Genomic DNA, 576,716 nt, shown 5'->3' on the forward strand with positions numbered 1-576,716 from the left:
CACACACACACACACACACACACACACAGAGACATACTATATTTTTGTGTGTATATGTTTATATATTATATATAACTTATTATATATTGTATATAAGTGTATATATGTTTAAATTATATTTTATAAATTTTTTAATTAACTTATAAAGAAAACAAGCGAGGCTGAATCTTATTCTTAAGCAACTAGCCCATAACCAGGCTTGAAAGAGACCCTGAGTGTGTGTGGTGTCTCTAAGCACACTGCTGTCACCCTGCCCTTAAGTAGGGTGACTGCCACGGCCAGTGATGGAAGTGATACAGAATTGTCTCTAAACTGTGGAATTAGAGCAAGGATTAAGCAACCCTGTGATTTACTTCTGGGTGACCTGCGGCTGAGGAGCTGCTGGTGGCACAGAGAGAAAGTCACAAGGCATTGTCATTTTGCTGTCTGAGACCAGCAGTTCATCAAGCCTCTGTGTGGGCCTGATTCCCGCCCAGGGGATAAACAAGGTGACATCATGGTGCCACACTCTCAAGGGACTGTTTGAGTTGGCCTGCTGTTTGCTGGTTGGAAGAGGCTGGTCTCTTGGGATGCTTGTCATCTCTATGGCTCACAATCCTGTCACTCTCAAGGGACGGGTGACAAACTGCAGTCTCTTGGTCCCTTTGCCCTCCTCATGGCCTTCTGTACTCAGTCTGCTTGTTTCCACAGTCCAGAGAGTTCTGGCTGTGTGACTTCAGGAAAGTACCTGAGCATCTTAGGTTCACAGTCCGCTCAGCTAGAGAGCAGAGTGCTACTGACTCCCAGGAGTCACTGTGAATTTCAGCTAAGCATCTACTTGGAACACCCCTGGTGAAGGCCAGACAGAGAGTGGACACCCCGTAAATGATGGCTTCTGACTGCTCTTCATGGAAAAGACACCACTTCAAATGTATATTGAGGGGGCTGGAGAGATGGCTCAGTGGTTAAGAGCACTGGCTGTTCCTGCAGAGGATCCAGGTTAGATTGCCAGCATCCACTCAACTGTTTGCAACTCCAGTTCCAGAAGATCCAATGTCCTTGGCAGGCACTATATATGCATGTGGCACGCACACACACACACACACACACACACACACACACACACACACACACCTCTTCAAATATCCATTAAATGAGAATGGCACCCGGTGACCAGAAAAGGGAGGAGAAGCCATCCTGTCAGATCCCATTGGCAGTATCCAACATGCATTAGCTGTTCAATGACTATGACATTGAGAACCAACACTTACTGAGCACCTCAAGAAGCAGCAACGTTTAGTGAGCATCTACTATACGACAGGTACTATTTATAGGTCATTTGAGCCTCAAAAAGACCTGAAAGGACTTGTTTTTAACAGGAAAGTTGGAATTTGAATCCAAGACTATCTGATGACCAGCCATTATATAATACTGGACCATGCTAATGTCACTCATGAGGATGAAGAGACAGGTTCCAGCTTGCGGAGGACAGCTCTTTTATGAATGAAAACATTGTGGGTCCTGTAAGCAGTCTAGCAAATCTGGAGCCTATAACCAGCAGCCTCCACAGAGTGAATGAGTCAGTCAGCTCAGGGCTGTTGAGTGGTGTGGTCAGCAATACAGAGCTGTTTGGAGGCTTCTCTGTAGCTCGAGGGCCCCTCGGCTGTGACAGGAGGGGGTACTTTACCAAGCAGCCTTGGCAGGGACTGTGGAATACATTTCAGCAAAGGTGACATGATCCTTCTCTTCGGGGGCAAGCTGAGCATCATGGGCGGACAGGATCAGGTGTTCCCATCCCTGGAAGGCTGTTGCATTTGCCTGACTCCCTGTCCATCACCTTGGGAAGATGATGTACTGGTTAGTATTTTGTCAACTTGATCCAAGGTAGGAACATATGGGAAGGAGGAGCCTCAACTGAGAAAGAGCTTCCATTGTTTGGCCTGTGGACAAGTCTGCGAGGTTTTTTTTTTCTTGATTAATGATTGAGGGTCTAACCCAGTGTGGCTAGTGCCACCCCTGGCCAGATGGTTCTGGGTTATGTGAAAAAAATCAAAGAGGCCAGGTGGTGGTGGTGCACGCCTTTAATCCCAGCACTTGGGAGGCAGAGGCAGGCAGATCTCTGAGTTCAAGGCCAGCCTGGTCTACAAAGCAAGTTCTAGGACAGCTAGGGCTGTTACATAGAGAAACCCTGTCTTGAAAAATACAAATACAAATACAAATAAATAAGTAAGTAAATAAATAAATAATAAATAAATAAATAAATAAGCAATCAAAGCAAGCCATGAGAAGCGGCATTCATCCGTGGCTTCTGCTTCAGTTCCTGCCCGCAGGCTCCTGCCCTGAGTTCGTGCCCCGACTTCCCTCAGTGATGGGCTGTGACCTGGGAGTTGGGAGTTGTAAAATAAACCCTCTCCTCCCCAGGCTGCTTTATCACAGCAGTAGAAAGCCATGGAGGACAAGCAGATTTTCGGACACGGGTGCTTGGACGCTGCCCACCTCCTCTCCTAGTCAAACCTCTGCCCTCTCCCTCTCTTCCCTGACAGCCCTATCTCCATCCCTTTAGTCGGTCCATGTCCTTCTCTGTTCCTGCGTGGTTGGGAGAGGGGCTAGCACTGGTGACCTCGTGTTTTGGGTCACGTGGGGAAGATGTCTGTAATGCCCAGACTTCTGACGATACCTAGCCATGTCATTCTTTGCCTGATCCCTACGTGTTACGTTGTCTGGTCTCTCTAACCTTGAATCCCATTCGTAAGTGCCCTTTATCAGCTTAAGGTAGACATCTGGCCAGGCTGGGGCTGAGGGAGTTAGGGAGGTAGGAGGGAGGGGGCCACCACCCAGGATCAGGACAGTGGGCTTTCCCAGCGTTTCTCAGGCTAAGTGGGTACTCTTAGCTAGCTAACTCTGTGGACAACGTGAAGAGCCAAGTGGAAGGCAGTGGGATTCAGGTCCGATGTGCTCAGTGCTGTGGCCCTTCAGGGAAGGGTTGTGAGCATCTGGTGTAGATGGTCTTCAGCACTTCTGCCTGGCTCTGTCAGGCTGACTGTGGGGCTTTGGAGAAAAAGCTGAACCTCTCGGAGCCTTTATTTGCTCAGCTATAAGGTAGCAAGTGATACTCCCGTCCTCTCTCGGTCATTGTAAAGGTGGAATTTAATCCCCACTGTGAGACACTGAAGAAGGACATGTGACCTGATGCTTGATGCTTGGAGGAGGGGCTGCTGGAGGTGGTCAGGGTTTAGTGAGGTCACCAGGGTGCAGCCTCATGGTTGACTCCAGCCGCTTTGTAAAGATGGTGAGAGGGGCTAGGGCACAGCTGGGTGGTTCCGTACTTGTTCAGCATGCATGGAATCCCGTGTTCAATCCCCAGAACTGCCAAAAAAAAAGTTAAATTTAAAAGAAGAGAAAGCAGGACTCACATGCTCCTCTCCCTGTCTGTCACTCATTTCTGCACCTTCTGAGACTGGGCCAGCAAGCCGGCCCTCGCCAGATGCCGGTGCCATGCGCTTGAACTCCCCACCCCCGGAAACTATGAGCCAAATAAGCCTTTATTCATTTTAAAAATTAAAAAAAAAAATTAATCTAGCTTATGTGTTCATTTGTGTGTATATGTGTGTGGTGCGCACACGCCACAGCACATGTGTGGGGGTCAGAGAACAGCCTGTACCAGCTGGTTCTCCTCTTCCACCATGTGATTCCTGGGGTCAAGCTCAATCTTTAGACTTGGTAAGCACTTTTACCCACCAAGCCCAAACCTTTATTTATTTATTTATTTATTTATTTATTTATTTATTTATTTATTTATAAAATGACCATGTCTGTGACATTTGGGTATAACAACAGAAAACAGACGAAGATACTTGGTTTTGATCTTTTTCTCCTCAAAGTAACCAGTTCCCAAGACAGATTTATTTTATTTTATTTTATTTTATTTTATTTTATTTACAAGGTCTCTTGTAGCCCAGGCTGGCCTTGAACTCTCTATGCTGGTGAGGATGGCCTTGAGCTTCTGATTCTCCTGCTCCCACCTCCTAGGTGGTGAGATTACAGGTGTCCTCCACCAGGAGCTCTCCATACCTCCGGATGACTCCATACCTCTCCGTACCCACAAAGATCATGGCACTGCTCGTGACTTTACTGAGCTAGAATGTAAATCTAAGCTCCAAGACTTCAGTCACCATGTGTGTGTCATGGAGCTGTTGGCCGAGGTCAATGTTTGTGAACATTACAACCTAAGGGTTATTTTAGAGGGCCAGACTTAAGTCTGCACCCTAGAAAGTGTTTTACAGCTAACTCACTACCAGAGGAAACTTCCTTGAGATGGAAGTCTGTGATGTCTTTGACTCTGTGTGCACAAATGTTCCGGTACCTTAACTGCCACCGAGCAAAACCATCTCTTGCCGTCCTTGGAGACCAACATGCCAGCTAGCTAGCAGTGGCCGGGGTCTCAAACTGCTGTGGGTGTGGAAGAGCCCTTCCTGCTGCTTGGAATCCGAATGTCCCACATCTGCTCCTAATGATTCATTGTGTTGGCTTGGTCATGTTTGGATTTGTAGACGTTTCTTATGTTATGGGATTGATTTATAGTGAACAGAAGTATAAATAAAATTAAATATATAGTTGGGAGAGAGGGAGAGGAAGGGAGGCAGGGAAGGAGAAGAGGGAGGGAGGACTGCCGTCTCCTGGGAAATGCTCATATCCTACATACATTGCTCCCTTCTGAACCAAACCCTGCGCCTGCCCATTGTCCGTGGGAACCGAGCTCCCAGCAAGTGCAGGTGGGGATGAGTTTGTGGGGCATGCTGCTTCAGCTCCAGGGGCCAGTGAGAGGTGAGAAGGGCTTTTCTATACTTTGGATCTTTCGGGGAGGGAAGTTGTGGAGTGTTGGAACAGAGTCTTACTATGTGGTCTAGACTGGCCATGCAGTTATCATTTCTCCTCTCCCGGGAACGCTGAGATTATCAGCCTGTACCACCATGCCCAGGTTATAGTTCGGATACTCCCTAGTGGAGCATGTTCGGAAGGCTTCATTACTGCTGGGGTGTTCCTGGGAAATGGAAGAATCTTTAGGAGGTACAGCCTAGTCAGAAGTTAGGACATTTGGGGTGTTTGAGACAGCACACTTGGTTGTTTGATCCTGCAAACATCAGGCTAGCCAGACTGCAAGCTTCTAGGATTCTCCCATCTCCACCTCCGGTTTTGCTGTAGGAGCACTGGGCTTCCAGACATGTGCTCCTGTGCCTGGTTCCGAGGATCTGGACTCAGGTCCTCAGACCTGCACAGCAAGCCCCTTGCCCACGCACAGAGTCATCTCCCAGCCCATGGGATACACCCTTGAAGGGGATGGTGGGACCCCAGCCCTTCCTTTCTTTCTTTTCGGCTTCCTGGCTGCCATGAGGTGACAGCCTCCTCCTCCATGTACTCCCCCCATGATAACAATGCTGCTGTGAGCTCAAGGAAACAAGACCAAGTGACCGTGCACTAAAATCTCTGAGTCTGCAAGCCAAAATAAGCATTTCCTCCTGGGAAGTTACTGCACGTATTCACCACAACATTAAAAAGCTAGTGAACAGTGTTCTAAAAGCAGTAGAGCAGTAGAGGACATGTTATCATGTGTCTCATACATGTGTATATATGGCAAGCACAAGCTATTAGTAACTTCTCCCATTTTCCTTTAAACTATTTTTTATTTTTAAGTAATTGTGTGTATCTCTGTGTGTATGTGTGTGTGTGTCCTGTCTCTCTGTCTGTCTATCTGAGGGTTTGTACACATGAGTGTGAGTGCTCTCAGAAGCCAGAAGAAGGCATCAGATCCCTCAGAGCTGGAGTTACAGGCAGCTGTGACCCACACACCGTGGGTACAAGGAACTGAACTCGGGTGGGTCCTATGCAAGGGTAGCACATGCTCTTAACCACTGAGCCATCTCTTCAGCCCCCCTTTCTCATTTTATTCCAACAAAAGCAACTTAAGGAAGGGAGTGTGCTTGTGGTTCACAGTTTGTGGGCACAGTTTATCATGGCGGGGAAGGCATTCCAGCAGGAGCCTGAGGCAGCGGTCACAGTATGTCCCCAGTCGGGAAGCAGAGGACGGAGAAAGGATGCTGCTCAGCTCACTCCCCTGTTTTTATTCAGTCTGGGAACCCAGCCTACGGGATGGTGCTGCCCGCATTCAGGCTGGGGCTTCCCTCCTCGGTTAAGCCTTGCTAGACACACTCCTATAAACACATCCACAGGTGTGTTTCCATGGTGATTCTAAATGTCAGTTTGGCAATGAAGATGAACATTTACATGCATGAATGTTCTTCACTGGCCTTGGTGTGTAGCTTAAAACCAAGATGAGCCCTGAGGTTTGTCCACAGCTGAGTGGCTATACAAACTGTGGTCTGTCCACACTACAGAGTCTTGCTCAGCAAGGAGATGAACGGGCTGATGATACATATAACTGCATGGATGAATTGCCAGCAAATTACACAGAGAGAAGGAAGAAGATCCCCCAAACTGCCCCCACCCTGTATAACTTCCATAAGTTTGAGAGGATGACATTGCTGTTTTCCAAGGGTCAGTGGTGGTGGGAGGCTATAGGGTCAGGGAAGAGAATGTGGTAACAAAAAATGTCGCATCAGGGGGCCAGTCATGGTGACACAGGACTTTAGTCTCAGCACTCAGGAGGCAGGAGCAGGTGGATCTCTGTGAATTCAAGGCCAGCCTGGTCTACATAGTGAGTTCCAGGCCAGCCAGGGCTACTTTAAAGTGAAACCTTGTCACAAAAACAGAGAAACTTAAACAACATAAAACCATTTCGAAAATCTTAGCGTGACACAACCATCCTATGTCTTAAGTGGGGAGCCGCACATGTGAACCTACACACAAGCTATGATGCTTAGAACTGAACACATACTTGTATACACACACTACTGTGGTTGGCATGTGTGTGCACCCATTGAAACTTAACCACCACGGTGTTGGAATCAAAAGGTGGGGCTTCTCTGGGGCAATTCAGACCCTTCTCCCATGGGATTAGGTACTGTTGGAAATGAGTATTAATCATCCACTTGACATAATCTGGGATGACCAGGAGATAGGCCTCTGGGCATGCCTGTGGGGAATTACCTTGATTGCATTAATTGAGCTGGGAAGACCTGCCACTGTGGGTGGCGCCATCCCTCTGGCTGGGATCTTGGACTGCCTAAGCAGAGAAAGGGAGCTGAGCAGCGGCCTTCATCCCTCTCTGCTCCCTGATTGTGGATGAGACACGACCAGATGCTTCAAGCTCTCTTGACTTCCCCACCACGATGGGCCGCAGCCTGGAATCATGACCGGAAGAAACCATTTCTTCCTTGGGTTGCTCCGTCAGTGTTTTATCACAGCACGGGATGAGTAAGATAGGACCCTTTATAAAAGGGGCTTAAGAGTATGAGTTCAGCTCTCCTGCTCTCCCGCCTGCCACCAGATGAGGACAAAGCATCGGGCACCATCTTGAAAGCAGAGGTCAGCCCCCACAATACCAATGCCCAGGCTTAGGCTTCCCGGCTTTTGTGCTAATGTCAGTGTCCTAGCTGTGAGAAAATGGTGTCCTGAGGGCCGGCGGGAGTGGGGGTGGGAGTATATGGGATCTCATTGCTATATTGCTTATCTCAAGTATCTGTGAATCTAAAACTGTCTCCATTATTTTTTAAAGTGTATGTGTAGGGGGTAGCAGTAGGGAGCCAAAAACACTAGGAATCTGGGGTTTTATTTTAAGGGCTGTGGGCAACTGTTGAGGAATTTTTCTCAGGCGTGACACGTGTCTTCATTTAGCATCTATTTTCTGTCCAACGCTAGGATAATATTATCCTGGCCTGACTTACGACTGTGACATTTTAATTTAAAATACTACCCTCCCCTCCCCTGCCCTTTTTTTTTTTTTTTTTGTCCCTGTATACTTTCCCAGATTTTCTAGGAAAGCAGTTTCAGGCTCCATGCACGAGCTTGGATTCTTTCTGCAGCAGAAAGAACCAACCGGGAAGGGTTCTTCCCCTCGTTCCTTCCACAGACATTTCGTAAGCATCTGCGGGAAAGCCAGGCTCTGTGCCAGACACCAGAGACTGCAGAAGAAACAAGACAGTCCTTCCCACCTGTCAGAGGCTGCATCGTTAGCTCTGGGTGAAAAACAAAGCACAGGCTCCAGAAAGAAGTGGATCCACTTGAGCCTCATGTAGTCTCAGGTCTGGGGACAAAGGGGCCTCACGGGGCCGGCAATGTCCCAGTTTCCACCATCTTTAACGTGTCTTCCATCTCCCATATGTGTCTTCAGACAGACGCTCTCCTTAAAGGTCAGGCTAGCCTGGAACTCCCCATGTAGTCTCGGCTGGGCTCGAATTCATGGTAATCCTCCTGCCTTTGCCCTCTGGTGCTGCTGTGATTACAGGTGTTAGCCACCATAACCAGCTGCATGTTTCCATCCTTAAGCTTGCCATGTGAGCGTCTTAGCTCATCACTATGAGTACATTAATATATTTTCTATTACTGTAATGAAGTACTTGAGGATGGATATTTCTTTAAAACAGCATCGCACTGTGTAGACCTAAACAGCCTGGAATTAGCTACAGAGACCAGGCTGGCCTTGAACTCACAGAGATCCACCTGCCTCTGCCTCCTTAGTGCTGGGAAAAAAGGTGGGCACAACCATGCCTGGTAACTCCATCTTGCTTAATATGACTTCCTTAAAAAGTGGATATTACAATTCCATTTCCTAGGGGAGGTAATGGAGATGCAGGGGTTTGTTAAGTACCTTGCTTAAGATTCCAAGACTAACAAGAGTAGGGCTATGGTTCAAAACCGGGGCTAGCGATTCAGGCCCAGCGGCGGTCCACGGAGGTGGACGGGCCCTGTGGCAGAGATAAGCAGACTGAGGTGGAAAGGCCGGGCGGCGGCCCACAGGGGTGGACGCAGGTCGGCGACCTGCGGAGGTGGACGGGCCCGGTGGCAGCGGCCGACGGGGACATACAGGCCCAGTGGCAGCCGGCAGAGACATACAGGCCCGTTGGCGGCCCGCGGAGGTGGACAGACCCAGCGGCCGTTGACAGGGACATACAGGCCCGGCAGCAGAGACAAGTGGACGCAGGTGGGCCTGTGGCGGCGGGCCACAGGGGTGGACAGGCCCGGGGACGGAGAGGGGCGGACGCAGCTTGGAGCGGGGACGCCCCTAGCCCCAACACCTGGGGAAGAGACTATCTCTGTGGGTCGGAACCAGGGCAAGTCTGGGCATTCCGTCTGGGGACAACCCAGGGCCCAACTGCTGATCCTGTGAAACCCAACAACTTGGAGGTGTTGGTGAGACTACCCTGCTCAACTGAAACCCATCTGGGAGAGGATTCAGATGCCTACAGTTGAAGTCTGAAGAAACAAGATCAGCTGAGGAGTTGACAAATGAATAAAACGTGACCTGGGAACACAGAAGAAGGCGTTACCCAGCCACTAAACCAGATCACCAGAATCATAAGTATATAATTCACCGACTGAAATCAGCTGTCCCTGAAGAAACAGCCCAATAGCACCAATTTAACCAAGAACCCCTACTAAACCAAGACTAAAAATTAGAACAAGAGAGGCACTCTCAGACACAGACACCACCTGCACCGCACAGAGGAAAAGATGAGTAGACGCCAGAGCAAAAATACAGGCAACAACATAAAGACCTATATGGCAACATCAGAACCTAGTGATTCTACACCTGCAAGACCTAAACATACCATGACAGAAGAAACAGAAGAAATCAACCCTAAAAATGACTTTAAGAAGATGATAGAGGCCCTTAAAGAAGAAATTAAACATTCCCTCAATGAGGAAATAAAAACTTTCCTTAAAGAGGAAATGAAAAACTACCTTAAAGAGGAAATAAAAACTTTCCTTAAAGAGGAAATGAAAAACTCTCTTAAAGAGGAAATAAAAACTTCCCTTAAAGAGGAAATGAAAAACTCCATTAAAGGGAAATAAAAAACTCCCTTAAAGAAATGGAAGAAAAAATGAACAAAAAATGGGAAGAAATCAAATCAAGCCAAGAAAAAGCAATTAAACAGATGAAAGAAACATTCCAAGATCTGAAAAATGAATTTGAGATAATAAAGAAAACACATGCTGAGGGAATGCTGGAAATAGAAATCCTGACAAAACGAACAGGAACTACAGAAACAAGCATAACCAACCGATTGCAAGAGATGGAACAGAGAATCTCTGACACTGAAGACACGATAGAGAAAATAGATTCGTCAGTCAAACAAAACACTAAAGACAAAAAAGTTGTAACACAAAATGTCCAGGAAATTTGGGACACCATGAAAAGACCAAACCTAAGAATAATAGGGGTAGAAGAAGGAGAAGAATTCCAACTCAAAGGCACAGAAAATATATTCAACAAAATCATAGAAGAAAACTTTCCTAACCTAAAGAAAGAAATACCTATGAAGATACAAGAAGCTTACAGAACACCGAATAGGCTGGATCCAAAAAAAAAGTCCCCTCGCCACATAATAATCAAAACACTAAACACACAGAACAAAGAAAAAATATTAAGAGCCGCAAAGGAAAAAGACCAAGTAACATATAAAGGTAAACCCATCAGAATAACACCAGACTACTCAATAGAGACTATGAAAGCTAGAAGATCATGGACAAATCTTATGCAGACACTAAGAGACCACGGATGCCAACCCAGACTGTTATACCCAGCAAAACTCTTAATCACCATAGGCGGAGTAAACAAAATATTCCAGGATAAAACCAGATTTAATCAATACCTGTCTACAAACCCAGCCCTACAGAAAGCACTAGAAGGGAAAATTCAACCCAAAGAAGCTAAACACATCCATGAAAAATCAAGCAATAGATAATCCCACACCAACATACACCACAGAAGGACAACACAACACAACCACAAAAAATAACAGGAATTAACAATCACTGGTCATTAATATCCATCAATATCAATAGTCTCAACTCACCTATACCTGGCGATCTCTGAGCAGGCTTCAGATTTTGACAGTTGATGAAAGATACGACAAGCATTAATGTGTGGGTGAAAAGCTTGGTGAAATTCTGAGTGAAGTTTTAGTTAAAGTTGGTTGAACTTGGGATTGACTGGGAGGCCAAAGATTTAAAAAGCAGAAGATTCTCTCAAGACACAACTTGTGTGATAATAGTGTGTTTTGTGTGTGTGAATGACAATTTGTAAATGTTGAATTCTAGGCTTCGACAATCATTGTCAGTGCAGATCAAGCTGTAAGTATTTATGTTTTAAAACTTAAATTATAAAGCTAGTTACGTCTTTCTAACAACTAGCTTTAATGTTTATGAGCATATTTTACCTACATTACCTTTTCAGGATGTTGAGAAAGATGCATCACAAGCACAGGCTGGAGGCTGGGGGCTAGATGGTTTTGAGGAAGAGGTCTTGGTGGACTCTTTCATAGAGCAAAGGGAAGCAATGCCTTCTGGGAAATGAGCTAAGTTTTAATCTAGTCTTTAAGATTAGAAGTCAAAAACAAAAATATTAAGGAAAGGAAAACCTAATTGATCTTTGAAGTATTGTTATGTGGAATTGAGTGGGACTTTTGAGGCCTTTCTTCCAGAAAACAAGGACTTGGTTGTCAGGCCTATATTAGGCCTAAACCTTGGTGCCATGTAGTTGTACTTAAATCATTCCAATGGAAAGTGTCTTAGTGATTGGAACTTCTAGTGCAGTTTGGAGTTCTTCCATTTGAAAAATGTGATATTTGCATGGGATTGTTTGAATCTTGTTTTCTAGTCCCTCCCCATCACCATCCTCATAGTCTGAAGGTAGATTTTTCTCTTGATAAAGGAACAAAAAAAGTGAACATCTTGTTTGTAAATAGGTATCTAGTAACTAGTGGTAAACTTGAAATGGTAGAATTCTTTAAAGCCTAATTCTAGGTAGCCTTAAGAAAATGTATCTTAATTATTTTTGAACCTGTATTCACGTTGTTTTTTTCAAATATCTTAAGTTATATTTTCTTTTTCAGAGCTGCTTCTTATTTGGGGCTACTTTTTTTTTTTTAAATTGAGGTGTAATTCATAAAAGGGTATATTGTTTTGATGAGACTTTTTACAACTGTGGCTGGATGTCTTTCTTTAGTCTTCCAAGAAGGGCCATTTTACTTTTTTAGAGTTACTTTTTAAAGTCATGAGATCAACAACTTGGACTACTATGCATGTAAGTGCTAATGCAAATTAAAGCCCAAGTTGACCTCCAGCAGCAGTTCATTCTATGTTGACAGTGAGAGAACACTTTGCCTGTTAGGATACTGTTACTCGTGAACTAAAATATTTAAAAAAAAAGAAGAAAAAGAAAAAAAAAAAAAAAAAAAAAACCGGGGCTAGCTTAACTGATGGGCTGCTTTGTCATGGTTTCCGAAACTGGGGCTGATAGATACAGTTGTAAGAATTTATGAGCTGCCTCCTGGGGAAGCTTTTTTATTATTGGTTGGTTGGTTGGTTTTTTAAGACAGGGTTTCTCTGTGTAGCTCTGGCTGTCCTGGAACTCACTCTGTAGACCAGGCTGGCCTCGAACTTGCAAAGATCCACCTGTCTCTGCCTCCCGAGTGCTGGGATTAAAGGCGTGCACCACCACTGCCTGGCTCAATTTATCATTTTTAAAGATTTATTTATGTTTATTTTGTTTGTATTGGTATTTGCCTGTGCACCACATACATACAGTGCCCCCAGAGCCCAAAAGAAGGCATCAGGTCCCCTAGAACTGGAGTCACAGACAGTTATAAGCCACCATCTGGGTGCTGGGACCCCCAGGTCCTCTGGAAAAGTAGCCAGTGTTCTTAACCACCGAATAACCTCCTCAGCCTCTCAATTTAGCAATTTTTACATTCATCTTTAAAGATTGATATAGGCAAGTACCAGAGGTAGACACAGTTTCTAGCTGATTTCAGGCCTGCCATTTGTACCGGCACAGGCTTGGCAGTTAAAATGTGTTTTATTGTTACTGTGGGAGGGGTTTTCTCATTCCAAAGCATGTGGTGTAGAGGTCAGAGGACAACCTTATGGAGTTCTCTTTCCACCTTTACATGGGTTCCAGGGACTCAAACTCAGGTCCTCACAAGGACTTTTACCCACTGACCATCCCAAGGACCCATGCTGAGCAATTAAAACTGCCCCAGCTAAATGACAAAGACCCCAGCTGGCTTCTTGTACTGATGACACCCTGAAGACAGAAGGAACCCTGAGGTCATGTTTACACAGGGATGCATAACATGTTCACAGGGGCCTGAATGGGAACGGGAGATGGAAGAGTTAAGTCGGTGAGGAGCCCGCAGTAATAAAAAAATAAACAATGCCGGGCGGTGGTGGCGCACGCCTTTAATCCCAGCACTCGGGAGGCAGAGCCAGGCGGATCTCTGTGAGTTCGAGGCCAGCCTGGGCTACCAAGTGAGCTCCAGGAAAGGCGCAAAGCTACACAGAGAAACCTTGTCTCGAAAAACCAAAAACCAAAAAAAAAAAAAAAAAAAAAAAAAAAAAAAAAAAAAAATAAACATATCCAGTGCATGTTGGCGCACACCTTCAATCCCAGCACTCAGAAGGCAGAGGCATGCCGATCTCTGTGAGTTTGAGGCCAGCCTGGTCTACATAGAGAGTTCTAGAACAGCCAGGGTTACATAGAGAGACCTTGTCTCAAACAAGAACAAACACCTCCCCCCCCAAAAAAAACCCGAAACCCACAAGAGCCCAGCTCAGTGACTCTCTCTTCACACGTCTACACAACAAGGACACCTGCCATGTCTGATGGGCACTGAAGATGGGTGGCTTGTGTTTCGCTTGCAAATAGGTTTGTATTTTACAGGTGTTTGAAAGCTGAAAGCCTCTAGGGGTTCTCTTGGTTTTATGCTCTTCATATCTGAGATACAGGAAACAAAAATAGTTTGTCAGGCTGGAGAAATGGCCCAGGTTCAGGTCCCAGATCCCAAATGGCGGCCACAACTGTCTGTAACTTTAGTCCCAGGGGACCCAAGGCCCTCTTTGTGCTCTGGGTTTGGTTGCAAACCCTCCACTGAAGGTATTATATTTGGGAACAGGAAGTCCCCTGTGTACACCTCTTTCTTTGTAAGATTCTGCACCCGGAAGCAGGTAGGTTTTTGTTTTGTTTTGTTTTGTTTTGTTTGTTTTTCTCTTTCCTCCCAAGTGAAATGAAGATGTTGGGGAAACCCCTCTGCTGAGGGTCATGAATGATTTGCTCGTCCCTCACCTCTCTCTGATGATGTCATTTATTTATTTATTTTGAGACAGCTAGCCTCTAACTGGCTTTGTACCTGAGGATGACCTTGAACTCCTGAAGCTCCAGCCTCCACCCCACAAGTCCTCAAGTGCTGGGATTTCAGGAGATTTGGGGGGCACAAATAGACAAGGAGGCCAGAAAACACCTTGTGGCACAGGGAGAGGCCCAGAGCTGGTCTACACAGTGTCCTCAGGTCTTGTGTGTGTTCTTATTCCTTTTGTTTAATTAAATTTATTTATTTATTTATTTATTTATTTTGGTTTTTCGAGACAGGGTTTCTCTGTATAGCTTTGTGCCTTTCCTGGAAAGGCTGGCCTCGAACTCACAGAGATCCGCCTGGCTCTGCCTCCCGAGTGCTGGGATTAAAGGCATGCGCCGCCGCCGCCGCCGCCGCCGCCGCCACCACCACCCAGCCTAAAAAAAATGTTTTTTATTTTTTTCTCAGGTATATGTATGAGTGCTTTGCCCGCAGATATGACTTGTGCCATGTGCATGCAGCACCCCTATAGACCTGAAGAGGGCGTCAGATTCCCAGAACTGGAGTTACAGATGTTTTTGAGCCATCATATGGGTGCTGGGGATTGAACCCAGATCCTCTGCAAGAGCTCTTAACCACTGGGCCATCGCTCCAGTCTCTATTTTAATTTTTTAATGGTTAAGTAGGAAAAGTTCCAGACACAGGTTAAAAGCAGACAGAACAGGACACACCCTCTCCCATCCTCCTAACACCATCCTCCCAGTGCCTTTAGGGAGCTCTGAGGAGGACCAAGGCAGGCCACCTTCTCTCTTCCCCACCTCCAGGTACTCCTAGAACTTGCTCTGTAGACTAGGCTGGCCTTGAACTCACAAAGATCTGCCTGCCTCTGCCTCCTGAGTGTTGGGATTAAAGGCTGGTGGCATTTATAACTATTTTTTAAAAATAAACTGGTAACTTGTGAATTCTTGATTTTGAAACACATTTTCAGCAGTTATGTATGTACAAGCCAATCTTCACTTATTCAGTGGGCTGTGTAGGTAATATTCACTTATGTTTTTTTTCCCAATATTTTTCTTGAGTTTCTTAGGCATTAAAAAATGTGGTAAAGCCAGGCGGTGCTGGTACATGCCTGTAATCCCAGCACTCGGGAGGCAGAGGCAAGTGGATTTCTGTGAGTTCGAGGCCACTGTGTTCTATAAAGTAAGTTCTAGGACAGCCTGGACTACACAGAGAAACCCTGTCTCAAAAAAACAAAAACCAAACCAAACCAAGCCAACAATGAAAATTACCATTTTAACTTGTCCTTGTTGATAAGAACGGGTCTTGCTGTGTCATCCAGGCTGGCATTTTCCTGCTTTAGTCTCCTGAACAGCTCAGACTACAGGCCTCTACCACCACACTCAGCTTTTAACTTAAAAAGGTCTTATTGCATATATATTATATGGACACACACACACACACACACACACACACACACACACACACATACACATCCTCCTAAAATTGCTTTTCATTTCATTTTTAGCATCACATATAAGGTACTTTGCCAAGTGCCTGAGTTTGTCACTTAATACCTGGATCCATGCAAAGTATTGCAGACCACTGTGCACTGTCAGGCTGATGTACTGACCACAGGACATTAGAGTTTTGGCTCTAATTCTCCCGTTCCTTACAGCATCCCCACCCTGTGTTTTCCACTTACCTGTTTACACCAACACACTGAAAACAGCCAGACTTCATAGGGCATTGGATGCTGCCAGAGTTAAGTTGTACTCTGTAAGCTGCTGATGTAAGGCAGGGAGTGAGATTAAGCCCCACCAAGGTCAAAGACTGGTCACATCCATGAGAAAAGCTGTTGGTCCCTATGATTTATCTACGGAGCAAGGCTCCGTCTAGCCAGTGATGGAAATTAAAGAGGCAGTTTTAGACCTCTGCCCCGACCCCAAACGAAAATCACTTAGCAGCCAAGGAGTGCCAACATTGTTGCGGAGATCCAATGAGATAATGATATGTGGGGTCGCTTTGTCAGCCAGAGGCCGGTGTTTGAGATGTACAGTCGTGTTACTTGTTATTCTTGCTCATGTGCTCCATCCGAGCAAGTCTCTGGGGAAATGGAACTTTGCCATACCCCTCTGCCTCTTCCTTAGTCCCTCCTGAGAAAGAAGTAACAAGAACAAGAGCCCTCATTCTCTATTTGTGTTATTTTGCGCACATTCTTTATCAACTCTTTTTTTTTTTTTTTTTTTTTTCCAAGACAGGATTTCTCTGTGTAGTTTTGGTGCCTGTCCTGGATCTTGCTTTGTTCTGGCCTCGAACTCACAGAGATCTGCCTGGCTCTGCCTCCCGTGTGCTAGGATTAAAGGTGTGTGCCACCACTACCCAGCTCTCTTTATTGACTCTTGAGACTTGATGAACTAAATAGAGTCTAAGTTTGAAAACATCATTGTGAGGCTGGAGAGATGTCTCAGAGAGTAAGGATGCTTGCAGTCAAGTCTGAGACCCAAGTACTATTCCGGGACCCACTTGAACGAAGGAGAGAACCAACTCTTGCAAATTGTCTTCTGATCTCCACACTCAGGTGCTTACACACACCATCAGAAAGTTGGGGAGCCTTCCTAGCTAGCACTGATCCACGATTTTCTTTTCAAGGTTTATTTTTATTTTTAAATTATGTGTATACATGGGTGTATGTACATGTGAGTGCAACTGCCTGCAGAGTCCAGAAGAGGGTGCCTGTTATCCTAGAGCTGGAGTTACAGACAGTTGTGAGCCTCCAACTTGGCTGCTGGGAATAGAAGTGGGGTCCTCTGGAAGAGCAGCCAATCCCCTTAACTTGAGCTATTTCTCTAGCTTCTTGTTGGGATCCTGATCCATGACCACCCCCGCCACCACTCCCCTGACAGGGTTTCCTGTCCTGGATCTCCCTCTGTAGACCAGGCTGGCCTCGAACTCACAGAGATATGCCTGGCTCTGCCTCGCGGAGTACTGGGATTAAAGGTGCCACCACCACCTGTCTCTGATCCATGAATTTTAAAGGAGGAACTAGGAAACCCCAGGGTGGACACACTTGGATCTTCTCATCCTGTGCCTGTGCGCCTCACAAGGGGCCACAAGCCCCCAGGGAACTATTTTGGAAAAAAAAAAAAAAAAAAGAATGGCCTCTACCTCTATTGTTATTCATAGGGGTGACATTCTGGGGATGTCATATGACCCAGTAACAGAAGGGAAAACAGCTTGGTACTCAAAACACAATTTTCTCTTTTCAACGTTGAAGTAACCTACTGATTATTTTTATGGCATCTTGGAGCCCCCTCCTAGGGAAAGCCCTTGTGATCTGTCTGTGTTGTCATTGTCTAATATGATTTCTGTGCTGTGGAAAAAAAAACTTGATCAAAAGTATCTCCAGGAGGAAAGGGTTCATTTCAGCTTACAGCTTGCAGGGAAGTCGGAGCACGGACTGAAGCAGATGCCATGGAGGAATGCTGCTTACTGGCTTGCTCCCTAAGGCTTGCTCAGCTTGTACCAGCCAGGACCACCTGCCCAGGGTGTCCCCACCCACAGTGGGCTGGGCCCTCCCACATCAATACTAAGAAAATGCCCCCACAGGTTTGTAAAATGGAGGCAGCGTTTTTTCTCAATGGAGGTTCCTTTTTCTCAAATGACTCTAGCTTGTGTCAAATGAACAAAAAAACTAACCAAGACTGTGGTGTGGTGTGTGGTGTGGTGTGGTGTGGGTGTGGGGTGTGGGGTGTGGGGTGGGGGAGCTTTCTAGAGACAAAGGTTCGAGGATGGCCAGAAGGCATGCAGGTGGAGCTGTGGTAAAACCAGCCAGAAGTCCAGCCTCTGCCTGTTTTATGAAGTTAGCGACTGGTTATGCTAAGCAAATGTTTTTCTTAATTGTGGAAGTATGAGAAAAACAATGGAGGGCCCAGGGCTGCCGGGCCGGGGGCGTGTCCACTTCCCCCACCCCAAACATCTCCCGAGAATGACAGCTAAAAATTAAAGCCAGGCTTGGCCTTCTCCGGGTCACGTGCCCTCGCCAGACCCTGCACCAATCGGAAGCGTTTCCCTCCTCCCCCGCCCCTGCCCGTCCCACTGCGGAGCTGGCTGGTGGCAGCACGAGTTTGCCCGGCGCAGCAAAGTGCAGCGCGCCCCCGGAGTGCCCTGTCCGCGGCTCGGATTTTCCCGAGTTTCCTCTTGGCAGCTCGGGGGTGGGGAGGCCGCGCGTGAGTGTGGACGCGTGTGCGCGCGCGTGGAGTGCTGGAATGGGAGGGAGCCCCGCCGGCTCGGAGTGTTTTGATCCGAGGAGGCTGCCCTTCTGATTCTGTGGCACCCCGAGTCCCCCACCTTCCAAGCTTGCGCGACCGCTCTGTGCCTTCAGGTACGTGTGGCGGCCGGACTGTCGCGTCCCAGTGGCTTTGGGCGTAGGGTTTGGTGACCGGAGGGTGAGGCTGCGAGTGGCGCTCCACCGAGCTGCCGCCGCGTGGGTGCGAACGTGGAGCCTAGACTCCTGGGCGGCTACCGCCCCGCTTGCCCTCGGGCTGCAGGGAGCCGGGTCGGTGTGGGGTCTGAGAAGGTGGCCCGGGTGCTCCGTGTGGCCGACTGAGCGGGCAGGTGACGGGGAGACGGGCACGGAGCGCGGCGGGACGGTGGGGCGGAAGCCTGCTGTGAGCGCGTGGCTGGTTGCGGCGGGCACCTAGACGCGCCCCGGAGTGCCCGCGGGTGTTCGCGCGTGTGCCGGGAAGGTGCGTCCGTGGGGCTCGGGGGGCGTGACGCGGGAGGGATGCTGAGGAACGCCGTGTCCACGTGCCCTGCCCCGCAGAAGCAGCTCGGGGGAGCTTCGCGTCCCCAGCGACGTTCGGGGCGGGAGCTCTGGATTCGGAGCGCGCGGCGCCGGAGGGTACGCGCCGCTCGTGGCCGTGCAGCGCGGCCCCGCGGGCTCACCTGGGTGCGGCCCCACCTGCCGGGCCCGAGGGGCGTGTCCGGGGCGTGCGTAGGGCGTGGCTATGCCGGCCAGGAGGGGACCCGGCGCGGGCGGGCTGCGCCTCATTCCAGGGATTCCTCGCGCTCCCGAGCGTGCGCGCGTTTGGAGAACCGGGAGGAGAGGAGCGCGTTCCCGAGTCCGCGCGCCCCTGAGCGTGCCCCGCCTCCGTCCTCTGCGCCCCCGGCGGGGCCCGGCCAGCCCCAGGCGCGCAAGCGGTGAGTGCGGGAAACCCTGGCCCAGGTCCGGCGACCTTAGGAGACAGGGACCCGCCGCGGACCGAGAGCGGCTGCTCGTGCTCGCGGATCGGTCCAGCTCCGGCTGACCCGGGTCCCGGTCGCGCGCGCGCGCGCGCAGGCCCCGAAGCTAGGCACCCGCTGGGTCCCGGCCGCGACGCTTTCCTCACACTTCCTGCCCCCTGCTCAAAACAAGGCTGCGCGCCCTTGCCGGACTGCGCGAGGCCTCCCCGGAAAGCTCCGGTCTTTGCCTTTTTTTGGGTTTTGTTTTGCCTTGCTCAAGAGTCTTGAATTCATCACACGGAGACGTTGAGGTCTTAGGCGAGGATGACAGGACTTGCTGGGGCGGCCTCGTCGTTAGCGCTTTCCTGGCTCTGCGTTCGTCGGTTTCAACGAGATGATTAAAAAGTCGGTTTCACTTTGATCGTTGGTCCCGTTTGTCTGTTCCTTGTGTTTCCTCCTCTGGTTAATAAGAACCAGCAGCCTGGTGTGGGGGAGGTGGGCTGTCTTGGAGTGTTTATCAGAAGCCGCTTTAATTTTTTTTTTTTTTTTTTTTTTTTGAGACAGGATCTCTCTCTTTGTAGTTCTAGCCGGTTTGGAACTCGCTTTGTGGACCAGGCTGGCCTCAAATCCAAAGCGATCCACCTGCCTCTGCCTCTCGAGTGCTGAGACTAAAGGCGTAAGCCACCAGGTCGCGCAGCGCCCTCAATTTGAAAGCTACTACCACTCTAGTTGTGGAGTTTTGACTTTTTTTTTTTACCACCCTAAACCCAAGAAAGTAGGCGCCTGTTTTTTTTCTTCTGGGAACAAGGTCAAAAAACAATACAGGTCCATTTGCAATTTAGGATTTGAAGGTCAGTTTTGCATACCATTCTGGCGTGCCAAACTTTACCTCCTCTTCAGTCTCTGCGGTCATTGTTCCCTGCAGCGGCTAATTAGGAGTCCGCGCATGCCCACGAGGCCAACCGAGTGGGACGTATGGAGACCTCAGGGCTGGGTGGCGCAGAGTCCGAGCTGGTAGTGTCTTCTAGCAAGATCTTGTTTCTCCCGCTCTCCCTTTAAATGATGGATTTATGGGTACTTTTCTCAGAAGTTTCTTACACCCAATATAGTTTGTAAAGCCCCTTTCCTCCGGCTGGGGGCGAGGTTCTAGTTACAGTTAGATTTGGCTGAGAAGCTGTCTTCCTCGCTTTATGTTTTATTTTTATTTATTTGTTTGCTTGGTTGGTTAGTTTTGTGAGACAGGGTTCCTCTGTGTAGCCCTGACTGTCCTGAAGTTCACTCTGTATACCAGGCTGGCCTCGAACTCAGAGATCCTCCCTGCCTCTGCCTCTTGAGTGCTGGGACAAAAGGTGTGTGCCACCACGCCCAGCATGCTTTGTGTTTGAATTCTGGTTTAACACTTCTGGGCTGTCATCTGCCTTTGCTTTCGATTTGGAAGAGAGAATGTGAACTAATTTTTTTTAATTTAATTTTATTTTACAATATAATTTAGTTCTACATATCAGTCACGGATTCCCTTGTTCTCCCCCAATGAACTAATTTTTTGTATTGACCAAAACACAATACAATTAGGAAGATAATTCTGCTGTAAATAGCCACGTCTGCATGGTGAACTTGTAGTAAAAACAGCTTCAGCTCATTGTTTCTGGAAACTTGAGTTCGAGTCCTGCCACTTACTGGTTCCGTCCCAGATAAATCTAAATATGCCAAATGATAACCTAACATTCTGTTTTATTTTTTAATTACAAATTTTAAAGATTTATTTTATAAGTTTGAGTGTTTTACCTGCATATGTCTGTGTACTTATGCCTGCAGTGCTGTGGAGGCCAGAAGAGGGCTTCATACCCCCTGGAACTGGGGTTACAGATGTTTGAGAGCCACCGTGTGGGTGCCGGCTCCTGACCGCCGAGTTGTCTCTCCAGTGCGCTTTCTTTTCTTCTGTGAGAGACTGACACTTTATGCCAGTACATCAGAGAGTTTTGGAATTCCAGGAGAAGCGTGCACTTCCGGCAGATTTTGTGTCAGGTTTGGGGAAAGCCTCTGGAGAGACGAAAGCCTATCATAAGCGTGGTCCTTAATGTCGGTTCCCCCGGTGACTTTGCAGTGACTTGAAGATCCCAGCAGTTGCAGACATAGCTCTGAGGGTAAAACTTTTTCGCCTTTATTCTGTATTGGAAAGTTCCAGTCCTCTGGAGTCAGCCTTGTTACCCACCTCTGGTGACTGCTCAAACAACCCCACAGCGAAGTCTCTGTGTCTCCTGAGGTTACGTTGTCTGGAGATTATCTGCACAACCTTTTAAAAAAATAAAATAGGTGAGTTACGACAATAAAAGCTGTCTTGTGGGAGCTGGAGGTGGTCATGTGGGTGAAGTCTTCAGTAAAGAAGTCTGGGCATAGGGGCTTGGCTGCTCTTGCAGAGGGCTGGGGACAGTTCCCCACACGCACATGGCAACTCACAACCATCACGACTCCAGTTCTAGACGATCGGATGCCCTCTTTTGGCAGTGAGAGACTCTGTCTCCAAACACATTCACTTAGGAGCCGGGAAGGTACCCAAACGTGAAAATGGAACTTTGAATATGATTTTATAAAATACTGTCAGTTGAAAGTTCTGATAACAAAAGCCACACCTGGGAAATGTGAGGGAATTGAGGACAACTGGTGATTTTCAATGTCAGGGTTTTTTTTATTGCCTGAGATAAGGTGTCGGAGATAGGAGAAACCAGAGAAAGAGAAAAGTATGTGAAAGAACTTTCTGAGACTTGGTATAGTAGTACACACGTGTAATACCAGCAGGTGCCAGAAACTGTCCCCCGGGGTTTTGGGTTAAGTTCTAGGCAACTTGGGTAAAGGAGACCCTATCTTAAAAAATAAACAAAAAGTCCCCTCCATTGTGGTATGTTAGCCATGGGTCATTCATGGTTCTGAGGGGGACCCTTTCTGGAGTTAGTACAGACTGCCGGGTGTAGTTTGGTGGAGGACTGGGTGAATTAGGTGAATGGTGCCAGCTGGTTAGCAGGGGCTTGTCCACCCAGAGAACAAATGGCCATGACAAGAAACTTGGGCAGGGTTGCCAGAACTGGAAAGCACATACTGCCAAGACAGGAAAGTAAGAAGTGTTGACACCAGGGTTAGGAGGCGGAAATCTATGTGGGATATAGTTTAATCGCTCTTTGGCGACGGAGGAAAACCTTTCAGAACTCCTTTGTGCGTCTTACGCTTCGTGTCTGCCTACTGAGATATAGTCAGTTGCCATTACTCACATTTGCAGTGTGTGACTGCCTCCCGAAGCAGAGCTTGCGCCGTGTGAGGAGGAGGTCGGGCAGGTTTAAGTCTCTCCATGCACACTTCCTAAAGGAGGTTCAACAGGATAATGCTCAGGCTTGTTCCAGTGCTCACACTGGGTGTGAGCATTTGTGCTTTGGTGTGTGTTGGGGGGGGGCTGGTGTGAGTACCGTGTTTTCTCCATTTTCATGCTTTTCGTGCTTGGTTTGTTTCAAACAACCTCCAAGCATGACGATGAAGATGCCTTAGGGCCTTCAGCTAGGGAGACTGTGGTTTGCCGTGTGTGGTGGAAGCAAGAGGAAGTTATGGGTGCCTGGCAGAGCTGGGAGCTGTGAATTCCACGTTAATGAATCCACAGGTATTCAGTAAGATATGTTTAAACAGAAACACACTTGAAACAAGGCTGGATATTGGTCAGTCAGCAAAATGTGTCTAGCGGCTGAAAGGAACCTCACTGAATATTTATAGAGTTTAAATTTTATTTTTATTTATGTGTATATGTGTGTGTGTGTGTGTGTGTGTGTGTGTGTGTGTGTGTGTGTCTCACATATGTGCAGAGTCCACTGAGGCTAGAAGAGGGTGCTAGAGCCCATGGAACTGGAGTTATAAATCATGCGAGCAGCCATGTGGGTGCTGTGAATTGACCCAGGTTCTCTGGGAGAGCATGGAGTCCTCTTCACTGATGAGCCATCTCTCCAGCCCCCAATTTGTGATGGTTTTACAGAACTTAATTATAGTAAGTTAAGAGAACTAACTGTAGTTACTAATGGCCATGACCAGTGTGTCTAATGATACAGTATATCCTGATTTAGAAGACTTATCTAGAAGCTGGGCGGTGGTGGCGCACGCCTTTAATCCCAGCACTAGGGAGGCAGAGGCAGGTGGATCTCTGTGAGTTTGAGTCCGGCCTGGTCTGCAGAGCGAGTTCCAAGACAGCCAGGGCTGTAACACAGAGAATTCCAGTCTCGAGAAAAAAAAAAAAAAAAAAAAAAAAAAATCAAACCGCAACAAAAAAGACTTATCTAGGTTTTGACAGCCTGGGAGTTAAGGCCAGAAGAGGGCGTGGGATCCCCTGGAGCTGGAGTTACAGGTGATTGTGAGTCATAGAGTTCACTTTTATGTAGGCTGACAACAGTGGGAAAAAATGCTGAGAATTGGTAGCCTGTTTAAAAAAAAAAGGTCAAGCCTTAAGCTTTTAGACATAGTAGGTCAGTGTGTGCCTGTCACAAGGTTTACTCTCCATGGGTTCCTTGAGAGAGATAAATGAACTTCAACCGGCAGAAAGAATGTAGGCCGGAACCACACAGCCTTGCACAGGGTCCTACAGTGTGCTATGCAGCTTTGAGCCTGTGTAGATGGCGATTGGCTCACGGTCTTCTTCCTAAGTCTATGCATTTACACTATGGAGGCTGAGAAGGAACTGTGTTGTCAGGGCTGAGCATGTAGCTCTATAGATTGGGATCCTAATGTGCTCAGGGCCCTGGATTCTATTCCTAACACTGCGAAAAAGCAATGATTTTCTGGTGCTAATGGCTCTGTAGTGACTGAGGCGGTTAGACTCCGCATGGTAGCGCCGTCTACTCCCAACTGGGGTGGTCAGGGCCAGTAAGAAGTCATCCCTCCCTTTATGTGGGGCTGAGGAAGGCTGCAGAGTCAAGCCTTGGGCCACTGTGGCACGAGAAGCATGAACACAGTTACGCAGTACATTCCTTTAGGATTCTGGCCCAGAACAATGTTCCTTTGTACCGAAGCCCACTGAGGTCTTCTCTAGCTGGGCAGTGGGGGTAGACAAACCATGGGTAGAGATGAAGTGGCAGGTGCCTGCTACCTCTTTCTGAAATCCAGTGTGCCTAGTTTGAAGAGTAGGAGGATGAGTCATTCCAGAGGAGACTTGTTTCCTGCGGGGGGAGACACAGGAGGGGCCTCAAGCCCTGGAGCAGCTGGGTGAGTTCTAGGACCACAGGGGGTCATAGACGACAGCACTAGCTCTTGATGTGCGTCTGATTGTGGAGGCCAACAGCTACCTGGAAGATCCCTAACTAGGATTTTAAGTATGCACACACAGTTTTAATTCATAGGACAGGTAGGGATGTTACCTGTACTTCAGGCATCTGCCCTGATGGATTTTCAGGCATGATGGTGTACAGATACAAGGGGGTGGATGTAAGTCGAAGCTGGCCAAGTCCTTGGTATCCCTGGTGCTTCAAAGGATAGCCATGTGGGTCAGTTGCCCATTCTTGAACATGCCCAAGGATGGAAAGCTGGGGGTATCAAAGGCTCTGATGTGGATGTTCGTTAGTGGCACTCCTGGGGAAAGAGCAGTTTTTAATAGGCTGTCACTCCATGGCTGGGGAGGCGGAGACAGGAAGATGTCTGGCCAGCCAGTTTAGCCAAATCGGCAAGGTCCAGGTTCAGTGGCAAACCCTGTTTCAAAAGGCAGGCTACAGAGGGATTGAGGAGGACACCTGGTGCTGGCTTCATGTGGCTGGTGTATGTGCACACTCATGTGTACATACATGGTCACCACACACATATTTAAAAAAAAAAAAGTAAAAGCAGGAAGGGATGGATGGGGAGAGATTGACTCATGGGTACCAAGTTACACATCATTGTCTTTAAGGGGTTGTATTAGTTACTGTCCTGTTGCTGTGATAACGTATTACGGCCATGAGCAACCTGGGGAAGAAAGGCCTTATGTCGGCTTACAGGTTCAGGATAGAGACTCATGCAGGGCAGGCATGGTGTGGTGGGAGCTGGAAGCTGGCTGATGACATTTTATCCACACACAGGAAGCAGAGAGTACAGTTAAGTGAGGTAAGGCTGCAGACCCTCAAAGCCAACCCCACAGTGATCTTCTGGCCAAGCTTTACCTCCCAAGGATTCCATAATCTCCCCCAAACAGCATAACCAGGACCAGGTGTTCAAACACACGAGCCTATTGGAGTGTGTGTGTGTGTGTGTGTGTGTGTGTGTGTGTGTGCGCGCGCGCGCGCGCGCTCTCTCTCGCACACTCCGCATTTTTAAAAATTTATTTTTATTTTATGTTCAGTTGGTATTTTGCCTGCATGTATGTCTGTGTGAGGGTGTCAGAGGCCCTGAAAGTGGAGTTACAGACAGGTGTGAGCTGCCATGTGCGTGCTGGGAATTGAACCCAGGGTCCTCTGGAAGAGCAGCCAGTGCTTTTAACTGCTGCGCCATCTCTCCTGCCCCTGTGTATACACATTTCTTGTTCAAACCACCACAGGGACAGGGGACCTGGGGAGAAGGTAAGCGGCTGGCCACCCCATTGGCTTTGGACATGCACTGCAAAGCCTAGCAGACGATGGCATTTCTGTGAATAAATTGGTTTTCTGATACTAGTGCCCTGTCTGTATTGACTTGACAGATGGTAAAACATAAGAAAGAAAAGAAGGAACACAAATGGAACATATTTTTTAGCAAGAAGAACAGAGAGGGTTGGTCTGAGATGTGGCTGTGAAGACATGTATTCCAAGAAGCTGGGTCCTCATGGAGCTGTGGTTGTCTGTGATCTCTAGATTTTGGTGACTGTGTGGCCTGTGTCTTAGTTAGGGTTTCTGTTGTTACTATGAAACACCATGACCAAAAAGCAAGTTGGGGAGGAAAGGGTTTATTCAACTTACACTTGCTGTTCATCACCAAAGGAAGTCAGGACAGGAACTCACGCAGGGCAGGAACCTGGAGGCGGGAGCTGATGCAGAGGCCATGGAGGAGAGCTGCTTCCTTCTCGTGGCCTGCTCAGCCTGCTTTCTTATGGAACCCAGGACCACCAGCCCAGGGATGGGAACACCCACCGTGGGCTGGACCCTCCTCCCCCATGGATTACTAATTGAGAAAACGCTGTACAGCTGGATCTCATGGAAACATTTCCTCAACTGAGGCTCCTTCCTCTCTGATGACTCCAGCTTGTGTCAAGTTGACACACAACCAGCCAGGACAGTCTGACTCTTGATTTCGGCTTCCTGGCTGACCACAGTGTGGGCTGCTGTGGGTATAAATAAGCTGCTCCCAGACAGGGCGCTCACCGTTCGGTTTTGGTACTGCCGAATCTGCTCCTGGATAGAAAGAGAGGAGGCCCAGTGAGGTCCTCTAAGCTCTTGATGGCCAAGAAGGCCGTGACCCTGGCAGTCCTCACACTTCTGGCCTGTACTATTGTCTCTATTGGAGGAGGGTGAGCTCCTGGCAGGGCAATGGTTTGGACTGCTGATGGAACTGGGCCTGTAGGAATTTGGGGGTACTTAATCATGTGCAGCTGGAAGCTGGGGAACCATCAAGTGTCTCTGGGATAGTTTCTCACACGTGGCCAAGTGATGGAGTGGCAGGAACTTGAGGCAGCCCGACTGTAACTTCTGCTGTCCCTGTCTCCTCCAGTGACCAGGCTGGCTAAAGAAGGTTGTTCCAGGCCAACCTACGTGGGGAGATGTAGTCCCTGGTGCTCTTTGGGCAGAGTCTGGCAGCTCTGTACCGCCCATCTGGAACTCTCCTGGGAAACTTCCATGACACGCGCCTTGAATTCTGTTCCTTCCCTTGGGAAAAAAAATCAATCAAATATCCATCATAATTTTGTTCCCAAGGCAGGTGCTGCTGTCCCCTTGTTGGCTGAAAGGGCACAGATATTTATTTTGGTGAGGAAGGGCAAAATGGCTTTCAGGTTTGTAGTTGAACTTCATGGTAGCGCTGAGTGCTCCCAAGTTTTAATAAGTAGCTTCAGAGTTGGAGACCTCTTCCTTTCTCCATCACAGTAAGCTGACTGGGGACAAGATAATCTTAGGAAAAGAGTGAGGCTGGCAGAGAAAATATATGAACATATTCTCTCTCTCTCTCTCTCTCTCACACACACACACACACACACACACACACACACACACACACACACAGGACACCCATACATGTGTGTTCTGGTTCTGTTCCTCGTGAGTGATGCTTGCATTTGACAATGTAGAAAGGCCCCGGGGCTATGAGAACGGGCTTGTGTCACGGTGGTGTCCTGTGCTTGTGTCCCGGTGGTGTCCTGTGCTTGTGTCCTGGTGGTGTCCTGTGCTTGTGTCCCGGTGGTGTCCTGTGCTTGTGTCCTGGTGGTGTCCTGGGCTTGTGTCACGGTGGTGTCCTGGGCTTGTGTCACGGTGGTGTCCTGGGCTTGTGTCACGGTGGTGTCCTGGGCTTGTGTCACGGTGGTGTCCTGGGCTTGTGTCACGGTGGTGTCCTGGGCTTGTGTCACGGTGGTGTCCTGGGCTTGTATCACGGTGGTGTCCTGGGCTTGTGTCACGGTGGTGTCCTGTGCTTGTATCACGGTGGTGTGCTGTTCCTCTCTCTTCAGTCCCAGTCCAGGTGTCAGCGTGGCGCACAGTCTGTGTTTGGTTAGTGCTACACTATGTGTCGGAGCAGAACGGCATTCTGGGGCTGCACGTAGACTGCCTTCCGGTTAGCTCTTGAGACTCCTCTGCCGTCTGAACCCCGGGTTTTGGGAAGGACGGAGAGGAGCCAGGCAGCCACTCCCCTCCTGAAGACGTTGGATTCTCTCCCATGTTGCACCTCCTCTGCCCTAATTCCTGCCACAGGGTGCCATCTTCAGGGAGACCACCCTAGCTCACCCTGTGAAAATAGTGGCTGATGTTTGGCCTGTTTTAGTCATTTTCCTCTTTTTATCATGGGACATTATTTTCTTGTTTTGTTTTTACTCGGTACAGGGACTGAGCCTTGCTCTCCTGCTGACCTACATACCCAGTCCTCATCATCTGTAGGAACATATGCTGTTATTTACAGTTTGCTTAATACACTTGCACATCTATTGACATTTTATTTCCTTTTGGTTCTTGTTTTGGGATAGGGTCTCATGTAACTCAGGTTGGCCTTGAACTCCCAAGTTATCCCCATGTATATGTGGTGGTTGTGGGTATGTGCACGTGAGTGCAGATGCCCACAGAGGCCAGAGGTGTTAGACTCTCCAGAAGCTGGAGTTACAGGTGGTTGTGAGCCACCCAGTGTGGGTGCTGAGAACCGAACTCAGGTTCTCTGCAAGTGGATGGAGTACAAACTGTTCACCTTCTAGGCATCTCCGCAGCCCTGCAGCCCCCGAACCCCCTCAATCTCTTCTTGCTTCAGCCTCCCCGGTGCTGGGATGGACTCCCTTGTAGAGCAAATGCTTCGAAAGCCCATTCTCTGTTTGTCCTTATCTCACGTCCTCCGGTTCCCACAGATGTCCTTTTATTACGAGCCTCAGCTGCTTTCTCCACCAGCCTTTCAGAATCCACCCCAGTCTCTGCAGGGCTTGGCTCATGAAATGGTTTGGAATTTCACACAACTGTTTTGTAAACCACCATCACCCTTTGGGAGACGGAGACGCTTGAGGTTAGCGGGGTGGCTGGTAGAGGTGGGGTAAGGACTAGTCCCCCTGCAGAGGGTCCAGCAGCACAGTGACAGCACATGCAAGAAATCTGCTGCTCACCAGTTTGCTTCAAGATTCTCCAAGTGAATTTACCATAGACAACTTTGTTTTGTTTTCCTGGGCCAGCAAGATGGCTCAGCAGGTACAGGCGCTTGCCATCAAATCTGATGACCTGAGCTCTATTTCTAGGACCTATTTCCAGGAAGGGGAGAACCAACTGTGAGCTGGCTTCTCACTTCCACAATTGTGGCGTGGTGAGCACCGGGGTGGGAGGTAGGAGAGATAAATGAATGTGAGTGGCCATGTAGGTCCTGGGAATCAAACTTCGGTCCTTTGCAAGAGCAGCTAGTGCTCTTGACCACTGAGTCATCTCAAAGCAGTGCTTTGGAAACCCATCCCTGTGGCTTGAGTTCTTAGAGAGTCGGGTGCCACACAGACCACAAGCTCTTTGGAGGCAGCTGCTTGTCTTGGTCCCGTTCCTTCCTTCAACACCAAGTATATACTCGACGATTATCGAGTGAAGGCACACTGCAGGATCAAGAATTGATGCCTCCTTGGAGGCCTGAAGTATTTATATTAGAAAGAGAAGCCCGGCTGGCACAACCGAGTGACCTTCATAGTGGGTTGTAGTAAATGTTTGCTAATACTGAATAAATAATTCTGGGTGTCTTTAAAAAGTGGAGTTTCGGGCTTTCTCCCCTTAGTTCCTGAGTTAATAAACAGTGTTCTCGTGATAATTGAATGCGTTGTTTATTTATTTGGTGGGGTTGTTTTATTCAGAAAGGGAAGCGGGTCAGAACCAGCCTCATTTTTAGGGATTTCTTCTCCCTTTAAGTCTCTTGCAGCCTCTGCTTTTACAGCTCCATCATCTCTATGGGGACAATTCACTGGAGTCCAGTGTCAGTAAAAGCATGGTGATCTGGGCTGGGGTAAGGTCTGTGTAGCATGCAAGGCTGGGGTTCCCTGCACAGGACTGCAAAACAAACAGGTTTATAAAACACTGGTGTGGTACAGAATTCAGCACTAGTGGTCACAGGGTGCATGACACCGGGAAGATCCCTGTTGGAACCCAAGTGCCCTTTAGCTCTCCAGAAGGTCGAGTGTTTCGGGCACACACCGCAGGTCGGAGTCTGCGGCTCTCTGGCTGTCCTGAAACCCTCGCTGTCGATTATTGATTCTCAGCTAGGAAGGCAAAAGCACAGAGGGCTCCAATTATAGTTGTTTCTGCAAAGACTGCTCACTGGCAGAGAGCATCACCACCACCAAACCCTCAGACGGGTGGCAATTTCGTGTTCACAGACAGCCTTTGTTCCCCAGACTAATTTTTATGGGGTGTGTCTGCACAGGCTCGCCGTGAACGGGCATAGACACTTATAAACACTAGTGACGTGGGCGGGAACATTCAGTATCTCTCCTTAGAGCGCCAGCAGAGTTCCTGGGCTCGGCAACTTCCTGACCAGGGCCCTGCTGTCTCTACAAGCAGGAGGAACTTCAATCTAGAAGAGGTATTTGCGGCTGATGGAGGAGTTACTTTGTGGGCTACTAAAATTATTTTCAATTCTCTTTTTGGTGCTGGGCTTGAACCCAGGGCCTTGTGTGTGCCAAGCATGCACTTCAAGCTGTAACCCTAGTACGATTTTAGCTACCAGAATTCCAGATGAGTCTTGGCAAGTTCTATTTACGTGTTTTTTTCCCCCACCTATTCCGTTCCCCTGCAGGCTCCCCCAGGAATGGAGACGCCGTTGGATGTATTGTCCAGGGCAGCCTCTCTGGTGCATGCTGACGATGAAAAACGTGAGTCCAGTTATCTGTATTTAGTGCCTCCTATGCCTCCTTCAAACTACCTCCTTCTCTACCTAGTTTCCTGACTGTGTGTTGATAATTTTGGTTGCTTTTCCAAAATGATAACAGTGTGTTTTCCTCCTGCTCATGTCCAAATTACCAGGGGATGGTTTATTTGTATTTGTTGCATGCCAGGCAGGTGCCCCACCTCCAAGCCTCATCCCAGATCATGTATTTTAGCTGCCACTTTGGTTGCTGGGGCTTGAACTGCAATTTGTCCTTTTGCAGTCTGATTTTTGAGATCAGTGATGGAGGTAATTCTTTCTTGGTTTGAGACAGTGTCACAGTGAGTAAACCTGGCTAGCCCAGGTGGGATTCATTGTGTAGACCAGTCTAGCCCCGAAGTCACAGTGCTGGGAACAATGTCGTGCACGACCCATGCCTGGTGCTCATTGAGCTTCACATCCTCGTGGTGTACAATGTTTGCTATTAGCTGTTGGGCCAACTTTTCTAATCCTGGATATATATATCATCAAGGATGGGAAATGATGCCTGCCCACCAAGTGCTGTGGAACTGTGATGGGCTCTCATGTGTTAGTGCCAACCTTCGTTTTCACCTCCTGGTGGAGAGCGCCCATGTCAGGCTCTCTCCTAGTCTTCGATGTTATCAAGGGATCTCCGCCTCCAGTCACACAAGGTCATCATTAGAGAAGTGATTGGACAAGATAGCCATCCACCCTGCCCCACCTCCCCAGCCTCTTGCACAATCCCCAGGTATTGAGTTTTTGATCACTGGGGGATGTGACTGAATACCTTGTGATGAGTTGTAATTACCCCTCCCCAGGGAAATGGAAGCTTTGGGATGCTGAGTGTCATTTCCAAGGCCACAGGGAGAGGCAGCTCTGGTGACAGGGTATTATCGGAACTTCAGAAAACTCCTTGGCGTCCTAAGATGGCAGCACATGGGGCTGACTTGAGTAGTTGTCTGGGATGTGTGGCACACTGATGTAGCGGTGGGAAAGTTCCCTCTAGGTAGCAACTGGCTTTCTGTATGTTAATACCCCAGTCTGGGATCATTTAAGACAGTGAAAATAGGTGTGACCCTTGGTATCCTTGAGTGTGGATCTGGAGAATTTATTATCTTCTTTGTCCTGACTCAGGCCCCTCTCCTCCCAGTTCATGAATCTCAGTTCCAGAATCCCACCCACCTACCTAGGTTCCAAACAAGCAATGGTTGTGTAAGGGGGGACCTAACGATGGAGGGCCATAACGATGAAGCTCTTGTAGCGCTTAGGAACATGTTTTTGTAGAAATTCAAAATGTGAGGAGGAGGTGATGAGTATAGAGGGCAGAGCCACCTTCACAGAAAGAATTACTGCCAAGGGGGAGAGGACATCTTGCTCTCTGCCCACGAGGCCCTGGCCTGGAAGTGTTTGGCAGAATAAGAGTGAGTCACAGGGAAGGAAGGCTACAGTGGTCAGACGGTAGACTCAGGAACATTCCTTACCCCCGATGACTCCAGTGGGTTCAGGAATGGGCTGGTGTGCTTCTGTAATCCTCCATGTTCCCCACATGGTTGCAGCTTCTTGGACTCTGGTTTTGCACAGAAGAGGGTGAAGCGCAGAGATGTCTGTAGTTGCTCTAACATGTAGACACTCCTTTGTGTATGTGGTCTTAGGGAATGACCCAGGGAGCCTCACATGGGAGGCACGCACTCCGCTGCTAAGCTGCATTCAGCCCCTGGCAACATCTTGAGAGGATTTCCTTCTGGTCTTATTCTGTGTGCCAGTATTAGGTTCAAAGGATTGGAGACATAGGCACTGTTAGGATTCTGCCGCTCCTCCAGCTGCATGACCGCATGTGCTCAGTTCAGTAGCTAAGCAAGGGTCTTACGTCATCAGTGCGCTGCGTGACCACACAATCTGCGCATGTGTGGTGTAGCTCTGTGTGGGGAAATCCTTAAAAAGCTGGTCACAGACTCCTCCCTTCTCTTCTGCCCCTCCCCCCCCTCACAGGCCTGGTCACTCTCTTCTGTCCCCTCCCCTCCTAATAAAGCTCTGATACTGGGTTTTGTCGTACCTCATGGCCTTCCTCGCATCATAACAAGCACCACATTTAAAACTAACAGGCATTGCATTTTCTGTGTCTATCCACTACAGCAGTGGTGTATCCACTGTGAGTGCATGAGAGTTCACAGAGACACAGTTGACCTGACGCCGACATCTCTCACTAGATTTCTTAGACTTATCTGGACCCGCCCAGCCCGCCCGACTCAGCTTACTCTGCCCTAGATTAATTCTATTTTAGCTTTTGTTATAAATTGCTCTTACACTTTAGGGGTGATTAACATTCTCCCCAACACTTTTAAAAAGCCTGTGTGTGTGTGTATAATCTGATTTGGGTGTCTCATTACGAACACAGAACTGTTTCTTGAGATCAGCTTCTCAGTACATCTCGGTGACCCAAATGAGTCTCTCCACTTTTCTTCAGCTCCTGGAGAACCAAAAACTTGGGGCATTTTGGAGGGTATGATTGTTCTAGCATTTGGGAGTGAATGGAAGGCCTCGTGGTAGCTGATAGCCTTAAGGTTCCATGAGGTCATCCAGCAGAGAATAAAGGCAATATCTGAGGACACCAGTGAACGTAAGTGGAGAAAGGGAGGTTTTGTGGTAACACAAGCTTATCTGGGCATCCTAGAAGGAATAAATTTACCCAAAATAATCATTCTACCACTCATGAGACTTTGGTCAAGTCCATGAGCCACCAGGGCACAGCTGGAATGTACCCAGTGAAAATACAACTTGATGCTGCCATTCTTATTCTCTTTGTCTGGGAGAAACTCTCCTTGTGGGGGTTGTTCATGCTGAGGTTGGTGTCCGCAACTTTCTTCAACTTTTACTCACTTAGTAGTTAAAAAAAAGCGCCCCCCCAAAAAAAGGTGATCAAAATAGGGACGAGATCCCTGACATATTGAATAATAATACCTTTGTGTCTTTATATTTGCCCGCGTGGATGTTTGTATATGTGTGTGGGTATGGGTGTGCCATGGCTCACGAGTGAAGGTCAGGGGACGACTTTGTGGTATCATTTCTCCTCTTCTACCATATGGGTTCTGAGGATTGAGCCAGATTCGTCAGGCTTGGTGGCAAGTGTCTTTGCCCACTGTATTAGTTACTTTCCTATTGCTGTGATAAAACACCATGACCAAGGGAACTTACAGAAGTTTGGTAAGAATTTGTTTGGGCTTATGTTGCCAGCAGGTTAGAGTCCATAATGGTGGGTACAGCCTGGCAACAGGCTGCAGGCCATGACGGCAGGAATAGGAAGCTGAGAGCTCACATGCTGAACCACAGTTCAGAAGTAGAGTGTGTTAACTTGAAATAGGCAAGACTAAACGCAGAGTCCGCTCCCAGTGACGGGTTTCCTCTAGCAAGGCCACACCTCCTCAACCTCCCCAAACAGTGCCACCGACTGGAGGCCACCTACTTTGTCTTTTATACCATACCCCATCTTATTGTGGTATTTACAAAAACATTTTTGACATGTTTTTCTTGTATCCTAGAGTTTGAGATTTTATAGCTTGTTTGTATGCTTTGGTCGAAATCTTTTGGGTAACCCTTTTCAGAGAAGTCTACACCTGTGTTCTGGGGTACATCTTTCTCTCTGAGTGAATCTCTCACTTAACCCTTAGGCTTAAGCATGTCTTAAAATCTTTTAATACACCCATCTCCACTTTAAAAACAAGGATCTTTTTTGGTAGTTATTGAGATGGTGTCTAGGCTGGCCTTAGACTTCTGGACTCAAGTGATCCTCCTCCTGCCTCAGCCTCCCAAGTGGCCAGTGTGTACCGTTCTATCTAACTAAGTCAAGTGATTTAAAAATATGGCTTTATTTATTTTTACTATTTTTATATATCTGCATATGTATATGCTGTGTGAGTGAATGCCACTTGGGTGCAGGTGTCCACAGAGGCCAGAAGAGGGTGTCAGATCCCCTGGAGCTGGAGTTACAGGCAATTGTGAGTTTCTTGATGTGAGTCCTGGGAACTGACCTCTAGTCCTCTGGAAGAGCAGCGAGTGCTGTTAATGACTGAGCCATCTCATCAGCCCTTGGGTAAAGCTTTATTTTAGGGGTTTGTGGAGAGGGGTCCATGTGAAGAACAGCATGGGAGGGCGCAACATTGCGCACCTGTTTCATACCTGCTCTGCTGGCTCCTTCTTTGGCAGAGGCCCTTAAAAGGTGACTGATGGATGAAGCGTAAGTGACCATAGCCCTTCCCGATAAGGAATTCTGAGGAGTCCAAGCTTTCATTTGTAAGAAAGAGATCGGCACCCAGCTGTGTGGAACCTTTTCATCTCTCTAGGTTGATGTTTATTTTGCCTAAAAATTAAAGAAGCAGAATGTGATGGAACACACCTTTAATCCCAGCACTTGGGAGGCAGAGGCAGGTGGATCTCTGTGAGTTTGAGGCCAGCCTGGTCTACATAGTGAGTTCCAGGATAGCCAGGGTTACATAGTAAGACCCTGTCACAAACAAACAAACAAACAAAAACACAGGAGAAAGTAGCAGATTCTGCCCCAGTGAAAATGCGCTCACATCATTTTCTCAGCATGAGAGACTGTGACGGCTTGTTTCGGCCCCCACATCAAACCAGCCTGGGCAGGGCTGGTGTTTGCTGCTCCCTCCTGTGCCTTCTTCCCCTCGTTATCTTGCCTTTCCTCGACACCTAATGTTGTGGCTTTTGGGCAGTGTGAAGATGGTACCTAGCGTGAAAGCAGTTCGTGTCATGCTTGACCTCGTGCCCTTGCGTGGATCTGATCCCTGAAGCTCTGGAGAGAGCCCCACACTCTGACTGCACGGTGTGGGTGCGGTTCTGTTAAGGCCCAGCGTGACGACCCACAGTTGGAGCAACCTTGATGGCATCTCTCTGCTTTGAGATAAACTTCTTCCTCTTATGTGCGAGGAGGATTGACCAGCATGTGGGCTGTGGAATTTCAACTAACTGGGGTACTTGTCCCAACAGAAGTGGACTGTGAAATAAGGGAGACAGATTGATCAGGAAGCCCCTATCCGGAAAGTGGTCACTGTCTGTGTCCCTGTAGTTTACAGATTCCTGGTTTCATTAACTTGTACTTCAGAAAAGCAAGATCTCCAAATAGTTTGTTATAAGATCTCCTTATAATGAAAGACTCGGATCCCGAGAGTGTGTGGATCGGAACCTCCGCCTGCCGAGGGCTAGTTCCCTCTGCCTGCCGAGGCTAGTTCCCTCTGCCTGTCCCAAGCATAAGCATGCACCATTTGGTGCATATGTCAGACACTTAAACGTTTATTGGCAATAAAATAGCCACTGGCATGGCTTCTCTCTGAGGAATTGGTTTATTTGGCACCAGTGAAACCGACTTATGATGGTCATTGTTGTAGTTGAAATGTACAGTTTCTGAGCCCCACTCCACCCCGTTGTAGTTGATAGCACACTGTAGTTCAGAAAGCATTTCTTTTATTCTTACAGCAAGAACATGCAAACGGCTATCTTAGAAATACCAGAAAGTTAAGCTTGAAGAAGCTAGATGCCTAATTGAAGATTAAAACAAACAAATAAGAAACATGGATGGAGTTTGCAAAACTCAACGTGATCTTTCCCTAACAAGCAGTCCTTGAGGAATAGCTATTAGCTGGGTGTGTTAATCTCCAGTACTTGGGAGGCAGAGGCAGGAGGATCAGGAGCTGAAGGTCATCATCCTTGGCTACATAGCAAGTGTGAGCTGGTCTCAAACAGAACAACTGATAGATGAGGCTAACCACTACTGAGTACTGCGGAGCTCTTCAGGATTGAGTGTCGCAGGCTGCAGAGGAGCCCTTTCTTGGTCTCTTTTATTTTTTAAAATTGTTTATTTATTTACTTCTTTTTTTCGACAGTCCTAGCTATCCCAGAACTCCACTTTGTAGATCAAGGTGTCCTCGAACTCACCTGCCTCTGCCTCCAAAGTATTGGGAATTAGCACACCCAGCTAATAGCTGCTCTTCAAGGACTGCATGTTAGGGAGAGATCATGTTGAGTGCCGGGATTAAAAGGCGTGTGCCTCCTCCGCCCTGTTTGGTCTCTTTTATTTTTGATGGTGCCTGGAGCATGAAAGGCACACGCTGCCATCACTGAATACCCTCTACCACCAAGCTTCCTTTTGCTTCTTAATGTAAACAGAGGGGATGAGGTTGTGTTCTGAGCTTGCTTCAAGCGCCTTTCAGTGTGTGGGCAGTTACCCTAATCAGATTTGCATCCCAGGCTAGGCATTTAATCAGAAGGGCTTCCCTCCAGAGGCAGCTATTTAAAATCTGCTGTTTTTATAGTTTCATATCAGATCAGATTAGCATAATGAGTGTTAGAAATGGATCTGTGCTCTGGAAAAATAAAGTGGCTTGTTAATTAGCATAATGGATGTAGAAAATGGCATTGAATAGCTCTTCAGACACTTGAGACCGGGTTATGTTTCCCTTAGATGAATATTTCTCAACCTTTTGGAAACTCATGTTTTTCTTTACTACACACACAAAAAATGTTACAGTCTATTTTCATGTCATTTGCAATTCAAATTAAAATATCAGAGCCAAGAATCCATGGAAGAAGGACTTGATTTTTTTTTTTTTTCAATACACTTCCTTATTTTATGTTATGTGTATGAGTGTTTTGCCTGCATGTATGTGTGGGCACCATGTGCATACCTGATGCCCACCGAGGCCAGAAGGATCACCTGGAGCTGGGATTACAAATGGTGTGAACCACCATGTGGGTGCTGTGAACTGAACCTGGGTCCTCCAGAAGAGCAGCCAGTGCTCTTAACCACTGAGCCATCTCTCCAGCCCACGCCCCCATCTCGAGTGAAGGATTTTTTTTTTTTTCTATTTTGTTGGCTGCTTTCCTTCCCCTGGTCCTTCCCTCTGCATTGTGAGGATCCTCTGCCTTAATCAGATCTGATGAAGCATCTCTGGCACACACACTCTGCTGTCTTTGATGTGTCTTCTCCACCAGCCCTGGCTTGTCAGTGTCCCCCCTGCAGAACTCTGACTGGAAGTGCTTTTTATGTGCAGCCTAGTGGGCACAGTGTGCCCAAGACCTTCTTGGCTTTTAAATCACCATGGGGGCAGGCTGGTGTTCTTACAGCAAGGTGGCCCTCCTCAGCTGCAACCCAGCAGGGCTAGTTCAAGAGCCTTCTGCATGCCGGGCGGTGGTGGCGCACGCCTTTAGTCCCAGCACTTGGGAGGCAGAGGCAGGCGGATCTCTGTGAGTTCGAGGCCAGCCTGTCTCGAAAAACAAAACAAAAAAGCCTTCTGTCTGTGTCTCAGTTACAGCTCTAGAGAGCTCAGGCCAGCCGTGGTGGGGGTATTTACACAATGGCCAGTGCCCGGGGCTTAATTTCCTTTCCCTTTGTAGAAACTGTTTATTTTTTAATTGATTTTATTTATTTCATTTGCCAGCACACACCAGCTCCAGCCAATTGCTCTTCCGTGGGTTGTGGGGCTAGCATTGTCAAAATTTTGTAATTGCTGTGGAAAAAACAGCTTTTACGCAACTTTTTATGAAAAGTTTATGCTAATTTCACAAGTTTTAGAGTTTAGTGAGTTCTTTAGCCAGACTGGACTTTGTAAATGGCTTCTGGTCTAGTGACAGAAGGCAACGGTAGGTTTTTCCCCACCTTGAAGGACTGGGGACCAGCCTAGGACTTCACCCGTGACGCACGCGTGCGTGCGACCTCCGGGCTGTGTCCTCAGTCCTGACAGAGTTCTCTTTGCAGCTCCCTCTTTTTTTTTTTTTTTTTTTTTTTTTTTTTTTTTTTTTTTTGAGACAGGGTTTTACTGTGTAGCTGCGGATGGCCCGGAAAGCTTTATGTTGCCCAGGCTGACCTTGAACTCCCAGATCCACCTGCCTCTGCTGAGACTAAAAGCAAGTGCACCATGCCCAGTCTTACTGCACCCTCCCCACTCCAGGTGTGAGTGACAGATTTTTTTTTTTTTGAGACAGGGTTTCTCTGTGTAACAGCCCTGGCTGTCCTGGAACTCCTGTGGACCAGGCGGGCCAAACTTAGAGATCTACCTGCCTCTGCCTCCTGAGTGCTGGGATTAAAGATGTCTGCCGGGCTCCTTGGGTAGCAGATCTTTAAGCACAGAAGGAAAGTGATCCGCACCTTGATCCCTCTCACAGCTTTGACATTGTCTCCGTGAGGAAGTTCATTAAAAAACTTGAACATTTGTGTATCTGTGTGTGTCTGTGTGTCTATGTAAATGTGTATGGGTGCGTGTGTGCCATGGTATTAGTGTGGAGGTCAGGACAGCTCGCAGGGTGCGCTCGCTCTCTCCTTCCACCGTGTGGGTTCTGGGGATTGAACTCAGGTTGTCAGGCTTGGCAGGAAGCACATTTACCCATGCTTCAGAGGTTTTTTTATTCATTTTTTTTTTTTTTTGAGAATTTCATACATGACTACATTTTAAAAAGTAAGTTCTTACTTCCTGTGTAGTTCAAGCTGGCCTCAGCTCATCTCCTTGAGTGCACAGATTTCAGGTGGTCACTAGCTCCCCAGACTTGGAATTTAATTTTGCTGTGTGCATATCTTTCCTCTCATTTCAGGTTTTTCTTTTGCTAAAAGGCTAAATAAAGCTGCATCCCTTCCCATCTTTCCCGTTTTTAGAGATGAATGTCACGGGCTTACAGAATTCTCGTTGCCTGAGCATTTGATGTAGGTGTAATGTGTAGCAATATTACGTTAGCATTCACACGCTCAGAGAAATTGAATCAAGCGTGAACAATCAAACCAGCGCCTCTTGCTTGGGTTTAGATTTCAGCGGCCGTTTATTGAATCTAACTCTCGGTTCCTTGTAAATGAAATGGATAAATCTTTGCCTTTCCAATTGGATAAAGGGCTCATGCTCCTTTCGCCCTGCTTTTCTCAGCAAGCCTTCTGTGGAGTGTTTCTTCCTTTGTTAAAATGTTGTTTACATGTCTCTTGTTTCAGAGAACTTATCTCGCTAATTAGACTGTAGTCCATTTTTTAAGAAAGTAATTGAATGCAAGATAAATTTATTTTTTCTTTTTCTTTTTTTTCTTTCTTCCTTTTTTTTTCTTTTTTTGTTTTTTTTTTTTGGAGACAGTTTTGGTGCCTGTCCTGGATCTCACTCTGTAGACCAGGCTGGCCTCGAACTCAGAGATCCGCCTGGCTCTGCCTCCTGAGTGCTGGGAATAAAGGCATGCGCCACCGCTGCCTGGCAAGATAAATTTCTTGATTTTTTTTTTTTTTTTTTTTTTGTGTGTGTGTGTCTGTGTGTATTGTGTACTTGAGTGTAATTCTCACAGAGGCCAGAAGTGGGCATTAGATCCCCTGGAGCTGGAGTTATAGGCCATTGTGAACCACTTGACACTGATGTTGAGAACTGAATTTGGGTCCTTGAGCCTTCTCTCTAATCCATGTAGTTCAGTTTTTGAGATCAAGTCTTGAAAGGTAGCCCAGGCTGGCCTTCAGTGTTCCCTGCCTCCTGGCAGGCTGTACAACCATGCTAGACTCTGTCCTTGACATTTGTTTTTTTTTGGCTGACTTTGCCGGCTGCTGAGATTGCAGGTACACAGCACTGCACCCAGCCTGTATCGACCTTTAGAATAAATTCCACTGAGCATGAAAGCTGTAACCTGGGGCATCTAGAGGAAAGGCTTTGTAGTTCTGGAGAGACGAGCCTGCTTATCTCTTGAATAAAGCAATTTGAATTAGAAAGGACTATCTCCTTGGGAATTCTAGAAGGCAAACTTAATTCTGAATCCATAGGTATGCCTTTGTCAGAAGTCCTTTAGAATAACAAAAAGGGATATTTATTAAAAGCAAATCGACAACATCAGCATCAAACAGTGCTGGAAAATTAAGAAGGGGCTGCTTTCCTGCCAGAGGGGAAGCAGGTGAGTTAAGATGGACACAACAAAATTAAAAACAAAATTGTAACTTGAAACGGCTCCTAGGGAGAGGAGGTTAAAGCCTGAGTTCTTTGGGTTGTGTGGCCACTCAGGGGTTAGAACTCAGGCCCTTGTGTGTGCTGGACTAGCACTCCAGCCTGCTGTGCCCAGCTCCTATTCCTCTTCCTTATACCTAAAACAAATCTAGCCTTTGACCATCTCTGTCCCCCCAACTTTTTTCCTTTGAGATCGGGTGTTACTAGGAGCCCTTGACTGGCCTGGAACTTTTTTATGTAGACCAGGCTGTCCTTGAACTTCAGAGATCCCTTTATTAAAAACCTCAACACTGGTTCCTGGGACTGCGTGGTACTAAGATGAACATATTAAAAGTATGTATTAAAGCATTATCTTTCCTTCCTAGTCATTTTTTCCCCCTTCAGAGTGAAAAATAGGATATTCTGACGAATTGAGATCTGAGTCATAGTTTTCCTGATGAATGAAAGCCAAGAGGAGCCCTGTTCTTGAGCAGTAAACTCCTGATACCAATTCATTGTTGAGCTGTGTGGTGCACAGCTTTAATCCCAGCAAGAGGGAGACAGAGGCAGGTGGAGCTCTGTGAGTTTAAGCCCAGCCTGGTCTACTTAGCTAGCTCCAGACCAGCCAGGGCTACACAGAGAGACCTTGTCTCAAGAAACAAACAAACAAAAAATAACAAAGCAAATCAAAAAAGACCTTAAAAAATATTCTGGTGGTATGACACTGATTCTGCCAAAAAAGCAGAAAATCTGTAATTCTGTGAAGGGTAAGATCAGAAGTCCTCTTTCCCCTGTATTTTAAAACAGTAATGGATTAATATAAAACGATCACGTTTTAATTTACTTACTTCATGAACTTCTTTTAGCATCGTGGCTTACTGATCTCCTTTTGTTAAATAAGGGGCTTACAGTTAGTGACTTCGTTCTGCTTAGTTGTTTCCTAATTTCAGAAACAAAGTTCTCAAGTAAAAGAATATTATTAATCATTATTTGAGGAGCACAAATGTAGATTTAAGAAACGACTTCTGAGGATGGGAGGGACTCCAAGAGAAAAGATCTAGTAGCCCAGGCTGGCCTTGAAGTCCCTGTGTAGACAAGGATGACCTTGAATTTCCAGCCACCTGGATGTAAGCACACCTAGTGTGGTTCTGTTTTCTAAGATTTATTTATTTTATCTGTGTGGGTGTCTTGCCTGCGTGTGTGTCTGTGTACCACAGGCATGCGGGTGCCTGCAGAGGTCAGAGGAAGGCGTCAGGTCTCCTGAAACTAGAGTTTACCGATGGTTGTGAGCCCTCATGTGGGTGCTGGGAACTGAACCTGGGTCCTCTGCAAGAACAACCAGGGCTCTTAACCAACGAGCCAGCTCTCCAGCTTCTACACCTGGTTTAACGCAACACTGGAGACCCAGTCCAGCATGCCAGGCAGGCATTGTACCGATGGAGCTACATGAGCATTGTCAGTATTTTGAACTGTTTCTTTTTGTTGTCAGTGTGTGTGTGTGTGTGTGTGCATTTGTGTGGGAGCATGTGCCTGTGAATGCAGGAGCAGGTGGAGGCCAGGCGGGTGGCCTGGATCCCCTGCAGATAGAGTCACAGGTGAGCCTCTGCCATGGGAGCAGGGAATTGAACTCTGGCCCTCTCTGCAAGAGTGGTACGCGCTCTGAGCTGTTGAGTCGCTGCTCCAGTTCCCCCAAGACTTTTATTTCCTGCTATTTTTATATCTTTCTAGAAGGTTTGTACCAATTTACTGTGTCACCGAGGTCATGTGTTTATGTTAATGTCCCCTGTGGTGGATATTAGACCGGTTGTCTTTTTTTTTTTTTTTTTTGAGAATTTGTGACTCACTAGATAAAACGCTAAACTTCTGTGCCTTGCTCTTTTGTTCTTTGGTTGTTAGCGCAGGTGAATGGCCTGTGGGTGTTGTAAAGGGGTTTTTTGTTGTTTAAACCTATAGGGGTTTTGAGTTGTTCGCTTTCATTGTCTGTGGGTTTTAGAGCCGCAGGAGAAGTGTAGCTAAGAGAAAGAGTGAAGAAGAGCCCCAAGCAGAACTGGGGAGACTGAAGCAGGTCTGTGAGTTTGAGGTCAGCCTGGCTACATAGTGAGTCCTAGGTTATCGATCCGTTGGTTCTGTTTCCTTGGCCTGCCCTCCAGTCTGTCTCTTCTCATCATCATTTTTTCTTTTTAAAGCTATTGAGTCCACTCAGCTCTGCCAGTATGTGTATGGGAAAGTAGTTTTGTTTTGTTTGTTTGTTTGTTTTTGAAACATGGTCTTTAGCCCTGGCTGGACTGGAACTCACTATGTAGACCAGGCTGGCCTAGAATTCAGAGATCCACCTGCCTCTGCCTCCCCAGTATTGGGATTAAAGGCATGTGCTACCATGACCAGTGGGAAAGTATATACTATGGTGTGGTGTGGGAGTGAAATGCATGGAAAATACAGAGAATCAGAGCAGTTTACACTGAGTCCAGCATTAAACTATTAGTACCGATTAGACTTTGAATAGGTGTTTCAGCTCCACCCAGTGTAGTTGATGCCATGTATTTGCTTTGATTGAAAATGATTAACCAAATGACGTTTATTGCCTCATCTTTTAAGAGATCTAAAAATAGTTCCGATTGACTATTCTGGCAGAACAGGTGTCAGATGTCAGCCAGATTCCTTTTCATAAGGACAGGCATTGTTGGTCTTAACTTTTGAACTGGCTTGCTGTGGCCCAGGCTGGCCTTGAACAGACACTCAGATCCCCTCCTTTCTTTCCCATTGTTGGGATTACACGTGCACTACCCAGCCCAGTTCAGGCCCTTGTTCCCGTGAGCTTCTGTAAAGGTTTATGGGGCAGATAACTTGTATATTATACATTTACAGCTTCCTGTGGACCGTTTTACTTGTTACAAAGCTGAGGTGTAAGTCTCTAACAGAGCATGTTACCTAGCCCGCCTGAGATCCCGAATTCAGTCTCCAGGACGTAAAGGCAGTGAAAGTGAAGGACCTGAGTAAAACCCTGAGTTGACTTGTGAGTCACCAAGCCCACAGAGTCAGATGAGCCCCACGGTACCTGGGGATGCTCTGAACCCAGCAGGTGCAGCCGAGAGGTGGCAGGCAGTGTGGCCCATCACATTGCGATGAAACCGGGAGACATGATTTGAAGGGCATGCTGACTTAGTGACGAGTGAGGCCTGTCTCTTGATGCCATTGAGGTAGGATGCTCCAAAGCCATTTTGTAAACCGTGAGGCCTGCATTTCCAGACTCCTGCCTTTCTAGGGATGGAACCCAGGTCGTCTGCATGCAATGCAGTTGCTCCCCACTGAGAGATGCCCGAGCCCCTAGAGATGCCCTTTACTGCCTCTCCACTTCCTGTGGTCCCCATTCTTTCCCCTTTCCTTACCACTTTTTCTTTTTCTTTGTCCTTCCCCTGTTAATTTGTGTATGTCTAGGGGGGACCCACAAATCTTTAAAATTAGGAAATAAGTATTGCTGGTCTTAACATTCCTGGGCTCTTCATAGTGGGTGGGTACTTTGACATTGGTAGTTGTGTCCAGTGGATAGCTGCACACTCGGTCCATTAGTAACATTAATTGGAAAGAGTGAACACGAAGTTGAGAAGGAGATGGGACGGGGGCACTGTGTGGGCGGGGGGCTGGAGGAAGGGCGTGATGGATTGGATATGACCAGTACACATTGTATACATTTATGAAAATTTCAAGCTGGAGAGATGGTTCCACAGTTAAGAGCACTTGTTACTCTTGCTGAGGACCCAAGTTCAATTCCCAGCATACACATGGTCTATATATAGTTCACTTATTTTTTAAGGTGTGTGTGTTGCCAAGTATCAGACCCAGGGCCTCATACATGTTAAACACATGTTCTGCCTCCCTCACCCCACCCAAAAAAGAGAGTTTTCAAGATTCCTTGGTTGTAGACTTATATCTTAGAGACACAGCAGATACTCAGACTGAAGAGAATTAAAAGCCCCATGCACTTGGGTTGCTTTCTTTAATCTTTTTTTTGTTGTTGTTTGGTTTTTCAAGACAGGGTTTCTCTGTGTAGCCTTGGCTGTCCTGGAATTCACTTTGTAGACCAGGCTGGCCATGAACTCGGAGATCAGCCTGCCTCTGCCTCCTGTGTATTGGGGATTAAAGGTGTGCACCACCATGACTGACTCGGGTTGTTTTCTTTGATTTGAAGTCTTCCACATTTGAACTTTGCTCAAATACCTAGTTATTTTCTCAGGGGATGAATGATTGAAGTCTAGTATAGGGGGATCCCTGAGGGACATCTGGGGTGGAACCCTCAGCCTCAGGATCCAGGCCTTTCCTCCTGTGCTGCTCAGGTTTCTCAGAGGTTCCCAGAATCCAGAGGTCCAGCTTCTGGCTTTCTGAGAGCCAGGTGGGGAATGTGTCACCAGTGTGCCATCTTCATTGGTGTTTAAAGTAGCAGAGAATGGGGACGCAGAAGACGCAGCCTTGTTCAGAGTCTGCTCTGCCCGCCTTCACACATGGCTCCATCGAGATGCTGGAACACGCACACTGTTCCGCTGACCAGTTAAACTGCAGTTCAGCAGGGGTGGTGGTCTGCTTGCACGGTGGTATGGCCCATGCTTCTTTTTTATAATATTTGTTATTTATTATAATATTATAATTTCTGACGTTACAGTGTGCTTGTTAGTTTTTGTCAATTTTACAGAAACCTAGACCTAGCTGGGAAAAGAAAATTTTAATTGAGACGATACCTCCAGAAGATTGGCCTTATGCAAGTCTGTGTGGCATTTTCTTGATTATTGATGTGAGGGAGCCCAGCCTACTGTGGGTGGGGCCAGCAGCCCTGAGCAGGTGATCCCGAGGTGTATAAGAAAGCAGGCTGAGTGGGTCCTCCATGGTCTCTGCTTCCGTTTCTGCTGCCAGGTTCCGGCCCCGATTTCCCTTCACCATAGACCGTGATCAGGACATGGAAGCTGAAATAAACTTTCCTCCCCAAGTTGCTTTTGGCTTTGGTCTTTTTTACAGCAACGGAAGCCTAATTAGGACATGCAATGTGCAAAATCTAAGCCCCTCACTGGAGGGGAAGCTTTGTAAGGTGTGGGAATTTATATTGTTAGTAACTCCTATAGGCATGGAGTGTATGTGTGCGTGCCTCTGTGTGTGTGTGTGTGTTACACATATGTACACACACGTGAGCACATGTGTCCACACAGTTGCCCATAGGTCAGAGGTCAGACAATTCTTGGGATTTTGTTTTCTCCTTCTTCCCTGTAGGGTCCTGGGATTGAGCTGTTTGGAGGGGTTCGTTCAAGAGCCTCTATGCACTGATCCTCTGTTGATTTTCTTTGCCCTGCTTGAATTAACTGTACTTAGTTAAAAAATAATAATAATAATAATTAGTTGCAGATTGACTGACACACCTATCCTGGTAGGACAGACATGTGTAGATTTGCTGTTTCAAAACAAGTAAATGGGCTCTGTCCTACCTGGAGAGCCAGCAACAGCCACACAGTGCAGAGCCGGAAAGGAACCGAAGTAAGAGGAAGGCTCATAGGCAGAGGGATCGTTGGGTTGTTGGGATCAAGAGGTCTGGCTAGAATTTTAGGCAGATGTCCTTCTCTGGGGAAAAAAAAATTCCAGGCATTTTGAAAATCTGCTTTTGAGAAGCACGTGACTGGGATCCTGGGCTTTGAGCCAGGGTCTGGCTTGGTGGAATTTACCCAGTTGAATTTAAAACAAAACAAACAAACAAAAAGCAAAACCAAAAGTAAAGTTGAGCTTATGAACCCTCAGTGAGACCCTTCAGGTTGCGTGCTGCCCCCCAGGGGCTCTTCTTGACACCTCTGTGTCGTGATTCAGTGCTCTGGGTGGTGGCTTGTTTGGCACAGAGTCCCATGAGTGCCTATTTCGACAAGGTCCGCAAATGAGTAGTGTGTGCTGGAAACTTTGGAAACTCAGGGTTTTACCATGGTAAGTAAGAATGTTCTTTTTGATTTTCTCGATGGACTATTATTGCAAGGTGGTATTGTGTGTTTTCTTACAGAGGTCTGGCAAGTTGACCTAAGGGCCTCTGCCTCAATAAGCTTCATTTGTGTTTGAGGCCAGATCATAATCTTCCTCAGGTCAGGATGGATCCTGCTTACTGTTGCGGGGTGTTAGCCAGAAGACTGCTCGGACACGGGTTTAAGCCAATAGAAAGTCTTTATTAGCTGGCCGGCGAGTACACTGGGTGCTCAGGATCTCAGTGTAGCCCTGAGTCTTTCTCAGGGTGAGCTTTTAAGCACAAAAACATGTTCCGAGTTGACATACTTCAATTAACAAGAGCAGTTAGCCAGGAGCGGAACATAGAAGCTTAAAAAAGCAAGGTTAGTCCATTTAGAGACTTTCCCAGAACTGTGGACTTTGATGGATTAGGCCTTTGTTTTCATGTGTGGCCTGAATGGTACTTCTGTCATGGAGTTAGTTGTGCTAAGGTCTGGGGCCCTGTTCCACTTACTGTCTTTCATTGAAATTTACACTTTTCCACACTCACCTGCCAGCAGGGGGTTTCCACTAAGGATATGGGAAAAGGGTATAGGAAACTGACAGAGAAGTTTTATTTATATCACTTTAGTCTTAAAAAATAAGTGACTTTTGCTACTGTTTAATAGAGGTATTAATGATATTACTTGTATATAACACAGATTGAAGGCATGTCTAGGGTATGGATGTTCACACATTTCATGGTGGGTCCTTGGTTAGATCACTTCTGAAGGGGCCTCTGCAACTCAAGTGAGTTAGACCCTCCTTTGGAGCTGAGACCCTGGGAGATACCGTGTTACACTGGAGGGAGCAGAGACTTGTCTTGTTTTAAATGTACGGAAACTGCCATGCAGCTGGGTACCGCGGCTTGCGCCCATTATCTTGGCTACTTGGAAGATGAGGCAGGAGGATCACTTGAAATTAAGACTGGGTAATATAACAAGTCTCCGTCTCTTAAATGTGGGAGGAGTAGGTTGGGAAGACTGGAGAGAGAAAACCAGTGGAGTCTGTGACTGGCAGGTCCGTCTATGGTAGGACCTTGGCTGGCAGGTGCAGGGCCCTGGGTCTGCAGGAACAAACAGCATGGAAATTTACCTGCTGAAGTATGATTCTGTTTGACTTTGCACGGCCACATCAGAATTGATACAGGTGGAAGAATATTCTAGAATCAGCACCCAAGTATAAAAACATGTCACATTGATACCGTTCCTATGCATACCCGCAGTAGCTCTCTCGGCCTTAAGCTCTGTTTTGAAATAGCATTTGAATTTCCAGATATTGCCTTCTTATGAATAACACATATCCAAGTAATTAGACACTTCCTAGGATCATAATTATGCCTGCCGAGGATATTTTCTGTCACTTAAAAGAAGAATGTTGCTGGGTGGTGGTGCACGCCTTTAACCCCAGCACTTGGGAGGCAGAGACAGGCGGATCTCTGAGTTTGAGGACAGCCTGGGCTACACAGAGAAACACTGTCTTGAAAAAAAAAAAGAGAGAGAGAAAGAAGGAAAAAAGAAGAATGTTAGACTTGGAAGAAGATTAGATGTTTTTCCAAAGGGAACATCTGTGAGCTGCAAGTTAGAAACCCTCTGGTCACAAACTGCTTATGCCAAGCACTGGGTGCCAGAGTGAGGGATGTGTGGTCCTGCCCTTGAGGTGTTCCACCCAGGAAGGAGGAGGCGTTAGGCGTGAGTCAGTGTGGCTGAACAGGAGCCCAGGGTGAGGGGTGTTTCGGCTTGCTTGGTACGGAGCTGGCCACAGAAGTTTAGAAAGCGGCTTCATGGAAGATGAGTTGAAAAGATTTTTTTTTTCAGGGAGTGAGACAGCCATGAATTGACAAGTGTACAGGGGTGGGTGTTGTGCACCTTATCACGATGGCTCAGTTTGTGTGAACCGCGTGCCCAGCGGCAGTCCAGAAAGGTTATTAATGAAGCAGAAAGATTCTTGTCACCTAGTGATGTAGGAGCCACCGATGAACTAATTCTTCAGTCCTGGGTTTGTGGTGACGCTGGTTTAAAAGAGACCAACTCTGCTGACAGTGTGTGATCACCCATGGACCCACGGACAGCACAGGGTATTTGATGATGGTAACGAAGGACTGCTGTTTTTTTGTGGTTAGAATTTGCTCTTCCTACCTACTGGGGGCCAGGGGGACGGTGCAAGGGGGAGTTTAGGGGCCAGCAAAATGGCTCAGCAGGTAAATGTTGCCTGCTGCCAAGCCTGAGGACTTGAGCATCATCCCTGGGATTCACATGAAGAAAAAACTGACTCCTGCAAGTTGATCTCTTGTCTTCACACATGCATACTGATTTCAAGCCCAGGAATTTAAGACCAGTGTAGAAAACACACACACACACACACACACACACACACACACACACCCCTCTCAATCAAAAAAAATTTTTTTTAAAAGGAGCTTACCATGTAGCCCTGGATGGTCTGGAATTCACTATGTAGGTCAGGCTGGCCTTGAACTCACAGGGATTCTCCTATTTGCATTCTTAGAGATCTGAAAGTTACACTGGTGTAGTTGATTTGATTTCTTTCATTCCTTTCCTTTTCTTTTTCTTTCTTTTTTTTAAAATATTTTATTTATTTATTATGTATATAGTGTTCTGCCTGCATATATGCCTGCAGGCCAGAAGAGGGCACTAGATCTCATTATAGATGGTTGTGAGCCACCATGTGGTTGCTGGGAATTGAACTTAGGACCTCTAGAAGACCAGTCAGTGCTCTCAACCTCTGAGTCATCTCTCCAGCCCCTCCTTTCCTTTTCTTACTGCTTGAAGAAATGTGTTGTTTCCTAGTTTAAAGATAGGAAATTGAGGCCAGACATGGTGGGTATACACCTTTAAGCCCAGCACTTGGGAGGGAAAGGCAGATGGATCTCTCTTGAGTTTGAGGCCAGCTTGGTTTATATAGTGAGTTCCAGGACAGCCAAGGCTACATAGTGAGACCCTGTCTCAAAAAACAAACAAACAAAACAAAACAAACAACAACAACAAAACCCAAAAAACCAACAACAACAAAAAACACCAAAACAAACAAACAAATAAAAACCAAAAGATGGAAAATCTATATCATGAGAACATAGGTCAGAATAGTTGTTTGCAGGGAACCTTTGTTTGTTCTGGAATCCAATGCTAGGCCAGTACTGGTGGAGAGCTCTAGAGTTAATTCTCTGTCTTCCGTGCTGGGTCTCCTCCTGGTGTCTCACATCCGCCCGTGGTATTTCCTGTTCTGTTCCATTTGTTTCTGTGGCACTGGGGCTGAAACCCAGGGCATCGTGTGTGCCAGACATGATTGCTCTGCCACTGAGCCACATCCCAGTTCTGTACAAGTGAGTATGCATTGTGTGCTACATACATCTGTATGCTGGCCGCACACAGAAGTTATATAAAGGCAATCAAAGGGATCCTGCCTGATTGTACAGCCTTATGGGGAAGATAAAACAAACAGATAAGAGGCATGTGGGATTTTGTCGCAGCACACGCTGTCACTTTCTACCTTTAAGCAGATTGAAATGACGCACTCTGAAGATAAACATGTGATAAAATGTTATGCAAGTCAGAGAGATAGTATCAGAAAACTCGCCTGTCCTTTGTTGCTACAGAAAGGGGTACTGGCTATGGCTATGGCTATGGCTATGGCTATGGCTTCTGTGCCCAGCCATGTACCTCTGGCTGGAGCAAGAGATGTTGGTGAAGGTGAGTGGCTCAGAGTAGGTCTGAGTGGGTTGGAGATGCAGGACAATAAGTACATGTATCCAGGATGCTGTTTTAATATACAGTGGTGGTCCAGAGCATCTGTCTAGGGATGCGCCTGTGTGCACCTGTTTGCAGGGATTGTTGCTTAGAACCATCAGAGCCGCTCAACGAAAGAAGTAAAGGTGGGTTGGGGACGTGGGCCCGGTGGAACAGGCCTATCACCCCAACACTAGGGAGGCTAAGGCCAGAGGGTTTCAAGTTCAAGGCCAGCCTGGGTTATAGAGTGGCTGCACAGCCATCTACGGCAGGCATCCTGCCACTGGTTACATTCCCAGCCCTTTTTGTAGTTTCTGGTGACCTATAGTGTAGCAGCAGTTTACAGGCTTCAGTTCTTCTACCCTCTTTTCAGTGTGAGTAGCAGTGATGGTCAAGTACGCATCTAAAAGTTTGGTTGACTGGTCAAGCCACACAGCTGTCACCCTCATTCAGAGGGCCCAGTGCTGTCACACGCAGGCTCCCCGGCTGTCAGTCCAGAGTCCCAGAGCTGGCAGTGGGACCAGGACTTACCCTGGGCACATGAGCTGGCTTATTAAGAGCCTATTCCCTATGGTGCGATGCCTTACTCAGCCTTGATGCAGCGGGGCGGGCTTGGTCCTGCCTCAACTTGGTATGTCAGCCTGTGTAGAATACCCAAGGCCTTACCCCCTCCCTATGAGGAGTGGATGGGAATGGGGGGGGGAGTGGGGGAGGGAGGAACAGTGCTTGGTATGTAAAATGAAAGAGAATTTTCAAATTAATTTAAAAAAAAAAGAAAGAAAGTTTTGTTAGCTGATGGTGCTGGAGAGATGGCTCAGTGGTTAAGAGCACATACTGTTTTTGCAGAGGACCTGGGTTCAGTTCCCAGCACCCATGTGGATGTTCACAACTGCGTGTAACTCCAGTTTCAGAGGATCTGACACCCTCTTCTGGCCTCTCCTGAGCACTGTATACATGTGATGCATATGCATACATTCAGGCAGACACTCATGCATGTAAAATATAAATTAGCTGAAATTTTTTCATTGTTGTTAACAGAGGTCCAGTCGCACAAACTTCCAACTGGTAAATCTGCTGGGTCTGCCTTTGCACATAGCCCAGACCTGGCCACCTTTTAATGACCCCATGGCTGGTACCCTTGTTCTCATACAACCAGCTCTTGCCTGGATGATGGCAGCAGCAGCTTCCCCGATGTCCCCATGGCTTCTGACCCTGTGCCCTTTCACTCAGGTCTCAACACAGATTCTTTAGAAATGTCAATCAGATTGTGTGGCTCCTGCTCAGAACACTTCCTGTAGCTGTTTGTCCCACACAGAGGCAAAGCCTGAAGGTCTTAGGTGACCTCTGAGCCAAGCTGGCTTTTCTGCTCTTCAGATGAGTATCTTCCCCAGGACCTCAGGGCCTTTGCGCTTACCCTTTCACAGGCCAGAAAGTTCTGCCTTTACAAATGCCTGTGGATTTATGTGCAGATGTTGTCCTGTGTTCCCTTCAAACACACCCTTTTGGAGTGGCCTTCCTGGTTTTACCCTCGGGCCCCACCACTGGCTTAATCATGTTCTTCCACTCTATTTTTTATTTATCCTCTGCTTCCTACATACACTAGGATGTACAGCTTACATACACTAGGAGGAGAGATTCCTGCTTCATGTACTGTTGAGTCTATGGTGTCTAGAACAGATCCTGGAATATAGTAAGTGGTCAGGAACTTGTGTGCAGAAGGGAGAGACACTGTGTTGTCTTCCATCCTTCCTGCAAGGCCTCGGATTTGGGACAATAGGCCAATTGTCCTTTTGGGTAAGACATTTATCAGAGGAATTATTGACACCATATGCAGACAGACAGAAAGCAACATGATAGAGGCTCTGAGGAGACTTCACCCTTTCGACGGGGGTGATGATCCCTTCTTAGAGGTGCCAGAGGAAGAGGGGAAGTTTCACATAGTTGGGCTGGCTCTGATTCCTGAGTGTCAGGGAGAAGGGAGGCAATTCCTGGGAAGGAGTGTATGTGCCACTCTGAGGGTGAGGGTACACGTGTAGTTCATGTGTATCCATCATTTCTTGGGGATGTAAGAATGGTACCAATCATTCTGGAATCCAGGCATCATACAGTCAGCTGTAGAGGGGGCTGCTGCAGATGGGCGTAACCCGAGCAGCACCTGGGATTCTGATTCTTACTTCTCTGACAGTTAGTGAAGATTGACACCTGTGGGCAAGGATGGACGCTGGTTGTCTGCTTAGTGTCTTCCTCCAGCTGCTTGGCTGGTGTTTTGTCTGCTCAGCACTTTCTCACCTCTGGGTGTGGGCTGGCAGCACGGTGCCCGATGGCGTCAGCAGAGCCACGGGGTGGGAGGTGGAGGTGGAGCAGGGGTGAGCTGTGTTGGGATCTGAACACGGGCTTTTAGAGCAAATGAGGATGTGGAGATTTCTTTAACTTTTGGCAAGCAATGCTTAGAATTTGGTTTTGTAAGAAATGTCAAAAAAGGTAATTAAGAAGCATTTAAAAAAAATCTCTGGTTGCTCCGGCAGAAAACATGTGGAAAGATGGAGGGCAGAGAGACTGCTGAGCTGTGAGGAGGAAGCAGAGAAGTGTGTTTTAACTGCGATGTAACTGTGTAGTTGGAGTTAAGATCTGCTCTGCGTTATGAGAGTTCTTTTGTGTGTGTAATGGGTGAGTGCACACGCCACGGCACTGGCAGAGGCCAGAGGACAGTTTTCAGGAGTCCTTTCCCTGCCTCCCCCTTACTGAGTTAGGGTCTCTGGCTTCTGCTCCCTAGTCGTGGATCCAGGCCCATGAGCTTCCGGCCGATTTTCCTGTCTCCGACTCCCATCTTTCCACGGGAGGGCTGGGGTTGTGGATGCGTGCTCCTGCGCGTCACTTTCCACAGGAGTCTCTGGAATTAAACTCTGTCATCTGGTGTGCACTCCAGGCAGTTTTTTACCCGTAGAGCTTTCTCAGTGGCTCCGTAGCCGAAAGTTTAAATGGTGTGCTGTGGTTTGTCCTGTTCAGATGGTGAGCATTTCCTAGTGTACAGAATGCAGTGGTCTCATGTGATGGTGCAGGCCTGTAATCCCAGCACTTGGGAGGAGGTGGAGGGAGAAAGATCAGGAGTTCTGGGCCAGCCTGGGCTGTGGAGACTATCAGGACAAAATTTCAGACTGAAAACCCACAAACCAACTGAAAGAACATTGTCGTGAATTTTCACATAATAGTTCTGTGGTGGTTCGGGTTCTCTTGTTTTTGATTCCTCTTGGAGCCAGGGTCTCATGTAACTCAAGTTGGCCTCAGAATTACCTTGAAGCCAAGGATGGCCTTGAACTCTTGATCCTCCTGCATCTACTTCCCCTGTGCTGGGCTCACAATCAGGTGGCCCCACACCTGGCTTTATTAGGAAGCTTTTGAAAAAAAATTTAGGTTTATTTTTATGTGTGTGTGTGTGTGTGTGTGTGTGTGTGTATGTGTATGTGTATGTGAATGAATAACCATGTGCTTGTGTGTGTGCATACACCCATATACGCCAGAAGAGGGCGCCGGATCTTCTGGAGCTGGAGTTAGTGGCTTTGAGCCTCCCAAGGTGGATAAGTGTTTTCATCTGTTGGATATTTATTCAGCCTCCTGTGAGGGAGCTTTTAAAGACAGTTTGCTTAGATATGTGATGGAAATAATGATTACTTATCTTCCAAGTAAACCACCAAGACCCCACAGCCAGGCAAATACTGCCTGTGTCGAGTCTGTGTGTTTAACTAGATGTCATCACTAAGGTAAAGAAATACAGGTTAGGGCTGGTGGGACGATTCAGGGAGTAAGATCACTGTGCAATCCTGACAACCAGCTTAGATGTCCCCAAAACCCACTTAAAGGAGGAAGGAGAGAACTGACTCCACAGTTTTCCTTTGACTGCTCCATATGTGCACCATAGCAACCATGGCCATACATACTGTGTGCACATACATGCATGATAATAATAAGTAAAACGTTAAAAAAGCAATACAAGCACTTTTAGCTGTTTGCCTCCAAGCAGACCCTGCAGGAGCTGGCAGCAGGGACAAGCCACTCCTTGACGGGGCAGCTGGGCAGCTCATCTCCATGGTCACTGCAGCAGCATGGAGGTGAACGGAAACACCCTCACTGCAAACGAGGAAATGGAGGCTAAACAGCCAACAGCCCCTTTCTAACCCAAGTTTCCGAGAAGAACCAGCACTGAGAGTGTCTGTGTTATCTACCCAGGGTTTTCCTGACCTTCCCCGCACCGGTTCTTCTTTAAATGTTTATTGTGCGTGTATGGGTGTTTTACATGAACACATGTCTGTGCACCATGGGCAGGCGGTGCCATCAGAGGTCAGAAAAGGGTATGAGATCCTCTGGAACTGGGGCTACAGACAGTTGAGAGATAGCATGTGGGTGCTGGGAACCAAACCCAGGTCTTCTGCAAGGGCAACAAGTGCTCTTAACTGCTGAATCATCTCTCCAGCTCTACACTCCCTTTTTCAAAATAAAAATGAATAGATAAATAAGAATAGCAGTTACACAGAAGGACCCTGTTGAGATGGAGACACACAGAAGCTTGGCATGGTAAGCTCAGAATTTAAAACTGGGATGCCGCCATTTGCAGGACGGACAGCACACTCAGACTAGGAGGCGGAGTGCCTGGCATTTGGGGGTCTGCTGCCGTCAGTGCTCTGTGACCGTGCTGTGAGGCAAACAGCACACCTGGGAGCCCCACCTTGCTCCCTGTGAGATCAAAGCCAGCAGAGTTACACTAGGTTGTTTTAGATGCCACCAGGGCATCGAAGGAGAAGGGCCAGACAGATGTTAACTTTGTTTTCCAGAGAATAGGAGGTAACATGTCCAAGCCCACATCCTCGAGGGATCGTACTTCCCTTCTCCAGCATGGGGCATTCGGGGGTATCTTTGTATTTTCAGGAACTTCGTGTGGTTTTTATTGAGACGAGGTTTCTGTATGTAGTCCAGGCTGTCTGTGTGTCTGCCACTGTTGCTGGAGGGCTTCTCTCCAGGCTCCACCAAGCCCTGCAGTCCCACAATCCACGTATAAAATAATCACTCAGACGCTTATATTACTGATAAACTGTATGGCCATGGCAGGCTTCTTGCTAACTGTTCTTATATCTTAAATTAACCCATTTTTATAAATCTATACCTTGCCACGTGGCTGGTGGCTTACCAGCGTCTTTACATGCTGCTTGTCCTGGCGCTGGCTGCAGTGTCTCTCCCCCTTCTTCCTGTTTCCCCAATTCTCCTCTCTCCTTGTCCCGCCTATACTTCCTGCCTGGTCACTGGCCATCAGTGTTTTATTTATATAGAGTGATATCCACAGCATGCCACCAGCCCTGGGTTCTCAGTAATGCTTGTCTAAATAGTCAGCCAGCACCCACCCAATTGTTCATAAATGACCCTGCTTTGCAGTTCTGTTAAGGTCTTGGACAGATGTCACTTTATGAAAATCTCCACTCAAGTCCTGCGCAAAGTGGGCTTTCTCCCTCCCTGCCTTCTAGTGTGTGTATGTTTGTAGCTCTTGTGTTTTGTACTCAGATACAAGCCCTTCTAGAACATAGGCTTTGAAGTCTTTCTGTCCAGACCCCATTAGCTGCTAGGCCAGTGAGGTGGGAGTTTTTTCTCTTTGCGGCGCAGAGCGGAAATCTCTCTGCGGAGCTAGAGTTCCAGCCTGTATGGAGGTGTTGCCGCTCTGTCCATGGGTCCTAATTCTGTGATGTCTTGCTTGCCATGCACAGGGCCACCGAAATCAGCACACAGTACTTGGAAACACAGACAGAAAAATTGTCTGTACATTGGGGTTAGCACATTTCAGATTGTCATGTGCACCTTGATCCTGTACAGGGTGAGTTTGTGGCCAAGGCATGCAGGCAGGGTCAAGTGTGCCCGCTGTGATCTTGCTTTGGGGACTCAGCTACCATCTGTCTCCTAGAATAAAGGCTAGGTGTTTGCCTGAAAACTTTTTGGCTCTTTAAGGTGTCTCCGTGTGCATAACAGGCTGTTGCACATTTCCTAAGTGTACACTGGCCACCTTGTTCAAGCCCACTTTCTTGTTCATCATTAACTAAGTGTGCATTTACGAGGGGGAGTCTGAGGGCATGAGCTCTCTCTTTGATGAAGAGTCCTGGGCCACATGCCAGGCCAATAAAGTGAATGAATTCCTGAGTTCTCATTCTCTGGCCTTCCTGCTGCATTAAACTGGTAGCTAGTTTTTGTTTTTATTTTTGTTTTAATTAGTCATGATCCTGAACACAGGAATGCTGCCGCGATCTGCTGAGGGCGGTGGGAGGGAGCTCCTGGCTCAGTGATTGGAGGGAAGTGGTTGCTGTTTCTGTCAGCTTTCCCTGCGAGGAGATGGGGGGCGGGGAATGGGAGGTGGTAGCCCCTTCCTTGGTGTTTCCAAAGCCAAGCTAGAAACTATTACCCAGGACTTTGATGGCAGCTGTTCTAAATTTGGTGGCTTGGTTACTGCTTTGGGGAGGGGATGCCCCTGAGCCTGCCCACACAGGCTGCATTTTCTCTCCTCCCTTCCAATGGGCTTTACTGAGAAAATGGAAGAGTGAGTGGGAGGTAGCATTTATTTGGGTGCCATGTGAATTGGAAGCACTCTGCTTGGAGTCATCACTTTCTTGGTCAGTAGGCACTAGGGGGCTGTGTATACAGGTACCTTGCAGCTGGAAGCCTTGTATAACCATTTTAGACAGAGTGGGTGGTGGAGGAGCCATTCACAAGTAGTGGGATCTTCCCTGAAACTTGGGTGAGTGAAGTCTGTTAGGGTCCCTCGTCCGCCAGGCTGGCCTCATCCAGACCTGTGTGCAACCAGCCACTCATCTCAGGTAACCATGACTTACTCAGTGGGGTCCGCAGAGGAACACAGACCTTGGGGTTAACTGTAAATTATTGTTGCAGAGCTAGCTTACCAGGAGGATGAGAAGCAGCATTCTGTGTCTATTATGATGGATAGATTGCCCAGTGTCTCTGTTTTTTTCTGTCTGTCTTGCCTCCTGGAAGGCAGAGCACTAACTAATGTGGCTCTGTAGCAAGAAAACAATGTAACCCAGCAGAAGGTGTCAGGCACCAGTGTTCATGTGGGAGTGGGTGGGGGTGAGGGGCTCAGGGGAAAGAGGAGCCCCCAGAACGCTGGGGTTTTAGAGAGGTGCAGGTAGGGTGGTGGTGGTGGAAAGGAACCTGATGTTCCGGACCTCAGTCTGCAGAGGAGGAGAGGCTGGGCCAGGTGATTAACCTTTTGTGGGAAGTCCTCAGGGGAAGTATACCTCTCCTTTAATGCAGTCTACTTAAGTGATAGATGTGTGGTCCATGTGAGTTTTGGATATTTTGTAACTTTTCAGAGCAATAATCTTTTTTTTTTTTTTAAGATTTTTAAAAAATTTATTATGTATACAGTGTTCTGCCTGCATGTCAGAAGAGGGCATCAAATCTTGTTATAGTTGGTTGTGAGCCATCATGTGGTTGCTGGGAATTGAACTCAGGGCCTCTGGAAGAGCAATCGGTGCTTTTAGCCTCTGAGCCATCTCTCCAGCCCCAGAGCAATAATCTTAAAATTTTCTGAGCAATCCACCTGCGTGTTAAGGGGGCAGGGCCAGTCGAGTCTTAGAAATCCACCCGAGTGTTAAGAGAGCCGTTAAACGGGCAGTGGCAGCGACCTTTGTTCCCGCTCTTTTTTTTATGGCTAGTCCTGTTTGACGTTCTTTGGGGTTGGGGGCAGGGCAGGCCTGACACCCTAACAGCCTTGGCATCTCTTCCGGAACACAATGAAACCATCGTGCAGGAAGAATGACAGAATGACAGCGGGAACCCTGGATTTGAATTTCCTGGTTTGGCCCTAGACACCCCTTCATGGTGCAGGGGTGCGGCCTCTGCCATGCTCATTTGCACACCAGGAAGTCAGGAGCTGTGCAGTTACTTGATAGAGACCAAGCAGCCGAGTCTGTGTCAGAGCTGGGCTGTGAACCCAATCCTTTCTGACTGTCTAGGGCTCTTTTGCCAGGAAGCCACAGTGCATTCACAGAGAAAAGCAGGCCAGGTGTCCTGCTCCCCCCCCCCCCCGTCCCCCCCCCCCGTCCCCCGTGGCGCCTGCAATGTCCATTTCACCCTCCTCCTGAGCTCACCGCAGGAGCACACTCTGTTTGTCCTTCCGGCGCGGTCTTCTATGTCTACACCCTCTTTGCTCTTTCTAGATGGAGTCTGCCCCCCTCACCACTGCTTCCCTCTGCGGCTCCCTGTGACTGGGGCTGCTGTTTCTTTTCAAAACCTGGTTAGAACCCCGGACTTCTGGAGTGTGGTTCAGTGGTTAGAACCCCGGACTTCTGGAGTGTGGTTCAGTGGTTAGAACCCCCGGACTTCTGGAGTGTGATTCAGTGGTTAGAACCCCGGACTTCTGGAGTGCGGTTCAGAGGTGGAGTGCTTGCCTAGCTTGCTCTCGGCCCTGGCCTCCATCTCCAGCACTGGTGGTGGTTTGAGGTCACAGGGAACCCAGTGCATTTCCAAAGCTGTCTCATGTGTCACGGAGCTGTGAAATGATTCTAGACTTGCAGCTGGCTACGAGGTCATTGTGGTAAGAACTTGCTCCCCAGTGCTGGGGAGATGGAGTTAACTTTTCAGGCCCCACGTGTGAGATCTTGTTTGAAGTCCTCTCCTTCTTGAGAATTTGACACTGTGTTCTCACTGCAGGACTTGGAAACTCAGAAACACGGGAGCTGACAGAGAGTTGATGCTCTGGCAGCTCTGCCCTGTGTTACTGAGGACCTCATGGTCCTCGGGCATCCCTGCTCTGCTGGATGCCATCCCTACGCTTGAAACTTCAGGAGCCCATTGCCACCCCAGGTGGTATTGAATGGTTCTGGAACTTCGTATGGCATATGTACTTATCTCTCTGCTGTGTTCCTTGGGAGGTCTGTTCTCCCCCTTCCTTACACATTATGAATGGACCTAAGGGAAAAAGAAGCCATGGATCATGATGTCTGCTTCGGCCATCTCTGCTCTCTAACCGTTCAAAGCATCAGGAGCTATGGGATGTAAAAGTCAGGGGCCCCTTTCCGGTGTCCGGGACTTAGTCAGAAACACGCAGTGCCTTGCCTGCTTTCCCAGGTGCCCAGCTAAATGTACAGGTCCTTGTTCCAGTTTGTTCTCTCAGTAAACATTGATTGACACCCAGCGGTGCCAGGTGTCAGGTGCTGGGGAAGGCATGGACTGTGCCATGCTTGAGGGCACTGTGGTAAAGAGACAATGGCCTCCACTTAAAACAGCCAGAGGAGATTGGAAATTCTCTACCAGCTGCCTTGCACGGACAGCCTCTGGGAGGGACCTCCCTCTGAGGATGGGTCGACAGGAAAGCCTGCTGAGCCTAGTTCCCAGCTGCCTGATGGAGAGAGCTACGAAGCCTACCCAAGAAGACAGGCGGATGGTGCGTCTGTGTGCCCTTCCCTGTAAAGTAAGGGAATACTGAAAGCTTAAGTATGAATGGAGGATGTGGTGTTGAGTTTTAGGTTGGCTCACAGTGTCCCCTAGCTGTAGTGAGGAGTACTGCACCAGTAAGGCTGGGCCTGCAACCAGGGGCTCCCACTAAGACAAACATTTTTTTTTTTAACTGCCTATGGTGTACGCTTGTAAGTCTGAGCTTGATGTTTCTGCTTCCCTCACCAGGGAAGCCCTGGTGCCGGTGAAGGAAGTAGGGACTGGACTATGCATGGCGGCTTTGAAAACTCCTGACTGGCTCCAGTGCATGGGAAAACTGCCTCTCCTTCCTTTGTGTTTTTAGAAATAGGCTTGCTCTCTTTCTGCACTCTCTCCTGTTCTCGTTCGTTCTCTCTCTCTCTCTCTCTCTCTCTCTCTCTCTCTCTCTCTCTCTCTCTCTCTCTCTCTCTCTCTCTCCCAATAAAGCTCTAGAAAGGTAGAGAAAGAAATTGGCTCCCAGTGTAGCCCAGGCTAGCCTAAAGCATATGCTCTATTTCAGGCTCTCACGTGCTGGGATGACAGTTGTGGATTACAACACCCTGCTCAAAAACCCTGTGACTTCTATTACATTTATTTATTTTGTGGGCACGTGTGTGGTGCAGAGGTTGGAGCACAGCTTGCCAGAGTTGGTTCTGTCCTTCCACCATGCGGGGCTCCAGGGATCAAACTCAGGTTGTCAGGCTTGTCACTGAGGAGCCCCCCAGCCCCCAAACTGCCCCATCTTGTCAGTGGAATTCTAGTGGTCATATTAATCTCCACATAAACACAGCATCATCACAACACATCGGAGGGATGTCTCTAGGGTGACTATGGCAAATCCATCTTGGAAAACCTGGGCTGTTTGCTTAGTGAGAAGACTTAAACACTACTGGCCATTAATTGGCTTAATGGTATTTTCAACAGAAGTACTTAGTTTCACTTTACAGTACTGAGTACAGTTGACAGGATTAAAACATAGTAATGGGAGCTAAGAGAGATGCCTTGATGGTTAAGAGTGCTTACTGCTTTTGCAAAGGACCTTCGTTTGGTTCCCAGCACCCACACGGCAGCTCACACTGTCTGAAGTCCTGTTCCAAGGGATCTGATGCCCTCTTCTGGCCTCTGTGGGTACCACATGCATGTGGTACATAGGAGTACACTTGGGCACAAACACGTAGACATAAATTAAAAATAAAAAAAATTTTTAGAAAAAGAAAAAAAAAAAAAAAAAAAAGAACTGACCTTGCTCTGGCCATACTGTTGAGAGGATTGAAATAGGAACTGGGTGAGGTGTGACTCCAGGTGCTTCCCTCATGTGGGTGAAACTCTGCTTGCAAAGACCCTTATACTATGCCATACACCCTCCCCATGCAAAGAAAATGCCCTTTGCCCTCTATCCCTCAGCTCAGGAGAGGGGACAGCTCTGGGCTGATGGGCAGCAGACCCTTGAGTTGCATCAGACAGTTGTTCTTCGTCTACGGAGGAAAAGTCAGGAAATGATCTGTTTAGACTTTAGCATAGCACAATTACCATTTTTGTCTAGATAATTGTGTGTGTGTGTGTGTGTGATAGAGAGAGAGAGAGAGACAGACAGAGAGACAGAGACAGACACACAGAGAATGTGAGTGAAGGCCACCCAGTGCATTATGGGTGGTCAGCAGCACCCAGACTTTCTCCTGTATGTGGTGGTAGCACCCCCAGTTAATAACAAGACAGGGACAAGAGAGGCTCTCTTACATTAACAGGATTAACAGGCATGTGTTTTGATTTGTAAATGGGACCCTGGCTGAGGAAGGCTGCCTCTGAAGTGCTGTGTAAGCCAAGGAGCCCGGAGGCCACAGGCCTGGCTAAAGGATCGTGGGTCATCAGCGCTGGCAGTGAGCACTTTCAAGGTTGACCCTCTGGGACACCTAGCCCCACCTGGTCTCTGGGAACTGTCTCTCCTCATCTTTGCTGCAGAAGTTAGCTCTGGTCAATCTTGCAGGCTATTCCTATGGATGTTTAGGGTTTGTTACAGTGTGGCAATCAGAGTAATGCTTCTCCAGTGAATCATCTGTGGATAGGATTCATGAAACCTAAACTGCTTGTTAGGGTTAGGGTCAGGGTTGCTGTTACTATGATGAAACACTATGTCCAAAGCAACGTGGGGAGAAAGGGTTTATTTGGCTTATGCTTCCGCATCACTGTTCTTCATTAGAGGAAATCAGGACAGGAACTCAGACGGGGTGGGGATCGGAAGGCAGGAGCTGATGCAGAGGCAATGGAGGGGTGCTGCTCACTGGCTTTCTCTCCATGGCGTGCTCAGCCTGCTTTCTTTTAGAACCCAGGACCACCAACCCAGGCATGGCCCCACCCACAATGGGCTGGGCCCTCCCACATCAATCAGTAATTTGAAAACCATTCTACAGACTTGCCTACAGCCCAATCTTACAGAGGCATTTTCTCAATTGGGGTTCCATCCTCTCAAATGACTTCAGCTTGTGTCAGGAGGACATGAAATTAGCCAGCATGCTTGTAGAAACAAAACTCACAGTAGTCATTTTTGGTTGCTCTCATTGTTGGGCATGGAAAGCAGTAGCTGTAACACTTGGACACAGTGCTGTGCTGGACACACTTTCTGGGATGATAAATTGTCCTCTTCCCATAGCACCAGATGGCAGCAGCCGTGGCGAACTGGAACTCACAGCGGTCCTCCAGGATCAGAGAGTTACAAGTGCTAGGATTGCAGGCATTAGCCCCACTACACTTGGCTTTTTCTAATTATTTTAAATGCCAGGAGGCTGAAGAGATGCCTCACTGGTGAAGGGCTCTGGCTTCATTTGCAGAAGCCTGGCTTTTGATTTCCAGCACCCACATGGTGGCTCACAACCTTTTAAACTCCAGTCCTGGTGGGAGGGCGCCTCCTTTTGGCCTCCATGGGTATTGCCTGAGTCTGCACAGGGTGCACAGATATGCATGCAGACAAAGCACCCATACATGTAAAATAAAAAGAAAGTTAAAAAAGGAAAAGAGGCGCCACCAGTCTGAATATGTACTCTTTAAGTTTACTTACGCCTTGAGTTCATCTTAAAGCCAGTTTCCTGTTAGCCCTGTGATACCAGTAGAATTGGTTCTTCATAGTAGTTTTGTTTTAATTTTAAAATTAGTTTTAATTTTGTTTTTATTTTAATAAAGGTGAAGCTGTTTGGTAAAGGCATTTTCTCTGACTTGTCTAGATAAAAACAAGGGGCTTTTGTGTGTGAGACACAATGCAACACCAGGGGATTTCGATTTTCCGAGTTGCCACCGTGATTTAAAAGTGGCCCCTAGGGGGAGGTGTTGTACTGAAAATCTACATTTTATTTGAGGAAATGTTTTATGTTGTTTTTCTAAATTACATGAAAGTGTATTAAACCCCCTCAACACACTTAATGATCATCCTATGTTACTTAAAAGAAGTTGAGTATACTTGAACTTACAACTGGTCCCATTTTGCAGGGAACAAAATTTAAGACATAGGTTAATGATATACTTTGAAAAGGGTTTGACAAAATACATTTTAAAGTGTGTCAGTTTGAGCAATCCCACATTGCAGAAGTAATATGACAAATTAGAGGTCTTTCTTGGAAGGAAGTGTGATAGAGGGAACCTAATGATAATTCAGATTTACCTTGTTGGTTCTTGGACCACTTGAAATTCAATTTCATTTCACCCTTTTCCTGTGGTTCAGGTAAAAGTGCCCCTGCCGAATCAGCGTTCAAATTCTGTAGGCCGTGTAAAAGTGGAAGGAGAAGCTGCAGAGTATCACCACACACACACACACACACACACACACACACACACACACACACTCACACACAGAAATTATTTTCCCTCCATTTGGAGAACAGTGTGCACCTGTTTAAAGATTCCACCTCTTATAATAGGTCTTCATTCACTTGTCTTAAGACCTACTATGTGCAGGTTGGACTTCATTGGGTAAGACAAAAAAAAAAAAAAAACCTTCTCAATCTTGAGTTAGAGCTGAGTGTGGGATTGCTCTCAAGTACAGTGGCCTGGACAGCTTAGTCCTCCTTTGGTAATGGTTCTTAGAGGAGAGTTTCTACCAGGTCTTGGACTTTGCGTCCTAAGTGGTGCTTACACAAGTCGGTCTCAAGTGTTTCTCTTTTGTCATCAGTACAAGGTTTTAACTTAAAACTCCTTGTAGCGCTGTGGCTGTGGCTGACATGCTTGAGGCCCTGGTCCCACTCTGGGCACAGCAAACACCAACTAACCAATCTCTCCCCACACATGGTTTCGTTCTCACAAGGGTAATGTCATGATTAAGAAAGGCTACGAGTGAAAGTGCCCTGGCCAGTGCAGTGTCTTGGATGGTTGATCGTCTTCTGCTGAGGAGTGCCTCTCTACACAGTGGGTATGATTATTCTGGAGATGCCTGCAAGCTTGAGTTCTCACACATCCAACTATTGAGCTAATGCCAGACATCAGCTCATTTTCTTCATTTGCTAAAGTCTTTTTTGGATTTTTTTTTTTATCCACATATCAGGTTAGGTTGATTTTAATTGCTGTAAAGGGTGAGGGGAACCACCTTTAGGAAAAAACATTGTCTAATATCTAACTACTGTAGAATTCCTGAGAGAAGAGTTGACTGCGTAGGCGTGGGGACCGGATAGCTCAGCAGGGTTGTGTGTTCCCAGAGTCTTCAGGGAGATATTGTCAACTTGAGACAAATGTCCCCTTCTCTAAATGGCTCCGGTGGAAACATTTGATTCTAATAAGTATCTGGAAAGTGCCCTCAGACCCCTGGCTTTTCTTAAGCTTACCATGGGTTTTGCTGGTGTAGTCTAACTCAGTCGTCAGCCTTCTGGCAGGGAGAGTGACTTAGTGATTCCTGGACTTGCTCCTGTGATGATCACTCCACCTCTGTTCCACCAGGAGGCTGAGCCATAACCAACATTTACAGATCACCTATGGTGTGCTGTGGGGAGATTTATAGTTACAGCTGGGCTTGGTTTTCATCTTTTCCACAAGTCATGTGCTTTGCGCATCTGATACCAACTGATGCTAGTATGTGCCACACTCAGTGAATAGCAAAAGTACATGAGTGCACCCTCCCACCCACACACTCACCATATAGACATGCATTTCTGTGGTTCTGAATGTTTAGAATTCCCTGTCAACTTTGCTTTTTAGGGTAGATGATTCAATCTTGGTTCCTTGAAGATATTTAAATACCTAGAATTTTACTGTCTTTAGTTATTAAGCTTAAATCAAAAGATTAACAACTGTGCGCCTCCGCCCTCTGCAGTTAGGGGTGGTGGTGGCACATGGTGTGGTCCTGGCATTAGCGGTGCTGAGACAGGAGGATCGTGAGTTCAAACCCGCCTTGACTTTAAAGTGACTATAAAGTGAGACCCTGGCTTAAAACAAAAACAAGATCTAGGGGCTGAGAGATGGCACAGTGGTTAATAATAGCACATCGTGCTCTCACCGGGGATCCAAGTTCAGTTCCCAGCACCCACATTGGGCAGCTCACAACCATCTGTAACTCCAGCTCCGAAGGACCCAACCCCCTGTTCTGGACTCTAGGTACCTGCACTCACACACATAGCCCCATACTCCACACACATGCACATAATGAAAAATAAAAATCAATCTTAAAAAGTAACACGCGGTCCCTTGATTATGTCTCCTAGGGAATATTGTCTTGCCTTTTAACTTTAAAGAGGAGAACTTTCTCCTTCATTTTCATTACATAAGAGAAATAACTCCTTGTGGGTTGATGAGAAATATGGAGAAATGTGAAAGCACCTGCCGTTAAAGCTGAGTGTGCCTGAGCTGGGCATAGTGGAGTATGCCTTTAATTCCTGCACTTGATGGGCAGAGGCAGGTGCATCTATGTGTTTGAGGTCAGCCTGGTCTACATAGTGAGTTCCAGGACAGCCAGAGCTTTAAAGTGAGACCTTGTCTATGTGTGTGGTGGGGGTGGGGGTGGGGGGTGGGGGTGGGAACTCAGCATGCCTGTGTGGGCTGTGCTTCCCAGTCTCTCATAGTTTGTGTATGTCAGTGTGTGGTCGTAAACGTACGTGCAGGATTTGGGGTATGGTGAGTGTGTTTCCGTTCCGTGGTTTGGCTTCTTTCAGGTGTCCTGGGGCACACAGTGTGGCTGGGGCCAGGCGTGTGCTCTTACAGGCGGTGTGGCTGCTGCACCAGCCACAGCCACAGCTTTGATTCCCTGTCAGGGGTCTCCTGTGTCCACTCTTGTCAGTAGCAGCAGGAGCTGGGGGCGGAGCTTGGTGGTTGAACACTTGCGGAGACGGGGGTGGGGGGTGGGGGGTGGGGGGCCGCGCCTGGGTTGGCTCCATGCATGGCAGGAAAGAGCAGGGGAGGTAAGTTAGCCAGGCGTGAGGAGTGCCTGAGCTGGGGATGCTGAGGCAGGAGGATGGCTTCAGCCCCAAGTTTGAGGCCAGCCTGGGCAGTATGGCACGACACTGTGTCAAAAGCAAGAAACAAGAGTAACGAATAAGTGTCAGTGTGACAGGCAGCTGTCTTTGCCAACTAAATCTCATTTTCTGACTGTGGTGTTCCAGATGTGGAGTCAGTGCAGGGACTCTGAGCCTGCTGTGCCTTGTGGACGCTGTTTACACAGCCTTTAGCGGTGAGTGCGAAGATTGGAAAGCAGTTCTTTTGGCAGGTGGGAACACTGAATTCCTTATATAAGAGCATAAATTTGAGTATTCAATCAGATTACTCAGGGGTGTGTGTGTGTGTGTGTGTGTGTGTGTGTGTGTGTGTGTGTGTGTTATTCCTGTATGAAGTATTTTGGTTTTTGTTTGTTTGTTTGTTTTATTAAAACCCCTTTTCTGTCTTAGGCAGTGCTTCTATATTCCAGATCAGGTAGCAGACACATACCTGTGGCAGTTGGTTTTTAAGCGTGAAAGTCATTTTCAAAGCTCATTTTCACTTTGGTCCATAGACGAGGGCCTATGTGGCTTCTTTTCCATGTAGCTTCTCTCATGGCGGTCGTCTGTATCTTCTCTGTATAGAATTCAGTGTGACGGTGCCTCTTTGGTTCCCCTTGTCACTTCTGGGAAGGGTCACTGCTACACGGTCTAGTACAGGATCGATGCCGCCTTCACCCGGTGCTGGCGTGCGGCCTGGGGTCTCCCGGTGCTTGACATTGTTTTCATTGGTGCCCCTAGCCCCAGGGACAAGGTTCATTTTGTTTTTATCTTTGGTGTGGCTCAAATTCAGAACCTCCCCGCCAGGCTTTTTTGTTTGTTTGTTTTGGTTTTTGTTGAGCTGTTTTGTTTTTTTGAGACCAGGTTTCTCTGTGTAGCTCTGGCTGTCTTGGAACTCACTCTGTAAAACAGGCTGACTTTGAACAAAAGAGATCCGCCTGCTTCTGCCTCCTGAGTGCTGAGATTAAAGATGTGTGTGTGCTACCTCCTAATTGCACTCAACAGTCCCTCCTGCTGATGCTTGTGATCAGTCTGAGCAGGTTTGAAAATGGGCGTGATTGGTCGGCACTGAGTGTTTTCAGTGGAGGAATTGAGCAGATCTGAAGTACAGTCAGAACCCCGCGGGGTGGGATGCGGACGCTGCCGTGCAGCATGCCCGTGGAAGAGGGAGGTGGGATGCAGACGCTGCCGTGCAGCATGCCCGTGGAAGAGGGAGAGACTGCCCGTCAGCTAGGTGCTTTACAGTTGATTGTCTTTATGATTTCTTGCATGGGTGTGCACGAGTGTGTGTGTGTGTGTGTGTGTGTGTGTGTGCTGCCTGTGTGTGGAGGTCAGGAGACAACTTTTGGGAGTCAGCTCTCTCTGTCCACGATGGGTTCCAGGAACTGAACTCAGATGGTCAGGCCTGCATAGCACATGTTAACCCTGAGCCATTGTACTGGCCCCCAGGGTTTTATTTTGTTTTCAAATTTTATTATTTTATATTATGTGCTTGTGTGTCATATGTGCAGGTACACATGTATGTATGTATGTATGTATGTGTGTGTGTATGTATGCATGTATGTGTGGAATCCCTGTTCTAGTTTGCTTTCTGTTGCTGTGGTAAAACACTGACCAAACTAACTTCCTGGAGGTGAGGGAAGGAAGGGTATGTGCTTCAGGGTACCGCCCAGTCCACCATCAAGGGACCTAGTAGGGGCTGCAGCAGGGCCGTGGAGGAGAGAACTTCTGGCTTGTTGCCCACCGCTTGCTCAGCTTGCTGCCTCCTCCTCCTCTTTTTTTTTTTTTTTTGAGACAGGGTCTCACTGTTTGCTCCAGCTGTCCTGGAACTCACTTTGTAAACTAGGCTAGCCTCGAACTCACAGCAATCCACCTGTCTCTGTGCCACTACCATGCCTGGCTTCTTCATATGCAACCCAGGACCACCTGCTCGGTGTGTGTGTGTGTGTGTGTGTGTGCGCACGTGCGTGTGCGTGCGCGCGTGTGTGCACATATACATTTCAGTGTTTAAGGGTGTATGCATGCCATGGTGCGTGTATAGGTCAGAGGTCTACTTCTGGGGAGTTGTTCTTTCCTTTGACCGTGTAGGCCCCCGGGATTGAGTCTGGCGTTCCCTTGCCTGAGGACCGCTGTATTTAATGCTGTTGAGTCATGGAAGGGACATTGCTAAGCATTTTGCTCATTTCCCTATATCTGTATTGTTTCAGTCATGTGCTTAAATTGTTTTTTAAAAGATCTTCATCTTAGCACTCGGGAGGCAGAGGCAGGCGGATTTTTGTGAGTTTGAGGCCAGCCTGGTCTACAGAGTGGAGTTCCAGGACAGCCAGTGCTCTTACACAGAGGAAACCTGTCTTGAAAAAACAAAAATGAAGTTCTTCATTTTAAAATAAGTGAATGCATTGAAGTCTTTTTTTTGGAGGTGGGATGGATCTTACTCTTGCTCAGATAGGCCCTGGAACTCATGGTTGTTCCCCTGCCTCAGTCTCTGATGTGCTGAAATTACAGGCTTGCTCCACAGTACCAGGCTGAGGTGGAGTCTCTTAAAAGGGCCAGCCTTTTTCCCTTTTCAGAGGAAGCTCAATGCTGCTCTGTATTCAAGCTTCTTGGAACATTTTGAAAGTTTCCATGATTCATCACAACCTTTCCAGATGAGTTTGGGAAGCAACTGGTCTTTAAAAAATTATTATTTAAGCTGGGCACTGGTGGCACATGCTTTTAATCCCAGCACTCGGGAGGCAGAGACAGGCAGATCTCTGTGAGTTTGAAGCCAGCTTAGTCTATAGAGTGAGTTCCAGGATAGCCAAGGCTACACAGAGAAACTCCATGCCCCCCCCCCCCAAATTATTTCTTTTTTGTGTGTGGATAGATGTTTTTCCATCAGGCATGTCTGTGCACCATGTGCATGCAGTGCCCATGGAGGCCAGAAGAAGGCATCAGACCCCCTGAGATCCCTTGGAACTAGAGTTACAGATGCTTGTGAGTGAGTGCTGGTACTAAATTCGGATCCTGTGCAAAAGCAGCCAGTGCTCTTAGCTACCGAGCCACCTCTCCAGATAGTGTCCCCCACCCACCCCATTCGTGTGTGGGGGGTGTGTGTGGGGGGGTAGGTGTGGTGGTGGGGGTTGGGTCTATAGGCTACTCACTTAGTCTTGGAGCCTCAGTTTCCTCTTCTGTGGAAAGGTTTGTCTCTGGTGTCCTGTCTGTCTGTGCAGCTACAGGGCGTAGGAAGGAAGTTAAATGTTCATTGACTTTGAAAGTGTAAACACTCACTGTGTCCTGGACATAATAAAACCATCTTACAAAGAAACAAAGAAAGCTTGTACGGAGCAGAGCACACCCCGGTGGAAGCCCTGGGTTCCCAGCCCCTGGAATGAAGTCACCCGAAAGTTAAATTCCATGTAGTTTGCTTCCACCGCTGATTTTTGTGAACTTTGTGCTTAGCCTACCCCCAACCCCAAAACAAAACAAAACGCTCCGAAACTTGCTGAGTTTTCTTCCACGGCCTCTGGCAGCCTTTGGCTCCTATGAGGAAAGACTCCCTGCCGCCCCTGCGCCTCCTGTCCCCTCCTCTTTCTGCTTCCTGCTAACTCTGCATGCGCCCAGAGCCTGAGCCTGTGCCGAGGCTCCAGTGAGCATGCTCAGCCCCCACCTCCCCAAGCAGAGGAAGCTGGTTTACATACGAGTCATACCAAGCATAGCCAGCATGTCAGAGCAGTCAGCTTGCAGCGGGCTGTGAGGGAGAGTGCCTTTGTCCTAAGAAATGTGCTTTGTGTTTGTCTTTTTTACTGCTTTCTTTTTAAACCCTTCAGGCAGGCTTTGGAAGACTGCTGAAATGATTTTTTAAAGCTGAGGAGAGGACACAATACAGACCCTGCCTTCCAATAAGCCCTTGACGGGTTTTGTTTGAGTCTGATTTTGTGTGTGTGTGCCTGATTTTTTTTTTTTTTAAAACTTTTACATCTTTGTTTTGATCTTGTGAGGCTGGGCCTCTATCTTCCTGAAGTTTTAGGAGAGCCTGGAGCTACTCAAGCTAAGACTGAATTTTGAAACTTTCTCTTTGGGGGTGAAAGCAGAGAACTGCTTTTCTTTGCTAGCCGGACAGATAAATGCTGTTTATGAAGATGGACCTGTTGAACTACCAGTACTTGGACAAGATGAACAACAACATCGGCGTTCTGTGCTACGAAGGTAGATGTTCTAGAATGGACTTTTTTTACATTTGTAACGGCCACTCCTCCTTTCCGGGGGGTGGGGGGGTTCTGATCGCCTTCTGAATCTTTTCTTGTCTTTCTTGGGATAGTGGAGTGCCTAGAGAGAGTGCACCATTTCAGGACAGTTTGCCGGTGGTGCCTGGCAGGAGGGTGGCGGCGGCAGCGGGGAGGGCTGGAGGGGGACACATTGTTACAAGTTTGCTTCCAACTTACTGACAAGATTGTTACACTTTCAATTCTTTCCTTTTTTGATTTTGTTGCCATTTTACTAGGGGAGGAACTCAGAGGACCCAGGAGAAGTTAAGCATGTGGGTGTTAGAGCGGAGGGGAGGGGCCCCGAGACACATTTTTAAACATATCACCGTGTACCGTGTGCTGTGTGTGTGTGTACTCTTGCTCTGGAGTCTGTGTGGTGAAGAGGAAAACAACCCAAAGCCACGAGGAGTTCTTGTTTTCTGGGGCCATCGTCTCAGACACTGAGGATTTTCTCTGTGGAGTTGTTGGGGCTGGCAAGGCCTGGTGTCAGGGAGCCCAGGCCGGCTCTTTGTCTGCCGCCCCATTTCCTGTGACAGAGAGACAGGCTCCCTCCAAACCCTGGCCCCGAGCGATTACACAACCCAGCTGCCAGGAGGCTAAGGAAAGTGGCAGATGCCCCCAACCCTAGGTTCTCCTTGCTCATCACCTCCCCTTCCCCCGGACACTTCCCTGGAGCGGGGAAGAAGAGAAAACCCCAAGTCCATCTTTAGATTTTACCTACGTGCCATCTGAGTCCAGGGCAATGGCCTGGTTGAGCTTCGGGACTGGCAGGGCAGAGAGAGAGCCGGGGCTGCTAGGGAGTCTGTCCTGGTAAAAGCGTGTAGAAATCAGGGCACATCTTCTGGGGGCAACTTTGGGCTCTGGGCTTTCCCCCATAGTAAACTGAGTGGGTTGTTTTCTTTTTCTTGGCCAGAAGTTAAAGCGGGGAGCACAATCGTTGTGTTTTTGTGTAGAAGTTTCAGATCTGTTTCTTAAAGCAGTTGAAAACATACCCTTCCTCTTTCAAGCTTGTTTGAAAATTAACTCTGTGGATAAGAATCTCATATTTAAAGGGTGTGTGTGTGTGTGTGTGTGTGTGTGTGTGTGTGTTTTGTTGTTGCTGTTCTTTTTAAATAAGATACCACTTTAAAAAGTTTCCTCTACATGTAAGGAACGTCTTGGCTTCTAAACTCCCTCATCTCAAAGGCCCGATTCTCAGAAGCTGTTTCTGGTTGGACTCATGTATTGTCTTTTAAAAAAAAAAGAAAGAAAGAAAGAAAGAAATCTGCACCCCAAACAAAAGGTGAAAAGTTTTAATATGATTTCTTTGTCAACAAGTAATCTGATATTTAAAAAACAAGCCGGTGAGGATCGCTGAAGCTGCCAGGACCCCGGGACCAGGTTTGTGCCTTGTGTCTGGGGAGGGAGTTCAGCAGCTCCCCAGGTGGGCGTGCGGTTCCGTGGAAAGCTCATACGCCAGCGCTTAGTTAGTTAGTTGTCTTGTTTCTCCGTCACCGTTTGGAAGAACAGACTTTGCGACCGAGAGGCTGTGTGGGATCATAGGCTATCGTCTGTTTAGTTTCAACATCTGCTCCCGTTTTCCTTATTATGAAAGGTAATATTATTCTAACACCAAAATAAATACACAGGAAATGAAGAAAAGCACAGCAAAACCAGAGTGGCGTTGGGAGCCGGTTGTTTACGTCCTCTGGTTTCCTCACTGTAAACACCACACACATCTGGTCTCAACTGCCAGGGCCGTGTGGAGGGATGGGCATAAGTCGTACACGGGATTCTCTCCTGTAAGAAGTCAGCACAGGGCGAGGCCTGGTGCCTTCCATCCCAGCACTGAGAAGGCAGAGGCAGGTGGATCTCTGTGAGTTCGAGGCCAGCGTGCTCTACAGAGCTCCAGGACAGCCAGGACGACATGGTGAGACCCTGCCTCAAACAAACAAAGAAACAAACAAGCCAAAGGGAAAAGTTGGTCCAGTTGAAATGGCGTGGGCTGCCATCATTTGCCTTGGACATACCAGCAGCCCTCCAGAGTGCCGGGCTCTTCTGTGGAACAATGAGTGGATGGGGTGGGTGGCGTTGATCTGTCTGTTCTGGGGCCCAGGCCAGCCTCCTGCCTTTTCACAGGGGCAGACTCAGTGTTGGCCCTGCTGGCTCCAGCAGTGAAGATGTAGCTGCAGGAGCTTTGCTTGCCCAGGTTGCCTCTCCCATTGTTGGGTGTGTCGGGGCGGACTGTGTCCTCGCCATCTTCCTTCTCTCAGCAGAGATAGCTCCCTTGGAGATGGGTCAGCCATCTGCTCCGCAGCGTACAAGGACCCTTGCATCATCCTTTTGAATCCACGCTAGCTTGTCCTCGTGGTCTTGGGCCTGAACCCACATTATCTTCTGCTAAGCCCACCTCTTTCCGCTGAGCCCCACGGTAGCCAGAACCTGTTCTAAATGGCTGAGGTCGCCCCCTGGTGTGGGGACCGCCTCCCTGTCCCCACCCCCATAGCCACCTACAAGGAGGATTGAAAGGCCACTGTGGCTTCTGGGGAGCAGGGATGTTGAGACAGGAATCTGTAACGTATGGGAACTAGTTTCTGCTCTGATAAGGAGTGACTTAGGGCAGTGGCTTGGGGTGGTGAATAGGCCCAGGTGCTTCCTGGCCTCTTACCGCTGTGCCCAACAGCCAACCACCTCATCCTGCCTCATTCTTCTGGTTGGTCCCATTGTACCTACAGGAAGTTCATTTCGCCTCTGTCTCCATAAAAAAGGCCTAGGTCAATTCCAGCCAGCCTTCTTACTGTTCGCTCTGAACTCTTGGCGCACCCCAGTGGATGGTCACAGGCCTCATGGAGGCAGGGTGGCTGTCTTGGTAACTGCTGCCACTCCAAGGCATGCTCAGGGCCCTCGGGGGCTCTAGGACATGGTTTATGGCGAAGCTGGACTCATAACAACAGAAGTCTGCAGACCTTCCCCTGGCGGCTCTGTGGCCACTGCTGTGTATAATACAGTCTTTAATTACAGACTGTTGTTTTCTTTAATTAACTCGTCACCACAGAGCCAACCAGCGTCTCAGACATCATCTAATACCTTCGCCTTATTTTGGCTAAGGAAATCAAGGCCCAGAGTTTCTCCTTGATCAGGTAGATTTGGGGGGGTGTTGCATTGCAGGACGGAGGTGAGGTTGGAGCCCAGGGCATTTCACTCTTCTCTGGGTCTCTTCTTCCCATACTGCCTTTCTTTCCAGGATTGCTGTCCATCTCATCTCTGTTCACATCCTCAGGACTGGGCATGCTAGGGGTGGGGTAGGGGTGGCTCACACCCAGCTTGCAGGGCATTGTCCTGATGCTAGCTGGTCCAGGTTCCAAAGCTGTTTGATGTTCAAGGAAGAGTAGTAGTGATGCTAGCTGCACGTAACCAACCTTCTAGAACTTTCTCTCCCTGCCACTATAGAATGTGGGATGGGATGGGACTGGAGGAGGAGGAGGAGGAGGAGGAGGAGGAGGGGGGGAGAGGGAGGAGGAAGTGGCCCTGGCTGGAGGTGAGATTCCCCCAGAGTGAGCCCCCCAGGAAGCTGAGGAGAGTGGGAGTGTTCAGGATGGCTGACAGCCGTATTTACATAATTACTCAGTTCTGAAAAGTTAGGTCCTAATAAATGCTCATGGTTGGCCATGGCTGTAAACTGCTGTTAGTGATTCTTCAATTATGGGTTAAGAGCCATTAGTGTGTAATTTGGTAGAGGAATTCTCTCCTTTTAATTTAATAGTGTGATTTGTCTTGGGAGAAAGTGAGGCTGAATTGCATATTGTGATGTGCCCAGAGCTTCTGAGAGGGCCTGGAGAGGTCCTCAGGGTTTAGAACGGTCGTTTGGAACGTAATTACCACTTGTCTCACTGCAGGCTGCACTGAGATCCATTTTCCTGGGCTGGAACGGAACCACACACGCTTGGGCCGCCCAGCAGCGTGAGGCCCTGCAAGTCTGGGCATGGGGCTTTTTTGTTTCTTGCCAGTCTACCAGCAACAGGTTGACGGAGGCCTAGCTTCATTGTTCTTTGCCTGAGGAGCTCAGAGGCTTTGGGAGGCTTTAGAGCCTCCAATGCTGTTGGCTGAAAAGGCCACAAGAGCCAGGCTACAAGTCCCAGGGCTGGTCCCTAGCCCTGCACACAGGTCAAGTGACCTGGTCTTGATCTGGTTGTAATCTGTGGTGGTGCCTGTAACCATGTTACTATGGAAATTCATTCAATTTTAGCATCTTACAGGGGTGTGTGTGTGTGTGTGTGTGTGTGTGTGTGTATGCATACGTGCACATGTTGATCTAGAAGCCCAGGTGAACACTTCTGTGCCTGTGTTTCTGCTAATTACAGCTTGTGCCCGGAAGGTGTGGTTGGAGTCTCCTTTCTTCCAGCTCCACGCCCATAATTCTCAATCCCCTTCTGGAAGGATTGTTTGACTTGGGCTGTTATTTCTGGGAGCCAGTATTTGGTTTGTTAGAAGTCAGCCTTAGTTTGCCTTGTGTTCCTGAGGTGTGTGGGTTCATTGCTGTGAAGAAGCAAGTTTTTTAAAATGGTGCCATTTAGATAGAAAGAATCTCTGGGCCAGGGAGATTGCTCATGGGTAAAGGTAATTACAGCCAAGCTGCTCGATGACCTGATTCCTGCCCCTCGGGGGACCCACATGGTGGAAGGAGAGAACTGACTCCCAAAAGTTGTCCTCTGACCTCCACACTGAGTCCTGGATCCCCCCCCCCCAAATAAATGTAAAAGACAAAAACAGAGGGAGGGGAGAAGTCCCTGTGGTGTGTTCAGAGCCTCTCAGCGCAGTTTAGTTCTGCCTCACTGCCAGAATGCTGAAGAAAACCGGGTTTTGTCATGAAGAAATTAGATCCAGATTTAGCCCTGTGCTTGTATACAGATCTATAAAAAAAAGCCTTTTCAGGGAAGGCTCCTGGCTGTATCTGCTTCATCTCTATGTATTTAATGTTTATTTAATGACAGTTTATAGTTAATGCTATTTGTATATTTAGCGCATGGTAATTATTTTTTAGCCTCGCTCAGCAGTGTATGAAGCAGGCCCTCCTCCTCTCCCCTTTTCCATGTGAAAAAGAAGTCATGAGTTAGTTGTTCTCCGAGGAAGGCACACGTGTCCCACCCCCACCCCGTCCCAGGTGCTTTATTTTTGAGATAATTTCCCTCCTGTTTGCACCATCACTTCCCTGCACACTCTGGCCTGCCTCTCACTTCCCAAGTGGGTGTTTCATGTTGTCTGAGTTTATCTACTTACTCACTTATTTATTTTTAAAAAGATGAACTTTTCTAATATACATGTGTGGGTATGTGCACCACACACATGCAGGTGTCCGAGGAGACAAATGGGTGTCAGATCCCTTGGAGCTGGGATCACAAACAATTTTGAGTGCCCATTTGCATTCTGGGAAACAGATGCCCATCCCCTGCAAGAGCAGCAAGCAGTGTTTTGTCTTCTAATCACATGTATGATATGGGGCAGGGGGTTGAGTGTGCCTTGCACACGGTGGCAGTCAGAGGAGAGCTTTGTGGAGTCCGTTTTCTTCTTCCATCTGTTCGTGGGTACCAGTCCCTAGGCTGTCTGTTCACCCACGTTCTACAAGTTTTCTTTCTGCTGGTTTGCTTTACTGTGCTGGCTTTTTGAAACTTTTAAAGTCTTACTTACATTAGTGTGTTCGTGTGGTGGGGTGCCTCTGGAATCCAGAAGAAGTCGCTGGGTCTCTTGGAGCCGGTATTAAAGGTGGTTCTGAGCCTCCTGATGTGGGCGCTGGGATGCACACTGGAAATGTAGCCAGCATTCTAACTGGTGAGTCCTCTCTAGCTCCCACTGTGGCAGCCTTAGCCTTCTGTGGATTGGTTTAACTCGGGGGCCTCATGTAGAGTATCGTCACTGTTAACAGTGTGAATCACTGCTAGTTGAAAGAATGTTTATCCACCCTAGATGAAAGTAGGAAATCTAACCACACAGTGGTGGCGCACACCTTTAATCCCATTTCTCAGGAGGCAGAGGCAAGAGGATCTCTTGATCGAGGCCAGATTGGTCTTAGAGTAAGTTCCAGGACAGCCAGGAAGACACAGAAAAATGCTGTCTTGAAAAACAAAGCAACAGCCGGGCGTTGGTGGCGCACGCCTTTAATCCCAGCACTCGGGAGGCAGAGCCAGGCGGATCTCTGTGAGTTCGAGGCCAGCCTGGGCTACCAAGTGAGCTCCAGGAAAGGCGCAAAGCTACGCAGAGAAACCCTGTCTCGAAAAACCAAAAAAAAAAAAAAAAAAAAAAAGAAAAACAAAGCAACAACAACAAAAATAGAAAATCTATTTTATTTACTTATTTTTTTTTTTTTTGACAGGCTATGTAGCACTGGCTGGCCTGGGACCCACTGTGTATACCAGGCTATCCTCAACTCACAGAGAGCCATCTGCCTCTACATCCAAAATGCTGTGATTAAAACGAGTATGTCACCATGCCCGAACTGTAAATGGGGTTTTAAAAAAAGGATTTTACTTTTAAGGGGTGTGTGTGTCTCGTGCCTGGGGAGGCCAGCAGAGGTTGTTAGATGAACTGCCGTCATAGAGTGTGTGAGTTGCCATATGGGTGCTAGGAACTGATGGGTCTTCTCCAAGAGCAGCAAGTGCTGCTGATCCTTATCTCCTCCAGCCCTAGCAAATGAGCTTTGTTTTGTCTTGTTTTGCTGTTCTAGCTCCATGTAATTAGAATTACTCTGTATGCCATCTTTGGGAAGTTGTGGGATATGCTGGCGGTGGAACCCAGGGCCCTTACACGTGCACAGCACATGCTCTAACCCTGAGTTCTTGTGCTTTAATGAAATCTTGTGAAGTGGTTGCTGTCTCTTCCATGGGTGGCCAGGCTGCAGCAGAGGTCTCCGCAGCTGCGGGATTGACACCGCCTTCCTGTTCATTCACTGTTAAATAGCTCTTGATGCCCCAGTTGGATCCCCCCACCCCAGTTAGGATTTCATTCACATTCCCTACCACCTTTTAAAGATCATATTCAGACCGTCTCACATCGTTTTTGGAGCGTGCAATTGGGTGGCCTGAGTGGGGAGACTGGTTCTATATCGACAGGCATACAGCTTCCGATGGGCTGAGAAGCAGAGACTTTAGGAAACGGAAAGAGCTTAGATAGAGCCAGTATCCAAACAGTTCTTGGCTTTGTGTGGGCAGGAATGGAGTGTTGTTTTCAATAATAGCGGTGTATTAATCAGGGTTCTCTAGAGGAACTGAACTTATTTAAGTGAATGAATATCTATCTATCTATCTATCTATCTATCTATCTATCTATCAGATTTATTAGAATGGCTTAAAAGCTGTGGTCCAGCTAGTCCAACAATGGCTGTCTACCAACAGAATGTCCAAGAATCCAGTAGTTGCTCAGTCTGAGAAGCTGGATGTCTCATGTGGTCTTCAATATACACTTGAATCCCAGAGAAGTAGGCTCTAAGGCTAGCGAAGGAATGGACTTGCCAGGGAGAGTGACAGCAAGCAGGCAAAGAGACCATGCTTCCTTCTTTCATGTCCTTGGTAGAGGCTGCCAGCAGAAGGTGTGGCCCAGATTAAAGGTGGATCTTCCCACCTCAAAAGATCTGGATTTAAGGTGGATCTTCCTACCTCAAAGATTGGGATTAGAAATGAGTCTTCCTACTTCAAATGATTTTAATTAAGGAAGAAATCCCTCACAGGTGTGCCCAGCTATTTTGGTTTTAGTTAATTCCAGATGTAGTCAAATTGAAAATCAAGAATAGCCATCACAAGCCCCATGCTGCTAAAGTTATGAATGAAAAAGCATTATCCATGTGCATTGTTGTTAATTTTCATTTTATGTCTGTTTCACATGAAAACAGTGCACTGTTAATTCCTCTTAGCTAATGATTTGACTTTAATAGAACAAACTCCGGGATTGAATATTTTCATGCAGATGTGTGCTGCCAAGCAGTTGAGTGGAGTTGTTTATCCTGCCCATAACCCAGTTAGGCAGTGTCCATGTTTCTTCCCTGATAAATTAAGGGGGCATGAATGCAGCTTTTGAACAGTTTTTCTCATTTTCCATTATATGGCTGCACCATCCTAGAGTTGGGGCTGATTTTAATTTTATTATTGGCAGGACTTTCATTTACCCATGTTCTTCCATTCTTACTGTGTGCCCCCCCCAGTACCAACCCCAGGGCCTTTTTTATTACTTTTTAAAAAAGATTTATTTATTTATATGTGTACAGTGTTCTGCCGGCATGTTTGCCTACAGATCAGATCTCATTACAGATGAGCCACCATGTGGTTGCTGGGAATTGAACTCAGGACCTCTGGAAGAGCAGCCAGTGCCCTTAACCAGTGAGCCATCTCTCCAGCCCCCAGAATCCAGGGCTTTGCTCTTGCTGGGCAAGCACCTTTGCTGCTGAGCTAAATCCCCAATCCCTTACTATGTATGCATTTTTAAAAAACTATTTTTAATGCATTTATTTAGTGTTTATATGTGGGTATTTGGGTGCTCACACAGATACAGCTTTGCTTTAGAAGTCAGAGGACATCTTCCTTTCCCACCTACAATCCCTCCCTCCCTCCCTCCCTCCCTCCCTCCCTCCCTCCCTCCCTCCCTCCTCTTGGCTCTGGGCTCAGTGAAAGTCCAGCTCACCACTAGGTTCACATCCCCCACCAGGCTCATGCACCCCACCCTGTGGCCTCAGGACTCAGTTGTTTCACCTCCTTCCTCTGCTGTTTCTTTCTCTTTATGACGTGCTAGCACACAGCTTCACACCCTTCTCTGTGCCATGTGATCCTTTTCAGCTCTGAGACTCTGCCTTGCCCAAGTTAGAGGAAGGAGAAAGTCAGTTGAACCTCTGCTTCCTTTCTGGCCCCTCACTCTGCAGTCCACCACTGTAGGACTTTTTAAAGAAGCATTGTTAGTCAAGTGCAGTGATGACACGTGCCTTTAATCCCAGCACTTGGGAGGCAGAGGCAGGAGGATCTCTTGAGTTTGAGGCCAGCCTTGTCTACATAATGAGCTCTAGACTACTTAGATAGACTCTGTCGCAAATAAGCAAACAAACAAACAAACAAAAAGAATTATTTTTCAAGGCTGAGGAGATGGCCCAGTGCTTAAAAGGCTTGCTGCATAAGCCTGAGGACCAGAGTTCAGGTTGTTAGAAGTCATGTAAGTGCCAGGTGGGCATGGTGGCCCACTAGTGAGACTAGGCATATTGGTGAGCTGAGTCTAGAGCTCATTATGTAGACAAGGCTGGCCTCAAACTCAAGACGTATGTATATCTTCACACACATGTACCCCTCACATTCAAAGAACATGCACACCACACACATGAAAATGGGCAACGAAAAAGGAATTTAAACTTATTTTGATCATGTATGTTAATTATGCACATTAACTGAGTCTACCATATTTCAGTGCATGCACTGTGAACTGGTTTCTGCTCCCACACACCATTGAAACTCCTCTGGACAAGGTCATGAAATGATTATAGAGACCCCACTCATTATACACTTTTTAGCTCTTGTCTTGGGGACCTAGGGCTCCCCTGTTAGGCTAGGCTGGCTAACTTTGAGATTGTCATATCTCAGCTGCCCTGATGCTGGAGTACCAGCCATCACACAACTTAAAAAAAAAAAAAAGGTTTTATTTTTATTTTATGTGTTTAAGTGTTTGCTTGCAATTATGTCTGTGTATCACTATGAGCAGTACCCGTTGAGGCCAGAAGAAGGTGCCAGATCCTCAGGAACCAGAGGTACAGATTAGTTGTGAGCCACCACATGGGTGCTGGGAACCAAACCTGGGTGCTCTGCAATAGCAACAAGTGCTTTTAACTGCTAAGCCGTTTTTTCAGCCCCCACTCTTCCTGACTTGGGTCTTCATGCTTGCAAGTATTCAACCAGCTGAATTAGCTCCAGCCTCAATAGCTAGAGTTCCTTTCTTTTCCAAAAAAGGTTGTATTTTTAGGTACTTTTGTGTATGTGTATCCATGGATTTGGCTGCAGTGCCCACAGAGGCCAGGAGAGAGCGTCAGATCCATCTTGAATTGGAGTTACAAGCAATTGTGAATTGGCTGATGTGGGTGCTAGGAATGGAACTCGGCAAGAGCAGCCGAAGGTCATAACTGCTCAGCGGTCTCTCTAATCCCTAACCAGCGTTTCTTAACTCTTTGAAGGTTGTTCATCTAGGAAGAAAGCAAGCAGAAAGGGGGTATATAAATGAGGTACAGAAAGGAAAAGGCAGAGAAGCTCAGTTTGTGTAGGAAACACTGGGGAGTGCTATTTGGAAGGCAGTTGCCCTGCTTGTCCTGATGTTTAGTCCAGACATTGTAGTCTTGACGTTGATCTATCTGTTAACTGACCCCGTTGTTTATGGGAGATCACTTCTGCTCAGTTGTGTGCCAGGCACTGTTATGTGCCGGGGATATAGCTATTAACCAGATAGATGAGCCACCAGATGTTAGCCTAAACACCAGCAGGGGAAACGGAACAGGTCAGTGCAGAAGATTCGGGCAAGTGCTACCATTACAGGTGTATGCCTGTTGGCTGATATACTGTTGGCAATGTCATATACAAGCTTGAAAAGTCATGGTTTTTGTTTGCAGACTGTAGGACATAGAGACGAACAGACTGGTCCTGTGAAGGTTTTAAAAGTAGATGAAGGAAACATAAAACAAATTCATTGTAATCTTAAAAGTATGGGGTCTTTTATTTGGTTTATTAACTATTACTGTAGTAATGTTTTTTTGCAGTGTTATCAACTTTGTTTTTAAAAGGTCATGTGACTCATTAGGACTCCAATTAGGAACAAAATATATTTAGAATAAGAAAATTCAGTGAATTAAAAGAAGACCCAAGAATGATTAGTTCTATATTCTTCTCAGACCTGAAAAGATAATGCCTGACTCTTAATCCTTCTGCTTCCTGTTCTGCATAGATCTTTGATCCTTGAGAGATGGGTGTGTGATAAAAACATCGCTCCAAAGTCTCTTATTCTCTGCACATTGTCCAGTTGTGAGTCACTGTGTTAGTTCCCATCTACTGCAAGAAGAAGCTTCTCTCTTGAGGACTGAATGATGGACTGATCTATGTGTATAGCAGTTTGTTGTCAGAAGTCATTTCATTGCTATGTTTCTTTAGCAGAATAATAGTATTAGGTTTTCCCCTAGGCCTTGGACCTATGTAGTCTCAAGTTCTTGGCCAGTGTCAAGTATGGGCTCCTTCTCATGGAGTGGGCCTTGAATCCAATCAGAAAATGATTGGTTGCTCCTACAACATTTGTACCACTGTTGTATCACTGTATCTCCCAGGCAGGTCACTGTTGTAGACCACAGGGTTTGTAGCTGGGTGATACTGATGGTTCCCTTTCTCTTCCAGTAGTGTGCAGGAGCACCTTCCAGAACCATGGATGCTAGTCAGTAGGGGTGAAGCTTTTTGTTGGGCACTAGCTTGACTTCTCCATATTTGATGACATAAGTAAGTGCTATTCTCTCAGTAGGGCCTTACCATCATGTTGTTGAGAACAACCAATAGCCTCAAGCAATAGTTTGGGGGGTTTCATGGGATTCCCATGGCCAAAAACTCCACAAGACATAACCCACTAATGGCACTGCAGGTTTTACTTGGTGGCATAGGATGTGTAGTTGGAGCACTGTCACCTCTATTATTTGGTGACACTATTTAGATTCCTTTCGTGTATGTTTATGTTTTAGGACTCTTCTAATGTAGCTTTCCACGTGGTTTTTCTTTTTTTTTTTTTTTTTTTTTGGTTTTTCGAGACAGGGTTTCTCTGTGTAGCTTTTTGCGCCTTTCCTGGAACTCACTTGGTAGCCCAGGCTGGCCTCGAACTCACAGAGATCCGCCTGGCTCTGCCTCCCGAGTGCTGGGATTAAAGGCGTGCGCCACCACCGCCCGGCTTCCACGTGGTTTTTCAAATGCGCTTTTGTGTTATAGTTGTCCTTCCCCATATCCCCTCTTTTACCCTTCTCTCCCATCCCCCTGCCTGTTAATCTTCCTCTTCTAGTTTTCCATTTATCTCTCCATCACCCTATATTTTAATTTGCCCTTCCTTGGGAGGTCCTCTCCTTTGCCCTGGTCCCTTACTACGTCCCTAACTGTGGTAGTTTGAATGCAATTCACCCCCATAATCTCAGAGGGAGTGGCACTGTTAGGAAATGTGGCTTTGTCAGAGTAAGTTTGGCCTTGCTGGAGGAAGTGTATCATTGTGGGGGCTGGGCTTTCAGGTCTCATATATGCCCAAGGCACACCCAGTGCCTCAGACCATTTCCTGTTGCCTGCAAGATGTAGGACTCTCAGCTCCTTCTCCAGCACCATGTCTGCCTGCACACTGCTGTGTCCCACCATGATGATAATGGACTGAACCTCTGAACTGTAAGCCAGCCACGCCAGTTTAAATTGTTTTCATTATAAGAGTTGCCATGGTCATGGTGTCTCTTCACAGCAATAGAAACACTAAGACACTAACTCCTGTGGTTATTCAGATTGTAGCACACATATTGAAAGCTTAAAAGCTAACTAACATACACGTATAAGAGAAAACTTGTAATATTTGTGTTTGGGGGTCTGGGTACCTCACTCAGGATGATTTTTTTTCTGATGGGTGATTCCAAGGAAACAGTATCTTTCAGACACAGCAGGGCTGATGTACATCTGAACTTACAGAGACTGGCAGTATGCACAAGGCCTGCCCAGCTTCAAGCCAGATGGGATCCCACCCCTAAATAAGAAGCTGCCTGCAGTTGCTAGCCACTGGCAAGGGAAAGTCAGTTTTCTTCAATGGTGTATCAACCACGTACCAGGGCGGGCCCCATGCCCAGGAGTAGTTAGTTGGCCAACACAAAGTGAACTAACTCAGTGGTATTTTTGTGGAGTTTTTGTTTTATTTTGCTTTGGAATTTTTTGCCCTATAGGTCTTGTGCTTGGTTTTGTGTGTGTGTGTGTGTGTGTGTGTGTGTGTGTGTGTGTTGGTTTTCTTTCTTTTCTTTCCTTTTTTTTTTTGAAAGAGTAAACAGAACAAAGTTAGATAGGTAAGAACTGGGAGAGGGGGAAATTATATAGAATGAAAAAAAAGTCTTTTGTTTAAAAAAAAGGAGAAAGATAATGCCTGTTACAGACTCTTACTCTCAGATGCCATGGTACATGGTGTTTTCAAAACCAGATGCAGATCCCGGGCTTCCCTTGGATGGTGGACCACAGCTGTCCACCTGCCTGGCTTTCCTTCCAATGTCCTTGCACTTTTCTTGAGATGTCACTAACTGCTGAAGAGAAGGTTTGATCGCTGCTTTCCTTCTGTTTTATCAAAAATAAGATTATATTAAGTAAGAAAACTTTTGGTTTTTCAAGACAGGGTTTCTCTGTGTAGCTTTTGGAGCCTGTCCTGGAACTCGCTCTGTAGACCAGGCTGGCCTCGAACTCACAGAGATCCGCCTGCCTCTGCCTCCTGAGTGCTGGGATTAAAGGCGTGCGCCACCACCGCCTGGCCTACATTTTACTTTTAAAATGTGATTATATATGTTTTATTTTGTGTGCATGTATATATGTGGGCATGCATGCCATAGCCTGGGGACGGGTCAGAGGACAACTTTGCAGCCAGTTCTCCTTCTTGCACGGCATTGAGGCATAAGGTACATCCATGTTGTTGGATGACCAGATACCGTTCTGTCACGGTACGGCCCGTTGTGTTTGTGAATGTCTCTGTCCTGAGGTGGGTGGACTTCCAAGTTGTTTCAGGGTTTCACCTGTCAAGAATACTGTTGTTTTGGGTATGTCTTATCATGGCAGACTGTTCCAAACACAACGTTCTTTTGTGCCTATTTTAGGTGTCGCTTGGTGTCTTTAAGTGCTCTCATGGTGTTGACACAGCTTCCTGTGGACATGCATGCTGGTGTCTTCTTTTTGAAAAGATTTGTTTTATGTGTACAAGGTTTTGCCTGCACGTCTCTCTGTGCACTCTGTGTGTGCAGTGCCTTTTGAGTCCAGAAGAGGCCACTAGATCCCCAGAACTGGAGTTACACATGGTTGTAAGCCACAATGTGGGTGCTGAGAACCGAATCTGGGTCCTCTGCAAGAACAGCCTGTGCTCTTAAATGCTGAGCCATATCTCCGGTCTCTGTTCATTTCTTTTGGATCCGTACTTACAAGTGGAACTGTTTGGTCACTGGGCATGGTAAACTTCTAAGGAGCTGCCCCGGTGTTTCCCGTGGAGATGGCACTATTGTGCACACACTCTCTCTCTGAACCTGTATCTGCACTTGAGTCATTTAAACTTCAGGTCCCACGGGTTGGACAGTGTGGAGGTATTTCTCGTGGCTAAGGTGTAATCTGATCTGACAAAAACGCCAATCAAAACTCTGATGGTTGGTGCCGTATGAGGAGGGACACTCTCCTTGGTGAGCTTCTTGGCAGGTGGGGTGGGGAGGGCTGGCAGAGTGTGTTTCTGCCTGATTTCAGGACAGTAGAGGAGGTGATTTGTGTGTTGTCAGAGGTGAGTCTTGTTTTTCCACATGGCAAATCCAAGCCTACAAACCAGCAGAAGCCAGATGAAGGGATACGGCAGACACTGATGTGGCACAATGGTCCCTCAGCCCATGGTCACAGTGCTCTGGTAGTGGCTTTTCCCGTGCCAGTCTGTTTGTACAGAGCTCAGGGCTGAGCTTTCCTTCCTGCCTGGGGTTTTTGTTATTGTTGTTTGTTTAAACAATACCAGTCACTAGGAAACAGGAAATCCCTCTGTCTCTTTCTGCGCCCAGCCCCCTCTCACAGAACACTTTCTGCTCTCCAGGAGTGGCCTTATAGAAGCATCCCTATAAAATTGAACGGCTTTCTTTTTCTGGATCGTTCTGTGGCTGGTTCTGTAAGTGGAATCTGAAATACCTTGGAGCCAGTGACAGTTTTCTTTGGACAGAGGAGGGCTCAAGTCACACTAGAGTTGACTGTTAAGCAACGGCACTGTCATTTCATTAGATCCGCTGTCACTGTTAAACCTGCCTTCTCCACATCACGGCGTCTTAAAGGAAGTTTCTCGAGGGTTGTCCAGACCTATAACCCCAACACTCCATAGATGGAGGTAGGAGGATCAGGAGTTCAAGGTCAGCCTGGGCAGAGAAGGCAGGGTGGTGGTGGTGATCTGCTGATAGGAATCTGTACCTTGGTGTGTCCTCATTACCAGCAGCACTAAGCAGCCCTGTAGAAGAGCGAGGCCGGATGGATGCCCCGCTGGCCCTGAAGAATGGGATGACTATAGCTCAGAACCCACAAGTGATGCTTAGAATGCAGAGAATAAATGGCATCTTCAAATGCCTGTTTGTGCTTTAAAGGCTCTAAAAGGCCCTCTGTGCTAGATCTCTGTGATGGTTTGAATAACAGTGTCCCCCACAGGCTTGGGCATTTGGACACTTGGTATTCAGCTGGTGGTGCAGCTGGGGGAGGCTTGGTAGTACAGCCTTGCCGGAGGAAGTCTGTCACTGGGCACGGGTTTTGGAGGAAGTCTGTCACTGGGCACGGGCTTTAGTTTCCTGCTTCTTCCACCTCATTGCCTGCTGCCAGGCTTCCCTGCCATGATGGACTCTAACCCTCTGGAACCGTAAGACCAAATCAACTCTTTCTTCTCTAAATTATCTTGGTCATGGTGTTTTATATCACAGCAGCAGATGAGTAACAAATACAGTCTCTTATCTTTTCTGTAAGGAGAACACAAGAACCTTCAGGGAAATGAGGAGGGTTGGATATGTGTCCACCCATGAGAGTGGGCATCTTGTTTTGACTGGTAGTGGTGGTGGTGATGGTGTGTGTGTGTGTGATATAATTTTCTTATTTTTGTATAATTCCTTTCTAGGGGCTGACTGAGAATTTCCACGCTTTGCTAATGGTTCACATTCAGTCACCATTGCAGCTGTGACAATAACTTCTGTGAGACAGTGTCTGTAGCACGAGTTCTGATTGTTCTAAATAATAAAAACCCGGAGCCAGATATCAGGGTAAATGCTGAAAGAGCAGAGAAGTAAAGGAGCAGCCACTAGAGAGACTTCTTACCTGTACGGAATCCTTAGACCGAAGAGGGGCTGAGCTCCTGTCTCCGCCCAGACTTCCTGTCTGTTGTCTATACAGACCTCCAGACCTCTATGGTTATCTAGTGGCTAGCTCCACCCTCTGATTTTCAGGCAAGCTTTGTTAGAGCACAAATGAAATATCACAAGTGTCATGGTCCCAGAAGCAATAACAGTGTGGTTTGTTATTGGTGTCTGAGTGATGGTTTTGGTTCCATGCTTTTTTTTTTTTTTTTTTTTTTTGTCTAATTCAAGCCGGAGATACATTCTGTTTGCTTTGAAAACACCAAATGTCCATTTATAAAAGCTCGGAAGCAGACATCATCTAACCCAAAGCCATGAAGGATGGCGCCATGTGCTTTATAGCTTTTGCCTCAGTTGTCATGGAGCTAGGTTGTGGACCTCCAGATGTAAATAAGATGCAATGCCATGATGAATTTTATAACACATATGGAAACACATGGCTATCCCAAATGACCCTTCTGTCACCAAGTAGCCTTTGAAAAATATTTGGATCAGAAGCTAAAGCCCTTGACACTGTTGGAATTTCAAAAGAATGCACCTTTCCAGATGCGTTAGCTCTCCATCCACAAAAAAACATCTGGGAGAACAAACTTACTAAGGAAAGGGTTGGTGTCAATCCTGGTTATTTGGCCTTGTTGATTTGAGCTAGTGGTGAGGCAGCATCTTGTATCAGGAGCTCATGGTGGCCACGTCCACAGCAACCTAACTTCCTCCCACTCACAACTGGGGATCCAGCCTTGACCACACGGGTCTTTGAGACACTTACCTGAACCGTAGCGTTGGTTGTTTTACTGTCTATTTTATAGCCACTGTCTGTGAATATTCACAAAGTGGAATGAGGTGTTTCCAGAGGTAGGTCTTAAGAGGCACTGCACCGTGCTCTGTACCATCCATTCTCCAGCAGCGTCTCAGAGGAGTCTGGCAGTGGCTTTGTGGAGGTTTTCAACATCATTAGGAGGTTAGCTGGAGGAATGTCCTTGTTTCCCTCTGAGTTCACTGCAGTTTTAAAGTCTCTGCAGTTAAAGCTTCCCTCTGCTCCCTGTGCCCATCCCTCCTGTTTCCGTAGACTGACTCAAAGACACTGACTGACTGGAAGTCACAGACTCCTGGGGGTTTGTTCAGAGTTTTTTTTTTTGGGGGGGGGAGGATGAATTACAGGAATTAGGTGATGGCTTTTGCCTTACACAAACTAGAAAGCAGCTAATGTCAAAGGTAGATTCCAAATGGGAAAACGGAGGCATCAGCCTGGTAAAAGAAGGCCACTTACCTAAGTTTCTATCTATTTATAGGAGGCAAACATTTTAAAAACACCAATGAGAATAATGTCTGGTACAGAGGTGACTGCAATGTGAGCTCCACAGGGGAGTTGGGGGTACAGATGTTTAACGAGGTCATGAGAGGCCCGGACCCCACGCTTTGAAGCATCGAATCTCATACCATCACTGCTGCCTGAGGTGTCTCCTCGGCAGTTTGGAAGGTTAGATACAGACCAGATCAATCCCAATGTTGATCACTCTGAAAGTGGGGATGGCGTGAGCCTGCGAGGCTCTGCATGAAGTGCTGAGACTACAGAGTTTTGATGCCACTGGAATATTTTTAACTGGGACTAGGGGCAGGCATAGAAATATGTATCTAGCTTCAGCCTAAGGGGTAGCTCTGCTGAGTGGTCCTCCTTGCACTAAGCAAGGAAGAGAAGCCTTGTAAGGAAAAAGGCAGAAAATGTCTATGGACTGGTTAGAACTTACCCGAGAAGTATGTTGGCTTTACACAGGAGCGGTGAGGTCTGGTCAGTCTGAGTTCACTGGATCCCAGGTCTTTAGGAGCTCTCCTGCTGCCCCTTGCAGATGGTCACAATGGGTGGTCACAGGCATCTGAGTATCAGCAATGTTCAGAAAAATCTTAAGATCAAAAAGCTCATTTTACTCTACTGTCCTATAGTCACTTTGGCCTGCAGAGAGGCAGGTTCTTGACTGTGTGCGTCTCACCCACTCCCCAGCATGTCCCAGGAGAGAATCAGACATCTTTGCGAGGTAGTGCATCGACATGGGGTATATGTGGCAGTGGGGTTGGGTATGTGTGGGGTCACCCTCTTCTCCGCTTTCAGCCACTGTTGAGATCCATAACGGGATGTGCAGTGAACAAAGGTTGATGTGTTGGCCTTTGAGGTTATCTGTTGAAATGCATGTGTGTACCACAGTGGATTATTCCAAGCTGACAGTTCCAATGAGAAACAAAGGAGAATATAAGAGTCCTCGCTCGGGCGCAGCCCACCATTGTATCTCTACCCAACAGGATGGGGCTTGGGCTGGAGGATGGTGTGGATTGCTGTCCCTAGAAAGCATGACTGAAGTGAGATGGACCACCAGCTAGACCCTTGAGGTAAACAGCATGGAGAGACTAGAGACCCAGAGAACTCATCATGTCATAGCCGAGCCTGCAAACCACCCATCCATTTAATTTGCCAGATGCTAATAGACACTAGAGCATCCCAAATCAAAACATTTCACTTTTGCCTTATTTCTTCATTAGTCTAATTCCCATTGACCTCACATCACAGCTGCAACAATTTAGGAACATTGTAGCAGGGGAGCTGTTTCTGTAAGCATTGTCAGGGAGGCTTTAAGGAAAAGTTGGCAGCGCACATGTGGCTTCTGCAGTCAGTGACACTGGGCTGTGGCACTGTCAGGAAGGAATGCTTTGGGAAGGTGGCTGAGTTCCTGAGACTCGGGAATGTTTCTGGGAAATGTTTCTATCATTTATTATCCAAAGTTTTACCACCCAGGTATTAGGTAGTGGGAATTTAGCAGTGGCCAGTGTGAGCCAGCTTCTCAAGAAACAGAGCAGGAGGATAAAGGGGAAGTCCTTTGCTCCGAAGGAAAAAGCTGCATAACTAACAGTAAAGGAAAAGATAGCTCACAGGATGGGAGGATGTTTTCACAGATGTTGTCTGCGAAAGGACTGTTCAGGGTATATCTAGAAACCTGAACACTCAAGGACACAGCCAGAGGGTTGGAGAGGCGGCTCGGACAGTGGTGAAGAGCACTGGCTGCTCCTGCGGAGGGACCCGGGTTCAGTTCCCAGCACCCACATGGTGGCTCTCAAACATGTTCACTACAGCTCCGGTGGACCCAGTGCCCTCTTCTGGCCTCTGTGGGTACTGCATGCATGGGTAGCGTGTGCACAGGCAGAGCACTCACACGCAAACAGTAAGAAAATCTAAAACCAGATGATGAGGGCTATTGCACAACTCTGAGGACACATAAGACACATTACATTGGCTCCCTTAAAGGGTATGCGACTCTTAATAAAGCAACTATAAAAGTAAGGTACTTGGAATAGAGCGTATTCAACCACTCTGTAAGCATCGGAATGTTCTGTGTATATGTGTCTGTTTACGTTGCAATATTTGGCTAAGTAATGGTATCTCAATTAGCAACCTTACCGATGATGTGAGGTCATTCCCAGCTCAGGGCATTCTTAGCTGAGCTCTGTGCTGCTGTCCTGGTCTCAAGTGGGTGGTCTGGCGTTGCTCTTCATTTCACCACCAGGGTCAGCAGTTTTCATGAGAAAGAGATTGTCACCATGCATGTTGAACATTGAAATCTCTATAGAGCATGCATGGTGTGTGTGTGTGTGTGTGTGTGTGTGTGTGTGTGTGTGTGCGTGTGCGCGCGCGCGCGCGCGCAATTGCACATGCGGGGCCGGTTGTGGGCTGGGGGTGAGGAGAGGAGAAAGGTGGACTTATAGATGGAGTCTGTCAACAGGGCAGAATCACGGTGGCCACAGGCACATATGTTAGAGTGTCACACCAGGCTCAGACATTGTCATTGGCTCCCTGAAGTTGCACTTACCGAGGCTCAGCGTATAAGGTATCCTTTTGGGGGTATGTGTGTTGAGACAGTGTCACGGTGTGTCTCTGGCTGTCCTGGAACTCACTGTGTAGTCCAGACTGTCTGTGAATTCTCAGAGATCCACCTGCCCAGCTAAATGGCAGCTCTTGAATAGGAGCGAGAGGGTTTTCACGACGGCACGTTTGACTGGAGTGAGGGGAGGGGAGGGCACACAGCAAGCAAAGGTTTCACATCAAGGTGTGCTTATCTGGCCATACTTGGGCCTGCGGGATCTGTTCATTGGCAAACTCCTGCTCACCTGCCAGTGACCTGCTCTGTTACAGCCCTCTGAGGGGCACAGATATTGCAAATGTGCTCTTTTGAGGCAGGCCTGGGTGGCATTCCGGGTTTCCCTTAGTCCAGAGTGTGACCTTGGGTATGTTGCTGAGGCACTTTGGTGTCCATTTTCCCCAAGGAAACTAGCAATAGAGCCTGCCTCACCACAAGTGGGTGGGCCAATAGAGCTCGCCTGACAAGACTCAGGAAATAAATGTGCATGCATCAAGCCTCTGCACCACCTAACGGCTCTCAGGAGTCACTTCTGGATGCTCCCTGTGGTTGAGTCTTCATCCCAGGCCCAGTGGGCTGTTCTCTGCTTTGCATCCTCAGCATGGGCCTTATCTTCCCTCGGTCCTTGTCAATCTCCTGCAGAGCCGTTAGGATGGCCAGAACTGCGGTTAAGATAGTCTGAGTATTAAAGTCAGTCCGGGAAGCGAGCGTGTGAGGACTTAAGGGTCCATCACACTTTCGTAACTGCAGCTCCTGGGTGCTGAGATGCTGAGGGTGGGTGGGCGTGGCTGGGGTGGGTTGGAAGTATCTTCAACCCTCAGCCAGCCTCGTTTTCGAAAGCGCAGTGGCTCCGTGTCAGCTCTAGTGCAAAAGCTGAGGGCCAGTCCCAGGCGAGGGCAGCGCGCCTGCCTATCCGCTCTCCTCGTCAGAGACCTCTGGGAATGGAGACTTAGGACCACGTCCGCCCACTCCCAGAGTTGACATGGCTTGAGCTACGCGCTGTGAGGAAAACTGCCGAGGTAGAATCGTGAGCACCTGATGGCATGCCAGCTTCTTCAAACCGTCCTTGGCTCTCAGTGTTTTTGTTTGTGCCAGCATGGAGGCAGTGTTTCCCTTCTCCTTCTCCCTCCCTTCCAGGCAGAGAGCACAGGAATCTAGGCTCGCCCTCACACTTGGGATGCGTGGAGTCAGCGTGCAGATGTGTGGCTGCAGGAATGTCACCCAGTCCATTAAGCTGCAGCCGGTGCTTGTGCCCCAGCGCTCCGCTGTGCGCTCAGGGCTCATTTCTGGACCTTTGAAGTGGCCGCCAGCCTTTCATCTTCCCTCATTTTCACTCAATGACAGCCCGGCCTTTGATCAGCCCAGTTTTCGTCTGTCTTTGGCTTCAGGCTTAGTCGCTTGGAGGTAAGCAGAGACCTTAAATAGGCCTGAAAGTGCCCGGCTTTTATGAGCACAATGACTACTTAACCTTCATATCTTAAGCAAATATACGGAAGGGGAGCTGGCCCTTTCTGGCCTCTCGGTGATAGCGTTTGCTCGCTGGTAGTGTAAACTGAAAAAGAGGCCTGAGTGTGGAGGGCGGAGAGAAACCGAGAGACTGCATCCTGTGTCCCCACCCCCCACCCCAGCCCCCAGTTTCAAGTTGCAGTGGCCCGTCCCCCACCCCAGTCTTTATGTCTTCATAGGAAGCTTGTGTGCATGCGGGGGAAGATTGAGTCTGGACGTGCACCCCATGCGCCGTGTTTCTTTTCCAGTGAGAGGCTCTTCGTTTATCATTGAGTTGTCCCTTGTTATGGGATGTGGTGTGTATAAAGTGCTTAATGATTGCAGACTTTGAATTAATATTAAAATCTTGGGAATAATCTATATCCTACGGAAAAATAGCTCACAAATGCAGTTCTGTGATGGAGCTTGGCTAGCATGTGTGAAGCTGGCATGCACCCCCAACATTGAGTCACTGAATTATAGATTCATGGGATCTTTCTACACCATTATTTTAATTTTGTGTATGTATATATGTGTGTGTGTGTGTGTGTGTGTGTGTGTGTGTGTGTGTGGTGTGTATGGTGTGTGCATGTATATGTGTATAGTCTTTTCTCTCCCTCAACTTTTACATTGGCTCCAGGGATTGAACTTGGCAGTCAGGCTCGCATTGCTGGATCACCAGCAACTTTACCCCACTGAGACTTCTTGCTACTGTACAATCATTTCCTTTAAAATTTTATTTCTTATTGTGTGTAAGATATGGGGGATGTGTACATGCTATGGCACGTGTGAAGATCAGAGGACATCTTTGTGAGTCAGCTCTCGCCTTCCACCTTCACATGATCTGAGGATCTCACTCAGGCCTTCCACCTTCACATGATCTGAGGATCTCACTCAGGCCTTCCACCTTCACATGATCTGAGGATCTCACTCAGGCCTTCCACCTTCACATGATCTGAGGATCTCACTCAGGCCTTCCACCTTCACATGATCTGAGGATCTCACTCAGGCCTTCCACCTTTACATGGATCTGAGGATCTCACTCAGGCCTTCCACCTTTACATGGATCTGAGGATCTCACTCAGGCCTTCCACCTTCACATGATCTGAGGATCTCACTCAGGCTGTCGGGCTTTTTCCTGGCAACTGCTTTTACACACTGGGCCACTATCAGCCTCCTGATTCTTAACAGAAAATAAATATTTATTCCTATATATGGAATTAGTTGTCTGGCCCTCATATGAATCTTCATTAAACATTTAACACTTTATCCAGCTAGCAAGCATACTCTTATTTCTTTATTATTTTTAATTTTATTTCAGACACAGGGTCTTGCTGTGTAGCTTAGACTGGTGTTGCCCTTACTCTGTGGTCCAGACTGATTGCAGACTGCATCGATCCTTTTGCCTCAGTTCCTAAGTGCCGAGATACAGACAGGAGCCATTCCAGTCTTAACACAGCCCCTGCCGCAGAACCAGGGCTCTTGAGTTTACAGGGGGAGAATGAGGGGCTGAGGTCCGACTCGGTAGAACATTTCCTTCAGTGCATGGTCCTGGCTTCAGTCTCCAACACCACAGAACCATACCGATGAATTAATGAAAAATAAAAACAAAATGAAGTCTGGTATATCTATGGATCCCATGAGTATCACTCCATCTTTCTTCCTCCCTTCTCTTTTTTTTAAATGCTAGGGCTGGAATCTAGGGCCTCTCCATGCTAGACCGGTGCTCTGTTGCCAGCCTCACCTGGCCCTCTCTCTATGGCTTTAGCGCAGGCAAAGAAAAAGAAGTGAGTCCCCTGTTGCAGCCACCCTGGTCTTGGACACACGTCGCCCTTGCCTTCTGTCTTTACACATGCAGCTGTCCTCGTCTGGAACGCCTGGACCCCCCCCCCCCCATGTCCCAGGACACAGGCTCTGCTGCTAGTCCTCAGAGCTAGGGTTGCTGCCTCGGAGCTAACGTCCACAGCCTGCCTCTCTCCCTGCCTCTCCTGACGGCTTTCCCTTCATATTAATGTTTCAGAGCTGCCCCCATTGTGGTTCTTAAATGGGGTATTAGTTTTCAGTGCTGCTGGGACAGAACACCCTGACAAAAAGCAAGTTGGGGAAGAACGGGTTTATGTGTGTTGTGGCTTACAGTTCCAGAAGGGATGCTGCTGTCAGTCACGTCGAGGAAGGCGGGCAGCAGGAGTGTGAGGCTGGCCTGGCAGTCAGAAAAGAGAGATCCAGTTTCACCCACACGCAGGAAGTAAGGCCAGCCTATACAAACTCCAGAGCCTGCCAATGATGCCGCACTTCCTTCAGCAAGGCTCCACCTCCTAAAGGTTCCATTACTTCTCAAAACAGTGTCACCTCCTGGGGACCAAGTGTTCAAACACACGAGCCCACAGGGGACATTTCACATTCAAACCACAACGTAAGGTAACTGTCAAAATGCATGTGGAAAGGGAAGCTCTTGGGTTCCCCAGTGGTGTGTTTGTTTGTTTGTTTTGTTTTGTTTTTGTTTTTTTTCCAGCAGCAATGTTAATACTTCCGTGAGCTGAGCAGTAGTGGTGCACGCCTTTAATCCTAACACTTTGGAGGCAGAGGCAGGTGGATCTTCTGAGTTTGAGGCCAGCCTGGTCTACAAATCGAGTTCCAGGACAGCTAGGACTACACAGAGAAACCCTGTCTTGAAAAACCAAAAACAAACAAGCATACAAAAAACTTTCTAGAACACTTCTGCCCAGGATTGAGGGCAAGGATGGGGAGGGTGAGGTCAGTATCCATCACTCATTTGCCTGAACTCTGTGGACCGTTTATTCAGCAGACAGCCATGATCACTTGCTGTGTTCCAGGAGGTATAAGCCAGCCCCAGCTTGTGCTGGCCCATCATCTCTCCATATCCACAGGAGAGCAGTTTTAGGACTCCCTGGATGGAATCAGTCCCGGACAGCAGTACCAGCACAGTTCTGTGAGAGAGGCCGGCCTGGTGTTTTGTTCAGAGTCCTGGTGTGAATGAACCCTGTGCATATTCGATATCCACAGTTTCTAAAAAATACTTTAGATCCACACTTGGTTGGATGTGGGATATTACTAGGGAGGGTGGAGGGCCCACAGTGACAGGATTTCTCTGTGTAGCTTTGGAGACTGTCCTGGAACTCTCTCTGTAGACCAGGCTGGCCTCGAACTCACAGAGATCCACCTACCTCTGCCTCTGGAGTGCTGGGATTAAAGGTGTGCGCCACCACTGCCCGACTCAGATAGTTTTTAAAAGGAGAAACACAAATGACCAATAACACTGTTAGAGAAATGTGAATTAAAACTACTCTGAGATTCCATCTCATCTTCGTCAGCCTGGCTAAAACCAAGAAAACAAATGACAACAAATACTGGAGAGGATATAGGGGAAAAGGAACAGTATTCAACACTGGTGTGAGCACAAACCATTGCCACAACTACGGAAACTAGTGTGGAGGTTTCCCTGAAGGTTGAAACCAGAACTGCTCTATGACTCAGCTGTACTGCCCCTGGGCATATACCCGAAGGGCTTGAAGTCCCGTTACAGAGATGCTTACACATTCCTGTTCATTGCTGCTCTATTCACAGTGGCCAGGAAGTGGAGCCAGCCTAGATGTCCATCCATAGGTGAATAGATACAGGCTATGTGGGGCATATGCATGGTAGAATTTTATTCAGCTGTAGAAAGAAATGAAATTTGCAGATATGGGTAGGTATGGAAATGACTGTAGAGTGAAGTAATTCATTCAGAAAAAATCAATACTGCATGTTTTCTCTCTTGTGAATACTAGGCTTTTGTGTGTGTATGTGTGTTGTAAGTATAGCCATGGAACCATGAAGGAGACTATGGGGGTTTTGGGGAGAGGGAGAGAGATGGACATTGGTGGGATTGGACGCAAGAGGTGAGATGACGTCATTGAACAGGATGGCAGAGGGATTCTGGGATTATGAAGTCCCTTCCGAAAGCATGGTCTCCACTGATTTGTGGAGATCCCCTTAGGCTTTGCTTGCCAAAGGTCACATTGTCATACTGGGGGCCAATCTTTCAACCCATGAACCTTGGGAGGCAAACCTCATCTTGGTTGGTCTGTGTATTTCTGGGCCTCGGTAGGTTTACATTGTCTTTGTCTCAGGTGTAGAGATTTCCTAGAAAGGCATCAGGTAGCTGCCCCCAGGTCACACCACTGGCTCTGGAGATCACCTGGAGTACTCACTGACCCCTGCTTCTGGTCGCTGTGTCCCTGGCCTTTTCTGTTAGTTAGAAGAAGCAGCCAACAGAGCAGGAAGTGAGTGTTGTCAGTGGGCTCCTGGGTACCATGCTCTTGTCCTCAGTGGGACTGTATCTGCTGGCAGCACCGTAGGCTACCTGTTTGAGCTGGAAGCTTTTTCTGGGTTCTTAGATTCTCATGGTGAATGAAGAAGGGACGCTCGGGGATGAAGCGACCACTGTGAGCACACGTCTCCATTTCAGAGCCTACTTTGTACACGTCCCTGTCTCTGGACCCGGATGAATGAGAAGCCCATTGCCCGAGATTCTGTGTTCTTCCCCAGTGGTCAGTGATGGACTTCAAGTTGCCCACCCTCCTGGGACTGTAAGCCCACCTCAGATGCTAGACCTTTCTGTGTGGTGGAGGGGCTTGCTGAGCAGCTCTGTGGCATTTCAACAAAACACTGACAGTTTGAGAAGGCCATAGCGTGTCCTCTCCACCTGACCGTGGTTCATCCTGACCCTCAAGCCATCTCTCGTGGAGAAGAGGTCTAAGCCAGGGCTTCCTAAACATTGGGAATGGAGTCTGATTCCAGAACCTTCTGCAGAGTCTTCTTCTTTGGTTCCCTTTCTTCTCCAGGACCTCCTCATTAGCAGTATGTTTCCAGTGTGGGTGTGCAAGCCAGTCTAGATAGAAAAGGTTTCTGGTGGCCACAGAGCGTCCTCCATTTAGGAGGGCTCAGTGTCCTGAGAGTGAAGGGGCCCGAGCCACCTTTGTCTTGCTGGCACTGGTGGCCACGAAGGACATGTGACACACAGAACCACTGCCACATGTTCTTGGGTTCAGGTGGACACCAAGTCTGTACAGCCAGAAGCAGGCTCGTCTACCAGGGCACTCTACAGTCTCGCGCTGCTGAGGCCCCTCTGAGCAGGGAAGGGAGGACGCAGAGAAGATGCTGGCTAAGAGAGGATTAGAAAGCAGAGACGCCGACAGGTGTTCGGCTATTTTGAGTCCCGGTTAAGATTTATGAAGCCCAAACTCAGCTTTAGGGCTAGACTCCAGTTTTGTAAACTGGATTGTAACCCAGTGTGGAGCTGAGTTTGGGGGTGGGAAAGTTTAGCAACCGTTAAAGGTTTCTGCATGCATGGTGACCCGAAACAATCCAAATGGAGAAGCATGCAGAATCTAAGGTGTCTCTGGCCATGCTTATCCAGGTCACATCGTGTGAATTCACTGAGCTTGGTTCTGAGCATACAATGTGCATGCATATTCCTTCACACCATGCACAATGCTGGCAAACTGGAAACCACCATAGCTCATATTGGAGATGACTGTGTTATGATCCTTCGGCTTCTTACTGCACATACCCCCCCCCCCCCCCGAGTTTTCTACTCTTATGGAAAACAAAGATTTTTAACATTTTCCTGCCATCATTCCTCAGCATGTACTAAAGTAGTATCTTGGCTAGAGAGATGGCTCAGTGGTTAGGAGTGTGTACTGTTCTTTCTTGCAGAGGACCAGAGTTCAATCCCCATCACCCATATCATGTGGCTCACAACCATCTGTAAGTCCAGTCCTAAAGGATCCAACACACTTTCTGGCCTCCATGGGCACTGCATGCACATGGTGCACACATGCAAAACACCAGTACACATAAAATAAAGATAAATATATTTTTTAAAAAATTACTGTCTTTGCTTTGTATTATATTTGATTTTGAAAACCCTGTTTGAATTACTGACGAGTTTCATGTAAAATAGTTCAATGAAATTTGATTTGGGATTAGGATAGAATTTCTAGCACTTTCTGAAATGGCTCCAAACAAACCTTTTCCCTTTCCCATCTTGTACTACATATTTATGCAAAGCAGCATTCTCAGCACTGACAGCTGATAAAATGAAAATACTGATCAATCCCGAAAGATGTTGAGGAAGATTCAGTCAAGATTTAACTGTTTATTAAATTTAAATGAGATGTACATCCATCTCATTAGCATGCAATTTACTTTCATCTATAATAGATGGTAGAATCATATGTATCCCAAAGAATTGTTCTATAATACATTTCTTTTTTTTTCTTTTCTTCTCTCTCTCTCTCTCTCTTTTTTTTTTTTTTTTTTTTTTTATTTTCAAGACAGGGTTTCTCTGTGTAGCTCTAGCTGTCCTGGAACTCTCTCTGTAGACCAGGCTAGCCTCAAACTCACAGAACTCCGCCTGCCTCTGCCTCCTGGGCACTGGGATTAAAGGTGTGTGCCACCACACTTAGTTTACAATACATTTCTTTCTTTTTCTTTCTTTTTTTTTATTTCCAAGACAGGGTTTCTCAGTGTAGTTTTGGTGCCTGTCCTGGATCTTGCTCTGTAGACCAGGCTGGCCTTAAACTCACAGAGATCGGCCTGGCTCTGCTTACCAAGTGCTGGGATTAAAGGCGTGTGCCACTGCCACCCAGCTACAATACATTTCTTAATGATTATTATTCATAACTATTTTTATACTTAATTTATATATGTATGTACTTGGGTCATGTAAAAGTTTCTTGGGCCAAAAGAGTTTGTGAGTACAAGTTTAAAAGCCCTAAGGCTGCAGAAATGGGCCACTCGATATACACTAACTGCTCTTGCAGAGGACTGGAGTTCTGTTCCTAGCACCCAGGCCAGGAGCCTCATGATCACCTGTAACTCCAGCTCCAGGGAATCTGATGACCTCTTCTAGCCTCCATAGGCAGCTGCATGCTGGCGCTTGGCACTCACTCATATTCAACACACACATGCATGCATGCATGAAAAGTAAATCTTTGAAAGCAACAAGCAAGCAAGCAAGCGCTGCCCTAGACAGCCTTTCCTACAGCTTGTTCATGCTTTGACCTGGGGGAGCGTCCTTTGTGGTGCGGTAACAGGTCTGACGTTAAGAGCCTGGTGGCAGGCTCACCCAAGTTGCCGCATCATGCACTTCTGGAGTCACTGTTAGAAGCTGGGCTCTGAAGGAGAAGGCAAGGTCTTTCCTGTTACTCCAGGGACTACAGATGGTTTTACACAGTGTGGACTTGTTGCCTCCACTAATGGCAATGTCTGGGTATGATGGTAGCAGTTTTGTATTCAAAGTATTTTAGAACCTTTTGATGTTCAAATTAACCTTTCTCCTCCGTGTTTAAAAGTGACTTTAGTGCAGTGGATGTTGAGAACTATAAGTGTCATTTGGTTTTTTTTTTTTTTTTTTAAAGATATTTGATGCTGTGTGTGTGTGTGTGTGTGTGTGTGTGTGTGTGTGTGTGTGTACCATGTACATGTAGTGCCTGCAGGAGGCCAGAAGAGGGCATCTTATCTCTTGGAGCTGAAGTTAACAGGTGATTGTGAGGCCCCCATCATGGGTGTTGGGAACTGAACTCTGGAAGAGTAGGCAGTGCTCTTAACCCCAGTGCATCTCTCCTTCCCCTTGTTGAGAATTAACAAAGACAGACACTGTTGTCTTCTATCCTCTGTGGAATCTTAGATACTTAAATAGGGTAAGGCTGTGGACACTGTCCGGCCCTCATGGACCAGTGGTGTCTGAACCCCTCCCCACCCCCCACCCCACCCCACCTCCACCTGCAGACAGCCAGAGTGTCTCTGAGAAGTCTCCGGCTCAGCCAGTGGAGACCTCAAAGCCCCCATGGTTCCATGCTTCTTGGGCTCTGTGCATCTGGGTTTGGGGTACAGTGTGCATCTCTGTGCTTTTCCTGGTGCCGCTGGGGGGGGGGTCTGCCCTCTTCACAGTGGCCCATTTCGCTCCTCCTGGCCTGGGTGGTCCTTGTCTGAAAGTGGCCTCAGGAGATGGCCTGTCCTACCAAAATGCTGCCTGTGTCAGCCTGTCACCAGTTCCCCTGTGGCCCTCCAGTGACCTGTCTCTGTTGTTAGCTGAAGGCCATTCAGGTGGTCTTTCTCCCCAGTCTCGATGTGGCTCAGCAATCAAGGCCTGCTCAGGGATGGACCCTACATGGCCACACTGGCCTGGCTGGCCCGGCAGGCTCTGCTTGGCTGAGCTCAGCCTTCTGGTTTGAGATCTGGCTCTGAGCACTGGGGGCGTGGTTCTGAGCAGCAGTGTGAAAGGTGCTTTTGTTTCAACCGGAGGGCGGGCGTGCTGGAGGACAAGGGCTTGGTCACTGAGCAGTAGAAGAGTGGGCCAGACTTGTGCTGTGACAGGCAGTGTGTCACATCTTTTATCTCTCCTGGCTTGGGCCTGCTCACGGAGTTGCCCAACATCCCTTTTAAAACACACAAGTGAACAGGACGGCCCCAGCTGAACTGCTGAAAAGAGGCCAATTCCACTGCACCTTCATTGCAGCTGTTCCTCCCTCTGATGGAGATTCATTATTTCAAAGAAAATACTCGTGCCTCAGCTGCCGGGGCCCCTGCCCCACACGGCCTAGGAGAGGGTTGTGCAATGTCGAAGGGCAGATCTTGTACTGGGGTGCCTTCCGTCCTGCCGAGACAGTGACGTCAGCCTGGTCACCATGGCTGTGGTCAGACGGGAGACACACCAGTGCAGCCGAGTGGCTGGTGTGGGGAGCTGTGGTTTGATGTTTTGACTTTAGGTTCAGACATGGCGAAGGGCGTGTGGGGGAAGGGGAGTGCTGAGCGCAGTAAACTGTGGAGCAAGTTGAAGGTTAGTTGTTGGGAGCTAGTGCCGCTGGCCGTGGTGGCACGCTCCTGCAATCCCAGATGAGGAGTTTGAGGCCAGCCTGGGCCACATGGTCTCAACCAGCGAGCGAGCAAGCGAGCGAGTACACACTGCTGTTCTGAAAGTTAAGTTCTGTGTTTTGTTGACTGAAAAAGGCTAGGAAGCAGCAGCCGGTTGGTAGCGAGTGTCTGGCCATTGCCACTGTGTCCGGAAAGTGGTGTCTTAGAATCCTTCACATGCAGGATTTCAGATGAGGCTACGCGCTGGTCTCCTCCTGTCCCCGCATTCCAGCGTGACTTTGATGCGGCTGCTCATGTATGGCATCATGATAGACCCGTGTCTTTTTCCTCCCCATCCCTGTGCGTGCGTGCGTGCGTGCGTGCGTGCGTGTGTGTGTGTGCGCACGCAGTGCCAGGGATGGTGCCAGGGCCCTGTGTGTCCCAGGGCAGTGCTTGGCCTTCAGCCCTTCTTTCCTTTCTATTAATTTTTTTCCTTAAAATAAATATATGCCGATACTTAGCGAAATCCTGGGCCAAAAGAAGCTCTTGCTTGTCTTCCATTGGGGGACGCTGTCTAAGGGGTGCTTCTGCGCTGTGGTGAGTGGAGTCACAGGTATGTAGATAGCATTTGCACGTGCCTGGAGTTTACCTTCAGCGATAGTGCTGGGGATGGAACTCAGGGTCTCAGATGTCCTAGGCAGGTGCTCTGCCTCCAGCCGCTGCTGAGATCATGCCACCTCCTCTGCCACATACAAGAGTATATATAGCAAATGGGCTCCAAAATATTAGCGTGGGACAGCTTCCCTTGCGGGCGACAGGAGGTGGGGGCGTGGGGGTGGACCCAAAGATGAGCAGAAGGGTGTCGCTGGCCAGATCCGGTCACCACTGAGGATTGTTGCTCTTCCTTCAGCTTCGAGTTAGGGAGGTGATGGTCTGACTAACAGAAGACATGCTCCCTGTCTATAGCTCACCGAGCAAGCCATTCACTTTACCCTGGTCACGTGTTACCTCATCCATGTAGTGAGACTGCAGGGGTGCTCATGAGGTCCCAGTGCTGCAGGGGTCCTCCAGTTCCTTCAGGGTCCTTAGTCCCCACTCCATTCCTGGAAAACCTCCTGTGGTCTTTTCTTCCTTTGTGCCCGCCTCTGGAGCTCCATCCTGTGTGAACTTCAAATGGAGTCAACACCGTCCTTTAAAGACGGTCACAGCCTGGGGGCATGGAGCGGAGTGCTTTCTCCACCAAGCGTGTGCTGTATAGCCGCGGAGTGCCTGGCCTCTCCGTGGGTAACTTCCCAAGTGATGGGGCCTCTGGGTGCCTTCTGCCCTGAGGCTGGGCCGCCCCATAGCTGCTGTCCTGAATGACTGCTCCTTTTTTGGACCCCTTGGAACTTGTTGCTGCGGTGATTGTTTCCATAGCAATGTCTGTTGTCCCAGCAGGCAGCTGATGAAACGGCTCCGAGAAACTCTGGGGTCCATGCTGAGCCTGCCTCCTCCCCAGTCCTTGGCCCCTGCCAGGGGTGTTGGGAAACACTGGGCACAGAGTGTGGACAGTGTAGGCCACTTTGTGTGGGTTGGTTTGCAGGGATAGTGACTTCCTGGGGTTTCATGGGTTCTTTGTCTGCTCACCAGAGTCTTAAAGAGGCATCTCTGCTCTGTAGAGGAAGAAGCCCCAGAAACAGGGCTGGGGAGGGGCAAGAGGCCAGGGGAGGAGCGAAGCTCCCACCTTCTCGAGGTCTGAGGAAGAACACTGCTTAACCTTGTTTTCGGAAACCAGAAGTTAGCAGAAAGGAAGCTGAGGTCCACCCAGATCAGCCAGAGTCTGAGAGAGTGGCAGGGTGGTCCAAGAGTCCATGCTGAGCTACTCTGTGCAATATGGAAAGTTCCAGTTTGCCCTGTGGCCAGAAGCCTTACAAGAAATCCTGCCAGGGGGTGTATTACAGGTCACTGTATATTTGCAAGTTTATGTCTTGCTCTCTAAACTGGCAGAGTTTTTTATTTTTCCTGGTGGATTCTCAGAAGGCCTTTCCCTCCCTCCTTCTACCTAACAAAATCGCATTTGTCGCCCGTGACGCCTGTTTGACGGCCGCACATTAGTGATGATATGAAAGGAAGTGAGTGGTCACAAAGGTGGCTTTTCTTGGGTACCACAGCACCTCAGATGAAGTCGACTTCATGCTCATATGGCTGTTAATTGTGACCGGTGGAAATAAGATTGGTCAGGCCCCAGAAGCCAATGTGTACTGCCCAACAGAAGGGTTTCTTTGTGTGAAAGGGTCAGCCCGCCCACTCAAAGTAATTATAACTCCTGTTATAAATTTTAGAAGATACAAACCCCATAGTATTTGAAAGGCCATGCTTGTCTTGATTCACAACCAGGCACAAATTTATCTCTCAGCTCAAAGCCCCTGACAACAGCCCAGAAAGTCAGACCTGTCAAAGCAGATCTGTGTCTGAGCTCTCATGAGCACCTAGCCTTGAAACACATTCTGAGAGTTGCAGCTTGGGGATGGACAGGTGGATCAGTGGTTAAGAGCACTTGCTGCTCATCCAGAGGACCTGGGTTCTGTTCCCAGCACCCATGCTGGACAGCTTACAACTGCCTGTAACGCCAGCTCCAGGGGATCCAACAACCCCTTCTGGCCTTGTACACACACACACACACACACACACACACACACACACACAAATTTAAAAACATGTAATAAAAACAGCAAAATCAGCTTGTCAACAGTGGTTTTATGCACTTTCTTAAAGGTATAAGATTGGATTCCCGAGAATCAAAGGGCCTTCCGAGTTTTAACTTCCCTTTGGGGATTGCTCACGATCAGTTTTCCACTCTCGGCTGTTTATAGCAACTTTTCTATTTAAACTCTACCCTAAAGAGCTAGTGCTGGCAAACCTCGTTGATGTCAAATGTCCCCTGCTTGGCAGTGGACGCATGCCCAGACCATGTTCTGAGAATGGCAGGCTGCCTGCTGTATTGCCAAAACTTTCCACAGAGAGAAGTTCTGCAAGGGGCCGGGCAGGGGGCCAGGGAGCTAGGGAGCTAGGGGACTGTGGAGACCACAATGGGGGTGCTTTTCCTGCTGGTAATAACATCCCCGTTCTCTTCACATAGGTGAAGCTTCTCTCAGGGGAGAACCCAGAATGCAGACCCTCCCGGTGGCCTCTGCCCTCAGCAGTCACCGCACAGGCCCACCCCCCATCAGCCCCAGCAAGAGGAAATTCAGCATGGAACCCGGGGACAAGGACCTCGACTGTGAAAACGAACACGTCTCCAAGATGAGCCGTATCTTCAGCCCCCACCTGTAAGTTCTGCCCCTTTGGGCTCATGCTTGCTGTGGGCCAGGCTGTGTTTCCTTTCAAAACCTTTCTGCCCCATCACGTCATTATGATTTCGTGAGTGTTGATAAGAGGACATTGTTTATAAAAGATAGGTGGTGTTCATATGCAGGAAGGTGTCAACCTGACTTTAGTGACCGGTCCAGAGATGAAATCTGATTTCCTTTCAGCTCCTATAACCTCTCCCTCATGGAGGCCAGCAGCCCTTAGGACCTCCTGTGGGCACAGTCTGGAGAACCTGTCTTGGTGCTTCTGCTGGCTAGTATGCAAATTGATAGTGGGTGTCTGTCTTTACACACCCAAGAAATGACAGTGAGTACCTGTGAAGACTGGGGTGTGTGTGTGTGTGTGTGTGTGTGTGTGTGTGTGTGTGTGTGTGTCCAGTACTGTGTCCTGGGGAGCACCCCTTTGTGCCTGTGGCTTGTCACAGCTGGAGTTAGCCTGGAGCTATGGTAAGAGCCCCTCTTGGTATCAGGAGACTGTAATTCTGATTCTTGTTTGGCATTGGCCTAGTGTCTTTTCTCTCTCTCTCTCCTTCCTTCCTTCCTTCCTTCCTTCCTTCCTTCCTTCCTTCCTTCCTTCCTTCCTTCCAAGATTTTATTTATTTCTATGTGTATTGATATTTTGCCCGAATGTATATCAGTGTGAAGGTGCCAGATTCATTGGAACTGGAGTCACAGACAGTTGTGAGCTGCTATGTGGTTGCTGAGAATTGAACCTGGGTCCTCTGGAAGAGCAGCCAGTGCTCTTAACTGCAGAGCCATCTCTCCAGCCCATCTCCTAAGATTATTTCAACATGAAGGGGCTTAAAGCTGAAGTTCTCTGAATTTGTGCTGTGGTGTGGCTGGCCCTGGTTAAGGCAGCGCAGGGCATTTTGCATTTTCAGGACTTGGTGAGCCCTGGATGTCTGAGCTGTGGCAGTTGTGTAGCCAGACCGTGTCCCCAGGTACAAATGAGTGGTCTGTAATCGCCCCACGGACAGGGCGCAGTGGTGCGGGCAGCAGGTGCAGCCGCAGGGTCCCTCCTGTGGACAGCGCTCTGCAGCTGGAGGCGGCCTGGCCTCTGCTGCCTCGACCCGCGTCCTCACATTCCACGCATGCCAATCTGCCCGGTCTGTTGTGTTCAGTCATGAGACACTGACAGAGGTATTTATCCTCAAATAAATCACTGTAGTGTTAGTCAGAGGCTGAGCCTGCAGTCTGGAGCCTGGAATTTGCTACACTCAGGAATCCAGCAGGGGAGGCTTGGGCAAAACAGCGCCCCCTCTCCCTCACCGCCGGGGAGGGGCTCAGATGACTGCTGAGATGTCTGGCATCCATTCTTGTATTACTAGAGTCTCTCATTCTCTTCCATCCAACTTTCCCAAACCCAAATAAGAGACTTTTGACTCTGTTTTCTTTCTCAGAGGGAGGGGAGGGGAGGAGGAGGAGGAGGAGGAAGAGGAGGAGGAGGCAGGCTCGTGACGTGCAGGTTGGGAGTATGCTTTAGTTGAAGTCTTCATTCTGTGGCTGGTAAGAAGCTGTGAGGTGTGGACCTGGTTCTTCTGGACCCAGTGTCCTTACTGGAAGGTGACAGTGATCATGTTAGCAGACAGAGAACCTCGGAGTTGAAACAGGTGAAGACTTACTTGGTGGAAGCTACAGCTTTTCTAATTAATAGCCTCACTTTTCAGCTGTTGGCTGTGACGACAGTCGAGACCAAGAGTGTGTGGTATTAGGTGTTGGAGGATGTGTGTGTCTTTGGGTGCCCTGGCTCAGATGCCACCACCTTTATGTCCCACAGAGCAGAGATTGTGCCTTCTTGTTAGATTATTTAAGCACTTAGTTCAGTGAGCCTGATGGGGTCAATACTCCGCTTTCTTTGTTTCCTTGAAGCTGGATCTTGTGTGACCCAGACCAGCCTTGAACTTACTAGGTAGCTCTAGCTAACCTGGGACTCTTGATCCTCCTGCCTCTGCCTCCCCAACACAGAGATTATAGATGAGTACCACCACACCTGGATGTAGTTAACAATGTTAGAGTGTTAAAACACTTGAAAAACCGTTTTGTAACTTCTCGGTGATTGAAAACGAGCTTGAAATACTGGTCTATGGTGACACTCTCAATAGCTTTAAGCCGCCTCCACAATAGTATTGTGAGGGCTAGGAGTTCCGTTCCATGCGTGGCAGATTCTGGCTGGGTGCACAAGATCCTCTGCTCAGCTCCCAGCACTGTTGAAACAAAACATTGGTTAGATGTGGTGTGCAGCTCCCAATTAGCGTCATCATGCAAAGTTGGAGGAAAATAGAAACTGTGCCCTCATTCTGCCCAGCTCCCAATAGCTAGGTGGATTTTTCCCCATTTTTAAAATTTATTAAAACACACCTATCATAAATTCTCTGTGCATGTTCATGTGCATGCATGCATGTGAATGGGTGCAGGTGCACACACACATAGGTATATCTGGAGGCCAGAGATTGGCATTGGGTGTTTTCTTCTTCAGTTTCGCTCACTCATGTTGTTGGTACTTAGTAGGTATGTTGATTGACTTAGGAGATGTGTCTTGTTTGAGCTGTGGCACGTTCTTTTTTTATGGCTAAGAGGACAGTAGGAGCTACTGCCTTTGGGTCAGGAATGGTCCTCCTGTATTTGTATCTCGAAAGAGAATGTAAGGGTTTTCTAGCTGTGTAGAATTTGCCAGCGGTGTATAAGTAAAGTGTGTCTCGTTTGCTTTATGGGAAGGGGATTGCTGTAATTCTGAGGAGGGCATGTTGTTGAAACAGAGTTAGAGCCACCAGCAAAGAGGGTCTTGAAGATGTGCTTCTCTGACTCCATGGTGTGATGCTGTCCAGTAGAGATGGACCACGAGAGGCTCTGAGGCCGGGTGGGAGCTGCAGGGAAGAAGGGCTCTCTCCAGGGATTCCTCCACACCTGGCCCCTTGTCTCCTGAGACATTCGGATCCAGTTAATTTTCTCGCCAGACTGGTGACCCCAGGAAGACAGTCGCTAGTTAAGCAAAGTGCCCAGAGTATAGACGTTGGGGAGTCGGGAGGAGCTGGGTGGGTGGCGTTGCTCCTGCGGAAGGGTCGGTGAGTGGCTTTGGTGTGGCCTGACTTGTGGGAAGCGTCCACTCGGCTTTTTGCTCCGCGTTCACACTGCCCCGTGAGTTCTGTGTCAGCCTCGTAGCTGGCCCTCGTCCCCCCCTTTGCCTCCTGACCTCCGCTGCTGAACGTTCTACTTAGCTCCTGCGTCTCGACTCCTTGCCCATTGCCCTGGCTTCATGACCACGCGTGCAGGAAGCCCCGCTTCCTCTTCATGGGAGCAGTGGGTGAGTTAGTCTTACTATGGTGTCTCTTGAGTCCTCTGATACAGTGGGCACGAGCCACAGCCCGTGGTACAAACAAGAAACAAAGTTTGGGAGCTGCGGGTGTGGCTTAGTGGCAGAGCATCTAAAGCATTTGTTTCGGTCCCCAGCACCACAAAGTTAAAAGTTGAATTAAGAAAAATTGAGAGTTCCATGTTCTCAGTTGCCCAAGCTATATCTTAAGCTCAGGAGCCACTGTGACCAGCAGTGTTTATTGTGGGCAGCCAGCCCAGGAGCGGGGCCATCTTCTCAGGGGGCCCTGCCTAGCACTGTTTTCTAGACCCTTCCCATTGGCAGGTCCCGAGTTCCTGTCCAGACTGCTGTACTGGTCCTACCCTACGTAGTTCTTCCTTCCCTCCCATTCCACATCTGACTCTTCTCCCCAACTCAGAATGCCCCTTCCAATGCCCACTCACTCCCGCAGGCCAGCCCTGCAGTGTGCTTCCAGATGGCTCTATTAGGTGCCACTCTGGGAAAAACCCGAGTTAGGGCTTTGGTATGTTTGCTGGTCTCTCCGTGTTCTTGTGACTTTATACATTGTTGCCTCTTCCTGATCAGCATGGTTTCAGTTATTTGTTGTGGTTTACATTGAGTTCTAGATTTTTTTCCTCTTTGTTGATTTTACTTTATCTTTTTTTGTTAGTTTTTCTTTTTTGAGACAGTGTTTCTTTGTGTATCTCTGGCCATCCTGGAACTTGCTCTATAAACCAGGCTGGCTTCGAACTCAGAGATCGTCCTGGCCTCTGCCTCCCAAGTGCTAGGAAAAAAGGCATATGCCACTACTCTCACGATTTATTTTCTCTTTAGTGTTAACCTGCTTGCAGTAGTGAAACAGCCTTAGAAAGTGCACCCCCCACCCCCCCCCCCCGCCACTGGCCTCTGTGGCACTTTCAGATTGCAAGTGTGTGAGTTCTCACCCCCCTTTCCTTACGCTGAGGCCGCACAGTTTTTCAGCTCACATGGGCGTTGGTGCTTTCCTGCAACAGTGTGTGGTAGTGACCCTGCACACCTGTGTCGTGTCCACAGCTACAATGCAGTCCGGGGTCCCCTCACTCCCCAGGGCCCTCACTAGTCCTTGTGTACAGCCCTTGAGGTGATTCCCAGCACTTACAGAGCAATGCTGCCTGGAAAGTGTCGTCTATACTGGTGTAAGCTGGGGGCCAGCAGCTGGTACCAGGCTGGCAGCTGTGCTAAGTCTGACTGGCTTTGGGACTTGTCTGGGGCTGTTTGACTGGTGGGACCTGGGGAGGGTTCTGTGCCAACCAGGCCATAGCCACAGTAAGCAATGCGGATTTCACCTGCACGTTTACAGCAGGATGTACAGGTGAACTGTTGAGCTAGCCACCGGGGAGTGGGGGGGGGGATAGTTAGGGAGTGCTTACCCAAGGCTGGCCCTGTGCTAGATGCCTATAGTATATCACCTGGACAGTGGATGTTAACTTTCACCCTCCCTGCCTGCCTGCTTGCTTATTTGAGCTGATTTTGTTTTGTTTTGTTTTGTTTTATGGAAGCAGACTTTGGGATATTATGACCAAAGCTGGGATTAACCCCACTGTGTGTGACACCCAAGCCATTCTATATGATGACATATATTTATCTTCCCTGTGGAAAGGCACACAGATATAGGGATGGATGTCAATCACACTTGACCGTTCTGATGGCCGACTCCTGTGCTGGGTGTGCCCCACTTGGAGTGGGATCCCCCTCCTGATCAATGGGATGTGTGTGAAGTAGTCATTGCGCATGCCGTGCACCCAATTAAATAGTGCCCAGCGAGAGAGGAAGGGTGGATCCAACCATCCCTGCTTCCTGCCTGTGGCTGCTCCTGTGAGCCCCGCATCCTTCCTGTGAGCTGCTGTCCTGGGGTGGAGCAGGCCCGCTGTTCTTGTGGCCAGTGCTTTTGCGGTTTTCTCTACTTCTCATGTAGGCAGTTCTGGTGGAGCATTCTGTACATAGCCTGTGTGCCTTCTCTCTCTTTCTGTCTGCTTCCTCTCGGGATCCACTGGGAGTTACTCTTCTCTCCGTGAGGGTAAATGGGGAGCAGGCGAATTCCAAACTGGGACTCTCTCGGTCTATAAGAAGGTTGGAAGTGTTTGAAACAAAGAACCGGGCATCTGATTGGGAGAAGCTGATCACTGGCTCTGGTGGGTCTGGGGTTTCCTGTGTGTTTGCTTACTTGGGCAGGGGAGCTGGTGGCACCTTCTCTTTTGCAGGGCCCATGGTTCTTACTGTCCCACGTAGGCTCTGCACTGTGCCTTGTCCCCCAAGGTGGCCCTGCTTCTTGTTTCCTGAGTCCCCTAGGTCCCGATGTGTGCTACCAATAGACTTTTATTTTACAAACTTTCAAAAGCCAAGGAAATAATCCCGAGTCTCAAATTAAAACTGAATTCAGAGGCGACCGACCGAGCGGTTGGGCTGATGTTGCTTCCTTGGCTTTGCTGAACTATGAGGGAAGCAGCGGAACCATCAAGGGGCAGCTAGTCTGCTGAGGTACACTGTAGACTTCCTGTCACTCGGCATGATGGCTGCTACTAGAGAATGCTTCTCTGTGGCAGTAGCTGTTGAGTGCCTACTGTGTGCCACCTGTGCGCCGCTTCATGGGCATGAACCTTATTCTGGGATGGCAGTGTTCCTGCTGTGCCCCTTTCAGACATCAGCATGGGGCCTCTGACTTGGTCCAGGGCTCACTGCTGGCTGGTGACAGCAGTGACAGGCTTTCCCACACAGCAGACTTTCCCACCCACCACCCCTAGAAACAGCCTTACAGTGGTATCCATGGCTCACGCTTGTGTCTCAGTTCAACCTTAAGACCTTAGGGTTGTACTTTTGGACAGTCAGTACAATCGAAACAGAATTGCCGATACTTTGAGGTTGAAGGGTAACAACTGTTCCTTTAGCGTATGTAGGAGGGGCATGCGGTCCTGAGGGGCTGGCAGAAGTGAATAGCGCTCGGTGGCCAGGGATGGTCTCCGCAGGGACTGTGGAAAGAGAGCGGCTGTCCAGCTAGCTGCTGGCAGACAAGCCTGAGATTGGCGTCTTTGGACCGTAAAGAACCTTGTAAGAACAAACAAGGAACAAGGGGGTTCTCTTTTTCTCCATTTTTTCCTTTTCTTTTGAGGCAGAGTCTCTCACTGAACCTGGAGCTCACCAGTTGGCTACTCTGGCTGGCCAGCAAGCTCAGGAGATCCTTCCGCCTCTTCCCCGGCACGGGGTTGTAGACACAGAGTGCCACTCCCAGCTTTTTTATGTAGGCGCCTGCCAGGGATCCGAACTCTGGTCCTCATGCTTGGACACCAAGCACTTTGCCCACCAAACCATCTCCCTGTCCTATTTTTCTTTAAAAAGAAAAAGAAAAAAAAAGTTTGCAGTGCCAAGACTGGGGCCCAGAGCCTTATGCCTGCCAGACCAGAGCTGCACCCCCGTCCCAGACAGCTTTCTGTAGCCCAGGAAAGCACTTTTTTAATTATTTAAATTCTTACTTAAAATTTCTGTTACCAGTAGTAACTTTTGCTTCAAAGATTTAAAGTAAAGGATCTTAAAATCTGTTTTAATGTGCTGGCCGGTGACGCAGCTCAGTGGGTAAGGGTGCTTGCCCTGGATGCGTGAAGCCCTGGATTCTCTCCCCAGCAACTCATAAAACCAGACATGCTGTCTGCCTCTAATCCCTGGAAGTTCAAGGTCATGCTTGGTTATAGAGTGAATTCAATGCCAGCCTGGAACCTTGTCTCAAAAAAAAAAAAGATAATAAAAAAATTACCTCTCGCCCGTGCCCCCCCCACACACATGGTGTTTCTCTGTGTAGCCCTGGAACTTGCTCTGTAGACCAGGCTGGCCTCAAACTCAACAGAGATCTGCCTGCCTCTGCCTCCTCAGTGCTGGGATTAAAAGCATGTGCCATCTGCTTTAAGTGTATAAAAAGATTCCTTTATTTCATGTGTGTATACACGGGCACATACATACTATTTATAAACAAATCGTAAGTGCAGTTAGTTTTTTTTAAATCAAGACTTGTTAATCAAAGGCTGCCTTGTGGAACCTTTCACATTGTGTGTCTCCTCTCCCCCACCGTAGCTTCTTCCCTGGATGTCCGCCCACACTTGAAATGGGTCCACAGCCAGGCTTGTGTTCTGTCCGACGCGTTCTGTAGCCTTACCGATAGCCCTGGAAGTGTTCTGGGGATTTAGGGACTATTTTACAGCCTCGATCGAAGTTACCCTAAACAGGAACTCAGAAACTAAGAAGCTGCTAAATTGGGATTTTCTCTCTTTGTTGTTTGTTTTTCAAATCCCCTTCCACTTACATGTGTATGACAGAGAAGTGTACTCTCAGAGCTGCTTTGTCCGAGATTAACTGTGCCTTTCACACTTTAGCAAGAGCTGGGAACTAGCCTGGACTGTGCTGGACACACAGCTGATTTTTAATGGTGACCTGGGTGATTGTAACCACACCCCCCTGGGTTCAGTCGACAGCCTTTGCTAATGAAGTGTGGTACCTTTAAGTAAAGGTCACAGGCCTGACCTGGGTTGTGTGGGTTTCTTGTTTGTCAGGCTGGAGGCATTTTCTCATTTTCACAGTTGAGCTGAAAACAAAGGCCGCCTTATCCTAGCAGGGAGCTGTGCTCAGAGAGCTGACATCAGCCTTTTCCCAGCAGGCATTGCCTCTGCCTTAAGAGTCTCCACAGAGAGCTGCTCAGGCAGGTCACCATCTTGCTCCTGGCATTTTTCTGGCTGAATAACACATAACACATTAAATGAAGAAATGCCAAGGGTGTCAGGAGCCAGAGGACAGAACAGAAGCAATACCGTCCGAGTCCATTCCAGGATGTGTGGAGACTGGCCAGCTTGGTGGCTGTAATCTGTGGCCTGGGGGTTAGAGAAATGGGTCAGAACCTTGGGGAAGGAGGATTTGCCAGGATCCTGAGCGTGCGTGTGCAGGGTCACGTTCTAAAGGGACACACTAAAACCATAAAACAGGAGCGTGTTTTCAATGTGGGTTAGGTCAAAGACGTTTATTCAAAAGTGGGGGGAACAGAAGAGCCCCGAGCTTTGGTTCCCTCTCCAGGCCCCGAGCACTCAGCCGAGGACGCGGATGGCAGCTGTTTGGAATGTAGACAGTTAACCTGGGCATCGCTTGTCCATCGACTCTTCTTACCGGAACACAAAGCTGGCCTGTCCTGAAATAAAGTGCTGTTCTCTTAGGTCTCTGAACGATCCAACTGAGGGAGGAGGGAGATGAGAAACCGCTGAGGGGTGGCCTGCGTGTGGTTCTCTCTGGGATCTCCTCTGGGTCCTTCGGTGCCCTGCTTCAGCGGGCAGGAGGAGGCGGGTGGACCTCTGGTGTTTCCACTTGAGTGGCACAGCGCTCGTCTCCCGCTGTGCTGTGCTGTTGGGCTGAGACACCTCATTCTCACGTTTCTTCAGTTGTCTCCCGAGCATAGGCAGAGAGCTTAGAGCTGTGTTACTGTGCTGGGGTCGGCGGTAGGTACCTGGAAGGAGGGTCGCGTTCTGGATCCCAGGACAGAAGTGGGGCCTCTGTTCTGCAACTGCCGCTGAGGCTTCTTCTGGCCTCCCTTGAAGCGACCTAAGAGATGGCACTAGGTTGCCCGGCCCAGTGGGGCACACCTGTGATCCCAGCACTTGGAAGCTGATTGGAGAGTTCATGGCCAACCTGGGCTACGGAGCAACAGTCATCTCCAGTAAAAGAGGGGAGGGTGGGATAAGGAGGCACCCTCGCAGAGACAGTTTCAGAACTGGATGTTGTAGGAGTCAGTCGTCTCTCGTTAGGTCGGCAAGCTCGGGGGTTTGACCCTGCTGAGGTTGTCCGTTGTTGGAGCTGCTGAACGAACTCACGGAGGTATATCTGTGTAACTGACCAGACAGTGTTCGGCCCAGGGTTTCTCCAAGGGGAACAACTCGGGGATCTGTTGTAGACTAGATAGTATTCCTTCGCAGTCCATGTGGAAGAGACCACAGCACGGCTCCCTCTTTCTGTCTGAGGACTCGGGAGAGGACTGCGAGCTGCCTGAGTCGCCAGCCGCGCTGTGCACTGGTCTTGGGCCTCCCAGGGACTTCAAGTGGAGCACAACTGTCATTTGATACCTGTTGTTTAGAGCCATTGTTGGCCCTTTGTGGAGCCCAGCCCCTCTCGGGGACACTGCCCAACAAAACGAGCACTTGATTTCAGAACTCCTTGTGAGCTTTCAGACCCTTAAAGCCTGACTGTTAAATGAAGTGGCAGAGTCCTTTCCTGATTAACACTGGGCCTGTCAGGGCTGAGGGACAAGAGACTGAGGAGACTAGGCCAGTTCTCTCTGTGCTCTGCCCACAGTGCAGCGAGGTCAGTGAGACTGCCCTCCTTCCATTCACTAGGGACCTACCAGGTAGCCGAGATGGGGGACACGGATAATTCCACGCTGTGTGTGACTTCCTCTCTCTTGACTGACCCTCCTGCGGCCCCTTTTGCTGCCCTTGGTTCCCTTCCTACTTTGGGCCCACTTTTCCCAGGATCTTTTCTCTCTCTCTCTTTTTTCTTTCTAGTTTTGTCTGTTTGGTTTTTGGAGACAGGCTCTCACTATGTAAATAGAGCTCTGGCTGTCCTGGAACTCACTGTGAAGACCCAGGCTGGCTTCTGTCGGCCTACCTCTGCCTCCCAAGTGCTAGGATTAAAGGTGTGTGCCACCTTGCCTGGATGCCCAGGAGCTTTCAGAGACTCCATTGCTGTGACAAAGTACCCGAAGCCCTTTAACTTACCAAAAAAAAAAAAAAAAAAAAAAAAGAAGAAGTTTATGTAGCTTACTGTTCCGGAGGTGGAAGCCTGGGAGTTTTGGCTGCTTCTAGTGAGGGCTGTGTGCTGTGTCATGGAGGAAGAGCAGAAGGGGAACAGAAGATGGGGCTCTGGAGAACGAATGCACTTCCCTGAGCGCTAACACAGACTCTGGAGAAGGATAGAATCCCTCTTCAGGGTCCTCCCTCCCACACCACCGTGTCATAATCCAGTTTGAGCAGGCATCTGTTCTCTCTGCGCATCCAGGCTCTGTCCTTCTTGTTGTGCTGACCCTTTCGGTGATGCCGGGCAGGCTCGGCCTTACAACTCCACGTAGGAGACTGCCATATTGTTATCTCTGGGCAGACCCGCTGTTCACCCAGATCTGCCTCCTTTTACATACACACTCCATGTAGGAATTTCACCATGGTCAAGGTAGATGAAGAGCTTTCTGTCGGCCTCAAAAGTCATCTCCGGCCTCATGCCCCCATCTCCATGCTGAACTCACCACTATATTCTGTTGACATAGTCTGCCAACTCTTTTCCATGTGAGCTCCTTTCTGGGGCCAAGTGTCTGGAGTGTTTGTCTCTGTGGCTCCTGGTCAGCTGTGGGGAATTACTGAGTCCCCGGGCTGCAGCCTGCCCCAGGGCTCAGGGCCTCGCCTGCAGGCAGGCTCCTGAGCTGTCCAGAAGCTTCTCCTCCATGGAGAGCCAACCGTCTCCATAGGATATTGTTGCTGTCACTGTGTGCCTCTCTCTGTCCCCTCTCTGATAGCTCTTCTGTGCCTGGGCTGGCCTCCTTCAGTCAGAAGCTCATACCTAGTGCAATGCCAGATACTCCTAGAGGCTCGATCACTCCTGGAATAAGAAAGGAACAAGAGACCTCGAAGCTTTCTTCCTTTTCATGGAGATGAATTGTACAAGCTGGGCTTTCGTGGCGCACGCCTTTAATCCCACCACCCTGGAGGCAGAGGCAAGCAGATCTTGGTGAGTTCAAGGCCAGCTAGGACTACATAGTGAAACCCCATCTCAAAAAGAGGATAATTGTTAGACATGTCATGTCTTAGGTAGCACTACCTAGGGGACCTGCTTGTGTTCTGCAGCCACGGTGCTCAAAAAGTCCACCATCTCTGCCCGTGCCCCACCCACCCCACCCCACCCCACCCCCGTACCCCATCTTCCAGAACAGAAGCCCCAGGAGCCCCTTGGATTTGTGGAGGTACCTCATCCAGCCTGCGTCATGGGCCTGCCTGATAGCAAGCAGTCTTATCTTGGTGTCGACTCAGAGGAATGAGCCTTCACAGTTTACTGTGTGAATAAAATGTCTTTTTTTCCCCCATCCTTCTATTTACTTTTTTTCCCCCCTGCACCTGGCACTGGTCCAGGTAGAACACAGTGTGAGGCGTGTGGAAACAAGGCATTGAATATGGTGGAGTGAGTGTCAGAATCATTGCTGGGAGGCGGCTGGATGTGTCTCTGGGTGGTACAGGGGCCGATGTGAAGCCAGGCATTTGAGAAACTGAGGCAGGAGAATTGCTGGGATGGCCCGGGAGTTCCAGACCAGCAACACAGTCAGACTCCATCTCAGATAAAAAGAAAAGAAAAAGGACAGTATATGTGGCTGGAGAGAGGACTCAGTCATTAAGAGCAATGATTGCTCTTCCAGGGGACCAGGGTTCAATTCTTAGCACCCACATGATGGGATCTGATAGGCCTTGCTGGCCTCTGTGGGTACTGTGCACACATGTGGTTCATATACATACATATATCCATGCAGGCAAACACTCCATATACTTTTTTTTTTTTTTTTGAGACAGGGTTTCTCTATGTAACTACCCTGGTTGTTCTGGAACTTGCTCTGTAGACCACTCTGGCCTTGAACTCACAGAGGTCTATTTGGCTCTGCCTCATGAGTGCTGGGATTAAATGTGTGTGCCATCACTATCTGGCTATTTTTTAAAAATCTTAAAAAAAAAAAAAAGTAAACACTGTCACCTTGGGAAAACAAGCAGGTCTGCTTCCACATGTGTCCTTCACACTCGCCACCAACCCCTCTGTCCAGGCTCCACTCGCTAGTAGGTTCACTGTGTTCACCTGCTTCTGATGGGTGGCCCAGGACCCGGGCCAGTCACAGCTTACCCCTCTACCCTCCCGCTCTGGGTCATTCTCGGTTGGTTGATTCTAGGCAGGGCTGTGGGTAGGGCAGATGACAACAGGACCCTTCAGGCCACCAGGAGTGCCCCTCCGTGGCGGCACCTTGGTGAAAGGATTAGGAGCCAAGCTGAGCTCTGTGTTGACAGGTCTTTTTCCAGAGTCTGTGTGTGGGACACCGCTGGGTTTGTCCATGGGCTGTGTCTCCTTGACTACAGAATAAAATCCACACTCCTTGTGTGACCTTCAAGGATGGAGGAGCTGTTGTAACAAGCTCCTTTCCCAGAAGGCACCTCCCTGGACTTTCATGGAAACGCTGTGGTTAAATTTTAAGAGAATTCATGGAAATCTCTGTCGTCCCTGTCTTCAGGGCAGCTAAGCATGTGTTGTCTGCCTGTGTGACAAGCAGCCCTGACACAAGTCAGGGCGAGTACACAGGATGGCTCTGTTTCCCCTTGTGACCTTAATCATTGGAAACCGTTACCCATGACATCTTAATGCGATAAGTTCCCAATCACACTCCAGCCAGCTCTGGTGGGAGCGTCCTCGGGGACTCCCAGCAGAGAGATCTCCGCTCATTCCACGGTCTGAACTTTAAGTCAGGTTGTTCTAAGCTGTCCGTCCAGCATGTGCCCTTCCCACCCACTCCCACGTCCACAGCAACACTCCGCATTCTGTGATCACCCAGGTGCTGCCTCTTGGCTCTTGGCTGGTAACTGCCCCACATCCCAGCATCTCTGTTTCCTACACCTGCAGATGGTGATGTGGTCTACCGAAGCCGCCTTCGCTGTCAACGACGCCTTCTGCGGATAGCTTGTGTCTCCATAGTCGGCGTTGTTGAAAACTCCCGATGCTTCTGCTCCAGCCTTCCTTCCGAGCAGCTGGGGCTCTTGCCTTGTTTTCTTTTAGCTCTCTTATGCTTTTTCTTTATTCCTTTGTTTAAATTAATTGGTATTTTTAGAGCAGGGTGCAATTACGAACACAGAGCTTTAGAGATTTTTATATAGGAGAGTTGTTCTAGAGAGGGTTTGGTGGCAGGTTTTGGTGCTGGGGGAACCCAGGAATTGTCCTGGAGGGCCAGTACCCATGAACTCTCCTGTTGACCTAAGGGCAGGCAGGGGCTGCTTGTCCATCAATTCTGAGGTGACACTCTATCTGAACCGATGCTGGAGTGCTGTCCTGATCAACCCGTTGTAAACCGAGGGCGTTAGCTCCCTGACATGAGCCTCGACAGGGCTGGTCTGGGTGCTTTGGTATGCAGGTGCCTGAGAAGATCTCATTACATAGTGCCAGCCCAGGGAGAGGGCAAAATTCACTGTCCAGAGTACACTTTCTCCTGCTGCACCCTCCGTTCCCACCATGGGGAAGTGGAAGGGCCCTCTACATAAGGCAAATGTCGGAGGGATTTAGGGCTGGTGTGTGGTTGCCATGTGGGGGAGGCTGAGCTCTCAAAGAGGGCAAGGAGAGAAAGTCAAAGGACAGGATGTCAAAGAAGCATCAGGCTTGGAGGTCACCCCACTGAGATGCAAGGCAGGTCACCTCTGCCTTAGGATGGCTCTCCTTTTCATAGTTTGACCAGTACTCCAGAGGCTACTGGTTCCAGCCAACTAGTTAGGCAGTTTAACTAAAAAATAAAGACAAACAAATAATAAACCCAGTTAAAAGCAAATAAAAACAAACAAATAATAAACCCAGTTACTCATGACCAAGGTTTCTTTTTCTTCCTAACCCAACCAAAATACATTGTTTTCCTGTGATTGCCAGTTGTTTGCTTGTTGATAATTCATTTGAAGCTCAGATTAACACCCCCATCCCCACCCCCGTCACACACACACACACACACACACACACACACACACACACACACACACACACTTCTCTCTGTGTCCCTGAAGTGCTGGAGATGGGACCTACATCCCAACCCACGGGTGGATTCTGTAGACTGAAAACTGGAAATGTGTGCATGTTTGTGCTGGGGGAAACATGCGCATGCATGGGTGTACCGGGGACCTGGAATTTCCAGCAGCAGCACGTTTGATAGGCAACTGAAACAGTGGTTGTTGAGAGAACAAACTGGCCTCAGTTTCACTGTGCTGCCAAGGATGACTTCTGATCCTTCTGCCTCCGTCTCTTCAGCGCTGGGTTGACAGGCACGCCACCACACCTGGTTTCTATGCTGAGGACTGGACGCAGGACTTCATGCATGCTGGGCGAGTGTCCTGACTACAGCCCTTGCATGGTCTCAGGACCTCAGGCTTGTTTGTCTCTGCTCCTTCATGGGGCTCTACTGCGCTGCATGGGTGCTGAGTGTGCCTCCGAGTGCTGGGGCGGGGGCAGGGCCAGGGGCATTTCTCCCTGGGTCCGCCTCATTTTTCCCATCTTTAAAGGTTGGTTAACTGCTTCCAGTTGGTTCTCTCTTTGAAGGTTTTCCTGTTGCTGGTGACCGGAAGAGCTTGGTAGCAATAGCAAGTAAAGATGCTCGGGCCGTTCAGGAGGTTTGTCTGGGCTTTGCAGGCCTCCTTGGCACCCCCTTCCTGTTCATGTCTAGTATCCCGTTTTTCTGAAAGTGGACTTTGTGGGTTGGGGGGTACCGGTTTGGTGTCTGATAACCTGTGCGCACCGCCCCTTTCCCCGCCTCTCCCCAGGGATGACTACTTCTCACTTGTTTAGACTGTGGGAGCTAGCTAGCACCTTCACTCAGCTCTGCAGTCCGCTCTCCGCCTGTGCCTGCTGGCTACACGGGTTCTTCTGTGACTGTCTGGCACGCTTCTGTCTTCCGAAGACTTTCAAAGAGTACGGTGTTGGTAGAAGAAAGGTCTTTCAGGCTGGACTGATAGCCCGTCAGTGAGGCAATGCAGACTTGATTGAGTTCTTCCATGCCCAGAACCACAAGAAAAAGCTGGTTGGGGCCACACACTCTCACCCCAGTGCTGGGGAGGCAGATCCCTGGGGCTCCCTGGCCAGTCAGCACAGCCTACTTGGCGTGAGTTTCAAGCCAGTGAGACAGACACTGTTTTTTAAAAATCAATGACAGCAGCAAAAAAAACGAACCCAAGGTGGATGGCCCATGATGAAGGACACCAGAGGTGACCTCTGTGCTGTCTCCCACGCCCCTCCCCCAACACACAGGGTTTTTCTTTGGAAGTGCTTGGATCACTCACTATATCTTTTTCTTTAGCAGGAAAGCCTTCTAAAAGCACTCTAGAAAGGACTGAACTGTATTGGATAACACTCATAACACATGGCTAGGACAGGGCAGTGGCCACTGCTCAGTACCACTGAGCATTATGGACGTCACTGGTCTGTTTAGCTAGGCTCTTTCTGATAGTCTCCTGCATTAGAGACAGTGGAAACTGGAGGGGTTTAGCCCTGGGTGGAGAGGTGGGGTGGGACTATGGAGCGCAGCGGCTGACCAGGGCTCCTCACTGTGGAAGGGGTAGGTCTGCCTCCCGAGGCCTCCATGGCTGTCTCCCACTGCTCTTTCCCTTCCAGAACCGTTCCTGCTGAGCCGAGCCAGGAGCATGTGTTACTAGTCTCTTGTTGGGTGCTCTTCGTAAACTCTGAAATCCTAAATGAAATTGTTTTTCTTGAACCATTTTGCCAGATGTTCCCTGGGTCTTGATGGATGCAGCATTTACTAGAAGGTTACATCCTGAGATGCGGTGTTATGGACACGGTTGCTATAGACAGTGACAGTTGGTAGGACTGGAAGACAGCCTTTGCATCTTTTTTCTTTTTTTAAATGAGTTTTCCTCCCACAAGAAATGCTCTTTCATTGGGGTGCTTTCATCTTCTGTGCTACAGGTCTGGCTTATGAAGGCTTGCTTGATATAACTGCGGTTCTGTTGCCGTGTGAAAGCAGCCAGCAGGCCCGTGCACGCTGCAAGCATGGATCTAAAGGAACCAGGCAGGCCCTTGACTCCCCTGGTCACTGAGGCTGCTGGCCTGGGATAAGGTTCATAAATTTGCAGATCCGACCAGATGACGTGCTCACCCGGGGCTAGCTGTGTCTGGAGTGCTGGCCTCTCAAGTGGGGTCTGTGAGGAGGGCAGGAGGAGCAGAGAACCCACAGAAGCTCAACTGCAGGCCTGTCCCCTCCCTCCTGCCTCGCCCCTTCCTGCCAGCATTTCCTTTGGCCAAGTTGTAGAGTTTGCTAAAAGCCTGATGTTATGGAAGGTAGGGAAACAAAGAAAGAGGAAGTGGCTTGCTGTAATTCTGACAGCAGATCTGTTTTCTCTGAAAATGGAACTGCAGCGATGCATGCAACGTTCTTGGCAGGCAGCGCTCTGTAAATAACGCCTCCCAGGAGTTCCCAGCCTCTCCCAGGCCCGCAGGAAGCTTCCCCTGCAGCGCGGGGCAGGCGGCCCCGCACCTCACACCCTCCTCCGGGGGACTCTTATTCTGACGGGGCGCGCGCCCGCCGTTCCTGCCAAGTTTGTGAGGCCCCAGGCTTTCTTGTGGGAGGACGCTGGGCTGTCTTCATGCTCCTTGGCAATGATTAAAGTGAGGTTAGTACCAAAACCCCCTTTCATTTTATCCCCTTATCCTGCCGTTTTCAAAGCAGATGGCAGCGCTGTGTTTTCAGCTGTAATTAATTTAAGCTGGGGGAGACAGAGCTAGCTGATGGGCAGAGAGGGACGTTCCTCCGGTCCCTGTCTCCTGGCCGCCCAGCACCTTGTTCCAAGCCGAGCCATGTAGCCACCAGGTCCTCCTGCAAGGACGAGGGGCCTGTCAGGGGAGCGGAGTGCGGAGGGAGCTGGCAGAGTTAAGCAGTCGCCCAGGTTCAGGTGCGGCTGTCACGTGACAGGGTCTAGCTGGAGAGGAGCAGCTGCTGGAGGCCCTGGTCCTCCTCCTCAGACCAGATGCCAGGCTCACGCTTCTGCTCTCCAGCTTATTCTTAACAGAAGAGAACGATAAATAAAGGCACTTGGCGAAGTCTGGAGGCTCTGACCTCAGCGATGGGGCCTTCCCCCTGGCCACTCCACTCAGGTTCTCATCCTTAGCCATCGACCTCTCGACCTCTCGGGTCTGATAAAAAATGCTTGTGTCCCAGCTCGGGGGAACTTGCACAACAGCACTTCCAAGCTCCCTCCACATCCATCCACTCTGAGACCTGCCCGCTGCCCAGCTAAGCTGCACCAAGCCGAGGGGCCAGCAGGTTGGAGTGCGTGCCCTTGTTGCATGGACTGGTGTAGACATGCTGAGGACTCGGTCCCACCACACACTGCTGCCACACAAGTGGTAGCTATTACTGTTAACTTAGCCACCCTCGGAAGACTTGAAGCAATTGTTCCGGGCTCCTGGTGAGAAATGAGAACCGCAGCTGTGTGGCTGTGAGTCTCCCAGAAGCTCGCGGCTGATCACAGCACAGCTCCACACTGTCGCGTGTTCTGGTGGGCTGGGAGGAGGGTGCGCATTAACATGTGTGCCATGTTGACAGTGTGTGTGAGTCCTGCTCCCATAACCCAGGTAGGCTGTTTTTAATAAGGCTTATCAGTTCTGTGCTGGAGGACCAGACAGACCTGTGCTCCTGGCAACCTTTCTTTGGTTTCTCTGTAGCAGGGAGGGACAGATGGTAAGAGAGACGTGCTCTAGAGAGTCAACCCGATATACTACTGTGATTTGTCAGAACTTTGGTTTGTTTGTTTTCGAGGCAGGGTTTGTCTGTGTAGCCTTGGCCTCTAACTCAAAGACCCACCTGCCTCTGCCTCTGAGTGCTGGGATTGAAGGCGTGCACCACCACCACCCGGGTTGTCAGAACTTTTAAGGACAAAGACCAAGAATCACCCTGTGATCCAACAGCCCCTCTTCTGGGAATTTACACAGAATGATTGAAAATAGGGGGTACTGGTTCCTGCTTGTACACCTAGACTCACAGTGGTTCTGTTTATATAGCCAAGAGCTGGGAACAGCACAGGAAAATGCCCATCATTGGGTGTATGGCTAAAAGCATGAGTCTGTGTGTTTCAGTGGAATATATTCAGCCTTAAAGAGGCAGGAAATTCTGACACATACCAACACATGGCTGAACCATGAAGGGTATCACGATAAATGAAATAAGCCAGAGTCAAAACAATGACAGTCCGTGAGTCAACTTATGCAAGGCCTCTAGTTTGGAGAATGAATGGCTTGGCTCATCTAGAGGGAATGTGGAGTGGCCATACCCCAGAATGGTCTGACTGGGAGTTAGTGCTTAGTGGCGACAGAAGAGAACTCATGGAGGTAGGTGGTGGTGATGTTTATTATATATTGTATAGCTGTGTGAACGCAACTATTGCTACTGAACAATATCCTTAAATATGGTATTGTGGGGGCTAGAGAGACGGCTCAGAGGTTAAAGACCCTGGCTGCTTTTGCAAAGGACCAGAGTTCAGGTCCCAACATTCACAAAGTAGTTAACAACCACCTGTAACTCCAGCTTTAGAGGGTTCCACACCATTTTGTGCAGGAAAACACTCATACTAAAACATAAATTTTAAAAACATTAAATGATAGTGTCCCTTACCATAACACAGAAATAAACCATGGGGCTAGTGGTGAACTTTGGTTCACTTGAAGAGCACTCACTGATCAGTGTCACGGGGTAAGTATGTTGGAACAGTGGCTAGTGCTGAGGGATGGAGAGCCAGCTGTCTGTTGTTGGAGCCCATCATCTACAGGTGAAGTCACAGGACTCAGTGACTTCACTTGAATGCATTCATAAGAGGAACCAGGGCTTAGAATCCTCTACACAGGCCTAGATAAAATGCCATATCAGCGATGAGCAGAAAGTTGGGTCCCCCTGTTCATTCTCCTCCCCCTTCAGAGCTCCAAGGTTCGGACTGAATAGATTGTAACAGCCAGGACATTGCTCGTAGATGTCAGTGACCACCAGGGAAAGCAAAGCACACAGCTGGGGGGGGGGATTCTAGATGGTGATGCACACCTGCAATTCTAGTAGTAAGGGAGGTGAGGCAGGAGAATCTCAGGTTGGAGGCCAGCTTGGCCTCCTTAGCAAGACCCTGAATGGCAGTGTGGAAGGGCAGTCCTGTGACCTGGAGAGGGATGAAATAGGCCTTCAGTGATGGCCCCTGTCTATGGGGAACTTCTAAGAATGGAGGACCTGAGTTGTAATTAGCCCATCCAGTTGCTAGCACACTGTAGTGTTTCCAAGCACGAAGATAATTCTCAAACCATGTTTCCTTAAAATAATTTAAAGCTTATTTCTACAATTCAGTGTATGTATTTTTTTTAAAAAAAAGAAAATCCTCCCCTTCCCCCTGAATTTGGAAAGTGGAGTTCAGCAAGGCCAGACTAGGTGCTTGGAGACAATTGTCCCTGAACACTGAGAATCTGTGTTTGGGCCTTTTGTTGGGCCCTTTATTGGTACTGTTATATAGAAACCATGTGGGTGTCAGAAGATCATTTCTCAGGTGTATATCCCATTGCTGTAGATTTTCAATACCTAAGGTTCATGTAGCTAGCTTTATGGTAATGTCGTGGCTGATTTTTGTTGTGGTTTGTAATTTTCAAAGTCAGTCAGAGTTATAGGTGTCTTGAGAAGGAAAACTTCCTTTCTGGTTTTTATTTGGTGCTGAACCCGTGTATGAAAGACTTGACGAGGTAATTTGGGACCTGTCACCACCAGCGGCAGGGTGCTGGCACCCTTGTGCAGAATGTGAGTGTGCAGCCACGTGGATCACACACACACACACACACACACACACACACACACACACACACACACGTGTAGGAATGCAGGGTGTCTGCTCCAGAGGGGGGTCACAGGTAGGTCTGAACTGAAAGGAACACTTAAGTGTGCCCCCACCTTTCTTTTTAGATTAACTTATTTTATGTGTATGGGTGGTTTACTTGCATGTATGTCTGTGCATTACAATGATGCAGTGCCCACAGAGGCCAGAAGAGGGCGTCAGATTCCCTGGAACTGGAGTTACAGACGGCTGTGAGCCACCATGTGGGTGCTGGGGATTGCAGCCCAAGACCTCACCTTTTTTTGTTGTTTTGTTGTTTTTGCTTTTTTGAGACAGGGTTTCTCTGTGTAGTTTTTTGGTGCCTGTCCTGGATCTCGCTCTGTAGACCAGGCTGGCCTCGAACTCACAGAGATCTGCCTGCCTTTGCCCCCTGAGCGCTGGGATTAAAGGCGTGCGCCACCACTGCCTGGCTGCTGACCTCATCTTCTTATTGGACACAGGTGCTGAGGACTGTGTCCTGGGGTAATCGGTCTTATTTTCACCTAGCATACAGGTCTTCAGTTGAGAGCTTACCACTGTGCTGAGGGAGCCAGCTTTTCCCTGGGTGAGCAGGGGGTCCCAGTTCTCCTCTGCAGCGATGTGGAGCGCCAGGCACTGCTTGGGACAGCTCCTCACAGTGGAGTGTGTGTGTGGTGCTGCTGGTGGCCTGGGGAGGACCTGGCGCTGGAGTAGTTTGAAGAGGCTGTGTTTGTTGCCGAGTTCTGGCAAGTCAGGCAGGGAAAGACTTTTCTGGAAGAAGGAATAAGTTCCCTGAGTTTTTCCAAGAAGAAGATGTGGCGCAAAGACATGGCCTCCGAAGGCACCTGTCCCTCATCAGAAGGCAGGCTCTGTACTGAGTGGCTTGTCGGAGGAAGGAAGCCGTGTCCCTACAAGTGTCTCTAAGCATGGGTGCAGCCATCTCTGTGGCCGGCGCCCAGCACATGCACCCCCACCCCCACCCCGTGGTAGGATGAAGCTTCTGGTGTTTTCACCAACAGTCTGTTATTTTCCAGTGGCTTTCCGCAGAAGTGTGGAGGAGAAACTAGGAGGGAACCTTCCCAAGATCCAGCAGGAAGCTCTGAAAGACCCTGTGTCGGCAAGGGAGCAGAGGGGGATGTGGTTGACAGTGTTTGCAGACCTGTCTGTCCTCTTGGTGGATTTGTGATCAAGGATTACCCTCCTGGAGTTTCTCCAGGAGTCCTGATCCAGGTGCTGCCCTGTCTGCCTAGCCTCGTGAACTCCTGATGCTGATTCCTCCTAAGAATGGGTTTGCTTTTTGAAAGTTAGTTCATTCATAAAACTGTACCTGCTGCTGTGCGTGACACCAGCTGGTCCTGTTCTGTTTGATCACTCCTGGTGGCTGGAGGGACTGTGTCCTCACTCCTGGTCAGTCACGGCCTTCCTAAGGGGGCACTGGGAGCTAGGGTCCTGTATTTTTCTTTTCTAACCCTAGGAAGGCTTGTCTGGAGGAAGCTGGGAGTGGGAGAGGGAGGCAGGGGGAGGTGGGCTTCCAGGAGGGTCTGCAGGGAACTGGTGCTGGATGTTTGGCATGTTCCCAGCTTCTTCCTTCGCCCCATTCTCCAGTCTTCATCTCAGTGGTCCTAAGTTCTGCCTAAAGGGTAACAATATAAATGCTAGCCCAGCGATGCCCGTCCCTGGGTGGAGAGGGAGTGGTCTAGAGTTTTCTGTCCGTGGCAGATGTGGCGGCTGGGCTTCGGCAGGAAGAGCCTGATGCTTTCCATCCCTCTCTAGTTTGAGGACTGCTTAATGCCAAAAACACGATAGTGGTTGTGCTTCTGAGTATCATTCATTGAGAGACTGTATAATGATGAAAACAGCTGTGCACCCAGGAGCAGCAGGGATCTCAAGTGAACAGTTATTAATCTCCGCAGCATCTCCATTCATTAGCATCCAAGCGTGCATGTGTACAGCACATGATCCTCGGGCCCTGTAAACCGTGCTTGGCGTGCACATGGGTTCTTGGCCTGTTTGTGTGTAGTCCTTGGGGCTTTGTGGCCACAGGTGGACCAGCTCTTGCTTGGCTAACATGGCGAGAGCATGGTGCTCCACCCCCAGTCTCAGGGCAGACCTGATTCTCAGGCTTCCGTTTCTTTCTGTTGTCTCAGCTAATGATGTAAAACACATGCAGACAGTTCTGGTCTGGGGGGACCGGGGCTGGAGTCAGAGTGGAGCCCAAGTGTGAGGCCCAGGCCGGGTAAACTCGGAGAGCTGGGCTTGTGAGTGGGACCACTCCTCGAAGACACAGAGCCGGAGCCACCTTGGACTCATCTGGTTATTTCAGATCGTTTTAGTAGAGTGTGTGCCTTTCTGGGGACATGGGGCAAAGGAAGCAACTGCTGGGAATGTCTGCATGGTTTGCACTGGGAGGAAGCTGAGCAGGAGACTACACCTCGGTGGGGCAGTGCACTGGGCCATCAGAGAGGAGTATTTGTAAGAGGCCCTGCATGCTGTCACATGACAGGAAGAGGAGAACTGTGTGGCGCTCCAGACAGGTCTCAGATTGTGCGGCTTGCACTGCAGCTTCCAGAAACCTTTAGCTTACCTGGGTGCTGTAGCACTGCGGCTGTTGGTCACAGCTCCTGGGTGCCCTTGCCTGCCACCTTGCTCTTTGGGATGCAAGTGACACCTTGGCTGCTGGAGGGGCCAGGGGAGCAGGGTGGTGGTGGAGGGGACATCATTCATGACACAGTCAGGCTCTTTCATGAAGCCCTGGGCTCAGTTGTGGGGACAAGTCCCTAGTCCTCATCAGAAGGGTGGCAGGCAGGGGCATGTGGTTCTCAGGCTCTTCTACCCAGCAACCTTTGCCTCCTGTTACAGGAGTGGTTGGGTGACCCTGCACTGTCACCTACCCTGCTGGGACTCGGGCAGATCTGTCCCCTTTCCCTCATACAGCACAGTTCTAAGGTGCCACCTCAGAGCTGGTTTGGCACTGGGGGAGGTAGGGGAGGAGGGGGCAGTGCTCCCCAGCTGTGGTGGTGGCACGTGGCAGTGAAGGAGAGTGGAAAACCAGGCAAGAGCTTTCCTTCCAGCAGCTTCCAGAGTTGCTGAGCTCATGGGTCAGATGAGCGCCAGCTCCAAGGCATTCCCTTCTGCATGCAGGGAAGCGGACATGCCGGTATCTCACTGGCTTCTGGAGCAGCCAGGCCCAGGGCCATGCACTCTGCGTCCTCGCTGACTGGCCTTGGCCTCCTAGCCTCATACACCAGGCTGTGATTCAGTGCATAGCATGTGTTATCTGAGGGCCAGTGAGGCTTAGGGTCCTTTCTTCTGGAAGACTCTAAAGCAGGCGCTGGAGAGATGGCTCGGGAGGCAAGAGCACTGGCTGCTCTTCAGAGGTCCTGATTCAATTCCCAGCGTCCATATGGTGCGCACAACCATCTGTAATGAGATCTGGCGCCCCCTTCTGGTGTGCAGGCATACACACAAGCAGAACACTGTATACGTAAGAAATCTTTAAAGCAGTGGTTCTCAACCTGTGGGTCGAGACCCCAATAGGGGTGGTGCATCAGACATCCTGCATGTCGGATATTTACATTACGATTAATCACAGTAGCAAAATTACAGTTGTGAAGTAGCAGCAAAATCATTTTATGGTTGGGGTCACCACAACTGAGGCACTGTAAAAGGGTTGCAGCCTTAGGAAGGGTGAGAGCCACTGTTCTAAAGCTTTAAAATGCTTTTGCATTAATTGTAAGTCAGTCAGCAGAAAGCATCACTGTAGAGAATTTCTAGAGGTCTATAAAGCAATTTGGTGCCAGAGGTAGAGGCAGAGCAGTGGAAAGATAGGGCCATGAGCCTGAGAAGCCTCATTGGGTGACTTCTATTTATCATCATGCCAACTCAGGTCATTGGGCTGGCAAGGCAAATGAGCAAGGACACACGGAGTCATCTTGCTGGCCCAAAATGTTTCAATTTTACCATTGTTGATTTTTTTTGATAATATTTATTAGCACAAAATTATTACACAGCTGGACAAAAATGTTTTCTTCATACCTTTTTAAGCTTTAAAAACAACTTTTATAACTGTTTGTTTATTTATTTATTTATTTATTTATTTTTGAGTAAAGCTAAGGTGTAAGCACGAACATTAGTGGAGGCTAGCCCAGCTGGGATCAGGCTCCCTGGCATCACTGGTTTTCTAACTCTTTTATCTGATATGAGTAGGCAGAGGCAGGCTGAGCTCTGTCAGTTCAAGGCTAGCCTGGGCTAACAGAAAATGGTTTCTTCTGAGGGAGGCTCTCTTAACTTCCACCCTTGGTCTCTCAAGATGGTCTTTGCTCTGAGTGCCTGTCACCTTAGTCACCCTTCAGTGGCATTGAGTTGTGGCTCTGGTAACCTCATCTTAGTAGATCTAGTCACACATAGCATCTTTCAGGGGTCCCTTTTCAGATGGTGACAGAAATTAAAAGCGATTCACAGAAGAGAATCAAATGCGTTGCTGAGAGATGTGAAGGAACAGTGCTCTGCCCCATCACAGAAAGGGGAGGTTTCACTGCCCCAGACAGTGAGCTGTGTGTGCACTGGAGGCCTTGACTGAACCAGCCTGGGAACTTCAGATAGTGCCTTGGCCCTCTCAACCTGTTTCCCTCTTCGGAGTTCATCATAGTAAGGTCTGAGCACTCAGAAAGGGATGAAAAGACCATCAGTGTGAATAGCTTGAGGGGGCCATGCTCTCCCAATAATATGCTCCCACAGGAGGTTCCCCGGCTGGGACTCGGGTCTCAGCTTCCTGTGACGGAAGGAATGAGGCATATGTTGGTTGGCTAGTTCCCTGGAGTTGTTTTGAAATTTCACTGATCAGAAAGTGAGACGGCACCTTTGTAGACAGGGACAGAAATGTCAGCCAGCCTCAGTGGTGCTGTTCATGCTTTTGGCTTTGAGGTGGACATGGGAACATGGCTTTCTTCCTGATTGTCAAGGGAGAGAAAGCTATGGTTGGGGCACAGAGGACATGGTCTGTGCCATCATGTCCCCGCTAATGACACGATTCTTGTCAAAGTAGATGGCCTCAAGATTAGTCATGGCTTTGGGAGGGTCTGAAGGCTTAGTTTCTGTCCCCCGACTATTAGTGTTAGGCTGTGGGAAGGCTTGTGACTATCATGCGGGTTCCCAGGGCACAGTGTGAGGGCAAGAGGGTCTCTGCCCCGGCACACAGTGATGCCAGCACAGACTGGTATCGGGAAGGCTCACCCTGTCACCTCCAGGATATCCTGTGTGTTATGGGAAGCCCGAGGCTGGGTGGGCCCTTCCTTACTCCTCTGCCCGGCCAATGTACCATGGTTCCTAAGGCTGTGGGGGCTAACCCTCCGCTCTGCACCTGGTTAAGGGCCAGACACTTGTTTCACCGCCGTGTGTTTTGTTGGAGTTGGACTTCCTGGGATCTGATCTAGTCTACTTTCCGCAAGTGCCGTTGACATTTTGTCTTCTGAACTCAGACAGTAGCACATGGCGACTATCCCCAGAAAACTCTGGCCTGCTTAATTGTGGTGGTTTCTCTTTGCCTGCCTGCCTTTTCTGTTTCTCTCCTAAAATAATGGAAATGCCCGCCCATGGGCAAGGTCGCTGCTCCCAGGCAGCTCCGGGAGTCCTCTAGGCCCTAGCAGGGCCCCTGTTGGTTTTCCATCCACCAACTTGGTCTTTAAGGAGCGGCAGGATGTGTGTGGTTTGGGTCAGCGTCCTGACGGCACAGGACGCACTGGGCTGTGATTCATTCAGAGGGGGAGGGACATGGAAAACAATGTCTGTCTTTAACTCCAGGAACCAGGAAAACGAGCTGGAAATATGAGTGATGTGTAATTTTACTAAAATTAACCAGCAAGTTCCCAGGCTTGTTCTGTGTTTCATGATATTTTGTATGGTGGACCATGCCCAGTGCCAACTGAATGATTTCCTAGGTGTTGAGTCCTGGAGGGCCCTGCTGGTACCCCCTCATTCTACACTCTATGTATCTCATCATTGAGGTTGGTGCTTGGCCATGTGAAAGTGCTGTGTGGATCCAAGGTGCTAAGGACTGGTGACCTTGAGGTCACGGGGACATGTGATGCTAGCCTGCCTGAGTCGCCTTGCCATCTGTAGGCTGTCTTCCTCAGACCCTCCAGTCCTCTTTGTGCTGCTACTTCTGGACCCGTTGCCTGCTGCAGGTTCTTTGGGAACCATAGTGTTCCCTGCGATTTCCTGACCTTGCTGGTGTCTGCTGCTTGAGCCCCCAGGCATGTAGACTCCATCTCCCTGGGCTTCACTGGTTCCCATGATCCTGCCCATCCCAGATCTGCGTTGTGATGTCTTCCTTTCCCTGTGCAGGTGGTCTGAGGCTCAAGACAGGCCGGACTTTGTCTCCACAAAGCTTTGAGTGCTGGTGTAGGATGGGCAGAGGTGATTGGCAGTGGCGTGGTGGTTTCTGCCCTGAGGGTTTGCACGAGGGCCCTGGAATTCAGGGCCAACGCACATTCAGAGCAGCACACTGTGGCTGCAGCCTCCCTGGCAAATGGCAGGTGGACAGTTGTTGCTACAGCCTCAAGGTCTGGGGCACAGAGCCAGAGGTGAAAGTGGAAAGGCAGTCGGGAGCAGGGTTAGTGGAAAAGGTGGTGGCTGCTGATGCTTGAAAAGACGTCTGTTGGGTCAGATTTGCTTCGTGAAAAGATGGCTTTGAGATGAGCACAGCAAAGTCAGGGGATGATGAGGCTAGTGAGCGGTCATGTCAGTGCCCTGCAGGGCAGTTTTACAAGAGGTCACCACCGAGAGAAAGGGATGCCGAGTACCCAAGATGGTGCTGTGTCGCTTCTTACAATTAAAAGTCAATAAAAGGTATGGCTGGCACACGTGTGTGTATGTGTGTGTGTGTGTGTGTGCACGTGCCGTGTGTATGGTGTGTGACTAAACATTAGCATGTTGTATTTGGCTGGCCCAGCAGGCAGGCATGGCTGCTCTCTGCTCAAACAAAGCCCAAGTAGACACGTCCTGCTTCCCTGACGGTAAAGAGCCGGCCAAGCGGAGCTCAGAGGAATCGGAAATTTCCAAAAGCCTTAGGAATCAGCCCCCCACCTCCTTTAGATTTTTCAAGTGCTCGCTCTGGCAGCTGGCTAAAAAGGGACAGCCCCTGAGCACCGGTGACGGTTCTAGAGTCAGTGGGACGGAGGGAGGGCAGAGCTGAGCCTGGAAGGGTTGTGGAAGCTGGCCTTGCAGGTTCTCATGCCATACGTGTGTTGACATTCTCTAAAGCCCCTTCTAGAGGCGGCAGCCTTGGGCCTCTGGCCTGTGGTCCATCATTCACCAGGTGCGCAGGCCCCTACGGCTCAGGGAAGCTGCTGTCTTCTTCAGCGGCTGCTGTGGTTTCTGGGTACAAGCGCTGCCCACGGGCTGCCACCTTCTGCACTAATGAGGAGCAGACCCACACAGAAGAGGTCGTCAGGAGATGAGCCGGCCACTCAGGTGCCCACTGCCTTGGTGTCCTGTCTGGGCTCTCTGCTGCTTAGGAGCAGACACCAGAATGGTCTCACACCAGAGCTGGCTCATAGCACGTGTCAGGGTTCCCTGGCCATCAGCATTCCCATCCTACCTCAATGACCAGTGGTGGTCAAACTGAGCATGTTGGAGTTGACCTCGCCTGTCGGCAGGCAGGCAGGCTACACTGCTGAGTGACATGTCTGCCGGCCAAAGAGGGAGGCCACAGAGCCAACTTAGGCTCAAAGGTGCTTCTCCTGTACTTAGGGCCTGGTTCCTCAACTCAGCCTTTGGTCCTACCCTTAGCATCAGGGTAGGAATGTCATGGAAACATCTGGGGGAAGTGCATGGCTCCTTACCAGTCATCCCCCTCTGAGCATGCTCCTGTCTTGCAGGAATAAGACTGTCAACGGAGACTGCCGCGGCAGAGATCCCAGGGAACGGAGCCGCAGTCCCATTGAGCGGGCTGCAGCCCCCGCTGTGAGCTTGCATGGCGGCCACCTGTATGCGTCCCTCCCTGGCCTCATGGAGCAGCCTCTTGCACTGACGAAGACCAGCAGTGACGCGGGCAGGTCGGCTGTGGAGCGGCAGCAGGTGTGTGTGGGATGCCAAGCCGCTGGCTTTCAGTTCTCGTTCCCGAGGTGACCAGGTCGGGTGGGGTGTGGAGACCAAGAGCTGCATGGGAACCTCGAGCGGAAGTCCGGAAGTTGAAGGGGCCTCGGCTCCCCCAGTCCTGAGGCTTCACTGCTTTGCATAGTACAGGGTTGGAGTTGGTGAGCAAGGGCCCCTCCACGTGTCCCTCCCCCAATGTTCCCTGGCACTCTGCTCCTCAGGATCAGTGTAGTAACCCTCCCGAGAGGCCTGTGCTGACTCCGTGTGATTTCACAAAGTTAAATGTCAATGGCTTTGTTTTGGGCTTGCATCTTATAAAGTCAGTGGTCACGAACCTGTCATTAAGACACAGGCTCTTTTTATTGTTATTAAAGGAAAATAAATTTTTTTGGGGGGGGGTGATTCAAGACAGGGTTTTTTTCTGTGTAGCCTTGGCTGTCCTGGAACTGGCTCTGTAGACCAGGCTGGCCTTGAACTCACATAGATCTGCCTGCCTCAAGAGTATTGGGATTAAAGGTGTGCGACACTACCACCTGGCAAGATGATTGCTTTTTAAAAAACAAGGCCAGATCTGGTGTTTCAAGCTTATAATCTTAGCTACTTGGGAGACTGAGGCAGGAGGATTACAAGTTCAAGGCAACTTCATAAGACCTCGTCTCGCAAAGAGCAGGCAGGTAGAGGATGCTGAGGACATGAGCACTTGCTTGCCTTAGCCGCCACACACAGCAGGCCCCAGGGACAACAAAAGGGTGAGGTTTCCGACAGGAACCGTATGAAGAGGCTTTAACAGCATCGAGACTGCGGGCAGTTCTGTGTGACCCGAGGTGGGCCTGGTTCCCAGTTTCCACTCACTGGACACACTCACTGGCCCCGAGGAGATGCTGTATGTCAGGGGCTCACCCGCAGGGGCAGGGGCACCCCAGCACGTCTAGTCTCCCCCTCTGGACCTGCTGTTGTAACACAGTAGGGTTCCAGGAGCAACTGAGTGTAGGGAGGTCCCTGTCAAGAGGAGCTGGGCCTCGGGCCGCAGCTGCCCAGCCCATCAGTGGATGCAGGAGCCGCGCTGTCCTCCCTCCTACAGAACCGGCCCTCCGTGATCACCTGCGCATCTGCAGGCGCCCGCAACCTCTCTCACTGCCCTGTTGCACACAGTGGCTGTTCGGCACCCGGGTCTGCCAGTTACCGGAGACCGCCCAGTGGTGAGTTTCCCACCCACCGTAGCCTGTTACAGCATGTGGGAACCCTGGGTCAACCTCTCCCTGAAGCTCACTTAGCGTTGAGTTGAAAGACACTGGTTTTGAGCACACGTGTACCTTGAATTGGCCATGGTTTGGGTGGAAAGGGATAAGAACATTTGGTCCCTGGCCCCTCTGGGCTTCAGTGACAGGAAGACAGGCCCCACCGTTGTGAGTGAGTGCCATAAAGACACTTGGGATCCACCCTCGAGCCCAGTGTGGCTAAGTGCCCCTGACGCAGCCACCTCTCTCCTGGTCCGTCCTTTGCAGCAACTGCAACCTGTGATCCTGTGGTGGAAGAGCACTTCCGCCGGAGCCTGGGCAAGAACTACAAGGAACCAGAGCCGGCACCCAACTCGGTGTCCATCACTGGCTCTGTGGACGACCACTTTGCCAAAGCACTAGGTGACACGTGGCTTCAGATCAAAGCGGCCAAGGACAGCGCTTCCAGCAGCCCAGAGTCGGCCTCACGCCGGGGCCAGCCAGCTAGCCCCACGGCCCACATGGTCAGCCATAGTCACTCCCCCTCTGTGGTCTCCTGAAGGGGGCTCCACCCTCCAGCCACACAGGGATCTGCATGGTTTGCCTGAGCTTTGAACAGTCAGTGCTTAAGGGGGAAAAAAACAAAAACAAAAAAAAACAGAAAAAAAAAAATCTCGGGGGGAGGGTGGGAGGGTGGTTTATTCGCAAAACCATGTTGTCTGGACTTTTGTTCTGCTCTGTTTTTGTACTTGCTTGGTGTTCATACAAGGGGTCTCAACGTGGCAACAGGAACAGCACGGAGCATCGGTCCAGCGGAGCATCCTTGCTTCCTGCCCTGGTTACCAAAGAAACCTCTGCAGGTCTGCCACCCGGCAGCCGGGACCCTGCGGCCCTTTCTTAGTCACAAGCCATGAAGACACGGGGATCCGGACGCTTTGTGCTCTTAGCTTTTGAGACCGAGTATGCACGGCCTGGCTTCCACCTGGGGTCCGGGCTCAGTCTGTGTGTGCATGTGTCTGCCTGGACAGAACTGTCCCGATTTGCACTATGGAGGGCAGGGCTGCCTGTCGGGCAGCTGTCGGAGATGCCAGCGCGAGGGCAGACTGCTAGGGGACACTTGTGACCGTGTGTGTGCTCGCATTGCCGCTGAACTTGGAAGGTCTCTAGCAGGTTCTAGGTCTTTCTCTCTAGTCTTGAGGTGCTCACAACTGGACTGCAGACTCCCCCCCCCGACTATGGGCATTTACCCTCTCTGAACACTGCAGTTTGTGAGGCTAGCGCTGAGGCTAGAGGACTCGTAGTGCTTCTGACATGGTGCGTGTCTTAATAAGAATAATAGCTGGTTTCTATTGACTGTAAGTCAGACTGTAGCACTGACTGGCTTCCTGTTGGCGGCATTAGCCTGTGTCGTCAGCTACAGCCCTAGATACATTCACTGCTGGGACAGCTGTGCTTCTGAGCTGTGAGGCTGACGCTCACTTTACTCCGAGAAGGAGCGCACAGCCGGTGGGTGTGGTGGGCTGGGGGGCCCATTGCTGCTGATTTTGTGCGTCCTGGGCCGGGGACTTGAGTTCATGTCTTTAGGCTCCTTGATGCAGACTGCTCCTTTCCAACTCCTGGCCAAACAGCAGGTGCCTGACAGTCTGCACCCTGGGGCTGCGTGCGCTTCCTCTCCTGCCGGGGCCAAGGCTGTACACATTCCTCTGTGATAACTATACAGTTATTCCTGCATCACTATTGCCCGCTCTATTAATAGCTACTAACTAGACATTAGAAGCAAGCAGGGCAGACATGGCTTCCCCACAGCTGCTGCTGCTCCTCCCGGCCATGAGCATTGCTGTCCCCGGGCCAGGCCACCTCCCCAACAAGGCATTATGGACTCCTTGCACATGGGAGCCCATGGGGCTGACTTTCAGTAGGAGGAAGGCAGGTTAGCTGTTGGACTTGGGGAAGCAGGCAAGGGTGGAAAGGCGGGGACTGACGCCCGGAGTCACAGGGTGGCTACCGGCCTTTACGAAAGTGGACAGCCCTCCTGCCCCGCACACAGTTCACTCCACTCTCCTGGGCTTCCAAGCTTGGCATTCAGGCCCCTATATTTTCTGTAGGAAAAAAGAATTGTTGAGAACACTTTTTTTATATAGGTAATTTTAAAGACCATCATTACGCTGTGCGTAAAGAATGTACAGAGAAATTTGTAGGTATTTTTGAAGAACAATTAATTTGTTAATGATATGTAGCTATTTAATTTCCCCTTTCCCATCGTGATCATTTGTTGTTGTTTGGGAAAAGTTGATCTTTTTGTCGTAGGTGTGTCTGGAATCGTGCAGGACCACAGTTACTCCATGACAGCACCGCGTCCGCCTTGCTAGCCATTCGTTTGTTACTCTGCAGGCTCCTGAGGTGGTCACAGGAGAACCACCTCACCGCGGACTGGCTCTGTGGGCGACAGGCCTCAGACACCCGTCAGGGAGCGGGCTGGGCTGGGGGGGTGGTGGTGGCTGGGTCTCGGGTGCACTGACCTATCTGGAATAGGCTGTGCCCCGGAGGGGACTGCCACACACGTCAGCCATGGAGTGCGCCATCCTGCCTGGGCAGGGGCGTGGGACCTCCCTGGAACCGAGCCACCCATGTGCGAACTGGCCCTCTCTGTGTTTGTAAATCTGTAACATACCATTCTCTGTGGCCTGTTTTTCCTGGAAGAAGAAAAAAAAAAGGGTTGGCAGGCCATCTTTCTTTTTTTCTTTTTTTTTTTTTTTGTACTTAAAAGTAGCCTTAAGAACAATAATAAAGTGCTCTTAAACCAAGGCTTTGTGTGGCTCTTGTGTCCTAAGGTGGCATGTGGTGCCCTGTGCCCAGGCCTGACTGCTTCTGGGAATCATCGTGCAGGTGGGTAGGGTTACCTGTTGCGGCCTCTACTTTAGGCCAAGGTCCTCTCAAGTCTCCCTTACTGAAATCTGCCAAAGTCAGCCATGTCTGGGCTCCTGTTCTGGACAGGAGACCAAAGTTGAAGGTGTGTAAGTGTGGGAGGGCGAGTGCTAGGAAGCGAGTACCTCTCCTAAGTGGCCACACTGCCAAGGACCCACCCAAAGGAAGAGGGAGGCTAGCCTTGCCCCAATAGCAACCCCAATGCAGCAGCTGCCTGTGGGCCAGCTGCACACCAGTCAGGCAGAGCTCCGCCCTGCTCCCCACCAGCACCGTGGCGGCAGCTTCTCCATCCCCGGAGCACTGTGGCACCACAACATGCCCGCAGCCGAGGGTGGGCCGGTGTGGTGCTCCACCTGAACACTAGGGGCAGTAAGCTCAGCCCTCGCTGCTGCCCAGGGCCCCCTGCAGGTGCTCGGGGGGGGGGGGGGCTCCTAGACGCCCTGGTTGGAGCTGGGTTGGGTCAGATGCTTCCCGCCAATGTGAAAATATCCCCCCCGGAATCTTTTGACAACAGGAGGGGAAAGAAAAAAATCAATGCACGTGGAAGGACCTGAGCCCAGATCAGTGGCAATGCCACAGTTATTATTGACTTCCGAGCTGGTGAGATGGTGCGGCAAAGAGCGGAACTGGGCAGTGGAGGGTACCCCTACTCCTCAGGGGAGTGGGTATCAGAACCAGGGAGGTGGCAGGACCCAGATCACCAGTCGTGGGGAACAGTCCTGCGCTGAGGGCCGAGCACTCCTGAGCTGTGGTTGCCTCAGACGGTCTCCTCGTCACTCATGTCCCAGATCTGTGTGGAGAAGGGGAGACACTGAACTCGGGTTCTGCTGCCCCACGATGCCCACAGATGACATTTCCCAACTGCAGCCTCCATGACAACAGAAGCATACACTCCCACAAGCACTGTGTATGTCTCCCAACTTGGGATTCCGCTCCGCAGAGCTGCCCTGTCTCTGAGGACTGATACCCTATTTCTTGTTCAATTGACTAAATCTCAAGTTTCATCCTTTCCCAAAGCCAGTGGGCAAGCTGAATGTGGACGGAGGACTGCATCAGCTGGGCGGCTCCTCCTCCCCCTCCCCCTCCACATGCCCGGCCAGCCCCTGACCTTTGCAGCATGCACCACTGGCCCAATCGGCTTGTCCAGCTGTACCCTGTGCTCTAGAAGCTGTGCTTGTGAGGGCAGGAGCCCTTGGGGGGCTGGCAGGAGAGCACATGTCACCCTGTGTTGTCCCACTGTCCATGCTACTTAGGCCAGGTGCAGACACCACACTAAGGCGAGGGAGCTACCTGTCACTCAGAACAGCCCTCCCCCAGCAACCCAGGTTACCTAGGCAGGGTAACAGAGACTACCAGATTCTGCCTCTGTGTATCCCTGGGGAGCCCGAGAGTGTGAATGGGGGAGGGAACCCGCTCCAGCCACACCCCAAGAAGGAGGTGGCCCCTCAGGCCAGGCCTCTGTCCCAGTAACTCCTGGCAAAAGTCCTGCAGAGAGGTGACCTGAGGTCAACACAGCAGGTCCCGAGACCCTGCTACCCCCAGAGAGCTGGCCCTGAAGCTAGGCCTTCAGCCTTCCAAAATTCCTAGAATGGGTTGCACAAGGCTCCGTCAGGCCTTGCAGAGCTGGGGAAGGGGACGGCTTGTTGGTAGGAGTCAGGAGGTCTGGCCAAACATTCACAGCAGTGCTGGCTGTCAAGGATGTGGACAGCAACATAGAAGGTGACTTCCTCTCTCGAGCTAGGGTGGCAGTGTCCCCATACTGTCCCTCATTTCTACACAGGTCCCGTCAGAGCAAGAGAACTTGCCACCTGTCCTATTGGGCACTGTCCCTCTGGTCCCAGATCCCCACCAGAGTGGCGCCTGACCTCATGGGGTAGGTAGCTTGGCTGCCTGTAAGAGCTCTTGACCTGGATCTGCAGCTGAGCTGGGGAGATGGACCCATGGAAATTGCAGCATGATTCAGCTACCCATACTGGCCCATTCAACACGCACATTTACATAATCACCTGTCCCGGGGGGTGTGACCACTCAGAGCTAATACTCCCATGATGCCTCACTCCTGCCAGTGAGTAAAGGAGATAAACAGCTCAGAGGTAAAAGTCTGCCTGGGGTCACACAGCCAACAAGCTGCCAAGCTGGGGAGACCATATATAGGAAAGGCTGGGCAGCCAGTGGAGGAAGGGGATGGTGAGGAGGGGGTTGTAGCTGGAGGCATCAGACCAAGACGGAGGAAGGTGAGCGCCAGAATCTTCTGCCCAGCCTTCCTGGGTGCCACTAAGTGGCATACTCTGTGGATGGGCAGGTAGAGCTCATCATGGTTGCTCCTGGACTGGTTCTGACCGGTGGGGCTGCTGCTGGCACTGCCCGGCCCTTGGAGAGGCTCCTGCAAGCCACCCAAAGGTGACTATGAAACCATTGAGGTCTTCTAAACCCAACCCCTAGGGACAATGGGGGACTTCTCCACTAGGGCAGCCTGGCCATGCCCAATGGTGGGGTTCACATAGCACCCAGGACAGCACTGGCCTAAACGGCTCACAGTTGTCTTCTGGATGAATAAAGACGGTGAGTTGGCAGAGATTTGCTCAAATGGTAATGCTTGGTGCTGGCGCAGGACAATTACCGAGTTTCACTCTCTAGCCTAGGCTAGCCTTGAGCTCAAAGCAATGCAATCCTCGCGCCTTAGCCTGTCAAGTCTAGGGTTATAGGCATCACCCACCATGGCAAGTTTCTATACTCCTTTCTAAAGAGAAAGGCACCAGAAAGGTTTGGTTTGCATGTTTGGTTTGGATAGTTTTGGTTTTTCATGACAGGTTTTCTCTGTGTAGCCCTGGCTGTCCTGGAACTTGCTCTGTAGACCAGGCTGGCCTCGAACTCAGAGATCCACATGCCTCTGGCTCCTGAGTACGGGATTAAAGGTGTGCCCCACTACTGCCTGGCTATAAAGCTTTTAAAATATCTATGTTGGTTAGTTTTGTTTGGTTTTGTCTCCCTGACTGACACAGGTTAGAGTGACCAGGGAAGAGGAACCTCAACTGAGAAAATCCCTCCAACTGGAGGCAAGCTTATGGGCGTCTTCTTAATTAGTGATTGCTATGGGGGGCCCCCGCCCACTGTGGACAGTGCAGCCACTGGACACAAAACTGGCTAAGGGCTGTGACTCCTGAGCTCTTTGTGGTCAAGATGAGGCCTCAACAGGCATAAGGCACTCTACTTGCAGCCAGTGAAGGCGAAGACCTAAGACACCCAGAAATGAGAAAGAAAGAAAGACTCGCCTTTTAACAGGAATTAAAAGTTTGATGCTTGAAAAAAAAAAAATAATAAGAGAAAATGTTTTCATATACAAAGGGCTAGTGTAAAGAACTCTACTTATTTGTTAAAAATAGGCAAAAAACAAAACTGAACAGATGCTTCACAGTGGACGCATGGTAGTTTCTGGGGAACTGCCAATCAGCCCACAAAGGGCTGAGGAGATGATGGTTCACTGGGTAAATAATACTTGTCAGGCAAGCATGAAGGCCGAGTTCAAGTCCCTAGGACCCCTGCAAAGCTGAGCATGGTGGCACGTGTCTGTGACCCCTGTGCTCCTACAAAGAGGTGGGAAGTAGACACCAGCATCACCAGGAACTTGTGGGCTAGCCTGCTGTACAAAGTGGCAAACACCAGAGACCTTGCCCATGAATGAGGTGGACGGTGAGGACTAGCATGGCTTGTTTCTTCCATATGCACACTGCTGCACGCACACACACATGCATACACACACTTGCACATATCATACACATGTATTTAGTTAGGGTTTCTCTTGCTGTGGTAAACACTATGACCAAAAGCGACTTAGGGAGGAAAGGGTTTATTTCGCTTACACATCCACATCACAGTCTCACTGAAGGAGGTCATGGCAGGAACCCCAGCTCTGCAAGGAAACAGCAGGTCAGGCCGCAGCCCTAAGATGAGAGAAGGCCCTTCTAACAGTTCTAACCCATGCAAGGAGCCAGGGAGGACATCTGCCTGGACCCACAGCCCCAGAGAGCACAAAGGTGTGCCAGCTGCAGCCCAGGCATGGCACTCTGGAAAGGAGCAGCTGGCATCCAATTCCAGCCTGGGTCTGCGCTGGGCACACTGCGGTGCACACCATGGCCTGAGGGACCTCTACCATGCACACTGTCAAAACCTGGGAAGGGCACAATTACATTTTGGGGTGTGCTAATGTAAACATCTTAAACCCCACTGCAGCTTGTGAAAGCTGAGGCTGGCACTCCTTATGCCATGTGGGCCTCTGCACGGCCCATCTCCTACCTCCCTACATGTCCCTCTTCTGGGAGGGACAGGGGACAGGAGCAGATTCAGAGCCCCTGGGGAGGCTGGCAGGTCTGTCTTACATTCTCCTGAGGGATGCGAACCCTACTCATCTCCTGTGTGCCGCCATCCCTCACAGACCCTTCTAGGCAGCTAGCCCTAGGTTTAGGGGGGTTCTATCAACAGGTAGCACCAAGACCAGGAAGGGCCTCCTAAGACAAAATGCCTAGGCCAAGAGTGAGGACCAGAAAGAGGACAGGCTTGTGGGACCCTATGGCTCATGGATTGTGTGCTATTGTATGGTCCATGACATCCTAGGCTGAGTAGGACAGGCAGGAAGCAAGGTGGTGGTGGGGGGTGGGGTGTAAGCAGAGGGGTGGTGGAGGTCACAGCCTGGAAGGCTGGAAGCTGAGGGCGGGGCTAGCTGGGGGTGCTATGTAGCCTCCTGAGACCCATCCGAGGGGCAGGCAAAGGATTTCACTGTTGCTGGGTCTCCACAAGCCCTTTGGGACAGTCTTGCAGAAAAACCTGCAATACTGTAAGACAGACCAGGCCTGCTTGTCCAACATGCCCAGGGCAGGAGAGAAGAAAGGCTTCTCTCAGCCATGTAGGCCTCTCCCTCGTGGTGGGGTCAGTAAGGAGGAAAGGGAAACCATATTCCTGAGCGAGCCTGCAGCCCCTCCCCAACTGTTGGTCAGTTCTAATTGGGGGTTACTGTGGGCCCGGGGATGACCCTGGGGGAGCGAGTTATCACAGACCCTCTAGCTGCCTTTCCTCGCCTCCGGAAAGCAGGCCACATGCCCTGCAGTCAGTCTCTGCTGGTCTCCGGCAGTTTTCTTCATACCACTTTTGCCTGTGAGGAAGACCAGTCCCACCCCTTTGCAACTGCAGGGTAAGTTTATAGCCTGTGCCCCTTGGTAGGCAGGCTAAGCCAGATGGAATCGTAGGGCATGCAACTTCCCTCCAACCCGCTGCCCCCTAAAATTAGCCTTTAAACATCAGAAAACCTCCTTTGTTCTTGGGGTTTCCAAGAGCACACTGAAAGACCTGTCTCTCCCTTCAGGATTCTGTCATTCTGTGCGAGGGAGCCTCTCACCTGCTTGCCAGATTTTTGCCTCCTTCCTCCCATCTCTCACCCCATCTTCCTCCCATCTCTCACCCCATCTTCTTCCCATCTCTCACCCCATCTTCCTCCCATCTCTCACCCCATCTTCCTCCCATCTCTCACCCCATCTTCCTCCTCATCTTCCTCCCATCTCTCACCTCATCTTCCTCCTCATCTTCCTCCCATCTCTCACCCCATCTTCCTCCTCATCTTCCTCCCATCTCTCACCCCATCTTCCCCCCATCTCTCACCCCATCTTCCTCCCATCTCTCACCCCATCTTCCTCCCATCTCTCACCCCATCTTCCTCCCATCTCTCCCCTCATCTTCCTCCTCATCTTCCTCCCATCTCTCACCCCATCTTCCTCCTCATCTTCCTCCCATCTCTCACCCCATCTTCCCCCCATCTCTCACCCCATCTTCCTCCCATCTCTCACCCCATCTTCCTCCATCTCTCACCCCATCTTCCTCTCATCTCTCACCCCATCTTCCTCCCATCTCTCACCCCATCTTCCTCCCCATCTCTCACCTCATCTTCCTCCCCATCTTCCTCCCATCTCTCACCCCATGCTGTCTCTGATGTAATGTTCTCTTGGCTGCCCTCTCCTACTTCGGGGTGGCCTACACCCTCATGGCTCAGAGACTTTCTTCTAATAACATTGGTCCTGAGGGGTAATCTCATGTCGGTTTCGGTGTCCACTCAACACAAGCTGGAGTCATCAGAGAGAAGGGACCCTCGATTAAGAAGATGCCTCCATAAGATCAGGCTGCAGACAAGCCTGTAAGGCATTTTCTTAATTAGTAATTGATGGGGAGGGTCCAGCCCACTGTGGGTGGAGTCACCCCTGGGTTGATGGTCCTGGGTTCTGTAAGAAAGCAGGCTGAGCAAGCCAGGGGAGCAGGCCAGTAAGCAGCACCCCTCCACTGTCTCTATGTCAACTCCTGCCTCCAGGTTCCTGCCCTGTTTGAGTTCCTGGCCTGGCTTCCTTCAGTGATGGACTACAGTGTAGATGTGTAAGCCTAATAAACCCTTTCCTCCCAACTTGCTTTTGGTCTTGGTGTTTGTCACAGCAATAAAAACCCTGAGTAAGACAGCTCCTTCCAGAACTTTCCATTTGAACTTGTCTTTTGTTGTTAGTCTTGTTGTAGGAGATGTGGAGGGAGCAGGGGAGGTGACAGCTCCCCACCTGGAGACCTACAGACCTTCTAGCACATTCTCTGTGGCAGGGAGGTCCCAACTGTCCCTCTGAGGAAGGTGAAGGCCAGGGTGAGGAGCAAGGAGAGGGGAGGCCGGTCCCACAAGCCTGGGCCAGAACCTCTGCCTCCCACTTCAGGGAGGGCCGGAGCCTGCCATGCGGGTGCAGGAAGGGGTCCAGACCTGTTTGCAGGCAGGATTTAAGAGCATGAAACTTGTTCCCAAATGGATGAGATGCACAGAGAAAAATCAACCCTATGCTTGGTGACAAAAGTAGACCGAGATGAGGCCAGGAAGTGAGAACAAGATTCCGCTGTTGGGACCCCAGGTGTGAGTTCATTCTTCCTTGATGCTTTCAGAGTGCTCAGTGCACTCTCAGACCGGAAGCACTGTGTGTGTGTGTGTGTGTGTGTGTAGGCGGTTGCTCCAGAAGTTGGGGCTGGGGCCCTGTCTGTAGGAAGGTCCACACACACCTACTGGTTTCTCCCAGGAACCGCTGAGCAGCATGGGATCAAATGGACTCATGGAAGTTCTGAGATGGGGAGGCCTTAAATTCCGGCCCCCAGCCCTCTCCTGCCTCTTTACCTTAGTCTGGATGATGGGTCTGAGGGTCCTTGGTCCCCTCCCTGGGATGTCAGTGAAGGAGCTCTGAAGAGTGTCACCTCGGGTGAGAGCCACTGGGCTGAGTAGCTAACATTGACACATGGGAGCAGACCACGGAGGGGCTTGGCCTGGCCTTAGACCTTCACTGACCATCAGTCTAGGCACAGCCCACCAGGGCGTGCCAATCACCTCTTCAGCCCCTCCCTCTGTGGAGTTTGGCCAGGAGGTGGGATGTGTGGGAAGAAGTGTGGGGAGACTGACAGCCTGAGCTTGTTTGCACTCCCCTAAGCTTCAAAACACATTTTTTGAATTAGGTGGTAAGAATACAGGGTAATTTTTGTGGCACCAACATACTTTCTTTCAAGATATGATTTATATGTTTGGCCCACATCTTAAATGCACTGGTGATTGAGATAAATGGCCAAGCTGGAGGCTGCAAAGTGGTTTCCATTATGTAGCTCTGATTTTCGGTTCCTTAGAAAACTTTAAAGTGGCAGACGCATTCATGGCCTGCCCTCTACCTCACAGGGCTTTTGGGGTCACCATTGGAGAGTGTGGGAGAAGAAGGTAGGAGCCCTCAGAGCTCTGGGAGGGAATGGCTATGCACAGGCTTCCCGGGAGCTCATTCTGACACTTTATGTACAGCAACCAAGGGGACCTTCAGGATAAGGGACCCGAGTCCCGAGGAAAAGCTGTGCTAACAGGTTTGGGTACCCCATCAGAGTCCCCAGGGCTCTGCCCCTGGGGCTGACCATCACCACCGAGGCATAGTACAAAGCCCGGCCTCCTAAACTCTCTAAACTACAGCAAGCAGACAGTGTGGTGTCCAGGTAAGGATGGAACCCCAGAGCAATGTGGTCAGCTGGGCAGCTGCCCTGGGGTCCTCCTGGGGACCGGAGAAAGTCTGACAAGGCGGGCAGGGAGACGGGGCGGCCGGCCTTCACCCAAGGGGCCACGGGACTCAGCAAGGCAAACAGCTTTGAGCACGTAGTGCTGGAAGGGCTGGGCACTGTAGAAAAAGCCACTGCCACCCCCGCCATGCGCTGCACACCACAGACAAGAACAGCTCAGTCCCAGCCGGGTGCGAAGCTTTGCTGTCACACGTCTACAGAGAACATAGAAGGTGAGTCTCACCGCGGGTAAAGTTTTCTTAGGACAGCAGGAACAGGAGCCAGGAAAGAAAAAAAAAATTTTCAACTGGATACCACCAAAATTAAAAATGTTTTTCTCTTAAAGAAGACATCAAAAGGCTGGGTGTGGTGGCCCACACCTTTAATCCCAGCACTTGGGAGGCAGAGGCAGGCGGATCTCGGTGAGTTCGAGGCCAGCCTGGGCTACACACAGTTCAAAGCTAGCCAAGGCTGTACACTGAGGCTCCATCGCCTGTCCCTTGCTATGTTACTCAAGCTAGTCTGGAACTCCCAAGCTCAAGCAATCCTCCTGCCTCAACCTCCTGAGTAGCTGGGACTACAAGTGTGTGTACCAGTTGGTTTGAGAGTCTCTTACCACCGATCACTGGGCTCTGCCCACCCAGAGACTTTCACATGCTGGGGGGGGGGGTTCACTAAAGCTCAGCTGTGGTTTCAGTGTGCCCCGCAAAGTCCGTGTACTGGGGAGCAACCCCAAGATGCCCGTGTTGATGGTATTCAGAGACGTTCGGTATGTGCCTGGTTAACACACAGTACTTGTGTGGCAGTACTGGGGAGTGGGGACGGGGAGACGGGTAGGATTAGATGAGGTCCTCAGGATGGAGCTCCCCTGGTGGGCGGCTGGCTGGGTAAGAAGAGCTCACACCCTTTCTCTGCCTCGCCATGCTCTGACGCAGCGGCCCCCGCCTTACCACTCTGACTTCCAGCTTCCAAAACTAGGAGCTAAGGAGACCTCTCTTCTTTTAAAGTTACTCACTTGGGGGCCTTGGTTATAACAACTGAGCAAAGCCCCAAACTGAAAACAACCCTAGTCCCACGTGGAAGCGACCGATGCTTGTGTAGGGCAGGGCGGGTGCTGGGGTGCAGGGCGCTGTGGTCACCTTCCCCTTAGATGGCTTGTTTAGGGGCAAGCCCATCGTTAGGGCGGAACATCTACCGAACCCAAGCCCCGACAGCCTGAGATGGCCGCGCTGGCGTTGCTGCTTCCTGTGAGCAGAGGGAGCGGAAGGTAAGCAGCCTCACACAGCAGCCCCAGAGGAGCTGGGCCTCCAGCCCGACACCAGCACGGTGGTCCTGGCTGCCCTGTGCTAGCTCCCAGCAGCTGGGGCCCTGCCGGAGGACACTGAGGCCAAACAGCCAGCTGTCCAAGGATGCGCCCTCTCCAAGGGTTACCACGGGAGCGTTTACTCGGAAAGCAGACAGCCATGACCTCCCTGAACACAAACATCCTCCCTGAGGTGTGCACAAAATTGCCCTTCGCTAGGGAAATGGAAAGTTTTGATTTCTTCCTCTCTACCCTGGTCAAAGAGCCTGGGAAGGAGCAGACCTATGCCAGCTCCAGCCTCCCTCCCGGAACAACATGGAGGGGTCAGAGCGCAGCTGCTGGCCGAGGCCAGGGAGACTGAGTTGCTGGTCACCATGACTCAGTCTCCGTGAGCCTAGACTGGCAGGGCTAAAGAGACCAGGACTGTGGGGTGCCATGCTCAGCAGCTGTCTTGAAAGATGGTGGGTTTTGTCTAACTTCCTCTAAGGAGCCGTCTGCAACACACTGGACCTCAGCTCTCCGCCATCCTGCTCCTCTGGCTTCAGAGACCGAGGCTGGCCTGTAGCGTCGTGGCCATCTAGACCCCATAGGCATCCTTCCCTGTGGGGCAGGGGCCTTAGACTGTGGTGGGTGCCTGAGGGCTTCTCCTTCCTCCACACGCAATAATCCTATCATCCTTTCCCTGCTGGGGAAGCTTTGACTGTGTGTGTGTGTGTGTGTGTGTGTGTGTGTGTGTGTGTATGTGTGTGTATGCACATGTGTGTGTGTGCATGCACACGTGTGTGTATGTGTGTGTGCACACGTGCATGTGCATGTGTGTGCACGAGTGCGTCTTTGATCATTAGAGTAAGGGGGGAGGCTAGCAGAATCCCTGAGGCCAGGGCAGTTCCCAGAGCTCAAGAAGGTTCTGGGGAAGCCATTAATTGAGAATAGCTCTCTTGGGAGTCAAAGCTACAGCTTAAGGGCAACAGTGTTCTGAGGCAACCTGAGGCATCTTTCTCACCCTGGCTGTCTTATGTCCTGCCTAAACACAGAGACATCTCAGGACAGGCAGCCGTGGCCATCGCAGGACCTCATGGCCCCGCGGATGGCGGCAGAACCTATCATGGCAGAATGGGGTCCTCAGGGAGGCTTTGTGCTTCCCCTTGGCTCCTGCCTGCCTGAGAAGTCCAGATAGGAGCTGACTTCCTGCAGTCACACTGCCCAGCTTGACAATGAGAGACTTGGAGACCTGTGTGGTCCCCGCTCTTGCTTGGTAAGCACATTTCCACCTGCTTTGGGGGGAGCAGCTCAGGAGACCGAGAGGCAAAGATTCTGGGCTCAACCTTTCCCTTGGCAAGTCTTCAATCCAGCCAGTGAACTGCTCAGAGGGCACAGCAGGGGTCTGTGGGTGTGCACGGAAGAGGCCTGAGCTAAAGAGAGTGGAAGGCTGGGTGCTCAGTGAAGGTTCTGTAGGGCATGGGCTAGCCTAGGTCATGGAGGATGGAAAGTTCCAGCAGAAATGCCCACATGGCCTCCAGGGAGGGCCGCTGAGCAGGACATCCAAGAAATCTGACCTTTCAGGAAGGCTTCCTGGAGGAGGGGTCTACAAGGAGACAGAAGCAGGGGCGTCTAGCAAGAAGGCACTGAGGGAACTGAAGGCCGGTGGCGGGGACTCCCACAGGAAGAGCAGGCCGGGCAGCTCAGGCGCAGGCTGTCTGGGCCAGAAGAGAGGGGCAGGGTTGTTCTTCCTAGGGACAGAGACTTTGGAGGCCCCATATGAGAAAACATGACTTAGGCCACATGGCCACTAGGGCCCTGATTTTGAGAGATAGGAGACAGTGGACAAGGCTGGGTCACTCAGAGCTCCATGTCATGTTCTGCTAAAATGGAGTATGCGGTGTCCCTTCAGTACAGCAAATAGGAAGCGACTGTGTGTGGTCCCTGCCCAGTGGCACGTACCCACCCGGCATCAAGGACTGCCATTCAGGAAGGGCTGGTGCTTTCCAAGCTGCTGTGGCTTTGGGGTGCTGCCTTTACACCGTGGCACACAGGGCCTGCAGTGGGCTGCGAGGCAAGGACAGACACATGGCCGCAGCTCCAAGGGCAACAGCGTTCTGAAGTAATTTGGGGGTGTCTTTCTTTACCTTGGCTGTCTCATGCCATACCTAAATATAGAGATGTCTCAGGACAGGCAGCCATGGCCATCCAGACCCACACTGCCCAGCTGGCCGTGGCAGGACACAGCACGAATGCTCATAGCTTTTTCCCAGAGTTGGACGGCTCTCGTGTCTTGGTCTGTTACAGACTGGGACATCCTTGGCAGCAGGTGCCAAGGCCAAGACCTAGACTCAGGGGCATGACCATGCCAGCCTGTACAGCAGCTTCTCCTTGGGACACAGGGCTGGCCAGGCTCTGCTGGGCAGTACTTTTCCAGCCACTTGGACTTGTTCAGGCTGGGCATCCTCTGAGGGGCCTTGGCCATGCCAGCCTGTGTGGCAGTGGCTCCCCGGTACACGAGGCTGGCCAGGCTCTGCTGGGCAGTACTTTTCCAGGCACTGGGTCTGGATCCCAGCTTTCCCTTCATGGAGACATATCCTCCGTGGTGGGAAACCCGCCTCAGGCCGAGTCCAAGGTCTGCGACTGGCTATAACATGAAAGCCTTTCTGTTTTGAAGAGCGAAAATGAAAGGGCGGTTGTTTCCCTTAATAAACACGCTTTTAACCCACTTTACAAACAAACCAGCTCTCTGCTTCTGGTTTCTTTCCTGTGCCTCTTTCTCTTCGTTAACTTGATAAGCGACAGGCGCCAAGCTGAGGCAATGCTTTGGTCACAGAGCTAAGAAAGAAAAACTGTGGCTTTGAGAAGTGGCCTCTGCGTGGAACCAGCTCCACCGTCCCCCTCCCATCCCCCACCTTCCAGACAGCACCCTTAGTGAGCATTTCCTGCTGAGACTTCTGGGGGCTGAAGAGGTGGCTTCGCGGTTAAGAGTAAGTACACTGCTCTTCCACAGAATCCACGGTTCCCAGCACCCAGGGCGGGCAGCTCCCAGATCCTGTAAACTCTAACTCCAGGGCATCTTATCTGGTGATGCTGATTCCTGTGGGCACCTGCACACGAGCACAAAACCCACATGTACCCACATAATCTAGAAAATCTTCAAGAAAAGAGACCAGAGACCTCGGCTTTAGTAAGTTTATAGACAGAACAGAGGTTTTGCCCTAAGAACAGGGTAAACAGCATATAGCATTCAATTCCAACAAGAGGGAGCGGGGAGCAAGCTCCTGGAAACTCCCCTCCTCCCCTCCTAAGGGACAACGCGCTGGGCTGGAAAACCAGCTGCTGCATAAGGAATCTCTGCACAGATGCTCAAGACTGCCTTCCTTTGTTTTCGTTGGCTCAGGGTGCAAATGAACACAAGTGGGGGGCAACTGCTCTGACACCCCAAGAAACTCCCACCCACAGCAGCCTCCTGGGCTCTGGGGCAGCTCGCAGAACAGAGCCAGAGTGAAGGTGCTGCCCGTCTGCTCTGTCTTGGGCCTTGCCTCTAGTCTTCCCACCTCAAACTGGGCCTTCTCTTCCCTACTGTCTCTGAAAACTGCCGTGCTAACATGCAAAACTCAGGGGAGGCTGGGTCACCACAAGCCCTGGTGTTGGGGATGGTACAAAGATGACTGACAAGCTCAGGTCCAAACGCAAAGCGCAGGGTTTCATGCACACATTGTCAAAATCTACCCAGTGCTCTTAACTGCCAGCCGACGGGCCTCCTGCTGCACCTCTGGCCGCTCCGGCCCATCTGTACTCCTATCCACTCTGCATTCTTCTCTGTGGGCCCCAAGGGCATGCACCCTGGTTTTCTCCATGCAGGTGATGCAGCGGCTCCTCTGCTAGTTCTGAGCCTGCACCATATCACGGTGCTTAGCAACCACACACACTCTGATCACCAACAGTGCAGGAATGCACACAGCACACGGTGCTGAGTGAGTGGATGGAGGAAGGAGCGTTCTCGGCACAAGCCCCACTGAGCCGCCATCTTCCCACCGTTTTAAACCTTGGCGCACACTGCGTCCTCAGCACCTGCCATCCTTCACAAAACACCGAGGGACTGGCTCGCTGGCTGGTGTACACGTCATCCTGCAGCTTCTGGGTTAAACTGGGCACATTCTCAGTGGTGGTTCTGGGGACGGTTCCTTCAAATGAGACCCACAGAGTCCCGAGAACGGGGTTGCAGGTGCAGTACTCTGAATGTCAGCTTTCATGCCACGTTGTCAGGACAGACTTCAGTGAACAAGGATTCGCAGCTCACAGACGAGGTGACAGTACTTGGACCTCGCAGCTGAGTCCCTTCGTCCCAGCCAGTAACAGTTAGGCACACAGGAGGAAGGGGGCCTGAGCTGGGGGCTTCATCTGCCTGGGGTGTGCAGATAGGCCATTCTAGTGCACTCATCAAAAGGCTGGAGCACCAGGTACGAAGCTCCGGAGAGGTGGGTCCCTCCCATTCCGGGGCGCCCCACTCTCAGGCCGGTGGACAGGAGCCTTGTCTCCCACGCTAACACGCCTCACCCTTTGGCTCTGGAACCTGGGCCGGGTACCCTGCATCTAGACTAGCCTCCATCTCCTACGGCAACAGATTGTCCTGGGACAGGGCAATCAGCCTGGGGTCTCAGCTGGCTCGGTGTCCCATGAACTGAGCCCCAGGTAGCTGGAGTGCTTCCCTGGTGCCACCTACAGATCTGGGGGCGGGGACACACTCAGAGGACTAGGCATGGAAGCGAGTTTCCTTTCCTCCCCGCCCCCCCCCCCCCAATTCCTGGGATAAATGTAGGGCTGGTTTGCTAGAGAAGGCCCTACCGCTGAGCCACATGCCCAATCCATCATGGCAGTGGCCATTTTAAGGAGTAAATAATTCTGGTGAAAGGGCTGATGGAGACAATGAAATACTCAGAAGTGGGGCAAACATTTTGGCATATGGTCCTGTGGGGTGCAAGTTAGAAGGGTTTAGGGGTTTTCCTGCATGTCTTTGTTCTACTAATGCAGACCACTCCTCCCACTGATCACTCCTTCCCCACTGAGCACTGATATAGACCACTCCTCCCATTGATCATTCCTTCCCCACTGATCACTCCTTCCCCACTGAGCACTCCTTCCCCACTGAGCACTCCTTCCCCACTGAGCACTCCTTCCCCACTGAGCACTGATGCAGACCACTCCTCCCACAGGTCACTCCTTCCCCACTGAGCACTCCTTCCCCACTGATCACTCCTTCCCCACTGATCACTCCTTTCCCACTGATCACTCCTTCCCCACTGAGCACTGGGGTTTCTTAGAAGCAGAGGGAAAGGACTCCAGGATCTGCTCTTGCCAAGATGCATCTCAGGGTTCTTAGGGCTCCTTAGACACAAAGGCTGCATTTCCTGGAATTTCCCACAGGTTGCCCTCCCCTCCACCCTCAGCAGGGCAACTGACACACGCAGCTCAGCTGGGGCTCTTGTGAAACAGAACCGAGCATGCAGCTGCCTGCAGGGCCTTGCTCCTGCTGTGAGTGGCCCTGACAAATGCATTGACTGTTCAAAGCAGACGGAGCTCGTTTAGTCATGTCTGCTGAGGTGGGAAGGGCACATTGACTGTTCAAAGCAGACGGAGCTCCTTTAGTCATGTCTGCTGAGGTGGGAAGGGCATCATAACACATCTGCGCCCATTCCTTCTGCCTGGTCACCCAGGTTCCCACTAGCCAGAGGCCTGTGCACAAAGCCCCCAAACACGGGGCACACCTGCTCCATTGCACGCACCCTCTGAGTGCCTCCTGTCTCGACCACAGTGGGACAGGACAGGAGGGCAAGAAGACAGTTCGGAGATGGGGATGGTTGAGCTGGTGGTTACTGAGCAACCTCTGCTCCCTGGAGTGGAGACTAAAGGTCTCTCCATCAGAATGATGCTCGTGACCTGCCATGGCTGAGACTCCATCAGGAAAGGTCCCAGACAAGAAAGGAAACAAAGGCTGTGGAGGTTCAGAAGCCAGATGGTAGTGGGGTGGGGGCAGACCCCGCCCCGTTTCATGCAGTCAGTAACCAGGTCGCATACCTTGGGGACCCTCCCTTGCCAACACCTGACCAATAAAGCTAGCAGGGCTTGTTTTGTGCCTGTGATTCCTGGCTGAACAGGATGGGAATGAACCTGTCATCTGGAAGCATAGACCTCAGGCTGTGGTCTATAGCAGAGCCCTCCCCTGGCCTGTGAGTGGCCCAGGGGTGAACACTTTGCGGCTCCGTGTGCGCTGGGCAGGAAGGTAGTGTTCATCTGCTTCTCTTTGGTGCTGTCCCAAAATTTAACTGTACTGACTTGTTCTTTCCTAACCAATGACTTTAGTTACTTTTAATAGTCAAAGAGTGTTGGTTTGTTTGTTGGTTTTGTTTAGAAGCAGGGTACTGAGTCCAGGACCCTGTGCCTGCAGGCAAGGGTTTTCCTCTGGTGCTGCATACCCAGCCTAAACACACAGCTTGAATTCTTAAGCAAAACAAGGAACAGCGCTCACCTCACCGAGGTGGGCTTTGGAGGTGCCCCAGAATGTGACCCTAAGTCTTCAATTCTTGCTTCTTCTTCACCTCTCTCTACTTTCTCATCCTCCACACTTGGGAGATCCCACTGTCACCTGAATGCACAGTTCCCTGTTCCCACTACACCCTGATGCAGTTTTTCTTTTGGCTGAACCCAGGCCACTTTGGTAATCCTTTAGGAGAACATGGGCAGGCTGGCTGGCTGTAGAGTAGTGAACTCAATATTTTATGTATGAGTTCTCTTCTGTTGGGCCCTTGAATTGCATCATATTCTTTTGGGGTGGGGGGTGGGGGTGAAGGTCTAACTACAGCCCTGGCTGTCCTGAAACTCACCATGTAGACCAATATGGCTAAGAACTTGCAGAGATCCACCTGTGTCTGCTTCTTGAGTGCTGAGATTGAAGACCTGTGCCACCATGCCTAACTTTGTGGTTAACTTTTTAGATGCATTGTAACTGTTTTGCCGTACTGGTAATGAGACCCAAGTCATGCACATGCTAAGCAGGGGTTCTACCTGTGGGCTGCAGACCTACCTCTTGTAAACAAGCTTCCTTAACTGCACAGACAAGCTTCCTTAACTCAGCAAAACCCCCAACAGACACCAGTTAATGGTACAAGTCTCAGCCCAGTCAGGACAAGCAAGGACTCTGCTGTGGATGAGGTCAGTACCATTCAGACAAAGCACCAAGACAAGAAAACAAGCTACACAGAGGGCTGCAGAGACAGCCCAGTGGTTAGAGCACTGGCTGCTCTCCCAGAGGACCAGGGTTCAGTTCCCAGCACCCACGTGGTGGTTCACAGTGTTTGTAAACTCATTTCCAGGGGCTCCAACATTTTCTTCTGAACTTGAGGGCATTGCATGTGAGTGGTGTAGACATACATGCAGGCAAAACACCCGTAACACATAAAATTTATGAATGCATTTATGAATAAAAATTAAAGTTTTAAAACTGTTATCTACAGAAGGTATGATTAACTGGGAGACCTCGGTAAATTTTCAGTTGACTAAAACAGGAAAGAAAGGTTAACAAGATTGTCAGAGAAACAATGGCATATAAAATCAAAGTTTCTTGTACAGCAATAATAACTTGAAAAAATCAAAAGAGCCAAAACCATTATTAATAATCCTATTGTTTGTAAGATGGCACCTGAACAGCAGTCAAAGGGGTTCTCTAGATAGAGCCTTACATGATGGGTTGAATCAAAGGGGTTCTCTAGAAAGAGCCTTACATGATGGGTTGAATCAAAGGAGTTCTCTAGATAAAGCCTTATATGATGGGTTGAATCAAGCTTATAGGCTGTCATAGTTTTGCCCATGAACTTGGCAGACAGAGCCAAGGTAACAACATTTTAATAAATACAGCATTGTGCAGTTTACTGAGCTAAATCAACTGTCACCATGGCATTCTTCAAAAGAACATGGACAGAGCTGGAATTGTTATTTTATGCAGGACAGCTACAGAAATTTTTGGTTCTTTCTGCTGGTTTTCTGAATTAATACTGGCTTTAATGAGGCATTACTACTGACTGCTTAAACAGATGTTGTTTCAGGGCTGGAGAGATGGCTCAGCAGTTAAGGGCATGTACTACTCTTGCATCAAACTGTAGTTTGGTTTCCAACACCCTCAATGGTTCATAACACCAGCTCCAGGGGGATCTGGTGCCCTCTTCTGGACACCATGAACACTGCACTCACATATGCACATCACCACATATAGACATACACATAAAGACAAATTAAATCTTTTTAAAGATGCTACATAAATCAACAAACAAGTGTGTCTAACACAAGGACAGAGGGAGTAGGGAAAACCCAAATGAATTATGAGTCAAGAGTCTCTCCTGAGTGAAGTCAATTACTCCGGCTAAAGGAAAGGGGTACTTTGCTTTGGCTTCCCAGGAAATAACTAAGGTGTGATGTGACGCAGAGGGCAAGGCAAGGCAAGGCATAGGAGACTTGTTCCTGATGCACTGGCTCAAACATCTGCTCATAGATAAAGACTACTAGATGACAGGACCATGGTGGGTCTGCTAGACCTGGAGTGCCTGGAACTGATTAAGTACATTGAAAACAGACTATCTTCACTAGGAGTCTTCTGCTTTTTGGAGAAATGTGTACTTCTGTATTTCTGTAATATGCCACAGTCCAAGGGAAATGCCATATTGGTTTCCCAGGGCCTCTTTGCTGGTGGCCAGAAGACAATGTCACCCTTTACCTGTTGTACTTCAGATCCCCTCTGCTAAGGCAAGGCTCAGCTAGCCAGGGGGGAGCCTCCAGGCAGAGGAAGCTGAGCATAGAACAGTGGAAAGACTTGGGGGAGGAGAGGGTGCCTCTTCTAGAGAGACAACCACGAGTGGGAAACATAGAATGTTTGAAGCTGCTTTTGAACACTGAGTTTTGAAAACAGCTCTGTCTGGTTTGGCCTGGGGTTGCATACTTAAAATGATAAAAGCCATACTTTCTGATCAGCTTCAAACCACAGCCAGGGTGAGCATGCAGGGTGCATCGGTTTTTGGAGAAGAAAGGGTTAGGGCAGGGCACCCAGAGGTTGTGCTGGTCAATGTGGAAACTAAAGACTGGTCCCACCAGGCTTTCTCTAGTTCCTTGCCTTGTGTGGGCTCAGTTTCTCCTCTTTCTTTCCTCCCTAGCTTTCCCATGTTAGTTGGGTTTCACTACTGCTGTTTTGGCTGTAAGCAGGGATGTAGTGGGGTATAATTATTCTAACAGCGTGAAGGGCAATTTTGCTTCCAGAGCAACACTTTAAAATCTTGGTTGCCTGCTGTGTGCCAGCATCACCAGAGTGCTTCCTTCAGAGTGCAAGCAGAGCGGGACTATAAATCAGGTGTGAGGAAGCCAGCCTCCAGGAGGCAAATCCACATTCAGGGCTCCCCAAGGAATGGCAGCCTGGATTGGCCAAGACTGAACCAAGCGATTCAGGATTTCAACTCTGCTGGAGAAGGTCACAGTATCTCTACGCCTGGGGACAGGCTAGATGGACAAAGTTCGTGCCTGCTATGCGGTAAAGCATTAAAGTGCAGAGAGGATGCAGGGAGGTCTCGGAATGTTGTAAGGATCATTTTATCAGAACTAACATCCTTCCTCCTCCTCCTCCTCCTCCTCCAAGGACAGGGAAGACATAGAGAAGGACCGAGTTTGGTGGATGGCCCATCATTTCAAACCATGATTTCTGAGTGATCCATACAATCGAGGGGTGGGGAGGGATGAGAAATGACTGGAGTTGGACCCGTTATGAGTTCTGAGACCCACATTAAGATGATCTCATCATCATGTGGGAAGTACTTGACAAAACTTCATGCAGCATCCTTCTAGCCCTGCTAAAGTCCTCTGAGGAATCAATGTGTCCATTTCACAGAGGAATAGATGTCTGAGTACAAGGAGAGACAGGCTTGAGGCCTCAGCTGGCTGGCTGGCAGAGAGCAAGCAGCCTGGCATGAGCTGTGCCTGGGTGGGGGGTGTGAGGGGTGAGGGTAGAGGGATCATCTTCGAAGGGATTTCCTGCTGTGAGATGCTAAAACTTTGTCTGCAGCACGAGCCCCCAGGTCTAGAGTCGGGCATGCTGTGAGTGGTTAGGAGTGTTTCATTATTCAGTCATATTTTTAAACTTGGCTGCGCCACTCGGATATAAATGAACATTAGAAGCTGAGTTTAAATTCCATGAATAATTAGGTCTGCAGCCCTGGGGCATGACTCCTGCTCCAAGCCTATCCCAGCTTAGTGCAGTTTCTCCGGGGGAGGTCTCAGTGATCCTTCCCAACCTGTGGAGAGTTCTGCTACCCTGCACAACTGTACCCTCAAAGGCTCATCCCCGGACCCATAATTCCTGAGCCTCCTCAGGAATCCCCAGATATCTCCATCACCTTGCAGATTATGTTAGGAGAAAGACAAGAACACGTCAGATGGTAGTCAGTGCTCCTCCACCCCAGGATGTCACTAATCCTGCCATTCCAACAGGGACATACCCGGTCTCTTCTGCAGTGCCTTCTGCTCTGTGACAGAAGACTCCCAGACAGAAGAAGAGGAGAAAGCAGGTGGATAGGGTGGGAGATATCCAAACCTCTTCCTCCCAGGAACAGCCTTGAGATACCTGGCTAAGGGCTTGAGCCCTGAGGGTTGGGCAAATGGAACCTGGCTCTACCTGTCCTTAGCTGATAGACCTGGGGTTTGTAGTTGTTGTAGTTGTTGTTATTATTTTGGTTTTGCAAGACAGGGTTTCTCTGTGTAACAGCCCTGGCTGTCCTGGAACTCATTTTGTCGACCAGAACTCACAGAGATCCACCTGCTTCTGCCTCCCAAGTGCTAGGATTAACAGGCGTGCGCCACCACTGCCCGTCCAGGACAAGTTATTTATACTCGGTTCCTCAGTGTCCCTTTCCCTAGCCATCACAGAGCAGGAGTGAGCAGCAGTGACACTGGTCCTGTAGGGACCAGCACACTCCCCTCCGCTGCTTCTGCGCTGTGGTGGGCAGCAGCAGTGAGCTCACTGGATAAGGGAAAGGCACGGATTATTTTCATTTTCGCGCATGCCTCATCCCACACTCAGCTTTCTGGGACGGCCACAGAACACTGGTCTTCCTGCAGGCCCTGCAGCAGAGCAGGCTGGCACACAGGTGCACAGCCCCGTGCCCGAGCTCCTGGGCGCCCCCTCCTTTCTTCCCTCGTTGCCTACCTGCAGTGTTAGTCCTTTCTCCTCTGCCACAGATCTGTAACTTCTGCACGGGTGAGTCACCCTTTGTGACATTTTGCCACCCTTCCCATTCTGTCCCAGCCACACCCTGCTTCCTCTGGTCTCTGGCACACCAGCATATCCAGCCTGTGCACTAAGCTGCCTTCCGCTGGAGGAAGGTACAGGCAGCGGAGGCTGGTGATTGCTGCTTCACGCTGCACAGATCTGACACAAGTCACGCCTGAGACAGCAGACTATGGTCTGGAAAGACTGTCCTCCGGCAAGCATGCCAGGGAGACATGCTGACCACTAGTGCCATGTCACAGAGGGGAAGCTGGTAACTAACTCCAGTGCCCACTCTGCTCTCCCTCTTCAGTCCTGTGTGTGTGTGGCTAACAGCACCAGACACCCCAGCTATGCCAACGTGGCAGCCTCCAGTGCTGGGCTCCAATCTTGACTTGGACGAGTTTTGTCAGGTGACTCTAGGGAAGTTTACTGAGTTTCTTTAAGCCTCAGCCTCCCTGTGGCAAGGTCTCACAAAAGTTACAGAAGTGCGAGGCAGAGTCTCTGATGCCTTCCTGGCTTCTCTGACTGACTGATGGGCCTGCCCAGCAGAGCTAGCTCCCCTCCAAGACAGCATGTCCTAAAATGCCTGGTTATCTGCAGGTGGAAGCGGAAAGTGAAGATCATTTGTGCTGAATCAGAGTGGTTAGGAATGATGGTATCTTATCAATGCAATAGAAAAGTAATGAAGACAGCAGTAAACGGAGAACTCCATGGCCTTAGGTTTACAAAATAAAGTCAGAGCTTCAGAGAATCCAGTAATTTACAACCAAACAACAAAACCAAGCTCACTGGTCTGAGTCTCCACTTGGAAAGTGGAGGTGAAGTTTTAGAATGAGACTTTGTGTTGAGACTCAGTGAGAATTGCACGCTGCTTGTGTTTTATCCATGTAGGCAGGGTGCTCTGGGCTTCCAGCTTGATGAACAGACCAGCTGGGTGCTCAGAGTGGCGAGGAAACCTGGGACTGCACAAGTCTTCCTTCATGAGCCAGGTGGGAAACTTGGATTCTGTGACAATCCTAGTCATTTGGGAAGGGGAACCTCAGTCGAGAAGGTGCCTCCATCAGACTGCCCGTAGTCAAGTCTGTGGGGTGGTGTTTGCATTGGTGATTGATGTGGGAGGGCCCAGCCCTTGGTGGGTGGTGCCACCCTTAAGGCAGGTAGTCCTGGGTGGCATAACAAAACAGGCTGAGCAAGCCATGGGGAACAAGGAAACAAGAAAACTCCTCCATGGGCTCTGCTTCTGTTCCTGCCTCCAGTTCCTGCCTCCAGTTCCTGCCATACTTCCCTCAGGGATGGACTGTGACCTGGAAATATAAGCTGAATAAAGTCTTTATTCCCCAGGTTGCTTTGGGCCATGTGTTTTATTCTAGCAATAGGAACACCAAGAGTTAAGAGAAATCGAGGCTTCTGTGGTCCACCTTTCCCGCTGCAGGTCAACACTGACAGGGTCAATGGTGCCGTCCGGGGAGCTGCTCAGTGTGGTACCACACTGGCTTTGAGGGTCCTGTCAAGTTTTCCTCTATGCTCTAACATGACACCACTTTGGACACTGGCCACACTGGCAATGGGAAGGATGTTTACTCTAGAATCTAACAACCCCCAGGTGTCCCTCCTCCACAGCTCAGGTTTTGGTCAAAGGTTGATGAAGCAAAGCAGGGTTCCGGGTAGCCTCGAACTTCGAGTTGAATAGCCTCCTGGCACAGTCGGCCGCATCTCAGAGCTTTGACTTTTCTACTTCCACCTTCACCTGGACCAGAATCCTCGGTGCCACAGCCCTTTTCCTTCTCCTGACTCACTCCCCAGCCACCTCCGTGTGGCCTCGGGTTGCATCCACTTCTTCCCGGAGCACAGTCTTCTGACCCTCTCGGCTCTCAGCTCCAGCCCCTCCTCCACACTGTCATCTCTAGCTCTCCTCCACATGAAGCCTGGCTTCCTGGTGCCATGTTTCTGAAGCAGGACCCCAACCGTGCACCCTGTTAAAGGGTCCATCCTCTCATGGCTCTCCAGAAAGGCTGTATCCTTATAGAGCAGGCAAAACCTTACAGGCTCAGCTCTGCCCAGTCTGGGCCTCAGGCCGTCCCCCTTCATCATTACTTCCGGTTACAGAGTATTTCCCCCTCTCTGTCATCACTGACCCTGGCGTACTGTTTCTTCTGAAGCTTACAAGCTTTCTCTCTCTCCTTCCTGGCTCATCAGAGCCATGATTTTTCCTCTCAAAAGCCTCCAGTGACAGACACCCTCTAGGCTGGTCAGTGTCCCCTCTGGCTTCCTCAGGGCACAAAGAACCTAGGCTTCCTCAGCTCAGCAGGCCTCTGCCACTGTCTATTCCTACAGCTGGACCAGGGAGCCCTGAGGTCTGAAGGCTTCTCAAAGATTTCAGAGCCATAAACATGCTTTGCTGTGCCTGACCATGCCACCCCTCCCACTCTGGCAACAACCGTCTTCCTGCTGCCTCCAGAATCAGCCCTCTCCAGAACATCACGTGGCTGTGCTATGCAGCATGCAGCTATTCAGTTGGTTTCTTTGACTTCATAAAACACATCTACAGTTGTTCTGTATCTTTTTGTGGTTCAAGAACCTTTTTCCCCCCAGAGTAATATTCCATTGTCTGGATATACCATGATCTTCCCATTCACTTGATGGGGGTGTTTAGCTGTTCATTCTATTGTGTCCATGTGTGCTTATTTACTGTAGTGCGGATCAAACTCAAGGCCATGAACATAGGCTACATAGAGTTGCATCTCAGCTCCCTGAGCTGCTTAAAATTTCTGGTGAGTATGAAGGAGGCCATGGGTTCTGTTTGGACATAAGTTTTTTGTTTTGTTTTGTTCTGTTTTGAACTCATTGAGTAAGTACCAAAGAACTGGGTCCCTAGATTGCATGTCTTGTTAAGTAGGGAACTGCCCAGCTGTCTTCTGAATGGCTGTGCCACCTTGAGGTCTCCCTAGCAGCGGCTGTGAGGGCCCGCCATTTCACATCCTCTCCAGCACTCAGTGGTGCCCACTCTTCGCCTGGGTCTTTCTCAGAGGTGTCTGGTGGTTCCTCCCTACTGTTTGATTGGCTGGTCCATCATGACTGGTCCATCATGGCATCTTGATGTCCATGATGGTCCATGATGCTGAGCACCTTCTTTCTATGAGCTGCAGGGATAATGAAGCAGGGATTCAGCTGTATAAGGTAAAGCTATACCTGGAAGAATCAAGGAATTCTTCCAGAGGAAGCCAAATCTCAAGGAGGTTTTTGGTGTTATTAGGCTTTTAATGTATCAGCTGTTTCCTGCCATGAAATTCATGTGCTCTCATAGTCCCCAAGAACTTCTAACCATGTATTTCATCTGAAATACCTCTCAAGCATCCAAGACAAATGGCAGACAGAAAGACTAACTGCTAGTCTCCTGAATTAAGGCAAACACCCTTATGGAGACACCACCTCTCTCCTAGGCCTAGGTGCATAGCCTTGTTTCTTGTGCAAATGATGCTCAGACCCTCCTTTTTCTCACAGCCCAAGTGGCATTCCAGAGCAACTGACTCAGAACAGAAGGACTTTTGGCACACCAGGTGCAGTGAAGCCATGAGGCAGGTTTGCTAGCTCCGAGCAGTTACCATGCCCTGCCAGAAAATGGCGACACAGGAAAAGAGAGGCAGTTTTATTTTAGTGACTCACAGACTCTTTTACCTAACCACCTGTAGTTTGAGCACATTTATGATAGACTCATAACGTTTCACCTAACCACTTATAAGAACATATTTTGAGCACATAAATTCCCTTTCCGACTTATTCCAGGCCTTATCTGACCCCACCTCTTATATTCACTCCCCTTTTTGGGTTGCAAATGAAGCTGACTCACTGCTCTTGTGGGAACCTTGGAAGCCTTGCATTGTATTGTGAGAGTTACTGCTTGCAAGGTGGTAGACCAGTTCCCCCAGAGGAAGGGGAAGAAACCAAGATGGAGAGAAATGAAGATGAAGATGAGGTCGAGGCAAAAAGAGCTTAGCTAGAACCAGGAGAGGACAGGAGGAGAAGGGACAGAGAGGAGCGAGGTATGAGTACAGAATTTAAGCTCAGAGGAATAAAGTGGATGGATGAAAGAACTCGGTGTACTTAGATTCATTCCCTCAGATTATTCTTGCCATTGGTAGCGTCTCTTCTGGACCCCTGAGAAGGAGACTATAGAGGCTGGACCCCAGTAGTTTCCGTTACCTTCTCCTGGGCTCTCCCTTGCTGAGCTGGGATGCACTTTACTCCTCTCTGACCCTCTAACTCAGTGGTTCTCAACCTTCCTAATGCTGTGACCCTTTAATACAGTTCCTCATGTTGTGGTGACTCCCCCAACTATAAAACTATTTTCATTGCTACTTCATAAGTATAATTTTGCTACTGTTATGAATCATAGTGTAAACATCTGATATGCCTGATATCTGGTGTGTGACTCCTGTGATAGGGTCATTGAACCCCAAGAAATGATCACAACCCACAGGCTGAGAACCAGTGCTCCAACACCTCTAGTCAGTTTTCAACAAGCTTCACCTGAGGAACTCAACCCTATTTTAAAGCAGGGTGGTGATGGCACACGGAGGGAGGCAGAGGCAGGAGGATCTCTGAGTTCAAGGCCAGCCTGGACTACATAGTGAGTTCCAGGATAGCCAGGGCTACAGAGAGACCCTGTCTTGAAAAAACCCAACCAAACCAAAAAACAAAAACAAACAAACAAACAAATAACAAAAACCTAAACCTTCCAAAACAAAACAAAACAACCCAATGAGACCGTGCTCTGCTCTGAGGCACACTTCCTCCTCCGGTGCTTTTATCCTGGCCACTCCACATCCCAGACCTACTGCCTGTGCTACTCAGTTCAAGACAGGCTGGGTCTGCCGGCGGCCATCTTCAACCATGCAAGCCATGTCTATGCCTCATAAAATTGTAAGTTCTTCGCAGAAAAGGGCCGCCTCACAGGAGGGCTTTTTTTTTCTTTTCTAAAAACAGTATAACTTTTTTGTGTACAAGAATATTTGTAACACACACACACACACACACACACACACACACACACACACAGAGACAGAGTTAAAAGTAAATGATAAATTCTCTCTCATGGGAGCATCCTGAGTCTGTCTCTCCTGCCATCCCCCATGCTGTCGGATACGTCAGAGCTAACCACAGCGCCTGCCGTCTATTCAGCAGGATCGAGGTTCTGCAAGGGACAAAGCCTTCTATTTTTCAATTTTCCTTGTGGCTAGCAGTGCGCCGGGCGGGCTCCATTAACTCGCTTGGAGACTTTCAAAAGCAGAGCTCTCTACGCCGCCTTCCTACACTGGCTATTGACAGAGATGCAACGGCATTCCTGAGCATCGCTGTCCTGGAAGCTAGAGGTCCGCTCGGCCGAGTGGCCATCAGGCTGCCACATGGAGGGCCAGTGAGTAACAAGAGTGGGTGCTGTCTCCCTGAACACACAGCCCAATCTCAGGTCTCCCTCTCCCAGTGGGGAAATCCTAAGGCCCTTCTGCAGAAGGGACAGGGACTGAGTGAGCACAGGGAAGTGCTTGCTGATCTAAAAACCAGCAGGCTCCGGGACAGAACTACAACCATCCACCCCCCAAGTCAACTCTGCCCCTCTCACAGATCCCTGCGCTGGAAGGAAAACCTGCCAGCCTGGCTCATGCCAACCTCGGCTTTTGAGTCACACTGGCTGGCTCCAGGGCTCGACTCCACCACTTTCCCTAGAATTGGACCCACTGCTTTCTCTTTTGGAGCCCAGCTCTCCGTCCCCATACACAGGCGACTAAGACATCAAAGAGCAGCCACAGGGGCTCGGTGATTGCATGAAGCCCCGGCCACAATGCCTGGCACGCAGCAGATGCCCCTCAGACGGCAGCTGCTGTTTTTACCCTGGGCTCTGTGCCTTTCAGAAACCATGTCGCACCACCAACCCCTTCTCTCGTTTGAGAGGCATGGTTTCTCCAGAAAGGTGAAACAAAGCTCAGAGCTTGGGTGGGTGGTCCTGTCTGGAGGCCCGGTGTGGGGGTCTAGCCAGGCTGGCACCGGGGTGGGGGTGGGGCTGGAGTATGTGCAGCTGGATGCTGGCGAAGGGTCCCTTTTCCCTCTGGTGCTCTCTCCAGGAGGCGTGGAAGGGCGTCAGCAGTCAGACCTGACAGAGGCAGGGCTGGGAACCTCGGGGAGTCAAGGAAGGATAAAGTGAGGGAGTTCCTCCACACCCTGAGTGGGTGAAGACGCAGATGTTGGCCTATTACCTAAGAGAGCTGGGGATGGCTACAAATGGCACACACTGAGCAAAGTAAACATTCACACTTCAGGCCATCAACTCTACCACTGAGCGTACAAGTCTGATTGCCAAGAACAGCCAAGTCAGACACACACACACACACACACACACACACACACACACACACACGGGCACAAAGTGAAAAAGAGCACAGGATCAGCTAGTATTTCCTGTGAGAATGTGCTGTTTTCAGCAGGAAGCCCTGGGAAGTTTGCACAGGAAGGGTGGGCCTCCTGGGTAGCCTCTGAGGATGGACACCCAGTGTATGGAGCAGGAGCGGGTGGGGCAACCTTGCAGGGGACAGGAGCAAAGCATCCTTCACTGGGGACCAAGGGAACAGGGGCTTCTGCTAGGGTCAGAGTCTGCTGAGGCTGTTCGGTTCCATTGCAGTTACTCTATTATGTGAAGGTCACTGCAGTGTTTAGGTTTTTGGGGGAGGGGCAGGGACTGTTTTGGTTTTTATGCTTGGGGCACGGTCAAACAATGGGACAATTTTACAAAGCCAACTCTGACTGGTGTGGGGTTGTTCTTGTGAGCCTAGGGCTGTCTATTTTAGACAAGCAGCGGCCCCTGAGCGCCTGTGGCCTGTTGGGCGGGGTTGGTGACATTCTGGGCAGGATCAGAGAAAGATGATCCTGAAAGGGGGCGAAGATATAGGATTTCAGGCAGCTCTGTCAGACACATGCCGTCCTCCTGGCTCCTGAAGTTACCAGCTGCTTGGAGGAAGGGGAGAGAGACAGGCCAGAGACATATAAAGGTCCTATTTTCTGTGGTAAGAGAAAACAGGAGTGTCCAGAGGGAAGAAGCCCTTCTGGGTTCAAAGAAATCAACTTAGAAAGCTTTGCTTATAAAAATAGCCATCTGCGGGTCCTATTTATATCTCAGGCAGAGAGCCCTATCGGAATCCTGGACTGAGTCATAGAACCTGGAAATCTTCACCGTGTGGGATTATTTTTGATTGATGGGTGATGTCTGAAACACCACTGGAGCCACTGAGTCAGGGAAAATGTGAGCGCTGCTAACATGGGGCCATTTCCACGGGGCTCTCACTTTACGGAGAGATACACGGGTTCCTGAAAAGTTGGCTCTGGAATGAGCTCAATTAAGAGAATCATATTTTCCTAGTGAATCACATTTCAAGAGTAAAAATGGGCTGGGGGAGGGGCGGCAAAACCCATCACAAAACACTAACAACTGTGACCCGGAGACTAAATACAGATCACCCTTAATTGCGAAAATGTCCGAATGCGACACACTTGAAGGGCCATTATGAATGCTTTGACACAGAAGGCCAGGTGTCAGCAGACATGGCTATGCCTGGGATGTGCAAGAAGCTTTGGGGGAAGGGCCTGGAAGACTTGGGGTTTGCTTCTTTGCTTTCCACTCTGGTGCTTCAAAGACAAACTACAACACTCAAGTTACACATGAAAAAAAGTCTGCCTGGATTTTGCTGGCCATGCACAGGGCCTACCTGGCCCTTTAATGGCTGCTTGGGCTTCCAGAGCTCTGCGCTCCTCCTGCCAGCAGAAGCCTACCAAACTGGCCTCGGTACTGCCCTGCAAACCGGTCATTTGTAAGCTGCAGGTCCTGGCTGTGTGGAGCCGCGTCACACTGCTTGCTTATCTAACTAACTCGGGAAGGAAGAAATTCAAGACATGGCCTGAGAGTTTTAATCAAATAAGATACCTGAAGGTATTTAAAGCTCTCTGAAAAGGCCTTTGAAAAAGCCATCTCCTTCGGAGCATATGCTAATAGCAACATCAACAACTGTAGGCACAGGGACAGAAGTGGGGACTGTCCGCTCAACACATGCTACACAGGCCATGAATACTGCATGCCTCAGGGACCCGGGCCACTGTGGGGCCTGGCACAGCTGTTAGGAGCAAAACCCTTCCTTTTGCTAACCCCCTGCCTCAGACTTGAAGCGGTACACTGTCAGTGGTACTGTTTTTATTCTGCAGTGATGAACCGAGCTGTGGCCCACACTGCTCTTGATTCTGTTAGCTATTTTTCCATTAGCAAGGTACAGGGCTGTCTAACTAGGAACTACATTTCCCAGACTGCTTTGTGCTCCCTGCTGGCCAATGAGATCCAGGCTTTCAAAGAAAACTTTTCCTCTCAAGTTCCTTTTTCTCTCTCTCCAAAGAATGGGCTTGCTTACTCAGGTTGGCAACCCTCAACAAGGCTTCTTACAGCTGAGGCCCCAATATTTCCAAGGGGCCTGCTCATGAATAGAATTCATTTGTCTGTAAGTTTGGTTGGGAGAGGGAAAAAAAAAAAAAAACCCAACAAACTACTTTTACTAACCTCTCCCAGAAAGTTAGCATTTCTTCCACTTATACCATAGGGAACAGAGCACAGCAATATGGGCAATATCCGTGGTTCTGCTGCCAAAAGAAATGACATTGGACCTACGTATGATACTTGCCATGGACTATGTAGAAATATAGTCCAAATACCCATCACAAATTTGAAATCACAGGAACCACCTGGATGCCACTGGATAACTACTGGATATAGTGAGAAAACACACACAGGTCACGAGCTTTTTTTTTTTTAAAATATGTTGACCATTGCACTTTAACTCTATGCATTTTTATCTTGCACACTAAAAACACTAACCATGGCCAGGCGGTGGTGGCGCACGCCTTTAATCCCAGCACTTGGGAGGCAGAACCAGGCGGATCTCTGTGAGTTCGAGGCCAGCCTGGGCTACCAAGTGAGCTCCAGGAAAGGCGCAAAGCTACGCAGAGAAACCCTGTCTCGAAAAACCAAAAAAAAAAACCAAAAACAAAAACAAAAAAACACCACTAACCATGGGAAGTGACCTGCTGGCTCCTTCACACTGTCAGAGGAACCCCAGACCCCAATGCATTAGGAATGTTACCAGGGCAGTGCCACAGCAGGGGTGCTATGGGCTGACTGCCCTCCTGAGCCACACCCATCAGGACCCTGCCACACCTCCAGACTTCCTGTGATGACTGAGGGGCTCTAGCTGTGTTGTCCAATATGGCTGCTGCTAGCCAAGTGGCAACAGCCCTCTAAATGCTGCCAGGACCACACAGATGGTGACATATTCTTTTCAACCCATCTGTTTGAATAGCAGTGGGCACTTAATGGCCACCATGTCGGAGGATGCTGCTCTAGACTGTTCCATGAGGGGGGCAAGGAGAAGCACTTTTCTAGCTTTGTAGTCTGTGACTCTGCTTTAGTGAGCAAGCCTAGGCAGTCTTATTCATAATAAAACTAGAGAGGAAAAAAGCCGGGCAGTGGTGCCTCCCATCTTTAAGCTGATCTACAAAGTAAGTTCCAAGACAGCCAGGGCTGTTACACAGAGAAACTTTGTCTCAAAAAAACCGGTGAGAGAGAAAGAGAAAGGGGGGGGGAGAGGGATGGAGGGAGGAGGGAGGGAGGGGAGGGGGGAGAGAGAGAGGCAGAGAGAGAGAGGAGGGGGAGGGAGGGAGAGGGGGGAGGGAGGGGGGCATATCTGCAGAGAGACAAACTCATTAAACAGCCCACTAATTGGGGTGTGTGTGGTGGCCTGAGCCTGTAATCCCATTAGGAAGTGGAAGCAGGTAGTTCGGGAGTTCAAGGTCAATCTCAGCTACATGGTTGGCCTGCATGAGGTCCTGAGACTACAGAAGACACCACCACCACCACCTCAAACCTCACTAACTGTAACTATGGGTTGCTTAGGAAGTTTCCATTAACAAAGCCTTATTGCATGTGCCATTTTTACCGGACCCCTCCAATCCTCCTGTGATTAGGATTGCCCCCTATCTTACTCTAAGAAGGGTTAGGTGACTTTGATGAAGTTACCAAGGTGATTCAGCTAGCATTCACCCGCCTCAAATGTAGCAGAGGGCACCTGAATGTAGAAGAGCTGTGAGCAGCACTTTGCCACACCATTGCCTCTAGAACAAGTATTTGGCAAGTCTTTTATTTTTGACCCTAGAATTTTGGGGTCCCCCAGACACCCGCATTTCCCAATTTTGGGCAACTCTCCATTTTGAGGGCTGGAAGTGGTAGTTAGGGCCTGCCAAGTCCAAGGTGAGCACAGGGAAGGATGCCGTCTTTTGTAAACTTGACTGTGAGGGTCAGCGACAGCTCATTTTCCTCCATGTGAAGACAGTCCAAAGATAGACTAACCAAGGTCAGAGCTTAAAGTCACAGAAGGTCACTGTCTTCATTAACATGGAACCCATAGACCAGCCAGCACCTGTGTGGGATCACAGCTGCTTCTCAAGCTGCCTTAGGGCGGGGCCACACCCAGCTCCCTGCTGCCTCTCTCCGAGAGCTCACCCTTCCCTCAGCCCACAGAACTAGGCTCGGCTTTTTTAAAAGCACTGACTGTCCACCCTTAACCTTCTCTCCTCCCACTGGGTCTCTGAAAGAAGTCCCCATTTGATTAGAGCCATGTGATCACAAGGCTTGTCCCCCCACTTCCATTCTTCAGGGAGACCCTGCTTCATTCTTAATTTCCCTGTGTCAGAACAGCACAGGACATTGCTACTTCTTGATGTCTTGATTTTAGATGTTGTATCATACTTCGCATCTGGGTTTGGTGAGGATTTAACTCTCCTGAATTGCTATGCAACTCCAGGATTGCAAAATCTTATCTTCTCATCTGCCTACTCTGCCAACATGATAATTGCACTTCAATAAATCTCTTGTCTTGACATTATTATGACTGTCTAATTGCTGTGTCTAGGTGAGCCCTATTATACCAGGACTATTTATTTATTTATTTGTTTGTTTGTTTATTTATCCAGGCAACAGGGGATAGAACCCAGGGCTTTGCACAACCCGGACAAGGGATCCACTCCTGAGCTCCACCCTAACCCCAAGATTATTTTTCTTTCTTGGACCAGCTTGGTTTCTCCAGAATTAAGAACTCCTTTAGTTGTTATCATTTTGCTTTGCTTCTGGACTCTCGTGGATCACTTATTTCCAAACTTTCCGTCGCTCTCTCAGGTTACTGAAGACCCATTTAGACATATCAGGTATTCAAAACTGAACTCCCAACTTCTTACCAGTCTTCCTGGAGGGCTGCAGAGATGGCTCAGCAGTTAAGAGAACATATTGATTAGGTTCTGAGCATCCACATCATGCCTTCAACCAGATCCAGAGCCAGGTTGGTTCCCAGAACCCACATGGAGGCTTACAAGTAATTGTAACTCCAGTCCAGGAAACCTAATGCCCTCTTCTGGGGTCCTCAGGCACCAGGCACACACACACACATGTGGTACCCATACATACATGCAGGCAAACATTCATATACATCAAATAAAAATAAATAAATCTTAAAACAAACTCAACCCAAACCAACAAACTAACAAACAACAACAAACTAACAAACAAACCAACAAACTAACAGACAACCTTGGAACATGCTGGCCTGACTCAGACTCTTTGGTGAGTTGGTGCTTGGGGCCACTGCCACCCTAGGTTTTTTTCTGCTGCCATGCTGATCTATTTTTTTTTTCCCAGCTTGAGTTCCTTCTCATACTTAGGGAGGAGAAAAGGCTGTTCCAGGTCCACCTTGATGTGGGCTCATCTGGCTGAGCCATCACGTAAGAGCCCCTGATATCTGCTCTGTGGGGCTGGTCAAATTTCCTGGAAAAGGACCATCTACCACCTCACCATTCACTAGAGGTGTTTTAAGACCAATAACCAACTGGTTGCTGTGGAGCCTGTTATGCGCAGGGCTCTGAAACCTTAGTATTTAGTACTTCGTCCTGTGTTTTCAGCTCTCCACCTTGCTTTCAATGTGGCTGACCTGCTGTAGTCCAGGGAGCCCATTTCAAATTCACCAGAAAACCACGCAGCTGCCTTCCTGGAGCAGGGTGGGGCAGCTGTCCGAGTACAGAGGAGAGGCAGCTCTGAGAACCTCTTTGTAATTTCAACTGACGGTCTTTGTCTCAGGCCTACTATAAACCTTCTGCCTTCCAATGCCTGGATGCCTGATCCCCATGTGTCTTTAGGGATCTCAGGACCAGCTGTTTTAGTCATTAACTTTCTCCTAGTCTTTTCAGACTCCACTCTGATTGTCTAAGTGTGTTTTTAATATAATATTGTAATTTATTCTTTGAGAATTTCATACAATGTGTTTTTATAACATTTTAATTTATTTGAGAAGTTCATACAATGTATTTTGATCATGCCCCTACCACACTCTCTGTGAAAGTTTTGTTTTTTTAGTAAATTTTTTGGTGGGGGGGGGCAAATTTCAAGACAGGGTTTCTTGGAGCCTGTCCTAGAACTCCCTTCGTGGACCAGGTTGGCCTTGAACTCACAGAGATCAGCCTGGCTCTGCCTCCTGAGTGCTAGGATTAAAAGTGTGCACCATCATGTCTGGTGTTCTAAGATGTTGGGTGTAGAATATTATCTTAAGGTGTGTTATTTTTGTTTATGTTGCATTTGTTTAACTCTGTGAAGCTGTGTTACTGTGCCTGTCTAAAACACCTGGGAGTCTAATAAAGAGCTCAATGGCCAATAGCGAGGCAGGAGAGAGAAATAGGCGGGGCTGGCAAGCAGAGGGAATACATAGAAGGAAAAATCTAGGAGGAGAAAAAAAAAGAAGTAGCCAGAGAAGGAGAAGGACCCAGGGGTCAGCCACCCAACTACACAGCAAGCCAGGAATTAAGAGTAAGATTTACAGAAGGAAGAGAACGGGAAAGCCCAGAGGCAAAAGATAAAGACAGGATAATTTAAGTTAAGGAAAGCTGGCTAGCAACAAGCCAAGCTAAGGCATTCATAATTAAGAATAAGCCTTCGGGCCGGGCGGTGGTGGCGCACGCCTTTAATCCCAGCACTCAGGAGGCAGAGGCAGGTGGATCTCTGTGAGTTCGAGGCCAGCCTGGTCTCCAAAGCGAGTTCCAGGAAAGGCGCAAAGCTACACAGAGAAGCCCTGTCTTGAAAAACCAAAAAAAAAAAAAAAAGAATAAGCCTTCATGTGTAAATTATTTGGAAGCTGGGTGGCAGCCTCCCAAAAGAGTAAAAAACAACCAACAACAGCTGGGGGGCAAACTGAAGGCCTGCCACATGCCTCTCCTGACCAGCACTCTACCAACTACGCTACATTCTTGGTCTTCCCCAAAACAATCTTTTCTCTTTTTGCCATTTTTATGAGGTTTTAGAAGGGAACAAAAGGAGAATGCATGTGCTTGGCCACTCTTTAAAGCTTGTTTATTTATTTATTTAACAACAACAGACTCACACAATTCAAGATTCGAAAGAAAGGGGGAAAGACAAAGTTTCTCTCTCCCATCTGCAGCCATCAGTTCTCAAAGATGCCTCCCCTAGTCAGAAACCAAGATTGCCATTTTCTGACATCCTTTTGATAAGGCCAGGATACAGCCAACCTGTCTGTGCTAGCCTGTTCCCAGTGCCCCTGTGTTCTGAGCGACTCCAGGAAATCCACTTCAATAATGGAGTCTTACCAGCCCCAGGGGGAGGACTGTGACATCTCACCTTATCTTTACTGCCCCTTAAGTCCCATGTCCCTCCTCTGTTGCCCCTGTGGCCCCATTACTGCCCCGACCATGTCTGGTCTGGTATTAAACTAGCTGGACCACAGCTGTCCCAGAGGTGTGAGTGACTGACAGCTCCACCTCCTCGGCAAACTGTCACCCAGGGCAGCTGATCAGGCCCACCAGAAAACAGGATGAGGCAGGTGCAGGCTTTAGACAGGCCGCATTTCAAACCAGGCCACATTTTGAACCAAGTGAATTCAAAAGGACTGTCCCCCAAAAGAGTGCGTGGCAAAGCTGAGCAGCTGAGCGGCCACTTGGAGCACTCAAAAGTGTTCTCAGAAGTGCTGCTTCGGAAGAGAGCTGTTTTCTCCCTGAGTGAAAAGTAGCCGAGGCAATCTGCTGGGGCATCACCACTGGATAGGGGAACTGCCCTGAATGACGAATCTTGAAAGTGCCTTTAAGAATGAGTGCCAGCTGGGCGGTGGTGGCGCACACCTTTAATCCCAGCACTCGGAAGGCAGAGCCAGGTGGATCTCTGTGAGTTCGAGGCCAGCCTGGGCTACCAAGTGAGTTCCAGGAAAAGTGCAAAGCTACACAGAGAAACCCTGTCTTGAAAACCCAAACTAACCAAACAAACAAAAACAAAAGAAGAGTGCCTAAAAGAAACATCATGGATATCAAAATAGCAAAATTCTGATTTCCAGTCTGAGTATAATATGGTGAATGCTGTCAGACTTACATTCACACTAGCAACAAGAAAAGCTGGATAAATATGTAGAATAGCATGATGAGGTTCTGTAAGGGAACTCAAGTGGAGAGAAGTCTTTGGACAGCGTGAGGCAGAAACCAGAGATGGATGTGGCCATGGAGCCTGGTACTTGCAGAGAGGGAGGCAGAGATAGGTGAAGGCCAGGGGGAGAACCCAGCAACCTGCAGGGAAATCCTCAGCTAACTCCCGAGCTGCAGAAAGAACAGAGGATGTCTAAAAGACAACAGGGAAGTGCTGAGTTCTCCCAGAGAACCCATGTTCAATTCCCGGATACACGACAGACTCACAACTTCCAGAGAAATCAATGCCCTCTTTTGTCTTCTGTGGGCACAACCTGAAGTGTGTGGGAGACACTGGACTGGGGATAAGATGGAGTGAAAGAACATGCCAAACATTTAGCCATGTCTCCAGAAAGATCACCCATATCCACCATGCTCTAACAGTAAGAGAAACACTGAGACAGATCTGTCCCCAGGGACTGGAACCCAGGCTTTAAGAGAGTCAGAGTAACAATAAACAAACACACAAACAAATAAACGAACATCTTCTATAGCCTGTGCCATAACCCAGGATTTTTATTATTGACAGTGTATGGAACATAATAAAAATTACTGATTATTCACAAGACCTGAAAAAAGTAATCAAGTATACCCACCTAGAAGCCGGGTGGTGGTGGCGTTTGCCTTTGGGAGGCAGAGGCAGGCGGATCTCTGTGAGTTCAAGGACAGCCTGGTCTACAGAGCGACTTCCAGGACAGGCTCCAAAGCTACACAGAGAAACCCTGTCTCAAAACAAAACAAAACAAAACAAAACAATATCCACCTAGCATGCCTGATGTCCTGGGTTCAATTCCAAGTACCATAAACAAACAGTAGAACAAAAACAAACCCAGACAAAGCCCCACCCACTCATACTAGTAAATACATTAAATATAAATGTCATTTTAAAAGCTACTTAAAAGATGAAGACTATCATGGTGTAGTAACAAACAAACAGATGCAGTCAACACAGGAAGATCACAGTTCAAGGCTCTCTGGGCTACAGAGTGAATTCTTGTGGGAGCCCACAGAGGCTTCCTAGTGAGAAGTTACTCAAGGTCAGAGAATCTGAGCTTGCTTTACCCTGCAGGGCTGCATAATGGGATGATTTGACCATAGGCATGGTTACCAGGTGTTTGGAGGGGTCTACACTTGGTTTAACATTATGTTTTGATCTTGCAAGGGGGAGATCTTTTGCCTCCCCCTCCCCCCAGCATGGCTTAAAAAGTCCTTTTGAATAATCGAAGAGGCTGTTGGGTATTGACCTAGGCCCTCCCGAAGCTATCCTGTGTCTCTGTCTTTCTCCTTGTCATCTAGGTCTCTCTTTCTATCTGATACTTTTCTTATCCCTCTCCCCTCCACCTAAGAACCTTCTAAAGGTGGGAGCTAGACTTCCCACAAGTTCTATGGCAGCATGGGCAACTTAGTGAGAATCTGACCAAAAATCAAAACAACAAAAAAAACCCACCATCATCAAAACAGCTGGGCATACGGCTCAGTGGCAAGACACTTGCCTGCCATGTGCAAGGCCCCAGGTTCAATCCGTAGAAGTGTAAAGAAAACCGAACAAACAAAAGCAAAACCAGGCTTAACTATGTTGTCTACAAGAAATGCATTTTAAATACAAGGGCGAACTGGCGAGATGGCTCGGGAGGGAGAGGCTCTTGCTCTTTAAGTTGAAGACAGGGACCCCAAGACTTCCTTCCCTAAGTGGGCCTCTGACCTCCACAGCTGCCCTACAGCAGGTCTGGAGAGCTACAGACAAGTGTAATAAATAAGTAAAAGTGTAATAATTTTAAAAAATACAAGGGCAAAGATAAACTGCAAGTAGATGCCTTACATACAAGCCTTGTGCTAATGTAGGTAAACAGCTGTGAAGGTAGGCTGTGTAGTAACAGGTAACTAGAATGCTCTCATGACACAGAACAATTTCCCAGTGACTGACACACACACACACACACACACACACACACACACACACACACACACACAGAGTATCATTGTTCTGAAACGAAAAGTTGAGAAGAAAAAGTAGACAGATGTGAAGGGACTTGGTATAATTGGCTTCCACTTCTTTTTTTTTCCTTTATCTCTAATACATTACATCCCAACTGAAGTATCTTACCAACACATAGACAGGCATTCTTAAAGTTAGAAGGAAAGGCAGGTAGGTCATAAGTGAGATTAGTCCACTGCAGAGGGGTCAAGTTGAGAATTGAGTCCAAGGAATAACCAAGTGTTTAAAAGGTGGGTGGTGGACCAGCACGTGGATACAAGAGTCCAGGGAGTGCTAAAGATGGGCAGATTGTTCCAGGTGGAAGTGGGAGTATGATGAGAGGTGGATGAAGGTCCAGAGGCTTGCAGAAAGTGATGCTCTGACTCCAGACTCATTTTTTCCCCGACGCAAAGCTCCTGAGTAACTACTCTGCTGGGCCACGTGAGGACTGGTTCTCTCTCCTCTGGCTCTGGCCTCGGTGGTGTTGGAAAATATAATTACCTACAATGTTCCAGTGGAACGCAAGTCACTTCCTCCGAAGCTGCTTGCTGGACTTCCACTGGATTGAGTCTTGGCATAAGGTATGTGCCACAAAGCCTCTGCCTGAGAAGGAGGGATGCCCACAGCTTCCATCACAGTTGTGTCCTAATAGTTTCTCACTCAAATAAGCCCGGGGTCAAATCTGTACCTCAGGTGCTCATTTTCCTGAAAAAGTGACAGAAATGACCGAAGGGATGACATAGTCACAGGATTCCTAAGCGGGTCATTGCAAACACACACAGCTGGGAACAAGGGATGAGCCAAAGGCCAAGGATTTGAAGGTGGAATTTGAGTTGGACAGATGTGTGCCGATGAGTCAAAGCATTTGAAATGCAAATGAAGCAAGACGACAAGTTTATTCCCCATGATGGGGTCACTGAGCACACCTGAGAGGTCAGCTGCTCCCAGCAGCTGAGGACAGCCAGTCGCCACTCCTGGAGCAGCTGGCAAGATTCAGATGCCAGGTTCACATCACCTCATTTGCTGTGGAAAACTTCAAACGCAAACGGACGGCAGAGCCTGATAAACCTTCGTGAACATAGATGTGCAAGGACTGCCCACATCCCGATCCTCACTTCTTGTGTATTTCTCATTTCTGCATTTTCAACAAGGACACTGGAGTATTTTAAAACAAACCTCAGACATCATGCTATTTTAGACTTATCCTGTGTGTGTGTTTTACTTTCATGATTGTATGAGTACCTATGTGCATGTGTGGGGTCCACAGAAGGCAAAAGAGGGCATAGAATTGCCTGGAACTGGGGTCACAGATGGTTGGGACCTATCATATGGGTGCAGGGCACCCCCAACTGCTTTCATCTCCCCAGCATCCATCATTTAAATATACTGAAATACATCTTGTTATACTTCAATTGATAATGACTATATATTTATACATCTATACACATACAAATGTGGTGTGTGTGTGTGTGTGTGTGTGTGTGTGTGTGTGTGTGTTCGTTCTAAGACAGGGTCTTACTATGTAGCCTTTGCTGGTCTGTAATTCACTAGATCCACTTGCCTCTGTCTCCTGAATGATGGGCGGCCTAATAATTATATTCTTGTGTCTCTGTGTGGCATGTGTACGTGTGTGCATGAAACTCAATGTTGGCTGCCTTCCTTAGTCACTTCCGCCTTATTTTTTGAGCCAGGTCTCTCACTGAACCTTGAACTTGCTGATTGGGCAAGATTGGCCAGCCAACCAGGCAGCTCCTGGGCCTCTCCTGTTTCTGCTTCCGCAGCACTGGGGGTACAGGAGCACACTGTCAGGCTTAGGTTTTTATATGAGGGCTGGGGATCTGAACTCGGGGACTTTGCTCATGCTAGGGAAATGATATACCAGGGAGATGTTCTCTTTTAATTTGTGTCAGCCTGAAGGTCTCTCAATGTTGTGAAGTTTTCAGTTAAAAAAATCTCTGACATTACTGTGTGTGGAATGACTTTTCTTCCCCTTCACTTTTTGACTGTTCATGTCAAATCTATAGAAAGTGAATGTTTATAGATCGATCCTGCATCCTGCAAGCTCAGTGAATCCACTTATTCATTCTAGTATTTTTCTTGAGGGTGACTAGGTTTTTTTTTTTTTACATAGAAAAACCACAAATAGGAAGTTTCTCTTCTTCCTTTCCAATACTGATATATATATCATCAAAAAATAAAATATATATATATATATATATATATATATATATATATATATTTTTTTTTTTTTTCCTTCTGGCCCGATTGATCTAATCCTATGCCTTTTTGGCATGACTCTTTGGTTTGGAGAAATAGTTTTCTCCCTGTCCCCTCTACAGCTTGGAATCGAAACCTACCCCCCACTCCAGCTTGTGTTTTGAATGCATGGTGCCCTGCTGGTGGCGCTATTTTGAGAGGAAGTGGAAACTTTAGATGGGAGTTAGCTATCATTGGGGCTGGTCCTTGGGTAGGCTATTCTTGGCCACTTCCTTTCCTGCTCTCTGCTTCCAAGTTGGCCATGTAGTAAACAGTTCACCCCAGCTATACATTCCCACGGCCATTATTGCCCAATTGTATTGGGCCAACCAACCATGGACAGAACCCTTGAAGCCATCAGCCAAAGCAAAGCCTTCATTCCAGGCATTGTTTGTCAGGCAATCTGGTCACAGAGATGAAAGCTGACTAGCCCCCTCTCTCCTTCCCTCTTCCCTTCTTCTTCCTTCTTTCTATACCTAGGGCCTTATGCATGCCAGGCAAGTACTCTACCCCTGACCTATATTCCCAGCCCGGACTGATGTTGTCTGTTATTAAAAGACACACTCAGGGGTCTAGAGAGATGGCTCAGAGGTTAAGAGCTCTTGGTGTTCTTGAAGAGAACCCAGGTTTGATTCTCAGGACCCACATGGAGACTTGTAACTGTTTATAATTCCACTTCCAAGGGGTCTGATGCCCTATTATGGCCTTCATGGGCACTGTACACGTGTGGTAGATAAACATGTTTGCAAAACACTCATGCACATAAAATAAAGTAAAAATAACATTTAAAAAATGCATTCAGATCTGCAAACAGCCACTTCTCCTTAGAGCTCTGCTGACTAGACTTTGGGGACAGTGTTGGCTCCTCTGGCTGTTATAATTCCACACCAGAAAGGGGATGATGGCAGTTCAAACCATCCAGCTTGCCTGCTCCATGACCACCACATTACTAGTCTATAGCCTGGCCTGCCATACAGACTGTGGGAATTGAATGATGTGATGCAAAGACCTTGCCGGGTGTTTCTTAAATTCTTCTACACCAACTGCAGGTGCTCTGACAAAGCCAAGATCCTAGGCCTTCAAACTCAGGAATCTGACCTGGAGCCATGCAGATGGTAACAGGGACAATGTTTCCCAGCATGGCTGTGTCACCGTCCTCTGCAAGGGCCGGGCACTGTCTGCAGCAAGCACACACCTGAGGCCATCAAGATTGGTCTGCCCCATTTCCTTAGCTGAACATCAACTGATGCAGACAGACTCCTCCCGAGCTTGCTGCCACTTCACGTTGAATCTTCAAGCCACAATGATGAATCAACATTCACCGCTTCACAGACCCAGAGCCTCCCACACCGGAACCAACGCATTCAGAGGTCTTCCCAGTGGGGCAGACTTAGTATTGGAAGGGGGGGAAGCATGAAAGTGGCTCCTTTTATGAGGAGGAATGGCATGCTCCAAGGGACAGGCCTAGCAGGAGTCAGCAGAACCTGTAGGAAGCTGGGTCTGGAAGGGGTCCTGTGGGTTCAGATGTCAGGTTCACTCTTTGGAAACATCAAGCAATTTGCAAAGGACTCATAATACAGAAGCTGGACAGGGGTAGCACACACTGTTCCCCCAGCCCAGAGGCAGAGGAGTCCCCGCCTTCTTCTGGCTACAGCATGAGCCCAAATTGATACCACGTCCCAAAATCAACACCCTCAAATCCACACCTATGGGACAACCAGACTGAGAATGCTGGGAAGAAGAAGGGCGGAGTCAGAGGAGATGCCAGCCAGACACGGAAGCAGTGTCAGACAGCTGGGGAGAAAAGATACCATTGATCCCTGTAGCCAACACCAACAGGTCTGGAGAGATGTGCACACTGATGCAGCAGTGGCATGAAGGTTATGTGGGTAACCAATGGCTCTGGAGTGGCTTAGAGGCCTATTCTACAGGAAGGAATTCAGCCTGGTGCTGTGAATCTGGTCAAAAGCCCTACAGCTTGACAGATCATAGGCCCTAGGGGGAACCTACTACTGTTGGTTCACTAAATGACATTTGGACAGACTGCCTTCTAAATATTTAGGGCTGGCCCTGTAGATCTCTGACGCTCTCAGCCTTGGTCAGAGAAGCTTCTGCAGTGGGCAGCAGCTAATGCAGAGACTCATAACAGGTCAAAGTGCCAAGAATAATAGACTGTTAGTGCTCAGCATCAAACAGGACATGTACATCAATCCCCCAAGACATCGGACACTGTGGGAGAGGGGCAGAAAGAATAGAAGAACGGAGGATGCTGTCTTCAGGACATGACACGGCCACCGTACTCACAACCTCACTGCATAAGATCAACAAGATTCGTCAGCATCCCAACAGGCTGACTAATTAGATTTTGTGGGTTATAAGCAAAAATAATAGAGGACATGAAGGGGGAAGATTATGTACTGGAGGTTCTGGGGGAGGGGAAGGCTGGGGTGCATATAATCAAGATGCATTATTGACATGTATGAAATTGTCAAAGGACAGTAAGATACTCTTGGGAAAAAAAAAGAGTCTACATTGGAAGGGAGTTCAAAGATTATTGAAGACAACCTCTATTCAGTGCAGAAGTTTCCTTTTTAGCATCCCCTAAGGATGCTCAAATGGATTTTCTTTGAAGCATTGCCATGCCAAGGGACTCAATAGAATTAAGTTACTTGTGTTTATTGATGGCTTGTAGGAGGCCCGGGGGCACCCTGGGAACAGGCGATTATGACACCACACTTATATCCAGAGGTGTGTGACTCTGCCCTGTGCTGGCGCTAGGTGCTGCAGAGAATCTGCACCACTGGATGCTTGGCATTTTCAAGGGTTGCACCGTGAGCCCAGCATCTGCCAGGTGCTGCATGCAAACCACTGGGTCAAGGTGGGATGCGCATCACAGCAGCAGCTGCTGTTTCATTTCAGCATCTGACACAGCCATAAAACTTTAACAAAACTTCACGGAAGTTTAGCAAAAGCTCATAATCACAGGACACCCAAAATAGAACGAGAGTGGCAGGGTCCCCTAGGATTCTAAGGTCAGTGAAACACCAGGGTGTCCAACAAGAACACTCAGCCATTAAACTCAGCACTCAGGTGAAAAATGGTTACTTACAAGAAAGTGCTCACAGTTTTTTCTTTTTTTAATATATGCAGTAGGACCTCCGTGTACTTAGCAAATAGCTAACTATTGCTAAAGGGACTTCCCAGGGCTCTGTGGAACAATCCCTGAGACTCTAGAACACTCCTGGTCCCTAGGAGCTCACAGCTGAGTGGCATGGCAGAGAGGGATTGGGCTCTTCAATCTGGGCTATGGGAGGTGTTTGTTCGTGGGTGTGGACTAATAAACAAATCGTCCCTGGAGGAAGAGCAATCCCAGGTGGGACGCTGGCGGCAGCTGGATGGTTTGAGCCCGTGACTGCCACTGCTTGAGAAAGCAGTTGTGCCCAGCAAAGGCCTGGATGCCACAGGCTCTCCTCCTTCAACAGGAGCACTCCACGGGGGCTGCCCAGACAGACCCCTCCGAACAGGAACGGCGGCTCTCGGCTACCCGGGGAAATTCCCATGTTAGAATTCAAAGTGAGGCAAATGCCTGTGTGCACGGTCTGCGTGGAAACCACAGACCTTGGATTCCAGCAAAGCCTGTGAAAGAGGTGGGGGTGGGGAGCAGGAAGGAGAAAGAACTGGATGGAGCCAGGAGAGCTGGGGTTGATTCCCAGCCAGCCCTCCAAGCTAGAGCTGGCCTGAACTTCTTCCCTCTTAAAAGGAGGGCCCCATTTCCTGAGAGGCGAAGAATGGCTCAGTCCCCGAGGAGGCTTCACGCCCACCTGGGGTGTTAGGTCAAAGCTTTGTGTGCACTGATAAGTGGAGCCAAATTGTGGTTTTGATCCTTCACGCCAACATTTTCATTTATATCAACAAAGGACTCTCTATTACAAAGCTACCAGAATCTGGGCTCCTGTAAGCAGTTCTTACTAAAATATCCGCGACTATACAACACTGGCAGAGTGTTACCAGAACTGAATCAGTGCACCAGGGCTGTCCCTTGATGGTGGCGGACAACACCGGGGGAGATAACTTTCTGCTTCACCCCCAGAGACTGAGAGCACCCACACAATCGGCTGAGGCCCCCAAAAGCAGGGAAGTCGGTAGAGAGGACATGTCTGTAGCTTAAAATAATGATCAACACAAGAAACACACAGTGCGGCTTTATACCAAACAGCGTTAGCAAAGTCCTCTAAAAGGCTTCTTGACCTGCTGAGGCAGGGTCTGTCTGTGTTGCCCAGGCTGGTCTTGAAATCTTGGGCTCAAGCCATCCTCCTGCCTCCATTACAAGTAGCTGGGATGACGGGGGTGCAGCACCATGTTCCACACATTGTTGTTTTATTTTTTATTGTGTTTATTTATTTATTTTGTGTGGAAAGGCAACCCTCTGTAGGCAGGTGGGTTGTGTCTGTTTTGCTTTGGTGGGGGAGGGGAAGGGAATTCATTCTGTCCTTGGGAAGCTTGCAGGATCCTTTCCCTCGGTGAGTTTAGACAAACACAATCTCCACCGCCCACCCTTCCAGCAGGTCAGGGAGCTATTCAGAGAGAGGAAGTGACCCAGAGGTGGCCGAGGAGAGGTTGACAGCACACAGCAGCCCCACCCTGCCCAGCAGGGAAGAGAGAAGGGTGCATCCTGTTTGACTTGGCCTTGCCAGGGCCAAACCTTTTCTTTGTGAATTTTTTTTTTTTTTAAAGAGGAGAACAAGGCTGTCCTCCTCCTAAGAGCTTAGGTTCTGTGAAACAGGCTGCTAGGCACTCAGGTACCTGCTCCCCGCATAAAGCTCCTTCCTGTCTATGGGGTGGGAATAAGGCCCATGGTGACTTCACCAAGGGCTGCTGCACGGGGAACACCTGGAAAGAAATGCAAACATGACGTACTAGTGAGATCACAACGTGGGGTGACGTGGGGTCAGGTGGAGAGAGGCAGTAAGGCAAGAGGACCACTCAACATCCACCAGAAATTAACGCCAAGTGAAGCTGGGTTGGCAAGTCATTTATGGGAAAATAAGCAGATAATAGGGAAAGTAGATGGAGTGTGCAGGTGGCTAGAGCTAAGCAAAGCATCCCAGAGCCATGTGTGAACAGAAAAGAAACTTGGCACCCACACCGTGGGAGCCACGGCCACCAGCCATGATGACGTAAAGCTGCAGTTTAGAGGGGCGTCAGGAGAAACGGGAAACCGCAGACGGGGCGGGCGGGCGGGCAGATAACCAGCCACCCTTGCTGTGTATCTGCTAAAGAGGCGCCTCTCTCTCTTGCTCTTGAGGAAACTGCCCAGGCAGCAGAATTACTAAATGCAGCTTGGTCTGACCTGGTTCTCTGCTGACCAGCAGACACAGGAGTAGCCGGCACTAGGGCTCCGCTATTGAGACCTCTGAAGAGACTCTCTGCTTGAGGCCACTTCAGAGTACCCCCATTTCCTGCTCGGGGGTACCCCTCTGCTGTCCTCCCTAGGCTGTGCAGAGTTCGCTTTTACTATTTCCTGACCTCCATCCTACCTACTCCCTCAGGCATTCCCACTTTCTTCTCTTTGGTTACCGGGGCTCACTCCTGCCCACATTTCAAGACCTATGATAATCCTTAGCTCCTGTCTCAGGCTGCCCGAGCCACCTCAGAATTCAGCGCTGTCTGTTTTGACGCCATGAGTGCCATGAGCACATAGAGACCACAGAATGTCAGGGCTAGGTGACACCTTTTTAGCATCTGTCCCAAATCTGCACCAGGAGTACTAGCCCCAGTCTGCACCTCTAACAGGGAGCAGCGAGGGTCCTGTGGCTAGGAAAGGTCGAGAATCCTGAACCAAAGTCAGAAACAGTCTGAGCAGCTACATCTAAGTTATAGCTTGGCTATAAATATATTTTTTGTTCGTATGATAATGGCGGAGGAGGCTGAGCCAGGACAGTCTGTGCACGTGGCAGTCCAGATAGGGGTTCTCACTCTGAGCATAAACACATGCTCTTATAAACTGGAGTCCTCCACATCTGCTCTGTCACAGGGCTACCTGATCTCCTGCTGAACAGCTAGCTACTCCCTATGCCTTCTTACTCTTGCTTTGTCCCCAGAACGCCTGCCTTCCTCACAGGATGGCCCCTGATACAGGCTTTGAGACCCTGATATACACTTCCTCTCTGTTTCTTCCAACCCAGCCTTCAACTTGAGAATGTTCTTAACAACGTGGTCTCTAAGCCTGGTTCTCAATGTTGAGAAACTTTCAAGGATGGCACCCAGAATTGAAGGTGGCACCTCAAGCCTGGGACATCCCTTCCTAGAGGTTCAAGTCAGCAGTGTGTCCTGATTCTGCACCAGGGACTCATGCCTGGAAACATGCAGAACCTCTTGACATGAGGCCTGCCTCCCACCCTGTACTCCAGGAAGCTCTCACTGTTAGGACCAAAGCAGTGACCTACACCTGGGCTGCTGCTGCCTGGCTCTTACCTGCTGGGATCTCTTGGGACCTGGGTCTCAGGACTTCCTAGCTCAGTATCTACCCTGAATTTCTTTTATTCCTTTCCTTTCCTTCCTTCCTCCTTTCTTCTTCCCCTTCCCTTCCCTTCCTCCCTCCTCCCTTCCTTCTTTCCTTCCTTCCCTTTCTTTCTTGGAGACAGGGTCTCACTATGTAACTCTGACTATGCTGAAACTCTCTGGCTGTCCTTGAACTCACAGAGATCCCCCTGCCTCTGCCTCCCAAGTGCTGGGATTAAAGGTGTGTGCCGCTATGCCCGGCTTGTGACCCTGAATTTCTTTAAGACATGCCAATGTTGTTTTCATCTATGCCATGAATGAAAATGTTTTAAAAAAAGACAGTTTGAGAACTCAGCCTTCTAGGTGTATCTCCGTCCCTGTAGGACACAGACTGCCTTGCACAATAGCAGACATATAATAAATGCTTATACAGAATTGTAGCATTCACTCAAATTCTATGCTGTACCAAAGAGTGTTACATCTTTATGGTAATGAGGAAATCTGTCCCAGCTCTTTCTTGTGTTCACTTCTCTGTTACTCCAGCTTTCTCTCTTTAGCCCTCAGAACTGTGCAAACCTGCAAAGCCAGGGAATAAGCATGTCAGTAATGTGTTTCTGCAGTGCTGTCCTAGTGTCTGTCCTGAGGGCTGTAAAAGACCCTTTGCGTTAAGGAGATAACATCTGTAAATCCTCTGGTTTCCTGTTTGTCTCCCATGTCAACATAATAATAGCTTCTTTGCAGTTATCTCTACCATCAGGTAAACATTTAGTACCACTTCTAAATGTAAAGATTTGAGCAGGGCTGTGCGAGCCAGAGTGGATGCATAGAATCTCATCTCAAACCTGCAGGAGCTTAGCGTGCTCCCCATGGCATGGGGTGGGGGGGACAGGGGGGTGATTCTGCAGATGGAGCCCCAGACCTGCAAAAGAAACTCTAACGACAAAGGCAGGCAGGGTCGGTGTGTGCCAGGGGTGCACGGGCATGTTCAGGAGTCGGAGAGGTAGGCATGTTCTCATTCACAGTGGGGAGCACTCAACTGTGAGGCTGGCACACCCGGAAACAGGACCTAAGTGCCCTGGTGAGCTGACAAAGCAGAGACAGCTAGCAGACCTGTTAGAGTGGGGGAGAGAGCGGAGGGGAGGGAAGGGAGGAGACAGGAGGGCCCTCAGTTCCACAGACAAGGATGCTGCACTCGACAGGGATGATGGAACTCATGCTCCTGCTCAAAGGCAGAGGCAGGCCGAAAGGCCAGGGGCCCAGGGCTCTTGTTAACTACTGGGCTGGAGGAGGTTCTGAAAAGTGGCACACTCAGCTTACCAAAGCCCTGGCCAAGTCTGGCACTGTGGGAAGCAGTTATAAGACAGGACTGGTGATTCTGCCTTTCTTGATGCTCTAAAGGACCATCACTGGCAATTTAAGACTATATATGATATTCTGATAATAGGAAACATCTGAAGCCCTAACCTGTGTTATGAAGCACAGGAAACCTGGAGTTCCAGAATCTGTGGTAGCCATTGCAAGCTTTCATTTCCCTGATAGAGACATACATAGAACCTAAAATGCACCCCAAATACAGGGGTGGAGAGATGGCTCAGTGGTTAAGAGCTTGGGCTGCTCTTCCAGAGGACCTGCCTCACAACTGGCTCTAACTCCAGTCTCGGGGTAACCCATGCCCTGCCCTCTGGTGGTCTGTTCAAGCACTCCATGCACATGGTGCACATACACATTCGGGCAAAACATTCACTCACAAATAAACTTAAAAAGAAAAACATTACAGCAAATACATGATAAACTTTGACTTAAAAAAAGTGAAAAGATTTTTTTTTTTTTTTTTGGTTTTTTCAAGACAGGGTTTCTCTGTGTAGTTTTTGGTGCCTGTCCTGGATCTCACTCTGTAGAACAGGCTGGCCTCGAACTCACAGAGATCCACCTGCCTCTGCCTCCCAAGTGCTGGGATTAAAGGCATGCACCACCGCCGCCCGGCGATTCTTTTTCACTATGGTAAATAATACCACTGTGATGCATACATGACATTTAATATTTAAACATCATCATCATTATTACTATTATTACTACTACTACTACTATTGGTTTTTTTGAGACAGGGTTTCTCTGTGTAACAGCCCTAGCTGTCCTGGATCTCACCCTGTGGACCAGGCCGGCCTCAAACTCGCAGAGATCTACCTGGCCCTGCCTCTCCAGTGATGAGATTAAAGGCATGTGCCACTACTGCCCCGCCACTTAAATTATTTTCAAGTGTGCAGTTCAGTGGCATTAACTACCTTCACATTGCTGTTCCAGTGACACATCATACCCCTCCAGAATTTTCTCCTCCTCAGCTGAAAGTCCCCACCTGCTGATCACAAGGCTCCTGTCTCTAGTAGTAGCCAGCACGGGGCTCCGCATGGAGAAGTCCAAGAATTGGTGAAAAGTACTCAGTGAAGAAAACCTGATTTTATCATTATACAAGAAGATGATAGCAGTGCCAAAAAGAGAAGAGGACCAGCTCTCCTCTGGCATCAAGAAGACAGATTAGAGGGGGTGCGTTCTCCCTGTCGCTAACTAGCAGTTGCTGTGCTGCTGAGAACAGAGCGTCATTCATGGCTTGTTTGCGCTGCTGGCCCCAGCTCCACTCATCTGCTGTGACCGAGGCCTCCTGCTCTCTTCAGACATGTCAGCAGGTGGTAGCTGGGCCCACCACTGCAGGGGAGAGCAGGGGAGAGGCCAGGCGGTCAGAGTTCAGCTGCTGGCTGAGCTCTCAGGTGCATAAGACCCTCCCGTCTGGCCACAATCCCCCTCCGTGGAAAGCTTGCCTTGATTGGTCTGCGGACATAACGGTGACCTTGGGACGGAAATCCACTGAGGTGTCTTGGGTGAGCAAGGACTGCTCAGGTCAACTGCTAGTTGCAACTCTAGTCTGGGGAGGAGGCAAAGGGCTCCCCAGCATCTTTAGGAGATGTGCGGAACCATGAATAACAAGGCTTTTGATGGATCCCAGGGCCCAACAGAAGCCTGAGAATCTCAGGCAGGTGGCACCTTTACTGTAGTATTTTATCATTTGGAAGGATACATAGCGCCAGTATAGAAGGCGACATGGAAGTGTCTGTCCAAGGGAGGGGAGCTGAGTTTTAAGAAACCAAGGAAAGAACACACACACACACACACACACACACACACACACACACACACACACACGCACGCGCACACACACACACACACACACACACACACGCACACACTGGTGACCAATAGGATGGGGTACTGGCCAGCGTCCTGTGGCTATCACTTGCCAAAGCTCCAGTGTTGGTGCCTTTAGCTTTTGATCTGTCTACCACTGCTGGCTGAAGTTTTCCCTCCACAGTTTTGGGGATGTGAATCACTTTGGGTTCCAGCTTTGGAATCTGGGGCTGGGAAAGCAAGCTCAGCTGGCACCAGCAGGGGAGGTGCCATGCTCTAGGAGAGGGGCCTGATGGCTTGCTAGGCTCTGGATGTAACTTTATGGTGTTTGGATTTGGTGCTGGCATGGGCATACTGCTGTCATACGGTCTACGGCCTTTCCAAGAACAACTCTATAAAACAAAAATACTTTATTGCCGCGACCTTTGACATCTGCAGTCACACAGATGCAGCAGTCTCTTGCAACATTTAATTCCAGTTCACCTGAAGAGGATTGGTTCCGAACATACCCACTTTGCTTTCTGAAAAGCTCCAGTCTTTGCTGAGGCGTTGGTGTGTTTGCTGGGTGCCAAACTGTTACTTCACATATGTGAAAAGAAAATTGGCACCAGGGCCACATGAACTAAACTCCTGGCAAGGGCAGTGCTGGAGCTTGCCATTGAGAAGATTAGATTCCCAAGAAACCTCTCGGGCTGTGGCCAACATCCACAAATTCAAAAAGAGCCTGTGTGTGTGCAAATATCCACACATAAGAATATGCTGGCTTCTCCCTGTGTGTTCAGCTTGGGGGTCTATTAGTCTCTTGGGTTAACTGGACCTTAAACAGCTCAGCTGTACACATGAAATACTTAGTGAATAATAAACATACATTAATAAGAGAAATGGGAAATTGAGAATGACTATTTTTATTCAAGTCTGAGCTTGTACATTGCAACCATCTTCCTTATTAGCCTAGTAAATAGGGCACTCCATATCCTCCTGGTAAGCAAGACTGGTTAGATCATGTTTGGTGTATGTGTGTGTGTGTGTGTGTGTGTGTGTGTGTGTGTGCGCGCACATGTGACTTTTTCCAGTTGCTACAATGTGTTCTCAAGCCTCTTGCTCTTTAAACTAGCTTTTGTAAGTTTTTGCCTTTTCAGCAACAGCTTCAAAGAAGGGAGCAAAGCAAGAGAGGCAGAATTTGATCATTCAGATGCTTACAAGCGATCCAAGCACCAAGGTGGCTGAAGACAGCACTTCCTAGAACCCTAAGGTCCACATGGCTCAGTGGTCGCACAACCATGGCACCGAGCCCATGGTGGAGGCATCTCTGATTCCTCCTGGTTTGTCTCTTTGTGATCCTCTTCCCAGGCCATGCTATAGAGGGGCTTGGGGATAAACTGAGATTAGACAAGAGAATCATTTGAAATGCACACAAAAACTTGTTTTTAAACTTGAGTCTCACAAGGTGGAATGTTTCTAAGTAAAATGTCAAAATTCACTTTGAGACACATTTAGAGAATTTGGGGGTCATAGCTTGAAATTTCAGGTTAACTTTTTTTTTAATATTTACTTATTAGGCTTGCATGTGTCCCTGCAGGCCAGAAGACCACACCAGATCTCATTACCCATGGTTGTGAGCCACCATGTGGGTGCTGGGAATTGAACTCAGAACCTCTGGAGGAGGAGTCGGTTCTCTTAATCGCTGAGCCATCTCTCCAGCCCCTCAGGTTAACTTTTTACTAATAATCCTGGACTTTTCTCAGTCACTGGAATACCACTTACAGGAAGAAACCATTGTTTCTAACAAACAGGCCTGTCAATTCCAGGACTCCATTTTCCTTGTCCTACCCACAAGAATAACATGTGGTCCATGCTTGATGCATCGTATGTACTATTTCATTGGTCAAGAGATAAATATACAACCCAATGGGGACAATTTGGGTTTTTTCTATTTTTCTCTCTCTTGTTTTCATTTCCTTCCTTCCATCCATCCATCCATCCATCCATCCATCCATCCTGCCTGCCTGCCTACTTTTAGAAGTTCTAGGGACTGAACCTAGCTTCATGTAAGCCAGGCAAGTGCTCTGAACTAGTCTAGATTGTAGTGGTATTTGCTCTGCCTATGACCTTGAGCTATGTGGCCCAAAGGAAGCAAGGAAAGGGAGAGGGGTCACATGGTCCCTTCTTCCATCTATCTATCTATCTATCTATCTATCTATTCATTTGTTTACTTACTTACTTATTTATTTGTTTGTTTGCTTGTTTATTATCCTGATGTGATCAGACTCCAGATGATCTGGGAATTGAACCTGGTTCCTCTGGAACAGAGGTCAGTGCTTTTAACCACTGAGCCACCTCTCTCCATCTTTCCACGTGACCCCTCTCCCTTTCCTTATAAGAGGGTATGTGCAATGGCAGAAAGCACTATCTCCTTTGGGCCCTATAGCCCAAGGTCATGGGCAGAGAAAATACCACTACCCTAGAGAAAATACCACTACCCGAGATACTGATGAACAGCAGGTGAAGACAGCTGCCCTCCACCAGGGAACCTGTGGCTGCTGGTGGCTAAATTCTCTGCCACGGAGAAAAAGCTGGGTGACTCTGTTCATAATGAAGCCCCACACATGTAGGCTCAGTTGAGATCAACAGAGAACAGAGTCTCGAGTCCCACCTGGAGCCCTGATTTCTACCACTCTTTTAATTCACAAGCAGATCCAACATTTCACAGCTACATAAGCAAAACAATTTTGTTCAGGTGGCTTAAAATGTGTCACCACTGAAGAGTCTGGGTTAAGCGGGGCTTCTGATTGGCAGGGCCACGCTATTCTGTACGATGAGTACCATTGCTCATCCACACCCAGAACACCCCAAAATAAATGCTGCGGCTGAGGAGATAGATTAGTGGGTAAAGGACCTGGCTCACAAATGTAAGGAACTGACTCTGGACCCCGACGACCCCAAGTGGTAGCAAGTGTCTATAATCTCATTACTGCTGCTGTGGGATGGAATATGAGGCAGGAGAGTCCCCATAAGCTCATGGGCCAGCTAGTCCCCTGCATGTAGCAGCCAACAAGAGACCCCCGTCTCAAACTAGGTAGAACGTGAGGACTGATGCTCAAGATTGCCCTCTGACCTCCACATTCGTGTACCCATACACGTGCACACAAAAATTATAAATTTTGTTATGCATGTGTTAGCAGTAACAAAAAGTATAAAAACATTTAAATATTTATTTTATATAAGTACACTACTAACCTGAAATATACCTATTGATTCAGGAGTTTAGAGCACAAACATTCTTGCCTATATCTTATTATCACCTTTGTTTATTACCTTATGGCACAAGGAAGGCTAAGAGTCAGATTGGAGCAACATAAAAGCATCCACTCAGAGAGAAAGGCTTGAGCCTCTCCGCCTGTGTTCATATCAGCTTCCTCCTGCTCAGCAGGGCCAAAGATCTGGAAGATGCTGGCAGGTACCAGCACGCTCCCTTTGAATTACACCACCGAACTGCTTCAATAACCGATTGCCAGATAAATAATTATAATCAAGAGCTCATTGTGCTAACAATCATTTAATGACTGCCATCCGAAAACACAGTAATAAACAGAGCTTTAATGAAGAAAACTGGAGAGAGGCCAGGGTTTTATGGCGGTTTGCTTAAAGGGAACGAGAGCCATAATCTGTATTTAAGATTCAAAGAGGCCTTTAATCCACATGCTCCACGTTAAATGAGGGAGTGGAGTCATGTTTTGATCAAAAGTAACTGCATGCATAAAAGAAAGGAACATAAATGTCCCTTTAGGAAAAAGCTCCAGTAAATTACATTAAGTAAGTGTTTGTGACCATTTGCTTTGGGGGGAGAAAGAAGAAGAAAAACATCTGATTTTCATTTTGGACAAGAATACTTGGCTAAAATAAAATAAATGGGAAGAGGATTTGATTTGTCTAGTATCATTGAGAATGAAGTGAGTTACGTCTCCATCCCTCACGGCAGGCATCGTTCTCCTTCTATCTGTCCTGTTTATCTCCGGCTCTCCCTTTGCTAGGCCGGGACTTCGGCTCTGGGAAGTCTGAATATATTCTGACACGAACTCCCCATTGGGTGACTTTGCTGTTCTCAAGTCTAGTGAGCAGCAGAGTGTTTAAGCTAAGGGCTGGATGGGGGAGCAAAGCCCAGCGTGTTTACACGGGGCAGCAGGCTACTCCAGCCCCTGCCGAAGTGGGGGGAGGGGGACCAGCTGACACAGGCTCCTGGAACTATAGCCATTTTCTGCAAGCCCATATGTGGCCTGGCCAGGGGCAAACACCACAGGCTCCAAATGCCCACGTCCTTTCCAGGCCAGGGAGGAGGCAAAGAAAACCCTAAACCAGGAACTGTTGCTACAGCTGAAGCCAGAAGTGGATTCCAGTGCTGTCTCTGCCTTACTGTGCTGAGGCGTGGAGATGACAGGCAGATCACTCTGTAGTGGGGATTCTGGGACCCTCCAGTCCTTGGAAAGTCACAACAGAGAGTGACTCTGAGCATCTGGAGAGAATTCATCGCCAGTGGAGCTTTGGCCTGTCCCAGAGCGAACATTCAAGACCAAATAGGCTGCCTCGGCATGGGTATGTGTAGGTGACACAAAGGGAACAAATAAGCTGAAGTCAGAGAAAAAAATAATCACCTACTAGTCTGGGGTGGCCAACACACACAGGCCAAGCCAGACTTTTCAAGACCATGCTCTCTTTGCACTGACCTAGGAGAAGTGGGAGGAATTCATTTCTGACATAGGGACATTTTTGTGACATTCTGTGTTGCCAAGGTGCAACCAAAACATACTGACTCTCTAACAAGGGTCTTTTATTTGGAAATAAAGGCTAGGACTGCAGTCCAGACACTGGCCCAGGGTGGGCTCTGCTGAGTGCATAACAAGAGGAAATCTGAGGCTTGTCAGGACAGAGGAACCCTCAGTTAGCTCATGACACTTCAGGTATTGTAAGGAAATCTGACTGGCGAGTGGTGGCAGTGACTCTAAGCCAGTGGCCTGGGGCTCGAGCTCAGTGGCAAAGCAGCCCAGCCTGTGAGCCGCAAAGCACTGCTTGATTCCCAGCACTGGAAGGTGTGGGTATTAGTCTCAAGGTCATGATGGTTTTGTGAGCAATTGCTAACTACAACAGTCTTAAAAGTAGGGCCAGCAGCTTCCCTGATGGGCACTTGGGAGGAGGACTCCCTGGAGTAGATGTCCCTGGCCTGACCATTTCCCTTTTCGTCATGGCCCTGAAACTCCAACTGAATGGAATTGTCTGTGAGGGACAATTTTGTTCTGGAGAATTTATTTTCACCAAGAGTATCTATCCACTCTCTTTCGGGAACTTGCCCCTTCCTTTGTTGAGTTGAGGTGAAGCTGATGGAGTCTTGGTATACAGAGTGAGCACCAGTTGTCTCACCAAGTGTCTCTCCAGCAATCCTGAGTGGAGAAAATGCCATGTGGCTGCCCCAGAAGAGAGCATGCTGAGCCCACCGGATGTGGAGCCCACCCAGTGCTGAGCACACCTGATTCTGAGCACACTGGAGGTCAGGCAAACCTGATTCTGAGCACACTGGATGATGCTCGGCCCACCTGACTCTCAGTCCACTGGATGCTAGTCTGGTTCTCGAATGTTCTGGAAGGCCCATGGTACTACTGAAAGCGGGTCTGATGAGTAGAGATTCGGTTGCTCTTCAGGAACCCCCATCTCATCTCACCTCTCACTTTGTGAGGTGAACACCTTGTCCCATGCTACGCTACCACCACACCATGCTGCTCCACCCCAGGCCAACTGAGAGGAACCTCTAAAGATGACCTGAAGGAAACAGTCCCTCTTTTTATGTTAGGGGTTTTACTGTAGGAAGGAGAAGTCTAAGACACCGAAAACAGCACAAAGCCACAGATGGCCTGCTCTAGAAAGAAAACAAGTCTCAAAGGGCTCTATCTAGTGCTACATCACATCCCCAGCAAGGCAGGCCTGAGAACACCGGGATTTTAGGGTTTGTGCAGAGTGCAAGGCCCCCTTGGGAAGCAGCACCCAGGACCGCAGAGCAGTGGCTCCTCACATTGAGGGGAAGCCTGGCCTCGCAAATGGCATTGGCTGTAAATGTAGGGAGCATGTGAGAGCTCACAGGAGCTCAGCTTCAAAGGCCCTGGACACATATACAGATGTATTCGCTGAGGTAGCTAGATGCCAGGCCTCACAACAAACTCTCATTCAAATCACTCCCCTTCCAAGGCTCCACCACCAGCAATATCCTGGGGGTCAGCATTTACGGAAGAGGACACATGGGCCACCCGTGTAGTCTACCACTTCATTTGGTTCTAGGGAACAAGAGAAGTATTAGCCACAAAAGACACAGGAAAGAGTCGGGCTGGACACAGGTTGTTCTGCTTGCTTGGCCCCTTGATAAGCACAACAGTTTTGGAAAATTTCACCAGTCTCTTCCTGGCGGGTCACATGACATGAATGGAGCTTCCTCTCTGCGCTATTGCTGCTGCTGGAACATTCCCAGACTTGACCATGAGCTACTCTCTCCCACCATACTGACTGGGTTACCGGAGGAGGACCAGTCCAGCAGGCCATCGCCAGCAGGCTCGATGGACTAGCGGAGCTTGAATAGGTGGGGCTGAGCTGCGGCCGCCATGTTACAAGGCAGCAGCCAGTCAAGGGCAGAGATGAGAAGCTCATCTTCTGAGCGCTTGGATTTAGTAGTGGTTTTACCCTAGAGTTCCCGGAGAGGTAAGGGTTCATTAACAAACACATTAGAATGTCTGCTTAAAGCTTCATTCCAACCACAGGTTGGGTAGCACAGTGACCTTAGAAAGTCAGTTCTGGAGGAATTAAGAGGAGCTCATTGAGTACTTTTTTTTTTTTTTAGTTTTTAAAGACAGGGCTTCTTTGTGTAGCCCAGGCTATCCTGGAATTCACTATGTAGACCAAGCTGGCCTTGAACTCACAGAGTTCCATCTGCCTCTGCCTCCTGAAGGCTGGGATTAAAGGTGTGCGCCATCACTGCCAGGCTCATTAAGTACTTTTGTCAGGAAGAGGCACCTTACCTGAGGGATTGCCTCCATCAGACTGACCTATATGCAAGTCTCTGAGGCATTTTCTTGATTAATAATTGGTATGAGAGGGCCCAGTCCACTGTGGGTGGTGCCACCCCAGGGCAGGTGGTCTTGGGTGGATAAGAAGCAGACCAAGCAAGTCATGAAGAGCAAGCCAGTTAGCCTTCCTCCATGGTCTCTGCCTCAGTTCTTGCCCTGACTTCCCTTCATGACAGACTGTAACGTGTAAACTGAAACAAGCCTTGCCCTTCCCTGAGTTGGTTTTGGTCCGTGTTGTATTACAGAATCAGAGACACAATCTAGGATGGCACTTTCCTGAGGTTTTTATTTTATTTTTTTAAACAAAACAAAACAACAAACCAAAAAAAAAAATTAGGTGAGACACATTACTGAGCCCAGACCTCTTTAGTATGAGACAACTGTACTGTGAAGCCATTGTGTGTAGAAGTACCCCTGATCTTTAGTTGCCTGCCAAGAATCAAACATGCACCCACCCACTCATCCATCTACCCACCCACCCATCCAATCATTCATCTATCCCATCCATGCACTTATCCATCCATCCACCCACCCATCCATTCATGCATGCATACATGCATCCACCCATTCATGCACCCATCTGTCCATCCATGCATCCACCCATCCACCCGTATACATACCCATCCATGTACCCACTCACCCATTTATCTATCTACCCACCCATGCATCCACCCACCCATGCACCCAGTCAGCCAATGATGTATGTTTATATTGAGCTCAAGGCCAGCCTCAGCCACTGAGCAAGGCTTCAAAGTAAAAAGAAGAGGCTAGAGGGCATAGCTTAATGGTAAAGTACTTGCCTAGCATGTGAAAGACTCTATGTTCAACATCACACACACACACACACACACACACACACACACACACACACAGAGAGAGAGAGAGAGAGAGAGAGAGAGAGAGAGAGAGAGAGAGAGAGAGAATCAGTGGACTAAAAATAGTAGGTCTTCTGATGTGGTTTTACATTTATCCTCACAGCAGATCTGAGGGACATCTTGTTAGTTTGGTTTCCGCCATCTAACTACGTCTACCAAGCCACCTTCTGCTAACAAGTCAGGGCTTAATTACCAGTGGGCCTGGCTTAATGATGCAAATAAGCACACTCACTGAGAGATGAGAGAGGGCCACAACGCGGAGCCCAACAAGCCAGGGCAGATCACGCTGCTGCAGCATGCCCACCGGCTACCCACTCACACAGAGTGTGGCGCCAGCAGCGCGGAGCTGCCCTGGCTGCAGACATCACCAGCACACGAGTCCACTTGGGGGACTGTGCTAAACACAGACCGAGACGACATCTGTTGAGCCTCAGATGAACCCAAGTCCCTCCCAGAATCACAGGTGAGCAATGGTTTGCCCATTCCTTAACCCGTCAAATGTGCCTAGAGTCGCACAGGAATCGAGAGAAACGGGCCACAGGGCTGGAGAGTGTGAGGCAGGTGGGCTGAGAGTGCTTTCTGCTGTGGCTCAGCTTTTTCCATGATGTAGTTCACTGCCAAGAATGCCACTTCTCCACAGGGAGAGGACTAATGATTAACAGGAGCTCACTCAAGGAACTACACATTCAGATGTCCACTTCTCTGGAGCAGCCCAGTGCCTGAGTGGCTGTGGAAACTTTTGGAACTGTAGTGAAAAAGAGCCCAACAGGGACTAGGGAGATGGCTGGGTGGGTAAAGAGCTTGCAGTGGGAGCATGAGGACCTGAGTTCAATTCCCAGCACCCACAAAGAAGCTGGACGTAGTAGTGGTCTGTGTCTCAAGAAATATAAAATAAGGAAGACCTCTTATCAACAAAGGTCAACACATGTTGCCCTCTGGCCTCCATAAGTATGAGCACAGGTAAGTACACCTACCTGCACGCAACCACGAGCACACACACACACACACACACACACACACACACACACACACACAGTTGGGTGGGTGGGAACCTAAGGGGATGGGCGGGGAGCACTAGGGCAGCAAGGGTAGGGAAGTGGGGAGGACAGGACATGAAGGATCCACCCTCCTGGGAAGGCCAGGTGGCTCACACTCGCTCTCACTCAGCTCCACTTACTCCGTCCACTCTCCTGAACTTATTCCGAGCCTGCAGAATCCTCTGATGGTTTATTTGTACCAACTCCAAACAGTTTAAAAATAATTTGCTAAATACCTTCCTAGAGACATGGAAACCCGAGGCCTCTCTGAGCTCTGTCCAGCCATACCTCGGAAGGGTGAGCAGGGTGGAAAGTCACGCTCCCATGGCGGACTTCCCAAGCCAGACAGCTGCCTGTCAGTCTTCTGATGTCACACACTAACTGTGCCGTCAAAGGCTGAGTGAGCGTCTCAGAAAACCAAGCACACTGTAAGAGTCCTGGCGTTTCTCAACAGATCGTCTCTGCCCATTTTTCACTCAGCTGTGGTATGGCATTAGGAGAGGAAATCCTTTTAAATTCTGCATTATTTTGGAATAAGAGAAGTCAAAAGTGGAATAAATAGCACACTAATGCTATTTATTTATTTATTTATTTATTTATTTATTTATTTATTTTGGTTTTTCGAGACAGGGTTTCTCTGTGTAGCTTTGCGCCTTTCCTGGAGCTCACTTGGTAGCCCAGGCTGGCCTCGAACTCACAGAGATCTGCCTGGCTCTGCCTCCCGAGCGCTGGGATTAAAGGCGTGTGCCGCCGCCACCGCCACCCAGCAGTGCTATTTATTTATGTCACCATCTGAGGTGCGACATGTAAAGGAGGAAACTAAAATCTTCGCTGTCTTGAGAATGTTACCTGAGCGGGGCTGGCTTGGGAGACGGAGCATAGACACAGACAGATGAACGATTTCAAACAGAGGTAAGATCCATGCACAAAGCAATGGAGCAATAAAGAGTGGTCGGCTGGGCTGGTGATGTAGCTCACAGACAGAACCCAGGCTTAGCACATGTGAGGGCCTGGGTTTGATGCCCAGTACTGCAAGGAACAAAAACGAAACTGAACAAAACCGGAGCTATGGTCTCCTGCCCATTTTGAGGGTCGATTGGGCGAGGCGCTCAAGCATGTCCAAATATTGAGAAGTGAATTTAAACCCAGAGCTGCCCGATTTCTGCCTGCTCCAAAGAACTCCCAAGCTGCTTTTGAGTTTGCCGAGAACAGAGCCCCTTTGTTCCAAAGCCCTCCCTGTGGGACGACAGCAGAATCCAAAGGAATGTGGTCCAAGCTGTGACCCTGACGCTGATGCCAGGAGACATTTGATTCCTATGGATGATACTTGACACACTGTCGTCCTTAGCACAGCCCTCTGAGAGGTCAATCACCATCCCCACACTTCACAAAAGGGCACTGGGGAGGCCTCAGAGGTAAGAGACACTTCCAAGAGGCCAGTGCTCGCAGCATGGCACCAGGCAGGCCTTGCCACTTTCTCTGCTCTTTCCATTACACCACACAGCCCTCCAGAAGACTCCTCAAGGAGCTTCATCCGTCTCTGACCGGACAACAAGACAGTGACTACTTGGCCGTGCACATGGGAAGAAGCTTTATGTGGCTGCCAAGGGAGTCTCCGAACCGGCATCCAGTAGCACAGCATTCTAGAATGTGCTGAAGAATTTTCTCCTCTCTCCTTCTGGGGTCCACAATTAAGATGTGGGAAAACACACTGTGTCTCATTCAGAATTCAGAAAGTCACAAATCCCCGGCTGCTGGCGCACATCTCTAACCCGCCGTAATCTTGCTGCCTTGTACTAACAAGTCCTGTGATGTCTGTAGCTGCTCCTCCCTGTAGTGAAGCAGCTGCCTGGCGGGGCCCTTCCTCTGGTGTCCACGAGATCATTCCATTTTCCACATTAGTAATGAGCCACAGACGTTAGATTCTAAAACAGAGCCAGAATTGCTCACTAGAATCCAGATGCCCCTAAATATAATTAAAGCTAAATTTTAGTGCCCACTGTGGAAGACACAAATAAGGAATATTGTACCAATTTCTAGAATATGCTCCAGAGAGCAAAGCTCTGGACAGACCCATCCTGGGCTTGGATGCCTAGAGGTCCTTACAGCTTGCAGAAGGCTGTCAATCACCACCCTCCCACCTCAAACAGTCCAGCTCAGACAAAAAAGCCCAAACACACCAGGGTAGCAGGGAACAACAGGGTCATTCTAACAGACCAGGTCTCCACAAAGCTCTAGAACATTCTGAGGTATCTCACCTACACTTACACAAACACACATACACACACACAGGAGAAAGAGAAAGACAGAGAGGGAGAGAGGGAGGGAGGGAGAGAGAGAGAGAGAGAGAGAGAGAGAGAGAGAGAGAGAGAGAGAGAGAGAGAGAGAAAGAAATAGATTTACATTTTCAGAGGTTTTGTTTTTTGAGACAGGATCTCACTGTGTACCACAGACTGACCTCAAACTGGTGATCCTCCTGCCTCTGCCTCCTGAGTACTGGGATTACAGATGTGTACCCACCATACCCAGCTTCAAAGACTGATTTGCTAAACAAAAATATCATCTTCATTTACAGTTAATCACTGCCTCCAAGATGTTATTAAAAGAAATAATTAAACTCTGGTGGAAATAACAACCTCACCTAGGACAAGTGAGAAGCAGCATAAACGTGGGCCAGGCTGTCAGGTGTGACTGTCAGTGATGGTGGCGATGCTTGCTGTGTGCCAGGAACTGTGGGATAGCCTTCAGCTACGCGATCTCATTCAGTTCTCTCTCTCTCTCTCTCTCTCTCTCTCTCTCTCTCTCTCTCTCTCACACACACACACACACACACACACACACACACACACACACACACACACACACAAAGCGGGCTTTTCCATGGTCCTAGAATCTGAACTCATGCATGTGTACCCGTACTTCACCCACTCAACTATCACTTCAGCCCCTGGGACTAAAACGTGAGTGCAGGGAGGCAGTTCTAGAACCCTCTTTGTAGCAGCCACTTGCTGCCATTAGATCTTTCCAAACTCAATTTGGGTTTCATAAAACTGACTTCCGGCACTCAGTTTTCATTTAGGGGTACTTAATTACATTGTAGAATGACAACAAGTCCATCTGGCGTTCCCAGGTTTGGCAGGAAACCTGGATGACTCTCGGAAAGTATCTGCCTCAGCTGGTGGCCACGGAAATTTGAGGTAATCTAGAAAGCCCTCCACCAGCCGAGAGTAGCCAGCATCCCCGGGCACTGGGGTACACTCAGGCCACCGTCACCTAGATCATCAGGAGAGCTGGATAAGGAGGAGCCAGTTAGGAAAGACCTACTGACAACATGCAGTACAGAAATACTCTAGGCTTGTGTTCAGCTTGGTCCTGACACTTAAATGATGTCCTCATCCCTCTGCTCATGAGCTCTCTGCTGGCCACAGATCTGTCTTGGGAATGGTCTTTTCCTTAACTTTGGTCACACCAGGTCACAGGCCTCATCCTGGGACAAAACATTGTCTTCAGGTTAGAGAAGATGTGTGCCATTTCTCTTTGGATTCACGATGCTCTGTTTCAGGCATCTTGAGAGATGCAAGTCTACAGGAAAATATCCAGTCCCTGTTCTCCTGAGCTGAGCTTCTCCTACTGTGAGCAGGAGGAGTTTGAGCTGCCCATTGTCTGTGTTTACCAGTGACAATTCAAGGTGGCTTTGTATCACTTGAAATGAAAAATCTGGGAATAATTTAGAAATGGCACCAGGAAGGGAGAGCCGAAAACAACCTTGAGTAGATGCAGAAAAAGATGAGCCAAGGTGGAGACAGGAGGCCCTGGGAAATCCCCCATCCAGGGTGGAGAAATGCCCAAACACTGTCACGAGGCTCTGAATAACCAACTGCACAGGACAGAGGACAGTGTCAGATTACCAGAGAGAAGCAGCTGGTGTTCCAGAAGGGGCAAGAACCCCAGGGCAGGATCATCTCCTGTGTTTCTCATTCTCCTCCTCAGGATCTTAGCTGTCCACCTAACCTATTCCTTTCTCCCAGGCTTCCACAGCCCACCCCAGCCCTCATCTTCCCTCAAGGTCTCACAGTTCAAAGTGACATCCTCAGAAGTGTGACCCACTAATGAAGGCATTGTGAGTGTTTCAAATAGGACACTCTCAGGAAAATGGGGGTATGGTGTGCAGGTGACTGTCAAAACACGCCCCACAGGCTCACACACACAGTTAAGTTGGAAGAATGAGCCACTTACGTGTGAACTGACCTGTGTGGCTGCCACGGGTAGTTAGGGGACTTGCTTTTGTGTTCCAAGGACAGTTCATGAGAATACTCATTAACTTATTGTATAGATACTATCTGTCAAATGTTATATGTCCCTGAGCTGAAAAGGGGGGTTGGGTGGGATTTTGGTGTCTTTTTACAAAATGGGAGTTCACGATGTCTCAGTTGGTCAAAGTGCTGCTGCCCAAGCATGAGTACTGGAGTTTAAATTCCCAGAACCATGTGGCAGTCTGGGCATAGCTGTGTGCGCTGGGGTGGGGTGGGGGGGCGCATTGCTGGGCTTTGGTGGCTGTCAGCCCGTGTTAAGGTTCCATGAGAGTCCCTGCCTCAAGAGAATACAAAAGAGAAAGGTAAAGTAGGTGCCCAATGTCTTTCTCTGGCCAGTGTACACACGCGCACACACCTGAACACATACATGAACACATATCCCTACTACCACAGGCAATGGGAATTCGCTGATTTTCTTTTTGTGGAATGACTGAAGGAATTCTGTGACTCATTACACTCTGCTCTTCTCTTTAATGGAATGTCACCCAAAGAGGAAATTATCTCAGAAGCTATCAGTTTAGTGGAAAGGGCTGTTCTGCACCATGCTGGTAAAGGCAGGCTTTGGCGCTCTGTGCTTCCCGGCAGACATGGATGTGCAGCCCCGAGGGGCGTCCTACAACACAGCGTCCTAGCAGCAGAAGGGTCACCTGCAAGCTGGCTGATGGGAGAGACTGACTGAGCTGCGCAGTTGCCCTGAGGAAGACCAGATATACCAGGCATCAAGGGGCACATGCATGATGGTCTCCAATCCACCACTGAGCTGTGCAAAAGGATGCTCAGAGCCCCCGCTGCTCCTCCAAATTCAAGATAACCCTTCCCACAACATCGGAAGAACCATCAGCTCAGCAAGCACATAGCTCATCTGTCGGGCATGTGGGTACTGTAGCCACTTACACATCATCTGATTATTGTAGCTGTAAATGAGACATTTTGTCCTGAGGCGGCTCAGGGCTCGATGCTGTGAGATGCACTAAGTTAATTTCTAAAATAATTTCCCACGGGTGAGAGGCAGTATGGTGTAGGGAGTAAGATCCTACCCTCCCCCTGCACTGTTCCCAAGTCATGGGCCAGTTGCAAGGCCTGCAAATACTAACGCTTATAAAGTGCGTAAAACAGAACCTGGGACATCAGTACAGCTCCTCCAAGAGCCCTCCCTCACCTGCGGGTGGGGTGTGTTCCAAGACTCCCGTGGACATCTGAAACCAGAGATAGTGCTGAACACTACACATGCTGGCTTCTTCTGCATGCCGACACACATGATAAAGTTCACTTTGTAAATCAGACACAGCAGCGGGGAGACAAGAGTAACCGATAACCAGAGAACCCTGACAAAGGAGGGAGATGAACTGTCAGCCCCGTCATCCCGGCAGCTTGAGGCCATTGTGGGGGAAAGACACTAGCACCCCGATACTGTGGCAGACAACGTGACAACTGAGCTGCGTGCTAAGTGACTGAGGAGCGGGCAGTGTATACATCACAGATGTGCAGAACAAAGGGCCCATTCATGGCCCAGGCTGGAGGGAGGTGGGCTGCGCCCCTTTGTCATGCTACTGGAAACACCATGGCGCTCACAACTTGGGAACTTCTGACGTCATGAGTTTTCCGTGTACTGTCTTTGGAGCCTAGTAAACCACAGGTAGCCAAAGCCACTCAGTGTGAGCAGGTGAATAAGAGAACCACTGAGTCACATGTGGACTGGCTGAAATGCCACAAATGGCTAGACAACAGCTACCATCGGCTCCCAGAGGCTGGGTCGATGGCCGTCTCATTTGCAGTTAGATGGCTTGCTTCCTGACTGAGGACAGTGTCCTGATAAAAGGCTGTCAGGAGAGGCCAGGTGGGGTGACTGGTGCCCCCAGTGAAGTCACTTTGTCTGCCATCGGAGAGCAAAGTGGCCTCTGACTTTTGTCTGGACTTTGCCTAAAGACAGAGTAACAGTGCACGCTGCTCTTCCAAACCTTCCACAACTTAAGTCTTCTACCATAATTGCTTAAAAAAAAAGTGTCCTGGCTCTTTTTAACTTTTATTCTGAAGGGATTATTTTTATGTTCTATGGTTTTATGTTTAACTATTTAAAACCTTCCGTGTTTCATTGGAATGTACACAAATACAGAAGCATACATTTGCCATTCTTGTAACTGAATGTCTGCTAAGTGTCTGAGGTGACACACGGTTTTTATGTATGGCACACTGCAACCATCTACACACACAGGGCAAGGCTCAGGGAATGATCCCCAGAGATTCCACAAGGCTTTTAGTATGTTAAATGTCACCGGGAAGATCTTTGCTAAAAAACAAAAAACAAACCAGGCAATGGTGGCAGATGCCTTTAATGCCAGCACTCAGGAGGCAGAGGCAGGTGGATCTTTGTGAGTTCAAGGCAAGCCTGGTCTACACAGTGAGTTCCAGGACAGCCAGAGCTACACAGAGAAACCTTGTCTCAGAAACAAAACAAACAAAAACAACAACAAAAAAGTCAACCAACCAAAAACACAACAAAGATTCCTACTTCACATTCAGAATCAAGGATGGAATCTGAGACACGATAGGCTGGGCACATGACAGAATCTAGGTGGTTTCTTCCTTGTCCACCCCAGCTCTCACAGGAGCTAAAAAATGTTCTGATTTCACTTTGAGTCTACGAAGGGAAGTGGAGAAGGGCCTAGCCAAGTGTATGAGTGGTGAGCAGGCTGTCAGTGAAACCCAGCTCCGACGTCCAGTCTAAGAAGCCACTTTCGCCCTCAAGTACGAAATCAGGACACTAGTTTTGAATAGCTAAATTAACTTTGAAACTCTTGAAGTGTGTGTGCATATGCATGTGTGTGAGAATGTGTACGTGTGTGTATGTTTTCAAAATGAAGAGCTGTTTTGAAAACACAGCTCCAGTTACAGAAATCCAAGTTCTCCAGGATGTGTTTCTACTACAGAGGCCCATTCTATTAAAGATGTTCTGGGTCATTTTGAGTCACAGGCCTATTCCAGAACATCCATCCATCCATCCATCCAGTCACCCATTGAGCTAGCATGGACAAGGTCTGGGGCATTTATGGTCATATAAGACTCAGTCCCATGACCTTCAGGGGCTGACGGTTTAGAGAGGGCGTCAACACAAACACTTGACTGCTGTACACACACTCATCCTGGTGCTCACACTGGCATAGTTACCTCACGTGACCATCTTCTTGGCTTGTCTGTCTCAAAAATCCACTCCAAAGCAAGCTACCCAGCAGCCAAGAGTGATTAACTGGCACACTGAAATTTCCAACCCTCCCTAGACTGGCAGTTACCTGGTACATACTAGGTCCTGTGCAATTTGAACTTTTGTTTGTTTGTTTGTTTGTTTTCCTTGGCCCAGGCTGGGCACAAACCTCTAGGCTTAAATAATTCTCCTGCCTCAACTCCTCAGTAACTGGGACCAGAAGTGTGTACTGTTATGTCTAGCTGAAGTTCTTATTGTCCTCCAATGGTTTCTCCCGCCAAGAAGGGAAGACTGTAAATTCTTTGTTATCATTGAGGGTAACCCGCTCCTGAGGAAGAGTTCGAGCCCCCATGCTCCCTCCTCCGCACTGCCCTTTGAGCTGGCCACGGTCCTCTCTATCTGGAGTCTGTCACCACTCACAACTGCCATCTGTTGCCGGAGAATCAAAAGCTGGAGTCACTGCTCACTTCAAAGCAGCTTCCTGCCATGTCCTGTGCTTCATTATCTGAGAAAGAACCATTTACCATCCGTGCTGGCTAGGATGGCCCTTTCTGCTGGGAAGCTTCTGAAACCTAACACTCTGGCCTGGCATGTGGGTAGGTCCCAAGGCAGTCGCCAACCTCCATTTTAGCAAGCGGCCATCTCCCCTCTCCGTGGCTGAAGCTGGAATATTAGGGTCTCATTGAAGGAGAAAAAACCCAGGCTTTCAATGGTTTCACAGCCATCTATATCTATTGGCTACGGAAGCACAGACCGCAAGGCCCTCTTTGCAAAAGCCTGTTCTTCTCCCTCAGCACCATGCAGTGTGTGTTGGAAGGAGGCCGTGGAGGAAGCTGCCTCTTCCTTATGGCCTGACATACATCTTCATTTCTTCCTGCCCACCATGCCACAGTGCAGACCAGTAGGTGCTGGACGCCAGTCACAACATTTGTGTTGGCCTATCCAAGTTTACATGGTTGGTGACATTCACAGCTGAGCCTCCAAGAACCCCACCACCTTTACAGAAGAACACAGATGAACAGAAGATGCCATGAGTGGCATGCACAGTGTTAAGGAGAAGCAGGGGGATGCTGAGGGGCTTGCCAGTCAAACAAAGCAGCTCCAAGTTCAGTGAGAGAGCCTGTCTAAAAGAAAGAAAGAAAGCGGAGATCTGATGTCAGAGTCTTCCACGTTCACAGACAAACATGAATATGCCACACATAGAGCGATTATTACTAAAGAGAGTCACCATGTGCCCCAGCAATTCCACTTCCAGGCAGGTAGCCCAAACAACTGAAAACTGACATTATCATAACAACCTGCACACAAATATTTACAGCAGCACTGTTCTCATGATCCAAAAGGGCAACAACCCACATGCCATCAGTAGATGAAAAGGGAGTACAACGTGCTCTTTCCATACAATATATTTGACAGAAATGCATAGTACTGGCAGAAAAAAGAGCGGAGTTCTGATACATGCACCAGTGAGGATGAGCCTTGAAAACCTTATGCTAAAAGAGGGAAGCCAGCCAGAAAAGATCATATATTGTGGGATGCCATGTCTACAAAATGTCTAGAATGGGGGTCTCTACAGAGACAGAAAGTAGTTACTGCTCAGCACTGTGAGAAACTACTGACTGGATTGGGAGCATGGTGTTGGGCAATGAGGGTGACCTGCTACAGGGTGTGGGGGGCTTTTTCTTGGGTGTGTGTGTGTGTTTTGGGGGAATGAAAATGCTCTAAACAAATGGTGGTGAGCACAAAACTTAGTGAATACATTTTTAAATGATCACACTAAACCGCTTTATTTTTGAGATGAACTCCCTATTCCAGGCAGGAAATGACCTTGAACTCATGATTCTCCTGCCTCATCTCCGGAGTGCTGGGGCAGCAGGTGTGTATCACTCACCATGCCTGATTTTTATGAGGGGCTTGGGATCAAACCCAGGACATCATCCATACTAGACAAATACTCTACCCACTGGCCAACAAACCCAGGCCCCAAGAACATACATTTTTAAAGGGCAATTCAGAAGGTATATGTTTTATATCTCAGTTAAAATGGTTACTTCCCCTCAAAATGGAAATGATAATCCTTTAGAAGCTCAATGATGGTAAAATAGTCTGGCTTGAAAGAGATTCCTAAGATATGCTAAGTATCTGAAGGTGCATGTGTGCGTGTACATGTGCGTGCATGTGCTTGTGCGTGCGTGCTCGTGCATGTATGACACACTTGTCCAACTCCGTGAGAATGTTCCCTGACAACCGACATGGAGCTTCTTCAAGCCAGGCTCTGTGTCACAGGGTGGGCAGGAGTGAATGATGGCCCCAGGAAGAGTCACAATTCATAGTTCAAGAGTCAGAAAAGCCTTCTTGTGGGCTTGCAGGCCCAGGAGCCCAGGCAGGAAGTCCAGGAGTCCAGGTTCGTTCTCTCACTTTCATTCCAGTCAGGGCTCACTTTCCGGTGGGCTCCACACTCAGTCAGCCAGCACGAGGCTGCCCTGGCCCAGGTGTCACAATTGAGATTCATGTTCTAATTCTGGCTCCCGGGACAGTGATAAAGTGCTTGCTTTATGGCTGAGGCCCTAAGTCTGATCACTAGCCAGTGCTGTAGGCCTCACACAATGTATTTTGTATCTTGGGCTTCAGTTGCCAGGTTCCACCCTTTCCTGAGTGAAGAGTGGGGTAACCCCACCAGAAAATCACAGGGGTGGGGGATGAGGTTGTGGGTAAGGTGGCCTATGGGGGCAGATTTAGAGTGCATTTTTTGAAAAGAAGCAAGTGTCTATACAGCAGGAACAACGGGTAGCCATTTGATTGTGGCAAAGTTGTGGGTTTTGTTTGGGTTGTTTTTGCTTTTTCCACGGCTAGGACTGAACCCAGCACCTCAGATTTGCTTTGCCACTGAGCCACACTCCCAGCCCCAGAGAGCTAGTCTAGTTTCTGTCCTCAAGAGCTCAGTGTCTCTGCAGGGAAACCTGAATAAAATGGTTGGTCACATGAATTAGAGTAACAGTAGAAAGACTATTATGTGAATGGAAAAGGTCATTCACGGGCGGCATATCAACCCTACGGTGACATTTATCTACACCAACCTCCTCTAATGCAGGCTGCTTTCTCCTGCCCATTTCCCATAAGCCCTGGGTAGAGAGGTTACTTCTGTGAAACCTAGAAGCCTTCCAGATGGAAGGGCTAGTTGACCAGGGCCAGCTGTCGGGGAACTTCAGTGAAGGAGTAAAGGATCTGCCACCCCGACAAACAGTGGTCCACAGATGGTTTCCAGCAGAAGGTGTCCTGGAGCGGCAGCTACAGAGAGGGTGACCTCGGTGGCTCTTTCCTTATGGGTAGCAAGCCATAAAATTCCCGTGAGAAGGATGCTACTCCTGTGCTAACACAAGGAAATGGACCCTTATTAGCAGGAACTGCCACCCATTTTGGATATATAAGCCAGCTCTCTGGAGTAACACGTAGACAGTGCTTATTTCCTTATCTCCTACTGGCTCCTGCCTCTGACTTACTGCCCTAGCCTGGCCAGAGCCCTCCTTCACAAACTTACCATTTGTTTTCAAAAGGTCTAAAAGCTTTCTCTCTCCTCCCCCTCTCTTTTACTTATTTGTTTATTTTTGAGATAGGGTCTCACTATGTAGCCCTGGTTGGTATGGAGCTTGCTCTGTAGATCGGGCTGGTCTCAAACTCAGACCCACCTGCCTTATCTCCTGAGTGCTGGGATCAAAGGTGTGCACCACCATGCCCAGCACTATTTTACTCTTGTTTCTGTGTCTGTGAGAATGTGTACATGCAAACACATGAGTACAGGTGCCTGTGGGGGCCAGAAAGGCACTCAAATCCCCTGGAACTAGAGTTACGGGTGGTTGTGAGCCACCATGTGGGTGCTAGGAATTGAAACCGAGTCCTCTGGGAGAACAGTCAGTGCTCTTAACCATCTTTCCAGGCCCTAAGAACCTCCCCCTTTTCTCTTTCGAAACAGGATCTTGCTTGTGGTTCAGGTCAGCCTTCAACTCAGAACACTCTGCCTTATCCTCACAGCTGCTTCTACATTCTGCTTTGGGCATTTTCTTGGTTCTCCACTCTGTTGTCAGAGTCCCATGCACATGCAAAAACCAGTAAACCATGCACGCTTTTGTCCCGTTGATCTGACTCATGCAGGCCTGCCCAGATCCAGCTCAGGTCGGAATTCAGAGACAAGCTGGGCAGACTTGGTCCTTGGCCTCTGCTACGCGTCTGCCTCCATTTCAGACTCCAGCTGCCCTCTCTGGCACCGTAAAGAGTGCGCTTGGACCTTGGGAATCCTGACATGTGGACACAGCAAGCCGATCCCAGGCCACCCTGGGGATGCGCACACACCGCTGCCAACTCATACAATGCAATGTGAATTGTCTTTTTTCATGAGGTTCCTCCAGAGAGGGTCTGTGGGCAGGATGACTCACAAGAGCGCTAAATGAAATCGCCCCACAGAGAAGACAAAGGGCTTGGAACATCGCTGAAATGAGAAAAATTGGCCACAGCAGCTGCTGTACTTTAAGGTTTAAACAGACGCTCTCCTGCCTATTTCTCTAACCACTGCCAGGGGTGAGGGCATCCCCCCCTCCATGCTAACTAAGGATGGGCTATTGTTGGTAAAGAGGGACAGCAGAGGCTGGGAAATAGTCCCTTTAGTGAGTGTCTTTTATCCCTCTGAGTTTTCTGGAATTATCTTTTTGAAAGACGGCTCTGGATTACTCAGAATGACTCTCAAACATGTTGGCTTCTTTCTAGGTGGAAAAAGTGTTAACAAAGCTGTGGACAGGCCTTTCCACACATAAGGACACTCAGTGCTCGGGTCACATGGGAAGAAGTCCATGGCCCTGCCTGTCCTCTTCTTGGGCATCTAGAAAACTCTTGGTCACTTTAGCGTGAAGATGACCACACCCTCTTTTCATAGTCCAGGGAGGGAACCTCTTGGCTTCAGGGTTGCCCCTCTGGGCATGCTTGGCAGAACTGGGGTACCCCATGTTTGCTAAGAAAGGGGGTTGTTTGTCTTTCCTACCCTTTGAGGTTTTAACATAAATATGCCAGTGGTAACAGAGCCTGGTCCCCCTGGATTGTCCCTGGGCCTGCTGCGGCCACTGGTATATACTGCCTGTAGATAAGAGCTGGTCCTGGAGTGGGGTCACAGCAATGATAAGTGCTGGCCAACTGGACATCTTTGTTGGTAGCATGTAGATGTTGCTCTGCATTAAAGAATGCTAAAGAGAACTGGCCTCAGCACCAAAACTTCTCTCCTCCCCAGAAAAATGCTGGTCTACCTGCATCTGTAAGCAGAGTTGGGAGCCCTCAGCTTCATGGTCTTTACTGAGGCTCTGGGGTGGGCTATGTAAATAAGCCTTGTTAACTCGTTCCCCATCTGGGCAGGGATAAAGGGGGTGGAGAGGGACACAGGATAGGAGACTGCAAGTCAGGTCAGCACTGGGAGTCTGGTTTGCAGGTTAATCCTGCTGTGGCTAAGTGCTCAGTGAGCTTTCCTAGGGGTCTCACTGTCTCCTTTTTATATACACAGATCATAGATTCACCCATCTGAGGTGCTGTCAGTGGCTTTAGTACCTTAGAGCTGTGCATCCATCACTGCTATCTAACTCAGCACCGTTTTCTTTATCCCCCTAAGTAAGCCAGGACACATCATAGCCAACCTCTCCTCTCAGGCTTCCCGGTAAGGGCTCTCACCTCTTTTGCGTCTCTGGGACTTGCTGCCCCTGCCCGTTCAGTTTCTAACAGCAGCATCTACCAAACTTTCCAGGGGTTACCATGCTTTCTGGGGGGCTGGTTCTTAGGAGGTTCTACGGTCATGGAAGGGAGCCAACTCTGGGGCCTGCCTACAGTGCCTGAAACACAACTGCTGTGTGGACAACTCCCAAGGCTTCTCCTGGACACAGGAGCCCTGAGACCCACTCATGAGCTGGCAGAGACTTGTGGCCCAGTGGCACCCAAGGTGAAATCTGTCAGCTGACATCAGTCACCAAGCTCCATTGGGCACGTGCTGATGGGGGTGGGTGGTGACCCTGATGACCTCCCCTCCTTCCTCATCCAGTATTGGGACCGACCCCAGCTTGGTAAGTAGCCAGATGCTCTAGGTTGTTTTAAATCTGCCTTCTGTCCCATTCTTCCCGGGTCTCCAGCAACATGTCAACTGTTGTTCGGGGCCACACTGACCAATATCCAAGGAGGGCATGTCAAGGTGTCTCTGCCATTGAAAATAAGTCAGGCTTGGACAGTGGAATCAGTGAGAACCGAGACACCCGGAACAACACAGGCTGCTGGTGAATCATTTACTGAAAGACACTGTAGGGACAGCAATTGCAGAGACTTGGAATTTCTAACTTCAGTCAAAGTGACAAAGAGAAATTCAGTCTTAATTCAGAAAGTCAGAGCCTATGTAACTCCAGAAGGCATACAGAGCTTGGAGAAGAGGGAGCTCACTGAGCAGAAGTGTGATGGCTCAGGGCCGAGATGGCTCAGTGGTTACGAGCACTGGCTGACATTGTGTTCACAGTTACACCACACCCCCACTCCTAATGCCAGCACCACCTCCCGATTGCCGAGCTCCAGCTGAAGGAGAAGATGGGTAAGTAAGTATGCCCATGCCATGGCTCACACAAAGCAGACTGCCCACAAATCCACCAGTGATGAAGCACCTAGAAAACGGGCCACAAAGCAGCTAACAAGAGTGCGCCCTCTACTGGAGGGGTGAAGAAGCCTCGGGTACAGTGGACTCCATGAAACCAGACTCTATCTTAAAGTCCACTGAACTTCTGATTTGCAAGTTTCCGTTTCAGCATCTGGTGGGAGAAAATGCTCAGCACTTCAAACAGATCTGTGCTTCCAGAGTGCAGCTATGAGTGCTCTGCCTGTTTGAAGACACCAACCTGTGCGCTATCCACACCAGACATACAACCATCATGCCAAAAGATGTCCAGCTAGCTTGCCACACATGCACATTTCATTCTCAAAAATTTTTTTTCTCTTCTTGTTATCAGTAGTTCTGAATGTTAGATAATTTTTCCATGGGGTGAAAAGGTACCAAACTATAGGATTGTAAATGGGGAAATGGGACAGAAATCGGGTATTGGCAGTTTTTCTATTTTCATTTGTGTGTGAATTTTTAATATAAATGCATGATGTATAAAGCATTAACACAAGTCAATGAGTACACATTTCAACTTTATAACAATTAAAAATAAACCTATTGAAGTTTCCTGGACAATGTCAGCATTTGGATTTTTAAGAAATAAAAATGCTTGGCACTAAACAATGTTTGCAGCATTTTTATCATATGTTTGTAGCACTTTTAACCATACAGTGGATTTCATCCATTCACTATACTTTTCTGAATTGTTCTACATTCAAGTACATGTCTTTGATGTGTCTGAGTTCAGTGTGGTTCCTGTAAGATTGTTATTAAAATATATCAAATATATAAAAATATATTTTAATGTATTATGTATACATATATTAATATATATATATATGATTAACACACACACACACACACACACACACACACACACACACACGAGCACTGGCTACTCTTCCATAGGTTTGATTTTAGCACCCGCAAATTGGTTAACAATGTATGTAACTCCAGTTCCAGGGGATTAGATGCCCTCTTCTGGACTCTGTGGGTACCAGGCAGGCATATGGTACACAGATATACATGCAGGCAAAATCTCACATGTAAAAAAAATAATAAGTAAAAGATGGGAAGTCTTGCCAGGTGGAGGTGGTGCACGTCTTTAATCCCAGCACTCGGGAGGCAGAGGCAGGCGAGTCTCTGTGAGTTCGAGGCCAGCCTGGGCTACAGAGTGAGTTCCAGGAAAGGCTGGAACAACAAACAAGATGGTCTGAAAAGACCTCCATATAAATGAGTTGCTGTTGCCCCAGGAGGTGAACACCAAACCTTCCAATCACTAGCTGCCTCTTAGGTGTGAAGCTGCCTCTTAGGTGTGAAGCTGCCTCTTAGGTGTGAAGCTGCCTCTTAGGTGTGAAGCGGTGGAAGGACTGACTACCCCGCTGTCTAGTTCACACCTCTCCTGTGAGTTTGGTTTGTGGGAGTCAGTCCCCAGGAGTCCTCATGTAGAGAAACACTGAATTCTGACCTGAACAGATAGGGATCATGGGACATGACAGTAACCATGAAAACACGAGTCTAAGAACAGAGGTTAGGGACAGAGAGACATTGCGGCCTGCCATTCAGAAAAGGGAGGCCTGTCTAATCCGTAAGAGAGGCAATTCACAAGGGGAAGGAAGGAACATGGGCTTCCTGCCTCTGACATGCATCGGCTCTTGGACTGTGGTGACTGGAGTGGCTGCTTTGTCCCTCCGTTTCCTCATCTGTGTGTGAAATCACCTGGGAACACTGAGACAACCCAAACACACACCTAGTACATGGGAACAGGGCAAGGTCTCTGGTTGGCCATTACCGCCTTGACATCTAGACTGCTGCTGCTGCGTACATGCTGTTGCGTACACGCTGCTGCGTACATGCTGCTGCGTACACGCTGCTGCTGCGTACATGCTGCTGCACTCAGTCACCACGGGGCGGTCCTGCCAGTGCTCTCGACACAGCAGAATGGACACGGGCTCTCAGAAGCTCCGGTCTTCCCTGGAGGCCACTGCACAGGATTCTGAGGGCCTGGCAGTCTCTGAAGGTGGTTAATGGAGGGAGGATGGGGCTCTCCGTCCCCCCACAAACCAACATCTAATTGTGAAGAGGAGATGGGCAAACCACACAGCTGCTGCACTGAGGCTGGCCAGCCACCCAGTGCTTCATTAGGTTTTTGTTTTTAATTAGTGGGAGAGCCATAACCAAAAGAGTGGGCGGGAAACACTAACCCAGGCTCCCTCCCTCCTAAGGGGCAGGACAGCTTGCCAGTGCATCCCCTTCCTCTTGAGCACCCCATGCCCACCCCCTTCAAGGTACAGTTCCCCACTCATCCCCATATACCTGGCAGCCCACTGTCTACGAGAGTCCTCTCACACAGGGCCTGTCCCTTATTTATCTCCAACACCGTCTCCTTCCCAGGCTGGTGTTTGCTGGTCACAGGGCATACGCCAGGCTTCCAAACAGCCTCCACTGTCCATGCTATGGCTGCCCTCCACCCCTGGCCCCTGTGACAAGTCCTTTATGAACGGTGGGGGCAGTTTCAGGCTTCCTTGGGGTTCCACAGGGTCTGGTTGCTATACTTAACTAACGTTTACTATGCGGAAGTAAACACACAAGGGAGGGAGAGAGAGAGGCTCCTGGGCCTTGTCATGCAGGGAAGGGGACACCATGAAGCTTCAGCATGTTGAAACTGGCTCAGGTTTAGAGATTTCTCCATGGCCCCATGAAATTCCTGCCCCTTCAGGCAGGACAACAGCTAGGTGTTTACTGAAATCTACATCTGGGAGCAATTTGCTCAGCAGCAACGGCTTCTCCCGCCTCCTCCTGCACCCAGTACTTCACTGGGGCCCATAACCCCACACTGCTCATTTGTGTGAGGCCCTGTTTGCCACTCATGTCTTTTTTTCACACTGGTCTGGAGGCAGAGGCGCCTTCTGACCCATGGCCATCTGAGCAGAGAGGAGGCCACATACTGACCTCGGACTCCCTCGCTCTCAAGTCCACACTGGAGCATCAGAAGGGCAGGTTGTTCCCCCTGCTATCCAGGAGGCCCTGCCCCACGACACTGTCAAGACCTGCAGAGGAGTCTCAACCCAGAGCGACATTTCCGGGACTGAAGAGAGAAGAAGGCACTCTGTGCTACAACCCCAGGGAAAGTTCTTTCTTTGAGGGGTGTTGAGCCTTGAGGTGAATTCTTTGAGAGAACGGCTGAATGAAGAGTTTGTTTTTGGTGTCTGTGACTAGATAACAAGATGGGGATAAATGCAGACAGTGAAGCCCAGCTTGGTGGCAGTCCTTGGGGACTGTTATTTCATGATTTGCACCAAGCTCCTCCATTTCAATAGTTCTTATAAAAGTGAGGACAGGGACAGATGTGCAGGTCAAATTATTAGTACATAGATTCATGGTGGGTGGTGGTGGTACATGCCTTTAATCCCAGTATTTGGAAGGCCGAGACAGGCAGATCTCCAAGTTCAAGGCCAGCCTGGTCTACAGAGTGAGTTATAGGACAGCCAGGGCTACACAGAGAAATCCTGTCTGGAAAAAAACCAAAAAAAAAAAAAAAACAAAACCCAAACCCCCCCCCAAAAAAAAAGAAACAGAAAAAGAAAAAGATGCTATTGTGCTACTGAAAAAAAAAAAGGTATTTTAGAATTGTCTAAGCCCATGTTTCTTGCTACTTGGAAACAAGAAGAACCCATTGGCAGAATAAAGGTCAACAACAATAGAGAACAGAGACAAAGATGGCCTTGACGTGAGATGCCCCAGTGTAAAATCCTTCAGCCTGATTCCATGAGAGAGTAAACTGCCTTTTGGGGGTGGGGGTACAAAGAGAGCAAAGTTATTTGGTGAATGTTGAGGGCAATCATCATCCAAAAGAGACCAGATGGAAAAAAGTGCCCTGATAAGAGTCTGGGAGGCCTCTAGGGTCACACAGAAGTCTCATTCAGCATAGCATGGGCTCAGGACGTGGGACTGTCCTCAGCCATTCAGGGCCATGTGGAAGAACTCTTCCTGTTCGTCCAAGTGTCTTGTCCTCACGCCCTGCCACCAGTGTCTCCACTTCTGTCAAGTCCGGTATGAAAAGGCCATGATGAATCTCAGCTCCTAGGATGGACCATTCTCTTTTCTGTCCAGCACCCAAAGGCTTTCACCATAACCCCATGGCTTCCCAGGCCCCTGCTCTTGGCCATGCCTGCAGCATGGGCAGAAGTACTCAGAATCGGGCACCCTTACATTTATCTTCTTGGGGTTCTTCTACAGGACCATCTCAGTGGTGGTAGGGTCTGGCCCTGGGCCCTCACCATGTCCCCACATTAACTGTAAGACTTTTGTCATCACCCATTTGAAAGGCCTCATAAAGATCTGTGTTCAGTTCCTTATGAAGTATACATCTTGATCACTCAGCTCTGTGGAACCTTTCCTGAAGTAATGCCTGCAATAAATTACTTTTTACACTAAATCCAGGTTGAGCTTTTGGCTTCTGTTACTCATAACCAGTATCTAGAGGGCTAAAGAAGTTTCTCATTGAAGAAGATTGCTATGGCAACCCCAAGCACAAATGCAGAAAACACCAGGTACAACGCAAGTGTTGGACATTGAGCACAGGTGAAATGGCTATGCCTTGCAGAGGGCTCTGGGGTAGCTTTGGGCTGACGCAGCAGTGCATTCTACGGTACTGTTATAGAGGCTGTTGTGTCTCTGGAACATCTTACTGCTCTCTCATCGCACCCACCCCGATAACAACCCCTGCAAGGCCCCAGCCGGATGCCGTGCTCTTTACCAACTCACCCAGCATATGGTTCATCTGGACCATGATATGAGCTGGGGACTGAGCAGCTCCCTGACAACCTAGACTCACAGAATCTTACAAGAGGAAATCAATGTCAGTCATTCAGGAACAAGTCTATGGCAGAGCATAAGGCTCCTTCCTTTCAAGGCTCTTCCATAGTTTCCTGGCAGTGCCCTTAGATGGGTATTTTGCCATCTATGAAGCAGTGCTTAGAATGCTGGTACCAGTGTTCTCTATGGATGTAGTGAAGGGATTTCCACCTTGTTATCCTTCATCACAAGGGCAGCAGAGAGTTCCACAGAGAAGTTTATCTATCTATCTATCTATCTATCTATCTATCTATCTATCTATCTATCTATTATTTTATATTCACTGGTGTTTTGCCTCCATATGTGTCTGTGTGAGGGTGTCAAGCTCTGGAACTGAAGTTATAGACAGGTATGAGCTGCCATGTGTTTGCTGTGAATTGAACCCAGGTCCTCTGGAAGAGCAACCAGTGTTCTTAACCACTGGGCTACTCTCCAGCCCCAGTTATTATTAACTTCAGAGTGTGGACCAGGAGGACAATCAAAACTATTTAAGCTGGGTGGTGAAGACCCGCTTTCTCATCATCAATACGTAGGACTCTGAGGGAGATGACCTCATCTCTGACCTGCTGAAGCAAGCTGGTACAGGTGTGTTCTGAGCATTGTCAGCTTCCAGGGCACCTTCCTGACAATTCTGATGGACGCACAGCTGGAGAAGAGCTGGGACTCTGACCAAGGAACATGGCTCATCTGGGATTAGAATGCCATCAGCAGGCCCCATCATATTTTTCAAGTGAATAACTAGGTCATGCTACTGTGCTTTCTTAACACAGTAGAACATGCCAGAAACCTCAAAGTTGAAATAGAGGGACAACCATTGGAAAGAGGAATCCAAACAATCACAAGTGTAAGTTGCTAACTCCACTGATAATCAGGACAGTGGAAATCAAAAACCTAATGAGATGATGTTGCACATCTAACAGATTGGGGACAATTTCAAAGTGTGATGTGCCAAGAATCTGGCAAGGCCATGGAATTACAGAAGCTTAAACTGGCCTAAATGCTGCTGGAAGGCTGGCCGTCACAACTGAGGAAGATGAAGACACATATTTTCTGTGACTCAATTCCTGGTCCCAGGTAAACAGTGTACAGCTCAGTGAGGGTGCTGTCTACCCCCAAAGGAGTAAAACCTGGGCTTGGGCAGGTAGAAAAAAAAACAAAAAAAAAAACAGATATGACCATTGTTGGTGGCCCTATAAAATTGACTCTATCCAACATCCTTTATTATTAACTTAAACTCTAGAATTGAAGCATTCCATTTTCTCCCTGGGAGGGATGATAAGGAAAAACCTCAGGGCACACTGACAGTGTGCAGGACCCAGCCATGCTTCAGCCAGCATCATGTCCCCAGAGAGCACCCCCCCCCCCCCCCCCCCCCCCCCGCTTCCTAACTAGGGAATGTAGCAATGGCAACAGGAGCCGGCAAACTTCAGCCACAAGCGCAGACCAGATGTAGCACAACTCCATTCATGAAAGTTCAAGACAGAACTGCATTGTTCAGGGATGTGTCCCCAAGCTGAAGATGAAAGAGTGTGTGGAGCAGCGGCCACCAGGGCTGCAGGCAGTGAGCAACACGTGAGCTGGGGAGGGCAGGGTTCACATCACACTGAGTTCACGAAGCCATGGAGGATACGTTACATTTTTTTCTGCATCTGTTGTGGATCACTTTAAAATATTAAAACTGAAAGACAAGCAGGAGGGGATTTCCTTGATCTCTGTCATTTAATGTCCAGAAAGCAGTGTGGGCATCAAGTTCTCCCCCTCAGAGAGTCATGTGGTGCTTTCAGAAGCCTGTGCACCTGGGCCCAGCGAATCAGAACCCATTTCTCAAAGGAGGCGAAGGCTCATGTTAGAAAACTCAGCAGGAGTCCCTGGCAGATCTCATGGGGAAGTAAAGAGGCTGAGACAAGATGAAGGAATTGAAAAACGTTGGGGACCACACAGCAACAGAAGGATGGACCATCAGCCTCCATCTCTTCTGGTTCCACAGCCACAACTCAATCACGTGCAGATGGAAAGACGTAAAACACCATCTCACTGAACAAGGACAGGATTTTGTTTTGTTTGTTTGAGGCAGGGTCTCATGTAGCCTAGGCTGGCCCTGCATTCCTCATGTAGCTGAGGTTGGCCTTGAACTGCTGGTCCTCTGGCTTATACCTCCCGAGTACTGGGATTACAGATATGCAGTATCACTGTGCTTGGGAATTGTTTTGTTTTCTGAGACTGGACTTGAAATGGCAGTTCTGCCTCAGTCTTCTGAGTGCTGAGTCTAGCAGGTGCCACCATATCTGACTAGACTTTTTGCGATTATTATTCCTTAAGCAGTATACTGTGATAACTATACATCACCGGCACCATTCGAGGGACCATGCGTGATGGACAGACGATTCGAGGCCCAGGGAAGAAAGGACATGCAGATGCTCTTCCACTTTATTGAGGGGTTGGCACTTCTGCAGCTTGTGCACTCGATGGCCTCGATGCTGAAGGAAACACTTGGGGATTCACCGGAGGAAAAGCTGCATCCAGCTAGCGATCCTCCGTGGAACCATTAAGAATGCCCCATTAACAGTCATGAACTGACCAAGCAGTTGCTATTGTTTCATATTAAAAAGTTTTTTTTGTTTGACTTTATTTATTTATTTTTTTACACACAGTTCTTTTACATACTCTGACACTGTTGCCAATCTGACACTCTAAAACTCACTTAATACAAATTACTTCTAGGATGGTTAATGCTTGCCTAAAGTTCAAAGGTCTGTGGCATAGATATTAAGAATCACTTTTAGTTTAAAAAAAAAATTGAGCTGGGTAATTGCACGCCTTTAATCCCAGCACTCAGGAGGTAGAGACAGGCAGATCTGTGAGTCTGAGGCCAGCCTGGTCTACAGAGCTAGTTCCAGGACAGCCGGAACTACACAGAGAAATCCAGTTTTGAGAAAGAAAACAAAACAAAAACCTGAGAAAAGCTTTCCATTTGGTTCACTTGTACTTAGCTTACATTAACTAATTTTGTATCACCATCTAAAGATTTCATTTTTAAGTTTTCAAATTAGTCTGTCTGTCTGTCTGTCTGTTTGTCTCTGTGTCTAGGCACTTGAGTGCTACAGGACATGTGTGGGAGCAGAGGACACCCCTGTGGAGCTCCTTATTTCCATCTGTTTTTCCTCATTGTTGCTGCTGCGCACTCCAGGTTGGCTGTTCCGTAAGATTCAGAGCCATTCCATGCTTTCCACCCTTCATCTTGCTGTAGGAATGCCAGGACAGATTTATGCCCCCAGACCTAAGATGAGTTTTGGGGCTCAAACTCAGGTTGACAGGTTTGCATGACAAGCATTTTATCTCCTAAGCCATCTCGCGGGCTCACCTTCTAGAGATTCTAAGAATGTGCCAGCACCTTTGTAGCTAGGTGTCATCTCAGATCCCAGGTGAACTCAGAGGAAGTGATATAAACAGTGGCAGACCCAGGAGGAAATCCCGCCTCTATCTCCAGCATGCAAATCCCAGGCCTTCCCCAGACTGGCCTCTCCTAGCCCCTCAGGCTGAAGCAGGCGCTGCGATTATGGGATGAGATCTATTCCCGACTAAAGGGCGGGAGGGAGCGGAAGGAGGGCAGAGGGAGAAGCGTGTCAACAAGTATCTGGGCGGCACAGAAACACAACTAGCTTGGTTCTGAACTGGTGCTCTCAAACGTCAGCGCTCACAGCTGAGTGCGACCGAAGGAACACAGGATTTATGTGTGCAATCCTTTATGAACATGAACTATTTTGAAAACTCTTTTACGAAGCCAAGTTTCTTTCCTTTTAATAAAATGCCAAGCAGAATTAGGTGGGGTCTCTTCCAAGGAGGCTTAAGGTAGGATAAACACAAATACTTTAAGTTAGCAAACTCAAACAAAACAAGGGGTTGAAGTCAGGCTCAGTGGCAGAGCACGTGATCTGTAGGCATGAGGCCCTGGGTTCCACGCCCAGCACGGAGACAACAACAAAAACCTATTACCTATTTCTAGCTTGTTACATTTTTTTTTTCCTTTTTAAACCACACAGCTTCGTAACCACAAATGGTGGCCAGCTCTTAATTTTCTCTCCAGTTTAGGGAATACGGAAGCTCAGAAAGAGAGCTCCTCAGACCTGTTCTTTTCAGAGTGGTCATGGCAGATGAGTCACGAGTTTATGGGGAGGAAAAGCTCTCAGGGACCCTCAGATTTTCTTAGAACCCAGTGGAAGAGTAAGAGGGCACAGTGGTGTGGCAGAGGCCGCAGCACAAAGAGACAGGCCACCAGAGAATTCAGCAAGTCTTCTACCGTGTGTGGGAACTTCTAGGCTTAGTATGCAAGCAGAGACCCCCTGTAAGTTAGATCCGTTTTGGCATCCAGCTTGTGTCCTCTCTGCTCCCAGCCTGTGAGGTGTACTGTAAAACCGTACCATGTGCACAGGCTTTACACGGTGAAGTTCAATAGCATGTAATCAGCATTCCTGTTTATCCCTCTGTCCCTCTACAGCCTCATCTGTAAAATGGGTACCTCTTCCTCATAAGACAGCTGCAGGTATCCAGGAGAGCAGTATGCTGGTATTAATTAATTAATAGCATTAATTACTATTCTACTCTCCCAGGTCTTGGGGGCTCTCCTGCCACAGACACATGTAGAAGCCTTGCTGTTTTCTTCTCCTATACCTGAGTTCCAGCCTCTAAGAACCAATGCTTGCTCTTTCCTGGAGCCCCCTCTGGCATGAGAACCTCCTGAGACCCCACAGAAACCAAAGAGCCACATGTCAGACTCTGCACCCGTGGCCACAAGACCCGTCACGCTCACATCTTCCCTCCCCCAGCACCGTGGCGCTGCCCCTCAGGCCTGCCTTCTACCTCTTGGCTTCCACAGCACCATGAGCTGGGCGGGGCTGGCAAACACTAGCCGGAGACATCAGTGAGGTTGGATTAAAGGCACACACCTTTGGTGCTATCTCTGCCAACCCCGAGCCCCACAGCCAACTGAGAAGGTTCAGAATTGTGACCTCAGAGCTACGAATCCATTCAATTTTACAGTCTTCAAATATGGAATCCCCCCAAATTCAACACAAGGCTGCTGTTTTGCTTGCAAGTGAGAAGGGTCAGCTGTGAAAATACAGCCCCTAGGAAACAAGGACAGGGCAGGCTGCATGGACACCTCCAGGGCCTCCACCGTGGAGTCAGGAAGCCAGGTCAGCGGTGCCTGGCCCATGTGCTACCTAGCCCAGGAATTCACTCAGCTGCCACCTTCTGGCTCACAGACTCCATCTTAAAAAGCCTCCCCACCCCCACCCCCCACCTCAAAATGCATCCATTTAGCTTAGTGTTTTCATGATTTAAAGATATATACAACTGCCAATCAAAGCCGAGGACCCAGTCAGGCAAATCCAGATTTAATTCCTCTCTGACATGACAGAATCAGTTTTAAAAATATTTTTTAAGTTAATGTATTATCTTGACGTCTTTATGGTTCTATGTCTTTTGGACTTGAATCTCATGGTTTAGGGAGGATTCTATTCCCATAGTTTAAGGAGGACGAGAGGATGGCTCTATTGTTCAGCTCCGTCTTGTCGGCTTGTAACATGTGACTCCCCCTTTCTCCCTCCCATGGCCTCCAAGTAGACTGCACCATCCAGACTCCTCTCTGAAAGGTAGGATTCCACCCAGACTTTGCTGTCTATTCTTCAGCAGGACCATCCCTAATGCCCACATATATAAACATCTCAAACCTCTGCAGATAAGTCTGACAGCAAATAAAAGGGACACACTTTATACAGAGGGTTCTCGATGAGATGCTGCCAAGCTGGATTTCCAAAGACAGGCCCCCGTTTCCAAGCCAAGCAGCACACGGCTCAGTGCCCGCAGTTTCTGCCTCTCCTCCCCTCACTCAGGAGAGAGGGCCAAGGCTGATCCTGAGGGATTGCTTCATAAGGAAAAATGAGGGCAGGGCCCCATCCCAGGACGGACCAGGGGAGAAGGGCTAGCGGAGGACTCTGGGAAGACAGAGCCGGGTGCACGAACAGGCTCGCGTCAGTTCCCACAGTGAGCCCTCTCCATTGCAAACAGGTCTGAGTGCTGACACGGGACTTCCCGCAGCTTCCCCTGGCCTCCAAAGGCATATTTGTCATCAGAGGCCCTTGATGAAGCCGTACATAAATATCTGACTGTTGTTAAATACAAAACAAAACAAAAAACTACTCCACAGAAACCAAATCAAAACCAGCTGTGAGGGCGAGGGGCCAAAAACTGGGGGTGCAAAGGCCGGGCACAAACACTTGTTAACAGCGTGCCTGACTGAGCAGGAGAGGAAGTCTCTGAGCCCCAGTCACACCGCATGACGGCCACGCTTCTCCCGTGACTCTGCTGTGAAGACAGCAGACAGTCTACCTCCTAGAATTCGGTCGCCAATGAGGTAGAGATTGAATCTCAACTCTGGATGCATCTGTCAGCACAGCCCTCCTGTGGCTGCCAGCCTGCAAGGGGCTGTATGGCCTATGTTAACAGTTAGTGCTCAGCTTGTCCCCCCCATTGCCACTGATTAACTCCCCAAATCTTCAGAAAGCATGCGGCTTCAGCAAAACTTGAAGACATGAATGAATGCCATGAGCACAGTGCTAAGAATCAATGACGCTGACATCAGCCAGGATGCAATAGCCAGTGTTTACAAGAGGCCTGAGTGAGGGGCACACGGTCTCAAGCTAATCCTGGAGGCAGGAAGATGGCTGACTCCTGGCTATGGGATCTGGGAATTTCAATCTCTTGAGGATGGACCAACACGGCTTGTTTCGTCAGCCCTCTTAGGAGTCATCCTTTTCTCTGTAGTTAGATGGAGTGGAAAAATGTATCTTGGCGTTACTCAGAGCACGATGTTGAACCCACAGTTGGAATAAAATAAAAACATGGAAACTGATATTTTGTCCCAGGATGAGAAATAACCCTGGAGGCTAAGTTGAGCCAGTTTCTTAAAATGAGGCTAACACATTTACATGTTTGAGTCAGACTGAGACTTTCCTTAAGAAATCAATTAATTAAAGCAACACTCAGGGAACTCCTCAGCAGATCTGTGGCTAGAACACCCTGTGGTTCATCAGCTTGCAACTTCCATTTCCTCGGGTTGCAAAGAGGGAGGATGAGGAAGGACCAGGGAGTCAAGGCCAGTCTCCGAGAGTCAAAGCTCTCGCAGGCAAAGTGTGAAAGCACCCTTCGCACAAGGGCATGTTTTAAGAGTATAGAAAGCTGAATGAGGCCATTCCTCTGTGGGGACTTCTCACGTTCCATGGGCAAAATGAAAACACTATTTGACAGCTGGATGGGAGTCAAAGGATGTGGGTGTCTGTCCACGGTACCATCTTTACAAGATAAAATAGAAGCCAAGGCAAATGGCCTTCCCATGGAAATGCTTTTAAACTTTTTAGTGTGAAATAAAATTAACCCTCCATACATAATCCACATTGAGAACATCTGGATTGCCACTTGAGTGGCACAGGTAAGCTGATCTCTGAGATTGAGGTCAGCCTGGTCTACATAGTGAATTCCAAGCCATCCAAGGCTGCACAGCGAGACCCTGTATATAAAAACAAACAACAACAACAACAACAACTGTACCCCAGCTCAGCAGTCTCTCCTCACTGTGACAAACAGGGTAACTCTTTGTTCTCTGCCATGATGGTTTGCTTTACCTTCAAGCTTCATCCCTAGTGACATCCACTCACTGTCCCTCATATTGCTACCACGAAAACATTACCACCACAAACAAGGCATCTTTCTAGGGCCGGCCCAGGCTCTGTCTGCAGCCACGCCTCTTAACTCCTCCTCTCCATTGCCTGTTGGTCTCCAGAGCAGGACAGGCACGGTGACCTTGAGTGAACTCACTGCCGTCCATCAGGATGAGTGACAGCAGAGGGAGGGTTGCCATGGTCAATCTCACTGAACAAAGATGGCCCTGCTTGGCTGTATCTTTGCCACTGTGGCCTTTCTGTGGGAACAAGGGGACATGTGGTCCCCGGCAGGTTCAGCTGGGCACCCTTCCTTCTCTAAGGAGGAGTACTGAATGGAGACACAGGTGCGAAAACACATGCAGAACTTTCCAGAGATTAGTGCTGGAGGGGCAGGGGAAGGAGAGTGACCCCATAATGGGCATGTTTATTTCTTGGGGTGATGAAAATGTGGGGGCAATGATGACCCCACTCAGGGCAAACTAAAAACTCCAGAATCATACACTTGGAAAACGGGACGAGCTTTATGGCTGTCACATGCTCTGTACGTCAGGAAGGCTGGGGGTGGCTTCTCTCCTCCCCAGCCTTTCAAAGACCACATGCAGCTTTTGTTTACAGAGACAGTTGCTCATCCTTTAAAACTAAAGGGAATGGTGGTTGTCTTCCCAAAAGGCTTCCCTGCATCCTGACTCGGGAGGCTCAGGGCTGCTGAACATTTCTGATAGCACCTCAGCTCGCTGCCAACACCTTTGCTTCTCACAACGAACATGAGCCTGTGAGCGCCACTGTCTCATTAACCCTGGCCCAGTAACCACCATGGGGCCTGGTGTCAGAGCTTCAGAAAAAAGTTCAGTAATTTTTAAAAAGTTACACACACACACACACACACACACACACACACACACTCACACATTGACTCACCTCTCTCTCTCTCTCTCTCTCTCTCTCTCTCTCTCTCACACACACACACACACACACACACACACACACACACATTCACAATGCACATGGTCTTGAGCTCTAGCACCATAAAAAATTTAAATGTTTTTTGTAAACAACATATATGATGAAATAATGCATATTACTTTAATAAGTGTTTTGCAACAACACCAAGCTCATGAAAACAGTTCATCCAAAAGGGATGAACTTCATTAGGTTGCATTAAAAAATATAGAAGTTCATATTTTCATACTGAGCATCTATAAATTTACTAGAAATAAGTATAAAAATCAAAATATTATATTTATATAAACATAGTTTTGTTTTGCATTGGAGATATGGTTTCATGTAGCCCTGATTGGCCTTGAACTCACTACAGAGCTGAGGATGACTTTGAACTCCTGATCTTCTCCTTACCCTGGGGCAGTGAGGCTTGGACTTCCACAGGCTAGGAAAGTGCTTTACCAGTAAGCTGCACCCAGCCACCCTCTGACATCTCTCTTTATTCTCTTGCACGTACATGCTCTTTTCAGAGCAAAGCACGGCACATGTGAGACAGGGACTTTGCTGCTCTGAGGTCACCTGGGGAGTGCTGTATTTTCGCCCTTCTCTTAAAGCTTCTATTTAGTACTTTGGTAAGTCAAGGGTTACAGATCCAAACTCCCAGAAAGGCTGTCAACTGCAGAGCATGAAATTAACTCAGAACATGGCTGAAGGGTGAAGAAACAGCATCTGTCTCCAGGAGAGGAAATGGAGCCACGTGACAGGCATGACAACTATGTCTACAGACGTTCCTAATGTGGTGTTGGCGTTGAACCCAGGGCCTTGCGCATGCTCGGAAGCACTGCACCACTGAGCTGCACTCTCAGCCCATTACATATTTTATGCCTTCAAAGTCTGCATCCTATGCATCATTTCTTTCTTTTTTTTTTTTAAAGATTGATTTATTTATTATGTATACAGCGTTCTGTCTGCATGTATCCCTGCAGGCCAGGAGAGGGCACCAGATCTCACTACAGATGGTTGTGAGCCACCATGTGGGTGCTGGGAATTGAACTCAGGACCTTTGGAAGAGCAAACAGTGCTCTTAACCTCTGAGCCATCTCTCCAGCCCATATATATCATTCTATACAGAACGTGTCTGATTTTTCAAAGAAGTTGGAAATGAGGAAATTGACACTTTTATATAAAAGATGTGATTTTCAAATTCTGGCTTTCTTCAAAATTTAACACAGGGCAAGCTCCAAAACACCACAGCTGCAAGCCACATCTGGCTCATAGGCTAACAGGGTTATTATCGCTCACCTCCAAAATTATAGGGGATCCAGAGCTAACCTAGTGAAGGGAACTTTAAAAAAACCCACTCAGGCTCACAGAGAAGCTCTGTCCTTCCTGCCCAGACTATTGTCACCAAGGCTGGCAGGGACTTCTTCTTCTCTGGGCCTTTGAGGAGGCTATGACCAGCTGAGCCACTAAAATGCAGACTAACCGGATGTGATCAAGGGCTGAGGCCACTACTCTGACATCTGCTCTGTCTCTAGAGTGAGCCAGACGGAAATCTCTGCTTCAGCTCTTCTGAGTGGCTAAAGAAGTTAACTCTGTCGCTGGCAAAGCCTCTTGCCATCTGTGATGTCAGAGCTGCTGAGATCTGCAGGCTCCTCCTCAGGTCCCAGAAGCCACCACCAGCAAAACATGCCTGGGACCCCAGTCTCAGTCTAGGGGACAGTTTCATCTCTCAGGGCTCTCCAGAGATGCTATTCACTGCCTGGCTCTGAAGATGAGGGACTCTCCAGCTTCTAAGTGCCAGACATCAGTGAAAGACCACATCTGCTTAACACCCCAGCATCCGAACAAGTTGAAGAAAATTTGCTTTCAGCTCTAAGCCACGTGCTAGAGGCAGACTGCCTTGTTTCCTGGGTGTCCCTGTCAATCTCACCCCAACCTGCTCGAGTCCAAGCAGCTATACTCTGGTTTTCCCAATGGTTTCTTCTACTCAGAGCTCATCCCACCTCTCCAAACGGCAGCCCTTATTCCACTGGCTGGCCAGGACTGGTCCAGGCCGGTCACTCCCCGACTACTTGGGGTCTCCTCGGTGGTGTGGAGAAGCAGTCCTTGGGGTGTTTATCAATGACCAGGACTCATGACTCTGCAGCACTGAGCCAGGTCTGCAGAAACTGGGATGGCAAGGTTCCCTGCACGGCCAGGGGAGTGCCGTGAGGGCTTGGGTCACCTTATGACCTCTTCAGGGGAAAGCCATGGCTGAGATGCTGTCCTCATTCTCAGTCACCCATTTTGAGGAACTGTGGTCTTCACTGCCCACTGTGTCGGTCCCTCATTCAGGGTAGGGATCTGCACACCTCCCAGGCCAGGCAGGGCCATTTCACAACAGGCCAACGTTGGTACCTAAGACTGACCAGGCTGTCAACAAGTGGGCCACGTTTTCTCTGATGACACAGCCAAAGCCCAAGGTCCTCACTGACTTGTGTTTTCACAGACACCTTAAAAACCGTTCTCCAACAGCTGTACTCAAGCACACTTTCCAGAAACACAAGTGATGCTCAGAAATCAGGGCCCTCAGCTCACTCTGCCGTGATTTAGTGCTTTCGGCAGCTACAGGGAAGACACCTTGGCACAACAGGGTGTGCCACTGATAACCAAGGTGCTACCTGCTCTCAGGAAAAAAAAAAAAAAGCTAAAATTAACCACTCTATCCCCTTTCACAAAGGCAAGAGTCTGGCAGGTTGTAAACCTCGGTCCTCGGGACAGAAATGCTGTGTTCTTACCTCTGCAGCTTGGGTCTCTTGATGGAGCAGTGTAAGTCCAGTCAGGTCTTCTAAGAAGGAATGTGAGGAGTTAAACACCTTCGCTAGGAAGGCAAATCCTTCCCGCTCGTATTGATCAAGAACCTGCAAAACATTGGTCCTTTTAGAAAGGGAGCTAGAGTTGTTAGATATGCATTAAAAGGTTCTTGTTTCTAACAATCACATGTTTAAAACGGGGAGGTGGCTCAGCAGGCAGAGGTGGCTATCACCAGGCTTCATGACCAGAGTTCGATTCCCAGGGCCCAAAGGGTGGAAGGAAGGAACTGACTCCCACAAGTTATATCCCGATCTCAATATGCACCCCATAGCACATGCATGGGTACAGCACACACAAGTATAAGTAAATAAATGTGCTAAAACTTTTTTTTTTTTTTTTTTGGCTTTTCAAGACAGGGTTTCTCTGTGTAGCTTTGGCACCCTTCTTGGAACTCACTCTGTAGCCCAGGCTGGCCTCGAACTAACAGAGGTCTGTCTGGCCCCGCCTCCCGAGTACTGGGATTAAAGGCTTGTGCCACCACTGCCTGGCCATAAAACTTTTTGAAAGGGAAATAAAATATAAGGTAAAAATGCTACCTGACAGGCAAAAAAGAATGGCTGGAGAGATGGCCCAAGGGTTAAGAGATTAGCTGCTCTTTGCAGAGGACCTGGGTTCAGTTCCCAGCACCTACCGTCAGGTGACTCTGTACTCTAGCGTCAGGGAATCTGACACCTCTGGCCTTCTCAGGCACCTGTACTCACAGACAGACAGACAGACAGACAGACACTCTCTCTCTCTCTCTCTCTCTCTCTCTCTCTCTCTCTTCAAAAAGAAAGAGGAGAGGAAGACTATTTACTCCGCTTCTGCTTGTGAGAGTCACAACATCTGTGTAGCTCCAACTTCTCCCAATAAAGTAAGTTTCGTGCAAGTTTCTGAATGTTCTGCAGGACTCAAGCTACTGGGCCCGAGATTCCCGTGTTACAAAGTAAGTGGCAGGAGTGAAGATCCAAGGGAAAATGGAAAGTGATCATGGGAGTGGGCAGGACAGAACGGTTTGTTAGAAGTCTGACATCCGGCTAGCCAAAAATCATTTTAAAACCTAACTGTTAGCGATGGAAAAATGAATGTCAACAGGAACATCACAGAGGAGGGCAATCAACACAAGAATATACTCAACACCACATGTTTTTAGAGAAAGAGAAACTAAACTACAATGAGTATGCCTGTACCCCCCAAAGGGATTACAAAAGTCAGGACATAGCGTTAGCAAGGATACGGGACACTCGGGACACGTGGGACACGTGGGACACTTGGGACTCCCAGGAAGTGTAAGATGAGACCATCCCTTTAGAAGCTTAGTACCAGAGGCCCCTGCACCTCCAGCCCTGGTGGTGTAGGTGTGGGAGAGCCGGCCTGAGGGCATGAGAGCAGGAGAACGGGTCCACCCCCTGCTCCTAGCTGCATGAATTAGCTGAGGCAACCCTGGAGAGCTCACCCTGGTGGTGGGATGGGGAGAGCTGGTGGGGTGACCAACCCAGCAACTATCCAGGCCCAGAAGCAGGGCTATGAGTTGGCCCACCCCAACATCCATCCCATCTATGATGTGCTGGAGCATGTGAAGGGGAAGGTCCTGCATATCCAAAGCTGCAGGATCTCCATGATACAGGGCAACAACAGGATATCCAGGAGGAGTCCCAGTGAGGGCCCAGCATTGAGGGGGTAGCAGGAACCAGAGGCCTTGAACCAGACCAACGACTCTTTAAAATGAACACTTGCAAGTGAAGATATATGGATAAAAGGGTAAACTGTGTAACTGTGTCACACTACAGCTTCCACAACAAGGTTTTTCTTTTTATTTTCTCTTAAATTTTATTTTATTGTGGGGGAAGTTTGCAAGGGCAGAGGGTTGATACGAAGGGACGAGGAAGTGAATGGGATTGAGATGCATGATGTGAAAGACACAGGAATAAATAAAAAGATAGTTAAAAAAAGTTTAGTACTTATATGCCCTGTGACCCAGAAATCCTTAGGTACCCACACAAACAAAGATGTGCACCCAGGCGCATCAGAAGACACAAACGAAAGTGTTCATGGTAGCATTACTCATGATAACCAAACTAGAAGTCACTTAAGTAACTATTAATAGTAGATGAATAAATGAATTAGGTATATTCAGGAATGGAATACTATATAGCAAGAACATAAATTATAATTACATGCATCAAACACATTACAGAGAAGAATCTGTATGCACTGCACAATTACCATTATACAAAGTTAACTGAGCAGTTAGGATGCGGATAGGACTCCCATAAGCACGTTACTCTTCACATAGAAGGCAGGAAGACGAAAGGCCAGTTGCCTGGACAAGAGAACAAGACCTCTCAGAGCAAAACATGTGACTGTCACACCCATGGATCAGTGATCACAAGGGCTGTCAGCTGAAGGGCAGGCAGTGAGCTGCAGGCCCTCGAAAGTTCTCCTAGAACCCAGAAGAGACACAAGAAGAGAATAAAAAAGACAGCAGACATTGGGTGCATCCAGGAATCAGTGGACACATGAACAGACACCTGAGAGGCAGTAACTTAATAGAATTTTAAAAAATTCTCCTTTGGGAAAAGCATAAACACCACAATTAGCAATTTCACTTGTGAAAGTTTCTATGCGGTTGTTCATAGCACGAACACAGATGTAAGACTGCTCATTGAACCACTGAGCAGAAAACCTTGAAAATGGATATCTGACAGGGGACCATGTAGCCATATTATGCTGCAATTACAAGCAGTGGTATATCTGTAACTCATTTAAAAAAAAAAAAAAAAAACCCACACGTCTCGGAATGGCTGGTAAAAGTTGATTTCCAAGACATGGCAATATATTAAAAAACAATATCCAGACTGTGTATGTGTACTGTGTTTAAAAGATGGAGGGAAAATAGAAAGGGGAATAAACTCAGGCCCATCCACTCCTTCTAGAGTTTCGGTGTGCTGCATAGGAAAATCTCTACATCAGCTGAGTGCTGGGATGACGTTGCAGGCGGAAGTGTCCACTGTGTCCCGTGGCTGGCCACAGATCAAATTCGGGCATACTACAGGTGCTGCATTAGGCTGCCCTAGGGCCGTGAGTACAACCTGCTTAAGAAACACAGGTACCGAGTCATGGAGACCCCACAGTTATCGGTCCACAGAGACAGTCCCTTCACAGGCTCCATCAGGTCCTAGCTGGGGTAGATGTCAGGGTGGGCCAACCCCAGGCTGTGGGCCTGGGTAGTTGAGCTGGTCAGTCCAGGCTGTCCTGTTCAGGCGAGGGGTGGAGCCGGCTTCCCTATGCCTATGCCCTCGGGGTCAGCCCCCTGCTGCCTGTAGTGGAGTTCCGGTGAGGATGCAGTGATGATGGTGGACCAGAAACCAGAGGCCTTGAACCAGACCAGTGACTCAGGGCAATGAACATCAGCAGGTACAGGGGACTTGACAAAAGGGTAGACTGTGGGACACACTGAGGCTCCCACGGCCACCAGGACAGATGGAGAGAGGCGGGAAAGATGGAGGAGCGCAGAGATTTTCTTTGTTGTTTTGTTTTTTGCTCTTTTTCTTTTTGTTTTGGTTTGATTTTCAAAAAATTTTTATTGGGGGGGCACTGCAGTGGGAAGGGGAGATATGGAGAGTCTGGGAGGTGAGTGGAATTGGGGTGCAGGATATAAAATTCCCAAAGATTCAATAAAGAAATTATGCTAAAAAAAAAAAAAAGGTGGACTAGGTGGTGGTGGCGCACACCTTTAATCTCAACACTTGGGAGGCAGAGGCAGGTGGATCTCTGAGTTCAAGACCAGCCTTGTCTATAGATCAAGTTTCTCCACAGCCAGAGCTACATTGAAGGAAACAACAACAACAACAACAACAACAACAACAACAAAAGACAAACACACTCAGTGTGCAGGGTCAGCTCCCCTGCCCCAGGCAGTGTGGAGGGGCAGAGAAGACAGGAAAGCCAGGGGCTGGGGCTGGAGGCGGTGAGAGGGGGTGAGGGGTAGAGGAGTTGGGGTAGGAGACGGAGTTTGTCTCAGCAGTGCCGGGAGACTGAGCTGAGCGCCTGCTCAGGAGAGAAGGATGTCTCCGGAGAAAGGTGAGTGAGGCTCCATCTGTGGCTCCCCAAACTCAATGAAGGAATGAGAGGTGCTTAGGAGTTGACAACATCAAGAAGGGGCTGAGAAAGGTGGGCACGGTGGCACACACCTTTAATCTCAGCACTCGGGAGGCAGAGGCAAGTGGATCTCTGTGAGTTCAAGGCCAGCCTGGTCTACACAGTCAGTTCCAGGCCAACACAACCAGGGCTACACAGTGAACCTGTCTCAAAAATGAATGAATAAATAAATAAACAAATAAATAAAGTAAAATAAGGAGCTGAGAAGAGCCCAAGCAAGGAGAAAATGATCCACAGGCTGACAGGTCACACTGGGAGACCTAGAGAGCTGAGCAGCCTGGCTCAGCCACAGTCCAACTCATGGATTTTAGAAAGCATCTAATAGCTGGGTGGTGGAGGCACACACCTTTAATCCCAGCACTTTGGAGGCAGAGGCAGGTAGATCTCTGAATTTGAGGCCAGCATGGTCTATAGTGTAAGTTCCAGGACAGCCAGGGCTACAAAGAGAAACCCTGTCTCAAAAAACCAAAATAAATAAATAAATAAATAAATAAATAAATAAATAAATAAATAAATAAATAAATAAAAGCATTTAAGAAATATGGGATTCCCTCAACCCTCAATAGTGAGATAGACAGGCTCCCAAGTGTTAGGTAGGATCTTTTTAATGACTTAATGAGAATGGATGTTTTTGTTGGACCTTAGTTGAACTCTAGGACTTCAAGCCCTTGTTTCTACAGATCACTGCGTAGCCTACAAACCCAAGAGCGGAGGAGGACAGCAAGGACAGAATGAAGGGCAGGCAGCATGGACCTAGGGCGACAGAAGTTTAATGCTAAGGCTGGAAACTATGTGGAAAAACTTAATCCTCTTGGAGTGTGTGGAATCACACACGGACCTCCAGTGCCGAGTTAACCTGCTGAACACAAGCAGCTTCTGAAAGGTATCAGGCCTTTCTCCTCCTGGCAAGGGCTTAATCTTCTTAGAGGACGGAATGTGTCTAAAACTATAAAAACAAACGAGGAGGCAGGGAGGGAGGGAGAGAAAGCTGCAGTTACAATGCATCTAGCAGTAACCTACCAATCTGCACTCGACACAGCATGGCCCTTAAGCCAACAAGGGTTCCTGAACAGCAAACCCCTTACGTCCCGTAAGGCAGCCAGGCTCAGCAGCAAGCGCCTTTACTCCTGAACCAACTGGCCGGCCCAGCGATCACTCCTGTCTAATGATGCATGCATGTCTAACGTCCTTTCCTGTCTGAGCTTTGGCTTAATCATCTCTGCGCAGCTGGGGTTTTGCTATTTATGATATACAGGAAAACAACAGCCCTGGACCAAGATGGTAGAAAGAGACAGCGCCAGGAGAACCACATCTCCAGCCGGGACTGTGCTAATGCTTGCTCTCTGCTCCATCAAATGCACAGTCTACAGCTCAGCACCGACGCCCACCAAAGCCTTCCAATTCTGGGCAGCTCTGGAGGAGGCTTTCACAGGACTCTGATCTCCTGATAATAGAATGTAATAGTTTTTTTTTTCTTTAGAAGTATTTTTATTACATTTATTTATTCGTTTAGTTAATATATGGGCCGTGTGTTGTGTGTATGCCAGGACACAGAGAACAATCTCTGGAAGTCAGTTTTCTCTTTCTACTATGTGGGGCCCAGGGACCGAACTCAGGTCACCAGGCTCGGCAGCAATCACCATTTCCCAAATGAGCCATTGTGCTGGCCCAATGTAATAGTTTTCATCTCATGAGAAGCAAAATGGATTCACCATTTTATCTATTTTTCTTTCTTCCTTCCCTTTTGTTCCTTCCATGTATATGCCTGTATGAGTTTATGGGCACCAGATGAGGCAGAGGCCCACGGAAGCCAGAGGGCATTGGATCCTCTGAAACCAGAGCTACAGGTGGTTGTGAGCATCCTGGTGTGGGTTCTGGGAACCAATCCAGGGTCCTCAGTAAGAGCAGTACACACTCTTAACCACTGAGCCATCTCTCCGGTCCCTTGTCTATTATTCTTAAACAAGGGCAGCACAAAGCACATATCCCAGTTTAAAAACCAGCTTGTATATTTTAACAGGGATGTGAACGTGCAGTTTCTATAAACCTCCTGTTAAAGGTGGCTTTTGTTTAGGCATTATACTTCCTTGCACATGATAATTCAAAACTATACATGAGCACCTATTTCTATAACACTTAGTTGAGGTCACAGGTCAAAAAACTGTTTCCCACACTGAAGTCACAGGCAGGCGAGACAGGACTTGTAAGAAAGCAGACAGCCTGAAGGAACTGGCACCGAGCAGGAACCCTGCATAGTAACGAACAGAGGGAGCCTCTGGGAGCCTCAGATGGAAAACTTCCAGGAGGATGAAGCCCCCAGGCTTCTGTGAGTTTTACAGCCCAGAGCTCAACTAGGTTCTCAGAGTGAATATCAGAGAAAAAAACCCTTTGCTTCCAGCAGCAGTGGGAGCTTCGAGGTGAGATTCACCGGCTACTCTCCTAACACAGGAAAGGAGGGGAGCAGAGCCTAAGCTGGTGGGCATTTGTCAGAGGCTAGCTGATCCAGCAAAGGGAAATACACATCTGCCTGGCCCGGGTCCGTGTGGGGAGGGATTGAGACAGTCATCAGGTTCACAGTCCTAAGGCTCAGGGACTAGAGGGTGCCCCCTTTCCCCACATCCTGCCTGCCCCTGCCTCAGTAAGGGCATTTATAGCAGTTTTCTCCACAGGGTATCATTTCTATGAAAACATAAGGAGGACTAAAGGTAAAGACAGTTTGAACAGACAGAGCAAACACCTGAGGCAGACATGGTAAGCATGACGGGATTAGCAGACCAGAAGTTGAAGCAACTGGAGTCTACGGATGAGAACACAGATGAAAAACAATATGAACAGAGGAGGGTGGGCGGTGGGGGTTTGATCCTAAGAAAACATAGAAAAAGTCTTTTATTTAAATTATGCGTATGTGTCTGTGGGGGTATGTGCATGTGAGTTCAGGTGTCCATGGAGGTCAGAAGAGGGCATCAGACCCCCCAGAGCTAGACTTAGAGATGCTTGTGAGCCTCTGCCATGGGTGCTGGGGACGGAACTCAGGTCCTCTGGAGAACAGCACATGCTCTTAACTGTTGAGCCATCTCTCCAGCCCCACATGTGGCTCTGTGAGTTACAGAGATTGAATCTAGGTGGCCAGGCTTGCCTAGCTAATGCTTTTATCCACTGAGCCACCACCCTACCCTATTTTCCTGATTCTTAATTAACTTAACGATCTGCTCAAGGTAACAATGTGTGTGATCATGGATGCTTACATTTGTTTGTGTGTCACTGAAGTGAATGGCAGCAGTGACATGAGGCAGGAAGGAGAGGAGGAATTAGGACAGTGTGTTAATGTAAGGGGTCCACCCCACCCGACGGGTACAATGTTGCTAACAGCAGCCCTGCATTAGCGGTAAGGTATAGTAAGCTCTAGTGTAGTGCACTGGTTTAAATGAGAAGGACTTCCATAGGCTCAAGTGTTTGAATGCCTGGTCCGCAGTTAGTGGAACTGTTTGGGCAGGATTAGGAGGGATGGCCTTGCTGGGGTAGGTGTGTGTGGTCTTGCTGGAGAAAGTGTTTCACTGGGGATGTGCTCCGAGGTTTCAAAAGTCCACGCCAGGTAGTGTCTTGCATTCTCTGCCTGCAACTTGCTGATCAGATGTGAGCTCTCACTCTCTCTCCAGCACCATGCCTGCCTGCCTGCCTGCCTGCCTGCCTCCATGCTCCCTGCCATGATTATCATGGACCAACCTTTTGAAATTGTAAGCAAGCCCCCAATTAAATGCTTTTTGCTATGAGTTGTCTTGGTCATGGTGTCTCCTCACAGTGATAAGAGTAACTAAGACAGGCAGATACTAGAAAATGTATGATTATAACATAATATGCTAAGAAAGCGGGGAAATGGTGTTGTAGAAAATGTACAATCAAAACCACAAAGGTGCACAGAGAATTAGAGGCAAATCCAGGGAAAGGGACAAGGGAGAAGAACAGAGGAGATGACAAGCGACAGACTGGTGCCAGTTCTAGTCAGCCCTGAGCATCGTAGGTTCTCTGTCTGCAGATTCAGCAACCACAGACGGCAGGTGTTTGAAGAAATGCCAGCTGCATCTGCACTAAGCACATGATTGTGTGTGTGTGTGTGTGTGTGTGTGTGTGTGTGTGTGTGTGTGTGTGTGCGCGCGCGCTGTCCCCTAAAGAGTCCACACAGCCTTTTAGACAGCATTGGCAGTGCAGTGTACTGGGCTCTACAGACAATCTATAGATGACTGAGCAGAGTAGAGCGTAGATGCACAGGTTATCTGCAGATACTACGATGTAAGAGATGTGGGCACTTCTCCCTGTGCTGAGGATGGAAGCCAGGGCCCTGTGCAGAGCAGAAGAGCATCCAACCACTGGGCTGCACCCTCAGCCAGGTATCTAAAGACCCACAGCTTAAAAGTAAATGTAGAAAAATAGATTATGTCAACAGAATTCAAAGAAAAGAGTATATCAGTTCCTGAGAAGACTTCAAAACAAGCAAAGATGTGGAATAAAGTGAGAGGCTCTATAATGTGGTAGGAGTAATTCTCCAAGAAGGCATGGTGATTGTGTTTTGGTTTGATTTTTGCAATTAAGTGATGGAATTCAGGACCTCAAGCATGTGAAGCAAGTTTTCTATCACCACTGAGGTATGTGGCTAGCACCATACTCTCCCCCACCCCTCACTGTGTGTGTGTGTGTGTGTGTGTGTGTGTGTGTGTGTGTGTGTGTGTGTGATGTGTACAGGTGCACATGGAGGCAGGGCGTGGTGGTGCACTCCAGTAATCCTGGCAGAAGCATAAGGATCAACTGAGTCCAGGAGTTCTTCTTTTCTACTGAGACAGGGTTTCTCTGTGTAACCCTGGCTGCCCTGAACTCACTCTGTAGACCAGGCTAGCCTCGAACTCAGAGATCTGCCTGCCTCCCAAGTGCTGGGATTAGAGGCATGCGCCATCACTACCAGGTAAGTTCAGGAGTTCTAGGCTGTAGTACACATGCCAATCAGGTGTCTGCACTAAATTTATCTTCAATGTGGTGCCCTTCTGGGAGCAGGGGATAACCAGGTTGCCTAGGGAGGGATGTACAGGTACAGGTCAGAAACGGAGCAGTCGGGCACACGTGGAGGCTCCCAGATGACACCAGCTGTCTTTCCTTAATTAGTCTTCACTTTTGTCTTCTCGGACAGTGCTTCTCACTGAAACTGAAACTCACCGATGGAGCTAGTGAGCTTTACGGATCCTCTTGTCTCTGTTCCCAAATGACACAGGGATTCAGGCTCTGTCCAGCTTTTTATTTGAGTGTCGGGGACTCAAGATCAGGCTTCATTCTTGTCAGCAGTCACTGTATTGACTGAATTATTTCTCCAGTCCCACCACAATATCAGAGTAAGGGGATAACCAAGGCAAAGGCCAATAGGACAACAGGGAGGAGATGAAGCAAGCCACTGTTAGCACTGGAGATGCCAATCACTCTCTATCAACATGCAGAGTTCATGAGGACACAGCTGATCGCAAAATGCTAACTACCCATGGGCTATAACTGACAGCTGACTAACAGCCACAGAACACACGTTCTCCCCAGCTAAGAACACCTCCCGCTCTTGCAGGGGACCCACGGCCGCTCCCAGCACCCATGCTGAGCTGCACACAACTGCTTGTAATTCTGGTCTCAGGGGCCCCGATGCTCTCTGCTGGCTTCCTCGGGCAACTGCATGTGCATGCACACAGAACCCCTCTCCCCTTTACAAATAGGCACAATTAAAAATAAAATTATTTTTAAAAATAAGTTACAGACTGTCTCTCCCAGAGCACAACAGAAAGCTGATCGTAATAATAAATGCAAAACACATGAGATGGAGATGCACATCTACACAACACACTGGTCAAAGACAAGACGCCAAGAGAAACTGAGCCGATCTTGAACTAAGTGCAAAAACAGCCAGCACATGTGAATTTCCCACAATTCGGAGAAGACAGTGCTTAGAAAGAGACACAGAATGGAAGGATGTTCAGGAAAGAGGACAGAACGATGGCCAGTCCCCTAAGACTACACTAACCTTAGAAAGGAGAACTCCACAGCCAGCTTAAAGCAGCCATTCCCAACTGTGGCTCAATGTCAGAGGCCCTGCATATCAGACACTCACATTACGATTCCGACAGTAACAAAATTACAGTTCTGAAGCAGCAATGAAATAATGTTATGGCTGGGGTCACCACAACATGAGGAACTGTATTAAAGGGTCACAGCATTGGGAAGGTTGAGAACCACTGGCTTAAAAGAAATTAAATCCTGGTCCCACTACTTTCTATTAAAAAAAAAAAAGAGAGTTAATAATTAAGATCTTCCTCCTCTGCAAGACAGCAGGCCCAGATTGTCATACATTTAAAAATAAACCACACTAGCCAGGTGTGGTGGCATGTGCCTGGAACTCCAGAACTTGGAAGGCAGAGGAGGATTATTTCAGGCTTGAAGCCAGCCTGGTTTCATAGAGAGTTCCAGACTAGCAAGGGCTATACTCTGTCTCAATAAATAAAGAAACAAAACCAATGACTTCTAAGGTTGGTTTAACACCATTATTTTTTTAAATTAATTAATTTATTTTTATTTTTAAATTTTCTGGAGCTGAGGACTGAACCCAGGGCCTTGTGCTTGCTAGGCAAGTGCTCTACCACTGAACTAAATCCTCAACCCCTTAACACCATTATTTAAAGTACACTGTCGCAGCAACAGGCTACAAAGGGAAAGCACACGATTATATCAGGAAGTGTTTCAAATAGTTGGCAAAATCAATAACCCATTCATGACAAAAACCAAACAAGAAACAGTTTCTTCAATTTAATATAGAATTTCTACAAATAATCTACCAGTATTCCTCCCCATTCCTTCCCTGCCTCACTCTGTTCCTTCCTTTTAAACAGATACTATTTTGCCACATGTCCAGGCTAGCCTGGAAGTCATGATGCTCCTGCCTCAGTCTTCTCAGTCCTGGTATTGCAGGTGTGCACAACCACACCCAGTGCCTCCGGTAGCTCTGATGAGAGAAACAGAGGGGCTAAATAAAAGGAGGGGTGCTATAGGTCTGCAGACGGGCAGATGCCTGTGTCAGGTTGCTGCGTCTTCCAACCCAGTCTACAGAACTGATAGACCCCCCCCCATCAAACCCCAGCAGTTTATTCTTGCAGGTGTCGATGGTAAGAGTCTCAGGTCTTTGTAGGGAGGCAGAAGGAGTCAGAAGAGCCAACACTGCATGAAAGGAGAAGAATCACATCGGGGACCGGCAGAACCTGAGATACAGCCAGTCATAAAGTCAGCAGGTTGGTCAAAGAGTAGACAAATGAACCAGTGAGACAGAAGAGAGGGCTCAGAAACAGCCCCCCAAAAGTATTCACCTGACAAAGGAGTAAAGGAATACCGTGGAGCAGTCCTTTCAACAAGTGACACCGGGGCAGCTGGACACGGGGACCCAGCCCCTCCACGCTGCACACCATCCAGTCAAACTGGGTCCCAGGCCTGGGCGTAGTGCGCAAACCTATAAAGCTCAGAGAGCTAATGTGGAAAAATCCAGCATTGGCACCAAAGGTACGGTCTGTGAGAGGAGGGCGAGAGAACTCAGTTCTGTTAAAGTTAAAACTGTCAGTTTCAAGAGGGAGCAGATGTCATCAAGAGAATGAGAAGACATGCCATTGACTGGGAGAGAATGCCAAAGACATCTGAGAAGGGACTGCTCTCCAGCAAAAATAAATAAGAATGCTTCAAACCCACGTGCAAGGTTACAAGTCATACAGTCTGAAAATGGGCCAAAGACCTCAACACACACCTAACTGAAGATACGAGGAGGTAAGTAAGCATGTGACAGATTCTTCACGCCGTCTGTCACCAGAGGAATGCAAACTAAACAGTAGTGGGCCACTGCCACACACATATCAGGATGGCCGAAATCCAGAACATGACAAACGCTGGTGAGGATTTGGAGCGGCAGAAATGTCACTCACTGCTGGCAGAGACCGAGCAGCACAGCCTTCTGGAAGAGACTGGTGATTCCTTATAAAACTAAGGCTATTCAAAACAAACAAACAAACAAACAAACAAACTCCCCAAACCAAACCAAAACCAAACTAAGGCTACTCTTCCACCTGACCCGGCAGACACACCCATACTAAAGCTTGCACACGTAAGTGAACAGAAACTATCCTGACCATCAAACTGTTCTTCACTGGATGAATGGTACAAAAACAGTGGAGCAAACAGACAACCGTGCATCCAGATGGGATAATCTCCAGCACTAAAGAAAAGGAGCCACCGAACTCTCAGGAGACACAGAGCAGGTGTAAACATGCATTCGGAAGCACAACAAGGGGTATGTGCCGTATCCACGATGTGGTGTTCTAGAAAAGGCAGAACTATGGAGCCTAAAGGAAGCTCACTGGGCAGGGGACTGTGAAGTGGATGTGTTCAACTATATACTGCAACTGTATACTTACTATACACAAATACACTATACTGTGTGCAGAAGTTAAAAGAAGGTATTTGAAAGGTCAGGGCAGCAGAAGTACTGCTTGGCATTGTACCTTCATATATTATGTGTTTTCCCAAACACATAAAGTATATAACATGAAGAGTGGATCTTGATGTAAACTATGGACTTTAAATGAGAAGTATCAATGTGGGCCCATCAACTGTAAAGATCATACTGTGGAGAGGGGGCTGCAATAACGGGAAACTGTATTTGTGTAGGGCATAAGTGGGATATCTCTGGATTCCCCTCTTAATTTTGCTATGAATCTAAAACTGCTTTCAAAAAGAAGTCTCACAGACAACTGAAGAATAACCTGCCCAATGCCCCAGGCACGGTGACAGAGGCTATGGCTGGACACACCAGGGCCTGCCCACTCTACGAGAACTTGTCTCTCCTCCTTTAAAAACAGGCACCCAGCTGGTTCTGTCTGCAGAGGCCTTACTCCACATCGAGGCGAGCCGGAAGTTTCTCAGGACTTTTGCACACAGTCACTGCACAGGGGAGCTCTCCGTTCTGGGTAATGTGCTGGGCGCATTGGTAGTAGGGCAAGGACATTTCTCAGTTACTTTCTGTCTCCTGCTGTTCTGAGGTTTCTCCTATAACATCAAAATTACTTTATTTATCAGGACAGGAATAAACAAACCCTGATTTCAGTGTGTGTGTATGTGGGAACTTGGCCAGCATGAGCAAGGCTGTAGGTTGTCTCCAGAACCTCCAAACCTCTAACAAGCACCTGATTTCAGCAGCTGGCACAAGGCTCCACCCACCACCGCTCTCCCAGCACCTGCACAGGCTGATCACCTTGGGAAAGTTCCAGGTCTTTGTCTTCCCACTTGTTCCTGCCCCAGAGGATCTGCTTCCCATCAGATCAGTTCACTTTCTTCCACTTGCAGCTCAGCTCAAGTATCAACTCCCTCACGAAGCCTGTGCTGGCTTTTTCTACTCCTGTGTCTCCCCCTCCCTTGGTGTTCTGACCACACCCTCACGGGGCACTGACCTGTGGATGGATCTGCAGAAAGTGCCCTGCCTTGTGATATTGGGCATTTCCAAGTAGCAACCTGATAGCTGGCGACTTTGTTTCTGTCTCCATATGAAACAGAGAACCGGTGAAAAGGCATTTGAATGGATGGGAGACAACATGGCAGTGTGTTCTCTTGAACACAGGCAATACTTACTCATAAAGCCGGGCCTAGAAAGTAGAGCAGATCTGAGTTCAAGGTACACAGAGAATGTTCCAAATCAGAGCACTCCCCGGGCCACTGCCAGCACGTCAAGAACGCAGCCCAGGTGACCCTAAAGTCACTGTGGAGCTTCTCCTTTCTCTCCAGTCCTCGTGGAAACTGGGCAACAGGGTCAACTAGTGGGGTCAACTAGAGGGCTCAACTAGAGGGGTCAACTAGAGGGGTCAACTAGATGGCTCACGGGGTTTCACATCCAAACATCAGCTGCCTTTAAAACTGAGCAGACTGACCATGGAAGAGTTGTCCCGACATTAGTGTTTCAACAACTGTACTAAAAAGAATCAGGCAGCCATTCTGTGGGGACCACACCAAAAAGTAAAACGTCTCCCGAGGTCAACTGAGAAGGAAAGATGTTCAGGGCGGGGAGTTGGGATGCACCTGGGAGGACACAGGACGACAACACAGGGGACATTTCCCATCCTACAGCTACCCCAAGCCTGTTTTCTGGTCACTGAGAGAGGATTCAGGCAGACATTGAGCTGCAATGGATCCCAGCAGGAACGCTATGCATCTGCTCCTAAAATACATGACTGTTCCCAATTGAAGTTTACAGAAACAGGAAAAACATGATGGTGACATATAAAAGTGTCCCCCAAAACAGTGGCATGAAAGCCCCGAGAATATCATTACTCATTAGGAGAAAGGGTACAGTGACAGATTTAGGGACTGTCTATTCAAGAAAAGCAGAGACCTGGCAAGAAGCAATGAGGGGTTTTTTGTTGTTGTTGTTGTTGGTTTTTTTTTTTTTTTTTTTGTATTTTCACTTCTGTTGCCAATCCTTACCCACCTCAAAGCCCACAGGAGCCTTGAAAACCAATGACAACTATATACATGGAGAACACTTCTAAGAGGGGCAGCTTGGGGTAAGAGCTAACTTCCGAGTCCATCCTCAGACAACTGCCACCTTCAGGACCTCCTGGAAGACCCTGCTCTGAAGTGGTCCTTATTTGACCTGACTCAGAACTGACCCACTGTGAAAGTCTCTTTTCTGGGGCCAGCGCCTACACACTAGTTTGTTTAAAATCAGCGGCTCTTAAGATGGCAGGCAGGTTAACAGTCTGAGCAAAAGGAATCCCATCAAAACGTTCAGGAAGATGTGGGAACTGTCCCAGACAGCTCTGATGAGCTCAGTGTATTCTTGGCAATGCAGAAGAGCAGGCATGGACATGGTGCTAGGTGCATGCTCCAAACTACCTGTGAGCTCAGCAGAGGTCTGAGAAGGCCTGGGCATTCAGGGTGGCTGACCTGAGCATCATGCCAACAGGGGATAAAAGGCAGGGCAGGATTATTAATTGCCTGCCTGCTCATGGAGGCATGTCCCAGCATGCAAAGAGCCCCTTGGCAGAGCCTGCAAGGGTCATTTGAGGAAATCTCCATTTATTCCTGACCACAAAACTAACTGAGCAGAAATTTCGGTGCCACACAGTATAAGATTGCAACCTAACAAAATCCAAGACAAATAGTTAAAAAAAATAGTCACTGAAAATAGCAATAGCAAACACTGAAAGAATAAGTCACAGAGCAGAGAATCTGATGGTTTGAGTGGCTGTACTATTACTCAAAGGGCTCAGTTCTCTAAGGGAGGGTAACAGTGGGGGTGAGTATGTATGATCAAAATACATCATCTATGTGCATGAAAATGTCAGTAAATCCATTACTATGAGACACAGGAAGCCAGACAGCTATTCAAGAGAAGGGGTTGCTATTTCATAATAACAATTTCTTTAAAACATACACACAGACACACACACACCCACATTTGTTTATTTTATGTTTGAGTTCACCTACACGAGTTGACATGCACCATTAAAGAGGTCCCCTGCAAGAGCAGTAAGTGCTCTTAAGCACTGAGACATCTTTCTAGCTTCAACAACCATTTCTTAGGAACTGACCAGAATCTCACAAGCACAACCTAGTCCTGTCAGAGGGACCCCCCAGCGACCTCATCACCAGGCTTACCTCTTAATACGGTCACTTTGAGGATCAAGTGCTTTACACAGGGACCCCTGGGAACAGTCTCAGACTGTATGCAAACTGTAGGATGCTCCCAGATGAAATGGAAAGAAATCCCCCTGATGCTGGATTTGACAAGTTCCTAGTTCAACTGGCAGCACTGGCAACTGTAGCTTGTACTTCAGCAAACCTTCAAGCTCTTGTTTCTGAAGACTACGGGAGGATGAAGGGGCCAGTGAATAGAAAACATCAGCGTACTGTGTGGGGCGCTAGTTCTCTAGTGCTGGTCCCCAGAACCCATCAATCAGCGGTACAACCCCTCAGTACAGACCACAAACACAACTGACATAGAGGGAAAGGGCTGAGCTAACGTATGACATGGTTACAGGAAGACAGCCACAGCACTGGCCACCAGGGAGGAGCACTTCAAAACCTCAGGGAGGTGGACACACCTGACACCTACAGGTCACCTATAGGTGACTCTAAAAAAATTAAAAAGGAAGACTAGAGTGAAACATTGTCTCCCAGACATGACAGAACTCACTGCACCTGAGTTTGCCTGCATAAGGTCAAACTGGTTAACATTCTGAGCACAGTGGGATGGAGTTCAAGAACCCCCACCCCTAACTGAGGACCTACAGACAGTTAATGGCTTTGGGGGAAGGGAGCCAGTTTTTTTTTTTTTTGAGGGTGTATCCTCTGGTAAGTCAACCATGCTCCAGGAGATGGCTTTACACCCAGAAATACATGGGCAGTTCAAATTGGACTCAATGGATTATTTAAAAAAAAAAAAAGACACAAAGTTGGAGGTAGATCTGGGAGGAGTTGGAGAGAGTAGTGGGAATAAATATGACAAAAATTACTATGAAGTTCTCAAAGAATAAAAATATTGTATCTGAAAACAGACGGCAGTGGTGGTGGGAAGATGAGAACTGGAATCTTCCTCCACTGCTAATGAGGGGTAAGTGGTACAGCCGTCAACCAGCCAACAATTATCTCCCAAGTATATACTCAAGGGAAGTGAAAATCTGTGTTCACACAAACATTCCCAGCAACCCAAGTGGACACAATCCCTGCGCCCATCAACTGACCAGCAGGCAAGCCTGGGTTGGATCTGGCCAATGGGGCATCATTCAGTCCCAAAGGGAGGAAGGTACTGAAATGCTACAGTGTGAACAAGCCTTGAAAACACCGTGCTGAGTGTAAGAAGCCATTCACAAAGGTCACATTTACATGACCTGCCCAAACCAGCAAAGTCTGGAGGAATTAGAACTAGACAAATGCTTGGCAGTGTCTGGGAGATGACAGATTATTGATGGGTACAGGGCTTGCAGGGAGACTGATAAAGACATGGTGGGATCAACATGATGACTGTACAACCTTCAGAATACACTGAGAAAAAAGGCAACTGAACTGTACCTTTAAAAGGAAAAAAGTTATCATAGTATTTGACTTCCATTTTAACTAAACACATGCCCAGACCTAGTCAACTTCAGGATGAGGATTAACGGAACAGTTGAAACACCACCTGGTGGATGAACATACCAATCCATGTGGGGACTCCCAGGAAAGGCTTCTTCACTGTGTCATTTCTCAGCACTAAGTACCAAGGCCATTTTCCGTTAGGATTGTTCAACCATGTGTCATTTCCTGTCAGCTAAGTAAGTACCAAGGCCATTTTCTGTTAGACTTGCTCAATTATGTGTCATTTCCTGTTAGCTAAGTAAGCACTGATTTAAGTTGATCACCATAAAGACCAAGGGTACCTCTAAAGATCTGCAGAGAGGCAGAATATTACAGGGAAGTCAAAAGGAGAGAGAGGCCTGCAGTCTCCAGGCACAGGGCAGTGGGAAAGAATCAGAAACCCTGTGTGATCCCCGGGAAAGAGAGTGAGGTGGGAGAGGAGCGGGAAGGAGGGATGAGGGGGAAGGGGAAAGGAAAGGGAGGGGATGGAAAGAAGAGAAGTTGAGGAAATGCTCACCTACTACCAGAACCTTCCCTGCTTCTGTGAGGTGACTGTCCTTTAAATTCCATCAGAAACTAACTGTAGCACTCTTGCGGAACTTGACTGTACACACTGGGCTGATGGCCAGGTACTACAACACTCAGAATTCTCACTGGCGATGCTCTGACCAGCCCTGCCCTCTTTGGGTTTACTGCTAGAGATGATCAGTCCAGGGAGGGGGTCTTCCCACAAGGACAGGAGTCAACACAGAGGAAACCAGAAACACACGAAGCCACTCTAGGACCTCCACGGCCGAGAGAGAGGAGGCATCAGCGCAAACAGCAGCATCCAAGACCCTGCTGGAGCTTGCCGCTCCTTCCAGAAAAGAAGGGCTTCCTCATGGAGGGGTGAGCATCCAAGGACACGCCCCCACTGTGTGAAACACTCAGCTGTTTCTGCCCTGTAACAGTCAGGCTCTGGCCCCAGGTCCACACAGCGAGATTTTTTTGAGATGTTAGTTTTTCTTTCTTTGCCACTGGCATCCTCATTAGTTTCTATAGCCAACTTAGGAAGAACGGAACCAAAGGAGTTTTCCTACCTAAGCTTTAACTACATTTAAAAGAAGTAGTTCAATTATGAAACACAGCCAGTTCACAGGGAAAAATCCTAATAGTGAGTAATTTACAAGTTTACAGGTTGCATTCTTTCTTTACATTTTTAAAAAAATCTCCGTGTGTGTTTGTGTGTGTGTGTGTGTGTGTGTGTGTGTGCATGCACGCGTGTACGTGCAGAAGTCCTTGGAAGTCAGTAGAGGACATCAGATCTTCTGGAGAGTTGCTAGCAGCCATGTGGGTACTAGGAATCACCCTGGGACCTCTGCAAGAACAGTCGGTTCTCTTAACCCACTGAACTATCACTCCAGCCCTCCAAAGCTATGCTGATGATTACACATCAGTAAATAGTTATTAAAAATTATCAGAGTTTACTTGCAATGGGGATAGTTGTGGTATCTATCTTACACTTTAAGAAAGTTGTTAAAGTAAAACACTCCAAAACTTTAGATTTGGTTCCAAGCCCAAAGTTTTTTTTTTGTTTTTTTTTGTTTTGTTTTTAAGTTAGGTGTGATGGTATATGCTTGTGATTCAAACCTAGGGAGGTGGACAGCTGGGTCCAGGAGGCTTGCTGGCCAACTAGGCAGCTTACTGGGAAAGTTCCAGGCTAATAGGAGACTATAGTGGTTTGAATGAGAAACGTCTCTCCATAGGCTCTGGCATTTGAATCTTGGTCCCCAGTTGGTGATGCCACCTGGGGAGGTCTGGGAAGTGTGACCTTGCTGGAGGAAGTATGCCATTGGGCGTGTGGGCTTTGAGCTGTAACATTCACGTGCCATTTTGGGTGCTCTATCTGCTTTGTGCTTGTGGTTCAAGATGTGAGCTCTCAGCATCTTGCTCCAGTTGTCATGCCTGCCTGTGACCTTTGCCCCATTGTTATGAACTCTAACCCCTGGAGCTGTAAGAGAAAATAAACTCTTTCTTATGTAAGTTGCCTTGGTCAAGGTGTTTTATCACAGCAGTAGAAAAGCGTCTTATACAAGGTAGATGGTACCTAAGGAACAATACCTGGGGTTGTCCTCTGACCTATATACACACATTTGCACGTTCACACACACATACATACACACACACTCACACATTCACATGCATATACGCACACACATAAACTCACGCACAGCACAAATATCAATAACATCAACATCTCTCTAATTGTGGTTGTTTTACCTCTGTTATTACCTGGTCTAGCACCCCCACTCCCTGTACTCTCTACAGAGAAAAGGGCACCAGGAGGTTCTGGGTGGTGCACACAGGCTGCCCAGACACCACCAGCAGACCTCAGCATTCATTATCCTTTCATGTCCGACTGAACGACATAAGCACCAAGATTCCCCACCATTTACACAGAATCAGTATCCTCGGATCCAGGAAGGCCCATACACGAGAAAGATAACAGGTGGGCTGGAGCCCTGAAAGCCAGCTGAGCACTCCTGTCTGGCTTTGCTGCTCTGTGTCTGTGACCCACAGATGGGAGTGGAGAACACATCTCTGCATTGGGCTCTGTTTCTCCACTCTCGGGTCACTGTGTGAATGTCTGTCGTCGGTGCTTTAGCTTGAGCTTCGTTTCCCAGCTTGGCAGAGTCCAATGGAAGAGGACCCCAGCAGAATAAGAGTGGGTAACTGCCCTACTTTCAGCAATCCACAGCTCTCCCCAACAAAAAGCAAGCAGTGATACATAAATGAATTGATACCATAGATCAAGTTGATTGAGCATTCCATCCAAGCACTGCAGAATACACATTTTTTTCAGCAGCCCATGGAACTTTCTCTAAAATAGATCACATATTAGGACACAGCATGTATCAACAAAAGTAGGAAAATTTAAATTCCTTGTAGTCTCTTTGATCACAATGGAATAAGACTACAAATCAACAGCAAAAGAAATCCCAGAACACAGACAGACTCATGGAGATTAAACCACACACTATTCAAAGATGAACAGCTTCTTGAAATCAAGGAGAAAAAAGTCTGAACTCCTAAAATCAGATGAAAATGAAAGCAAAACACCAAAACCTATGGGACACAATGGCACAAAGCAGTCCTATGAGGGAAGTTTTAGCTCTAAAGGCCTTCATCAAGAGATCAGAGGGCTCTCAAATAAAGAGCTTAGCGATATATCCCTTAGAGCCCTAAAAAAGCCAAACCCCAAATTAGTACACAGGAAGAAATTTTAAAGATCAAGACAGAGATTCATGAACTGGAAACAAACAAAATTACAAAGAATCAGTGAAACAAAGAGTTGACTCTCTGAAAATATAAACAAAATTGACACACCTTTAGCCAAAAAACCAAGAGAAGGAAAACTCAAATGAATAAAATTAGATATTAAAAGTGAGTCATTATGACAGATACCAATGAAATTCAGAAAATCATTAGTTCTTACTTTAAAAACATATTTTACTAAACTGTAAAATCTGAAAGAAATGCATTTATTTCTAAATTAATATGAACTGCCAAATTATGCCAAGATGAAATAAGCAATTTAAGGGCTGGAGAGATGGCTCAGAGGTTAAGAGCACTGACTTCTCTTCCAGAGGTCCTGAGTTCAATTCCCAGCAACCACATGGTGGCTCACAACCATCTGTAATGAGATCTGGTGCCCTCTTCTGGCGTGCAGACATATATACAAACAGAACACTGTATACATAATAAATAAATAAATCTTTAAAAAAAAAAAGAAAGAAAGAAAGAAAGAAGCAATTTAAACAGGTTGATAACAAACAGTGAGATTGACGCCGTAGTTGAAAACCTCCTACCTAAAAGGAGTCTAGGCCCAGATGGACTCACTGGTGGATTTTACCAGACCCTCAAAGAAGACAACACAATGCTTCTCCAAGAACTCCCTAAAATAAAGGGCACTATCAAGCTTGTTTTACGGAGCTAGTATAACCTGGATACCAAGATCAGATAAACATAACAGAAAGAAAATTACAGACCAATTTCCCTGATGAACATATGTAAAAATACTCAATAAAATACTTGTGAGCTAAATTCAAGAATATACCAAAAAGATCACCCGCCACGATCAAGTTGACTTTATTCCAGAGATGCAGGGGTAAAAATTTATATATTTATAAATGTATAGGTGGATTCAAGGGTAGACATCACATGGTCATCTTGAAAGATGCAGAAAAGCCTTTTGACAAAATTCTACATTTCTTCATTCTAAAAGTCCTGAAGAAATTTGGAATACAAGAGACATATTTCAATGTAACCAGGGCCATATATTACAAACTTACAGTCAACATTATATTAAATGAGAAAAACACAAAGCATTTCTGCTAAAATGAGGAATGAGACAATGTTCCACTCTCCTTCAATATAGTACTGGAAATCGTAGTTGAGTCAACACAAGAAGGAAATCAAAGGGAAACAAACAGGAAAGGAAGAAGTCAAAGCATCTCTGTTTGCAGATGACATGATCCTATGCACTAAGACACACTAAAGACTCCATCTAAAGACTCTACCAGAAAACTCTTGCAGCTGATTAAAACATTCAGCAAAGTAGCAGGATACAAAATTAACACAAAAATCAGTAGCCTTTCTCTAAACCAAAGCAAACATACTGAGAAAGAAAAGAGGGAAACAATTCCATTCACAATAGCCTTTTTTTTTTTTAAACCTTGGAATAAACCTAACCAATGATGTGAAAGACCTCTACATTGAAAACTTTAAAACACCAAAGAAAAAAACCAAAGAAGACTAGAAGATGGAAAGACCTCCCAAACTCATGGATTCTAAACCATCAACACGGTGAAAACAGCCACCACACAAAAGGCAACCTGCAGATTCAGTGCAATCCCAGTCAAAATCTCAGCAAAGTTCTTCACAAGAAATAGAAAAACAATCTTAAAATTCATACAAAATCACACACACACACACACACACACACACACACACACACACACAAAAAAAAACAAAAACCCCCAAACAAACATGGAATCAAAGCCAAAGTAACACTGAGCAAAAGAACAATGCTGGAGGAAGTGATGTACCTGATGTCAGGTTACCCTACAGAGTCGTAGTAATAAAAACAGCATGGTACTGCACAAGAAAAGGACACACAGGTCAGTGGACAGAACAGACTATCCAGACACGAGTCCATGCAACTAGAACCACCTGATTTTTTAAAAAGAATATGCCAAAAATATACACTGGAAAAAGAACAGCTTATTTAACAAAGGTACCATAAAACCGGTCACCTACTTGTAAAAGAATAAAACCAGATTCTAATCACTCACTCTGCACAAAATTCAACTCAGATGGATCAAGGATCTCCTCAGTGTAAGACCCAGAAGCTCTGAAACCTCTAGAAGAGTCAAGACAGGCCTAGGCCAAGACTTTCTGAACAGGACTCTATTGGCAGATAAAATAACTGACAAACGGGATTACATAGCGTCAGTAAGCTTCTGTGCAGCAAGGGATGCCATCAACTGAATGAAGAGGTAGCCCACGAAATGGGAAAAATTTGCTAATTTTATGTCTGGCAGAGGATTAATATCTAGAATATACAAAGAACTCAAGAAATTTAACATCATGGAAACATTGCAATTTTTAAAATGTGCTATGGACCTGAAAAGAGAGTATTTAAGAGAATATAAAGGACTACCAAGCACTTTAAATGTTTAACATCACTAGCCATTAGGGAAATGAGAAAAAAAAGAACTTTGGGGTTTGATCTTACCCCATTCAGAAAGGCTGCTGTCAAGAAAACAAATGATACATGCTGGTGAGAATGTGGGGGATGTAAACTAGAGTAGCTGCTATGGAAACCAGTGTGGGGGTTTCTCAAAAAAGTAAACTATAAGTAGTTATACTGCTCCTGGTATATACACAATATCCTACTGCAGAGATTCTTGCTAATCCATGTTCACTGCTGCCCTATTTAATAGCCAGGGAGAGGAACCAGCTAGATGCCCATCAGTGGGTGGATGAATGAGTAATAAAATGTCCTCAGAAGAGCCTCATTCTGCACTGGGCAGGTTACTGCAGAGACTTAAAATTGGTCAAGTGCTGAGATGTATGTGTGTGTGTGTGTGTGTGTGTGTGCTCAGCCTTAAATGGGACATCTGTATCGACATCTCCCCTAATGGCTCAGGGAACATGCTGGAAGAGGGGCTGTGTGATGGTTTAAATGAGATGTCCCCATAGGTTCATAGATCTGAACACTTGGTCCCCAGATGGTGGTGCTGTATGGGAGGTTTATGAGGTACAGCCTTGCTGGAGGAACCAGGTGACTGGAGGTGGACTGGGACATTAAATACCCACACCATTTCCAGTTCTCACCATGTCTGCCTGCTGTAACACCTCCCCACAATGATGGTGATGAACTTCAACCCTCTGGAACTGTAAGCCCAAATAAGTTTCCTGGGTCACGTGCTTTATAGCAATGGATGGATGGGAGGAGCGCTGTGAAATGCTGCATTCTGGAGACATGACATGGCCATTGCACTCATGAGCTCTTCGCAACCATGGCTCCCTGCACAAGACCAAGCCAATCAACAGCCCAGCATGGAGAGCAGGGGTGCTGCTGCGGCTCCACTCCTGCTGAGAAGCTATGGGCAACTGGATGCAGCTGATGGCAGGTTACCCATGCTCCAGGGGACCTGGGCTCCACACTTAGGTGCACGCAGATGGCACTCATTGGACCCTGTGGGCCACAAGAAGACAGAGAGGAAGAGGTGAAAGAGGAAGAGATAAAGATGGAAGTATTGGGGGTATCATAGTTTTTGTCAATTTGTCACAAACCTAGATAATACAAGATATCAACTACAGCTGTCTCAATCTATAAGGGATGGTTCCCAAAGGAACATAAAGAATAACAGACATCATCTGTCTTTCCATCATCCTTCCTTATTCCCCTTGCTTACTGTTTCCTCCTCCCTGTTTATTTAGGGTGACCTTGGACTCACTATGTAGAGCCAAGAGTGACCTTGAGCTTCTGACCCCTGCCTTCTCCTCCCTAATGCTAAGGTTATAGGTGTGTGTCACCACAACCTCTTTTGTGGTGCCAGGGATCCAAGCCAAGGCATTATGTATACTAGGCCAGCATTCTACCAAATAAGTCAGTCCCCAACCCTAGAATTGACTTTTCTGTTGAAAATTCTATCATTCATGATACACACAACTTGCTAGCAATACTGCACAAGGACCTCTAACCTTGCATATACCCCTAGGATACAAGAATGTGGCAACCCAGGCCAATTTAAGACCATACAGAGCACTGGAAACTCAGGACATTCAACAGAAGATCCCACTGACTCATTCAGCTAAAGCAAGCTGATGAAATGAGACTATTTCTGCACCTGATCTACTGAACTTTCCATGTGAAATATTTGTTTACCTACCTGAAGACCCACAGCTGGGGCCTCTTCTAGTTTGCACAGGCATACTGGACGACTTGGCCTTCGTGGCTGCTTACTGAACATTTGTATGTGTAGCAACATTTGGTCTGAGACATGACTTCATTGTTATGGGCCTGGTAGCATGATGCCTCTAGCACTGGACGTTACCTGTGTCTACCAAAACAACGTGTGCTGTTTGGGAACTGGGCTTGCAATTTCCCAAAGAAGCCTGTTGGGACAGAGCCTCATAGTAGGAGTAGATTCTCACTGAGCCGAGGCACAAACTTGCCATTCTGGACCTTCCAGGAGAAAGGCTGTTTCCCTTTAGTGGGGTAAACCACAGGAAGCTCCACAGACAGCCTTGGGGTGTGGGCTCCTCAGGCCTGGGACGCTGCCAATCATGCCTGCACTGTCTTTTGGCCCCTAGAATGCAAGATACTCCAATTTTATTTTCTTTTAAGAAATTCTCCCCCAAATATCTGGCCTCTAGATTCTATTCAAAATGACCTCACTTAATCAATACTGATATTAGAAGGGATGGAGGAGAGGCACTTCAGCAAGTCCGTGAAGACCGGAAGCACCCGTGTTTTCAAAGCAGCGTCTTCTTGTAGTAGCTGCATGTCCCTAACCCTCCAAATGCTTGATGTAAGCTGAAATGAACTAAAACAAAAGGGAACTAAGTTTGTTCTAACCGAAGGGAAAGCTTTAGCCTCTCATAGGGCATCTATCAAGCTGCCTACAATTTTCCTGAGCACGGTCTGAAATGTGACCAGGCAAAAAACAATCTCTTAGATAGCAGAATGCACTTCCAAAGTCCCAAACCTCTAAAGACAGCCGACAGTGTCCCCACTCAGCCTGGCTGCCAACAGCTCCAAGTGGAATCTCTCCTGCCCTAAGTGAGCACAGTGGCTAGCCTGATCATGTTACCGTGAGAGTCAGAGGCACTTAAGATTGCAAGCTGGCAATCCCAGACCTCATGTCCTCTGAGCCTAAAGTCCTTGATGTCTGACAGATGGAACAGCTATCTTGCTAGCCATCACATAGGACATTGCAAAGGACATGGAGATAGCCTCCATCAATGCTACTGAAAGAGCCAAGGAGCCAAGGGCAACTCTCGCCCTGTGGGCACTACGGCCCCCACCAGTTTCCAGCCACAGCAGGGATGAGCAAGGGCCCCAGACTTCTAAGAAGTAGTGGAACAGGGACAGCACAGCCATGCAACTGCCACTCTGTCTCCTGTCCCTGCTGCACAGAGACCAGAGATTCAGCAGTCAGCTCCCAGGTGACTGGTCCCCGGAGCTTTCTGCTGGCTCAGCTTAAGTCCAGGCACCCGAGCAGACGTTCTGGCCTCAGGACAGCACAGACATCCTCCTCCCCACCATCACTTTCTCAGGAGCACCAACTGCAGCTGTATGGAGGTTAATAACTAAACTCCTAGGTGAGCAGATTCCATGAAGTGGAAAGGCACAGGCTCTAATACCCTGGGTGCTGGCATCTGCTCCCTCCTACGTGCCATTGCTTTGGCAAACAATGGTTCACCCGTCTTGTTTCTGTCCCCATTTGAGGACCTCTACGAGGGGAGTTTTTCACATTGGAAATGACAAAATGAAAATATTTATTTAAAAAAAAAAGAAAGAGAGAAGAGAAAGTCATCCAATTTCTGTTCAAAGGAGCCATAAAGACACTTACCTATGTTGGGTGGTGGTAGTACATGCTTTTAATTCCGGTACTCAGGAGGCAGAGGCAGAAGGATCTAAGTTTGAGGCCAGCCTGGTCTACAAAGTGAGTTCCAGGTCAGCCAGGGCAACACAGAGAAACCCTGTCCAAAAATAAATAAATAAATAAATAAATAAATAAATAAATAAATAAATAAATAAATAACATGTATCCAGTCTAGTTGAGTGATGTCAGACACACAGTCTCTTACTTCATTGTTTTAACCATTGAGAAAGTATTTTAACTTTTATACCAGAGGAAGAAAATCTTAGGAAGTCTCAGCCATGCCTCCAAAGTCATACAAGATCAATTGTGTGTGTGTGAGAGAGAGAGAGCACTCATCTCACTGCCCTGGCTACAGTCATCTGGTAGCATTAATGGTATACCATGTGATGTCCAAATCCAGCTCCAGGGGATCCAGCATAACCCTTTATGTGAGATGTCTGTGTATTACCTATGCACACCCTTCTGTAGACCCGACTCAGCTCTAGACTACTTAGTATACTGACAAGATGCAAATGCTAGGTACAGGGCGATTATAATACTGCGTAGGAGGACTAAGGATGAGAAAGGGCCTGAGCACCTTCAGTATAGACTAACTCTTCCCAAATAGCTCTAATCTGTGATCCGTTGGCCTCATGGAAGCAGAGCCCATGGACACAAAGGACATTGAAAACCCAAGGAAACTGCAAGGTCCCTGGAGCTGATGGCACTTATTCACATATACCTGCTGCTTCAGGTTTTACCATTCCTTTCATCATAAGACCTGTTCTAGAGAATTGCTCATTCTGTTTATTCATAATATAAAGTCTCAAATGACTTGCAGAGGCAGAATGGCCTTGAGAGTGACCCAAGCCTGAGCTAACAAAAGACGCTGTCTCATAACAAATTCTTTAGGAGCAGGCGATCTGGGTCAGTGGTTACAAGCACTCACTGTTCTTCCTAAGGACCAGATTTAGTTCCAGCATCCATATGGTGGCTAACAGCTGTTTGTTAACTCCAGTTCCATGGGGTCAGTGCCCTCTTCTTTCTGGCCCTCCACGGGCAATAGGCCCACAATTGGTGCACATACATACAAGCTCACACACACACACACAGAGAGAGAGAGAGAGAGAGAGAGAGAGAGAGAGAGAGAGAGAGAGAGAGAGAGAGAGAGAGAGAGAACATGTATTTCAAATTGTTTGTTTTCTTTGAGACAGGGTCTTACTATGCAGCCCTGGCCAGCCTGGAACTTGCTATGTAGACTAGGTTGGTCTCATACTCACAGAGATCCACCTGCCTCAGCCTCCAGAGTGCTGAGATTAAGGTATGCGCCACCACCACACATAGCTAAAAAAAAATTTTTTAAATCAATAAAAAATTTAAAAATAAATAAATAACCCCACCCTTGAGGAATTGTCCACTTTGGTGGTTAGTGAGAGGAATACACCATGAGCCCAGAGACACTTCTTCAACTTGTCTGCAGTCTTAAGCTGGTCAGGTATGGCTGAAACCCACGCACAGCTTCTCTCAGGCAGTGCCCTGTAAGGGTCCCTGGGTGGCCGTCCTCCTGCAGGGCTGGGCAGGGTGGCACAGGTCTCATTTTCCATGTATCCTCCCGGCGCCTACAGGAAGGTATAGGGCACGAGGAGCGGGGGTGGGGGGTGGGGAGGCTGCTGGGGCAGACAACAACAGTTCCTGTGACTCGGGAACGCCACCTGCTCTGCTGGCCCGAAGAGCTGTGCGTGTTTTTCTTTCTCACAGGTACGACTTTTCACAGGCATTCCTTTCCACTTTTTATTTTTACACCTAACTTATGTAATACTGAGGATCAAACCCAGGCTGCAAATGCATGCAAGGCAAACACTCTCCCTTCTGAGCTACACCGCCTGTCATTTACTTGTGCATGTGCATGTGCGTGCATTGTGGGTGGTAACGTGGGCGCACCTCTGCTATGGCAGATGCATGTGGAGGCCAGAGGACAACCTCAAGGGTTGGGCCTTGTATCTTCCGTCTTCAGACAGGGTCTTGTTTATTTCCTGTGTACACCGGCCAGCTGCCTTTCAAGCTTCCCAAGATTCTGTGTCTGCTTCCTATGTCCCCACAGGAGCGCTGTGATCATGGACAGCCACATTATGTCCCTGGTTTTTATGGGACCTCTGAGGATTCTAAGTTAGGTCCTCATGCTTGCATTCAGCAAATAATTTTTATTTTTTTAATTAATTAATTAATTAATTTTTGTGTGTATGTGTGTCTTTTCTAGGCAAGGTTCCTCTGTGTAGCTCTGGTTATCCTAGAACTCACTTTGTAGACCAGGCTGGTCTTGAACTCAGAGATCTGCCTGCCTCCACCTCCCAAGTGCTAGGATTAAAGGTGTGCACCACCACTGCCCAGCTGCAAATACTTTTTACCTGGGTGCTTTTTAGCCCTCTCTTCAACACCTCATTTATTTTTAAAAATCTGCTCACATTAAGATTGAAACTGTTCCTCTGTGTCAGTCAGATCAAATTAAACTAATAATTAAAGTCAGCACATGGGGATATTTGACAGAGTAAAGAATAAACATTGTTCCTTAAAGGGCAGCAATGATGTGCACAAGATTCATGTTCGGGATGTATGGGAGCTGGTGTGCAGAATGCGGTACTGCCCTCAGACTCCACTTCTATGATCCCTTCCCTCCAAGGTCCTTCAAGAAAGAGCGGATGTAGAAAGGAATGACCAGGAGAAGCCCAAGCATATCATCTCTTGCTTCCACAAATTACACCAAGTCAGAGTGCCAACAAAGTCCTTAAAACCCAATGCCTCAGCAAGTCTACAGTTTAACTGTGCAGACATTGAAGCTGTGTGGCAGTGGGATGATGGGAAAAATCTGACCACAGGGAGCAAGCCTGGCACATCCTCCCAAACAGTCAGTGTGGGGATGGCACCTGGGTATCAGGACACTGAGTGCTCCTCAGACTCACACAGGTGGTGGTCTGTTCCCCAAATGAAGGATCACAGCGAGCACACCTGCTGCTCTAAGGGCCACGTGGGAGAGATTTCCCAAGTCTAATGAGGGCTGACAATTCAAGATGCATTGCTCCATGTGCCCTCTAACCAGCCCTCTGATAGTCTGGGAAGGGGAACACGGAGGGCCTTCGTTCTTTAAGTAAGACACATGATAAGAGTATTACTTAAAGCAGAGAAGGACAGACACTCTGGATGTATCACTGTCATCATGTAACATAAACAAGCCATGAGGACATTGACTCTGGGAACAGAAGGTCAGTTCCTTTTCCTTTCTGTGGCAAAAAGTCTACAGTACTAAATATTTTCAGAAATGCCAACGGGGGCAGCAAGATGGCTCGGTGGGTAATGGCACCTGCTGACAAACCCGACCGACCCGAGTTCAATCCCGGGGACCCACATGGGGAAAGGAGCATCAACTCTAGCAAGCAGATCTCGACTTCCACTCATGTGTCACACACACAAAACAAAGCAAGCGAATGCAGCGAAAAGGAGCATTCCTCTAAAAAGAAAGATACCAGGGTAGCATAACAAGAGGACTTTGGGAGCGGGCATTTCAGGAGCCTGCAGGACAGCAAGCAAAGCCTTCAGAGAGTTCACTGCTGGAATGCCCTTGAATCCAATGTTAAGCCAACTTTTGTAACTCCCAATGGCAAACTCTGGACATGATCTTCCAAGAGAGGAACAGGTCATCAAGGGCGTCACTAAAGCAGATGGGAATGTAATGCCAAGGGGAAGCTGATGGACAAACAGAACACTGAAAGACCACTTTCCTACCTGCGCACCAACTAGCAAAGGGCACCGTGCTGTCATGCCTGGTGGTCAGCATCCCACTAGACAGGGGCCCTGGGAGTGGTGGCCCGTCTTTCTTTATTTCCACTTTGTGCTGCTCATGAATGTATGCACGAGTTATTGTTTGTTCTCACCATTCATCACACACTTGATGTTTCTTACCATCTGCCAGAGCCTAGCATCCCCTGCCTGCAGCCTATGTTTAGCTGCTCGTTGAAGATGATTAAGTGACCTCATGCACAGGAAGGTGTCACCATCTAGCTTTACTGCCATGTCCAGAGGAAATCAACCAAAAACTCACCATGCTATCAGCTAAAAATATTCCATAAACTGGTAGTTATTACTATTATTTTAGTGTTTGGAAACAATGTCTCCCTCTGTAGCCCACTTGGGCTAGCCTCAAACTCCTACCTTAGTCTCTTGAGTGCTGGGATAATTAGAGTACTTCATCACTTCTGGCGTCATAAAATTATTTAATTGAATTGCTTTAATAGTAAAATAAGTTCATGTAACTATGTCTTTGGATATTATAAATACTCCATTTAGATATTTATATTGAGGCTGGAGATATGGCTTAGTGACTAAGGACACTTATTGCCCTTCCACAGACTCGTGTTCCATTCCCAGCACCTACAAGGTTCCTTACAACCACCTCTAACTCCAGCTCCAGGGCATCTAATGCCCTCTGCTGGCTTCTGTTGGCTCATGCATACATGTGGTACACATGAACTCAGGCAGGTGCACACATGTACATGTAAACATAATATATAAGGGGTTGGAGAGAAGGTTCAGGAGTTAAGACCACCTGCTGATCTCCCAGAAGAACTGGGTTCAATTCCCAGTACCAACATGCAGGCTCACAACTGCCCATCTTCAGTTCCAAAAGATCTGATGCCCTGTTCTGGTCACCAAAGGCTCCTGAATGCATGTTGTGCATATGAACTCACACAGGCACATGCACACCAAAATAACTAATTGCCAGGACTCTGTGCCCTCAAGAGAACCGACCCATAGAACTCTGAGCAGGCTTATGCCCCAGTTGGTTGCAGCTGGGCACAAGACACACCCAGTGGCAGATCAGTCCTTCAAACAGTTTGCTGTGGTTAAAGACAACGTATCTCCAGAGAAAGCTGATAACTTTCCAAAGCCTGAGAGTCACAGTGGGACCCGGCTGGTTGCAGGATCGCCTCCCAGTCACTTGCTACCACAACAAGCCTCAGAGGCCAGTTGTCCTATCAGAATGACGTCAGAAAGCCACCCAAACACTCTGCAAAACTACAGTGGGTGGACAGGTTCAAAAGTTGACTGCTTTCGTCAATAAGAACACAGTCCATGACCCGAAAGACTTAAGAACCAAGAGGTAGATGTGGGATGGAGGCTCAAAGTGACCACAATTATTTCCAAACTGAAAAGCCTGGTGCTTCAATGTCTGAAGACAAGCAGGCCTGACAATCAATAGACCACTGAAGAAGATCACAGCCCTGTATTTTCTGGTCTTCATAGGAGACAGGAGGAAGCCTGAAGGGAAAGGTGTGCACAGGTGACCACGGGTGACAGGGAAGCAGGATGACCTCTGCTGCTGATCAGATGACAGGGAGGAGCAAGGCTGAGTCCTCTGAAATCATGAGGAGTGTATTCTCAGTGGGCTGTGAGGGGACATGAGGGCAGCCTTGATCCCTGACTGCCAGGTCCTAGACTGTCCTTCTTGTATCTGTCTGTGGAGAAAGATTGCAGCTCGAGGAGGCACCACACACTCAGGGACACGTTGGGCCACCACAGTGGTCTCTGTTTGCTTCCTCTTTCTGGTGTCAACACCAGTCCCAGGAGTGGGCAAAGGCCCTGGGGCCTGGCCCGGGAAACTGGATATGCGTCAGCCATTGCAATTTCCCTGGGAAACAGAAAATATTTTCCTCGCTCTATGGATGAGGAAATTGAAGCAAAGGGAGAGACATCTGAGATTTTCCAAGGAGGAGGAAGAGCCAAGAGTTGTGAGGTTAAGGCTTAGAGTTGAGCAGTGCTCCCTGGCTCTGGCGGGACATCCCAGCTCCTTTTGGGAGCCCAACAGCTCTGGAGATCGGAGAAACATGAGTTGCTAAGGACGTGATGTGGGATACCACACAACCACACATATGGATCCCATCACCCACTCAAATAGAAAGCTTAAGGCCTTGCTGGGTAAGTAAGATAGGAAAAGAGGACCAGAGTGGGGGTTACTCATCATTTTCCCAACAAGAGATTTATGTCCCTTTTGGAAAGGGGAAGAAAACCCTGGCTGGCTACAGCTCTGTTTTGAGTAATATTTGCCACTGAGAAGCTGTATGCAGAAACTCCTGGCCAAAGCCCTTGGGAGCTCTTCCGACTGGGCGCTGGCCAGTCCTTGTAGAGGGCTGAGAAGCAGGGAGGATGCTTGAACCCAGTGCTCGAATCCCTCTACCAGCAGATCATTTCAAACTCACAGCGGTATCCAGAAAGATCATCTGCACGTCACATGAGCACATGCCTTTTCTGACAAATCAAGGCCACAACCCACAGTTCACAATGGCAGGTAATAGCTGAGGGCCCTTCTCAAATATATCTTCATGCTTTTCTGCAATTAAAATGGACTGCTGGTCTGGGATGTGGTTTGGCTCCGGCTTCCGCCCCCAGCACAGGACACACAGACACTGCCAGGGGAACAAAGGCTGGAAGAACAGCACTCGAAAGTGCAGAAGCGAGTAACTTGAGGAGCGGGGAGAGCCAGCAGCATGAGCTCATCTACTGACTCACCGGCCAGAGGAAGACACGGGGGCGGCGAAGGCAGAAGCACCTAGCTTGGGGTCACTCAGCAGGCCAGGCGGTGAACAGAGCCAGGACCCTGGGAATCCCCCACTGTGGCTGCTTAATGCCATAAGCTGGGAAAGCCCCTAAGCTCCAGGCGGAGGTGAGAGAGTTTTATATGGAACTGTGAGATTCAAAACAGAGAGGAACACACTCCACCTCGGGAAATGCTGCTCATGCAGGCAAATGGCAAGTCTCGTTAAGTCCCCCCTGGGTACCCAACAACTTGAGTGCACAGTGTTTTCTCTGGCCATTGTGCAAGCTCTCCTTGCCCGGAACTGCTCGTGTTCTCTCGAAATGGGTTAAATCTGTCTTTTAGAATGGCAGATTGTCTTTAAGTTTGTCTTCTCAACTCAGAAGTGGCTCTCAACAGTGCCTCCTCTGGGTAGCCTCAATTATACAAGCAACTGGTTGTAAAGACGGGGCATGGGGTTGGGGGTGGGGAGTGGGGTGGGGTAGGGGGGTGTACCAGAACGCAGAGCAGGACACAGGGTGGCGGCGGCTTGGCCTGACAGGTCTGTGTCACTCTGCATATCTCATTTCTTTCTCTTTTATTTATTTTATTTTTTAACCATGTATGTGTGGGTGGGTGGGTGCACATGAGTCCAGGTGCCCACAGAGGCCAGAAGACAGTGGGTGCTTGATTCCCTGGAGCTGCAGTTACAGATTACTGAGTGCTGAGAACCAAACTCAGGTCCTTTGGAAGAGCAGCAAGTGCTTTTACCTGCTGGGTGGGCATCTCTCCAGTCCCAGCACGTCACATTTCTTGAGGATAACGCTCCACCTCCTTTTTTTGAGACAGCGTCTTTCTCTATGTAGCCCTGGCTGTCCTAGAACTCACTACGCAGACCAGGTTGTCCTTGACCTCACAGAGAACTTCCTGTCTCTGCCTCCAGGGTATTGGGACTAAAGGTGGCACAATATTTCTTTTGATCATTGTGAGAGTCACCTTCCAGTTACTGTAACAAAATACTTGAGACAATTTTAAAAAGATACTGTTTGCTGTGGTTCATGGTCTTAGAAGATTCAATTCATGGTGTTGACCCATTGTTTCTGGGGGTGAGGCCAGGTGGATACACCATGGTAGAAAGACCCTTCCCTCACTGCCAAACGGAAAAAGGAAAGAAACGAGGAAGGGTCAATATCCCCTTGAAGGGACACCCCAGTGACCTCACTTCCTCTCAAGGGCTCCCCATAGCATCAAGCCTTTTATGCACAGGCGTCTGAGAACCTCTCACAGGTAAATGATAGCAATGGTGTGTGTCTCTGGCACACAGTAGGAACTCAAACCAACTGAGTACTGAATGCCTACTGATGGGCGCTGAGACAATAGAGTGGTTTTGTTCTGGTATTTCATGCTTCTTTAATTTGTGTGTGTGTGTGTGTGTATGTGTGTGTGTGTGTGTGTGTGTGTGTACAGGACCATGTGAGTGCAGGCCCATACATGCCGTGACACTGTGGGTGTCAACTTCACCTTCTACCTTGCTTGACACAGGTTACCTGGCAGCCTGTGAGCTTCCTGAGATTTTCTTTTTTTTTCTTTTTTTTCTTTTTTTTGGTTTTTCGAGACAGGGTTTCTCTGTGTAGCTTTGCGCCTTTCCTGGAGCTCACTTGGTAGCCCAGGCTGGCCTCGAACTCACAGCGATCCGCCTGGCTCTGCCTCCCGAGTGCTGGGATTAAAGGCGTGCGCCACCACCGCCCGGCCGCTTCCTGAGATTTTCTTGTTCTGCCTTCCACTGTCTGGAGGTGACAAGATTACAGATGCGCACTAACCATGCAGCTCTATGTGGCTTCTGGGGATTTGAACTCTTGCACAGCAATCGATTTTCTAGCTGAGCTACCCCCAGGCCCAAATGCTTCTTCCATCCTAGGGAACTGTACAACAGAAGAAAGGTGGTGTTGTATTACATCATAGGATGAATGAGCAGGCCGCTGTGAAAACGTCAAGAAGGAAACTGTTTGCCATCTGATGACACCAGCTGGTGGCCGTCACTAATGCTGCCTTTCCCTCACCCGGGACACTCATCCCAACACCTCAGACGTTGCCTTCCAAGTCATCAGCAGAAGCCCCTCCACAGGCTCATCAGCAGACTGAGGATGTTTTAGCCTTGCTCATCACTAAGTAAAACCTCAAACAGCAGGGTTCTGGGCACATCCTGCTACATTTGTGCAGGACGAGGCCTCAGATGATATGCAAGACAAGTTTGAGGCCTGCTTCTTCCCAAGAGGTGTTTCTGTCATATCACAGATGCTGTGGGTGACAGAACCATGCAGCAATAACAAGCTTATTCCTGCACACTACACCTCAGGTGAGCAAGCTCAAGAATTCTGCTCCCCCTGCCCCGCCCCCCAGGAACAGCCCTGCACCTCATCCTGCAGTTTCTCAGAAGCTGTTGGCCGACTTCTGGGTTCTAGAAACAAAGATACTGTTATGGAAACACTGGAAGATGTCTGGACTCCTTAAGGGGGGAAAAAAAAACATTCCCAGTATGAGACATCTTCCACTTTCTTGTGGAAGAGGCTAAGAAAGTTCTAGAGTGATGGAGGTATTTTACATCCTGTCTAGTCAATGTCACAGAATTGCTTTAGGATGAGAGCATTCCATTCTAGGAAGCAGACAAGAAAAAGAGAACCATGATAAAGATGGAACTCTACACACTATGCTCCTTTTCTTTTGGAATTTGTGTGTGTGTGTGTGTGTGTGTGTGTGTGTGTGTGTGTGTGTGTGTGTGTACATATGGGCCTATGGGTACCTGTACATAAGTGTGTTTATGCATGTGGTGGCTAGGTCAACACTGGGTTGTCTTTCTCTCTCACACTCCACCTTTTGTGAGAGGGTCTTTCATTGCATCTGAAGCTGTCCTTGCCCTGCTCTCCCTCAGCACGGTGGTCGCAGGTGCATGTCACTGCACCTGGGCTCTGTGTGGATGCTGGGGATCCCACCTCAGGCCACCATGCTCACATGGCAAGCACTATACCGACCGACCGACCGACCGAGTCATCTCCCTAGCACCATTTTCTGAAGTAGCAGGGACTCGCTGTTTTGTAGTTTCTGTGTATTCTAGATGAGAGCAGGTAAGTCCATCTATTCAGGATGAGGGGAACCAGGTTCCTCCCTATTGGAAAAGGGAACTACTCCTCACAGAAAGAAGTTAACACCACCAGTGGCAGCAAAACATGTCACACGCCTCCAGACATAGGGCACATCACTTCTTTGGTCTTCCTGTCAAATTCATAACCTGAATCTCCTCAGAGACAAGCCTTAGACAGATGGAAACCAAGGGAGAGTCTACAAACATCATGGACAATGGCAATAAGGGCAGAGCCGAGGAAAAGGAGAGTAAACAGACCTCTCCCAGGCTGAGGGAGGTCAAAAGAAACGTCACAACTCTATAAAGGTCGGGTCTGCCCCTGAAGTGGGTCCTCATCCGGGAGGAGGAGGAGGAAGGCGGGAACTCCATTAAGAACAGGCGGGATAGACGACCCTGTCTGAAATACAGCCCGTGGTGACACTGTCTGAAATACAGCCCGTGGCTCAGGTGCAGCGACTGCTAACACTCAGCAGTCTCCACTTCCTGTGTGCTATGTTGGTGAGGGAGGCTCTTTGTTCTTAGGAAATTCACAGGGAGATGTTTGCTTGGGAAGGAACAATTCCCTGTTGACTCTGGAAAATTTGAGAAAGAAACGAGAAGGGGCAGAGCTGAGGAGGGGGGCAGCAGAGAGGACGATGGTGGAATCTGGAGGCTCTGGTGAAGGCCACGCAGGCGCTGACTCTGCAGTTTTTCTGTAAGTTTGTTTATCCTTTCCTTTTAAAAGATGCATTTACTTTACTTTATGTATACGAGTATTTTTCTTGAATGTATGTGCACCATGTCTGGTGCCAGAGAAGCCAGAAGAGGGAGTCGGATTCTCTAGAATTGGACTTATGGATTGTTGGGAGTCACCATGTGGGTGCTGGGAATTGAACCCAGGTCCTCTGTAAGAGCAGCCAACATTCTTAACCGCTGAGCCATCTCCTGCCCCACTTTCTGTGAGTGTGAAAGTGTTTCAGAAGGACCAGGGATGCTCAGTGGTTAAGAGCACGGACTGCTTTTTCAGTGGAGCGGAGTTCAGTTCCCAGCACCCACCAGGCTGCTCACAACTTCCTGTTAGCTGCAGTTCTAGGGGATCTGATACTTCCGGTCTCCGCAGGCTCTCCACTCTGCCACCCCACACATATAAAATAATACATCTTTTAAAAACTGTACCAACATTCAAAGTTACTGAAAAAAAATTCTAATTGGAAATAAAGGAGAGGAAGAAATTAAGAGACACACTGCTGCTAATAAATTGCCTAGTACATTCTGGTACAGCTTTTCAGGATTCCTGGTTCACAATCATACTTGTTGGCCTGTCAGTCGTTCACACTCTAGAACTGAAAAGCAATTTGTACACGTGTCAAAAAGGCCTCTAAGTTCTGGCGGTAGATGCCACCATTTAAGGAAGTTCCGTGAGACAATGAGACAGAAATTAAAATGAAAACAAGAAAACAACCCCTCAGCACCCACACCTCCCTGCAAACATGTGAATGGAACAATTCACCCAGCTCCGTCCCAAGCTGAGATCAAACAGGCGTGGCCGTGCTGAGCGGGACAAGGATGCCGCCTTCCTAGACACAGGAGCAGAGGCCCACGTCTTTCTTCAACTCTGGCCACACGATGACAGTGACAGTGTCAGTATCACGTTAATAAACAGGTTTGCTACCCACAGACAGCAGCCTGCTCCACCTACCCCCCCCCCCCCCCCCCCCCCCCCCGCGGCTGTGTTTGAAGCTAAGTCCAGACAAGAGCAGGGTTAAGCCTTTCTTCTTGGGGAAACCACTGAAGGAAAACATCACCTCAAGGGACCAAGAGCCAGAGGTTCAGTGCTCAGTGGGACACCCTTCTAAATATCACCACCATGTCTGGGAAGACCACGGGAGAGGACGCAGAAAGGATGTAAGAGCTGAAGCACGAGGAGAGCCATGGAATTTGAAGTTCTGGACTTGGCACGGTGATCACCCTCATGAACCCAGAGAAGCCATGCAAGAGTCCTGAGGGGCACAAATCTAACCAAAATTCCAGCACAGATGGGCGAGCTGGGCTCCAGCCCCCAATTCCTTATTGGGGAGCGCCAGTGGGTTGACAGCAGCTGGAGAGGAAGAGTCATTCTTTTTCGAATGTGTGGCCACTGATAGTTTCCTAGAATCCAGAGGATGGAAGGTTCCACACCCACGCACACATGGAAAGTGCTAATGGGATTGAGGTTATTAAAGGGAGGGCATGAAGTTGCGAGGGGGCTGTATTGGGGGACTATTTGAGGGGAGTTAAAGAGGGGAAATAGAGGAAGATATGATCATGTGTCATTGCATACATGTATGAAATTCTTGAGAATGAAGAAAAAAATGACTTCACAAATATCAAAGGAGAATTTTCTAGAACTCATTTTTAGCTCCAAAGAATTTCGATCCAAACAGCAGCGATTCAGACATGACTCAGGATAAAAACATCGTGCTGAGTAAGCGTTAAGAAAACATTCTCATATAGCAACAAGGCATAATTGGAATTGTCATTTCCAAGTATCAACGCTTGGTCTGCAGATGATGGTGAATGACAGGGAAGGGAGCCAAGAAAGTAAACGAGGGGCTTCTCCTGGAAGGAGGTGCAGCCTTCTCGGCACAAAGGAAACCCAATATCCAGACCACATGAAAAGTGATCGCTATGGGAACGGCGCAGCTGTGAAAATCCACGTCAGTTTGTATTAACTCGCCTGGCAAGTTTGTGTAATGCAGGACTCTCTGAACGGCCACCGACAGGAAACAACGCTGGTAACAAAGACACCATACCTGTGTTTAATCTGATGCTTACAAGGAGCGAGGACAGAAAACAAAAAGGCCATTCTCTCTTAAAGAATGAGGAGGGGCAGGCAGGCTAAGGTATGTTTGGGGTTCTTTACAGGCAGTGTCTTACGGGCCAGTTTAATTAGAAACAGAACGAGAGAGGGAGTGCTCACATTTCTCCCTAGAACCCAATTATCTCCATTTCATCGATGAGCGAGACCTGCAGAAAGCTGCAGGAAGCTTCTGACACCAAAAGGTTTCAGTTTGAAAATAATACTGCCAAGTTATTTGGAGACCAATTAGTTCAGTTGTACAAAGCAAAGATGGATGGACTGACAGACAGAAAGTCATTTCTACTAAAGAGCACACCATCCCGAAATCCATGTCTCTGCAGATAGATGTGCACATCGCCACACTCGGGGTCCCGCCAAAAAGGACACAGGATACTTTGAGACACAACAAAAGGAATGAGCTTAGAGGTCATTTACCCACAAATTATAAGCTTTCAATCTCAACCGGGCACTTGAGATGCCCAACAATAAAGCAGGCTTAGTTTACTCTCAGAGCAGAAAGGAAAACAAACCACTCTCCACTTGGGAGTGCTTAGATTTAACCAAATTCATCACCGTGGCTTATCAATCTCAAATTCCTGTTAGACAAACAGGTCAGGGCCTGGCTTCTCAGAAGACTCAGCTGTGTGCAGTTTTCAAGTGAAGTTTTTCAACTCTAAGTAGACTTTTCCTAGAATTCAATTTCCTCAGCACCGCCAACTGAGGCACAACTGGGAAATCCCAGATCTTTAACTGAGAAATGTCAGCTCGGGATGAGTGACCCCCATAAGCTGCTCTGCATAACACCCCAAGTAGGAGTCCAAAAGGGTCAGATTGAAGGCTTAAAGCAGTGGTTCTCAACCTGTGGGTCGCAACCTCTGGAACTAAATGACCTTTCACAGAGGTTGCAGATCAGATACCCTACATATCAGATATTCACAACAGTAGCAAAATTACAGTTATGAAGTAGCAACAAAAATAATCTTATGGTTGGGGGTCACCACAACATGAGGAACTGTATTAATGGCATTAGGAATGCATGGACTTAAAGGGACATCCAAAAAGGAATCAGCTGTCACGTACAGTACACATTCGAGAATAACTCAGAGCCTATTAGAAACTGAGATACCATGGAGCTCTGAGACGCATCAGCCGGTTCCCATTACGATGGACAACAGCCCTACTCTATTTTTAGAGCTGCTGCAAAGATCAAAGAGGCAGGGGCCTGTTCCAGCCTCCCGATCCAGGCCCCTCATCTCTGCTTGCTTTTCCTTTGTCATTAGGAACATCTCCAAAACACTCACAACCGGGACTGCCCGAAACCCCCCACCTTCTGGGGAAAGCTTAAAAAGTGCTCTGCTCAGTAGGCTCCAGGAAGGAAACCCTCAGGAGAGGAACAGAACTTCAGGAGAGGTTCCGTTAATGTTGAAAGTACTTCAATGCAGGCACAAACCCAGCATCCAGCTCAGGCTCTTTCTGCCTTCTAGAACCCGAGGTTTCCAAGGCTGGAGTCTCAGAAGATGAATGCAGATCAAAAACAGCAGGATCAAGCCCTCCAGGCTCCCCTTCTTCTACACACACACACACACACACACACACACACACACACACACACATACATACACACTCACACACACACACCAAACAAACAAACAAAATACAAAACAACAACAACAAAAAAAACACCCCACTGGCCCTGGTGGGTTAGGTTGAGGTTAATTGCTCAGAGGCAAAATGACTTACTTTGGGTGAACAGGCTGTACATTTGTCAAATGCCAGGCTGACAGGAAGGACATTATCAAACCGTGACAGAAATCCCCGGATCTAAAAAACAAACAGAACGGAACAATTACTCATTAGGCAAGAGATGAACACGTTTATAAAGATGCATGTCTGGTGGGTGACAAGGAGGAGGGAATGGTTATTAGGGGTCCTGACACTGGCAATTCTTGACTGTAAGCAACCCCCACCCACCCTACTGTAATAAGTTTGAGGGGGAAATATATTAGGTTCTTTATTCCCAAGATATACATGATCTTTAAATATGTGAGGCCTAAAATCAAATTTACTTAAAAATATAAAAAAGCAAAGTGGGAGATCTAAAGCATGTCTCAGGGCTGTGGTGTATCTCAGTTGGTAGAATCCTTGGCCAGCATGCACAAGGCCTTGGGTTCCATTTCCGGCATGGTATAAACCAGGTTTGGTGGTGCACACCTAAGAACCTAGCATAGAGGAGGTGGACGCTGGAGGATCAGGAGTCCAAAGGCATCCTTGGCTACATACATAATAAGTCTAAGGCTAGCCTAGAACACATGAGACCCTATCTCAAAAACAAAATGAACATAAAAATACTGTTCAAAGAAGGGCCTGAGAGCTAGGGTGCAGCTGAGTGGCAGGTCATTTGCCTGGTGTGCAGGGGCCACGATTCCATCCCAGCCTCACAGAACAGAACAAAGCTGGGCAATCTAGGTTGCTCTGACTTGCTTCTCCCACAGAAATAGAGGCTTGGGGGCAAGCGTGCATTTCCACAGCGCTACACTGACTTCTCAAGAGCAGACAGCTTGGGGATAACAGAAGGCAGAGACTGTTGTTCTAAATTAGGCCTAGTGACTAGGTGCTGAATGCAGACTCCACAGAAATAAAAATGCACAATTACACCATTGCTGGGGAAACAGCGCCACCTTGAGCAGAAACATCTCATTGCAAGCAATAAAGCCTCCAAAATTGAGTGCTGATGGGGAGCGGCAGCCCGTTGTATGTATCAGGGAGACACAATAAAACTCATGATGGTAAAACCTTGAGCATTCCCACAGAAGCCAGCATCTGCAGTAAGCAACACAACACAAATCTGCTTGAAAGTTTGCTTGATGCCAGAACTTCCTGTTTTAAGTTGATGAAAGCAGGCTTAGAAGATGAAGCAGCCTGGCAAGGGAAGCAGGAGGCAATAGAGCTACATTCCTATTGCTGTCATGGACACCATGACTAAAGGTGGGCATCTCAGCTTTCTTGTGGGAGCCCACAAAGATTCCAACTTGTGGTTTGACTCAAGGTCAGAGTCAGAGTTTATGTTGCTCTCCAAGGCTGCATAGGTGCAAAGGCACGGTTACCAGGTGTCTTATACTTCAAGGCCTAACCACAAGATGCTTTGCCGTGGGGCGTGGTTACAAGGTGTTTTGAAGGGTCTACACTTGGTTGTACATTGTGCTTTGATTTTGAAAGGGAGAGGTCTTTTACCTCTGCCCTTGCTAGTGTATAAAAGGCCATTAGAAATAAACTTGAGGCTGCCGGGTATTGACCCAGGACCCTCCCAAAGCTATCCTGCATCTACTTCTGTATTTCTTAACTAGCATTTCTCAATTCCTCACTCCCCTCTTCAGGGGACCCTTTGATAGGTTGGGGCTGGACCCCAACTCTGGGCCCCAACATTTTCTACTGTTGTGAAAAACACCATGACTAAAAGCAAGAACCTGGAGGCAGGAGCTGATGCAGAGGCCATGGAGGAGTGCTGCTTACTGGCTTGTTCCCCAATGGCTTGTTCAGTCTATTTTCTTATAGAACCCAGGACCACCAGCCCAGGGATGGCACCACACACAATGGACTGGATTCTCCCACATCAACCAATTAAGAAAATGCCCAGCCGGGCAGTGGTGATACACACTTTTAATTCCAGCACTCAGGGAGGCAGAGGCAGGCAGATTTCTGTGAGTTTGAGGCCCTGGTCAGCAGAGTGAATTCCAGGACAGCCAGGGCTATTACACAGAGAAACTGTCTCAAAAAATAAAATAAAAACTAAAAAAAGAAAAGCAGAGAAAATGCCCTATAGATCTGCCTGATCTCATGAAGGCATTTTTCAAAAATAAGGCTCCCTCTTCTCTGATGACTCTAGGTTGTGTCAAATTGACACACACTATCCAGCACCAGGGTTAAGTCAGAGTTGACTCCTTGGGAACTTTTGAAAATGTGATGTTTAGTTTCTTATCTCTGAGGGATGTGGTGGCCATTTTATAAACCAGAACAAGAGGCAAGTCCAGGGTGGAAAGTCAACTAACCAGAAACCAGGAGAAGCCACCAACTGAAAGGACCTTAACGGTAAGTCACAAAGGACAATGTTGAGATCCTTATGAGCCCCAATGCTCCAGGTTTAAATGCACGCTCTGAGGCCAGTGAGATGCTCAGCAGGTGCCAAGCCTGATGACCTGAATGAGATTCCTGGGATCACACGCTAGACGGACAGACCGATTCCTACAAACTTGCCTCTGACCACCATGAGTGCGCCACGGCTCACACACTCACACCCATGTACACCTACACAAATAAATATAATAAAAAGATAATGTGAATGTATGCTCACAGTGTGCCTCAAACAGACGTGTAAGTTGCTTTCATATTGAGTTCTTTTAAAGCAATCCGATTTAACACATTTTCCATAAAAAACACTGTGGAAAGTGGTCTACACATCCGTGTTCGCATTCTGTGGCGTGATGTTTTCTGCTAAACTTATGGGGGAGCAGAGCTGGAGGGAAGGGAGTGAGCTGACCTAGTTATAAGGCTGAAACGAAGAGCAGGAAGGGGAGAGACAGATAGGAGGGTGGGGGGAGAGAGAAGGCCAGCAGCAACATGGGTGTCTTAGTTAGGTTGCTGTGATGAAACACCATGACCAAAGAGCAAGGTGGGGAGGAAAGGGTTTATTTGGCTTACCCTTCCATATCTGTTCATCACCAAAGGAAGTCAAGACAGGAACTCAAACAGGGCAGGATCCTGGAGGCAGGAGATGAAGCAGGGGCCATGGAGGGGTGCTGCTTACTGGCTTGCTCCCCATGGTTTGCTCAGCCTGCTTTCTTACAGAACCCAGGACCATCAACCCACAGTGAGCTGGGCCCTCCCCTATCAGTAACTAATTAAGAAAATGCTTTACAGCCAGAGCTCATGGAGGCATTTTCTCAATTACAATCCCCTCCTTCCAGATAACTCTAGTTTGTGTATCGAGCTGACATAAGATCAGCTAGCCTAGCAGGTCACAGGTGTCTCACCAGGACTCAAGCCATCTCACCAACCTCGTGAGCTAATCTTTATTCATGGCATGAAGTAAGCATCTGAAATCCTTCTTTTGCATGGACAAATTCTGTCTTGCCACAGATGTTTCTGTTTATTTTGAGCCAGGGATTGACTCTGTAGCCCAGGCTGGCCTTATACTGAGGCAATCCTTCTGTCAGTGCTGGGATGACAGGGGTGAGCCCCCACACCCAGCTGCAGAGCTACTTGCTGGAGAACACTGTCCCCATGTGTGACCCGTTGGCCATGTGGGTAGGAGTCCAAGGCCCTGAACAAATGCTGCAGCATTTGCGTACAGCAAGGCTATAGACCGTGAAGAATTGAGAGCCCAGAAATGAGATCTTAGGTGTATGGCCAACTATATTCCCTCGGCTTGACAGGAGATACATAAAACTTACAGAGAGGCTGCTGCCAGCAGTTCAGCATCATACTTAGACATGCATGAACTCCCAGAGTGACCCATAATCCAGATTATGCAGAAGTCCTAAAGGATATATCCAGATCCTTTCAGAGAGGCCAGGCTCCAACTCATAGTCAAAGAAAGTATTGGAATTCTTTCTACATTTTTAGAAAGAGCACCATCATTCCACGTTATGAGCCAAATTAATATTTAAATTAAGAGTCTGTAAAGTGGTGTCAAAGATTCTGTCCTCTGCCCTTTTCTGTTTTTAGGACTTATTTCATGTGTGTGTGTGTGTGTGTGTGTGTGTGTGTTGCACGCACGTGAGCACGCGTGAGCGCAGTACCCATGGAGAGAAGTATTAGGATCCCCTGGAGCTGGCGGTTGTGAAATTTCAGACGTGGTATCTGGGAACTAAACTTGGGTCCTCTGCAACAGTAGCATGCGCTTCTACCAGGGAGCCATCTTTCCAGTGACCACTCTCCCCTTTTCACGGATGAAAACACAGAGGAGACATAAAGGCAGAAATCAGAAATACAGAAGTCAGATGAGTAGCTGCCAGGGGCTGCGGGGGGGGGGGGGGGGGGGGAGGACGACGATGACTGGAAAGGACACCAGTCCAAAGGAACTGTGGGGTGACAGATGCACTGAGCCTCCTCTGTGGTGGTGAGATGGAAATGTAGGTGCTTGTCAACACTTATTAAAGGGTACAGTTGGTGACTATAACTTACACCTTGGAAAGGTTGATTTAAAAAGTTTATAAATTTGGTATTTTCAACAAGTGCATAATGAAAAGTCCCTGAAGCCCCCACCCCCCAAATAATCACCAGTTTTAGTGTCCAGTGTATCTTTCTAGAGGGAAATGGTTTTCACTTATTTATTTATTTCTGGTTCTTGATGCTAATCCTGGAGCCTTATGATTGCTAATTCTACCACGGAGCTATGTGTCCTCCTGCCCAGAAGGAAAGATATGCCTAAGCTAACCCAAAATATGTGTTTCTTTGCTGCTACCTGCAATGCGGCAGGACCCTGGAAGAAAGCTACCTATGCTTTCTTGGCTCCTGCCCTGCTATTCACTGTGAGGCCCCACACAGGAGAGCAGGTGAGGGGAAATCTCTGCTGTCAAGCAGCTCTGGGTTGTCCCCAGCTTCGCTATCAGGGCTTCGAAGACAAGACACACTGCCCTGGGTGTGGGATGAGAGGTGGTGGCAGGAAGCACAAGCCATGGGTGCAGGGCTGTTCAAGGGGGGCCGGCGGTCTCGGGACTCTGCTGTGCAGTGTGGCCAGACTTCAGCGGGCATACAAGGCCCTTTCGGAAATACACCAAGCAATGACAAATGTCAGAGCTTAGTTCAAGGAGTGGGCCTGGCCACCACGAAGTCTTTCTTCCTGGCTCAGGGTGGTGCATCTCCAGTGACCACATTCCTGCAAGTTTCCAGTGGTGGCTCTGGGCTGTGCTGTGAAGGCTTATTCTGGAGGGGCTCAGGGTAACTGATGGCAGAGCCGGGGCGGGAAGCCCTGGATCGGGTTGTTGTAATTTTAGCTAAAACAACTCCAGTTTTATACCAGGGCCCTCATACCTCTAGTCTGCTCTCCATGCCAGGTGAGGATATAGGGCATTCCCATGCACAGGCACCATGCCAGGTCTACATGTTGAGTGTTCTCACCTGTCCTATGGTAGCTCGTTTGGGTGTGACTGTCATCCAGTGACCTTCCACCACTTCCCAGATAAGATAACCAGGACTCAGAGATACAGCACAGCCTTACAAGCGTCAAGGAGAAAAGCCAGGAATCTCATTTCTGGTTTATTTGGGCTCTAAAAGCCTGGTGGAAAAGCTAAAATGCACAGAGGAGGGAAGGTGGGAGGGAGGGAGGGAAGGAAGGAGGAAAGGAGGGAGGGGAGAAGAGAGGGAAGGAGGGAGGGAAGGAGGGAGGGAGGGAAGGAGGAACTCAAACACATTGTAAAACAAAATCGCAGATGGCCGAACACCTCTCAGATGAGTTCAATTGTCTTCAGTGGCTTTTGCCCAATTAGATACAAAATAAATCTCTCAGGAAAGGAGGGGCCTTTCTCTCTGACCCACTGTCCTGGCCATGTTTCCACCAGCGCTCAGCAAAACTAACTTTGGTGCCAAGCCCACTTGCCTCCATGGGAAGCCAAGACCAACTGCCCGGGAACAAACAGGCACCCCAAAGGTGCTCCGAAGCCCCCTCAGAGTCCCACTGCTCGGGTGTTGCAGCAGCTCCCTTCAGGCTTGGCAAGGTTGCTAGAGTTTGGAGTCTGCATGCATAAAAAACGTGCTCCAAACTCCAGATTGATCCTGGATGTTGAAAAGGAGTCTTAATCACATTCCGTGCCAAGATGGAGTTTAGCAACAGTGAGCCCCAGGCACACTGCAGAGGTCTTTGCTTCAGATAACAGCTTCCGTTCCCATCCCTGGCTGCCTCTCATTATTGAACTGGAGCCACAGAGGGACCAAAGAGCTAAGCTGGAAGCCAGCCAGTATCATCTTCAGAATACTGCAGGATACAGCTAACTCTCGAGACGTAGCGAGCAGTGTTTCTCGAGTTCTAGGATTCCTCCTAATTTTCTGTTTAGAGATAAACTTCCACTTTAATAAAAAGTGGAAAGAGAAAGAAAGCCAACACAGGCAAGTGTCTCGTGTGCCCTGAACTCTGCTAGTGCCTAATAAATAATAAATACAATCTATATGTGACTCTCAAGGGCTCGTTATTAGGTTGTCCTTATTTACAGACGGAAAACATGAGGTTCAGAGGAGACGAGACACTTGCCCAAGGAGAAGGTAGACAGGATGAGAGTGTGGTCAGATCATACACCTAGGACCCTCCCAGCTTTCAGGTACTTCCCACTGGATGGAGATCATTCTGATGGTCTAGTTGTGTCTATGACCTTAGACTGTACCAAGAGCAAGCACTTCATTGCTTTCCCTGATCCCATTGTACCCTGCATAGTCTGTGCCTGGGAAGAGCCTGTTTTCTCCCATCAAGTGGTTTTTCACCGTTTTGGTTTCATCAGCTATAACATTCAGCTGATTTCAGTTGGGGACTAATCAGGTCTCTTGAAGTCCCTTGACAATATCTGAATGGGGTCAGTTTACCTGTGGACCAGAGTGGGGCAGAGCAAGCCATGACCTCCCAGGTCCCCCTTAGAGGACAGCAGAGAAGTCAAGGAATGTTCTCCACTACATAGTGGTGTTCGGGAGACGTTGGGGGTGGGGTGAGGCCTTCCAGGCATCTCACTCCACAGGCGCAGATTAATAAGCACTCTCCTTGGGGCACTGAGAAAATGAGCCGGAACCTTACAGGTCATTCTTTACAAGCAAAATACACAAAGGGACTTAACTAGCCCCTCTCCAACAGGAAACCATTTGTCTCTAGAGTATGGAAGAGGAGAAAGAGGGGAGGGGGCAAGTGGGGGGGAGAGGAGGAGGAGGGGAGGAAGGGAAGAGAAGGAGGGAGGAGGGGAGGGAGGAGGGAAGGAAGGATGCTGAGCCTGCCACCAGGCCCAGCTCTGGGGGAGATAATGTTCCCTAATCACAACACAGTTGCACGAATAGAGTCCCCTTCTCTTGAGAAACAAACAAACAAAAAACCCCAAACGTTTGTTTAAATGGGGACTGAACAACTCTGATTAATTTTAAAGTTCTTTTTCCACTTTCCTTTTTAGAATGTAGCTAAAAATAAAGGCTTAAAGGCTTAAAACTTGAAATAAGTAAGCAACACACACACACACACACACACACACACACACACACACACACACGGCTTTTACCATATACGGTGGCCTTATTCTTCAGCCTTTGAAAAGGCCAGATGAAGAGATGGCCAACAACCAAAATAACCCTTCAGACAACTGCAGAGGAGGGAAGCTGGAAGGCTTAGTGAATGGCAGGCAACTGCCAGGCTCGCTCATGGGGATGAATGCCCATGGAGCGGTGAGTTGCCATAGCACTTGGGAAACACAGGCACATGCATCTGACACAGCCATCCCTTCAGGGAGGGTGTTCTGCCCTCTGGCCTCAGCACGGAGAAAGCAGCAGAGGCTGCAATTTAACTTCAAGGGAGGAACCAGTGCAGGGCACAACTGAAAATTTAGTGAAGACCCTCCTCAGCATGAAATTACTGAGAGATGAGGCCCGGGCTCCAGGGCAGGAAGACCCGGAGAAGATGTGAAGGAGAGCAGCCCAGGTCAGCCCAGAAGCCAGCAGTCCTGTGTGTGGTAGGGAGGACTGGCTACTGTATCACCAGGCTCTGCTGCGAATGTGTCTGTGGCAAAAGACTAACACGTTCAGGTCATACAAATGCCACGCTTGGGAGCATTGAGCGGAAGCCGCCTTTCCTGGGGTTCTATGGTTCTATGGTTCCCAAAGTCGAGGCAAAGGTACTCCTGGACCCTTGCTAAGGCATCTACTTTCCTGACATGAACAGGTTGGAGACAGGAGGTGGTGCAGACCAGACAGATGGAGCAGAGCGGGAGGCTGAGGCACCACCATGCAGGCCCGGGCTCTCCACCCACAGAAGCCTTGAGAGAGCACCAGTCACGGGCAGAGTCCGGGTGGGCTTGGAGCGCAGCCTCTCTAACTCTCCAGGGTGGTGTCCAGCTCTTCCTCCTACTGACTCACTCACACTAGAAAGCACCAGGCACAGGAGCTGGGCGACTACTCAGGGCACATGTTTGGTATGCACGAGACCCTAGAGTTTCATCCCAGAACTAAACAAACAAATTTAACTTGTCAGGCAGAATCTGCACTGAAGGGACACATCACAGTTATGAAGTGGAATGCATGGGATTGTAGAGAACAGCTCCCCAAATGTCACGATGAAACTGTCCTCATGTCCCCAAAGGCAGCATGCAGACCATGAGACACAGGACCTGCGGGCCTCATCCCACAGCGTCTTCTTCCTTTTCAGCCCCAGGCATGGATCCTGCAGGTTGTGTTCTGCAAAGGCCCTGCTTCTGGGTGACATGGCTAACAGTCTGCCCATGCTTGCTCAGAACGGCTTCCTGCCCAGGCAGGGTACTGGGCACTGAAGACTAGCCAGCTACTCCACATCCGCTGGGCTGGCACCCATTAGCCTGGCCTCCGTGACTACCAGGGAGCTTAGTGTGGTTTGTAGACAGGAAAACAAGGCCCTGAGAAGTTTTGAGACCGGGCCAGGGAAGGCCAAACATAGCAGTGCTGTGGGATGGTCTGTATGTCAAATTACTCTGATTGGTCAATAAATAAAACACTGATTGGCCAGTGGCCAGGCAGGAAGTAGGCAGGACAAGGAGAGGAGAATTCTGGGAAGTGGACGGCTGAGTGAAGGAGTCACTGCCAGCCGCCGCCATGACAAGCAGCATGTGAAGATGCCGGTAAGCCACGAGCCACGTGGCAAGGTATAGATTTATGGAAATGGATGAATTTAAGCTATAAGAACAGTTAGCAAGAAGCCTGCCACAGCCATACAGTTTGTAAACAATATAAGTCTCTGTGTTTACTTAGTTGGGTCTGAGCGGCTGTGGGACTGGCGGGTGACAAAGATTTGCCAGGCAGGAAAACGCTAGCCACATAGCAGGGCTGAGACTGAACCACGCCTGGCTGCATCCTTTCTTTTGCTACTGCATGGTGGAGCCTGGTCGGCAGCTTCACATCCAAGTCAGGTGTCCCCAGAACAAACATTCCTCGGGTCACAAGGCCCCCGTGAAGCCCCAGCTGCAGCAGCTGTGTTGGTGGAAGGGTGAGGGGCCCCCACCTTCCCCTTCACCGGAGGGTGGGGGTAGGACCCCCAGTTCATTCCCATTCACTCACCTGGTGAGGCACAAGGCCCAGAGAGGTGGGAGGTTCGTTCATGCGGTCGTCACTGCTGCTGGCGACGGCGTAGCCCCTGCAGAGGGAAGCAGAAGGCTCTCAGCTCACGCGTGCTCATGGCGGCGAGTACACGAGAGAACGTCTGGGGGCACGGGACAGAGTTAGAACCAGATGCCCTGTGCTGGGCCTCATGAGCTAGCAGGAGGCTCATTCCATGGGAGCGAGGGAAAGGCAGTCACTGAAAAACGGGCACCATGGAGTGGAGAAGAGGAGAGCCAGCTTGTGTTGTCTCTAACCAAGCTGCTCAGCCATTAGGTGTGAAACAGGAGCGGGGTGGGGGTGGGGAGGGGGACGGACTGCATGATACATCAGGGGCATGTGAGACAAACCGCCAAGTGCAAGGCTTTCCCGCACCTCCCTCCCTCCCTCCCTCCCTCCCTCCCTCCCTCCCTCCCTCCCTCCCTCCCTCCTATCCCTACTCCTTCCTTTCACAAGCTCTCACTACACTGTGAAGGCCAGCTAGGCTTGGACTCTCCTCCAGCTCAGCCTTCCAGCAGTTGGAGCGGGCCGTGTACCCCACGGCCGTGTACCCCACAGCCTCCTCTCACCGGCTACGCTGATCCAAATGCCATGAACACAGAGGAAGGAGAAAGAAAAGGAGTGAACTGGGCACAAGTAATGGGCTCCTCCCAGAGAGGGGCCAGGGAGTGGGACTAAGGGGGTATAGAGCCAGCTCTCCAAGACTTCACTTCCTCCCAGGGGGTAGTAAGAACTTGGCTGGCAGGGAAGGCGAAGGCAAGGGAGGATATAACTGCTCATTCTCTGTTTACGCCTTGTTCACCAGTCCCTGAGGCCCTCTGAGTCACGTGACAAACAGACTACTGCTGTGGCTGTCCGTACTGTCTTTCTTGGAATTCCATTTGGATGAAAACTCAGTATTTTCTGAACTTGATTCTCTCCACCTGCACTACAAATGGCACGCTAGCGCACCACTCCAAAGCAGGGTGTGGCGATCGATCGATCGATCGATTGATCGATGCTGGAGGAGCCGCAGCCTGGCAACCTGGCTGCCACCCACCGGCCGCTTGAGTTTTACACACCAAGCCTAGCTCTCCATCAGAAACAGGAGTGATAAGCAAGGGGAGATGGCAGGAACTTGTCATGCTGGCAGACTGAGGACCACCCTGAGTTCCCGGGAGGGCTATATGAGTTCAAGGCAAGCCTGGGATGCACAGTGAGACTTTGACCAAAAATAAGGAAAACAAAAATCACAACTACTAGTTTTCTCCTAGTAAGTTCAATAGGGGTTGAAGAAGTGGACAGTTATAACGTTCTTGGGGGGGGGGCCTTGCACAGACTTTTGAGAAATGAACCACTGCCTCTGCAGTCCAGCGTGGGCACCTGTTTGCCCGCAGGCCAGAACCATAGCTTCTTCAGTGGAGAGTGAGAGCTGTGTGAAGTGAGATCATATGGAAGGTCTAGACCTGAAATGTAACAGTGGAACTACAAACCTTGATGGTTTGAACCTTCGCCAGGCACAGAGAAGAAAGAGTCAACACACAGGCAGAGGAGCCAACCAAAAGGATGTGCTGAGGCAAGGGAAGACTGAGAGATCATGAAGGATGCAGGGGACACGAGTGAGAGACGCAGGGGGACCAGACAGAGTACAGTTCGGAGTCCTAGAGAGAGCACGGAGGATGAGAATGGGAAGAGTGGTGTTCTAGGGGACAGGGCAGAGAAGTTAAGTTACACTACAGACGAACTCACCACGCAGGAGATGCCAGAGGCTGCAGAAGGCTGAGCCAAAATGAACTAGAGTGGACAGACTGCCCCAAAGTCACCGGGAGATGGCCACAGGGAGAAGAGGGAGACCACTCAAGGGAGATAGTAAAAGGGATGAGAGATGACTCACAGGGCCTGAGAGACAAGAGCTGGCTGGGGGCTCTGTGGTAGAGTACCTGCCTAGCATGTGCGAGGCCTAAATTCCATATCCAGAAATGATGTGGGGTGGGGTGGGGGGAGGAAAAGAAGGGGGAGGAGGAGAGGAGAGGAGAGGAGAGAGAGAGAGGAGAGAGAGAGAGAGAGAGAGAGAGAGAGAGAGAGAGAGAGAGAGAGAGAATATACTAGTCTAAAATTCCATCAAAATGAGAAACCTCCTTAATTACAAAGACATGTTCAGACAGACGAAAACTGAAATACTTAAGGGAATTCTACAGGCAGAAGAAAATGCCTTTGGGTCACAAGTTTGGAGACACAGGAAGAATTGAAAAATGTTAAAATTGAAAACTAAATGAATATTAACCATGTAACCGTGTCTTCTGGGGTTTAAATATGTGAAGAATTTTCAAAAATGAATGTGAAGACACTGCTGGTCATCTAGCCAACACTTAGTCTCCTCTCCCGCCTCTCACAACTTTATTCGGAGAGGCAACAGGCCCAGCTGACAGATTTCTTAGCATTCCTTGCTGGGTGAGTCAAAGGATGCATCTTCTGGAAAGGGCTTTCAGGGGCAGCTCACAGGTCTGCATCACCAAGGCAGACAAGGACCCAAGGAGGAAGTGGCTGACCCACTGTCCAAGGCTGCTATGGCAGTAAAGAAGCACAGGAAACAGTGATCTTGGGACTATGCGACCCAAATGGCACCTCGTGGCCTTGAGGGTGTGTGCTGATGTGAGCCTCGTGGGTCTGCAGAGCGGGGAGGCTGCCCTTAGAACATCCAAGCTAATAACTGCAAGGGCATGCTGAGGTCCAGACAGCCACGGCCCGTGCTTTGCCTGCCGTGGGTTGTCTGGACTGAAAAGCGCAACCAGTAGGTAAGATCTACGCTCAGGATCAACAGGGAAGGCACTGGGCCTGCAATACCCCATGAACTACAGACAGCCCTGGGAACGTGCTGGAGCAGCCAGGCTGGAACTGGGCCCAGGGACGGGCTCTGTAGGGAGGGCTGCAGTTCTGGAGAGGCAGCTGGTGACTAGACAGGTGCTCAGGTTGAACAGGAGGAGGGACATGAGCACTCATCAAGAATCTGTTTAAAATCAGATTCCAGTAGTGACAACTGTCTTTTTTTTTTTTTTTTTTTTTTTTTTTGGTTTTTCGAGACAAGGTTTCTCTGTGTAGCTTTGGAGCCTGTCCTGGAACTCACTCTGTAGCCCAGGCTGGTCTCATGACAACTGTCTTATTTGTGACGCTTGCCCCTGGCAGCTGGTGAAAGAGACACCAGCCTGATGTTCCTGTGACCTTTTGGATGGATTTTGTCCACTCTGTAGTTAAAAAGGTGTGGTGTTGTTTTAAGCTATAATCATCTGAAAATGTTTCCCAGAGAAGAGTAACAAAGGGGCCCTGCCACTCACTGCTGAGCTATCACGACTGATGGATTCTGGGAGGGAGGGAGGTGCCCACTGCTGAGCCCAGCAGACTCGGTGCATAGCCCAAAACCCATGGTCACACTGCTGGCTCCGGGCAAGCTCAGTGGGTCACAAAACCAAACAAAGAGTCGTGCATATGACAGAGATATTTATAGGGTGGAAGGGGAAGACAGCGGTGCTGGGAGGGAGAGTGATCAGCAATATAATCATGTTATGTACACGTAGGAAATCACCCAAGGACAAATTCATTAATTAAAAACGCAGAAAATTGGTGAAAGGAGTTCCTTTGTTTCAAGCCCCATGGCTTTTACTTTGCTACTAAAATAAACGCTTATCTGCCAGTGAGTAGAAACTGTCACACAGATGTGATCATGGAGAGTACAGCAGCACCTTGTGCCCACAGCTGAGGGAGGCTGAGTGGCACATGCTGAGCCTCTGGACCCACCCTGGACTGTGAACTTTGAATTTTATTTGGCCAAGTCCCTGGACACGGAATTCGGCCACAGGCAGCTGACACAATTCCTACTGCCAGTGACACATTATATACACAGTATATACAGTATACCCATTCTACAGTATATACATTATATACACAGTATATACAGTATACCCATTATACAGTATATACATTATATACACAGTATATACAGTATAGCCATTATACAGTATATACATTATATACACAGTATATACGGTATACCCATCATACGGTATATACATTATATACACAGTATATACGGTATACCTATCATACGGTATATACATTATATACACAGTATATATAGTACACTCATCATATGGTATATACATTATATATACAGTATATACAGTATACCCATTATACAGTATATACATTATATACACAGTATATACAGTATACCCGTTATACATTATATACATTATATACATAGTATATACGGTATACCCATCATACGGTATATACATTATATACACAGTATATACAGTATACCCATTATACAGTATATACATTATATACACAGTATATACAGTATATTCATTATACAGTACATACATTCATAATGTCCAGGGCTAAGAAAACCACAATAAACTAACAAAAGAGAAGTGTGAAAGACCAAATGCCCCTGCCAAAGTCTTCCTTATCAGCTGCCAAAAAACTCAGAAGAATTCAAGAAGGGCACAGGGTATACCCCAGAGATCACATACTGAGTATTTGGGCCAAAGAATTGAACTAGATTTTTTTTCAAGTCTTGTTTTGAGGTCAGAAAAGCCAAAAGATTGAGGGAGACCAAGAGAGTCTAAGGGAGACAGTGCCTAGTGATTACTGACAAGCATTCAGTTCAAACGTTCATCTCTGGGCCCCAGACTCACCCCTCAGGATGCTGCAGGACAGAAACCATCAGCTCCACAGCCAGGGCACCTGCAATCACAGCCAGGCCTGGGCGGCTCACTGTGCACTGCTGGTCCAGTGTCCGGTCTCTGGTTGACTAACAAGAAACAATCAGTGACATGTATAGAATATTCTAGTCCAGGTAGCCTGAGGGCAACCTAAAACTCCCCAAGATAGAGCTTTAAAATACAACCAGATTGGTGTAGCTGACAAAGGCCGGCCAGCCTCACCCTATTGTGTCTTGGGAGGATCATAATAAACAAAACAGAATATGTAATTAAGTGAGGCAATATGCTATACAGGATGTGCACTTGTTAGGAGATAGAGACGGGGACACTGACCATCAGCAGCATGGCCTCATGGTGGCTCTGCACCCAGTGCTCCTGTAGAGGAATCCATCCCCTCTTCTGTGCTTAGTGGGTGTGAGGTTGAGTCACAGAGTAACAGTCGTGAGTAGCTGGTGACCCTGTCCTGCCATGCTCCCCGAGGTAATGGCTCAGAGTGACTCTGAGGAGGGGGCCACAGTCTCCACCATGCTGTCCTCTGTTCCTGCACACTGCCTCATCAGATTGACTGTAGTCTGAGGACTTAACTGCAAAACTACAAGCATTTGTTACCATCTGTTTCCATACACAAGCCGAACCTGGGTCAACTCCACAAATTCTAACCTTCCAAATGGGGGCAAATCCTCCAGTTATTTGATGCTATAAAAATGTCATGGACTGAAAAGACATGGCTGCTGTGGAATCTTATTTTAAGGTGAGGAGTCAGTGGAAGGCCTGGACTAGAACCCGGGGTTTTAGTCTCCCATATCTGGGGCTCTTTCTAGAGCTCTTTCTTTCTATAACGGACCAGGCTCCGCAGAAGTTTCCTTACTCAGTTTCTGTCCGATGGTTGTAGCCACATTCATGCAGTGACTGTGGCTCAGCCACTCAGGAAAGGGTGCCAATCATGGCTTATGGTTGGATAATGCCACCCACCCAACTAGAGAATGCTCTTTATTAGACAACCTTTAAACAGCCCTGGGAGGACCCTGCCCCAGCACACAGGATGCTGAGTAGAGCTGTTTGTAGCCATGGAATTGGACTTACGTCTCCTGGAGCCACTACATCATTGCAGAAATAGCAGCCAAGCTTGTATCCAGGGATGTTAGCAAAGAGCGAGGAGCCCAGGTCAGCAGGCGCCGCAAGGTGGCTCGGGCACAGGTCCCCAGCTCCCTGTTGCTTGGGTTTCTTCAGGCCGTGTCTCATGACAACAAAGGTGTCAAACCCCAAGGCAGCGTTGATGACGAGCTGTTGGCATTGAAGGAACAAAAGGGAGTCAGGAGAGACAAACTAAGGCTAAGTTCACATGCAGCTACCTTTTTTTTTTCTCTCTCTCTCATTTATTTATTTATTATGTATACAGAAGAGGGTGCCAGATCTCATTACAGATGGTTGTGAGCCACCATGTGGTTGCTGGGAATTGAACTCAGGACCTCTGGAAGAGTAGTCGGTGCTCTTAACCTCTGAGCCATCTCTCCAGCCCCCCACATGCAGCTACCTTTAAATGGCTTTCTTTTTCCTGTGATGTAACTAGACTTCAATAGTCAATTGAAACCTGCAAGAGACTTGATAAACTGCTAACATAAACCATCTCATATAAAGCCCCTACAAACATTGCCTTTTTATAGACAAGGATATCAAAGGTCAGAGTTCTACTTCTGTCCCAAGGTCATGCAGCTGATAGGAGAGAGGCGTGGAGGGTGGTTGGTGGGTGCCCACAGCATCTGCCCCGTCCTTTCCGTTCCTTGGAACGTTTTACTGAGACACCATTTGTAAACCATGATTACCACCACAGGGGCTTTAAGAGACACTTTCTTCATTTGTGCTGTAAGAACTCTTCTTGGTTGTGGTTTAAGTTTTCCCCCAATTTTTGGTCACATACAAAGAATCAAGAAAATGCACGATGGAGAAGAAAATAAGAACTGCTCCTGACACAACTTGGGGGTTCCAGAAACAGCTGGGGGCATTGCCTCTTTTATCTTCTCTCCCTTCCCTTCTTGTCCTTTGCCTCATACATGATAGACAGAAGATAGATGATAGGTGATGGATGGCTGACAGACAGATGGGGGTGGATTGTGGTAGAGGCAGACATGCATGTTTTTATATGGAGATGTAACACCTGAGATTCATATACTATTTTATCTTATAGTATGGTATTTTCTGATCACCATTCTTTGAAAAGCTCCCTGGGAGTGAAAGCACACTTAGGAAAGCATCCTACAGCACAGGCCCTTGACCTTCATCTGTACCCAGAGTGGCACCTGCAGGGATTGCTAAGAGAAAAGTAAGCACGCCCATGCCAGGTGATGGTGTGGGGTAAAGAAGGGCTGTAAGGCCACAGAGGTCACCGTTTCTGGGGGGAGGGCGGGCTGTGGACACTTCTCTCTTGGGTGGCACACCCCACCTTTCGCTTGCTGGCCGCAATGACAGCAGGAAGCCACCGGCTCTCTCTGGTGTCCATTAGCAGGAAGATGACATCATGGCTCTCGATGAGCTGCTCCAGCCGCTCCACGTCTCTGCGGGCCTGCTCCAGCGTGACGCCAGAGAAATTCACAGGATGTCCCGGCATGGGGATGCTCATGTTGAACCCGCTGGCATTCTAGGGAGGCAACGGCCATACTTGTGTCACTTACAACCAGGAACTTTCTGTGTATGGTATTACTGCTCTTTTCCTCAAATACCTGGGCCTCTTCACAACCTTCTCCACTTCCTTGAGCCATGTATGTGTGTGCATGCATACATGTGTCTCTGTGTGTGTGTGTGTGTACATGTGTATGTGTTTGTCTGTCTGTGTATACATGTGTGTATGTGCGTGCCTCTGTGTGTTTGTGTATGCATGCACGCATTCGTGTGTGTGTGTGTGTGTGTGTGTGTGTGTGTGTGTGTGTGTGTGTGTGTGTGTGTTGCTGAGGATGGAGCTCAGAGCCTCAGGTACAATACAGCCAGGGATGTTCACTTTCCACAGAAGACAAAGTGTGCCAGCATCACAAACTGCGCCTCCATCTTCTGCATCCCACGGGCCACGGGCAAGTGTGATAACATTGGCTTTCCCAGAGCTGTCGAAACACTGACTGGAGAGATGATTGCAGGGGGTGGGCAGCAAGTCTGCAAAAGCTAGGAACTAAGTGACAGCACTGAGATTCCAAGCAACGTCTGCACGGGCCAGCGGTTGGTTCCCAGTCCTCTCCCGTGACAGACTGGACTGCTCTCCCAGGGGGGCCTGACTATCTCACCTGGGGTAGGATGACAATCTGTGCCTTCTTCCCTAGAACTCTGCAGGCTTCCCACTGGGGAGACAGAGTACACTGCCCAACGCCACGGAGCCTGGGCTTGGCTTGTGAATTGCTTGAGCAATGGGAAGAGAATGGGAATTGCTGTGCTGAGGTTGACATGAGACTCTCTAGCCTTCTCTTCTCTCAGAACTGCAGGACCAGGAGACTGTGGCTCCTCAAGCCTCCATTTTGAAACAATCACATACAGAGCAGACTGGAAGCTGAGTCCAACTTTGCCTATCAATAACACATACAGCCTTCATACCTCTGGTGTAGACTCACAGCTGGATGCCACTGAGATTTGTGGACTATGAGATATGTCACGCTGTGCTAGAGAGACCTAACTAATGTCTCAATGGTGGGGCTGTGGCTACCCAACACATAGCTGGGTACACGGTGGATATGTAGTCAATGCTATAGAATTCCACTCAATAAATGATGCTCCTGAGGGTGCTTGTGAAATAAAACCATTAACAACAGTAGGCTTCGGTAACAGACGAATCAGCATTGAAAGGCTAAAGGCAGGCAGGCTTTCCATAGCTGGGCTGAGGGTGCTGCTTCTAGCCCTGGAAGTACAAGCAGAGCCTCAGAGGTCACTAATGTGTCTCCATCAGGTAAAATGATCATGTTCTTGCTGAAAGGCTTAAAACACATCTCAAAACTTACTTTTATTCAAGTGTGTTGAGTGTGTTGGCTAGTTTTTGACAAATTTAAAGCTCAATGGAGGAATTGCCTCTATCAGGCTAGCCTGTTGGTATGGTGCTGGGGATACTATGAATGTGTTGCTCTGATTGATTGATAAATAAAATGCTGATTGGCCAGCAGCCAGGCAGGAAGTATAGGCGGGACAAGCAGAGAAGAGAATTCTGGGAACAGGAAGGCTGAGTGAGGAGTTGCCAGCCAGACACAGAGGAAGCGAGATGTAAAAGTACCTGTAAGCCACAAGCCATGTGGCAACTTATAGATTAATAGAAATGGGTTAATTTAAGATGTAAGAGCTAGTCAATAGTTAGCCTGAGCTAATGGCTGAGCAATTTTAATTAATATGAGCTTCTGAGCGATTATTTTATAAGTGGTTGCGGGGTCCATGGGGCTGGGCAGGATTGGAGAAAAGTTCAGCTACAAATGGTACCCAATGGCTCGAGTTTCCATCTCAAACCAGAGAATACTTAATAATCAATTTGAAACAGAGCCCAAACCAGATTCCTACTTCATGTCTTATGTGGGTGGCTAGACGCTGCAACATGCGGGCTTACGTGGTTCAGCGTGTGGGTTTGACCTGCATGCAACATGGCAGATTCCCAGCCGTGCAGTATGCTGTGGGGTGGATATGGCTTTTGCTGGCTTGCCAGCTTCTGGGGACTCTCCTGTCTTGGCCTCCTTTCTCACCATGGGAGCACCAGGATTACAAACACATACTTCCATGCCTGGCTTTATATGGGTTTTGAGGATTCAAATGTAAGCCTTCATATTTACATAAAACATTACATGCCAAAACTACACAGAGAAATCCTGTCTCGAAAAACCAAAACCAACCAACCAAACAAACAGAAAACAAAAATTTTACATGCTTTATCCAATGACCCCTCTCTTCAACATCTTAGTGGTGCTTTTAGAAGGCCACCACTGAGGTGAGGCAGTAAGCTTGGTCATATGATGCCTGTCTGGTAGGAAATACCACATGTTTGATCCTCAGTCACCAATACTACAGAGCCTCATTCCCCAGGATCCCCGGGACTCAAACATTTGCAGTCTACAGGGCAAGAACATGACTATTCCCCGCGAATCATCAACGTACCACTCCGGGAAATATTTTCTGGAGCCGCTCTGCTGCAGCCAGGGCCTTGGGCCTGCCACCCCCCAGACAATCTTCAAATTCATACAGAGGCTGCCTCACAGGGTTGGAGTAGGAGATCTTGGCGTTGTCCACAAATGTGACATGTCTGACACCCCAGCCCTGCACAGAAACAGGAAACCACACCTGATGAGCATGTCTCAGTACACGTCTAGAAGACTCTAGGAAGGATTTTGCTTCTGAGCAGCTGTGGACCTTAAAATATAGGAAACTGAAGAACCTGAATCGTACAAATCCAGTTTTTGATCATTAGAATGTCAACTTCTTTTTAAAAGACAAAATAATTATATGCCGGGGCCTAGATTCCCACAGTCATTAGACCAGGAAATAGCAGAGTAATTGTCACCTAGAGTGTTATTTTTGACAGCATCACTAGGGCAAGATTGCAGTGAACACTAGGAGACCGCTACTGTGTTGATTCAGTGTTAGCGGGCACCCCCAAGTGAACGCTAGGAGACGGCTACTGTGTTGATTCAGGGTGAGCGGGCACCCCCAAGTGAACGCTAGGAGACTGCCCGCTACTATGTTGATTCAGCGTTAGCGGGCACCCCGCAAGTGAACGCTAGGAGACGGCTACTGTGTTGATTCAGCGTTAGCGGGCACCCCGCAAGTGAACGCTAGGAGACAGATTCTGTGTTGATTCAGTGTTAGCGGGTACCCGGCAAGTGAACGCTAGGAGACCTCTTCTGTGTTGTTTCAGGGTTAGGGAGCACCCCACAAATGAATGCTAGGAGACCCGCTACTGTGTTGTTTCAGGGTTTGGGAGCACCCCCAGACGTCTTTGGCTTCTCTTAATGAGTAACTAAATATAAATATCAACTCCTCTGGAAACTCATTTTGGATCTCAATTAACTCCAGAAAAATGACCAGCAAGTGGTTCCCCTGTGAAACAATGAAGAACATTCTCAGAGTATTTCTCCACCTGGAGAAACTTGCTTATAACCCAATCTTACAAGGTGAGTCTGTGTTCTCATGCAAGTTCTCATGACGTCACGGACATTTTCGTAGATGAGACCATTTCTGGAAAGGTTTTTATTTGAAGATCTGTTTGTGTGATGCACAGTGTTTCGCCTCCATGTGTATAAGTACATACATGTAATGTCCAAGAAGGCCAGAAGAGGGTACTGGATCTCCTGGAGCTGGAGCTACATGCTGTAGTGAGCTGCTAGGTGGATGCTGGGAACTGAACACAGGTCCTCTCCAAGAGCAGCTAGTGGTCCTAACCTCTGTGCCATCTCTCCAGGCCCTATATTCCCTTACAATTTTATACAATCACATAGTTTTAAAGTTGACTAATAAGTTATAAAGAAAACTTTTCATAAATAGCAGTCTATAAGACAGCTTTTATAAATGGAAATGAACAGAGAAGTGACAAGGCCCATGAATGGCCTCTGTTTCCTTCAGCCAGGACAGCTCCCGGCCTCAGTGGTAACGTCCTTGTGTATGGAGTCTGACTATTTGTGGGAAGGGAACTGGACTGGGACTGGAGGGGCATCTTGCGCTTCTGTCTCACAATGACTACAGATTGCTCTTAGAACTAGCATTGCTGAGGAGAGCCGAAGAGGAATGGGAGGGAGGCACCTAGGAGATGGGAAACAAGAGGCACAGCTGGACAGCTGCACAGAGGTCCCCAAACTCACCATCAGTGTCCTAGCTACATTACACCCCAAGGTACCAGCTCCCAGCAGCAGGCACTTGACAGACACGACCTTGTCCAAGTCCAAGGTGGGGACCAATCGCCAACACATCAGCTTGAGATTCAGATCCACGGATGACTCAGCCAGCCTGGAAAACAAGGGATTGATGTGCTGGTGAGTCATTTGAATGAAAAAAAAGGAATAAAAAGGAGAGGACATGATAGCTGGTAGGTATGGTGGAGGAGGGGAGAGCACAGTCAGAGGCAGGGACATCTGGGACAGTCCAGAGTGGACATGACCAGGCTGAGCTGGGCCAGGTGAGGAGAGATGGGGGAGGGGGAGCAAGGGAAGAGCCACTGACCAACAGTGGGGGCTTGGGCCAAGAGACGGGCATACATGTGGTGGTGAGGGCGAGGGAAAGATCTCCCACCCCCGTCTCTCCCGCTAGGTGAGGGAGCTGACCCTCCCCTTATCCCTCGATGCCTGTGGAGAGAAGAAGAGCTGTCCCTGCCCCTCACCAGCTGGAGCACTGGGAGAGTGGCCCCTGGGAAACACAGTAGAGCTGGTCCTGCTGTTGTATGTGTGCATGCCCTGAGGGTATGAGAGCAGGAGAACGGTCCCGCCCCTTGCTCATTACTACAAGCAGGGGTAAACTAGCCGGGGCAATGCTGGAGATCTCACCCTGGTGGTAAGGATGGAGAGAGCTGGTGGGCTGACCAATCCTGCAACTACCCAGGCCCAGAACGAGGAGTTGGCCCACTCCAACATCCACCCCATCTATAATCTGATGGAGTACGTGAAGGGGCCAGTCCTGTGTGCCCAAAACTGCAGGATCTCCATGACACAGCGCAACAACAGGATGTGGGATGTCTTTCTGTGAATATGTGGTGCTCTCATTGGTTAATAAATAAAGCTCTTTGGTGAGGCAGAATAAGGCTAGGCGGTACATTCAAACTGAAGATGGAGATGAAGGGCAGAGTCAGGGCAGATGCTGTGAGCTGCCCAAAAAAGCAAGATGTGAAAGAATTGGTAAGCCATGGGCCATGTGGTAATACATAGATTAATAGAAACAGGTTAATTTAAGTGTAAGAGCTAGTAATAAGCCTGATCTACTGGCCAAACATTTATAATTAACATAAGCCTCTGAGTGATTATTTTAAAAGCAGCTGCAGGGACTGGGTGGAACAGAGGAAAGCCTCCATTTACAGAGTCCCAGTGAGGGCCCAGCATCAATAGTGTAGGAGAAACCAGAGGCCTCAAAGCAGATCAATGACTCTTTGCAATGAACATCTGCAAGTAAAGATATATGGACTAAAAGGGTAAACTGTGTGACTCTCTGTCACACTACAGCTTCCATGATGAGATTTTTCTTTTTTTTTTCCCCCCTCTTAATTTTATTTTGTGGGGAGGTTGCAAGTGCAGAAGGCAGATACGAAGGGACAGGGAGATGAATGGGATCAAGATGCATGATGTAAAAGACACAAAGAATAAATAAAAAAGAAAAACAGAGAGAGGGGGGGCACAGTCAAAATGGCTGGATTATACAGGGAAGGGCAGCCCAGGCCCTGGGATGGGGAGTTCAGGGTAGGGGGTGGGATATGCCAGTCATACCCTGTACCAGGTAGGGACTGAGGGATGCTGGGAGAACCTGGTGACCAGGTCTGCTTTGATATGTGCATTAACACATTAGGGCACCCCAGCCACTTGACCCAGGCTTGAGACCTAACACATTCACATGTGCTCCAGTCTTCATTTCTAACAGACAGACATGATCTATGGGAGGAAACAAGATGGAAATAACCAGGCAATCAGAGTCAGAGTCAAAATGAGATGAAGCTTCTAGGTAACAGAGTGGAGAAAGGCTATCACGCAGAAAGCAGGCCACTTCCTCTGCGATTGCTGGGGTGGGCCAAAGTCCCTACATGGAGCTCCTAACAGCAAGGGGAGAGGGGAAGTTAGAGCAGTCCCGAGCTGTTGTGTCGGCTTACCAGAATGGCTCTTCCAAAAACTCTCCCAGAGCTTAATAAAGGGTAAGCGGATTCTCATCCTTGAAAGTAATGTGGCTTCTCCACAAACGCAACGCTGTTTATAAAATCCTTCAGGGGTGGCAAGTAGGACGAAGATCTACAGCCGTGAATAAAGAACTAGAAAGGGAGGCAGAGGCAGGCGATCTCTGCAACTTCCAGGCCTGCCAGGGCTGCACAGTGAGACTCTAAACAGCAATGACCATAAAGACTAGAAAAGGCAGTGCTGAGGTCCGGGTGTCTGAGAGTCGGAGCTGGAAACAAGAGTGGAAAGCCGTGCATGCCTCGGGATGCCTGGCACACTAGTCCACAGGACAATGTGGACCAGCAGTAGCTGGCTCTACTACCGTTACCAGCACCCCTGAACTACACAGCGCAGCATCGGCCACACCCTGGAGACAAGGGCACTCCAGTCATGTCTACCTTTTGGGGTCCATGCATCCGCTGAGGTTCACCATCCTTGGTCCCATGCCTCCTTTCTGGTTCTTCTCCCAGCCAACTGCTTTAGGACAATCTTAAGGTAGATAAAACATAAGGTTTACTAAAAGGGGGAAATAAAAACCAACCTGAACTCATGTCTTCACGCTTGTGTGGCAAGCACTTCAGACTGAGCCCTGTCACCCCAGCTGCCCTCTCCTTCCCACGTTGACTGCCCTCTTTTTTTAACAATGTTTATTTTATATGTGTTTTGTCTGCATGTCAGTACACAACAAATACAGTCAGTACTCAGTGTTTTCAGAGGCCAGAAGAGGTCATCAGATCCCCTAGAGCTGGAGTTACATACAGTTTTGAACCACCACATGGGTGCTGGGAATTGGACCTCTGCAAGAGCAGCCAGTGCCCTTAACTGCTGAGCCATGTCTCCAGCCCAACTGTGTCCTCTTTTAACTCCTGTTGCAGGAGCCCCTGGAACTCCAATCCCAGAACTCTCGCCAGAGTTTATCTTATTCTGTGCTACAAAGACTGAGATGATATTTCCACGAGTGTAGATCTGTCACTGTGTGGAGTGCTCTTTCCACATCCTGCAGTTAACAGAAACCCCTCAGGGCTACAAGACCTCTCACAATTCCTGCTGCTGTTATGGGACCTCCGTCCTCTCCTTTCTCAAAGACTTCCTTGTATTTAGAATAAGCTTCAACCACTGAGCAGAGAACTCAGCCTTAGGTTATATTTCAGTATCACTTCCAGTGTCTGATCTAAGTAAGGCTCTGGGGCTGTGCTGTGCTGGGGCTGTGCTGTGCTGGGGCTGGGGCTGGGGCTGGGGCTGGGGTTGGGGCTGGGCTGGGCTGGGCTGGGCTGGGCTGGGGCTGGGGCTGGGGCTGGGGCTGGGGCTGGGGTTGGGGCTGGGTTGGGGTGGGCTGGGGCTGGGGCTGGGGCTGGGGCTGGGGTTGGGGCTGGGTTGGGTTGGGGCTGGGGTTGGACTGGGGCTGGGGTTGGGGCTGGGTTGGGTTGGGGCTAGGCTGGGGTTGCAGCTTGATAGTAGAGCAATATTCAGTGTGTGAAAGCTGCAATAATGGAGCTGAGTTCCATCATCAGTAACACACACACTTTCACACGTGCACACCCCACATATATGCTAAAACGCATGCACAGGTTTTAACACAAGATACACATAACATACACACACCACACACACACACACACACACACACACACACACACACACACAAACATTTACATTCAAACTCCTGCACACTCAACAAAACACTCACCTACACTAAGACACCCACAAATACACACTGACAAAAGTCACTCTGACAGTGTCACATTTACATATGTGTACACGTAGACACACATGCTCATTCAAATATACATTCACTCACACACTCAGATACCCACAACTCACAAATACATTGACATATAGGTATGCACACATACATTCACCTACATACACTTACAAAGATTAAGCCAACACATACATGCAATATTCAAACACAGACACAGTCTTACACATGCCCACCCACAGTCATATTAAGACATGTATCCATACTAACAGAGAAATGTGCACTCGCATCCACATATGCACTTACAGGCTTGCATACCAAGTCACATACATAGGCTCACACTCTCTCACACTATGAAAGACACCTCCAACACATGCTCATTTCAACTCATGCAGATATATAGGCTCACAAATGCATGCTCACATACAATTCACATGCATTCACACATGGTGTACATTCACACACACAGAAACACACTCACATTCATGAAAATATACTTAAAGACCTTTAGATTTGCATATATATGCACACAAATTTTCAAACTCACACACACACACACACACACACACACATATATATATATATATCAATACATGCTCATATACAAGTACCAATTCATACAACCCTGTTGTGGAATATTAGTTTAAGATGTATTACATTTGTCTATGCTGTGGGACATTTGTTTAATGGTACAAAGATGTGTTGCATTCTTTTATGTTGTATTTGTTTAAACTCTGTGAAGCCATGTTACTTTGCCTGTCTAATAAAGAGCTGAATGGCCAATAGCCAGTCAGGAGAAAGGATAGGCGGGGCTGGCAGGAAGAGAGAATAAATACAAGGGAGAAATCTGGGAAGAGAGATCTGGGAGCGAAAGGAAGAGAGGTAGACATCAGAGGCCAGCCACCCAGCAAGCCACAGGGTAAGAAGGAAAGAAAGACATAGAATAGAGAAAGGTAAAAGCCCAGAGGTAAAAGGTAGATGGGATAATTTAAGAAAAGCTGGCTAGAAATAAATGAAGCAAAGGCCAAGCACTTATAAGTAATAATAAGCCACTGCATGATTATTTGGTAGCTGGGTGGTGGGCCCCTAAAGACCGAACAGTAAAAAAAACCAAATACACAACCCCCCCACACATGTGCATGCCCATAAATACTACCACTCCAAATCACACATATAAAATACCCTCTCACATGTACAAACATGTGTGTACACACAATTACACAAACCCTCATGAATGCACATGCTTTCTCACTCACTAGCACTCACATGCTCACTTTTATTTAAGGATACACTCAAGCACACTCCCAAAACTCACACACAGACACCTCATGCACACACACTCAAACATATGCACATGCTCACACTAATGCTCAGATGAAGGCGTCAGGACTCCTTTACTAGGGACAAAAGGCTTCAGAGCTCCTCACTCATTTTCTACTGTGAATTCATTATTTTAAACTATTCTTACGTCATGTTTTAAAAATGCTTTTCAGAGCCAGGCAGTGGTGGTGCACGCCTTTAATCCCAGCACTCAGGCGGATCTCTGTGAGTTTGAGGCCAGCCTGGGCTACAGAGTGAGTTCCAGGAAAGGTGCAAAGCTACACAGAGAAACCCTGTCTCTAAAAAACCAAAAACTGCTTTTTAGATACTACCACCATGACACAAGCCATGGTCTCCCCTTTATACAAATGGCACCTAAGACAACTGGCCGTTTCAAGTTCAAATATCTGCATATACACAAGCCCTTCCCTGTCTATTTATTTATTTGCTTGTTCATTTATTTATTTAGAGACAGGAACTCATGTACCCTTGAATTCCTGGCTGGCCTTGAACTCATGATTCTCCTGCCTCTACTGCCCAAGTTCTGGCATTACAGGCATGCACTTCCATGCTTGGTTGACTACAGTCATTGCTAAGAAAATTAGATGCATTGTAAACTTATTAATAATGAAAACTACTACATGTGGAGATTAGTAATCTACACATCTGCTTCTATATAAGCCATCCTCATAACACACAGTCCCAACGAAGGAAGAACGTGTTGGGAATGAGACGGTGTCCACTCCAGCTGGGAACCAGGCAGAGCGCAGGGACAGGGGAAGCTGGATTGCAGCTCACCCCAGCAGTGGCCACACCTGCTTCAGCCAGTGTCCAGAACAGCTTTCTGCCTACCATGGAGGCTTTACCACTTCTCACATCACTGCTGTTCCAACTGTGGGATGCCTCAGAGAGCCACGTGTCGCTTAATGATGGGGGGAGTTTGGAGAAATAACAGGCTGCTGACTGACCCGCTCTGAAAAGACCACAGAGTGTACTTATACAAATTAAGTGGTCATGAGATCCCTAGGCAACAGACTCTTAAGGGACCACCGTGCTATGTGGTGGATGTTGTTATGTCACACATGGCTACACTGAAGAGCGTGGCTATGGAAACGCCTTGGGCTCACATCATGATGCTAAGTAAGTCTTCATAATGTTTATTATACAGCTTTATTTGCAGCTAAGTGGAAACACTAATTTATATGTAAAACAGAAGGAAAGCGCCCCTTCTAAGATGAGTAATCACTCTTCAACAAAGAACATGAGAAAGGTGGAGATGTAGAAGCCTTCATCAGTTGGGAATGAATAGCAGGCCTGGTATTGAAAAGCATGAGCCACACCAGAGAAGGGAACAGAGTGGCTCAGTGCAGACACAGGAAGACAATGTGTCCCCACGGAATAAAATTAGGAGCATGGGAAAGGGGTCTGGTGGCTGCATCTTCTTGGCTTCACTTTTTAGTGACTCTTTGCATACTCTATTTTTGAGTTGCAACTTAATAAAGGGAAGTCAGTGCATCTTAAGGGAGCGTGCCAGGAGCTATTTCAGGATGCACCAGAAGAGGGCGCCAAGCCAAACGCTAATCAGAAAGCCTCTGAAAGGCGTGCCTTCCTCCCTGGACCACGCAGAAGTTTCTCCATTCACTTTTCCTGTTGTATTTAAAATCTCCAGACTGGAGCACAGAGTCAACAAGAAATGGGGCGATCTTGAGTCCTTCTGACTTCAGCACTTGGGAAGAGATGAGGCATGCCACCACCTGATACCCACACACCAAGGCACACCAGTGCACTGAAGAAAACTGTGCAGTCTACATGGAGCTGCTCTGCAGATGTGCATCACATGGATGTAGGGGATTCATCTGGGAAGAACTATGCAGTGATAGTGTGGACAGTAAGCTTAAAAGACCCCCGAATGAGCAGCATCATGGGCTGGACACTAACTATTCAGCTTTCTCACGGGACACACACTTCACACACAGTACTTTGTGGTGTGGGCATTTTCCCCATTCACTCAGACTTGCACATGAATTCTACCTTGAGTGTGTATGCATTGCAAGTCTGCACATACACTTTGTATAAATTTGCACACAGACAGACACATCTAGCACTATTTGTAAGTGCCTCTCAGACTGTTTTCTAATCTATAAAACATGGATAAATGCTAACACCTGCCGCGCAAGGGGAGAGAAGACATTAGAAGTGGAAGGAGAAATGTGCCTTTGCTGACTGATACCCCGTATGGAGAACAGCGTTACACACACCTTCAAGTACTCAATGAATAAACACGTTAATTAATTAACTTCCTCGAGGAAGAGGCATGGATAAAGATTTCATGTTGATCAAAAACTAAACAAATAAACATAAAGCTGGAGAAACACCTCCCAGACTGGAAAAGTCCACTGGAGAAGCTGCCAGCAAACTCAGCCTCTGCTCAGGGCTGACCACAGTTGCCCTCTGCTCCGGGGAGGCTCTCACACTGCCCGCGAGGGGAGCTGTGCCTTCTCTCGGGCCATTGTGAGGCTGGAAGCAGGAAGCAGGGTCTCTGGTCACTCATTATACACATTGGCAAAGACTTGCCAATTACCTGGGCTAAATGCCATTTCTGGAAGTTTCACCTCGAAGATGATGCTGTGTGCCACATCTCTCGCCCCCTGCATGGTGCGGTCTCGAAAGCAGAGGACTTCAACGGACTGGAAACTGCCGCTCCTGTTGCCCCCACCGGATTTGTGTTTATTTCATTTGATTAAAAAAGGAGAAGAAAAAGAGCTGGCGTAAGTGCTTTCCAGGCCAGCTGCAGAGAATCCAGGGCATGCAATCATGCCTGTCTGACCTTTTTAACCTTGTAGAGATTTTGAGCACATTCGTGCAGGCACCCTCTGTCTGTGCATTTAGAGTCTGGCTGCCAATTTAGCTGGGATTTTTTTCCCCCTAGGTAAACTTTTCTAGAGCAATCACACAGCAGACAGAGAGTTCTGACAAAGGAAGAAGCTTTTAAATCTGGGGTGGGATGCTCCCAAGATCTTAACATGGGACCCCTGAGGCCCTGTGCCAACAGCCAGGAGACACACAGCAAATGTGCTGGGACTCGCTGAGTGCACGAATAACCAGTCTCTCCAGGGTCTGTCAATATTTGTCTATCTTTATATTTTGGAGTAAACATTTTTACTTAAGTAAAGCAAGCATAGAGAAAATTACACAATCCCTCTAAGCTTGACCACACCTATCTGGAGCACCCCCTCCTAGGTCCTCACAGTGACTTTGCCTGATGTGAACTACATAAATGGAATCATGACATGTATTCTTTCAAGCTGGCTAAATTCACTAAACACTGTGTTTGAAAAGCCATCTATAGCTGGTTGTGCTGGTGAACACCTTTAGTTCTAGCACTCAGGAGGCAGAGCCAGGCACATCTCTGTGAGTTCCAGGTCACCAGAGCTACACAGTAAGACTCTGTCTTAAAAAAAAGGGGGGGGAGGGGCACAAATGTGGTGCACATACATACATGGGCAAAACACTCAATACACATGAAATAAAAATAAGCCTTAAAAAAAAGCAAGAGAAGCCGTGCATGAAGATACACTCGGATAGGACACCTGCTATGAGGTGCCTCCCAGGCCTCTGCCATGCATTTGGAACGGAAGGGCATGAGGCTGGGGCTAGTAACCACAGTGCTGCTATACACTGTGTGTGTGTGTGTGTGTGTGTGTGTGTGTGTGTGTGTGTGTCTAAATTCACTAAACACTGTGTTTGAAAAGCCATCTATAGCCATCTATGTGTGTGCGTGCATGTGTGTGTATGCATGAGTTTGTGCATGTGCCTGTGTGCGCGCGCGTGCATGTGGGTGTTTTTACCTCCAGCAGATTCTACCACAAGTGTTGCAGCATCTTTTGTGAATTTTGCTGCCTCCCATTTCCACTATACAAGCATGGTCACTTTCTTAGGTGATGTTGGCAGGGCTGGGGCTGCTGACCTCTTACAGGTTTATTTCCCTGATGCCCAGTGATGCTGAGTATCTTATTAAGTGTAAGTTGGCTTTTCCCAATACCCCTTTTTATTATTTAAGGATTAGGAAAATTTTTTAAAGGTGGGAGGTGGTAGCAATAGGAAATTCCTGTCTAAAAGCAGGAAGGGAGGGCTGGAAAATGTCAGTATCAAGGCATCCAGCTATGACCTCACCATGATCTAAGTGACTTCAGCATAGTACAGGCTGGGGCTGAGGCTGGGACTCCTTAGCAGACCTGCTTAAGAGCACCAGGGGTAGAAACTGGACCACAACTAATTTAATTGGCTTATTTTCTAGTTTCCATGTCAGGAACGAAATCAATGCCCTTAGGGAAAGATGCTGACATAAGTAGACCCTTATGGAAACATACAGATGAAGACACACAGACATGGACACACATGTAAATACCATCTGTGGGCTGCCAGGACCAAAAAATTCCTCAAAGGCCATCCAGGGTACTGGGCTAGGTTACAGGGATCGTACACACCAACTGTTATCTGTGAACAGAAAACACTTGCTGAGAGCCACACACCAGGTCAGTTTGATAGTACCACACGAGGCTAACCCTCCATGGAAAGTGGACACTTGGCGGAAGGCGGAAGGGAAGAAAGGCTTGGGATCTCACCCTAGACAAGAGGACTCCTGGACAGGAAAGAACTGGAACGTTTTCCCCTGTGCTCCCTGGCCCAGCACACGGCTTGGCGGACAGGAGGAACTAGAGAGAAAGGACCAGCAGGAAGGGATGGAGAGAGGGAGGGGAGGAGGAGGGGCGAGGGGCAGGAGAGAGATAGAGGGCTGGGACTGTACTCAAGACTTACAAGGAGAGCCCTCTGAGAAATGTAAGCTCTAAGAATGGTTCATCTGCGTGTAATGAAGACAGGAAATGAGGACAAGGCCTGGGCCCCGAGTCTACAGTTGGTTCAAATTAAAAAGCTACATGTCTGCAGAGTGGGGATACATGTTCCTCCCACCTCTCTCCACCGCTCCCTTAACCCTGACTTCCATCTGGAGAATTCTACTCAACTTCAAACCACAGGTCTCCAGCGAGGGCTTTACTTGGGGAGGTCTGGAGTGGCCCCTCCTCCCACGGGCCATCACGCACTAGAGGTGAGGTGTGTCTTTTCCCATCTCCTCTCTGTCAAAAGGCACCTGGTCTCCCCCCCCCCCCCGCCCTCTCTTTCTGAGACAGGGTTTCTCTGTGTAGCTCTGGCTGTCCTGGAACTTGCTGGCCTCAAACTCACAGATCCACCTGCCTCTGCCTCCTGAGTGCTGTGTGCACCACCACATCCAGCCAGATACTGATTTCTAAAATCCATTCTCAATAACAGATGCCAGGGTGCCTTGGACATGTGGCTGATTTTAGAGCTGAGATAGAGAACACAAGCTGTGCCCGGACCATCTTAGAGTACTAGAAAACAGGGAGTACTCAAGGACCATCTCAGAGTACCAGAAAACAGGAAGTACTCAAGGACCATCTCAGAGTACCAGAAAACAGGAAGTACTCAAGGACCATCTTAGAGTACCAGAAAACAGGAAGTACTCAAGGACCATCTTAGAGTACCAGAAAACAGGAAGTACTCAAGGACCATCTCAGAGTACCAGAAAACAGGAAGTACTCAAGGACCATCTCAGAGTACCAGAAAACAGGAAGTACTCAAGGACCATCTCAGAGTACCAGAAAACAGGAAGTACTCAAGGACCATCTTAGAGTACCAGAAAACAGGAAGTACTCAAGGACCATCTCAGAGTACCAGAAAACAGGAAGTACTCAAGGACCATCTCAGAGTACCAGAAAACAGGAAGTACTCAAGGGGGGAAAGAATGAGGCCACATCAGGGAAATGACGAGAGGAGCACAAAGAGCCTGAGTGTTCAAACAGGAGCAACCAGAGGACAAGTGAGTTCAGGGAGACCTGACCTAAACTCTATCAAGCGTCCTTGGCCCCATGGCAGAGCGCCTGACTAGTGTGTGCCAGGCTCTGAATTCCATCCTCAGCTCTGCCAAAGAAATTGATAATCCACACCCATCAATATTGGAATTAATAAGTCAATAAGAACTCAAACAATAGATACGGATGCTGTCCTCTTTAGGAGAGAAACTTAATCCTCCCATCTCTGGGGGAGACTGAACTGAGGGATTTGTTTCCAAAGCAAAAACAGTAACTTTAAAGGAGAAGGCTGTAACCAAGAGTACCATGTGGACATCAGGGATCCCTGGGGAGAAGGAAAGAACAGGGGTACTTGATTACATTTGGATTCTTAAAAAAAAACAAAAACAAAAACCCATAACCACATTCTTTTTTAAAAAATTAATTTATTGTTTATACAATATTTTGATTATATTATTTCCTCTCCACCAACTCCTCTCATACCCACCCAATGTTCTTTCTCCCTAAAACAAAACAAATACCAACACAAATAAGTTATATATATATAAACAATAAGACAAAAATACCAAAATGAAACTAGATCAGTTACGGGGCTAGAGGAAAACTGACTACTATTATTCTGGTAAATGGACATAGCAATAAAATGACTCCTAATGACATGTTGCTATGCCCATAGATCAGAGCATTGCTCAACCCTCATCAGAGAAGCTTGTTCTTGTAGTAGATGGGAATTAACAGAGAGACCCACAACTGGACAATGTGCAGAGAGTGAGACACTTTGGAGCATTCAGTCCTACACGAGATGTCTTGCAGAAGAGGAGGCAGAAAGATTGTAAGAGCCAGAGGTGGTGGACAATTCCAAAGAAACAGCAGGATGGACACCCATGACCTCACAGAGACTGTGGCAGCATGCACAAGGCCGGCACTGTACAAACCGAGAAAATCCCAACACTGAGAAGGGGAATTGACACCAAGTCCCACCCTAACCAAGATGATACTCACTGTCACTGGGAATATCAGCTATACTGCAGGGCAGGCCCCATGGCTAGGAGTGGTTGGACAATGCAGAACAGACTCACTAATGCAACACACACACACACACACACACACACACACACACACACACACTAGGTTTTTTGTCTTAATTTTTTTGTCTAGTTTGTGTCCATAGGCACATTTTAATAAGGAAACAGATATTCTGAAAACATAGCTGAACTGTCAGATTGTCAAGGTCATCAACACAAGACGGTTTGGAGAGCTGAAGAGCCCAAGGAGACACAGCACAACAGACAAACTGCAGTGTGATGCTCTGGGTCAGGAGCTACTGCGAAACCCAGAGGACTGCAGCAGCCCTGGCTGCTGAGCTCTGAAGAAGGAACAGGGGTGGAGGTAGCAACGTGAAGGAAAACCGGAACTGCACAAGGCCAGACCGGAACTCTGCACCACTCTGCAACACATTCTTTTTGATATTTTCCCAGTTACCTTTAAAATTACTTTGTTTTTTATGTGTATGAATGTTTTCCTTGCATGCATATTTTTGCACCACATTTTTGCTGGTGCCCACGGAGGTCAGAAGAGCGCATTGGATCCCCTGGAACTGGAGTTATGGATGGTTGTAAATTGGTACATGGGTGCTGGGAATCAAACCTGGATCCTCTGAAGAGCAGCGATGCACTTCACCACTGAGCCATCTCTCCAGGCCCACTGGTTACTTTTCAAATTGTATTTTATGTGTATGGGTGTTGTGCTTGCATGTATATCTGTGCACTGGGTGTGAAGTACCAAAAGAGGGCAGCAGATTCCCTGAAACTGGATTTACAGATGGTTGTGAGCTACCAGGTAGGGGGTTGGGAATCAAACCTTGGTCCTCTGGAAAAGCAGTCAGTGCTCTTAACCACCAAGCAATCTCTCTAGTTCCTGCAACTATCTTCTATAAATCTAAAGTTATTCCAAAATAAAAGTTTAATTTTTAATGATAAAGTGGATGCTGAGTGTCTAGAGAGCATGGGGAATCCTTTTCGTCCTTCTACGATCTTAGACATATAGTAGCTGTCTAGTAAATGTTTATTGAATGATGGAAAGACGGATGAAAAAAGGCTAGGATGGCCTTTGGCATTTGTCCAGCATGTGCAGGTCCTGTGTTTGATTCCCAACACTGCCAGGAAGCAAAACGAAACAAAATCTATGGCCGAAGGCTGGATATAACTGGGAGGGAAGGGAGCAAGAATGAGGAAGGAGGCGGAAAGGTAGCTGGCAGAGAACCATGCAGCCATGGATTTCCTTTGTAAGCACAATGTAGATTAAATAAAAACATGGTTGACATGTGCTCATGCATACAAACATAAGTTGTGTGTGCATGTGTGGGGAGGAAAGCAGGGAGGGGGAAGGAGAGGGAGAGAGGGGTAGTGCTGGGGATGTCTTTCTGTATGCTGTGAATGTGTTGCTCTGATTGATTGATAAATAAAATGCTGATTGGCCAGTAGCCAGGCAGGAAGTATAGTATAGTATAGTGTAGCGTAGGATAGCGTAGCGTAGCGTAGGATAGCGTAGCATAGCATAGCATAGCATAGCATAGTATAGGTGGGATAAGGAGAAAGGAGAATTCTGGGAAGTAGAAGGCTGAGTCAGGAGAATCTGCCAGCCGCCGCCATGAGAAACAAGATGTAAAGATACCGGTAAGCCATGATTCATGTGGCAAGGTATAGATTTATAGAAATGGGTTAATTTAACATGTAAGGTCTAGCTAGCAAGAAGCCCGAGCCATTAGGCAATACAGTTCATAATTAATATAAGCTTCTGAGTGATTATTTTATAAGTGGGCTGTGGGCTGCAGGACTGAGGGGGCTTGGCGGGACCTGGAGAGAAACTTCAGCTACAGGGTAGTGATAGATGTTGGGGAGAAATGGGCTTGTGCCATCATGCATGTGTGGAGTCAGAGGACAACTGTGTGGAGTCAGATCTTCCTTCCACCTTTACATGGGTTCTGGGGATTGAACTCGGCTCACCAGGCTTGCACTTGCACTGTAAGCGCCTTTCCCCAGCAAGCCACGTCACCACCACCACCACCCCTCCCTTTCGAGACAGGGTCTCACCATGCAGTTGTGCCTGTCCTGGATCTCGCCCTGTAGACCAGGATGGCCTCAAACTCAGAGATCTGCCTGCCTCTGCCTCCTGAGTGCTGGGAGTAAAGGTGTGTGCCGGAACACCCAGTTCTTTCTCACTTTTCATTTAAATTAGCCCAGAAATTTATGTAATTGTGATGTAAGGCAAAAGGAGAAGCTGAAACAACATTTAGACTGAAAAAAACAAAACAAAACAAAACAAATATCCCAAAACCATGCCATGTTACCAACAGCTAAAGGAACCTCTGTCCACAGTTTCATGCATGACTACTGTCCTGGTTGGCTCCCCCCACCCCCCAATTGCCAACTTGACTCACGTCAGAGTTATCTAGGGAGAGAAATTAAATGCCACCACCCGACTGCCTCTAGGCAAGTCTGTAGCACATTTTATTGATGAATGATTGATGTGGGGATGCTTAGGGGGGACCAGACCAATGCTGGAAGTGGCACCCCTGGGTAGGCGGAGGTCCTGGGGTGTGTAAGAAAGCAAACTGAGCAAGCCACGGACACCAAGGCAGTAAGCAGTGCTCCTCCACAGCCTGTTTCAGTTCCTGCTTCCCGCCTTCACTTCCCTTCACAACAGATGACAACTGTAAGATGAACTAAACCCTTTCTTCCCCAGACTCCTTTGGTTATTGTATTTACCACAGCAATAGAAATCCAACTAAGACAACTTCCCCTAACTATTTTTTACATAAATATATTTGTGTTATGACTTCTAAGCAGAAGTGGGATCATGCCATACATGCAGATTTATGTTTAAGTGTGGTCACTGCAGCTTTTTCCTTACTGTAACCGATTATTTTTTGGACCACTGTGTATTCTTAACTCAAGGACCATACATGACAAAACATGGTATCAAACTGAGCAGAAAAAAGAAGAAGGAACCAACACATCCAATATACACAATGACTGTAAGACATTCCTGAGCTCAGAAAATTTGATGATATGAAGAAGTATGCACATGAGAATGGACACATTCCTCTGCCTCTGGCTGCCCTGGAAGCCCTGAAGGTAGAAGCAGTGTGCTGGACTCCTTTCCCATCCTGGTACTTAGCACAGCACCTGCTGCTCAGCACTCGTAGCTGCAGACAACTGAACCAGTCAGCTTCTCCAGGCCCGTTACACCACCCCTTGCACCCAGTGTCTGGGCACGGGTCCTGGACCAGCTAGAGGGGGAGCCTCTGTTTGAGTGACTGAGACGGGAAGCTCACATACAGAACCTCAAGTTCCATTTCCTTCCTTCTCCATTCTTAGCATTCATTTAGTGTCAGTTTTAACACTGGAATTCTCCTGGCCGAGGATGGGGGGCGGCACTGGCAAGCAAGAGAGCTCTGAGATCTGAAATACAAGCATTTCCTTGAGATCTTCTGCTCTGGCTGCCTGCCACACAGCCACACTGCCACACTGCCACACAGCCACACTGCCACACTGCCACCTGCCATACTGCCCCACAGCCATCTGCCACACAGCCACCTGCCACACAGCCACACAGCCACACAGCCACCTGCCACACAGCCACACTGCCACCTGCCACACAGCCACCTGCCACACAGCCACACAGCCACCTGCCACACAGCCACACAGCCACCTGCCACACAGCCACACTGCCACACTGCCACCTGCCATACTGCCCCACAGCCATCTGCCACACTGCCACCTGCCACACAGCCACCTGCCACACAGCCACACTGCCACCTGCCACACTGCCACACAGCCACACTGCCACACAGCCACCTGCCACACTGCCACACAGCCACCTGCCACACTCCCACCTGCCACACAGCCACCTGCCACGCTGCCACCTGCCACACAGCCACCTGCCACACTGCCACCTGCCACACAGCCACCTGCCACACTGCCACACAGCCACCTGCCATATTGCCACACAGCCACCTGCCACACTGCCACACAGCCACCTGCCACACTGCCACACAGCCACCTGCCACACTGCCACACAGCCACCTGCCACACTTGTGCTGCCCCCTTTTAATGTTCCCCTTTATGCAGCAAGACGGGGAAGGGGAGAACATAGCTTCACTCTTTCTCTGACAGCGGAAGGGCTTACACTAAGGCTTACACAGTGGAGAGGGCACTGCCCACTGTCAGCAGGTGTGTGCCAACGCTGCAGCTAACTGACTGCAAGACCCAAAGGGAATTGCGCCCTTGCCTGCAAATGAAAGGGTTGAGGAGCTGGGGACATAGTGCTTGCAGGGCTTGTCTAGCACACAGGAAGTCCTGTGTTCAATCCGCAGCACCACATACACCAGAGCAGTGGCACACACCTGTGATCCTGTCACTCAGGAGGTGGAGGCAGGAGGATCAGAAGTTCAAGGTCATTCTTAGCTACATAGGGAGTTTGGAGCCAGCTTGGACTGTGAGGTCCTATCTCTAGCACCAAAACAGAAGGAAGGAGGGAGGGAGAAAGGAGGGAGTGGGGAGGGAGAGAAAAGGAAAAGTGCTGACTTGTTTTGTCTCAAAGGCCTCTTTTCAGATGTGGAGAATTTTGGATGACATCACAGAGAAAAAAGGAATCACAGCTAGGGCCCAGAACAGCAGAGACCAGTGAAGCTTGGTCCCACAGATTCTAAGAGCACCCCAGAGGTATTTAGGAAGAACCTCAGTATCAACCCAGAAAATGACATTCCTCTAGAGATCTGAGTTTCAACTGTCAAATGTGACTTCAAAAAAAAAAAAAAAAAGTCGGCCTGTGCAGAATGTTCTTTGTGACTCACCCTTCGGGGAACTTTGGTAACTGACTAAACATCTCTGAGCTTAGTTTCCTCATCTCTCAAGTGATTCTCACCTGCATTCAGCACAGACTGAGGACTACCATCCAAGAAGCAGTAACCATAGCAACACTACAGACAGCCCCTGCTGCAGTCACCTCCCCACATCCTGTTCCAGTCCATCATCACAGACCACCTCCATCTCCAGTTCCAAGGCCCTTTTATAACTGGTAGAGAAAAATTAAGGGCATGAGGGCCAACTGATCAACACTCTTCGGGTCTCAAGTTTTATCATCCATCTCAAGTAGAGATGGACCCAAATGCTATCTACACGGTATACACTATAATATTATACCCCATTCCACAGCAGATGCCCAGCCTCAGAGAAGTGGGTTTCTAAATAGGAAGGGAATAAGAAATCTTTGAGCAGAAATGACCAGTTTCTTAGAACACCCTGACCTAAGATGAGCCATACAGAGCAGGGGTGATTAGTTAAAGAGGAACATCTGCCATGCACCCACAAATGGGGGTCAGGCTGAAAACGCTTGAAGGGAGCTCTCCAATGGAGACAGGCATGCAGGGGGCAGACATGCATAACACAGGAAATGAAAAAGCCCACTCGACAACGGGCTAAGTCTTTAGTATCATTTAATCTTCCTTTCAGGATGTGAAAGTGACTCCAAAGTCTCTCGGTGTTTCAGGCGTTAACTTGGAGCCTTAGTGTCAGGAGAGGTTATATGGGGCAGTGAGTACTAGGTGAGCCAGCTTAATGACAGAAATAAAGACTAGGAGTTCTGGGTTCTAAACCTGGCTCAGCCACAAAGTGACTGCATGAACTCGGCCAAATCGCTTCCTTTTATGACAAAGCAGCGAAGCTGAAGAGGAAGCTGTTTGGAAGGTTTATAAATACGTCTTCCTCTCTGCTTTGCTGAGAGCGTGCGGTCGGGCGAAGTGGCCCAGCTGGGATCTGGCGACTGTCCATGGAGCACTTTTCAGAAAATGACAGCATGAGAGAAAAAGAGGGCAGAAGAGTCAACCTGACCATCTTCAGTGGGAGGGGTTTCCCGTAAGGATCCCATACAGATGGCTGCCTTTAATACTCAAACACTCGATATCCAGGGCAATGGACAAAGAAGACTCCCTTTTAAAAGCAGAGGGAAGAAAATGCAAGTCTCAAGTGCACTTCAAGGTCACAGCCTTCAACAAAGACACAAAGCAGTTCCGAACACTAAGTGGTAGCTAAGTGAAGGGCAGGCCTGGCTAGCAGCAGACGGAAGACAGAACCACAGGGGAACCTTGCTGTAATTATGAAGCATTTTCTACTCTTCGGTAACCATGCTGGATGAAGATGAGCAAGGCTCTCTGGGGACAGGCGGTGGGATGCTGCTGCTGGCTTGGAAGGGGATGGCCTTCCGTGGCAATGCAGTGTCACTGTGGAATCACTCTGTCCAGGTGAAATCAACACTTCTTATAGGAAATAAGAATTTAAACGGGGGCCGTTTCTGAGCCTGCCGAGTGTGTAAGAACGCAGAGCATCTGATGCCCAGGGGCGGGGGAGTAGTCACTTGCACTAGTGATCTCAACATGGCTCCCCAGGACCGGCCGTCAGACATTCACCGGCACACCACTGACTGCACTACACACACCGGGTGAGTCCTCCCCAGGACCGGCCGTCAGACATTCACCGGCACACCATGACTGCACTACACACACCGGGTGAGTCCTCCCCAGGACCGGCTGTCAGACATTCACTGGCACACCATGACTGCACTACACACACCGGGTGAGTCCTCCCCAGGACCGGCTGTCAGACATTCACTGGCACACCATGACTGCACTACACGCAGGGTGAGTCCTCCCCAGGACCGGCCGTCAGACATTCACTGGCACACCACTGACTACGAACCATAACACGTTCAAGGGTGATGAGATGGATCAGAAGATAAAAATGCTCTCTGGACAACTTCGTGCAGTTGGTGTAGGAAGAGAAATGACTTGTAAGTTGTTGTCTGCTGACATCCACAAGTATGTCTCTCTCTCTCTCTCTCTCTCTCTCTCACACACACACACACACACACACACACAATTTTTTAAGTGATCATCTCTTCAGTTTAGTAATTCTTTATCTAAAGAGTTTTTCTTTAGAAATAACTCAAGATGTAGGTGAATTGAGAAGGAATAATTCATACATTTAAAAGAAAATTGCTGGGCGGTGGTGGCGCACGCCTTTAATCCCAGCACTTGGGAGGCAGAGGCAGGAGGATCTTTGTGAGTTCAAGGCCAGCCTGGGCTACAGAGCGAGATCCAGGAAAGGCGCAAAGCTACACAGAGAAGCCCTGTCTCGAAAAACCAAAAAAAAAAAAAAAAAAAAATCTCTGGGTGGTGGTGGTGGCGCACGACTTTAATCCCAGAACTCAGAAGGCAGAGGCAGGCGGATCTCTGTGAGTTTGAGGCCAGCCTGGTCAACAGAGAGAGTTTGAAGATAGTCAGGGCTACACAAAGAAACCCTGTCTTGAAAAACAAAAACAAACCCCCCTTAAAAAAAAAAAAGTAACAAAGTATGAGAGTTAGCTGTCAAAAATAGTAAAGATAGTCTATCATTACACACCTTTAAAAAGGTGTATAGAGCACGATGATATTGTTCTAGAAGGCTACAATCAAACAGAATATGATATAATTTTTGTTTCAAATACTGCACAGAAAAGGTTACAAGGAAACACACAGTTTATTTCAAAAACAACCAAAGCTGAGCGCGGTGGCACAGGCTCATAATCCCAGCACTCAGGAGGCTGAGGCAGGAGAATCTCCGGTTCCAGGCCAGCCTGGGCTACAGAGTGACACCTTTCCTTGAAAATCAAATAAAACCTCAAGACTCAAAATAAATGGTTAAAGAACTGTGCAATTGTACAACGATGGTGGCAGGCTGAAGCCGGGAACTAAGCACACACCCAGAACTCAGCACGGTGCACAGGTGCACTGTTTGTACAAGCTATTTACTATTATTAGTAGTACTGCTGTTATAATGGTGTGTATGGTGCGCATGTATATAGAGTTCAAAGCCACTCTGTGGAGTTGGGCCTCTCCTTCCACCTTTGCTTGGGCTCCAGAGATCTAGCCCAGGTCTCCAGGCTTGGGTGACAAGCACCTTTAACCAGTCAGCCGGGAGATGACCTATTTGTGGCTCAAATAACTGAGTGGATCATAAGTAGAACTTCACAAAGATAAACCATGAGCTGTGGTGTGGTTCAGTGGCAAACTGCTTACCCAGCATGCACGAGGCCTTGGGCTCCATCCTCAGCATTATAAGTGGTGTGTGTGTGTATTTCCCACCATACATCATCACATGCACATCCTCATTCTCTCTCTCTCTCTCTCTCTCTCTCTCTCTCTCTCTCTCTCTCTCTCTCTCTCTCACACACACACACACACACACACACACACACACACACACATTTTGGGAAACATTTTTGGGATACATGCAATCAAGAACATCTGAGTATTGAGTTACAATGTCACAGGTAATTTTCACTCTCAGTTAAATCCAGCAAGTGTGCATTAAAGGACCTGACATCAGTCAAGAATGAGAGAAAAGTTGTCCTGGGTACACTAGCCAAGAAGGCCCATGAAGGACCTGTCACTGAGCTAGATGCCCGGCTAGATGTGTGGGGCTGAAAGTGACCCAGGAGCGGCTTCTTTGGTAGGCAGAGTTCCTATTTCTGCAGATTTTTTGAAAACAAAACTAAGAAGAAGAAGAAGAAGAAGAAGAAGAAGAAGCGGAAGAGGAAGAGGAAGAGGAAGAGGAAGAGGAGGAAGAAGAAGGAAAGAATCTGTTTTTCTCAAAATCCCAAACAACAACAACAACAACAACAAACAAACAAAACAAAACAAAAGAAGTCGGGTATATCAGCAGACTCTTCCCCACAGGGCTGACATCAAAAGTCACGCATGTCAGTAAAGAATTCAGCTGTTAAGCTCAGAGTGAAGACACTCAGGTGTTTCAATTGGGAAGCACCACAAGAGATCACTGCAGACAAGGTGGATCAGAGGCCACAGGAGACTCAAAGAGACCCATCTAGAAGTCACTCAGAGGAAAGGCAACCACCAGCTCAGGTGATGGCCGAAAGGAACAGGGAGCAGACTGAGATGTTGAGAACCTGAGAGCTACAGGAAGAAACTATGCGACAAGGGACAGGGAGGTAGCCAGCAAGTGGATGGAAGCAGAGCCATTCTGATGATGCCCGTAAGAGGACCAACAGCCTCCTCCAGGGGAGGTCCTGAGTTCAGCGGGGATAAGCAGGAAGATAGATAAAGTGGTAAGGGGGCCACAGAAGTTCAGGTGTGGGAGGAAATGGTTACTGGAGTCACAGGCATAAGGATATCACCTAGGAGGGACATCTGAGGACCTCAACACTTCTCCACCTTTCCCATGAAGACAGGAGGCTCACTGAGAACAACTTCCGGATGAAAATGGAGCTGGGAAGGGGAGGCAGGGCTGCAGTGTAGCTCAACCAGAGAGGGCTTACATAGCACCGGTGAGTTGTCCTAGGTTCCATTCCCAGTACTGCCCATGGGAGGAGGGGGAGGGCGGAGACACAGAGACAGAGATCAAAGAGGAGAGGCTGGGGGCAGATGTGGTGTGGTGGCAGGAAACAGATGAACCCCGTTTGAAGGATGAACACACCTGCAGGAGCTCACACTGAAATGAATGCCTGCTCTTAGAAGAGGGTCAATCATTCATGGAAACACCATGACACAAGGAACACCCAAGAGAAGCTGGAATTATCTTAACAGCAAACTAAGGCTTAGGCAGTAAAAGCAGGTGCACCTAATCTCACCTGGACTCTTCAGATATATTTAGGGGGACTCTACTACAGCCCCTGTTTCTTAGGAAGCCTGCTTGGATGGCACCAGGCCATGATGGCCTCTCCCTTTCTTCCACTTTTACCAGTGGGTGACTCTGGAGCACCCAGGTTGCAGTAATGTGGAATCCACAGAAGGGGCACAGCACGGCTGCTGTGCTGAGTGTTCACCAGCTGCCCAGAACCTGGGCCAGAGGACCGTGAGAATGCACTAGCATCATGTTGGAATGCAAGGGGTAAAGAGGAGGCTGCAGCTGGACCCCATATGAGGACAGGAAACAGCTCACGCACGTAGTCAGTTGTCACTTTGGGGGAGATAAATCCATAAGTAGGGCATCAACCAGTGAAGACAAAGGGAAGAGTCCACCAGAGGGCAGAACGCCAGCATGTGGTGTTTGGAGGGCACGGCTGCAGCTAGAGTGCAAGCTTTACCTTGGGGAGCAGTGGGAGATGAGGCAGGGCTAGCCTAGGGCATTTCCACTTTATCCTGAAGGGCTGCAGGAAGAGGAGGGATGTGGCCACAGGCTGGAGAATGGAAGGGAACACTCATGGCCACAGGCTGGAGAACGCACATAGAGAATGGAAGGGAGCATTCATGGCCACAGGCTGGAGAATGCACATGGAGAATGGAAGGGAGCACTCATGGCCACAGGCTGGAGAACGCACATAGAGAATGGAAGGGAACACTCATGGCCACAGGCTGGAGAACACACATAGAGAATGGAAGGGAGCATTCATGGCCACAGGCTGGAGAATGCACATGGAGAATGGAAGGGAGCACTCATGGCCATAGGCTGAGAGGCTGGCAAACTCCAGTGAGGTTAACAGTGTTCACAGCTGCTGTGACACTTTCTACAATGTGAAATAGCACAGGTAACCAACCAGTGTATCAATGTCTCATTTCTTTGGGCCTTTTGTTTGATTCCTTCAATTTCCATGAACTTTCATGTGGGTGCCTCTTCAGCTCTATAAGGCTCTGGGGTCTGTGAAGACAGCTATTGCAGTGTCTGTCTTTCAAGTTCTAGTCCACAAGGAGGCAGTCAGCACATGTGCTGAACGATCCAGGCTTTCCTGAGATCTGTCCTTAACCAACAGTGTAATTCTAAGCAAATGAGGGGCAATGGTCCTGGCTGCAGAGGTCCTTGGTGGCATGAACCCCTGCAGAGTTCAGAGGAGACTCAAGGTTCGTGCAGTCTCTTAAAATATGCTGGGGAATGAGGGGAAGAAAACACAAGGGGAAAGAGAAGTGGGAATGTACCTAGTGCCTGCTACATAGTGAGAGCCTGCTACATGTCAAGAATCCACACTACACATTAGGGCCTGCTACACGCAAGACACCCACTACATATTGGGCCTGCTATATGATGAGCACCCACTATGTGCTGAGTATTGGGGGCAAGCTCTATCTAGCTTTGGCTGTCCTGAAACTCACTATGTAGATTAGGCTGGCCTTGAACTCACAGATCCACTTGCCTCCTGAGTGCCAGGATTACAAGTGAGTGCTACCAAGACCTGCTTTTGTGCTAATCATTTTATTCACATTAGCATGTTTAATTTTCACCAAATCATGGAAAAAGAATCTCTGTGGTATTTGACAGAAATACCAAGGCAAGGCAAGGTCACTCTGCTTCCCCGGGGCCACAGAGCTAGCAGGTGCCAGCACTGGCATCAGATCCAGGTCTATTTAGAACCCCAGGGTCAAGCAGAGATGGCCTGCACCACAGCAATGTGGAGATGGAACGGCAGAGAGTGCAGGGCTCTAGGGAGCTGGCCACAGACACGAGGTGACTGTCGGCATCATATTCTTCATGTAGGAAATGCAGACACTGCGACACCCATTTCACAGATTTATTATGAGAGTCTGAGTTTGCGAGAGTCTGTGGAAGTGTGCTCTGTGAATGGCTATGTTGCTGAAGTGACACCGAGGACAGGGGCATGGATTTGCTGCACCCAGCCAGGCCTCCAGCAGCTTGCAAACAACCCCACCTGCTATCACAGTCGCGCTGTGCAGTAGGCTGGACCCTAAGTTACTAAAGGCCTGGTCTACTCAGCAACCACCATGACTGTCTATTATCACCTGGACAAAAGAAGAATTTTAAAAGTGAAATCTTTATTCTTTGAGGACTTTTCCTCTGAAAAAGAAAATGAGAATGCCGTTGATTTTAAAACAAAGACATCCTGGCTGGGAGTGGAGCTTGGTTTAACATTCATAAGGCCCTGGGTTGTAGATTCAAACTGGCCATCAGTTAAGGGCCTCTTTTTTCTCAACTCTCATACATTTTACTTACATTACTCCACCTGATTTCACAACTTCCACATTTTAACTCACAACCTGATATATGGCTCAAATTACATACAAATACAACATGTCTTATCACTTAAGAAAACATTTGCAATACTCTTATTCATTCAAAAGAATTTGATTGAGGGCCTCAGACAATTGTTGCCTACACACTCCACAGACATCAACTGATCAACACTGGCCCTGGTTAACAGTCCAGCATGATACAAAAAGGCATTTTTGGACCAGGGACTGAATGGAGGGAGGCCAGATAGGGAAAGAACACACATGGCCACCCTGTGAGAGTGCTCTGCAATGGGAGGAGACTCAGAGGACAGAGAGTGTTGTAGACGCTCACAGGAAGATGACACAGTGCGAGTGAACAGACAGAAAGAGATCTGGGTGTGTTTGGTTGGGTGATGGTGGTGGGATGTAGAGGCCAGATGAAAGCAGGCAAGCTTAGTTAGAGCAATGGTTTATGGGGAGAATAGTAGGGGATGGGCAGAAAGGTACTGGGACCAGAAGAGAGGCCCCAGTAGGCTCTGTTCATTGAATGACTGGATGACATGAGCCATCTGAGGATGACTCTTCCATAGCAGTATTATGCAAGATTCCAGCTGCCCAGGAGGAAGGGAAGCTCAGTGGTGAGGCTGGCCAGAAGAACATGGATGTAGGACATTTCTAGAGGGAGAACAGATCTCTTCATCACTAACAGAAGGGAGGAGTCACACCATGAGCTATGAGTAAGCCAGGGGGATCCCGAGGAGGAACTGAAGTGGGGACAAGGGGTGGAGAGGACAGAAGGAAATGTTCTAGAACATACCATGGAGGGCTAAGGAAATGTGAAGTTTCACGGATAGTGCTCTATTAGAATGCAAACTTCAAGTTTTTTAACTGCCTAACAAAATGATACCCATAGACTCTGACCTTTGTCCTTTGACCTTGGAAGAAATCACTGTAGTGTTTGAGCAAGGAGACCAGCACAGTGTTGTCGTCGTACTTGATTAGGAAGTATGGAAGGGCCGTGACTCCTTCAGCTTGACACAGATCATCGTAGGCATGCTCGAGGGCCTGGATCTGAAAACAGCGGAGGTGAAGGCACTCTCTAGGAAATACAGCTCTGAGATAAAGACCAAAACTGCCAAAGGAACCACAAAGCCAGCTAGCTAGAAATAACCAAACTCACCAAGTGCCCATTGATACCACCTCTTAACCTTTCCATAACCTTCCCTGTGCTATGCCTTCACAGGGGCACAAAGGGGGCACTTTGTGGGTCCGAATGGTGGCTGCCTAAGCTGTCAACAGAGGTTTACAGAGGTAAACAAGCATTCTTCTGTGATAACCCAGCATGGTCCAACCAGTGAGAAAATTTGCCATTATCTTTACAGTTTTGTTATGACACAATACACATGTCCTACAATTCATCCATTTAGAAGGCAGAATCTTTTGTCTTGAAATTTTTTCACTTTTTATTTTATGTGTATGAGTGTTTTTCCTTTATGTGTAAATATGTACCAGGTGCCTGCAGTGCCTGTGGAGGCCTGAAGAGGGCATCAGATCCCCTGACGGTAGAGTTAGGGACAGTTATGAGCCATCACAGGGCTGCTGGGAACCAAACCTAGGTCCTTAGCATGAACAAGTGCTCTTAACCACTGAGCCATCCCTCCAGTTCAGAACCCACGACTATTTTTTTCTTTGGGCAGCATGTTACAAGGCTGGCTAATAGTTCCTGAGATGATCTGAGAACTTTTTTTTCCCTTCTTAAACATCAACATTCAATCTCCAACTAGAATGCGTTGACTCAAGTTAGGTTTCTTCTTAGGAAATTAGTTGCAGAAAACTACAACCATGTATGTGTTCTAAAGTAAATTAATTCTTAAATATTTTTAAAAGGTTTATTTATTTTTATTTTATGTATATGAGTACTTTTGTGCATACGTGTCTGTACACCACATGCATGTAGTGACCAGGAGGCCAGAGGAGGAGTTTGGGCCTTCTGGAGAGGGAGGTGCAGCTGCCTGGAACTGCTATGTGGGTGCTGGGGTAGGGACCTGGGTAAGAGCAGTAAGCCCTCCTAAATGCCAAGTCATTTCTCCGCCCCCTCCCTGCCTTTCAATCTTTGCCAGCTTCAGAATTCTGCATCTTACTGACATGCTTCCGGAATTCAGATCATCTTGACCCTCAGTCAAGGTCTTCATAACAATCAGAATTTTCCAGCTAGGTCTGTGTTCTGCCAGCCTGATTATCTTAATTGTTCTTGGGACTAATCTCTAATGACCCCCTTGAATGAAAGGACTAGACCCGTGTTTGGTCTGGGGTGGGGGTGGGGCTCGTCTCACAGACTCTCTGTAAGGGCTGCGGCTTTATGTCTTCCCCAGACTGAAGATGAAAAACACACTCATAAATTCTCAGTCTTTCAAAATGTTCCTGTAATTCCTCCCTGTGGGCTTAGCATTTCACCAAGTGCCAGGGCCACCTGGAGGAGGATAGCTCCTCCTCTTCACACTGACCTTATCAGCACTTAGTAAACACAGCTCCCACACCCTCTGGAGAGCTCCAAGGTGCCTTTTCTCCATCCAGTGACCGCTGCTCAGCTTCCTTGTGAGCCACACACCTGCTCTCAGTTAAGCTGGACTTCACCTGCATTTTTTTTTTTACTTGCTGATACCTGTTTTGGTGAAAGCCTTTGATCCAAGCCCACAGGTCCCTGGATTAGAGGGATGCTCTCAGGAAGACAGAGGGCGGGGCAGCAAAACCAATAGTAGAAGTGGTACTTCTTCAGGTCCTAGGGTAAACACAAATCAGAACAAAGTTGTATAGAACATCGGTCCCACAAATGGAACCAACACACATTTATCAATGTAATATATTCAGCTAGGAGCAGCGTGCATGCCTGTAATCCCAGCACCTGAGAGATGAAGACAGGAGGAACACAAGTTTAAGGATGTCCTGATCTACATAGTAAGTCAGAGGCCAGTCTAGGTTACCTAAGACCCAGCTTCATAACCCACCACAAGAAAAGCCGGGTGCATTAAAAGCTGATGTACACTAAGTATGCCCAGATCATCTCCATCAGAGATCGCTAGAGAACACAGAACTTGTGCCTGGAGCCCAGGCTTCCTGCCCACATCATCTCACAATATATTGGTAAACAGACTTTCTCATTCAGAAGCAGAAGCTAAACCCTTGACCTCTGCATGCTTTAGGAAGAAGCGACCCTAGGAGGTAGCCTCTTGTCCCATTTTACACCCAGGAGGCCTCCCATGGTGACCCCACCAAAAACGACAACAACAAACCACACAGCTATGTCCAGTCCTGAGAAAGCAGGGCTCTGTTCTCTGCACACGGAAGGGAACTCTTCCCCAAAGGCTTGGCATTTGAGGTGGCTCGGATTTTGCAGTTTCTCCAGATGTCAGACTATTTGCATATGTGCTCTCTCTGAAATATCCTGTGAAGGGAACCTAAGCCTAAACAGGAAATTCTTTTTTGTGTTATATACATCTTATCTCCATAACGTGCATGACATTTTATACAGTATTTTTAGTGCAGCAGCATTTTAAGTGTGGAATTTTCCATTGTGTTACCATGTTGACATTCAAAGTCCTGATCTGGAAACATTCTGGTTTAAGATTAAGGATGTTTCCCTGTTTGATAGTGCTTTCCAAAATGTCTTCTTGGTCAAGTGTAAATCAGCACCTATTAAACACCTACTGTGTACAAGGCAAAACACGACACTCAGACAATACAATGACTACGCCTCGGTCCTAGCCGTCAGCTGCGGGCCTTCCACACAGAACAGAGATAGTGAGTCTGTGACTGACAGCCGGAGTTAAAGCAGGCTCCAAACTGAGGTGTAATGACATCATGCAGGGAACAGATGGTCACTCCCATACCCAGGGAAAGAGGTTTCCGAGCTGTTCTCAACTCGGCTCCCATTCAGCCCCAGGGCCTCAAATTCCTGTGCCATTAGGGCCTGACTCTCTCATGGGATAGGACCCCAGGGCGCTGTGGTCCTGGACAGCCTCTTCCCTCACCTGTGATGCAGCGTGAAGCTCTGATGCAGTGTTTCAGCTAAGGAATCACTCGTCTCAAGTCCTGCTAACAATGAGAAAGAACTGCAGAGCTGTCACGTGATTTTGATTTTGTATACATATGAGTGTGCCATATATGCATATATGGGTGTGTGTTCTCATGTCTGTGGGCACGTGTGTGTACAAGGGTGCATGTTTTCACAGGTGTTTGTGTACACATGTGAAAGCTTGAGGTTGTCATCAAGTGTCTTCCTTTTTCCCCCGCCTTCAATACTGAAGCAGGGTCTCTCACTGAACCCAAAGCGCACCGAGGAGGCTGTCTGACTAGCCGGCTTCTCTGCCCTCCACACCCTTGGGTCACAGGTGGCTGCCATGCCCACTTGGCTTTTATGTGGTTCTGAGGATCTGAACTCAGGTCCTGATGTGCTTTAGCCAAGCCATTTTCCCAGGCCCTAGAAGCCTCTTGTATCAAAACACAATTCAAATTAGAGAAAACCATCACGTTTACACAAACAGGTTTGTGGAGTTTGTTTTTGTCTGATACAGCTGAACCACCAGTAATTCTTGAACATTTTTATTATTCCAAGAAGAAACCCTGTCCTTACAAGCAGAACAGCCCCACACCCCATTCTCCCAGACCTCTGGACACAGCCAGACATTCTCTGGGGATATATATGCCTGTTTCCAGAGTTTTCATAGGAATCAAATCAGTCAATGACTTTTAAAATCAAATATGTGTATATGTAACACAGTTCCAGATGACAGCCTAATGATTACAGTCTCCACAGTCTCCATCTTGGTCAGGAATTGATGAACTCAAAAAAGAATTCCTTTTCACAATGGCAAAGCAAACTGTCAAATTGAAATGAATGACGGGCCTGGCCCTCAGAGGCTCAGAACTGCAGACAGGAAAACTGAAGGCCTGGGAGTCCGCTCTCCACCTGTGCATGAGTGATTTGTCATAGCTGATCTTCAGCAAAAGGTTAAACAATTCAAGATGGGGGACCGCACACAGGCTGCCAGCTTATCAGGTCATCTCCAGAAGCCAAAGCTTTCTTAGAGCTGTGCTTTGTTTTTCCCGGGATGCAAAGGATCTTGGACAAATTAAACATAAAATAAAGCCCTTTGTGTCTGAAGAGTTTAAAGGGCCATTTTATTTTTTTGTACAGCCCAGCTAAGAACATTTTGCAAAAAGGGACAGCAAGGCAGATAGCCACTGACTCTAGGCAACTGCTTAAAAGTTGAATAAAAGCTGATGTTATTTTCTCATTAAGCTGAAACTGTTAGTTGGGATCCTTGGTATAAAAATGGATTAGTGTTTAATTAACAAGAATTCTTAGTGTAAAAAGGTACTCATGATCGAGTAACAAACTCTGAAACCTTTAGCACTAATTAAATCCATCCTATCAAGGAACTCATAAGTAGATAAATGACTGACATCCACGCTGCACCTAGCAACCAGACAGAGCTCCAGAGCATCCTTTCTCCCACCATCACCCACTGGGCAATGTGCTCCTGGGGCTGCCTGAGGTATGTACCCTGCCAGCCTCTTGTGCCTGGCAGGGAAGGACACAGGGGGCATTTGGAGAAGCAAGGCTCAAAAAAAAAATAACTAAATTGGTACCTTTCTCCCAGTGTGTACAAAAACATTTTCTTAATATATCCAACTTTATTAAGCAAATAAATATATCAATGTGTGGAAGGAGACTGATGTCCAGAGTTGATGAGGCTGTGGCAAAGCAACACACTTTAACACACAGGGACCTTAATATGCCTTGAAGCACACGCATAGCCAGAGAGGACATCAATATGGCTGGCCACTGTGGGTCATGGAAGTGCTGTTCACACTAGGGGACAGGAATCTCATCCTGAACGTAAACTGGGGTCTATGGAAAACCCACCTGACAGTACACAACAGTATTTTACAGACATCTGCATATGCAGATGCCTTCCTCAGCTATGGGCTGTGTGCAAACATACAGGGAAAGAAAGCAGCTCTTGGGTTCTTAACCAGTTGGCAGGCTGCCCTTAACAGTACTAGAAATTAAGTCTTGCATACGGACAGTCTTCTTTTTCTTTTGGTAAACAATTGTATGTGTGCTAAAGCCAGGTGGTATGACTGCCTCCATCCAGAAGCCCCTTTCCTCTATGCAATGGCTGCTACTGAGACTCTGGATCTGAAGCGTCTTCAGAGGCAAGCGAAAGCTTGGTCCCCAGGCTGTGGTGCTGAGATCCAGTCAAACCTTTAAGAGGTGGGGTGGGGTTGGGGAGTAGAGAGCGATAGGATGGAATTAACCCACTGAGGGCATGCCTTTAAAGGAGACACTGGGCACCCAGCCCTTTCTTGGTTCTCTCTTTGCTTTCCACCATGATATTCTCTGCAAGCATAGAACTAAACACGGTGAAGCCAAGAGACCTAGAACAACACCTACGAAACTATGAGCCACCTTCTATTAAGTTAGTTATCGCGAGAACTTTGTCGTAGTGACAGCAAGTGGAGGGACATGATGGGCCTCGAAAGAATGCTGGGTGCTTATTTGTTTTTCGTTTGCTTGCTTTGAGATGTACTGTTGCTATGTAGCTGGCCTGAAATTCACAATGTATACTAGGCTGGCCTCAAACTTGTGAGTATCCCTGTCTCCACCTCATGAGTGCTGGGGTGACAGGTGTGTGTCACCACACCTGGCTGCAGGATCCTATTCAACACAGACATTCTCCAGCAACAGTGAGCCTCTGTTCCTTGAGCCTGCTCTGTCCTGTGTTGAATGACAGGAGTTGGGTGACTGTGTTTGAGAAATTATGCAACGGCTGTAGATCAAGAGGCCCAGATCAGCCCTGCACTGCTCACACGTGCTAGCATGATCTCCACTACTCAGCAAGCTTCCCACTAACGGCCTCAGCACACACTCCCAGGGAACAGCTCTGAGAAACAAGAGCGAAGCCTCCTGTTGGTCCATGGGGCCGAGTCAGGGTTGTGGAGTCTCCGCCCATCTACTTACCGCGAAGGTCAAGAGCAGAAATTTGTTGAGGAGCATGGGGTTCTCGAGAGCTGCACCTGACTTTATGGCTTCCCAGATCTGCCGGAAGAACGAGAAAGGCATTAGGTCCGGGCTGCTGGTTCCTCTGGCCAGCCGCTGCTCTTCTTCCCTTCTAGCCTGCCGCTGCTCTCCAGCACTGAAGTGGCTCATTACCTCTCTCTGCCTCCTTCACACTGCCTCTCCAGCAGCCTTGCTCCGTCATTATCAGCCGGCGAGAGTACCTGGCACCTTCCCTCAGGGGCACTCAGCACGGAGGAGGCAAGCAGACACTCACACCCTCGAGATGCCCATCAGCGGGGATTCGCTACTGCCTGCTGTGTGCCAGGCATGCCATGGTTGAGGAAATAAAAAGTGCATGCTCAGCTCCATGCAGGACTTTTGTCAGAGAAGCAGACACCTGACCTGTCGGGAAGTGGGAATTTCAGGGAGGGGAGGCTCTGAAATGAGTGATTTGAACTAAACTACACAGTGTGGCTTTCTTTCTTTTTTAGGGGGTTGGGGAGGCATGTTGCCCTGGCTGGTGTGGAATTCTCTAAATAGAATGGGCTGGTCTCAAACTCAGTCGATCCCCTGGATCCCCTGCGTGTGCCTCCTGAGTGCTGGGATTTAAGGTGTGCCCCACCACACCCATCCCCACAGTAAGGCTTTCTCCAAGCTCTATTTGGAGCTTTGAGAGATGAGAAAATGAGCATGGCCTCCATGTCTGAACACAGGGCCAGTGCTGTGTCTGTGGATGAAAGCCAGGGCTGTCACCATCTGGTCACAAGATGCTCAAAGCTCAGCTGCTAAACTATGTGGCTACAAAAGCCACAGCAAATGCTCATAACAAGAACCACGCCCCAAATGCATGTGTGAGAGGGAAATAAACAGCTATCACCACCCTGGAGGCACTGGACCATGGACGAGTGGACCCCACTTTCTGATGAGCTGGCTGGGGTAGGATGGGGACCACAGGAGAAATCTGAGCCTGGTCAAGGTTAGGATTTTCCCTTCATGGAGGAAGGCCTGATGTAACTCTAGAGCTGCATCCACTTCGAGGGAGGTGACCAATGGGACGACACAGAGAAGGCTGGTCTCATGTTTCTCTGCCACGTTGGTGTGACTATTGTTAGTGCGGCTCCTGCAGAAGGTCCCTTATTAAACCGGCTCATAAAATACACACAGATGGCAGTGACCACAGCAGAGGAGTTCGCTTTCTTGCATGTGGGGAGGGGATCCTCAAATGCCTTTCTTCTAGTCACCCTGAGATATTCCACTGTCAAACAACCCCAGTACTGTGCTGCGGGGAGCTAAACGTACCCCTCCTCACTGCTCAGCTTCTCCCCTCCATCTTCTCCGGCCTCTCCTGCTTTCTCCCTCCCCAGCCTTTACCGTTCTGTTCTACGCTCTCCTTGCATTGAACATTTTCAGACTCTACAGTGAGTGGGGCTCTGGGCTGTTTGTCTTCCTGTGCCTGACTCATTCCACTTCCTCAAAGGCCTTCCTGTTCTCCCCAAGTTGTCACAGATGGCGGGATTTTATTCTTCATGGGCAAGAGCCCTGTGCATATGTACCATGGTCCGGCATGAGCTCACCTGCTCAGGGCACCCCGGCTACCGTGGACAGGCTGCAGGTGTGCCTTCAGGGTTTAGAGCTCACTTTCTCTAGATGAGACACCAGCGGCGCCACTCTGGAGCACTAGCTGGCTCTCGTCTTAGTCTTTGAGCACTTGTGCAGCCTCCACAGCAGCTGCACTGACTGCATCCTCCAGTGGTGTACAAGATGCCATCTGTTTTCTAAGACCAGTGTGAAGACCCCTCAACTAAAGGAGACAAGAAGACAGGCAAGGACCAGCCCCTCCACACCATGCTTTCATTCTCCTCCACCTCAGAAGTGAAGAGGTAAAGTAAAGGCATCCAGAGCAGGTGACAGGCCACCTCACCCACTTGGTACTGCTGAGACAGAGGATGCAAAGGCAAGATTGACAGGGAAGAAATGCCAGAGGTCTGGGGGGCGGGCTCACAAGCCAGCCTGGCACCGACTAGAGTTGGCCCTGGCAATACTGGAGGTTTGCCTGTAAGTGCCATTGTGGCTCAGGACAGCCAAGCCTCCTGAGGGACAGAGCACAGAGGCCCATGTGCATTTGGTCACAGCAACATAATTCTCAGGGGCCACACTGCTGCAAATGTTCCCTGGACTCCAGCAGCCAAGCTCATTCTCTACCTTAGCCCTGTAGGAACCCCACCCCCAGCCCCACTTCGGAGCCAGGTGGTCTCCCCCTGACGATTTTCTTTGTACAGGAGAGAGTTGACCATATTTCCTCTGGGAAAAAAGCCCTCAAACTCGCCAGCACCTCTAGGTAACGACTATTTCTATGATAGACCTGTGTACCCGAGCAGGCACAGTGCACTTGCCTGGACCCCAGGAAACGCAATGGAGCCATTTTGGCTGAGCGGCTAACCTCGTTGGCTGACTGTTCCAGGAGGAGCTTCTTGTCTGCAGTCTTGAAGGCCTCGAGCGTGTTGGTGTTGTACAGGGTCCCCATGGCAGGGCAGCAGCGGGCAGGCGTGGGGGCACTCCTAGACAGAAGACGAACAGTTACCCAGCGTGGCTGGGACCCTGAGCAAAGCATGGGGTGACAAGTAAACCCCTGATGGGGAAGCAGATCAGTGTTTCTTTGGTCAAGCACAAGAAAGCAGGCGCTGTCTGGGGACCCTCAGCTGTCAGCCTCCCATTCTTCCCAAAGAAAGTTCATCTTTATTTTTTTCTCAGGACCAAACTGAGGAGGAACTGGCTGAATCAGGAACTGCCAAGGGCCTGAATTCTAACTAGTAGCTCTTTGCCCTCGCAAACCTCATGCAACTGCCTGGTGTGATGGTTGGTTCATGCCAACTTGAAACAAGCTAGTCATCCAAAAAGAGGAACCTCATTTGAAGATTTGCCTCCATCAGATTGGCTTGTAGTCTATGTGGCATTTTCTCTTTGTTGAGTGATGTGGAAGGGCCCACACCACTGGGGGCGGTGGCCACCCTTGGGAAGGTGGTCCAAGAAACCAGACTGAGCAAGCAATTGGAGAACAAGACAGTAAACAGCATTCCTCCATGGCCTCTGCTTCTGTTCCTGCCTCCAAGTTCTTACCCTGACTTCCCTACAGGATGGACTACACCATAAGCTGAAATAAACCCTTTCTTCCCCACGTTGCCTTTGGCCATGCTCTTTATCACAGTAATAGAAAGCAAACCTGGACACCTGGGGTCACACAATCACAGAGCAGAATGTGGACTCAAGGTACACCCCCACCCACCCAGTGCCGGCTCCAGTCTACATGCCTCAGGCAGCAGCTCCCATGTTCCTGGCTAAAGCCTAGTATCCCAGCACATTTTCAAGAATGGCCTCACATACCCTGGAAGCCAGAGAACTTCCCAGGAGTCAGGAATAAGTCCTTCCCTGCTTGTCCCACCAACTGGCCCACACTGCACAGCTCTGCGCACAGCTCCTATGTCATCTGGGCCATGGATAAAATGCAGGATGGCCAGACTACTGTCAACTTGGGGCACCAGCCACATGGTTCACACTCACTACACTTCCCCAAAGGTCCCACAGGAATTGGAGGCTAAAAGTAGAAGAAGATGGACTGATTCTAAACACAGGCTTGGACAGGGACCCATCTGCTGTCTCTGAAGTGGTCAGCCTGAATTTTATATAGTACTGATGTTAAAAGAAAATAAACTTGGTGCTGGAGAGGTGGCTCAATAGTTAAGAACACTGGCTGCTCCAACAGAGGACCCAGATTCAGTTCCCAGCACCCACATGATGGCTCACAACTATCTCTAACTCCAGCTGGAGGCAATCCACGTCCTCTTCTGACCTCCGTGGGCACCAAGCATGCATACGGTACACATATGTATGTTCATTCAGGCAAGACACTCACCCACATAAAACAAATATTAAACCTAAACATTTTTAAAAAAGAAATATTTCCGCTGCTAATGGCTTAATGCTATTGTCATATGGGACTGACACAGTGAGAAGTTTCTGTTATTCATCACGCTGAGGACAGTACTGTGTCAGAAACATGGAGTCTATGGATATCTTTCCATGTGTGGTGCACAAAGGAGCTGCGGGGGCTGATGGAAAGAGATGCCAATCTAGGACAGGTGAGCAGGGGCACATGAGTAACAAGGGCTCTGCTAAATGCCACCGGTAAGCCTTAAATACCAAGTCCTGGATGTATGTGTAGGGGGGGTCATCTTTCAGTGGCCAGAGCTTTCCCTTGAGAGCCATGAGTCATCACATCACAGGCTGTCTGTCATCACATCCCTCCACTAAAAGAACATTCTTCACCTAGGCGAGGTGAAGGCATGGAAGACAGTCTTGAGGAGAGAGAAACCAGACAGGGCACACTTGGGACCAGAGAGGAGAGGGAGGCAGAGCCTCTGCTCAGCAGGCTGCCCACGTCAGACCGCTCTATGGAATCAATGCTGAGGCAGAGGGAAGGAGGCTGGGGTCAAGCACAGTGCAAGAAGGGACTCCGTCCAACATGTAACAATACCCCAGGTGTGTGCAAGCTATCCCAGAGCCCTGCTGTGAGGGACAGCAGCTACTTCCAAGAACACAGACACTGTCAGGATGACTCCTGGCCACACAAGACACAGACAAGCTACTGACCACATCCACATCTGACTAGGCCCCCACCAGGAATTACCAGGATTTAATTTGTGAGTGTAGGTAGTTATGATGGAGAAAGAAAGCTGTAAAGGGAGGGGCTGGAAAGATGACTCAGCAGTTAAGAGCACTGGCTGCTCTGGCAGAGGACCCAGTTTTGAGTCCCAGCACCCACACAGTGGCTCACAAGCACCTGTCACTTCAGTTCCGGGGACCTGACACCCTCTACTGGCCTCCTTGGGCACTGCATGCATGTGGTATATATATATATATATACATATACACAAACAGACAAACACACATACACAATATTTTTTAAAGAAGCCTCTGAAGGAAAAAAGAAATGCCAACAAGTATTTTATAAAGATAAATACTGATACTGCTCTGCAATTATGTTATGCTTTTAAAATCTGCAATTTGATGGGGATAAAGGAATAAAGTACATTAATTTTTTGAGAGATTTAACAAAAATATAGGGGGCCAGTGAGATGGCTCAGAGGATAATGGCACTTGCTGCCAATACCAACCACCTACATTCAATCTCTGGGGCTAAATGGTGCAAGCAGAGAGAACACCCTTCTATAAGTTGTCCTCTGGCCTCTACATATGTTCTATGGCAAACATACACCCACGTGCATGCACACACACTCACAATAACAAACAAAATGTGATTTGTAAACATTTTTTTAAAGGACTAGTGTAGTGGGTAGCTGTTCCAGCTTTGACCTGGAAGTACTACCCACACTGAGGCTTTAATAACTGTCACACCTACAAGGCAGGGCTGAGACAGGAGCCCTTAAGACCCAAGATCCAGATGTGCCAGCTCTCTTAGTTCCTGGATCCTGGACACTGGAGGTAGATTGAGCAGAGTTCTCCAGAAAACACCACTGGACTGTGCTATACCTTTTCCAGACTCTATAACCCATCCCTTGACTTGTAAGTTACCCCACAAAATAAACCTCCCTTTTAACTATGTGGAGTTGTCTTAATACAACAATCAATATTTGGCGCCCAATATGGGGCATATCCGGGTTTCTATTCTGAGGTCAAAACATTTTTTAAATAAACCGGTTGGTATAGCTCAGGAGTTTTGTCTGTTGCCCAATGTCTCTCTGCATCTGTTGTTCCTTTCTCATCAGCACTGAGAAAATTCAAGGGTAATAAAGCACTATGCAATCTATTTCTAGGAGTCATCATTACCTGTTGCTGTTTATTTAGCATATCCTTTAAAGTTCGATTGGATCTTTCTATGACTGCTTGGCCTGTGGGATTGTGTGGTATACCTTAATATGCTTTATATTGTAATAAGCAAAAAACTGTCTCATTTTATTGGAGACATGTGCTGGAGTATTGTCTGTCTTAATTTGTACAGGTATTCCCATGATGGCCATAACTTCTAATAGGTGTGTAATCACAGAATCAGCCCTTTTAGAACTCATAGGAGTTGCCCACTGAAATCCTGAATAGGTGTCAATGGTATGGTGTACATACTTTAATCTTCCAAATTCTGCAAAATGAAACACATCCATCTGCCAAACTTCATTTCTTTGTATGCCTTTTGGATTGCTCCCTGCAGGTAATGGAGTTTGATTATAGAAGGAACAAGTAGGACATTTTTTTTTTTTTTTTTTTATAATATCCTTAGCTTGTTGCCAAGTGATGGAGAAATCCTTCTTCAAACCTTTGCTATTTACATGGTGTCTCTTACAACCAATAGAATAGATTGATGGTTCAACAGAGAGCACTGGCTGCTCTTGTAAAGGACCCAGGTTTGATTCCCACCACCCACACAGAGGCTCACATCCATCTGTAACTCCAGTTCCAGGGAACCCAATACTCTCGTCTGGCTTTTATGGGCACTGCACACATGTGGTACACAGACATATATGCAGGCAAAACATATATAAAAAATAAAAGAAATAAATCTTTAAAATAAAGAGGTACTAGTAAAAAATCATAAAATATTCTATAATGATGATTTGGAGGGCTGTTATCTGAGCTCCAATCAGCTTAGATGGTACCAGGTACAGGACAGGCTTTGAAAAGAACTAATTTTTTTCCTACTAAACAAATGTAGCAGCCTCAGTAGGAGGCACTGGCTCCGCACCCAGGAGCTTCCTTGACTGCTCAAGGGAACATTCACTCCTTGTCCAAAGTAGGCAGGGTTCTTTGGACTCTGCACAGATTAATACTCACATGTCAAAAGCACTGAACTCCAATGTCAGGCGGGTGGGCAGGCCAGCAGAGTCACCTGTGTGAAACATTATATCTCAGTGACAAGTCAGAGTGGTAGTACCCATGTAAAAACATCGATGGCTAGTCAAGTCCTTTTATTTGAAAATTGAGCCCAGGGGCCCTATCCAAGTCTGCTAACCCATGACATGCAGATAACATGTAAACAGATAACAGTGGATCTTGAGAGAGACTGACAGGGAGGGATTTGTAACCAACATAAAACTATACCCTGAGAATTCCCCACCCCCACCCCTACCCTCTGCGCACACACACCGGAAGCTAGCTGAGCACTGTTTGCTACAACTTGAGTTTCACCACTCCTTTTTTTCTCCCCAGAGGGATTTTTTTTTTTTAAATGACTTAGGGGCAAATGTCAAGAAAGACACAAGAAGCTAAAAAACTGGATGTAAAGGACAAGCATGTCCCTTATCGAGCATTCATGAGGTGCTGGGTTCCATCCCCAGCACTCTAAAAGTAATAGTAACAAGTGCCGAATGAGGGCTGCTGTCTCCACAGAGGAAGGACAAGAACACAGGGATTGGGGTAAGGCAGGCACCTACCATTGTAGTAGTAGCCCTTGATGTCCTTGGGGGTCTCGTCCAGGCGATACTCGTTCAACTTCTTCTGGGTTAGTTCATGCCAGAAGCCAACATCCAGGGCACTATTAAAGGGGGCAAACTGCAGCTTGGACAGTCCAGGGTCCCCCATGGCCACTGTTCTTACCTGTCTACCAAAACAAAAAACCAAAAAATAGAGCTTAAGTAAAGCAAACCATTGGGTTGGAAAAATGGCTGAATGGCTAAGCACACCTGCTACTTTTGCAGGTTTAGTTCCCAGAACCCACAGGGTGCCTTTACACCTACCTGCTGCTCCAGTACCAGGAGACCCAATGCTCTTTTCTCCTTTGGCTTCTGCATGAATGCAGTGCACATAAACTCACTGAGGCTCTCTCTCTCTCTCTCTCTCTCTCTCTCTCTCTCTCTCTCTCTCTCTCTCTCTCTCTCTCTCTCTCACACACACACACACACACACACACACATAAATATAACAAATAAATCTTCTTTTGAAACAACTAGCCAAAGGCAGTTCCAGTGTATAGGCTCCCTTAAGACACGGCTCCTAGAGTGCACAGTCACTCTACCCAGAGTGTAATGTTCACTCACAGACCTCTGGAGCCGGTCCAACTCCTGACAACAGTGCTCTGCACCTTTTACTTATTATTATCATCATCATCATCATTACTAATTTTTTTTTAGACAGAGTCTCTCTACATAGTCCTGGCTGTCTTGGAACTTGCTCTGTAGACCAGGCTGGCCTCGAACTCACAGAGATCTGCCTGTCTCTGCCTCCCGAGTGCTGGGATTAAACGTATGAACCACCGTGCCCATCTCTGCACCCTAGTAGTTCCCTGACCCTCTCCCAGGCGCCCAGCACCCACCACTCTGTCACTTTGAGACTGACACCACAGATCCCTTAGCGAAGAGGACTCATGAATGACTTAAACTTTAGTGGCGGGCTTATTTTACTTAAGATACAACTTGGAAAATATCCTGAAGAATTTGTCAAGTTCAGTCTCTTATAGGAGTAATTCGTATAAGCATCCTTTCTGGCATTAACTTCTTGCATCCTGTGTTAGTGATGAGCGTTCACCCAGGCTCCCTCCCACTTGAGGCAAGCACTGGAACCCTGAACTGCACCCTCGACTCCGCCCGACTCCCTTTCTCATGAGTCAGCTGAGGACTGACTCCTTGGAGACTGTCACAGGCCATGCATCCAAAAGCCAAAGTCCCATCCGTCAGAATGTGGCGATCTGAGCCAGGTGTGGTGGCACAGTCTGTCATCCTAACCCTCGGAAGATGGAGGCAGGGGGATCAAGAGGTCAAGATCATCTTTGGCTACTTAGTGAATTCGAGGCCAATCTGGACTACATAAGACCCTGTTGGAAAGAAGGCAAGGAAGGAAAAGAAAAACAAAAAGAAAAGGCAAGAAAGGAGGGACAGAGGAGGAGGAAGACCAAGCTGGAATTCTGCCTGTCTGAGATCCGTGCTGAGCACTCCAGCTGAGGTGCTTTAATTCCTTTAAAATCTCCAAGTTGTATCTCTTTTTTCCCTCCCCACAGGGTCTGTGCTGGGGCGGAGAGTGTTGCATCCTTAAGTACATCTTGCATTCCACATCACAACATGCATTTTAATGTTTTTATTTCCCCACTCAGGTCATCAAGTGAATGTGGCCCTGAAAGCGACCCTGCATATGCACCAGGACTGTGAAGCACCCATGTGCACACCTGGGCACTATGTATGTGCCCCGGGCCTGTGAACGGCTCATGTAGACTATGTATGTGCACCACACCTATGAGCCATCCACACCATGCACGTGCCCCTCACTTTCGGGTGCTCACATCTGGATGAACACAGCACAGCAGGAAAGCGGCGTGGATTGGCCTCAGTACTGCAGCAGCGTGGAGTCGGTTTCAGCACTGCGGCTGTGTGGATCGGCCTCAGCACTGCAGGCTTGGGAATTTTCCAGTGGCCTGAGTGCACAGCTTCCATTTCCCAGCACATATTTAAAATCCTAATGCTGTCTGAGCCAAAGGAAAAATGAAAATCAACTTAGCAACAATCTTGTTTGCCAAAGAGCTGTTTCTGCCTGGGCCTGGTTGTGTCTATTTAAAGAACAACTTGGGTTCAGAGTCACCCACCTTCAGTTACTGCATGTTTGGCCACCCCCATGGGCTGACTTACCCAATATGGGCCTGGATCATTTGGACTGACTTGGTTATCTCCTGCTTACTCTCCACAGTAGGCAGTACATTGTCTGCCTGGCTTCTGGCTGAAAGCACACTTGTTTCCGAGTATTTGCTCTTAGCTATACAGGCATGCATTCATATTGGTTTTTACACCCCAGAGCCAACAATTCCACTTTTAGACAGCCTCTGCATTTTCTAGAAATAGAAAGAAATGCTATGCATTTCCAGAAATTAATCTTAATTCCTAGAATAGAATGTATTCTATTTTACAAGCTAAAAAATTAATTTTATGACAAGAGCTAAATCTGAAATGTTTTATTTAAAATCTGTTATGAGTTAACTATCTTCTAAAGGTTGACTTTATTATTATTATTATTATTATTATTATTATTATTATTATTATTATTTTGAGACAGCATCTCACCATGTATCCTTGGCTTGCCTAGAACTCACTATGTTATGGTGGTATTTTATTTGTACTGAAATGTGATTTTAATTGTATGTTAATAAATAAAGTTGCCTGGGGGTCAGAGCTATTAGAACCATAGTAAGAGCATGGCGGTGGTGGCGCATGCCTTTAATCCCAGCACTCGGTAGACAGAGCTAGGTAAGTCTCTGTGTGTTCAGGGATACAGCCAGCATTGGAGACATACGCCTTTAAGACCTGGAGGGTGGTACTTACAGGCAGTGATGAGGCAGTCATGTGTTTGGGTTTACAATCAGTGAGAAGGCAGAACAGAAAGACTATATCAAGACAAACACACAGGAAGTAGGTCTCTTTCGCAGAGGTAGGACCACCGCAGGAGGAAGGGTAAGGTTTTAGCTCTGCTCTGACCTCTTGGCTTTCTTCTTTACTATGTAGACCAAGATGACTTCAAACTCTTAAGAGATCCACCTGTCTCTGCTTCCCAAGTGCTGAGATTTTAGGCTTGTACCACCACACTCTATTGAGGTTTATTTTACATGAATATTTGAATAAGGAAAACCTCCCCCGTGTAAGATGCCTGCAATCCCAGCACTGGGGATGCTGAGGTAGGAACACTGTAGGTTAGACGTGAGCCTGGGTTACACAGGGAGCTCCAGGATGCTGGAAAAGATCCTGAGGCCCCACCCCTTTTGGAGAAGCTGCTGGTGACTGGTGGCTGCTGAGAGAGGAAGAATCACTCTCCTTCAGGGAAGTGGCCCTAGTAGGTAGCTTATGCCTCAGTGGGTGGCCATGCAGCACTGATTGGAATCAGGTAGTTACTAATTATGAGAGATGAAATAAGGACAAGAAGCTAGAGGGAGATGACGGGGGCTCTCGGGGAAGCTAGAGGGAGATGGTGGAGGCTCTCAGGGAAGCTAGAGGGAGATGACGGGGGCTCTCGGGGAAGCTAGAGGGAGATGGTGGAGGCTCTCGGGGAAGCTGGAGGGAGATGATGGGGGCTCTCGGGGAAGCTAGAGGGAGATGATGGAGGCTCTCAGGGAAGCTAGAGGGAGATGGTGGAGGCTCTCAGGGAAGCTGGAGGGAGATGATGGGGGCTCTCGGGGAAGCTAGAGGGAGATGATGGGGGCTCTCGGGGAAGCTAGAGGGAGATGGTGGGGGCTCTCGGGGAAGCTAGAGGGAGATGGTGGGGGCTCTCGGGGAAGCTAGAGGGAGATGACGGGGGCTCTCGGGGAAGCTAGAGGGAGATGGTGGAGGCTCTCAGGGAAGCTGGAGGGAGATGATGGGGGCTCTCGGGGAAGCTAGAGGGAGATGATGGGGCTCTCGGGGAAGCTAGAGGGAGATGGTGGGGCTCTCGGGGAAGCTAGAGGGAGATGACGGGGGCTCTTGGGGAAGCTGGAGGGAGATGATGGGGGCTCTCGGGGAAGCTAGAGGGAGATGACGGGGGCTCTTGGGGAAGCTAGAGGGAGATGATGGGGGCTCTCGGGGAAGCTGGAGGGAGATGGTGGGGGCTCTCGGGGAAGCTAGAGGGAGATGATGGGGCTCTCGGGAAGCTAGAGGGAGATGACAGGCTCTCGGGGAAGCTAGAGGGAGATGATGGAGGCTCTCGGGGAAGCTAGAGGGAGATGATGGAGGCTCTCGGGGAAGCTAGAGGGAGATGATGGAGGTTCTCAGGTAGGATCAACAGGCATTGTACACATATATGGAACTTCCAAAAATTATATATATATATATATGTATATATATATTATTTAATTATATATTTATTATATATATTATGAAGAAAAGAAAGAAAATAAAAGAAATGCTTCTGACTCAGAGGATTAATCATTAGTGTTTAAACTAGGTCAGCAAATGTCACAATGAATGTTAAATGGTATTTCCTTAATGACCAAGCAAAATATACATCTATGAGCTTCTTAAATAGCACAAGAATACAACCAGCAGCTTGCAAATGATTAACCACACATTTATAACAACTTGCTTTTTGATAGTATTTATAATTTTCTTTGGTAATGCAAACTGAACTCCTCATTTCCTATAATGTGGTTTATTTAACTCTGTTCCAAATCTGGATTAAGAACTGAACTGAACTCAGTACTTTTTTTTTTGCTTCTTATATCTATAAAATTACTATAAAATGGGCTTTATAGAATTTTTAATTGGGAGAATTTAAATAGAAATAGCTAACACAATAATTTCAGTTTACCAGGACTGAAGATACTATCTATTTAAAAGCCCTTAAGTTCCTTTAGTATTCCACATAGCAAGGATTCTTAAACTTTTTCTGCTTATAACCACTATATATTTGAGACCATTTTACACAACCTGGATACACGGGTGAAATGGTTAACACTGATTACCAGGATAGATAGTATACTTGAGGTGGTATTGTGATCCCCAAAATATTGTGCACCCTAATAAACTTATCTGGGGTCAGAGACAGAACAGCCACAATATTAAACATAGAGGATAGGCAGTGGTAGCACACGCCTTTAATCCTAGCATTCCAGAGGCAGAAATCCATGTGTTCAAGGATACAGCCAAGCATGGTGACTCACACCTTTAATCCCAGAAAGCAAGCCTTTAATCCCAGTGAGTGAGGCAGAAAGGTATATAAGGCGTGAGGACCAGAAACTAGAAGCATTTGGCCTGGTTAAGCATTTGGCTGGTTAAGCTTTCAGGCTTCTAGCAGCAGTTCAGCTGAGACCCATTCTGGATGAGGATTCAGAGGCCTCCAGTCTGAGGAAACAAGACCAGTTGAGGATCCGGCAAGGTTGAGGTAGCTGTGGCTTGTTCTGGTTCTCTGATCTTCCAGTTCACCCCAATACCTGGCTCAGGTTTGATTTTATTAATAAGAACTTTTAAGATTCCTGCTACATATACTCAAACTATGTGGCTAACACTGATTACCAGGATGGACTGCATACTCTAACTGTGTGGTTAACACTGATTACCAGGATGGACTGCATACTCTAACTGTGTGGTTAACACTGATTACCAGGATGGACTGCATACTCAGACTGTGTGGTTAACACTGATTACCAGGATGGACTGCATACCCAGACTGTATAATTAACACTGATTGCCAGGATGGACTGTATACCCAAACTGTGTGGTTAATTGTAGTGGGTAGCCATTCCAGCTTTGGTTTGGAAGTTTCAACCCCCATTGAGGCTTCGGTAACTATCACACCTACAAGGCGGGGTGAAGGGAGGGCCCTGAAGACCCAAGATCGGGACGCGTGGCACTCTCTGTTCCTGGACCCTGGATGGTGGAGGTTGACTGAGCAGAGCTGCAGAGAACACCGCTGGACTGTGATACACCTTCCTCAGACCCTGTGACCTATCTATCCCTTCATTTGTAAGTTGCACCACTAATAAACTTTTTTTTAAAACTATGTGGAGTGGCCTTAATAAGAAGAAATGGAATGGATAGGTATAAGATATTATAGTAGATTATTGTATATACTAGTAAACAAATTTAGTAAAATAGCAGACTTAGATAATGTGCACTGTAATTTGCACTGTTATGGATTCTTATATATTGATACAAATGTAAACTATTTTTATATTCCTGTTTAAGATAATTTGTATATTGATACAAATACAGAACTATATTTGTTATAATGTACATATATTTCTACTCTTATTTGAAATATTTGTATATTGATGCAAATGTAAATTTATGTCTGTCATACTTTATGTATGTTCTACTTCTGTTTAGGATATTCGGTATATTGATATATATTTAAGATTATTGTCATATTGCATATTGCACTATATATTCCTACCTCTGTTATAAATATCTTGCGTATTGTCACAATTTTGAAGTCATCGTTCTTTACCATACATTTGTTTATAGACTGTTTACCTTGTTTACATGAAACCTTAGTCCTTAGGTTATTTCCGTAGATAAGACTTATAGATTTATAGTCACCTATGCTTGTCATCTCTATAGTTACATTAGTTAGGTTATCCAGAATAACAGATACATAGGTCAGATGGACAGGTAATCTTCAAACACTTCATAGACCTAGAGAATATGACATTTAAATAACTTAGAATTCTGTTGACGTGAGACACAATTGCTCCTGGCAGCACCAATTTGATCCCAAGAGAATGTTGGGCTTCTAAGACATTTCCATTTGGAAGTTTGTCTTCTTGGCACTAAATGGCCTACTGGGCAAAGAACTGCCCTTGCCTCGACTGCTGACAGTACAAATGCAATACTGTCCTTTCTGGACAAGCGGGACACAAGGAAAGCGACCACTGTACTCTGCTAAGACAGGGTAAGATGGTCTTTCAGAATTCCTGCTTCTGAAAATGGTCTGTCAGATACTCTAGGCCTGTAGCCAATTTGGATGCACCAACAATGCTGAGAAACATTAGGTGATTGTCCAGGCTGCCAGCTGTCTTGGTCTACTCTTGTAAGATTCCCGAAAGTTGCTTGCATCCATCTATCATTTCTCAGGTACCATTATATTCCTTCTCAGGTCTTTGATGGGATTGAAGACTAACAGTTATAGTTACAACTTAGTGAATATATATATATTCTCTTAGATAGAACATATTAAGTATTAGATTCAGGTTCTTTAGGATAGGACACCTTTTGGAATGATCTTTGTAACATACCATTTACCTATGCTCTAGACTTCTCTGGATTTTAGTATGTGTTTCTTGCTTGATATTGTTTGCATTGATTGTAGTTCCATCTTATCTAGGTCATTATCCCTCATTATTCCTGGACAATATTTGATAACCATTCCTTTGTATATAATCTTGTATTAAGTTAGACCCTTCTTATTTAGACAAAAAGGGGGAGATGTAGTGGGTAGCCATTCCATCTTTGGTTTGGAAGTTCCAACCCCCATTGAGACTTCTGTAACTATCACGCCTACAAGGCAGGGTGAAGGGAGGGCCCTGAAGACCTGAGATCAGGACGCACGGCGTTCTCTGTTCCTGGACCTTGGATGGTGGAGGTTGACTGAGCAGAGCTCCAGAGAACACCGCTGGACTGTGATACACCTTTCTCAGACCCTGCAACCTACCTATCCCTTCATTTGTAAGTTGAGGCTTAGGTAGCCCTACACTTTGTGGACTGGCTCTCATCCCTTTGTACGCCTTCTCACAGTGAGCATCTCGCAGTCCTGGCCTCTCCAACACCCTGTTGTCACCTTCACTGCCTCACCTTGCATGGCCTCGGTGAGCTTTCCTTTTAACTACGTGGAGTGGCCTTATTAATTTCACCAATAGTTAATACTTGTTACCAGGATACACTGCATACTCAGACTGTGAGCCAAACAACCCTGTTCTTCCTTAAGCTGCTTCTATCAGTGTTTTGTTACAGCGATGGGGGAAAGCACCATTACAGAATATTGGTTCCCCAAGTGGAGTCTTTGCTGTGAGAAGCCTGATCGTGTGGTTCCTGGGCCTTTGGAACAGGGTTGAGGAATGAACATCAAGGGTTTGGAACTCTCTCTGGAAGAGCCCAGTAGAGCTTAGTAGACGTTTGGGGGGGGGGGTTGGAAGACCAGAATGCCCAGAGATACATGCACAGTGGAGGCCAAGATCATGAGTTTTCAGTGGGAGGAAGAGCTCTAACTGGGAACTGTGCCATAGATCATTCATGTTGTAGTCTGTCAAAGAATCTGGCTTCATTCTGCCCATGTCCTGAGAACTTAAGTGAAGCTGGAATCAAAAGCAATGGACTAATGACATGATGGCACTCAGGCCATGGTATGGTCACCACTCACTGCTCTTATCCAGATTTTCAGTGGTTGGGGAGAAAAGTATGTTTTCAAATGTGCTGCGTGGTGGAGAGAGGAGGGGGGTTAAATCTGCCCACCAAGTGGGTACAGAGATCAGTTGTACCCATTAAAGATATTAACACCATTCAAGAGAAACCCTGTGTCCTGTACCAAGACAAGAAAAGGAAGCCCAAAGACATACTTCCTGTGGGCTCCCACCTGTGAAAATAGAAACTCACTTGAGAGGGGAATGAGTTCCCTGATCTCAGCAGGACCCTTGGAAGCATTTCCTGAAGACACAGAACAGAGGGGCTGCTGCAACTGTGGCCATGGTGACCAGTCTACATCTTGAGCTCACTGAAGAACCTGAAAGCTGGTTTTACAATCATGAAAGATGTAATAGTTAGGGGGCCCATGGAGGCTTATGCCAAGGTCCTAGAAGCTCACCGAGGCCATGCAAGGTGAGGCAGTGAAGGTGACAACAGGGTGTTGGAGAGGCCAGGACTGCGAGATGCTCACTGTGAGAAGGCGTACAAAGGGATGAGAGCCAGTCCACAAAGTGTAGGGCTACCTAAGCCTTTTGGGACCCAGGTGATTCCATCATGAGCTCCAGACACTGACATGGAGCTGCAGGAGATGGTCTTCAATCCTGCTGGGCTTCAGTCTTGTTTTGGTCTGATCTTTCCCCACTGTGCCTCCATTTCTCCCTTCTGGAACAGAGATGTTGGCTTGGTACCACTGGATATTAGGGACATGCAACTTTTTAAAAAATAGATTCTCACAGTTAAGAGGCTGCCTTGAGTCTCAGAAGAGATTTTAGACTTTGAACTTTTGAAGTGTTAAGGGGTATTAAAGACTATATTTAAAGACTGAGTTGGATGGACTTTGCATTTTGTAGGATGATAGCTATGGGTCTGTGAGGACAACAGGGGGAAGGTTATTGCTTAAAAGTGATATGTTTGCATCTCAGGTCGACAAGAGGTAGACTTGTGATAGTTAACACTGTCTGTCAACAGGATCAAGAGTCATTAGAAGACAAACCTCTGAGCACATCTGTGAAGGTTTCTAGGCTGGGCTTATTTATTGAGATGAGAAGATCCACACTAAATTATTGATGGAATTATTATGGCCACTCCACGTAGTTAAAAGGATATTTATTTAATGGCGTAACTCACAAATTAAGGGATAGGTAGGTCACAGGGTCTGGGGAAGGTGTATTACAGTCCAGCGGTATTCTCTGGAGCTCTGCTCAGTCAACCTCCACCATTCAGGATCCTGGCCCTGAGAGAGCGCTCGCCCATCCAGCTCTCGGGTCTCCAGGCGCCTCCCCTGGCCCCACCTCGTAGGCGTGACAGTTGCCAGAGTCTCAATGGGGGTTGGAACTTCCAGATCCAAGCTGGAATGGCTACCCACTACTCTAAATATGGGCGGCCCCCTCCAGTGGGCTGGGATCCTGGGAAACTGAACTGAGCACCAGCATTCATTTCTCCTTGATTTGTGACTGTGGATACAGTGCTCCCTCAAGCTACAGGTTCCATGATTTCCCTGCCATGATCAACTATACCCTGGAACTATGAGCCAGAATACACCCTTCCTATCTTCCTTCAGTTTTTTCCATCAGGCATTCTAGCTCAGCAATAGGAAAAGTATGTTATACAACAGATAAGTAATAGGCATAGAAATCAAACATTTACTGATAATAAACCATGAAGAAATGTATTTGAAAACAAGTCTTTGGTATACATATAATTTTAGCATTTATGAGATGAGAACAAACTAGAATACTTATTAAGGTTTATTTTTAATAATGTGTATGTGCCTGTGTGGGGGAATACACACCTGAGTACAGGTGCCCATGGAGGCTAGAAGAGGGTGCTGGATCCCTTGGAACTGGAGCTACAGGTGGTTGTGAGTTGTTCAGTGTGGCTGCTGGGAACCTAACTCAAGTCCTCTGCAAGACCAACATGTGTTCTTAACTCTTGAGCCTTCTCTCCAGCCCCTAGGACATTTGTTGGCTTTTTTGTGATGCACCAGTCTGAATCTGTTAGCCCCAAATGAAAACAATACCCATCATGCCTTGCTACCTATGCGTTGGGGCTGATTGCATTTAAACAGAATTCTAATAAAATTTATTTACAATGTAGAATGAAAAAGTAGGCTTTTTTGGTCTTCAAAGTTAGTAAAGTCTTGACTTTTGACCTGTTAAGAAACATTTTCAATGATAACCGAGAGACTTACATAAAACAGGTTTTACTGCACTCCAACGCTAGCCCATTTCGTGCCTGATGTAAAATGCAGCATTTGGTATTCTCTATGCAATTCATAATGAAGACTCTGTCTGGGAAAGTGAAAACGTGCCTTGACTGCGAGATGAGGTATAATTTACAGGAATTATCCAATATGTGGCATTTTAGATAACAAGGAGGCATTTGCTTTAGTTATTACTACAGTCAAAGGTCATTTAGACTGTTCAGTAAACTCATGAAACTGAAGTTGTTAGCAGAGAGATGAGTCTATATATGAAATAAAAAGTGTTTATGTTTGCTAGTAACTCCCAGGCTCTGTGACCACAGTGATTAAGTCAAATAACTGTATTGACTATTTGGAGAAGATTCAGGGGGTGGGAAGATGGCTCAGAGTTCAGATTCGAGCACCCGTGTTACCGGTTTACAACTGCCTATAACTGCAGCTCCAGGGAGACCCAATACCCTTTTTGGCCTCCACAGTCATCTGCATTTATGTGTCACAGACACAGAGAGACAGGACAAACATAAATAAGTAATAAGACATTTAAAAAGACTCCTTTGCTATCACCCAGAGTGGTTTTGCACAATTTTTCTGCCAAGGTTTGTGAGACACTCAGTTTTCCCACCTTTCTGGTTTTCAGAGGCAGAAATAGGGAGCTGTGACAGCAGCGGCTGTCCACCAGAATGCATCTGTGTCTGCCTATCAAGGGCCAAGACTGTGGGCGAAGGAGCTGGGTGCCAGGCAGGGCCACAGAAAAGCCTGGGTCGAAGAGCAGGGCTCCAAGGAGCCTGGACAGGCTGAGTTCTGGTACGATGGGTGGGTAGAGGGGCCAAGGGAAAGGGAGAGAGAGGATTGGCTCCCATAGGAGTGGGAGGAGACCTGCCACCCCAGAGTGGAGGCCTGAGCCAGTGCAGCAGCACAAAGCTGACTGCCTACAAATACCAGCCACAAGAGGCTGGGAAATACAGCTGAAGAATCCTGGATGGAGCTAGCAGCACGTACACAGAGTTCGACACACCCGCAGCAGCAAAGGACTGTGAGTGACAAAGTCAGTTCAGAGGCTGGACATGGATGTAGCTCAGTCAGCAGGGACTTCTTGTCTACCAAGCCTGAGTCCCTGTGCTCCATGCCCACTGCAGACAAATAAAGAGGCTAAGAACTGAGCGGGGCAGAGAAGTGAGAACAGAAAAGAGGCGGTCCTTCCCGGGACACTCAGGAAAGGTGACCAAACATGGTCTCTTTCGGGTTTCAAGGGACAACAGGGCCGAGGTTGTAGTGTGAATATGTACTTGGAAGCGTGAGACCTGGACCTAAACCCTAGCACAGCAAAAACAAACCAGAAAGAGCAAGAGAGAAAGTCCCGTGGGCAGCAGGCATGCCAAGCCAGGGGGAGTGAAGGTGGGGCTGGCAGCAGGACGTGGGTACACACAGGGCAGACATTCCTTTTACTTTTAGTTGTGTGTGTACGTGTGTGTGTGTGTGTGTGTGTGTGTGTGTGTGTGTGTGTTGTGTTTCTGTCCTGGAACTAACCCTTAGCCCAGGCTGGCCTCAAGCTCAGAGATCCTCCTGCCTCTGCCTCCCGAGTACTGGGACAACAGGCAAGTGCCACCACCATCCAGTCAGACGTTTCAGCAGAGGATGATGATGGACAAGGAAACTGAGGTAGGCCCAGAAAAGTGACCTGGAGAAATAAGGGGCCAAGCTACTGCACTAATGGAGGACATGGCTGCCTCTATCAGATCTTGGGTGTTTTCCTTCAAGTACTTTAAAAGCTTCAGGACTTGGATCTGAGTTGAATGAAAAAAATAAGATTTATTATTTTATGTATATGATTGTGTGCCTGAGTGTATGTCTATGCACCATTTGTGTATAGTACCCATGGGGGCCAGAGAAGGGTGCTACATCTCCTGGAACTGGAGTTACAGATGGCTGTGAGGCACAATGTGGGTGCTGGGTATGGAACCTGGGTTCTTTGCAAGAGTAGCCAGTACTCTCAAATACTGAACCATCTCTCCAGCCCTGTGAGTTCATACTTGTATAGTGTTAGACAGAGGGTTTGGGTTTCTGTCTTCTACACGTGAATGCCCAGTTTTCCCAGCAGCATCTGTGGAAGAGACTGTCTTTTCTTTCGATATATGATCTTGGTGCCTTTTTCAGGAATCAATTGGCTACAGCTACATGCATTTATTTCTAGCTTCCTTATTTTATCCCATTGGTCTACATAATTGTCTTTACAACAATACATCATGCTGCTTCTGCTACAACTCTGTACTACAGTATGAGTGTATGAGTGTGTGTGTGTGTGTGTGTGTGTGTGTGTGTGTGTGTGTGTGTGTATGTGTATGTGTATAACATATATTAGAAAGGGTCTCACTGTGTAGCTCTGGCTGGCCTGGAACTCTCTATGTAGACCAGGCTGGCCTTGAACTCACAGAGATCTGCCTGCCTCTGCCTGTTGAGTGCTGAAATTGAAGGCATGTGCCACCATGCCCAGCTTCTATAGTATATTTTGAAATTAGGTACTGTGGTGACCCCAGAATTGCTCTTTTTGCTCAGAATTGTTCTGACTCTATGGTATCTTTTGCATTTCCACATAGACTTGTTGTTTTATTTTCTTTGAGCCCAGTCTGGCCTCGGTCTCTCAGTCTTCCTGTATCTGCCTTCCTAGTGCTGAGATTACAGTCACATTTACTATATCCAGCTTCCTTCATATGTGTTTTAGGATTTTTTTTCTAGTTTCATGAAGACTATCATTGGCATGTTATTGGGGACTGTGTGGCCATTTGAAAACAGTATTAATTATGCTGCCTCATGGACCCTAGAAGTCTCTCTATTGTGAAATGTCAGTTTCTTTATTGTTCTAGTTTTCATGGTAGAGATCCTTCACCTCTTCAGTTGGGTTTATTCCTGGTTTTATTTTGTTTTGAGTAGTGATGGTTGTTGTTTTCTTCCATTTCTGTCTCAGTGAGTTCATTACTGGCACATGGAAAAGCTAGTGATTTTTCAACACTGATTGTAGTCTGCTCCCTTACTGTTTTGTTTATGGGTTCGAAGAGTCTTGGCGCAGTCGTGAGGGTTTTCTAACAACAGACTCCTGTCTTCTGCAGTCAGGGATAATTTGACTTCTCCCTGTTTACACCCCTTTCTTTCTCTTCACAGCTGTTCTGGCTAAAATCCCAAGTATTGAATGAGCCATGAGTACAGACACCCTCATCCTTTCTGTCCTCTGAGGCACTGCGGCCAGTTCCTGCTCCTCAGCCTGACAGATGTCGTGGGTTTGTCCTAATCTGTTTTTTTCACTCTGAGCTACAATAGCTCTGTGTCCGCTTTCTCGGGTTTTCAATCGAGAGGATAGACTGACTTTTCTAAATGCCATTTTCTGCATTCATTGAGATGATGATTCCATTTTGATCCTTGGGAGCTGACATATGGGGCTACATCAAATTAAAGAGCAGCCACACTGAAAGTGGCAGCAAGAGAACGGGAGAACTTTGCAAGCCATGCATCTGACAGAGGCTTCATTATCCAGAGTATGTGACAACTTCAGTCAAAGCAACAAGTTATCCAACCATGGGCAAACAAACTGAACAGACAGTTCTCAACAGACTATGACAGCCAATAAATACATAAAAACATATGTTCAACATCTTTTGCCATTAGGGAAATCCAAATAAAAACATACATTGATATTCTATCTCACCTTAGAATAACTGACCAACAAAAATTAATAATCACCATAACAACAACACATATTGGCAAGGACTTAGGGAAAAGGAACCCAGGGACTTAGGAAAATGAACCTTATACGCTGTTGGTAGAAATAAAAGTAGTTCAGCCATTATGGAAAACAGTACAGGGTACCCTCAAAAAACTAAAATGCTAACTAGCAAGTAATTGAGCTATACTGTTCCTTGGGCATGCACCAAAGGGCTCTAAGACCTTATATACAGGAGACATCAGCATGAGGAGAGGAGTTGCCCGAGTCCCCAAGGCTTGGGCTAGGTCACTTTGCTGCTGGATGCCCAGGGGCAGCTGCTTTCCACAGGCTCAGTATGCTCCGCCCATTTAAAAGTAGGCTTGGTCACCAGGGCCCCAGTGTGCATGGCTGGAACGCTCTCAGCAGGACTTGGGAAACCAAGAAAAAACAGCAGCAGACAGCGGGTGGGCTGAAAGTAACTAATCCCTTCCCTAGAGAACTGGTGAGTTTCACGGATCACAAAGGGCAACGTCATACATCAGGCAAAGGCTCACCCAGGGTCTCACCATACAGCCCAGGTTGTCCACAGACTTTTGATCCTCTTGCCTGAGCCTCAAGAGTGCTGGGATTACAGGTGTACACCATCATACCTGGTTCTCTGCAAGCGTCCGAAAGATAAAGGGGGAGGCTGCAGAGATGGCCCAGTGGTTAAGAGCATGTGTTATTCTTCCAGACGACTGGAGTTGAGTTCCCAGCACCTACATGGCAGCTCACAACTTTCTGTAACTCTAGCTCAAGGATACTGGTGTCTGGAGGGCACTGTATGTACATACAAACAGATAAAAACAATAAAAATAAATCTTTTTTAAAAATTGAGTTGCCTGGGTCCTGTGTGTTCTTCCTACGCAGGGACAAAGAACAAGGTTGGTGGCCAGGAGCCTGTGAGTCTGACCAGTAGCCCGGTGATGCAGGAGGAGGGTCTCTGATGCTACTTTGGAAATGCTGGCGTGGCTGCTGTTTCCCGACCTGAAGTCTCTGTGGTATTCTAAGGAAATCTTCCCACTCTTTGCTGGGAAAACCCCTTCTCATCTCTTAGAGTCCTTTATACAGCTCCCATTAACACCCACAGCTAATGGGATGCAGTGGCTCCTGGTCCCACAGGTAACAGCTTCCATTACAGCTTTGGATGCCTTTTAAAGCATGCACGGGCATGTGTGCGCAGGTGTATGTGTGTGGAGACAGAGAACAAACCCAGCGGTCATCTTCAGAACAACACCCGCCTCCTTGCCCTGGAGCTCATACACTAAACTGGCTGGAGCCCAGGGATCGCCTTGCTTCTGCCGCCCTGGCACCGCGACTACAAATGCTTGCCACTGTGCCAAGCCTTGATTTTTGCGTTATTTTTTAGTAAGAGGAGATGCGGTGTGCAAGCATGTCATGCCATACATGAGGAAGTCAGAGGACAATTTCCAGGAACCTGTTCTTTCCTTCCACCTCGTAGGTCTGTGATTGAATTGAGGTCATCAGGCTTGGTAGCAAGAGCCACCACACGGCTGAGCCACCGTGGTGGCCTATGCCCAGTATTTACACATGGGTGGGTTCCAGGGAGCAAACTCGGGTCCTCACGACCCTTGCTGACTAAATTATCTCCCCTACTGGGAGATACGAAAACTCATGATGGCCAGTGGAAAGTGTTTTCCCTGGATGCTCATTCTGCCAAGCACCAAGCACTACGCTAAACCTTGTACGCACCCTTCCTATGACAACCCAGTATCAGTTACATTGTTTCCTTTACAGACCAGAAAATGAGGCACTGAGAGGTTAAGCGACTTGCCCAGAGTCACACAGTGAGGAGGTGGAAGAAAGGATACATGGCTGCTAGCTTCAGGGCCTCTCCGTCCTCCCTGAGCTGCTGGGCCTTATTGGGACGAACCTCTTCAGAATCTATCCGGTCCACTAGTCCCTGTAAGTTAACCAACACTCAGTGTCTGGATACTCATTTGCACGCTGATTTCCTTCCAACACAGGCAGAGCAAACAGAACGGAAACTGCCAGGGCCGGGGCCATCACCCAGTGTACGAGGAGACTGACCCAGGAGCAGACAGCGGTGCAAATGCACCTCACTGGAATCCTGCAAGAAGTCAGCTGTCGGCGACTTCCTCCTGAGGACCAGGCTCCCCTCTTTTCCCTGTGCTCTCCGATGACCTGCTGAGGGCATTGGAGATGGAATTTTACTGGGGCCCAAGGATCCCAGAGATAAAAGAAAACCACTCTATAGCTTTAGGGGCTGGGAAGGTCACCAGATTGACTACTTAGAAGGCAGGAGAACATTTGTAATATCAGCTACACCTCAGTAAAGCTGTTGGGAGGCTTCTAGAAAAAACAAACAACAACAACAAAAATCCTGAAGGCAATAACCGGTGCGCTGAGAGTGTAAGAGGCACATGCTTCAAACTTTCTCTGACTTCTTTGGCTTTTGAGAAATTCTGAGCAGACTACGAGACCCTATTTACTTTCTAAGAGGATATGGCGGGGCTTCACTGAGTTACAGGAGGATGTAGCAAGGACAGTAACACAGGATCAGGAATGTGCTGTAAGCATTAGGGCAGGCTAGACCTCTGAGGAACCTAACACCATGCCGGTTGCCAAGCTGGAAGGGAAGATTTAGGAAGTGACATGCAGGGGACCTGGAGGAGCAAGGGGACTCGGGTGTGCAGTCAGTCATGCCTGTCTCTGGCTCTCAGTCCTCCTGAAAAGCCAGGTTCTCAGCTCTGGACAGGCAGGAGAGACCTCAGCCTCTTAGGAGCTGAACGGCTCTGCCATTCCCACCTGGCCACCAGGTTCAGATACGGGGCCTGAGGCTGATTGTGGGACAAACCCCAGTCTCCCAGGATGGGACTGTTGTTTCTGGTGAAAGAAGACAGGCTTTGATGAGGGCTTGACAAGTACCACACAAGAATCCCAGCAGCCCAAACTCAGTCAAGAGGAAAGTGAAATAACAGGCGCTTGGGCAACACAAACCCCAGGGCTTCATTTGCCACAGAGCACCGGTGCTAGTTGTAGACTTTTATCCACGGAGCCACATCCAATGACGTACATGTGGGAGCTCAGATGTCACTGAGTGCCCACACTAACCAAGAGAAAGAAGCTGGGGAGGAGGGAAGGGCAAGACACAAGAAGGCAGGAGGTAGGAGGCAGGAAGAGGGGGCAGGAAGTGGAGGACAGGAGTCTAGGGAAAAGAGGCAGGGGGCAGGAGGTGGGAGCTCGGCATGGGGGTGGCGAGGGCAGGAGGAGAGCTGTGGCAGGGAGGCAGGATAGGGAGGAAGTAGAGGGTGGGAGTAGGTAACGGGTGGTGAGCACAAAGCAGAGGGCAAAGGCTGGGGGAATAGTGTTATGGGAACAGGATGAGTTTTGGTCTTTCATTAAGTTATGGACATTTGTCATCCTGTGTGTGTGTGGTTGGTTACAAGTTGTTATTGGATATGATAAAACAAAAGGGGGTTAGATATGATAGGACAAAAAGATAAATTATTGAATCTACTTTCAAACTAAAAAAGCAACTACTAGTTTTAAATAAGTTACATTGGTATGGTTTTTTTTTTTGTACAATGATACAAATTTAAGGTTATTTTTGTTATACTGTATATATGTTTCTACTTCTGTTTAAGATATTTTTGTATATTGTTACAAATTTGAAGTTATTGTCCTTATACTGTACACGTTTCTATTTTTGCTTAATTTATTACCTATACAGCTTGTTTTAACAACTTAGACTTTTCTTGACATGAGCTGTATCTGCTCCTGGCAGCATTGATCTACTTCTAAAGAGGATGATGGGTATCAAAGAAACTCCATATAGAGTTTACTTTCTTTGTGGCATAAGCTAGCCATTAGGGCAAGAAACTGCCCTTGCCTTGACTGTTGACAGTACGCTGCCCAAACCCGACAAGCAGGACACAAAGAAAGGTGACTGCTGAACTTTGCCAAAACAGGGTAGGACAGTCCTTCAAAATTTCCTGCTTCTAAAAAAGGTCTGTCATTTTATAGAATATTTAGAATGTCAGATATTCTAAGCCTATAGGCAAAAGATGGATGCCCCACCATTGCAGAAGAACCTTGGGTGACTGTCCAGGTAGCCAGTTGTCATTTCTCACGTTTTGGGGAAGTTGCTTGCTTGTACTTCCTGTTTACTCAGGTAATACTATTTCCTCCTCAGGTCTTTGATGGGGCTAAAAACTAGACAGTTATAGTTACAGTTCTCCTGAATCTTGGCAAAAGGCATACTAGGTACAAAACTTTAGACTTTTCAGGAGAGGACAGCTAATGGAGTAATCTCTATAAATTTGCCAGTTACTTATGAGTAGACATTGAGATGTATTTCTTACTTGATAGGTGTTCTTGTTGTATGTAGTTTCATTTTTGCTAAGGTTATTACTTTTCCTTTCTTCTGGACAATTCTTGACAATAATTCTTATTGTATACAATTTTACTATGTTAGAGTTAGAACCTTTCCTTCTTAATGAGACAAAAAGGGAGAAATGTTACAGGAATTCTGTCAGCGGTCCACTAGCCAATTCAGAGGAGCATTTTTGTCCAAGAGGTGGGGTTTTCATTGGGGATGAACGTGACTGAGAGAAAGGCTAAGCAGAGAAGTGCATGGCTTCTTTGAGCCAGGAGCAAGTGACTGCAGGTATTAGCGGTGGTCTGTGATTCGGATCAGGTTCCTCTTTTGCTCTTTAATATTTGTGCATGGATTTTGTTTGCTAACAAATGGTAAAGAAATTTTACAATAGGATAGGAGGCAGGAAGGGGCAGGAGGGGAGCAGGAGGCAAAGGGCCAGGGGTTGGGGCAGGCTACCGACAGAGTAACTCTCTGAGTCTTTCTAACTTGGCACGTGTATCTGGAACAGCAAAACAGAAATAAAGAAAATAAGAGCAGTTTTCTTTCTGTCCAAACAAATGGCCATGTGGACAGCTTGGTGATACTCTGAGTCATGGGCGGGGCAGGCTTTGGGGTCAGGATACCCAGCACTGCCATCAGTGCCCCCAGATGACTAAGCAGCACCTCATCACCCTGTGCTTCCGCTGATGGGAGGAAAAAAAACAAAGATTTTGGCAACCATGTCAGATGGAAGAATTCTGTATATTTTGTTTTAAAGGATGGAGATTATCTATGATGACTATTCTTGGTTGTCAACGTGACTACATCTGGAATTAACTAAAACCCAAGCATCTGGGTACATGTGTGAGATGCTTTTCTTAATTAAATCACTGGGATGGGCAGGTCCACTTTTCATCGGGGCCACACCTTCCACTGCAGCCTGTGGAAAGGATATGGAGAAGGAAACTTTGCTCTTTGCCTGCTTGCCCCAACTCTCACTGGCAAGTCCATTCCTTCACGGCATTAGAGTTTATTTCTTTGGGATTCCAGAGTATACTGAAGACTAGCTGAGAATCCAACCACCAGGACTGAACAACTACTGGATTTTTAGGCTCTCCGTTGGTAGACAGCCATTGGACTAGCTGGACCAGAGCCTGAAGCCACTCCAATAAATCTCATTCTACCAGTTCTGTTCCTCTAGAGAACCCTGACTAATACACTATCTAAAGGATATTGTAAAAATCTAAAAAGAAAGAAAGAAAAGAAAACAAATAAAAAACCAAAAACAGACTTTTTTTTAATTTTTGGTTTTTGGAGACAGGGTCTCACTATGTAGCCTTGGCTGTCCTGGAACTCACTTTGTAGACCAGGCTGGCCTTGAATTCACGGAGATCCACCTGTCTCTGCCTCCTGAGTGCTGGGATCAAAGTCGTGTGCCACCATCACCCAGCACAGAAACAGATTTTAAAGACTGAAAATTGCTTAAAACTGAATCTTTAAGATTTTTTTTTAGTTTTTATTTATATGAATGCGAGTCTCTCTCTCTCTCTCTCTCTCTCTCTCTCTCTCTCTCTCTCTCTCTCTCTCTGTGTGTGTGTGTGTGTGTGTGTGTGTGTGTCTTATCATGAGTATACAGGTACACAGGGAAGTCACAAGAGGGCAGCCCCTGGAACTGGAGTTACAGACAGTTGTGAGCCACATGTGGGTGTTGGGTAACAAACCCAGGTTCTTTGCAAGAGCAGCCAGAGCTTTTAACCCCTGAACCATCTCTCTAGCCCTAAAAACTGAATCTTTTACCTGCCATGTTTTAATTTTTGAGGGTTGTCTCATCCACTTCTCCTCAGCTGAGCACAGTGCCTGGAGTACAGGAGATACTTGACAAATGCTAACATGGAATGTGCACTCTTGTCTTCATTGAAGGCCAGTGCCCAGATGACACACAGTAAGACATCACTCAAGGCCAGTGCCCCGATGACACATAGTAAGACATCACTCAAGGCCAGTGCCCAGATGACACATAGTAAGACATCACTCAAGGCCAGTGCCCAGATGCCACACAGTAAGACATCACTCAAGGCCAGTGCCCAGATGATACATTATAAGACAAATTCCATCAGAAACCCCAAATGACAAATGTTGCCTGAGCTGTTCAGACAGGAAATGGGCTGCTCATGCCTCCCACTAGTGGAAGCATCGGAGCATCGCTTTGAGGATCATTTGTCAAGTGATGGTGTTCAGAGGATGCTGTGCCAGAAACACCAGGGGCCCAACACTTCCTGGAAGCAGCTAGGAAGTAAATGTTTTAGAAACTGCAAGCCACAAATAGTTTCTGTCATATATTATTCTCCCTTGTTACACCCTTTAAAGATGTTAAAACCAAGGTTGGAGAAAGGGTTCAGTGGTGGGAACACTTGCTGATTCCACCTAAAAACCTGAGTGTGGTCACACACAGCTGTAACCTCAGTACTAGGTGGCAGGCCGGTAGACACTAGAAGCTCACGGGCAGGTCAGCAAAACCAGTGAACTCCAGGTTAAATGGAGACCCTATCTCAAGGAGAAAAGGCAGAGTGATAGAGCAGGAAACCCAGTGTCCTCTCTGGCTTCCAAAACCACATAGCCACAAGTAAAAAAAAAAAAAAAAAAAGTAAAAAAAAAAAAAAAATCTGGTTTATTTTGACTTTTATCATGCTTTGTTTTTATGCTTTAGAGACTGAAATTTCTGCCAGAATATTTTACAAGGCATTAGAAATCATCGAGGAGCTTGGTGGTGGTGGGACACGACTTTGATCCAGCACTTGGGAGGCAGAGGCAGGCAGATCTCTGTGAGTTCCAGGCCAGCCTGGTCTACAGAGCAAGGTCCAGGACAGCCAGAGCTACACAGAGAAACCTGTCTTGAAACAACAACAACAAAAACAAAACAACAACAACAAAGCATCCAGGGCTGCTGCTGAAGGCCAGGGTAGGAATCAAAGGCCACAATAGGTCTAGGATGTGACCTTGTGATGCTGGGCATACTAGGCAGGGGAGTGTGGCAGGGTTCTGTACATAGCGAGGGCTGGCTGTGAATGTTCTATGAAGACTAAGCTGTCCCTTGAACTCACAATCCCCGTCTGAATCTTCTGAGTACTGGGAGTACAGGCATGTGCCACCATGCCCAGCTCCCCATAAACATATCTTTATGATCAGGTAAATACAGTTTATGCAGATCACTCACCCAGTTCTCAGCATTAGATGAAGCACATTTAAATTTTATTGAGACTTGGTAACACCTTAGAAAGGCTGAATCTGCAGGACTCCAGGTCCTCAGAAGCACAGTACCGTACCTCATCACCACACTTCCACATCTTGGGGATTTCCTTCACACCTTCTCCTGGTCCCTGCCACTGCCTGTCAACCCCTCCACTCTCAGCTCATGTCCCTGCCTCCCTACAGCTCAGACTTGATGGTCAAGAAAAGGCAAGCTGCCTACTGCTCCCTAATGCCTGCTTTCAGCTGCTGCACTGAAGCTCTCTGTCAGAGGACTGCTCCTCCTTCTCCCCAACACTCACCTATGGGACAAGCAAGCATAGGGGATAGTTTAGTAACCTGGGACTCCACTTGGTATAAGCTATACACACAATGCACCTGGAAGCCTGAGACATTTTCCTGCCTATATTATGCATGTTCACACATACCTCTTTGAACCTGTTAGCAACCTAGGACCCCAACCTGCATCTGCCTACTCATACACACTACTCCTCTCCCAACAATTGAATGGGTTTCTCCTTCCCTTGACAGTGGTCCAATTCAGACAGATTCCAGTTAATCCTGCTCTCTTTGTGTCCAGGTATAAGGACCAGTTTTGGTACAATAAGGCAAAACTGCATCCTCAGGTGAATTTTTAGGGACAATCCCCTATCTATCATGTGCAGAACTGGAAGTGCATATAACTAAAATCAGATACAGGGAAGGACATGTACAGCAGAAAAAGTATTACATGACCTAATCTATCAATACAGAGAATCACCCAAAATACGAGGCTCCTTAGCAACAGCCCCTCCTTCTTTAGACCCCATAAAGAGAATGCAGGCCGGGGCCCTAGAGTATCTTCATGCATGCGGCTTGCTGCTTTCTTGCAGTATACTCTGAACTCTTCTATCACTTTGATTTGAGTAAAGTTTCCTCACTACCTTGTCATCTGTATGGACTTTATTTTATTCTTGAATAGGAGGCCAAGAACCTGGAAACACTCAGCCCATAGTGTCACAGGTGACACTGCCTGCCTAGCATCCTGAAGGCAGCTTGGGGCTTCCGTGTGCTTGAAAGCCTTCCCAGTGCTCCTCACACAGTCTCTCACCAGCAACAGGCCAGTACTGCTGTTCCAAGCTAGCTCTGCATTTGGTGCCATGGCCCCTCTTGGCTTGCCCAACTGCCTCCACCCACCCAATTGTAAGTTCCCAAAGTGCACACTGTGGTTCATGCTCACCCACTACCCCCATCACTAGTCTTTTGCAAAATGGCTCTCAGTGTTGAGAGAGGGATGGTGAGAAGGTTCAGTGGGTAGACACCTGCCACCAAACCTGACAACCTGAGCTGAATACCTAGGATCCACATGGTGAAAGGAGAGACCCAGCTCCTGCAATTGTTCTCTAACCTCCACATGAGTGCCATGGCATGCACATGCACATGCACACACACACACACACACACACACACACACACACACACAAATATTGTTGATGATGTCAAAGTTAAGGGCAGTACACAGACATTCTTTGCTGTCAGGTCAAATGAATGCGAACATGGCTTCCCTGGTTATAAAAAGCGAATAAACCCAAACTGAAAAACTGTATGCAGAATGGATGACCAGGACTGGCTGACAACTGTCCAAGATGTCACAGTGTCAGAAGTCCGACTGAGGCTCTGCTGCAAACTGAGGAAGTAGGAAGACACACTGGGCATGGGAGGAACCAGGGCTCAGCTTCACTAAGGAGTATTGCTGGATAAAACCAGAACAGAAAGCTGAGTGTGCTGAAATGCTAGTTCTACTTAGGAGACTGAAAACATACACACACACACACACACACACACACACACACACACACACACACACACAGAGGCAGAGAGAATAAGAGACCAACCCTGAATGGAGTTTCTAGGAGAGAGATCAACAGGTTCTTCTGGCAATATTTCTGCAAAAGATAACGCTGAGAAGACCCATTTTAACACCTGGACACACAGCTTTATTCACAGCAGGAAAAGTCCATCAACAAGATACTTTAAGTCTAAGTCAACTCCAGGGTAGGGGCAAGTAGATAGCTGAAAAAGGGCATAAGGAAGCCTTCCAGGGAGCCAGAAGATTCTAGAGCATGAGCTGGGTTGCTTATGAGGCATGTAAAGACACAGTCATGATCATGTGGTAGGATAAATCAAAATAAAAATGAGAAAGAAAACCTTCCATGTTAAGACAAAGCTTCAAGGTAGTGGTGGCACACACCTTTAATCCCAGTACTTAGGAGGCAGAGGAAGGTGGATCTCTGAGTTTGAGGTCAGTCTGGTCTACAGAGTTCCAGGACAGCCAGAGCTACACAGAGAAACCCTGTCTCAAAAAAACCAAAAACCAAACCAAAACAAACAAACAAAAAAAAAAAAGAAAAAAGAAAAAAGAAAGAAAGAGAAAGAAAGAAAGAAAGAAAGAAAGGAAGGAAGGAAGGAAGGAAGGAAGGAAGGAAGGAAGAAAGAAAGCCAAAGCCAAACCAACTCCACCAAGAGCCTCAGAGACACATTCCGGGTTACAGATGCCGCCTTGCCTCTAACACAGAACTTGCTCTAGATGAGGCCTGTCCTCCATGAACTAGTGCTTCTGCCGCTCTTCTGGCTCTTTGTGACCAAACATGCTGAAGGAGGGGGTTCTTGGGCTTTGATGTCCACGAAATGAAGAGAAGATGTGTTTGCTGGGCTGTGGTGAGGCTGCCCAGCAGTTGTCTCTCAGCATGGGCCTAATTGGATTGGACACAGCAAATTGCAGGCCAGTGTAGGGTTGTTAGAAATGAAGGAGGCACACTGGTGGAAAATTAGCAGCCAGAGAAAGACAAAAAGGCTCTCTTCAGGGAAAGTGGACCTGGAGAAGGAACAGATAAACACACCAGCCTACCCATCCCCCAAATGGCCTCCCTATCATTTTTCTTTGTCTTGGGCTTTTTGTTTGCTTGCTTTGAGAGAGCAGGGGAGTTTTTAATGGTTCAGAGAGAAAATGCCAGCAGCAGAGTTGGCAGGATGCACGGTGAAAAATCTGGTCTGAAGCCCCCTAGAAGGCAGCCTCCAAGTCCACTTGATACTAGCTGAGAAACCTAGATTTCCCGTTCTGTAATGTAGGGAGTTCTCACAAGCCAGGATGCCAGGATGCCTCTAAAGATGAAGGGGATGGAAATGTTTGCCAAGGGCTTGGCATCCAGGAGGTACTCAGAGGCGTAGCTGTAATCCATTTTCCACTCCCTCATTGTGCTAGCCAACGGTGATCCACAAACATGGATCCCCCAACTCTGCCCAAGATGTGCCCACCTGGGGTGCCCTCCCTCAAAGGAGCTCAACAGCCTCCCCACCCCACCCCACACAGGCTGTTTGGGAATGGAGGAGCTCCTGCTGAGAACCCCCACAGAAAAGGCAGGAAGGAGGAGTTCCTAGGGCCCAGGGCTCCAGCAGGGAAACAGGAAGTGGGGGCAGGAGAATTCCCAGAAGCTCCCCCACCAGCCAGCATGGTGCACACAGTAGAAAATCAACGAAGAGACACTGCCTGTCTCAAACAAGGTGGCCGGTGAGGACCGACATCTGAGGGCGTTATCTGACCTCCACTGCTGGTTTCCTCCTCCGAAGCAGCCTGCCTCTGCCACCAAAGCACTACTTAAATTACGTCATCACCTGTCGCCAGGTGCCTTCCCACCTTCAACCTTGCGACATGTGCACCCCTTAAAAGTGTTCACGTGCCGGGCGGTGGTGGCGCACGCCTTTAATCCCAGCACTTGGGAGGCAGAGGCAGGCGGATCTCTGTGAGTTCGAGGCCAGCCTGGGCTACCGAGTGAGTTCCAGGAAAGGGCAAAGCAACATAGAGAAACCCTGTCTCGAAAAACCAAAAAAAAAAAAAAAAAAAAAAAAAAAGTGTTCACGAGGCACAGCCTGCTCACTTGCCTCTTGCTCCTCTCTTGACTCTCTTGTCTCTTGACTCCTCTTCTTCCTCTTGTCTCTTCCCTGTTCTCTCAGTCTGTCTGTCTGCCTGCCTCTCTCATGTTCCCACTCCAACATGGCCGTTCACTCTTTCACTCTTCCTCCCCCAGCAAACCTCTTGCACTAACTCTGCTGCACGTGGCGGGTTTGCTTAGTGGCAGACCTTGGCAGGGCCCGCCGAAAGGCACCCACTCCACTTTCCTTTCTTTCTCTCTTTTTTAATCATTACGCACACCTGCATCCTTATTCACACACAAAGTATGTGCACATGTGCGCGCACGCGCGCGCGCACACACACACACACACACACACACACTTCTTTTAAAGTTTCAGGGCTGGCACAAACCCTGTGACCTACTATGATGTCCTGCCTGCAGGATATGCTAGGTCAATGGTGGCACAAAGTCTGTGGGAGCAACCAACCAATGAGTGATTTGACTTAAGGCCCGCTCCACGAGATGGAACCCATACCTGACATTGTGTGGTGTCAAGAACCAGAGACGAGATAGCCCAGAACCTAGGGTAAAACCAAATAATCCTGGTCTGAAAAAAGAAAAACAAACAAACAAAAATACCATTGTGACAAAATAACTCCTAATGATATTCTGCTATACTCATATATTAGTGCCTTGCTCAGCCATCATCAGGGAAGCTTCCTCCTGCAGCAGATGGGAACAAATATAGAGAGACCCACAGCCAGACGTTACAAGAGAGGGAGAGACCTTGGACACTCAGCCCTAAATCTCATGTCTCAATTGAATTCCTCCCCTCAGAGCTCAGGGTACCCCATGGAAGAGTGTAAGAACCAGAGAGGATGGAGACACAAAGAAAACAAGGCCCTCTGTGGTTGTTAGAAAGAAAATGGCCCACAAAGGGAGTGGCACTATTAGGGGGCGTGGCCTTGTTGGAGTAGGTGTGGTTTCATTGGAGGAAGGCTTTAAGGTCTCATATGTGCAAGCCATGCTGAGTGAGACAGTTCATTTCCTGTTGCCTATACAAGATTCAGAACTCTCAGCTACCTCTCTAACACCAAGTCTGCCTGCACACTGCCATGTCCCACCATGATGATAATGGACTGAACCTCTGAACTGTAAGCCAGCCCCAATTAAAAATTTTCCTTTATAAGAGTTGCCGTGGTTGCCAGGTGTGGTGGCACATGCCTTTAATCCCAGCACTCGGGAGGCAGAGGCAGGTGGATCTCTGTGAGTTTGAGGCCAGCCTGGTCTACAAAGCGAGTTCCAGGACAGCCAAGGCTGTTACACAGAGAAACCCTGTCTCAAAAAAACATTTAAAAAAAAAAAAAAAGTTGCCTTGGTCATGGTGTCTCTTCACAGCAATTGAAACTCTAACATACTCTCTAAATCAACATATGCAAAGCTCATATGATCTCAGAGACTGGAACAGCATGGGCAAGGCCTGCACAGGTCTGCACCAGATCCTTAGTGTATATATTACGGCTTTCAGTTTAGTGTTTTTATGGGATTCCTGAGTGTGCAAACTGGTGGTTTCTGATTCATGTGCCTTCTCATGGCTCTTTTCCTTCTATTGGTTCTAACTTCCATGTGATAGTTTTTAATCTTATATTTTGTTATATTTTTAAAAAAATAAATGAATGAATGAGTGCATGAAAACCTAGCCACTAGGGTAAAGGCTAACAACTTCACTGTCATTTATACCTTCTGGGAGAGGGAAAATCAGTCTTCTCCAATGCCTTGACACTGGGTATATTAACCACTCCAGGGCAGGCCTCATATTCAGGAGTAGTTGACTTCACATTTTGTGTGCTTTTATTTGGTTACAGTTTGGTGGGTTTTGTTTGTTTGTTTGTTTTTTCTATTTTGATGTTGTTTCATTTTGTGGTTTTGTTTTGTTTTTTTTTTTAAAGAAGTTAAAGTTGGCTGAATAGGAATAAGGAGAGGATCTGGAAGGCCTTGGGGAAGGGGAAGAATATGATGTAAATATATTCAAATCTAAAAATTGTTTTCAGTAATAAAAATTATACAATTTAAAGAAGCTTCAGGGCTGGTGATGTAACTCAGTAGTTGGGCTCCTGCTCAGCCTGTGTGAGGCACTTGGTTCAGCCTACAGCACAAGGGAGGAAAATATTTCTAAGAGGACCTGAAACCTAGAGACATGAACACAGTGCGTCTGGTAGACTGGAGGATGAGGTGAACGAGAGGAAGGAGGACACAGTTTCACAAGCATCACATGAGATGCTACTGACTGCAGGATCATGAGGATTCAATCAGAAAATGCACATCGTAGCTGTGTGAGACGCACACAAGACAGAGAGCCAAGGGGCTGGAGACTTAATTCAGTCCTAGAGCCCTTGCTTAGCAAGCATAGGGCCCTGAGTTCAGTCCCCAACATGGGAGTGATGAGCTAACACCATCAAAACGTCTTAAAGACGTACAGATTTCCTGCCTTTCAGCACACATTTACCCAGTCTCCCACCCCCAGCCACCATGCATGCTCTATTTCAGGGTTTGCAGCAGACAGCAATAGGCCCACCTGCAGAGCTAGCTGTGTTTGGCAATGCATGCTGGGAACAGCGGCACAACTTGCAAGTGAAGCAAGCACAGTAGGTAGCAGTGTGTGGCAAAGGTCTGCAGAGGTGTGGGGGAGAGGAGGAGGGATGTCTAACTGCAGTCACTAGGCTAGAGTGTTTCCCAGGGACACGATTCAGCCAAGGTTTTAAAAACCAGACGAGCACTCTCAGTAGGGACCTAGGGCAGCCTGAGTGGAATGATTTTTTTTTTTCTTTTGAGCCCCACACTGCAAAATGTTGAACTTGGCCGATTCCCTCTCAATTAAAAGATAAGTGATATCTTGTGGTTACAAAGCAAAGCAAAGCAAAATAAAACAGCCCAACATATGTCTAAGTGTTGAGAAATGGGGGCAGTTGGCAGCAGCACTAATGCATGCACACACACACACACACACACACACTACAGTAGGCCAAAGGGAGAAGGGTAGGCAGGAGACTTCAGCATGCATCTGCAATCCCAGCCCTGGGGACAGTGAAGCAAGAGGGTGATGAGTTTGAGGCCAGCCTACACTAGAATAAGACCCCACCTCAAAATTAAAAAAGAAAACAGAGAGGAAGCTGTTTTCCTTCCACATCAATTCCAGAATCATCCAATGACTTCTGTACAGCATGCAACATTCCTGTCCTATACACTCAGCTATTTTCTTTCTCCCTTTACATCTCAGCCCTACCATCCTTTCTACAGAAGACCTTCACCTTGAGTCCAGTCTTTGACACCGCACCTTCCAAAAGCACTTTGCACCTCACCTTCACCACACAGTCAGTAATTACTTAATTTTTATGACAGAGTCTCACTAGCTCAGGCTGGCTTCAAATTCCTTCCACCTCGGCCCTGTGAGTGCTGGGGTTCCAGGGGAGGGCCAGCATACCACCGTGCCTATTATTTTATACATTATGATTATCTGTCTTTCCTGGGAGGAGTTTCAAAAAGAACCGTGCTAGTTTCCATGTTCCCACCACTGCTTTCCCAGCCCATGCCTCAGTCCCCAGCCACTCACATGTACCTAACACCGGCTTGCTGAGGATCAGATTGTGGTGATATTTTGTTTGTGCTCCAACAAATAAAGCTTGCCTGAAGATCAGAGGGCAGAGCTAGCCACTAGAGGCCAGGCAGTGGTGGCACACGCCTTTAATCCCAGCACTTGAGAGGGAGAAACAGGAAGTGATGTGGCTGGGTGGAGGGAGGAAGTGAAAAGGCCGGTTGAAGACAGGAGCTCGGCCCATTTCAGTCTGAGGATTCCTGGAGGTAAGAAGTCTCTCTAGTGGCTGGCAGCTCTGCTTCTCTGATTTTCAGGCATTTACCCCTATATCTGACCCTGGGTTTTTATTAAGACCAATTAGAATTCACGCCACCCCAGATCTAGGAATCAATGGACAGCAGGGTATGTTGAGGCAAACAGGAATGGGCCTGGACACCATGAAGAAGAGGTGCAAGGACAGCAGCTGGAAACATTCTAGTCACCACAGGAGGCAAAGCCATATCCTAGAGGGCCTTAGAGGAAAAGGACTTGCATTCCGGCAGAGCTCTGCACTCCGTGAAGGGTCGTGCAGTAGCAAGGGCAGACTGCTAAGATGGGCCAAGCAGCAGGAGGCAGGGCAGGAGTCCAGGCAAGGCCAGGAGGCATAGAAAAAGGCAGTGAAGGAAGAGGACAGCAGGTACAATGGTGTAGGGAGACACCAGGAAGGAGATCTGATAGTTGCCAGGACTGGACAAGGAGATGTTTCGAGGGAGGTAATCCAAGAAGACTCTGAGGTTCTTTCTGGAAGACAGGAAGAAGACGGCTGCAGAGTAAAGGATGCAGAAAGGACAACAGAAATGGTAACAAGCTTCCATTTGGACTCAGAGTATGAGGACAACACTCAGGGTAAGAGTGTCCCATGACACACAGCAGAGGTCACAGGTCTGTTAGCATGAAGTCATGGGTGAGAAGGTCAAAGAATTGTGGGCATAGCCCTGGAGAAAACTGGTATTCAGAGCAAAAGAACGGAAAGCGCCCATGGATGTAACCGAGGAAAATGCCTAGGCTGGGAAGCACAGGGCAGCACAGCAATGTAATACACCAGCAGTTCAGAGATGAAGCGGGAAAGCTGGGGAGTACAGTCAGCTGCTCGGGGATCACAGTGTGGTGGGTGCTGGGCACAGGCGGCATGGCAAACAAGGAGGATGGGAGGAAGCAGGATGCTCCTCGTGACTCTCACCAACGCTGTGGCAAGAAAAGTGGACAAGAGTTAATAGAGGGTGTGTCTCTTTTTCCACCAGAAGAGAACACTGAGGCCACACAGGTGGGGATGGTTAGTAGAACAGCAAAGGAAACGACAATGAAACCAGGTCCCAGAGAAAGAAGATGGGACCTCACAGGCCGAGGAATCAGCCTCATAGTCTGTGAGCTCTCTCTCCATGCCTCTCCTCAGCCTCCCTCCTCTTGGGCACCTTCCCTCCCTCCCTTTCAAACAGCCACACTATGGAGTCAGCCTGGCTTCCAGCTATCTCAATCCCCCTGCCTCAGTCTCCCCAGTGGTGGTATTACAAACTAGCATCAGCCACCAGATCCCTGCCAACACAATGTCTTCCCCCAAATTAGAATAAAATGCAGAGTGCTGGCTGAAGACGACTGGGTGAGGAGCCACCAGATTGCCTCATCCAGCCTTAATAGAAGAGGAAGTACCTTGTCTCATTGTAACTTGATATGCCATGGCTGGCTGATATCCATGGGAGGCCCGCCCTTTTCTGAAGAGAAACAGAGGAGGAGTGGATGAGGTGTTTCTTTTCTTTTTTTTTTTTTTTTAACTCTTTTGGGGGCCTGCCACTCAGCTCCCAAACAAATACATGTAGTCCTATTCATACTTATGAGTGCCCGGCCTTAGCTTGGCTCATTTCTAGCCAGCTTTTCTTAAATTATCCCATCTACTTTTTGCCTCTGGACTTTTAGCTTTCTTTATTCTATATGTTTTTCTTTACTTCTTACTCTGTGGCTGGTTGTATGGCTGGCCCCTGGTGTCCTCTCCTTCTCCTTTTCTCTCTCCTCTCTCTTCTCTTTTTCTCCTATTTATTCTCTCTGCCTGCCAGCCTCGCCTCTCTTTTCTCATGCCTTGCTATTGGTCATTCAGCTCTTTATTAGACCAATCAGGTGTTTTAGACAGATACAGTAACAGCTTCACAGACTTTAAACAAATGCAACATAAAACGAATGCAACACATCTTTGCACCATTAAACAAATGTTCCACAACAGAAACAAATGTAACACATCTTCAACTAATATTCCACAACAATAGGGGTGGGGGAGGGACTGGGAGGAGAGGAGGGAGGGGAAACATTGGTTGGGATGTAAAAACCAACCAACCAAACAAACAAAAAAGAGTGGGTGAGGAGCAACAGAGAAGCGAGAAGAGCCTTTGCTGATGGGTGTAACACGGTGAGCTCAGCAAGAGGCAGAGAGGAGAACTGAGGGGAGGAGACAGGAAACAGACAACAGCTTCCCACAGCCAAGCAGACAGTCTTCAGACCTGCTGGAGACATAAGCCCACAGCCATGCAGACAGCCTTCAGACCTGCTGGAGACATAAGCCCACAGCCATGCAGACAGCCTTAGACCTGCTGGAGACATAAGCCCACAGCCATGCAGACAGCCTTCAGACCTGCTGGAGACATAAGCCCACAGTCATGCAGACAGTCTTCAGACCTGCTGGAGACATAAGCCCACAGCCATGCAGACAGCCTTCAGACCTGCTGGAGACATAAGCCCACAGTCATGCAGACAGTCTTCAGACCTGCTGGAGACATAAGCCCACAGCCATGCAGACAGTCTTCAGACCTGCTGGAGACATAAGCCCACAGCCATGCAGACAGCCTTCAGACCTGCTGGAGACATAAGCCCACAGTCATGCAGACAGTCTTCAGACCTGCTGGAGACATAAGCCCACAGCCATGCAGACAGTCTTCAGACCTGCTGGAGACATAAGCCCACAGCCATGCAGACAGCCTTCAGACCTGCTGGAGACATAAGCCCACAGTCATGCAGACAGTCTTCAGACCTGCTGGAGACATAAGCCCACAGCCATGCAGACAGTCTTCAGACCTGCTGGAGACATAAGCCCACAGCCATGCAGACAGTCTTAGACCTGCTGGAGACATAAGCCCACAGCCATGCAGACAGCCTTCAGACCTGCTGGAGACATAAGCCCACAGCCATGCAGACAGCCTTAGACCTGCTGGAGACATAAGCCCACACACAGCCATGCAGACAGCCTTCAGACCTGCTGGAGACATAAGCCCACAGCCATGCAGACAGCCTTAGACCTGCTGGAGACATAAGCCCACAGCCATGCAGACAGCCTTAGACCTGCTGGAGACATAAGCCCACAGCCATGCAGACAGCCTTCAGACCCTGCTGGAGACATAAGCCCACAGCCATGCAGGCAGCCTTCAGACCTGCTGGAGACATAAGAGTGCAACCATAGGAAGAACATGATGTGTTTACCAGGTCACTAGCAGGGCTTTAGGGAACGCCAAAGAATCTGCACCCCACACAGCTGGATTCTCTGAAGACTTCCTTTCCACACATGCTCCAGTCTTACATGCAGAAGCCAGTTCAAAGTGGGGTGGCCTGGGCAAAGAAGGTAGGGAGTACCCCAAATTCTGGAGTTGGACTAAGAGCCAGTGAATAAGACTTGTCCAGTCTGCCATGAACATGGAAATTCCAATTGTCTCTTAACTCGCCCAGCTCTACAGTTAGCCTTCAGACACTGGGAGAGGGAAGGAAAAGCAGAAGACAAGGAATGCATCTGTGGACTTCATTTCTCTGGGGAAGGGGTCAGACTGAGGCCAACTGATACCAAGTCTAAGCTCAGAGAAGGCAAGCATAATCAGAGACCGTAAGCAAAGAGCTCTGCTGTTGCTGCCACACCACACATACACTGAGGCTGTTGTCCTCGTCACCTGGATCACTGCCACAGAACCCTGACAGGTCCCCAGGTAGGCCTTCCCTGTGCACTGCTGCCAGTTGCTGCCTCAGTGACTTAGAGATGACAACGCATGCCCTCCTTGCTTAATATTCTTCAGTGCCCTGCTTCCCACTCCAACACTTTCAAAATAAAAGCCCACGGCCCACCATACCTAGCACACCTTGAACTCTTGATCCTTCCACGCCTTAGCTTCCCAAGAGCTGAGATAATGGTAAACACTACCACCTCATCAAAGTGTACAATTTACTGACAATCACCACCATCATGACCACTACGTGGGGTTATGAGATCCTGTTTCATCTTTAGGGCTTACAAGTGAAGCCTGGGCATTCAAATACACCTTTTATTAAGTGTATCCAGGCATATTTGTTAAGCATATATAGTATGCCAGACACCTAGAAAGGTATGTCGGGACTTACTAATAAGTGATATGAAAATCCTTGTATATCAGTAGAGCTCACTCTGGGTAAATAACTAAATGCATTTAGCTACAGAGGGAAGGAGAAGGCAATCTAGCAGTTTTCAAAGAGATGCAGGTCAGTTAAGAGCAAGTGTGAGCAAGACTGACATCGCCATGAGCTGTGGCTGCTGACCACAGTCCTCAGCTCTTCACATGACTTTTGCAATAAGAACTGGGGGAGGCAAGCTGGAAGCAACAGGAAATCATGAGCTTTCACAAACTGAGGCCAGGAGGCTGAGGTGTCATAAGACAAAAATGCACAGTCTATGGGAAAGGAGAAGCCTGAGACAGAGCTCTGAAGTCTACAGCCACAGATACGTCTGTTCACCAGTTATACGGGTTAAAAAAAAAAAAAAATTTTTTTTTTTTAAAAAAAGACAAAGAACGAAACCCAGCCAATTAGTACATTTGAGAGAGAAAGTACATGTATGACCGGGCTTAAGAATAAGGTGATTAGAATAAGAGTGTAGCTCCAAGTTCAATTTTCCAGCACCAGATAAACCAGGCATAGGGGTACACACCTGTAATTCCAGCACCCAAGGGGGTGGAAGCAGAGTTAAAAAACAAAACAAAACAAAACCCTCAAAGGCCAGCCTCTGCTACACTGAATGTTCAAAGCCAGCAGGGGCTTTTTATTTTTATTTTTTTATTTTTTGGTTTTTCAAGACAGAGTTTCTCTGTGTAGCTTTACGCCTTTCCTGGATCTCACTCTGTAGGCCAGGCTGGCCTTGAACTCACAAAGATCCACCTGCTTCTGCCTCCCAAGTGCTGGGATTAAAGGTGTACGCCAGCACCGCCCAGCATTCAATCTTAAAAAACAAATTAATTTGTACAGGAAAGATGTCTCCGACCTGGGTCGGGTTTCCAGCACCCATGTCAGACACAACTGCCTGTAGCTCCATTTCTGTCGGGATCTGACATGTCTTGTCTCTGGAAGCTTCTATCGATATCTACATTCATGCAAGCACACACATATACACGCACTCGTAATTACAAATATTTTTCAAGAGTTAAAATAAAGCCGGGTGATGGTGGCGCATGCCTTTAACCCCAACAAAACAAAACAACAACAACAAAAAATTTTAAGCCGGGCGGTCGTGGCACACGCCTTTAACCCCAGCACTCGGGAGGCAGCGCCAGGCGGATCTCTGTGAGTTCAAGGTCAGCCTGGTCTACAAAACGAGTTCCAGGACAGGCTCCAGAGCTACACAGAGAAACCCTGTTTCGAAGAGAAAAAAAAAAAAAAAAAAGAATTAAAATAAGATTGCACACAGAGACACAGGTTGAATTCGGTCTCAATTTGGAATGTGCTGTCAATTGAACCCGGAGCCCTGGAACGCTGAGGAAACGCTATGACACTGAACTACACCCCAGGCCCCTTTCCGGGTTTGCGAAAAGGTCTGTGTCAGATTGCCGAGGCGGGTCCTAAATACCAATTCTCTTGGCTCAGCCTCCCTGCGGCTGGGGTCGCTTCTCTACGGGACTGTACCTGGCTCAGAAACTTTCTGACACGTGCATTTGCCTCACCAGGCTGATTCCTATAGAGTATTAGTTTGCAACCTCTGGACCCTTTAACAGAATGCAGATCCTTTCTTAGAGAAGCCTTAAACGAAGAACTGTGTCCTCCTCATAAAACAAGTAACAAGATCAAAGCCCTTCACAGACCAGAGGCACAAGCTCACTCGTGGGCCCTTCCACACACACACCGCAAAGGCAGGACTTGACAGAATGAGCTACCAGAGGTGTCTGTCGACACCGGGATCGGAACACTTCCTGCCGGGGAAGGAGGGGGTCGAGTATAGACGGGTAAAGAATATTTCAGAACAGCCCACAAACTAGCCTCAGCTTTCCTATGTGAACCCCGCCAGCCCCGCGCCTGCTCCGCAACCACGACTTACTTAACGCCGCTCAACTTCCGGCAACCACAGCTCCAGCCGCGCCGCGCAGCCCAATGACGTAGTAACCCAGCCCACACAAACGCGGAAGCTTGGCGCGCGTGCGCACATGGATAAAAACAAAAAAGGGGTCCCTAGCACCGCGCTAACGGGGGCGTAACGCCTGAAAGCTAAAACCTTGTAAGCCTTGGGCTCTTAAGAAACATTACACTTTCCTGCTAGTGACTACAGAGGACGACAAAGTGACTGTCATTATTATCAAATTCCCAGGGGGATTCCAGATGCAGTTGTAGAAAGAGATTTGCTTTTATTCTTTGCTTTTAATTCAATTTTATTTTAAAGAAAAGGTCAAACGACATCGCCGTGGCTATTCTGGACCTGTATACACACACCAGTCTAGTCTCGAACTAACAGAGACCCACTTGCCTCTGCTTCCCCTGACTCCGCGTTGGAACTAAAAGCTTATATAACCATGCCTCACAAAAGGATCTGATTTGCATAGGGAAAGCCTAAGACTCTGGAAAACCAAATAGCATAAAAAATAACCTTCAACCTACTTCAGCCAGCAGCTAGAGTGACTGTGAAATCGCTTCTTAAGAACGTACTATGAGGCCGGTCTGTGATGGTGCACACCTTTAATCCCAGAACTTGGGAGGTAGAGCCAGGCGTATATCTATGAATTCGAGGCCAGCCTGGTCTGTAGAGCAAGATCCAGGACAGGCACCAAAACAAGACAGCCAAACACTGTCTGGGGGGGGGGGGAGAACCTAATTATCTACTATGAGCCAGGCCTGGTGGTTTATGGCTTTACTCTCAGCATTTGGGAGGTAGGGGCAGATGGATCTCTGAGTTCCAGGTCACCCTATGTTATAAAGCAGCTTCCAGGACAGCCAGAGCTACAAAAAACTCTCTCTTGAAAAAGAGTTTTGTTTTCTACAATACAAAAAACAAAAAAACAGACGAACCAAAAAAAAAAAATTACTACAGGAAAACCATGGGGAATTTCTTTTGACAGGACAAAGAACATGATGAAATGCTCTAGCCTGGGAACTATGGTATATAGGGAGGGACTCCTTTAGAGACAGTTGTGCATTTGACATGTTTTAGTTCTGTAGTCAAGGATGGTGAGAGTTCAAAGTGAGCATCCTGATACCACATCTCCACTGCTGAAATTACAGACTAGGGACACCTTTCCTGGCTCACAGTGCTTTGGAGTGCCTCTAGGGACTCATCATAAGAGGAGGGACTATTTATTGATTCCTTAATTCAGAGTTTCCTATTTCCAGTGGATAAATTACAAAAAGTCAGCATTATATGTGCCTCCTATAAAGGGGAAAAACAGGAGTAAAGAAATGTAAAGTGGTTCCTGGAAAGAAAGGATCCTTAGAGTCAGGTGGACAGTGAAAAACAAGATTCTGGCAAATTAGAAAAGACAGTTTTATGGAGGAGCCTTGAGGTTAGGTGACAGGGATGGGAAACCACTGGAATGGGAGACAGCCCTGAGCTACAGGTAAGCAAAGGTCTGAGGACAGAAGCTGGCTATGAGTTCCAGCTGGAAGACAATTTCTACACCCGAGTCATAATCTTGCCACCAACATCACAGAGAACAAGATGACAAGTGTGTGTTGTGTCTGATAACAGTTTTCTTTGCTGAAGAAGGAACACACAAGACCAGAAAAAAAAAAAAACTAGGGTTGGGGAGGTAGCACAAAGAAGGATGGGTTGGGAACAATGCTGGACGGTTAACTCTTCTATCCAGCATGCTCTCTGGGGACTTTTGATGGCAGAAGATGAGCTTTGGACACATGAAAGGATGCCAGGGCAGTGGAGAGGCACGACCACAGCTCAGGTGGCTAAACTTCCACCTAATGTTCATGCAGACTCTTGGGTTATTTCACCTTTCAAGAAGAAGAACTGTGAAGGACTGGCCACTGCCTTATCTAAGAAAGAATTAAGAAGATATCCAAGCATCAATATGACTCCAGCCACAGTCTGAAAAAGAAGAAATGCTATTGATCATTGATCCATATCACATTACAAACAGACTTACTATAACAGCTTTCGAACATGGTGGCCTCAGGTAACCATCAGTGTTCCAAATTGACTGATTACACCAAGACATTGTGACTGGAAATTTAGATCATATTAACCTAATTCTACATTTCTTAACACACTTTTAGAGATACAAACACAATCCACTATCAAAATGTAAGAGACACTCAAAGGATCAGAGAAAAAGATCATGAGAAGGAACGGCAGTATGGAGACATTGTATTGCATGGTTGTAGAGACAGAAGTTAAAACAAAAGGTACACAAGACACAGGAGAAGGAGGGTACAATGACTGAAAAGTGAAAGGTTTGTGAAAGGATGGTTGGAATGTTTGAGAGTTACATTGAAAAAGACTGGGCATGGGTGTAAACATTGAAAAGAAGACTAAACACAACAGAGTGAGAGGCCACATCAAGACAAAAAGCTATGGCAAAAGATTGAGAGAGAGATATTAATGAAAAAGAGCAGGAAATATTAAGGACAGTCAATGCCAATTGAAACATTGTCTAAAAGGAAATAAAGAAAAAACCCTAAAACAAAGTCACAATAGCATTTTGGCACCAAAGCATCACCCCACCTCAACCACTTGACAAAAAGGATGATGGATGGGTGTTCAGTTCCCAGAACCCAGTTTAAAATTTGGAAGAAAGGGGCCAAAGCCATGATATGGATGGGACAGGAAAGGGTGGTGTGACTCAATAGCCATCTATCTCTCTTTAGCACAAGACTTATCAACAGGTGCCAAAGCAAAGGGGGAGCATGCATGATGTGCAAAGAGGCACAGGGAGTCTTGCATGAAGGCAGGTCAGGTACCACAGTTGCTCTGAGGTATGGGTGCAATAGATGTGTATTTGTCTCAGAACAGGGAGCACAACAAAATGGCTGGCCACACCTGGAAACTAAAGAAAGTTATATTTGGAGTCTGAGGCAAAAGCAAAAATATTCTACAGGAGACACTGTCCTGACCATAAAGGAAGATGGAGAGATAGCAGGTCCACAGGCAACCAGGCATGTAAGCAACCAAGCAAAAAGTAAACATGCAGGCCAGGCAAAAAGCAAACTAGCAAGAAAGAACACATGCATGCGTGTGTGACAACCAGTTAGAAAGGAACCAAGAAGCCTGTAGCTGATGAGAGATGCCTGCATCACTCATATGACCACTTGGTCCTAGAGACAGCGAGATGTCTGTGACCATGGGCCTAGGCAAAACAAAAAACACTTCATAGTCAATGCCCAGGTGCACGGTGAGACTAAGTCCATAAGGAAAAGGAAAACCATCTGTGTAGCTTTCTGTATGCGTTAAACGTCACAAGCTTCATTCAGCAATTGGGGAAGGGACACAAATCAGTGTGGGGAAGTGCAGAGACATCTCATTCAGTAGGTGAGAGAGAGCTTTGCCTGCAAGCATTGGGGACAGAGGTCAGACCTCAACAGAGGTGTGAATGTTTGCTTGCTCAGTTCCATGCCTGCAGGTCAGCCAGCCCTGCGGGACACTGAGACTGGAGGAGCAGAGGACCAAGCAGCTGTACAGCAAGCCTCATCTTTAGGTCAGGGAATAAGACCCAGGTTCCAAGGGCACAGGCAGAACGTCATATGCAGAACACCCAGCATCTTCCTGTGCCCCCTCCAGACACACCAGCAACAGCCTCCCACAGCACAACAGACCTAGCAAGCTAGCCCAACACTCACACACACATCTATCAACGCATTGCGCAAAGCGCCAGGTTGCAAGGCTCATGCCTGTCAATCCAGCACTCAGGAATCAGAAGCAGGAAGCTGGCTCTCTGGCTCCAGGCTAGGCAGGCTACACAGTCAGGTCCTATGGAGCTCCTTTAAAATACACCCCAAAGCGCTAAGTAGGACCTGAGGATCCAGAGCACAGCCTCCTCTCACCATTTCCTGCACTGACCATGGACCAGCCTAGGTTGAAGCACCTCTTTTGAAGCGGTTCTGGGGGAGGTGTTCTCGCAAAGCCTTACTGCCTAAATTTCACCAGGTAGCCCGGGCTTCCCTGAAAGAGAGGTCCAGGTATGTGCCTGGGTCTGTATGATACTTAGATCCAATTCCTAAGGCCCCAAGCTGAGCTGGAAGGCGGTGCTTTCTCTTTCAAATGCGAGTTTGGGCTCTGCGCATGCGCACAGGCGCCTGGGAAAAATGGGTCCCTAGCACCTAGCTGAGAGGGGTGTAACTCCAGCCTGCTGCAACTGCTGGCTCAGGCTTCTCACCAAGGCGCTGCCGGCCTGCTAGGGACTCCATAGGATTCCAGGATGACAGTCTTTGCTGTCGACCATCCCGGAAGGCCTCCCGAATGCCCCGTGGAGATTTGGGAAGACCTTCTCTTCTTTCTTTCTCATTTAGTGGGATATTGTGGCGGTCCATGTTGTTGCTGTTTGTGAGAGAAGGTCCCACTGGGAGGCCAGGTCTGTCCTAGACGTCGACCTGTACCAGGCTGGCCAAGAACGGAGAGGGATCCACAGTCTTGTGCCTCCCGAGGGCTGAGAACATAGGAAAGCAGCAGCAGGACAGTGGAAATACCTCGGAATGCTCCCGCGAGAGGCTAGTACACTCGAGAGCAGACAACGTCAAGGATGCCCCCTTGCAACAATCTCACCACCACTGCCCTCAGGCTGAGGGAAAACCATTGTTCAGAACCTACCAGCAGGCTGATTCCAGGCACCCGGAATGGATATGTTGAATTGGACTGTCATGGCAGGCCACCTCAACATCGGGCCGATGACACCTGAAGACCTGGTTAACCTGCCAGGATCTAGTTCTGCAGTCCAACCCCGCCTGGAACTCCAGGCCAGCATTCTGCTGTCCACGCCCCCACGATGGGTCTATAGCACAGTGCCTAGCTGCCCGGCAAAAACTCCTATGTTATGGCTCTCCGCTCTGCAGTCCGAGGAGGAAGGACTTGGGATTGAACATCATTCTCCGAGCCTTTGCATCTCCTCTTGTGACCCGTGAAGGGTCCCATGAAGGCAGCCTATCCATAAGCCTCAGAGTGTCAAAAAGCACAGGAGGTGAGACAGGAACAGCTTCCAGCTGGAAGAGAAAAGACCTTGGAGGCAGGATGACAGTGAAACCTCCGACTCTGACCACTCAGAGCCAATCTGCACTCTGGGAGAGGTTATCAGTGTAGACAAGAGGAGTGGGAACCTTGTGGAATTTGGAAATCACCATGAGCTACACGAAGACAAAATTCTCAAGACACAAGCTGACTTGGGCAGTGGGAGGCGGCAGGTATGCGATTTCTGTCCTGGTGTGATTGGCACCTCAAACATCTCCTAAGAGAAGGGTGATGAGTCTGAGTTCCCTTTCCCAAGTGACAAGTTTCTCTTTGGGAGGAGGACAGCATGACCATGATATATAAGGCAAAGGACAAGGTGGTGTGACTCCATAGTCATTTAGTGCTCTTTGACACAAGATGCATCCACAGGTTCCCAAGGCGCTGGGGGAGGATGCACAAAAAGGGATGGAGAGTCTTTCGTGGGGGTCAGGTGCCTGCCACAGCTCCTGTGAGGAATAGCTAGCATGGTTGTGTATGTGGCTCCTAACAGTGGGCGTTTCTATATGCCTGCACACACCAACTTGCCCAGGACCCAATATTTAGAGTCTGGGGCAAAGGCAAATATGTTCAACCAGAACCAATTAGGGCTTTGCACAGGCATGTTGGTAAGGATACAATGTCCTGAATCCCTAAACAAAGATATAGGGTCCACCGACATGCAGGCATGCATGCATGCAAGCAAGCAAACAAGCAATCAATGTATCCAGGTAGCCAGCAAGCAAGACAGTAAGATTGCATGCATGCAAGCAACTTAGCAAAGAAGCAGCAAGCTGGTAGCTGATGGGAGATGCCTGCAATCCCGCATTTGACTGCTTGGTCCTAGAGACAGGTAGATGTCTGTGATTCTGGGCAAAGGAGGGAGAACAAACACGCTTCAAGGTCGATGGCCAGTTGCACAGTGAGACTAAGTCTATAAGGAAAAGCATCTGTGTGGCTTTCAGTATGCGTTAAACATCATGAGCTTCGTTCAGCAACCTGGGGAAGGGACACAAATGAGTGTGGGGAGGTGCAGAGACCTCTCACTCAGGAGGTGAGAGACAGCTTTGCCTGCAAGCATTAGGGAGCAGAATACAGACCTCAGGCTCAATTCCATGCCTGCAGGTCAGCCAGACCCAGGAGATGCTGAGACGGGCCAAGCTGCTGTCCAGCAAGCCTCATCTTTAGGTCAGGGAATAAGACCCAGGTTCCAAGGGCACAGGCAGAACGTCATATGCAGAACACCCAGAATCTTCCGGTGCCCCCTCCAGACACACGAGCAGCAGCCTCCCACAGCACAACAGTCCTCGCAAGCTAGCCCAACACTCACACACACATCTATCAACGCATTGTGCAAAGAGCCAGGTTGCATGGCTCATGCCTGTCAATCCAGCACTCAGGACTCAGAGGCGGGAGGCTGGCTCCCTGGCTCCAGGCTAGGCAGGCTACACAGTCAGGTCCTATGGAGCTCATTTAAAAGACACCCCAAAGCGCTAGGCAGGACCTGAGGCTCCAGAGCCCAGCAGCCTCTCACCATTTCCTGCACTGACCATGGACCAGCCTAGGTTGAAGCTCCTCTGTTGAATCGGTTCTGGGGGAGGTGTTCTCGCTAAGCCTCAGCTGCCTAAATCTCACCAGGCAGCCCTGGCTTCCCTGAAAGTGAGGCCCAGGTATGTGCCTGGATCTGTGTGATACTTAGATCCAAGTAGCAAGGCCCCATGCTGAGCTGGAAGGGGGTGCTTTCACTTTCAAATGTGAGTTTGGGCCGTGCGCATGCGCAGAGTCGCCTGGGAAAAATGGGTCCCTAGCACCTAGCTAAGAGGGGTGTAACTCCAGCCTGCTGCAGCTGCTGGCTCAGGATTTTCACCAAGGCGCTGCCGGCCTGCTAGGGACTCCAGAAGACCCCAGGATGACAGTCTTCGCTGTCGACCAGCCGGGAAGGCCTCCCGAATGCCCCGTGGAGATTTGGGAAGACTTGTCTTCTTTCCTTCTCATTTAGTAGGATTTGGTGGCGGTCCTTGTTGTTGCTGTTTGTGAGAGAAGGTCCCACTGGGAGGTTCGGGCTGTCCTAGACCTCGACCTGTACCAGGCTGGCCAAGAACGGACAGGGATCCACAGGCTTGCGATTCCCGAGGGCTAAGAACATAGGCAGGCAGCAGCAGGAGGGTGGAAATACCTCGGAATGCTCCCACGAGAGGCTAGTATACTCGAGAGCAGACAAGGTCCAGAATGCCCCCTTGCAACGCTCTCACCACCACTGCCCTCAGGCTGAACTGGAGGGAAAACCATTGTTCAAAACCGACCAGCAGGCTGATTCCAGGCACCCTGAAGGCATATGTTGAATTGGCCTGTCATGGCAGGCCACCTCAACAGAGGGCCGACCACACCTGAAGACAGGGTTCACCTGCCGGGATCTAGTTCTTCAGGCCAGGCCAGCTTGAACCTACAGGCCAGCATTCTGCTGTCCACGCCCCCAGGCTGGCTCTCTAGGCCCGGGCTTGCTGCCAGGACAAAGCTCGTTTGCCATGGCTCTAGATTCTGCGGTCCCAGGAGGAAAGACTGGGGATAGAACCTCACTCTCCGGGCCCTTTGCATCTCCACTTGTGACCCGGGAAGAGTCCCGAGAAGGCAACCTAGCCATAAGCTTCAGAGTGGCAAAAAGCACAGGAGGTGAGACATGAACAGGATCCAGCTGGAAGAGAAAAGGCCTTGGAGGCAGGATGACAGTGAGACCCTGGCTTCTGTCTGACCTCTGAGAACCAATGTGGACTCTGGGAGTGGTCATCAGGGTAGACAAGAGGGGTGGGAACCTTGGGGAATTTGGAAGCCACCATGAGCTAAGGGAAGACAAATTTCTCAAGACACAAGCTGACTTGAGCAATGGGAGTCTGCGGGTATGCCATTTCTGAGCCGGGTCGGCATGGCACCTCAAACATCTCCTAAGAGAAGGGTTATGAGTCTGAGTTCCCTTTCCCAGGTGCCATGTTTCTCTTTGGGAGGAGTTCAGCCTGTCCATGATATGTAAGGCAAAGGACAAGGTGGTGTGACTCCATAGTCATTTAGCTCTCTTGTGCACTAGATGCATCCACAGGTGCCCAAGGCACTGGTGGAGGATGTATGATGTGCAAAGAGGGACAGAGAGTCTTTGAGGGGTACATTCGTCTGCCACAGCTGCTCTGAGGAATGGCTAGCATGGATGTGTACGTGGCTCCTAACAGTGGGAGTCTCAATATGCCTGCACACACCAAGTTGCTCAGGACCGAATATTTAGAGTCTGGGGCAAAGGCAAAAACGTTCATCCAGAACAAGTTAGGGCTTTGACCGGCCTGTGTGACAGGAGACACTGTCCTGAATCCATAAACGAAGATAGAGGGCCCACGGACAAGCAGGCATGCAAGCAAGCAAGCAAGCAAGCAAGGAAGCAATGCATCCAGCCAGCTAGCCAGCAAGACAGTGCATGCAAGCCACTTAGCAAAGAAGCAGCAAGCTGGTAGCTGATGGGAGATGCCTGCATCCCTCAGATGACCACTTGGTCCTAGAGAAAGGAAGATAGATGTCTGTGACTCTGGGCCTCGGCGGGATCACAACAAACTCTTCAAGGTCCTTGGCCAGTTGCATGGTGAGACTAAGTCCATAAGGAAAAGGAAAAGATTCTGTGTGGGTTTCTGTATGCGTTAAATGTCATGAGCTTCATACAGCAACCTGGGGCAGGGACACAAATCAGTGTGGGGAGGTGCAGCGACCTCTCATTCAGTAGGTGAGACAGAGCTTTGCCTGCAAGCATTAGGGAGCAGAAGTCAGACCTCAGCAGAGGCGTGAATGTTTGCTTGCTCAGTTCCATGCCTGCAGGTCAGCCAGCCCCGGGGGACGCTGAGACTGGAGGAGCAGAGGAAAAAGCTGCTGTCCAGCAAGCCTCATCTTTAGGTCAGGGAATAAGACCGAGGCTCCAAGAGCACAGGCTGAACGTCCTAGGGCAGAACAGCCAGCATCTTCCTGTGCCCCCTCCAGACACACGAGCAGCAGCCTCCCACAGCACAAGAGCCCTAGCAAGCTGGCCCAACACTCATACACACACATCTATCAACGCATTGCGCGAAGAGCCAGGTTGCATGGCTCATGCCTGTCAATCCAGCACTCAGGACTCAGAGGCAGGAGGCTGGCTCCCTGGCTCCAGGCTAGGCAGGCTATAAAGTCAGGCCCGATGGAGCTCCTCTAAAAGACACCCCAAAGCGCTAGGTAGGACCTGAGGCTCCAGAGCCCAGCCGCCTCTCACCATTACCAGCACTGACCATGGACCAGCCTAGGTTGAAGCTCCTCTGTTGAAGCGGTTCTGGGGGAGGTGTTCTCGCTAAGCCTCAGCTGCCTAAACCTCACCAGGTAGCCCTGGCTTCCCTCAAAGTGATGTCCAGGTTTGTGCCTGGGTCAGTGTGATACTTAGATCCAATTAGCAAGGCCCCATGCTGAGTTGGAAGGCGGTTCTTTGTCTTTCAAATGTGAGTTTGGGCCGTGCGCATGCGCAGAGGCGCCTGGGAAAAATGGGTCCCTAGCACCTAGCTGAGAGGGGTGTAACTCCAGCCTGCTGCAGCTGCTGGCTCAGGATTCCCACCAAGGAGCTGCCGGCCAGCTAGGGACTCCAGACGATCCCAGGATGACAGTCTTCGCTGTGGACCACCCGGGAAGGCCTCCCGAATGCCCCGTGGAGATTTGAGAAGACCTTGTTTTCTTTCCTTCTCATTTAGTCGGATATGGTGGAGGTCCTTGTTGTTGCTGTTTGTGAGAGAAGGTCCCACTGGGAGGCCAGGGCTGTCCTGGACCTCCACCTGTACCTGGCTGGCCGAGAACGGAAAGGGATCCACATGCTTTCGCCTCCGGTGGGCTGAGAACATAGGCAAGCAGCAACAATGGTTGGAAGTAACTCGAATTGCTCCCGCGAGAGGCCAGTACCCTCGACAGCAGACAAGGTCCAGAATGCCCCCTTGCAACGCTCTCACCACCACTGCCCTCAGGCTGAACTGGAGGGAAAACCATTGTTCAGAACCTACCAGCAGGCTGATTCCAGGCACCGGGAATGCATATGTTGAATTGGCCTGTCATGGGAGTTCACCTCCACAGAGGACCGACCACACCTGAAGAAAGGTTTCACCTGCCGGGATCTAGTTCTGCAGGCCAGGCCAGCCTGGACCTACAGGCCAGCATTCTGCTGTCCACGCCCCCACGATGGCTCTCTAGGCCCGAGCCTAGCTGCCCGGCCAAAACTCCTATGACATGGCTCTGGGCTCTGCAGTCCGAGGAGGAAGGACTTGGGATTGAACATCATTCTCTGGGCCTTTGCATCTCCTCTTGTGACCCGGGAAGGGTCCCATGAAGGCAGCCTATCCATAAGCCTCAGAGTGGCAAAAAGCACAGGAGGTGAGACATGAACAGCTTCCAGCTCGAAAAGAAAAGACCTTGGAGGCAGGATAACAGTTAAACCTCGGCCTCTGACCACTGAGAGCCAATCTGTACTCTGGGAAAGGTTATCAGTGTAGACAAGAGGGGTGGGAACCTTGTGGAATTTGGAAATCACCATGAGCTACAGAAAGACAAAATTCTCAAGACACAAGCTGACTTGGGCAGTGGGAGGCAGCGGGTATGCCATTTCTGTCCTGGTCGGATTGGCACCTCAAACATCTCCTAAGAGAAGGGTGATGAGTCTGAGTTCCCTTTCCCAGGTGCCAAGTTTATCTTTGGTAGGAGGACGGCAAGACCATGATGTATAAGGCAAAGTACAAAATGGTGTGACTCCATAGTCATTTAGTGCTCTTTGACACAAGATGCATCCACAGGTTCCCAAGGCGCTGGGGGAGGATGCACAAAGAGGGATGGAGAGTCTTTCCTGGGGGCCAGGTGCCTGCCACAGCTCCTGTGAGGAATGGCTATCATGGTTGTGTACGTGACTCCTAACAGTGGACATCTCAATATGCCTGCACACACCAACTTGCTCAGGACTATATATTTGGAGTCTGGAGCAGAGGCAAATATGATCAACCAGAACCAATTAGGGCTTTGCACAGGCATGTGGGACATGAGACACTTTCCTGCATCACTAAACAAAGATAGAGGGTCCTCCGACATGCAGGCAGGCTTGCATGCATGCATGCAAGCAAGCAAGCAGGCAAGCAAAAAGCAATGCATCCAGGTAGCCAGCAAGCAAGACAGTAAGATTGCATGCATGCAAGCAACTTAGCAAAGAAGCAGCAAGCTTGTAGCTGATGGGAGATGCCTGCAATCCCGCATTTGACCACTTGGTCCTAGAGACAGGTAGATGTCTGTGATTCTGGGCAAAGGAGAGGGAACAAACACACTTCAAGGTCGATGGCCAGTTGCACAGTGAGACTAAGTCTATAAGGAAAAGCATCTGTGTTGCTTTCAGTATGCGTTAAACATCATGAGCTTCGTTCAGCAACCTGGGGAAGGGACACAAATGAGTGTGGGGAGGTGCAGAGACCTCTCATTCAGGAGGTGAGAGACAGCTTTGCCTGCAAGATATAGTGAGCAGAATACAGACCTCAGGCTCAATTCCATGCCTGGAGGTCAGCCAGCCCCGGGGTACGCTGATACTGGAGGAGCAGAGGGCCAAGCTGCTGTCCAGGAAGCCACATCTTTAGGTCAGGGAATAAGACCCAGATTCCAAGGGCACAGGCAGAACGTCATATGAAAAACACCCAGCATCTTCCTGTGCCCCCTCCAGACACACGAGCAGCGGCTTCCCACAGCTCAACAGTCCTAGCAAGCTGGCCCAATACTCACACACACACACACACACACATCTCTCGAGTCATTGCGCAAAGCGCTAGGTTGCATGGCTCATGCCTGTCAATCCAGCACTCAGGACTCAGAGGCTAGAGGCTGGCTTTCTGGCCACAGGCTAGGCAGGCTACACAGTCAGGCCCGATGGAGAGCCTCTAAAAGACACCCCAAAGCGCTAGGTAGGACCTGAGGTTCAAGAGCCCAGAGGCCTCTCACCATTTCCACCACTGACCATGGACCAGACTAGTTTGAAGCGCCTCTGTTGAAGGGGTTCTGGGGGAGGTGTTCTCGCTAAGCCTCAGCTGCCTAAACCTCACCAGGCAGCCCTGGCTTCCCTCAAAGTGAGGTCCAGGTATGTGCCTGGGTCAGTGTGATACTTAGATCCAAGTAGCAAGGCCCCACGCTGAGCTGGAAGGCGGTTCTTTCTCTTTCAAATGTGAGTTTGGGCCGTGCGCATGCGCACAGGCGCCTGGGAAAAATGGGTCCCTAGCACCTAGCTGAGAGGGGTGTAACTCCAGCCTGCTGCAACTGCTGGTTCAGGCTTCTCACCAAGGCGCTGCCGGCCTGCTAAGGACTCCAGACGACCCCAGGATGACAGTCTTCGCTGTCTACCAGCCAGGAAGTCCTCCTGAATACCACGTGGAGATTTGGGAAGACCTTGTCTTCTTTCCTTTTCATTTAGTTGGATTTGGTGGCGGTCCTTGTTGTTGCTGTTTGTGAGAGAATGTCCCACTGGGAGGCCAGGGCTGTCCTAGACCTCGACCTGTACCAGGCTGGCCAAGAACTGACAGGGATCCACAGGCTTGCGACTTCCGAGGGCTTGGAACATAGGCAAGCTCAACAGGAGGGTGGAAATACCTCGGAATGCTCCCTCGAGAGGCTAGTACACTTGAGAGCAGACAAGGTCCAGAATGCCCCTTGCAAGACTCTCACCACCACTGCCCTCAGGCTGAACTCGAGGAAAAACCATCGTTCAGAACCTACCAGCAGGCTGATTTCAGGCACCGGGAATGCACGTGTTGAATTGGCCTGTCATGGGAGGCCACCTCAACTTCGGGCCGACCACACCTGAAGACAGGGTTCACCTGCCGGGATCTAGTTCTGCAGTCCAGCCCGGCCTGGAACTACAGGCCAGCATTCTGCTGTCCACGCTCCCATGCTGGCTCTCTAGGCCCGAGCCTAGCTGCCTGACTAAAGCACCTTTGCCATGGCTCTAGGTTCTGCGGTTCCAGGAGGAAGGACTCAGGATAAAACCTCACTCTCTGGCCCTTTGCATCTCCACTTGTGACCCCGGAAGTGTCCAGTTAAGGCAGCCTGGCGATAAGCATCAGAGGGGCAAAAGGCACAGGAGGTGAGACATGAATAGGTTCCAGCTGGAAGAGACAAGGTCTTGGAAGCAGGATGACAGTGTGAATTCGGCCTCTAACCACCTAGAGCCAATCTGGACTCTGGGAGGGGTCATCAGGGTAGACAAGAGGGGTGGGAACCTTGTGGAATTTGGAAACCACCATGAGCTACAGGAAGACACAATTCTCAAGACACAAGCTGATTTGGGCAGAGGGATGCGGGGGGAGGGGTGTTATGCTATTTCTGAGCCTGGTCGGAATGGCACCTCAAACATCTCCTAAGAGAAGGATGATGAGTCTGAGTTCCCTTTCTCAGGTGCCACGTTTTTCGTTGGGAGGGAGACGTCGGGACAATGATATATAAGGCAAAGGACAAGGTGGTATGACTCCATAGTCATTTAGCTGTCTTGGACACAAGATGCACCCACAGGTGCCCAAGGCGCTGTGGGGGGTGGGGTGGGGGGGATGCATGATGCGCAAAGAGGGACGGAGAGTCTTTCGTGTGTGCCAGTCGGCTGCCACAGCTGCTCTGAGGAATGGCTGGCATGGATGTGTTATTGGCTCCTAACAGTGGGCGTCTCAATATGCCTGCACACACCAAGTTGCTCAGGACCGAGTATTTGGAGTCTGGGGCAAAGGCAAAAACGTTCATCCAGAACCCGTTAGGGTTTTGGACCGGCCTGTGTGACAAGAGACACTGTCCTGAATCCTTAAAGGAAGATAGAGGGTCCACAGACAAGGAGGCATGCACGCAAGCAAGCAAGCAAGCAAGCAAGCAATGCATCCATCCAGCCTGCATGCAAGACAGTATGCTCACATGCATGAAATTAACTTAGCAAAGAAGCAGCAAGCTAGTAGCTGATGGGAGATGCCTGCATCCCACATTTGAACGCTTGGTCCTAGAGACCGGAAGATATCTGTGACTCTGGGCCCAGGAGGGAGGACAATAAATGCTTCAAGGTCCATGGCCAGTTGCATGGTGAGACTAAGTCCATAAGGAAGAGGAAAAGCATCTGTGTGGCTTTCTGTATGCGTCAAACGTCAGGAGCTTCGTTCAGCAACCCGGGGAAGGGACACAAATCAGTGTGGGGAGGTGCAGAGACTTCTCATTCAGTAGGTGAGAGAGAGCTTTGCCTGCAAGCATTACTGAACAGAGGTCAGACCTCAGAAGAGGTGTGAATGTTTGCTTGCTCAGTTCCATGCTTGCAGGTCAGCCCCCCCAGGGGACGCTGAGACTGGAGGAGCAGAGGGCCAAGCTGCTGTCCAGCAAGCCTCATCTTTAGGTCAGGGAATAAGACTGAGGCTCCAAGGGCACAGGCAGAACGTCCTAGGGGAGAACAGCCAGCATCTTCCTGTGCCCCCTCCAGACACACGAGCAGCAGCCCTCCACAGCACAAGCGCCCTAGCAAGCTAGCCGAACACTCACACACACATCCATCAACACACTGGGTGAAGCGCCAGATTGCATGGCTCATGCCTGTCAATCAAGCACTCAGGACTCAGATGCTGGAGGCTGGCTTCCTGGCTCCAGGCTACGCAGGCTACACAGTCAGGTTCGATGGATCTTCTCTAAAAGACACCACAAAGCGCTAGGCAGGACCTGAGGCTCCAGAACCCAGCAGCCTCTCACCATTTCCAGCACTGACACCATTTCCAGCACTGACCATGGACCAGCCTAGTTTGAAGCGCCTCTGTTGAAGCGGTTCTGGGGGAGGTGTTCTCGCTAAGCCTCAGCTGACTAAACCTCACCAGGTAGCCCTGGCTTCCCTCAAAGTGAGGTCCAGGTTTCAGCCTGGGTCTGTGTGAGGCTTAGATCCAAGTCCTAAACCCCCATGCTGAGCTAGAAGGCGGTTCTTTCTCTTTCAAATGTGAGTTTGGGCCGTGCGCATGCGCACAGGCGCCTGGGAAAAATGGGTCCCTAGCACCTAGCTGAGAGGGGTGTAACTCCAGCCTGCTGCAACTGCTGGCTCAGGCTTCTCACCAAGGCGCTACTGGCCTGCTAGGGACTCCAAAAGACACCAGGATGACCGTCTTTGCTGTAGACCAGCCGGGAAGGCCTCCGGAATGCCCCGTAGAGATTTGAGAAGACCTTGTCTTCTTTCCCTCTCATATAGTTGGATATGGTGGAAGTCCTTGTTGTTGCTGTTTGTGAGAGAAGGTCCCACTGGGAGGCCAGGGCTGTCCTGGACCTCGACCTGTACCTGGCTGGCCAAGAACGGAAAGGGATCCACATGCTTGGTTCTCCCGTGGGCTGAGAACATAGGCAATCAGCAACAATGGGTGGAAGTAAGTCAGAATGTTCCAGCGAGAGGCCAGTACCCCTGACCGCAGACAAGGTCCAGAATGCCCCGTTGCAATGCTCTCACCACCACTGCCCTCAGGCTGAACTCGAGGGAAAACCATTGTTCAGAACCTACCGGCAGGCTGATTGCAGGCACTGGGAATGCATATGTTGAATTGGCCTGTCATGGGAGGCCACCTCAACAGAGTACCGACCACACCTGAAGACAGGGTTCACCTCCCGGGATCTAGTTAGTTCTGCAGTCCAGGCCAGTCTGGACCTACAGGCCAGCATTCTGCTGTCCACGCCCCCATGCTGGCTCTCCAGGCCCGGGCTTGCTTCCTGGACAAAGATCCTTTGCCACGGCTCTAGGCTCTGCGGTCCCAGGAGGAAGGACTTGGTATAGAACCTCACTCTCCAGGCCCTTTGCATCTCCACTTGTGACTCGAGAAGAGTCCCAAGAAGGCAACCTAGCCATAAGCCTCAGAGCAGCAAAAAGCACAGGAGGTTAGACATGAACAGAATCCAGCTGGAAAAGAAAAGGCCTTGGAGGCAGGATGACAGTGATACCCTGGCTTCTGTCTGACTTCTGAGAGCCAATGTCGACTCTGGGAGGGGTCATCAGGGTCATCAGGGGTGGGAACCTTGTGGAATTTGGAAGCCACCATGAGCTACCAGAAGACAAATTTCTCAAGACACAAGCTGACTTGGGCAATGGGAAACTTGGGAAAATTATAAAGGCCACTCCACGTAGTTAAAAGGAAGATTTATTTAGTGGATGATTTACAAATGAAGGAATAGATAGGTTGCGGGGGTCCTGGGAAGGTTTATCGCAATCCAGTGGTGTACTCTGGAGCTCTGCTCAGTCAACCTTCACCATCCAGGGTCCAGGAACAGAGAGTGCACTTGCCCATCCAGGTCTCAGGTCTCCAGACGCCTCCCTTGGCCCCGCCTCGTAGGTGTGACAGTTGCCAGAGTCTCAATGGGGGTTGGAACTTCCAGAACCAAGCTGGAATAGCTACCCACTACAATCGGAGGCGGCGGGTATTCCATTTCTGAGCCGGGTCGGCATAGCACCTCAAACATCTCCTAAGAGAAGGATGATGAGTCTGAGGTCCCTTTCCCAGGTGCCAAGTTTCTCTTTTGGAGGAGTTCAGCCTGAACATGATATGTAAGGCAAAGGACAAGGTGGTGTGACTCCATAGTCATTTAGCTATCTTGGACCCAAGATGCATCCACAGGTGCCCAAGGCACTGGGGGAGGTTGCATGATGCCCAAAGTGGAACAGAGAGTCTTTTGAGGGGTCCATTCGTCTGCCACAGCTGCTCTGAGGAATGGCTCACATGGATGTGTACGTGGTCCTAACAGTGGGGGTCTCAATATGCCTGCAAACACCAAGTTGATCAGGACCGAATATTTGGAGTCTGGGGCAAAGGCAAAAACGTTCATCCAGAATCAATTAGGTCTTTAAACCAGCCTGTGTGACAGGATACACTGTCTTGGATCACTAAAAGAAGACATAGGATCCATGGACAAGTAGGCATGCATGCATGCAAGCAAGCAAGCAATGCATCCAGCCAGCCAGCAAGCAAGACAGTAAGCTCGCATGCGTGCAAGTCACTTAGCAAAGAAGTAGCAAACTGGTAGCTGGTGTGAGATGCCTGCATTCCTCATTTGACCACTTGGTCCGAGAGACAGGGAGATGTCTGTGACTCTGTGCTCAGGCGGGACCACAACAAACACTTCAAGGTCCATGGCCGGTTGCATGGTGACACTAAGTACATAGGAAAAGGAATATCATCAGTCTGGGCTTCTGTTTGCTTTAAACATCACGTGCTTCTTTCAGCAACCTGGGGCTGGGACACAAATCAGTGTGGGGAGGTGCACAGACCTCTCATTCAGTAGGTGAGAGAGAGCTTTGCCTGCAAGCATTAGGGAGCAGAAGTCACACCTCAGCAGAGGCGTGAATGTTTGCTTGCTCAGTTCCATGACTGCAGGTCAACCAGCCCCGGGGGACGCTGAGACTGGAGGAGCAGAGGGCCAAGCTGCTGTCCAGCAAGCCTCAACTTTAGGTCAGCAAATAAGACCCAGGCTCCAAGAGCACAGGCAGAACGTCATATGCAGAACAGCCAGCATCTTCCTGTGCCCCATCCAACACACGAGCAGCAGCCTCCAACAGAACAACAGCCCTAGCAAGCTAGCCCAACACTCACACACACATCTATCAACGAATTGTGCAAAGCGCCAGGTTGCTGTTTGTGAGAGAAGGTCCCACTGGGAGGCCAGGGCTGTCCTAGACCTCGACCTCTACCAGGCTGGCCAAGAACGGAGAGGGATCCACAGGCTTGCGCCTCCCGAGGGATGAGAACATAGGCAAGCAGCAGCAGGAGAGTGGAAATACCTCGGAATGCTCCTGCGAGAGGCTAGTACACTAGAGAGCAGACAAGGTCAAGGATGCCCCCTTGCAAGGCTCTCACCACCACTGCCCTCAGGCTGAACTATAGGGAAAACCATTGTTCAGAACCTACCAGCAGGCTGATTCCAGCATTCTGCTGTCCACGTCCCCATGCTGGCTCTATAGCACAGTGCCTAGCTGCCCGGCCAAAACTCCTATGCCATGGCTCTAGGCTCTGCAGTCCCAGGAGGAAGGACTTGGGATTGACATCATTCTCCGGGCCTTTGCATCTCCACTTGTTACCCGTGAAGGGTCCCATGAAGGCAGCCTATCCATAAGCCTCAGAGTGGCAAAAAGCACAGGAGGTGAGACATGAACAGGTTCCAGCTGGAAGAGAAAAGACCTTGGAGGCAGGATAACAGTGAAACCTCCGACTCTGACCACTGAGAGACAATATGCACTCTGGGAGAGGTTATCAGGGTAGACAAGAGGGGTGGGAACCTTGTGGAATTTGGAAATCACCCTGAGCTACAGAAAAGCAAAATTCTCAAGACACAGCTGACTTGGGCAGTGGGAGGCAGCGGGTATGCCATTTCTGTCCTGGTCGGATTGGCACCTCAAACATCTCCTAAGAGAAGGGTGATGGGTCTGAGTTCCCTTTCCCAGGTGTTAAGTTTCTCTTTGGGTGGAGGACGGCATGACCATGATATATAAGGCAAAGGACAAGGTGGTGTGACTCCATAGTCATTTAGTTCTCTTTGACTCAAGATGCATCCACAGGTTCCCAAGGCGCTGGGGGGAGGATGCACAAAGAGGGATGGAGAGTCTTTCGTGGGGGCCAGGTGCCTGCCACAGCTCCTGTGAGGAATGGCTATCATGGTTGTGTACGTGACTCCTAACAGTGGATATCTCAATATGCCTGCACACACCAACTTGCTCAGGACTGAATATTTGGAGTCTGGGGCAGAGGCAAATATGTGCAACCAGAACAAATTGGGGCTTTGCACAGGCATGAAGGACAGGAGACACTGTCTTGAATCCCTACACAAAGATAGAGGGTCCACCAACATGCAGGCATGCATGCATGCAAGCAAGCAAACAAACAACCAATGTATCCAGTTGCCAGCCAGCAAGACAGTAAGATTGCATGCATGCAGGCAACTTAGCAAAGAAGCAGCAAGCTGGTAGCTGATGGGAGATGCCTGCAATACCGCATAGGACTGCTTGGTCCTAGAGACAGGTAGATGTCTGTGATTCTGGGCAAAGGAGGGAGAACAAACGCGCTTCAAGGTCGATGGCCAGTTGCAAAGTGAGACTAATACAATAAGGAAAAGCATCTGTGTGGCTTTCAGTATGCGTTAAACATCATGAGCTTGGTTCAGCAACCTGGGGAAGGGACACAAATCAGTGTTGGGAGGTTCAGAGACCTCTCATTCAGGAGGTGAGAGACAGATTTGCCTGCAAGATATAGTGAGCAGAATAGAGACCTCAGGTTCAATTCCATGCCTACAGGTCAGCTAGACCCAGGAGATGCTGAGACTGGAGGAGCAGAGGGCCAAGCTGCTGTCCAGCAAGCCACATCTTTAGGTCAGGGAGTAAGACCCAGGTTCCAAGGGCACAGGCAGAACGTCATATGCAGAACACCCAGCATCTTCCTGTGCCCCCTCCAGAAACACGAGCAGCTGCCTCCCACAGCACAACAGTCCTAGAAACCTGGCCCAACACTCACACACACACACATCTCTCACGTCATTGAGCAAAGCGCCAGGTTGCAAGTCTCATGACTGTAATTCCAGCACTCAGGTCTCAGAGGCGAGAGGCTGTCTTCTGGCCCCAGGCTAGGCAGGCTACACAGTCAGGCCCGATGGAGCTCCTCTAAAAGACACCCCAAAGCGCTAGGCAGGAACTGAGGCTCCAGAGCCCAGCCTCCTCTCACCATTTCCAGCACTGACCATGGACCAGCCTAGGTTGAAGCGCCTCTGTTGAAGCGATTCTGGGGGAGGTGTTCTCGCTAAGTCTCAGCTGCCTAAACCTCACCAGGTAGCCCTGGCTTCTCTGAAAGTGAGGTCCAGGTATGTGCCTGGGTCTGTGTGAGTCTTAAATCCAAGTCCTAAGGCCTCACGCTGAGCTGGAAGGCGGTTCTTTCTCTTTCAATTGTGAGTTTGGGCCGTGCGCATGCGCACAAGCGCCTGGGAAAAATGGGTCCCTAGCACCTAGCTGAGAGGGGTGTAACTCCAGCCTGCTGCAGCTGCTGGCTCAGGTTTCTCACCAAGGCTCTGCGGGCCTGCTAGGGACTCCAGACGACCCCAGGATGACAGTCTTCGTTGTTGCCCAGCCTGGAGGGCCTCCTGAATGCCCCGTGGATATTTGGGAAGAATATTTCTTCTTTCTTTCTCATTTAGTCGGATTTCGTGGCGGTCCTTGTTGTTGCTGTTTGTGAGAGAAGGTCCCACTGGGAGGCCAGTGCTGTCCTGGACCCCCACCTGTACCAGTCTGTCCAAGAACGGAAAGGGATCCTCATGCTTGCGCCTCCCGTGCGCTGAGAACATAGGCAAGCAACAACAGTGGGTGGAAAGTAACTCGGAATGCTCCCGCGAGAGGCCAGTACCCTCGACAGCAGACAAGGTCCAAAATGCTCCCTTGCAACGCCCTCAGCGCGACTGCCCTCAGGCTGAACTCGAGGGAAATCCATTGTTCATAACCTACAAGCAGGCTGATTCCGGGCACTGGGAATTCATATATTGAATTGGCCTGTCATGGGAGGCCACTTCCACAGAGGACTGACCACACCTGAAGACAGGGTTCACCTGCCAGGATCTAGTTCTGCAGGCCAGGCCAGCCTGGAACTACAGGCCAGCATTCTGCTGTCCACGCCTCCATGCTGGCTGTCTAGGCCTGGGATTGCTGCATGGACAAAGCTCCTTTGCCATGGCTCTAGGTTCTGCGGTCCCAGGAGGAAGGACTCGGGATAGAACCTCACTCTCCGGGCCCTTTGCATCTCCACTTGTGACCCAGGAAGAGTTCCGAGAAGGCAACCTAGCCATAAGCCTCAGAGCAGCAAAAAGCACAGGAGGTTAGACATGAACATGATCCAGCTGGAAGAGAAAAGGTCTTGGAGGCAGGATGACAGTGAGACCCTGGCTTCTGTCTGACCTCTGAGAGCCAATGTGGATCTGGGAGTGGTCATCAGGGTAGACAAGAGGGGTGGGAACCTTGTGGAATTTGGAAACCACCATGAGCTACAGAAAGACAAATTTCTCAAGACACAAGTTGACTTGGGCAATAGGATATTGGGGAAAACTATAAGGGCCACTCCACGTAGTTAAAAGGAAGATTTATTTAGTGGATGACTTATAAATGAAGGAATAGATAGGTTTCGGGGTCTGGGGAAGGTGTATCGCAATCCAGTGGTGTTCTCTGGAGCTCTGCTCAGTCAACCTCCACCATCCAGGGTCTAGGAACAGAGAGAACGCTTGCCCATCCAGGTCTCAGGTCTCCAGATGCCTCCCTTGGCCCCGCCTCGTAGGGGTGACAGTTGCCAGAGTCTCAATGGTGGTTGGAACTTCCAGAACCAAGATGGAATAGCTACCCACTACAATGAGTGGCAGCAGGTATGCCATTTCGGAGCCGGGTCGGCATGGTACCTCAAACTTCTCCTAAGAGAAGGATGATGAGTCTGAGTTCCCTTTCCCAGGTTCCATGATTCTCTTTTGGAGGAGTGCAGCCTGACCATGATATGTAATGCAAAGGACAAGGTGGTGTGACTCCATAGTCATTTAGCTATCATAGACACAAGATGCATCCACAGGTGCCCAAGGCACTGGGGGAGGTTGTATGATGCCAAAAGAGGGACAGAGAGTCTTTTGAGGGGTCCATTCGTCTGCCACAGAGGCTCTGAGGAATGGCTAGCATGGATGTGTACATGGCTCCTAAAAGTGGGAGTCTCAATATGCCTGCAAACACCAAGTTGCTCAGGACCGAATATTTGGAGTCTGGGGCAAAGGCAAAAACGTTCATCCAGAATCAATTAGGTCTTTGAACCAGCCTGTGTGACAGGATACACTGTCTTGGATCACTAAACGAAGACAGAGGTTCCATGGAAAGTAGGCATGCATGCATGCAAGCAAGCAAGCAAAAAGCAATGCATCCAGGTAGCCAGCAAGCAAGACAGTAAGATTGCATGCATGCAAGCAACTTAGCAAAGAAGCAGAAAGCTGGTAGCTGATGAGAGATGCCTGCAATCCCACATTTGACCGCTTGGTCCTAGAGACAGGTAGATGTCTGTGATTCTGGGCAAAGGAGGGAGAACAAACACGCTTCAAGGTCCTTGGCCAGTTGCACAGTGAGCCTAAGTCTATAAGGAAAAGCACCTGTGTGGCCTTCAGTATGCGTTAAACATCATGAGCTTCGTTCAGCAACCTGGGGAAGGACACAAATGAGTGTGGGGAGGTGCAGAGACCTCTCATTCAGGAGGTGAGAGACAGATTTGCCTGCAAGATATAGTAAGCAGAATACAGACCTCAGACTCAATTCCATGCCTGCAGGTCAGAAAGTCACAGGAGATGCTGAGACTGGAGGAGCAGAGGGCCAAGCTGCTGTCCAGCAAGCCACATCTTTAGGTCAGGAAATAAGACCCAGATTCCAAGGGCATAGCAGAACGTCATAGGCAAAACACCCAGCATCTTCCTGTGCCCCCTCCAGACACACGAGCAGCGGCTTCCCACAACACAACAGTCCTAGCAAGCTGGCCCAACACTCACACACACACATCTCTCAAGTCATTGGGCAAAGCGCCAGGTTGCATGTCTCATGCCTGTCAATCCAGCACTCAGGACTCAGATGCTAGAGGCTGGCGTTCTGGCCCCAGGCTAGGCAGGCTACACAGTCAGGCCCGATGGAGAGCCACTAAAAGACTCCCCAAAGCGCTAGGTAGGACCTGAGGTTCAAGAGCCCAGAGGCCTCTCACCATTTCCAGCACTGACCATGGACCAGACTAGATTGAAGCGCCTCTGTTGAATCGGTTCTGGGGGAGGTGTTCTCGCTAAGCCTCAGCTGCCTAAACCTCACCAGGTAGCCCTGGCTTCTCTGAAAGTGAGGTCTAGGTATGTGCCTGGGTCTGTGTGAGTCTTAAATCCAAGTCCTAAGGCCCCACGCTGAGCTGGAAGGCGGTTCTTTCTCTTTCAAATGTGAGTTTGGGCCGTGCGCATGCGCAGAGGCGCCTGGGAAAAATGGGTCCCTAGCACCTAGCTGAGAGGGGTGTAACTCCAGCCTGCTGCAACTGCTGGTTCAGGCTTCTCACCAAGGCGCTGCTGGCCTGCTAGGGACTCCAGAGGACCCCAGGATGACGGTCTTCGCTGTCGACCAGCAGGGAAGGCCTCCCGAATGCCCTGTGGAGATTTGGGAAGACCTTGTATTCTTTCCTCTTCATTTAGTCGGTTTTGGAGGCGGTCCTTGTTGTAGCTGTTTGTGAGAGAAGGTCCCACTGGGAGGCCCGGGCTGTCCTAGACCTCGACCTCTACCAGGCTGGCCAAGAACGGACAGGGATCCACAGGCTTGCGACTCTCGAGGGCTGGGAACATAGGCAATCTCAACAGGAGGGTGGAAATACCCCGGAATGCTCCCGCGAGAGGCTAGTACCCTCGACAGTAGACAAGGTCCAGAATGCCCCTTGCAAGGCTATAACCACCACTGCCCTCAGGCTGAACTCGAGGAAAAACCATCGTTCAGAACCTACCATCAGGCTGATTTCAGGCACCGGGAGTGCAGATGTTGAATTGGCCTGTCATGGGAGGCCCCCTCAACATCAGGCCGACCACACCTGAAGACAGGGTTCACCTGCCGGAATCTAGTTCTGCAGTCCAGCCCAGCCTGGAACTACAGGCCAGCATTCTGCTGTCCACGCTCCCATGCTGGCTCTCTAGGCCCGAGCCTAGCTGCCTGACCAAAACTCCTTTGCCATGGCTCTAGGTTCTGCGGTTCCAGGAGGAAGGACTCAGGATAAAACCTCACTCTCTGGCCCTTTGCATCTCCACTTGTGACCCAGGAAGAGTCCAGTTAAGGCAGCCTAGCGATAAGCATCAGAGGGGCAAAAGGCACAGGAGGTGAGACATGAATTGGTTCCAGGTGGAAGAGACAAGGCCTTGGAGGCAGGATGACAGTGTGAATTCGGCCTCTAACCACTGAGAGCCAATCTGGACTCTGGGAGGGGTCATCAGGGTAGACAAGAGGGGTGGGAACCTTGTGGAATTTGGAAACCACCATGAGCTACAGGGAGACACAATTCTCAAGACACAAGCTGATTTCAGCAGAGGGGGGGGTTATACAATTTCTGAGCCGGGTCGGCATGGCACCTCAAACATCTCCTAAGAGAAGGATGATGAGTCTGAGTTCCCTTTCCCAGGTGCCACCTTTTTCATTGGGAGGGAGACGTCGGGACAATGATATATAAGGCAAAGGACAAGGTGGTATGAGTCCATAGTCATTTAGCTGTCTTGGACACAAGATGCACCCACAGGTGCCCAAGGCGCTGGGGGGGATGCATGATGCGCAAAGAGGGACGGAGAGTCTTTCGTGGGGACCAGCCGGCTGCCACAGCTGCTCTGAGGAATGGCAAACATGGATGTGTACGTGGCACCTAACAGTTGGGAATCTCAATATGCCTGCACACAACAAGTTGCTCAGGACCGTGTATTTGGAGTCTGGGGCAAAGGCAGAAACGTTCATCCAGAACCAGTTAGGGTTTTGGACCAGCCTGTGTGACAAAAGACACTGTCCTGAATCCTTAAAGGAAATTAGAGGGTCCAAGGACAAGGAGGGATGCCCGCACGCAAGCAAGCAAGCAAGCAAGCAAGCAAGCAAGCAAGCAAGCAATGCATCCATCCAGCTTGCATGCAAGACAGTATGCTCACATGCATGAAATTCACTTAGCAAAGAAGCAGCAAGCTAGTAGCTGATGGGAGATGCCTGCATCCCACATTTGAACACTTGGTCCTAGAGACCGGAAGATATCTGTGACTCTGGGCCCAGGCGGGAGGACAATAAACACTTCAAGGTCCATGGCCAGTTGCATGGTGAGACTAAGTCCATAAGGAAGAGGAAAAGCATCTGTGTGGCTTTCTGTATGCGTTAAACGTCACAAGCTTCGTTCAGCTACCCAAGGAAGGGACACAAATCAGTGTGGGGAGGTGCAGAGACTTCTCATTCAGTAGGTGAGAGAGAGCTTTGCCTGCAAGCATTAGGGAGCAGAGGTCAGACCTCAGCAGAGGTGTGAATGTTTGCCTGCTCAGTTCCATGCTTGCAGGTCAGCCCCCCACAGGGGACCTTGAGACTGGAGGAGCAGAGGGCCAAGCTGCTGTCCAGCAAGCCTCATCTTTAGGTCAGGTAATAAGACCCACGTTCCAAGGGCACAGGCAGAACGTCATATGCAGAACACCCAGCATCTTCCTGTGCCCCCTCCAGACACACGAGCAGCAGCCTCCCACAGCAAAACAGTCCTAGCAAGCTAGCCCAACACTCACACACACCTCTCAACGAATTGGGCAAAGCGCCAGGTTGCATGTCTCATGCCTGTCAATCCAGCACTCAGGACTCAGAGGCGAGAGCCTGGCACTCTGGCTTCAGGCTAGGCAGGCTACACAGTCCGGTCCTTTAAAATACATCCCAAAGCGCTAGGTAGGACCTAAGGTTCCAGAGCCCAGCCTCCTCTCACCATTTCCTGCACTGACCATGGACCAGCCTAGGTTGAAGCTCCTCTGTTGAAGCAGTTCTGGGGGAGGTGTTCTCGCAAAGCCTTAGCAGCCTAAATCTCACCAGGTAGCCCTGGCTTCCTTGAAAGTGAGGTCCAGGTATGTGCCTGGGTCTGTGTGATACTTAGATCCAAGTCCTAAGGCCCCACCCTGATCTGGAAGTCAGTTCTTTCTCTTTCAAATGCGAGTTTGGGCCCTGTGCATGCACAGAGGCGCCTGGGAAAAATGGGTCCCTAGCACCTAGCGAGAGGGGTGTAACTCCAGCCTGCTGCAGCTGCTGGCTCAGGCTTCTCACCAAGGTGCTGCCGGCCTGCTAGGGACTCCGGAAGACCCCAGGATGACGATCTTCGCTGTCTCTTCGCTGTCGATCAGGCGAGAAGGCCTCCTGAATGCCCGGTGGTCATTTGGGAAGACCTTGGCATCTTTCATTTTCATTTAGTTGGATTTGGTGGCGGTCCTTGTTGTTGCTGCTTGTGAGAGAATGTCCCACTGGGAGGCCAGGGCTGTCCTAGACCTCGACCTGTAACAGACTGGCCAAGATCAGACAGGGATCCACAGGCTTGCGCCTCCCGAGCGCTTGGAACTTAGGCAAGCTCAATAGTAGGGTGGAAATACTTCGGAATGATCCCGTGAGAGTCTAGTACCCTCGAGAGCAGACAAGGTCCAGAATGCTCCTTGCAAGGCTATAACCACCACTGCCCTCAGGCTGAACTCGAGGAAAAACCATTGTTCAGAACCTACCATCAGACTGATTTCAGGCACAGGGAATGCACGTGTTGAATTGGCCTGTCATGGCAGGCCCCCTCAACTTCGGGCCGACCACACCTGAAGACAGGGTTCACCTGCCGGGATCTAGTTCTGCAGTCCAGCCCAGCCTGGAACTACAGGCCAGCATTCTGCTGTACACGCTCCCATGCTGGCTCTCTAGGCCATGCCTAGCTGCCTGACCAAAGCTCCTTTGCCATGGTTCTAGGTTGTGTGGTTCCAGGAGGAAGCACTCCGGTTAAAACCTCACTCTCTGGCCCTTTGCATCTCCACTTGTGACCCAGGAAGAGTCCAGTAAAGGCAGCCTAGGGATAAGCCTCAGAGCTTCAAAAAGCACAGGATGTGAGACATGAACAGGTTCCAGCTGTAAGAGACAAGGCCTTGGAGGCAGGATGACAGTGTGATTCAGACTCTAACCACTGAGAGCAAATCAAGACTCTGGGAGGGGTCATCAGGGTACACAAGAGGGGTGGGAGCCTTGAAGAATTTGGAAACCACCATGAGCTACAGGAAGACAAAATTCTCAAAACACAAGCTGACTTGGGCAATGGGAGGCAGCGGGTATGCCATTTCTGAGCCGGGTCGGTATGGCACCTCAAACATCTCCTAAGAGAAGGATGATGAGTCTGAGTTCCCTTTCCCAGGTGCCATGTTTTTCTTTGGGAGCGAGACATCGGGACAATGATATTTAAGGCAAAGGACAAGGTGGTGTGACTCCATAGTCATTTAGCTGTCTTGGACACAAGATGCACCCACAGGTGCCCAAGGCGCTGGGGGGGGGGGATTCATGATTCGCAAGAGGGTCGGAGATTCTTTCGTAGGGGCCATTCGGCTGTCACAGATGCTCTGAGGAATGGCAAGCAAGGATGTGTATGTGGCTTCTAACAGTGGGCATCTCAATATGCCTGCACACAACAAGTTGCTAAGGACCAAGTATTTGGAGTCTGGGGCAAAGCCAAAAACGTTCATCCAGAACCAGTTAGGGGTTTTGGACCGGCCGGTGTGACAAGAGACACTATCCTGAATCCTTAAAGGAAGAAAGAGGGTCCACGGACAAGGAGGCATGCATGAAAGCAAGCTAGCAAACAAGCAAGCAATGCCTCCATTCAGCCTGCAAGCAAGACAGTAAGCTCGCATGCATTCAATTCACTTAGCAAAGAAGCAGCAAGCTAGTAGCTGATGGGAGATGCCTGCATCCCTCACTTGACCACTTGGTCCTAGAGACATGGAGATGTCTGTGACTCTGAGCCCAGGCGGGGGGACAATAAACGCTTAAAGGTCCATGGCCAGATGCATGGTGAGACTAAGTCCATAAAGAAGAGTAAAAGCATCTGTGTGGCTTTCTGTATGCGTTAAACGTCACGAGCTTCGTTCAGCAACTCGGGGAAGGGACACAAACCAGTGTGGGGAGGTGCAGAGACCTCTCATTCAGTAGGTGAGAGAGAGCTTTGCCTGCAAGCATTACTGAACAGAGGTCAGACCTCAGAAGAGGTGTGAATGTTTGCTTGCTCAGTTCCATGCCTGCAGGTCAGCCTGGCCCGGGGGACGGTCAGACTGGAGGATCACAGGGCCAAGCTGCTGCCCAGCAAGCCTCATCTTTAGGTAAGGGAATAAGACCCAGGCTCCAAGGGCACAAGCAGAACGTCATATGCAGAACAGCCAGCATCTTCCTGTGCCCCCTGCAGCACACGAACAGCAGCCTCAAACAGCACAACAGCCCTAGCAAGCTAGCCCAACACTCACACACACATCTAACATCACACTGCGCGAAGCGCCAGATTGCATGGCTCATGCCTGTCAATCCAGCACTCAGGACTCAGAGGCGGGAGGCTGGCTTCCAGGTTCCAGGCTAGGCAGGCTACACAGTCAGGTTAGATGGAGCTCCTTCAAAAGACACCCCAAAGCACTAGGCAGGACCTGAGGCTCCAGAGCCCAGCCGCCTCTCACCATTTCCTGCACTAACCATGGACCAGCCTGGGTTGAAGCGCCTCTATTGAAGCCGTTCTGGGGGAGGTTTTCTCACTAAGCCTCAGCTGCCTAAACCTCACCAGGTAGCCCTGGCTTCCCTGAAAGTGAGGTCCAGGTATGTGCCTGGGTCTGTGTGAGCCTTAGAACCAAGTCCTAAGGCCCCACGCTGAGCTGGAAGGCGGGTCTTTCTCTTTCAAATGCGAGTTTGGGTCCTGCGCATGCGCAGAGGCTCTTGGGTAAAATGGGTCCCTAGCACCTAGCTGAGAGGGGTGTAACTCCAGCCTGCTGCAGCTGCTGACTCAGGCTTCTCAACAAAGCACTGCCGGCCTGCTAGGGACTCCAGAAGACCCCAGGATGACAGTCTTCTCTGTCGACCAGCATGGAAGGCCTCCCGAATGCCCCGTGGAGATTTGGGAGGAGCTTGTCTCTTTCCTTTTCATTTAGTCGGATTTGGTGGCAGTTCTTGTTTTTGCTGTTTGTGAGTGAAGGTCCCACTTGGAGGCCAGGGCTGTCCTATATTTCGACGTGTACCAGGCTGGCCAAGTACGGACAGGGATCCACAGGCTTGTGCCTTCCGAGGGCTAAGAACATAGGCAAGCATTAGCAGGAGGGTGGAAATACCTCAGAATGCTCCAGCGAGAGGCTAGTACACTCAAGAGCAGACAAGGTCCAGAATGCCACTTGCAAGGCTCTCACCACCACTGCCCTCAGGCTGAACTCGAGGGAAAACCATTGTTCAGAAGCTACCAGCAGGCTGATTCCAGGCACCGGGAATGCATATGTTGAATTGGCCTGTCATGGCAGGCCACCTCAACATCAGGCCGACCACACCTGAAGAAAGGGTTCACCTGCCGGGATCTAGTTCTTCAGTCCTGTCCCGCCTGGAACTACAGGCCAGCATTCTGCTGTCCATGCCCCCATGCTGGCTCTCTAGGCCCGTGCCTACCTGCCTGGACAAAGCTTCTTTGCCATGGCTCTAGGCTCTGCGGTTCCAGGAGGAAGGACTGGGGATAGAACCTCACTCGCTGGCCCTTTGCTTCCTCACTTGTGACCGGGGAAGATTCCCATGAAGGCAGCCTCTCCATAATCCTCAGAGCGGCAAAAAGCACAGGAGGTGAAACATGAACAGGTTCCAGCTGGAAGAGACAAGGCCTTGGAGGCAGGATGACAGTGTGAATTCGGCCTCTAACCACTGAGAGCAAATCTGGACTCTGGGAGGGGTCATCAGGGTAGACAAGAGTTGTGGGAACCTTGTGGAATTTGGAAACCACCATGAGCTACAGGAAGACTAAATTCTCAAGACACAAGCTGACTTGGGCAATGGGAGACAGCGGGTATGCCATTTCTGAGCCAGGTCGGCATGGCACCTCAGACATCTCCTGAGAGAACGGTGATGGGTCTGTGTTCCTTTTCCCAGGTACCACGTTTCCTTTTGGGAGGCGGTCGGCATGACCATCATAATTAAGGCAAAGGATGTGGTGGTGTGATTCCACAGTCATTTAGCTGTCTTGGACACAAGATGCACCCACAGGTGCCCAAGGCGCTGATGGAGGATGCATGATGCCCAAAGAGGGGCAGAGAGTCTTTCGTGGGGGCCAGTCGGCTGCCACAGCTGCTCTGAGAATGGCAAGCATGGTTGTGTACGTGGCTCCTAACAGTGGGCGTCTCAATATGCCTGCACAGAAGAAGTTGCTCAGGACGAGTATTTGGAGTCTGGGGCAAAGGCAAAAATGTTCATCCAGAACCAGTTAGGGTTTTGGACCGGCCTGTGTGACAAGAGACACTGTCCTGAATCCTTAAAGGAAGATAGAGGGTCCTCGGACAAGGAGCCATGCATGCAAGCAAGCTAGCAAGCAAGGATGCAAACACTCAAGCACGCATGCACACAGCCATGCACGCAAGCAAGCAAGCAAGCAAGCAATGCATCCATCCAGCCTGCATGCAAGACAGTATGCTCGCATGCATGAAATTCACTTAGCAAAGAAGCAGCAAGCTAGTAGCTGATGGGAGATGTCTGCATCCCTCATTTGACTACTTGGTCCTAGAGACATGCAGATGTCTGTGCTCTGGACCCAGGCAGGAGGAAAATAAACGCTTCTAGGGCCATGGCCAGTTGCATGGTGAGACTAAGACCATAAGGAAAAGGAAAAGCATCTGTGTGGCTTTCTGTATGCGTCAAACGTCACAAGCTTCGTTCAGCAACCCAGGGAAGGGACACAAATCAGTGTGGGGAGGTAAAAAGACTTCTCATTCAGTAGGTGAGAGAGAGCTTTGCCTGCAAGCATTAGGGAGCAGAATTCAGACCTCAGCAGAGGTGTGAATGTTTTTTTGCTTGCTCAGTTCCATGGCTGCCGGTCATCCATTCAGAGGACGCTGAGACTGGAGGACCAGAGAGCCAAGCTGCTGTCCAGCAAGCCTCATCTTTAGGTCAGGGAATAAGACCGAGGCTTCAAGGGCACAGGCAGAACGTCCTAGAGCAGAACAGCCAGCATCTTCTTGTGCCCCTTCCAGACACCCAAGCAGCAGCCTCCCACAGCACAAGCGACCTAGCAAGCTAGCCCACACTCACACACAAATCTATCAAAGCATTGTTCGAAGGGCCAGGTTGCACGGCTCAGGCCTGTCCATTCAGGACTCAGCGGCAGGAGGCTGGCTCCCTGGCTCCAGGCTAGGCAGGCTACAAAGTCAGGCTCGATGGAGCTCGTCTAAAAGACACCCCAAAGCTCTAGGCAGGATCTGAGGCTCCAGAGCCCAGCCGCCTCTCACCATTTCCAGCACTGACCATGGACCAGCCTAGGTTGAAGCGCCTCTGTTGAAGCGGTTCTGGGCGAGGTGTTCTCGCGAAGCCTCAGCTGCCTAAACCTCACCAGGTAACCCTGGCTTCCCTCAAAGTGAGGTCCAGGTTTCAGCCTGGGTCTGTGTGAGGCTTAGATCTAAGTCGCAAGGTCCCAAGGTTAGCTGGAAGGCGGTTCTTTCTCTTTCAAATGTGAGTTTAGGCCGTGCGCATGCGCACAGGCGCCTGGGTAAAAATGGGTCCCTAGCACCTAGCTGAGAGGGGTGTAACTCCAGCCTGCTGCAGCTGCTGACTAAGGCTTCTCACCAAGGCGATGCGGGCCTGCTAGGGATTCCAGACGACCTCAGGATGACAGTTTTTGCTGCCGACCAGCCGGGAAGGTCTCCAGAATGCCCCGTGGAGATTTGGGAAGACCTTGTCTTCTTTCCTTCTGATTTAGTCGGATTTGGTGGCGGTCCTTGTTGTTGCTGTTTGTGAGAGAAGGTCCCACTGGGAGGTAGGGCTGTCCTGGACCTCGGCCTGTACCAGGCTGGCCAAGAACGGAAAGAGATCCACATGCTTGCGCCTTCTGTCGGCTGAGAACATAGGCAAGCAGCAGCAGGACAGTGGAAATGACTCGGAATGCTCCCGCGAGAGGCCCGTACCCTCGACAGCAAACATAGTCCAGAATGCCCCCTTGCAACGCTCTCACCACCACTGCTCTCAGGCTGAACTCGAGGGAAAACCATTGTTCAGAACCTACCAGCAGGCTGATTCCAGGCACCGGGTTGCATGTGTTGAATTGGCCTGTCATGGGAGGCCACCTCCACAGAGGACCGACCACACCTGAAGACAGGGTTCACTTGCTGGGATCTAGTTCTGAGGTCCAGGCCAGCGTGGAACTACAGGCCAGCATTCTGCTGTCCACGGCCCCATGTTGGCTCTCCAGGCCAGGGCTTGCTGCCTGGACAAAGCTCCTTTGCCATGGATCTAGGCTCTGCGGTTCCAGGATTAAGGACTCGGGATAGAGCCTTACTCTCCGGGCCTTTTGCATCTCCACTTGTGACCCGGGAAGAATCCCGAGAAGGCAGCTTAGCAATAAGCCTCAGATTGGCAAAAAGCACAGGAGGTTAGACATGAAGAGGATCCACCTGGAAGAGAAAAGGCCTTGGAGGCAGGATGACAGTGAGACCCTGGCTTCTGTCTGACCTCTGAGAGCCAATGTGGACTCTGGGAGTGGTCATCAGGGTAGAAAAGAGGGGTGGGAACCTTGTGGAATTTGGAAGCCACCATGAGCTACAGGAAGACAAATTTCTCAAGACACAAGCTGACTTGAGCAATGGGAGTCTGGGGGTGTGCCATTTCTGAGCCGGGTCGGCATGGTACCTCAAACATCTCCTAAGAGAAGGATGATGAGTCTGAGTTTCCTTTCCCAGGTGCCACGTTTCTCTTTGGGAGGAGTTCAGCCTGACCATGATATGTAAGGCAAAGGACAAGGTTGTGTGACTCCATAGTCAATTAGCTCTCTTGTGCACAAGATGCATCCACAGGTGCCCAAGGCACTGGGGGAAGATGTATGATGTGCAAAGAGGGACAGAGAGTCTTTTGAGGGGTCCATTCATCTGCCACAGCTGCTCTGATGAATGGCTAGCATGGATGTGTACGTGGCTCCTAACAGTGGGAGTCTCAATATGCCTGCACACACCAAGTTGCTCAGGACCGAATATTTGGAGTCTGGGGCAAAGGCAAAAACGTTCATCCACAACAAGTTAGGGCTTTGACCGGGCTGTGTGACAGGAGACACGGTCCTGAATCCCTAAACGATGATAGAGGGCCCAAGGACAAGCAGGCCTGCAAGCAAGCAAGCAAGCAAGCAATGCATCCAGCCAGCCAGCCAGCAAGACAGTAAGCTCGCATGCATGCAAGCCACTTAGCAAAGAAGCAGCAAGCTGGTAGCTGATTTGAGATGCCTGCATCCCTCAGATGACCACTTGGTCCTAGAGACAGGGAGATAGATGTCTGTGACTCTGGGCCACAGCGGGACCACAACAAACTCTTCACGGTCCTTGGCCAGTTGCATGGTGAGACTAAGTCCATAAGGAAAAGGAAAAGATTCTGTGTGGGTTTCTGTATGCGTTAAACGTCATGAGCTTCATACAGCAACCTGGGGGAGGGACACAAATCTGTGTGGGGAGGTGCAGAGACCTCTCATTAAATAGATGAGACAGAGCTTTGCCTGTAAGCATTAAAGAGCAGATGTCAGACCTCAGCAGAGGCAAGAATGTTTGCTTGCTCAGTTCCATGCCTGCAGGTCAGCCAGCCCCGGGGGACGCACAGGCGCCTGGGAAAAATGGGGGAGGTGTTCTCGCTAAGCCTCAACTTCCTAAACCTCACCAGGTAGCCCTGGCTTCCCTGAAAGTGAGGTACAGGTATGTGCCTGGTTCTGTGTGAGGCTTAGTTCCAAGTCGCCAGGTCCCACGCTAAGCTGGAAGGTGGTTCTTTCTCTTTCAATTGTGAGTTTGAGCACCTAGCACCTAGCTGAGAGGGGTGTAACTCCAGCCTGCTGCTGCTGCTGGCTCAGGCTTCCCACCAAGGCGCTGCTAGGGACTCCAGAGGACCCCAGAATGACATGCTTTGCTGTAACAAGCCAGGACAGCCTTCTGAATGCTCTGTGGAGATTTGGCAACCTTGTCTTCTTTCCTTATGATTTTTTCGAATTTGTTGGCGGTCCTTGTTGTTGCTGTTTGTGAGAGAAGGTCCCAATGGGAGGCCAGGGCTGTCCTGGACCTCGACCTGTACCAGGCTGGCCAAGAACAAAAAGGGATCCACATGCTTTCCCCTCCCATGGGCTGAGAACATAGGCAAATAGCAACAATGGGTGGAAATAACTCGGAATGCTCTCCTGAGAGAGGCCAGTACCCTGGATAGCAGACAAGGTCCAGAATGCCCCCTTGCAATGCTGTCACCGACACTGCATGCTGATTCCAGGCACTGGGAATGCCTATGTTGAATTGGCCTGTCATGGAGGGCACCTCCACAGAGAACCGACCACACCTGAAGACAGGGTTCATCTGCCGGGATCTAGTTCGTTCTGCAGTACAGGACAGCCTGGAACTACAGGCCAGCATTCTGCTGTCCACACCCCCTTGCTGGCTCTCAGGCCCAGGCTAGCTGCCTGGACAAAGCTCCTTTGCCACGGCTCTAGGCTCTGCCGTCCCAGGAGGAAGACTCGGTATAGAACCTCACTCTTCGGGGCTTGCTTCTCCACTTGTGACCTGGGAAGAGTCCCGAGAAGGCAACCTAGCCATAAGCCTCAGAGTGGTAAAAAGCACAGGAGGTTAGACATGAAGAGGATCCAGCTGGAAGAGAAAAGGCCTTGGAGGCAGGATGACAGTGAGACCCTGGCTTCTGTCTAACCTCTGAGAGCCAATGTGGACTCTGGGAGGGGTCATCAGGGTAGACAAAAGGGGTGGGAACCTTGTGGAATTTGGAAGCCACCATGAGCTACAGGAAGACAAATTTCTCAAGACACAAGCTGACTTGGGCAGTGGGAGGATGCAGGTATGCCATTTCTGAGCCGGGTCGGCATGGTACGTCAGACATCTCCTAAGAGAAGGATGATGAGTCTGAGTTCCCTTTCCCAGGTGCCAAGATTATCTTTGGGAGGAGTTCAGCCTGACCATGATATGTAAGGCTAAGGACAAGGTGGTGTGACTCCATAGTCATTTAGCTCTTTTGACACAAGATGCATCCACAGGTGCCCAAGGCACTGGGAGAGGATGTATGATGTGCAAATTGGGACAGAGAGTCTTTTATGGGGTCCATTCATCTGCCACAGCTGCTCTGAGGAATGGCAAGCATGGATGTGTAGGTGGCTCCTAACAGTGGGGGTCTCAATATGCCAGTACACACCAAGTTGCACAGGACCGAATATTTGGTGTCTGGGGCAAAGGCAAAAATGTTCATCCAGAATCAATTAGGTCTTTGACCCAGTCTATGTGACAGGATACACTCCCTTGGATCACTAAACGAAGACAGAGGTTCCATGGACAAGTAGGCATGCATGCATGCAAGCAAGCAAGCAATGTATCCAGCCAGCCAGCCAACAAGACGGTAAGCTCGCATGCATTCAAGTCACTTAGCAAAGCAGCAGCAAACCGGTAGCTGGTGTGAGATGCCTGCATTCCTCATTTGACCACTAGGTACTAGAGACAGTGAGATGTCTGTGACTCTGTGCTCAGGCGGGACCAAAACAAACTCTTGAATGTCCATGGCCAGTTGCATGGTAAGACTAAGTACATATGAAAAGGAATATCATCAGTGTGGGCTTCTGTTGGCTTTAAACATCACAAGCTTCTTTCAGGAACCTAAGGAAGGGACACAAATCAGTGTGGGGATGTACAGAGACCTCGCATTCAATAGGTGAGAGAGAATTTGCCTGCAAGCATTAGAGAGCAGAAGTCAGACCTCAGCAGAGGCATGAATGTTTGCTTGCTCATTTCCATGCCTGCAGGTCAGCCAGCACCTGGGACGCTGAGACTGGAGGAGCTTAGGGCCAAGCTGCTCCCCAGCAAGCCTCAACTTTAGGTCAGCGCATAAGATCGAGGCTCCAAGAGCACAGGCAGAAATCCTAGGGCAGAACAGCCAGCATCTTCCTGTGCCCCCTCCAGACACACGAGCAGCAGCCTCCCACAGCACAAGCGCCCTAGCAAGCTGGCCCAACACTCACACACACATCTATCAACGCATTGCTAGAAGAACCAGGTTGCATGGCTCATGCCTGTCAATCCAGCACTCAGGACTCAGAGGCAGGAGGCTGGCTCCCTGGCTCCAGGCTAGGCAAGCTACAAAGTCAGGCCGGATGGAGCTCCTCTAAAAGACACCCCAAAGCGCTAGGCATGACCTGAGGCTCCAGAACCCAGCCTCCTCTCACCATTTCCAGCACTGACCATGGACCAGCCTAGATTGAAGCGCCTCTGTTGAAGCGATTCTGGGCAAGGTGTTCTTGCTAAGCCTCAGCTGCCTAAACCTCACCAGGTAGCCCTGGCTTCTCTGAAAGTGAGGTCCAGGTATGTGCCCGGGTCTGTGTGAGTCTTAAATCCAATTCCTAAGGCCCCTCGCTGAGCTGGAAGGCGGTTCTTTCTCTTTCAAATGCGAGTTTGAGCAGTGCGCATGCGAACAGGCACCTGGGAAAAATGGGTCCCTAGCACCTAGCTGAGAGGGGTGTAACTCCAGCCTGCTGCAGCTGCTGGCTCAGGCTTCTCACCAAGGCGCTGCCGGCCTGTTAGGGACTCAAGACGACCCCAGGGTGGCAGTCTTTGCTGTTGACAAGCCGGGAGTGCCTCCTGAATGCCCCATGGAGATTTGGGAAGATCTTGTCTTCTTTTCTTCTCATTTAGTCGGATATGGTGGAGGTCCTTGTTGTTGCTGTTTGTGAGAGAATGTCCCACTGGGAGGCCAGGGCTGTCCTGCACCTCCATCTGTACCTGGTTGGCTAAGAAAGGAAAGGGATCCACATGCTTTCGCCTCTCTTGGACTGAGAACATAGGCAAGCAGCAACAATGGGTGGAAGTAACTCGGAATGCTCCTGCGTGAGGCCAGTACCCTGGATAGCAGACAAGGTCCAGAATGCCCCCTTGCAATGCTCTCAACACCACTGCCCTCAGGCTGAACTCGAGGGAAAACCATTGTTCAGAACCGACCAGCAGGATGATTCCTGGCACCGGGAATGCATATGTTGAATTGGCCTGTCATGGGGGGCCACCTCCACAGAGGACCGACCACACCTGAAGACAGGGTTCACCTGCCGGGATCTAGTTCTGCTGGCCAGGCCAGCCTGGAACTACAGGTCAGCATTCTGCTGTCCACGCCCCCAGGCTGGCTTTCTCGGCCTGAGCTTGCTGCCTGGACAAAGCTCCTTTGCCTTGGCTGTAGGTTCTGCGATCCCAGGAGGAAGGACTCGGGATAGAACCTCACTCTCTGGGCCCTTTGCATCTCAACTTGTGATCCGGGAAGAGTCCTGAGAAGGCTACCTAGGCATAAGCCTCAGAGTGGTAAAAAGCACAGGAGGTTAGACATGAACAGGATCCAGCTGGAAGAGAAAAGGCCTTGGAGGCAGGATGACGGTGAGACCCTGGCTTCTGTCTGACCTCTGAGAGCCAATGTGGACTCTGGGAGTGGTCATCAGGGTAGACAATAGGGGTGGGACACTTGTGGAATTTGGAAGCCCCCGTGAGCTACAGGAAGACAAATTTCTCAAGACACAAGCTGACTTTGGCTTTGGGAGGCGCTGTGTTTGCCTTTTCTGAGCCGGGTCGGCATGGCACCTCAAACATCTCCTAAGAGAAGGATGATGAGTCTGAGGTCCCTTTCCCAGGTGCCACGTTTCTCTTTTGGAGGAGTTCAGCCTGACCATGATATGTAAGGCTAAGGACAAGGTGGTGTGACTCCATAGTCATTTAGCTCTCTTTTGCACAAGATGCATCCACAGGTGCCCAAGGCACTGGGAGAGGATGTATGATGTGCAAATTGGGACAGAGAGTCTTTTATGGGGTCCATTCATCTGCCACAGCTGCTCTGAGGAATGGCAAGCATGGATGTGTAGGTGGCTCCTAACAGTGGGCTTCTCAATATGCCTACACACACCAAGTTGCTCAGGACCAAATATTTGGAGTCTGGGACAAAGGCAAAAACGTTCACCCAGAACAAGTTAGGGCTTTGGACAGGCCTGTGTGACAGGAGACACTGTCCTGAATCCCTAAATGAAGATAGAGGTTCCACTGACAAGCAGGCATTCAAGCAAGCAAGCAAGTAAGCAAGCAAGCAAGCAAGCAAGCAAGCAAGCAAGCAAGCAAGCAATGCATCCAGCCAGGCAGCCAGCAAGACAATAAGCTCGCATGCATGCAAGCCACTTAGCAAAGAAGCAGCAAGCTGGTAGCTGATGGGAGATGCCTGCATCCCTCAGATGACCACTTGGTCCTAGAGACAGGAAGATAGATGTCTGTGACTCTGGGCCACGGCGGGACCACAACAAACTCTTCAAGGTCCTTGGCCAGTTGCATGGTGAGACTAAGTCCATAAGGAAAAGGAAAAGATTCTGTGTGGGTTTCTGTTTGCTTTAAACATCACGAGCTTCATACAGCAACCTGGGGGAGGGACACAAATCTGTGTGGGGAGGTGCAGAGACCTCTCATTCAGTAGGTGAGACAGAGCTTTGCCTGCAAGCATTAGAGAGCAGAAGTCAGACCTCAGCAGAGGTGTGAATGTTTGCTTGTTCATTTCCATGCCTGCAGGTCAGCCAGCACCTGGGACACTGAGACTGGAGGAGCAGAGGGCCAAGCTGCTGTCCAGCAAGCCTCCACTTTAGGTCAGGGAATAAGACCGAGGCTCCAAGCGCACAGGCAGAACGTCCTAGGGCAGAACAGCCAGCATCTTCCTGTGCCCCCTCGAGACACACAAGCAGCAGCCTCCCACAGCACAAGAGCCCTAGCCAGCTAGCCCAACACTCACACACACATCTATCAACGCATTGCGCGAAGAGCCAGGTTGCATGGCTAGTGCCTGTCAATCCAGCACTCAGGACTCAGAGGCGGGAGGCTGGCTCCCTGGCTCCAGGCTAGGCAGGCTACAAAGTCAGGCCGGATGGAGCTCCTCTAAAAGACACCCCAAAGCGCTAGGCAGGACCTGAGGCTCCAGAGCCCAGCCTCCTCTCACCATTTCCAGCACTGACCATGGACCAGCCTAGGTTGAAGCGCCTCTGTTGAAACGGTTCTGGGGGAGGTGTTCTCGCTAAGCCTCAGCTGCCTAAACCTCACCAGGTAGCCCTGGCTTCTCTGAAAGTGAGGTCCAGGTATGTGCCTGGGTCTGTGTGAGGCTTTGATCCAAGTCGCAAGGCCCCACGCTGAGCTGGAAGGCGGTTCTTTCTCTTTCAAATGTGAGTTTGGGCAGTGCGCATGCGCACCGGCGCCTGGGAAAAATGGGTCCCTAGCACCTAGCTGAGAGGGGTGTAACTCCAGCCTGCTGCAGCTGCTGGCTCAGGCTTCTTACCAAGGCGCTGCCGGCCTGCTAGGGACTCCAGAAGACCCCAGGATGACAGTCTTCGCTGTCGACCAGCCAGGAAGGCCTCCGAATGCCCCGTGGAGATTTGGGAAGACCTTGTGTTCTTTCCTTCTCATTTAGTCGGATATGGTGGAGTTCCTTGTTGTTGCTGTTTGTGAGAGAATGTCCCACTGGGAGGCCAGGGCTGTCCTGGACCTCAACCTGTTCCTGGCTGGCCAAGAATGGACAGGGATCCACATGCTTGCGCCTCCCCTGGGCTGAGAACATAGGCAAGCAGCAACAATGGGTGGAAGTAACTCGGAATGCTCCCGTGAGAGGCCAGTACCCTCGACAGCAGACAAGGTCCAGAATGCCCCCCTTGCAACGTTCTCACCACCACTGCCCTCAGGCTGAACTCGAGGGAAAACCATTGTTCAGAACCTACCATCAGGCTGATTCCAGGCACCGGGAATGCATATGTTGAATTGGCCTGTCAGGGGAGGCCACCTCCACAGAGGACCGACCACACCTGAAGACAGGGTTCACCTGCCGGGATCTAGTTCTGCTGGCCAGGCCAGCCTGGAACTACAGGCCAGCATTCTGCTGTCCACGCCTCCATGCTGGCTCTCCAGGCCCGGGCTTGCTGCCTGGACAAAAATCCTTTGCCATGGCTCTAGGTTCTGTGGTCCCAGGACGAAGGACTCGGGATAGAACCTCACTCTCTGGGCTCTTTGCATCTCCACTTGTGACCCGGGAAGGGTCCCATGAAGGCAGCCTAGCCATAAGCCTCAGAGTGGCAAAAAGCACAGGAGGTTAGACATGAACAGGATCCAGCTGGAAGAGAAAAGGCCTTGTAGACAGGATGACAGTGAGACCCTGGCTTCTGTCTAACCTCTGAGAGCCAATCTGGACTCTGGGAGGGGTCATCAGGGTAGACAAGAGTGGTGGGAACCTTTTGGAATTTGGAAGCCACCATGAGTTACAGGAAGACAAATTTCTCAAGACACAAGCTGACTTGGGCAATGGGAGGTGGCGGGTATGCCATTTCTGAGCCAGGTCGGCATGGTACCTCAGACATCTCCTGAGAGAAGGGTGATGAGTCTGCGTTCCTTTTCCCAGGTTCCACGATTCTCTTTTGGAGGAATTCAGCCTGACCATGATATGTAAGGCAAAGGACAAGGTGGTGTGACTCGATAGTCATTTAGCTATCTTGGACACAGGATGCATCTGTGAGACCAAAATGAGCCAACTTAGAAATAAGACCTAAATGCTTTCACCCTAAAACTAAGGCCTAAGACTGCTCCTTTTAGCTACAGGCCATAAGTTACTGGAACAAGCCAGAAGTTACTGAGACCAGTCAGTTCAGATTCCAGAAACCAGGAAGTGTAAAAGTACAGAGTCACAAGGTAGTCAGGAGGTAATGCCTGCCAGACTATGGAATGTCCTCTCCCTTGTTTCCAGGGTAACTGACCACAGAAATGCCCCCACCTGAGGGCAGCCAATGAGAAATGGTGGCGGGCAACCACTCCCTTAGAAGTAATTTCTAGAAGTCCCTAGAAGCGAGCCAATCAGAATTTTACCTGTACTAGCACCCCTAAATGATGTAACCTTGTGACTTTTCCCTTTAAAAACTGAGCTTGCAGACAGGTGGGCGCTCCTCCAGCCTCCACTGCATTGGATGTATTGGACGAAGTCCCTGCCTAGGCTTGTATTGCTTTTGGATATCCAGAATTAAACCTTGCTTTTGCATTCCGGCATGCTCGTCTTTGGTGGTCTCTCTGGGGGTCATGATCTGGGCACAACATTTGGGGCCCGTCTGGGATCCCCAGAAACCCCCCGCCGGGACCCCTAAGAGCTCCCGAGGTCCATCTGCACTAATGGGTAAGAGCGCTCTGTTTTCTTGTCTTTGCTTTCCTTTTCTTATCCGAAGCCGGCGGTTGAATCTGACAGGCTCACCTTGGCGGACGTGCCTGTAAGGTGACCCTGGAGGAGTCGAGAGACGTCTGGACCCCTCGTCAGGACGTGGGGGGTGGGCCTCAGAGGACCCCTCCTCCGTCAGAGGACTCCTGTGTGGAGTCCATCCGTTTAAGGGGACCAGGAACCAATCTTAGAGTTCTGTGGCCCCGTCTGTATGGTTTTTGGATCCGTGTACATCAACACGGGTTCCAGAGACCCTCTGTTGCACCCGGGAATCTGTTAAGGCCTTGTCATTTCTTTATTGTCTGTTCTTGTGTTTGTTTTTTGTTTCTCTCCCCTTTGTTCATTAGCTTTCTAAACTAACCATGGGGACAACTCCATCTTCCCCCTTGGATTTAACCCTTGTTCACTGGCAGGACGTGCGAGACACGGCGAACAACAACAGTGTGAATGTCAGGAAGCGTAAGTGGGTGAGATTTTGCTCCGCAGAGTGGCCAACTCTTAATGTTGGCTGGCCGGCGGAGGGCACGTTTGATCTGGCCATTCTTCCTTTTTGTCTGCCTATCTTGTTCGTCAGTGTTATTTGTTATACCTTCATAAATGTATAAATGTGTGAGAACTGTGGCCACATGTGTGAGTGTTTTATGCCTGAGCTTGTGTATGCATTGGGACTTGTGAGCCGGATTGCCAGCCGAAGGGATGGAGATCCCTTTGGTGGTTGAACTGGCACAGACTAACCTAACATTGCTTCCTTGCTCTCTCTGACCAGAGCACAGGCAGCAGCTGCACAGCTGCTACTTCAGGGACCCAGGGCGCCGCTGAGAGGTCTAGGCGGCCCATGAGCATCATGGGGTCTAGATGCAGCGAGTTCCGGGCCCCAGCTCGCTCAAAAAGCTATGGAGTAGAGGCTTGGCTGCATGGGAACTAGGCATGGCTTTGTGCTAGAGTGGGCTGTGAGCACTGTGGGGCACAGATTTGGCCGGCAGGTTCTGGCTGGGCTCCTGTGTGGACATGGGGCAGAGCTAGCAGGAGCCAGCAGGAGCCTCAAGGAGCTCAGTGTGGGGGCTGGTGGAGAACTAACTGCCCCTCCAGGGTCACAGCTGAGGAGTGGCCTACAGGTCTGTGGGCCCAGCCAGGGCGTGGAGTCATCTTTTGTCTCCATGGTGCATGCTTTCCCCCCCGCTTTCCCCGTCCTCCTCTTCCATGCTGTTGGGTGGGGCTCCCAAGACCTCGCCTGGGGCTAATACCTGATCAAGGTCTGGCTCCAAGAATGGAATGTCACCAACAGTTTCTTGTCTGCGGTACAGTGCTGATGCAAATTGAGAGTTATTCTTGTTATGGTATATGCATGTATTTCTGTTCTTGTTTAAAATATTGTAACTTTACAATATATTCTAGAGTACTGAGGGAAATCACAAGAAGGACTTTGGTAAGAGTTTCTGTTTTAAAAGAAAAGAAAAAGTGGAATTTGTCTGGAGTAAATGTCTGAGGGATCAAAGGAACAGACTGAGGGCATATGGAAGGTTGTAGAAGGTCAGAGGGGATGTGATGTAAACTGTTTGTTATGGTTTCTTATACCTGCAAATACTGAATTTGCATCTTAAAAATGGCTAATCATTCTTCAAACTGCTTATGTGTGTATGTATACAGGCATGTGACTTGAAAATGTAAGCAAGCTTTAACTGTATGTATGTATGTGTGTAACTTGGATCCAACTGTGTGTATGTGTGCAAGTAATTATTGTTTAGAAAAACGAGCTTTAAACAGCAACCACGTGGCTCCCTCCATCTTGGCTGGTGACCTCATGGGCAGCCATGTGGCTGGCAGCCATCTTTTACTAAGGTTATAAAGATCTACTCGGGTTAACACCTAATACTTATGTCTTTACCAAGTGTTCAACAGCAAGTTTCTAGAGAATTTAAATAGATGGCAACATATGTTTAATAAATAAGGTATTTGATTAATATTAAAGCTGCACATCAATGCTTTTATTCACAGGAATATACCTTGCTCTGGCAGCCAAACTTTGCAACATAAAGGAATCATAGGAAACAGCTGAGGTTTGCAAATGTATGGCAGGACTAGAGTTCCAAAAAGAGTCTAGTTGCAGTGGTGGAAGACATTTGAGAGATATCAGTCTTTTAAGAACAGTTTTTATAGTTAAAAACCAATGGCTTAAAAAAATGTTTCTTCTTACCCAAGGTAAGTTCAGGCTTAAGAATGTTGTATAATGATATTTTGTTTTGGTTTCTTTACTGAACCTGTATTTGATGCTAGAAGAGCTTCAACTTAAAAGCATTGTTTTTAGGCTACTTTTGTAGACTGTTAGAGAACATAAATAGTCAGTCATAAGTAATCAAGTTTTTTAATTGTAGTCAGGGTAAGTAAGTACTGATGTAAGTTTACTCATTTACTCAGTCCCTTGCATATGTTTTTAGGGTTGAGCTTGAAACAAGTAATAAGAAACAAAGTTTGTCTATTCAGATATACCTGGACAGCCCTCGTACTTCAGAAATCTGAGAATATGGTATTTAAATGTTGATCTAAAAGCTTACTATATCAGACAGGCTTCCAGATCCTAGCAGTGACCCAAGGCCTCCAAAGAAGATTACGTATGAGGCACCACAACGTCTCTGCCTGAAATATGACAACGCTGACCACAGGGCAAGATGCCCCAATGCAACGCCTGCCTGCGCCAGGACCCAGCCCAGACTGTGGACAAGCAGTAGGACACTGGGATTGATTGCACCCTTTTGCCTGATCAAGGTCAGTCTTCCATGTCCCTATTCCACAGGAAAAATACTCTGCCTTATGGTCCTGATGGCGGAAGAAGATTTATGCTGTCCTGACTGGTGCCTCCAACGCTATGGAGACCTGGGTAGGGTTTGGTCCCTGTAATTTATAGGATTGGAAGCTTCTTGGTCTGCACTCAGATATAGTTTATCCTTCTCAGATCTCTGACAGTACTGATGGCCAGGCTAGCTCTAAATTTGTCAGCATGGCAGCATCAGACAACCAGATCTTTCTGCAAGGCCATAGCTAGCTTGTTAGCTCACTTTTAGGATGAGTCTAAAATGAGATATGTTTCAGATTACTCTCCTGTTCTAACATTTAGGAGTCCTGATGAGCTGGTAGAGCAATGACTACTTACTGTTCAGTCACAAGCTCAATATTTTGGATTTGTTTTAGATGTCATATTTAAATGTAACTTGTTGGGACTCAAAGGTATGAGTCCACTTCTGCTGTTTTACAAGATACCCATTACCTGCTTTGTCTACAATATGGATTTCAGTACAGATTGGTAATACTAATGTATCTAAAACTTTTATGTCATTTTGTAAGTAGGCCTCAAAGGATCAAAAGAGTCATAAAAACCTAGACCCACTTCACAGAGGTCAAAAGGACCCCAGATAAGTATTCCCAAAGATGGTATTTTTCCTCTCTCCTGGTCTTGGGACTACTGCTTTTCCCATTACTAAGGGTATGGACCTAAGGGTTCCAAATAAGTTCATAAATTTTAACTTCTGTTCCTAGTTTAAATTTGTCTCAACATATTTCTACTCAGCTGGCAGTCACCTCCAGGTTTCAGTCGCCGACTCCACTGCTCCAGACGACTGTGAGCTCCAGACTTGCTAAAAGCTGACGTGGACCAGCCCAGCTAACATTGTTCTTCCCTGTCCCTATGGGGTCAGGCAGCTACATGCTTCTGACAAATGCCCCCTTGCCCAGTCTTTGACTAGCTTTTCAGCCTTTTGGGGCCCCCTGATATCGGCGCCCCAATGCCAGCTCGAAGCAGTTCCAGAAGAGAACGTCACCCATGTTCCCTGTTCAGAAAAGGTTGAAATGCTGAGTCAAAATGAAACTCCCTGGCATAGAGACAAGATGGCTAACTATACATGGCCATTATTAGAGAGGGATACTTAGGAGCTAACTGTCCAAAACCCATGATTGGGTTCCATTAGGCACATGAGAAGGGGGAAATATGAGACCAAAATGAGCCATCTTAGAAATAAGACCTAAATGCTTTCACCCTAAAACTAAGGCCTAAGACTGCTCCTTTTAGCTACAGGCCATAAGTTACTGGAACAGGCCAGAAGTTACTTAGACCAGTCAGTTCAGATTCCAGAAACCAGGAAGTGTAAAAGTACAGAGTCACAAGGTAGTCAGGAGGTAATGCCTGCCAGACTATGGAATGTCCTCTCCCTTGTTTCCAGGGTAACTGACCACAGAAATGCCCCCACCTGAGGGCAGCCAATGAGAAATGGTGGCGGGCAACCACTCCCTTAGAAGTAATTTCTAGAAGTCCCTAGAAGCGAGCCAATCAGAATTTTACCTGTACTAGCACCCCTAAATGATGTAACCTTGTGACTTTTCCCTTTAAAAACTGAGCTTGCAGACAGGTGGGCGCTCCTCCAGCCTCCACTGCATTGGATGTATTGGACGAAGTCCCTGCCTAGGCTTGTATTGCTTTTGGATATCCAGAATTAAACCTTGCTTTTGCATTCCGGCATGCTCGTCTTTGGTGGTCTCTCTGGGGGTCATGATCTGGGCACAACACATCCACAGGTACCCAAGGCACTGGGGGGCTGCGGGCCGCAGGAATATAGCATAAGAACTGAGCTGGTTATGGCAAAGTCACTACCTGGAGGGATCAGGGAATTCCTCCAGAGGAAGCCAAATCCCAAGGAGTTTTTGGTGTTACTTGGCTTGTTATATATCAGCTGTATATTGTTATGAAAATCATGTGTGCCTTCATAGTTTTCCCAATTGACTTTTCCCTAAGAAGGGCTAACAGTGTAGACTGATCACTCTCTGGACATACACATTCCAGGTATTTGGAGAACAGCCTCAGGAAAGGCTTTCTCTGGAATCAGATTATCTATCTCCCTTGGCCACTTTCAAGGAGTACAGGAAACACCACCCAGGTGGGCGCCCATTGTTAGTCCCAGGTGGACTAACAATGATAACGGCCCACATGCAAGTCTCCTGATTTACGGTAAATTCCACAAGGAGACACCGCCTAGGCAGGTGGACGTTAAGTAATAGCTTTACACAATTTAGCTCGGATCCTCCCTTTATATACCGAGACTTCCAGGAGGCTGGGGAGAAGAGAAAAGAGAATGGAAGAACTAGATGGGTAAGAACTTGAGAGGAATGAACTGAGATGGGGAAGAACTAGATTGAAGGGCTAAAAGAGAGGACTAGAGGAACGAGATGGAAGATGAGGAAGAGCCAGATGGGGAAGAACAAGATGAGGAAGGGCCAGATGAGAGAGAAGGAGACGAGAGAGGAGCTGATAGGGGAAAGAACTAGATAGAGGAGAACCTAGAAGGGACAGAACTAGATGAAGGAATTAAGATAGAACCTAGAGGGGACAGTAGATAAATATAGAGAGAAATCAGGCAAGAAAGGAGCTAGACATGAGAACAGAACTGAAGCTGTGTATAAAGGATGTTATGCCAGAGGAATTAAAGCAAGTGGACTATAGAACTCGGTGTGCTGAGATTATATTTCCTGATAATAGTCCTCACCGTTAGTAGTTCTTTCTCCTGAGCCCCTGGGATGTAAAATATTAAGGCTGGTCCCTCTAATATTATACAAGACTGGGGGAGGTTGCATGATGCCCAAAGAGGGATAGAGTCTTTTGAGGGGTCCATTCGTCTGCCACAGCTGCTCTGATGAATGGCTAGCATGGATGTGTACGTGGCTCCTAACAGTGGGAGTCTCAATATGCCTGCACACACCAAGTTGCTCAGGACCGAATGTTTGGAGTCTGGGGCAAAGGGAAAAACGTTCATCCAGAACAAGTTAGGGCTTTGGACCGGCCTGTGTAAGAGGAGACACTGTCCTGAATCCCTAAACGAAGATAGAGGGTCCTCGGACAAGCAGGCATGCAAGCAAGCAAGCAAGCAAGCAAGCAAGCAAGCAAGCAATCAAGCAATGCATCCAGCCAGCCAGCCAGCCAGCAAGACAGTAAGCTCGCATGCATGCAAGCCACTTAGCAAAGAAGCAGCAAGCTGGTAGCTTATGGGAGATGCCTGCATCCCTCAAATGACCACTTGGTCCTAGAGACAGGAAGATAGATGTCTGTGACTCCGGGCCACGGCGGGACCACAACAAACTCTTCAAGGTCCTTGGCCACTTGCATGGTGAGACTAAGTCCATAAGGAAAAGGAAAAGATTCTGTGTGGGTTTCTGTTTGCTTTAAACATCACGAGCTTCATACAGCAACCTGGGGCAGGGACACAAATCAGTGTGGGAAGGTGCAGAGACCTCTCATTCAGTAGGTGAGACAGAGCTTTGCCTGCAAGCATTAGGGAGCACAAGTCAGAATTCAGCAGAGGCAAGAATGTTTGCTTGCTCAGTTCCATGCCTGGACATCAGCCAGCCCCGGGGGACGCTGAGACTGGAGGAGCAGAGGGCCAAGCTGCTGTCCAGCAAGCCTCCACTTTAGGTCAGGGAATAAGACCGAGGCTCCAAGAGCACAGGCAGAACTTCCTAGGGCAGAACAGCCAGCATCTTCCTGTGCCCCCTCCAGACACACCAGCAGCAGCCTCCCAAAGCACAAGAGCCCTAGCAAGCTGGCCCAACACTCACACACACATCTATCAACGGATTGCGCGAAGAGCCAGGTTGCATGGCTCATGCCTGTCAATCCAGCACTCAGGACTCAGAGGCAGCAGGCTGGCTCCCTGGCTCCAGGCTAGGCAAGCTACAAAGTCAGGCCGGATGGAGCTCCTCTAAAAGACACCCCAAAGCGCTAGGCAGGACCTGAGGCTCCAGAGCGCAGCAGCCTCTCACCATTTCCAGCACTGACCATGGACCAGCTTAGGTTGAAGCGCCTCTGTTGAAGCGGTTCTGGGGGAAATGTTCTCGCTAAGCCTCAGCTGCCTAAACCTCACCAGGTAGCCCTGGCTTCTCTGAAAGTGAGGTCCAGGTATGTGCCTGGGTCTGTGTGAGTCTTAAATCCGAGTCATAAGGCCCCACGCTGAGCTGGAGGCGGTTCTTTCTCGTTTGAATGTGAGTTTGGGATGTGCGCATGCGCACAGGCGCCTGGGAAAAATGGGTCCCTAGCACCTAGCTGAGAGGGGTGTAACTCCAGCCTGCTGCAGCTGCTGGCTCAGGCTTCTCACCAAGGCGCTGCCGGCCTGCTAGGGACTCCAGACGACCCCAGGATGACAGTCTTCGCTGTCGACCAGCCGGGAAGGCCTCTCGAATGCCCCGTGGAGATTTGGGAAGACTTTGTCTTCTTCCCTTTTCATTTAGTCGGATATGGTGGAGGTCCTTGTTGTTGCTGTTTGTGAGAGAATGTCCCACTGGGAGGCCAGGGCTGTCCTGGACCTCCACCTGTACCAGGCTGGCCAGAACGGAAAGTATCCACATGCCTGAGCTCCCGTGGGCTGAAAATATAGGCAAGTAGCAACAGTGGGTGGAAATAACTCGGAATGCTCCCGAGAGAGGGCAGTACCCTCGACAGCAGACAAGGTCCAGAATGCCCCCTTGCAAGGCTCTCTCCACCACTGCCCTCAGGCTGAACTCGAGGGAAAACCATTGTTCTGAACCTGCCAGCAGGCTGATTTCAGGTACTGGGAATGCATATGTTGAATTGGCCTGTCAGGGGAGGCCACCTCCACAGAGGACCGACCTCACCTGAAGACAGGGTTCACCTGCGGGGATCTAGTTCTGCTGGCCAGGCCAGCCTGGACCTACAGGGCAGCATTCTGCTGTCCACACCCCCATGCTGGCTCTCTAGGCCCGGGCTTGCTGCCTGGACAAAGCTCCTTTGCCACGGCTCTAGGTTCTGCGGTCCCAGGAGGAAGGACTCGGGATAGAACCTCACTCTCCGGGCCTTTGCGTCTCCACTTGTGACCCGGGAAGAGTCAGGAGAAGGCAACCTAGCCATAAGCCTCAGAGTTCCAAAAAGCACAGGAGGTTAGACATGAAGAGGATCCAGCTGGAAGAGAAAAGGCCTTGGAAGCAGGATGACAGTGAGACCCTGGCTTCTGTCTGAACTCTGAGAGCCAATGTGGTCTCTGGGAGGGGTCATCAGGGTAGACAAGAGGGGTGGGAACCTTGTGGAATTTGGAAGCCACCATGAGCTACAGGAAGACAAATTTCTCAAGACACAAGCTGACTTGTGCAATGGGATATTGGGGAAAATTATAAAGGCCAGTCCACCTAGTTAAAAGGAAGATTTATTTAGTGGATGACTTACAAATGAAGGAATAGATAGGTTGCGGGAGTCTGGGGAAGTTGTATCGCAATCCAGTGGTGTTTTCTGGAGCTCTGCTCAGTCAACCTCCACCATCCAGGGTCCAGGAAAAGAGAGAGCACTTGCCCGACCAGGTCTCCGGTCTCCAGACGCCTCCCTTGGCCCCGCCTCGTAGGGGTGACAGTGGCCAGAGTCTCAATGGGGCTTGGAACTTCCAGAACCAAGCTGGAATAACTACCCACTATAATGGGAGGCGGCGGGTATGCCATTTCTGAGCCGGGTCAGCATGGCACCTCAAACATCTAAGAGAAGGGTGATGAGTCTGAGGTCCCTTTCCCAGGTGCCACGTATCTCTTTTGGAGAAGTTCAGCCTGACCATGATATGTAAGGCAAAGGACAAGGTGGTGTGACTCCATAGTCATTTAGCTATCTTGGACCCAAGATGCATCCACAGGTGCCCAAGGCACTGGGGGAGGTTGCATGATGCCGAAAGAGGGACAGAGAGTCTTTTGAGGGGTCCATTCGTCTGCCACAGCTGCTCTGAGGAATGGCTAGCATGGATGTGTACGTGGCTCCTAACAGTAGGGGTCTCAATATGCCTGCACACACCAGGTTGCTCAGGACCGAATATTTGGAGTCTGGGTCAAAGGCAAAAACGTTCATCCAGAACAAGTTAGGGCTTTGACCGGCCTGTGTGACAGGAGACACTGTCCTGAATCCCTAAACGAAGATAGAGGGTCCACGGACAAGCAGGCATGCAAGCAAGCAAGCAAGCAAGCAAGCAAGCAATGCATCCAGCCAGCAAGACAGTAAGCTCGCATGCATGCAAGCCACTTAGCAAAGAAGCATCAAGCTGGTAGCTGATTTGAGATGCCTGCATCCCTCAGATGACCACTTGGTCCTAGAGACAGGAAGATAGATGTCTGTGACTCTGGGCCACGGCGGGACCACAACAAACTCTTCAAGGTCCTTGGCCAGTTGCATGGTGAGACTAAGTCCATAAGGAAAAGGAAAACATTCTGTGTGGGTTTCTGTATGTGTTAAACGTCATGAGCTTCATACAGCAACCTGGGGCAGGGACACAAATCAGTGTGGGGAGGTGCAGAGACCTCTCATTCAGTAGGTGAGACAGAGCTTTTCCTGCAAGCATTAGAGAGCAGAAGTCAGACCTCAGCAGAGTCGTGAATGTTTGCTTGCTCAGTTCCATGCCAGCTGGTCAGCGAGCCCCGGGGGACGCTGAGACTGGAGGAGCAGAGGGCCAAGCTGCTGTCCAGCAAGCCTCATCTTTAGGTCAGGGAATAAGACCGAGGCTCCAAGAGCACAGGCAGAACGTCCTAGGGCAGAACAGCCAGCATCTTCCTGTGCCCCCTCCAGACACACGAGCAGCAGCCTCCCAAAGCACAAGAGCCCTAGCAAGCTGGCCCAACACTCACACACACACATCTATCAACGCATTTCGCAAAGCGCCAGGTTGCATGGCTCATGCCTGTCAATCCAGCACTCAGGACTCAGAGGCGGGAGGCTGGCTCCCTGGCTCCAGGCTAGGCAGGCTACAAAGTCAGGCCGGATGTAGCTCCTCTAAAAGACACCCCAAAGCGCTAGGCAGACCTGAGTCTCCAGACCCCAGCCTCCTCTCACCATTTCCAGCACTGACCATGGTACAGCCTAGGTTGAAAAGCCTCTGTTGAAGCGATTCTGGGCAAGGTGTTCTCGCTAAGCCTCAGCTGCCTAAACCTCACCAGGTAGCCCTGGCTTCTCTGAAAGTGAGGTCCAGGTATGTGCCCGGGTCTGTGTGAGTCTTAAATCCAATTCCTAAGGCCCCTCGCTGAGCTGGAAGGCGGTTCTTTCTCTTTCAAATGTGAGTTTGGGCCGTGCGCATGCGCACAGGCGCCTGGGAAAAATGGGTCCCTAGCACCTAGCTGAGAGGGGTGTAACTCCATCCTGCTGCAGCTGCTGGCTCAGGCTTCTCACCAAGGCGCTGCCGGCCTGCTAGGGACTCCAGACGACCCCAGGATGACAGTCTTCGCTGTCGACCAGCCTGGAAGGCCTCCTTAATGCCCTGTGGAGATTTGGGAAGACCTTGTCTTCTTTCCTTCTCATTTAGTCGGATATGGTGGAGGTCCTTGTTGTTGCTGTTTGTGAGAGAATGTCCCACTGGGAGGCCAGGGCTCTCCTGGACCTCCACCTGTACCAGGGTGGCCAAGAACGGAAAGTATCCACATGCCTGCGCTCCCGTGGGCTGAAAATATAGGCAAGTAGCAACAGTGGGTGGAAATAACTCGGAATGCTCCCGAGAGAGTCCAGTACCCTCGACAGCAGACAAGGTCCAGAATGCCCCCTTGCAAGGCTCTCTCCACCACTGCCCTCAGGCTGAACTCGAGGGAAAACCATTGTTCAGAACCTACCAGCAGGCTGATTCCAGGCACCGGGAATGCATATGTTGAATTGGCCTGTCATGGGAGGCCACCTCCACGGAGGATCGACCACACCTGAAGACAGGGTTCACCTGCGGGGATCTAGTTCTGCAGGCTAGGCCAGCCTGGACCTACAGGCCAGCATTCTGCTGTCCACGTCCCCATGCTGTCTCTATAGCACAGTGCCTAGCTGCCTGGCCAAAGCTCCTTTGCCATGGCTCTAGGCTCTCTGGACCCAGGAGGAAGGACTTGGGTTTGATCCTCATCCTCTGGGCCCTTTGCATCTCGATTTGTGACCCCAGAAGTGTCCAGAGAGGGCATCCTATCCATAAGCCTCAGAGCGGCAAAAAGCACAGGAGGTGAGACATGAACAGTTCCAGCTGGAAAAGAAAAGTCTTGGAGGCCGCCTGACAGTGAGAACTCAGCCTCTGTCCACTGAGAGCCAATCTGGACTCTGGGAGGGGTCATCAGGGTAGACAAGAGGGGTGGGAACCTTGTGGAATTTGGAAGCCTCCATGAGCTACAGGAAGACAAATTTCTCAAGACACAAGCTGACTTGGGTCGTGGGAGGCAGCAGGTATGCATTTCTGAACCGAGTCGGCATGGCACCTCAAACATCTCCTTTGAGAAGGGTGATGAGTCTGAGTTCCCTTTATCAGGTCCCACGTTTCTCTTTGGGAGGGGACGTCGGGACCATGATATGTAAGGCAAAGGACGAGGTGGTATGACTCCATAGTCATTTAGCTCTCGTGGACACAAGATGCATCCACCGGTGCCCAAGGCGCTGGGGAGGGTGCGTGATGTGCAAAAAGGGATGAGAGTCTCTCATGGGGGCCAGTCCCCTGCCACAGCTGCTCTGAGGTAAGATTAGCATGGATGTATACTTACTTGGCTCCTAACAGTAGGAATCTCAATATCTCTGCACACAGCAAGTTGCTCGGGAATGAATATTTGGAGTCTGGGACAAAAACAAAAACTTTTATCCAGAACCAATTAGGGCTTTGTACTGGCCTTTGTAAGAGGAGAGAGTGTCGTGAATCCCTAATCGAAGATAGCGGGTCCACGGAGAAGCAAGCAAGCAAGCGAGCAAGCAAGCAAGCAAGCAAGCAAGCCAAAGAATCAATGCATCCAGCCAGCCAGCAAGCAAGACAGTAAGCTCGCATGCTTGTTCAGTTCTATGCCTTCAGGTCAGCCAGTCCCGGGGACGCTGAGACTGGAGGAGCAGAGTGCCAAGCTGCTGTCCAGCAAGCCCCATCTTTATGTCAGGGAATAGGACTGAGGGAGGCTCCAAGGGCACAGGCAGAACGTCCTAGGGCAGAACACCCAACATCTTCCTGTGCCCCCTCCAGACACACGAGCAGCAGCCTCCCACAGCACAACAGCCCTAGCAAGCTAGCCTAACACTCACACACACACATCCATCAACACATTGCGGGGCTCTCTAGGTTGCACGGCTCATGCCTGTCAATCCAGCACTCAGGACTCAGAGGCGGGAGGCTGGCTCCCTGGCTCCAGGCTAGGAAGACTACACAGTCTGGCATGATGGAGCTCCTCTAAAAGACACCCCAAAGAGCTAGGCAGGACCTGAGGCTCCAGAGCTCAGCTGCCTCTCACCATTTCCAGCACTGACCATGGACCAGTCTGGGTTGAAGCGCCTCTGTTGTACCGGTTCTGGGGGAGGTGTTCTTGCTAAGCCTTAGCTGCCTAAACCTCACCAGGTAGTCCTGGCTTCCCTCAAAGTGAGGTCCAGGTATGTGCCTGGGTCTGTGTAAGGCTTAGATCTAAGTCGCGAGGCCCCACGCTGAGCTGGAAGGTGGTTCTTTCTCTTTAAATTGTGAGTTTGGGCTGTGCGCATGCGCACGGGAGCCTGGGAAAAATGGGTCCCTAGCACCTAGCTGAGAGGGGTGTAACTCCAGCCTGCTGCAGCTGCTGGCTCAGGCTTCTCACCAAGGCGCTGCCGGCCTGCTAGGCACTCCAGAGGACCCCAGGATGACAGTCTTCGCTGTCAACCAGCCAGGAAGGCCTCCTGAATGCCCCGTGGAGATTTGAGAAGACCTTGTCTTCTCTCTTTTTCATTCAGTCGGATTTGGTGGCGGTCCTTGTTGTTGCTGTTTGTTAGAGAAGGTTCCACAAGGCGGTCAGGGCTGTCCTAGACCTCGACCGGTCCCAGACTGGCCAAGAACAGACAGGGATCCACATGGTTGTGCCTCCTGAGTCCTGAGAACATGGACAAGCAGCAGCAGGAGGGTGGAAATACCTCGGAATGCTCCCGCAGAGGCCAGTACCCTCGACAGCAGACAAGGTCCAGAATGGCCCAGGGCAAGGCTCTAACCACCATTGCCCTCAGGCTGAACTGGAAGGAAAACCATTGTTCCGAACCTACCAGCAGGCTGATTCCAGGCACCCGGAATGCATATGTTGAATTGGACTATCATGGCAGGCCACCTCAACATCGGGCCGATGACACCTGAAGACCTGGTTAACCTGCCAGGATCTAGTTCTGCAGTCCAGCCCCGCCTGGAACTACAGGCCAGCATTCTGCTGTCCACGCCCCCATGCTGGCTCTATAGCACAGTGCCTAGCTGCCCGGCCAAAACTCCTATGTTATGGCTCTAGGCTCTGCAGTCGCAGGAGGAAGGACTTGGGATTGAACATCATTCTCCGGGCCTTTGCATCTCCACTTGTGACCCGTGAAGGGTCCCATGAAGGCAGCCTATCCATAAGCCTCAGAGTGGCAAAAAGCACAGGAGGTGAGACATGAACAGGTTCCAACTGGAAAGGAAAAGACCTTGGAGGCAGGATAACAGTGAAACCTCGTCCTCTGACCACTGAGAGCCAATCTGGACTTTGGGAGAGTTTTTCAGGGTAGACAAGAGGTGTGGGAACCTTGTGGAATTTGGAAATCACCATGAGCTACATAAAGACAAAATTCTCAAGACACAAGCTGACTTGAGCAGTGGGAGGCAGCGGGTATGCCATATCTGTCCTGGTCGGATTGGCACCTCAAACATCTCCTAAGAGAAGGGTTATGAGTCTGAGTTCCCTTTCCCAGGTGCCAAGTTTCTCTTTGGGTGGAGGACGGCATGACCATGATATATAAGGCAAAGGACAAGGTGGTGTGACTCCATAGTCATTTAGTGCTCTTTGACACAAGATGCATCCACAGGTTCCCAAGGCGCTGGGGGAGGATGCACAAAGAGGAACAGAGAGTTTCATGGGGGCCAGGTGCCTGCCACAGCTCCAGTGAGGAATGGCTATCATGGTTGTGAACGTGATTCCTAACAGTGGACATCTCAATATGCCTGCACACACCAACTTGCTCAGGACTGAATATTTGGAGTCTGGGGCAGAGGCAAATACTTTCAACCAGAACCAATTAGGGCTTTGCACAGGCATGTGGGACATGAGACACTTTCCTGCATCACTGAACAAAGATATAGGGTCCTCCGACATGCAGGAATGCATGCACGCATGCATGCAAGCAAGCAAGCAAAAAGCAATGCATCCAGGTAGCCAGCAAGCAAGACAGTAAGATTGCATGCATGCAAGCAACTTAGCAAAGAAGCAGCAAGCTGGTAGCTGATGAGAGATGCCTGCAATCCTGCATTTGATCACTTGGTCCTACAGACAAGTAGATGTCTGTGATTCTGGGCAAAGGAGGGAGAGCAAACACACTTCAATGTCGATGGCCATTTGCACAGTGAGACTAAGTCTATAAGGAAAAGCATCTGTGTGGCTTTCAGTATGCGTTAAGCTTCATGAGCTTCATTCAGCAACCTAGGGAAAGGACACAAATGAGTGTGGGGAGGTGCAGAGACCTCTCACTCAGGAGGTGAGAGACAGCTTTGCCTGCAAGATATAGTGAGCAGAATAGAGACCTCAGGCTCAATTCCATGCCTGCAGGTCAGCCAGTCCCAGGAGATGCTTAGACTGGAGGAGCAGAGGGCCAAGCTGCTGTCCAGCAAGCCTCATCTTTAGTCAGGGAATAAGACCCAGGTTCCAAGGGCACAGGCAGAACGTCATACGCAGAACACCCAGCATCTTCCTGTGCCCCTTCCAGACACAGGAGCAGCAGCCTCCCAAAGCACAACAGTCCTAGCAAGCTGGCCCAACACTCACACACACATCTCTCAACGCATTGCGCAAAGCGCCAGGTTGCATGGCTCATGCCTGTCAATCCAGCACTCAGGACTCAGAGGCGAGAGGCTGGCACTCTGGCTTCAGGCTAGGCAGGCTACACAGTCCGGTCCTATGGAGCTCCTTTAAAATACATCCCAAAGCGCTAGGTATGACCTGAGGTTCCAGAGCCCAGCCTCCTCTCACCATTTCCAGCACTGACCATGGACCAGCCTAGGTTGAAGCATCTTGTATAATATTAGAGGGACCAGCCTTAATATTATACATCCCAGTGTTAGTTATTTAACTGCGTTGTGTTCTTACCCTGCAAGGAAGTGTCACGAAACACGACAGAATCCGCTTATAAGAGTTTATTAGAGATAAAGGGATAGAGAGTGCAGGCCTGTGGGAGAGACACGTGAGTGGGGAAGAGGAAGAGGAGAAGAGAGCTGGGAATATGGCGCTCCGCTTTAAAAACCGGCTGGGGGCGTGGCCAGGTCACATCACTACTCCACGCCTGTGCGTAGATCACATGGTCACGTTGCACGCTTACGTAGCCATGTAACGTCACGGATTCTGGTCACGCGAGATGCCTTGGCCGGAACTTGCTAGGCGGAGGTGTCCGGCCTGACCGGAATTGGCTAGGCGGAAGTGTCCGCCTGGTAAATGCGACCGTTGGGGGGTGGGGAGGCGTGTTGTGAACCCTTCATTCCAACTCTTTTATTTATTAAAAAAAGAAAAAATTGTGGTTGACTGGGTACGGGGGCGACGTTTCTCTCAAAGACTGCTTCCAGCTGAATAGTGGGCGTTGGTTGGCTCTTGGGGGGTGAGGGGTATCTTGTGAAGTCCGGGGATGATGGTGGAGGTCCTGGAACGACGTTCTGCCATCTCCTGTTCTGCGGCTGTCCATCCGTGCTGCTGCTGGGGAACCTCCCATTTAACAAGATACTGTTGACATAGAGAGAGCTTAGAGAGAAAGAATCGTTATTATTTTATTTTGGAGTTGGCATTTGTCTGAGGTAGATTTGGCCTGTCCAGATAGAGGCATGTGACATTTACCTGAGGTAGATCTGGTCTTAGTACCCTGCTTAATTTCTATCTGAGACAAGCCTCATTAGAAGTAGTTCATTTAAGGCACCTGTTTTCCTTATTAGGTTAACACTTAGGAAACACAGGTGATCAGTTGCTGAGTATTGAACAATGATAAATGGTTGTATTACATTATTCCTTACCACCTGGATATTTTTGATGGTCCTTTTTGCCTCCGGCTCTGTGTGGCCCTGGTTGGGAAAGGAGGGGTGATACCTTATTCCTCTGGAATTGGTGACAAGGCAGTGGATCCTGATGTCCTCTGGAGCTTGAGAATGAGAGGCCCCTATTTGTTTCACTGTATATGAAGAGAGATTTTTTCTGGGATGGAGGTGAGATAAAAGGTTTTAGGTGAGACAGGTGGACCCAGTGAGGAAAGCCCTCGAGTTTAGCAGCTGTGGGGGTTACAAGAATTACCTTGAAGGGTCCCTGACACTTAAGGGAAAGAGGTAAAGGGCACTGGCCTGGAGGAAAGAGAAGAACCTGATCCCCAATGTGTATTGGAGATGGGCAAGGATTGTCACACGGCTGAGGCAGTGAACAGTCCGAATAGCTCCATAGAATAGACCTTAGGTGACATAAAAGAGGAGTTAACAGTCTATCTGGAACAGTTGGAGGCTTGGAAAAAAGACCTGGTGTTAGAACTGGTCTGAGGAGATATTTAACTTTTCCTGATGGTGGGCATATGGGTAAGATCGAGCTGTAGCCCTGGGGAGGTGGGAAGCCTCCAGCATGGCCATTATATGGCCTGAGTTAGACACGGATTCTCCTTTTGCTGTGAGAAGTCCACGCTCCCTCCAAATAGCAGCGTGGGACAGGAGGATATGAAAAGCATATTTGGAGTCTGTAGAGTTAGTGGCTAGGAGAAGAAGTAAGAGAGCTGCTGGCGTGTCTGGGAGGAGGCAAATGTGTGGAGTGAAAAGAAATGGACGCTCCTACCTTAGCTAGGAGATCCCTCCCATTAAAGGTACAGGGCAACTTAGCACCACTAAGAATGTATGTGTGAGAGGGATGCCTCTGAAAATACAATTAAATGGCGGTGTCTGCTGAGGTAGATAAGGCTGTCCCCTGTACCCGACAATAAAGGAGAGGTGGCATCCCAAGACTCCCAGGACTGAGTCAATGGCTCTGGTGTCCAGAAGGAAAGAAACGGATCGCTTCCCTGCTGCGTTCTGGGTTTCCTGTCATGTCTGTAGCCAAGCCTAGGTCTGTTGGAGGTCTTAGCTTGATGTACCCATGCATCTTGGTGCCTGGGGGCAGTCAGCTGACTCCGTCTTTCTAGGCGGCACTTTTAACAAGGCTGTTGATGGCCTGGCAGGGCATTCGATAGCCCTTAGCCTTTCCTCATTTAAAACAGGGACCCAACAGCTTTTGGAAGTCAGCGAGTGTCAGCACTTGGCAATTTTGTTTTCGGGCTTTTATCTCTTCCCTGGCACACCTTAAATGCCACAGGTGACTCTTTTGCCTGTGGGGTCAGGAGCCTCGCTCTCCAGATGCTTAAGTTTTAGTCAGGTAGGTCTGGGGAACAAGAGACAGATTTTCGTCTTTATCCTGAACTATTTACTGGTTTTAGGGCAGCCTTACGGAGGCCTGTCAGGAGACAGGTAATAAACCTATCTCTGGCTAGACAGCCACTCTGGGTGTTGTAGCCCCAGTGTGGCTCCCGGTCAGGAACCGCTTCGGCTCCTGGGGGGTGTGAAAGGTTAGTTTGATGAATTTCGTCTGCGTGAATCCTAGCCTGCTTCCCATACCCGCCTGAGCTCCTCAGAAGGTCATGAAAGGTGAGACTATAAGATTGAGTTATATATTGAAACTGTTTAATGAAGGAAGCAGAATTAGACGTATAAGAACCCAGCTTACTTTTTATCTGAGAGAGTGGATGGAACATGAATTTTAACCAGTCCATCCACACCCGCCACCTCTCGCAAAGGGAGAACAGTGGAAGGTTCTGGATGGCTGGAATCAGCCAATTTAGCAGCTCGAGAGCGGGTGGTAGGGGGAGTGAAGTTTGGAGCCAGGGCAGGGCCTTTGGAAGCAGCCGCTGCAGAGGAAGAAACAGCTTTAGAAGAGGAAGAGTCTGGAGCAGAAGGAACGGTTGTTCTAGGAGTTGGAGCCGGAGGTCGGATAGGTAGAGGTTCATTAGCAGGGTCTAAAGTTAGAGAGTCCGGAGTCAGAGAATCCTCCGGTTTAGGCATAGCTAACATCATATGAGCAGGAGAGAAGGAAACGAGAAGAGACAGTTTAGCATTGAGAAAGAAGAAAGCAACTCTTTCCATTTGCCTGAACGCCGACAGTGATTGGATAGCTCCCGTGAAATATCGGGATCTAAGGAGCCGCTTGGCGGCTCTTTGTTATTTTTTAAAGCATACTTTGACCACTTTTTTTGAACATAAACAAGATAGCTTAGAAATCTTTACCTAAGGCATTAAACTGAGAGGTTTTAAAGCTTCAACAAGACAGCCTAACGGAGAGGAAGGACTAACAGGGTTGGAAGTCTTGTTTCCCATGTCTGCAGCGGAGGCAGAAAAATAAAAAATAAACATGATCCGGAGCCAAGGCCCCAGGCGTCCCCAAGGCAAGGGCGGATACCGGGCACAGGCTGCTCCTTGACTCGTCAGCCACAGAAGCAGGGGCCCCCTCCACGGTGAGGAAAGGATTCCCCGGGAATCCAGACAGCGTTTGCCCCTTCGTCAAGGAGATGAACGTGCCGGCCTCACGTGGCTCCCAGGACGCACCAACGGTGGTGGCCCTAACAATAATAAAAAATAAACGTGATCCGGAGCCAAGGCCCCAGGCGTCCCCAAGGCCAAGGGCGGATACCGGGCACAGGCTGCTCCTTGACTTGTCAGCCACAGAAGCAGGGCCCCCTCCACGGTGAGGAAAGGATTCCCCGGGAATCCAGACAGCGTTTACCCCTTCGTCAAGGAGATGGATGTGCCGGCCTCACGTGGCTCCCAGAACGCACCAACGGTGGTGGCCCTAACTCAAGAAATATCTCAGGCTGCAGACATGGGAGACGGCTAGAAGAGTTAGGCCTGCGATAGGGGCCGACCGTAGCCAATGAAGACCGTGGTCGGGGGTTCCCCCGGTCTCAAGAACACGTGTGAGGCGCCGGACAATCAACGGTCGTTCTCACAGATTCAGGAAACCGTTTACGCTGGCCGAAAATGGGGGAACTCATCAATCGAAGAAAGCGGTGTTGGATGCAATTTGGATGCGATTCAGGCGAATGGAGAGCGGTCTGTTGCGTACAGAGCAGATTCCCCGGTTCGCGGGTTTCCAGGCTCAGAGCACCCGGGAGCGCCCGCTCGGTTTCGGCACCAAAATGTTAGTTATCCGAGTCACAGCACCAAAATGTTAGTTATTTAGCTGCGTTGTGTTCTTACCCTGCAAGGAAGTGTCACGAAACACGACAGAATCCGCTTATAAGAGTTTATTAGAGATAAAGGGATAGAGAGTGCAGGCCTGTGGGAGAGACACGTGAGTGGGGAAGAGGAAGAGGAGAAGAGAGCTGGGAATATGGCGCTCCGCTTTAAAAACCGGCTGGGGGCGTGGCCAGGTCACATCACTACTCCACGCCTGTGCGTAGATCACATGGTCACGTTGCATGCTTACGTAGCCATGTAACGTCACGGATTCTGGTCACGCGAGATGCCTTGGCCGGAACTTGCTAGGCGGAGGTGTCCGGCCTGACCGGAATTGGCTAGGCGGAAGTGTCCGCCTGGTAAATGCGACCTTTGGGGGGTGGGGAGGCGTGTTGTGAACCCTTCACCCAGGGGCTCAGGAGAGAGAACTACTGACGGCGAGGACTATTTTCTGTAAATTGAATCTCAGCACACCGAGTTCTATTGTCCACTTGCTTTAATTCCTCTGGCATAACATCCTTTATACACAGCTTCGGTTCTGTTCTCATGTCTAGCTCCTTTCTTGCCTGATTTCTCTCTATATTTATCTACTGTTCCCTCTATGGTCTATCTTAATTCCTTCATCTAGTTCTGTCCCTTCTAGGTTCTCATCTATCTAGTTCTTTCCCCCATCAGCTTCTCTCCCGTCTCCTTCTCTCTCATCTGGCTCTTTCTCATCTTGTTCTTCCCCATCTGGCTCTTCCTCATCTTCCATCTCGTTCCTCTAGTCCTCTCTTTTAGCTCTTCAATCTAGTTCTTCCCCATCTCAGCTCGTTCCTCTCAAGTTCTTACCCATCTCGTTCTTCCATTCTCTTCTCTCCTTTTCTGTCCTCTGCTTTACAGTTATATATCTCCCCCAAATCACAATCCTCCCCTCCACCCAGGACACTCAGCCTGAACTTCCTCAGACAGTGATTGTCCGCTATCAGGATCAAATGGAGGGTTGATAAGAATTACAAAGAGGGGCACTAGTTGTTAATTACCATTTGTGACCCAAAGGGGAAGTGACTAATGAATTAACTAAAGGCTAAATATGGGTAACATCTAAGAAGAGGGATCTTACGTGCACAACTATAACCTTAAATGTGTTTGGTAAAGGATGTTAAAAATCTATAAGTTGCTAGGTCAATGGGAGAAAATAAAACGGTCTTCTTTTTTCCTGTGGCTCCTATCTGTTCAAGCTGTCTGCTGTTTACTGCAGGGTGGGGAAAAGTGTGCTCAGTCTCTAGGCAACCTGTGTACAGCTAGATGCCTCTGGTGATAGCTAAAGGGAGATCTGGAACTGGAGGTAAGGTTTGGGAAAAGAGGAAGTAAGGCTTAATTGGCACATCCGCCAGGCCTTCTCAAACAGGTAGCCTGGATGCTTAAGTCTGTTCTAGAGAGTACAGAGGTATCTCTGATAAGGTACTTTCCTCCATCCGGTGATGGACCTGGCCAGATGCTACCAATAATGATAATTACAGCGAGGCTTGAACTGGGAGTTCTGGCTGAGCATAGCTGTTAGCACAGAAGTTTATCTAAATATTCCTAGAAGTGGTTAGGTAAGTAGCTAGAGGTCTATAAAGTTAGTAAGGCTGTAAGAAAGGAGGGGTCTGAGCTAAATTGTGTAAAGCTATTACTTAATGTCTACCTGACCTAGGCGGTGTCCCCTTGTGGAATTTACCTTAAGTCAGGAGACTTGCATGTGGGCTGTTATCATTGTTAGTCCACCTGGGACTAACAATGGGCGCCCACCTGGGTGGTGTTTCCTGTAGTCCTTGAAAGTGGCCAAGGGAGATAATCTGATTGCAGAGAAAGCCTTTCCTGAGGCTGTTCTCCAAATACCTGGAATGTGTATATCCAGAGAGTGATCAGTCTACACTGTTAGCCCTTCTTAGGGAAAAGTCAGTAGGGAAAACTATGAAGGCACACATGATTTTCATAACAGAAGACAGCTGATATATAACAAGCCAAGTAACACCAAAAACTCCTTGGGATTTGGCTTCCTCTGGAGGAATTCCCTGATCCCTCCAGGTAGTGACTTTGCCATAACCAGCTGAGTTCTTATGATATATTTCTGCGGCCCGCAGCAGAAGCACCTCTGTTGAAGCAGTTCTGGGGGAGGTGTTCTCGCAAAGCCTTAGCTGCCTAAATCTCACCAGGTAGCCCTGGCTTCCTTGAAACTGAGGTCCAGGTATGTGCCTGGGTCTGTGTGATACTTAGATCCAAGTCCTAAGGCCCCACGCTGAGCTGGAGAGGGGTCTTTCTCTTTCAAATGTGAGTTTGGGCCATGCGCATGCGCACAGGCGCCTGGGAAAAATGGGTCCCTAGCACCTAGCTGAGAGGGGTGTAACTCCAGCCTGCTGCAGCTGCTGGCTCAGGCTTCTCACCAAGGCGCTGCCGGCCTGCTAGGGTCTCCAGACGACCCCAGGATGACAGTCTTCGCTGTCGACCAGCCGGGAAGGCCTACAGAATGCCGCGTGGAGATTTGGGAAGACCTTGTCTTCTTTCCTTTTCATTTAGTCGAATATAGTGGAGGTCCTTGTTGTTGCTGTTTGTGAGAGAAGGTCCCGCTGGGAGGGCAGGGCTGTCCTGGACCTCCACCTGTACCAGGCTGGCCAAGAACGGACAGGGATCCACATGCTTGCGCCTCCCGTGGGCTGAGAACATAGGCAAGCAGCAACAATGGGTCGAAGTAACTCGGGATGCTCCCGCGAGACGCCAGTACCCTCGACAGCAGACAAGGTCCAGAATGCCCCCTTGCAACGCTCTCACCACCACTGCCCTCAGGCTGAATTCGAGGGAAAACCATTGTTCTGAACCTACCAGCAGGCTGATTTCAGGTACTGGGAATGCATATGTTGAATTGGCCTGTCAGGGGAGGCCACCTCCACAGAGGACCGACCTCACCTGAAGACAGGGTTCACCTGCGGGGATCTAGTTCTGCAGGCCAGGCCAGCCTGGAACTACAGGCCAGCATTCTGCTGTCCACACCCCCATGCTGGCTCTCTAGGCCTGGGTTTGCTGCCTGGACAAAGCTCCTTTGCCACGGCTCTAGGTTCTGCGGTCCCAGGAGGAAGGACTCGAGATAGAACATCACTCTCCGGGCCCTTTGCATCTCCACTTGTGACCCGGGAAGAGTCCCGAGAAGGCAACCTAGCCATAAGCCTCAGAGTGGCAAAAAGCACAGGAGGTTAGACATGAACAGAATCCAGCTGGAAGAGAAAAGGCCTTGGAGGCAGGATGATGGTGAGACCCTGGCTTCTGTCTGACCTCTGAGAGCCAATGTGGACTCTGGGAGGGGTCATCAGGGTAGACAAGAGGGGTGGGAACCTTGTGGAATTTCGAAGCCACCATGAGCTACAGGAAGACAAATTTCTAAAGACACAAGCTGACTTGGAAAATGGGATATTGGGGAAAATTATAAAGGCCACTCCACTTAGTTAAAAGGAAGATTTATTTAGTGGATGACTTACAAATGAAGGAATAGATAGGTTGCGGGGGGTCTGGGTAAGGTGTATCGCAATCCAGTGGTGTTCTCTGGAGCTCTGCTCAGTCAAACTCCACCATCCAGGATCCAGGAACAGAGACAGCGCTTGCCCATCCAGGTCTCAGGTCTCCAGATGCCTCCCTTGGCCCCGCCTCGTAGGGGTGACAGTGGCCAGAGTCTCAATGGCGGTTGGAACTTCCAGAACCAAGCTGGAATAGCTACCCACTACAATGGGTGGCAGCGGGTATGCCTTTTCGGAGCTGGGTCGGCATGGCACCTCAAACATCTCCTAAGAGAAGGATGATGAGTCTGAGTTCCCATTCCTAGGTGCCACGTTTCTCTTTTGGAGGACTTCAGCCTGACCATGATATGTAAGGCAAAGGAAAAGGTGGTGTGACTCCATAGTCATGTAGCTATCTTGGACACAAGATGCATCCACAGGTGCCCAAGGCACTGGCAGAGGTTGCATATGCCCAAAGAGGGACAGAGAGTCCTTTGAGGGGTCCAATCGTCTGCCACAGATGCTCTGAGGAATGGCTAGCATGGATGTATATGTGGCTCCTAACAGTGGGGGGTCTCAATATGCCTGCAAACACTAAGTTGCTCAGGACCTAATATTTGGAGTCTGGGGCAAAGGCAAAAACGTTCATCCAGAATCAATTAGGTCTTTGAACCAGCCTGTGTGACAGGATACACTGTCTTGGATCACTAAACGAAGACAGAGGTTCCATGGACAAGTAGGCATGTATGCATTCAAGCAAGCAAGCAATGCATCCAGCCAGCCAGCAAGCAAGACAGTAAGCTCGCATGCATGCAAGTCACTTAGCAAAGCAGTAGCAAACTGGTAGCTGGTGTGAGATGCCTGCATTCCTCATTTGACCAGTTGGTCCTAGAGACAGGGAGATGTCTGTGACTCTGCCTAGGCGGGACCACAACACACTCTTCAAGGTCCATGGCCAGTTGCATGGTGAGACTATGTACATAGGAAAAGGAACATCATCAGTGTGGGCTTCTGATTGCTTTAAACATCACGCGCTTCTTTCAGCAACCTGGGGAAGGGACACAAATCAGTGTGGAGAGGTGCAGAGACCTCTCATTCAGTAGGTGAGAGAGAGCTTTTCCTGCAAGCATTAGGGAGCAGAAATCAGACCTCAGCAGAAGTGTGAATGTTTCCTTGCTCAGTTCCATGCCTGCAGGTCAGCCATCCCCGTGGGACGCTGACACTGGAGGAGCAGAGGGTCAAGCTGCTGTCCAACAATCCTCAACTTGAGGTCAGTGAATAAGATCGAAGCTCCAAGAGCACAGGCAGAACGTCCAAGGGCAGAACAGCCAGCATCTTCCTGTGCCCCTACAGAAACAAGAGCAGCAGCCTCCCACAGCACAAGAGCCCTAGCAAGCTGGCCCAACACTCACACTCACATCTATCAATGCATTGAGCGAAGAGCCAGGTTGCATGGCTCATGCCTGTCAATCCAGCACTCAGGACTCAGAGGCGGGAGGCTGGCTCCCTGGATCCAGGCTAGGCAGGCTACAAAGTCAGGCCCCATGGAGCTCCTCTAAAAGACACCCCAAACGCTAGGCAGGACCTGAGGCTCCAGAACCCAGCCTCCTCTCACCATTTCCAGCACTGACCATGGAACAGCCTAGTTTGAAGCGCCTCTGTTGAAGCGGTTCTGGGGGAGGTGTTCCCGCTATCCTCAGCTGCCTAAACCTCACCAGGCGGCCCTGGCTTCTCTGAAAGTGAGTTCCAGGTATGTGCCTGGGTCTGTGTGAGTCTTAAATCCAAGTCCTAAGGCCCCACGCTGAGCTGGAAGGCGGTTCTTTCTCTTTCAAATGTGAGTTTGGGCCGTGCGCATGCGCACAGGCGCCTGGGAAAAATGGGTCCCTAGCACCTAGCTGAGAGGGGTGTAACTCCAGCCTGCTGCAGCTGCTGGTTCAGGCTTCTCACCAAGGCGATTCCGGCCTGCTAGGGACTCCAGACTACACCATGAATACAGTCTTCGCTGTCCACCAGCCGGGAAGGCCTCCCGAATGCCCCGTGGAGATTTGGGAAGAACTTGGCTTCTTTCCTTTTCATTTCGTCAGATTTGGTGGTGGTCCCTGTTGTTTCTGTTTGTGCGAGAAGGTCTCACTGGGAGGTCAGGGCTGTCCTAGACCTCGACCTGTACCAGGCTGGCTAAGAACGGACAGGGATCCACATGCTTGTTCCTCCCGAGGGCTGAGAACATAGGCAAGCAGCAGCAGGAGGGTGGAAATACTTCGGAATACTCCCGCGAGAGCCTAGTACACTCGAGAGCAGACAAGGTCCAGAATGGCCCCATGCAAGGCTCTCAACACCACTGCCCTCAGGCTTAACTCTAGGAAAAACCATTGTTCAGAACCTACCAACAGGCTGATTCCAAGCACCGGGAATGCAGTGTGGAATTGGCCTGTCATGGGAGGCCACCTCAACAGAGGACCGACCACACCTGAAGACAGGTTTCAAAGGCCGCGATCTAGTTCTGCAGTCCAGCCCAGCCTGGAACTACAGGCCAGCATTCTGCTGTCCACACCCCCACGGTGGCTCTCTAGGCCCATCCCTGGCTGCCTAGCCTAAGCTCCTTTGCCATGACTCTAGGCTCTCTGGACCCAGGAGGAAGGACTTGGGTTTGAACCTCATTCTCTGGGCCCTTTGCATCTCCATTTGTGACCCGGGAAGGGTCCCATGAAGGCAGCCTATCCATAAGCCTCAGAGCGGCAAAAAGCACAAGGAGTTGAGACACAAATAGGTTCCAGCTGGAAGAGAAAAGGCCTTGGAGGCAGGATGACAGTGAGAACTCGGCCTCTGAATACTGAGAGCCAATCTGGACTCTGGGAGGGGTCATCAGGGTAGACAAGAGGGGTGGGAACTTTGTGGAATTTTGAAACCTCCATGAGCTACAGGGAGATAAAAATTTCAAGACACAAGCTGACTTGGGCAATGGGAGGCGGCGGGTATGCCATTTCTGAGCCGGGTCGGCATGGCACCTCAAACATATCCTAAGAGAATGTGATGGGTCTGAGTTCCTTTTCCCATGTACCACGTTTCTCTATGGGAGGTGGTCAGCACAAACATGATATGTAAGACAAAGGACAAGGTGGTGTGACTCTACAGTCATTTAGGTCTCTTTGACACAAGATGCACTCACAGGTGTCCAAGGCCCTGGGTGAGAATGCCTGATGCGGAAAGAGGGACAGAGAGTCTTTCGTGGGGGCCAGTCGCCTGCCACAGCTGCTCTGAGGAATGGCTAGCATGGATGTGTATGTGGCTCTTAACTGTGGGTGTCTCAATATGCCTGCACACACCAAGTTGCTCAGGACCCAATATTTGGAGACTGGGCCAAAGGCAAAAACGTTCATCCAGAACCATTTAGGATTTTGGACCGGCCTGTGTGAGATTGTACACTGTCCTGAATCCCTTAAGGAAGGTAGAGGGTCCACGGACAAGGAGGCATGCATGCAAGCAAGCTAGCAAGCAAACAACACGCATGCACACACAGAGACACGCAAGCAACCAAGCATGAATTAGGAAGCAATGCATCCAGACAGCCAGCAAGCAAGACAGTAAGCTGGCATGCATGCAAGTCACTTAGCAAAGAAGCAGCAAGCTGGTAGCTGATGGGAGATGCCTGCAGAGAGCCAAGCTGCTGTCCAGCAAACCTCATCTTTAGGTCAGGGAATAAGACCGAGGCTCCAAGGGCACAGGCTGAACGTCCTAGGGCAGAACAGCCAGCATCTTCCTGTGCCCCCTCCAGACACACGAGCAGCAGCCTCCCACAGCACAACAGCCCTAGCTAGCTGGCCCAACACTCACACACACATCTATCAACACACTGGGTGAAGCGCCAGATTGCATGGCTCATGCCTGTCAATCGAGCACTCAGGACTCAGAGGCGGGAGGCTGGCTCCCTGACTCCAGGTTAGGCAGGCTACACAGTCAGGGCCCATGGTGCTCCTCTAAAAGACACCCCAAAGTGCTAGGCAGGACCTGAGGCTCTAGAGCCCAGCCGCCTCTCACCATTTCCAGCACTGACCATGGACCAGCCTAGGTTTAAGTGCCTCTGTTGAAGCGGTTCAGGGGGAGGTGTTCTCGCTAATCCTCAGCTGCCTAAATCTCACCAGGTTGCCCTGGCTTCCCTCAAAGTGAGGTCCAGGTATGTGCCTGGGTCAGTGTGATACTTAGATCCAAGTCACAAGGCCCCACGCTGAGCTGGAAGGCCGGTCTTTCTCTTTCAAATGTGAGTTTGGGCCGTGCGCATGCGCAGAAGCGCCTGGGAAAAATGGGTCCCTAGCACCTATCTGAGAGGGGTGTAACTCCAGCCTGCTGCAGCTGCTGGTCAGGCTTCTCACCAAGGCGCTACAGGCCTGCTAGGGACTCCAGATGACCCCAGGATGACAGTCTTCACTGTCGACCAGCCGGGAAGTCCTCCTGAATGCCCCGTGGAGATTTGGGAAGAACTTGGCTTCTTTCCTTTTCATTTAGTCGGATTTGTTGGCGGTCCTTGTTGTTGCTGTTTGTGAGAGAAGGTCCCACTGGGGGGCCATAGCTGTCCTAGACCTCGACCTGTACCAGGCTGGCCAAGAACGGACAGGGATCCACATGGTTGTGCCTCCCATGGGCTGAGAAAATAGTCAAGCTCAACAGGAGGGTGGAAATACCTCGGAATGCTCCTGTGAGAGGCTAGCAGACTCGACAGCAGACAAGGTCCAGAATGCCCCCTTGCCACGCTCTCACCACCACTTCCCTCAGGCTGAACTCGAGGAAAATCCATTGTTCAGAACCTACCAGCAGGCTGATTCCAGGCACCGGGAATGCAGTTGTTGAATTGTCCTGTCATGGGATGCCACCTCCACAGAGGACCGACCACACCTGAAGACAGGGTTCACCTGACGGGATCTAGTTCTGCAATCCAGCACGGCCTGGAACTACAGGCCAGCATTCTGCTGTCCACGCCCCCATGCTGGCTCTGTATACCCGTGCCTACCTGCCTGGCCTCAGCTCCTTTGCCACGGCTCTAGGTGCTGTAGTTCCAGGAGGAAGAACTTGGGATAGAACCTCACTCTCTGGCCCTTTGCATCTCCACTTGTCATCTGGGAAGAGTCCCGAGAAGACAGCCTAGCGATAAGCCTCAGAGTGGCGAAAAGCACAGGAGTGTAGATATGAACAGGTTCCAGCTGGAAGAGAAAAGGCCTTGGAGGCAGGATGACAGTGAGACCTTGTCCTTTCACCACTGAGAGCCAATCTGTACTCTGTGAGGGGTCATCAAGGTAGACGAGAGGGGTGGGAACCTTGTGGAATTTGGAAACCACCATGAGCTACAGGAAGACAAATTTCTCAAGACACAAGCTCACTAGGGCAGTGGGAGGCAGCGGGCATGCCATTTCTGAGCTGGGTCGGCATGGCACCTCAAACATCTCCTAAGAGTAGGGTGATGAGTCTGAGTTCCCTTTCTCAGGTGCCACGTTTGTCTTTGGAAGGAGGACCGCACGACCATGGCATGTTATGCAAAAAATAAGGTGTTGTGACTCCATAGTCATTTAGCTCTCTTTGACACAAGATTCATCCACAGGTGCCCAAGGTGCTGGGGGAGGTTTCATGATTCGCAAAGAGGGACTGAGAGTCTTTCGTGGGGGCCAGTCTCATGCCCCAGCTGCTCTGATGAATGGCTGGCATAGATGTGTTACATGGCTCCTAACAGTGGGTGTCTCAATATGCCTGCACACACCAAGTTGCTCAGGACCGAATATTTGGAGTCTGGGGCAAAGGCAAAAACTTTCATGCAGAACCAATTAGGGCTTTGGACCGGCCTGTGTAAGAGGAGACACTGTCCTGAATCCCTAAATGAAGATAGAGGGTCCATGGACAAGCAGGCATGCATGCTTGCAAGCAAGCAAACAAGCAAGCAAGCAATGCATTCAGGCAGCCAGCCAGCAAGACAGTAAGCTTGCATGCATGCAAGCCACTTAGCAAAGAAGCATCAAGCTGGTAGCTGATGGGAGATGCCTGCATCTCTTATCTGACCTTTGGTCCTAGAGACAGGGAGATGTCTGTGACTCTTGCCCCAGGCAGGACGACAACAAACTCTTCAGGGTTCATGGTCAGTTGCATGGTGAGACTAAGTCCATAAGGAAAAGATTCTGTGTGGGTTTCTGTATGGGTTAAACGTCACGAGCTTCGTTCAGCAACCCAGCGAAGGGACACAAATCAGTGTGGGGCGGTGCAGAGACCTCTCATTCAGTAGGTGAGAGAGAGCTTTGCCTGCAAGCATTAGGGAGCAGAGGTCAGACCTCAGCAGAGATGTGAATGTTTGCTTACACAGTTCCATGGCTGCAGGTCAGCCAGCCCCAGGGGACGCTGAGACTGGAGGAGCAGAGGGCCAAGCTGCTGTCCAGCAAGCCTCAACTTTAGGTCAGGGAATAAGACCGAGGCTGCAAGGGAACAGGCAGAAAGTCTTAGGGCAGAACAGCCAGCATCTTCCTGTGCCCCTCCCAGACACACCATCAGCAACATCTCTAGCAAGCTAGCCCAACACTTATACTCACATCTATCAATGCATCGCGCCAAGCGCCAGGTTGCATGGCTCATGCCTCAGGACTCAGCACTCAGTCCAGCAGCAGGACTCAGAGGTGAAACGCTGGCTTCCTGGCTTCAGGCTAGGCAGGCTACACAGTCAGGCCCGATGGAGCTCCTCTAAACGACACCCCAAAGAGCTAGGCAGACCTGATGCTGCAGAACCCAGCCGCCTCTCACCATTTCCAGCACTGACAATGGACCAGCCTGGGTTTAAGTGCCTCTGTTGAAGAGTTCTGTGGGAGGTGTTCTTGCTAAGTCTCTGCTGTCTAAACCTCACCAGGTAGCCCTGGCTTCCCTGAAAGTGAGGTCCAGGAATGTGCCTGGGTCTGTTTGAGTCTTAGATCCAAGTTGTTAGGCTCCACGCTGAGGTGGAAAGCTGTTCTTTATCTTTTAAATGTGAGTTTGAGCCATGCGCATGCGCAGGTGCGCTTGGGGAAAAATGGGTCCCTAGCACCTAGCTGAGAGGGGTGTAACTCCAGCCTGCTGCAGCTGCTGGCTCAGGCTCCTCACCAAGGCGCTGCCAGCCTGCTAGGGACTCCAGAGAACCCCATGATGACAGTCTTCGCTGTCGACCAGCCGGGAAGGCCTCCCGAATGCCCCGTGGAGATTTGGGAAGACCTTGTCTTCTTTCCTTTTCATTTAGTCTGATATGGTGTCGGTCCTTGTTGTTGCTGTTTGTGAGAGAAGGTCCCAATGGGAGGCCAGGACTGTCCTAGACCTCGACCTGTACCAGGCTGGCCAAGAACGGACACGGATCCACATGCTTTAGCCTCCCGAGTGCTGATAACATAGGCAAGCTCAACAGGAGTGTGGAAATACTTCGGAATACTCCCGCGAGAGGCTAGTACACTTGAGAGCAGACAAGGTCCAGAATGCTCCCTTGTAATGCTCTCACAACCCCTGCCCTCAGGCTGAACTCAAGGGAAAACCATTGTTCAGAACCTACTAGCAGGCTGATTCCAGGCACCGGGAATGCATATGTTGAATTGACCTGTCAGGGCCAAAGGCAAAAACGTTCATCCAGAACCAATTAGGGCTTTGGGCTGGCTTGTGTGACAGGAGACACTGTCCTGAATCCCTAAACGAAGATAGAGGGTCCATGGACTAAGAGGCATGCATGCAATCAAGCAAGCAAGCAATGCATCCATCCATCCATCCATCCAGCCAGCCAGCCTGCAAGACAGTAAGCATGCATGCATTCAAGCCACTTAGTAAAGAAGCAGCAAGCTGGTAGCCGATGGGAGATGCCTGCATCCCTCATTTGACCTCCTGGTCCTAGAGACAGGGAGATGTCTGTGACTCTGTGCCCAGGTGGGAGGACAAGAAACGCTTCAAGGTCCATGGCCAGTTGCATGGTGAGACTTAGTCCATAAATAAAAGGTAAAGCATCTGTGTGGGGTTTTGTTTGATATGTAAGGCAAAGGACAAGGTAGTGTGACTCCATAGTCATTTAGCTCTCTTTGACACAAGATGCATCCAGAGGTGTCGTGGCGCTGGGAGAGTGTTCGTGACGTGAATAGTGGCACCGAGATTCTTCCGTGGATTCCATTGTGTGCCACAGCTATTCTGTGGAATGGCTCGCATGGTTTTCTACTTATGTCCGAAAGGACTGAGTAAATGTCATAACTGTATCCTCAGTTTTCTATCACAGTTCAGGCATCAGTTTCATTTTTCTGAGACTTATCATGCATCATCATGAATAGCCTCAAAGGACAATCCATGTCTAACAGTAAGAGCAAGGATGAAATGTCTTGGTAATGTATGTATTATAGTCAGAATATAGTCGATTAATTTGCCTGAGTCATAGCTCAAATAAGGAAAAAGTCTGGGTCTCCTAGTCCTGCCAAAAATGGAAAAGCTGTAGCCTTTACTAACCCCTGCCTAGCCTTCCCCATTAGAACATACTAATATATTTGCCACTTGCTTAAGCCAATCATATCAGATAAGACGTAGCTGCCCTAGGAACTCCCCTTGACTTTGCTTAAAAGAATTCTGCAATCTACTGTCAGTGTAGTCACCATTTAGCCTTCATGTGTGATGGTCGGCCCCTTCATGCCTGAATCTTTATTGAGATAATAAACACCTTGCTGATTGATTATGTGGATGCTAGTCCTTTGTGGGTCTTCTCAAGGAACCTAACAGAGATGTTTGTGACCTTGGGCCCAAGCAGTTCAACAAACGCCTCACACTCAAAGCTGAGTTTTGTGGTGAGACTAAGTCCATAAGGAAAAGCAGAAGTAACTCTATGTGTTTCTGTATGCATTGAATGCCATGAGCTCCATTCAGAAACCCGGGGAAGAGAGAAAAATCAGTCTGGAGGTGAAGAGATGCCTTAGTCAGCAGGAGAGGGAGCTTTCTGTGCAATTTTAGGGAGCAGACGTCTGACCTCAGCATCCATGTTTAATGCTTGCATGTAACCTAGCAATGTCAAAGGCTGAAACTGGAGAACCAGAGGAGCAAGTTGCTGCCTAGCTTACCCTCCTGCAGCAATTGGAGGTTTGTTTTTAAAGGAGTTATTGGGCTGGAGAGATGGCTCAGTGGTTTAAGAATGCCAGCTGTGCTTCCAGAGGTCTGAGTTCAGTTCCCAGCACCTACATCAGGGTACTTATAACTTCTGTAACTTCAGCCCTGTGGGGTCCGATACTCTCTTCTGGCCTCCATGGGCACCACTCAAATGTGGTGCAAAGAAATACATGCAGGCAAATACCCACCACATAATTTTTAAAATATCAGTTATGATAACATTACAATTCTAGGAAATCATTATTTAGAAAATTATATTTGGGCATGGTGGGGCATACTATAATCCCAGCCCTCGAGAGGCAGAGGCAGGTGGATCTGTGTGTTTGAGGCCAATCTGGACTACATTGTGTGTTTCGGGCCAGTCAGGGCTACATAAAGTCTCATGAAAAGGGAATCTTTACCTTGTATGAATTATTATAAATTGCTATGGTTCAAATATGGTCTTTCCCTGAGCTCATGCAGGAGTTTAACACCTAAAGTTTTATGTTAAAGGAATTAAGAGGTTTAAAAAAATGAATCACACGGTGGTTAGAGGTGCAGGCCTTTGGGAAGTAGGAGGTAAGGTAGGAGATAAGGTCACTGATGGGGCTTAGTGGCTGAAGCCTGAAGGCTTATATCAGACTAAGGAAAGACCAGACAGACAGACACACATCCCGAAGTAATGCAGCCTAGGAGAGTCCTCACCAGAGCCTTCACCATGCTGTTTCATCCTGAACTTCCAGCAACTATAAGCCAACATAAACCTCTGTTCTTTAAAAAGGAGCCTGCCTCATGTACTTTGTCATAGTAGCAAACCCCACTAATTCATAACTCTGGCACATATAGTTATGCAGGAGTCAGTGTTTAGTCAACTGGTAAGTTTAGCAAGTTGGTCATCCAAAGAACTTTCCTGAAGTTAATCAGCACATTGGGAAAATCCTCATTGGGCTCTTATCTGCAGGCTCTTATCAGTAACTGACTCCTCTCCATAGAGGGGATATATATATATGTGCAAAAGTCTGGTCTCCCCTGGAAACTATGCAGGCCACCTACCCCCTAATTCTTCCCAAATGGGCTGAGGCTGGGTCATCTCTGCACCACAGTCCAGGGCTTTTTGTATTTCCAAGATGAATCCAATAATCTAGACAGGAGCAGAAGCAGCTGATAGAGCAGAGAGGAAGTGTATCCCAGAGCCGCACAGTGGACCTCATGTTTCTCAACATCTCTGTGCTTCTGCTTGCCTAGTTATGGAAACAAGGAGATCCCAGTATGCTCCTAGTTAGTGGTGGTAAGGCACAAAGCCTGGCTGTTGGCATATGCTTGTGGCGGCAGTGGAGACGGTGGTGGTGGTGGTGTGTGTGTGTGTTGCCCAGTTATTGTTGGTGTCTTCCTTTATCTGTCCCTTCCTTGGTTTTTGAGACAGGATCACTTGCTGAACTTTGCTGATTCAGCTAAATGAGCCGGCTACTGAATGCCAAGGACTCCCAGTCTCTGTCTTCGCAGCACTGGGATTACAGATACATGCTTCCACATCTGGTCTTTTTTTTTTTTTTTTTTTTTTTTTAAAGATTTTTTTCTTTTTATATGTGTATGAGTGTTTTATCTGCATATTTATATGTGCACTTTGTGTGCATCTGGTGCCCACAGATACCAGAAAAGGGCACCTAATCCCCAGGAACTGGTGTGAGCTGTCATGTGGGTGCTGGAAGCCACATCTGGATCCTCTTCAAGAGCAGCCAGGTTCTTAACTACTGAGCTATCTCTCCAGCCCCAACTTTACCTTATAGATTTATTGTGTGTGTGTGTGTGTGTGTGTGTGTGCGCGCGCGCGCACACGCGCGCGCCTTCATGTATACATGTGTACCACACATGTGCTTTGTGCCTGAGGAGACTAGAAGCGATTGGATCCCCTGGAATTAGAGTTATAGGTTCTCATGAGTCACTGTGTAGGAGGTGGGAACTGAACCTGGGTCTTCTGTATGATTAGCCAGTGCTCTTAACCACTGAGCCATCATTCCAGCCCCAATGTTTCATGTTTCTAAGTTTTAAGTGAAGGCTTCCTGTGTAGGAGACATCAGGAAACCCTGAGCACCATTACAGGCACCTTGTTCTTTAGGTGACAACTTTTATTTATTGATCGCTCTTTTCTCTGCATGGCCATCTCTCTGCACCTGCTGTCTGCACTGTTCACCCCATGTGTGATGGCACTCAGCCACTGTGGAGTCATCCTTCCAAGTACCCTTCCATCCTGAGGCACCTTGGGGAGGAGCTCACAGCCTTCTCTGAGATTCTAGAAATGGGCCAGTGGCAGCCTCTAAACCCAGCAGTAAAGTCCCCAAGATCCCCCGAGCCTGAGCATGGAGAGTGTCTCAGGATGCAAGGCAGAAGTGAGAGGGGAAACATTCTAGAAAACAGAAGTCATTTGAAAGGACATTTGTATATTTGATCAGACACCAGGCAGAAGTCTTCTGTCAGGCTTTCATTTCCACCTGTTCCCTCACCCCGTGAGACTCAGAAAAGGAGGCACAAAGCAGTCATGGAACAGTACCCTTCCAAATGTCCTGTTTAAGGTAAGCAATAGCGTCTCATTTGGACGGAGCATGCACACAGGAACGCAGACACAAAAGACCAGCTTTTACAGGGGTTCCTATGCTTGGAACACGCATTGAGGCTTAACATTACATTTTAAAATATAAATCACAACCAGACTGTGGTGTAAGTAAAACTGGATGCTCTTGTGCCTTCCAAAGGATTCACTTAGCATGTGTGACTAGAAATCACATGGTCTTACAGATAGAAACCACATTGTCCTTTCGGAGGGTCACCCTCTGCGGACACAGATGTGCTCCATGCCAGCTGCTTGAGAAACTGTCACCTCTCTTGGTGAATACCATGAGTACTTGACAGGATGCATTATTATTATCTTTTCCTTTTTGGAGAAAACTGGTGACAAGGAGCTGGGACCACACAACATTCTCATCCCCAGCTTCTCACATGAATGTCAGGCGTTGTCAGGAAGTTCATCTCCCCTGCCGGCTTCTCAGTTTCTCACGGCACAAACCGGACCTGCTCATGAGAGCCCCCTGGTGGAGCTTCCGAGAAACAAGCTTCTCGCCTTCCTTTTGCTTTGCTTTTAAGACGCAACCGTTCAAAAACCACTTCCTCCTCCTGACTTTTGAAGTCATTTCTTGTCACTGTGTGTTGTTGTTACTGCTGCTGCTGCTGTTGTTACAATTATAAGAGCCAGAAGGAATTAGGAGTTGAGAAGGATGGACTTGCAAGCTGCCTAATTTCCTAGCGACTCTGAGACACAGGTAAGGCAGGTTCCAGGGTGGGGCCGACGGCCCTGGAGAAAGCTGTAGGAGAGGCTCAGAAGGGCTGCGTTCTGAGAAGTGGGTATGCAGTGGAATAGCTGCCATGCCTCTCCAGGTGACCCCTGGGAGGGGACAGCATCTGTGTGTATGTCTCTGCAGTCACATAGCTCTTGCTTGGGAAGTCTCCGAGTCCAGGCTTACCCTCCAGAAGAACTCTGCCATACACACTCCGACTTGGTTACTAAGGAACTCACATCAGAGAGCCAGACTTCCCATGAGCACCTGAGACTCCCACAGTTCCTGAGGGCCAGGCGTACTCTGCCAGGTCGCTTCTTTCAAATATTCTGCTTTCTACCCGAAGTGCAGTCTTCCTGCCAACCACCGCCACCTGCTCTTCTTCTGACGGTCCCTGGGAATGCCTCCATACTTACTGCTCAGCCCAGGATCTTAGATTCTATTCCCCAACGCCCAGGGCCCTAGCGACGCCCATGCTTTCTTCCTCTGGTTCCCTCTTGGACATCAGACGCCGTCCACCCACTATGTGGCATCCTCTTGCTGTGCCCTTAGGAGCGGATGTGCAGAATTTTCTTGAATGTCTTCTTGAAGTTCTCGTTGCACAGAGGGTAGATGAGGGGGTTCAGCGTGGAGTTGATGTAGCCCAGCCAGATGGTGAACATGTGCACGGGTTCGCTGCAGCAGCTGTTGCAGAAGGCAATGACCATGAAGAAGATGAAATAGGGAATCCAGCAGAGGATGAAGGCCGCCATGATAAAGCCCAACTGTTTGGCCGCCTTCCGCTCTCGGTTCAAGTGCAGCCCAGACACATACTGTCTGGAATGTGAGCGGAACCTCTTCCAGGTGATCTTGATGTAATCGAGGCCACTGTTTGACCCGCTTCTCAGTTTGTCTCTGCCCAGCCCTGGCTCTATGCTGGTGTCGGAGTCTGTGGTCCGGGAGAAGGACTGTCGATCCACCAAGGTCTGGTCCTCTGATGTCTCACTGATCCGCCGGCAGGTGTTCAGGTTCTGCTCATCCCTTTTGGGCTGGCTCAGGGCCTGGTCAATGGCCTCTGAGCCTCTGCCACCTCCCTCGGCCATGGTCTGTGTCTGCATGGAGTCTCGATGGAAACAGTGGTGTGTGACTGTTTCCCTGTCCTCCTCTTGGCTGAAGACAGTGGGTGAGTTTATCTTCTTGGGGTCTTCGGAGATTGACTTCTGATCCAGTCCTCCACTAGGGTCTCTTGATGGCCTTTTCAGGACCCCCCAGGGTGACTCTTTCCCAGGTTTCTTGGTACCCTCCTTGACATCCTCTGACTTCAGCTTGATTTCTAAGAAGGAAGGGAGGGAGCCATTGGTGAGCTGGCGGTGCTGACAGTGTCTCCGCACAGCCTTGTAGATCTTCACATAGAACCACAGCATGAGCACGGTGGGGAGGTAGAAGTTGATGATGGCGGTCATGATCTTGAACCACCTGACATTGTAGAAATCTGTCTCACACTTGTCTTCCCGAGGCTCTAAGGTCGGGGGCATGAAGTGATGCCAGCCAAGAATGGGTATAACCCACAGGAAGGAGAGAAACCAGGCCCCCAGGATGGTGGCCGACGCGCGGGTCTTGGTTCGATACCTCAGGTACCGGAGGGGTTGCTGGACAGAGCGGTATCGATCAATGCACAGGATGAAGACACTGAAGATGGATGCTGTGCTGGCCACATAATCCATGGAGAGCCAAAAGAGGCAGAGGGGGCGGCCCAGGTACCACTTGGCCATGGTGAGATAAAGGATGTTCATGGGCATGACGACTGCACCTACGATCAGGTCTGCTACCGACAGGCTGACAATGTACAGGTTGCCCACGGTGTGCAGCTTACGCTCACTGTGTACAGCATACAGCACCAGCAGGTTGAGACCTACTGTGACCAGGGAGATGCTACTTAGAACCACCACCAGAGGCAGCAGCTGAGGGCTGGCCATGGTGGTCCTGTTCCCCTCACACATCTTGTCTTCGAAGGCTGAGGAGATGTTGGGAAGGCTCATTAGCGCAAGGGCAGCCTCTAACGATGGCTTCCACCCTAGGAGAAAAGACATGAGATCAAAGTCAGCAATCACCTAAGATCAGGCTGGGAGCTACTGGGGGCAGTGGATACCTACTCCGCCCTAAGGACACATGTATTCATTCATGCATTCCTATGTCCTCACATTCCATCAGTGAGTTGTTGTTGGATTCCTGGCATTATTCTGGATATCAGAGATAGCAGTGAGTAAAATGGACAAAACCCTCTGATTTTGTGGAGTTTGCCTGCCAGAGTTTAACCAGACCAGGGCAATCAGCAACTTGTGCAGGTCTTATTTTGAACACGTCCTGATTTACCTGAGCTTCGTCTTGTCATCTATGTCCTCTTTGCTGGTTGCCCGTCCTGAGACAAAATTATGCCCAGAAAGAGGCAGTGGGGCTCACAAAGCATTCTCTCTCTGTGACAGATGCCAAGCTATGAAAACCACGCTTTCCCCTCTACTCTCTTCCCGGAAGGAAGTGAGGGCGGGGTGTTTTGAGTATGACAGTAGTTTGGAGGTGCTCAGGGAAATGTTAAGAGAACCTCAGAGGCTCCAATTTAGGGTTCAGTTGTTACTCAGCTGCTGAAGTGACCCCAGAATCTTGGTGAACACTAAAGGATAGCAGCTAAATTCTTTCTTTGTTCAGGCGACTGTCCAGGGAGAACTGACCTGCAGCTATGAGCATCCCTGATTGGATGAGATCCTGGGGGGATGGAAGAGGTACAGAGACGTGGGCTGAATCTAGCCTAGCCCCAAGAAGGAAGGTCCTTGCACTGTGGAAATAGCTCAGGGATAGAGGTGTGGTTAGCATCATCAGGGCCTTGGCTTCCAGCCCAGCACCACAAACAAGATGTTTGTTTATTTACCTATCTATTTACTTTTGTCTGTCTGTGTTTTGGAGACAAGATCTTGGTATAGGCATGAATGGCATGGAACTCTCTGTAGACCAAGCTGGCCTTGACCTTGCAGCAATCCCCCTACTTCCGTCTCTCCAGTGCTGAGCTTCAGGTGTGAGCCACCGTATCTTATTGGTTAAAATATTAAGGCCGCTCCACGTAGTTAAAAGGGAGGATTATTTTGTGGGGTCACTTACAAGTGAAGGGATAGGCTACAGGGTCTGGGAAAGGTGTGGCACAGTCCGGCGGTGTTCTCTGGAGAACTCTGCTCAGTCTACCTCCAGCATTCAGGGTCCAGGAACCAAGAGAGCTCCCCCATCAGGATCTTGGGTCTTCCGGGGTCCTCTCTCGGCTCCACCTTGTAGGCGTGACAGTTACCGAAGCCTCAAAAGGGGTGGTATTTCCAGGTCAAAGCTGGAACGGCTACCCACTACAATATCTGGCTTCAAAATGTCAATGTGGGGTTGGAGAGATGGCTCAAAGGTTAAGAGCACTGACTGCTCTTCCAGAAGTCCTGAGTTCAACTCCCAGCAACCACATGGTGGCTCACAACCATCTGAAATGAGATCTGGTGCCCTCTTCTGGCCTGCAGTCATACATGCTGTATACATAATAAATAAATCTTAAAAATAAATTAATTAATTAATAAAAAAGTCAATGTGCTTATTACTTTATGTATTGTAATAAGCAAATTAATGTAAATTTTAATTTGCTTACTACATACAGTTCAATACAATTTTTTAAAAGGGGCTTAAATAGTCTAGGCTGGCCTCAAGTCACCAGGTAGATGAAGATGACCTTGAACTTCTGACCCTTCTGCCTCTATCCCTTGAGTGCTGAGATTAAAGGGTGTACCACGCCCGGCTGATGTATGCTCTGTTCCCCATCCTCCTTCCTCCTTCATATTTGTGGAATGTCTTTTATGCAAAATAAGAACAAAAGCTGCTTAGCATGCAGGGAAGCCTCACCTCCACCCTTAGCAAAAAAATAAAACAAAACAAAACCCACAAACCAATAAATGAATGTGATAGTATCAACTGCCAACCTGACAGACTCTAGACCAGTGGTTCTCAACCTGTGGGTCGCAACCCCTTTGGGAGCCAACTATCAGACATCCCACATATTTATATTACAATCCATAACAGTAGCAAAATTACAGTTACAAAGTAGCAATGAAAATAACTTTATGGTCGGGGGTCACTACAACGTGAGGAACTGTATTAAAGGGTCCCAGCATTAGGAAGGTTGAGAACTCCTCTGGAAACACAGACCTCTGAGCATGCCTGTGAAGGATTATCTTTATTAGATTAATGAATGTAGGAAAGCCTAGCTGCACAGGGGGAACACCATGCCCTGGGTAGGGGACCCCGGGCTGTGTAGAATGCAGAAAGCCATCTGAACACACATTCATTCATTGCTCTTGGTTTCTTGGCTGCAGATACAACGTGTTCAGCTGCTTCAAACTCCTGCTGCTGTGACCCCCCTGCCCTGCCCCCAAAAGCTGAAAGCAAGAACTGTTGAGCCAAAAATAAACCCTTTCTGTCTTAAATTGCTTTTGTTGGGGTATTTGTATCACAGAAACAGAAACTAAAAAGACAAATAACTGTATGTTAGATGAATGAATGAATGAACGAATGAACGAACGGCGGCAGGATCTGGCTCAGTGGCAGTACACTTGCCTGGCATTCCCTACACCATCAAAAATAAATAATTAGGGCTACAGAGGCGGCTCCGTGGTTATGAGTGTGTGCTGCTCTTCCAGAGGACCAGAGTTCTGTTCCCAACAACTACATTGGGTGGGTCGCAACCACCTGTAACTCTAGCTCCAAGGGAACCAATGTCCTCTTCCGGCCTCTGAGGACACTGCACTCATGTGGATATACTACCCTCCATATATAATTAAAAAATAAAATCCTTACAAATCAACAAAGAAAACAAAGGTGTAAGAGGCAGCACGCTGTGAAGCATTTTAGCTCGGAGAGCTTATTCATTCAGTCCACACTGCTGTGGGGCTCCTTTACATCCTGCTGACCTAGCCCACCAGCAAGAAGGCTGCTTTGCCCTGCAAAGCTGCAGGCCTGGGAATAGAAGCTGTTGGGAGCTTAGTGTTTGGTGGGGAAGCTGTTGGAAGTGGGGGGCTGTTGGGGAGAGCTGTTGTTGGGGGAGCCGTTGTTGGGGGGAGCCGTTGTTGGGGGAGCTGTTGTTGGGGGAGCTGTTGTTGGGGGAGCTGTTGTTGTGGGGGGAGCTGTTGTTGTGGGGAGCTGTTGTTGTGGGGAGCTGTTGTTGGGGGAGCTGTTGGGGAGCATTTGCATGTGCATTTGCAGAGAAACCCCTGTGCTCAGCTCACACAGTGAGGCCTGAGGAATGCCTGGAGTTCCATGGAAGTGGGAAAGCCTTGGGGAACTCTGGGAGCCGGCTGGGAGCCCAGAAAAAAATGGCCACACAAGGAGCAGAGCAAACAGCACTGGCCTTGCACAGGCTGAGGCAATTCCAAGAAAGGAGGGGGAGCCTTAGGGACAGGCTTGAGGGATGCTGGGGACTTCTCAGGAAAAAGGCCTGCCTCATGGGCCCATGGATTCTAGACCTGGGGTCCATGGTCACCCAGGGAGTGCTGCAGAGGGCCCACAAGAGAGATTCCCTCTGCTCCATGTCCCACTCAGGACCAGCTACTTTACTGGCAGTCCTAATAAAAATGAAAGAAAAAATGTTTTTTAATACTGGGGATCAAACATACAGCTTCACCCTCCCTGGGCAAATGCCCTAGCACCACGCCTCACAGCCCTAAATAAAAATGTTCAAATGACTGCAGAACATCCAGGCATCTGGGGACCATTCTGAGTGCAGGTGCTGGGCAGCTGCAGGGTCACAGGGTCACAGAGTCACAGGGTCACAGTGGCTGGGAAGGATCTGTGCTATATCCAGCCCTTAGACAGGATCCAGCTTGGAAATAACACATCAGTGTGCTTCTCCCCCCTTTTGGACCAGCAGTTTGAAGAGCAGATCCATAAGCAGTTTCTAAAAGAGGGCCAGACGCTTGTGACAAGAGGGTGAGACAGGCCAACACAGACCTCATCCAGCCTCACAGCCCACAAAGACTACAGAGAAGGTGGAAGGCATGACCCTATCCAGTCTTCCATCTCCAGAGAGACTGCCAAGAGGGTGGGGGGCACACAGAGCAGAGACCCCCATCTGGCCTCATATCCCACAGGGGACTGAAGAGAATGTGGGGGGGGGCAGGGGCTCCCATCTGACCTCACAGACCACAGGGGACTGAAGAGAAAGTGGGGACACGCAGAGACAGGGGCCCAGGGCCCATCGGGCCTCAGGGCTTACAGGGGACTGCAGAGAGGGTGGGGGAGGGGACGTGGATCCTTCACACCCTTATACACCTTATACACCCTCCTTCCCCTGTGCCCAGGAGACTGAGCAGCACAGAGCTCTGGGAAGGCATCCTTATATTAAAAGCAGGAAAAAATGCCCTCCCTCTCCCCTCTCCCCTTCCTTTACTGTTAGGTAGGGGAGGCACAGAGCTGGTCAGCTGGTCATGGCCTGTGCAATGAGGATCCAGGGAAAGGAAGCAGTGGGCACAGCGGACAGGGTGACATTCTTCTGAGTTACAGTGGCGGATACAGACCAAAGCCATCAGCAGGTGCAGGCTCTTTAGTCACCACAAACACTACGATCCAACCAAGTTCAAGTACCCTGAGACAACACTCCAGACCACAGAGAGGAAGAAGCCAAGCTCTGGGCATCTCTCACACATCAGTTATATTAACCTGAGCAGCCCAAGCTCAAAAAGGTCAAGTAACTCACTTAAAGCCACACAGCTAGAGAGCAGCACTTCCTGAAGACTGTAGTCTAGGTCTGCTCCCTTTGGGTTTCTCGCCTGAGTACCACTAGCACTTGGGGGAGGGGCCGCTCTGTAGTAGGGGCTTCCCTGTGCCTGGTCTGCACAAACATCTCCAGCTTCTGTGCATGAGACACCAGTAGCAGATACCTTCCAGTGTAACAACCACATGTCTGATGGCAGATGTTCCATGGGGGACAGAAGAAACTTGACCAGAGAGCTATGGCACATTTGTCTAACCTAGGACACAACATGCATCTCACAGTAAGGGGGACTTGCTTGTGTTGTGGGTTTAAAAAGGGTGTGTGTGTGTGTATGCACGCCACACAGGTGCAGGTACTCTCAGAGGCTAGAAGAACATTGGATCCCATGGAGCTGGCATTATGGGTAGTTGTGAACTGCTGGACTTGGGTGCTGGGATCTTTAGTCATCACAAACACTACGATCCAACCAAGTTCAAGAGCAGTGTGTGCTCTTTATCACTGAGCCACACATCTCCAGTCCTTGTTTTGTTTTTTGAGATAGGGGCTCATGTAACCCAGGCTAGACTCCAACTCAAACTCCCTATATAGCCGAGGATGACTCTGAACTTCCGATTCTCTTATCTCATCACCTATGTGCTGGGATGTGCCACCATGCCCAGCTTTATGCAGTGCTGGACAGAACCCAGGGCTTCCTGACTGCTGCCAACAGAGCCCCATACCCAACCCCAAGGTTGATCTTTCTCAAGTCAGATCTTATCTAGCAGAGCAAAGAGTTACCTTGAGCCATCTAAGCTCCCTCTTCATGGGAAGCACATGACAAGCAGTAGCTCCCATCTGCTCTAAATTAAAAACCATCCATCTTTTTCAAGGTCAAGGATCTAACTAAAACCTGCAGATGGTGGTTTCAGGTGTAACCTTCAAGGCACCCAGCACTATGCCAGGTATACAGGAGGTGCTCAATTATTGCAGCCTCTATATTTTCCAGCAGCCAAGCTGCCCCAATCTAGCTAATGGGACCACCTTCTCTTCTTGTTATTGCTGTGGCATTTATTTATTTATTTATTTATTTATTTATTTATTTATTTATTTATTTATGTAATAGGCAGAGTCTTACTATGTAGACCAGGCTGGCCTCAAACTCACAGAGATCTGCCTGCCTCTGTCTCCCAAGTGTTGGGCATGTGCTAGCACCAATTTGAACATTAGATATGATTTATCTTATTGATGAATGCTGTTCCATGCCTTTTAGACAATTTGTCTAGCCTTCCTTGGAAGCCTCAGAGTTAGAAATATGTTTCGCAGTAATCATCCACATGAACAAATATGTAGGCCCAAGGTGGGTAATCTCACCACCTTCAAGGATGAGATGGGACAAGAGTTGAAGGTTATCTTTGGCTATTACGTGACCTAAAAAAAAAAATCCAAACCAAAACAAATAAACAACAACAGTGAAGCCTCTGAGCGATCACCACTGTGTTAGTCCCAGGGAAGACTGACTTGTGGCTGTGTGGTTTGGATATGGATGCAGGGCATCCTACAAGGGCTCCTAATTGCCAACATGGGGAGGAGCCTAGTAGGGTCTCCACCCCCTTGGGGGTGGGGGAAACTGCTTATCCTCGGGATCCAGGTAACTCTCCTGGGCCTTCAAATCTTGGAAGAACAGGTTGGTACTGAAACTTGAACCTGACCCTGGTTTTCTCTGGCTTCCTAGTTCACATGGTGTGGCTTTTACCTTCTACATGGGCTCCAAACCCATCCCCACCATCAGCCACCATGCTGGGACTGCTGAACCTTGGCCTTTTGGTCACCTGAATTCTGAGCTGCATCATTTTTTTCCCTTTGTAGTTAACCTGCCCTGGACATTTTGTTAGAGTAACAGAGAGTGGGGGGTCACTACAGAAGAGAACATCACATAGTCACTGATACCCAATCTAAGAGCACTCAGGACAATATGGGAAAATCTTAGCACAAAATTAAATCTCCAAGATATTATCTGCACAGGCTGGTGCCAGTTCTACTAACGAGAAGGCTCTGGGAGAGGGTGCACGCACAACTTTCTCTGGGCTGTGGAGAATATTATCTCTAATAATACCTTTCACTGTAGGAGTCATGGATGAGATCTGCCTTAACTTAGTAACAGAAAAAATAAAAACCTGTCAACCACATTTGTTTTTAAAAACACAATAAAATAAATTTCATTAGAAAATACTAAAGCAATGTTTTCACAGGTTTATTTTCTTTATAAGAAGTGAGACTTCAGGATTCCATTTTGGCACACTCCGAACAGCTCCCCATCCCAGCCTGCTCTCTTCATTTGCATAGATGCCACTTCTGGTTGAGTAAGCCAAAACATTAATTTCTTGGCTCCCATTCCCAGTAAAATGCATCGTGGGCGAGGGTATGCCAAAGACAGCAGAGCCTTGTCAAGTCTGGGAGGGCATCATTTCCACGAAGCCCCATCCGTGGCAATGCGTCCACAGAGCAGATGCCAGTGGCGGATACCATTTGAGCTCTGCCGCAGGACTCAGCCTCAGCCGAAGAAGCAGTTGGCAGGTGTCCTTGAGCTTGGCCAGAGGCCCTCAGGGATCTGCTGAGGGTGCAGGTCTATATGCTGGTGTCTGGGGCTTGGAGAAATGGCTCAGTGGTTAAGAGTGTTTACTGCTCTCAAAGAGGACCTTAGTTCAGTTTCCAGCACCCACATGGAAGCTCAAACCGTCCAGTTCCAGAGGATCCAACACCCTCTTCTGCCTCTGACAACACCAGGCACACACATGGTGCACATTTTCACACATGAAGGCTAAACAGCCATACACATAAAATTAAAATAAATAAATCTTTAAAGGAAACATACCATTTCTTAGATATTGTACTAAAGGCTCAAGCCTGAAAGGAGAAATTGGTATGCTGGACTGAAGAGTTCAACAAAGAGCCCAGCATGGTGTGGGGTGTAATCTAGCACTCATAAGGCTGAGGCAGGAGGATCACTATGGGTTCAAGGCCAGCCCGAGCTACATAGTGAGTGCCAGGCCAGCCCTGGAAAAATAAGGAGATCCCATCTCAAACAATCATAGGAAACTTTGTATTTCAAAAGAAAGTGTAAGGTTGCAGAATGGGAGAGGATACTTTATATTTGATCTGTATGTAATATATCCGGATATGCCCACAATTCACCGCACCTGTGACTGTGGTCACACAGGAGTGTGTAGACGTGTGGTGGAACTGACCACTTTGGGCAAACATACTATACTCACATGAATGAAACAGCCTGACAAATCCTTTCTCAGACATCAACATCAGGAAGGAGCACATGATGACAAAAAGAACCCTTCCCATACAACCATGGGAAGGTGAGAAATGATCCCATTTAAAAACCAGGAAAGGATCTGAGCAGACATTTCACCAAAGAGAAAGGACTCATGTGCCTTAACACATGAAAATGTCTGCAACAGCGAGTCGCTACGAAAATGCAAAGCAGAACCAGAGTGACACACCATGTTGTGTCTACTCTGCTGATTAATAATTAAGAACAGCAGCAAGTTCCGCACGTGGACAACTTAGCGTAGAAGGCTGCAGGGAAAACGTGAAGTGGTGCAGGTGCTGTGGGGGGCAGCTAGATGTTATACACAGCCCAGAGAAACCAAGACCGTGTCTGCTGGAAACAAGCACGCAAGCGCTCACAGCAGTACTCAGTGGCCCAGAGAAACCCAAGGCCAGCAGCTCGTGAATACATCCTGACCACACAGTCTGAAAGGGTCACGGCATGCCAATCAGGGAGAGGGAACAAAACGGATAGGCTGAGCATGGTGGCACACACCTTTAATCCCAACACTTGGATGGCAGAAGCAGGCAGATCTGTTTGTGAGTTTGAGGACACCCTGATCTACACAGCAAAGTTCAAGAAACCTTGTCTCAAAAACCAACCAACCAACCAACCAACCAACCAACCAAAGAAAAAAAACCACAAAAGAACAACAACAAAAAAACCCACAGTGAAACACAAAGGCAGTGATCATCGAGAACCAGCAAATCAGAGACAGACAGACAGACAACAAACAGAAACAGAGAGAGACAGGAAGTTTGTAACCACTCCGAGTGGTCCAGGAACAGGAGGGAACTTTGGAGAATCATGGAGCATGCTGCCACTGACTCTGCTAATGAGAAACTGCAAAGTTGGTAACTGAATTTTTATTTTTAGATTAATGTTGATTTTATGTGCATGAGTATATATACACATGTATATATGTGTACTGTGTATGTGCCTGGTGCCTGGAAGGTTGGAAGAGTACACCAGCTCCCCTGGGAATGGATTTAAAGATGGTTCTGAGCTACCTTGTCGGTGCTGGGAAGTGAACGTGGGTCCTCTACAAGATCAGTTAGCACTCTTAACTGCTGAGCGATGATCTCGCCTAGTATTTGAACTGTATGCCTCACTTTATGAATGAGTGGATTTTATTAGAATATAAATTATAACTTAATAACGTTGAAGAAAAAACTTTAAAATTCCTTGGAAGCAGAAGGATTGCAACTTCAAAGACAGCTTGGGCTATGTAGTAAGACCCTACCTCAAAATCAAAACCAAACCCAGAGAAATATCTTAACAAGTCAGTGCTTAAGAAAGAGGCTGCAGGGCCAGGTGCAGAGGCATGCACCTGTTACCCCAGCCCTCAGGAGGCAGAGGCTGCCTGGGGCTCTAGACCTATTCATCTGTTAAAATCATCCTCTCTCTATCAGTGTGGAAAACGGTGGATTCTAATATTCTTAGGGCCATTAATTTATTCATCTACTTAAAATTTTAAATTTGCATTTTATGTGTGTGAGTGCCTGCGAGTATATACACCGTGTGTGCCTGGCCTGGGAAGATCAGAAGAAGATGCTGGATCCCCTGGAGCTACAGATGGCTGTGAGCCCCCATATGAGTGGCTGGATTCTCTGAGTAAAGGGTGAATGGACGAAGGCAGAATGAATGGACAGATGGATGAACACAAAACTGGGTGAATGAACATCAGCTGGCATCCACAGCCACACTGGTTCCCACTGCTGCATGCTCTTGGTTCTGCGCTAAACCTGGCAATGCTGAGGACCCCCAAGTGTGGTGACAGCCTGTTGGGCCCCAGGTTACTCGGCGGAGGGAGACAGACATGAGGGAGTAAAGACCTGGATCCTCTGGAAAGCAGACAGTGCTCTTGCCTGCTGACCCGTCTCTCCAGCCCCTCAGTACCATTTAAATGACAGCCAGCTCATTGGTTAGCAGGACGACAGCTTTAGCCAGTACCAAGACTTAACCGCTTCATGGGTAGTGGGTAGAGCACATGAGCACATGCCTACCACATGTGAGGCTCTGGGTTAAATCAAACAAATAAAGCACCTGTATACACACACACACACACACACACACACACACACACACACACACACACACACCTCATTAAACTCATAGCTTCCTGGTAAAGGGGACACGGAGAGATGTCACAGCTAACTTTCGAGTTACTCATCAGAATTTCTCCAGTCTTCCCATGTCACGGTGAAGAAGGGCTTAGGAGTTGGCAATTGTGTGGCTGTCTGGCCCACCCTCACGGTGACAGCTGAATGCTCAGTTCAGCTATTTCTTCCCTGTGTTTGGACATTAGTGATGGGAAGGCAGATGGACCCGCCAGGCTGGGAAAGGTCTCGTTCTCTCAACCCTCATTCTGCTAGTGGTCTCCCCTAAATCAAAGATGTGGAAACTGAGGCTGATAGAGCTTGATGCCAACACGAAGAGACCCAAGGTGGGGAGACAATGAACTTGGGTGTGACTCAGCGACAGGGTGCTTGCCGAGTATCTGGGGCCCTGGGTCCCAGCCTCCAGCTTCAGAAATACTAAAGTCCAGCAGCCATGAGAGTAAGTTTCACTCAAAGGGCCACACCACAGCACGCCCATCTTCTCAGACCTTTTGGCGACCTTTGCTCCCCTCACTCCCAGACTTCCTTTTCCTTGGAAGAGAGAGAAGGAAGTAAATGCTTTAAATAAAAATGTCAGGGGATGGAAAATATGAACATCTGTGCTAAGGTTAGGCAGAACCAGTGAATGCAACACGCAACCCAGCATGTGACTGTCATTTCAGGATGCAAGGAACGAGGTTTCCTTTTTTCTCAAATCCCTGAAGATTCAGCTTTGAGAAAGACACTTCCAAAAACCAAAGTCACCCAGAATGTTCTCTGCTTCAGAAGGAAAACAATAAAACAAAACAAAAAACAGACTTACAAAACTACAGTAAGAGAAAAGAGGTGGGGTGATGCTTAGGAACGTGCCTGGAATTAGGCCCTCCCTTGTGTCTCTCTCCCTCAGCCGAGTAACCTGGGGCCCAACAGGCTGTCACCCTGCTCCCACACTTGGGGGTCCTCAGCATCGCCAGGTTTGGCTCAGAACTAAGAACATGCAGCAGTGGGAACCAGTGTGGCTGTGGATGCCAGCTGATGTTCATTCACCCAGTTTTGTGTTCATCCATCTGTCCATTCATTCTGCCTTCACCCATTCATTCACAAAACCTTTATTGAAGGAAATTTTCCTCATGAATAGATGGAAGGACATCTGAAACGCAGACCCAGCTCCTGCTGTCCTGCAGTGGGAAGCTCTTACCAGTAGCTCTCACCCCTGCCTTCCCAGACTGCACCTCACTGTTCTGAACCTTCTACTTCCTGGTGATGGGGTGGACATGTTTGCCCCCATTCTTTACTAAGCACAACTGGAACCCTCTGGACACGTTTGCAATGCTCCTGTAGTTCCAGCTACCTGGAGGGATGAGGCAGGGGCATCACTTAAGCCCAGCAGTGTGGACCCATTTGGGTAATATCATGAGACTCCATTTCAAAAGCAAATGAGCAAATAAACCAATCCCCAGAAATCACTCTATATTTTTAGTCTTAATTATATGTATGGATATGTGGGGTATGTGCACCTAAGTGCAATTACTCAAGGAGGTCTGAAGGGGGCACTAGATTCCCTGGAGCTGGAGTTACATGTGGTTGTGAGTTGCCTGATACAGGTGCTAGGAACTGAACTTGGGTCCTTTGCAAGAACAGTACTCATTCTTAGCCACTGAGTCACTTCTCCAGCTCCAAGACACTGATGTGTGTGTGTGTGTGTGTGTGTGTATTTTTTGTTTGTTGTTTTGTTTTGTTTTGTTTTTTGTTTTTTTAGACAGGGTCTCACTATTTTGCCCTCCCTGTCCTAAAAGTTGCTACATAGGTCAGACTGACCTTGGACTCACAAAGATCTGCCTGCCTTTGCTTCCAGAGTGCAAAGATTAAAGGTGTACAATAGTATACCCAGTCCAGACTTCTTCTCAAGATAAGCATGAGGCTGACAGGTCTCGGAGATGCAGAAGCCAACTAACCATGAAACTTGGAAGCCCAAGGATGACCTGAGGATGAGTTCCCCGGACTCTTGTTTGGCCACACAAATAAAAGTGTGAGGTACAGTCAGAAACCAGGGGTGCAAACAGCATGAGAACGTCCAAGCAAAGCCCACTGTGTCTAGTCCAAGGCCCTAGAAAGGGACAGCCTGGCAAAATGGAAGCCTTCCAGTCATAATTGACTCTACTCCAGCCAAGCCCTGCAGAAGACCCTGAAACATATGCTCACTCTTGTCAGTAAAGAGACACCAACAAACTTAGCCCTTTGAATAAGAATGGCCCCCACTGGCTCCTATATTTGAAGGTTTAGTCATCAAGGTGTGGCACTACTTGGGAGGGGTTGGGAGGCATGGCCTTGTCGGAGGAAGTGTATGGCTGGCAGTGGGTTTTGAGGTTCCAAAAGTCCAAGCCAGGCCCAGAGTCTCCTTCTTCCTGCTGCCTGTGGATCTGGATATAGAACTCTCAGTGAGCATGTCTGTTTGCACACCACCATGCTCCCCATCATGATGACAACAGACTAAACCTCTGAAACCATAGGCAAGCCCCAATTGAATGCTTTCCTTTATAAGAGTTGTCATGGTCATGGTGTCTCTTCACAGCAATAGAACATCAACTACAACACCTACAGACACCACTAGAGAGCAGGTCTCTCATCTCCATCAGGGGGTGACAACCCTGTACTCCCACAGTGGTGGCACTTGGGAGCAGGAGCCCTCAGTCTCTTCTAGTGTCAGCAGAAACTGAGTGGGGTGAGTTCATTTCCACCTGGAGCTAATGCAACACATCTCCCTGAAATGGCCCCTTCTGCCCTAGCAGGGTCATATGAGACCAGATTCAACAGGAGCCTGAAATGCGACCAGGGCCTCCTAACATAGTCTGGAACAGTGCCCACATTTCCATCAGCAATCACTTGTGGGGCAACTGCAAGTAAAAGTTTAAAAGATAAAAACCGGGCAGTGGTGGTAGCAGCGGCGCACGCCTTTAATCCCAGCACTCAGGAGTCAGAGGCAGGAGGATCTCTGTGAGTTCCAGGCCAGCCCGGGCTACAGAGTGAGTTACAGGGAAGGTGCAAAGCCTGTCTCAAAAAACAAAACAAACAAACAAACAAAAAAGATAAGAGCTGGGCCTGGAGAGATGGCTCAGATTGTTAAGAGCACTTACTGATCTTGCAGAGGACCTGAGATTGGTTTCCAGTACCCACACTGGACATATTACAAATGGCTGTAATTCCAATTCCAGGGGATCTGTCTGATGCCTTCTGTTGGCTTCTGTGGGTACCAGGCACACACATAATGCGCACACACACACACACACACACACACACACACACACTACGTGTATACATACAGACAAAATGCATACACATAATATAAAAACAAATAGATCTTTCTATTTTTTTTAGGCTATGGGCTGGGGACGTAACTTAGTTATTACAATGCTTGCCTAGCATTTGAGATCTGGGTTTGATCCTAGTACTACCTAAGTCAGGCATGGTGGTACAGGCCTGTAATCCTAATCCTGGCACTTCGGAGGTGGAGGCAGGATGATAAATTAGAATTTCAAGGTCATCATTGACTACGTGTGGGCTCAAGGACAGCCTGGAATGCAGGAGACTCTCTTCTGGAAACAAGCAAACAAAAATGGGGGCCAGAGAGACGTCTTGCTGGTCAAGACTGTTTGCTCTTCTCTCAGAGGACCTGCATTCCTTTCCCAGCACTCATGTGGGGCAGCTCACAATCACCTGTAACTCCAGCTCCAGGGGATCTGACACCCTCTTCCAACTGCAAGTCCCTTCCAGGAACCTACACACACACACACACACACACACACACACACACACACACTATATATATATATATATAAATTTAAAGGGACAACAAACAAGCAACAATTGAAAGATACAAAAGTCTCCCGATAGTCTGAAAAAAATTTTTTTAAGAATTGTTATAAAGTGTTTCAGAGTTCAAATGTGAACATACTTGACATAAATAAAAAAAATTCTCAGGAAAAATAGAAAGTATAAGGAAGATCTGGATGATAAAAATATTTGAAATGCAAACTCCACAGATGAGCTCATCAGCACAGTGGAGGGGACAGAGTAAAGACAGGGGACTGGCCGGGTAGCCATGTCTATAAACCGAGCACTTCAGAAGCAGAGGCAGGAGGACTACCACAAGCTCAAGGCCAGTCCAATCTACCACAGGGAACCAAAACCAAACCAAAACAAAGTGAGTCAACTGGGAGATTAATCAATAGAAACCACTCCATTTCAACACCTGAGGGGAATCGACTACATTCAAAATAATAAAGCAAGCTCCAAGGAGCTATGGAACTAATACAATAGATTTCATACTTATGTAATAACATTGAAAGGATATAAGACAGTAAGGATAAATTGTACCGGGGGGTAGGTGGGGGGGACCTGCTAGATTTTCCTAAATTGACAGACGATGCAGAATGCGTTCCTTAAACCCGACAGAAACAACTGATGGGAACAAGGTTTATTCTTGCTCCACAGTTTTGGCGGGATTTCAGTCCGTCAGAGCAGGGGAGGGGGACATGATGGGACAGCTCCCTGGAGGGGGACCATACAAGTTCATCCACACGGTGATGGACTGGTGGCCTCTTTCCACCAGGCAGGCTCCATTTCCTAAGGCTTCCAGTGCTGCAGTGGGGGAGGGGGGAGACAAGCACTCACCCCATGAGTTCAGAGAGGACATGTTTACTACATGAGCCTGTGAGGGACACTCCAAATTCACATCATCACAGGTAGACCCAGCAAATCCAGACCCGAACGAATTTTAGCCAGGACACAGCCCCGACAAAGCCTCAGCAGGACACAGGACAGCGAAATCACTGACAGCTAAGCACAGAGGGAAAATCTGGACGGAGCCCAGGGAAATACAGTCTCGTCATAACGAGCGCGTTACTTCTCATCAGAAAACACCAGAGAAGAGAGTGGTGGATAGTGATGCTCAGAGCGTGACATGTGGAAGCCGGGAGCCCGGAATCTTAGAGAGTGAAGGAATTCAACATGGCCTCAGATAAAGAGCTTAAACAAGACAGCCATATCAAAATGAAAACAAACAAACAAATAAATAAAGCTGTAAAGGAATGGAGACACCCAGAGGACACAGATGAGGAGGCTCGGCACAGTGAACAGCTCCCCCAATGAGGTGTAGGTTTAATATAGTTACCCTCAGTTCACAGGAAGAAACCTTACTCATGTGGATAAGGATTGCTGTAGGGCTGGAGAAAGGGCTTGGTGGCTAAGAGTGCACTCTGCTCTTCCAGGATGGGAATTTGGTTCCCAGCACCTAGGTCAGGCTGTTCACAACCATCTGTGATTCCAAGTCCAGGGGACCTGACGCCCTCTTCTGGCCTCAGCAGGCACTGCACTCATGCAAGCATAACTGCATGTGTGGGCACACGCAAGTACACATAATTACAAATAAAAATCAAATAAAAGGATATGTATTGATTGATTGTGTATGAGGGGTATGGGCATGCCACAGCATGTATGTGAATTCAGATGGTCAGGTTTCACATCACTTGTCTTTGCCCACTGAGCCATCTCACTGGCCAGTGTCTCATGTAGCTCAAGCTGGCCTTGAACTCACTAGGTAGCCGAGGTTGACCTTGAATTCTTCACTCACCACCTGCCAAGTCCTGGGATTACAGGAATATGTGCTACCACACCTGGCTTGAATGAAACATTCTGAAAAAAATAAAAATAAAAACAAAACAAGAGAAACCTGCTCACCCAGTTTTGAGATGTCACAGGGCAGAACACTTGTAACTCTGACACAGGTGAGGGAGCCATGAACAACAGAGCAGATCAGAGACCAGCAGGCAGACCCCAGACACGGCAGGGGAGCCCAGGCACTGAAGGAAGAGCAGAGGGGCTTTTAGCTAACAGTACCAAAGCATTCCTGAGCCCTCGGGCAAGAGAGCATGAACCTTGACCTAAGCGTCACGTTGGTTTAGATACTAAACTGTAAAATACAAAACTATAAAAATTTTAGGCTAGGCTAGGGCATCTCAGACTTGATGCCAAAAGCAGGGCACAGGAGGAGAAAAAAAAATGACAAAGTGGATCTTATCAAGATGCTAAACTTTGGAAAAGACCACGCTAAGAGGATGAAAAGCCAAGAACATAATGTGCCAGCCGCACAGCTGCCAAGGACTACACTTAGGGCTTACATACAGGGCTCTTCCAAGGCACGGTGGCTCATGCCTGGTGGCTCAGCCCTGGGGGAGTAAAGACAGGAGGATCAAGTTCAGGGGCACTGAGAGTTTGAGATCAGTCTCGGTTACATGAGATCCTGCCTCACAAACCAAACCAGATCAAACCCCAAGCCAAACAGATTCTCACAACTCCACAGTAAAGAAATCTGATCAGGAGACAGGGAAACACTGTGAGGAGATGTTTAACCAAGAGATAAACAGAGGACCTATCACACACACGCACAACCTGCACACACTTGTGAAAACACATTCAACACCACTGGCCAGGAGGGAAATGCAAATGGGGAAGCCACAAGGAGGCCCCACTGCACACTTATCGAATGGATGAAATAGAGAACAGTGGAACAAACGCTGCCAGCCTGCAGAGACGGTACCATGCTCATCTCATCTCCCAGTGGGAACAGGAAACGGTGCAGGCACACAGAAGAGAGGACAGCTGTGACCTAAGAGTCCTAAACATGTGGCTCCCTACAGCTCAGCAACGCACCCCTGAGCATCTGTCCCAGAGAAAAGAAAGGGGTGTTCCCACAAAAACCCACTCGCCAATCATCCAGTGGCTGTGTTGCTAATAGCCCCCAAAATGTAGCACAGCACAGAATACCACTCAGCCACAAGACAGGAGCTCAGGGCTTTGGGGGTAGCCCAGTGGTAGGCTGTATTCTTAGCCTTGATGCCCTGGGTTCCACCCCCTCAGCAAAAGAAGACAGGCTGCCGATAGACACGCAACGTGAATGATGCCCCAGAGCATCCTGATGAGAGAAGCCAATCTCAAAAGGCTGCTTACTGCATAGTTCTGTTTATGCAGCACCTTTGAAAGTAATGAAGATGCAGACAACAGACGAGTGGCCTCCAGAGGCAAGGGATGGATGAAGGGTGTTGAAAAGCAGAAGAGCGGCTGCAGGATCCTGGCATGATGCACTCGGATGCAGTGACATCAGGATGCTGGCTGTGATGCTGGGCAAGAGCTTTGCAGGCAGCTCCCATGGAAGGAAACTGAGGAAAGAGACGTGAGATCATTCTGCATGCTTTCTTTGCTCTGTATTCATTAATTTATTTATTTAATGGGTACTGGGTTTCATGTTGGCCAGGCTGGCCTCCAATTCTTTCTGAGGATGACTTTTGAATTTCTGATCCTCCTGTCTCTACCTCCTAAGTGCTGGAAAGACAGGTGTGCACTAGCAGCCTGGCTTAAGCAAGTGCTTCATGTACACACAAACATTTTCTGAGGCTCAACTTAAAATGTCTCCTTAAGTCTGAGGCACCACCTAGACAATGTGGTAAGGCAGAATCTCATTGTTTTTAAAGATTCATTTATTATATTTTACGCCTATGAGTGTTGTGCCTGCATGGATGTTTGGGCACTGTGTGCATGCAATACCCACAGAAGCCAGAAGAGGGTGTCAGATCCCTTGGAATCAGAGTTCTAGTTGGTGGTGAGCAGCCACGTGGGTACTGGGAATTGAACCTGGGTCCTCTGAAAGAGCAGACTGTGCTCTTAACCACTGAGCCATCTCTCTAGCTTTCAAAATAACAAATTTTAAAAAGAGCACTTTGCCAGTATGCACAAAGCCCTAGGTTCAAACCCCGGTACTGAAAGAAAATTAATGAATGAATGAAAGAGAGAGGGAGAGGGAGGGAGGGAGGAGAAAGGAGAAAGGAAGGGAAGAGAGGGAAGTGGAGGGGAGGGAGGGTGAGAGAAGAGGAGGAAAGGGGAGGGGAAGGGAGGAGAGGAGAGGAGAGGAAAATAAAATTAAGACATGGCAACCCTTTACCAGGCTGGAGAGACGCTTGGTAGGCAAGCGCTTGATGCTGAAGCACAAGGACCTGAGTTCAGATCCCAAACACCCAGGTGGAAAAGCTAGGTGCAGCTGTGCAACCCCAGAATGAGAGTGCGGGCGGGCAAGCTGGGACAGAGGGATCGCTGGAGCTTACAGGCCAGCTAGCCCAGCAGGGGTGGGGGCGTGAGTGAGCTCCAAGTTCAGTGAGAGGCTATCTCAAGGGGACCAGGTGGAGAGTTATGAGCAAGACACCTGGCACTCTCTTTAGGCCTCAGTACAGGTGCACGTGTGTGAACTCACCTACACACACACACACACACACACACACACACACACACACGTGCACATACACACAGGTGCACAGACTCATACATCACTCGAGTGCAATAACAATAAAAATATTACTACTAATAAAAGGCTCAAGAATAGCTCGATATGAGAATGCCTGCCAAACATGTGCAAAACCCTATTCTCCAACACTGCAGGGAAAAGATGAAGGAAGAGAGAGAGAAACAGGGAAGAAGATATCGGTGGGCTTCTATTTATCCGACAAAGCCCATCTTAAAAATTTCCTCCATTCATTTATTTGATGCCCGTGTGTTTGTGTGTGTGTGTGTGTGTGTGTGTGTGTGTGTGTGTGTGTGAATGTTACACAGCACATGTGTGGGCAGAGGACAACTTGTCCATGGGCTCCCAGGGATTGAACTCAAGTCGTCAGGCCTGGCACCAAATGCCTTTGCCTGCTGAGACACTCACGGCACACCCACAGAGCCCATCTTCAAAGTTCCTTTCTCTTCAAAGCTTCCCTGGGTCCTTCAGCAGGCTCTGAAGTAGACTCAGAAGATGAGAGAGGTAAGCTATGGAAGAGAAGCATTCCTTTCTAGGGGTTCTCATGGTGCTATTTTCATACTCAAGTCAGAGTCCTGAGTGCTAGCCATTCTGCAATGGAATTCCAATTCTCTACTCATACTTCTACACACTGCTCTGCTGAATGAATGAATGAATGAGTGAATGAATGAATGAATGGAGTCTCATGGACTTTTGTCCTCACATGAGCAGCGGAAATGAGACATTTACCTGCATCTCCAGCACCTGGCCCAGTGGCTCTCAGCCTTGTCCACTATTGATGTTTTACAGTGTGACAGTTTGAATAAAAATGGCCCCCAAGGGCTCACAGGGAGTGGCACTATTAGGAGGTGTGGCCTTGAAGGAGTAGATGTGGCTTTGTTGGAAGAAGTGTGTCACTAGGGGGTAGGATTTGAGGTCTAAATACTTTCCAGCCAGGTCTAGTGTGACACTGGCTTCTGCTACCTGCCAATCAAGATGTAGGACTCTCAGCTCCTTCTCCAGCACCACGTCTGCCTGCATCCCGCCACGCTTCCCGCTACGATGATAATGGACTAAACCTCTGCACGATAAGCCAGCCCCAGTGAAATGTTTTCCTGTTTAATGGTCATGGTGTCTCTTCGCAGCAATAAAACTCAAACTAAGACACATGGGTGAGCTTTAAGAGGGACTGTGGCATGAGTCCTGCTTGGGACACAATTCTAACTTAATTGGCCCAGGGTATAGTCTAGGACTTGGGGTTCTTAAAAACCCTCTAGATGACTCCAATGTAGCCCAAGACTGTGATCTGCCAACCTAACCCACCACGCAGCAGGCAGAGAAGCCCAACAGTGATTCCCGCATTTGACTCATCCAGCGCTCATCCAATGACATCCATTACAGGGTTTCATGTTATGTTAATTCATTAATATATTCAGGAACTATTAATTAAGCAGTAACATGGTAGCAGGTGCTATGCTTGGCTGAGCTGCTGGAGATGGGGCCATAAACATGACGCCCACTCTCTCCCTGCTCCCTTGAGCCTTAGGGAGCATGGGGGCCTTGTGCCACCCAGCTCTCCCAAGAACTTTCTGTCCTGCTGGTTAATTGGCCAGGCTCACCAGCCATCACTTCCCTGGCTGCAGGCAGCCAACCTCACTCACTTTGGACTGTTAGCTCTAGCAAAGGTTATGTGAGGACAGACCATATTCACTTCAGGAGACAGGAGTTCCTGGATGCTGGACCAAATATAGAGCAGACGGACCCACAGGCTACAGGAAGACAGGTGAGTCAGGTGCCACGCTACAGCCCTGTGCAGCCAACAAATACTTCTCTCTGGAAGTGGGTTTACACAAAGAAATGTAAAGGTACCAGCAAAAGATCCAGATCTTAATTATCCCACAGGTTGAAGGGCATTCCTGGCAGCAACTGTCTTGGTGCTCAGCCTCACTTGAAAACTCTACACATTGAGTTGAGTGCACCATGATCCCAGAGCCAGGAGCATTTCAAGTTCCAAAGCATTCTGGGCTCCATAGGGAAGCCTTGCCTCAACAAACCAAACCAAACCAAACCATACGCAGCAAGCCTGGGTGCCTGGAGGACAGAGAGGCAGGCACCTGGCCCTCCCTGCCAGCAGAGGGTGAAGCAAGGCCTTCCCTCAAATCCTCAGCTGCTTCCTCACTGGACTGCCCACCCCATCCATCTTCCACACAGAAACCGTGTCCTTACAGCCGTGGCTCTATTCACCTCCGTCCCTTGAGTCTTCTGGCTTTTCACAGTCAGGTTATAATGGAAACCCGGCTATATGTAAACGAAGGTGAGCACATGAAGCAAGGTTGTCTGGGCTGCGGCCGCTTCCTACCCCGGGTGTCAAGAGAACCAAAGTCCAACATCAAGTTATAACTACACAGAGAGACAGACGCATATTTGTACTTATATATACAGATATATGCACATATACTTGAAGTCACTGAAATCTCTACTGGAGGGGCTGGAGAGATGCTCGATGGTTGATTTACTGCTCCTGCAGATGACCCAAGTTCAGTTCCCAGCACCTAAGTCTGGCGGCTCATCATTGCTTGTAACTCTAGCTCCAGGGGATCCAATGCCACCCTCTGCCCTTGGCAAGCACCTCCAATCACACCTGCACATACCCGCCCCCAGACTCACACATGTCATACAATTAAAATAAAAACATAATTCTAAAACCTATTTAAAAAACCCTGCTGGGGACTCTTAAAGAGGTGGGATCCTGATGTCCTATAGGGGACCTCCCCATAGTGGGTCCTCCTCCACTCACTCTGCCATCTGCTCGCCCTCAAACCTCCCTCCGTTCTCTTCAAACCTCCAGCCTGCCTCGGTGTGTCCCTTTGTCTTTCTCTTCTCCTCCCCACTTCAGTCATTCTGATCCTTGGAAGGGCACCAAGTCATGTGTAAAATGAATCAACTTGGCTTTTCCCGAGAGCAGTCTCTTTTTCTGTTCTCTACTCCTATCCGCGACTTCAAGCCCCAAAGACAAGCATATGGACTCTACTCTGAGGAGGGGTCAAGGGCACAGAGAGGGGCTGCTCCCCCACAAACACTTTAGGTCACCTAAGCTTCCACTTCCCGTCCCATCAAGTGGACCTCGCCACCTACCTGTGTCTGTGCTGTCCTCTCTGCCAGGAACATCAAGGTCTTCCTGACTTCCTAACCCCCAGCTCTGACATCATTTCCTGTTGGGTATGCCTTGACCTCCCAGGCTAGGTTCACCTACTTCCTTCTCTGGGATTTTCTCGGTTCTGTATGCTTTCGGTTCTAAGCCTTGTCAAGCTGGGCTGTAATTGCTTAATTGCTAAGCAGACTTGCTCATAGAGTGTGGGTGTTGACTGGAGGACTGAGTCATGTCTGGGTCCTCGATGCCAGGATCCCAGGAGGCTCTCCCTGGGGACTCCTGTGCTCCCTGGTGATGGCTGCACAGGCAACCGGTACCCTGCAAGAATGTCCCTGTCTTCTCTTTCCTGCTCACTCTCTGGAGAGGCCTGTCCTGACCCTGGTGCCCACAGGCCTGCTTCTCAAGTGGGTCTCAGCAGTCGGCCACCCCAGGGAGAAGAGGTAGTTTCCAGGTTAGAAAAGTGGAAGTCAGGCCATCCTCTCACCATGCCTGATCCTGTCTATGACTCCCAGGAGAACCCTTGCTGGCCCTAACCAGGTGAGCTCTGGGGTTCTGGTTTGGGGTGCCCCCCCCCAAAGGCCTCAGAGGCACTGCTCTGACTCTGGCATGGTTCATTAACATTTTCAAGTGCTGCATCCTCCACACAGCTGGGCACCAGCAGGCACAGGGCTCTTCCACTCCATCCTCTCCCCTTATCTCCAAGGTCTAGAGTGAACAGTCACCTCTAAGAAGGCAAAGGGCCAGACCGCTGTCCCCTCTTGCTGAGGTCCCCTTTGGTGCTGAGGACGGAACACAGGACCTCCTGTCTGATAGGTGAGCGTCCTGCCTCCGAGCCACACCCCCTGCTCAGCTTCATCCCCGGCCCCTGCATTATGTCTTCCTTAATTAACCCTCAGCCTTCCACTTCTGTGAACTGATGCGGAGCTGCAGGCCTCTATGCCTCTGACACATCCTTAACCTGAAAACTGTACCGGAGAGGTGCTGAGCCTAGACTCCTACCTGGGAGAGCTACCTCCTCTCTCCCTGACCTGAGCTGCAGGACAGTGATCAGGCCCCTGGCTAGGTGCAGTACCAGTTCATACCAGTTCATGTACACAGCTGCACTGACCTCGCTCAGCTAGAAGAGTGCAGTAAGTACTAAACAGCCTCACACACGGCGGGGTCTCAGAGAGGAATCGAGATGGCGGAGGGGCTGGGGTTACTTTCTTCTGTCTCTGCTTACTTTTAGGGCGAGGACAAATGGGGGCGGGGCTTCTCCGTCTTTGCTCACAGAGCCTCATGCCCCCCCCCCCCCCCCCCCCCCCGTGGCTGCACAGGCACCAGCTCATAATTTTATCCCCTTCTTCCAACCTCTTTGTCGAACATGGCGAGGGACCTCCCCCCCCCCCCCCCCCCGCTTTGTCTTGGTAGTGCTACTGGTGTTGTTGACCTGAAACAGATGAACAAGGACCGCCATGCTCAGAGGGCAGGGTTCGGAGCCCCGTGTTCCGGCTCGTCCCCTCCTTCCTTGTCCTCTGCTCCCCAGAGACCCCTCGGAGCCAGCAGCTTAGGAACACTGAGAGGGGCTTTAAGGGTCCTCAGCACAGAGGGCGGCTCCCCCGGGAGGCCTGCACGTCAGTCAGAGGACAGCCCTGGAAGTGGCTGTTCTTCCAGACCAAGCCTTGAAGTGCTTGAAGGGAGGCAGGCAAGGCAGCTTGCTGAGAGAGAACAGGCTGGGCTGGCTCAGGAAGGAGGGAGGATTTTCCCAGTGCCTTCAGATCCTGCCGGGCAGGGGACCTCTCCTCCTGTCTTCTCCTTGAGTGGCATTTGGCCACAGAGCACATTGCCGCCAGCAGCGTGGGCCACTACACCTTCCTGCCTGCGGCTTTTGAAACGGGCAACCCAACTTTTCTCCATTTTTCTGCTGCTTTCCCAGACTAACGCAAACCTCCAGTGGGGGTGAAAACAGTTTAAACCACACAGTGAACTCCCTGGGAGAGGTCCATCAGTGGACAGATTTGCGATAGGCAAACAGGCCATATTTGGATATTTTAAAACCTAACAAGACAGTATGCTGTCCAACCACACAGTGACCGTTCTGCCTCTCAGGGAAGCGGCTGCAGATGCTGGGAAGGGAAAAGTAATCATCCTTTTCACAAATGGCTCCCGGGAGAATCTCCCAGTGCAAAGAGGTTACTACTTCAGATATCTAGCCGGTTAAAACCCCTCGTCCCAGCCCAGCCCAGCTGCCCTCACACAGGCCCCGCCTCCAGCTATCTTGGAACCTTCTAGTCTCTAAGCCATGGGCAGGGCTTAGGGAAGCTGCCAGCTGACTGCGGCACCTACTTGAGACACTTCCCTGGACTATCAGGTTACATAAGGATGACAGGATGGTTTTCTGGGATGTGCATGGAACCCCAGGGCTTTGCAGACAGGGAAGGACTCTACGTCACAGCCACAGCTTTGAACTCGTTTGAGAAAAACCATGTACACGGCAGCGCCACTCACAGCAGCTAGACGGAGAAACAACCCACAAGTCCACGACAGACAAGATCGGTCTCAGTGTGGTTCCAACATACAGGATGTGATGGCCAACTTGGACTGCCACCTCACAGGACTCAGAAACACCCAGGAAGCACACATCTGGGCACATCTGTCAGGGAGTTTCTAGATGAGGTTAACAGATACAGGAAGGCCCATCCGAACCGCATGTGTCACCATCCTGTGGGCTGGAGCCCCAGACTGGATAAAAAGGAGAAAGCCAGCTGAACATCGACATCCATCTCTCTCCACTTCCCAACTGCAGATGCAGCATAACTCGCTGCTTCATGGCCCTGCCTCTGCCTCTCACTGTCAGGACCCACAGCAGTCCCAAAGCGAGTCAAAAACAAAGCCCCCGTTCCTTGAGCTGATTTTGTCTTGGGTGGTGGGTCACAGGAAAAGCCACTCCTCCACGGTGTTACAAAAGAAAAGCTGGTCTGCTACAATGCAGCAGCACGGAGGCCTTTGATCATCCCATGCAGGGCCAACTGCACAGAGCACCTGCTTAGCGCATGCAAGGCTCAGCGCATGCAAGGCCCCGAGTTTTAGCCCTTGCACCGACACAAAGGGAAAAAAAAAAAGGACAAGGACTGGATGAGTCCACCTTAAATTTTCTTTTATTTAAATTGTCTGTGTGTGTCTGTGTGAAAGTATACCACCTGTGTGCAGGTACCTGCAGAGGCCAGAGGGTGCCAGATCGCCCTGAAACTGGAGTTACAGATGGCTATAAGCCATTCTGTGGGTGCTGGCAACAGAACTCAGGTTTCTCTGTAAGAGCAGCAAGTGCTCTTGACCACTGAGCCATCTCCCCAGACCCCAACAATCCACTTTCGTGGACTAATGAATTCTCGGAGAGAAAGGAGGACAGATGCAGAAGGCCTCAGGTTTAATGTCCCCATTAGAAAGGGGATACAGAGAATGGGGAGCTAGTGTCGAAGGGGACAGAGCTCAAATGGGAGAAGGCAAAAGCATCATGACCTGGGCAGGCAGCTGCATGTGAACACACCGCATGTCACTGAACCACACTGTTGAAGTCCTTAGCACCGCACGTGTTGTGTTGTGTTGTTCATGTTGAACCATAACTGCAGAGTCAAGACAGGCCTGGCAGCATTGGAATGGGGCTTGGCTCCTCACACCGATGACATCATCAAGGTGAGGAAAATTCCTAGAATCCGGGGAAGCAGATTGCCAGGAACTAAGTGGATCCAGTACACCCCGGAGGCACTCACTATGCATGAATATACCCTGGAGGCACTCACGATGCATGAAGTCACTCTCCCTGTATGCCAGACACTGTACCCACCCCAACCCTCCCACACACACCCCATCTCTCCTCTGCACTTAGGGCCCAAGGCCTGGAGAACAGTCTCCTTGGGAGAAGGAGCATTCTGAATGAAATGCCAGTGTAAAATGTGAATGTTTTTGCTCTATTTTGTTTAACAACTGACGTGGAGCCCTATTGAAAAATATGGCTCACAGGGCTGGGGTACGGCTCCACAGCAAAGGACTTGTCTCGCACACATGAGGTCCCAGATCCCATGCCCGAAGAGGACAGACAGCAAATGATGCATACAGTCAGAAAATGGAAACCGGTGAAATGGGATGGGAGCAGCAGGCAGCCATTCCCAAGTTGCTATAGTAACCTTGAACCGTCTGTTCTTAGCTCACTATAGTGACCTTGAACTCATCTATTCCTTGGAGTTTGGCTTGGGCTGTGGGAGGATGGAAACAGGGTTTGCAGTTTAAGATTCGGAGGGAGAAGCCAGCTTGACTTTGACACACAGGGTGACAGAAACCAATTTACTGTCTCCGCTGTGTGTTGAGCACATATTTTCACCTGCGGATGCCCCCCGGGAGGCTGCGCCACGCGGCACCTTGCTTGTCGCCGTGAGCTTCCCCAGGAGATCAGCGGGCCATGATTTATTCCTACGTGCTCCTGTTGCAGCGAGCAGGTTACTCGAACTCCGTATCTCTGTTCACACCGGGGACCGGGGTCATCAATACAGAGGCATGTGACTTCAGACAGAGGCCGCTCTACCAGGAGCGCACAGCATGTCACAGGTCAAGACTGGAGCTGAAGTGGTTGGTGTTGGTGACCTCATAGCCAAGTCCTCTTCCTGCCACCTCATTAGCCGTGCTTGCTCGGGGGTCAGGCATGGAGTCTAAGGTTTCTCTGCATTCTTATTAAGTTCCCGCCACAATGCCAAGAGTTAATTACTGCCACAAATTACTCTTCCAGACAGGAAACAAGGTGTGGAGAGGTGAAGCGGGCTTGTTGAAGGTCACGGAGCTGACAAGAGGGCTAAACGCGGATTGGATCCAAGTCCTTGTGGTGACTGTGTCCAACACTTCCTTCCTTCCTCCAAAGGTTGCGCTTTTGTTTTCTTAAAAAAAAAAAATACAGGAATACTGCACAAGTGTGACATGAGTTGTAGATTATTGTAAGATGAAGACCAGGGAAGAAATATTTGGCATCCATTCCCTTCCACCTATGGCTCCCACGAGAGGCAGTTATTCAGACTTTAAGGACCCCTAATGTCTGCAAAAATGCACCCCACGGGACTGCAGAGATGGCTCAGTGTGTGAAGAGTTCGTTGTGTAAACTCAGGGACACCAGCCTCCCAGAAAAGCCAGCTGTGGCGGTGTGCGCCTGTGATGCCGGTGCTGAGAGGGTGGAGGCAGGTGGATGTCTGGGACTGTCTGGTTAGTGACTGGTGAGCTCCGGGTTCAACAAGAGACCCTGCCTCAAAAAATAAGGTGGGCCGTGACAGAAGAAGACCCAGCCTCAACCTCTGGCCTCCACACATGCCTATGCACACACATGACCAGGCACCCCCCACACACAGGAGGGAGGGAGGGAGGGGACCCCAAGACTCTACATTCTTGCCTGTTTAAAAGGCTTAATATGGCTTTTTAATGTTTGAGGTGCCAAGATAGAACCCAGGGCAGTGCTCATACTGGAGAGGCAAGTCCTCTGATGCTGAACTACATCTCAGCCTCTAACTTTTAAGTCAGACTTAAAAAAAAAAAAAAACAACTTAATGTGTGTGTGTGTGTGTGTGTGTGTGTGTGTGTGTGTGTGCAGTGCCCTTGGAGACCAGAAGAGGGCGTCATAACCCTGGACCTGAGCTGCCATATGGTTGCTGGGAACTTGGGTTCTCTGGAAGAGCAGCAAGTGTCCTTACCCATGGGGCTTTCTCTCTATCCCCCTTTCTGTCTGTTTTAACTTGTGGGGTTCTCTTCCCTACATTTTATTTCCTTATTCTTTCTGGATGGGAAATGATGAGGTTTGACAGACGGAGAGGATGGGGTCGGGCATGCAGGCTGTGCACCTGGCTCGTCACACGCTGCCCTGTCCCCTGTGTGTTCTCCGGGTCGGCTCAGACTCAGGTCGGACACCTTGGGTAGGAGCTTGCCCTCTCTAGAAGACATGGGATGGCGGATTATAGTCTATTCCCATGCTCTTAGAAGTGGCTGGCACCTCACAGAGTTGTCTTTTTTTTTCAAAAACTTTTTTAAAAATTATAAAATGCTTGGCATCAAATGTGCCCTCCTCACCCTGCACTTGCCCGGTTCATCGATGTTATGTATTCACATTGTGCAGGCAGTTTCCAGAACCCTCCACCCTGAAGAACTGACATTCCATATTTATTTGTTTGTTTGTTTGTTTGTTTGTTTGTTTTCAAGACAGGGTTTCTCTGTGTAGCTTTGCGCCTTTCCTGGAACTCACTCTGTAGACCAGGCTGGCCTCAAACTCACAGAGATCCGTCTGGCTCTGCCTCCGGAGTGCTGGGATTAAAGGCCTGTGCCACCGCTGCCCGGCTACATTCCATATTTATTAAACAACTCCCCACCCCCAACCCCCAGCTCCTGGCAACACCATTCTACTTTCCATCTCTGTGACCCTGACTACCTCATGTGGAGTCACACAGTCCTTGTCCTCTTTTGACTCACTGGTTTTTATTATTTTTTACATGTATTCATTTGTGTGTGTGGTACCCAATGCTATAGTATATACGAGAGATCAGGGGATGTAGGACATAGGTCAGTTCTCTCCTTCCACCACGTGAGTCCCAGGGACTGAACCGGGGTTGGGAGCCTTGGCAGCCAGCGCCTTTACCTGCTGATCCGTCTCCCTGGCAGTGACAGGCTGATTTTACAGTCTACCCACTTTGCAGCTGTGGCAGGGTTTCCTGCCACTTAGAGCCTAAGGAGAGAGATTTTTACTACATCCAATACAGGAAGCCTCGGGAGGCTGAAGCAGAAACTCTATAGGTCAAGGCCAACCTGGGCTGCCTAGCAAAGACCCTGACTCAAAAAGAGCCCCTCACAACAACAAAACCAATAACTATAAACAAACAAAGAGAAACTGACATGTGAGTCCGTCTGGAGGTCTTGAGAGACAGGCTGAATGCTGGGGACAGGCAGTAAACCAGTGGAGGGGGGCAGGAGCCACCTGTAAAAGCCTGGGGACCGCACTTCTTTGAAGGGACCCAGTTCTCATCACTTGCATTGTTCCGAATTTTCACAGCTCTCTACAGCGAGTTATTAGCCTCATCATACATGCCAATTGTGCGGAGCTAGGAAATTCTGCTCTTCTATGTTCCCCGGCAGGGGGGCAGCCTAGTGCAGGCAGAGGCCAGCTCACTGCTGGGGGGGGGGTTGGGGGTGAGCCACCGTCTCCCTGTCCTGCTTCCTAATGACAACCCCACCACCAGATTCCTTCCTTCCGGGTCTGCACTGGGGGCTCAGAAACCTCCTCTGGGTGGCAAACCAACCGGAGCGGACACAAAACTGGAACCTACCAGAAAGGGCCTCTTGCGGGTCTCTTCAGTTAAGAGACTTTTTCCCTCCAAGTAGAAAATGAAACATAGACCCTGGGGCAAGAGTGCTGAGCCTGGGACGCGCCCACCTGAACACACTGTTGTGGACACAGTAAGATGCTCCGTGTTGGCTGAGTAGATAAGTGAATGGATGGCGAACGCAGAGAACCTCTTCGTTCCTCTCGATTCCCTCGCGTACTGGCCTCCCAGGCTATAGAGCAGCGGCATGCCCGGTGCCCAGAAACACCAGCACCACCAGCAGTAGCTGGTTTCTTCTGGATGTGAGACCTCATCCAGGGCTACTTGCAGGTGAGCCCGGCACCAGAACAGCAAGCCTGTGGTGGGTTCTGCTCCCCTCCAGACCGGCTGTGACAGTGAGCAATGCGGTGCCCCGGCTCCCCTGCTGCGGAGCCCTCTGCTCTGAGGCTCAGAGCCACTCTGCCTCTTTGAGTTCTGTTGACCCTGCTTCCCAGAAGGCACCAGGGCCCTCTTTTCTCCCACAGAGAAAAGCATGCCTCCCTGCTCCTAGGGTTCTGGAAGTATTTCTGCCCAGCCCCACAGCACCCCCCCTCCCCCGCTTCTACACCTCCCGTAGCACCATCCCACACGCTGGGGGGAGGGGTCAGCTCAAATGCCACATCTGCCCAGAGGAGCCTTTCCACTTGAGCACATGACCAGACCTCTGCCATCTCTCAACACCACAGTCCCCCGAGAGCCTCCTTCATTTTCCTTAGTATGTTCCGTCCTGTCTCACTGGTCTTAGTGATGATCTAATGACAGCATTTTCTGGGACTGAACATACTGCTAGGATGTGTGTGCAGCCATCCTTTGAACGTGTGTGTGTGTGTGTGTGTGTGTGTGTGTGTGTGTGTGTGTGTGTCTCCAGGCAGCCTAGCAGGAACTTAGACCCAATGGCATCACAAAGTGGATCCAGGCTGGGGTGTGACTCAGTGGCAGAGCACATGCTTGGTGTGTTTGAGGCCCGGGGTTTGAGACCCAGCACCAACGACAATAACCTTGACAACGGAAGACGACATGGCGCCTTTCAGAAGCAATGAGACCATGCCAGCTCCTCCCTCGAGAACAGGAGCAGCAACTTTATAAACAAGGCTCCAGAAAGCTACGTGACCTCTTCACCCCTGTGCCACCTGAGGGCAGCCAGGGTCACCTCTGAGGAAGGGGTCCGGATAGGAACTTGCCAACACCTTAATCCTGGCCTTACCAGCTCTACACTGTGAGCAATAAATTTCTGTTCTTATAAGTGACCCAGCCTCAGGCATTTGGGGACAGCTATACAAAAAGATAGATGCATTATCTTGTCTGGTATGGAACCTCTCTAACCATGCCCATCTTATGATTGTACAGGCTGAGGATCAGAGATGCTGATGAGCCCAAGGTCACACAGCTAGTCAAGAGCAGAGGCAAGCATTCAGTCAAGCAACCCTGATTATGGTCCTACAGTGCATTAGACATATGGGAAAACAGGAGAGGCCCTGCCTATAAGTGCTCTCATTCTAGTGGGGAGACACAGGCCAAGGAGAAAAACTCAAGTAAATTGATGCCGGGTAGTGAGAAATGCTATGGGGTATCACTGATAGATTTAAGTGCTCAAGGTGAAACGGTGCCATTCAAACAGGGACCCAAGAAATGAGGAAGTTAACGATGCCAACAACTTTGGGGAAAAACATCCCAGAAAGAAGACACAGTAGGTGCAAAGGTCCTGGGGTGGACATGCCCAGCATGTAAGAGGAACAACAAGGAGTTAGGTGTGGCTAGAGCTGAGAGTGAGTGGACTGGAGATGTAGTAAGAATTTTGTTTTTGCCCTGAGTGAGGTAAGGAGCCCCAGAAGACAATTCCCTGGACCCACGCTCTTGGGTGCTATATTCTGCTACTGACTGACTGTAAGCATGAAGATCAGAAGGAGCCTGGGGCCTCTTCTCATCAAAACCAGCAGGCTGGCGTCCTAACAGTCCAAAAACAACTCCAGAGAAGCCAGATGTGAGCAAGCAAGGACCCTCCCCTCAACTGCAGGAGTCTCCGCGGCCTTCCTTGCAGGGCTAGGTGGGGTTCTGTGGTAGCAGAGAATCGATTTCTCAGGACTGTCCCTGGGACGTGTTCTGTGAAATCTGCCCTGTGCTAACATCTGCGGTGACTCACCAGAAAGGGATGAGAAGTGTGTCCAAGCTGGGAAAGAGTCCATTTGAAAGTGACACATTTGCCTCAGAACAGACAGAAAGCCTTTTCTTTTTCCCTCCCCATTTGAAGGAAGGCAGAGCCCTGCAGACAATCGCCTCACAGCAGGCGGAAACTGGCTTCTGAGATTCCTGTTGCAAATCTCTCTGAGGCAAAAAATATAACTGTGGCCCTGTGGCTGCCACCAGGCTTACAATGAAGTGCCATTTGACAGCAAGACGCAGGCACATGCCCTGGCGCTCCCCGGGGCAAATTCTACTATTCTGATTGGCTGTCCACTTGACCCAGCCCTTTTTAAAAATTTGTAGGGCATGAGAACCCACTGGGGAGGCCTGCAAAAGCTCAGAAGCCATGTGGGTGGGCACACCAGAGGGGTCATCTCAATCCCTCTCCACCTCACTTTTTCAGAGAGGGTCTCTCACAAAACCTGGATGTTGCCAGCCTGAGGAGTAGACTGGCTGGCCAGCAAGCCTGAGCTCTTCCCGTCTCTACCTCGCCAGTGCTGGGCTCACACTCAGCTTTGACATGGTGCTGGGGATGGAACGCAGGTCCTCAGGCTTGCAAAGCAAACGCTCTACCATCAGGCTATCCCCACAGCCCGCTGCTTTTTACATTATTTTATTTTTCAGTGTTGAGGATGGAACCCTGGGCTCACACGTTAGACAAGCTCCTCCTACCAACTGAGCAAACCCAGCTCAGTGGTGCTTGTTACATAAGCAGCCTCAGGCTGTCTGAGCGACACTCCCCAAATCCCAACAGCCCCAGGAGTGGGAGGGTAGGCGCAGTCCGTGTTCCATGTGTCTTTGGTGTATGTTTCCTAGCTTCTGATGGACTGGTCAGATGTGTCTGACCGCACAGGCACTTAGCTAATATTTACTGACTGACTGAGAGAGGACTGAGAGAGGAAGCCACGTGCTCTGAGAGCGCAGAGCCACACCTGTCTCCATGGTACCCCGCTCACTGGATCTAGGGGTCGTCTTCGCCCTCTAAATGGATGGGCCAAGATAATGGCAGGTGCTTTAATTTATTGCTTAATATATACAAGCAATGTTATCTCAGTTAGTCCTGAAGGCAGCTTGACAAGGTAGAGGTTGAGGCAAGGAGACGGGGGCTGGCGAGATGCCTCAGCAGCTGAGAACACTTGATGCTCTTCCAGAGGACCTGGGTTTGGTTCCCACAGCCCATGTCAGGAGGCTCACACTCATCTGGAAGTCCTTCTCCAGGGGATCAAAAGTCTGGCTCCCACAGGCACCATCATTCACATGCATATGTCTTCCTGCAAACACACACCTACACCCCCAGAATTAAAAATAATAAAGATAAATCAGACAGCGAGAGAATGAGGCGGGGGGGCAAAGATGAAGACAGCCAGAAAGAGGCAGAGCTAGGATTCGAGCTAGCTCCCTCGTGCTGAGGTCATCACTCCATCGACGACAGGTTTGGTGTGACACCTCACGCAGACACTGGCGTGGGATTCGGGAGGTCAAGCCAAGGTTCCAGTTAGAAATTCAGTCTTCCTGGACAGGAGAGCTGAGCGGGGAACAAGAGTGAACCTCTAAGGCTGTGCTCCTTCCCTTCCAGCTGAGCCCATGTTCTCTTCTGTAAAATGGAGCTAACAAGGCTTGCACAGAAGCGGGCCTGTAAGCCTGGGTGGACCCACACTGAAGCCTGTTTACCTACCACAGAACCTGACACACAGTAAATGCCCAATAAATAACCGGGCTCACTGGCTACCACTAGAGAGCCAAGATGTCCATCAAAGCGGTGAGCCGGCCCACTAGCTCTCAGACCCGCCCTGTGCACTGGGTGCCATGACCCCCTCCTTGCCAAACACACGTGTTGTGCCCTGATCCTCCATGGGACAGCAGTCGGTGAGATCTTAAGGGAGTCATCAGGCTTAGAGAAGATCATTAGGTGGTCCCCTCTCAAGATTAGGGTCCTTGTGAGAAAAGGAAGCATTCATGAGTTTCTTCCACGGCCCTGTAAGGACACAGGAGGAAGGAGACCACTGTAAGAGGTGCTTTGCAGATCTGCGATGGCACCTGATCATGAACTTCCAGCCTCCAGAAGTGTGCCGTGTGTCTGCTAAGTCACCCCCATGATGACACCTTGTTACAGTGAACCAAAGACCAAGGAGGAAGACTGTCTGGGAGCTGTGAGGCAGTCGCCAGGAAGTGCAGACACAGTCAATTCTATCCTACAAAGCGGTTTCGTTGTCAAGCACACCAAGAAAAGAGGGAAGATTCTCTAGGCAATTAAAGATACCATCATAACCCATTACCCCCAAACCCCTCTCTTAATAAGTGTTTCTGAACTGGGTGTTTTGAATGTTAGCATCTGGATGAGCAACACAAGGCAGGGAGGGGAAGGGGAACAGGCTTCCACGACTCCCTGCAGGCTGGCAGTCAGCGACTTTTATTTCAAAATGTAAACCGTGCCTGGCCTGTGGCCCCTCATGCCACACGGCACCAAAACATAGTCACCAGAGTGTCAGGATCTGACCTGAAGTTCTGGGACCAGGAGCACTCTGGATTTTAGACATTTTTGGATCTGGACTATTTGCATAATGAGATATCTTAGGGATGGGACCCAGGTCTAAATCTGAGATTAACATGTGTCTCCCATACACTATGCCTGTGGGCAGAAGATAGTTTTTATTCAGTATTCAAATGGACCAACATTGTTACCGCAACCTGAGAACAGGGACCTGGCTTTTGAGAGAAGCTTGTGTTTGGGGGTACTTCAGACTTACAGACCACTGGAAATAATACCGACAGCAGCCATCATGGGGCTGGGCGAGAGCAGAAGGGGGACAGCATGCTACTGTAAGTATCTGTGGCTTCTCCAGTGACTCAGGAAGGTGTTCATGACAGTGTGACTGTCAGCTTGACAGGAGTCACCTAGCAGACAAGCCTGTGAGCAATTATTTACATTAGGCTGACTCACCCCGAATGTGGGTGGCTCCAGTCTAGGGACCAAGGTCCCAGTCTGAATAAAATAGTGAAAGTCAGCCGAGCGCCAGCCTTCATCTCTTTCCGCTTCCTAGCCATGAAGGTAACGTGACCAAGCAGGCTTCTGCTGCCATCGCGTCCCCGTGACGAACAGCTGGAACTAGACGCCAAACGAGCCGCTCTTACATGGCTCGCCAGGCATTCTGTCATAGCAGGAAGACAACACACATATTTCCGTGCACTTGCACGGGAGTGCCCACTGACAGAAAGCCTACGGAATGTCCCCTAAAATATTAACAGTGGCTTTGTTTCAGTGGAGCTATTTCAAGTGCTTTCTTCCAAATCTCTCTATAGTATGTTAGGGGGGGAAGCGAAGCAAGAAAATGAAGCAAGTCAACTGAACATCGCTTTAAAGGAAAAGGTTAGGGAAGCAACAGAACAGACAGGAAAAGATGTGCTAGAGCCAAGACGAGCTCGTCAGACACAGCTTTCAACTCTTCATCCTGCTCTGGCAAATATCCCACAGCATGGGCACACACCGTCTCTGTAAGAAAGCTCTGGATGGCTACGACAACCGCCTTTCCCAATAGCTATCAGGACCTGAACCAGAGGGACCATGGGAAGGACCATGTTTCCTTCTTTGTATCTTTTCAAAAAAGATTTTAGTTCTTAAGTGTGTGTGTGTGTGTGTGTGTGTGTGTGTGTGTGTGTGCATGTGCGTGTGTGTGTGTGTGTGTGTGTGTGTGTGTGTGTGTGTGTGTGTGTATACACATGCAGCCATGCACCAGAGTGTCTGCAGTGTCTGCAGATGTCCGAAGAAGGTATTAGATGTCCTACAGCTCGGATTACAAATGGTTGTGAGCTGCCCAACATGGGTTCTGGGAACCAAACTAGCATCCTCTGCAAAGGCAGGATGCACTCTTAATTGCCGAGCCAACACTCTAGCTACCCCTTTTATTTCTGTGATAAGCTCAGGCAGCCTCAAACTCACCATGTAGTCCAAGATGGCTTCAAACCCCTGATCCTCCTGCTTTGGGTCCCTTTAACTCTTTAATGGATTTTCTTGTGTACATTTGGATTTCCAGCATAACCTTACAGGATGTGTGTAGACAGTAATGCAGTTACTATAGTGACAGAGATTAATATATTCATCATTTCATAGTTACATCTTTTTCTGACAAGAGCAACTGAAGTCTACTTACAGAACAAAAGTCCTAATCCAGCGCACCTTTATGTCATGCTAGAGAGAAGGGTCCGGCACCGCTCACTCATCCATGCACCTGCTGTTCACATCCTCTGCTCTCCCCCACACTGCCTGTGATAACTAAAGTGTCCTTTGTTACCTCTGTGCATCATCTCTCTTTCTCTCTGATGCAGTTTCTTATGTCATGTACAAGTGTCTGTCTGTCTGTGCCTGGCTCATTTCACTTGGCATATGATGGGATACCTTCCTCTTAGGAGAGTGAGAAAGGCGTGGACATCTCCAAATGGCTGCCCACAAAGAGTTCTCATTTCATATTTGTTCATCTGTCCTAGGGTGTTCTCATGACTTGGTTGCCATGACAGTGCAGTGAGTATGGAGTATACACGTCTTTCTAAGGTGGCCACCTTGCCCCCTGTGGTTCTCAGTCTTAAGAAGGATCACCAAAGGCACAGGGTAGCTCTAGTGTATTATATTTTGGCTTGTTTTAAGACAGGGTCTCTATGTCCTGGCTGTCTTAGAGGTCACTTATTGTAGACCAAACTGGCTTTGAACTCACAGAGATCCACTGGCCTCTGCCTCCCCAGTGCTGGGACTAAAGGTGTGCACCACCCTGCCTGGCTTTATCATATATTTTTTTTTTTAATAAGAGGTGGGGTATCCCTCTGTTGCCCAGGATGGCCTTGAACTCATGGGCTCAAGTGAGCCTCCTGCCCCGATGCCTCCAGCAGCTGGGACGTCAGATGAGTGCCACCCTGCCTGGCGTTATTTTAAGTTGCACATGTTTTCCCATAATGGCTGTGCCTGTTTACTTCTCGGACCTCCCACCCACCCCCCATTGTTCCCAACATTTGTGCAATTGCTGCTTCCTGACTTCCTACAACTTGGGTGTTAACCTTCATCGGATGTGAGTTGCTGTCACTGTTCTGCATCTCCCATACTGCCCTTTCACCTTGCCAACTGCTTCCTAAGATGGCCAGCGGGGTCAGCGGAGCATGGGTCAAGTGGCCGAGAATGGTTGCTAGGGGCACCTGAGGTGGTCTGCTCGCCCAGCAGGCACAGCAGCGAGGAAGCAGCACCAACTGACCCAGCCACAGCTTGGCACCCAGGTGAAGCAGGGTACCCTAGGTGACCATGGGCATGCAGAGCTGGGAGCCTGACCCCCAGCCGCCAGTCCCACTTGCCTTGGCCCCGGCCTTTGGCACAGACCCCAGCTCTGCTTCTGGTTTGCTGCTTTGCCATTCTCCCCACCAGCTCCCAAGCCCAGCAGCCTGCCCAGTCCTGGCAGGCTAGAGCCAGCCAATCAGGAAAGGGCAGATCCTACAAACGCCCCCCCCCCCTTTTCTGATACATGTCTGGGCTTGCCCTGACATGCCCAAAGATGCTACAGCCAATTAAATTTAAACTAGTGTAACCGTTGGCTTACTTAGCCAATCATGTTTGCTGGAGATAATCCATCCCTGGAATTCCCCTAGCTGTGATTAAAACAAGCCTGCCAGCTTCTCTTGGGGTCGCTGCCATTCTGTTATGTGGCTGACCCCTGTATACTAGAACTTGCTCTTGAGAAATAAACCCTCTTGCAGATTGTACGTGTGAGTGGTGGTCTTTGTGGAGCGATCTGCAGACCCTAACAGTTCCCATGCTACACATAATCTTTAGTTGGATGTGATCCTGGGAACTGTCTGATTGACTTACTATAGGCTACTGTAGCCTGAGCCATGGCCAAGACCCACATTAAGGGACTTCCCCTACTCTCTCTTTGGGGAGTTGGGGTGGTTTCCCTGTGTGAGGGAGCTAAGGGCCAGATCCATTCACTTGCATGTGGAAATCAAGTCTCTCAGAGCCTCTTATGGACAAGACTACCCACTCTTCATAATGACATAGTCAAAAATCAGTTGAACATGTACGTGTGAGTAGACTTCGTCTCTCTAGTCCATTCCATTGATCTACATTTCTGTTCTTATATATATGCCATGCTGTTTTTGTTTGTTTGGTTGGTTTGTTTTCTTTTGCTTTGGTTTGTTTATTTGTTGTTGTTGTTGTTGAGACAGGGTTTCTCTTTGTAGCCCTGGTTGTCTCGTAACTCATTATGTAGACCAGGTTGCCCTCGAATTCACAGAGATCTGCTTGCCTCTGCCTTCAGAGTGCTGGAATTTAAGCCTTGTGCCACTACCACCCAGCTTGCCATGCTGTTTTGATTGCTATCACTTTGAAATATCTTCTAAATTAGAGAGGCAGTTATTTAGCCTGTTTTGTCTGAGTGTTGTCTCATTAATATAGTCTTTTGTCTGTTTCGTTTTGTTCTGTTTTGGATGGCTCTCTATAGATTTGAAATCTGTTTTTCTGTTTTAGTGCAGAATGCCTCTTCTGTGTATCTTGCAGTTGCTTTTTATGTCTTCAAAGTTAGAGGAGGGACAAATTATGTGACTCTGTACAACTTCTCGTTTTTTTTTGTTTTTTTGTTTTTCCAAGAAAGGGTTTCTCTGTGTAGCTTTGGCACCTTTTCTGGAGCTGACTCTGTAGCCCAGGCTGGCCTCGCACTCACAGAGATCCACCTGCCTCTGCCTCCTGAGTGCTGGGATTAAAGGCGTGCGCTACCACTGCCCCAGCTGTACAATCTCTCTCTCTCTTTTTTTTTTTTTTTTTTTTTTTTTTTTACAGAGATTGGCTAATGTTTCCCCACACATCTTCCCAACCATCCCAGGAGAGAGGGCCTCTCAACTAGCCCCAGATAGCCTGTGGATGAAGAAACAAGGTTCAGGGAGGTAAAGGGTTTTGTCCAAGGTCATGTAGCAAGGAACTGGAGGAGCACAGAGTTGGATCCAGGCCTCTGTGATTCTAGAACCCACCACCCTCACCCTCCAACAAGTTCTGCCCGAGGCTGCCTTCTGCCCAGCCCGATCTGGCCCCCAGTCTCCTTCTCCTATGTCCCTTCACTGTCACCCCCAACTATCCTGAGCCCCCAGTCACCAAACTGCCACACAACTGAACATCTCAGCCCTGCCTGCCCCAGGAATATTCTTCCATTTGCAAACCGTCCACAGTCTCTCCTTCCCGCAACACTAAGGCCAAGGGTAGTTCTGTTGGCCCTTTCCTCTTTTGGCTCTTCCGCGGGAGGACAAAGGTCTCTCAGCGATCCCACAGACCCTCAGCCCCCAGGCTCTCTTCTGCACCTCTTCAACCCCTTCTGTCCCCTCTCACATGTCTGCAGGCTTCTCCTTTGCCACGCTCCTAGGCACAGGACCTCCAGAGACAGGTTCCAGAGATGGGGTCTCTGGAAAGCTGCCACTGAGCAATAGGCTCCTGGGAACCAGAAGCCACGCTGACTAGGAGGCTTGAAAATGTGTCTGGGAACCAAAAAAGCTTGGTGTAAGTTTCAACTTCGCATCTCCCCAGCGGTGTGACTCTGGGCAAGTCACTCTACCCCTCTGAGCCTTAGGTACTCCAAACCATGAGGATGAAGCGCCATCATAGGGAAAGTACTGGACACAATGAATATGTCACACATACTGGCTAGGATAACAATGCCAATTCAGTGATTTACTTAGAAACAAAAATGGCTGCTGTGGCAGGAAAAGAGATAAGTCAGGCTCTGGAAGTGGTTCTGGCCAGGGGGGTCAGCTTTGGCAGTCAAAAATGTGAGAGACCACTGTCCAAAGGTGGCAATACAGAAGTCAGCTCCTGGACAAGCTTAGCGCCATAGCCAGGCACACCGCAGGGACAGGGCTACCAGGACGAACTCCAAATGACAGACCTCAGGGGACACCGGTGAGCCTGGGGCTGGAAGACAGTACCAGCCTCAGGGAATGCAGGGGGGCAGGCAATGATCCCTAAGCACAATGATCTCTAATGACAATGATCCCTAAGCACACACCAGATTGCTCTAAGTGTTTTACACGCATAATCACATTTCATCTCCACAGCTGTCTTCTAGGGATGTGCTACTAAATATCCCATTTCACAGAGGAAATCGAGGCCCAGAAAGGTTCATAAACTTGCCCGAGGAAGCACAGATAGAATGCGGTAGGGCTGGGACTCGAGTCCAGGACGTCTGATTCCAGAGCTGTCAATCATCTTACCCCACACTGGGGTCTGGAGCAGGCAGACCCTGCAGGTATGAAGAGGCCAGAGCTGGGTGAGCCTCACCCCAGGGATGATGTGAACAGGCTGTTTCTGCACAGTGTCCTCCTCTGATGGGAAGAATTCCTCCCTAGAGACAGGCCAGATGTGGTCTGTGGTGGCGGTGCATTCATCTCCCCACCTCCCCACAGAGAAGAGAAGCTGATGAGAGACCTGGCCTGGCCAAATTGCCTCCAAATTGCTTCCTTCATTCACTGTAAAAACCTGCATCTTAATTAGGCTTAATGAATCCAATTACCAGGCCCCATACTTCCCTCTGGGGTCCTAAGCAAGGATGCCACCAAGACGGGCCAGAGGCCAAAGGAATGGCCTGGGAGGAGTGGGCGGGGCTGGCCCTGCAGGCCACCTCACGCTTGGGGAGGGAGGGGACAGGGCAGCAGTAGGGGCTGCAGCTGGTGCTGTGGGGTGCTGAGCTGGGGCTTTGACCGGTGCAGGAGGGAAGTCTGGCTCTGCTGCCACCAGCGCCTCTGAGCCTCCATCTTCTTATGTGTCGGATGGTGACTGGGATGGCGGATTGGTGGCAATGGGGACTGCTGAAATCATGTGCACCAGCATCCCGTGACGCCTCTAGCATGCACTTTGTTCTCTTTCTCCATGTCCTCCCTTAGGTCTTCAATCCCACAAGGCCATGCAGAGCCAAGCCCACATCCTCCCTCAGGGATGCAATGACCTTATCCTGTTCATCCTCCCACCCATGCTCTGGCCACATACACCCCTGAATCTCCGGAAAGCTCTGAGCTCCTCCCAGTCTCAAGGGATCTGCTTGGTGCCCCTGGCCCTTCTTCACCTGGTCCACATCAACCCATCTCAGCTCAACAGTGCCACCTACAGGCAGATTCCCAGGCCCCGCCCAAACACCCCACGTCCTCCACCTGTGGGCAATGTCCTTAGTGGCTCTCTGCCTCCTACAGAGTAAGCTCCAAGAGCGTGAGGAACAGCGCTATGTCACTGGTGTAGCTCTAGCTCCTGGCTTTGGGCTTAGCAGAGGGGAAATTCACCTCCGGATCCTGCGAACACCTGCCCCCGGGTAGTACAGAAGGATCGCTCAATTTGGGGCACACAGCAGACTCTTGATAGACAATCTCCCCACTCACCCTTTCCTTTTGCATAAGGAGAGCTGAACACGGGAGTACAGCCACTTTGAAAGGCGACTCTGACCCTAACCAACGTAGCTCCACATTCACAAAAGAGAAGTCACAGCTTCTTAGAATATCAGTTGTTCCCAACACATCTATAGTTGTAACAAAACCCCAGTTGAAATCATAGCAAGCTGCTGTGTGAATTCATACACACTGACCCTAAGTCTTCTGTGAGGAGGGAAATCCCCAGAAGAGTCAACATGGCATTGAAGAAGGTCAGAGCTTCTGCCCGTGGAGTTGCTCTTCCAGGAATTTCTGCCTATTGTAGACTAAAATCTGCTCCAACTGAGAGTCAAAGCAAATCCTGCCTCCCTTAAGTGGTTTCTGTGGGGTGTTTTTGTTGTAACAACACAAAAATGACCGGCACAGAAAACTGCTATCAGGAGTGGGGTTGTCGCTACAACTAGACTTCATTGTGTAGTTCTTAGGGCTCCGGAATTAACTGGCTTGCAGGAGAAATGTAGAGGAGTTTGGTGTGGGCTAGAGAGGCCCCAGAATGCTGTCAGCTCTGGGGTGAGATTTGTGGGGTTTCTGAGTGCCGACGGAAAAGCTGGATGGTAGAAAGTATGCTCAAAAGGTTCCAGATGGGAATGAGGAGTCTACTGGGAACTGGACTACAGGGCGTGTGTACTGCAAGGGGCAGAGCTGGAGGGGTGGACTACCTGTCACAATGCCATGCACCCCACAAGTCCATGTTTGCTGGACTTCAGTTCTGTGTGGGTCCAATCTTTCCTTGCCATACTCCAGTCCTGTCTTTTGGAGTAGAATGGCTGCTTTATGCAAATATATATATATATATATATATATATATATATATATATATATATATATATATCACAGCTAAGAGCTGACCTCATGTTTCAGAACAGATTTTGAATTTTTTTTTAAAGATTTATTTACTTTTATTTTATGTACATAGGTGTTCTGCCTACAGGGATGTATGGGAACCATGTGAATTCACACCCACAGAGACCAAAAGAAGTCACTGGATCCCCTGGAACTGGAGTTACAGACATGTGAGCTGCCATGTGGGTGCTGGGAATCAAACCTGGGTCCTCTGCAAGAGAATCAAGGACACCAATGGGCAACCTCTCCAGGCTCCTGAAGTTGGAAACTTTGAACAGGTTGGGGGGACTCAAAGCTAAACGGAATGCATTCTGCAGGATAAGCTGGCCAGAGAGGAATGTGACAGTCTGAATCCGAAACGTCACCATAGGCTCAGGTCTGGAATGCTTTCTCCCCAGTATTTTGGGAGTGCTACTATTGGGGGGGCCTGAGGGGGAGGAGCTTAGATGGAAGAAATGGGCCAGTGGGGCTGGATCTTTGAAGGTTACAGCTGAGCCCCTGGCTCCTCAGACCTCTGTGCTTCCTGGCCTGCCATGATGTGAGGAAACAGCCACATGCTTCTGCCGCCATGAACTCTGCCTCCTGCCTGCCCCACCCACAATGGCGCCAACTCCACCACTCTTTCTGACTATGACAGACCACAATGTCCTCAGACCGTGGGGAAGAAACGATCTTTCCCTCTTCAGTTGTTCTGCGTCAGGTATTTGATCACCGTAAGGCACAGCAATGCAGAGGCTACCCCGAGGAACTGACTACCCGCCAGGCCTCAGCCCGTCCCCCTCCCCATTCAGGCCTGGGGCTGCCTGACCCTTGACTGCCTTGCTTCCGGTCTGCAGCTTGTCCTCAGATGGACCCTCTTGCTGCTAGCCCCAGGCTTCTCTCTGCTCAGTGAGCCCTACTCCACGGCACTCAAATCAAGTAAGCACCATTAACAGAAGTGAGGGAAGAGAGAGTGCGGACACGTTTGATGATGGGCTGTGGCTGTGACCGCGGTCCTGCAGAAATGGCCCAGCAGCCAGCTCAGTGGGAGAATAGGTCATGAGACCAGGTGAAGAGAAATGAACATGAAGACATGCCCCCCTCCCCTGCAGAGCACAGAGCTAAGTGCTCTTTCACAGAGAAGCAGCCATCATCCATCCACTTAGGACATCTGAGATGGAGGTCTCAGCGCCTGGGCCTCCACCAATCCAAGATGCCACTCTCCCTATAGTGACGGCCACTGACTTGAAGCAGCCACCCTGACCTGTAGGGAGATGGTAGCACATTACAGGCCCTCTTCTATCTGGAGACCTGCGTGGGCCATAGGCCTAGAGCTTAGGGAAATTAACGCCTGAAAAAGAACATTCACTCAGCTTTGGCGGGTCACTTTTTAGGCACAGCCCATGCTTTCCTCAGTGGTCAGCAGCATACCATGGCTCAGCTACTCAGCCAATGACATCAGCCCCCCTGGGGACCCAGTAACTTCCTGAGTGTCTAATTCCCTCTGCTCTCAGACCGTATGCCCTAGTTTCCAGTGACCTTGAGTCAAAGCGGTCAACAGTTTTCAAACCCTCAGTTCTACAAGAGACTAAAATGCTCTCTAGCAAACGCACACCCATAAGCCCAGGGAAGAGGCTGTAATCCTTGCCCTTCTTTGCCCTGCAGCCTGATCATTTCTACACAGTGCAAAGGTACAGAAGGTCCCTCTTTCCCAGAGCTCTGTGGTGCCCTGGCAGGAGCAGAAGTCTTTGGGTTTTACTATCCACTCCCTTCAGTCGCCCCCTCCATGGGGATAGCGACACAGCTGTTAAAACATCTGATACAGTGTAGGTGTCCTTCAGTGGTGGAGGAGCCAGCTCGAGCCTCAGGTGGAGTGGCCTGTCAGAGCCTTTCCAAACCATGTAAGATATCAGGACTGCTGCCCTTAGTGGTGATGTACACTGGCTCCATATATACTCTGCATCCAGCTTCCTGGAAACAATGGCTAGTGTATACACACACACACACACACACACACACACACACACACACACACACACACACACACGGTCTGAGCATGATACACAGACCAGCATCACCTTCGCTTGTTAGGAATGGAGGACCTAAGATCTGACCACCATCCACCTCTTCTGGACTCTGCCCAAGAGGTGTATAGACATCAGCCTTTGTCAAGCTGCAGACAAGGACCACCTTCCGGAAGCTTTTATACCACCCCCTCTGCTTCTTTCCATTTGTGCCTGTCTCTTCAGTGTGGGGTGCCTCTCCTTTCTTCAAGGCTGCAAGCTTCCAGAAGGCTGAGGGCTAGGATGTGTTCCCCAACCCCCAAACTCCAACACCTGTCATATAAAGGCAAAGATTTATGTTTCTCTAAAATTATCCCCAGGGAAAGGGTCAACCCTGTCTTCAATAATACATAAAGCCCACAAAACAGCAAGTTACATTACTGAAAGTGACATTAGCCACACGGACAGCATGGAGGAGCCTAGTTCTGCAGCTTGCCGGAAGTTGGAAAAAGGCTGAAGACATGGGGGGGGGGTGATCCTCTAGAGGCCTTTTTAGAAGTCCTCAGGGAGGGTGGGAGATCATGGGTGATGTAAGAGGGTGAAGCCGAGACCAGTAGATCGGAGGCTGATTTCTGTGTGGCACTGTCACATGGCCTGCCTCCTGGAAGCCCCGCCCGCCCCATGGAACCCCCTTCTGTTAGTGTGAGCCAGACACATGGCGGTCTTCTGACAATCAAGACATGACAAGGTGGCAGGGTGTCACGTGTACTCTTCTATCACATGCGCATCTCCTCCCTCGCTGGCTTTGACGATGGTGGCTGTGGCAGAGAGCACCACATGGCCAGGAAGGACCTCAGGGCCATCCCTGCTAATCTCCACAGAAGAACTGAGGCCTCGTTTCATAATCCACCAGAAACAACATCCTGCTGACAACCTTACTAGCTGTGTCCTTAGAAGCAAGCCTTTCCTTGCTCAGAGGAGCCCGGCCCTAGCCACCACCTTGACTCCAGCCAGCTCTTTGAACAGCTAAGGAACAGCGTCTTCCCTGGAAGCCATGCCCGGGACTCTGCACCCACAGAAACCCAAATTTCAAATGGGCATGAGCTAAGTTACCACAAACACATCCATTAATTAGTTGAATTAAATGTTAAAAGCTGGGGTCAGGGACGTTTAGCAGAGTGTTTGTCCAGCATGTGTGAGGCCTTGGCTCAATCCTGAGCTCCAGAAGAAATAAACACAGAAATTTGGTAATGGCCTCAGTGCTGATCTGGATATCTACTGTGGTCACATAACTGACACAATAAAAATAAGTAAACAGATGCGGTCCAATTTAGGAGCATGTCTGGAAATGTGACTTAACAGCTCTTGGCTGGAGGTCACCGCAAACATGGTCTGAAGACCACCTGCGAGAGCATTATTGTACATGCTTGGACTGGGGGTTACGAAACACACCGCAGAATCCACTTACAAAGAAGGGAGACAGCTTATCACAGGCTCCCCTGCCTGTATGCCTTCCTGTCACCACAGCAGTCACCTCAGAGCTTGCTGAGAAGCCATGGGGGGGGCAGCTCTGTGACTGAGAAGTCCCTCGTTCATTCATGGTATTGGGCCAAACCTTTGGGCAAAGGCAGGAACGGTTGGGACAGCCTCCCACAGTGGAGGCTGTGGGACAGCCTGAGTCCTGTACCAGCTCACCATTTGCCCCGTGCCTCTCAGCTCATTTCTCACCTGGCAATGAGGACTCAGCCCTCTGACTCTGCTGGCCCCCGGATATCACTTATCCTACCACCTAACTGAGGTGTCCAGTGACCTGTGGCCCTGCCTGGCCCCCATACCTTCATCCATTCCCAACCCCCCTCCCCTTTTTAACCCTTGTTAAAACCTAGAATCCTCAGCCAGGGCTTCTGCAGAGCCTCAAGACAGTGACAGACATCTACAGCCAACCCACTCTCAGCCTCCATACTGCCTGCGCTCACACACCATCCACTCAGGCCCACAGGCTTGCCCACTGCTCTCGTGTGTTTTCCCTCCCCCACCCACAGCCCCACCAGCTTCCAGTCCCAGCCCGCTGACCCATGCTCCACACATTTTTTTTCCCTTTCTCTCTCCAACTGACACCTCCCCAAGGCCCCGCTGCCAGGATTTTCTTTACTGAAGGAACAAAAGGAAAGTGGCATAGGAATGGCCAAGAGACCCATCTCTCATTGTTCAAATAACGACTGCTATTTATGAGCCACTGTTTGGGGCTTGGATTGGACATGGATCTGGGTGGCGGGGCTGTTCTCCGAGGCAGAATAGGACATTGAGGGCTTTAAGGCACAAATTGCCGACCTAGGGACAGGAGCTGTGGTTCAGTGAAGGAGTACCTGCCTAGCATGCACGAGGCCCTGGGTTCCATCTCTAGCACTGTATAAAAGTAAAGAGTGAGCAGGTTTACGCAGGAGACGCCCCAGCCCTGAACCCACTCTAACATCTGGGAGTCCAAGGCAAGACAGAGCATGAACGGAGTGTGGCTTGAGTTGTGGGGTTGGGGATTGAAGCTGTGAATACAGCAGCTGGTGAAGGGTCCAGGGAGCGGGCTGGATGATCGGACTGGCGTCCTGGGCAAATCCCTTCAACAAAACATAAAGCATCGGTGGCCTGAGACCAGAGACAGGTGAGGCAAATGCGGTGGGAAGAAATCCTAGTGTTCCCATGGGTACACTAAGGCCACAACTAAAGCAGAGAAATGAGAACAGGAAGTCAGGACGTGTCTTAGTCAGGGTTCTCTAGAGTCACAGCACTTACGGAATGAATCTCTCTATACACTTAGAAAAAGGGAACTGATTGGAATGACTTCAGGCTGCGGTCCAACATTGGCTAGCCGTGAAAGGGAAGGTCCAAGAGTCTCTTCTGTATATGCTGGAATCCTGAAGAAGTAGGCTCCAATGCCAGTGAAGAAATGGATATGCCAGCAAGGCGAGGGCAAGCAGGCAGAGAACAGAATCTTCCTTCTTCCGTGTCCTTATAGAGGCTTCCAGCGGAAGGTGTGGCCCAGATTAAAGGCATGCCTTCCCACCTCATGATCCAGATCAAAGGTATGTCTTCCTGCCTCAAAGGTCTGGACTAGAAGTGGATTCACCCGCTTCAAACAACACAGAGAATGTCTCACAAGTGTGTCCTCCATTTCCGAATTGTAGTTCATTCCAGATACAGTCAAGCTGACAACCAAGAATATAGCCCTCACAGGGTGGATGTGGGAGAAGTTCCCAAGACAAAGGGGCGGGTGGTGGCTACGGAGAACACTTGAACTATCCCTGTGTCAGAGGTATGTGGCTAAGGGGGACCCATCGCTGGCACAGGTCACCAGGAGGAGGCCAAGCTAACGGTCACCCTGTGGAGAGCTGTCAGGAGGTGATGAACACTGGCAGACATGGGCTGAGGAGAAAGTCTCTGCGTGACCAAAGCAGGGACATAGATCCTGGGTTCACTGCGCGGCTAAGAGATGATGGCAATTTGAACTAGAAACTGTGGCAGAAAGATCTAGAAACACAGGTGAGATGGAGAAGACAGTGCTCCGAAAGATCTGCTCTTTGTTCCTGGAAAGAGGCAGTGAAGCTTAGGGGGATGCAAGGACCTGGCCTGGGCTCTGCCAAAGTCAGTCTTGAGCAAGGATGCAGATGTGAGCCATTTAGCTGGGAGGCAGTCATAGCACGCAGTGAGCCAGGGACTGGCAGATCAGGTCAGGGTGAACTACAGAACTCTCTATGTAGACCAGGCTGGCCTCGAAGTCACAGAGGTCATCTGCTCCTGCTTCCTGAGTGCTGGGATTAAAGGCAAATGCCACCACACCTGGCTAAACAGTACCTTATTGCTTAGGGTCCAGTTCACAGGGGGAGGAGGTTGGTGGGGGGTGGGGAGGACAATGTGGTTTTAACAAGGGCAGTGGCCTGCCATTTTGTAGCAGAGATGACCCAGGAGGTCCCAGAGGGCCCAGCATTAGCTCTACCCACAACTGAGGAGTACCTACTATGAGCCAGGTCACTAAGCAGACATGCCCCAGTCCCTGTGGAGGGAAGAGCTGAAGGGAGTGGACAGTAAAATCCACAGACTCCTCGGGACACTGGCAAAGCACATCTGTGACGAATGCTGTGTGTGACTGTGAATGGCAGCGTGTGAGGAAAGGAAGACTCCGGGAAGAGGCCATGGCGGGCCCAAGTGTGGCTGAAGAAGGAGGCCACACTGGTCCTAGGCAAGGCCACTGGCAACTCAGGCTGCAAAGCCAGGCAGCATGCAGGTCAGGCAGGGCGTGGGGAGACCTGCGTTCATTCAGAGAGAGCCTGCGCACTGCAGAGCGCGCAGGGGGGGGGGGGACGGGACACGCGCCCCCCCCCCCAGGCTGCAAGGCCAAGAAGGAGAGGGAAGACTAGGGTCCTTTCCCAGACTTGTGGGTGTGAGCTTGCTAAAGAGCATTTCAGTCTCCTGGGGGCGGAAGACTTGAAAGCCATTGACCGCTTTGTGACACCAGGTCACTGGAGACCGGGGCATAAGGTCTGAGAGCAGAGAGGAAATAAGACACTCAGTAAGTCCCCGGGGGGCTGAGACTGCAGCTAGTTATAGCCCAGAGGACTTGCCTAGCGCACACACCAGGTCCCGGGTTGATTGGCATCCGAGAGCTGCCTCTGGTTTCAGCTCCGCGCGAGGCTTTTCACTGCTACATTGATTTCCCTGTGATGCATCTCCATCCATGAAGAGCTCTTTGGATGAGCCAGTGTCTTACAGCTCAGAGAGCCCTGGGGAATTCCGCCGTACCCCGAACTGCCGAAATCACAATGTGAACGTTCTAGAAAGACAGGTTGCAAGAACAGGGGTCAGAAGCTCCAGACGCCCCGAGATGGGCTCCATCCCCACAGTGGTCACTTGGCTCTGCTCAGCCTCCACAGGAGCCTGTGAGGTGGCTGTTCTCACCTTAGGTGGGATGGGGTAGAAATGCTGGCCGAAGCAGGGTAGAGGAGGGGGCGTGGGTGGTGGGAAGAGCACATGCTAGGCAGGCCCATCCATAGTCCGCTTTGGTTATCTAACCCTCCCTTCACACGGCTGTCAACACACAAGTCTCATGCGAGGGCGGGGCTTGGATGTGATCTATGAGCAGCTCAGGCAAATGAGACTCTTTCCAGAAAGAAAACCCAGACCAGAAAGAGGGCACCGGAGGGGAAGTTCGCATGCCTTCAAGCCCAACCGTACGGGGGAAGGAGAGAATTGGCTGCCAAAAGCTGGCCTCTGACCTCCACACCCATGCTCTGGCACACATTCAAACACGCACTAAACACATAAGACATCATTTCAAAAAGAAGCAGAAAGCAGCCCCCTCAGAAGCCTCTTGTTCCGGGGAAGCACTTGTGAAGATGTTTCCCTCATTTTTTTTGGCTATAGGCCCGACGACGAGCATTCAGGAAACAAAAGACTTCTCTTCAAAGGAAATTGTCTTGGAGAATGTCAGAGCGACCTCACTGAGGTTCCAGCTAGATGCGCAGTGTTGGCAGGAAAACCCACTGCCGATGCTTTGGTGGTGGGGAGGGCAGTCCCCCCCCCCCCGCACAGGGGCGAGTGTGGAGGTGACACCACAAATCACAGCGGTTTCTCTAACTCAGAAGTGGTTATTTTAGGAGTAATACAGTAACTCAAGAGTTATTAGAGAGAGAGAGAATACATATCACTGTGAACCCATGTCTAACTAGTAATTCAGCAGCTCTGAGTGCTCAGACACCTAAATAGAGGGAGAGCTGGCTCAGAAGGCTGTTAAATAAGTCACGGTGTGGCGAGAGTTAAACAAAACACTGCGAAACTTGTGATTAAGTCCTACAGTTTGGACCTGGGGTGTCCTGTAACGCCTCCTGTGCTAGGCTCTGAGTCCCCTGCTTGGCACTGTCAGGGGGTGGGGAGTACAGTGGAATCTTTAGGAGGTGGAGCCTCATGGGAGGCCTTCAGGCCATGAGGAGGTCTGCAGGCCGTGAGGAGGTCTTCAGGCCATAAGGAGGTCTGCAGGCTGTGAGGAGGTCTGCAGACCTCATGGGAGGTCTTCAGGCCATGAGCATTGAAAGGGATATGGGACCCTGGTCTTTTCCCCCATTCATTGCCTCATTACCACAAGGTGAGCAGCTTTGCTCTCGGACGCTCCCACCATGGTGCTCTGCCGCACCACAGCTATAAAGCAACAAACTGACGGGCCGTGAACAGAAAGCTCCTAAGCTGAGAGCCCAAATAATTCTTTTCCTCTTGTGAGGTGGTTAGCACAGGTGTTCAGTACATGATGGGAAGCTGACTCATATGGTAGGCGTCTGGCACAGCATGGGACAGTCGGAGCCTAATGCGGTAGCCATCATTTCATACATGCCTCATTATCTTTAAGTATTCCAATAAGCTGGGAAGGAGATACCTTTGCTGTATTAAAGTTAAAACAAAACAAACAAACAAACAAACAAAAAACAGGCATGGAGCTGGGGAGATGGCTCTGGGTAAGAGGACTTCTGGGTAAGCACAATGCCCCGTGTTAGAATCCTCAGCACCCACATGAGCCAGGCATGGCAGTGTGTGCCTGTAACCAGAATGTTGGGGAGCAGAGATGGGTGGATCCCGGGGCGAGCCAGCCAGTGAGCCAGCCTAGTCAAAACAGCAAGTGTCAGTGAGAGACCCTGCCTCAAAGCAGTGAGGCTGAGACTGACGGAGGAAGACACACAGCCGTACACACGTGTCTACATAAACACACATACTAAATGCATGTGGGGGTGGAGAGGGGAGATGGGGGGGGAGGGGAAACAACTTGCCCAAGTGCACGGAATCAGCAGGGTTAAATTAGAATTTGAACCCAGTTCCCTTTGGCCTTCCCAGTCTCCAACTGCACCATGCTCCACCACACCATCCCCCCTCCCCTAGAAAAAGTGTCCTTCACCTGGACACCTCATGAGGACACCTCCTCTTTCCCCAGTTTGGGCACGGCCATTTTATCCCTGTATGTGTACTGTGAGTGCACATGTGTTTGCATGGTCCAGGGACAGCCAATCACCGAAACTGAGAAAGCTCCAGACCAGAAGGGTTCGCACTTCCTCACAAAGTCCTGAGAAGAGACCATGTCTCTGCTAAGCAGAAAACTCGCCACTGTAGCCATCCGAGGTGATGCCTGAAGAGACTTCCCTGAGCCTCTCCTCCTTGCTCCCACCCTGCTGCCATGGCCTGAATATTTGCATCTCCTACATTCCTGGTTGAAACCCCCCTGCAATAACATTTGGAGGTGGAACCTTCGGAGAAAAAGGATGAAACCCTCAGAATAGGATTAGTGGCTGCAGTGGTTTGGATGAGACCGTCCTCCACAGACTCTTTGAACTTTGGTCCCCAGTTGGTGGTACTATCTGGGGAGGGCTCACTTTGTTGGAGGAAGTATGTCACTGAGGGTGGGCTTTGAGGTTTCACAGGGCCATTCCCTGTGTGTGAGCACACTGTGGTGCTCTCGTATTCCTTCTTCTCCCTCCCTCTCCCCCCACCTTTCCCTCTACTCCACGCTTAGGGTTCAATGTGAGCTCAGAGCTTGCCGCTTTAGCTTGCTGCCACACTTCCCCTCACAGGGTGACGGACTCTTATCCTTCTGAAACCATAAGCTCAAGTAAACGCTTCCTTCAGTAAGTCATCTTGGCCTTGGTGCTTCAGCAAGCAATAGAAGAGTAACTAATAAAGTACCTTGTGAAGAGGTCCAAGGGAAGCCATCTTACCCTTTCTGTCATGTGGGGACACAGGGAGAAAGAGTCCTCTGGGAACACCAAACATGCCACCACCTTGAACTCAGACTTCTCGGCCTCTAGAAGTGTGGCAAAGAAATCTCTCACTTTTAAAAGCCTTCGAGCTTACAGTGTTTTGTTATAGCAGCCTGAACAGGTTAAGAAACCTACTTAAAAAGTACAGAACTCCAGACTTAACACAGGAATCTCGGAGTAGAATATCAGTAGCCTGCAAATTAGAGAGTTTAAAATTTACATGCTGGGCATAGTGGCACACGCCTTTGACCCCAGCACTCTGGAGTCGGAAGCAGACAGATCTCTGTTAGTTCAGGGCAGCCTGGTCTATATAGCAAGCTCCAGGACAGCCAGGGATCCATAGGAAAACCCTGTCTAATAAATAAATGAAGGAATAGAACAAAATACTTTGCAACCATTTTCACTTAAGAAAGAGGGAAAGAACTCATCAGCTAATATACAGGATGTGTCTAAAATGATTTTACTATGATTAGCTTGCCCTCAGGAAAAGTAGGTTGTGGATCATACAAACATTAATTTTTATTTTATTTTATTTTATTTTATTTTTTTTTTTGGTTTTTCGAGACAGGGTTTCCCTGTGCAGCTTTGCGATTTTCCTGGATCTCACTCTGTAGACCAGGCTGGCCTTGAACTCACAAAGATCTGCCTGGCTCTGCCTCCCGAGTGCTGGGACTAAAGGCATGTGCCACCACCGCCCGGCAAACATTAATATTTATATGTTGATCTTCTCAGCCTTTAATATGTAAGTTAGGGAAAACTGTAGCAGTCGGACCAATCAGGAAACAGGCTTGCTCTACCTCCTCTTTATGGCGGGCTTATGAAACACCCTTGCTAATGCTGCAGCCAATAGTAACAGGGCCATGGCTTCTCGGGTGGGTTTAAGAGTGAACCAAGCCAATGAAAACTAGCTCCTACCTCTGACAGCCGTTGGAGAGAAGAACACAGCCAGCAAGGCCCAGATGGGATGCAGGAGGGGGACAGAGGACCAGATGTGCCCCCTGCAGAGCAGGCCATCTCCTGAGAGACGATCTCACTGCTCAGTTTGGAGACCTGGCTGGCCCACTGTGATTTCTCTCCAAAAACTACACAAAACCAAGTGTCTACCACCCAACAGAGAAGTGTATGTACCCAAAGACCCAGAGTGTTCCAGTGGCTACACTTCCCACCTTAGAACCGGAGACGCACAGTTTAGTACACGCCATTAGAGACAGCACCAACAGTTCCACAGGCGAACAGCACAAGGACAGAGGGGGCTGGAAGAGGCAACCCTACAACAAGCTGGACAAATCCACGAGGTTATACAGTGGCCATGGCCGCCCTGGAGAGGCCATCCTCCCAGCCCCCGACAGAGGGGGTCAGTGTTCGCCTCCTCCTTCTGGATGCTCGCTAGCTACACACTGCATAACTGGCTAAAATTCATCTAGCAGTGCCCTTGACTGCAAATGGATGCCTTTATGTGTGTCATGGGTCATTAAAGGGTGTCACCGTTATGATTAGAGGCCCCATGAACTGGGGCCTCACTACATCCAACAGAGAATTTCGGGTGGTGACAGTTGAGATAGCATTTGAGGGAACAGGAAGGTCCAAACACTCCATCTTTGTTCACTGCTTGACAAGCTGGCCTCTTTCCTCTGCAGGAAGAGGTTAGCAGCACTCACTGCCCACCCTGTGGGGGGCACTTGGGGATCATTTGTGGCTCTGGCCTAGCACTGCTGTCGTAGCCAGTGGTGACACCACCAATACCCAGGCCTCTGGGGCTCCTCTGAGGCGAGTTTCCCACACCAGTCCCTTTCCAGACTTGAGCTCCAACCCACAGCCATGATCTGTTTCGTAGTGAGTAGTTTGGAAAGGGGCAGAAACGGGGAGCTGTCAGAGGCCATACTGTGTTAGAGACTCATATGGCTCCTCTTTGGCATGTGTTGACCAGGGACCTGCTCCCAGCTTCCTCTGCTCCCTGGTCTTCCATGAACTTGGACCATAGGGCCTTCGCACTGAATTAAAGAAATAACTTTAGGGAGTGTAATCCAAACCTGCCCACATTTCTATCCCCTACACATCCTCTAAGCCACACAAGGCATGAGAAGCACAAGACAGCTCAGGGGCTAAAGTGCCTGCCACTCAAGCTGGAGAAACTGTTAGGACCCGCCCATCCTCTTAAAAGCTAGGAACGGTAATGAGTGCCCTTAGGTCAGGGCAGAGTTGGGTGGACACATGAGGATCCCTCTACTCTAGCCCAATCGGTGAGTATCAGGTTGGAAGAAGAAACTTTGTCTCAAAAAAATAAAAATAAGGTAAGAGTAAAAGAGGACACCTATGTTCATCTAGCTCAGTGTTCTCAACCTCCCTAATGCTGCACAACCCTTTAATACAGTTCCTTTGGAGCAGTGGTGGCGCACGCCTTTAATCTCAGTACTCGGGAGGCAGAGGCAGGCGGATCTGTGTGAGTTCGAGGCCAGCCTGGTCTACAGAGTAAGATCCAGGAAAGGTGCAAAGCTACACAAAGAAACCCTGTCTCGAAAAACCAAAAAAAAAAAAAAAAAAAAAAAAAAAAAACAAAACAAAACAAAACCAGTTCCTCATGTTGTGGTGACCCCCTCTCCCCCATAAAAATATTTTGTTGCTACTTTATAACTGTAATTTTGCTACTCCTATCAGTCTTAAATATGTATGTTTTCCAATGACCTTAGACAACCCCTGTGTAAGGGTCATTTGACCCCTCCCAAGGGGGTCTCGACCAACAGGTTAAGAACCGCTGGTCTAGTTCATTGTCACAGCTGGAGTCATCTGGGAAAAAGGAACCCCAACTAAGGAAGTGCCTCCATCACACTGGCCTGTAGGACAGTCTGTGGGCCACTTTATTGATTAAGGATTGATGTGTGAGGGAGGGCCCAACCCACTGTGGGTGGTGCTACCCCTGGGCAGGTAGCCCTGGGTTGTCCAAGAAAGCAGGCTGAGTGAGTCATGGGCGCAAGCCAGCAAGCCGAGCTCCTCCAGGGTCTCTGCTTCAGTTCTACCTCCAGGTTCCTGCCCTGAGTTTCTGTGCTGACTTCCCTCAGCAGTGGACAGTGATGTGCAAGGGTAAGGCAAATAAACCACTTTCCACTCCAAGTGGCCTTGGTCATGGTATTTTTATCTCAGCCATAGAAAACAAACTATGACAATACCTAACATTGATTTTTGGTATATATGCACATACACATGTGTATGTGCCCCCTTTCCCATACACGTGCACACATGAGCACATAGACATGCATATACCACATTCACCAACTTTCTGAAGTTCTATGGAGTTTGAACTCCGCTGTCCTCATTAGCTACTAGGCCTGGGGCGGAGCATGGAGACTGTTCGAGAACACTGCTCTTCGTGTAATGCTGGCCCACATTTTAGCTGCTGTGGAGTCTCACATGCATTCTCTATAGTACCATCCCATGTGTGTTAGAGAGATGAAGACATGAAGAAGGCTCCTCTGGTGATGTTCAGATGTTCCAGCCAATTGCTGTTGGCTGTCTCATCCTGAAATTTATAACCACGGTAAGTGTTTCAAAACTTCACAAGTCCATCTTTGTGTCAATGAAGCGTGTATGCCCAGGCCACGCCCCAGGCCATCCCAGGCCATGTCTAGGCCACACTTGGGAAGGGGACATAGAGCAACAGAAAGGTCTGCCAGCACAAGATGACAAGAAGTTTGCATCTTCGGACTTGTTTCCACTCCTCCCCCATGAGCCATGGTCCTTGGGGGTAGGTGGGTGGCCCACAGCTGTGGATATCAATGGAGGAGATCAGTGTGGAAGCTTGAGGGCCCCAAACTAGTCAAGAGCAGATTAGCACCCTCTGTACACTTCCTCCCACCCAGATCCTGGCATTCCACCCACACTCTTTCCTCTTTGCCCATTTAAAGAAAATTCCCTGGGTGGCACCACATATCTGGTGCATCCGCCCCAGAGAACTCTCGATGATACTTCCAGCCCTGGGTGCAGAAAGCAAGGATTCAGGAAGAGGCATCGCCCATGGCCACTCGCTCCCAAGAGCTTACAGATGTGTTCTGCCCTGGCTTTTGCCACTGTGTCACATTTTACCACCTCCTGTGGACTTCACTCACCCTTCAGTTGCTCAACAAGCATCTAGTGTTGGGCTAAACTGTGCAGGGGAACAGCCCTGAGCTTGGCTTTGAGGCATAGGGTAGGGCAGGGATCACAGACCCAGCTTGAGGGATTTGAAATCCACAGAGGTGCTTCAGTTTCCAAGTTCTCTAGATTAGGGAATTTTGTATATTGAGAAGCATCCTCGTGAATGGAACCCAAGTCTAAACACAAAGCTCAGTTATGATTCCTAGGCAGTGTTAGCACACAGGCCAAAGGTAATCCATCTGTGCCTCATCCCTGGTGTATACGCGATGGGACTGGGACCCGTGATACGAGGTCAGGCATGGAGCTCTGCACCGGTGGCATCATGAGGATCATGATGTTCTGGATTTGGGGGCCTGGCATCTTCAGATTCTTGCTCTGCACTCTCAGGCCAGCTGGCTGCATGCAGACAATGGGGACAGTAGGAACGGTCAACTGCGAGACCATGGCAACGGGTGGGACAGCTGAGCCCAGCACTGCCAAGTGTGCCAAAGGGATGCACACCCACCGCTGGCCATCACTGCTGTGTGTGCGTCTTCAAGAGCATGAGAAACAAAATCTCCTGTGAAACTGGAGCAGCCAAGCCAAGTTCATCTATCCAATTCCTTTAGGCCATGGAGTGCCCATCTGCAGCTCCTGGTGAGAGTTCAAGGCATCACCAGATGATAAAATTATACAATAATATATTTGGTCTGAAAATCTGGTTTGAAAAAAAATGTGACCAGGCTTTTAAAAACGTGTATTGTTTTACTCAAATATAAGTATGGCTATAGAAAAGAGGGGGAAAATGGCATAAATCAGAAAATTAAAATAGCTTTGAATTCCTGTAACCCTATTTTCAGAGGCAAACGTTTGAATACACTTCGGTGTATTTCCTCTATGTTCATTATAGAAAGAGCGGTATCTCTGTGTGAAGCTATCTAAACCACCCCTGTCAGCAGGGCTTTTGAGGTCTCGGTTTTATATCCTCTGCTTTCCATTCAAAGGCACTGTGAGCTTCTCCCCACCACAGGGCTTTTTCTACAAAATCTATTTTCATAGTTATATCAAAATATCATCGTGTAGATTTACCATAATTTATATAAACATCACCTCACTATTGAACATTTAAAGGCATCAGTATCATCATCATCATCATCATCATCATCATCATCATCATCAAAACAGGGTCTCCTTGTAGCCCACATTAGCCTGGAACTCAAGGGCTTCCCACCTCAGGCTCCCCAGTGCTGGGAACACACTCAGGACAGGTGCTGGGGAAACAGCAGCCAGGAAACTGAATGCCCCCTATGTTTCTGCCATCAGAAGCAGCAGCGGTGGGTGAAGGCTGCAAATATGGGAGATGCCTTTTCTATTTTCCCCTCCCCCTCCCCCCTGCAATGTTTTCCAATTCTATTCTACAGCCTTTGTTGCTAAAGGATACTCAAAGGGCATGCTTTTCCATTGATTTTCCAAGTGAGCCATCCCAGTTTCTCAGGAGCTCCCTCGTCCTTTACAAAAACATCCAGGAAAATGAAAGACTATTTTTTTTCAAGCAATTCTGTCCAGCAGAGGAAAAAATGTCTAGGTTGTAAGTGGGGAGTGGAGACCCAAGATTGGATTATTTCAGGCGTTGGGATGCCCTCTGCCTAATCCCAAATTTTGAGAAGCAAGCAGGCCTGGAGCTGGACAAACCTGACAAAATTGTAGTCTTGAGGGGCTCCCAGAAGACTGGGGAGGGTTGGAAAGCCCCTGAGAGAACAAGCAGTCAGGAACCACCCAACACTAGATCCAGACGTCTTACTTTACAGGTAGCAAACTGAGGCCCAGACAGGGAGAAATCTTGTCATTAGGGTAAGTGTTAGTTATTTAGCTGCGTTGTGTTCTTACCCTGCAAGGAAGTGTCACGAAACACGACAGAATCCGCTTATAAGAGTTTATTAGAGATAAAGGGATAGAGAGTGCGCAGGCCTGTGGGAGAGACACGTGTGTGGAGAAGAGGAGGAGAGAGAAGAGAGAACCGGGAACATGGCGCTCTGCTTTAAAACTGGCTGGGGGCATGGCCAGGTCACTCCACGCGTGTGCGTAGATCACATGGTCACGTTGCGCGCTTACGTGGCCATGTAACGTCACGGATCCTGGTTACGAGAGACGCCTTGGCCCGGAAATGCCTATCCTGACTGGAATTGGCTAGCTGGAAGTGTCCTCCTGGTATATGCGACCATGGGGGCATGTTGTGAACCCTTCAGTAAGAAGCTGGTTCTGTAGCAGGAATCTTAAAAGTTCTTAATAAAATCAAACCTGAGGCCAGTTATTGGGGTGAGTACTGGAAGGTCAGAGAGACAGAACAAGCCACAGCTATCTCACCTTGCCAATTCCTCAGCTGGTCCTGTTTCCTCAGACTGGAAACTTCTGTGTCCTCATCCCAGTGGCTCTCAGCTGAACTGCTGCTTAAAAGCCTGAATGCTTAACCAGCCAAATGCTTAACCAGGCCAAATGCTGCTAGTTTCTCGTCCTCACGCTTTATATACCTTTCTGCTTTCTACCATCACTCCCTAGGATTAAAGGCTTGCTTTCTGGGATTAAAGGCGTGTGTCACCATGCCTGGCTGTTTCCAATGTGGCCTTGAACTCAGAGAGATCCAGAGGGATTTCTGTCTCTGGAATGCTAGGATTAAAGGCGTGTGCTATCACTGCCTAACTAGTGGCTTTTCTGTTCTCTGACCCCAGATAAGTTTATTAAGGTACACGATATTTTGGAGAACACAATACCACCACATGGTTCTTCTGGCATTATGGAGCTGTCTCAGACTGGATAAGCAAATATTGCCGAGGCTAGAGAATTCTAAAATCTGAAACACCTCTCTCAACATTTGGGGTGAGGGATCCTTGCCACCAGGAGATATCAGACCCTGTTGGCACACGACGATTGCCTTTGATCCTCACTGTGACCTGGAAAGGGGAGCAGGCTCAAGATTCAGCATGCAAAAGGAGAAACTAAGGCTAGCAAAGGGAGGGGGGAGTAGATACAATAAGCACATCCCATGCGTCTGCCTTGTTCTTTTATCCACTCAATCGAGGCACAGGGTTAGAGAAAAAGATTGCCCAGCTGAGGTGGGGGTGAGGGGTCTGATTCCTGGATGCACTGTGACCACAGACCAGTGTCTCCTCAGGGCATTACTATCCGCACCCAAGCACGTGAACACTCATAAGCTCTTGCTTCTAAATTACTACCCACACCCATGTACATGAACACATGGGTTCTAACCCCTTCCCTCCACCTTGTTTCCTCTTTCTTTACTACTGTTCTGTGATTTTGTCCCCTTCCCCCTTCTCTCTTTCTCCTTCTAAGGAAGGCACTTTCCTTTTGCATCTGTTCATACTCATTGGCTTCATTCTCTTCCACAGCTGCACAGTGACGATCACAGGATAAATGAGCCTTTGCTTAAGAAGAACCTGCAGTGCATACTTACAGTGTCTCCCGCACACCGACAGACACCGCTTCACACTCTCACAGGGCTATCTGCAGGACAGACCTTCAGGAGCAGGGAACTTCTGGGTCACAGATGCTGTATTTTTAAGGCTGTGCCAGGCCCGATGCCCTCTGTGACCAAGGCTGTACTATTTTTGTAGCGCTGGCATTTGCAACAGTGTTTACTGCTGCACAACCTCAGAATCAGAATGTCTCATTTAACTTTTCAATCTTTCGCAATCCCTGGAGATTAGAATCGGCTCTCACTGTCCTCTAGGTTCTGCTCCTTATAACAAAAGAGGTGGGGCATCCATGAGAGACATCCTTCACTTTCTTTCCTGTCCCAGTTCTTTGGTCATTTTCTCTATGGGAATGGGGAGGATCCTTCTTTGTTGATTGGCAGGGACTCTTCTTACACATTAAGAAATTTAACTCGTGTCTCATCTGCATTTATGATTATTTTCTCCAAGTGACTCATCTGTCTTTTGACTTTGCTGATAGTATGTGATGAAGACACTTAAATGTTAAGTTTTGAAGCTTATAAAAATGTTTGGGTTTTGGATTGTATGTCATACTTGAGACACACAAGCACAGGAGATAGTTTAGCTCCAGATTCGGCAACTGCTCTTCCCTTGCAATAGCGCATTTGGAAGCTTATCCCTACAGGTACTGAGCTTGCATGCCCCTCTCCAAGCAATGTGCCTAGATGAGCCAGGCTTTTTCTTTTGGGTGACCAATCAGCTCCCAAATCATGACACAGGAACTTATTATTAGTTATGAATGCTCGGCCTGGCCTGGCTAGCTTTTAACTTAATCTGTCTCTCTTTATCTACATTTTGTCTCAGAGCTTTGTTTTGTTTTGGTTTGCTTTGCTTTTTTCAAGACAGGGTTTTTCTGTAGCTTTGCGGTGTGTCCTGGAACTCACTCTGTAGCCCATGCTGGCCTCAAACTCACAGAGATCCACCTGTCTCTGCCCTCAAGTGCTGGGATTAAAAGCATGTGCCACCATGGCCCGGTTACTTTTTACCTTCTTTCTTTCTGCATATCTTACTTTGCTGTTGTCTCTATGTCTGGCTGGCTTCTGGCCCCGGGCATGTCTCTCTCTTTCTCTCTCCTACTTCTTCTCTTGTTCTTCCTGTTCTTCTCCAGGGCCTAGATTTCTCCTATTTATTTTTTCTGTTCACCAGAAGTAGCTCCCGTCCGTCCACTTGCTGAGCATCTCTGCTACATGACTATCTGTGATCCACCTGTCTACCTGCCTGCCTCTCTAGCTAGAGCCAGGCACCTTCACGATGACCATATTAACCTGCGACAAGTCTATGACACAGGAGAGACCAGAACACTTTCATTGTAAATGTAGCCATGGGCTCCTAATTCTGGGCAAGAGATGGAGCAGCGTCTTCCTGCTCCCTCAGGCCAAGAAGAACCACCACTTGCAAGCAGTAAAACCCAGGTCCTTCCTCCTTCTCTGAGTCAGGGAATGGTCCAGCCCACTCTGAACTGGACCCAGCCTTCTCCGGACTGAAAAGTTTTGCGCTTAGCTAACTCAGCTCGCCTCTCTGTGCCTCAGTTTCTCCAACAACGAAATAGTAATTGTAGCAATATTGCCACATTCCAAACATTTAGTCACCAGATGCTGGGCTGGAGTAATGAGAAGTGACAGTGGCCCCGCCAGCCTCCCTCATGCTGAGGCACATAATGTTTATCCCTTCAGTTACACTTGGCAGGAAATAAACCACTCAGCTCCTTGACAGCCCTAATCAATCAAAAGTTCTAGTGGCCACACCCCAAGCACATATATCTCCTGTGGCAGGAGAAGGAAAGGGTGGGACTCTCCCAACCCCTGCTAGACCTCAGATCCCTAGAGTAGAAAAGGCCTTAAAATAGGGCTAGGTTTTGCTTGGGAGGGGCTGGAACCCAGGCTCTGTGATCCTGGAAGCTGCAGGGAAGCTGGGTAGAGAAGGAAACCCCCAAGGGTGGCAGGATGTGGGCAGAGGTCCAACCTGCTACAAGGTACTGAACACATCAGACCCTAGACCAGCAGGCACACTTCGTGGGGTGGGGGTGGGGGTGCAGAGCTAAGTGCCCATCTGTTTGTCCTAGTGTTCAGTGAACACTCCTGTGCTGTGGGATGGTCTGTATGTCAAATCTGTTGCTCTGATTGGTCAATAAATAAAACACTGATTGTCCAGTGGCCAGGCAGGAAGTATAGGCGGGACTAACAGAGAGGAGAATTAAGGGAACAGGAAGGTGGAAGGAGTCACTGCCAGCCGCCACTATGACAAGCAGCATGTGAAGATGCCAGTAAGCCACAAGCCACGTGGCAAGGTATAGATTTATGGAAATGGATTAATTTAAGCTATAAGAACAGTTAGCAAGAAGCCTGCCATGGCCATACAGTTTGTAAGCAATATAAGTCTCTGTGTTTACTTGGTTGGGTCTGAGCGGCTGTGGGACTGGCGGGTGACAAAGATTTGTCCTGACTGTGGGCAAGGCAGGAAAACTCTAGCTACACTCCTAGGGCACGGCTTCACATCCAGCAGGCTCATGGCAGGTGCTAGGGACAGAGAAGCAGATGAGACAGTTATTGTTCCAAAGGTCCCAATACACAAACTGTCTGCAGTGCCCAGTGTGGTGGGAGTCGAAGAAGAAGCCATTAGCTCCTTTGAAGAATGAACCTGAATGGTACTGTCAGGGCTAATGATGCATAGAGACTCCCAAGTGCACACCACATCCCAGCCCTGTGTCCAGGCTCCTGCACTTCTCTGCTGAGACTCTGGGACGTCCAGGACAGCTGTGAGCCCAGGCACTCGACTGTTTTCGTGACCTCCAGGATATCTATCAGAGGTGGATATTCAGGGCTTAGCGGCCAATGGCCAGCTGGAGCAAGTGTTGTCTTGTTTGATTCGTTAGTGAGCACTGTTTTCTTGGGTAAAAACCCAGTGCAACAGAAAAGCAATGCCCGAAGACCCAGGAGAAGTCCCGTGCTGGTTGGTTTGTCCCATTGAGTCCAGCTGGAAACTGACTTGAGCTCACTGGGAAAGATTCCCCCCTCTTACTGCTCATGAATGACTTCATAGAGAAGGGTTGTTGTTCTAGGAACCATGTATGCCCATCCACAGAAAGCTGGCCTCAGATACAAGCAAGGCAAGAAGCACTTCACCTGCCTGTTTAAGAAAAAGGGGTGAATTCGGCAGAATAAATCAGCTTGTGTTCAGGGTGAACTCATGCTACTTCTGAGCTGCATGACTTGGAAGAAATTATTCAATCTCTTGGTGCCTCAATTTCTTCATCTGTACAATGGGGACAATAACAGTATCTGTCTTGTAGGTTGTATGAAAATTGCGGGATTCACACATGTAATACAGTACTTTCAGCAGTGCTGGTCAGAAAGCATGCTCAGTGGAACTGCTGTTGTTATATTAGCATGTGAGCTACAGTGGATTCTGGTGGGAGGCTGGCTATGGCCAGGACTATTGGATTTTATCAGAAGCTGTCAGCCTGAGTTCACTAGGGGTCAGGAGCACCCTCTCCTGCAAGCTAGGACAGCCCCCGACCGCGCTACCTCCAGACACTACCCAATATCCTCCTTCTGCCTGAAGATTGCTTTGGATCAGGCCAGCCCTCCTCAGCCCCATCATGAGAGTGCAGACACACTGACCTCCATAACGTCTACCACAGACCCAAGGGACCCTCAGACCCAAGGCTCAGCTCACTCAGCCTCCCTGCCCCTGTCACTTTGCAAAGGTGGGCTGAGTTGAGTGTGATGGCACCAGAGTTTTCTGATGGGTGGACACAGTGTCTCAGGATGGGAACATCAGGGACCCAGGGTGGGGACAGACCTTCCATCTTCCCCGGGGTTCCTCTGCAATTACTAGAATTCCAAACTGAAGAGCAATGATGAACACTGGAAGGCAGTGAGAAGGGAAAGGACTTTGCTGGGATGTCCTGGAGATCGGGTGTGACCTGGGACACAGGGAGTGTCCCGGGACACAGGGTGTGGCAGCCGAGGAGACAGATGGCAGGCAGTGGGGCTGGAATCTAAGACACGGGCTTGGGAAGGAACTTCAGCTTGCATGCCAGTGTCCATACCTGAGCAAAGGGCAGGCAGGAGCACCTGGCTGAGGGTGGGGAGGGCTGAACAGGATATGGAAAGTGGAACTTCCACCTAACCTGCTACAGAGTGACCCCATCAGGTTGGTCATGTAATGAACTCCCAATTTGACATCATACAGATGAGGTACAAAGAGGGAGCCTTCTAAACAGCCAGTTTATTCCAGCTCTCTTCAAACCATTTCTGAACACCGGGAATCATTAACTTTCCCTCCCTAGCCTAAACCGCTTCATTTATGAAATGGGAAGGTAGCAGAGGGCCAAACTGGGTGACATGTGACAGCTGATCCAACCTGGGAGTTCTGAGAATTAAAGAACGTTCTATCCGTGATGACAGCTGCCTACTGAGTCAGGACCCTCACATACTCTGTCTCTACTCTAAGGGACAGAAAGGTATAGGCAAGGGAACCGAGGTGTCACAACATAGAAACTGGAAGGCACACTTACATGTCACCCATTAAAAGGCACACTACTGGGGTTGGGGATTTAGCTCAGTGGTAGAGCACTTGCCTAGCAAGCACAAGGCCCTGGGTTCGGTCCTCAGCTCCAGAAAAAACAAAACAAAACAAAACAAAAAAAGACACACTACCCAGATTAGAACTGAGCAGAAGATCCGAATGGAGATGTCTCCAGCAAAGATGGGTACATGGCCCTAATCCCATGAAACGATACCCTGTATCACTAGCCACCACTGGAAATCAGCACGGCACACATAGACTGACCAACATCAGCAAGTGGGGAGCATGTGGAGATATGGAACCTTTAGAGAATACAAATAGAACTGCAAAATGGCACCGCCACTTTGGAACACTTGCCAGCCCACGAAAACAGGAACTACACTAAGCATAAGTGGTCCAGAAATTCCAGAGAAAAGCACAGGCTTGTACTAAAACTCGTTCATAGTAGCAGTGTCCATGATGACCAAGTGGGGATGATCCAAATGTCCATCAGTGGATGGATGAATGGTCCAAAAGGGATGTAGCCATGTGATGGACTATTATTCCATCACATAAAGGAATGTAGTTCTGGTGAATGCTATAATGGATGGGCCTCAAGAAAATGGTGCTAAGACCTGTATAAAACTAAATCCATCAACAGTTCATCATGGTTGGGTTTGGGTTCATAAGGCCTCATAACACCTCAGAACTGACCAGTAGCTAATGGTTGCCAAAGCTTATGCAGACAACTCTAACTAAATGCATTGGAAACAAAAAACAGACGTGGAGTAAGGGGGTCTTGGGTGGAAGAAGAGTTTTGGCAAGAGGGGGGAGTAAATGGGGGTAGTGGGGGAAATGATCAAATAAATGGACACAAGTTAAAAGTAAGTCATAAAACAGAATGCTGAGCCAAGTGACTGAGGCCCTGGGCCATGAAGCACCTCGTGCTGTGTGACTCTCCTCATGTGAACCATTCAGAGCAGGCAGATCTGTTTCAATGACTGGCATAGATCAGCAGCTGCCATGGGCAGGGTGGGGAGGTACAGGAGTTAAGGGTAACTGTAGTGGATGGGAGCGCTTTTGGGGGCGATGAAATGTTCTAAATTAGACTGTGTTTGAGGTCACATATCACTGTGAACAAACTGAAAACCACAACATCACACACTTTAAATGGAAGAGCAGTTGGGTATGTGATCTACACCTTAAAACAACTGCTGAGTAGAAAGAGCTCTAAGGAGTAGAGACTTATCTAAGGACAGTGGGTACATTTACAATGAAGTTGAGAGTCACAATTCCCCAGGCTGATGCCTGACCAAGTGACCCCCTGAGAGAGGACACATGGCAGGAGCCTAGAGAAGCTGGAGACTATTCATAAGTGATGTGACATTTAAGTTGGGTATTGAGGGATGCAGAGGAGTTCACCAGCAAAAGAGTAAGAAAAGTGTCATTCCAGGTCATGCTCAGGACAATGGGCAACACTATCTCCACACTTCCATCTCATTGGCTGGCCTCTAACTCATAGCAATCCTTCTACTTGAGTCTCTTAAAGTGCTAGGATCTTGAACATGAGCAACCAAATCCAGCTAAGTCCCTTTCAAGCCAGCTAGCCCTGTAGGAATTGAGGCATCATTTGAGGCCATATAACTTTGGGTCCAGAGGAGGGCAGATACTCAGGCCTCTTCACCTTTCCCAGTCCCAAGAGGACTTGAGATGCCAGTGCCTTCAGCTCAGAGAAGAAAGCACAGTCACAGGCTGGCCAACACTGCTTGCTCTTCCCTGACAGCCTCACAGAATGGGTCTCAAGGGTGTGGGGCTCCATGCCTTCTCTGTGGGTCTGTAAATGGCCAGAGCTGCTATTTTGAATTGCCACAAATGATCGGGGGTTACAGATGGCCCCTAGTGAATTTCCACATAACAAAGAACTGTATGCCCACCAGTGTTACCTGGCCATATATAGGTAGAACTACAAACCTGTAGTTTTCTGAGTCCAGAACCCCAATTCTATTTATATGTAGCCACAGAGAACATCTGAGATAGCTCTTGTTGATTGGTGGAAAGCCTGAGTGTGGGTTGGGCTGTTACTGGCTTCTCATGCCACACCTGTAAGTAGGGATCCCTGACTCTGTGAGGCTACAGGCCTCAAATGGCTGTAGAGTATGAGGTGTGGGCACGCCACCATTCATACAGTGAAACAGGTTACTTCATGGTGGATGGTTTCCTTCTGCCCTCCTTAACCAGTGGGCACCATTATCACTGCCACTTCTGCAGGGTGTGGTCTGCAGGTAGCTGGGAGAGACACTGGCTGCATCTTGGGAGGATGGCACAAACCATATCATGGCAAGGGGCATGGTCTGAAGCAGAAGAGCTAGCACTGTCTGTGTTGGGAGTCTACCTCCTTCCCGTGGTGACAAACACGGAGCCTCATGCTGTGGGATGATGCTCTTGTATGCTGTAAAGATTTGTCATTCGAATTGGTTTAATAAAGCAATGATTGGCCGGTAGCTGGGCAGGAAGTTAGGCAGGAAAGCCAAACTGAGAATGCTGGGAAGAGGAAGGGCGGAGTCAGGAGTCGCCAGCCAGACACAGAGGAAACAAGATGAGAATGCTACACTGAGAAAAGGTACCAAGCCATGTGGCTAAACATAGATAAGAATTGTGGGCTAATTTAAGTATAAGTGCTAGTTAGTAATAAGCCTGAGCTACAGTTTGTAATTAATATTAAGCTTCCGAGCCAATTATTTGGTAAGTGGCTGCTAGGTATTTGGGAGTTGCTGGCAGGACAGATACCTCTGCCTACAGCCTCAAGGTCAGGAGCCATGACTGTAAGCTGGGAAGACCCAGCCTGGGGCTTACTAGCTAAACACTCTGGGGACTTTGGCTGACCATGATGACCCTGAGCTGTCTCATGTACAGCATGGGCTATCACGGGCCCTTGGAGGCTTGTGGATAGGATGTATGAGTTGACCCCATGTTGCTATAGGAACCAAGATTAAGTTTCAATGTCTTTGTTTTTCCAGTAATCCTACCCTGACCTGACCAGGCCATAGTATCCCCTTGGTTCTTGCTCACTGGGTGTCTAAGGGGTAAGGGGTTGGCCCAGATGGGCCAGGGAGCTGAGACATCTGTACTGGGGGCTTCTTGGCTCCAGCAGAACCAAGCACAGCTCCTGGCTGCATGCTGGGATGGAGGGTGTAGGTAGAGGGCATCTACCACCCAGGAGCTCCCCAGACTCCATATCGTTTCCTGAGTCACCCACAACTATCAGGCCTTAGAAAGCCCAGGGCTAATCCTTGGGCTGCAGCTTGTGGGGTTGCCTCTCAGGATTCTGCACTGATCTGGGAGCCCTTTGGATGGCCAGGTTCCTGCCCACAAGGCCCAGGCTGACCCTCAACACAGGAGGCCACGCCATCCCTGGGACTGAACCTCCATGGACCTCCATCTGGCTCAGACAAACCTCCAGACTTAGAGCTCATGGCACATGGACTTCGGAGCAGATGGGAATGGCTTGTCTTCACATCTGGGGTCTCTGCCCATTGTCACACAGTTGTTCTCCTTCCTAAACAAGCCCAGGCTGAAAGCAGACCCAGTGGGATTTACCTCCTGCCATGGGTGACATACTCCAAGGTCATGCTCCTTTCCTTGGGGCCACAGGAGCAGAGGATGGCTACTCAAGGCTCAGGGTACCCTGAACTTCCCCCTCATCCTCTGACCTCCAGCTAAGACATGAGCAGTCCCTGAATGGTGACAAAATCTGTTTTCCATCAAGAGCTGGCTGAGATCCTTAGGATAACACCATGCTTCTGCCCTGAGGAGTTCACGGTCCAGCCAGGGTAACGTCACGTGACTGGTTCAGTGTAGTGTGTGTTGAGACTGTGCCAGAGGCCTTGACCCTTTGGGCAAGGAAGGCCAACCAATTCTGCCTAGGCAAGATGTGCAACGGTAAGTAAGAGTTAACACTGGGGTTAGGCACTGACTGGGCTAGAACCTGGGTTCTCCCCTTCAGCCCCTCAGCTAATAATTCCAGTAACAGTGACCCCATGCCTTTCATCCTGAGTGGCAGTCTCTAGAAAAGAGGAAAGAGGAAGGATCGAGGATGAAACATGACTCCCACTTGGACTGAATCTGGACCCAAAGACAAAATGGCTTCCCCAGACGGTTTCCAAAGCTTTATCGTCTCCCCAAATGAGCATCACAGAGTGTGAATTTCCCAGGCCCCCCCTGGAGGTTATACAACAGAAAACAATCCCAAATCAAAGTAGATTTCAGAAATGCGTGGTCAAGTAAAGCAAAGTAGTTTTATGACAGCACTTCGCAGAGCCTTTAGATGAAATAAAACATAATTTATGTATTCTAAGTGCATTTTTAAATAAAGTGTCATAGCAAGTATTTAACATATAGTGACTTGACAGCTGTCCCTGAGCATTTCCTGTTGTGTATGGTCTCATAAATTCTCATAATTTCATGTCAATAGTGCTGTCATTGTTCCCATTTTACAGACAAGAAGAGCGAGTCAGCCCAAGGAAAGTTTCACTACCATGTATCAATCCAGTGATACATGGTAGAGTTGAAATTCAAAACCAAGCTCTGTCCAACCCACTCGCAGGTGAGGGGACCCTGCAAGAAGTATTTCCAGGCTATTTATTCAGCAGGGAATCCCTTTCCGCTCATGCTCCCCAGAGCATCTGTGGGAAACCCTGCTCCAGGTCACTTCTAGAAGGCTCTCTAAAAGCCACAAAAGGCACCTCAGGACCCTGCTTTTCTTTCTTCTCCCCTACCTGTGCCTGTAATCAATCACCCACCAACACAGAGGAAGGTGGATTTGGGCTCACAGCTCTGAAAGTCCAGTCAGAACCAGGTGGTGCTGTTGTTCGGGGTCTGAGGTGGTGCTGAAGGCTGGAGAAAGTCGCAGCATAAACACACTCACCCTTGCCCAGGAAGCAAAACAGAAAGAAGGGAAAGTTGCCATGGTCCCTCAATCCCCTTCCAGGCATAGCTTCTGAATGGCCTACAGATCTCCCACCAGGCTCTACCTCTTAAAGGACATCATAGTTTCCCCAAGGGCATCACAGTTTTCCCAACGGCATTATAGTTTACAGACAAGCCTTCAAGACACAGGCCATGAGGAGGGATCCTTACCCAACACATGAGCACTGGGTAGTTCCCAAACTCGAGGCAATGGAGAGATTGTAGGTTAGATGAAGGGAGAGGACGGCGCAGCCTTGATACCGAGTCCAGCAGCAGCAGGTCCCGGGTCGTCCCTCTAGGCTTGCCCTCCTGCACCCTCTGCCCTCAGCCTTGACCCCAGCACAACCTCATTTCTTCTGCTGTCTTGGACACACCTCACTACTGCCAGCCACTGTGCCTCTCTTACCTCCTGGGACACCCCACATCCTCCAAGAAGTGTGCTCAGGTTCCCTCGGCTGAGCTACAAGCCCCAGACTCTGCACCTGCAGCCTGGCCTTCCTCTGGACCATATCACAAAGCTCGTCCTGAGGAGACCATGGAGATGGTGCACATCAGTTTGCCTGTCCCATCACGCAGCAAACCCCAAAGCATGAGTCGCACGTGTTCCCTTTGTCCCCCCAGTGCCGAAAAAGAACCTGGTGTAAGGCTGGCACCGTCTCCCCAAAGGAAGGGGAGATTCAATTTGGAAGATTCATTCCACCTCACTGAGAAATGATTGATTCACAAACAAAGCCTGTGGAGGAGCCCCGTCCCCCGCCTCCATCCCTGTTGTGGAGTTTTGAAAGGTGAGTGAGATGATGATCTTGACTGTCAAACTGGATGAATTTAGAGTTGCCTAGGAGACATGCCCCTGCGAGTGTCTATGGATGTGTCCAGAGAGGTCTGGCTGAGGTGTAGTGTGCGTGGCACCGCCCCAGGAACTAAGATCAGGTCTGAATAAAAAGGGGAAGGGGGAGGAGCAGTGAAACTTCTCTAGGGGTGACTGCCCTTGTCTCTCTGCTTCCTGATTGTCTTGGACTCCCCCCCCCCCCCGTTGCTGTGATAAAACACTCTGACAAAAGAAACTCCAGGAAGAAGAGGGTTCATTTCAGTGCCCAGTCCCTGGTGCAGACCACCATGGCGGGGAGTCGGGCAGCACAGATCACATCAGATCGCGGCCAGAAGCAGAGAGCACCAAATGCTGGTGCTCAGGCCCCTCTCGCCTCCTCATTCGGTCCAGGACCTAGCCCTGGACTCGTAAGTGAGCCACTCACCTCTCAGGTGAGTCAGTTAACCAGTACAGGGCACAGGGGTGGGGGTGGAGTGTTGACGACATGGACAGACAGGTAGTTTCCTTTCTGTTGATGTGATTAGACTCTGACCCAAGCACTTTAGAGCAGGAAAGGGTTTACTTGGCTTGCACTTCCAGGTCACAGCTGATCAGGGAAGGAAGTCAGGGCAGAAGCCCAAGGCAGGAGCTGGAAGCAGAAGCCATGGAGGGGGATGCTTGCTGGCTCACCCAGGCTCATGCTGAGTTAGCTTTCCATACACAGGACTACCTGCCTAGGGGTGTTTCCACCCACAGTGGGCCGTCCTCCTGCATCATTGAATAACCAAGACATTCCCCCACAGACCCAGCCACAGCCCAATCTGATCTAGGCAACTCCTTAATCGAGGTTTTCCTCTCAGATGACTCTAGGATGTGTGAAGTTGACAAAGCTAACTAAGACAGACAGACACACAAACATACGCACACTAATAAACAAATAGATATGTTTTTTAAAGTCTTAAAAAAGAAAATCCCTCAAACATACCCATAGGCCAACTTAACCTAGACCACCCCTTCCTAAGACTTCCTCTCATATGTCCCAGATCCTGTGAGGCAGACAGCTGAAATTACCGCCACACTGGCTGAGAACAGGATGTGGCCTGTTGCCACGCCTTCCCACCATGATGGCAGCCAAAATAAACCTGCCTTCCTTAAATGACTTTTGTCAGGAACTTTTGTCTCATTAATGGGAGAATAACAACATACAGTGAGTAACAGTAACACGGAGCTGCATCTGAGCGAACCCACTGAATCCTACCAGGACGGTCCATGAAACCCCAATCCCTTGAACAGGTCAGAAAACTGAAGCTCAGAGAAGCCATTCTGTCCCACAGCTCAAGGTTCTGGCATGGCCTTGGGGGACTCAAAGCCCAGGTGTCCTACTGCTAGGTCCCAGGGGCTACAAAGCTTGAATCTGGCTTCTTAAACACACAATGGGCACACACAGGGAGGATGTAGCAAAGCCGTGCGATGGGTTGGTGTAGAGAAGGGGAAACACTTTTTGCTAGAATGAGGTGCCAGAAAACGAGGTACAGAAGGATGCTTGGCTGAGGGGACCAGGCGACAGCACAGAACAGCTCTTGTCTGCACACCGTGGGCAAGGGACTGGAGGATTCGAAACTTTGACTCAACGACATGTTGAAGGTGTCCTAGGGAAGTGACTGCATAGGCACATGGTCAAGGGTCACCAGATGAGTCACATCCTGGCACCAGTCTGCCTGAGTCCCGGGAAGCCTACGACAAAGCTCTGCCTGACCTGATGAGGGGTTGCCCGGGCCCCTATACGCCCCAGTTCATTCAGCATCCTTTGTCTTCTCCATCACTCCATCTGCCTGCCCCAACTTGGTTCCTCAGAGCTGTCACCTGGTATAATGAGCTGGTGAGAGCGGGCCACGGGGTGAGCAAGGGAATGACGCCACTCCCACCCCCATCCCTCCTCCGGGCCTCTCCTGTTTCCCCATCTCTTTGTTTCCATGACAGCATCTGGCAACGAGATATCCACTTGAGAACGCTGGCAGGGATGGCACACAGGAGTGGAGGGCAGTCTAACCTGCTGGACACCCACTGTGCGGGTGCCCCCTGAGACTTTACAGTCACCATCCCAACTCCTTCTCCAGCCAGGAGAGGACAGGCGTCTCGGAGAGGCATCCACGCCCTCCGTTCTGCCTACAGAACATGTCAGAAGCCCATCCCTTCTCACTGCCTCTGGTCCCACGCTGGTCTTTGCCCTGACGGCCTGGCTGGGGGGAGCAGCATGAGTGTCCCACAGAGTGACTCGGCCACTCTTTGCTTCCCTTCTTCATTGTTCCAGATGAATGGAGCCAGAGTGACGCTTGTCACACCACCTTTGGTCCCGTTGCTGGTGGCCCAGAGTCCGCCCGTGGCTCTCAGGGTCATCTGAACAAAAGTGAAGGCATCACGATGGCCAGGAATGTCCTCCACACCAGGCTTGCTCTCTCCAGTTGCCAATACTCACTATGCTCATTCACTCGGATCTTCTTACTCTCTCTAGAACATTCCAAACTACTGCCATCCCAAGGTCTTTCTATTCCTCTTTCCAGAATATTCTTCTTCAGGAGTGTACCTCCAGGCTTCACTCTATCCAAATGCCCACTTCTCACTCTCTGGGTAAAGGGACCCTCCTGTCCTCACATCTGCCTTTTGACAACAAGCTTCATATTTCTAGCCCCATTGGAAATGACTCTCTGCTCTTCAAGCAGCACAGGACCCTGGATAAGCAGATGGTGCTGGACTTGGAGGATGAAGAGGGGACTTCCCAAGCCTGCTCTAACTGTGTTTAGAAGACCTCTGACCCTTCATTATCTCCCAGGGTCCTTGGTGACACTTGCTCACCTCTTGCAAGATTAAGTGGGACATAGGAACTTATCTTTCCTAATGACTCCCTAGAGGACACTCATCCCTGTGTCTTATGAAACAGTCTCTAGAGAAATGCTGTTGGGAGACCAATGCAGGAGCTGGGGAGAGGCTCCTTGAGTACTCTGTGAGATGCTCCTTTCTAAGGACAGGGACCCAAGACCTTGGTGTTCTGTGCTTCACAGTACAGTCCACTCATCTATTCTGGTGCAGGGACCCTCCGGTCCTCACGCCTGCTGCCCACGCCCCTGAGTGTTATACTGTACACTACCTGAGGGCCTTCTTCTCACCCCCCAGCCCTGCATGCGCATGCACACATCCAGGAACAAAGCCCTAGGCAGGCAGGACCACTTGTCTAATCCGCTCTTGTATCTCATCACCCAGAATGGTCTCCAACACCAAGGGGGTTGAAATAGTCTCCACTGATGAAATCTGTTGAATGAATAAATGAGGCCTCTTGGTTACAAGGCTCCTCTGGAGGACAGCTGAGCACACGACTCTCTCACCCTCCTTTTTGGGGACAGTACTAGTCACAGTCATCCACTGGTTCTACATGGTGTGGCTGGGGTAAACTGTGTGTCCAAGTGATCCCTGGCTAACAAAACCAAGCAGGAGGGAAAACTAGAGCAGAGATACCGAGCTATGGGGCTGCAGAGCCACAGGGCCATGGACCATGACCGAGAGACATCACAGCCAGCAGATGTCCACGATGAAACATCTCCTGGGCCAGTAGAAGAGAGGACAAAGATATCAAGGGCCAAGAAGGGAAAGGACTAAAGATGTTGCAGGCCTGTAGAAACCAGGGGACAACAGGAACCATGGGACAAGAAAAGCCACAGAGCAGCAATGACAGCCGGTTAGAATCTGCTTTGGGGAGAGCCTTTCCGTCTCTTGCAGGGAGCCCAGGAGCCAGAACAGGAGCGGACAGGCAGGGCGGGAACTCAGCACATGGGTGTGGCGTGATGGAAAGGTAAGACAGGAGCAGAGGGCTGGGCAGCCAATGCTCTTATAGTTGTCCCTTCCCTGGCACTGGAGAGGGAAGCTATGCCTCACTCCAGAGGGCGTCAGGACAACAGGTCTTGGGGAGCTGCCTGGCTGCAAATACACCCTTAGTTCCCCACAGGGTCTGCCATGTGTGATAACACTGTGTTCGGTCTTACTCATGTCCCCCCATTTGGACAACCAGCACTTACCCAAGCCTAAGGCATGCTTGTGGCTATTCCCAATCCCAGCAAGTAAAATCTGCCTGCCTTGCAGGACCATGGCAGGGGATACCTGGCCAGAGTCTTCATCTGGGCATTTAAGCAGTTTTGATGAGATATAAATCATGTCCCCACAACATTTACCATTTTTTAGCAGGGGATGGTTATCTTATTACTCTACCATAGGCTAGCCTCAAACTCATGATCCTCCTGCCTCAGCCTCCAGGGCTTTGCAAGGGCAGCTGTGGACCATTTGACAACATTCACCCACTTTATAGAAATTTCACCACAATAAAAATATGTTTAAAATCACTGAAGTATGCAGTGATACGGGAACATGAGATGTGAGTGGGCAGAGAAGGTGGGAAGCCACGCAGGCAACAGGGACACGGAGCTAAGGATCGAGTTCAGGCACAGCAGGGGAGAGCTGGCTATCCAGGCAAGCAAGCAAACAGTACCCGGGCCAGCCTTCACAGAGCCTGTGTTCGGAACTCCAAACTGTACTCGGCACACCTGGGAGAAAGAGCACAAGAGTGGCCTTAGAGGTCAGGAGACGGGAGCCCCAGAGTTAGCACTGCCACCAAGAGATGACATGACACGCCCCGGAGAACTTACTCTCTGTGGTAGTTAGCTTCCCATCGCTGTGATAAAAGAGCAGAGACAACCAGCTTAGAGTGAACAAGGGATATTTTGGCTCACAGAGGTGTTAGTCCGTGGTCATTTGGCCCTGAGCTTTAGACCTGTGTTGACACAGTACATCATGACACTGTGCATCACGACATACATACCGTCACTTCAGAGTCACTGTCTATTCTCACCTCATAGCAGCCAGGAAGCAGAGGTGGAGAGGGAGACGAAGCGGCTTGGGGTCCTCCTGCCTGTTCAAGAGCATGTCCCCTGACAGCCTAACTTCCTCTTACCAGGCACCAACTCCCCAAGGTTCTATGGCTCCCAACAGCACCACAGGCTGGGGCCAAGTCTTAACACACAAACCTTTGAGGTGGCACGTACTGATGATGCAACTCTTTCAGCTCCCAGCTCATCTCAAAGATGCAGATAACAGCAATCCCAGCCTCACAGAGTTGCTCAGAGGATGGACCAAGGCGACACTCAAATGCTCAGCATCATGCCCCACTCCCAGCAGATGCTCAGCACACACCATTACCAACCCGCCTTGGGTCAGGTGATGCTGGCGAGACTGATGAGGGCAATTTCCCCAGGAAGCACGGATGTGGAGATGCTCAACTTGAAAACAAGTGTTCTCAGAATGGCATTCAGAGCCCGACACACAGCTCTGCATCTGAGATAAAAAAAGGACAAGGCACATTCAGCAGAAACGCTCACTTCTGCGGGGCTTTCTCCCCAAACCAATCACAGAGAAGCATGGGACTGGCCACTGAGGTCACCCTTAGCTCTTGACATCAATAGAACAAGCCAGCCCAGTGTCAGTCCAGAGCCTGTCGTCTGCGTCTGTCACTCACCCCAAGGCGGCACTTCCACCCAGTGCTCAGTATTTGGTTTTACTTGGTCTGTGCAGGTTTTTTCCCCCCGACCTGCTTCTAACAAAAGTCTCAGGGAACGATCAACATCAGGCTCCCCCAGAATCATGTATCCAGCCTGGAGCTCAGGAGACGGGGGACACACACATACTCCTGCAAACATCCACTCTTCATTGTTGGGAGGGTGTTAGGTGGATGAAAGCAGCCTGACCTCCCACATGAAGACCTGTAAGGAATGGCTAAATGTGGCCATTCCCACACTGTCCCAGGCATGTGGCATCACATTCCAAGTGGCTCTGTGGCACAGTGGAAGGGGGCCAGAAGACCCCAGCTCAAACTCTAGCCTGGCTCCACATTAGCTGTATGCTGCAGAATGAGTCACTCAGTCTCTCTGAGTCTCCCTTCACACTGTCCCCTCCCTATGTCCTTGTAACTTGTCCACCTTGTACCTGTCAGGATAGCAGGCCACGGCTGCACAGTGTTCTCAGTGCACAGAATTTCATGAGACCCATCAACAACCTCCAACTCCTATTCAACCTCCGTGAGCCTCGGCTGCTTGCCCAGGCACTGTCTTTCCTGCTGCTTTTAGACAATCAGGATTCTGTTTGGTCCCAAGAACTTCACAGGGAAGTCTCCTGTGCACGCGCCCATCAAAAGGCCTGTGCTGGTATCTAGCTACTTCATCCGCGGTCTCCACAGAGGAAGCAAGTTGGGGGAAAGAGTCCATCTGAGGGGAAGCCATATAATTTTTACTCCTGCAGGGACCGAGTGCCAGCTGCAGGGCCTCCTCATCAACATGCACAGCACACCCCGTGCCTGCCTGCAGCCCTCTGTGGTGAGGCAGTGCAAGGGGCACATTTCGGGGCATGCGAAGACTTTTCGGGAGAAAACCAACCACTCAACAGTATCTCCAGTTTCCACCTCTGGAACACTACAGTCTGGCCCTGGAAGGAGTCGAGACAGTGGCTCCCTCACCTCAGAAACAATTCATGGTGTGACAGAGGCATTCAGTGAGACCCCCGGGGTCAGGCAGAAGTGAAGGACCCCTCCTCAGCCCCTCCCACCCTCCATTAAGCCCACCCCATCACAGCCACACTTCTTTCACTACACAAAGCACCCCAGCCTGTCCCATCTTGTTCCTTTGTGTTACTTCCTGCTAAGTTCCCGGGTCACCCTCTGAGGGGCACCTGGTCATACACCCTTGCTGGAGTACACCCTTCCAACTGCCCTCTCTGCCTAGAATGTCCCATCTCCTCAGCTCTACCCACGGACGTCTTATGTTCCAAAGCCCTGCTCACCTTCTTCACTCGTCACTCGTTCACTCATCCATTCATTAAACAGCCTCCTAACCATTACTCTGTCTCCTGCACTGTGATGGGTGACAGACATAGAACAAGGGGACAGTCACAGCCCTGTATCCTCAGACAGCTCAGAGCCTAGGGAGACAGACGGCGACAATAAGAAATAACATGTGTAGCAGACGTAGGTTCAGCAGTGCCATGAGGCCAGAGAAGACCCTAACCCAGGCTGTGCGTCATCAGGGTGGGCTTCCTGGAAGAAGACACATGTACCCTGAGTCCTAGAGCTGGAAAGTGGGAGAAAGTGTGTATGTATGTGTCGTGTGGCTGGATAAGAGCTAAACATGGGTGCTGGGTGTCCCCAGCATGAGCTGGCAGTGCAGACCACAGAACGTCTGTCACTCATCCAGCTCTAAGAGGTGGAGACTCCTTCTTGCTCCACAGGTGAGGGTGCTGAGTAGAGACGGGTTAAGTACTTTCTCCTGTGCACAGTTATCAAGCAGCCTGGTCAGAGTGGGCCCAAGCTGTGCTGTGCCCAGGGAACTCTGCTGTCTATGATTTCGGTCCTAGGTAAGTTTCTATCGCCGTGATAAAGCACAGTTACCATAACACTGTTCCCAGGGAGGAAAGACTTTATTTCAGCTTATAGCTTGTAATCCATCACTGAGGGAACCAGGGCAAGAGCTCAAGGTGGGAACCTAGAGGTAGGAACTGAAACAGAAGCTGTGAAGGATCACTGTTTACTGGCTTGCTTCCCAAGGCTTGCTCAGCCTGCTTTCTCAAACACGAAGGACCACCTGGCCAGGGTGGCACCACCCACGTTGGGCTGGGCTCTCCCATATCAATCAACTAAGAAAATGCCCCCACAGACTTGCTCACAGGCAAACTGGTGTAGGAATTTTCTCAATTGACAGTCCCTCTTCCCGGATGACCCTGGCCTGTGTCAAACTGACCGAACTAACAGGGACACTGTGCGTGAATCCGTGTGATTCTGACATTTACTCTCCTGCCAGAGCATTGATCAGAGACGTCTTTCTTGGTTCAGCCTAGTGCTCATTCCTTATAATAGCCCTAGATGTCATCCCAGGGTTTGGAACAGGAGGTGACATGGTCAGATTCTACCAGAGAATGACCTCAGGTGATAACAATGGGCTTTGGGAGGTGGTGGGACAGGTATCAGGGGTCCCGTAAAGGGAAGATGAGGTCTATGCTAAAGTGGGAACAGGAAGTGTGTCGGGAATGGGCTTGGCAATCAGTGGGATGCTGCCACCAGTCACCTATGGGGACTGAAGTGCAGAAAGGATGTCTCGGGATGTCTCCCACACCTCTTAGGGGTCCAAGCCTGTTTGCCCCGCCCACGGCAGCCCTCCAGACTCTGCTCCCTAAGCACACTCCAGCATACGCTCCAGCAGAGTGAGAGAGTGCTAATCCTAGCTCCCCCAAGTGGGCAAATGGCACTGTGCCTGCAGAACTCTGAATTCCCTGCAGAGGCTCCACCCATGAGGAGAACATCTATTCCACCCTAGGTGCAAAATCAAAACCCCACAACGGAGTCCCCACAACGATGACCAAGATCAGCACACCGAGCTATCCGAGAACACAGCTTCAACCCTACCTCCAACCATGGCTGCGGGCCCATGCCACCTGCCCAGTGCCCATTCACGGGCTCCTAAGAGCCACCCCGCTTCCTTCTCTCCACAGCAGTCTCCTCTTGCTCGGACCTCCACAACAGCTTTCCAAAGTCCCTCAGTCTCTGTGGTGAGTCAGCCAGAACCTTCAGCCTCAATGCTCACCTCCCTGGGTGGCTGAGCAACAGGACGACCTCAGGAAGGGGAGGCCCTACTGTGCGTTGCCCAGAGCTCAGCTCCTTGTCTGTCAGTAGGATGGGAGTCCCCAAAAAAGCCAGTGACCTGCTTCTTCCATCCTCTGCTTACACAGGTAATAAGCCAGCCAGTACCCGACACCCTGGACTGCCACGCCTCCCTGTCCTAGCTTACCTGACTATCTTTTCTAGCTCTTTCCACACAACTGGACACCACACACACACACACACACACACACACACACACACACACACGTGCACACAGATCTAAAAGGAATTGTGCAAACAGACCCAATCAGAGCTAGCTAGGTAGACAGCCTACAGGCTGCCAGACTCTCCCCAAGAAAGGAGGGGCCGCTGGCCAGCGTCCAGCACCGCACCTGGGCAGGAACCCGGCCAGCTCTGCCTCCCAGCCCCACGCGCTCTCGAGCCACGCTGACTGACAATCACAGTGATATTTTGTTCTCCAGCTGCCTTGCCTTTTATCTTCATTCAGCTGGACAGAGCCGGGGCTGGGCAGAGCCGACTATTCACCCAGCCCCCCAGTAGGAGGGACCACGGGAGGAAACACCATCTATCTCTGTCTCGTGTTCCTAACTTGCTAATGGAGGGCCTCAGTCCAGCCCGGTGCCAGGTGCTGTGAGAATCAATCGATAAATTACCGACAAATATTTATTGAGCTCCCGAAGCAATAGTGAAAACAGCTTGTCTCTGTCCAGGGTTTCCTACTCCCGGCCATTCAGCTCCTCAGTCTGAGTGGCCCAGGGCCAGCCCCGCATTAAACAGAGACACTGTGGTGGGCTGTGCAGCCACCTGTCACCTTTTCTTTTAGCTTGCACTGGGTAGGTTTTTATTGTGCACCTACTAGGTGCCAGCTGCTAATGAAGTCACTGCAGATGGAAGGGATGCCAGCAGATATGTTCCCAGCCTATGGGTTGCTGGGAGTTGTGCAGACAATCAAAGAGAGAATGATCAGATCATGGGGGCGGGAGGTGAAGCAGAGCAGGCCTCCCTGAGGAGAAGACAGCTGGGGACTTAGAGATGGGAAGGTGCAAGCCTTTATAGGATCTGGGACACTGGGCTCTCAATAACGCTGTCAGATGAATATCACTGTTATATCCCTTTTCCAGATGAGGAAACTGGGGCCAGGGAGATTAAAGTGCTTCCTTGCAAGCTAAAGACTGGAGTTCAGGAGCTGGAGAGATGGCTCAGTGGTTAAGAGCACTCAACCAAAGGATTCCCAGCATCCATATGTAAGCTCGTAACCATCCACTTCCAGGGGATTTGATGCTTTCCGTCTGGTCTCTGTGAGCACCAGCACACACATACATGCATGCAGTCAAAGTATGTCCAGGATAAGACCTGGAAACCTCAGTGATGAGCACCAAACCCACCCGGCCCTAGGTTCTAGCATGCCTTACTAGAGCCTTCCCCTAGGGAACCTCAGTAACACAGGCAGCAGCACTCTCCCAGCAGCTCACGCTCTCTGATGCCATTTCCCTGACATTCAGGGACAGGGCCATACCACTACAAATGAAAAACCCAACAAAATGATGGCTGACTTCCTGGCGGGGGCGGGGGTGGGGGTGGGGGTGTTCCATGCAGCTGTTCATTAATCAGCTTATTTAATATACGTACGCCCCTGTTGTAGATGCTTTTGACATACTCTCTCAAGCTGCATGACTCATTTAATACTCATAAACGATCCTGGCAGTAAATCGCTGGGTGTCACTGAGTGACAGGGACGTGGCAGCATTCATTATCAGACACACATTGTAAGGCTGTTCCACTGCTGCATGAACACACCAGAGTGTCGGAGGCAGCAGCACACCCAGGCTATACGGCATGAACCGTTGCCCCTGGCTACAAGTCAGCACAGCCTGGAGTGTTCCAAATACCACAGGTGACCGTGATACAACTGTAAGTATTCAGGCATCTGGACGTGTCTAAGCTAACGTGGTTGGTGGTTGCCCACCCGGAATCCTAGCACTTGGGAAGCTGAGGCGGGGCAACACAGCAAGTTCCAGACCATCCTGGGCTACAGAGTGAGACTCTACCTTTTTTAAAAAAGATCATAAATAGGAGCTGGAAAGCTGGATCAGCAGTCAAGAGCACTGGCTGCTCTTGCAGGGAGCCTGGGTTCAGTTCCCAACACCCACATGGCAGCTCACAACCTTCAGCAACTCCAGTCCCAGGGGATCTGATGCCCTCTTCTGGCCTTCTCTGGTACTGCACACATGAACATACATAAAGGTAAAATTTCAAAACACATAAACACTTTTTTTTTAAGAAAAAAATTAATCATAAATAAATAATTGGAAAACTCCAGATACAAAAAGGTGCAGGCAAAATATGAGAAACAGGATAAAAACATGGGTCACCTGCTCCTGCTCTTACAGTGGATGGATCCTACAGGGCAGAGGCTACTCTGTGTCTTCGACTGTAAAGCCTACGTTAAGATCTATTCACTTCCACAGGAATATTGTACAGGCAGCCTCTGTAAAACCTGTTATCATGTTTAAAAGGTATTTATTTTATGTGTATGGATGTGCACCATGTACTTGCCTAGTGACCATGGAGGCCAGAAGAGGGCATCAGATCCCTCTGGAACTGGAGTTACAGGTTGTGGGGAGCCACCACGTGAGTGCTGGGGACTGAAGCCAGGTCTTCCGCAAGAGCAGCCAATACTCTTAACCACTGAGCCATTTCTCTAGCTCTCTCTCCCTCTCTCTCTCTCTCTCTCTCTCTCTCTCTCTCTCTCTCTCTCTGTGTGTGTGTGTGTGTTTAATTGGCGGTGGAGGTTGTTGGTTTTTTTTGTTTGTTTGTTCACTTTTGAGGCAGAGTCTCGTGTTTCCCAGGCTAGCCTCATACTTATTACATCACTAGCCAGTGATGACCATGAACTCCTGATTCTTCTACCTCCAGCTGCTAGTGCTGGTGCCACAGGCATGGGCCTCTTGATTATCATTATTGTTGTTGTTGTTATTGTTGTTATTTTACTTTTTAAACACTTTGCTAGAACTTAAGGCATAAACACATTGGTTAGCTGAGGCCTTGCATTCTCTCATCATATCTGTCTGCCCCACTGGAAAGTCTGACGGCAGGAACACACCTACAGCTGTCACCTCCTGTGATGACAATGTCTACTCTGCCTCACTGTCATCTATGAGACGCCGGCCGACCATCTTTGCCTTCAGTTCATCTTTGCCCAAAATATCATATGGCATGAGACTACCGTCACACAGCCCATTATACAGGGAGGGAATCAAGATACAGACAAGCCGAGGCATTTGACCAGGACACCGTCTGGAGGGTCATGGGACCAATACAGAGCTCTATGTCCCCAGCCCTGACCCTTGGCTGGATTGGCAAATGGCACTGTACAGCTGAATCTGTGTATGCAACAGTCTCTCTGGCCTTTTCTGCCTCAAATGTTCTTGTTCTCAGGGAGAGATGGGAATGGCCTGATTTAAATGCAGGATCATCCTTCCCCCAGATTCATACAGGGAGCCTTGGGAAACACTAGAAAGAGCAGGGCCGCCTGCAGCCCTCCAGGGAGGCTGGAGCCAAGTTACCCAGAGTGAGACCCCTGGGGAGAGGTCCCATTCAAAGCCTTAGGGCCATGAGTGTGGCCCGGCCATGGCTCTGTGCTTCACATGAGCCCAGGTCAAGGGACAGCAGTGTGCATTTACTTAATGAGGATCAGCGAGCCTCTTCAAGAACAGAGAAACGCCAGTGAGCAAATGAAAGACGCCCAGCTGAATGAAGAAACTACATGGAAATTGCCTAGAAAGGCGGGCAGCTGCTAGCTTAAAAATACATTCGGTAGCTATAAAATACATCTGGGTAGGCATTTGGTAGCTATAAAATACATTTGGTAGCTATAAAATACACACTATACAAATAGCCCTCAAATGTGCGGCTCAGTTCCCGCTCCTCCGTACCTCCTCTGTGCCTGCACGGACCTCGGAAGGCTAACCTGCCGTCTGCTCATCCACCAGTCTGCCTGTTCCCAGCCAGCAGTGGCCACTTGCAGGAGAAAATACAATGGGTGTTCCTTGCCTAACTTCTTCCCCACCTTGCCCCTAAGGGTGGCTGAGGGTGGCTGCAGGTGGCTGAGGATGGCTGCATGTTCAGGTTCTGTGCTTGATCCTCGAAAAACAACACCCTTCTCTCACCCATGCTTACGGGTAGGACAAAAACAAACGAACAAAAACCCTGCTCGCCTCTCCCTGATGCACTGAGGCAACAGTCCCTTGGTCAAGCTCCCCTTGGTCAGGCTCTTTGCAGCCACCCCGTTTCCCGCCTCTGCTGACTTTCCAAGCCAGTGGGACAACATACAACACCCCAGCCCAGACAGAAGCCTGCAGCCAGTGTCCGGTGTGGCCCATGCCGGCGGTGTTCTCTGGAGCGGCGTAGCAATCCGTCTGTAGCTCTGCCTCCCCAGAGTGATCCGGTTCTGACACATGAAGCAAGAGAGGGAAGGAAAGGAAGCAAGAAAGAGAGGAAGGAAGATTCCGTAAACAGAACGGGGAGCCTAAAGGAAACCTGCTTTAAATAGGTAAGAAGCAAATCATCTCACTGTGAAACACGAAACCACTGAAGATAATCAACTAGAACCCTTGCTTTTCCTCATCTGGGAGAAGGAGGTAGTAACCCCCCCACAGTTGTCACAGTGACTAAGAAAGATGATCCGAATTAGTACAGGGCCTGGCACGTCTAGCTAAGAAGACCAAGAGAAGATTCCAGCTGGGAAACTTGGCCCGATCTAGCTACCCAGAAGAGTGGGAGGGGGTGTGGAAGTGAAGTCAGGAGCAGACACAGTAGTGGGTCATTAGGTGTGGTGGGATCTGCAAACACTAACACGCCAGGAAGAGAGTCCCTGCCACCAGCTGGAAGAGGATGGATGCGGGAGGAAGTCAAGTTCCTCAGTCTCTGGCCACAGGAGAATGATGAATCACCAGCACACAGCCTGCAGCAGCAGCAGCAGGCTCAGGAGGAGACTCAACCGCAGCCCACAAGCATCGGGTTTCACCTGGGGCTGAGTCTCCTCCCTCTGGGGCCCTGGGTTGGCAGACCCCCGCATTCAGTGTGCATGGCCGGGCTCTCCCCATGCCACTCAGGCAGCCTCTGGGCATGTCTGCCCTAGGCAGTTGGAGCCTCTCAGTGCTGGAAAGTTCCTCTCAGACTTGGCTGAGTGGCTGGCTTCCCCACCCTCCACTTGTGTCTCACTGATGACCTCCAGCTTGGCTTTCTTCCCCACCCTCCAACTGTGACCTCACTGGTGACCTCTAGCAAACACCCCAGGAAGAACAACACCTTGCTTCAGCAACTGCTTCCAGCACAGAAGAAAGTTAAACCAGCTGAAGTCTGATAAACACGCTTCAATATGTCAATCACCAGGAATTTCACTCATGCACTCACATTACAATCCTATGCTACAAGATCGTCTGCAGAGATGCTGCAGGATGACACAAGGTGCGTTTATGCCAAAGAAGCAAAAATCAAGGTTTATCAGGCCAAAAGAGTGGGGAAACAATTATATGATCACCCAGGCTGATGTAGGAAAAGTATCCTTAAAATGTCTACTTCCATTTACTAAGAAGAACAGAAAACTAGACACTGGGAATGAGAGGGACTTCTTCAACCTGACAGAGTGATTTACCACAAACCTAGAGTCAAACTATATTTAATCTTCAAATTAGAACAGCTCCTGTACTTCCCCAGCAAGAGGCACAATGCCCATAGACACTTTAATTCACCACACTGAAGTCTTAGGAGGAACAAGAGAATTAGAAAGAAAGAGATGAAATTGCTCATTGTATCTTCTACCATTGTATATGCCATGCTTTCTAAAGAATACTAGGGCAGTTTTTAATTAGTAAGAAGTTTGGCAAATATTTCTGGACGCAAAATTAATTTGCAAAATGCAAATGTAGTTCCCTAACAAGAAACTAGCAGAACTTTAATTTAAAATATATAAATGTCCAACAAATACAACAGCCTCAAACTATCAAGTACCTGGGAATATAGCTAACAAAAGATGTATTGAGTCATCAGGAGAAAATTAAGAACTCACACTATGAGCTGTTAAAAATGGTTACCGAAACCCTCCATTGAAAAGAGGTACAATGTTCATGGAAGACTAAACACTACACCTTCTGCCCTCTAGAGGGCAACAGAGAGCTTGGCAGTAACAATTGGGACTTGGAAATTGGAGTAACCTGTGTCCTCTTCCACCAGGGGCAATGCTCTGGGGGGAGCTGGGGAGCTTTGGATGGAAGGTCCAGCCAGCCCTGAGTCACAGCAGGATATCAACATGGGATTCCTGTAAGAAGTTACTCAGTGGCAGCGACCCACCCAAGGAGACCTATTGGAGGCAGAAGCAGGGGTGCTGTGGCCCGTTGCCTAGCATCCCTCTCCCGTTTATCACCACTGCTGCCAGCCACAGCGCAGAAGGACCCGAGGTTCCATCTCACATTGCTTTTAGACTCTGGCTTTGGTGTGTATTAATCGTGTTTGTAGAAATCACTAAGAGCATTTACACTGTTGCATCAACCTCGGTTTCCTCACCCGTAAAGCAAGGACAAGGATTCCTGCCTCAGTGTCAGAAGGAAACGGACGTGAAAACACTCTTGTAGTGCTGGCTCAATACAGGACCTTCTTCTGGCTAGTACTATTGCTTCTTTGTAGTCTGGGGGTCAGAGACGAATGTTCTGTTTCCTAGCCTGGACAACAGTGTCCTCCCTTCTGTCCATCTATCTGTCATCAAAGGCATCACAGAGTCCTTACTCTGGTCATAACATTTCTTCGATCAATTCTCATAGCAATCCCTAGGGAAGGTGTTGTTCTATCTGGCTCCGTTCTACAGATGGGAAAGTCAAGGTTCAATTCTCCACCAGGCATCCGTAGGTGCCTTTCGTGGAACAGGGGTACTTACCAAGACGGACACAGTCCCTGCTCTACAAGAGTCATCCTCTAGTTGGGAACCCATCCAAACCCCACTAACAAACTGGAAGAAGAGCCCACATCCAAACTCAGCTCCACTGGACACCAGCGGCTACACTTTCAACTCATCCCCCGAACTGCTATCATCCCCCCGCTTCCACTCCTCCTCGTTAACGGTACAGTGGTTGCTAACACACATTCTTCTAGCAGCAACAAGGTGCAAGAGCCCCTCACCATGCAAGCAAGCCACCGGGACCAAGCGAGAGCTGTCTGCTTCAGTCCGTGTGACCCTCCTGCAGGATCATCAGAGAATTACCACGGGGTTGATGAGTGCATAAAAGAGGTGAGGCACCCTCCCGCCCCCACCCTGGACAGCATCAGCAGCACTGTTTCCTGAGAGAGCGCCATTGAGTCTTCTGCCACCGTTAATGGCAGAAGTGAGTCACTTATAAGACACAGCTTTGTTATAATTACCTCCTGAGATTCAGCAATGCTCCGAGTCACTGTGAAAGAGAGGGCAGCGGGTGACTGGGTCTTGAAGGATCCTCTGCCAGGTACGGCTTTCAGACAAAGCATCTTGGATCAGGAGCAATTACAGCTAATGCCCAGTCTGAATGCTAATGAGAATTATTTACAATTGCATGTAATTCTTTGCCATTTATACACTCAGCTGGTTTTTCTTTTTCTTTTCTTTGCCTGTCTGCCTCTGAGTTAATCCTGAGAAACGGGATTACTGGTAGTAAGGAAGATTTCATGGCCATTTCACAGATGAGGATACTGGAGTCCATGGTCATTTGGTTCTAAGGGACAGAAATGGGTTTCAACCATGTGTGTCCTTGCCTGGGAGAGGGCCTGCGGACCTCTGAAGGCCCTCTCCTTGATCAGCAGGCATGCAGCAGCATCACCACAGCCAGCTGCACACTCTCGGAGGCAATGGCTGGTGTCCTCTGTTGGGACAGCTGTGGGCAGATCCTGTGAAACAGATCTCACACATGCCCTTTAGCCCTGTAATTGTCAAGAGACTCTTGCCTCTCCATGGGGAACCCAAGCGATGACCACAGGGTTCAAATCCAGGTTGAGAGACAGGAAACACCTTCTTCGGCCCTCCAACTGGAGACTCCCCAAGTCCCTCCTAGCCTGGCCACTTCCTTTTAGAAAACATCTGCTTGAAAACTGCCCTGGATCCAAACCACGCAAGAGCATAAAGTCAAAGCTACAAGGTGAAAGAGACAGACCCGAGGTTGTAGTTACAAGGGCGGCAATACCTGGGGCTTCCCCAGGACCTGGCGCAGGGCTGGCTGGGCGAGGAGTCTTCTGCCTGTTAAAATTAGAGGTTGCGGAGGACTTTTGAGGTAGGCAGCTTCTAACTAGATCGGCCCCATTTTGCAGGTGAAAAGCGGGGGTTGGGGGGATCTAGAGATGTAGCTCAGTGGTCGAGTGTTTGCCTAGCATGAACCAGGCTCTTGTTAATGCTAATAAAATCAAAGCGTCCCAGTGGCCAGGAGCTCACAGGCTTGCTGCGCTGAGGCTGCCAGAGTGTCACAGTGACAACAGCCGCACTTACACGGCACTCTGGCAAATTACAAGGCACTGTCACAGTGCCTTGTCACCGTGAACACAGTTAATTCTCTCACCAGCCCAGGGAGGAAGGAACCATGAACACCTCCATTCAAAACGTGGGAAATGGAAAGAGGTGTAGCAGCTTGCGACAGCGCATGAGAGACAGCATGGTGACCCGACCCAGAAATGCACCTACGACCTCTCTGCCATGCCTTGGTACTGAGGGAAAACCACTGTGTTTCTGCCAGGCACTCCTGGACTATAGAAAGTGTGCAGGCGAGAAATTCACATACAAAATACCTCCTCACCACACTCAAATCAGGGCTGGGGACCCCTTCCAAGCCAGGACTGCCCAGGACTGTTCTGGGGGTGGAGGGTGCTAGGGACCCTGGCAGGCAGCTCTGGCCTCTGCACGGCTCTGAAGTTATAGATGGGTGGTACCCAGCTACCTGCTGGCTCTTCGGGTCTTTGCCATATTTGAAAACAGCATCAAGCAAACCCTGTACTCCACCAGGGGCAATGTTCTGGGGGCAGCTAGGTGGCCATGGACTGAAGGTCCAGCAAGCCCCAAGTCACAGCAGGATATCAACATGGGGTGAGCAGGGATTCCTGTAAGAAGTTACTCAGTGGCAGCGACCCACCCAAAGAAGCCTGTTGGAGGCAGAAGCGGGGGAGTGGGTGCTGTGACCCCTGTTGCCTAGCATCCCTCTATTGTTTATCTCCACGGCTGCCAGCCACAGCGCAGAAGGACCTGAGGTTCCATCTGCCACCTGAGCTTCACTGGTAGTCCAAGATACAGGCAAGATTGGTACTCCATCCCCACTCCACCACAGACCACCTGGCCAACTCTAGGCAATCTAGTTAACCTCTCCGAGTCTCCACCTATTGCTCAATAATGGTGCCTTGCACGGATGCTGTATAAACTATGTTAATCCACAATCATCTCCCGTGGGCTCTCGCTGTCTCCAAGGGTTGCTGGTGACCCCCAGGAATAAAGCCAAGGGTGGGGCATTCAAGCCCTCCCTGTCAGATCCCCACCTCCCCTCTCCTTCACGTTCCAGTGACACACTTCACTTGCGCTCAGGTTCCTGCCCTCCCTCTCCCCGCCCCCTAACATCGGAATGTACTCTCCAAGCGCCCCAGCCTGGGGATCTTCTAGCGGGATACTACCGGGATACAGCTCCAGTCGGTCTGAGGTGGGAGCCCCCTGCCGGAGGACAGCAACCCTGCCTGGAGCATCCCTGCGCCTCAAAGGTGGCTTCTGTAGAGAGCCTCTGTGCTCTGCTTCCAGAGCAATCCAGCCTAAATTCCAGAATTTATTATTTCCCAACGCTCGTCCCAAAAAGGCAGCCCCCACGGACCTCTGCCACCAGAATCCTTATCCCGGTCACAGCATCCACCCTTCCCCCGCAAAGGATCCCCTCTAGTACAGCAGCCAGAAGAAGATGGTACAGCCAGCTGGGAAAGAAGCGAGCGCTGGTTCAGATGCCCTTCATACCCAGACACCTGGTTTGGGTTCCGCCTACCTAAGTAGCCTGGATGCATCCAATTTAGGCTGAAGGCGCTTCTCGGCGGCACAACTTTCCCTCCCCAAGCCTCAGTTTCCTCCTCCGTAAAGTGGGTATATTAGTACCTGGGTCCTGGGAATTCAGGAGGATTTGAAAGTGGATGCCCGGAGCTTGGCACGGAGATCGCACCTCCACCCAGGGGCTGGGTTCACCGTTTGCATCAAAGTCAGACCCCGAGGAAGCTCGGGGAGCCCCAGAGGCGGCCCTCTGGCCCAGGAGTGGAGAGGCTCACGAGGATCGGCGCGCCTGGCCCAAACCGGAGGAAGCCACAGGTGTTTGTGCGTCCGGGCGCAGTAGCCACAGCTCCGCCATCCTACCCAGGCCGCCCGCGTCGCCAAGGCACCCGGCGCGCCCACCTCGTGCGGCCACCTGCAGGGTGTCCCCGTCGCCCTGCGGGGGCGAGGAGCTCAGAGCCTGGTCTGAGCGCATCCTCGCCCGCCGCCGGGTTCCCGCCCCTGCCCGCGCCGCGCTCCGACTCACCCGCGCCGGCTCCGGGGAAAGTTTGGCCGCGGCTGCCAGGCTGCTCGGTGCGGTGGCGGAGGCCTCGGGGGTGGCGGGAGCACGCGGAGGCGGGCGCGGGGGAGGAGCCGCCGAGGGGCCCGCCCACCACCAGCCCCAGGGCACCCCTCCCTCGCCCGGCTTCCACCGCCGCGCCCCGGGTCCATGGCGGAGCGCTGCGCCAGACAAGAGACCAGGGACCAGCCTGGCGATGGCCCTCCGCCACTGCTACTGGCACGCGCACCCCGGGGCACGCAGAGCCACAGACCAGACTCAGATGCGGAGGAGCAGACAGGATGCTCCACAAATTCAACCACAAGTGGACGAAGGAAGACACTAGAGGGATCAGTTTAAAAAAAAAAAAAGTGTAGCCTGGAGGTGGCGGCGCACGCCTTTAATCCCAGCACTCAGGAGGCAGAGGCAGGCGGATCTCTGTGAGTTCCAGTACAGCCAAGGCTGCACCGATAAACCCTGTCACGAAAAAAAAAAAAAGTGTGACAATGAGACTCCCGAGGTTTAAAACCGCACACCCTTCTGTTTCTCTCTAGGTCCTGAAGAATGAGGTCTCCCGGCTCCCCTCCTTCCCCTCCCCCTCTCTCCTCAACCTGCAAGTGCAGAGCTGGAAGCCAGAGCCTTGCTCTGAGCTATTCAAGAGAGTTCAACTTTCACTGTACCATTTCACTTAGGAAGAGGGGATGGACGTGTGTGTGTGTGTGTGTGTGTGTCTGTGTGTCTCCACAGGTCTCCAGTGTGGAACTTGAACTGTTTTCATTGTCTGAGCTGGGAGAGGGCATTTTTCCTTTCTTCGTCCGCGTCAGGAAAGCCCGTTTAATGTACGGTAATGACTTCAGATGGGAACGCTCAGCGACCGGAGGGCAGCCGAGGGAGGGGAGAGACTCCTCCTTGCAATGACAGCCTACCTCCTAGAAGGGGCTCATCCTCCTGTGGTAGTGAGTGCTCGTGGGAATGCAGGCTCAGCGTTCCCCAGGGCGCTCATTTCCACCGACCTGCACGCTGGTCTTGGTCCCGCTTCTCTTCGGTGGGCCCATCTCTGTTCCCAGCACTGCAGGTGTGCCCCTGTTGAAACCTCACACCACATGAGAGGGAAGGAACAGTCATCATCGCTATTTACAGAGGAGGAAACGGAGGCCTGGAGTGGTTCTGTAGCTTCTACGGGGTCCCAGAGAGAACTGCACTTCTCTCCCACCCAGCCTGAGCCCAAGGGCCAAAGCCAAGCCAATCTTCATCTCAGTGGGGCTACTGGCAAGTTCGGTGATGTCATCTACACGCAAGGCTTACTTGGTACAAGCCTCACTGTAGCCCTAGCCCCGGAGCCTGTCTGTGCCTGTCTGCAAGGTGGGGGCTCCAGATTCGTTAGAAATGCCATTAGGAACCCCAGAGACATGTGACTGAATTCAGGACAGCCGTCGGGACTGGGTACCAACGCTGCCTGACTGGTGTGAGGCAGAGAAAAGGGTTTCCCTCTCTGACCTGTACCTCGGGAGACCTAGGAGCGCAGGAATCCACGGCAAGTTCCTCCCACTTCCGGTTGCTGCTCTCGGGAACTTGGTATTTACGATTTGTGGGACTAACGCACCCTTTGGAACCGAATGAGCGACTATGGTCGCACCTGTTATAAACTGTAAGGCAAGTATTTCCTCCCCACAGCTGTAGGGAGCGCAGAAGTCGGGTGAGCCTCGGAAATGGTGGGGTTCCTGTCGTCTCGCTGCTTCCTGAAAGTCAGCAAAGACCTGATAACTTGGAACTCTCTCAAGGAGGTTTCACTTCCTAAGGCCGACTTAGGCCTGCTCTACACAGGGGAAATTTTAGGAAAATCAGCATTTTAGAAACAATGTGTTAAGACATTATTTGAAGCCTCTGGTGATTTTTTTTTTTTAATCTTTGCTGTGGCATTTGTGACTGACAGATCATATTGTAACCTGGGCTGTGCCTATCTGGGGTCAACCACCTAGCAAGAGGCAGGTAGCAGGTGAACAACTAAGGCTAGCCCTCCTGTCCTCTGTCCTGTGGAGACTTTGGCCTGAGAGCTTTACTTGGTTAATGGGCCTATGTCTCACAGGAGTTCTAGGAGGCGGCTCTGTCTTCATCTGAGATGAGAGAGCTCAGGATGATGCACACACCTGCAGTCACACACTGGGGAGGTAGAGGGAGCAGGGGTTTGAGTTTAAGGCAACCTAGTCCACACAGTGAGAGCTTGGTTTTTTGTTTCGTTGGTTGGTTGGTTGGTTGGTTGGTTAGTTGGTTGGTTGGTTTTTCAAGACATGGTTTCTTTGTACTGGCTCTTAGACCAGGCTGGGCTCAAACTCACAGAGATCCCTGTCTCTGCCCCTCGAGAGCTGGGATTAAAGGAATGCGCCATCACTGCCCAGTGAGATCTTGTTTTTTAAAAGTGCAGTTGGCTATTAAGTCCTTCCAAGATCAGAGAGGAAGTCCTAAGCCAGATCTGGAACCTGGGTGGCTCTGGCTTCTGTACTTTGTGGAAGAAAGTGAGAGAAGGGAAACTGAGTCCCAGAGCAGCAGTTGAAGGGAGGGAAATGAGAGTCCATTAAGCATCCCTGCTGTGCCACTGGCCACCTCTGCATTTACTTTGTATCCTAGGGCCTCAGTTTCTCTACCTGTAGGTAAAATGAGAACAATGCCCAGGTCGCAGACAGAATTTGGGTGACAATTCTTTTTGCCGCAGGCAACAGTAACCATTAATGATAGCCAGGTTTGGCCAGAAAGGGTGCTTGAACCTCAAAGCTTACCGGAAGAGTCTGGATTTGGCACAGCCCATTCCAGATGCGCAAAGATGTCAGTCACCATGAGCCTGCCCCCAGTCTGTACTGTTCTGTGTCCGCTTTATTAACAAGCTGAGTCTTCCCATAGGGAGGCAGGGATGACCATCTGACAAGGAAATCATCTCACTGCTCCAGCAAAAATCCCAGGACTAACTCCCCAGTGGGAGTTAGTCCTGAGCCACATACCCAGCGCTGAAATCACAACAGTTGTTCTGATTGGCCAAGCCCGAGTCACATGCCGATGGCTGGTCTAGTGTGGGATCAGTCACTCTTCAGCCACTAGGCTTGAGAAGAGGGCAAGGGCTGACTCAGGTGTGATGAGAGGAATCTGGAAGTTGCGGGTGTCCCCTCCCTCCAAAACCATTGCTGGGATCGGGTCAATGTGTGTGTGTATGTGTGGAGGCCAGAGCAGCACTTGGCTCTGGTGGGTGCTCAGTAACTGAGTCTCCTCCCTTCCTTCCTCTTCTGGAAAGCAGGAACTGTGGGCTCACCAAAGCCAAGCCAACTTCTTCCTGTTCACATAGGGAAACTGAGGAAGACCCGCTGCCGAGAAGGGACTTGTCCAAGGTGCTACAGTTTGTCAGCCACCAAACCATGTCTGACTGGGGAACAAATCCCAGTGGAGTCAGCTGGAATCAGCTGGTATCTACTGATGAGGAGGGAGATGTCTGCCTGCTGCATAGACGAGACTGGAAACTCACGAAGCCTCCCCAACCCAAAGGAAGTGAGTGCCACTTACGCTGGGCTGTCAAGTCATGCTACAAGCCGTAGACAATGCGTAGGTCTGGGCAGAGTGCCCATTCAGCTCCCCACCCATTGCAGCTGAAGTCAGCCAGTTCCTCAAGGACAGCGCACTCTGGGTGCTGAGAGATCCCCAAGGTTGTTTTTATGAAACTGCCCCCAAAGCCACCAAAGACAAGATGGCTCTTAGCTGAGTTCTTCCCTGCTTGGGCTGAGAGAGGAAAGGCATGCCCTGGGACCAGAGTGGAGGGGGCCAGGCTGCCCTTTAGTCACCAAAGTCAGCCCTTCAGTCGGCTCTCAGCCAGATCCAAGTTCCTGGTCTCGGATGGTGTCACAGTTTGGATCTGGACAGTCCTCAAGGGCTGATGTGTTCAAGCCTTGGTCCCCAGCTGGTGACATTCTTGGGGGAGGAGTCAGGGGGTGGCTAGTGGGAGGAAGCAGGCCACTGGGAACATGATCAGATAGTTGTATTTTAGCCTCTGTCCCTTCTTTATCTCTCCCTCTCGCTTGGCTTTCTAGTCACCATGCTAGAAGTAGCCTCTGCCTCCCCCATGAACTTCTGTTGCCATGAGCTCCTGCCCCAAATAATGGAGCAAACCTCGGAAGCTGTGAGTTAGAACAACCTTCTTCTCATCACAAAGGCTGGTTTTCTCAGGTGTTCAGTCACAGTGATGGAAAGCTAACTAATGCTGAAAGTCTGATTCTTCTACTTCAAAGTTAGATAGATACACAGCATGAAGCAAGTCTGTCTGTCTGTCTGTCTCTCTCTCTCATATATAGGGGAGAGAGAGAGAGAGAGAGAGAGAGAGAGAGAGAGAGAGAGAGAGATATCTGAGGGTGCTGGGATAAACCCAGGTCCTTGGACATGAATGGCAGGTACCACATTGGGATGACTAGGCCTCTCCCCTCTCTTCTGTCCTAAGTGCACAGTTTTGGTGCGAACTCTGTGATGGCAAGTAAGGGAGAGGGTTTCATGCAGCGGAGGTCACCAGGAGCAGGGCCCAGGGCTGGGGGAAAAACATAGATAGTGGTGTTGAGCTGCCTGCACCCAAATCCAAATCCCAGCAGGACCCTGGGAAAGCACAGGGCCACTCTGCACATAAGCCTCTCCATTCCCAGATGAAGACGATGGCCCCAGGCTCGCTACAAGTAGAAATGGTTATGTGAAGTCACTTCCACAGGACGGAATGGCTTTGCACAAGGCGAGGGCTCCGTGAACCCAGGCTGTTGTGCGCTTGCCTAGATGGCGGGACACATACACATGTTCATTGTCCTAGAGTGGTCATTGTGCACCATACAGCAGGACTTCACACATGTGGGTGCTCCCATGTCTCTCTTGCCTTTCTCTACTTCCTTCAACCCTTACAGTTGGTATCGAATAAAGTTGCCCCAATCCCTACTCTGTTGGGCCCTGGGGCAGAAGCTGCTGACTCCAGCGAGACTCAGACTCTACTTACATCTGACCCACAGTCCAAAGGCTTGGGTGAGCAAAACTGGCAGCTTAGTTTAGGGGGAGCAGTCCCAGGCCTGCAGAGACCCCACCACTCGCTGAGAGACTGATCTCAGGCAGCTAATTCTACGGGAAAAGTACCCGGGGCTGTATGTAACCACATTGGTATCTGTGGAGACATCTTTGTTCCCATCCACACAGGTCACTGCTAAGTTGTCCCTTGTTCTTTCTCCAGCAGTCTCCAGGACACATCTCAAGGTCCCCCGGGGAAACTGTTCAACTCTGTAGCAGCTGGAGCACAGAGGACTCTTAGAAACAGGAGGCTCCTCTGTGTAGCCACATGCTACCGCCTGAGGAGAGGGGTCCTGTTCTCTACATTCTGGTTTCTTGAGACTTGTCTAAGATGCTGGAGTCTCTCTCCAAACTCAGGTCATGCGTGAGGGCCCGGCAAGGGAGGCTGCAGATGGAAGCCTCCCACGCCTGGGGAGGCTCTCAAGAGTGCTGATCAGTTTGGAACTTGGAAAAGATGACCCTGGAGGTGGTAAGGAGATGGTCACGGGGGCCTTTAATAGCCCAGGAGATGGGGGTGGGTCCTGTGGAGCCAGGCAAGGAACAGTTGGGGACTGGTATGAGGAGAGAGGAGAGTCAGAAAGGCTTTGGGAGTTGGCTCTGTTAAGCTGCAGGGGAGGGGACAGTTGAAGAGATTCCTGCCAACATGAAGCCATTTACTAAGAAAAGACTAGGGGGAGGGACGTTTGCAAGTGTCAGAGTGGTGAGCAGTCTGTTGTATCCGCCAATTCCCACTGCTGCTCCCCTTATCCTTGAGGAAGAACCCCGTGTGCTACAGAGAACCACTCTGCCCTTTGCTCAGGCCATGTAGCCATTGGGCTGTAGGACACAGGACTCTGTTCTGGCCCCATCAGTGTGTTCCAGCTCTCTGGTCCCAAGGCCAGGTTCGGGGGTGGGGGGACTAGCATGCAACCAATACTGAGCCAAAGGGAATCAGTCCTGGGAAGCGCCAGTGCTCTCTCTCGGCAGTGAAGTCTTTGTCTTCTCTGAGGGTTTGCTGAACAACAGGGTGAAAATCTGAGCTGCCAATGGCCATCAAGGCAGGGTGGGCCAGCACTTGAACAAGCAGAAATCAAAGGATGGATGAGCACATGTGGGTGCCTAGAACCAACGAAGACTTTTCGTGAACTGACACATTATCATCTTAGAGCAGTCCTGTTTAGACTGGGGGTTCTCTCTTAACTGAGAGTGTGCTAATGAATACAGACCCCATTAAAAAGCTTTTATGTGGTCACCAAGCCTTTGCATGAGAGAATATGAACGTTCTGGAAGTGGGCAGCAGGTGATGGCTGTGCCACACCGGGGTTTTGTTTATGCTGTAAAGCATATGCTTAAATGGTTAAAATGCTAAGTTCTTACTTTCCCACAATTCGAAATACATTCTTTAAAAGCTTTTATGATGAACATAAGAGAAACAAGCTTAAGGACCCATGAAATGGCTTTGTAGAGACATTATTCTGAGATGGCTTTTGAAAGACACCAGACCAAAAAACCTGGTTGGGCATGGAAAAGCTGGATTTCAGGTGGAGGGAAGCCTTGTAGGCAGGAAAGGAAGGGGGCCACTGCAGGAATGTTGAGGGGCCAGGCTGACCTTACCAGGCAGGAGGAATGGGAGAGGAGTGTAGAAGGGAGAGCAGAGTGCTAGCGATGTGCCTTTCGGGGGCAGAGTCATCTGAGGTCCCTACAGAGCTGGATGGATGTGAGCTCAGAGACTGGCAGATGGTTCCAGGATGCAGCTTCATGATGTCCCTTCCTCCCCTTTCCTAAGTCATACAGCCTCCCCACCCTGGGACATCTGGCAGTCTGGACCAAAAATAAGCTATCAGCACCATGACCTTGCCCTCTGTAACCCACTCCCCACACAGCAGAACAAGGACCTTGCAGCCAACAGCACTCCTGAAAACCCCAGAGGTAAGTCCACACACTCCCAAGGGCCATGGGGTCCCATGTTATCTGCTCGTGTGCCCACTCTGCCCTTGTCTCAACCTCGTCTATTCTGGGAATCTCAGACCTCAGCCACGCCCACAAACACCTTGTCAACATTAATCCTCCCTTGCCTGGCACTTGGTGGGTTTATAGAGTCCTCTGTGTCTGTCTTTGTGCCTTCCAGGGTCTCCTGGCTGGCTAGAGTCCAGCTGAGTATTTTACTCCATCTGAGTGTGGTGACTCTTAGGCAGGCACTCTGTCTTTATCCACAGCAGGTGCCTAGCAAATGGCAATGGAAGGAACAGTTTGCACATACAAGCTCTTTAGAGACACCTGGGAAGTTAGACCTGGAAAAGGGAAGGGACTTACCAAGGGCATCCTGAAGTCAATGCTAGAAGTTCGGTCCTAGTTCTAAACCCCATTAGTCTTCTATAGTTCTTCCCACATTTTTCTGTGGAAGGATTTGCCAGGCTCTTTGATGGTAGTTTTTCTCTGCAGGGTAGAAAGAGCAAAGAACTGGCAGCCAGAGGAGCTGGGAGCTGGCTGGGGCTCTGCCACCATATGCCTTGTAGCTGCCAGCTCCCTCCCGTTGGTGCTCAGCCAATGAATGTGCAATGGCTTCCATGAAGATGGTGGGTACCACATAGGTAATGGTTTTGAGTTCAGGGTCTGGGCCAAGCAACCTGACTTCAAATCCTGCCATGCCAGTGGTCAGTGCCTATCCACCTGGTCTCAGGCAATGAAAGAAACCAGCCTTGCCCGAGACAGCTCATCTCTAAGACGGTGCAGTGTCCTCCGCCTCCCTCCCACTTCTTACGTGTTTGAGGAGCCCATGGTGAATGGGGATGACCTGTGTGGTAGAAGAACACTTCAGAGTGACAGCATGTGATGTCTGCATTCTAAATCATAACCGAAGACTCTTAGTAGCTTCATCGAAACGAAATGAACCAAGGCCTTTGGCCAACATTTAGCACCAACCTGAGGGCCGGTGAGTGAGCCATTGCACCAGGTCTCTCCAGTCAACTTAACCCTTCAAAGGCCAGAAGGCAAAAGCATGAGACACTTCTAGAGGCACCCAGCACGGCTGCTTCTGACATACCAACTACCCAAACTATGAGAGGTCAGATATCACCATGGCTGCTGTGAGTCACTGTGTGCTTCGATGATTCAGTGAGCAGCCCGGGTATCAGGCATCCTCACCTTCATCGTGGGCACTTAGCCAGAGCTTCCCATGTAGCTTCGCAGCTCACCTCTTAGAAGGATTTGCAATCCCCGGTTCACAAGCGCAGGCTGCTGGGTTTGGAGGATCGCAGTCTCCCCCCGCAGAGGCCCTGGCTTGAGGCTTTTGTAGTCATTGTCAGATACCTATGACTGGGACTCTGGCTGGCCTGGGCATGGTGAACATGGCTCTGGCAGGCCTTGCCCTTCTCTCCCATTCCCTCTGCCTTGCTAAAAACCTTTATATTACATTCCTAAAGCTAGCCACCAAGGTCTGCTCCCTTATTTGGGCACTTCCTCCCCAGAGGCTGACTACCAAGGTTCAGCTATCAAAGTATTGAAGTCCAGCAATCAAAAGCCTGATTTGGCTCAGCTATTAACATATTTAACCAATTAAAATTAGACACCTCATCCTAACACAGGGTTTTCCCTTATACCTTTATAAACGTTATAAACTGCCACGTGCCTATGAGCCCAATCTGTCTCCTCTCTATCCAGAGGCAGTCCTCTGTCTCCCTCCCCCACCCCTCCCCCCAGGACAAACACCCCTTCCCCTCTCCCTTGTTCCCTTCCCCTTCTCCCTCATCCTCTATCTCCTGTTTTTGTCTCTTATCCTTGCCTCTGTCCCTCTGGGGCAAATAAATCTCCTTTGTGCTAAGAACTTGGTCTTGGTGGGTCCTGAACCGATACTTTTCCTTTCTTTCTTTTTTGTTTGTTTGTTGTTGTTGTTTGTTTGTTTTTTTTTTTTTTTTGAGACAGGGTTTCTTGGTGCCTGTCCTGCGTCTCGTTCTGTAGACTAGGCTGACCTCGAACTCACAGAGATCTGCCTGGCTCTGCCTCCTGAGTACTGGGATTAAAGCTCTAGGAGTCCAAGAGGGAGAGAGAAATTTTGGAGTCTGGCTTCCAATAACTGGTTTCATAGCCTGGATTGATAAGAGAATGTCTTAGAGATAGCAAACATCTTCCTTACCTGGGAGCCCTGACTATTCCTAGGGAGCTCGCTTTCCTGCAGAGAAACAGGCCAGCCTACACAGTAGCAGAACCTTCCATCAGAACAGGACACTTTGCCCTTAGGACGTCCCACACACCCTTAGCTATGTGGCACGCCATGAGACCAAGAAGTGTGGTACTCAGCAGGCATCATCAGTTACCGTCTGATAACTGCTACAGTTAAACCTTCCATCTTGAAGGGAGGTTTCTTAAGACAGGGAGGTGAAACAGGAGGATGGTCTAAGACAGCAGTCTCTCAACCTGTGAGTCATGACCATCAGAAAACACATTTCCGATGCTCTTAGATACTGAGATACCACTCAGTAACAAGATTACAGCTATAAAGTAGCAACGAAAATAATTTTATGGTTGGGGGTCACCACAACATGAGGCACTGTATTAAAGGATCACAGCATTAGGAGGGTTGAGAACCACGGCTCTAAGGGGAGGTGAAATGAAGGGAAGCTCCTTAAGGCAGGAAGTAAACAAGCGAATCAGCTACAGAAAGTCCCTGAAGCTGATTCACTGGGCTCCACTTTCCCCAGGAGCACATAAACAGTAAAGTCTACGGAAAGTCTCAGATAAGCCCAGCTGCTTGGAAGGAGCCAAGTCCAGCCTAGAAAATACAAAGACCAGCAGAGCTGCCTGGGGGAAGCCACCTGAGGCACCTGGAAAGGACAGTCCTCACCCTGTTAAGCTTCCTGCAGGCTGTGCAGCTCTTGTGAGCTGTCACCTGTGCTGGGGTGGCTCTGGTGATGCCTCTGTCTTTGCGTCATTTCTGCTCCTGTAAGTAACCCCAATAAAACTCATTGGTTTACTAAGTTGGACTTTGATGCAATTGTGACTTTGGCCTGTTGTGGGGCTCCCCATTTGGGGGTGAGTAGACATATGTATCTTGCATCTCCCCAGGAAAACTGTATCACACAACAAGAAGTTTCTTGTGTGATAGGGAAACTGAGGCTGGAAAAGCTATGTGACTCTGGCAGAGCCATGCAGCCTGTAAGGGCATCACCCAGTAAAAGTCATGCCTTTTTTGTTGTACAAATCATTCAGGACAGAGGGGAGGCAGATGGGGTTCCTCCAAGTGGGGCGGGGGTGCCAGAAGAAGGGAATGAGGAGTGGAGTTTTGAAATGAAGGCTACTTTGGGGAACATGATCGTGAAAGGGTCTGAGAGGGACAGAGGAAGTTGCTGGTGCTCCCAGAGCTTGCTGGAGCACAGAGGGTGGACATTACTGGAATAGAAAAATGAATAAGCTGGGTGTGTGGCAGAGGTGTGGCTAGAGACGCTAAGGGTTAGTTAGAACTGCAGCTGCAGGGCGTGTGCAGGAGAGAACTTTGAGCCTGGGCCCAAAGTCAACTCTGCACAGAGCGGGAAGACAGGGCTTGTTTTCCTTGTTGAGTAGAAACGATTCCCGTTAGTTATTCTGTTCTCTCTGGGGGACAGGTGGGGTTTCACTAGCTTCAGCAAAAGCATTTGGTCTACCATCCCTCTTCTGTCAGGTAGGCTAACAGAAGTCCAGGTATAGGTAGAAACCTTGTTGACCCACCTCCAGTTACCATTAACACCGGAGCTGTTCACTGCACACGGGCACTAGTCCAAAGAGGCTAAACCTCAGCCTGACTTTCGTTTCCTAGCAGTCTGTCTGCAAGGCTGCACCTCCCAGAGGGATGGCTGCTGGTTTTCTTTTATTGCTTAGAAAAATAAAGTTTTATGAGTACTTAAATTCACAGTACTTAGAATGTATGATTGAAAATACTTTCAAGCATAAATTCAACGGCTTTGGTATAGTCACATTGCTGAGCAACTGTTACCACTCTCCATTTGTAGAATATTTCCATCACCCCCCAAACAATTCTGTAACTCTTATGCTGCCTGCCCCGTGTCTTGACATCAAAGGATCTGCCTCATTAGGGCAGATCTCCTCTTTCCACACTTAGATGTGGATAGTATCCTCTGGTTTTCGGTGGTGTTTCAGGGCTGCTTCTTTCATTTAACATAGTGTTTTTTTCCCATGCCATATCATGAATATGCACCTCATTCCATTCTAAGGATGTTCTACTTTTTGTGAATACATCCATTGGCTGATGGACTTCTGGGCTGTGCCCACTGTTGTTACAAATAAGGATGTTATAGACCTATGGGCAGGCTTTTGTGTGAACTTGTATTCCCTCCTTTTGGGTGTAGAGCTGGGGATGGAGAGGGTTTAGATCATCTTGTAATTCTGGTTAACTTGGTGAGTCGCCAAACTCTGATCCAAAGGAACCGCTTTGTTGGCTGTACATTCCACACAAAGCAGTGCTTAAGGTACCCATTTCCCTATACCTTGTCAACATCTGTTCTTTATGGAAGTTTGAATAAAAATTCCCACCCCCACCCCCCGAAAGCTCATCTATTTGAATGTTTAGTCATCAGACAGTGGAACTATTTGAGAAGGATTAGAATGATTAGGAGGTGTGACCATGTTGGAGTAGGTGTGCCCTTGTTGGAGGAAGTCTGTCACTGGAGGTGGGCTTTGAGGTTTCAGAAGCCCAGACCAGGTCCATTTCCTCTCTCTTGGCCTGTGGGTCACAATGGAGCCCTCAGCTGCATCTCCAGCACCACACCTGCATGCTGCCATGCTCCCTGCCATGATGATAATGGACTAAGCCTCTGACACTGTAAGCGAGCCCCCAATGAAATGCTTTCTTTAAAGAGTTGCCTTGGTCATGGTGACTCCTCACAGCAATAGAACCGTGACTGAGACATCCGTCTTCCTCACTTAGCCTTCTAGTGGGTGTGGAGAAACCACCGTGGTTTCGATTTGCACTTTCCTAGTAGCTAATCACCTTGGGCATTTCCATATGCCTACCAACCACCATGGAGCTTCTGGTTTTGTTTTGTTTTGTTTTTTGTTTGTTTTTTAAATGCACCTATTTATACCCTTGCCTGTGTTTGAGCTGTCTTTTGAACCATGAATTATGTGGTTCTTTAGAAGAGCTGGCTGCCGGATCAGCAGATAGCTCCTCACATTCCGTGCTGTTCTCTACTTCACTCCAGGGAAGTGGAAATAGCCTGCACAGCAACTTCAGGGTTGTGGGGACCTTAATTCAGTATGCTGGACATTCTCCTGCCATGCAAGCAGAAAGGCTCTCAAAGGCCTTACCCCTTGGTTCCTTTACAGATGGCCCACTGTTCCCGGGCCTGGGAGTCAGACTCTGAAGATAATGGGGCCCCTCTGGTCCTCCTGAATGATACCAGCTATTGTTCAGACAGGTGCAGAAACCAGAATTACCACAGTGATATTTGAATTCCTCCCTCATCATGCCCCCACCATCCAGTCACTGCTGTGGGCCGGCACCCCTTCCTCCCCCTCCCATCCAACCCACCTCCTATTGCATCAGGTCATTGGCTTTGTGGCTGTCACCAGGCTGCTTCCCAGTGTCTCCTCCTCCCTCTGTACAGGAGCATGACTTTTCAGAAATGCGCATCCTTTCATGAAGAGACTGATAACTTCATGCCAAGAGCAAAAACTCACATGGATGCTGTGTTGATTAGTTAACCCGACACAGCTAGAGTTACCAGGAAGAGAGAACCTCAACTGAGAAAAATGCCTCACCAGATCGGCCTGTTGGAAAGTCTGTGGAGGCATTTTCTTGGTTGATAATTGATGTGGGAGGACCCAGCCCATTGTGGGCAGTGCCACCCCTGGGCTAGTGGTCATGGAGGCTATAAGAAAGCAGGCTGAAAAGCCCATGTGTAACAAGCCAGTGAGCAGCATCCCTAAGTGGCCTCTTCTTCAGTTCCTGCCTCGAGGTACCTGCTTTGAGTTTCCTGTCCTGACTTCTCTTCAAGACGAACTACAACTGTAAACTGGAATTCTTTCCTTCCCAAGTTATTTTTGGTCATGATCTTTAGCACACCAATAGAAGACAAACTAAAAGAGATGTCTCATGTCACAGTGTATAGATTGCTCCCCCTCCTAGGACTGATATACCTGGCTGGCTGAACTCTCTCTCACTTTCCCCACTGCCCCACCTTCAAGCTGAACAGGCATCTCAGACTCTGAACAAGGGTAAAGATATGGCTGTCTGTACCACAAGCCCGTGACAGGCTTAGTATGAGGTAGACAGGCAGATGCTTGGGGTATGTGGAGGGACCGTGGGGGTGACAGAGGAGGGAGCCTGGATTATGACTGGGCAGATACAGGCTTGGATAGGCACCCAAGTCATCTCTCAGAAGGTGTGTCCAGGGCAGGCTCCCAGGATATGAACCTGAGTCACCCCCTAAAGCAGCAGTGCTCAACCTGTGGGTCGAGACCCCCTGGGGAAAACCAACCCTTTCATCCTGCATATCAGATATTTACATTACAATCCACAACAGTAGCAAAATTACAGTTACGAAGTAGCAGCAAAATAATTTTATGGTTGGGGGCCACCACAGCATGAGGACTTGTTTGCAGCCTTAGGAAGGTTGAGAACCACTGCCCTAAGGGCTTAGAAGCAAATTCAGCTGGCCTGCTTGGATTGTCATGGGATCCTCAAATTCAAATGCTGGGAACAACTTTTAGGCATGGAAGTACATGGCTGTAATCCCTGCAGTTGTGTAGTAGAGGCAGGAGGGGGATCAGGAATTAAAAGTGAACTTTGTGTACAAAGCAAGTTCAAGGCCAGCCTGGGCTAAGCAAGACTGTCTTAAAAAGGCAAAAGAAAGAGAGAGAGAGAGAGAGAGAGAGAGAGAGAGAGAGAGAGAGAGAGAGAGAGAGAAGGAAAGAGAGAGAGAGAAAGAAAGAAAGAAAGAAAGAAAGAAAGAAAGAGAGAAAGAAAGAAAGAGAGAGAGAGAAGGTGAGACTAATCAGGGGAGTTGACTTCAGCCTCCCCTGGAGACACCGTTGGGAGGCAGGTGTGGGAAGTGGACTCTCAGGCACACCTCAGGTCACAGGGTCCCTGCGTGCAGCCTGTGTGTGGCCACCCTCTGTGTTTTCCCTGTCCGGAAGCCAAAGCCTGGCTTTCTTGCTGCCAAATTGCTGGGAACGCACCCTTCTGACCACTGTGGTTTGGACTTGGCTACTAAGAAGGCTCTGGAAAGAAGGAACTCGTGACCTGGAACTGGGACAAGCAGGCGGCTTGCTGACCTCCAGGAGAAGGGAGGATCAGGGAGCAAGAAGGGTAGAGGGAGAGGCCGGCAGAACTGAGAGCAAATGAAAACAGGAGCTAGGTCAGCCACTGGCGAGGTAGGCGTTCCAGCTGTGCCCTCTGTCTCCTGGTGCCCGGGCCACCATGGCTATCTGAAGATCTCCATGCTGAAGGGCCGTTGTAGAACCCTTGTTTAAAACAGCTGTTTCCTTCGTCTTTCTTCTCCTCTCTCTCCCTTTCTTTCCTGGGCTGCACCATAACCTCACCCCACCCCCACACCCATCTTCAGCTTTTCATCAAGGTTACATTTTTTCTAGGGTCTTTATCGCATCACATCTCACTTCCGCTTTCGTGCCTGTTTGGTAAAAACCACATCTCTGGTCACATCTCTCTTTCATAACCTTGTCCCTGCACTGCTGTACTTGCTTATAGCTGAAAATAAGCCATCTTTTTGTTTTTGTTTTGTTTTAATTTTTTTCCCCATTAGCTTTCTCAAAACCACTCGGGTTCACTTAAGATTCATAACCTTGTATAAAGGTTCAAGAATCCGCACACACTACTTCTCCAGCTCTGGTGTGTGAACACACACACACACACACACACACACACACACACACACACACACTGATGCAACCTGAATGCTACCTCTCTAGGTCTTACTCACCACTTCCTACTTCCAGGAAATGGAAGCAAGCATATGTCCCTGGACTCCAAGGTATGCCTGCCACTCTGCCTTCAATGTGTCCTCCCAAATTCCCTGCTTTGGAATTAAGGAAATGTAGTCCTCAAAAGCAGACATTCAAGGAATTAGAAAGTGGAGCCTTTGAGAAGTCATGAGGTAAGGCCCCCGGGATGGCATCAGTGAGGTCACAAGGTAAGGCCCCCATGACAGCATCTGTGACTTTGTTAGAAAGATGTGAGCCAGTTTCATCAGGTTCTACAGAGGAGGAGGGACTTTCCCCCATGCTGGAACTTTGATATTGGACTTCCCAGTCTCCAAAACCATGTCGCAAAAACACTTCCATTTTTATAAACTGCATAGCATGGCTATGTTCAGCTACAGCAACAACAGGAAACAGATGAAGACCCCTCCCTCTTATATTCTGCCTCGTACCCATTGCAAAAGGTGAACTGACCATGTGTTTGTGTTATCTGTACCTGGGCCTTACACCCACCCCATCCTTCTCATCACTCCGATGATTCATTCTCTCTCTCTCTCTCTCTCTCTCTCTCTCTCTCTCTCTCTCTCTCTCTCTCTCCACACACACCTTTGTTTTTTGTTTTTCATTTTTAAACTCCTGGGTCGTTCTTAGCAAGCACACAATCGTGCCGCCATTGCTCCAAGCTTTGACTGTCACACCAGGGAAATCCTTTTGACAAAGATCTTCTCAAATCCCCCTCCACTGTGGTGTTCTGGCAGGGCTCAGCTGCATGGCTATTCTAATTCATGTGGTGTCCGTGGGGTATGGCTTTCTGGGCCTCTACTGGGCCAGGCCGGTGCTGACTGGTGGCTGGAGTTGAGCTGGAGTTGTTGACCTGAGGCTTCCTATGGCCCTCTTTAGGTGGCATGTTAGAGTACACTGAGCACGGTCGCCCCGTCCAAGACTGCAGATGCTGCTGGGTCTTCTCAAGCTTTGACTTTGAAGCACACTGTTGTTTTGCCACACTCTTCTGGTGAAAACCAATTGCAGGTGTGGCCCAGATTCAACAGCAAGGGACTACCATAGTCCTAGAACACCAGGAGGTGAGATTTGTCAAGGCCACTGAGTGTCACATTACCCTTGTGCCCTCTGCAGCAGAACCTCGCCAGGAAACCACCATCCTTGGTCATTTCAGTTCCCTCCCTCCCAGTTTTCTTAAACTCGTGCCAGTGAGTTATTCACTTCCCCTTTGAACAACAATGCTCTTTGTTGAGGTTGTCAGAAGCTACCAGATGGCAAGATCCATCATCAATCCTCAGTACCGTTGAGCACTTCCCTCTTTGCTGGTTTCGGGACCCCAGTGTCTCTACCTTTTCCTTCTATGTCAACAGTCTAACCTTCCCAGCTGGCTTTTCTTGTTCCCTCCTCTGCCAACCTCTCAATGTTGGGGTGACTCAACTCTTCATGCCTTTTTCTCGGCCAGTCCCGCCGCTTTAAATTCTAAGCACAGCCATGTACTGCATAACAATATTTGGTCAAAGTCTTAGTTTATGTTCAGTTGCCATGACAAACACTGTGGCCAAAAGCAACTTGAGAAGAAAGGGTCCACTTGACTTATATGTCCAAAGTCACAGTCCAGCACTGAGGGAAGTCTGGGCAGGAACTCCAGTCAGGAACCTGGAGGCAGGAACAAACAGCTGCCGTGGAGGAACACAGCTCACTGACTTGCTTCCTATGGTTTGCTTGGCCTGCTTTCTTATCTATCCCAAGACCAACTGCCCAGGGGTGGCACCACCCTTAGTGGGATGGGCCCTGCCCGCATCAATCATCAATCAAGACTTAGGCCAGTCTGATGGAGGCATTTTCTCAACTGAGGTTCTCTCTTCTCAAGTGACCCACCCTGGAGTGGTCCCAGAAGACTGTCCAAGAGCTAAGAATCTCCTGTCATCTGGTGTCATTGTGGCCATGCCGATGTCACAGCGCAATGCATTCTTCCTATGTTTATAGTGGCACTGGTATAAACAGAGCTCCTGGGTGGGCTGCATAGTGGTGCTTGGCACTCGGAATTGGTAAGCAATTTAGAGAGTTATGCAAGAGTGTGATCCCTTGACTTACACCGAAAGTCGACTATAAAGCTGAAGCCATGTGATGGCAGCAGCAGCCTTGAGCATCCTGTTTAGTGTCCCTCTTGATTGCTTCAGAAGGCCACCCCCAAAGAGTGACACGGGCCATCTAGGTCTGAGGAAGTATCCTCTGAGATGTTTACCAATGATGAAATCAGCTGTGATGTGTTCCTCAGAACACAGTCCAGATGTTATTGCCACACCCACGTCTGTAGCCTGGAGCCCTCCCTCGAGTTCTAACAAGCCCACTGTCTGCCTGACTGTGCTGGTTATTATTATTATTTTTTTTGTCAGCTTGACACAAGCTAGGATCATCTAGGAAGAAGGAGTGTCAATTGAGGAACTGCCTCCATCAGATTGGCCTGCAGGCATGTCTACGAGGCATGTTCTTGATTAATGATTGATGGGGGAGGACCCAGCCCTCTGAGGATGGTGCCACCCTGGGCAGGTGGTTCTGGGGTGTGTAAGGAAGCAGGCTGAGCAAACCACAGAGAGCAATCCAGCCAGGAGTGGTTCTCCATGGCCTCTGCTTCAGCCTCTGCCTTGAACTCCTGTCCTGACTTCCCCCAGTGATGGAGTGAGACCTGGCAGTTGTGAGATGAAATAAACCCTTCCCTCCCCAGGTTGCTTTCTGGTCATTGTTGTTCTCACAGGAGTAGAAACCCTAAGACAGAAATCGGCACCAGAGCATGGGCTACTGCTGTGACAGACTTGACCGCATTGTTTTGGCCTCACCTTGGAAGGGTCCATCTGACCCTCCAAGGGTGTGACATGACATCGCTGTTTCTAATAAGATTCTAGGGATTCTGGTCTGCAGCTGGGCTAGAGGTGTCTCATCACTGTCCCTTATCGGCTGCATCGATCATGAACATTGCAGCTGCTGAAGAGCAGATTTAATTAGAGGAGGCGGAACATTTGGGGTGAGAGGATGACAACGTCTGGACACGGCCCAGGGTTTCGCAAGTCCCATCTCTCCCGTTGTCTTGGCCCGACTTGTTTTCAATTTAACTGATGTCACTGGTACAAATCATGTCTATAAGGCTGAGTTTCGGTGGAGGGGAGCAAAATTCAAGAGGGCAAAGAGGAGATAAGAGACAGATTAAAAACTCCCAAAGGTTGAGAGCCGCAGGGAGGAACTGGGGGCTTGGGGGTGGGAAAGAGAGCAAATGATGTTTTCTTGAACGGACTGGGCAAGAGAAGATGAAAAGAACGGTCAAGGATGAGATTCAAGGAAACTGGAGAACTCAGGAAGACGGCGTTGCATTGCTGTGAACCGGGGAGGAATGGCTGGGCAGGGGCTGCTTCCTAAGGAAGGGACAAGAGACCCAGACTCAGCCCTTCTCCTCCAGGGCCGGGTGGACAATAGGAATCATTGGTCCAGCCCTTGTGGGCAGCGAAAGCCAGAGCCAGCACCCAATGGGAACCTTTGATTACATGTGAATGATGGCTGTCACCAGCACAGGAGGGGACTGGGAGGGGCTTGTTAGGAACAGCCTAAAACTTCTGTCTAGAGCTAAATCCCAGTCACACCGAAGGAAGCCTCATAGCACGGGCTGGGTACTAGAGGGCCTGGCAGGGAACCAGAGGTTTGGTTCTCTACTGCCAGAGTAAGCTGGAGTGGTGCGACCATGAAGCAACATCTGGATACTGGCAGCAAATGCTCCCAGTTCATCAGAGCATCTCACCGAGAAGCTCCACAGCAACCCCTATGTGCTGATACACAAACCAGAATGTTCAGCCAACGATTGAACTAGCACTGTACAGTAGAGAATAAGGCAGGCATGCCCCAGGCTTCCAGGAGCAGGGGAGACATGGCCCTCAGTTACAGCTGTGAACTCGGAGAGTCTCCAGGAAGTGAGTTGCAGTTGTGACTTAACATCCAAAGCAGGACCCTTTGGGGAGTGAAAGTGGACAGCATTTACAGCTTTGCTTGAACAACTAATTAGCACTCACTGGGGCTGCCCTTGGCTAACAGCACACACAGAGAGGCATCAGCTCTTCCTGAAATCAAGGCGGGCTTCCTCTAAGAAGGGGCATTTGAACTAAGACTTCACAGATGTGTAGAAGCTGCCTATCTGCTTAGACTGACTTTGTACACTGTCAGCCTGTAGACTCGTCCTGGATGGCTGTCATCGTTACATTGGTGGGTGATTGGATGGCTGATTTTTCAGTGTCATAATAAGTCCCTCATGGGGAATGTCCCCCTTGTCTGACAGCTCTGCCTGGGATTCTTGTCAGGGCACCACTTGGAGGCACGGGTCAACTGGCACATCTGCCTCTTGTCATGTTGCTCAGAGCAGAAGCTGAGAGCCTGGTGGCTTCCCACCCTAACTCATTATCCGATCTTTCTCTGAGATCTGATGCATCTGTTTGACTCCAATCTTTCATTCTGATAAACATACATAATATAAAATTAACCACTTCTAGGCACAGAGCGCCATGGCATTATTTGCTGCAGCCAGCACCACCATCAGTCTCAGAATTTTTTATCTTCCCAAACAGAAACTGCCCACATTGAACTCCCTCTCATCCTCCTCTGGACCTTGGCGCCCACCATGCTGTCTCTTTGAATTTGTTTTTCTAAGGACCTTATACAGATGAAGACGTGCAATGTTTATCCTCTCGAAACTGCATTGTTTGGCAAAGCAGAGCATCCTCGTCCATGCTGTAGTGTGTGTGTCAAACTCTTTCCTTTTCAAGGATGCATAGCAAACATTCCACCGTGTGACTACAGGACATTCTATCCATCTGTCCATCAACAGTCACCTGGGGTGCTTCAGTCTCTAGCTGTTGTACACAGTGTTGCTGTGAGCAGGTCTCTGCTTTGTGTGCTTTCCTGTGGCTGTAACCAAATACCCAAGAAAGCTGGCTGAAGGGAGGAAAGGCTTGCTGTGGCTCCCAGCCTGGGAGGTTTCAGTCCAGTGGCATCCGACTCCATTGTTTCTGGACCTGTGGTGAGAAGATGCAGGGCGCCATAGCGGTGGGACAGTCACTGACTTCATGGGGTTCAAGTAGTAAATAGAGATGGAGGTGTGGGGACAAGTATGGACCCAGTGACCGACTTGCTCCAACTGAGCTCTGCTTACTGACAAGCCATGCCAATGGATGAATCTATCGATGAGGTTAGCACCCTCATGATGTAATCACCTCTCAGTGGAACCACCAGGTCTTCCATCGGTGAGCCCTGGGGTGGTGGGGACCACTCCATATCCAAACCTCAACACCTGGTTTCAGTTCACTCAGGTTTAAGCTCACAGTGTGACTGACAAATGATGGAGTGAGTCCACTGAGCTTTTCCCAGCAAGGGCTATGCTGTTTCTCATGGTGGTGGCACCAGTTGACAGTCCCACCAACAGTGTACAGAAGCCCCGCCTCCTTCACACCTCTTCACACCTCTGCTAGCAACTGTTGGGTTCTTTCACCTTTTTAGGGACCTGTATTGGTCAAGATTCTCTAGGGTTACAGAACTTATGTAATGAATCTGTGCCTATGTATCTGCATGTGTGTGTGTGTGTGTGTGTGTGTGTGTGTGTGTGTGTGTGTGTGTGTGTATAGAGAGAGACAGAGACAGATGGACAGATGGAGGGAGAGAGGGAGAGAGGGAGAGGAGAGAGAGTGGAGAGAGGGAGAGAGAGAGAGAGAGAGAGAGAGAGAGAGAGAGAGAGAGAGAGAGAGAGAGAGAGAGAGAGAAAGGGGATTTATTAGAATGACTTAGAGGCTTTGGTCTAGCTAATCCAACAATGGTTGCCAGTGAATGGAAGATCCCAGAATCTAGTAGCTGTTCAGTCCATGAGGTTGAATGTCTCAACTGGTCTTCAGTAGTCATTGGAATTCCAAAGAAGTTGGCATGGATGCCAGTGAAGGGATGGACTTGCTAGTGAGGTGAGGGCAAGCAGGCAAAGAGCAAGAGCTTCCTTCTCCCAGGTCCTTATATAGGCTGCCAGGAGAGGGTGTGGCCCAGATTAGAGGTGTGTCTTCCCACCTCAAAGATCTGGATCAGAAGTGGATCTTCCCACTTCAAATGACCTAACTAAGCATAATCCCTCACAGATGTTCCCAACCATTTTTTAGTTTCATTTAATTCCAGATATAGTCAAGTTACTGACCAAGAATAGCCATCACAGGACCTATTTTTTTCCCCCAATTTTCTAGAGGATTATTGATTCTATGTAGCTGCTTTCACACAGCATCCCTGCACTCTCCAGCCATTTTCCACCAAGAGTGACATGTCACAACACAACATTACAAGCATAATCCTGGCATTTGAGCAAGTGCTGGCCTCATTCAGTGCTTATAAATACGTGTGTGTGTGTGTGTGTGTGTGTGTGTGTGTGTGTGTGTGTGTGTAGATTTTTCAGTTTCATCACACCCATAGATTCAGGCAACGACCACATCAGCTAACATTCCCAAGATAAATTTTTTAAAAATCTTAAGCATGTGGGTAAATTGTTAATTACACAAAACTAAAGCTCGTGGTAATAAACACCCGAGCACTGCCCTCCAGAGTCAACTCTCAGCATTGGTTTCCTCTTGGCCTCCTCTCAGCTCCTTGACTCTTCAGTAGCTGGAAGGCTTTTCATCCTTCCATCCGTAGCCACTGCAGAAAGGCTGTGGAAGATTGGGCAGAACTGGTACAGCGCCCTTAAGCGCATCCCCCTGCTCACAGACAACAATAACCCCCAGATGTTCCCACCCAGACACCCGCCCACCCTCGACACCTGCCACTTCCTAGGAGAGGGGAGCACAGATTGGAAGTATTTACTTGGGGTGGTAGACAAAAGCCACAGTTTCATGCCCTACAGACCAACCCACCCAAAGTCCTGTTTGGGCTGGAGAGATGGCACTTGCTGCTCTTGCATTGGACCCAGCACCCACCTGGTGGCTCATCACCATCCGTAACTCCAGTTTCTGGGGATGCCTTATTCTGACTTCTGAGGCCACCAGGCACACATGTAGTACAATACATACATGCAGGCAAAACATTGAAATCCATTAAATAAATAATAAAGAAGTAGAAAGTCTTGTCCCTTTACCTTCCAAACAGAGTCTCCCCACAGCCACTCCATACTCTGTTAGTTTCCCATGGCTATCACCAAATGGCTGAGAAAGTAACCTAAGGGAAGAAAGGTTTGTTGTGGCTCCTACCTCCAGTGGTTTCTAATCACTGGAAGCTGGCTCCATTGTTTCTGGGCCTGTAGTGAGGAGGTTCATCTGACTCTTGTCTCAGCCTCTAGAATCTCCTACCCGAACCTCTGCAGCAGCGTCCAATCTGGCACGCTGCCCACCTCTGCCTGGCTGCAGCTCAGAAGAGACCCTATTGCAATCCTAGTTGCCACACCCCTTATCTGTCAGAACTTCTGGCATTCAAAAGCCCACGTCAGGGGCCCTCCCCAAGTTTTCACTACCTTCTTACTTCGTTCTCTTCCCCACTAGGGACATCCAGGTACCCTCCTGATTTCTGGCCTTAGCAATCTGATCCCTCTGTCTGGGATGCTCATCTCCAGGTGTCATATGATCTCCCGGCTGCCTCCTTCTTGTCTAGGCTCAGATATCATGTGGGAAAACAATATACCTTGCTATACATTGGGGATTGGTTCCAGGACCCCCTTGACTCCCTCGAGTGCTCTCAGAGGCTCATGTCCCTTCTATAATATGGTATAGCATTCTTAGAGCCATATACACACGGTCATATAATTTTGTGTTTGATTTCTTTGGAGAACTTCTTTGTGCTGTATTCACATCGTCTTGACCCCTTCCCCTCCCCTTCAGCTTCTCCTGTGTCCTCCCCACCCCCTCTCAGATCCATGACCTCTGTAATTATTATTGTTACACATACACGCACACACTCACAACCTACTGAGTCCGTTCACTGTGGCTTGTGTGTACACGTGTTTAGGACTGACCACTTGGGACTGGATAGCCTCTCAGGGAGCTCCTCTCTGGTGAAGGCGGAGTCTCCCTTATTCAGCAGCTGTCACCGCCTGTAGTTCTAGGGGCGGGGCACTGTGCGATTCCCCCGCCCACACTGGCACAGGGCGGGGCACTGTGCGATCCCCCCGCCCACACTGGCACATTAATCGATGTTGTCATCTTCCTTAGGTGATAATATTGCTGAACTGTCACAGGTGTGGCTTTGCTCTCACATGTAGAAGACACTGTCTAGGAGCAGATGCCCTGGTCCTCTGGCTCTTGCAGCCTTTCCGCCCTCCATTCTGTGATGTTACTAGGTGTAGGGGTTTGTTGTAGATGGACTAGTTGGGGCTGGGTTCCTGTGGTCTGTTCTCTGCATTTTGACCAGCTGTGGGGCTCTGGGATGGTCTCCATTTGCTTCAGGAAGAAGCTTCTGTGATGAGGGGTGAGAGCCGCACTTACCAGGGAACATGGGTTCAGGTGCCCTTGGAGCTAGGCCTGTGAGTGTGGAGACCGTGGGGGTGGGCTTGGTGCTGAGGCCTCTCTTACACCCTAAAGATTCTTCTGGAGACGGCCTAGACAGAATCAACGTAAATCCTCTGAAAATAAACATTCACTGAAGCTCACGGGAGCAGGCCTGCACAGCACAGATGGGGATTTAATTTTCAGAACAGTTTCTATCTGAGCTTGGCTGGACCTGGGGATGTGGAAACAGGACATGGGGCCCCACCACATCTCTACCTGCCACTGCATCTCCTCGGTACCTTGCTCCCTGTTGCTGGTGCTGATGGACAAGAGGCACAAAACTGGTGGTCCATGAGCTGGACCGATGAGGTCCCCCTGCTCAACTGACAGAGAGGGAGTGAGGCCAGATTCCTGCTCATCCTCCCTCTGGCCACAGTCACCATTTCAACACTGCAAACTCTCCTTCAGGACCCCACTCTTGCTAAGAGCCTCACCCTCTGCTGCTCTTGTCGCTCAGCTCTCCCCTGTCACTCTGGGTCCTCCTCCATGCCCGCATTCTCTCTGCATTCCCTGGGTCGTCCTCATTACTGTCACCTTCTCATGTGGCACACGCTGCATCTTCCAGTGTTTGCCATCTGCGTCCTCTACCTGGGGCAGACCTGTCCTGTTGCACAAGCTCTGTGTCTTGCGCCCCCAGAGGTCTTTGTTCACAGACTGTGACATAGCATAGGGGACATGTGGTGTTATACAACAGCGGTCCTGTCACTTTAAGGCGTGAAAGCCATTTTTTTCCCCCCCTGCTGTCTCCCAAATGCTTCGAAATGTGCTCGGCTCACTCTGATTCTCACAAAATTTTCTTTAAGAACTGCCAGTCTCTTGGATCCTTACCTAGAGGCATCTGGAGCTCTTAGGAAGTCCTTGAGGGTACCGTGATGGCTAGTTATGTCAGCTTCACACAAACTGGACTTATCTGAAAGGAGGGAACCTCACCTGAGAAGATGCCTCCATAAGATGGAGCTGTAGGCAAGCCTGTAGGGCATTTTCTTAATTAGTAACTGACAAGGAGGTCCCATTGTGGGTGGTGCCGTCCTTGGACTGGTGTCCTGGGTTCTACAAGAAAGCAGGCTGAGCAAGCCACGATGAGAGAGCTCATAAGCAGCATCCCTCCATGTCCCCTGCCTGAGCCCCTGCCTCCAGGTTCCTGCTCTGTTCGAGTTCCTGTTCTATCTTCCTTCCATGACGGACAGTGACTTGGAAACGTAAGCCAAATAAAACCCTTCCTCCCCGGTTTGCTCTGGCTGTGGTGTTTCTTCACAGGAATAGTAGCCCTAAGACAGGCAGCCACCGTGTCTTACTGGTTACCCAATGTGGTTGCTGTCTGTGTGTCTGTCTATGCTAAGTCCTGACCTATCCATACAGGAACATCTGGCATGAGGACTCCTGCCTGACACCCCAGATAGGACCTACTCAGTGGTGCCATAGTGGGCCTAGGCTGATGGCAGCCCCAACCCCTCAGAAGTCATGTGTGCCCTTGGCTCCCACCCACAGACAGGACTTTTCCTGTGAGCCTGGAGAGGTGCCTGGCCAAGGATGTTCCCAGGAAATACTTTTGAGTGACCAGAGAGGTCCAAATGAATTGCCTTTCCACTTCCATGCCCCCTTCGCCCTATATAACCCCAGGACAAGTTGGCCTTGATCCTGAACTGATTTCCCCAGAGGGGAGGTGGGATGATGCCGTTCATCAGGTTGACCCTGAGGATGCAGGAGAGGCCAGGGCTAGATGTTGGCATTCAGGATGCAGCAGGCAAAACAGGAGGCTCCTTCGTGTCCTGACTTCCCTGAATTTTCCCTGGCAGCCTTTCAAGCTGCCACAGCAGCTCCCTTGCCTTGCCCTGCCCTGCCCTGCGTGGCTCCTTTGTTCTCATTAGATGTTCAGTCCAGTCTGGCCAGCCAGCTCACTTGCTGTCTCTTTGTGGGGTGGCCTTCTGTGCCATGCCCTCCTCCCCCCCTAGGGGCTAGGGCACAGAAGCATCCGTGGATGCTCTTTGCTTAATTGAAAGTGCTGTGGGAAGCAGGAGGGACTTCAGAAAGGACAGTGATGAGAGGAGCCATTAGGTATGAATGCCACCCACCATCGCTGCACGGCCTGGCTGGCTTCTCTCGGGCCAGCTGGGTTGGGGTTAATTAGCTTCTGGACTTCTTAGCTGTGGGGTGTCTCCTTAATCATCTGCCACCTGCCCTGCTTGGGTGAAGCAGGAATGAAGTGCCAGAGCAGGAACTGACCTAGGGCCAGTGGTCCAAGGGCAAGGTTCCCAGAGCTAAGGCCACATGTCTCAATGGCCCCACTGCCCACCTGCCTGCTCCTCTGGGGAAACTGAGGCCCACAGACACAGGGACTGATCCAGAGCCATATTACAGCCTGACTTTCTTGCATTTGGGTCTAAGGCTGTCTGCCTCAAAATGCCTTTATCCACACTGTAAACAGATCCCCCACCGCACTGGGTTAAGAGGCTGAGGCTTCATGGATGACTAAGCTGGAAGGAGTCCCTCCTACTGTGGGCTCACTCTGCAGTGGAGGACACCCCACTGCAAAGGCTAGCAGCCAAATAAGCAGGTGATGGCCCAGTGTGGAAGGATCGCAAGGGTGACAGTCTGGATGCTGAGGATGACCCTGGACTGCCTTTCACAGGGAGTGTGGTTTGGATGCATTTTGCTTCATGCTGAGAAATGATTGTCAATGCAATGGCATTAAGGAGATCACAGGGCACCACCTTCATGGACAGACTAGTATTGTTCTCTGAGACATAGGGTTGGTCATCATGGGCATAGGTTATTCTCACAAGAGCAGGTCCGTGCAGAGGGAGCCTGGCACCTCCCCTTGGTCTCTGGCACACATGCTGCCTGCTCTTTCCTCAGTTTTCCTACCATCCAGGGATCTACACAAGTTCACACCAGAAACGGGATCTGTGACTCCCTGACCCTGGACTTCCAGCCTCCAGAACGATGAGCTAAACAAGCATCTTTCCACTATTACTTACCCAGCTTCAGGGTTTGGGGTGCAGTAACACAGCACGAACCAGGATACAGGGCACCAGGGAAGTCCTTTCTGGGGAGATGACTCCTTTCCCTAAGGTAGCAAGCTTTTCTTTATCAGTTCTGAGCTAATAAATAAGGATAATTTCACAGCCCCCAAAGGTAAACCTGGGGCTGTGGAGAGACTCAGTGGGTAATCCCCGTGCAAGGGAAATTCCCAGAGGCCCCCCAAAAAAGCCAGAAACAGTGACATGTCCTTGTGACCCTGGTGGGGAGTAGACAGGAGGGCCACTGGGGGGCTCTCTGGTCAGTCTAGTCCTTGTGTAAAAGTGATGGTTCCTGAGGAACAACATTCAAAGTTGTCCTCTGATCTCCCCATTATACATACACATGTGCACCTGCACACACACAGACAGACACAGACACACACAGACACCCACACAGAGACACAAACACCCACACAGACACAGGCACAGACACACACAGACACACACAGATATAGACACACACAGACACACACAGATATAGACACACACAGACACACACAGATATAGACACACACAGACACAAACACACACGCAGACACACACACAGATATAGACATACACAGAGACAGATACACACACAGACACACACACAGATATAGACATAGACACACATACACACACACAGATATAGACACAGACACAGACACACACGCAGAGACATAGACACACACAGAGACACAAACACACACACAGACACACACACAGATATAAACACAGACACAAACACACACAGACACACACAGAGATATAGATACACACAGACACACACACAGAGACACAAACACACACACAGACACACACAGACACAAACACAGACACACACACAGAGACACATACATAGACACACACAGAGACAGACACACACACACAGATATAGACACAGACACAGACATACACACACACACACACACACAGAGCTCTTCCTCTGGCCCAACTACCTACAGAAGCTCACAGTTGCCGGTCACACTTGTCACATGCATAATTTGACATTTTCTAGAAATAACCTGCAAAAGTATATAAAAACAAGTGAAATCAATTTTAATATCTTTTACTAAACTCAACAAACTATTGCCATCCGAGTATGTCATTGAGATAAAAATGAATGAAATCATTCCCAGTTTTTATGAAGTCTTTTGAAGTCTGGCCCGTGTTTAGCATTTGAAACACAGCACAGTCAGGACTAGCCACACACATGTGCCAGTGAAACTGCTCACCAACGTTCTGGACAGCATGCCTGTGGATCGACTCTCAGTCTCCAGTTGACTCAGGGCATGGAAAGACACATTTAACCACACTCCACAGTGGTCCAACCAGCAAAATCCCAACGGTGGGAAGCACTACAGGAAAGATGACTAGCATCCTTCCCTTAAGGAAATACAACAAGCACAATGCAGGGGCTGGAGAGATGGCTCAGTGGTTAAGAACACTGGCTGCTTGCACAGGACCCAGCTCCCACCTAGCTGCTCACAACTGTCTGTAACTCCAGTCCCAGGAGACCCAGTACCCCCTCTCTGGCCAACATAGGCATTGCGTGAGTGTGGTACACAGACAAACAGGAAAAATACACAAACACACAAAATGAAAATAAAGGGAAAAAGTGAAATCTATTATTGGGCCAGTGAGATGGTTCACCAGGTAAATGGAACCTGCTACCAAGCTTTATAACCTGAGTGGAATCTCTGGGACTCTCATGGGGAAGACAAGAACCAATTCTAGAAGTCGTTAGTCTGAGTGCCACATGCATGCTGTGACATCTGAGCACCCCCTCCCCCAACAAACAAAAACAAATAAATAAATACTAGCTTAAAAAATGTACGCTGTAAAGAGTGAAAAACTAACAGAGAATACACTGTAAACTACTGGAATCTTGAGACACATGCCAAGTAGGCAGACTTGAAACACCACCTAAAAGACATTTTGTGATTTTTATGAAAGAAGTGTAAACCTGGACACGGAACACTTGATGGTGCCCAGGAATGCCTGGGATTTAACGTGATAGTGGCATTTGTGGCTGATTCAAAAAGTCATTATCTTAGAAAGACATGCTAAAACATTTACAAAGGCATGCCAAAATAATATGAAATCTGGAATTTGCTTCCAAATAACTTTTGAGGGGAGGGGTGGGTGGGGGTTAAGACCAAGTTGCTAATGGTGATGCATGTCACATAGTCTGCCTATTTTTATACTTAGTGGAAGCTTCTGGACTAAGAAGAAGTGAAGGGAATTAGGGTGCTTCTGAGAGAGACTGTGGATAGTGGAGGCCACAAGGCAACTCCAGAAGGGCGGGGAGTCTGTCCACTTTGATTAACAGCAGACGTTTGCTCTGGTTAATATTGAGAGCGGCCTCCTAAAGGTTAAGAAAATGAGATATTATGCATCCATACTGGAAAGAAAGAAAACCATCTCTGTTTGTAAGAGGGCATGACCTTGCAGATGGAAAATTTGAACTAATGCATAAAGGAAAGAGTAGAGGTAATGAATAAGTCCAGGCGGCTCATAAAGTAGGCCGACGTAGAGCAACCTATGATGCTTCTAGACACAAGCAACGACCCCCCCCCCGAATAAAATGATAACGAAAGGGTTAAAATAGTTGGAATACATATATAAAAGGGGCAAATCACACGGACACTACGGGCTGGTGAGACAGCTCAGCAGGTTGAACGTGAGGACGTGACCACGCCAAGGTCGAGGGGAACGTTTTATTGTAGATAGGATGGGAGAATTCAGTCGGAGGCAGCTGGAAGGGTCCAGAGCAGAGAGAGAAAGTAGTGGACTGAACATGGCCAGCAGGAGGAGGAGAGGAGGTCCACAGCAGTGGAGGGTGCGGGGATAGGGGCAAGAGAAGAAGAGGTGAGAGAGGGGGGCAAGGGAGGGGAGGAGAGAGGAGCCAAGAGAACATGGCCCACATGGGTGGATTGTATGGGAATCAGAAGCTGGAGGAAGGGAAGCGAAGCCCCTGGGCTTGAGAAGTTTGGGGGAAGGGGTGGTGAGAAGAGCAGAGAAGCCGCAGATCCGGACTGATTCTGGGCTAGTGTGTGCTTTGGCATGTTAAACAGGCAGGCGCTACAGCTAGCCATTTGTCCTGTGTTTCTTCGCTTATCACCAAACCTGGCGACCTGAGTTCAGTCACCAGGACCTGCGTGGGAGCAGATGAGAATCGACCTCCTCAAGCTGTCACCTGACCTCCACACATGCGCTGTTGTGTGTCCTATGCCCAATCAGTAAATGCAACTTAAAAATGTTTTTAAAAGAGTCACACATTAGAAACTTTGAAGCATCCTTGAAAGCAATCAGAGGTCTACATAAAGAAGTGATGCCTGCACTCAGAGCTGGAAGACTTGGTTTTCTTTCTTTCTTTTTTCTTTTCTTTTCTTTTTTTTTTTTTTTTTTTTTTTGTTTTTTGAGACAGGGTTTCTCTGTGTGGCTTTGTGCCTTTCCTGGAACTCACTTGGTAGCCCAGGCTGGCCTCGAACTCACAAAGATCTGCCTGCCTCTGCCTCCCTAGTGCTGGGATTAAAGGTGTGCGCCACCACCGCCCAGCCAAGACTTGGTTTTCTTAGGATGTCTGTGCTACCAACATCTACTCACGGTTCAATGCCCTTCCTACCACTTAGAATTGCCTGGTTTTTTGTTTGTTTGTTTGAAAGAATTGATAAACTGATTCTAAGATTCATATGGAAATGCAAGAGACCCAGAATAGCAACAACAGAAGAAGGAGGAGGAGGAAGAAGGAGAAAGAAAGAAAAGAAAAAAACTATTAAAAAGAACTAAGTGAGGAAGTCATACTCCTCAGATTCAAAATTTACTCCAAAGTTGCTGTGCTGAAGACAGAGAGATGCACAGGCACAGCACATAAACAAGAAAATGGAATCGAGAAGCCTCTCCATTTGTCACCAACTGATCTTTGACAGGTGCCAAGACTTTCAACCAGAAAGGGAGTCTTTTCACCCAAAGGTGCTGGGAAGACTGGATTCATATGCTACCCAACCATTCTGCCTCATACTACAGCCAAAATCAAGTCAAAATGGATCATAGTCGATTTACACATTAGATCATAAACTTTTTGTCTCTTATTTACGATGCCAAAACCATAATCAACAAAAGAAAAATGAATACATTGGGCTTTTGTCAAAATTAAAAAACTTCAGTGTAATTTTAATTAGGGCTAGCAGGGGAGGGGTACTGAGTGAAAGGATGATGTTAACTCAAGAGAATGTGATTGATCAAATTTTTTATATATGTGATTTCTGACGTGAACATATCCCATCAATGATGAGAACGAAATACAAGGACAGTATGAAATCCAGGGGAAATTTAAGCTGAATTGTTACCACATGAAATGCATCCTGACTGCTGTCTCCATGGCCACAGAACTCCTGGAGAGGATGCATCTTCTTATAGTTGGCACCTCCTGGCTGGAGGTGTTGGCTGAGCAACAGGGAGACTCCTGTCTGGAGCTTCACTGTTAGTCAGCAGTGCACAGGGGTTAATCTCCATTCATTCCTGATTGTTTTTAAGATTCATTATTTTATGTGTGTGTGTGTGTGTGTGTGTGTGTGTGTGTGTGTGTGTGTGCGTGCGCGCGCGCGCCCCATGTATTCAAGTACCTGAGGAGGCCAGAAGAGGGAGGGTATCAGATCCCCTGGAGCGGGAGTTAAAGGAGGTTGGTGTGTGTGCTGGGTCCTCTGGAAGAGCAATAAACACAACCTCAGTGCCATCTCTCCAGCTCCCAATCATTTGTTTTTAAGAAAAGTTGGTTTTTAGAATAGTGCCATATTTTTCAAATGGAAAATTGGTTATAAATAAATAAACAAACAAATAAATAAATAAATAAATAAATAAAAATAGAGGCTGAGTAATGTGTATGTTGATGGTACACTGCTGGCCTAGATCTTTGGGAGTTACAGGCCAGCCAGGGAAACACAGGGAGAACCTGCCCCTCCCCCCCACCCCCAAAAAATAAGGAAAGAAGGAAGAAACCTCACTCACAATGGTCAGAGTGGCAACACCTCAGGTGTCCATCAACAGAGAACGGATTGATACAGTGTGGCAGGTCTGTACAATGAAATAGCACTCCAGTAAAAACTGGACCCCCCCAGACCCGGTGTGTGTGATTCCAATTGCATGTGGCAGAAAGACAAGTGCAGAGAACGGATTGATACAGTGTGGCAGGTCTGTACAATGAAATAGCACTCCAGTAAAAACCGGACTCCCCCAGACCTGGTGTGTGTGATTCCATTTACATGTGGCAGAAGGACGAGTACATCTAATTCGTGGTGATAGAGATCGGGACAGTGACAGCCTAAGGGGTTTAAATGGAAAGGCACAGAGAAGCATCCTAGGATGATAGAAGTATCCTGTACTCCAAGACGTGTGTTGCTAACCTCTGACAAAGCACATCCGTATGCCCAGCCAGCCCCCTGCAGAACAATGTGGAAGCTTTAATTTGTCAGAGAAAGGTGGATGTCTAGAGAGTGGCTGTGTGCAGACAAAAGCCAGGCATTCAGGGCTAAGGAGTCTATGTTCCGAGGGCTGGAGAGCCGGCTTGATGGTTAAGGGCACTGGCTGCTCTTGCAGAGACCGAGTTGAGGTCCTGGCACTCCATATGCTGGCTCACAACCTCCTGTAATTCCAGTTCCAGGGGTTCTGATGTCATCTTCTCACCTCCAAGGGCACTCGACATGCACATGGTACATATATATCATGCAGGCAAAATACTCATTACTTAAAATTAATAAATCTATTCATTTCTGGGGCCAGACGTTGAGCCGGTGGGAGTGGGCATAGGGCCCTGGCTCTGCCTTGTTTTTGACTTTGGTCCCCATGGCCTCGCTGTGTACTTTAGTGGCTGAGTCAGCTCAGCCCCAATAGCTGAGCTTTCTCCACAGCCTCCCCTCCTGAATCCCACAGCCGGCTGGCTACCCAGGAGGTGGGGATCCTTAGGACTCCCTGTTCCAGCCCCTGGGGTAGAGGAAGAGCTCCTCCCACGCTGGACCCCAGCCTCCCTAGGCAGAACAAATGGGGCTTCTGGGAAATCTCATTCAAATCATCAGCCATGCCTGCCTGTGGCTACTCTAGGATTTCTTACCAGGGAGTAAGTACTGGCGAGGACAATGACTCACTGTGGGGGTAGAAGCGGGGGGGGGGGGGCGCGGAGGCTACAGCCAGTGGAGGCAGGATGAAAGGACACTAAGATCTGAATTTTGGGGACAGACCAAACTAAAGGCATCCAACTTAAAGCTCGGTTAACTCTTCTGTAAAATGACATGGGGTTAAATGGGGACATTCTCCAGAAAAGGGGGGGATGGGGATGGGCAGATGTGAATTCTTAGGAGCTGATGAATGCATAGTTGGCTTACTCTGAAGAAAATGCCCACTGCTGGAGCTTTTATTACACATACCAGGTCATAAGGAAGCATTAACTGTGTCTTAACTGCATAAGGAAAAGTACCCCATACCAAAGGTCGGTGCACTCCGGCTATCACAGAGTGGAGTCACTAGACTAGAGCTAGAGCTCAAGTCCTCAACAGCCAGAAGCTGGCAGAGGCCCGCATTAACACCTGCATTGTAAGAAAGCCGGGCTTGCCTAGGAAAGGGCTAGAGTGTGCATGTGGGGGAGATTTAGAGACCTGCTTGCCTGTCTCCCGTAACATCTGCTTCCAGATGTTTCCCATACACTGACCCTGAATCAGCTTTGTGTCTCAAGGGGCCACTAGTCACATATCCTGACTCCTTCTTCTCTCCAATTTTTGTCATGTACATTTAGACCCCAGGACATAGCGTGATCTGTCCAACCGAGAACTCTGCTGGCAGTTTTCTGGAAACAATGAATTCGTCCTATATGTGGGACATTCGTGTCCCCACAGGAGAAAGAAAATAGGCGTTTGTGCTGGTTAGTTTTTTTGTCAACTTGACACAGGCTGGAATCATCTGGGGAAACAGAATCTCAATTGAGGTATTGCCTCCATTAGATTTATAGGCAAGCCTGTGGGGCATTTTTATTTTCTTTTTTTTAATTAAGATTTTATTTGCTTTTATTTTATGTGCATGAGTGTTTTGCTTGCATTTATGTATGTACACCACACATGTGCAGTATGTGCAGAAGATCCCCTGGAACTGAAGTTATAGACAGTGTGAACTGCTATGTAGGTGCTGGGAACTGAACCCAGGTCTCTACAAGAGCAGCAAGTGCTCTTAATTTCTATGCTATCTCTTTAGCCCCCATTTTCTTGATTATTGACCGATGTGGGAGGACCCAGCCTGCTATGGATCATGATGCCCCTGGGAAGTATAAGCAAGCAGGCTGAGCAAGCCAATAAACGGCATTCCTCCCCAGGCTGTTCCAGTTCATGCCTTGGCTTCCCTTCATGATGGACCACAAAAGCCGTAAGAGGAAACAAACCCTTTCTCCCCAAGTTCCTTTTGGTCGGGGTGTTTACCATAGCATTAGAAACCCAACTAGAATGACTTTGGAATCAAACAACCCTGGTTTGCTTGGGCTCTGTCATCTGCTAGCTGTGGGATCCTGCTCAAGTTCCACCCATCTCTGGCTCCTAGCTGCCTCTTCCATAAGACATGTATCTCCAAGTGCCTGTGTTCAGAATGGCCACTGAGAGGAGTGAGAGCTCTATCACATGCTGTGTCTTGCAGTACATAGTAGGCATTTTCCTGCAAACACATGGTAGGCACTTCTCTGCAAGCATACCCTGCCCCCACTCCTAAAAGAGAGGGAGCTGCTCCTAGGTAGCACCTTGCATGGATTCACCATGGCACCATGTCTACTTGTCTTTGGGGATTTCCTTCAGTGCTGGGCTGGGGTCTTGATCTGCTGGCTTCTGTTTCCTGTTCCAGTCTTAGCTCTTCAAAGGCTCAATTGTTTCTTGTCTTTACTTGTTTCCGCAGGAACCTCATGCTCTCATGGGCATCTGGTTGCGCTTTCCAGGGAAGAATGGTTTGACTCAGCAGGAGCCTTTACTGGAACGGGTCCTTTGTTCACAGCCCAGGGAAGTAGATGAGGGGTCTGCTTGGAATTGCGCATCATCAGTGAGGACTTCTAATGGATTGCTGCTGGAAAGAAGGCGGGGCTCAGTCTGATAGCGATGGGCAGATGACTTCAGGTGGTTCTCAGGGTCCACAGGCTGGGCAGAGCCTGAGACCAGAGGCATCAGACAGCAGACACACCCAGTCTGTCCCCTTAAGGATTCCTACCTTGCCAAGAAAGGCGGGCTGGTGGTAGAGCTGCCAAAACCAGATGACAGCTTTCTCAGCTGTGGGGGCTGTCAGTCACATCCTCTTTTCCACTCATGGTGCTGTCTGGATCCCCGAAACCTAAACAGATTTCCTCAGCCCTCATCCTGGAAACGGTGCCCTTTTCCAAAGCATGGCCACACCAAGAAGTCACTTTATCGAGCCAGATCAGGCCAGCTTTCTTCCTCTCCGTGTGATTACTCCCAAGGGGCAGACTGGTTAATTGTTCCCTGAAAACTTGGTGTTAGTGGGTGGCTTCCTCATGATGTCTATTGTTCACAGTCCCAGGAGTGACACACGTGCACATGTATGTATACATTTACGCGTTAGGATTTACTATGTTCGCAGTAAGTGATGGGTCATATGTGAGCACAGCAAGGGACCGATGTAGGGTATTTAGTTTAATTTTTTTATTCAAAAATGTTTAATTTTATTTTATGTATATTTTGCCTGCATGCATGCCTGTGCACCACATCTGTATGTCATGTTCTTAGAGGCCAGAAGAAGGTATTGGATCCCCTGGAACTATAGTTACAAACGGTTGTGAGCCGCCATGTGGGTGCCTGAAATCAAATCCAGTGCCTCTGGAAGAGCAGCCAATGCTCTTAACCAGTAGCCCATCTTTCCAGTCTCCAATTTAATTACATCTTCCCTGTTTATAACACAACAAACCTCACTTAAATCAAGAGGTAGTCCATTTTCACCACACCCAGTGTTCCCTGGAACTTTCCAGCCAATAGCCCAAACCCCACCCTACCCCCACAAAGCAACCACTACCCACAGGTTAGTGCCACAACTAGGTTTGGGCCAATTAATGATCCATACATTCAGTTAACGATCCATACATGTTGCCTTACCTATTGCCATTCTTCATCACCACTAAGTAGTATTCCATTATAAGCCAACAACCTGTTAAATGGCTTCCAGGGGACAGACAGGAGCTGATTGTTTTAAGCAGGACAGTCACGGAGCATGCTAAGTTTCATGGGATAGAGTGTAAGAGTGAGGGATGGGCTTAGAGAGAGCTCTTTAGAGAGTAAAGGCGCTTGCTGCCAAGCCTGGCGACCTGAGTTTGATCCCCAGGACCGACACGGCAGAAGGAGAAAACTGACTCTCACAAGTTGTCCTCTGACCTCTACATGTGCACTGTGGCATGCATGTGTGCACGCATGTGTGCATGCGCATACAAGCACACACATAATAAATAAATATTTATAAAAGGATTTAGAGTTGAATGGAAGGAAGTTTAGAGGTTGTGCTCAACTTCCTCCATTTTTTGGTGAGGTTCGGGGAAGGGGAAGTGACTAGCCCAAGCTCAGGGTCACAGGGCTTTGTGAGGTAGAGCTGAGGCTCCGACAAATCCACTTCTCTAGCCAGTTGGAACTAGCTCTTTTTGGTTTTTATTTTGTTTTCATTTTTGTGAGACAGGGTCCTCACAAAACTATTCTGGCTATTCTGGAACTCACTATGTAGATCAGGCTGGCCTCAAACTCACAGGGATCCACCTGCCTCTGCCTCCTGAGTGCTGGGATTAAAGGCATGTGCCATTACCATCCAGCTGGAACTAGCTTTTTAAAAGATATTTTATTCATTTATGTGGATGCGAGTCCATCTCTCCCCCACCCCTCTGTGTGTATACACGAGTGCTTGCAGAGGCCAGAAGGGGGTTCAGATCCTTTGGATCTAGAGTTGCAGGCAATCATGAATCATCTGACGTGGGTGCTGAGAACCAAACTTGGGTCCCCTGGAAGAGCAGCAAGAGCTCTTAACTGCTGAACCATCTCTCTAGCCCCCCCCCCCACCCCCGCCACCCAATCTACTCTCTCCAATTCTTTCTCCCCCGCCCCTACCACACCTTTCTCTCCACACCTTAATCTATCAAAAAGAAACAGAAAAGCAATCCTTTACATCCTAAAAGACCTGCTAGTTTTTCTGCACACACAATATGCTCCCCTGGGAACATATGACACAATTTATTTCTGAGGTGTCAAACATGTGTCTGTTATGAAGTAAGATGGATTTATAAATGTTCATACGATTCACAAGAAACAGACTGTATTGGGGTTGGTGTGGTGGAAAATTGCAAACAAAGGATGCACTTCTCAGCTCACTTTGCACAAGGCTGACATCCAACTGCTCATGTGGGCTCCAGGTGTGATTTCTTTTTTTTTTTTCCACCTTTTATGGCAATAGAAAACTTCTAGGTCGGATAGACCAGGGTTCACATCATGTTCTCAGTTTTTGCAGCTTTGTGACTGCCATAGTTTGCTTTCTATTGCTGTGGTAAAACACCATGACCAAAAACAGCTTGAGGAGGAAAAGGTTATTTTATGTTATAGCTTGTAGTTCATCATCCAGGAAAGTCAGAGCAAGAACTCAAGGTAGAAACCTGGAGGCAGGAACTGAAGCAGAGGTCACTGAGGAAAACTGCTCACTGGTTTGCTCCTCATAACCATGCTTTCTTTCTTCCTTCCTTTCTTTCTTTTTTTTTTAAAGATTTAAAGAGGGTGTCAGATCTCATTTCAGATGGTTGTGAGCCACCATGTGGTTGCTAGGAATTGAACTCAGGACCTCTGGAAGAGCAGTCAGTGCTCTTAACCTCTGAGCCATCTCTCCAGCCCAACCATGCTTTCTTATAGTACCCAGGACCATCAGGCCAGGGTGGCACCTCCCACAGTGAGCTGGACCCACCCACAACAATCAAGAATATGTACCACAGGCTTGCCCACAGGCCATCTTAGTGGAAATATTTTCTTAACTGAGGTTTCTTTTTCCACGACTCTAGCTTGTGTCAAGCTTACATAAAGCTGGCTGGCATAGCTACCACATAAATGACTGATCCTGTGAACTTCCATTTCCCCTTCAAAGTGGGCGTGGACAGCATCGACTGTCCCGCCATGATGCTGGCGGCATCTTTTCAGGCACATAGTAGATACTCAGTGCATCCTCTTGATATGAATTTGGACTCAGAGTCCCTTGAGGAGATGGAGTGTGTCTGGCAGAGGGGGAGGGAAGGAAATAGGAGTCTAGTTTGTGGTATGTGGGAAGCCATATTCTCCCTACAAACTCTGGCATTTTCCTTGGCAAGGGCTGTGTGCCTTTTAAGTCTCTGGTGCCTGTTTATCTCTCATCTTGGAAGCAGGGGGCCAGGAAAAGGCCAGGCCTGTGAAGGCTAGGCCTCAGTGTTACCAGTAGTTGGGGTCTAGGCCAATGTTTCCAGGTTCTTGGGCTCTTGTTTAAGGAATTGAAGTAAAGATTCACACTGGTCACAAAGGCAGCAAGGTGATTTTATTCAATCCAAAGCAATGATACAGAACAAAAAGAAATGTGCCAAGAGTGACAAGTGCCACGGGAATGAGGTTGCTTAAGGTCACTGGTTATTGTTTAGGGCTTTCTAAAGAGGGGGAGGGGTGGTTCAAGAGAAGGAGGAATTTGGCTGTTAAGAGGCATAGCATGGGAATTCTCTATTTTGATTCACAGATCTGCATTAAGTAAGCCTCTGTCCACTAAGCATGTTCCTTCCTATTATGCATCTGATTTTGATCATACATATAATTATGCATAGGCATAAGATGGTAAACAGAGTATTTCCCCTAAAAGTGCATTTATAAGACACAGTTTAGCCTCAAATTAGTTCAGGACAGATTGGCTGTCCTACCTACTGGTCTATACTAGGAATATGTTTGAATAGAAATGGAAAAGAAACGGATGCATTATTTAGAGAGGGTTGTGTGTGCAGCTCAGTGCAGGAGGGAGGCCTAGGTTGCCAGGTACATTTTTGAGACGAGAGGCATGTGCATAGTGCATGCAGCGAAGGTCTAGGTTGCCAAGTGCATTGTTAGAAGAAGGGTGTGGATAGCCCAACCGAGCAGAGTCCCGGGTTGCTAAGCTGTTTCCGAAGCTTGCCTTGCTCAACAGACAAGAGCAGGGCTTTGGTGGTCACACAGCTGGCTGGGCATCTCGCCCTGGGGTCCCAGTAGGTCTGTGTTGCTATTGCTGTGATAAGATACTATGACCAAGGCAACTGAGAGAAGAGATTGTTTGGGCTTACAGTTCCAGAGGGGGATGTCCATCATGGTGGGGGGAGGTATGACAGCAGGTAGCTGGAGCAGGAAGCTGAGAGATCACATCTCAGCTGCAAGCACGAAGCAGAGAGCGTGAAGTGTGAACTGGAAGTGGGGTGAGGCTATGAACTCCCCAAAGCGGCCCCCAGTGACTTATTTCCTCCAGCAAGGCTGCACCTCCCAATTCCATACCCCGCCCCCCAGAAAAACAACACCACCATTTGGGGACCAAGTATCCAAATACATGGACCTATGGGTGACATTTCTCATTCCAACTACCACATCAGGTAACTGCAGTTTGAGAGTCTAGGTGACATTGAGAATGAGGCCTTGAGATTTGGGGTGGGGAGGAGCAGGGGGAGGTCTGTAGACAGGCCTGGGTAGGGATCTCTGTCCCTAGAGATGTACAGGGCGGTCTTGTGTGAGTTAGTGCTTCTCTTTTAGCCTCAATTTCTTCCTTTGTAGGCGAGGAGGGTCACTCCTGTGGGGAGGGTTGGGAGGCTCTCATGGGCCAAGGTGGGAGAATGGTAGCCAGCCCTTTCCCGCTACTGTCCAGCAATCGACCGAGAAGTTTTCAGGTCTTGCCATCCTATGGGCCTGGTGAATTACTGAAGCCTTCCCATCAGACCCTGGGCAGGACAGGGAGCTTCAGGGAGCCCGGGGCTGCAGCTAGGGGGTCTCTGGTTGACGGCGGCTGTTGGCTGAGCGTCGTCCTGAGTCCCCACTGCTTCGGTTATACAACAAGATTGCAAGTGTTAGCGGACAGAGGGTACAATGGCGGCAGAGCATCCCACGCAGAGAGCACGCAAGCGCTCTGGCTCAAAAATGGGCTCGGGACTCAAGTGGGGTTTGAATCCCATCTCCAGTATTTCCTAAATGTGTTAAGTTAGGAAACTGCTTAAGCGTTGGGCCTCAGTTTATTCACCTGTAAAGGGGGGGCTTAGCCATACCCACTGTGCAGGGTATTTCAGTAACACGGAGGCAACAGACAGGAAAAATCACAATGACTGGCAGTCAGCCAGAGCTATGTGGTAGGATGTGGCCTCCTCTGGAGCATGGCCATGGTCAGGGACTCCATGTCCTTTAACGTCCCTGTCTGCCTGTCACTGCCACAGAATCAGACCATAATCAGTTAAGAAACATAATTGGATTTTAGTTAGACCACAGCAGGCTCTTTATACCTTAAAAAGTGTTCTCTTTCTGGAAAGGGATTTAGTAATTGGAAAGAATGTGGATTCAGACCACACATGGGATTCTGAGTCACACAAGTCATGTGACCACGGACAAGTCACTTCCTCTCCATGGAGCACCTTCTTCCTTTACAGAATGGGGGTAATTATGGCAGCACTGCTGGTTCCCCAAGGGTGTGATGGGACTCTGGGGGCTGAAACCCCTGCCAAGCTGTCCCTGGCCCAGGGCCAGCTTCTTAAATCTGCCGCTCCCTGGCTCAACAGCTTCCGCAGGAGTAGAGCGACTCCTGTGCCCCAGGAAACCAGTGTTTGCAACTTATTCTGCAGGGCTCACTCAGCCCAGAGCCCCAGCTCATCTGCCCGCCTCTGGCTGTGGCAACCTCACCTGCTCCATGGGAAGGCAGACATCTGGCCTTTGGTATCTCAGGCTGGGCAACTTTGAAATCCATACCCTCGTGCAAGTGGCTTCATCTCTCTGATCCCCAGGCTCCCATCTGGGGACTGTGTTAACTGTGGTCCCTTCCTCCAAGGGAGCTTAGCTTGTACATGGTGAGCAGGACTGGGATGAGATGATCAGTGGTGGTCATCTCATTCCAAAACTGTCTGCTGAGCACCTACTGTGTGCACTGTGCATAGGTGTAAAATGGACAGACTCATCTCAGCCTGAGGGGTCTCTAGTCTGGTTGGGAGAGTGACACCCAAAGTGTTAAGTGCTGTCTTAGTCTGGGAGAATCTAAAACAAACAAACAAAAACATGCCCAGTGTGGTGGTACTCATCTTTAATCCCAGCACTCATAAGGCAGAGGCAGAAGGATCTCTATGAGACTAACTGCTCAAGGCCAGCCTGATCTACATAGCCAGTTCCAGGCCACCCAGGGCTATATAGTGAGACCCTATCTCAAAACAAACCACAACACACACACATACACACAAGCACACGAGTGCGCGCACGCACACACATCCATGCATGCCATCATTCCCTTCAGGCAGGCGGCAGGGTACCCAACTCCACAGAAAGGGGAAAGTGAGCTGAGCACCAGCATCCACCACTCTGTTTCCCAACTGCAGATGGAATGTGAGCAGCCAACTCCTGTTGACCCACTTTGCCGGGCACAGTGGGCTGTACCTCTTGTCGCCGTCAGCTAGAATGAACATCCTTCTCTCTGAAACTGCATCTTGTCAGGTGTTGGGTCATAGTACAAGAAAAGTAACTAATACAGATGTTAAAATGATCAAAGCTGGGTCACTTACGACGAAGAGTTTTATGTAACTCACAGTTTGTAAGTTCAAGGGCACGGGGTTGACTTCTGCTTAGCTCCATGGAAGGTAGATAGCAGCAGAATGGTGGGGATCGTTCCACGAGACCAGAAGATTATTTATAACAACTAACTCTTAGGGGAACAAGCAATGGTGTGTGTGTGTGTGTGTGTGTGTGTGTGTGTGTGTGAGAGAGAGAGAGAGAGAGAGAGAGAGAGAGAGAGAGAGAGAGAGAGAGAGAGATTAATTCCATAAGAGGGCAGCACCCCAGTGACCTAAGGACTTTACCTGAAATCCACCTCTTCTTTCCATGACGGTTCCACTCCTTCTCATACCACTGTGCTTAGGACCAAGTCTCTGACATAACAAACCCTTGGGGAGCACCACACATGCAGACCATAACAAATGCGGCGATGGAGAAATGCCAGGTTGTACGGCAGAGAGACTGGTCTCCCAGGTGCTCTTGGCTTGAGCTTGCTGTGGACAGAACTGGAGTGGGGATCTGAGTATAAAGGGACATCAAGGAGGGATCAGGGTGGGGACAGGTCTAGAATACGGGGGTAAGATGCCTGTTGGCAAGGTCACTTCTGTGGCGTCACCACCTGAGGAGGGGACAGAGGGGTTGTGGCAATGCCTACCTGAAAGGAGAGCAGAACATTATCTTTGTGGGAAGTCCAGCCAGCTCTCCTGCTGTGCCTCTCACTGAGAGAACTGAAGGCAGCCATTCAACTAAACCTGCCTGGGCTAGAATTCAGACCTAGATGGAAAGGCTATGGCAGGTGATATTGTCCCTGAAGTGTAGGGATCTCTACAGGGTATTCTAGGTTGGGGGACAGATCCAGATGTATCGTATCAGCCTGCCAAAAGTACAACTACCGCCACAGCCTAGTCCCCAGTGATACCTCCAACCCTGAAGAGTCTTTGTGGATCAACACATTTCCCAAAGCCTGTGCTGCCTCTGCATGCTCATCCAGCCCACACTTCAGAGCACCAAGCCGAGGCTCTTTCTGCACCTCCTGCCTCCTCTATTGGTCCAGCAGTGGTAGGCAGGTCTGTGGTAGGCGGGGCTGTGGTGGGCGGGGCTGTGGTGGGCGAGGCTGTGGTAGGCGGGGCTGTGGTGGGCGGGGCTGTGGTGGAAGGAAGGACATCTGATCCTTTCGCTCTCTGGTCTCCCTGCCTCCTGGAACCTCACAGGCTTTGCAAGGCAGAAAATACCCAGCAAGACCACAAGAGACAAAAGCAGCCTGTGTCTAGGGTGGGGGCCATGGAGGGGAAGTCATGGGACGCACCTTGATGGCCCCAGAAACCTGAAAGAGAGGACCGCACAGCACAAGTAGGTACCGTGGGATTCAGAGAGCCTTGTCCACTCCTGGACTACCCTCTTGACAGCCCATTTGTTTGGTTAATGCTTCTGGCCAGGGGTGAATGGGAGCCCTAGAAGACAGATGCCTCTGACCCTCCCATCTAATGTGGGTGCTGGTGGCCTGGGAGTTAGGAGTTAGGAGCTCCAGCCCTGCCCCACGACCCCTTGGGCTGCTATTGCAAAGAGATGAAGATCATCTGACACACACAACTCCAGGCTCGTGTTTGGAGACCAGCGCTGCAGCCAGCAGTTAGGAGCAAGTGGGAACACTGCTGCACACACACACAGTCTTCCTTTTAGTTTGAACCTCAAATGCTTCTTCCCACACAGGGCTGGAGAAACGGCTCCGTCGGTAAATGACCTCCCGCACAAGCACAGTGGCCTGAGTTGAGATCCCCAACACCCATGTGAAAAGCTGGGCATAGAAAGTGTTTGGAACCCCAGTGCTATGAGAGCAGAGACAGACCAAGCCCTGGCTTATTGACCAGCAAGGCTAGCCAATCAGCTCCATGTTCGTGAGAGACCCTGCTGTAGAAAGATAAACTGGAGAGCACTGTGATAGGGGAAATACTCAACAAAGACCTCAGGCCTCCACCTACATGCCCACACATGGGCACACATGCACATACTCATACAAATATGTAAATGCACACACACACACTATCCCCAACAGGTCCATGCTGAAGTGCTTCATCGAGAGGCTACTGAATTTTCAGGAGGCCTTAGTGGTAGAAGCATGTCACCGGGGTGGGCCTTTGAAGATTATGTTGGCCCCTGGATTCTGACTTGAATCTACTTCCTCACTTGCCATGATGTGAGCAGCCTCTGCTGCCCATGCCTACCACCACAAGTTGTGCATCACCATGGACTGAAGAGCTCTGAAACCGTGATCGAAACCAACATCTCCTGCCTTGAATCGTTTCTGCCAGGCATTTCTGTCACAGCACTCTGGGAGTAATAAAGGCAGTCTCGCAATCAAGCTGTTGTGCAGTCAGTATTCTCCCAGGCACCGGCCGAGTTCTGCCCTCATGAAGACACTGACTATAAGTAGCTAGTATAAGAAAGCAGCCCCCAGTGTGGTTAAATGCAAGACAGATAGACGATGGTCATAGTCTATAACTGCCACAGGCCACCTCAAGTCATCTTTAGCTGATGGCTGGACACAGTCTATTAGGTCCATGCAGAAGTGCCTCCCTGGGGCTGACGGGATCCTCACACTGTGTTCATGCCAAGAGAGAGCGCCTCTGAAATACTGCAGCCAAGTTACATATTCTGAATTCCACTCATCTCATCAAGTGCTTGCTTCCAGCATCCATTAAGCTGCCTAACAAGCCACGGATTTCACCTCTGGAAACACATTTATTTTTAACAGTCATTATGCTAATCAGCCAAGCCTCTGCCGTTGATCTTCCAGGAAGATAAACGGACCCCTTGTTGTGGTGGCTTCTGAAGGGGTGTTGGCAACTTGGAGAGGATGCTGATGGGCATCTTGGGACTAGAGCTCCAAGCAGCTGCCTGCCCTGGAGCATGTCACGCTTTCTACTCCCCCACACCCCAAGGTATTGGAAAGTTTGCTTCTGACATCATAGTTAATGCCTTCCGACTGACAATCTTGCTTCTGTGGTGAAGAGCACCCCATAGCCACAATGAAGCCTCCTACTCCATGCAAGAAGCCAGGCCAAGGCTGCCTTGAGCTCCCTGCAGATATGGGTCATTTTTTTCCAATGGTTGCATCTCCCTTTGATCCCCACACTTCCCTAAAACATGCCTGATTGTACAATCAATCTTTATCCCTAAACATTCTTGGTCCCACAAGCCATCCATTGTCCATTACTCCTTTTTTTTTTATGTACAGGGAATGTTTCATTAGTGTTCATTTCTTATGTACCTGCTAGACCTCAAACTTCAGTCCCCAGTGTTCATCACTCAGTAAATACTATCATCCAGGGACACAGCAACATCTGCAGATGCTCAAGTCCCCTACAGAAAATACTGTGGTATTTGCATAAAGCTGACACGGACTTGCCATATACACTAAGTCATCTCTAGACTGTAATACTGATAGAGTGTAGATGCTGCACAAATCCTTGTCCTGTATCGTTTAGGGAACACCACCTTTTCTTCCCCCCAGAATATTTCTGATCCATGTTCATTGAGTCTGTGGGTGTGGATCTGCAGATATGGGGGTCTGACTATACTGAACCCCCATTTGGGGGACAAAATAGTGACACAGAAGAGCCTTCCCACCATCACTATTGCTGTTCATAAGCAGAAAGATGTGGTTTGACTATGACTGGCCTCCACAGACTCATGTGTTTGCAATGCTTGACCCTTAGAGAGTGGCACTATTAGGAGGTGTGGCCTTGTAGGAGGAAATGGGGCCTTGTTAGAGGAAATGCATCACTTTGGAGGTGGGCTTTGAGGTCTTATATACACTTAAGCTATGCCCAGTGTGGCACACAGTCCTCTCCTGCTGCATGCAGATCAAGATGAAGAACTCTCAGCTCCTTCTCCAGCACCATGTCTGCCTGCATGCCACCATGTTTCCTATCATGACAATAATGGACTAAACCTCTGAAACTGTAAGCCAGCCCCAATTAGATGTTTTCCTTTATTAGAGTTGCCATGGGCATGGTATCTCTATTTCAGAGCAATATAAACTCTAAGACAAAAAAAAGGTATGATTGTCAGGAAGGGATTGGGCTCCTCTGGACCATTGCCTGGCTGGTGCAAGCCAGCCTGGTCCTGCTGGGGTCTCTTGGATCTTTGCTTCTCCAAGTAGTGCAGTGCCTTTCCAGAGAGGCTAAGTGTGGGGCTCCTGTTACCTGCCTGAGGCCTGTGAGACCCATGATTATGGGCACACATTAGCTGCCAGGGATCATAGACCTCTTCCTTGGTCCTAAGAGCAGGGAGCTGTGTTTCTGAAGAGCTGAGCCTTTGTGATGTTTTGTGGACAGAGGGGACAAAGTAGAAGCAAAGGACAGACAGACAGACGCAGAGTCATAGCCCACTGCCATAGCTGAGCATTGAACCCCTCCATGCCAGGCATGGCTAAGGCCTGGAATGCTAGGGCTAGGAAAGGCTCAGGCCCCTCTCTCAGGGAGTTGTGAGTCCAGAAGGGGCCTCATATTCCTGCCTGCAGCCTGTGCTTCTTGTGACTAAAGCTGTATTGGAACATAGGCATGCTCGTCCATGTCTGGCAGGGTCTCTGTGGGTTGCCTTAGGAGTATACATGCCCAACAAAACCTGAAATGCCAATCAACGGCCACTAGAGTAAAGGCTTGTTGGTCACAGTGAGAAAATGTGTGGTTGGGAGGAAAAGCAGAGGATGAGCGAGAGACGAAAATGCATACAATAAAGGAAAGGGGAGGGGGAGTCCTCACCCCTCCGTGAAAACAGAAGGCTGTTTCTGTGGCTTACACGTCCCCCACAAAAACTCAGGCTGAAATTCAGTCCCCGTGGCGAAGTGTTTAGGAGGGTGGCAGCTTAATCCAGTGACAACCCTCTGAGGCTGGCCTTTGGGAGGTAACCAAGGTAATGTGAGGTCGTCAAGATGGGACCCTCGTCCACCAGGACCAGACTTTCTAAGAATAAGGAAGAGAGACGTGAGCCAGACGCAGGGCCTCACTGTGCGCTGTCCTGACTTGAGTGGACACTCACCAGCCAGTCCCTCACTAGATACAGTCTCCTGACCTTGGATATTTTCAGCTTTCAGAACTATAATAAATAAATTCCTTTCCTATATAAATTATCCAGTTTATAGTGTTCAGTTACGGTAACAGAAAAAGATTTAAGATGGCTCAGTTCCCATAAATATTTACGTTTGCTATCCTTCACCATGACAAAATTCCACAGTTAATGGTTTGGTCCTTAGGGAGAAGCCCAGCTTTCGAGCCTCCCCGTGGAAAGCCCAACTCTTGTTCACTTGACTGCCTTGACTCCCTGGGAGACAGACTACACTGCAGGAGAGACCCAGAAGCCAGAAGGGAGCAGAAAGGCCAGTCCTTAGCAGGTGAGAACTATTGGGGGTCCAGAGCACTGTGTGGAGCAGGCTGTTAGCAGGAGAGCTGTGTACTTGGGCTGGGTTTGGGCGCTTCTCATAGCTCCCCTGCGCCTTCTGAGGGTGAGACCACACTTGGGACCAAAGGACCCACTCACCAGGAGCCAAGCTGGGGTTCCTCTGCACATGTCTAAACTTGGGGAGTACTTGATCTTGGGGTGTATATTCTCTCTCTCTCTCTCTCTCTCTCTCTCTCTCTCTCTCTCTCTCTCTCTCTTGCTCACTCACTGTGTGTTTGTGTCTGTCTGTCTCTTTCTCTCTTCATATGTAGTCATTTTATGTTATGATGTGCACACCAGAATGGATCTATCCATCTGTATTTTGTAGATAGGGAGAAGTGAGAGGTAAAATACAGGGTATTCTCTTTAATAAAAATATTTTAACATTATAAAAAAATTAGGTACACACAGTGAATTTGAGTCACAATGTTTTGAGATAAAAAAAACAGCAAATACCATAAGCATCCCAAAGTCTAATAAGTACTGTCTACTCATTAAGTTCCTCACATCTTCCTACTTTCATGTACATGTGTATGTTTATGGGTGCAGCTGCATACACACATCTGGAGGCCAGCTCTTTAACCGTTTTACACCTTACTCTCTGAGATAGGGTCTCTCACTGAACCTGGAGCTTTTGGGTTCAGCTAGGTTGGCTGGCTATCATGCCCTCGGGATGTGCCAGTCTCCGCCCACTCAGAGCTGGCATACAGACAAACGCCATGTCTGGCTTCTTTGTGTGGGTCCTAGGGATCAAACTCAGATCCTCAGGCTGGCTTCTCCCTAGCCCATGTCCTTTCAGCGTATCTGCTACTTGAGTCAAGTAGTTTTCATCCTATTTGATGTTTTCTACACAGGTAAAAGAATGCTGGGTCACCTTTTTCTTTTTCTTTTTTCTTTTCGTTTTTTGAGACAGAGTTTCTCCATGTAGTTTTGGTGCCTGTCCTGGATCTCGCTCTGTAGACCAGGCTGGCCTCGAACTCATAGAGATCCGCCTGGCTCTGCCTCCCCAGTGCTGGGATTAAAGGCGTGTGCCACTGCCGCTTGACTGCTAGGTCCCCTTTTTATGCCATGCTGCTAACTGGCATGCTTTGTACTGAGTTGGGGTGCATAGAACATGAGACTTCACACACATGCAGGGCTTTGGGTGTAGATCCTTCAGACAAGAAGTTTTAGTAAACTATTTTGTATCTTTTCCATCATAAAATATAATGTATGGTGTATGGATCCTGGTTAACACTGCATTATTGGGGATGTTTCATCTCTGTGAAATAATTTTGACTAGATGGTGATGTGAACAGAGTTTGATTATAGCACTGTGTCTGAGGATCAATTTCTTTGTCTAGTCCCAAGATGTTAGCCTCTGTCCACTTCTGATCTTGTTTGCCCTCTAGGACCCACACATTCCTGGTCCACAGATGGGGGCTCTCACCAAGGTCCTTCATCACATCCCAGGCTGTGCTCATTCAGGGCAGAGATGAGGCAAGTCAGCAGGGCAGCAGGCTATTCCTGGAAGCCACTGCTAGGCCAGGGTGGATAACATCAACCTGCACAAGGAAGAGACAATGAGCCACATCTGTATATCACACTGGGCCCAAAAAGTGTCCCCAAGTCATCTTCCCCAAAAATGCCCCCTTTTGCAGGATAAGTGTAACAGAAGTCCAAGTTGGGAGAGCTGTGACCCTGGCTGTAGCCAGCACGCATCACCTCCTCAAATCTATTCATCTAATGACTGCGTAGACAGACTGTGATCCACTCTCACAGAGGACTGTCATCCAGTACTGGCACTGGTGGACTCAAGGACAGACCCTGAAAGCACTGTCCTTTTGTGTACTGGACACAAAAGGCCACGAGAGTTGCTGATTGTAAATGGAGAGTGATGGGTATGAGCTGCTTTCTGAGATAAGAAAATTCTGGAGTCAGTTGACAGTGCTGGTTTCATGGCTGTGGATAGAATTTTAAAAATCACTGCATGGTGTGTGTGAGGGGGGTGGGGGGCTAGTTTTATGTCAGCTTGGGCCAGCCCATCATCACGCA

At 49.1% G+C, this 576,716-nt stretch overlaps 3 protein-coding genes across 10 annotated transcripts; 1 reads left to right on the top strand and 2 right to left on the bottom strand.

The window, feature by feature from the left end:
• Positions 1-18,521: 18,521 nt before the first annotated feature.
• On the top strand, positions 18,522-134,637 carry Vgll4 (vestigial like family member 4). Of its 7 annotated transcripts, none has more exons than XM_028863969.2 (6): positions 18,522-18,609; positions 30,855-30,930; positions 104,217-104,406; positions 132,282-132,480; positions 133,580-133,697; positions 134,004-134,637. In XM_028863969.2, exons 2-6 carry the CDS (start codon positions 30,867-30,869, stop codon positions 134,273-134,275), a joined length of 843 nt encoding a protein of 280 aa, XP_028719802.1. In that variant the 5' UTR covers positions 18,522-18,609; positions 30,855-30,866; the 3' UTR covers positions 134,276-134,637. The 7 variants fall into 7 exon arrangements, with proteins under 7 accessions (XP_028719802.1, XP_037060155.1, XP_028719803.1 ...); XM_028863970.2 differs by lacking the exon at positions 18,522-18,609 and adding an exon at positions 19,341-19,427; XM_028863972.2 differs by lacking the exon at positions 18,522-18,609 and adding an exon at positions 21,562-21,761.
• Positions 134,638-137,191: 2,554 nt separating this feature from the next.
• On the bottom strand, positions 137,192-361,382 carry Atg7 (autophagy related 7). Of its 2 annotated transcripts, none has more exons than XM_037204257.1 (19): positions 361,334-361,382; positions 325,582-325,748; positions 324,983-325,037; positions 320,583-320,700; positions 318,104-318,181; positions 313,742-313,858; positions 312,001-312,150; positions 296,603-296,691; positions 294,776-294,897; positions 289,574-289,664; positions 287,130-287,274; positions 285,433-285,591; positions 282,767-282,961; positions 281,410-281,610; positions 280,300-280,415; positions 275,585-275,660; positions 266,063-266,143; positions 225,287-225,409; positions 137,192-137,430 (listed from the first exon to the last, which is right to left on the bottom strand). In XM_037204257.1, exons 2-19 carry the CDS (start codon positions 325,727-325,729, stop codon positions 137,398-137,400), a joined length of 2,097 nt encoding a protein of 698 aa, XP_037060152.1. In that variant the 5' UTR covers positions 325,730-325,748; positions 361,334-361,382; the 3' UTR covers positions 137,192-137,397. The 2 variants fall into 2 exon arrangements, with proteins under 2 accessions (XP_037060152.1, XP_037060151.1); XM_037204256.1 differs by lacking the exon at positions 361,334-361,382 and adding an exon at positions 340,535-340,558.
• Positions 361,383-438,109: 76,727 nt separating this feature from the next.
• On the bottom strand, positions 438,110-528,020 carry Hrh1 (histamine receptor H1). The gene is made up of 2 exons (XM_028863964.2): positions 527,958-528,020; positions 438,110-439,623 (listed from the first exon to the last, which is right to left on the bottom strand). The coding sequence occupies exon 2, from the start codon at positions 439,586-439,588 to the stop codon at positions 438,119-438,121; it is 1,470 nt and encodes a 489-aa protein (XP_028719797.1). The 5' UTR covers positions 439,589-439,623; positions 527,958-528,020; the 3' UTR covers positions 438,110-438,118.
• Positions 528,021-576,716: the final 48,696 nt, after the last annotated feature.

This window comes from Peromyscus leucopus, chromosome 3, assembly GCF_004664715.2.
Source record: "Peromyscus leucopus breed LL Stock chromosome 3, UCI_PerLeu_2.1, whole genome shotgun sequence".
Taxonomy (NCBI): Eukaryota; Metazoa; Chordata; class Mammalia; order Rodentia; family Cricetidae; genus Peromyscus; species Peromyscus leucopus.

Excerpts from the sequence above, each read along its gene's own strand:
- Vgll4 (XM_037204258.1), top strand. The coding sequence starts at position 70,634 with ATGCTGTTTATGAAGATGGACCTGTTGAACTACCAGTACTTGGACAAG. Across the intron at positions 104,407-132,281 it reads CGTATCTTCAGCCCCCACCT|GAATAAGACTGTCAACGGAG; the intron begins GTAAGTTCTGCC and ends CCTGTCTTGCAG. Across the intron at positions 132,481-133,579 it reads CGGCTGTGGAGCGGCAGCAG|AACCGGCCCTCCGTGATCAC; the intron begins GTGTGTGTGGGA and ends TCCCTCCTACAG.
- Atg7 (XM_037204257.1), bottom strand. The coding sequence starts at position 325,729 with ATGGGGGACCCTGGACTGTCCAAGCTGCAGTTTGCCCCCTTTAATAGT. Across the intron at positions 287,275-289,573 it reads GGATGCATGGACCCCAAAAG|GCTGGCTGAGTCATCCGTGG; the intron begins GTAGACATGACT and ends CTTGTTTTCCAG. Across the intron at positions 281,611-282,766 it reads TTGCGGCCAGCAAGCGAAAG|CTCGTCATCAACGCTGCCTT; the intron begins GTGGGGTGTGCC and ends CAATGCCAACAG.
- Hrh1 (XM_028863964.2), bottom strand. The coding sequence starts at position 439,588 with ATGAGCCTTCCCAACATCTCCTCAGCCTTCGAAGACAAGATGTGTGAG.